This window comes from Drosophila mauritiana, chromosome X, assembly GCF_004382145.1.
Source record: "Drosophila mauritiana strain mau12 chromosome X, ASM438214v1, whole genome shotgun sequence".
Classification (NCBI taxonomy): Eukaryota; Metazoa; Arthropoda; class Insecta; order Diptera; family Drosophilidae; genus Drosophila; species Drosophila mauritiana.
The window spans coordinates 12,268,484-12,820,593 of record NC_046672.1 but is presented as its reverse complement, the minus strand read 5'-3'; the positions used below and the strand labels follow the sequence as shown (position 1 = coordinate 12,820,593).

The 552,110-nt window shown below is 40.8% G+C and overlaps 43 protein-coding genes and 2 long non-coding RNA genes across 80 annotated transcripts; 23 read left to right on the top strand and 22 right to left on the bottom strand.

Annotated features, from left to right (window-relative positions):
- Positions 1-16,392: 16,392 nt before the first annotated feature.
- On the top strand, positions 16,393-17,181 carry LOC117147697 (V-type proton ATPase subunit F). Its single transcript, XM_033314683.1, has 3 exons — positions 16,393-16,569; positions 16,628-16,706; positions 16,762-17,181. Exons 1-3 carry the CDS (start codon positions 16,393-16,395, stop codon positions 16,986-16,988), a joined length of 483 nt encoding a protein of 160 aa, XP_033170574.1. The 3' UTR covers positions 16,989-17,181.
- Positions 17,182-36,766: 19,585 nt separating this feature from the next.
- On the bottom strand, positions 36,767-37,275 carry LOC117147974. The gene has a single exon (XM_033315123.1). It carries the CDS (start codon positions 37,202-37,204, stop codon positions 36,857-36,859), a length of 348 nt encoding a protein of 115 aa, XP_033171014.1. The 5' UTR covers positions 37,205-37,275; the 3' UTR covers positions 36,767-36,856.
- A 15,688-nt stretch (positions 37,276-52,963) lies between these two features.
- LOC117147439 (integumentary mucin C.1) lies at positions 52,964-54,678 on the top strand. The gene is made up of 3 exons (XM_033314321.1): positions 52,964-53,494; positions 53,617-53,781; positions 53,844-54,678. Exons 1-3 carry the CDS (start codon positions 53,113-53,115, stop codon positions 54,545-54,547), a joined length of 1,251 nt encoding a protein of 416 aa, XP_033170212.1. The 5' UTR covers positions 52,964-53,112; the 3' UTR covers positions 54,548-54,678.
- A 953-nt stretch (positions 54,679-55,631) lies between these two features.
- On the bottom strand, positions 55,632-58,777 carry LOC117148444 (mucin-5AC). The gene is made up of 3 exons (XM_033315817.1): positions 58,541-58,777; positions 58,317-58,475; positions 55,632-57,990 (listed from the first exon to the last, which is right to left on the bottom strand). Exons 1-3 carry the CDS (start codon positions 58,773-58,775, stop codon positions 55,694-55,696), a joined length of 2,691 nt encoding a protein of 896 aa, XP_033171708.1. The 5' UTR covers positions 58,776-58,777; the 3' UTR covers positions 55,632-55,693.
- A 670-nt stretch (positions 58,778-59,447) lies between these two features.
- Positions 59,448-61,573, bottom strand: LOC117147452 (cell wall protein DAN4). Its single transcript, XM_033314336.1, has 3 exons — positions 61,343-61,573; positions 59,909-61,245; positions 59,448-59,848 (listed from the first exon to the last, which is right to left on the bottom strand). Exons 1-3 carry the CDS (start codon positions 61,566-61,568, stop codon positions 59,534-59,536), a joined length of 1,878 nt encoding a protein of 625 aa, XP_033170227.1. The 5' UTR covers positions 61,569-61,573; the 3' UTR covers positions 59,448-59,533.
- An 8,588-nt stretch (positions 61,574-70,161) lies between these two features.
- On the bottom strand, positions 70,162-71,579 carry LOC117147637 (mucin-19). The gene is made up of 3 exons (XM_033314603.1): positions 71,310-71,579; positions 70,404-71,227; positions 70,162-70,332 (listed from the first exon to the last, which is right to left on the bottom strand). Exons 1-3 carry the CDS (start codon positions 71,575-71,577, stop codon positions 70,324-70,326), a joined length of 1,101 nt encoding a protein of 366 aa, XP_033170494.1. The 5' UTR covers positions 71,578-71,579; the 3' UTR covers positions 70,162-70,323.
- Positions 71,580-76,270: 4,691 nt separating this feature from the next.
- Positions 76,271-79,785, top strand: LOC117147563 (calcitonin gene-related peptide type 1 receptor). The gene is made up of 9 exons (XM_033314506.1): positions 76,271-76,445; positions 76,998-77,298; positions 77,860-77,950; positions 78,015-78,106; positions 78,213-78,339; positions 78,409-78,510; positions 78,767-78,885; positions 78,979-79,052; positions 79,115-79,785. Exons 1-9 carry the CDS (start codon positions 76,271-76,273, stop codon positions 79,492-79,494), a joined length of 1,461 nt encoding a protein of 486 aa, XP_033170397.1. The 3' UTR covers positions 79,495-79,785.
- A 4,274-nt stretch (positions 79,786-84,059) lies between these two features.
- LOC117147833 (ELAV-like protein 2) lies at positions 84,060-106,096 on the bottom strand. Of its 4 annotated transcripts, XM_033314893.1 has the most exons (7): positions 105,916-106,096; positions 104,037-105,183; positions 87,929-89,045; positions 87,663-87,707; positions 87,334-87,591; positions 87,023-87,266; positions 84,060-85,585 (listed from the first exon to the last, which is right to left on the bottom strand). In XM_033314893.1, exons 3-7 carry the CDS (start codon positions 88,125-88,127, stop codon positions 85,261-85,263), a joined length of 1,071 nt encoding a protein of 356 aa, XP_033170784.1. In that variant the 5' UTR covers positions 88,128-89,045; positions 104,037-105,183; positions 105,916-106,096; the 3' UTR covers positions 84,060-85,260. The 4 variants fall into 4 exon arrangements, with proteins under 4 accessions (XP_033170784.1, XP_033170785.1, XP_033170783.1 ...); XM_033314894.1 differs by lacking the exons at positions 104,037-105,183; positions 105,916-106,096 and adding an exon at positions 91,479-92,160; XM_033314892.1 differs by lacking the exons at positions 104,037-105,183; positions 105,916-106,096 and adding an exon at positions 91,486-92,160.
- Positions 106,097-111,690: 5,594 nt separating this feature from the next.
- Positions 111,691-113,673, bottom strand: LOC117148161 (protein YIPF1). The gene is made up of 4 exons (XM_033315396.1): positions 113,069-113,673; positions 112,798-113,004; positions 112,634-112,726; positions 111,691-112,343 (listed from the first exon to the last, which is right to left on the bottom strand). Exons 1-4 carry the CDS (start codon positions 113,552-113,554, stop codon positions 112,047-112,049), a joined length of 1,083 nt encoding a protein of 360 aa, XP_033171287.1. The 5' UTR covers positions 113,555-113,673; the 3' UTR covers positions 111,691-112,046.
- A 523-nt stretch (positions 113,674-114,196) lies between these two features.
- LOC117147907 (breast cancer metastasis-suppressor 1-like protein-A) lies at positions 114,197-115,815 on the top strand. Its single transcript, XM_033315016.1, has 3 exons — positions 114,197-114,580; positions 114,649-114,893; positions 115,157-115,815. The coding sequence occupies exons 1-3, from the start codon at positions 114,391-114,393 to the stop codon at positions 115,499-115,501; spliced, it is 780 nt and encodes a 259-aa protein (XP_033170907.1). The 5' UTR covers positions 114,197-114,390; the 3' UTR covers positions 115,502-115,815.
- A 130-nt stretch (positions 115,816-115,945) lies between these two features.
- Positions 115,946-116,685, bottom strand: LOC117147908 (probable 39S ribosomal protein L49, mitochondrial). Its single transcript, XM_033315017.1, has 2 exons — positions 116,550-116,685; positions 115,946-116,485 (listed from the first exon to the last, which is right to left on the bottom strand). The coding sequence occupies exons 1-2, from the start codon at positions 116,604-116,606 to the stop codon at positions 116,003-116,005; spliced, it is 540 nt and encodes a 179-aa protein (XP_033170908.1). The 5' UTR covers positions 116,607-116,685; the 3' UTR covers positions 115,946-116,002.
- A 992-nt stretch (positions 116,686-117,677) lies between these two features.
- LOC117147678 lies at positions 117,678-121,069 on the top strand. Its single transcript, XM_033314657.1, has 2 exons — positions 117,678-118,113; positions 119,813-121,069. Exons 1-2 carry the CDS (start codon positions 117,945-117,947, stop codon positions 120,583-120,585), a joined length of 942 nt encoding a protein of 313 aa, XP_033170548.1. The 5' UTR covers positions 117,678-117,944; the 3' UTR covers positions 120,586-121,069.
- Positions 121,070-121,305: 236 nt separating this feature from the next.
- Positions 121,306-123,363, top strand: LOC117147677 (FAD synthase). 3 transcript variants are annotated; one of them, XM_033314653.1, is made up of 3 exons: positions 121,306-121,499; positions 121,859-122,500; positions 122,952-123,363. In XM_033314653.1, exons 1-3 carry the CDS (start codon positions 121,488-121,490, stop codon positions 123,255-123,257), a joined length of 960 nt encoding a protein of 319 aa, XP_033170544.1. In that variant the 5' UTR covers positions 121,306-121,487; the 3' UTR covers positions 123,258-123,363. The 3 variants fall into 3 exon arrangements, with proteins under 3 accessions (XP_033170544.1, XP_033170545.1, XP_033170546.1); XM_033314654.1 differs by lacking the exon at positions 121,306-121,499 and adding an exon at positions 121,565-121,715; XM_033314655.1 differs by lacking the exon at positions 121,306-121,499 and adding an exon at positions 121,710-121,790.
- A 378-nt stretch (positions 123,364-123,741) lies between these two features.
- On the top strand, positions 123,742-126,073 carry LOC117147851 (atypical kinase COQ8B, mitochondrial). Its single transcript, XM_033314925.1, has 2 exons — positions 123,742-125,333; positions 125,397-126,073. The coding sequence occupies exons 1-2, from the start codon at positions 123,901-123,903 to the stop codon at positions 125,947-125,949; spliced, it is 1,986 nt and encodes a 661-aa protein (XP_033170816.1). The 5' UTR covers positions 123,742-123,900; the 3' UTR covers positions 125,950-126,073.
- An 84-nt stretch (positions 126,074-126,157) lies between these two features.
- On the top strand, positions 126,158-127,305 carry LOC117147852. The gene has a single exon (XM_033314926.1). The coding sequence runs from the start codon at positions 126,239-126,241 to the stop codon at positions 127,277-127,279; it is 1,041 nt and encodes a 346-aa protein (XP_033170817.1). The 5' UTR covers positions 126,158-126,238; the 3' UTR covers positions 127,280-127,305.
- A 167-nt stretch (positions 127,306-127,472) lies between these two features.
- Positions 127,473-237,508, top strand: LOC117148314 (high affinity cGMP-specific 3',5'-cyclic phosphodiesterase 9A). The gene is made up of 11 exons (XM_033315643.1): positions 127,473-128,106; positions 138,194-138,262; positions 150,712-150,740; positions 192,281-194,855; positions 211,901-212,226; positions 217,066-217,217; positions 217,306-217,413; positions 228,776-228,902; positions 228,970-229,265; positions 229,341-229,782; positions 230,401-237,508. The coding sequence occupies exons 4-11, from the start codon at positions 192,956-192,958 to the stop codon at positions 231,619-231,621; spliced, it is 4,572 nt and encodes a 1,523-aa protein (XP_033171534.1). The 5' UTR covers positions 127,473-128,106; positions 138,194-138,262; positions 150,712-150,740; positions 192,281-192,955; the 3' UTR covers positions 231,622-237,508.
- On the bottom strand, positions 131,059-132,135 carry LOC117148319. Its single transcript, XR_004459893.1, has 3 exons — positions 132,045-132,135; positions 131,859-131,983; positions 131,059-131,751 (listed from the first exon to the last, which is right to left on the bottom strand). It is a non-coding gene; the product is annotated as an uncharacterized LOC117148319 (long non-coding RNA).
- On the top strand, positions 167,885-169,921 carry LOC117148316. The gene has a single exon (XM_033315646.1). The coding sequence runs from the start codon at positions 167,987-167,989 to the stop codon at positions 169,856-169,858; it is 1,872 nt and encodes a 623-aa protein (XP_033171537.1). The 5' UTR covers positions 167,885-167,986; the 3' UTR covers positions 169,859-169,921.
- LOC117148315 (endothelin-converting enzyme 1) lies at positions 220,458-222,583 on the bottom strand. Its single transcript, XM_033315644.1, has one exon. The coding sequence runs from the start codon at positions 222,535-222,537 to the stop codon at positions 220,570-220,572; it is 1,968 nt and encodes a 655-aa protein (XP_033171535.1). The 5' UTR covers positions 222,538-222,583; the 3' UTR covers positions 220,458-220,569.
- A 714-nt stretch (positions 237,509-238,222) lies between the features above and the next one.
- Positions 238,223-249,392, top strand: LOC117148317. 2 transcript variants are annotated; one of them, XM_033315648.1, is made up of 6 exons: positions 238,223-238,378; positions 238,643-238,703; positions 239,558-240,072; positions 245,818-245,966; positions 246,094-246,174; positions 246,243-249,392. In XM_033315648.1, the coding sequence occupies exons 3-6, from the start codon at positions 239,712-239,714 to the stop codon at positions 246,366-246,368; spliced, it is 717 nt and encodes a 238-aa protein (XP_033171539.1). In that variant the 5' UTR covers positions 238,223-238,378; positions 238,643-238,703; positions 239,558-239,711; the 3' UTR covers positions 246,369-249,392. The 2 variants fall into 2 exon arrangements, with proteins under 2 accessions (XP_033171539.1, XP_033171538.1); XM_033315647.1 differs by lacking the exon at positions 238,643-238,703.
- Positions 249,393-250,079: 687 nt separating this feature from the next.
- LOC117148318 (1-acyl-sn-glycerol-3-phosphate acyltransferase alpha) lies at positions 250,080-256,740 on the bottom strand. Of its 2 annotated transcripts, none has more exons than XM_033315649.1 (4): positions 256,426-256,740; positions 254,655-255,047; positions 252,441-252,574; positions 250,080-252,325 (listed from the first exon to the last, which is right to left on the bottom strand). In XM_033315649.1, exons 2-4 carry the CDS (start codon positions 254,843-254,845, stop codon positions 251,616-251,618), a joined length of 1,035 nt encoding a protein of 344 aa, XP_033171540.1. In that variant the 5' UTR covers positions 254,846-255,047; positions 256,426-256,740; the 3' UTR covers positions 250,080-251,615. The 2 variants fall into 2 exon arrangements, with proteins under 2 accessions (XP_033171540.1, XP_033171542.1); XM_033315651.1 differs by having other exon boundaries at positions 256,517-256,740.
- Positions 256,741-258,684: 1,944 nt separating this feature from the next.
- On the top strand, positions 258,685-261,194 carry LOC117148327 (ubiquitin-like-specific protease 1D). Its single transcript, XM_033315661.1, has 2 exons — positions 258,685-259,554; positions 259,744-261,194. Exons 1-2 carry the CDS (start codon positions 258,993-258,995, stop codon positions 261,192-261,194), a joined length of 2,013 nt encoding a protein of 670 aa, XP_033171552.1. The 5' UTR covers positions 258,685-258,992.
- A 736-nt stretch (positions 261,195-261,930) lies between these two features.
- LOC117147788 (multifunctional protein ADE2) lies at positions 261,931-264,678 on the top strand. Its single transcript, XM_033314829.1, has 5 exons — positions 261,931-262,152; positions 262,629-262,832; positions 262,987-263,131; positions 263,509-263,621; positions 263,698-264,678. Exons 1-5 carry the CDS (start codon positions 262,131-262,133, stop codon positions 264,498-264,500), a joined length of 1,287 nt encoding a protein of 428 aa, XP_033170720.1. The 5' UTR covers positions 261,931-262,130; the 3' UTR covers positions 264,501-264,678.
- A 14,164-nt stretch (positions 264,679-278,842) lies between these two features.
- Positions 278,843-281,534, bottom strand: LOC117146660. Of its 2 annotated transcripts, none has more exons than XM_033313003.1 (2): positions 280,807-281,534; positions 278,843-279,820 (listed from the first exon to the last, which is right to left on the bottom strand). In XM_033313003.1, exons 1-2 carry the CDS (start codon positions 281,197-281,199, stop codon positions 279,284-279,286), a joined length of 930 nt encoding a protein of 309 aa, XP_033168894.1. In that variant the 5' UTR covers positions 281,200-281,534; the 3' UTR covers positions 278,843-279,283. The 2 variants fall into 2 exon arrangements, with proteins under 2 accessions (XP_033168894.1, XP_033168893.1); XM_033313002.1 differs by lacking the exon at positions 280,807-281,534 and adding an exon at positions 279,973-280,519.
- A 1,813-nt stretch (positions 281,535-283,347) lies between these two features.
- On the top strand, positions 283,348-337,644 carry LOC117146658. 6 transcript variants are annotated; one of them, XM_033312996.1, is made up of 11 exons: positions 283,348-283,488; positions 284,150-284,366; positions 293,496-294,944; positions 310,468-312,095; positions 312,463-314,347; positions 314,513-314,906; positions 314,991-315,379; positions 331,559-334,655; positions 334,731-334,867; positions 334,932-335,643; positions 335,727-337,644. In XM_033312996.1, the coding sequence occupies exons 3-11, from the start codon at positions 294,443-294,445 to the stop codon at positions 337,621-337,623; spliced, it is 10,641 nt and encodes a 3,546-aa protein (XP_033168887.1). In that variant the 5' UTR covers positions 283,348-283,488; positions 284,150-284,366; positions 293,496-294,442; the 3' UTR covers positions 337,624-337,644. The 6 variants fall into 6 exon arrangements, with proteins under 6 accessions (XP_033168887.1, XP_033168889.1, XP_033168888.1 ...); XM_033312998.1 differs by lacking the exon at positions 284,150-284,366 and having other exon boundaries at positions 293,985-294,944; XM_033312997.1 differs by lacking the exon at positions 284,150-284,366.
- On the bottom strand, positions 317,010-319,388 carry LOC117146659 (hyphally regulated cell wall protein 3). Its single transcript, XM_033313001.1, has 2 exons — positions 318,895-319,388; positions 317,010-318,684 (listed from the first exon to the last, which is right to left on the bottom strand). The coding sequence occupies exons 1-2, from the start codon at positions 319,386-319,388 to the stop codon at positions 317,010-317,012; spliced, it is 2,169 nt and encodes a 722-aa protein (XP_033168892.1).
- Positions 337,645-357,943: 20,299 nt separating the features above from the next.
- LOC117146721 (protein TIS11) lies at positions 357,944-378,054 on the bottom strand. The gene is made up of 4 exons (XM_033313159.1): positions 377,928-378,054; positions 376,623-376,962; positions 359,723-360,054; positions 357,944-359,345 (listed from the first exon to the last, which is right to left on the bottom strand). Exons 2-4 carry the CDS (start codon positions 376,704-376,706, stop codon positions 358,454-358,456), a joined length of 1,308 nt encoding a protein of 435 aa, XP_033169050.1. The 5' UTR covers positions 376,707-376,962; positions 377,928-378,054; the 3' UTR covers positions 357,944-358,453.
- Positions 373,770-374,212, top strand: LOC117146722. The gene is made up of 2 exons (XR_004459818.1): positions 373,770-374,103; positions 374,159-374,212. It is a non-coding gene; the product is annotated as an uncharacterized LOC117146722 (long non-coding RNA).
- A 1,535-nt stretch (positions 378,055-379,589) lies between the features above and the next one.
- LOC117148535 (casein kinase I) lies at positions 379,590-383,693 on the bottom strand. The gene is made up of 4 exons (XM_033315955.1): positions 383,338-383,693; positions 382,206-382,351; positions 381,370-382,144; positions 379,590-381,008 (listed from the first exon to the last, which is right to left on the bottom strand). Exons 2-4 carry the CDS (start codon positions 382,282-382,284, stop codon positions 380,849-380,851), a joined length of 1,014 nt encoding a protein of 337 aa, XP_033171846.1. The 5' UTR covers positions 382,285-382,351; positions 383,338-383,693; the 3' UTR covers positions 379,590-380,848.
- Positions 383,694-384,100: 407 nt separating this feature from the next.
- LOC117148533 (syntaxin-binding protein 5) lies at positions 384,101-405,497 on the bottom strand. 7 transcript variants are annotated; one of them, XM_033315949.1, is made up of 24 exons: positions 405,291-405,497; positions 403,106-403,153; positions 400,825-401,373; positions 400,470-400,567; positions 400,208-400,396; positions 399,909-400,043; positions 399,771-399,834; positions 399,455-399,662; positions 399,308-399,383; positions 398,911-399,065; positions 398,637-398,818; positions 398,087-398,569; positions 397,866-398,008; positions 396,361-396,538; positions 392,665-393,556; positions 386,249-386,365; positions 386,060-386,182; positions 385,870-385,989; positions 385,338-385,793; positions 385,136-385,244; positions 384,984-385,070; positions 384,827-384,922; positions 384,629-384,753; positions 384,101-384,554 (listed from the first exon to the last, which is right to left on the bottom strand). In XM_033315949.1, the coding sequence occupies exons 3-24, from the start codon at positions 400,945-400,947 to the stop codon at positions 384,298-384,300; spliced, it is 4,416 nt and encodes a 1,471-aa protein (XP_033171840.1). In that variant the 5' UTR covers positions 400,948-401,373; positions 403,106-403,153; positions 405,291-405,497; the 3' UTR covers positions 384,101-384,297. The 7 variants fall into 7 exon arrangements, with proteins under 7 accessions (XP_033171840.1, XP_033171839.1, XP_033171844.1 ...); XM_033315948.1 differs by lacking the exon at positions 403,106-403,153; XM_033315953.1 differs by lacking the exons at positions 392,665-393,556; positions 403,106-403,153 and adding an exon at positions 391,404-391,464.
- A 498-nt stretch (positions 405,498-405,995) lies between these two features.
- On the bottom strand, positions 405,996-407,196 carry LOC117148303 (putative glutathione-specific gamma-glutamylcyclotransferase 2). The gene has a single exon (XM_033315623.1). It carries the CDS (start codon positions 407,129-407,131, stop codon positions 406,196-406,198), a length of 936 nt encoding a protein of 311 aa, XP_033171514.1. The 5' UTR covers positions 407,132-407,196; the 3' UTR covers positions 405,996-406,195.
- Positions 407,197-407,459: 263 nt separating this feature from the next.
- On the top strand, positions 407,460-408,735 carry LOC117148243. The gene is made up of 2 exons (XM_033315547.1): positions 407,460-407,605; positions 407,670-408,735. Exons 1-2 carry the CDS (start codon positions 407,577-407,579, stop codon positions 408,520-408,522), a joined length of 882 nt encoding a protein of 293 aa, XP_033171438.1. The 5' UTR covers positions 407,460-407,576; the 3' UTR covers positions 408,523-408,735.
- On the bottom strand, positions 408,653-413,185 carry LOC117148242. The gene is made up of 4 exons (XM_033315546.1): positions 413,041-413,185; positions 409,739-409,887; positions 409,491-409,682; positions 408,653-409,418 (listed from the first exon to the last, which is right to left on the bottom strand). Exons 2-4 carry the CDS (start codon positions 409,868-409,870, stop codon positions 408,852-408,854), a joined length of 891 nt encoding a protein of 296 aa, XP_033171437.1. The 5' UTR covers positions 409,871-409,887; positions 413,041-413,185; the 3' UTR covers positions 408,653-408,851.
- A 2,986-nt stretch (positions 413,186-416,171) lies between these two features.
- Positions 416,172-420,723, bottom strand: LOC117147448 (homeobox protein B-H1). Its single transcript, XM_033314331.1, has 3 exons — positions 420,306-420,723; positions 416,789-417,341; positions 416,172-416,625 (listed from the first exon to the last, which is right to left on the bottom strand). Exons 1-3 carry the CDS (start codon positions 420,376-420,378, stop codon positions 416,373-416,375), a joined length of 879 nt encoding a protein of 292 aa, XP_033170222.1. The 5' UTR covers positions 420,379-420,723; the 3' UTR covers positions 416,172-416,372.
- An 853-nt stretch (positions 420,724-421,576) lies between these two features.
- On the bottom strand, positions 421,577-425,244 carry LOC117147653 (putative folylpolyglutamate synthase). The gene is made up of 5 exons (XM_033314628.1): positions 425,157-425,244; positions 424,387-424,762; positions 423,880-424,056; positions 422,265-423,094; positions 421,577-422,198 (listed from the first exon to the last, which is right to left on the bottom strand). Exons 2-5 carry the CDS (start codon positions 424,672-424,674, stop codon positions 421,778-421,780), a joined length of 1,716 nt encoding a protein of 571 aa, XP_033170519.1. The 5' UTR covers positions 424,675-424,762; positions 425,157-425,244; the 3' UTR covers positions 421,577-421,777.
- Positions 425,245-425,527: 283 nt separating this feature from the next.
- Positions 425,528-427,187, top strand: LOC117147654 (box C/D snoRNA protein 1). Of its 2 annotated transcripts, none has more exons than XM_033314629.1 (3): positions 425,528-425,635; positions 425,683-426,473; positions 426,528-427,187. In XM_033314629.1, the coding sequence occupies exons 1-3, from the start codon at positions 425,607-425,609 to the stop codon at positions 426,725-426,727; spliced, it is 1,020 nt and encodes a 339-aa protein (XP_033170520.1). In that variant the 5' UTR covers positions 425,528-425,606; the 3' UTR covers positions 426,728-427,187. The 2 variants fall into 2 exon arrangements, with proteins under 2 accessions (XP_033170520.1, XP_033170521.1); XM_033314630.1 differs by having other exon boundaries at positions 425,550-425,635; positions 425,690-426,473.
- Positions 427,188-427,676: 489 nt separating this feature from the next.
- LOC117148779 (protein transport protein Sec16A) lies at positions 427,677-441,156 on the bottom strand. 11 transcript variants are annotated; one of them, XR_004459926.1, is made up of 13 exons: positions 440,961-441,156; positions 436,700-439,852; positions 435,221-435,529; positions 433,659-434,115; positions 432,872-433,602; positions 432,547-432,811; positions 432,334-432,483; positions 431,717-432,271; positions 430,969-431,322; positions 429,230-429,411; positions 428,581-429,110; positions 428,260-428,501; positions 427,677-428,196 (listed from the first exon to the last, which is right to left on the bottom strand). XR_004459926.1 is itself a non-coding variant. In XM_033316377.1 (12 exons), the coding sequence occupies exons 2-12, from the start codon at positions 439,843-439,845 to the stop codon at positions 428,368-428,370; spliced, it is 6,813 nt and encodes a 2,270-aa protein (XP_033172268.1). In that variant the 5' UTR covers positions 439,846-439,852; positions 440,961-441,156; the 3' UTR covers positions 427,677-428,367. The 11 variants fall into 11 exon arrangements, 5 of the variants coding, with proteins under 5 accessions (XP_033172268.1, XP_033172267.1, XP_033172269.1 ...); XR_004459927.1 differs by having other exon boundaries at positions 427,677-428,193; XR_004459928.1 differs by having other exon boundaries at positions 431,717-432,268.
- Positions 441,157-441,550: 394 nt separating this feature from the next.
- On the top strand, positions 441,551-444,622 carry LOC117147859 (mitochondrial potassium channel ATP-binding subunit). Of its 2 annotated transcripts, XM_033314934.1 has the most exons (5): positions 441,551-441,678; positions 441,843-442,206; positions 442,281-443,297; positions 443,561-444,166; positions 444,224-444,622. In XM_033314934.1, exons 1-5 carry the CDS (start codon positions 441,629-441,631, stop codon positions 444,458-444,460), a joined length of 2,274 nt encoding a protein of 757 aa, XP_033170825.1. In that variant the 5' UTR covers positions 441,551-441,628; the 3' UTR covers positions 444,461-444,622. The 2 variants fall into 2 exon arrangements, with proteins under 2 accessions (XP_033170825.1, XP_033170827.1); XM_033314936.1 differs by lacking the exon at positions 441,551-441,678 and having other exon boundaries at positions 442,114-442,206; positions 442,265-443,297.
- Positions 444,623-444,970: 348 nt separating this feature from the next.
- On the top strand, positions 444,971-452,588 carry LOC117147075 (LIM domain kinase 1). Of its 3 annotated transcripts, none has more exons than XM_033313836.1 (6): positions 444,971-445,184; positions 446,655-447,298; positions 447,684-447,749; positions 447,832-449,029; positions 449,097-450,690; positions 450,749-451,059. In XM_033313836.1, exons 2-6 carry the CDS (start codon positions 446,691-446,693, stop codon positions 451,057-451,059), a joined length of 3,777 nt encoding a protein of 1,258 aa, XP_033169727.1. In that variant the 5' UTR covers positions 444,971-445,184; positions 446,655-446,690. The 3 variants fall into 3 exon arrangements, with proteins under 3 accessions (XP_033169727.1, XP_033169726.1, XP_033169728.1); XM_033313835.1 differs by having other exon boundaries at positions 444,972-445,221; positions 450,749-452,588; XM_033313837.1 differs by lacking the exon at positions 447,684-447,749 and having other exon boundaries at positions 444,972-445,221.
- A 1,189-nt stretch (positions 452,589-453,777) lies between these two features.
- On the top strand, positions 453,778-464,837 carry LOC117147470 (probable E3 ubiquitin-protein ligase IRF2BPL). Of its 3 annotated transcripts, none has more exons than XM_033314362.1 (4): positions 453,778-455,383; positions 463,057-463,146; positions 463,542-464,179; positions 464,409-464,837. In XM_033314362.1, exons 1-4 carry the CDS (start codon positions 454,414-454,416, stop codon positions 464,547-464,549), a joined length of 1,839 nt encoding a protein of 612 aa, XP_033170253.1. In that variant the 5' UTR covers positions 453,778-454,413; the 3' UTR covers positions 464,550-464,837. The 3 variants fall into 3 exon arrangements, with proteins under 3 accessions (XP_033170253.1, XP_033170250.1, XP_033170254.1); XM_033314359.1 differs by having other exon boundaries at positions 463,012-463,146; XM_033314363.1 differs by lacking the exon at positions 463,057-463,146.
- A 3,197-nt stretch (positions 464,838-468,034) lies between these two features.
- Positions 468,035-527,861, top strand: LOC117147899. Its single transcript, XM_033315006.1, has 11 exons — positions 468,035-468,674; positions 470,102-471,870; positions 472,199-472,576; positions 473,507-473,666; positions 516,491-516,625; positions 522,151-522,886; positions 523,603-524,396; positions 524,463-526,623; positions 526,693-526,876; positions 526,931-527,050; positions 527,112-527,861. The coding sequence occupies exons 2-11, from the start codon at positions 471,434-471,436 to the stop codon at positions 527,296-527,298; spliced, it is 5,292 nt and encodes a 1,763-aa protein (XP_033170897.1). The 5' UTR covers positions 468,035-468,674; positions 470,102-471,433; the 3' UTR covers positions 527,299-527,861.
- On the bottom strand, positions 482,114-483,306 carry LOC117147901 (endocuticle structural glycoprotein SgAbd-8). Its single transcript, XM_033315008.1, has 3 exons — positions 482,844-483,306; positions 482,516-482,725; positions 482,114-482,306 (listed from the first exon to the last, which is right to left on the bottom strand). The coding sequence occupies exons 1-3, from the start codon at positions 483,104-483,106 to the stop codon at positions 482,186-482,188; spliced, it is 594 nt and encodes a 197-aa protein (XP_033170899.1). The 5' UTR covers positions 483,107-483,306; the 3' UTR covers positions 482,114-482,185.
- Positions 514,879-515,235, top strand: LOC117147903. Its single transcript, XM_033315009.1, has one exon. The coding sequence runs from the start codon at positions 514,879-514,881 to the stop codon at positions 515,233-515,235; it is 357 nt and encodes a 118-aa protein (XP_033170900.1).
- Positions 527,862-529,653: 1,792 nt separating the features above from the next.
- LOC117147900 lies at positions 529,654-548,615 on the bottom strand. The gene is made up of 4 exons (XM_033315007.1): positions 548,223-548,615; positions 530,701-531,713; positions 530,456-530,578; positions 529,654-530,398 (listed from the first exon to the last, which is right to left on the bottom strand). Exons 1-4 carry the CDS (start codon positions 548,241-548,243, stop codon positions 530,164-530,166), a joined length of 1,392 nt encoding a protein of 463 aa, XP_033170898.1. The 5' UTR covers positions 548,244-548,615; the 3' UTR covers positions 529,654-530,163.
- Positions 548,616-549,051: 436 nt separating this feature from the next.
- On the top strand, positions 549,052-551,396 carry LOC117148367 (Meckel syndrome type 1 protein homolog). The gene is made up of 2 exons (XM_033315724.1): positions 549,052-551,239; positions 551,307-551,396. Exon 1 carries the CDS (start codon positions 549,125-549,127, stop codon positions 551,180-551,182), a length of 2,058 nt encoding a protein of 685 aa, XP_033171615.1. The 5' UTR covers positions 549,052-549,124; the 3' UTR covers positions 551,183-551,239; positions 551,307-551,396.
- The last annotated feature ends 714 nt before the right edge of the window (positions 551,397-552,110 follow it).

The window sequence follows — 552,110 nt, the reverse complement described above, 5'->3', positions numbered from 1 at the left end:
TATTTTTTTCACCTGCCTGAGGTGCTCTTTTTCCAGCCACCCACACTCACAACCATTTGCATATTCGTTTGGGCTCTTTAAGACGCCGTTAGATGCCGAAATATTTCAAACATTTTTCAACTCAAGTTGAGTTGTTAACTCAACGGTGGGCCAAAGGTTTTCCAAATGGGAAATAAATTTCCGCGATGGGCGCGGATTGTGCTCCTTATTTATGGGTCGTGGCTCTTTAAGGACCGACTAGCGAATGTCTTGCAAATTTATGGCCTGTAATTGGATGCTTTGGTGCCACATTGATTAAGGTTATATCCCGCAGAACCCATAAATTAAACATTGTTAGAGAAAAACCCTTTAACCGATTAACTAGCCTTCTTATCGAAACTCATGCATTTGCTCAAACCAAAAATGTGTTAGTTTGGTCTCAATCTTTATTACTTACATCTTATGCAATCCAATCGCCACAGTTTAACCGCTCGGGGAAATGCGAGCGGAAATTACGTTCGGAAAAAAATTAAACTAATACATTTATGAATTATCGAATGTCAAAAGGGCAGGGCGGCTAAGGGAAATCAGGGAAAAGCCATCTTTAAAATGTAATGCAATTTGAGCAATGCGTTGCGAGAAATTGCCGCGGTTATCGGGGATAGCCGTATTCCAAGAATTTGGTCCCAGGACGACTGTGTCAACAGCTCCTGCAAAGGTCCTGACACCTGGCCCTCCTCGCTGATCCACTCAAGTGCTCAGTGACACAGAACGCCGAAGTACTTAAAGGAATTGCTGAACTATTAGACAAAGTAAGGCTAACCTTGGCTTCAAGTTACAGAGAAAAAATTAACTTAAATATACATTTTATACGCAAATATTTTCAAATGGGTTTTTTCTCCATAACTTGGCCAATAAATGTGCCACAGCTAAAATAAATACTGTTTTGTACTGCTAATAAACACACCTAACTATCCCTATCACTATTTATATCCTTTTCGAAAACAAATTTTTTAACAAATTTTCGCATTTTCGATAAGGGGTTACATCATTAAAATTAGCGAAAAATGGCAAAAAATTTGAATTTCCATTTCTGAATACTGGTCGATAGGGAATTTTGTAACGAATTCAACGAGGTATGGCATTCCACGTTTGGACAATTATTTTTATCGCTATCGAAAAAAAACTGATTATTTTTCCCATAAAAAATCAAAATAAAAAATGTTGGCAAAAATATGATTTTTTCAAATGGGTTTTTTCTCCATAACTTGGCCAATAAATGTGCCACAGCTAAAATAAATACTGTTTTGTACTGCTAATAAACACACCTAACTATCCCTATCACTATTTATATCCATTTCGAAAAATAATTTTTTAACAAATTTTCGCATTTTCGATAAGGGGTTACATCATTAAAATTAGCGAAAAATGGCAAAAAATTTGAATTTCCATTTCTGAATACTGGTCGATAGGGAATTTTGTAACGAATTCAACGAGGTATGGCATTCCACGTTTGGACAATTATTTTTATCGCTATCGAAAAAAAACTGATTATTTTTCCCATAAAAAATCAAAATAAAAAATGTTGGCAAAAATATGATTTTTTCAAATGGGTTTTTTCTCCATAACTCGGCGAAAAAAGGTGCCACAGCTAAAATAAATACTGGTTTGTACTGCTAATAAACACACCTAACTATCCCTTTCACTATTTATATCCTTTTCGAAAACAAATTTTTTAACAAATTTTCGCATTTTCGATAAGGGGTTACATCATTAAAATTAGCGAAAAATGGCAAAAAATTTGAATTTCCATTTCTGAATACTGGTCGATAGGGAATTTTGTAACGAATTCAACGAGGTATGGCATTCCACGTTTGGACAATTATTTTTTTCAGTATCGAAAAAAAACGGATTATTTTTCCCATAAAAAATCAAAATAAAAAATGTTGGCAAAAATATGATTTTTTCAAATGGGTTTTTTCTCCATAATTTGACCAATAAATGTGCCACAGCTAAAATAAATACTGTTTTGTACTGCTAATAAACACACCTAACTATCCCTATCACTATTTATATCCTTTCCGAAAACAAATTTTTTAACAAATTTTCGCATTTTCGATAAGGGGTAACATCATTAAAATTAGCGAAAAATGGCAAAAAATTTGAATTTCCATTTATGGATCATAAAATAAATACTGTTTTGTACTGCTAATAAACATAGCCAACTATCCCCATTCCCATTTTTATGATTTTCAATGGTGGTGTCAGGTCGGGAAACCGGAAGCGACAAGCAAGGTTAAGGAAGTCACCTTGTCGAACCGGAAAAAAAGGTTAAACTTGTTGCGGCAACTTTTCCACAGCTTCGGATCCGAAATACTTACACACGCCCAGCGAACAGGATATGTTTTATGGAAGACGATAAATGTTATTAACTTGGCTGGCAAAACTTTCGTAATTGAACGGATGGGCGTCTCGAAATTAGCTGGCAACGAGTCCGCCGAGAATCGACCTTTAAGATTTATATATATCATATATATTCCCCGGTGTGTTACAGTTGTGTGTAGAAAAACTTAACTTAGCCCAAAAGAAAAGGATACTTGAATTAAATAAGAACATACTTTCTTATATTGGTTATAAAATTAATAAAAATATATAATTATTTGATAATTTTACTCTTTATTAAATATTTTCGTCTCATTTTTGATTGACATTTAAGGCAACATCAGTAAGCTGAACCTTTGCTTTTTTTCAATAGACATACAAACAACTCAGAAATTAATAAGCTACATTCGGTGTTGCCAAAAATACAGGTAAGATAAAGATTTACTGCAAAAAGAGTTTGTTTTGTGTGGTTAACAAAGCGAATTTCGTATCTATGAGAAGGAAGTCTCAACAGGCACTCCGATTATTGTGAGAGATATGCCTTTGTATTTATTATGAATTCGTCTTTAATATGCGAAAGGCAATCGTGTGTACAAATAATGTACAGGCAAATAAGCACGCACAGAAACGGAAGGAAAATTGGGGGAAATGGCAGGGAAATGCGGGGAAATCGGTGAAAGCGAAGAAGGGCGGCGAATGAAAAGCGGGGAAAGTGGCAGGTGGATAAACACCGGGGAGAATGGTTGCAAATGGTCACGGAAATGGAAACGAAACAAATCTTGATCTCGTTTTCGGGGCTGTCACTTTTGCCCCACTCCCACTCCCCATTTGTATCTGCGTATGATTCGGTGTATCTGTATCTGTAGCTGTTGCTGTATCTGTAGCTGTATCCTTGCATCTCAATCTGCTCAATTTATATGCAGAACTGTTAGCAGTCAATTGCCAGTTACGGCGTGATGTTCAAGCTGTTTTCGCTGCTGCCCTTTATTTTATTTATTTTATTCTCCTCTCCGCTGTAGTTTTTGTTTTCTTTATGCTTTGTTTTATTTGCATTTTGTCGAAACTCCATTTAGCATATTTTCGCCGGAGAGGTCGAGAACGCGTGTATATATTTAAGCGTATCCAAAAGGGCAAAGAGAACTATTATTTTATATCTATTTTGAAATGTGAGTTTAAAGCTTTGTTTTTATATGTTGTTGATGTTGTAATGTTATGCCGATGTTATAAATAATGTATTAACCACACACTTGTTCAAGCTTTTAACTGCTTTTCACTCTACCATTAGACGGCATTGTTTTAAGATTTTCACATATCTTTTTCCCCGATAAAATTGCTTTGTGATACAAGGTGTCTTTTTACCCCCTTTAATTTACTTTGCATTTGCAATTTTATTTATTTATTTTTAGCCGCCAAGATTTATGCAAATTGATTGCAAGTCTATTAAATTTGCATATTTATCAATTTGTTGTGCGTGTTTCAGTTTCAAGTTCTCAGCTTTTTAGCCCATGCTGTTACTGTTGTTTGTTTCTGTGTGTTGGCCGCGTTTTTGTTGTGAGCTTTTGGTCTGTTGTTGTTTGTCTTTGGCAACATATTTTAATTACATCCTCGTCGCTGTGGCCCCAAGTTATTTCGTTATTTCGTTATTTTGTTATTCCGACTCGATTTGCATAGAGAGCAAGAGAGCTCCAAGCTCAAGACTGTAAGGAAGAGCTGTCAGATCGGCATCCTGGCATCCTGTTATCCAGACATCCTGCTATCTCGACACCGCCTAATTAATAAGGATGCAATCCAATTAGGAGCGGGCAACATCAAAGCCGGTACTCGCGCAGGACGATCAAATATTAAATAGGCGCAAAAACTAAACCAACTGCGACAACACTCGCCATAAGGCAATTATCATTATGATAATTAAAATCTATGGCTAATTGTAATGGGACGAGCAGGCTTGTCCATCAGGCTAAATGCAAATAAATCTGCTCCTTCGTAACCTTCATCATTATTCGGTTGGAGATGAGAATGAGATTGAGGATGGCTATCGGTATGGGTATGGGGATGAGGATGAGGGATTGCTAATGGCGTTCTGCGATGAACGGGCATTTGGGGGATGCCGGGACTATGAAGCCAACTATGCCGGAATTATTCCAAAACCACAGGCACAAAGTATCCCTTATAATTTCATGATAAATATTCATGGAAAGTGGTCACAGCCTTCGACGAGAATTCACTTCAGCGTTAAGATACTTTCGAGATAAATTCCTAAGCCAAACAATTTACTTTGACCTTAAGATACTTTCGAGCTTCAAGATAAATTCATTTACCAAATAATTGTACCAAATTCTGTTTGAAATTATTATAGCTACAGCTTAGTAAGGAAATCATACAATTTAAGCATGAGTAGCAATGAATTCGAGTATTTCAATAAATTAAAGGCTTTTCTCACTTTCAACTTGGAAATTTAGGGTTGTTTACCATTCAGCTTCTGCTTTCTTGAGCATAAAAGAGTGTTTTCCTTTCAAACAAAAACAAAGCTTAATTTTGAATTGTAAATCCTTTCTTTTGCAATGTATCTAAAATCAATTGTGTGTCTTTCATGGCATAAATATAATTGTTTAGCATTTTGCAACAAAGTTACCAAAGGCCACTCATTGATAATAAAATGTGCAACGCCTTCTGGCAAAACTTGTATTTTATGCCACAGACAATGGCATTTCCAAATTCGCATTCCCATACAACTTTGTTGGCACTTTCGCTGAATTCGCTCCATTGCCAACTCTATGTCGTTTTTTGCATGTGTGTGCGTGTGTATATATGTTGGGGGATTTTCACGTATCATGGTGTGCGTGCGCTGGGTGTCTGTGTAAATGCATGCAATTTGAGCTTGGTTCTGCTTTACGACAAATAAACATCTACGACAACGGCTTTTAATGTCGCCACGCTGGGGCAGCCATTTTCCCGTCTTTACGACCGCCAAGTCATGCCCTTTCCGCAACCCTTTTCCACATTTCCTACGCTTTTCCGGGCTTATCTGCATCTGTGCGCCATCTGAGAAGGGGTAAACTAAAAGTCTCCCATTGTGCCGGGCCATTAAAATGCATTCACATGCGTTTCGCACTGCGAGGAGCATTGTTTGACAGCTGTCAACTGGCAAATCTCCCCATCTGCCCATATTCTATTTCTCCCGCTTTTCCTTTTTCACTTTCGCCTGGCCGGAAAATGGATAACGGCGTTACGTCGATGGGCCGAACGGGACCCTTGGATGCCACTTCAGGAGAAAATCGCCATCACTATTCAGTCAGGCGACTTTCTGTGCGGGCCTTCACTCCAGCAAAGGGTTCACACTACTAGCGGAAAATCCTGAAACAAAAAAGTCAAGGGCCTTTCACGATATTTTCCGTCGATTCTTTGTGCCAATGAAAAACTGCACGAAAGCGCTAGAAACTCAAGCCGTATTTCAGTTCATAAAACACTAGGCTGAAGGTGAATTTTAAAGGCATGAAAACGAATTTTACGTGCAACAAAACTACATTTGACTTCCATATTGATTTCAATACTGAGTACTAACGAGCCCTATAGCCTATCATTTTGTAAATACTCCGGAAACCCAATTTTTTTAAGATAATTACTCAAACAGAAATAAAATAGAGAGAAGGTACTTAAAGCTTTCAATATCCCACGTTTAAAAAGTGTGGAACTTTAAATAACATTGTGCAAAAATGCATATTTTTGTTTAAAGATTAAAAGCATTTTGTATAGCGTTTGTGAATAGCGTTTGTTTTCTTCCTTAATTGAATGCAACAGTTTTAATCATTTTCTGAAAGTTCACACAATATTTAATTGTCGAAAAAACGCGGAAACATATTTATTTTGGTTGGCCTCGGTAAATCGTGGGATTATGGGTTTTGTGGCAGATCAGGCGTGAACTTTAATTGCGTAATCGATTTGCCTTAATGTTGCATAACCTTAATGAACAGGTGTTAAGTGGCCAGTCCGGGTAATAAGTCGCTTAAATCCGGTACTGCTGGTGAATGTTTCGCAGACGGAGCCAATTAGCTTCGATGTGCGTCGATTCCGCCGGCCAATAAAAGTGGGTTTCCTGTCCTCGGCAATCCGCTCCTGACCCACAATATTCTCGTCCGGCGAAGGACGCTTTTAAATGGTTGCCATGGCAGAGGATGAGTTTCCGGCAAGAGGCGGAAACAACAAGAACAACAGCTGCCAGTGCCTAGGAAAAGCTGGTCGAAAGATGTGGAAAAACAACAGGAAGCTGCAAAATAAAGGAATCAAGCAAAACAGGAAGGAAATGCTTAAACGATATGAAAATCCCTATGTTGGCAAATATTAAATATTATTATTACTGCTGTCGCTGTGGCTTCCCTTATTTTCACATGCACACATACACACATAAACACCCAGAAACAGCAGCACCACATTCCATAGTCATTTTCCTAACTGAACTGAAAGCATTTTCTTACAAAATCAAGGAAATTTCACGAATTTCTCGAAGTAACTGCCTGACAATTATTTAAGATTATTGCGGCTGGTGAGTAGTGAAAACTATTTAGGTAAATCGCTTGAAACTAATTGTATTACTTGATGCAGATAGGAATTTATATGAACCTAAGGTAAATAATGGAAAGGCAGCTTACGAATGTTTCATATGAAATAAGTCATAAGACATTCAGATTATTAGGCATTCCATTTCCAACAGAAATAATTAAATGTATTGATAATGATTGAGAGCCCATCAACTTTATGAGCATGCTATTTAGAATGATTATTATTAGAACTTTGCCGCCACTACATAGAGAAAATGAAATGCATTTTGAAAAGTGGGTTTTTCGACTTGATTGAATGGCCACCAGGAGTTTTCTAGGAGTTTCTAGGACGACGGTGAGGGCGTTTCCAGTTCGTTGCTCGTAAAAATGTGCTGGAGTCGTTTTTATTATTGCAGCTGGTGGCGTTGGCGGCAACGATGGGTTAATGCCATTGCCAATTTCGCCACCGGCTGTGTCCGACGCGCTTAGCACTTGTATTCCTCCATTTATATTTTTCTGTTCCGCCGCATTGTTTCCGTTTCCGCTTTGTCTTTGTCTCTGTATGTGTGTGCTGCCGCTTGTTGTTTGTGTTTGTGTTTGTGCCGCTGCTTGTGTTTGTGTTTCGCTGTGCAGCGTTTAATAACGAAGGATCGTACGAACACACTACGCGTATATATGGCATCCAAAAGCTTTTGCCCTAACTCCAGCGGCGCATCATCAAATTTTATGATCGCACTCAAACACTCACGTGCCCGGACAGCAATTAATGAATACCGGACCGCGTTTATGTGTCCGTACTCTGGCGGAACAATCCCGCCGTTTTATAGTTGCCCCATAAAACGGATGGTTGTGAAATTTTACACACTGAAAAGAAAATGTCCCAAAGGAGCGATGCAGAATATAACTGATATTATCAATATTAATATAAAAGATCTTGGCAAATCTATGATACTTTGAAGCTCCGCAAGACTATAGCACTTTTCCAAAGTTTCCTCATTTATTGTTGGTGGATTTGCTTGATATCTTTGGTACCCTTTTTTGGTTGAAGTGTTCCCAGCTGGACAGCCAAATATAATAGATTTGTATCGCCTTCAAGTGCAACCGGCTCAAAACGAAAAGGCGAATGGATGGGAATGGAATTTTCATATTAATTCGAGTGCCTGCAACTGTCAGTTTAATTAATTTGGAGGATGTTTACAATTTATGCCCACACCATCGTCATCACCATCGTCAATTAGTCCCAATTAAAGCCTAGTCTGGAGCCACACTTGATTTTCCGCCGCTTTTCCGGAGGGGCTTTTCCGGCCCAGCCATCCAATTCCATTCAATTCAATTCAATCCAATCCCATTTCCTCGCGTTTGACCTTTCTTTCAACTTGACGCCATTAATGGTAATGTCGGTCTTTGGGGCACATTTTCCAGCTTATTAACTCGGCCATTCGCTCGGCATTTTTGCCTCCGATTTTTTGTACTTCTTTGCTTTCCAGGACCCACCCTCCTGTTGCTTGTTTACCCAGGCTTCCTTTCTAAATCCAACTTTATTTGAGATTTTTCGCGCACAAATTTTGAGCCTGCTATCAAATTTTATTTCCACATTCGCGTGCTCTTTAATGTTAATTTGCGTCGGGGTCGGGGAATTCGCTGCCATGAAACTATGTCCAACAGGCGTCAAGTTGCCAACGATGTTTGCCAACATTCCCCATCCCTGCCCCACTTCAATACCATTTTCCACCCCCTATTTCCCTAAGCACCCCCCTTCCCCGCCCTGCCAGAATTTTTTGCGGTCTTTCATTTCGTTACTATACATAAATTGAACATTTTGCCGCAGTGGCGCACACATTTTGCCTGTTGCTTGGCAGAAAGCGAACCGAACAGAAGCAGAAACATGGCCTGAAAATGGGTGGAAAAGTGGGTGGGAAAATGGGTCTGGTCCCGAACAGATGGCAAAACCACTCGACGCAGACAAGGACGATGTAATAAAGTTAGAGCCTGTCAGGCGGTGTGCCACAAAAGAAATGTGGTTAGACGGAACGGAAAGAAGCGGCGATTCCACTCCCATTTTCCCACATTTTCCGCCTTAAAAGCCATGAACATGTCATTGTCAAGGACTCGCTAACTCAAAAACACAACTCAAAAATACAAGGCACACACACATACGCACACGAACATCCTGGCGGCGGGCAATCAATAAAGAAGTAGCCCAGCTCATAAATAAGTGAATGCCTGAATGAATCCGCAACCCGAGCTCGGCCAGAGATTCCGCAGATCCCCAGGATGCTAAAAATGGTAGAACGTCAACCACGCTAAGGATACCAAGGATACTTTGAATGATGTGGGGATGGTCGGGCAGGTGTGAGCTGAAATCCGCTAACGAAGCAATTAGCATCTGCTCCAGATGAACACTGCTGTGAGCTATCTATAAAAAAAAATGTGTTATGCTCATCAAGCATTTAATTGAAGTTGGGAAATATAGTTGAACTTATTTAAAGCTTGGGTTGGACTTTTATGCTCTCCACGATGACATTTAGTTACTTGAAGTCATATTCAATTCATTGAAGGTGTCGCAGTCATGAATTATGTGTAATGTTTACAAAAAAGCCAACTTTTAAATGAGTTTTTATTGTTTAGAAGCATTTGTAGATTAAGTGCCACTTCATTTATTTAAATATAATGAAGATAGTTCTAAAAAAAGGTTTTTTTGGGTTTCCGTTTTTAAAACACAGTTTTATCTTTTGGCAGCAACTATTTTTTTCGCAGTGTGGCCACTGGACATGTGCTGTCCGTTACAGTGTCGGCCATGGCAATAGGTCTCCCCGGCCGTGGCCATCATTAGACTGACTTTGCAGAAGCATATCGCTGCGTTGTCAGGGATTAAATTGTGGGCCCGAGCCACTTCCGTTTTCCGCTTTCAATTGTTGCCATGTCCATGGGGGTTACGATTCGGTTTCCGGCAAATACATGTACGAATGTCATCCGGAGTGGAAGTGAAAGTGAAAGTGAACCACGACGTGGACAACTGGGCAAACGAATTAGGCACTTGGATCTTCCTCTTAGTCGAGTGGGAATGTAAACAAAATCCGCACTTAATGCGGCTTAAATGCGCCGCATAATTTTACATACACCCAGCGGCCAGCCGCCTAATTAGTGTATGTATATATACATATATAAAGGTATAAATGTATATAGACCGACAGTCGATGAAGTTTGCCAGAGTGGGCAGCCCATGAACTAGGCCATTACTTTGGCAACCACCCGTAACCGTAACCATCATCCGGCTGGGGTAATTAATTATGTATAAAAATATTCCCTTCGTTTTCGCTGTTTTTTCATTTCATTTTGCATTTCGAGCGGCACACAGCAATTAAAAACGCCGCAAATCTTCAGCTTTGTATTTGGTATTTGTTTTTACTTAAACAATTTTTGGATTTTCTTTTTTTTTTTTGTGGATTTTAATGTGGGGTGGCGGCAAGAGTCCGGGCTTTGTTTTGTAGATTTCTAATTACGACAGCCCCTTGGCCGGGGATTTTGTGGGCTTTCGGGAGAAGTTCTTTTGAAACGCGGCTTAATTATGTCTTCCCATGGCAGCCGGAAAAAATGCTAAATAAATCCAATGGGCCAGGCGGGGTTGGAAAATTGTGAACAAATTGAAATTTGATAGAAATATTTATGTGTATATATATGTATGTATATGTATGTATGTATGGGGAATTGGGAGTTGGGTGTTGGGAGTTGGACTGCGTTGCGTGCGCAGCGCAGATTTGGATTGGGGCTATATTTCTGGGTTCTGCCTTTCAAAGCGGCAGTAGCAAAAAGCATCCACTTTCCCCTGGCTGTTTGTACAGCGTGTGGCCTAAGCTCGGGCGTAAACAAAATTTCAAATTACACACGAAAACGTTAAAATGTTGCCCTGTCAGGTGAGTGCCGGGCGCACAGTGAGTGCCAAAAGTCTGGCCACGGGGCGTACACAAAAAAAAAAAAAAAAGGTGGAAAATGTGAAAGGTGGAGTGGCGTGGAGCAAACAATTCAATTAGCCAACCGGCTCTGTGTGAGTTGCATTTTAATGCCCGGGCTAATTTGTTTTCATTTTCAGGAGCCCACAAAACGGTTACGCGTTTGACAATATGCTTCAACTGCGGATTTTCTATTTCATATTTGGAATATATTCCAACAGGTTTAGGTGAATAGTAAGCCACTTTTTGAACGAAAGAAATTGTGGGTCTTTTGTTTATTACTAGTAAATATTTGAGTGCAATTCCTTTGGGCTTCATGTTATTTAGCAGTAAACGAAACTAAACATTGGTTAACAAAGTCTTAATGATAGGTTGCTTGTATATTGATATTGCATTTATATCTTTTCATTTTACAGAAAAACCAGAATATCTCCTACGATATTTGTGTAGTGATTGCAAGCAATTGCCAATTTCTGTTTGATTTGGAATTCCTTTTTAGCCTTTGCAAAATGAAACAACTGAAGGAGCGCTCGCAAACAAATATTTAAATTTGCTATTTAACCTGACTTATTGTGAGCTCTGAATAATCATCTCTCAAACTTGAGCAAACGAAGCGAAAGTGATTCGCAAAGTTCTAAGCGAACGAAGTTGAGGAATCCCAAAAAGTTTGGGCCACAAATGCTAGCCTAAATTAAGAAAGACAGAGAGCGAGAGAGAGAGGAAGCGAGCGAGGGAATAATGAGGAAGCGGGATGGAGAAACTTCCGGCAAACTTAATAAACTGTCTAAAATTTGAGATGCCTGTATGCTTGCACCAGAATTTACTTTCCATTGTTCAGGTAAACAAAGACTTCCCTGAAAACTTTCATTTGGAATTGGTTTGCTGCGTCGCCTTTTCGATTTTTTTTATTTTTTACATTTATTTGGTTCATCTGCATTTGAAAATGTTGTATGGTTTAAGTTGAGCAGCAGATTTAGGCGACTCGCATCCAATTCGTCATAAAAACAAAATTGAAAACAACGTGGAAGCCCAATGAAACGCTCAACTACTTGGATTAGACCTTCGTCTCATATTTTGTGGACTTTGGATTTTTCCGTCATCTCCTTTTTTGCGGTTTCTCCTGTCCAAACACACTTTCGAGCTGGCTGCGAAAAACTTTTTCCGTAAAACTGTTCAAATATAAGTTGTTTTCGGAAGGGCCTGGTGGCCCTTTTCCCACCCCCCTTTACCCCATGTGTGTGTGTGTTTAACTGTGGAAAATGCGGGCTGGGGGGTGGTAAAAAAAAAGGAAAACGGAAAAGAGACAGCGACAGGGACAGCTCTGCCTGCGGTGGCTTTGGGCGCTTTTCCACCAAGAAAGCGGAGCGGGGAAATGCGGGAGGGAAAACACGGGAAGTGCAAAGTGAAAGTTGGGCCGAAGTTTTTCAATTTGTTTATGCATCCAGCACACAGATGAGTGAATTATTGCATTAGAATGATGAGTCCAGGTCCGATCCATCAAAACAAAACCGTTTTAGTTGGTCAAACAGCAGTTGAAATATTCATGCTGAAGTTTTTCTTCTAAGCCGGGATTTAAATTGGGCTTGGCATTGTGCTTTCAGTTTGACTTATATGGAAAGTATGTGCAACTTCAGGGATTTCCGGCATATCCTGTTTGTATTTAATCTGTTGCATTTTATTTTTTTCCCCACCTTTAATCCTGAGTATTGGCTTAATTTCCTCATCATTACTTTGTACTTTATATTACGCTAATTCGACCCTTTTCCCTTTACGTTTGCCCATCAATTTTGATGAATGTTTTTCCACCTTTGCGTGGCGAAAAATAAAAAGGAGATATTAAATAATATTGATGTTGCTGTTGATGGCAAATGAATAATTAATTTATTACGCGCGGCGGCTCTACTGACAAACAAAACAGGAAGAGCGAATTGCAAATATAATGACACATAGTCGACTGTTCGCTGAATATGTGCGAATATAATATACAAACTGGCAATATTCGGCGTGGGCTTTCAAAATTATGAAATGACAGGCGGGACGATGATATTTCATTTACTTTGTGCCGCTCGCTGCGGAAATGAGAAATGTGAAAGGGAAACAGCGGGCGGTGGTGGGTGGCTGGAAAATCTGTGGAATGGGTTCTGGCAATTCGGATTCGGGGATGCTGTATTTGTTGGCGCTCTTGTTTCGTCATCGTCATCGGCCACTGACAATGATGGAGGAAGATTGATGCCTTTTCCTCGCCCCAAAATGAGCACACCGATATCCAATATACACATTCGCACATATGCCTAAGGCTAAAGCCCGAATAATACATAGAAAAAATAATATCAAGCTCACAAATGGCCAAAGTTTGTCTCCTTATTTGCACAATTATTTCACTAAAACTGAGTGCCCAAAAAGTAGCATCCCCCTTGGCTTTAAAAACAACCAATTTGTTGTCCTGGTTATAATTATGATTAATTTGCTCACCCCTTTCTCCCTGTGTATGCATTAAATTTGCCAAAGTTTCGCCAATTTCCCAGTGTCATTTGAGTTGAGCAAATTGTTGCATACTACGCAATTCAGCAACATCTTCTATTTTTTCTAGCTCCACCACATGATGGATGGATCGGATCAGCGGGAATTGGAAACAGTTAGGCACTGTTTAAGTTGGAAATAATTAACCATGAATTGCGATGGCTCTTCTTTCGTCACATGAATATGGAATAAAGTATCTAGCAAAGAGTTCAGATAGCTACTCAATCAAATCACTTCTAATTAAAGCACAATTGCTTATTGCTTTACATCAATTTGAAGTAAGGAAAATGCGATCAATAGGAACATATATTGTGGCTCACAATTATAAATATATAAGCTTATATATAACTTTTTCAATCAAACAATTACTTATTTAATGCATAAACATGGCATATTACAGTTTTTAAATTGCCACAGCTGACGTTTGTATCGTTTAGTACGTTTCAGAGCAATCTTTTTTACTGCCCTCGGACGCACCGAACATGTTTTTTAATTATTTAACCTGTTTTCCCCACTGACAGACGCTTAACAACTCAATTGGAGGAACTGTAAATGTGGGTCCAACTCTCTGAGCAAATTTGCGCCGATGTGCGCTAGTATTGCCTCACACACACACACACACACACACACACACTGAGGCACATCCAAGCACACACACAGCCGCAGATGTACATGTACAGCCGTGACAAGAAAATGCAATTATGGAGCGAAATAAAACAATCAGTGGCAATCGCTTTGGGAAGCCTCTGGCCACTGCTCCACTGGTCCATCCGTCCACTTGTCCACTTGTCCAGTGGTCCGGTGCGAATTTGAGTGGAATCGAGTGGTGGAGCCCGAAGTCCAGAGACATTCGTTCCGAGTTCAAACAGAATGTCCGGTCCGAATGTCCTGCGGCCACGTTTTGGCTGCTCGCAAAATATTAATCACTTCAATGGCAATGGGAATCAATAATTAAAAGGCAGAGCACGAGGACAAGCTAAAGCAAAAGGCAACAGCTGCTGCCATATCACACATACGCACTGTGGACCATGGGAAAATGGAAACTTTCAGCTGGCATTCACCTTTGTCAGCCATTTGCAGGTGCACGAACACGAAAAGTTATTAATGGTTTTTGGCGGCTTACGCAATTTGTGCTGTTATTAAAGTTGCACTGCCTTTGTGGGGGTGGTGGGGGGGGGGGGGATGAGCCGTGCGGCAAGGACACTCGACACTCGCAACATAATGTGGACGTGAATGCGAATGTGCAGCATCTGTGCATCGCTGTTTGTGTGGGTGCGCTTGTGTCTGCCAAGCAGGCTTAACTTTTCCAATGGCAAACAGACCGCACGGCCAAGGACTTGCCACACACATACAGATGCAGATACAGCTACAGATGCACAGACAGAGAGCAAAAAAAGGGAAAGAGAGAGGGAGAGCGCGGAGAAAGCGGTCACCACAGACATGTCCTTAATGAGAATTCCTCGTTCCAATCAGGCGTGGATTCGAAAACAATGCAATTCTCGGCAAAGAAACAGTGCGATGGAAATGTTCAGTAAATAATTAAGTACACGGCCTGCACTGAAAATTGCACTGGCATTTGTGGCAACTTCTATGGAAATTGTTAGCACAAGAAAATCACTTAATATCACCACAATCTCTACAAGCTTTGAGTGAATGAAACCACTGGCATTTCCTATTTTTATTCACAAAGCAACTGCAGGATTAATACGCTTTTTGCAAAAATATCCAATAACATGATAAGCAAAGTAATGAGTTATTTGGGATGAAAAAAAGTGCCGAACTCATATGGCAAAATTCATTTTGCTCCCTGTTTGCACTGACGATTCAACTGAATTCAATGAAGTTTTGATTTCTGGCTGGGATTGCTTGCCATGCGAACAGACTGGCAGCCGGAAAACGGAAAACATGCGGGGAATGTGGCATTTTTGCGTTTTGCCGGGCCAAACCAACTGCACATATCTTTGGCATTCCAATGCCGGATCGAACACAGATGGATATGTATACACATAGTCAGTATTCAGTTGGATGTGGCGTGGCCTGGTCTGGCCTTGCCTGGTTGTTAACGCATTATTCACTCCAAACGCTATAATTCGCCTATTGTCTGATGTGCCAGGGATTTGCATACATACATATATGGCATGTACGGTACATCGCATTTACGTTTAAGTCGATGGTGGCAAGTGTGTGCTTGCTCCCATTGAGGATGGCTTATGGCATTTTCAGGCAAAACTCCATACACTATAGGCCAGCATTGTTAACAGTTTTGTATGCCAATCACATCAAAACTGACTAATTAAGTGAGCTAAGTGCATTACAGGGGCTTACAGTTTGGCAAGCTATTGAGTAATTATAAGCCGAAATTAAGTCTGAAGATATTTCCCAGGGCACCAAGTCTTTTAAAGACACATTTAGCATTTTCACAAAATGTCCTCAAAGGCCATGGAACGCACACACACACAGGGACAGGCCAAAAATATGTAAACTCATGTCATAATTGAATTTTCATTTCGGGCTTCGTTCGCCCCCAGAGAAAACCAAAGCCAGGCAGGCGCCCAAACTGAATAATTAAAATAAAACTCAAATAAAAAACTAATTTTGTCACCCGAAATGAGGTCGAACAATGTGTGCAAAGTCGCTGCGATTGAGATTGAGATTGAGTCCGCTGGCTTACGACTTAAGCTGCCCGAATTTACTTTATTGAAAACTCATTAAAAAGTTGTAAAAATAAAACCGCTTCCCCGCGCGGAAAGGCAGCCACTCAAAAGCTCATCAGCTTGGCTTTCAACTCCTTGGATTCGATTAGGAAATCGAAATGAGGGGCGAGCTCGCTCCTTCGAGCCAAATTAGGAAGGTTTCAATAAATTAGGCAACCCTAGTATGCTGTAAAGTGAATGATCGAATGATTTCAACCACATTTGTTGGGAACAATTGTGTAATCTTATAACCCCTTCATATTCTGTCCTATTTAAAAATTTTTTTTTTTAACAGAGACAGGGGGAGCAGAGACTCAAAAAGTGTACATCAAAATGGCACCCAATCGCAAGGATGGAAAGAAGAATATAACGGAAAAGCAGGAAGCGAAAATGTTGGCCGAAGCAGGTGGAAAATCGGCCAGTGATAGCGATGCTAGCGATACCGAATGGCAATTGGTTCAATTTGTGGACGATCCGAATGTTCTGCGAGTTGCGATCATAGCTTGTCCAGTAGGTTAGCCACTAGATGGCCTAAAGTGCATCACTCATTCTTATCCATACCAATTAGGAGGTGACCTTGGGCTTTTTGCTGTGTGGCGTTGGCTATCAGAAGGACAGGTTTCGCAACTATATGATGGTGGAGAGCGGTGTGTTTTGAGGTGGACGTGAATTGGAATGACTGATACAATGTTCATTCCACAGAAACGCCTCAGGAGGATGTGGAGCAGTTCTTTCTCACGGTTTACAGGAGATCCAATATCGGCATTGTGATCATCGATTACGATACGGTGAAAAGGCTTCGTACCATGATGCAACGATGTCAGCAGCTGCTGCCCGTCCTGGTCACGGTGCCCAACAAATCCTCACTGATCACGTACTTGGACAAAAAGGAGCGAAATCGGCGACTTCGCCAGCGGGATGCCTATTAGGATTTCGATTTGGAGGTGTTTTTCTTTTTTTACCTCCCCCTGTTGCTGTGACAAATTCGAAGCGAAAATATCGTCAGATAATTTTCGTTTTATAAATTTGGAATATCTTAGCTATCAAACGAATCGACTTGGTATATTTAGACAGTGAGCTTGAATAATGGATGGATCAATAAAGCCCATTCCAATTCCTCTACATGTGTTTATTCGATTAATGAACAAATAATTAGGTTTGAAAGTCCTTGAATCTGGAATGTTTTTCTGTTTGAAGTTTTGCCAGTATCCAGCTTATATACCGAATTAGTTTCAATTTAGTTTTAACCGAATAAAAGCCAAATAGGCTTTGTCGAAATGAATCGGCAATTCAACAATCGGAATTTCGTGCACACATCAATGTGGCGTTCGGATTACAGCTTTGTTGCCATTTTAGTTCCGTTTTCAGTTTCATTTGCTCTAGCAAATTAATTACAATTACCTTTGGATCCATTCGATTGCATTCGGCGAATGTTTTTGACACGGCCGCAAAGCATTTTCAATGCGTATGGCTTTCCGGCATTCGGTTTGCGTACTCCATTTTCCATTTTTCCGGCTTTTGGCCCAAAAACTTTCTGTGTGTGCATTGGATGGAATGTTGTTGTGGAAGGCCTGTCAATGGCAGTGTGGGTAAAAGTTTGCCATAAATTCGTAGCAAATTGAAACAGACTAGTTGCCCACTTCAAAGGGGATTTGATCTGGGCATCCCGACTCCCGATACCGGATGCCAAATGGCTCAATGTCGGACTAGTTTTACCTGTCCCGTGCAGACAGCAAAAGTGACTCCGGGGTTCGTTGGGTCGCGGGACATCTCATCTCACATCTCAGCACATCAACCTAAACGAAGTCAATCGCAATGGGCGATTAGCTTTCGGGGCCATTTAATTGAATCGTTGGGCAGTCAAGCAGCCGGAAACTCCGAGTCCGTAATTTATGCGCATATATTCTTGCCACTGCCTTTTCCGCTGCCGCCTGTGGCGAAATAAATATGAGGCAAATCGAAATCACGTATTGGCATTGGGCGGCAAGGCTCGTCGAAAACTGACGGCAATTAATTTGGTTAGTCGCGCTAGAGTGAATTAGCGGAAAATCTCTGAATCCTGGATCTCTGGTGCAGGACAACTGCCAGACCCACGTCCCGGAATCGATCCGAAATCGCACCCTTAATCCGTAAATCTTGCTGTCTGTCTGTCGAGCCTTTGATTTTATCGGCGTGAGAAAATCAAAGCGCTCTTTGAGGCCTCTTCAAAAAAAAAGAAAAAACAAAATACATAAAATGAAAATGAGGTGCCAGACGGGGGAATTTCTGCGAAAAAGGCACACCTAGAAACAAACTAGGTACAAACAGAATCTTTTGACATTTGACTGGCCGAAAAATAATGGCTAGGGAGTGATATGAAATATATAAAAGAAAATCCTGCACATATATATTTTATTTTAAAATGTTCTTTTGAATATATATAAACTTTTTAGTCTATTCTTCCGGTGTATGATACTCGAGGGCAGGTGCTCAAGATAAGTACAGGGAGATGGCAGGGGATGCGTAAATTTAATTACACTTATGCTCTTGGGCGAAGTTTGCTTGGCAGCCAACTCATGTCCTGATTTGGCAAAGTTTCCACCTCAAAGCGGCCTCCGGGCGACAGGCGCCACCGGAGTTGGGACTTTATTAAAAAGGAATTCCGATGATTGGGTTGCCAACTGGCAGACGAGCAGAGCCTTCGTCAAATAGCAGTGATTTTCTCCGATTCAAAAGGTACGACAGGCGAAGGGAAAAATAATGATAATAATGTTGCTGGAATATATATATATATATATGCATATATTATCGATTCGCAACCAGCTGCATTCTTTGAAAGGGCCACCTTGTTATTTGCATTTCCATTCGTAATTGGCAGACCTTTTGCAGCACTATCCCTGTTCCGCCTTTTGCCTCGTATTTATATTTATTAATTTTGTAGTTTTTTTTACTTATTTTTTTTATATTTTGCCCGTGCCTGTGTAGAAAGGTTTTCCCGTAGGCCATACTCAGATAAAACTGCACAAAGCTTCAACTTCAATTTCATCCAACAAAGGACTCGGGCTGGCAAACAAAGCTGCGTCAAAAAATGACGGGGGAAAAAAGGAAAGGGGGGAAGTCCCAGAGCAAACAATTACAGCCTTGAAATGTATATTTCAGCCACCTTTTTTCCCTCTGCCACGGCCATATTCCATATTTACTTGATACAAGGGAATGCAAAAGTGGTATGTACAAAAATGAAGCAAAAAACGAACTGCACAGTAATAATTTGATTGTTGAACGTTCCGTCGGTAGTTCACCATTGTATTTTGTGGATCGAAACTACGTTGAATTTAATATGCTCGAGCGTACGAAAGTAGAATTGCGTATACGCCGTGGTATCAGCGGGAAAATAAAAACGCAAATCCAGGCAGTCAAAAAAGGGGGAAATGGGCGTGTGCGTGTGTGTTGTGTGCTCTGGTGGTTCTGCCAATTTTTCGGGGTTGCTCATCAGCTTTTTAGGCTTAGGGCTTCAGCTCACGAGTTTTCCCTGGAAATTGAAATTCTCAATTCACCCACACCAACCCATGTACACACACTCACGCACGCACTCACACACTCACACTTGCAGTGCCATTGATACGAATGCGGCTTAAGTGGCTGGTATTGTTTTTACATTAAAATATCATTAATTTTCATGCCTGCCCGTGTTTGCTGTGGCTCCATTTTCCCTCTCGGGTTTTTCATCCGAAACCCCCTTGTTATTTGGCACCCCGCATCATAAGTGCCTGTATAAAGCCATTAACACGAGGCGTGAAATGAGCGCATATGTATGCATGATGGGGCAGGACGAAGGCATGACGATCAAGATATAGTAACGACAGCCAACCCAAGGATATCTTAGGATATAGGATGACAAAAACGAAGCTATAGCTAACAAGCATGCATCACAAGAGTGCCACTACTGACTGCAATTGAATCAGCATCAAATATTTGATTGCATGCTTTAAGTAATCTTCATAATTGGCTCTGTGATTCTGATAATAAATCATCGAATAACTTATCCAACTTATCCAACTGACTTAAAATAGCAATTTAACTTGTCGTGGGTGTGTACTAACGGTTTCTATGGCACTCTGTCCCATTTTCAGTTGTGCCCTTGAGTGACAAATATACTTTGCTCCCTAATTCCCCAAAAAAAAAAATAAAGAAGATTCCAGTCAGCTTCTAATGGAGCTGACCGGATAACGTGTGTTGGTCCAGTGGCCGTTTCCAGCCAGTCCGCAAAAAAGGAGAAAATGACAGTGAAATTGAGAGCCTTTAAATGCCACACAGATAAGCTGATACACACACACACACAAAGACACCCAGACACGCACACATACGCATTCTGGCTGAATAAGCGTGGCAACAGCCCATGGCCCAATAAAAAATCAAAAGGAATAAGTTGTTAATATTTTTTCGATTTGTTTTTCGCTCTGGCTGTGTGTTATTTGGTGTGCGTGTGCTGCCTAAGCTGCCAATAATGACAAATACACATACAGACGCTGTCAGAATGAACAGGACGAACAGGACGTCGCCAACACACTCTCCCACACACGCACACACACACTCAAACACACTGGCAGCTGGCACAATTGGCTCTAAAGCTGTGCGACGTCTGAGTGCCTGGATACAGTGTCATGCGTGGGAGGTCCTTTGCCCCTCCTGCACTCCTCGCTCTTAGTCCTTTTTTATCGCCTGCTCCTCGCCTGGCTTATACGCTCGGTTGCCTGCCGCACCAATACACTCACACACACATATGCCGCTTACCTGTCAATGTTGGCATTAAAATTTGCCTTTCGTATGACAACCCACAGGCGGAACATCCGAGGGCAATGGGTGGATGCAGAGAGGAAAAATGAAAACGTATCTAACATAATCATTCATTTATCTGCATATTCATCTTATATTGTTTTCTGTTGCCTAGACATCTAAAAAATCCTATAAAACTGTTCTATATCCTTCGATAAAATCACTTTTTTCTCCCTATACAACTACATTAAAACGTAGTGATAACCTATCATATTCAAGAGTTTACCATTGATGTATCTCATGGGTATACATTTTGTTTTCGGATATATATGGTTTAACGAAGTCCTGCGGGTTTCACAAACGTTGACACTGACATTGTTTCTTTCCGTGTGGTGAACCACCTTCAGTGGCCCGGAGAGAAACATGTTAACAACCGGGGTCAGGTGAGTGGGACGGATTTCGAGGGGAGTACTTCACTGACAACCTCGCATTTTGGACCACGCTTTGCGTTCCACTTCCTGTTTTTCGCTCGGTGTCTTTTATTTTTTCTCTGAAGGAGTCCCGGGGAGTGGTGTTTGTACTGTTTTTGCGTTGACGCGATTTTCAACATGAGTTGAGGCGAATTGAATCAGCGGGGTAGGCGGGTGGGCCACTGGGTGGTGGGTTGCTCACGATCAATCACTGAAGAGCCACCTGAATCACCCGAAACCCATCCAGGTAACCACTGTGGACCCGTTAAAGTGACGCAATTTGTGTGAGCTTAATTTGCCGCTCACCTCGCACTTTCCTCCTATTTTTCAGACCGTCATTTGTGTGTGTTGACCTTTTTAATTAGCGAACAAAACAGAGTTTTTCTTTTTTTTTATTTCCAGCCGGCTGGCCGCAAGGAAAAACATTGTTCAAAGTCGAACAAAGCGGTGGCAACAATTTAAAACAAACTGAAACTTTCATAATTAAGTTGAGCAAAATATGAAAAATGTGGCTAAAAAATCGCATTCCGCTGCAAAGTATGAAACACTTTCGTCAAATCAAATAATCGCTTTAGGCGTCACGCACACACAGAAATGCCCGCACACATTTCCTGTGACACACACACTCACGAAAAAAGGTACTTCGAGTGGAACATTAAGTAATCTGCGAATCACTTGACACATTGCCAATCTACGTGAACAAACAGTTGCAAACAGCTACTTGTTATCGATGGCATTTAAAATGTATGGAAGTTAATGGCGGCGCAAATAATTCAAGCATTTCAATTTATTTATTGTCATTTATTTGACCTTGATTTTTAAATGCGATCATTAATTTTAAGGTAGTTTTGGGTTTGGTTTTAACACATCTTGTTACGAATTAAACGAAGTTTGAAATTTCCCTATTATTTGTATGGCTATTGAAAAAAAACGAATTATTTGTTGTTCTGCTTTAAAAAATTATATTTTTTTCCAACACAAATCACGATCAAAAGGGGTTTTTCTCCATAACTCGGCGAAAAAAGGTGCCACAGCTAAAATAAATACTGTTTTGTACTGCTAATAAATACACCTAACTATCCCTATCACTATTTATATCCTTTTCGAAAACTAATTTTTTAACAAATTTTCGCATTTTCGATAAGGGGTTACATCATTAAAATTAGCGAAAAATGGCAAAAAATTTGAATTTCCATTTCTGAATACTGGTCGATAGGGAATTTTGTAACGAATTCAACGAGGTATGGCATTCCACGTTTGGACAATTATTTTTATCGCTATCGAACAAAAACTGATTATTTTTCCCATAAAAAATCAAAATAAAAAATGTTGGCAAAAATATGATTTTTTCAAATGGGTTTTTTCTCCATAACTTGGCCAATAAATGTGCCACAGCTAAAATAAATACTGTTTTGTACTGCTAATAAACACACCTAACTATCCCTATCACTATTTATATTCTTTTCGAAAACAAATTTTTTAACAAATTTTCGCATTTTCGATAAGGGGTTACATCATTAAAATTTGCGAAAAATGGCAAAAAATTTGAATTTCCATTTCTGAATACTGGTCGATAGGGAATTTTGTAACGAATTCAACGAGGTATGGCATTCCACGTTTGGACAATTATTTTTTTCAGTATCGAAAAAAAACGGATTATTTTTCCCATAAAAAATCAAAATAAAAAATGTTGGCAAAAATATGATTTTTTCAAATGGGTTTTTTCTCCATAACTTGGCCAATAAATGTGCCACAGCTAAAATAAATACTGTTTTGTACTGCTAATAAACACACCTAACTATCCCTATCACTATTTATATTCTTTTCGAAAACAAATTTTTTAACAAATTTTCGCATTTTCGATAAGGGGTTACATCATTAAAATTAGCGAAAAATGGCAAAAAATTTGAATTTCCATTTATGAATACTGGTCGATAGGGAATTTTGTTACGAATTCAGCGAGGTATGACATTCCACGTTTGGACAATTATTTTTATCGCTATCAACAAAAAACGGATTGTTTTTTCCCAAAAAAATCAAAATAAAAAATTTTGGCATAAATCTGGTATTTTCAAGATGGGGTTTTCTCCATAACTTGGCCAAAAAAGGTGCCACAGCTAAAATAAATACTGTTTTGCACTGCTAATAAACACACCTAACTATCCCTATCACTATTTATATTCTTTTCGAAAACAAATTTTTTAACAAATTTTCGCATTTTCGATAAGGGGTTACATCATTAAAATTAGCGAAAAATGGCAAAAAATTTGAATTTCCATTTATGAATACTGGTCGATAGGGAATTTTGTTACGAATTCAGCGAGGTATGACATTCCACGTTTGGACAATTATTTTTATCGCTATCGACAAAAAAACGGACTATTTTTCCAAAAAAAATAAATATAAAAAATTTTCGCAAAAATCTGATACTTTCAATAAGGGGTTTTCTCCACTAAGGTGCCACAGCTAAAATAAAGACTGTTTTGTACTGCTGATAAAGTTACTTACTTTCCATATAATTTCTGATGTCCTTCGGAAATCCAATTTCGGTGGTTCTGATCAAAATTTGCCCATTTCCCTTTACATTTGGGCTTTATTGCATATCCGATTGCAGCTTCCCGTTGATGAGGTACTAACTGTTGGCCCTGTTTTTGATGTCAGTAAACAGATCCGAGCAGCCACTTTGCTTCTTGTTATCGTTGGCATTCGATCCTGGGCCGGGATTCGGTGCGGCATAGGACACGGAACTCTGACACCGACCCCGACCTCTGCACTCTCGGCTCGGCATCGTTTCATATTGCTGTCACAATTTCTGCCATGGCATGGCAACGTTATGCAAATATCAGAACAGAAGCCACTTGGCGGAGGCCAGAAAAGAGCAACTATACAGCTATATAGCCATATAGCCATACAGCTATATAGCCCTACATCCATATAGCCGGCGACAACAAAAGCAGAAACAGAAACATATATACCAGCGAACTGAAACTGAAACTGATCCATCAATTTCACATGCATGTATGCATGTTTGCCTCTGGCGCCGGGATATGACATGAATGATATTGGAATATAGCATATATGTACGTACCACTGCCCACTTTCAACGAAAGGCAAACAATTTGGCTCAAAGTGGGCTGCATTCCCCATACGCATCGTTATTTGTTTTCACCAATAGGTGGGTGTGGGTAGGTACCCGGAATTTACTAAACGACAATTTGAGCAGCACGATTTGTGGTTCTTGCCAGAGTGAAATGAACGCAGTTTTGAACAAAAATGGAAAATATTTCTCAAATTAAAATCAGAAGTCCCTTTTCATATATCAATTAGATGTCTGGTGGTACATTTGCTTTTTTTTTTGTACCAGCAAATATGTCAGGAATTCGATCAACCGAAAAATATTCAAATATGAATTTAATTTCACACAAATGTGAAATGAATGCGATCGAGCGAAAACGAATTTCAGACTTAAATGATTCGCAGTTCCTATTAAAAACCATACTCAAATAAGAGTATCACTATAAAATATGTTGCTTTACTGGTATGGTAAATGACTGTAAGGGAAAAAAGTGAGAAAAATAACAGCGATGTCAAGCGAATGCCAAACAAAGACAGAAAAAAAAAACACGCTGGCAAAAATATTTAAATCAAAATATTTTGTCACAAAGTCGGGGAAGCCGCTGCCATGGAAATATTTCCACGATGGATTGGCATTTTGCATTTTGCGACATTTTGGCCAAGAGAGCGAAGACCACTGGGTTCTGACCCATCTGACATGCCGGGGATTTATAATAAAGAAATATGTGAGCCAACGATTACTCAGGCCTCGTTAGTTGAATATTTAAAATGCCATGTATTCGCAACAGAGAAGCGAAATTACCCAAATATTTTAAAATTTAAATGGGGAATGTCGAGTCCACCTTGGGGCAGTAAAAATCCATAATGGGGAGCAGAAAATCACGCACGAAGTCCTGATTTTCGCCCTTCATTTGACCTCCCATCAGGCTGCCTTTCACTGTTGATTGACGCCGCTTTGTTCTGCTGATTGAAATCACGGCATCCCTTGCATTTCCCTTTCGAATTGACCACCTCATTTCTGACCCACCTCGTGGCAAATTAAATTTGCGGCCAACACCCCTTAGTTTCGTTCACCAAGGTAACGCATTGCAAACTTTGAACACCCTTTGCACATTCCCACTCCTTAACTTTGCAGCTTTAATTTAATTAAAAATGCAAAGATAAGGTCTTAGAAAAGGCAACATGGTAAATATTGAATGCTTTTTAAAGGATAGACAAACAGAGAGTTAAGCACACACATGAGCATTAGAAACTGAAATAAAGATAAATCAATTTTTAAGACACCTTAAATTTACTTTTCATCGCACACTTTTAAGCACTTTGCCTGAAGTTTTTAGGCGATCAGTAAGTTATATTTATATTCAATTAAATAATACTTTGCAGGCCAAATGATTGAATGCAAGAATTCGTTGCTCAATTGATTTCGATACTTAAAACGAGTTAATGAGCCAAATTCCTTGTTACGGCCATGTGTGAAGTGTTGCTCGAGTGCACTTAATGCAAATAAGGGGCAGGCTTATTGTAAACCGCTTTTCCACATGCGGCAAAAGCCACCGAGTCATCCCATCCAAATGCGGACAGCTGCAGGTGGGCAGTTCCCGGGACACACATAAAATGAGATGTTTTAACGTTTGACATGTGACCCAGCTCCTCTGGATGTTTTGTCTCCATTTTGTAATTATCTCAAGTGCCATACACAGCATCTAAATTAACATCGGAGCCCGAATACTCGTTCAAACACCCATGCTCACACACACACACACACACACACACACACGAGCTGGCTATTAGTATTTTTGTTTACCCAATGTCCTGTGTGAGTTGAGTAAGCCCCGTGGCATAATAGCCAATGCTGCCGCATTGCAACACCGATCGGGTGCACAAAGACCCGCCCTCCGGTTGGTTGTTGTTCCACCTGAGGATTATCGGGGAATTTGCGACAGGGAAATATTATAATTTGCTTCTGGCCACAGAAGTGCATTCTGAACGCGAGGAGAGCTTCACGCTCAGTACCTAAACGCTTCTCACTCCTTGCTCCTCCGCAAATTCCTGCTGCTCTGCACATATTTTTCAGTAGTTCTATGCATAAACATTATTCGATTCGCAATGCGATGTGGAATGAAGCTAAACTAAGCAGGGAAACCCAATGGTTGGAATTTACTTCATTTGGCATTTAAATACATTTCATTTTGGCCTCACGGTTTTCAGCATTTTACCATTTAGGAATGTGACTGATGATTCGAAATACATTTGCAGCAGCATTTTTGCGAATAACATTTTCGTAGCGCAGCTAATTAAGTTGTTACATCAGCGAATGGAAATTTTGATTAAGATGCCAACAACATATGTCAAAAAAAAAATGGACACCTATCGGTTGGAGGCAATGGAAAAGGTCCTTCGGCTTTATAAAATTCAACTGCACATATTGCGCGATTTTACTTTATGGCTGTCGAGCTGGGATTTCATATGTAATTAGCCTTGGCGTTCGTCCTGTCATCGCTGGCATTGCTATTATCAAGCTGCCATTGATGACGATGACCTTGGGCCTGTTGTGTTGCCCGGGGGCGGTGGGTGTGGTCGGCTACTGGGCGGTGGGTGGTTGCGTGGCTTGGAGGTTTCAGGGGTGGCAACGTAACGCAGTGGGGGCGTGGCAGGTGTGACGTTTGCAAAAGCCTTTACAATTCTTGACATGCATTCAGCCTGGCAATTCTATGCCACACACTTGAATACACCTTTTGTGAATGGCTAGATGGTGGGTGGAAAGGGTGGGCTGTGATACCTCCGTTTTCCAGGTAGCTTTTCGGGTGATTTCTCTGCGATTCTCTTGGTGCTGCGACACCACCACCACCACCAGCACCACCTGCGAAATGCCTTCGGGCACGGCCTTTGTGCCACCGAGCCACTGCGGTTTGCAAGTGGGCAACAATTTATGGATGAATGATTCAGCGCCAAAAGCGTGTCCTTACTCGGTGGAAATTAATGTTCATTAAAGGAGCAAGGATACAACCGTGGCCACGACACTTGATTTGTTTGGCATTCCGAATCATGAACTGCGTGCAAATATCCTGATAAACCCATTGCTATGATAGTTCATTTATGAATTAATCGGGAAGCCTATTGGCTTAGAAATCTTTGAAGGAACCCAGCTTATAAGGACCTACACTTTATATGGACTACAGATGCTGAGCCCTAAACGTTTGCCTCCATTAAAAGTCATTAACCGATCTTCTTGGGAATTTATGTATTCACATCGGCTGCTCCCATTTGGAGTTTAACCCTATATGCATACGTGTCTCCCTGGTCGTTTATTTTCAGCATCCAATCGATAGGATTGTAACGCTTGAGTGCATTTTGTAGCATGTTTCTAGGATGTCGTGGATGCTGAGGATGAACAGGGTGGATTGATGGGCTGCTGCCTCATTTATTTATTTATACCAGCAAAGGACCGCGAACATTACAGGGGACTTTGGGTTTTTTGAGTCTTTGGCAAGCGCGCGAAAAGGATTCGACGATTTCTATGGGGAATACAAATGAAATTACCAAGACAGCAAACGCCAGATGTCAATCTGATTTCAAATCAAAGTCAGGTAGTCAATGGATTCAAATGCCATAAAATCTGCACAGAATTGGCAAGAACATCTTCGAGTGTTTCTGAATGGGCAATAGGGCTTGCTTTAAATGGTTTGTTTTCAAAAATAGATTCGTTGCTCTTCATTCATTCAACAATCCAATAAGCGATTTATAGACTCTAGTAGACTGGGTTGACCCACTGAGACTATAAAATAAAAATCAAGAACAAATTTAAGGTCGCTCTATCCTTGATAGGAACGCATTTTAAATTTTAAGTCTCGGATTTTAACTTGAAGGTTCTTCCAGACCCGCCGGTCTGTTGTGTTTCAGCTAATGTGTTGCGGGGCTTACATTGCGGCTAATCCTTCTGTTGTCAGGGATTACTTTGCCCTGGTCCTGGGCTTCCACTTTCTCCAATATAAGTCCCGATCATAACTTACTTACAAACCTCTCAGTGGGCTACCTCCGTCCCCGTCCCCGTCCCCGCCTCCGCCTCCACCCATTTGCAAATCGAAAAGGAAACCATTGTGTGGGATCTGGACTTTGGCCTTGTCCTGCGACTGCTACTATCGCATACATATGTGTATGTGTGTGCGTGCTGCTCCCCTATGGCAATAATAACTTGTAAGTGCTGCCTGCTGCATGTGTTCGTATGTGTGGGGAAATCTATTATGCACGACTGTCTGTCCATGTGGTCGTGCATATATACATTTGTGTGTGTGTGTGTGCTGCTTTAATGGGAATTGTTGAGCCCAGGTCTGTCAGTTGAGGATAAATGTAGTTCTTGTCCAGCTGTTGAATAAGCCAAAAGTGCTCCGAACTCTAAGAGATTAAAAGCAAACGAAAATCCCCAAACGGATCGAGATCAATGTACTTGTTCCTGACAACATTTCCACAAAAAGCAAAGCATTCAAGCGACGTTCCTTCCACATTCTGTCATGAGACATTTCAAATACTTTAAAAGCAACTATAATTCTTTGTGGCTAGTGAATTTGCCTAACATAAATAATTCGGTGTAGCTTTATAATAAACTTTTCGGATGTATCGCAATAATTATAAATGCGGTGCGCCGCAGATCCATTAAATTTCTGCTCAATTTAAGTTAACATGGAAACGAAATGCCCTCTTGCGGTTGTGTTTAATCCAATATGTTGACAAACCAGGAAAAGCAATCAAGAAGTGATTTATGAGACGCCGAAATTCGATTAGAATCGATGGCTGTGCCACACCTGACAGAGATATATGTATATACAATATATATACATACTCACTGGCGAGCTTATACCTATTTGGAGAACCGCAACGCTGCGGCTTTCGAAACCATTCGACTGCCAATGTTCCACAATTAACCATAATTAGTTTTTGACATTTTTTGTCGAGTTCTTTGCCTTATGCACTGTTAACCGGAAAGCGGTTGTTGATGCTCCTGTGGGCAAATGAAAACCACAACATTGCATGGCGCAAATACTGCGGAGCCCACACAGACACAACATAGTGGCGCACACACACAGACAGCGGGGAAAGTGGGTGAAAGCGGGAGAGAAAGGCAGTGCATCAGGAAGCCACGATAAAGAATATGTTTGTTTAGTTTGTGCGTGTGTGTGCCGCCTGGTAGTCTCTTAACATGGGTGTGTGTGGATATTACGTGTCTGTGTGTAAGGGCTTGTGTGAGCTAGCTGAGTGACTGGCCCACTTCCGTTAACGACATTTACTTCAATTTAGAGAATTAAGTCTTAAAGCGTAATTGAGTGAAAATTTCATTGAACCATAAGTGTAGCTCGGTAGGTGAGTCGTTTTTTATTTGCCCTTTTTTGTGTGACCAGCGGAAGGAAGGGACTGTGTAAACCTACTTTTCGCCTCGCTCTTTCTGCACCGGAAACTCTGCCATGTACCGGAAATGTGACAGCCATTGATCAGTTTGCCAGCGCGTCTGTGTGTGTGTGCGTGCTTGTGCGTGAGTGAGAGTGAGTGTGTGTTTAAGCCATTCTTGCAGAAGTGCCTTGCCACTTATCGATGGCAGTTAACTGGCGGCAAAGGAATGCCCTCGCCTGAATGGAGACCCAAAAAGATACTGTCACTCGAAATACAATGCGAAGCTCCTTTTTGGCCGGTTATGGGCAAGGATTCCTTCCCTTTGTCCTTTCACAGGTACACCGTACATCGAGACAGTTTGAGTTGAGGAATAGTAAGTGTTGCTCTTTAAATGTTTGGTTTTTAAATTGGTTTTTATTCCAACTAAAAATATGACACAAAATAAACCAAACTTAAGGCAGTTTTGATTTATGGTACATTTTAGAAAAAAAAGATGGAGGTTACTAAACTTCGTTAAGCTTTGTTCACTTATGAAATATGATTACTACCTTCGGAAGTAAAATTGTGACCCGCAGGAGAATAAGATCACAGCCACTTCCACAGTTGCCATTTTCCTTTTCCGTTTTCCCATTTCCACATTTCCCTTCGACTGCATCGCATCCGAAATGCAAATGTGTACGAATTCCCCGTCGTACACATGTCGGATGCTAAGAATCCGGATGGGCCATGGGATGCCCGTATAGGGCATATGGTGGTGATCCAGGGATCGGGGGGGCTATAACAAGCATGAGCAACAGTTATCATTATGCTACGGCGAGTCAGTTCGCCAGTCATTCGGACCGACGGTCCTTTGCACATTTGCAGCTAAATCACGTACTCGGTAAATGTGCTACTAATGAGCATAGGAGAGAAGCTACAGCAAGGAGTGGCTACACTGTGAGAAATACTCCGAAGCTTATGGGATTTTAAGAGCAGCTGGACAAAGCCTTGATTCCGAACCAACGTTGCAATAAATCTCTATTGAATAAAATGTATATAAAATAAAATAGCCCTGTTTCAATGGCAGCTTATACTTTCTTTGTATTTAATCAGTAAGACTAGTATTATTTCATTTAAAGGAATTTAATTACAGGGTATTTTTAGCAGTGGCGCAGCGTCGGCAGTCAGGCATCATGGAGCCTAATGTCCCTGATTTTACAAATGCTTGTCGAACAAATGCCCCCACCCTTTAACCCATGTGTGCCCACCTCGGCACTCGGCGCCGACACACAAAAACACACACACACACACACAGACGTCGAGAAAGTCGATTCAATCATTGCGGGGCGTGTGGCTGTGTAAACAGGTTCTATAAATAAATGCTCATTTCTTTGGGGGCAGGAACAATGCCCCCGTTGAGGTAGTTTCATTGGGGGTAATGGTGGAGCTGTGCCAGTAAGACCCCCCAAAGTTTTTAACAATTGGTCCAGCCCCAAAAGCAGGCAGCTGAAAGTTAACACAATGGTCGTAAGCCCACACCAAATCCGTGATGTACGGAGAAGTAACAGAGGTCGTCAAAAGAACTAGACATATATACAACATCTAATCAGTTGGCTTATACTTGTATATTTTGAAATCAATCAGTTGATTGATTTGGAAAACCTTTATTAAGGATATTTGAGTTATATCCCGCCGTTTAACTCTAACTAAATAAAGATTAACCAGCTTGCCCCGATAAAATCAACTAGAACTATGTTGTCAAATTAAGAAAAAAATCATTTATTAAATAGGCTTAAATTCCTATGCACAATGAAAAGCAATTAGGCTTAGCCGGTTTAATGGTCGTTTTTTTGAGGCGCGAAATACAATATTAAATGTACTTACCTGGCAAAAGGTGACGGCAATTTGAACGCAATTTGAAGAAACCAATAGTTGGCAAATAGAATTGAGGCAATTTGAAACTTAACTTCGCAGACAACTCAAAACTATCTAAGCGAAATGTCGGAGACGTGTTTCCGTTTCCGATGAGTTGGTAAATTGTTTCCAATTCGAAACAAAGTTACCTGAACTGGCAAATAAACATTAACCGGAAAATTGGCTCAACTTTAAACAGACCTTACTGTACTTTGGCTATTTTTTTTTTTAATTCAGAAAAATGCTTTGCGATTAGGCAAACAGCAACAGCTTTTCCCCCAAAATTTCCAGGAAATGTTTCGCAAAAATACCCTGGAGAGTAGAAAGTTTACAGCAGCTTTGGCTTTGAAGTAAAAATCACTTGGGGAGTTGAATTTGAGTTGAAGGTCTTTATTAAGATAACTCATCTAAATTGCAGAGAACATGTTCTGTGCTGTCTTAGTTTTGTGTAAGTCAATTAGGACAAATTACTCGATTTGAAAGGAATAGAGACTTACATTTGTTTTGCTGTTTTGAGTTTTTTTTTAAATAAAAGTATTGGCGCTATCTAAATTCTAAAAACTATAGAACTATATTCTTTTCTATAGAGCTTGCCAATTTCACTCAGTTAATTAAACTGACATAAACATATGTAATTAAATAATTCAATTGTGTTTTTTTTTTTTTTGTTCGGCTGAACATAAACAAATATGTCCTTGCACGGGGAAACCTAATTTATTTAATGCATTTGCATAACAATTGCCATATAATGAATGCTTCGCCTGCGGCTAAAACTTCAAATGTTAATTGCCAAGAACAATTGCGGCATTTGGATTTATCGGTGGCAAAACAATTTGCCAAATAGCTTGGCGTTTTTAGCAATTAGCATTAATTGCTAGTGCATCGGGCCAAATGATAATGTAAGTAAATAAAACAAATAAATGTAGAATAATTTACAAAATTAGACCTATTCATATAGGTATATATTTTGTGTCTATTTTACTACTCTCTACTTACATGCTTAATTTGTCTTCTTTGGTGTCTTCAGCCTCGATTGAGTTTGAGTTAGGATTCCTCTGTTTTGGTTACCTTGTTGGCTTATGATCTCTTTTCCCTTGGCTTTCGCATTTAAAATATCGCTGGCATCAACGTTTTTTCTCTTTGTATTCTTTTTAGTTTTAGTAGTTTCTTTTTTTTTTTTTTGATCAACGTTAGTTAAAGCGTCTGTTGCTAGTCAGGTCCTCAGTGAATGGCTTAATGGTTCAATGTGCTATACATTATAGGTATGATGAGTAGATCAGGTATGTGGTACCCTGATTTGTTGTACTTCCGTGGCTGCTTTCAGGTAATTTGAGTGATTCGATGGGGGTGCTCGGATAACTATTGCATTGCTTTTAATTCACAAAAAAAATAAATACTCTGGTACATGTATTGTAAACTCGACACACAGAAACACACTTCATATATATTTGGCACTTTGAAAAAAAAATATTGTCCTGTGACTTGTTGCACGTTTCCCAGTTGCTATTTCTTCTTTTGAATGTTCAACTGTAAACGGTTGATGTTTGATGTTGCTGCCGTGCTGTTGCTTCAGTTGCTCCTGTTGCTGTCGCTGTTGCTGTTGCGAGGCACACAACCTTTTGGCTTGGATGTTGAACAGCATCTGTTGCTCCGCCGTTGGCCAACTGACGAGGCCACCTCGTGTGGCGGGTCCTTACTTCGGCACTTCGGCTAAAAACCCACCCCCTCGAAGATATCCACCCACACCACCCAGCGCACCCAGACCACCCAGTCCGCCCAGACCGCTCAGACCGCCCAGTCCGCCCCCCGGGAACAACAAGTGGAAAGTGTGTAACTGTAACGACGACCATGACGACGACGACGGCGGCAGCAGCAGCAGCAACAGTCGAAACAGCAGCAGCAGCAGCAACAGCACAGCAGCAACATCAGCAGCTGCGACAGCAACAGGCTTATGTGGCGACCAGGTGATACGATGGAGTGGCACTACCAATACTCGTATTTTTTGTTTTTGTTCTTTTTTGTCTTTTTTGGGGTTGCTGCCACTTGAGGGGAAATGCTCAGCTCAGCTCGCTGAATCGCTGATAAAGGGGAAAAGCGGCCCACAGCGGCTTCTTGTGATGTTGCAACCGCCATTGGTGGCACTTCTGAGGGGAGTCTCTTTTCAAACACGACTAATCCTTTCAAAACACCTTCGCAAATGTCAAGGAAAAGTCAGTTTGTGCGAGCGATTATATATAGATCTCTAAGCCTTTGACTTTAGATGCATAAGCTTATTTTGTGGCTGTCTCGGTATTTTCCGAGAAGTATTATTTGTGTTTTCTTTATCAGATCAAAGTTTCTTAAATTATTAAGTAGCCATCTACAAATTATGTTAAGTCAATTAAAATAATATCCCACGGAAACATGAAAACATAAGCTATTTATTTATTAATGTTTTTGGTTTAAAACATTTCCAAGAAAATCAAATAAAATATCTCTTTAAAGATAATTTTTAATGTTGAGTAAATATTAAAATAATTATATACATCAGGTTCAGGATGTACATATTTTAAGTTTATTGTTCACTTCAAGCTACGAAATATCAAAATGATTTTAACATTTAATAATCAAAGACTATAGCATAAGTGAAGGCTGTTTCCTGATTCACTGGCCATAATGGTAATGACCATTGCGTGCAGTTGCTGAATGAGGCAATGCAATTGTATCCAGTGCAAAGGCGGCTGGCAGTAATTCTGGTAACTCGATTTACGCAGATCAATGCTATTGGCGCCTTGTTAGCCTTGGTAGGTCCGATTGCCAACGGCAAGGTTGCGTGTGGTTCGGTGGGCGGTTTTCGGCGGGTGGGCTGGTTGGCGACTGTGTGGATGGATGTGCAACGCCTACGCCAGCGGCTTACCTGTTGGACTTGTGCGCCGTATGGGGCGTATGCGCAATATGCACTTTGTCAACAGGTTAGCCTTGAGTCCTGTGCCTCAGCCAAGGACACCGATTACTCCGCTCGTCGGCCTCGCCCCGTCCCGCTCGCACCGCGGCTGCCATCTCGCTCGCACCCGGAGCACATTCAGCGCATGCCCCAGACGCGAAGGCGTCTAAAGTCTGGCGGAGAATCCTCGGATTCACTAGGATTGGTCCAGCCGATTCAGCACATTCAGTGGTTGATTTTTTGTTTTTTGGCTTTCATTTTATTGAAGGGGAATAGTAGAGTGTCGGCGAATCCAGTCTTTTGGGCAAAACGATTCTTCAACAAATGAGTCCTTTTAGGCTAACAAAACAACTGCACGATTCATTGAAAATTTCCATACAAATATTTGAAATTTTTCCGTTACCAAAATTACCAATCTTCGCAATTAAGCAGCTTTCAAAGGTATTCTTAGGCAACCAAAAGTACAGAATACATTTATTTTTAAACAGTTTTATATTTATAGGTATTTAAATGTGTACATTAAAACAGATTATCAATTACAAAATGCTCACAAACTGTTTATTAGTTGGATAACATTTCATAAGCGAATTATTAAGTATTGAGTAAATTAAAATAGATTTATTTCAAAGCATGCTTTACTTTATAAGATTTGTTCTATAGTACGATAATAGCTTATAAACTATAAGATAAAGTATTAAAGTAGTCAATACTATTTGAAATTTAATTCCATGCCTAGCGGACTTCAATTAAAAAGATCCTTAACTCTAGCATTAAGTTAATTATTTTGCATAAGCCTTCTTAAAATTTCAAGCCCTATGCGAATCATTAGCAAGCGAGTCTTTGTAAAGTTTCTTTGGAATTTTGTATATCAAAATGTGGTTCGTGGTAATGAAGTCCTCTACCAAAAGGACTCAATCAACACGAGATTTTGCATTCACCTTTTAGTTTGGGCACTCATTCAAGACGAGACAACATGGTAATCTACCCTGATACACACACGCCCAAAATGATATGTAACCTATCCAATTAGGGAGCTAAATGGTATTCAGCTGAGTTAGCTCTATGGGGGTTCAGGTGTTTACGTATGGACAAATTGGCTTCCATGGCAATGGAACTGAATTCCTTTCTTTTTTAACAATTCTCAAGGCTAGAAGTGCGGTGCAGGCAACGGCATTCCAGTCCAGTTATCCAGATATCCTGCCCTTTTGACCAGTTGTCATAGCGAGAACGCTCATAAAATATAACATAATACGCATCCATTCAGATCCCAAAAACGGGGAATCGGGTAGCAATGCAGAAATACATAAATTGCAGGCAGGGGCAACGGGGCGAATACGCAATACTTGTGCAAGCTCAATTATCCGAATTTACAGGGCACCTAATGCGGCACCAACAGAGACACACGCTTTCAACTGCCCACGTACGTGCTGGTAAATATTTTGTAATTATTTTCTATATTTTACCAGAGTAGTTATTGTTGAAAACACCTCTTTCATTATGGTCTATGGTCAATAAATGGTTTAGGAAACATACATTTCAAATAAACTGTGCGATGTGCGTATCAACTGGGGGTACATAGTTATTAAATCTATAATTTGATTACTGATGATTTGCAGATATCGACTCCTTTGCAAAACCATTTAATTTATTCAGTTGTTTACACAGGACTTTACATATTTCTAGTGTGAATCCGTAACATATTAAATCCAGCGGCCATAAAAACCCCATTATGCAACGAAGTAACTCACGCAAATACCTGCAGATACGGATTCATTTTCAGGCGCAGATGCAGATGCAGATGCAAACACCGATACGGATCCCATCTGCATGCCCAACACATGCCGATGCAAATGTAATTCGCTTTCCACATTTCATTTTTCAACCAACAAAAAAATAATAAAGAATTCGTTTTTCACAAATTGTGACCAGAAAGTAAATACAAATATTTTTATCTACCATTCCTGTGAGTCAGAAAGGGGGAAAATTCGCTGAAGTGGCTCATCTGTTGTGCAAATATGTACGCTTCGAAATGCGGTACATTACAAATAGCTCGCCAGATCGCAAAGGGAAAAAATTACTTTTGCAAAAATTCCAAAAGTTGCAATCATCCCAAGTAGTCGACTTAAAAACAGCCTATTCGATATGAAAAATATAAAAAAAGATTTCTAAACGCATGGACTTCACAAAGTTAAAGTTAAAAATTGACCAAAACTTAATTTGTTGAATTCAAATTGTCTATATTTCATAAATTCTCATGTAACCAACCAGGCGGGAATTACAGCGAATTTGTACTTGATTTTACTTAATTCATTTGTTGTGTGCACTGGTACGGTTCCTCGTTTCGCCATTCCCGATTCAATGGGAGATCTGCGCCAGTATTCTGTTGGTCAAGGACTTTCGTGGTGAAGGCCTCACGCAGAGCCATCCGGTAATCGTCCCCGTAGTAACGTATGTGCTCCAGCAGGCGTCCCTGGCTATCGATTACGTAGAGGAAGTGCGCGTCCCGCTCATCGATGACATCCTCAAGGACTTCCGTGGTCTTGGGCAGCTCAACGCGATTCTGCAGTCCATAGCCGCCCAGAAAACTGGCTTCCGGAAAACTGCTGATCGGCGGCACATAAACGTTGATGTGTTTTGGCTGGCTGGACATGATTTTTGAAAGTAATTTGGAAACACTAAAGCAATAACCTTTGAAATCTAAACAAACAAATAGAACGTCAAATTCACAAAACACACTTTACAAGGGCAACTATTGAAATAAAGTATTTAGGTACTTGAGCTTTTATTAAACAATATGATACACTTGATTAAAAAAGGCGCCGCCAATTATCGATATTTTTATTGAAGTGTCTGCTATCTGTTCTCCAGTTTTAGCTAAAAATTAATGAACTGACAAATTTTGATTGCAATTTCACTTGGCAATTACTTTTTTTTTTTTTTTGCCACGGTCAGCATTTGCGATTTTAATTAAAGCTCCAAATAATTTATAGCCACAATTTGCTGCGCTTTTTTCCCCATTTTTTTTGCTTCCATTTTTGGGTCTTTTCACGCTTGCATATTTGTAGCTTATTACAAAAATGTTGTTACATAAATTATTTGTGACGTTAATTAACGAGATATGATATTCTTTTTCCATTGCATTTGATTAAATAATATCCAAATTGATTGTTGCTGACATGAGGCGCAGTCATAATTTGAATTCATTGTATTTCGATAGCTCGTATTTGTTTATTTGAAATTCTGGCGAATATTAAATATTTTTGCCCACGCAGCGAGGGGTGAAAGAAAAGTTGAAGTATTTAATATATGCAGGCAGGTAAATATTTGATTAACGCTGTTAAATATTCAAACTGTGTAAAAAATTTCTTGTAAGACTATTATTTTGATACTTTTTTCACATATACAAAATAATAGATTTAAAGTTAATATTTAATCGATTAAAGAATTGCTTTAACTGCCCTTATGTAGCTAATTTATGGCCTTTTAGCTTACCTTGTACACTTACTTAATAAAAGCACTTCAGTTCAATTAAAAACTTTGCAAATTCATATAAAAAGGCAATTTTTTTTAGAAAAATTGTCCTGTAGCATTTTGCAATTTATTAAATTTTTGCTGCTTGCTTTTTTATACTTACTGAATCCTAATGTTTGCAGCAAAAATGTAAAGCATATGTGGCTTCTAAGAGCTACACAAATTACAGAAAAAAAAACTACGTTTAATTACGTTGGCTTTTTGGACTAATTTGAGAGTATGTGGCACTCGTGGAATCTCCTGGCAGCACTAATCAAATTAAAGGCCGCATTGTGATGCACCTGAATGGAAAATGCACAATGGAAATTGAATGCTCTTTTGACTCGCATGAGGACAATGGGGAAATGCAGCATGTGATGCGGTCATGTCCGCCGACACAAGACAAATAATTAATTGTTGATCAAATTCCAGTGGCTGGTAGTGAAAAACGAGTGGGAATCCGTTAAGAGGAGGAGAGCTCCTGGCATTTGGAATTCCTCGGATAATTTCCGTCTAATAATGTAGGAATTAACCGGCATGCACAAATTACATGGCATTCAATCTGCAGCAGAAGTAAGAATCAAACACAAAGGAAGACATCCTGCAAGAAATCAGAGTAACTTGGCCTTTTAGTTTTGGCCTTCCTGCCAAAAGACCGTAATTCGAGCCGCATGCTCATATATCAACTGTAATTATCTACACAAATTCTTCGCAAAACTACGGAAATACTACTTTAAATTTATATCTTGTATTTGCTAATTTACTATTTATAATTTTATTTGTGGCTTATAATGCACTTTACTTTCGTTATCGCTCAAAATGCATTTTCAAAAACCCGCAGCTCATCCCACTTGTTTTGGTTTCAAAACGACATAATTGAATTTTCCCAGGGAATTTGCACCATTTAATTTGACTCAATTTGGAGGTAAGTACTAATGTACACAGGTCCTTCAAATGGCGTTCGGGAAAAACCAAGATCAACGTTTCATCACAAAGCACTAATTGGACACTCTGTCGGGGACAAAAACACAAAGTCGCCACCAAAACAACTACATGAAAAGCCACGGTGAGGGTCATAATTAATTGGATTTTGTAAACAATTTGTGCAGTTTCATTTTCGGGCTAAACTAAGTTAGCCAGTTGGAAAGCTGAAAAGTTTTCGCTGGAACACCGGACACAAGAGCAGATAGCCACAGAGTACGGGACTTTGCATTTTGCACTTATTAGCTGCATTTCGTTGAAAAATAGGACCCAACTTAGACAACTTTAAAGTGTGCCTCGCCATACATCCTCTGAGTTTTTGCAATGTACTTGGCTTGAATTCGCATTCGGTTGCTAATTGAGCCAAATGCAAAGTATCTCGGTATGAGTTTCCTACGCTTGTGTTGCATTACGGATGGATGGATTCCTCGCCCGCCAGGCTGGAATTCCGATATTGGAGTGAACTCGGCCCAAAGGCGTTGCAGTAACTTGACGTTAGGATAATTGCAGGACATTGCCTTCCATCTGCAGGCTTAGAACTGTAGCAAAGTGGCAGACAGAGATATATTGGTTTATAAATGCTTCTTGAAAAATAGCAGCTTGGTCCACTGATGATTAATAAGTTGCCTTTATTATGAACCAGCGGTCCAATGGAGTCCTTTGTGCCAGGATGCAGTCAAGAACTGACAGCCTGCCAAAGGATAAGCTCAAGTAACAGCTGTGAAAATTGAAAATTGAGCAGCTCTCAATTCAATTTAACTCAATTCAATGTCTAGCTCTTCCACGATTCAGCTCGCAATGGTTTCTAGATAGTACATTTAAATATTTTAAATACTTTTAAGAGATGAAATAAATAAAACAGTTATATATAATAATAACATTCGCTGTATAATTTTGCTAGAGCATGGAGTACATTAGTTTCACTCCATAAAAATGGCCACACAGCAAAAAGAATTACCATTTTATACTCCCTGTTACCAATACTAACCATTCCTATCACCTTTGAACGGATTTTGTAAAATAAATTTTTGTCCAAATTTTCGCATTTTTTGTAAGGGGTACCATCATCAAAATTTGCGAAAAATTGAAAAAACCTAGAATACCCAAACTTGAATGCAAATCGATTTGGATTTAAAAAACAAACTCAACGAGGTATAACATTTCATATTTGGATAATTATTTTTAATGTTTTGATCAAAATACCGATTATTTTTTTAAACAAAAAATCTGGGAAACCATTTTTCCAAAAAATGAAATATTTAAGAACGGTTTTTTGGGTATAACTCGACTAAAAATGGCCACAGAGCAAAAAGAATTACCATTTTATACTCCCTGTTACCAATACTAACCATTCCTATCACCCGCTACTTATTATCATCGCCTGGTATCTAAAATCGAAAGATCCAAAAATTTTGCACAAAAATGCGCATTTTGTAAGCCAAATTGAGAGATTTTTCGGTTTAAACTACCTGGCGCACTGGAATTCCAGGAGGTGACCAACGATTAGTTGGTTTTCAGTAGTCACCCGCTACTGATTATCATCGCCTGGTATCTAAAATCGAAAGATCCAAAAATTTTGCACAAAAATGCGCATTTTGTAGGCCAAATTGAGAGATTTTTCGGTTTAAACTACCAGGCGAACAAGGATTCCAGAAGGTGACCAACGATAAGTTGGTTTTCAGTAGACACCCGCTACTGATTATCATCGCCTGGTATCTAAAATCGAAAGATCCAAAAATTTTGCACAAAAATGCGCATTTTGTAGGCCAAATTGAGAGATTTTTCGGTTTAAACTACCTGGCGCACTGGAATTCCAGGAGGTGACCAACGATTAGTTGGTTTTCAGTAGTCACCCGCTACTGATTATCATCGCCTGGTATCTAAAATCGAAAGATCCAAAAATTTTGCACAAAAATGCGCATTTTGTAGGCCAAATTGAGAGATTTTTCGGTTTAAACTACCAGGCGAACAAGAATTCCAGAAGGTGACCAACGATAAGTTGGTTTTCAGTAGACACCCGCTACTGATTATCATCGCCTGGTATCTAAAATCGAAAGATCCAAAGATTTTGCACAAAAATGCGCATTTTGTAGGCCAAATTGAGAGATTTTTCGGTTTAAACTACCAGGCGAACAAGGATTCCAGAAGGTGACCAACGATAAGTTGGTTTTCAGTAGACACCCGCTACTGATTATCATCGCCTGGTATCTAAAATCGAAAGATCCAAAAATTTTGCACAAAAATGCGCATTTTGTAGGCCAAATTGAGAGATTTTTCGGTTTAAACTACCTGGCGCACTGGAATTCCAGGAGGTGACCAACGATTAGTTGGTTTTCAGTAGTCACCCGCTACTGATTATCATCGCCTGGTATCTAAAATCGAAAGATCCAAAAATTTTGCACAAAAATGCGCATTTTGTAGGCCAAATTGAGAGATTTTTCGGTTTAAACTACCAGGCGAACAAGAATTCCAGAAGGTGACCAACGATAAGTTGGTTTTCAGTAGACACCCGCTACTGATTATCATCGCCTGGTATCTAAAATCGAAAGATCCAAAAATTTTGCACAAAAATGCGCATTTTGTAGGCCAAATTGAGAGATTTTTCGGTTTAAACTACCAGGCGAACAAGAATTCCAGAAGGTGACCAACGATAAGTTGGTTTTCAGTAGACACCCGCTACTGATTATCATCGCCTGGTATCTAAAATCGAAAGATCCAAAGATTTTGCACAAAAATGCGCATTTTGTATGCCAAATTGAGAGATTTTTCGGCTTAAACTACCAGGCGAACTGGAATTCCAGGAGGTGACCAACGATTAGTTGGTTTTCAGTAGACACCAGCTACTGATTATCATCTATCATCGCCTGGTATCTAAAATCGAAATATCCAAAAATTTTGCACAAAAGTGCGCATTTTGTAAGCAAAATTGCGAGATTTTTCGGTTTAAATTACCAGGCGAACAAGGATTCCAGAAGGTGACCAACGATAAGTTGGTTTTCAGTAGACACCCGCTACTTATTATCATCGCCTGGTATCTAAAATCGAAAGATCCAAAAATTTTGCACAAAAATGCGCATTTTGTATGCCAAATTGACAGATTTTTCGGTTTAAATTACCAGGCGAACAAGAATTCCAGAAGGTGACCAACGATAAGTTGGTTTTCAGTAGACACCCGCTACTTATTATCATCGCCTGGTATCTAAAATCAAAAGATCCAAAAATTTTGCACAAAAATGCGCATTTTGTAGGCCAAATTGAGAGATTTTTCGGTTTAAACTACCAGGCGAACAAGGATTCCAGAAGGTGACCAACGATAAGTTGGTTTTCAGTAGACACCCGCTACTGATTATCATCGCCTGGTATCTAAAATCGAAAGATCCAAAAATTTTGCACAAAAATGCGCATTTTGTAGGCCAAATTGAGAGATTTTTCGGTTTAAATTACCAGGCGAACAAGAATTCCAGAAGGTGACCCGATAAGTTGGTTTTCTGTAGACACCCGCTACTGATTATCATCGCCTGGTATCTAAAATCGAAAGATCCAAAAATTTTGCACAAAAATGTGCATTTTGTAGGCCAAATTGAGAGATTTTTCGGTTTAAATTACCAGGCGAACAAGAATTCCAGAAGGTGACCAACAATAAGTTGGTTTTCTGTAGACACCCGCTACTGATTATCATTGCCTGGTACCTAAAATTGAAAGATCCAAAAATTTTGCACAAAAATGCGCATTATTCGGTGAAAAGGTTCGTGTCTAACAATACGCACCTGACAAAGTGGATAAAGTGAAATTAGTTTTCGCGGTAATAAACTTATGGACAAGTCCAGAATACTGGCACATATAGCAAATAGTGACCCCCCAAGTCACTAACAGTGAAATAATAGTGAAACGATAACATTTTCATTCAAAAATACAAAGTTAAGTTACTCGAACTGGGGCTCCGCTGCCCAGCTGCCACGCGATCGCACAAACAGCTGTTTGCGAGCTTAAAGCTTTCCCAGGGTTCAAGTTTTGGCTAGAACCCTGGTGATTTGGTGCACACTACAATATGAACCCTTTAAATGAAACCGCTGCGGCTGATGAATCGTTGGATACTGCGTTTCTCCCGAGCCGCCAATGTGCTGCCCCGCAGCGCTTTCAAAAAATAAAGCGAAAGTCTCGTGCTTCTCCGGAGACTGAAAGGAAAAAACCAAAACAAAGCATCGGCAAACAAGGGGAAAACCCTTCGACTACAGAACCTAGATATGGCGGCAATTCAAACCGATTTGGTTTACTTGCGCATCTCACAGCCGACAAACAAGTAGGCAATGAAATTGACGATCTGTATGACCAGCCCAGTACCAGTCATCAAGCTGCTATTGCTGCCGCTAAGCGGGATGCAGCCTCCGCTGGTACCACTAGTTCAGTCAAAAAGGCGCAGTCCAAACCACCTCCTATAGTAATGGAGGGAGTGGACGACGTATGCCTGATGATGCAGAGCATTGAAAGCATAGTGGACCTAGAAAAGGTTGAGGCTAGGGCGTCAATGAGCGGTGTCCTAAGGCTTTACGCGGCTGACGCTAATACATTTCGCGCCATAGTGAACTGGCTCGAGAACGAAGAATATGAGTTCCACTGCTACCAGCTTAAAGAGGACAGGCCTTACAGGGTATGCGTGAAAGGCCTGCACCACAGTACGCTACATCACCAAATCAAGGATGAGCTGGAAAAGATCGGGCACAAGGTTCTCGATATTCATACACCGCTTAGGCGAAACGAACCGGGTACCTCAAAAGCGTCGCCAGTCAATATGTTCTTCCTAAATATTGCTGCTGCGGCAAACAATAAGGAGATCCTGGCGGTTAAGGCACTATGCCATATGAGAGTAGTTATTGAGCCTCTCCGCAAGCGTAACGCTATTGTCCAGTGCCATCGTTGTCAGCAGTTTGGCCACACAGCCAAATACTGCCGTAAGGCCCACATTTGTGTGAAATGTGCCGGCGAACACCCAGCCAAGGACTGTACCAGGCCACGCATCGAGCTGTGCACTTGCTACAACTGTGGCGGTTAGCATCCTGCAAACTATAAAGGTTGCAGCAAGCTACAAGCGTTCCTGCAGCGATCCAGACCCAGAAGTGGAGTGGCTGGAAGAACAGAAGTAAACGAGCGACCAACTTCACGGGGCTTAGCTGGAGGTAAGGAGATCCCCTCTTCTCGAGGCGGAATATCTTATGCAGATGTGGCTAGAGGGTCCATTCACCACAAGCAACCACTGAGCCTGATGCACCAACAACAGAAGCAACAGCAACAGCCCAATGATGGAAGTCCCAGTCGTCAAAGGAGCCGCAGCCGGACAAGGACGTCTAGGGGTACACTTCAGCGCTCGACGGATGCTAGCAGCAGCATTGAAGCCATCCTGCAGACGCTTAATGAAAACATTAATTCTTTGCGCTCGATTCAAGAGAAGCAGATGGAATTAATGATGATGATGATGAAGCAACAGCAACAACAGTCACAGCAGCAGGGGCAGATTATCAATCTGCTCACTGCTCTCCAAGCGCGTCAAGCGCCATAATGATGCCGCTGCGCATCCTAGTGTGGAACGCCGACGGCGTATCCACGAAGTTGCCTGAAGTAGAGTGCTTCGTGCGACGTCACGAAATCGATGTATTGCTGCTCAGCGAGACACACTGCAAGGGGGCAGAGACGCCTAAGCTATTCGGATTTGTAGCCTACACTGCCAATGATCCGAGTGGTGGCAACGCCAAAGGCGGAGCAGCTATCTTAATCAAATCTAGCCTTGCCCACTTTCCGCTAACACCAATAGCCACTGCCAAGGTGCAACTTGCGCCGGCGGTTATTGAAACGGCACTTGGTCCTATAAGCTTTGGAGCGGTCTACTGCCCACCGAGATTTGCATGGACTACGGACGAGTTTAAGGACATTCTGGAAGAGTTCCAGACGAAGTTCATTGTTGCAGGCGATTGGAACGCGTCCCACTGGCTCTGGGGTGCGGGAAGGAGCAACCAAAGAGGCATTGCATTAGCGAATCTCGTCCTAAATTCGGAGGTGGACTCGCTAGCAACAGGAGGACCAACAAGATACCCGTACGGCAGTAGAGGCTCACCAGGATACATCGATTTTGCACTGACAAAGGGTGTGCTGGGCATCCACGCTAGCATAAGTGCGGTTGTTGAGCTTAGCTCCGACCACCTGCCTCTGGTAATTACGCTGGATTCGGGGGCAATATCCTACCCTAAGATGGAGCGGCTTATCACTAGGCGTAGTAACCTGGAGGTATTCCAATCGCAACTGGAGTCCACACTGCCCCTCAACACTGCCTTAAACTCTGGACAGGACGTTGATGATGCTATCGAACTGCTCACCAACAATATCAAGTCAGCAGCTAGATTGGCAACTCGCAGAATATCTCGGCAGCCCGCGGCAGATCGAATCCCAATACCCAGGGAGATCCTGCTGCTTATAGCTGAGAAGAGGCGCTAACGCACTAGGTGGATGAGGTCTCGGCACCCGTTGGACAAAACGGAATGGAATCGAGCGCTGAGTAGGCTCCGATGCGCGTTGGTGCTGCACAAAGCCGCATGGTTCGACGAAAGGCTTGCCAATACTGGAGTCGAAAGCGAAGCTACGCATTCGCTGTGGAAGGCCACGCGCGCAATCAAAAGGCGTTGCACGAGGAAGGCGCCTCTAGTCGATAGCAACGGGACATGGTGTCGGACCGACTTGGGACAAGCGGAGGTATTCGCTGCGCACCTCGCCGAGCGATTTCAACCATTCAAGCTTGCCAGCCTGCAACAGGTTGAAGAAACTCAGGACCAGCTGAACCAAGCGCTTCAAATGGATATGCCAATCACGCCGTTTGAACCCTGCGAGGTAGCCGAAGTCATTGTGCGCCAGAGTAACAACAAAGCACCTGGACATGACGTCATCTGCAACGCCACATTGAAGGCCCTGCCCAGACAAGCGATCCTCTACATAACGTTGGTTTTCAACGCTATTGTGAGGTTGCAATACTTCCCTTATCAGTGGAAGCTCGGGATAATCACCATGATCCACAAACCTGGCAAGCCGGAAAGGGAGCCCGCCTCCTACCGGCCGATCAGTCTCCTCCCTTCAATTTCGAAGGTGTTTGAGAGACTGATTGCTGTCCGGATTGTAAGGATTATGGAAGCCCAGGGGATTACCCCTGAGCACCAGTTCGGTTTCCGTGCTGGCCACTGTACTGTCGAGCAGCTCCATCGAGTCGTCGAGCAAATCCTGACGGCCTACGACAGTAAGGAATATTGTAACAGCCTCTTCTTGGACATTCGAGAAGCGTTTGATCGAGTGTGGCACATTGGACTCCAACTAAAAATCAAGCAGACGCTGCCTGCTCCATATTTTGGGCTGCTAAAATCGTACCTGGAAGGAAGGAGGTTCGCTGTGCGCTTTCATTCAGCAATTTCCACCGAGCACAACGTGGCAGCTGGTGTTCCACAAGGTAGTGTCCTCGGCCCCCTGCTCTACTGCCTGTATAGCCACGACATGCCGCAGCCGGATGTAAGCCTTTACGGGAAATCTATGTTGGCCACATTTGCCGATGACGTGTGCGTCACCTACAGGTCCCGATGCGAGCACGACGCAGCCGATGGTATCCAGGACTTTGCATACCGGTTCTCGGAATGGGCAAGACGTTGGAACATTGGCATCAATAGCAGTAAGTCCAACAACGTCTGCTTTACTTTAAAGCGGAGAACGCCACCGCCCGTCTACATCGAGGAAGCCCCCGTACCACAGCCGAACGCAGCAAAGTACCTTGGAGTGCTTCTGGATCGCAGACTCACATTTTCCAAGCATGTGACCGACATCAGAACGCGCCTACGTGCTAAGGTGGCGAAGCACTACTGGCTACTTTGTTCGCGCAGTAAATTGTCGCTATCCAACAAGCTGACAATTTACAAACAGATCTTAGCACCAAACTGGAAGTATGGGTGCCAAATCTGGGGCTTGGCATGTGACAGCCAAATCAAAAGAATCCAGGCTATTCAAAATAAGGTAAGCCGGTGCTGCGAGTGGTTTGTTCGAAACACCACTCTGCACAGAGACCTAAAACTAGCAACGGTTTTCGACGAAATAAACCAGCACTCGAGCAGATACCATGACAGGCTGGAGCGCCACAGAAATCGGCTGGCCAGCGCTCTAAATAGATCTCGCCCACCAAGGAGGCTCAATAGAAGGCAACCGAGGGATCTCATTACCCGATCCCCTTTGACAAGGGTCCGCAGAAGCTGACGCTTATCTTAAATCCTATTTGTTATATGTGATTGTTATGTAATTCTAGTTAAATTACTGTAAATTTGAAAAAGCTAACTATAGTTAGCCGGCGAGCCCAAAATGGGCTGAATTTATAGATAAGAAGGACACAAAGGGGCTTCATGACTTCCCCGTATGCCTTAATAAATAAACTAATTTAAAAAAAAAAAAAAAAAAAACTCCATAAAAGCACTTTAAGAATGCCACAATCTGGCCTCGAATGCGCCACAGGCAATATACGAATACGGTTATTGGCAGTCGTTACTTTAATTCAACATTAATTTAAGGAATTTAATTGCTCCGACTGTCGGATTACCGAGGTGTGCGTTGGCTCACATGAGCTTTATGCTCCGGACAATAAAGAGAAAAATAATAAAAAATATGCGAATAAATTGTGACTCCTCATTGTCGCTGTGGCCCATCTTTTTCCAGCTTTTCCCCCCGCACACAATACACACACACACACACACGCACACACACAGACAAAGTCGAGCACATTGTGGCGTTTTAAGCGGAAAATATGCCGCACTTCCGTTTCCCACAAACACAAACACACACCGCACACACACACAGTCGACGTGGTTACCGTTATAAGACAGCAGGCAAGATGGCTGCTGTTGTGTCTGTGTGAGTGGAGAATTTACTGCCATTATATTTATATATTATTATAATGCCGGGATGGCAAACAAAGTGTTGACAGAGCGACTGACTGGGCGTAAAAGAAAGAAGGGTGCCGGAAACAAATACGTTTACGTACCGTTTCACATTTAATTGCCTAATCGCACTTAAGACCGCCAAATCCGATTCCGTTTCCGATTCCAGCATCGGTTTAAGTCCCCCCTTTGAGCCCAAAATCTCGGATTTTCCCCCGACACCCGCAAAACACTTTAAAATTGAATTTCAAGTCGTCGAGTCTTTGGCGCCAATTCCACTGGGACTGGGCTGGCTATTTTCGTTCTCAGCTAATTGAATAAATCTGCCTTCTATCGAACAAACTCATTTGCCAATCAAGTTATAAATATGCAACTGAAGAGAACATGGCACTCGAATCGAGAGTATTTAAGCTCTCTTAGAACTATACTATACTAAAATCCTTTTTAAATGAATCCGTTTAACAACTCTCGAAGTAATTGAAGTTCTAGCAAATAAAAGCGATAAAATATTTATCGATGCTGAGCTTGCAGTAAAATCAACAATTTGGCATTGAACTTTTACCGAATCATTAAGTTATCACGAATTCGTGCATTAAACTAAACACTTGCAAATACTTATCCTTTTCAAGCAGTTAGGCATTGTTAGCTAAATTGATTTGATTTTGGACTTGACCCTCTGAGTAATCGCAAAAGGATTCATTACATGTTTTTTGTGCTTAATTATAAAACTGAGTTTTGTTTACCCACCTGGCCGCAGTTTTTGGGGTCTTTAATTGGATCCCGGGGGTTTTCGTGGCCAATTCAATTGGATGCGTATGTATTTAAGGGATATATTTATAGTGGTGGGTGAATCGGAATGAAAATTCCCTGGCAAACAATGGACCAGTTGCGTTCATTATCATTCACCGCAATCGGAAGGACACAACACGACACGACATGGACAAGAGAAAACTTTCAAAAGAAAATTGTAACAACAGGGATGGGCTTTCCCATGGAAAAAGGGCGAAGGACAGCAAAGCGGCATAGTCGAAGCGAAGGAGCTCACTGCCAACTCAGGACCAAAGTTTTGGTGTGAAATTAAAATTGGAATTAAAAGCACAATGAAGCCAACAGCATCCAGACAGAAAGAGACAGCACAACCGGGCAGTAGAAAGAGATGGGTAGCAGCAGCCTGGTGAAGGGGGGGAAGCGGAAAAAAGAGACGAGGACAGTCCAGGGGTCTTAGTGCTAAATGATTTATGGCTGTTTGCATGCCCCTTTCCTATGCAAATTGTTTTCGAGAATCTGACAAAACGATGAAGTTTTCATTAGGGTGCCATTAGAAACTCCGTTTAAGTTATGGCAAGATGTCAGGCTGCCTCCTTTGTCCCCTTCAGTTTGACATACATAAGCTGGACACATCGTTTCTGCTTCAAAGTTTCTAGCAAAGGCCTTTGGTTTGCACTTGAAAAATGGCTCGACTTAAAGCAGGTCCAAGAAATACAGTAAGCTATTTAAAAAGAATCATAGTCGATATATGTAAGTGGTCAATAAGCAATAATGAAATAAGTTACTTTAATTTATATTTAAACTGGAATATCCAATAATTTCATAAAAAAGCAGGCAGGCTTATAAAATAACAGAGGCTGCGAAAAACATTGTAAGGCTTCGTTAATAAACAAGTAATTGTCAGTTAAAATAAGTTATCAGAAATGTCAGTTGCATTTGCTAGAAAAATATTATTTTCACTTCTTCATTCTGATTGTTGAATAGTAGTGAGTGGCTAAAAACATTTTTAATAAAGTTTCCAGAAACTTGTTTGCATAAACTGGCGAAATGTCAACAGTTTTTACTCACGAATGGGGGATTCTCTTTTGAGTTGTTCATCACTCCAACTCGTTTCGTCGCACCTGAGGAAACTAATTTGAAAGTAATTTGTTTTCGCATAGATTGCATATTCTCTTGTCAGCCCACCGCACATCATAATCATAATCACATAAAATCCAACAAAAAAAAAACCCAACCAAGCAATCATCGCTGAAATTCGGAGAACAACCCCCAAAACCCCCCGAAAATGAAGTAATCGATCATAATGGGGGGGAGAAAACTCAGGAACATACCCAATTTGTATAAATTATTAAAATATTGATTTATTAGTTGAAAATTTAACGTCTAATTTAAGACGAGCGGCTTCAACTTAAATTGAATTTATGCGGCTAAGCTAACGAATTTATCATTATCGTCGGGTGAATAAATTGAAAAATAAATGCGCCTGTCGTTTCTGTTTATTATGTTTTCTTTTTTTGCCCTTCGATAACCCTTTGGTAAAATCTGAATACTGTTTATATTTGTATTTGTGTAAATGAAAGTGCTTTGCGTGTGAGTGAGTATCCGTGTGAGCTTGTTTGTTTACTTGTGTGAGTGCCTTTTGCGAAAAGGGGAGGCCGTAACTCAAAGCAAACTCCCCCCCGCTTTTCCATTTCCCCCTATCTCTCACGGTCAGCCGGTGGGCGGCTCAGCCACGCCTACCGTCAGCTTTTTCAGCACACGAACAAACACATGCTCCTTCACAAACACACACTCACTCACACACACACACACACGACACATTCAAAGTTTATCCAGCGCCCGTTTTGCACATTAATTTACTGACCTTTTTGCACTTTTTCCATAGTTTTGCAACCGCACCACCTCTCCGCGGCCACGCCCACTCTCCTTGCTACGCCCATCAGAATGCACTGAGAGAAAGGACACACTGCAGATACTCTATGTTTATGAAGTAAATAACATATTTCCGATAACTAATATACAAATATTAAATATATTATGAATTATTCAATAATTAACATATTGTTTTTATTTTATTTATAAATTCCTACTAAATTGTACGACTTATTCTTCAATTTTAATATGTAAATATTTTTTTCTAGGTGTGGCTCTGGTTTTTAGCTCGCGATTGCCTGCCTTTGTCCGCTTGCCTCCAACAACGCGCCATCTCTTTCGAGTTCCAAACTCCAGAATCCGGCAAAGAATAACTACAATGGCCACTAACCAGTGACCAGCAACCCAGTGACCAGTGACCAGTGAACAGCAGCCCGTGACGGTGACAGTAACCAGTGACCAAGTGGCCAAGTCTGCCGGGCGGTGTGGGATACAGGAAGTTTTGGCCCGGTCCACAGGCATATTACAATGTATGATGAATGTGTGACACTTTTGCAGCTTGTTTGTTTGTTTATTGTTTGGCCCACAGCCATCCCCCTTCCAGCTCCCCTCTTCCCACCCCTTCGCGCCCCCCTCACCAACACGGTGCTTTGTGCGCGACCAAAACAGAAGGCAAACTGAATGGCAAAATCAACAGTCAACGGGAATCCGCAACGAATGGGAAACTCTCTACATAAATGCCAATTCTGAATGGGTTACATACCATATAACTTAAATTTTTTATACATGTATGTATATTAATAAATTATTGGAATTATTTTTACATTAGCCTTATCTGAGTTGTATGAAATTTTACTTTTAAGTATCTTAATCTTTCTGATGGAAGTTCCATTTTAAAATGACTTTACTGGAAATGTTGGTTTTTTAATGCTTTAATTATAAAGTTAAAGATTTGTATTTTTTATTCTTCGATTTTAGCGTGGCTTTTATCCTTCGATCTGGGCTTCCACTGCATTCCTCTTTGCTTCCTGCTTCTATGACTTCCGTGTTTTGGTTTATTTCCGTGCCACAGCGATTCATTGTTCGAGCACATAATGGATTTGAATGTCTCAGGACCCTTCGTCCTGTAAGGAAATGGGAAACTTTTGTTGTTTACTTTGGCCATTTTTAGCAGGGTGTGTATGAGGAGAGTTTAATAAATTGTATCTTCTGGTCTCCCCACATAAGCATATGCAGATTACTCTTCGCTTGTGTGCCTGTGTCTGCGCGTGGGGGCCAAAAGTGTGGAAAAGGATGTTGCAGGACATTCAAAGGGGGGGCAGACGCCCTTGCTCTTTCATTTTCAATAACGGCAAAGCAATAAACTTGCCCAAAAATAAGTTGGCTCTTCAAAACTTTGCACCACATCTGAAACTGTGCGCATATTTGGGTTGGAAGGGAGCAAAGGACCCGATCCCAAGGACATTCTAAAACATTTGTTTGCACAAGGATATTTGGTATATGTACTTAAATATATACATATATACATATAATTCAAATCGCACATTTAAGGTACCCAGATTTACTTACGCAAAAATGCACATTCTATTTTTCAGTTCTTAATGAGATGAATTACAGAACATAAAACATTTGCCTTTTTAAATTCAGCGAAGAAATTTTGGAGATTATATTTGAGCTTAAAAAAACTATCTTAAGATAATATATTAATGATTATCTAATCAAAATCTAATAATTTTCTTTAATCGAGTTTAATTGGGAAAACTTTATTTTACGCACATGCATTTCAATCTCGAAGCATACAGAGGTGGTCAAAAGTATTTACACAACGAGCTTTTTTTTCAATTAGTTGACAATTGAAAAAAAAGCTCGTTGTGTAAATACTTTTGACCACCTCTGTATGTTCATTTAATAATGTAAATATTTGAAGAAACTTATAAAGAGCTATCTTTAAAATGAGCTTTAAGCTAACTGGCATCTTTACTCATTGTAAAAGTTTTAAACTAAATAGTCCTGTTCAAACGAAAGTAAGCTTAAACATCATTTGTTTGAGCTTAAAAGCGTTTCTTTGTTAGAATACTCAAAAGATAACTTAGAAAGTTTTACTTTTAAAGCTATACCTGAAATACTTAACAAGAGTTGAAAAAGTAAAGTAGCAGCTACATTAGTAATATCCAAAATATTTACAGCAAATATAAATTGTTAATTAATAATAATAATAATTACTTTGCCAGTACATGACCTTCCAAAGAGTTAATCACGTGAATGACCCACAGTTGAAAGTGCGATAAATAATTATGAATGACACTGCCAAGAGCCACCTGCTCCAGTGGCTGCTTATCGAAATAAAGTTATTGTTATAGCAAAAGAAAATATGCGATAAGTGCAGTGTCAGTGGAAAAATGCGGCAAACTCGCATGATAAGCCGCGCGAGAGCCACTATAAAGCTCTGGATTCGATCCACGGAGGTCACAAACCACTCGAGATGCAGACGCAGCAGAAACGGAAAGTTAGCAACAGTCGAGCTTTTACCATGATTCTAATCCTGCTGCAAGTTCTTGGTATCCTTGGCCATGGAGTGGTGGCCCAGAAAAGCTCCCCCTTTGCCAACTGGCACATGGGTGATCCGCACTACACAAGTGACCAGTACGCCAAGATCCTGGGCGAAGCGGGTCTGGGCCAGGATGCCGATGACAAGGACCACAAGGGTCTGGGTCCCATGCAGATCCAGTACGTGGACTACCAGCCAAACTGCCAGCCAGGCGGAGTGCCAGTCTGTGCCACCAATGGAATCGATAGCTTCTACTTCGAGAACCACTGCCGTTTGGAGGCGGTCAACATGAAGATGCTCTTCCAGCACGGCACAGGTGAGTGCACGGATTGCAGATTGCTTATATAATTATATATATATTTTGTTTTAATTTTTTTAATGTCTATTTTATATGAATACCCAAAACATTTGCCTTTACCCTGAGTGTTTCCCATGCAGAACTGGAGCCCACGGAGATGGAGCGATGCCTGCCCACCTGCCAGACGATGAAGTGCACCCAGGTAGAGCGTCCAGTTTGCGCGCTGGCCGAGATTGGAGGAGCTATTCCACAAACATTCGCCAACGAGTGCGAAATGCGAAGACACGAGTGCCACACGAAACAAGGTCTGTTAAAACATTTTGTATACAAGTCCATTAAATCTTGTAACCATACCATGACTATTTAGTCCTGAGAATCCTGCACACGGGTCCATGTCAGACTCCAGCCAAAAGTGGGCGCAAAAAGAAGCTGCGTCGCAACAAGAAAAAGCGACCAACATCCAACGCCTCCATTTCAAAGTTCGCTCCCATTCCGAAGAAAGTATACGTAATGCTGGCCACTCCTGCTCCTCGGAGCAGCACCACCACGCCCAGGACCTTCTTTAGCACAACCACTACCAGAATCACGACAACGGCCAGGATGAGGCCCACCAAACAGACCAGCACAAGTCCCTCGCCCATGCAATTCCAGCAGCTGATGAACTTGGCCAATCCCATGGTCTCCGTTTCCCAGGCTGTAGATGCCTACAATGTATACAATATACCCGATGTGGGTCACGATTACGGCGAGATAACCGACTCCTCCCTGTCGATGTTTTTGCCAGAAGTTGGTCGTGTCACAGAGCCCTATTCTGTGCCCATTAGAGCCACGACCACGACCACAACCACCAGCACCACCACCACATCCACCACAACGCCAAAACCAGTTTTAGCCACATCCGAAATCATCACTCCTTCGAGCACCAGCACTATGCCATCCTTCCTGTCTGTTCGGATGCCCAGCACTACTGAGATTGTCGAAGAATCCACAACAGAGAATCCGGAAGCGAGTACGCAAGCATACAACACCACTCAAAAATCCACTGAAACTCCACAAACCAAAGTATTTTAATAACTATGTAAAAATTAACCTAATATTTATTAAAATTATTTATACAGCTGTTGAGATATACCCTAAATTATAAAGAAATATTAGAAAGGTTGACAATTCTTAGACAATACCGCTTAATTTATAACATATTAATTATACAAGTTACTCGTAGAGTACTTTTTTACTCTACGATTAACGGATATAACAACTTTTTGTCACGCCCACAAACAGCCCATTTGTTCTCATTATAATTTCCAATATCTATGGATATGCCATAAAAATTGTGAAATTTCGAGTTCTTACTTCCACTAGCTGAGTAACGAGTATCTGATATTCGAAGAACTCGACTATAGCATACTACTTTGTTTCACATGATAACTTTTTTAAATCAGTATGCCTGTTAAATTCCTTTCAAGTCATAGTTTGCTCTTTCTGCTTTGACTGACAAAATAACTCAGACAATTTCAGTTGCCTTACTGATCAACAAAAAGACAGAACAAAATACAATAAACGGTGGAAAAACATGCGTTATATGATAAGAAAGTTTGTGGAAACGAAGCAAAGATTACATTTCTAACTGCATATTACTGTAGCTGTTCATTCTATATGTAATGTATGGATTACTTTCCCTATATATAAAAGAATATATGGTAGGCTATACTGTCTATTGACGGATATTTCCGGACGGAACGGACTGGCTTGTGAAAAGTGTTTTGCGGAAAAATCGATTGAAGAGAGATCCGATTTTCTACGAGCGGCATAACGGAAGAAAATGGCGATGATTGGTTGGATAATAATGGTTGGAATGCCCAATAGCTCTATGGTATGCAAGAGGTAGATAATATACTGAACATTATAACAACAGCTACGAACTTGGACGGTGATTTTGTCAAGATGATTAAGAACGAAGCGTTGGCAAATTTGCCACTGGAAACATGAATGAAAATGAAGAAGATCCCTGATATTCAGCCATTTTGACTTCCGTTTACTGCCTAAGAAAACTTTTCATCCCATGCGTTAAATCCATGAAAACCCAGTTTAATTTCGAACGCAACAATTTATTGTCATAGAACTTTCTTAAATTTACAACTTTTAAATCAAAAACAACAATGGTCTATAATCACACAACATATGTACAATTACACTAGAACACAGTATATAACATGTTTAACAGCCCAAAAATATAAAATAAATGTTACTCCGATCTGAGCTCGATGTGTCCAGCTTTAGTTTTTTGTTTTCTCGTTTGCAGGTCACCTCCAAATTTACCTGTGTTCCGTTCTTACTAACGCTTTCTGTCTTAACAATTTCTGGGATTTCTGCTGATTCAGTCTTCGCACTGTTGGCCACACTGTCTGCATCAATCTCAGGTCCTTTTTCCACTTCGGATAAAGCATCGGTGGGGGTTTCCGGGAAAGGTGTCGTTGCAAACGTTGTATTTTGAATGGTTTCTGGAAATGAGACTGCGTTGATCTTTATTGACTTGTCCAATGGACTTCCAGTGCTCTCCTTGTCCTCTTCATCATCCGGAGTCTCGGAAGAGCTATAACTTTTATATACACTCGAGGATGGATAAGTCAGATACGATGGATAAGTGGTTGGCGCTTTAGTTGTGATAGGCTCCGTTGTCGTAGTAGTTTCATTAACAGCCTTCTCAGTACTTATCTGCGCTTTATTTATTTTGACTAACTTGTCGAGAGCCACCTTAGTAGTTTCTTCATTCTCAGGGGCTTCAGTGGATGTATAGGTTGGATAAGTCTTATAGCCACTGGAGGATAAATACGTTGAATAAGATGAGTAAGTAGGCTTCGCTTTCGTTGTTGTTTCATCCTCTTGTTCAGGGCTTTCTTCAACTGCATTGATTTTAACTACCTTGTCGAGAGATTTCTTAGTAGTTTCGTCATCCTTTGAAGCTTCTGTGGAACCATAGACTGGATAAGCTTGGTACACATTTGGGGATGGATATGTTGCATAAGATGGATAAGTAGGCTGCGATTTGGGAGTGGTAGATTCGGAAACGGTAGTTGCCTTAGTGGTCGTCTGTTCATCTTGCTTTTCAATAATCTCTTCAATGGCATTTATTTTGACAATTTTGTCTAAAGGCGCCTGAGTAGTAACGTCATTCTTGGGAGTTACAGTGGACTTATAGTCTGGGTAAGTCTTATAGACACTGGAGGATGAATACGCTGAATACGATGAGTAAGTAGGCTGCGCTTTCGTTGTTGTTTCATCCTCTTGTTCAGGGCTTTCTTTAACTGCATTTATGACTACCTTGTCGAGAGATTTCTTAGTAGTTTCCTCATCCTTTGAAGCTTCTGTGGAACCATAGACTGGATAAGTTTCGTACACATTTGCCTTGGTGGTCTCTTCATCGATCTTCTCAGTGCTTTCTTCAGCTGCATTTATTTTAAGTACCTTGTCGAAAGGTAACTGAGTTGTGTTTTCGTTCGTAGGAGCCGCAGTGGAGTTATAGACTGGATAAGTTTTGTATAAGCTCGAGGTTGGATAAGCTGGATATGATGGGTATGTAGGGTCCGCTTTACGAGTGGTCGACTGCGTTGTCTCAGCAGCCTTTTCAGTTGTATTCTCAGTACTTATCTGGACTTTATTTATTTTAATGATTTCATCCACGGGCACCTTTGTAGTGTCTTCGTCCACAGGAGCTTCAGTGGTGCTATAGGATGCATACGAATTATAAGCATTGTAAGACTTATAAGTCGTAGTTGGTTCGGTGCTAGTGGTCTTCTGAGCCTCCTGTTCAGGAACTTGAACAGCATTTATCGATAGAGAAGGCTTTGAAGGCCGTGCAGTGGTTGTAGCATGTTGAGGAGAAGCAGTTGTTGTGTATTTTTTTAAAGGCGTATAGGTGACACTGGACTCCGTTGAACTGGACTCAGTAGATTCTTCAGGCTTACCAGTAGCCGGGGAGGGCTTTTGCGTGTCTTCGATCACAGCATTTACCTTTATATTTCGCCTGGGATTTTGAGTTACAGTTGTGGCCTCGGTGGTCTCTGAGTCACCTGGTTGAGGTGTAGTTGTGATTTTATCGGTCGTAGTTGTGGGAGTAGTTGTAGTTGTGGAAGTAGTTGTAGCAGCAGTTGTCGAGGTAGTGGTTGGTGTAGTCTCATAGGTTGGATTCGGATAAGGCTTGGTAGTTCCAGCATACTCGGTGGGCAGATTTTCCCAGGATATCTGATAGGGCTGATAGATGGGCGCTTCATAATTGGGTTTTGGGGACACAATAGAGCTTCGTGGATAAGGCTGAGGCGGAGATTGCGGCCCATAAGGTCCTTGAGATCCATAAGGTCCTTGTGATCCATAAGGTCCTTGGGATCCATAGGCTCCTCGAGATCCAACGTTCGGTTGGTAAGGATTAATCGCATAGGGATTGTAGTTTTGAACGCGAGGCGACTGAGGAACAGGATACCTGCTTTCACAGGGGCCATCGTGGTGCTTTCGCCAAGCTGCAATGAAAAATATATTATAATTCGCAGTCTTATTATGATACCATATTTTAAAAATATATAAAATCACGCATTTACAAAAGGTTGGCTAGACGTGCCACTAAACCTTTTACTTTCTCAGACTTCACAACATTGTTGACGTAAATTAGTCACTGAATGTTCGAGGTAATTTAAATTATATAAAAGTTATAACATTGTTTTTTCATTACAGGCGGCGTATTTTAAAAAGCAACCATTAAATATAAGTAAAGTTTAGCTGAATCTATAGGTTTTTCATAAGCTTCAGTACTTGAAGACCCTCTCTTTTATATTTCCGGAGTACTCACGATGTCCTGTGCGGCACTTCACCAGCTGCAGTTCGCACTCGCTCCTGAAGTTGCGCCTGGTATCCTTGTACTTTCCGCACACGGGATTGTACTGATCCTGGCAGTTGTCCGGGCAGACCTCCAAGGTTTCGCATCTATTCTCGTGAATGATCTCCCAGTCTGCAGACGAAGAGTGGGCCATAATGAGTAACCATATAGGTTTTGGATTCCAGTGAAGTACTTACTAATGCCAGTTAGGGCTCTGAAACGTTGGACTTCGCAAGGACTGGGAAAGGTGGATGGCTGGGCACCCGGAGCTCCGGCACAAACCAGACTTTCGGGACCCGACGGCGGACACGGAAGATCATATGGCTGCTGTTGTTCGAAATAGTGCGGTGCCGGATAGTAGGGGACTCCGTAATCCCATGCCCGAGCTCCGGCGAGGAGGGCGAATGCAATTGAAACTAGGAAAGCTGTCATTTTCAGAACGGTTCGAAAGCGACTATGCCGTGACCTCCGTCGCATCCAGTTTATATACGTCCTAACACTCGATGTTCTCATACACTGGCAATGTAGGTGTACGTGTCGGGGACTCTGTTTCTGCTTATTATAGTGTATTATAATATTGTTTCCATTATTTCGTATCAATCGGCAGACACCGCAGACGCCTCTTCTCCCACTTTCATTCTGTCTTGCACTTTATTATGAAATTTATTGACCATTATCGCGGTATGGCTTAGCTTCAACCTTGAGTCATGTGAATTTGTCTGCGAACTGCAGTTCTTCGTAAAGAAAATGAGCTAAGACATGAGTCAGCAGAATGTTTATAGCATTTTATAGCCGGGAACTTGAACTCGATTTCGGCGATGGGTTGAAGGGCGGCTGGCAGTTCACGTGTGGCACTGCCCAACCGTCGAAGATCACGTTTCCTATGATATAATTTTGAAGTCTAACGCCGTTTACTTGTATTCCCATTTCAAACAAAATAGAAAACGTGATGCATTGGTATAAGTGGCGTTCCAATCAGCGAAGTACAAATTACTTGCATTTTGCAATTCTAGACTGAGAAAGGTGTAGCTTTCTTTCATTAAAAATATATTCTGATTCAGAGCTTAGTAATTCATTTAATGGCATTTATTGAGTTCTTAATAAAATCATATTTATATAAAAATGGGATCGGGTTTTTAAAAGTATCATCTCTTCATTTTGTCCTATAAATGTAATTACCATATGTCGAACTAATATGTATATAGAAATTGGGACTGTGCGTAAGCCGCTGAACCGCCATACCACTGATAGTAGGGAGTGTTCTGGGTTGTAGTTGCTACGGTGGTGCTGGACGTTGTTGTCGGTTCAGTGATAATTCTGCTGGCAACCCTGGCCACAATACAACCAGAGAACTGGAATACAATCCTTGATCCTGTGGTTATCAGGACATTGGTAACCTCCGCACAGTTTGGTTCCCCTGTTTCCGGATTAACGGCCATGGCTGCCAATTCGAAATCTACTAATTGTCCGTCCTCATTGGTGACCTCAACAGTTACAGGTTTGACCTGTCAGAAAAGTGTTTAAATATTATTTGTTTCTGTTATAACTTTAAGTATGGTACTTACAGCCGCCGGGTTAATTGTTGGAGAAGATTCAGTGGATGTTGTTGTCGTTGATGTATCTGTAGTTAATGTGGTAGTTGAAGAATCTGTTGAAGATGTTGTGGAAGGTTCCGAAGTCGTTGTTTTTGAAATCAGGGTTGTTGTTACTGTAGACGATTCGGCAAGAGTGGTGGGAACGGTCGTAGTTGTCGTAGAAGATTCTGTTGTTGTTGTTGGATCTTTTGTAGTCGATTTGGAAGAAACCGTTGTGGTCGTTGAAGGTTCTGTTGTTACGGTCGTTGTTGTTGGATCTTCTGTAGTCGTTGTGGAAGAAACCGTTGTGGTCGTTGAAGGTTCTGTTGTTACGGTCGTAATTGTTGTAGATGAGGAACTTCTGTTGGTTGTCGTTGAAGATTCGGTTGTAGGATTTGTTGTTGATGGGTCCGTGGATGTTTGTGATTTTGTTGTTGTTGAGAGAGTCGTTGTTGTCGTTAGATCTGTATCTGTAGCAAGTTCTGTAGTTGTAATTGACTCTGTGGTTGTTGTGGGCTCTATGGTTGTTGTGGGCCCTGTGGTTGTTGTGGGCTCTATGGTTGTTGTTGGTTCTGTGGTTGTTGTTGGTTCTGTGGTTGTTGTTGGTTCTGTGGTTGTTGTGGACTCTGTGGTTGTTGTTGTTTCTGTAGTATTAGATTGTTCAGTGGTTGTGCTTTTAGCTGAATCTGCAGTTGTGGTTGTTGTAGTTTCTGTGTTTGTTGCAGATTCAGTTGTTGTTGCTGGTTCTGTTGATGTTGCGAGTTCGGTCGTTGTTGTTAATTTTTCTGTAGATATTGATGGTGATGTAGATTTAGTAGTTGTTGTTTGCTCTGTGGATGTTGTTGTTCTTTCCGTAGATGTTGTTGTGGAGGCTTCAGTGTTTGTTTTTGTTGATGGTTCAGTTGTAGTCGTCGTTGTAGATGCCTCCGTTGTTGTGGTAGTGGATTCAGGAGCTTTTGTGGCGGTTGTAGTTCTTCCGTAACATGGCTTGCTTATCTCGGGCCGCCTTGTTGGATAGTACCAATAAGGAGGTCTATAACTGACTGGGGGATTTCTCGTTGGCGCTTGGGGCCGCTTAAATGGCCATACCGGATAAGGAAGTGCATAGTCTTGAGCTGGCCCATAAGAATCTGATGACGGATATGCGTCGTAACGTTCAATATTTTTCGGAATTTGGGAAAAACTGGGCCTTGGAATAGGCGATGAATAGGGCGAAGGCTGCGATTGAGCCACTAACAAACTCCGGTGATTGAAATAGTAGCCGACATCAACAAGCTTCGTCCGTGGAGGCGACGGTTGGCAATAAATCGGTTCTGTCAATTCGAATACTATGTGAACAAAATAAATAACACATTATATAACAATTGTTTCATTGTCTGATTATATAATTCTAAATCGTGGTGCTTAAACTGCTATGATACTTACATTCTTGTCCACTGAATATCATCTTCAAGTTGTAGTCGTTAAAGTCACAAATGCTCTCAAAGCTGCGATAACAACGTCCATTTTTGCCACAGACTCGGGGACCACAGGGTCGTTGGTTGTATCTCGGAATGTTTCCGGGATCTGGAAACCTCAGGTAATCGTCCCTATGTCCTTGGGACAAGGTCAAAGCTGTAAACAGGACAGAAAAGGCAAACGCTCTCAACATTGTAAAGGTTGGTGTGTAACTGATGACTTCACCTTACCCTTCGACAACTATTTATACGACCGACTTGTTCTTCTCAAAGGTAAATCTCTGGAGAAACAACAATGACTACAAACAACAGCCGCAGACGGCGTCTGTCTATCGGAACTAAACGTGCCAGACCAACATTTCCATTGTAAGTACCACTAGAAATCCAAAAAAAAAGGTATATATAAATAACACCTTCTCGAATTTTCTTTCTTTGGTCTCGTCTCAGTTGCCTGCCCGTGGTTCAGATATAGAGTCCCCCATATTTTTTGAATCGGAGTACAATGAAACAATTGTAAATCGGAAACCCCGCAATCTAAAGTAAAAAGCACTGCTTGGCACGATGCTATAGCCACTTGTACTGCTTATGCAAAAAGCTCTGGAAGCAGTCCAACAAACGTTCTTGGTTGAAAAACTTGATAAAACCTTTCACCGTGGTTTTTGGAAAAATGCTGTGGTTTGAGATTCTATATTTTTTGCCAGCACAACGTGCTGTTGTTACTTAAACAAGCCTTTATTCTATGAAAGTTTTATTTCAGAACTATGAATATTATCTTTTTAAAGAGAAAGAGAATGGAATGATTTAAATTTTGTAAACAAAAGGCTTTTAACTTAGAATATAATAATAGTTTATTTGCACTTATTTTTTTTTTAAAACACCAAAACAACTTTACTTTACTTATGTATAACAGTTTTCGGCAAGCAGTAGGCCGAGAACTGCTTGTCCATTTGAATTCTTCGCGTCGGTTTTCCTAGCATCGTTGTGGATTTTTTTATTCACTTGCCAACCGGTTGCTGTGGCGAACACAACGGTCGCGGTTTTCGAAGTCCGCCCTCAATTTTTTTTTTGGTTTCAAGTGTTACGAATATTGGCGCGTTACTCGGCAATTTGATCGTTTATAGGATTCGGCAGCCAGGACGCCAACATCGAGTCGTAAACTTCGATCGAAATATATAGTACGAGAGGCACCCCGCCGTCGAGGTAAACAGAGAACATTAAATTACATTTAATTGCACGCTTCATTTAGCAAATTTCTTTAATTCGTGCGGTTTTTCGCTGTGTGAGTATTGTTTATTTTACGCGCTACACATATTGCTCATACGCCATGGGTTCCGGGGGAAAACAGTCATCCTGTCATGTCCGAAAATCTCACGCAAATACAACCGCGCGCGCACACACACACATTAGGAGCGTATTTATTTTGGGTTGGAATGAAAACAGAATATAAAAAGAAGACCGTCACTGCAAGTAAATGATTTATTCAGGAATCGCATAAATGTATGCCCCACTCGTGTCCTTTTTTTTATGTCAAAGGCATTCCGCCTGGGGATTTATCAATCTGGTGGGCAATCCTTTGCCATGCTCTAAAATAGTCCCCTTTTCCATTTCGCATTGCGCATCCGCCGCGTTGGCCGTTTCGTTTGCCTGCTGATTTCATGGTGCGGTTTCTGATTCAATTAGCAGTGCGCAGGATAGCATCCTTATGTCACACACAAACACGTGTGTGTGTGTATGTGTGTTTGTGCAGGAGTATTTGTTACTGCCTGGCTTAAGGCTAAGACCCAAGGCAAATTCGCCCATGACTGGCGATTGTGTGGCAGCTAACAATTGCAATATAGCTGCCCCAAAGTGTGCAATAAGTTATGCACGAAGCGAAGCCAGCTGATTTATGTGCTGCCATTGCGAGAACTTCGACGGGTTTCAACTCAGTTCAGTTCCGTTTCCATTTCAATTTCCACCCCACCAACCAAGTTTTAAGACACATTCAAAGCCGGCTTTCCGGCAAATGTCCGCATGTCTGGGTAACTTGTGTCGAATTTTACATGTTCATCATGTATATTGCATCGCAAAATGCAACAGCAATATTTGAATATTTGGAGTTCCATTAACTTTAAAGATTCATTTGCATCAGTGAAATTTTAAAAAATGTTGTTACTTTAAGTTGCTATGTTTTGTAACATTTTTATTTAAATATTATTTGAGGAATTTAACTTTCCGGCTCGGTAGGATTCTATAATGCTCGTGGCTTCCTTCACTACTACTAAATAGTTTTCCAGGTTTCTTGTGAATAAAATATTTGGTATTTTGATCAAAACATTGGAAATAATTACCCAAATACGGAATGTCATACCTCGTTGAGTTTGTTATTTAAGTCCCAATCGATTTGCATTCAAGTTTGGGAATTCTAGGATTTTTCAATTTTTCGCAAATTTTGATGATGGTACCCCTTACAAAAAATGCGAAAATTTGGACAAAAATTTATTTTACAAAATCCATTCAAAGGTGATAGGAATTGTTAGTATTGGTAACAGGGAGTATAAAATGGTAATTCTTTTTGCTGTGTGGCCATTTTTAGTCGAGTTATACCCAAAAAACCGTTATTAAATATTTAATTTTTTGGAAAAATGGTTTCCCAGATTTTTTGTTAAAAAAAATAATCAGTATTTTGATCAAAACCTTGGAAATAATGACCCAAATAAGGAATGTCATACCTCGTTGAGTTTGTTTTTTAAATCCCAATCGATTTGCATTCAAGTTTGGGTATTCTAGGTTTTTTCAATTTTTCGCAAATTTTGATGATGGTACCCCTTACAAAAAATGCGAAAATTTGGCCAAAAATTAACTTTACCAAATCCGTTTAAAAGCGAAATGTGTGGTTAGTATTGGTTATTAGGAGCATAAAATGGTAATTCTTTTTGCTGTCTGACCATTTTTAGTCAAGTTATAGCCAAAAAGGGCAACTTGAAAATTGAGTTTTTTGTCAAAAATAGTTTTCCAGATTTTTTGTCAATAAAATAATCAGTATTTTAATCAAAACATTGAAAATAATGACCCAAATACGGAATGTCATACCTCGTTGAGTTTGTTATTTAAGTCCCAATCGATTTGCATTCAAGTTTTGGAATTCTAGAATTTTTGAATTTTTCGCAAATTTTGATGATGGTACCCCTTACAAAAAATGCGAAAATTTGGCCAAAAATTAATTTTACAAAATTAGTTTAAAAGTTAAAGGTGTTGTTAGTATTGGTTATAAGGAGTATAAAATGGGTCTTCTTTTTGCTCTGTGACCACTATTAGTCAAGTTATAGCCAAAAAAGTCAACTTGAAAATTTAGTTTTTTGCCAAAAATAGTTTCGCAGATTTTTTGTGAAAAAAATATTCGGTATTTTGATCAAAACATTGGAAATAATGACCCAAATATGGAATGTCATACCTCGTTGAGTTTGTTTTTTAAATCGCAATCGATTTGCATTCAAGTTTGGGTATTCTAGGTTTTTTCAATTTTTCGCAAATTTTGATGATGGTACCCCTTACAAAAAATGCGAAAATTTGGACAAAAATTAATTTTGCAAAACTAGTTTAAAAGTGAAAGGAGTTGTTAGTATTGGTTACAAGGAGTATAAAATGGTACTTCTTTTTGCTCTGTGACCACTATTAGTCAAGTTATAGCCAAAAAAGACAACTTGAAAATTGAGTTTTTTGCCACCTACATATTTTTGTTATTTAAATTTCCCTCTTGAAGGCTCGCCGACGATTGCAATACCAAATGCTGCTAAACGAGGGCTCATTAGTTGGTGGCCATGTTTACACGGCTCACACAGACACACGCAGACGTGTGCGGGGTCTTTGCGAAGGGGTCAAAGGGCATTAGATGGTGTGCGAAAGGGGGGCACTTGTGTACATGACAGCTGACAACACAGAGCAAAAGGAGTCGCGTCCAACCGCAAATACATTGATGACAGGTGCTTCATTAAAGGCCCTACAAGTGTCGACATGGACCGCCAAAATGTTAGCTGATGCTTAGCTTAACCAGTGTTTTACACCACAATGGACAGGCCAATTAAAATACGGGGTACGCCTGAAAATGTTGGAAAATGTCCATAGTTAATTAAGAAATGTCAGAAGGTTGACTTTTGCTAAATGCTCACAGTCTTAAACTTAACTAAGTAAATTAGGGATGCAATGGAAAAACATAATGAAATATATTCATTTGCAGGAATGAGTAGTCAAAAAAGATCATCTACTTGGATATTCATTCTAAAGAGAAATCGAATCAATAGCTTGTTGTATAATTAAAATAAAAGCCTTTTATATAGACCAAGGTCTGGACTAAAAATATGGTTACTTTTGTTATCCCACACAAAGATTTTGCCTTTGAATGCCACTCGGCGCTGTCATTCGATAAGCCTGCAAATAAGTTATGACTGATTTCGGCCAAGAACAAGCCCCAAAACGAGTTTGCATATGCTTTGTTCCGTTCCGGTCCGTTTCGAATAGGACCTCTATAACTCACCCACTCTATAGACCAATTTCCCAGCCATTTTTTCCCGCTCCACTCAGTACCAGTAGCTCTTAAAGTGGCCCACTGACCGCTCGACTAATGAGGCGTCTGTCTGCTCTGTCTGGTCTACTGTTTCCCTGTCTGTTTTTTTGGGGAAAATGCTGGGGGGAATGGGATCTCAAGTGTCGCCATTTGCTTGTTTTTCGCCACTTTTACAACATAATTTGGGGGGTCAGCGCGGCCCGGATCATGGTTTATGATTCCACATTGAAGTTACTTACGCCACTATACACTGTTAAGCATTTTATTGCAGCCGACTTCTGGGCGAATATTAAATTTTTATATTGCCCCCGGTACAGTAGACAACTGAAACCAACAGAAAAAAAAGATATAAGAATGAGCGGCGAGAAAAAACACGGAAATGGCAGTGGCAGTGGCAAAAAAAAAAAAAAGACATGGAAATTGGATTCCATTTTCATGGGCAGTGAAACTGCGTTTGGCCACTGTGTTTGTTTCTATTGCCTTCTTTTTTCCCGACTTTCTTGTCTTTTTTGGCTTGCTTACAAATTAAATGTACCAAATTTCGTAATTGAGCGCCTTATGTATTTTTAATTTATTTTCCTTGTGACGCTCCCTGAGCTGTCAGTTGCGCTTTTGATTAATTTTGCAAACAAACATATTCAATGCAGACCCACTCTGTTCAGCCTCTCATTCTCTGCCCTTTTTTCGATGTCCATTAGCCGTGGACATTTAAATAATTGAATACTGTGTGGCATGGGCAATGACACCGGCTATTAATAACCAATATTCGTTGAGCTGGATGAACAAACAATTCGTTTGCGACTAATGTTACCACGGGCAGTCGAAAATTTAAACTAATATCTGACGAAATGTAATCAGCGATCTATTTATATTAGCATCAAATTTGTGTGGCAATATAAATATAGAAAAAGTTGAGGTGATAGATGTACTGACAACATTAAGGTTAATTAGAAGTAAAATATGTGATATATCACGCAAAAGAAATATTTAATATACTTAAACTAATGTCATTCAAAAAAATAAAATAAAATTAATTAATTCGAAGTATTTTTAAGTGCTTAACTTAAGCTATGCTTTTGAATATGAAAAAATACGTTTTTTTGATGAACATTTATCAAGAACTATTCGCATAAGATTCGTATAAGAATTTTATCTCAGATATCTAAACATTTTTCATGCTAAAATAAATACACACTTTTGCATTAATATACTTATGGCCTAATTGGCCCTTTAAACATTGGCTATTCCCTTAGCATATACAAGTTATTGAAAAAGCAAACAGCTCGTTGGTATTATTAATGCTTCATTTGTCTTTCCCGCATTTCCCTTCCTTTGTTATCTTAAAATACTCAAAAGAAAATTTAAAATTAATCGTGTTTGCGTGAAGAAGCTCTAGTAGACCGAAATAACTTCTGAATACCCTAACTTAAGGTAAAACAATATTTAAGTATTTTAAATAAAGGGAGAAAAGTTACCTATGAGTGGTGGAATAATTTTGTTTTTCAAAAGCTAGAAGGTAAAAACACAACGTTATTAAAGGAATTGATACCTGTATAAATACCTCTCCAGTGGGCCATTAATAAAAACGCGTGATTAACGAAGCTTAATTCTCATTAATCGTCAGGTGGCTAATTAATTGAAATCTATGAATATTGGATGCGAGCTGTCAGTAAAGTGGAAAAGCTGGTCGAGATTCCGGCAATAAATTGAACGCAAATAGGGAGCCTGTTTACACCCATTTGATAGAATCCAAATTTATCCCGTATCGTCTATTTCAATCAATATTTGATCGGATTTGCCCAGTTGTTTGGCTTCCGGCAAGAGACCTTATACCCAAATTTTCTTGGCCAAGTTCAGGTACTCGCAATTAAATCCAATAAAAATAACCAACACATTGTTCTCGTCCGTTAAGTGTGATCTGATTTTGCCGCGATTTTCGGTTTGAATTATAAACAACCCGCTGGCTAAGCGTTGTATATATGGCCAATATATGTTTGATTGTGGAATGGGCCGGGTTGGTGGGCATGGGTAATGTTATAAGCCGATTTCACGGCCATAAATATCAATTCGAGCAGCGCGGCGGCCAGAAAAAATATTTGTAAAAATGTGAAAAGAAAAAAAAAGATGAAATTCAAGAGGAGCGGTATTTGATTTATGCGGCAATGGGCGTGGCAGCACGGCATCTAAGTAAAATATTTGAACGCGACTAAACCACCACAAATCTTGTTCCGCTTCAAATTTATTAAAAAAACGAAGCTGTGATTTATTGGATTCGGGCGACCATCAAATACTTTGCAAAACAAATTTCCAAAAAAAAAAAAAAACAAAGGTTACAATGGAATATTAGGCGTATCAAAGTGGCCTTCCAGAATTTGTAATCAGAGATATTAGTGTATAATCCATTAAAACAATCACATATTAAGGACGATGGAGATGGTCAAAAGATCTTATATTTATAGAAATAACAATTCTTAAAACAATGCGTATGAGTAATATTTTCGATGGACTCGCGACATCTTAGTACCGCTAGCATGCAAATCCGCTTAAGTACGGCCAGCTTCTTCGACTTAATCTCCTTCCTGAGTTTTCTTTATATTTTTCCTTATTTCACCCTTAGTTCCTTCGTGGGCTCTGTGCAAATTTTGATTTATGCGAGCTGCCAGGGAATGTCAATAATTGGCTTAGGATGCTGTGACTGCCATCTGCTATCGGCCATCAAAACTTCGAGGGCCTTTCGATTTCACAGGCAGCTGTCTTTCAAGTTTCACTTCAGCGGCGCCAGAATTGAACGAACCAAAAAGAAAAAAAAATAATAAGAGCTGAAAAGAAAGAGTTCATTCAATTGTGCCGGATATTTTCGCCTGCTCAGCACTTTTCGCACTTTCCACCGGCGGTGCAAAGTTTTAATGAGCAAAGCGAAAACACGAGCTGGCGGCTAAAAAACAACATCGCGCTGGCTGGGTAAATCAAATCAAATAAATGAAATTTTACAAATTATTTTACACAAAATATGCGCAAGTTGTGAAATGTTTTTCCGTGACTTGAGGTGGGTGGGGTGCGAAATTATCATTTTGCAGAACGACAGCATTCACATATACAAAAGCTGAAAAGCAAAAAAAGAATATTTATGTTGAACTGATAAATCCAGCAATTTATCGTTGAAGAAACACCTGTAAGTTTCTTTCACACTTATAAGCTAACCAAAGCTGAGCAAACTTTATTTGATATACGATAATAATAATAATAAACATTCTTTGCGCCAGTCTGTCATTTTTTAAGATTTTAGCGCATAAATTCATAAATGTAATGACCAATTCTAAAATCTTAAAATAGTAATAATGAAAACATTAAAGTGCCATGATTGTTGATAAACGCCTATCTAACAAAATAAACAAAGTGTTGGCAGGCTAGGCGGCGCAAATTAAATGTTTATCATTTAATTAAACAGATTTGCCCATTAAACTTTTGGCCGCCCTCGAAGGCAGAAAAAATAAAATAAAATAATGTCAAAACAAAACAAAAAAATGCTAGCTGGTGGGCACAAAAATCAGAGCCAAGTTAAGACAATTTGAATATAAATGGCTGTTTTAGCCGGGCGGTTGTCCTTGTTGTTTGGCATGCCAAGTGCTGCCTGGGGCATTTGTTAATTTCCGTTTCCGTTTTCCCGCTAAAAGTAGGGGATCCACCCACGAACAGCCAGACCCAGACCCTCACCCACACCCATTGTGGCCCATTGTTTCGACCCTTCCGCCACCGATTTCCGACCCGCTTTTAATGCCGCTTTATTGTCAAAAGATAAGGGCGGGCACAAAAGCGGAAAACTGCTTAAAAAAATCTATTAAGCCGCAGCAAAAATTATACGCCCAGCAAACAATGGCAAACACCTGTTCGCGTGTGTGGGGCAAGAGGCGCTGATAACTGCCGCCCACATCGCAGCACCAAAAAACACCCAACCCACCGAACACCACATAGCAAAAATCTAATGATAACACTTCAAAGCGACACAAAAAAGATCAACACAAAACTTAACACAAAAGCTTTGAATTTTTCATAAGAACTAAAGCGCTTTTCAAGTAAAGATAGCTCATGAGATTCCCTCCATTTTGAATTTAGTTTATATATAAAATAAACAAAAAAAAACTTTAATACCCCTTATATTTAACATGAAAGTGATACTAGTTTTTCTCAGTGCCTACCGAAAATCAAGACCCAGATGCGATCGACTCAATTTGTTTATGTGCTGTACTGATTGCTTTATTGTGGCTAAAATGGAACACTCTACATATTGCTGTGGTCAAAATTATTATTTCGTTTGGTCTTGTCTTCGTGCGGTTGTTCTGTGGTTTTCCTGGACTTTCGAGTGCGTTGCTCATTGGTGTTGGCGATCGATAGAATTTTCCTTTTAATTAGGGGTTCTAAAATGGGGGATATATATAAATGTATAAAATGGTTTTCAGATTCCAATATTGCTTGGAAGTCTACTTACAGAAGGAGCGGCAGTTGTTGCTGCAGTTGTTGCTGCTGCAGTTGTTGCTGCAGTAGTTGTTGCTGCTGTTGTTGCTGCAGCAGTTGTTGCTGCAGTAGTTGTTGCTGCAGTTGTTGCTGCTGCAGTTGTTGCTGCTGCAGTTGTTACTGCTGCAGTTGTTGCAGCAGTAGTTGTCGCTGCGGTAGTTGCTGCTGCCTTGGTGGTTGCTGCAGTTGTTGTTGCTGCCTTGGTGGTTGCTGCAGTTGTTGTTGCTGCCGTAGTAGTTGCTGCAGTAGTGGTTGCTGCCTTAGTGGTTGCTGCAGTTGTTGTTGCTGCCGTAGTTGTTGCTACAATAGTTGTTGCTGCTGTGGTTGTTGCCGCTGTGATGGTTGCGTATTTGGTGGGGTATCCAGGGTATCTGTTGGCTTTTGTGGTGCCTGTAGTGGCGGACGTCGTAGTCGTTCCGGTAGATGGCGCCTTGGTGGTGCCAGCGTAACTATAAACAGCAGCATAGGCCGGCACTGGTTTGGCATAAACGGGATAGGACGAGGGCGGGGAGGGGTATTTGGCAGGGGGCGGGGCATAGGCAGCCGGAGCGGCGGGATACGAGACGGAATAGGAGGGAGAAGTCACAGGATACGGACCCGGAGCCTCAGCCACCGCCTTGGCGCCATAGGGCCCACTGGCAGCGGCATAGGCATACGAATTCTGGCCAGACGATGAGGAATACCGAACCGGGGCATAATTCTGAACTGGCTTCGGATGATAGCCGTGAGCAGGAGCAGGCGGACCATACGGTTGCTGGGGATACGAGGGACAGTAGCTCAGGTCAGTTTGGGCGAGTTCTGTAGAAAGAAATCAAGAAAGGAAAGTTAACAAAATAACCTTGCATAGTTGCATAAACAAGGATATAAATTGAGAACTTACCCTTCTTTCCGGCAAACAACAGTTTCAAGTTCTGTGAGTCCAGGCGGCACTTGCTCGAGAACGGATGGTAGGTATAGCCATCGGTGGCGCAGACAGCATAACCACCTGGTGGGCACACTGCGTCGTAGTTGACATCCGCAAAGACGTAGTCCAGTTCAGAGCCCGAATAATCGCCATACCAATCGTAGTCCCCCTGAACGCCGACGGAAGCCAGGACGAAAGTCAGGAGTAGAGCTAAGGAGCTGGACTGAGACCTTGGGTGGAACATGTTGCCGATGGAACTGATGTCGCTGACCATGGAGATCCCCGCTTTTATGGGTCAGCGACTCGACTGAGAAATGGGGTCTGGAACGTGCATGTGATTACGGTCTTTACATCACTCTCGAGCATTTTTTTTATGTTTAAAACCCCGTCTCCCCGGCTTTTATCACTCCGGAACGTGCGACCGAAGAGCGGTGACATTATGCCATAGTAATATGGTATTACCTAACAAAAAATCGTTGTCTTTGCCGCTGTTTAAACTCTCCAACTAGCACTTTAAGCTCGCTCAACTGGCGCCAGATTGTTCTTAACGTGGCTAACTGGATTAATGTCGATAGAACCTGACCTAACTAATCTGAGAGCCATTTTTCACTCTTCTTTTGAAGACAGTGGCATATAAAAGTGTAGTCATGCTTCTATTAATACAGTGCTTATTAATCACAAAGATCCAAATGTTACCTCCTTTTTTCCTTAAGCCAAAGTTTAATCAATATTGGCTTATACAATTACAGTTATTCAACTTTAAGTACGAGCCAGGTAACCAAGTAATACTATGTTATAAGCAAACAATTAAAACGTGTAAGCCCTGGTGTAGACTTGTACCCAATCTCGTACTTGCTCCTGACCATTCATAAAAGTAAAGTGCACTTACATATATTTGCGGACATGTGCAGAAAATTATATTGCAAAGGCGGTTTGCCTTAAATTCACTTTTATGGGCGACATGGCTTTTTACGAGCTGAGAAGCCAGAAATTTTCACACCACACTGTGTGCTGCTAATTGTGAAATACATTTTATATGAAATTCTCTTAGATTTTGCAAAGAATTCTTTATCAATCCCAAGTCGATGCCAATTTTGTCTGAAGAAACGGCAGATAACCGCATAAAATATTTATACACGCTTGCTATGCAGGACATCAGCTATTCAGGAATAAATTTTATGAAAGTTTGCTGAGGTATTTTACATGAATCGAGAATTGAAGTGAACTGAAACGAAGTATTCACTAAAGTTGAATCTTAAAGGTTACTGCGTGATAATAATAAAGTTGCATTGCAATCGCATCAAATGCTTTTAACCACAGTTTCAAAGTGAAACAAACACCAACACTTTCCTTGTACTTGAGAAGTCTTAACCCATTGTTTGCCCAAGTGTTGTTGTTAAAAATGGTTTCCAGGACGTTTTATTATATACAGATTTTATTGTTGATAAACGAGTTGAAAATTAAATTGGTTAGTTTCGAAATGAAATACATTTTTATAGGTTTTTAAATTATTTTTTTTAGATAATATATAATTATTATAATTATAATATTTCTAGTAGTCAAATATATTTTTTCTTAAATGGAAAGACCCAGTTGGGATAAGCAAATTCCTTTAACAAAACTCGAAAACCTTAGGAATTTGTGGGTCCCAGCTGTGTGCGCCACGCCCACCTAGAAAACTGTTATACACGCCCACGACAAGCAATTTAGAAAAGCATAGAAGCAGTGCGCCGACAACTTGTTGCTGGCAAGCAGTGTTCGAGAAAGCAGTACTCGTGCACTGAAAGAAAGTATAAGTTTTTCACCATTTAAATAAAATCAATAATGTATTCTCTTTAATGCCACAAATGATTGGAAACACAAGTGTGCTGAAAGTGTTTTTAAAATGTGTGCTGGAACTTAAATTAAGATGAAGATACTTTTGACATTTTTAGTTTAAATATTATTCTTGAAGCAAATACCCACTTACTCACGTCTTTTTCCGTACATTTCCTTCAGTGTGCCAGTGGGTGGATGGGCATGAACATGAGAAAATGGGGAAAATATGAGGAAACTGCCAGCCACATCGGCAGGCGGTTTTTCCCGGATGCCGTACCATTTGCCAGCGGCACGCGGAGCAGAGCGGTGCGAAAATCGGAGTGGAGCGGCCAATTTTGAATACCGATAACAGAAAGAGCATTTTTTGTCCGTGTTTCTAATATTTTGTTGTGTTTCTGTGTTCTGTACGTGACGAGCGGTGAACTGAAACCGAATCAATTGTTTAAGTTTTCAATGAATGGCAGTGGCAAACAATTGAATGAATTCAATTGCCTGTGTGGGGCTCCATGTAAGTGATCTGTTGGCACCTGTTTTTGCGCAAATTCCCGACACTTATTATGCGAATATTAGGTGAAAATATTTTTGAAACATATTTGAGCAAAAATATTTCAGTAAATAGTTAGCATAATTAGTGCGCGGCATGAGACTTCATTTTCGACCGTTTAATTAAGTAAACAATCGAATTAAATATTTGCGTACACAGTACAAATAAATAATTCGATTTCAAGCCCCATCCTATTTGCGGTTGTTTTATGCGAAAAGTTTTTGCGCTGCACAGGGAAAACAAGGCAGTGATTGGCAGGAAATAAGGAAATGAGTGTTATAATTCGCAAGGTTGGCAACTTTTATGCCCAGAAGATCCTTCGGGGGATTGGAATTCCGGATGATTCGTGGCCACTCCGGCGTGCGTAATTGCATTTGGTGACCCAGGCGATGTGGATGAAGTAATTTGTTATTATAATTGATCCGCCAAGAATGGCCGAATAATGTGGCATTATTTCGCATGTCCGCTTTCATTTCGTGTGCGTGTGCTGGTTTATGTTTGTGTGTGTGTGTGTGTTGGTCGGTTTGCGTGGCATTTCCGTTTCCGGCCTGCAAATGGCGCTAGCATCATTAACCGCATTGACGGCTTTTCCCTCCGCCTCTATTAATTTTATTTCTCTTTTTTTTTGCTAGGCTGCTAGACAAAACAATTCATCATCAATATTCAGCATGTGTACATATAATTATTCCTCTGGCAGCTTTTTGCGCCCACCCCTATTGATTGGCCATTTGTATCTTCTGCAGCGGGCGGTCCTGTCGCCAAAAAACAAAAGGAAAATAAGTCCTTTCTCTTTCGCCACCCATTGTTGACAATAAATTTCAATATCGTGCATAATTTATGCAAGCAAACGTTTTCCAATTATTTGTGTTTTATGAATGCTCCAAAATGAGTGCCCCCATTCCCATTCCCCATCCCCAGCATCAAGAACTATGCAAAACAAAACAATTTGCCAAAAATGTTGCAGATGCTTGCGTATTTCTTGAAGGTCTTCTTTAGTTTTGTGAAGCAAAATCTTGGCCACACAGGGCGCTTAAGATTTTCTTGTAATTTCCCTGCATACTCTTTTTTCGCCAAGTCAGTAGTCGTTAAAACAAAAGGGCAGAGGGAATTTTATAGTTGGGCAAAGTAGTTTATCTAATTTAAAATTGTTTAGAACTGGCTGTAGTAAAACCGAGTAGTAAAAGTAAAAATGTTGTCTAGTTTTCAGTGCTACATTTTCTCATTATTGCTGAGAGCAGCTTGCTTCCAAAATGCTACTTTAACTAACAGCTAAAAATAATTGGGAAATATTCTAAAAAAAAATATATACAAAATATATAATTTTTTGTGCTAGTAGAAAAACAGAGCCATAATTATTTTGGTAAAAACATATTCGTAGTCGCTATTTCTTTATATGCATTTAACTAGCGTGAGAAATGAAATCTGTTGAATAAACGTAGAGTTCTGTGCCACTTAAAGTGTAATTTGCCACACAGCAATGATAAAGCGGGAATTCTGCAATGGATTTAATTCAAAGGAGGGGGAATGTGAATGCAATTAATGCTCATTAGTGCTTCAAGACGGCCATTTGAATTGATGGCCAACAAAGGGCGCTCTAGTCCTTGGTCCTTCCATCGTCCTGCTCCGCTTACCTGCGGCTAATTGCCTGGCCGAGACACTTGCAAAAATAAATAACATGCAAGAATGTTTAGCCAGGCGCCATATCCATCATGGGAAACTGTCCCAGTTTGGTGTAATAAATTAATGCCGCAAATTAAAGTTTAGCTTGCTAGCGGGAAAATCATCTTCTTACTTTGTATGTATCGTCGTGCATGCCAGCTTTGCCAGTGCCTGTGCAGGCTTCTGTGGAAACTCAATCAAGTGAAATGAGTTTTGATTAAAAATATAACCAAGTTAGGCAAGAACTTTGCAGCTCATCCCGCCTTTTGGGCCACGTGTTGTGTGCGCGTGTGTGAGTGTGTTTGTGTGTGTATCAAACACACACCCCGATCAAAGTGCATTTCATTTGAGTTTTTACCCCGTGGCATTTGCTTTGTCTCTCTGTGCGACGAAATGCAATTAAGTTCGCCCAACCACGGTAGCAGAAATAGCGACACAGTTAAGCACCGCCATTAATTAGACAATAAACTGATTTACAACATATGAGAGACGAGTAGGTGACTCGGCTCACACGACGCTCAGGTGGGTTGCGAGTGCCTCGATATTTTGTGGGTGGCTGCCCCGTGTGGATATTCCATTTCCTTTGGCACCATTTCCCCGCAGACAGAACCCCTCCACAAATATCAACCCAACTCGGGCAACTCTTTGAAGCCTAACCAAATTAGAAATGCACACACGAATGGACAGCCACAAGCGACACAACTTCACTTCGCTATGGCGAAATACAGAGAGAACTAATGTTAAATATAATAAAATACATTTAAATCAGAATAAATTTTGAAAACTAGCTTATACAGGTTTCCATGTGTAAGCAACACTTTTTTAAAACCATTCAAATTGCCTCTGATGTTAGGCCATTCTATTTTTTCAGTGCATTAGCCCATGACAAGAGTTACCCACGTTGAAACAACCCACTATGGCGACAACCTCTTCAGATTCGGATGTGGAAAATGTGGATGTGGCATCGCAGGCCCAAACGCAGGATAATCTGCGCATATTTTTAAAGCATTTGTATGCGGAGTGCGTGTTTCGATACCAGAATGTCACATACGATACGGACGACCCATCATTCTCACTTGGCCCAGCAACAGGTGAGTGGCGGCCAACAGGCGTATACGTGATTTGCCGCATGCCCTCGTGCACACAGCAAAAGCGAAAGAATAGCAGAGGCATAAAAAAGATAAGAAAAAGAGAAGAGAATTAAATTAAATTACAGCCCATCTGATTTCATTTAATGCATTTCAAAGTAATGTATTTAAATATAAACAAAATCATTGGCTTACTTCTTGGGCATGCGAATTTAAACATGGGTTTTCGTTACAATGAAAATCATTGGCTTCTCAAAACAAATTTATTAATTTAAATAGTACTTAACACCTTGAACAATTGTACATATATTTTTATTCAGAATTTATAAAGTATACCCTGCTATAAAGAACGATGATCTATTAGCTACCTTCAGCATGTTATGTGGAATTTAAATACCACTTTACTCTACACATTTTAAGCAAGCATGCAATTGAATTTAACTTTAATATTAAATTCCATTAGTTATGCAGTCTATAGATTGTATTATTTAAAATGCAATATTTTCATACATTAAAAAGTAAACCCATTTTAATGGCACTTGTCGCCGTGCACAGACTACGATTCCGATTTGCCCGAGAACTTTAGCCCGGTGCCGCGATATCTGGAGAATGCCGCGATGAACGAGGGCGTTATTGACATGCGAAACGTGGACGAGGAGCTGGCGGAGAAGGAGGAGCTGATGGCCACCGTCGTCAGTGCCACGATGGCCACAAATCAGAAAGAGAGCCGACTCTTTTGCCCCCTGAACTTTGACGGATATCTCTGCTGGCCAAGGACTCCGGCCGGCACTGTGCTGAGTCAATATTGTCCCGATTTCGTCGAAGGATTCAACAGAAAATTTCTGGCCCACAAGACGTGAGTTAAATGCCCAATATGCCTGAATATTACGCGCCCAAGGATAGAATAGATTTTCATTCCGTTCAGGATTTCGCATGGTCAAATAAACTCAGCAATTCGTAATATTCGTTTGAGCATGAATTCGAACATATCCTGCCATATTTGGCATTTGCTTTAATGTGTTCTATGTGTCATAAAAAACAATGTTTATGCATGAGTGCTACAAACAGGGAAAATCCTATAGAGTTTACATTCGAGTTTATTACATAAACTCGCAGCATATTTTATCATATCTCAGAAAAAGATGATGGAAAATTAAAGAAAAATAAAACCTTCTTCAGCGCTTGCAGAGATAATCTCCCTAAGTGTACTATAGCAGCACTCTAAAACTTGCACTACATGCATGTATCTCCAATTTAATGGATAGCGTTCATACCACTTTACACGCCAGCTGAGCTCAGCTGGCTCCTGGTAAAGTTGGGTAACTTGTGCATTGTCAGGCGCTTTGTTAGAAACCCCCCTCCCCCAGCTGCCCGCACTTAGCCAGTCACAATTATCGTAAGCATTTCGCATTCATAGCTGCCTGGAGAACGGCTCCTGGTACCGTCATCCGGTTAGCAATCAGACCTGGTCCAATTACACCAACTGCGTGGACTACGAGGACCTGGAGGTAAGTGCTTCGGCGGCATCAAGCGGGTGTACATGGGCATTAATCAAGAAAGTTGCCACTGCAGTTTCGCCAGTTCATCAACGAGCTGTACGTGAAGGGGTACGCCCTCTCCCTGCTGGCCCTGCTCATATCGATTATTATTTTCTTGGGCTTCAAGTAAGTGTTTGTCTACGCCCCACACGGTTCCTTTCCCTACGGAAACTGATGGGCGGATATCCCTTTCCGTTTCTTTCCGTTCCGTTTCGTTCCATTCCGTTCGCAGATCCCTGCGCTGCACTCGCATCCGCATCCATGTGCACCTGTTCGCCTCGCTGGCCTGCACCTGTGTGGCCTGGATATTATGGTACCGTCTGGTGGTGGAGCGTTCCGAAACCATAGCCGAAAATCCGGTAAGATGCACTGGCAAAAAATTATGAATGTAACATAGCCCTACAACCGTAAACATAACTAACTTTCAGCTCTGGTGCATTGGACTGCATCTGGTGGTGCACTACTTCATGTTGGTCAACTATTTCTGGATGTTTTGCGAGGGCCTGCACCTGCACCTGGTGCTCGTTGTGGTAAGTTATCCGCTCTCTCGTCTGGCAATCTGGCAATTGCCTGCAAGTCTGCATTCTTTATGGGCGACTTCTGTGCATGGCAGATGTGATTTCCTGCAGCCGCTGACGTGGCAATGGTCCACCCCCAGCAATTTGTCTGAGAGCAAATCGCAACGTTGGCCAACTGCTTTACGTCTGCGTCAAGTTGAGATGTCAGGAATGTCCGTCCAGACCCTGACTTATCCCCTGACGCCCCCACCTTCTTTCCATTCGCCAGGTCTTTGTCAAGGACACGATTGTGATGCGCTGGTTCATCGTCATCAGCTGGTTCTCGCCGATACCCATAGCCATCGTCTACGGACTGGCCAGGCATTTCAGCAGTCCGGACAATAAGCAGTAAGTTACTTTCACATTTTTACACAACTTTGCATTGGTTTTGATTTTGCATTGCATTTATTAAGAGATTACACTCATTTCGCATTATTGCAGCTGCTGGATAACTGACAGTCTCTACTTGTGGATCTTCTCGGTGCCCATAACTCTTTCGCTGCTGGCCAGCTTCAGTAATATGCACAATTTCCTTTAAATTACCATATTGTTAAACTATTTGCATTTCACCAACCAGTTTTTCTGATCAACGTACTGCGAGTGATCGTACGGAAGTTACATCCCCAGTCCGCCCAGCCGGCACCGTTGGCCATCCGGAAGGCGGTTCGGGCCACCATTATCCTTGTACCGCTGTTCGGCCTGCAGCACTTCCTGCTACCCTACCGTCCGGATGCCGGCACCCAGCTGGACCACTTCTATCAGATGCTATCCGTGGTGCTCGTCAGCCTGCAGGGCTTTGTGGTCTCCTTCCTGTTCTGCTTCGCCAACCACGATGTCACCTTCGCCATTCGCACGCTGCTAAACAAGTTGCTGCCCAGTTTGGTGACCCCGCCGCCGGCCGGGAGTAATACTGGACAGATGGCCACGACCACGCCCAGCCGAGAGTTGGGCGTTTAAGGCGTATCGCGCGAGGGTCGATCGAAACGTTGACCGCATCGCCGAGCAAAGATTTTGAAGACCAGTCCGGCAGACTTATTTCTGAGCTACGTATTCATGATAACAAAATATTTTTTTAACTTAATTTTGTTAAAATGCATACTGATTTCAATTATTTTAAATGTTCCTGTCATATTTTTTATCCTGGGATACTATGCCCGAAATGCATTTAGAGTTGGAAAGGTTCTAGTCCTATGAATTATTGATTAAAACAAAAAATTGTTTGCTTTGAAGAGTGCTTGATCTTTCAAGGAAAAAAGTTTCTAAAAACACTATTAAGAATTATCAATTTACAATTTTTACTGAACAAGTTTTCAAATATATTTTAAAAAAATATATAAAGCATAGTGTTAAGCATTAAGAAAAAAAAACATATAACCCAAAATCTAAGCTTGAAGCCAGAAAAATTGAAAATGTGTAAGCTATATAAATCGTTGTTTAAATTTAACTTTAAAATATTTAGATTTCACACAGCTAACCCCAGAAAACTATCAATGTCATATCCAGAGAAATTGCGGGAAACAAATTCCAAGAACTTACAGGTTCCCCCCGATGATTTTATGAGTAATATTTTATAATACAAAATATGTTCAAATCCTGAGAGGATATAGAAAGAGACGCAGAATAAAACATACGTACCCATGTACCTAAGAACATTTTTTTAAGCCCTTAAACATTTAATAATGTAAGATAAGGATATATATATATATATATGTAATGTTTGAACGTTTAATGTAGCTGACAGATATTAATGATATTTATTCAACTTAGCCAAGCACACTTACGTAGCGAATAAATCATGTTAACTGCAGATGAATCGTTTCATTGCCAACTACACTTCGAATAAAAACAACTTTGTTTTTGGTAAATTTTTCATTCAATTTTATTTCATTTTTTTGTGGATTTTCTCTTGTCATATTTTTATTTTATTTTGTATACCATTGCTTGCCGGCTTTTTGTTGTTTGGTTTTAGTTTTTGTTATCAAGTTTCGTTTGGATTTCGTTTTAAAATTTTTGTTTTTTTTGTTTATGAAAGAGCAAAAGAGCGTAGAACAAAACTAATACATACAATAAAATACAAATATAATAATAATTTACATACATTCATATAATTTATATGTACGAGTATAGTAAAATTTACGTTTTCATCTTATCGCTTTTGTTTTTCAATATAAGTTATATAATAATATGCATCTAAATTTGTGTCACCTCGGTATCATGTCCTTTACTGTGTGAGTGTGTGTGGTTGTATGTGTGAACTGTATGTGTCTGTGTTAGTTAGATATATTTCTGGTAAATACATACAAATATGCGTCTATTCATTTAGATGTATTAGAGGCCTGCAGAAATCACCGAGATTTTTGTAAAATTGTGAAACAATTTCGAATATTTTTCGGGCTGAAGAATTCGCGTTTCCTTTGTGCATCTTTGAACTGCAATATCTGTGATCAAACACACTTCATATTCATACAGGCCTCCAATATATTTTACGTAGTTGTATGTATTACATTAAGTTAGAGCATTTCATTGGCTGCTGTGCGGTTTTTCGGGTTTGGATTGTGTGACTTGGAGGGTGTACAAATCAATTGAAATAGTTCTACTCAGGGGCTACGAATACAATATCGAAATGTGAGTAAGTAAGCATATTTAAAAGTAAGGTAAGTACATGGGTATGCGGTATATGGTTAACTAATTGGATAAGTACGATCGTAGGGTAATGCATAAATAGGTGCTGCCCTTGGATTTTGCACGAAAAGTATATTAATATTTGTACGATACGCTATAGACAATAATAATTAGCATACACAATCAAATGGATAATAATTAATTAAGTTTGAAGTTGAGTTATGATTTTTATTTTTGCATTTTTATATTTATTTTGATTTGTGATCTTGTTCTTGCTCACACACACATATGTAGTTGGCTTACATATACATATGTATATAACGGTTATCGAGTTTTCTTATGCACAAAATTGATTTAAATATTTTGGTTTTTCCATTTAATTTATTTTAATTTATTTCTGTTTACTTAGTTACTTAGTTTGGTTTGGGCGCGTTCCGTCTGACAAAGCGGCTACGTATATTTTCTTGTCTTCTCCTTATTATTTTTTTTTTTTTTTTTGTTATTTGTTTAAACTATCTGCTTGAATTTAGCAAGTAATTTAACATTCAACACTGATTACCGTGTCTTCTGCCTCAGGCGACCATTTAAATTTATTGAAATTTCTGGCATTCTAACGCTCTTTGGCTTTTTTCGCTTAATTCTGTAGTTTTGCATAATCTGTCGCACGTTTTATCGATGCTTACACGCTAAATTGAAGTTTCATATTCGCTAACTTGCATGCAATCTCGTCTTAGATTAGATTTTGGTATCGATGAAATCGCCTTAAGTGTCTAGATTTTAGTGTATATCAATAAAAATGTTGGAAGTTGATTTTCGGGTGTAGCTTCGGGAGGCGTCGCAAAATCGCTTCACTTTCACTTTCGGGTATTTTTGAGTTTTCTTTTTTTTTTGGTTTTTTCGGGGTTTCCGTTCTAGACGATTTCCTAGGCTCAAATTCATTTCCGTTTTGGTGTTGCTCTGTTTTCGATTCTGGATTCTGTTATCGGGGGCTATATTTCATATTTTCGCTATCCTGGCCATACAAGTAGACATGTACATCTATATATATATATAAATAAATATGTATTTGTTGTGTTTAATTTTTAAATGCATTTCATGCTTAGTTGATGATTTTCATTGTTGGGTTCAGTTATAGTTTTTGCATTCTGCTGTTCATATTTATTTGTTCGTTTTACTTTGCTAAAATGAATATCGAAGAACTTTCGCCAACTGATCGGTGTGTGGATTTGCGTGTATTTCTCATTTTCGGCTTTTATTTAGCTGAATTTTAAACTTATACGCTTCGGTTAATATGGGTGATTTTTTTTCATTTTTGTTTTTTTCGGGTAAATTGTAAGTGGCGGCGTATGTGCCGTGAATGAATGTGACCGAGTCGCTGAGTTGCGATTTGTACAACTGCGTCATATAGTCGCCTTTCCCATACATATACATATATATGTATATAGTATATATATAGTAAATCAGCGTGGGCCAAAACAGCCAACTCGCGCCACATCTCCATATTGCTTTTGTGAATGACACACGCGCCTGCGCAGCAGCGTTGCGGCGGTTATTTTGCGGATATTACTTGATTACTTGATTATTCCATATGTCGTATTGAGTATTGAGTAGGTTAACTAGTCGCCGGGAAGTGGAAAACGAATCAGCAAATGGAGACCTGTTCATTTCTTTTCTCTTTGTGTTCAGTCTCGATGGCAAACTGCTTGCATTGGCCGGATATGGTCAGACACTGCTTGCAAGCAGTCGCTGTTCGAGAACTTCCGGTCCTTTGCTGATTTCGCGTTTCTAGGTAATTTTAGGTATTTTTTTAATGTATTTCACATTTCACTTTGCTCACATTCCATTGAATTTCGCGATTCCGCAGTGGTTTCTCTTGATTCTCTTATCCTTGTGTAATTTGTATATATCGTTATACATACATACTTAATACCTTAATAAATTTTACTATAAATCTTTGTTTAAAAAATTTTACATCATTTATGTTATATACTTAAAAATTTGGTGTTTTCAATTTGCTTTCGCAACTTCCTCTTTGCTTGAGTTCTTTTGTTTGGGTTTTCTTGGTTTTCCTAGTTTAAGGTTTGTTTTTTTTTTTTTCTTGGGTTTATTATTTTTATGGCCAATTGCCATGTAGATGTGGCCTGACCTTTCAGCCCTAAGTACACAAAAAAATGGTTTGCTTCCTAAAAATGTCACAAGTTAAACTACAGACACACACATTGATTGTTGGTAGACTCTACTAAATGATCTCGGACTTGGAAACTAGACTATTGAAGTGGAAAATCGAATAAACAATCTTTAATTGAATTAATATAGATGCGCGTACATATAGTTCGTGTTTGATTATATATCTATTTATATAGGCGTAAAACTTAGTTAAAACTTAGTTATACGTTAGAGAGCGTTGAAACTTAATCTGTATTTTAAATATATCTGTATAAATGCGAGTGCTGTTGTTGTGTATTTGTTGTGTGGAGCGATTTTCACGGCTGAAGTTCCTATTTTAGCTGGCCATATTTCGATTCATCTTCAATCCGATCCAATTACTTAGTGATCACTTCAACTGCGAAAGCGTTTTGCCTGCAATATTGCCAATTTTCAGGTGGGTACAGATTAGAGCTGGCAAGCCATCGTTAGTATTGATAGTATTGAAATGAATCGCGAATATTTTCTGTAGGAATTTCTATTGTAAGAAGATGGAATCGAATAAAATAACCCAATCGCTTCTATCTAAAGATCGATCGAAGTCTTGCCAGCTCTAGTTTAGGTGTGCGTGTGTGTGTGGTGTAGATATTTGGGGGAAAAAGAAAACAAATTTTGTGTTTTAGTTTTTTGTGTTTTTTCATTTTTTTTTTTTTTGCATAGTTTTTGGAATAAGTCACACATTTATTTAATAATAAATATATATTTTTAGTTGTAGTTATGTTTTTTTGTTTGCTTTTGTTTGGTTTCGCTTGGTTGCATTCAATAAGTTATAATAATTATAAAAATGGAATAATAAGTAGGCGTAATAATATATAATGTAATATAATATAATAAGTTTTCTTGGTTTCATTTACTTTGGTTTGCACTTGACGAATACGAATACGAATCTTAGACGACGAAAAAAAGATATTTAAATCTGGTTACATATATATATAATAATGGTTACAAGTGAGTGTGTGTTTGGGTGCTTGGGGTTTTTGTTTGTTACGTTTGGAGGATATATCGCGGCTATATCTTCGATTTCCGTTTCGTCTTCGAGTGTAAATCAAGGCGAATCGAATTAAATATAAGAGCTGAATAGCACTAGAATTAATGTAATGTAATGTAAGTTAGGGTTGCAAAACGAACGCAAAATACAATACAATACAATACAATATTTTTATGCATATCCATTATAATAAGTACTTAGGTAAGCTGAGAGAGTTATGCTGGTAGTTCCTAAATCAGTAGACATTAAATCATTTGGTTAGCTTGTTTAAATACTTTGTTTAATTGAATATAATCGAATTGAATTACATATACATAAGTTTAAAAAAAAAAATAGTTACTATATATTGCGACTTAGATCATTTTCATTCATATTTTTGCGGTTTTTTATTTATCGTTTTTCGCTTTTTGTTTTTTGCTTTGTTTTGTTTTGTTTTTCCTTTGACCCTATTACCTTCTCATATTTTCTCATTTGTCAATTTATAGACAGTTGTCGTCTCATCTCCTTTTTGTCTAAAGTTTTCCTTAGTTTCTGTGTTGTGTTTTTTGGTTGCCTCATTCAAGCTTTGTTTGTTTGTTTGTTGTTTTTTTTTTTGGTATTTTTTTGTTTCTTGGATTAGTTAATAAAATTAAATTATAGAGATGGAAATAAATCAATTTTCACTAAGATTTCATAAGAATTACAATCATAATAATTTCGTTTAGCGTACAAATTAAATGATAGACATATCATAAACTCGCGCTAAATTTCGCAATTTCGACTACACTGTCTTTGTCACATCATATCATCATCATCATCATATCATATCATCATATCTTATCAGATCAGATCAATCTATAGTCTAGGTGTTGTTAAATCAAACAGATCGTGGAGTATTGGAAAGGTCTAGTCCAGATTGGCTGGTTCGCCTAAGTGGTTTTGGTCTTGTTAGTCTTAAAGCTGACCTGCAGCACCCGATTGCCCAGGGTATATCCATTCAGCGACTGGATGGCCACCACTGCCTCATCGTAGTTGGTCATGGTCACGAATCCGAATCCCTTGCACTTGCTGGTCTGCAGATCACGGATCACCTTCACCGACTGAACGGCACCGAATGGTCCGAATAGCTGCCACAGCACGTTCTCCTCGGTCTCCGGGGCCAGGTTATAGACGAATATGCACCATCCCGATCCGGTCATGGCGTTTCCCGGCAAGATCGAATTGGCCAATAGATCGCCAGCCAGCGGTGAGTACCTAAAGTGCAGTTGCGATTCAAGCCGGTGGTGAGATAAGGAAAATTAAATTAGTTATGTGCCAATCGTGCGGTGTTCGACATCAATGTGAATTTTTTGGTACTCCCCTAGGCCCTCTTTACACCTAACTAATCGATCGCCTGGTACATGCTAATTTAGTAAAAATATATATTATAAATAGGTACTCATTATGAAAGTACCCACATTTAATTCCAGCAACTTCCACAGTTTTTAATATTAAAAAAAATATATCAAATAGGTTTGCAGTTCATTAATTTTGCTCTCAGAACTTTCAACATGCACTCAAAATTTAATTATAGTTTCTTACTATCTCTTTAGGCTAAAAGATCTCCGAATTGATTTCGTTATTTCTGAGATACACAGTAAATATACAAATAATTATTATATTTTAATTCAAAGTATTACAATTACATTTCTCCGAGGCCTTTCTATTTTAAATATTTATCGTTTATAGTTTCTTCAAACTTTTTAAACTCAAGTTGTTAAGGTTTTGCTATTGTTTTTCGAATATTAAAAAAGTAGTGAAATCATAACAACAAACAACATACTGGAATCAAGGGTAACGCTCACATGCAAACTAAAAAATTATATTAGTGTAAGCAAATGAACATAAATTATAAGTGAATAGTACAGAACAAAAAGGTATATACAACCACCGTTTAAAGGTATAAAAATTATTGCTAGACATTTATATATATTTTGTAAATATGTTTATATATTTTCAGCAAAATAAATAATGAAACAAATGTAACAGCTCGCACAGATAAAATGAACAAGATCAATAAATTCACCTTCGTAGGCCCTTGTTAATCGCTAACATGGGACTCTTTCCAATGCTAAAAATGATGATAAAATTTATTATTATGAAAAGACAAAGAAAGAAAAAGAAATAACGAAATGTTTTGGATAATAAATACAAATTAGTTAGTCAACGAAATGCTAAAAGATATGTATGTACGAACGGAAATAAAGAACTCGTTTTCAATTAACTAAGAAGTTTATACTTAAGGATAATAACAAATACTTAAAGTTCAAATCCTTACAGCTTAGTTGCTAATTGGTTGATATCGATTGCTGATTGAAATAGGTATGCCTATGCATATGCAACAATATCACAATTGTATCTTTAGTATTCAGTATTCAGTTGATTTCAAAAGATTTTAGATATTTTAAGTAGTGCAAATTTCAAAATCTTTAGAGCTTGTTTTTCAAAAATCTGAAAAATCAAGCTTATCTTAAAGTTCATATATATATATATATAAACAAAGAGGAGCGAATGTATAACTTCTATGTTTCAGAATGGGTTTAACTTTTGGATTGTTTTCTTCTGCAGATGAATGAATACTGAACCTAGGGATACGTTTATCCCCTATATAGTTAAATGAAGTCCCTACTTTTCTGGGGTCTTAATACGAACCTAATGCGACCGGCGGAGGGCAGAGCTCCGGCCAAACGGCGAGTGGCCGCTGCCGCCTGCGGGGTCAAGTAGGCGGTAAGGGGCGGGGCAATCTGGGCCTTGGCGCTATTGCTCGGATTGTTGGCGAACTTGACGGTGATCGGTTCGGCATATCCTTTCGGGGTCTTGCCATTCAACTCCTGGATGGCCCGCTCGGCTTCGTTGCGCTGATCGAAGCGAATAAAACCGACACCCTTCGATAGACCTGTAAAATAATAATATGTTATTATTGTAATAAAGTAATGTAAGTTTAAGTTGAGCTCGGTACTCACCAGAAATATTATCACAGAGTATACGAGATGTAATTATTTTGCCGAACGAAGCAAACATCCCCTCCAAGTCTGGTTGTGATAGATTTTTCGGAAGACCCGATACATATAAATTAGCACCCTTAATAGATTCTGAGCTTGGACGGGCGTATGATACTTTAATAACCTTATTCTGCAAACGCAGACCGTTCAGGGTGTTCACAGCCTTCTCAGCATCCTCGGCCCTGACGTAATTAACAAATCCATAGCCCAGACTCTGACCTAATATAATAGTATAATAATAGTAGATAGTTATGATAATGGTATTTCATAATTCGCTATGGAATACTTACCTTGCTGCAGTGCCGGGTTGAGAGCGGTCAACGATGCTGGCAAGACTAAAAAAAAAATAAATGCATAAACAAATTAGTTTAGATACGTATGGTTGAAAGTTCAATGAACAAAGGAAGAGCTGGCTGTAAACGTTGCAACTAACAAAATGAAAAATACAAACTCACAGATTACTATATACAAAAAACTAGTTACAATTTGCAAACAATTTACAGCCAGGTGGTTAGAGAATTGGGGATGAAATGTAGAAGCATTGGTTAATATTTACCCAAATTACCTGAGACTTTATCACGCACCAGTTTGCAACTCTCCAGCTCACCGATGCTGGAGAAGAGCGATCGCATCTCCTCCTGCGTCATGGTTTGCGGCAGATAGTTGACAATCAAATTGGTGCGCGACTCATCATTGCTGCCATCCACGGATCCGTTGGCACTGCCGTTCTTCACAATGTCCATGGCGTTGGTCATTGTGATTGTGGTTCTGATCCTGTTCCCGCTCCGGTCCTGATTTAGTCCTTTTTGGTTAGTAGTTAATCTCACTGCTCGGTTGGTAGTCGCTTTCAAGTTAGAGCTGCGCCTTTTTTTGGGGTGGGGATTTTCAGCGCTTTGCACAAGTCCCGCGTAAAGTTAGGTTTTTTTCCGCAGATTTTTTGGGGGGTTTTAGATCAACTACGATCGCGAAAAAAATGTATTTGCTTTTTTAAGTTAAGTTTAGAGCGCTCTCTCTCTCTCTGTCTAAAACGTTTAAAATTTAATTTATGCTTGAATTAGGTCTTACTTTGATTTGTGTGTTTTTTTTTTTTGTTCTTATGCCTTTCTTTTGTTTTTTTCGTTTAGATAAAAGAGTAAATTTTGCTAAATGTGTTTACTTCTTATATTCTTTTTGCTTCTCCGAATTTCAAAGATTATTATGATCTTTAGTTGTGGGTTTTTGGTTTTGTTTGTTTTTCGTTTTCTTTGTTATTTTTTATAAAATTGCAAAAATGCAAAAAGATAGCAATAATTTGGTTTTTTCCCCGTTCTATTATACTTTTGCTAAATTTGCGCTGGTTTTTGGTTTTTTCTTTGACTGGAACTTAGCTTTGGTTTTCAAATATACATTCATATACCGTATATATATTTAGTTAGTTGTGTTATCCGTTATCCTCTTGTATATATATATATACCGCTTGAATATGATTATTCGTTAATGTTTGCGTTAAATTAATAGTAGTTGGTTTTATTTGGTGGTGTTTGGTTTTTGTTGACTCTTCCTTCTTATTTCCTTTCGCCTCTCGTCTGTTTGCTTTTCCCTCTGCGGTTAAAAAATCTCCCACTTTTTCGGTGATCCGTTTCTTTCCTCTGATAAATGATGGCTGTTCGATTGCTCGCTCGTTTTCACTCAATCTGCAAAATAGATGCAAAATCGTAGTTAAAGTTTAAAGAATTCTCAAAGTATAAGAAACGTTAACTTGAAGATATAATTACAACATATTGCATAGCCCATCTTTATACAGAATTAATTTCACTAGACTGCACACACACAATGCTCTAATTTAGCTGCTCACTGTGATAGCATCGTTCAGGGGTAATAACATCGGTTCTTTAGCACTTTTAAGTTTAGAAAATTTCTTTTGAAATTGTGCTTCATTTCACGGACCATGCAATTTGGCAATATGGTTGCTATCCCGATGAAAAGTGCCCGATAAGCGTGTTTCACACACGGCTTGCCAAGGACATCGAGTGACTACTGTCACCAACACCACCACCATCATTACCATCACCATCCCCACCACCACCTTTCCCACTGCACTGAACACCATTCCACTCCCACCCCGATTTTTTTCACAGACAAGGGTAAGTCAAAGCCGAAATCTGTTTATCAAACAACAATGCGACTCCAATGGATTTTTTCTCTCACCCTTTTTTGTTTTTTTTTTTTGTCAGCACAAAATGCTCGCCTAATGGCTTGGAATTTAATTAAATCGCTGTAGGTTGTATGTGATATGGAGTCCCATGTGTAATGTCCCTGATATATGATATGAATCGAAGGACGCTTACCCTGCATAATGAACATTTAGTGCTCCCTTCATTGCACATTCACGACATTCGGCTGAGAACAATGGCAAATGGTTACCAAGTAGCATAAAAAAAATACGTGTCAAATAGTAACTTTAGTTTATTAGAAAATAACGAAATTTAATAACATTGCAACCATGAACTTTGCGGAAATTACATTCATATAAAAAGGCACCATTAGCTAAGAAGTTATATTCTTATTTTTAAAATTTAATTGTATTAAATTCAATTTAATTGCAATGGTATTAAAACATTTCACGATTTTATAAGTTGAATTATTATTACAATTGTTCAAAAAATCTTACAAAATGAAGTATTTACTTAAAGAAAAGAAAAGCAATACCAAGTGCATTTCCTAGTTCGTATTAGAATAGTCAAATATCCTTCTGATTTGTATACTTTTGTTTCCAATTGGAATTTCGTTAGGGGTTGAAAGAGCGAAAAGAAGGACTTCCTAGATCCTGGCCGCCGGCATCGGTGTGAGTGTGAATGTGAGCTAGCGTGTGTGTGTGTTCGTGAAAGGACTGCATTGAAAATAGGGTAAAAACCTGACGCGAAAAACAAACAAACGGGCCGCATGTCCTGCCATAATGTCCTGTTTGGGCCGGGGTCATTGAACCGCCGGGTGGCCGTGTTTGGGCTTAGGCTTCGGTTTTTCACTTTTCCGCCTGCGTCTCAGCCACATTGCCCACTCCCATTCCTGTGCCTTTCTTCGCTCTGTGCAGGGATCGTGGCATGTCAAATGAGGTTTGGCTCCCAACAGCTAACAGCTGTTACTGCGTTCGTTGAACCCGACAAAAGGTGCAGCACTGGGTTAAAAGGCGAACGCACTGAGAGAAAAGCAGTTGAAACCTCTAAAAGAAATGACGATCGAGCAGAGCAACAACATTACCACATCCTGTAGAATGTCTTTTTTGCTGATAATAATAATATTAAAACTCTAAGTTTCTTTTTCGCGCAGTGCACTGAAGGTGAGTACCGAGATAAAAAGAAAATTGCACAAAAGGCAGGACAAACAAAAGGAAGTGCAGTGGAAATGCCAGTGGGGGCTGCAACTCGTCCACAACGATGCTGGATTCAAGCCGGGAACATCCTTTAATTGCGCAGCATGGCGTGACACAGGACCCCCATAACAGCCCCCACCACCCACCATCCAACGCATAGCCCAGTGAAAAGAAGCCGGCGAAGGCGAAGCGAAAAATGTGTAATTGACACTTTTGCGCCGATATCTGTGACCTCATTTGCGAATGTGTGTCGCCTGGCATTTGTCGAGGGCCTTGAGGAGGGTCAGGATACACATATGACTCCTCAAGTCCCTGAAAAGAATGGCAGAGTCCTTAAAGGGGATATTCAGAAGACATGGCAAGCGGGAAGCGGGATTACTTAAAGAGTTGCTAGGCTCTGTTGCAATTACTTCAATGCATTTGTATTTTTCAAGATGCGAAGAATTGAGAGGCATTTTTAAGATATATATACCACATCATCTAAACTTGTTCAATACTAAAATAAAATATAAAATTAGTTATAAGATTATTTTTGAGTATTATTATAGAAGGCAACCTAATAAGTAATTTAAGTGCTATTTTCATTCCGATTGTTAGTATAGCACAACTTTGCAACGCGGCCGAAAGAAAAACAAATACGAGATGTCATGGAAATTTTCAATGGCGCCCCCACTTATCGATTTATTTTGGTGGGCTCCTTGGGCTAAGAATAATATACAATGATGGCTGGATAAAGTTGATTAGATCATGGCATTACCACTTACGTGCTTCGCTGGCGAGACGAAATCGAAAAAGTTGTGGGAGCGAGGTGCGTTTGAGAAGTTACACTGTCATACAGTGTGTTCTATTGGGGGAGCGGGTAATTGAGACCGACTGACTATATAATAGATTTATATTGATTGCACAAAAAGAACTTTCTTTCGCGTCGACTCGCTCGCTCACTCGCTCGCTCTCTTTTCGGCCTGCACGCTCCTTTGTCCAACGATTTCCTGGCTATATAGTATATATGTTTATATATATAGCGGCTTGGGCATCCGGCGTAGTAGTTTATAGACAGACACTCGAAGCACTCACTCGAAAAAAATGCGAAAGAAAATCGAAATCGGAATTTGACTAGGGTCTGTGACAATTGCAAACTCCTCTTGTGCCCAGCGACTCTTTTGCCAAGTGTTCTATAATATGGAATTATATATTGCACGTTGATCGAAGTCGAGTCCCGGGAATCGCACGGTTTTATTGCTTGGTTTGGTTTCTGGCTTCTAGTTTTCTAGTTTGTTTTGTTTTAGGTAAAAAACCGAGAACACAACAAATTCGTAACTGAATATACATATATAGAAGTATATATACAACTCAAAAACCGGTGCAGAGGAGTAAAAAATTATAAATGAATGTTCTCGAACGAGAAACACAACCGAATGGAATCAAACCGAACGAAAGCAACGAACACGTACGACTGAATCGAAAAGAGGAATACGGCGTCAGGACTTGCCATTCAGCACGAAACATCCCATACCCATACATGTGTATATGAACATAATACATATACATTGCCTAGCTGGCCGTATTCTTGCATCCTTGTCGCTGCCCCCAAAGCAGCGATGGGTGCAACAGAGACGCAGCGATCCGGCGGAATGAAAGAGAGCGAAAGGCACTACCACCACCAGCAAATATCCTTGCACCAGTTCCTCTCTCTTACTCTCTCTCTCTGTCTCTCTCTCTGGCTTTATCTCTCTAGCTATCCCTGTCTCCTGCCGCTACACACCCTTTTTGGGAGAGCGGCTAGAGAGCGCAGGACACGCACACAGGCAGCCAAAAAAAGGGGGGATGTCAGGCAAGTGAGGTGGGGAAGCAGAGTCCGTGCACAAAAAAAAAATGTTTTGCAAATTTGGAATGTACATTTGCGGCAAACAAAACTCTTTCAAAGTGGAAATTAGGTTTAAAAATAGATTTTTAGGTACGCAATTTTCAGAATTATAATAAATAGAATGGTACATTTCTCAACAATTATGTATATCAAGCTTAAACATTTCTATATTTTCCAATTTCATTAAGATGATGTATGCAGTAACTTATTTATAGAAACAGAACTTACAATGTATTGTTTTATTTAAATTACCTAGAAAGATATTTAAGTGTACTTTTTGCTGTCGGTGTGAGCAGGGGTACGAAAACTTGACTCAATGTGAATAATGCAAATTATATCAGGCTGAGATAATGGGACAGGACTCTCCCCCAACAACACAAAAAGTCGACCAATGTTTTTGTCTGAGCATCGGGGAAAACATGAGAAAATCAAGGGATTTAATGGTACATATGTACATATGTAAATGCGAAAGGCTTGTTATAATTTACAGATTAGCTATAGATAAACGATAAATCCAATGCGAGTTATCTTAGTTGTTTTCAAAAATCCAGATCATAAAAATCCTTCAACAACACATTTTTTGGTATTATTATTTCTTAACCTACAATTTACATATAATAACTTATAAAAATGGTTTTAATAATTTTGGAACTTTGTTTTATTTTAAATTATTGCTCTTATAATCACAATGGCTTGTTAAAAAAAAAAATGTAATTCATATTTCAAATAGTTTGACAGCTAAATTCTGGAAAAATCCGACTCAGACGGGCGAAAAAGTTTTTTCTTTCTTTTCGTTTTAATTCAGAGAGATGCAGCGAGAGAACGAGGTCCAAAGGACGAGTGATGAAGGCGAAGAGGAAGGTGAGAGAAAACTTTTTCGGGGGTTGAGGTGGAGCGGAAAAAAGTTAAGGGAGCACCTTGCAGGCGAGGAATATTAATCAGACATACACTTGCCACACACACACACACACTTACAACGGCAGAGAGTACTTTGCACACACACATACACACAGCATCGCTCTCTCGCACCAGCACACATGAAAATTCCTCTCACACAGACAGTTTCCGTGTTATAAATAATGAAATTTCAACATTTCGCTTGACAACAGTAAGGGGTATTCTCGGGGGGTTTTCTCGCGAAGGGTGGGTGCGTTTTGGGTGGTGAGTGGGTGGTTGGGTGCTTGGGCTGCTGTGGGGTTGTCCTTTCGCTCGAGTGGCAACCGTTTGCATCGTTCTTTTTTAAGGACACTGTGTACTTTTTCGCCTGATTCCTTATTTTCTTTGAATTTCCTTGCATGGCGTTTTTTTTCATTTTTTTTTTTTGCATAGGCTCTTGAAGATAATTCTGTTTATCCTTTGACCCAATTCGTTTAATTTGATGGGAGTTGATGATGATGTTGCTTTACTTTTTCGTTCGTTATTTTATTTTTTTTTTTCGCAGGCAGATAAACGGTTACCACGTTGAGTCGGGTAAATTATGACTGGGCGTTGGGGCGTGACTCAGCTTTTATTATTTCAAACATTTTAAAATTGAATTTTCCCTAGTTTTAGTCTTAAATGTCATTATTTCAGACACAACAGTGGGGAAAAGAGTCCAAACATTGAACCTAAGCTCACATTAGGCACACAATCAAATCCCTAATCTTTTGGGATTCGAATTTGGAAATTATAGTTTTGTGTCAATCTAAGCTAATTGCGATTTTGATTAATTACTTGACCTAAATATTAGTTTAGTAAATAGGTGCTCAAAACAGTTACTCTACCATCTATATAAGCAAAAATTCCGTTCGTAAAATCAAGTTTTTGGCTAAAGTAATTTTTCCGAATTTCGGTCATCAAATAATCAGTTTTTTTGCCACAACTTTAAAAATAATAACCTGAATATAGAATGTCATACCTCGTTGAGCTCGTAATTAAATTTGCAATCAAACTGTGTTCCAAAATGGGAAATTTATTTTTTCGCCATTTTTTGCAAATTTTGATTTGATACCCCTTACAAAAAATGCGAAAATTGACACAAAAAATTATTTTCCTAAATCCTTCAAAAATATATAGGGATCGTTAGCATTGGTAATTAGCTGCTCAAAACAGTTATTCTCTTAGCTTTATGACCATATTTAGCCAAGATATGATGAAAATTCCAATCGGAAATATTTTTTTTTGCAAAAACACTTTTTTAAAATTTCACTAATAAAATATTTAGTTTTTTGGCCACAACTTTAAAAGTAAGTGTCTCACCATAGAATATCATAGCTCGTTGAGCTCGTAATTAAATTTGCAATCATACTGTGTTCAAACATGGGAAATTTATTTTTTCGCCATTTTTTGCAAATTTTGATGATGTAACCCCTTACAAAAAATGCAAAAATTGACCCGAAAATAAGTTTTTCTAAATCCTTCAAAAAGTGATAGGCGCCGTTAGTACTGGTAAATAGCTTCTCAAAACAGTCATTCTTTCATCTATATGACAATTTTTATCGAAGTTATGACTAAAATTCCGTTTGCAAAATCTCGCTTTTGGCAAAAGCCGTGTTTCCAAATTTCGATAATAAAATAATCCGTTTGCAAAATCTCGCTTTTGGCAAAAGCCGTGTTTCCAAAGTTCGATAATAAAATAATCCGTTTTTTTGTCACAACCTTTAAAATAATTGCCTGAATTTGGAATGTTATACCTCGTTGAGCTCGTAATTAAATTTCCAATCAAACTGTGTTCCAAAATGGGAAATTTATTTTTTCGCCATTTTTTGCAAATTTTGATGATGTAACCCCTTACAAAAAATGCAAAAAAATGACCTGAAAATAAATTTTCCTAAATTCTTCAAAAAGTGATAGGGATCGTTAGCATTGGTAATTAGCTGCTCAAAACCGTTATTCTTTTAGCCTTATGACCATATTTAGCCAAGATATGATGAAAATTCCAATCGGAAATATTTTTTTTTGCAAAAACACTTTTTTAAAATTTTACTAATAAAATATTCAGTTTTTTGGCCACAACTTTAAAAGTAAGTGTCTCACCATAGAATATCATAGCTCGTTGAGCTCGTAATTAAATTTGCAATCAAACTGTGTTCAAACATGGGAAATTTATTTTTTCACCATTTTATGCAAATTTTGATGATGTAACCCCTTACAAAAAATGCGAAAAAATGACCTGAAAATAAATTTTCCTAAATTCTTTACAATGTGATAGGGATCGTTAGCATTGGTAATTAGCTGCTCAAAACAGTTATTCTTTTAGCTTTATGACCATATTTAGCCAAGATATGACAAAAATTCCAATCGGAAATTTTTAATTCTTTTTTTAATTTTATTAAAACTTCAAAAATAAATGTCTGAACAAAATGCAAAAGCAATTTCGATTGCATGAGTTAAGGATCCGGTTTCTTTAACTGTATATTCTTAAGACCAAATTATAACGACGAGTAATAAAAATATTAAAAATAAAAAATAATGATTAATTTGCTAAGACAGGGTGATATTTTAAAATTGAAAATGTACCTTATCTGTATTTTCAGTGTTTTTCCTGCATGAACTGAAACGCAGGTCAACCCTTTGTTATGAAAATGTGGCCATATGTCTTAATTTTCGTAAAACATTTTCCAAACCGAAAGTGGACAAAGATGTGTCAAAATGTTGGAAAACTTTTCGACAGCTAGCCAAACCTGAAGAACCCGTTTGAAGAGAAAAGCTAACCCCTTTATTGGAACAATAGGAAAGTAACAAAAACCGAAACAGGACCAGAACCAGAACCAATCGATTTGCATTTCCCAGTTTCCCAAGTTCCCAAGTTATGCAACACTTTCGTTAGGGAAAACGGGAAAAGGGGGAGGTGCAATACAACCACCGCAGCTTTGCACCACCACCAATGCAATGATCGAGCACCATTATCCTTGCAGCTGCTGTTCGCAAGGATCTTGAACTTTTAGCATCAGTCCGCTGCAATTTATGACGCTTGCGACTTATTGACATCAATGTAATTTTTGCAGGGGTATTCGCGTCTAGAATTTCGCACATTCGTGCATTTGGAAAATCAGTTTTGTTTTCGCACACACACACGCAACGATATATTGGGAAAATCGTTGTGTAATCCTGGTGTGTCAGAAACGAATCAAAGGGTGGGTTTGATTCTCCAAGCCGGGGAAAAACGTTTTCCGCGCCCCGGGGGACGTGGAGATTCAGGAATCGGAGCTTAAGGGAAGATGCAGAAATTTATAATTAGCAAGGAAAGGGAATTTAAAAAAATAAGCGGCATATAATTAAATACTTTCAGGTTACCTTATTTGTATAGACAAATGATTGAAATATTAATTTGTTCTTAGGAAACAAACAGTTTTGTTCATTCAAATAGAATTTTAGAAAGAATTGGTAAGTGCAGTAAAGTATTTGAAATGTTTAACAAATAACTTTAACAACACTAGACTATCCCTTTGACAAGCACCATTACCATTTCGATGTTTGGATTCTTTGAGTTGCTACACTCGTTAGCCGCTTTTGTGTGGCTTTTCCCGTTGATGTGGAAAATAGGATATGGGCGTGAGGGTTGCCGGTGGGCGTTGCATTTTCGAATGCCATCAAATTAATTTGCACCCCGAATTCGCAACAAATGAACGGCATTGTGCGCTGGGTTCATTGCACCCGGCATTCAATCGGAATTGGGATTTTAATTGCCTTCCAATTTCGATTCTGATTGCAGCCAGGTAAAGTAGTTACACAATTGTAAATACGATATACGCACAGCTTCGATAAATTGTATCCGCTTTCTTTCATTTGATGCAATTTTCTGTCCGGAAGCAAATGCAAGCAACTTGCACTGATGCATTTGTATTATTACATTTTTTAATTTGACCAGGCCCTGTAATTAGTTATCAGCCTATGTTGCAGTCCGTATTCTACATATCGCATATCCTTTATGTCCTTTATATCCTTTATTCATATCCATATAAGGGTGGCCGGCAAATGAGACGTCACGAACGCCGCCTTTCTCATAATTGGGCAAACGGCCAGTCCTGGGGTTAATTAATGCAGCTAACGAGTTTAAATGAGGAAATTCTCCGACCAGAAACCGAGTGCAGTCGATGGAAATTGGATATGTAGATGACGGAATATAATTTCATTTATGAATAATTATCTTGGCAGTGTTGTGTTTGCATCTGTTTTAAAAAATGTGACAACAACGTTTTCAGTAGTTAATAAAAATATTTAAAAATTCGCTAAATGCTGTTTGCTGCTATAAACCTGATATTTAAATATTATGGCAGTACTGGTTGTTTCGTATATCATACACATAGCCGATCTCAAATCGTATATGCAGCCATATTTACTGCGACCATCTATGTGGTCCGTTTCGTCACCTGACCATAAAGCGATAGAAGGAAAAGCAGGAAAAGCGCAGCAGCCCACCACCACCAATACAATAGCACACGTACGGGCACCACCTGCATGCTAGCTCTCTCTCTCTCTCTCTCGCGCCCACACACACTCGCCCGTCTCTCTCGCACTGCAGCAAGACAGCAAAGTCCTGCCTCCTTCATCTCACATCCTCTCTGCCTATCCCTCTCTAGCCCGCGTGTGTCGGCGAAGGATATTGAACTCTGACACAATGCTATATGTATATACAAGAAGAACAATTGCCGGCCGGTGGCCAAGAGGTCCTGCATCCTGCACCACCCAATCGCACACTTAGCGAAAAAGGGCACACTTCGTTTGAGTTTAATTAGGACAGAGCATAACTTAGTATGGCATTATTTAATCAAAGTTATAAGTTTCTGCTTTGCATTGATCCATTGAATATATTTGTTTTAAAGGATTCGAATATTTTTCACTGCATCCAGCTCCCTGTGCTTTTCTCTCACATTTACTACCCATATTATTCGCTCGTCTTTTGCAACCGTTATTCTCTCTTGGAGTGTATGTGTGACTGGCTGCTTGTGTGTATTTGTGGGGCGTTGTTTTGATTTTCCTAGATTGCGCAATCTATCAGGAAATGCGACTCTCCCAAAAGAGAGAGATAGTGCGCTCTCTACTGCGCATGTATGTGTGACCGCGAGTGTGCATGTGTGTGTGTGTATAGCGGCAAAGTGGGTGGGCAAGTGGGTGGTTTCGTGGGTGGCATAGTCCTGCGCACAAAGCGCGGAAATTGAATTTGCGGCAGAAAGGACCAGAAAATGAAGCAAAAAGTGAAAAAAGCTGCTCCATTGCATTTGATGTGTGCGCGTGTGTGTGTATATCTCCCTTTATTTGCATGTGTGTGTGTGTGTAGCATAACGACCGGCTTTTGCTTTGGCTTTGTTATTCCGTTAGCACATAAAATGGTTTTTGATGTTTTTCCCTCGTTCCTTTTTCCTCTTTTTTTGCCATAAATTGCAACAGATATGTTTTTTTTTTTTTGGTATGTACGTGTGTTGTTGTTTTCCTGTTTGTGTAGGTGCTCACATACCATAACAAATGGCGTATCTATGTAACTCGCGAGACAAGAAAAAATAACCACACAAACATACAAATGGGAAACAGCAAAATCAGCTGAAAAGAAATGAATTTAATTGTCCAGGCAGACATTAACAGCAAAGGGAGATTAGAACGAGAGGTGAAATCCGAAATAGAAAGAGACGGGCGGAATGGGAATGATAAAGAGAGGATGCCTGACATTAATGTAACAAAAGCTAGAGAAATTAAAGCTTAATTTGCATAATTGAGACTGATAACGAGTCACCCTGCAAGAATTGCGAATGGCTTTACATTTCAAGGAGCAATACAAATTTGCTTAAGTTTTTTATAAATTACTTAAAAATAAATGCAGATTTTGTTGGAGATCGAAAAACATAAGTTTAAAGCACTGAAAATCAGCTTAAAAACGTCATATGAAGTAAAATTACTTTAATACTTAAATAATAATTCTTAAAATTCTTAAAATCTTTTCAGATTTTTTGCTTAAGTTGAAACACAGTTGTGCATTAACTAATTTGAATTTTTCCTCCGCAGCTGTGCCCAAAAAACAAATAAAACTTGCGTTTCCGCCATGAAACTTGATCTCCCTGAAAGCATTTTTTTTTCTATTTTTTTTTGTCACGGGAATAAAACTGCTGTTGCAGCAATATTTCGCTGGAGATTACTTAAAGTAAACGTTAAATTTGAGTTTTCCCAACCACCCCCTAGTCGGGTGAAAAGGAAATAAATAGACACGGAAGTTCCTTCAACCGAGCCACCCAAACCAAATAAATGATTTCGGGTGGTGGCTTTTGTTTTTGTTGATGCTTGCCAACTTTAAAATTGCTTTTTACACAGGACGGCGCCGAAAGAAAGCAAGAAAAAAAACTTTTCTAATTAATTGTTTAGCACTTCATCTGTTAGGGAAAAAAGAGCCCCCACCCCCCTGCCAACCATATGTACCTAGTATATATTGTACACATATATTTTCGCCACGTATTGGTTTCGGTTCTTGGTGTTTTTTGGCCATTTTCCTAGGTAACAACACACAAAAAAGTGTATATGTACACATCGTCTGATGTCGAAACCCCCAAAAATACCCCGCCCCCCGGAATACTACCCCTTTTTTTCGCTGCAACCGGATGCTGTCCATTTCAATTATCGTACGCGGAGCCCTCTGGAGTGGTGCTTGAATTTTGAATTTTTACATCCATTGTGTATTCCGCTGGCTGTTTTCGTTGTTTGTCAGTTTGTGAATATTTGATGCTCCCGTAAGGCATCACCGAAAAAAAAAGAAACACCGGCTTCAAGGGCCAAGAAAGTACCCTACCTGAAAATTGATAAACCAGACAGTTTTCACTCGAAAAGCGATCTATTGTGCTTTATCAATCAAATTAAATTTAAATATATTTCGTACTGATATTACCATTATAATTTGGCTTACTATTGATTTATTCAGCATAGAATGAATTAATTTATTTAATTAACTTAATATTTTTCCGTGTGTAGCGAATTGGCGAATGCCTGTGGCCGAAGCTTAGCGGCAATTGAAGTATTTGTTTATGGATTTCCATGTGGTCGGTTGGATTTTAGCAACTTTTTCGGCATCCCGGTGGTGGTTCACTGCACTCGGTTTTTTAGCTATCCGGCAGCTGCACTGCGAGAAATGACGCACACACTCTGGCAAATATATTTGAATTTTATTAAATTATTAAATTTTAAATTTTATTAAATTAAATTAAAAACTTTCGATTTGCTTAGCTATTTAAGTTATCAAGTAACTGAATAATCAACTCTCCATTTATCATTGGAAATATAAATATTTTTTTGCTGTGTATTAACTGGACAGCGGTGTTTTTTTTTGCGGTGGTTGCTGTGATAATGGTGACGATGGTTCGAGGGTGGAAACCACGCTTTTCCGAAGTGCACTTCAATTGCATTAATTAAAGAAAAGCAAAAGCGGCTGGCAAATAAACTTTTATTCCCTTGCATACTTTTTGGGGCGGGGGAAACTGCCAACCAGTTCTCAATTTCATTTGCGATGCGGAAATCCCTCCTGTTTGATGTCAACCGAGGATTAGTTATGTATTTTCTGTTTTGCGGATAAAGCCATTGGATAGGTGAAACAACACTCGAGTACTTGAGTTTTTCAGCAGCTTTGAGTCTCAAAAAGTTTGTCCTTTCCAAATTGTAAACTTCTTTAACTTTGCAATTTGTGGCTTTAATTTTGTTGCTTGCCAAAGCATATTTATATCAAAGTGATCCATGTTATTTAGATACCTTAAAGATATTTTTCAGCTTAAACTATACACACTAGTAATTACTTTACCACATGACCACGCTGCGGAAATTCATTTCAATGCAATATGTACGCGAAAATTAATCATTTTCCGGAAAGTTCTTTGCCCGCCTGCATTTCCTTGCCAGCTGTGTGTAATCTGTGCCATTTTGCCGTGCCTGCATTTCGCTTTTCTCCGACTTTTCCTGGCAATTTCAGGCTGCTTTTTCACCGCAGGGGTTTGGGGGAGGTATGGGGATTTTATAGGAAAAGTGGTTGCGGAAAAGCGGGAAAAACGCAGCGCATGCGTCATATTGATTTTGCCTCCACTGGCGATTGCCGATTGCCGTTTCCGGCTCGAAACTTCAAAGGGAAGCCTCCAATTTGCCAAAATGCAATATCCGAAATGGCGAGCCATTTTGCGCACACACATCGAGGAGTTCTCCTTTAATTTCCCATAACTTTTGACCCGCCCAAATGGCCTGTGAAATTGAATACGGTACATGGACATTGCTCATACGACCCGTTGTGCCCATCAAACAACCAGCCCAACTTAATTACGACTTGCATTGAAAATTAGGCAAATCATTCAGTGAAATTTTCCATTCAACTTTTGGACAAAAGGAGAGCGAGAGATTAATGAAAACTGCAAATGGCCATTTGGCAGTCTATGATGGGAATGCAATTTGTTGGCCTGGGAATTGCATACAAATTTAATTGACAAAAGAAACGCAACAGAGCTGAAGAAAAATCGCAAGCAGGAAAATGAAAAATGCTGAAAAAAGGAAAACAAAGGAATATTAAGGAAAAATACAAGGATGGCAGAGAAGACAGGAAAATAACTCTTTGGAAATTGAATTTCTATCGCTGAAAGCCTTAATTTTCTTGGACGTCGACGCAAAAGTTCTAATAGAATTTCACTTCAGTGCAGTGCCAGTGGGCGTTGGTTGTGTGGGCGTGGCAACGCGTTTTAATTTACAGAATCCGCAAAAAGGAAAATGGCCAGATGGGGGAAAAAAAGAGGAAAAACGAAAACTCATCTCAAGATTTTCCCCAAGAAAAGCGAGCGTTTGCTTGAATGGCATTTCTCTCTATTTCACCATGAAAGCAACAGAGTGAAAAGAGGAAATTCAATTTCTGACAAGAAAGAAAATCTGTTCGGCAGCAGATGTGTACATAGAACTCCACACGCAGTTTCAGTAAGCGAAAAAGTGACTCTGATAATACAAAGTAATGCCATAGAAATCCAGTGAAAATTCTAGAAACCCATCTTTGAAATCTATACAATCGTACATTAAAAGTGTGTATCTTTATCTTTATTTGAACTGTATCTTTGCCTTATCCAATTTTGCATCTGATTGTTACTTTTTGAGAACAATCTTATAGGTATTTTGTGAGACTGGCTCTTCACTAATCTGGCGAACTTATCTTAAAGCTCATTTCGTCTGCAGGACTCAGTCAGCTGAGAGATATCCGATGGGTGGGCAGATGGGGATGCAGCTGCTGGTATATATGGATAATGCTGGTGGGGAAGCTGGGATGCTGGGATGCTTGATGGTTCCAAACCACTGGCGGCGGCGGCGGTAGTGATGTTGGTGATGGTGGTGCTGGTGGTGGTGGTGGTGGCTCGTGGCCAGTTCCATCTGGTTTTTGGGGTGGATGGGCAAGAAAAGTGCAGGCACTCGTCCAAAGTTCTGCCAGCATTTACATGTTCTATATGCCAAACATATAATAAATGCTATATGCCTTTCGCAGGATGATAAACATAGATAGACAGACAGCGCGAGAGAGAGTGAGATGGAGAAGTAGAAGGAGAGAGAGGAAGGGATGGGGGCTGCATTTTCAATTATATATATGTATAAAATATGGATGCTGCATTATATGCATTGTCAGTTGCCGTTTGTGATATAATCCCGCACCGCCAACCCAACAGAATACCCAATTTATTTTAATTTAATGTCATCGCAAATAGCAAACGTAATAATATTAATATTAAAAAATAAATTAATCTTGCGGTGTTTTTTACTCAGAATATATAAACTCAGTTCAAAATTTCCTGCAATTGAGCATTGAAATGCTACATTCTATATGCAATTTTCCAACTTAACTGCCAATCGCGAGTGCACAAATGCGATTTTCCCGATTAATTTGTGCCAATTTAAAAATCGATAAATTTGCCATGAAATTCGCGAGAGCGAGGAGCGGGAAAAATGGCGGCCCGGCCATTATGTGACTGTGTCCCTGTCAGGATATCGAGAATGCCAGTGTATTTGTGTACTTGTGTCCGTGTGAATGCAATCATTGCATTGAGTGATGGAAGAGGGGGCTGGGAGGGGGGCTGCAATGATTGATTGAGTGCAGGAAGGTTGGGGCAATCATCATCAATGAAACAACGAACACAATTAATGCACAAATTGCTTGTCGAAGAGCTCAAGTGTAAACAGCGAAACGGGGAAATTGCTATTGCAATTGCGATTTTCGCAAATTTCGCCAATTTCGCCATTTTCGCAATTTCAATTGTTTTGGCTCTATTGTAGCGAGCGAAAATTAAATAATATCCCCGATTACATTGTCAATTAGCTTTTACAAAGGCTTACGTGGGCATGACTAGGAATTTGAATTGCCCAACAGAGCTGTCGAAAAGTATGCAACACAACATCAATTATTCACTGCATACTTTCAGGCGTAATTTAAAATGATTTAAAGGATTAAAATTCATGCAATTTTATATAATTTGATAGAAAACTTACCTTATAAGTCGTTGTCCTTAACTGATATTTTCGGTTTTTATAAAATATCACTTTAACGCTGATCGCCGTTGATCTCGATTTTCCCCCTCAGCTTTTCCAATAAATCCGCTTTGCACTTTTCCTGCTTCGCTGCTTTTTCTTTTGTTTTTTTTTTTCTGCGATGCCTTTGTTTTCCGTATAAATTCTTGTAGCTCGACGTTCAATTTGTCATTAAGTATGCGGTTTTCTTTCCGTTTTATTTGTTTTATTTATTTGTTTTTTTTTTTTTTTTTTTGATTCAATACATAGATTTGGCAAATATTTTGTTAACCGATTTGCGTAGATTTAGTCATATCATACTTTGTTTGCAGGGTCCTTGCTCTAAAAAATATTTCGTAATTCGTATTTTTCGTCGTATTTTGAAATCGTTGGAAGTCCGTTTTTTTTACTTGTTCTTCTTATTCCATCGCCTGTTCTTGTATAAATATTTATTTCTTTGAGAAATTCAAGTCTTTATTTTAATATTACTTTTGCTTAACTTCCGTCTCGTATGTGTAAATATGTAAATTTATTTATATGCGACAAAAAAAACACTTGCTTATGGTATTTGGTTTTTATTTTTGTTAGTTTATATTGAGTTTGGTGTTGATGCTTTGATGGGGCCTTTCGATGCGCACTGCGCCCTTACCCAAAATTTTATAAATTCAGTATAAAACCTTGTGGTATATATATATATATATATAGATGTATGGTTCCTATAGGCTATAGATTGATTGGCTAGACACTCACCGACGAAGGTAATCAAATGTTATACGTATATATATTCAGATATATATATATGATTCTATCTAGCGCACACTTATTGAAATCAAAGGTATGTTTTAATCAAAATTATTTTCTTTATACTTTATTAATATTGTTATTATTATTATTACTTTTATTATATACTCTGTTGTGTGGGAGAATTGCTTTTCCTTATCGAATTTGGTCTTTTATCTTTGATCTTCGTATCAGTCAACAACACAAAATGAAACAGTGGAAAATCCAGATGATAGTTGAATGCAATTTCTGATCTTTTCATTAACGATTTCGATCGAGATTTTATGATAATTTCGGCCTAAAGTTGATTGCTGCCAGCAGACTTTTGTGTTAAAACGCTCTGAATTGGCTGCAACGAAAATGGAAGTGCAAAATGGATTAAAATGGGCTTGCAACGCATCTAGGTACCTAATATTTTAAGTATCTGAAAGTTGGCTACAGGTAATTAGGTCGATGCCACACCCATTCCACACGTACATACTAAATGGGTATACTAAAAAGGAATAATTTTTTGAAATTTTCCGAAATATCCTATCATATCCTTACAATTTGGGAATTAAAAAGGAAACAAAATGATCAGATACTTCTTCTTATAACATAAATAACAGCAAGAGATACATTTATGTTACAGGAATATAGATAATAGGCAAGTAAAATATTCCAAATACTAAAATATAATCTTATTTTAAAATGGTTTACAATTTTTAATAGTTCACAGTCACCCTAAAAAAACACAAAAGGTTTCAAAGTATATTTAACTGAGCAGATCATTTTTGTAAATCCAAATATATTTTTCACAAGATTCTGCAAGAAATATATATATAAAACTTATCAAGAAATCCATTTATTTATGGCGATTACTTTTCTTGCTCTCTACGATTGTGAAAATGATTCAACTCACTTTTTGTGGATCGACACTGAGCACAATTTAGGGGTCTATCTTGAGTTTCGACTCTCTACACCTCGGGCTTGAGCTTATCAAAGGTCTGAGAAGGATTCTTCTGGTTATCCTGCACTTGCGATCACTCATACACTCACACACATATACAAAAAGATATAAAAAAGTTTTTTGGGGACGTACTGACTGAGTGAAGGTTGTGTTTGCCGGTATTTCCCACGAATTTTTCGCTGTCTCACGGCTGTTATTTTCTTTTTTTTTTCTCGTTTGGCCAGCAAGGATGTGTTTAGAGGTCCTGCGCCTTCTCCCACGTCTGCCGCTTGATCTTGAAACGTTTGCCTAATGTTGGTTGTTGTTTTTTATTTGGTTGTGTTGTTTTTTTTGTTTAGTAGTAGTGGCTTGTCATACTACGGAAACAAGGAGAAATCATATAGCGACGCAAATGATAAATCATATGAGTAGAATAATACGAAAACGCGCTTAAAAAAGAACCGCGTTTGCTGGATGCGCCGAAGACTGCTTGACTCGTACTGAATTTTCCTGGAAAATGAGAGAGAGGCGCTTTTCCGCAGCCACAGCGACGCCGGCAGAGACGCCAACGCATCCTGTGACGAGGAGACTTTTCACGGAAAACGCAGCAGCACCTACAATTTGAACAGGAGCAGAGCTTTTCGGCACAGCTTTTCCGCACCGATTTCCCCCTCCAAGCCGTGCGGCTCCAACTCTCCACGCTAGCGGGAAATTCTCTCCACAAGCGCGGCTCCGAAATAATTTCCAAAATGCATTTGCCTCAACGTCCGGGGGCGTGGCAAGTGGGCGGTGCGGCAGAATGTGTGCCAACAGCTCGTCTCTATATCCCATGTAATCTGTGTAATTTCAGCTGCTCGCAACACTCAAAAAACAACAGGAAGCGGAACACTGGGAAAAATAAGTGTAAGTATGCTGGTGTTAAATTGAAAAAAAAATTAACAAAACATGATATGCAATTTAAAAATATGTAAAGAAATCGAATAACTTGAAGCAAACATACCAGACATAAACACCTATAACTTAATGTTTATCAAATTCTTTACTTACATTTTTAACTAGGTAATATTTTTTTCATGTGTAAAAAAGTTAAGAACAGAGAGGGAGGGGGGAGGGGCGTTGGGAAAACAGTGGGCGGGAAATAAAGCAGAGCAACGGCAATAGAAGCGGCAAAAGCGATTTGAAGTTGTGCAAATGTTTGCATTGAGCTTCGGTGCATTCCCATTTGAAATTAATTGAAAGACTTTGTCTCAGGATGCGGGCATTGCACAGAGCGAGACAGAGATAGGGAGAGAGATGGAAAGAGCTAGAGCGAGAGAGAGAGGGATGTATGGAGTTGGAAAGAGACGGAGCGTATGTTTGCAGTGCGATTCACGTCAACTGAAGGACTCAATTTGCCGAAATAGAAGCTGATCAAATATTAATATTCACCGATGAATTTTAATGTGCTGCATTTTAACAGTCTCGAAATTGCAAAATTGCCATCCAAAATGAATGAGATGTGCCACACACTAAATGCACATAATTATATATTGCTATTTGCTCAAAATGAAGCTCAAAATGAAATAAATTGTGCAATATGAAGTACTATTACTTCACTTATTTTGATAAAGTGTTTGGTTATTCTTAAGAATATTTTTCAACCCTGTGATGTTAAGATACAATATAATGATATTCAGATACTTTAGTTAAAATTAAATATAAAAAAATTAAACAATATACAAGTTTTATTGAAAAAAGAAGCCTTTATTGCATTTTAATTATTTAATTGATTTAAATGTTATCCAATATATGCATAATACTCTTATAATAATAGTGCTTTCTTTTTCAAATAATTTACAAAAATACAGAACTTCCTGCTTGTTATAATTCTTAAAAATTATATTTATATATATAAAATAATATATATTAATAAATTGCATTACTCCTTTGAAGTCAATTGCAATTAGTGAGCTTACTTGGCATTGGGGTCATCGTGCAGCCGTTGGCTTTGCAACAATTTCAATTAATTAAAATGAATAATGAAATTATACCCCCTCCCCCCTTCCTTCCAGCAGCCACTCTGCAAATCCTGGTGATTATCTAAGCCAAATCCCGAACTGGATACATGAGATTTGGTATATATATATACATATGTATGTGTGTAAACAGGACGATGGATGTGCAATTGCCGACGGCGATGGGGAAAGCTCTACGCTTTTCCGCGCTGGAAAAGCTCTCGTAGGGGCGCTGTCCCGCTGGAGAATTTTCCCGGGGCCGTTGTAGACTCGGCCGCCATGGCGAAAATGGAGCAATTTCTGCATTTGGGCGGCGGCATTCGAAATTGTGTCAAACCGGGCGACAAGGAACACGCCCCAAAAGCACGGAGACCGGCCGGCCGGCAGATGGTCAGCACTCACCCGGAGATTCGGACACACACATATATGGCCATAAATGGACAGATGGGGATGGAGGTGGAGCTGGAGTTGCAGCTGGATAGTTGGATACTTGGATAGTTGGACTTTAAGCGGAGTGTCTTAAAGCGAAACTAAATGGGATTTTTGGTGAAGAAAATTATGTGTTGTGAGCACTTGCTTTTATTTTTTTTTATTTCAATGACAAAAATAGCATATATAATAATATATATATAGTAATATATTGCTATATTAAAAACCCCTTAATATTTTGAAGTCTGCTAGGAAAATGAACTTGTTTTCCCATACAACTGAGTGTTTTTTTTTTTTTTTTGAGCATGCAGAAAATAATGCTCTGGTGTTTTTTTTCAGCATTATTGCACACTTTTTTTTCTGGGTGTGTCTAGCTGTGTAAACACAGAGCCTTTAAGGGTAAACAAGGAGTTGCAAAGAGGGTAGGGGGTGGCGGTAGGAGGCGTGGCACTTGCAACCTCTGTCACGTAGTCGGCCAACTCGTACGCAAAAGTTGTGCCAAGTTCTCAAGTCAACACACAGGACTCTCCGCACCCACACACCGTCACTTAATTGAGTGCATGTGCGGGGGGGAAGGGGGAGGGGGTCACATCCTGCTGGGCTACGTGTGTGGTGGTGTGGCCGCAGGATATTCACGAAATGGATGGAAATAAGAACGAGCAGTCACGCAAACACACTGAGAAGGGGCAAAAGGATTGCAGAATTAACCCAATAACAGCCGGTAAACTATTTAACCATATTCCCTCCCCCTCTCCATCACCTCTTAAAGGTCCTTTTTGATAATCTAAGCTGCCTTAAGCCGAACGCAAACAAAATAAATCAATAATCATACGGAAGTAGAAGGACTCTTTTGTATTTAGACTGCGTGCGGAAATCTTTTAAAAAATAAATAAAAAATCTTATAAAATCATGCATATCAATCAAATATTAAAGAATATTGTATACATGCATTTTTCGGCTTGATTATAAAAATTATATATTTGACGCTAAGTTTACAATAAGTTTTCTATATATTACTTAACCCATACATCTTACGTTTTACATTTTACTTGAATAAACTTGTTTCATAAATTTCTAATTTAGATTTTTTTTTATTTTATTTTAAGACGCTGACAAAAACAAGCTTTTCACTTCAAAATGGCACTAGTCAACTTTCATTTAAAGATATTTACTTGTAAAATAAGTTATCTAAGCTGGCGAATGTATGTACATATATATGTACATACATATGTATGCAATCACGTATGTATGTATGTATAGTGTAACTATGTATGTATTTACATGCATGAAGAACTTTCGCAGTCGGTATCTGATCCAGAAATTCGCAAGTGCAGAGATGCTGACTTCAACAGGTGCTCGTTGAGCCGTGCACTTACCAATTAGCATATGCACTTCTGCCAGCAGCCCCTTGAGCCCCGCCCCTTCTGCAACACTCCACCCCCCTCCTCCCCCTTTGAAGGGGTGCAACCAGGGTGCAAGTTCCTTGCCGGGGCCAAACATCCTCACTCAAGTGGCGTTTTAACGCTTCAAATGCATTACGAGGGCGGCTCAAAGGGGTTAAGTCACTCACACACACTCCAGCTGGCAAAGGCGTACACTGAGCGAAACAATGTGACATTAAACATTTTTGCAAATTTAAATATGTTCATTCCCATGCAAAGTGCACTTACTTTATAAATCTATCTATTCATATATTATGTCATTTTTTCATTAAACTGTATATCATATGAATACTATTCAAATTAAAATGCTTCTCTATCCCATTTTTCGCAGTGCACACATGGGAAAAGAACGAGTAAAGCAGCGGGGATGCAAAGCTAAAGGGATGGCGTAATTGCTTTAAGAGCCAACAAAAAAGGAATCACACAAGTCGCTGAACATCAGCTAATTTCACTCCCTCTCCGAAAATAGAGCAAATGACAAAAAAAAGCAAAAACCCAAAGCACAAATAACGGAATAAAGTACTGAGGACGAGAGCGAGGCAAAAACTTTTAACAGCCATCGAGTGACTTCCGTTTCCGGCGCCCACAGCCACCCACTCGAATGCTAATCAGCTGAATGGCAAATCAGTTAATCTATATGCCACCACAAATCGATCGAATCAGTGGCCATATATAATGCGGCATCCAGAAATTTATGCGTTTCAGCGCGCAGACACTGCGCGAAATTAATGAACGAGTATCAGATGAAACAAACTAGTGAAGCGCAAATAAATAGTTCCAATCGAATATCTATCGAATGTGTAAATCTGAATACAGTTGCTTCACAGTTATGTGTGCAATTAAATTGCGATTTACTCAATTTAAATTCCGAATTTAACTCAAAAAATCGGACCAATGTGTCTCTGATGCTGACATCAAGTATACGCCACGTACACCCAACTATGCACCACACATGTCTATTCCATGTATATTCGGCCATGTAAAGTAAATGGATTTTTGTTTCTGACTAGAAAAAAAATGCAGCGAAAGGTGTGAGTTGCGATGGGTTGGATGTACATACGTTCAATCCACATGCATGAAAAAGAATATATGAAAGGACAAATCTAACGATGCGTTATGCGAATATACTCCATAAACGTGCGTGGGTGCAAGTCAGCTGAATACACACACAAACAAATAGGTATACATACATACATGCACACACGCACACATAGAAAGGCGTAAAAGAGTCCTATGTACGTGAGTTACATACCAAATGTTATAATGGGTGTCGTCCTGGTTCGTAAATAATATTTATTTTTTAAGTTTTAAATTATATTTTATCAAGTTAAGCTTTGTGGATGTATAACTTTACCAAGATTTATTAATTTTTAATTAACAGTAAATATTTAGTAGTAAATATTTTACTTGAATCTTAATTCTTCTTAAATCTTCTTAATAAACAACGTATAGTTATAGTCAAATATGTAGTAAATGTTTTACTTGAATCTGTTATAATTCCCTAAAACCTCACAGAGAAAGTTTTTTAGCTGCTGAGCAAAAAAAAACACCCTGTTTTGGCCTCGTCCTTTGCGAATAATTCCCACATTGCTCGAATAAATACGCCAAGCCCATGAAATTCAGCAAAAGCATGCCCGAAACATGAACAACAGCGGCAAAAACGATGAATAGCCCCCCGAGGTCCTCGATATATCCTCCATATAGTCCTGTGTGCATGTGTTCGTGTGAGTTGGTAACTATGTGTGCGTGTGTGTGTGTGTGTGTGGGCAACACTACCACCAAGGAAGCTGGCCAAAAAGGCAAGTCGAAAAACAAGCGAAGCGAAAGGAAACCCAGCATCCCCATTCCTGCCCATTTTCTCTATGCCATTTCTCTCTTTCTCAAAGGACTTTCTCCATATGGCCGCTGATGGGAAAAGTAATGGTTTATATAATATAAATAATATACTCATAATATAATGGTTTTGTTTTACCCACAGAGAAAACCAGCGAATTATGCAAATCTTTGAATTTACAAATTATAATCAAATAGCCAGCAAATGCCCAAGTGAAAACTCATTTTGGTTATACTTTCGATTATATTTACAATCTTTTTAATGATGGCATGATTAACATATTCATCTGTCTTTCCTAAATCTTTCGACAAATTTATTTAATTTTCTACTACTCCAGCGAAAAGTTCTAGCGTTTCTTTTGTTTCCGTGTTGATATTTTTGTTATATTTATATTTAGGTTTTTTGTTTTCTTTTTTGGAATTACACGTACATCTACCTTTAGGATAATATAAATATACAGTCGCGAAAAAGTTATTGAAAGTGAATACAAAGCACGAAGATGCAGCCAACGCGATCAGCTCTCTAGCGAATATAAAAATAGGGACAACTTAATTTACGACGAACTGGTTTCTCGCGGAATGCATCCTAGTGGGTCTGATTGCCGGGCACTGCGTTGACCACCGCCTGCGTCACGGCTTTCAGGGCAGCCGGAGCAGCAGGTGCAGCTGGTGTCGGAGCAACTGGATCCAGCGACGCGACTGTGGGATTGTGAAAGAAGTAGAGCAGAAATCCAGCGGCCAGCACCACATGGGCACTCAGGATTCCCACGATGAGGAACAGCGAGAACTGCGAGTTGCGCAGCGCTGGCGTTAGCACGGCAATCAAAACCGTGCCCGAAAGCAAGGCGGCTGTGATCACTAGGAGCCACTGCAGCAGAGAGATCTGCAGGAGATTTGGATAAACAATTGGCAATTAGAAGGTATAAATTAAAAGAGTTTCTATGTGAATATACAAATGGACTAAACATAATGTACGTTTAGATGGGAAACTAATGAATATATTAAACCTAATCACTATCTTTGAATTTAAAATTAAAGAGTATCTTATGCTCAAAAGTTGCAGCAAAATGAGCAGTACAGATATAGACAAGTCACGGAATACAAATTAGCAAATAGCTAGAATGCAAGCACAATTTCCTGTCTAACTACAAAACTTATAGAGAAAAAACTCACATTGATCACCCAGAGAATGGAGACTGGTATATAGATGGCCAGGCTGTATCCATAGATGCACATCAGCGACAAGAGGCTGGGCGTGTAGCTGGCCTGCAATAAAAACCCGAATATGAGCGAGATGGATGGATGGATGGCTGAATGGGAATGCCAATGCAACTTACGCTGTCCGTTTCCACGGCATCAGCCGAGTCCACGGGCTTCAGGCTGTACTTGAAGAGGGCCCACAGAACGGCCGGCAAGATGTTGGCATACAAGAAGATGGACGTAGCTGCATAGGAGACCAGGTGGAAGTTGTAGTGCCATTTGTAGGCATCGTTGGCTTGCTGCAAATAGCTGGCAATGTTACCACTTATTGCTATGGAGAAGATCTGAAATGCAAATGGAAAGAGTTAATGCTACTTTGGGAGTTTTTAAAACTTCAATGCTACCGACCAGGGTGACGGTTATCCAGAAGGGTCCATACAGATCCGGATTCTCGCCGATGTTCATGCGCAGATAGTTGCCAGCGGCCCGTTTCGGTATCATGGAGTTGGCGATTCGCTCGAGCACCATATAGGTGTCCACGTTGAAGAACTGCTGGTAGTACTCGATCGTAAACAGTGACAGCTTCGCACCACCGCCTCCACCGCCGGCGGATCCGTCCAGCGAGGAGTTTTGCGGTTGGGAACCGCCCGAGGATGCAGCTCCGGAGAATCCCTGAGCCGAGGAGGTCATGTCGTAGATGAGATCCGCCAGCGGATCGCCGCGTTGACGCTGTGCGTTGGCACCTCCACCGCCAACGGAGCCGCCGGAGCCAGCAGAGCCACCACCAGAAACACCCGATCCGCTGTGCGTAGGGGAATTGACATTGATTTGGGCCGGGGCACCGCCGCTGTAGTCGCGGAACTGCAACAGGTCATCGGCCGTGGGTGTCTCCATTTGGAATTCGGCTCGACTAGTTTGGTTTCGATTTGCTAATTGTAAATATTACACGTATTTTGCACTTGGCCCAAAAAAATATCTGCTGGCAGCGATGGCTTATCGGTTATCGATAGGCGTACGCACATCAGCTGGCGACTGCGATCGTCAGCTAGAGATGGCAGACGGCGGTGGGGCTAAGCAGCCGAAAATGGCTAAGATTGGCTTTTTTATTAAGTCCACAAAATTGAATGGGAATGAACCATATTTTAAAGATTTATTACTTCAATTTATATATCGAAAATTACTTTCATGACCTTTTATTTTTCATTTAATATACGACAGAGTTAAATTTAATATTATTTTTCATCATAGAAAATATTTCTAACATTATTATATTAAATAATGATATATCATGTAATAACCGGATTTCATTTGGGTAAATCCCAAATTTAATAACTGGCTAGAACTGATGGCTAAAAAGCCTACAAATATTTTCCATTGTTTTATTGGTACAGTTAGTTCGAAATCAAGGATTTTTTATCAAATGAATATTTTAATGTGTTGAACAATATTTTTGAAGAGCACTCGAAGATTTAGCTATTTCTTAGCTACTCAGCTAGATGCTCCGCTCGCGTTGACCAACACTAAATTTCCCAACACACTTACGTGCGGTCACACTTTTTTGCTACAGCTCACAGTTTAGTGTTTTTCCACAGAGTTTTCCACAGTTTCCACACTCCCCGATTGCCGAAAGCAAACAAAAACCATATCGCGCTTATCCCGGCGGCCACCTGCAGTCCATTGGCGAATCGGAATACGCCGAGAACAAAGAGAACCGCGAAATCCAGTCGGAAATGCCCGTGAAGAATGGCGATTCCGATGGCGAAGGCGACGTTTCTGGCGGAGAATCGGAGCACTCGAATTCCAGCCAGCCACACGACACCTCCGACGAGGAGGAAGCCAACGAATGCGATTCGGATGACTCCTCCGAGCTGGATGCCAGTGAAATAGACCGGCGGCGGGCGGAGCACATCGAGGATTTAAGTAGGAATCAGTCACGTACACATTTAACACCAGCCATACTCATCGAGTTTCTTCTCCCATTGCCACAGTGAGCTTGGAGCGCCAGTTTAACGCGTTGCGGGAACAGTACTATTTCGAGCGCATCAATCTCATCGAACGACAATTGGCCGAGGTGCGTTCCGGGCGTTCCGAGGAGTTTGTCCAGCCGCAAAAGGAACTGGACAAGAAGTACCGCACCAGGATCGAGGTGGCGGACGTCCTGCGCAGGTACCGCCTGCAGAATATCGAGCACAAATACCAGTCCGAGGAACAAGCGGCCGTCCAGCACTTTGAGGTACATACCCAACCCCAATTTTGGCGCCAAAAATCACAGGAGCTAATTGGCCACCATATCGTCGCAATTAGATGGGCTTTCGTGTTGATAAGGCACTGGGCGACACTGCCAGGGCTAATTAACACAAAATGTCAATCACTTATAGACCATATATTGTTAAACAATGGGTTTTAGTTAAGGATCATATTCGTATGATGGCAGAACTTAAGCGTAGAAGTAATGGTTGAGGTATCTTCTTACAACTCCCAACTTTTTCGTTGCAGAGCGAGAAACACATGGCGGTGGACAATCTGCGCGAGGAGTTCATGGAGCGCATCCGTCGCCTGGAAGAGGATCGCCACAACGTGGACATCTCGTGGGCCGACTGGGGCACCGACAAGCGGCAGAGCAAGGTGCGCGGACCGGGACGCAAGAAGGCCGTCACCGTCACGGGTCCCTACGTCGTGTACATGCTGCGCGAGGAGGACATCATGGAGGACTGGACGATCATACGCAAGGCGCTCAAGCGATCCTCCTCGTCGGCCACCGCCGCTGGCACAGCTACGCCCACTTCCGGCGTGAGCGTTAGCCTGTCCGGTTTGCCAGCTATGGCGGGGGCCAGCGGATAGCGGTGGGGCGTGGCAGCTGCCGCCTACGCCCACATGACGCGTACCTGACGGCCGCGCCCGAGGAAGCAGCAGCCGTAGACGTATATGTAGCAGTAGCCGTGGCTAAGCTCACCTCCGCCACCCATCCTCAACTCCTCTTCCCGTAGACTTTAGTCGTACGTAGTTAGTACGAGTCCCACTCTCAGAATATTGTGTGTGTGTGTGTGTCCCTACCCCCTCCACCCATCCAGACGATGTGTGTAATTTATGCTAAAAGATAAGTTCAAATAAAAGCGAACTGCAGCCAAGCGGGCATGCGTTCAACATAAATTTAATTCGATTGCCTGCGAGTGATTCAATCGGCAGAAGGCCAGCAATTTTGTTATCCAGACTTGGATACTGGAGGAAGGTCACACCGCGGGTAAGCCGCCTTAGGTGAGGCGAAACGGAACTACAAATCGCACATGATTTAAATCAACAGAAAAGCGTTTATTGCTGCACAGACGCGACATTTGTGGACCTTCAGAAGCCCTTCTCCTTGAGATAGTCGCGCAGGACGTCCACGTGGTCGCCATGGAAGTGTATCTGACCGCTCAGCTCGTTGATTCTCGTGGCGCAGAGCTTGCCGTTTCGCGACTGCTCCACCACCGCTCGCAGATCCTTCTCCAGCGACCAGATGTCTCCTTGGACGCGTCGCACCACCGTGATCCTGCGCTGGCCACGGAACCTGGTGTGCAGATACACGGGCATCATGTGATTCTTCGTCCTGGCCACATGGTAACCCAGTTCCGAGCCATCCTCCTTTTGTGGCCGCCAACCGGATGGATATTTTGGCTTCTCCACCGGCTGTGGTACTGTTTCCGCTGGCAGCAAACGCTCCACAAAACGCCACTCGGGCGGATTGGCCACCACCTCTACTTCAGGATACTTGTCGAGCTCCTGAACTTCGCGGGATGAACGAAAACTGGACAAAAGTGCTGGTTGCATGTGTATTTGCCTGGTAAGCTGTGTGATATAAAAACCGATTTTAGTTGATTTTTCACTGGAATCTTTTGGTTTAACTGCTTACCTGGCTTAGCCTTTTGCAGAGACTGCTGCCCAGCATCAGTTTGGCGCTTGTTGCCATTTTTTTTGGCTAAAAATTAACAGATTTCCCGAGAAATACAAAAAATAGTTGTTACATATGCACTGTCTAGTTAGTGATGCGCAAATGGCAACGATAATTGTTTCGATTACTTAACTTGGCTAGAAGCTATCGATTTCGTTTTGTACAAAGCACCGATTTTAAGGCTATTTAAATATTAAATTAGTTAAATAATTAAGAGCAATGAAATATTTAATTAGTTGATTAATTAACATCATGCTAAGATTGATTTTATTTCGAAACTTGACTTTATGACCCATTGCTTATCTAGTTTATTTACTCTTTCTAAAACTAAAGAAACGTTATAATTCCCGCCCAGCTTTTAGTAAATTAAATTAAATAAACTCTATATTATATGATCATGCATAAAACGATCTTGGAATTTAGCTGCACGTACACCATTCAGCTTAATTTCTACAAGCTCAAACATTTTAGCCCAATTTGCGTTTTGTCTTTGATTGCTTTTGTCTTCATCACTTTTGCATCGCATGCAACAAATGCAGCGTGTGACGTCACCGCCAAAGCTTTAATGACACACACACACAGAAGCGCTTGCACACACACACAAGCGTTGCAAGTGCGGCATTTGAATTGCTTAGCTTATACAATTTTATTGCAGCTGTTGTTCGCCGTTGAGTTTTTCGATATGCGGTAATCGTGGAGTCATCGGGGTATATCGAAATAGTCGCAAAGTTGTCGATATTAATTTAGTAACCGTTGAAATGCGCAAAAAATACAATTAAAGAGGAATAAGCACTTCGATTACGATCACCTTAAGTTTATAGAATTAGGAAATAGTACAAAAAATGCGGTGATCTTTCGATTATCTTAGGAAAGTTAATTATCCGGCGAATAAATATTAATATAAATATGATATTTCTGTTTAGTGTATATAGATGCTGCTCTGTATCCTGCTAATTCTGTTTCAGTGTAGATCTTGCTGCCTTTCAGCCGCGTAGGGTATTCGCTATTCGTGAGACTCGGCGATTGCCACTTGTTGTTGCTGCTGTTTTGTGCCAGCATAAAGTGTTTGCGCTGCAGCTTTTGTTGCTATTTGCAGTTTGCAATTTGCAAATTGCGCGCAGTTTTGGTTGCGCGTTTGCTGCGAGCAGTTGCACTTGCACTTGCAGTTCTATTGCCGCGCCCCACCCCCTTTTTCGCTGTCGCCACCTTTGTTTTGTTTTGCCTCTTTTCGGTCGCCCCCCCTCCGCCAACGACCCCCACTGCAGAGCAGCGCTCCTGGAATAACTGCATGTGCGATTCACCGTTCTAGTTGGCGGCGTGCGTGCGTGCGAGCGAGCGAGACAGACATACAGAGGCATGTGTTGGGTCGCAATGGCGCGCAAGGACGATCCCGTTTTCAATGTGCGGTTCGTGCAGTTCGTGGAGAATCAGCCGTGTCTGTGGAACTACACGCATCCGGGCTACAGCAAGAAGGAGGAGGTGCAGAGGGCGTGGCAGCAGGTGGCCAACGATATCAAGGACACGGGTAAAAAGGCGGTTAACAAAAATCGGCAAAAAGCAACGGCGATTTTCCGCCTCAAGCTGCTGCTTCTTCTTCTTCTTCTTCGCCGCCAATTGCGTGCTCATTTCACTGTCCGTGTGCGCGCGTGTGTGTGTGTGTGTATGCGTGTGTGTGTCTATGATGCAAGCTTTTGCGAATTGGTGTGCGAAACGAATGCACTTGTTGTTGTTGTTTTCCATTTGCCTGGCTTTGCATTGGTATAGGTGTGTCACTGTGTCGCGCAGTTTTTGCCTGCAATTTGTTGCTGCTTTTGCGTTTCGCTTTTCGTTTACTGTTGCTGCACTCAGCCAAGGTGCACTGGAAAGAACCAAGTACTATTTGTACTATTGAATCCCCTGCTAAATTCAAAATAAATACTAAATAAATACTAGAACACTCAAAAATATATTTCATGTCACAAACATAAGTTCAATCAAAGCATTCCGTTTGATTTGCAAATCAACTCAGTATTGTCAAAGACACTAGAATAACAAGATGCGTAACGGCCATACAAATTTTTGGCACGCGATTTTTTGGCCGTGGCTCTAGAGGTGGCTCCAGGCTCTCTTGAGTTTTTGTTCGAGAGAGAAAGAGCGGAGAGCGCTACAGCAAACAGCTCTTTTCTACGCATACAGTGATAGGATACAACTGTATGTGTGCACACGTATGCTCATGTATTGTAAATTTGACAAAATATGCCCTTTACCTTAGAAGTTCGTTGACTTTAAATCTATATTATTTTTTATCAATTGGCACCATGCGAAAAATTCTTGTTTTGCATTGCCTTAACGTTATTATTATTTAAATAAAGCTTAGAAATAGTAATAGACGAATCTATGTACATCACAAAATAAATTTCGAAAATGACTTTATATTAGAATACTTGTCATTAGGGTATTCAGCTTGCGGCGTGAGAAAAATTAATAAGGCAATGATTGTTGAGTGCTTGTGTCCGCACTTCGTGCCTGACGATATGACTTTTGCAACGAACTGTTTTCATATTTTTATTTATTTTATTAATTTTTATTTTCTACTACGTATTATTATTTTTTATGAAATATTATTATGAAATATTATTATTTTTATTATTTATTAATAAAATTATTATTTTTATTATTTATTAATTAAATTATTATTTTTTTATGAAATTAAAAAATAATTATTATTTTTATGAAATATTTATTTCTCAATGTTATGTCTTCTTTTTGGAAAATTTATGTTTCAAATTACAGTAGTTATAATAATTTCCTTTGTATTTGCTTTAATTATTATTATAATAATTATTATAATAGTCAGGGAATTTTTATTTTATTTCATCATATTGCTACGAAATTGGCCACAACTCCAAATATGTAAATTCGTTTCTTCGATCAGAATTGATTTCGGCCCGAAAATCGTCTTCTAGCACAGCACGCACACATATACGCGTTTTCGTCTCTTGTTTTTACTCACGCAAGCAAGCAAATTCTATTTTTATATTTCTTACGCTCTCAACGTGAGCGAGCGGAAAGAGAGCAAATTTGGCCTTCACCAAAAAAGTGGCTGCATAGTGCCAAACGAATGTATGGCCGTTACGCATCTTGTTATTCTAGTGTCTTTGGTATTGTGGTGACATTTGGAGAACAAGTTTCAATTTGTACTGTAAAATTGTGTCCTGGAAAAATTCGTCTTGTTTCTTCTGCAGTTCGCAACTGTCGCGAGAGATGGCGCACCATAAGGAGCAGCTTCCTGCGCTCTCTGAAGCTGGCACGCACCCAAACTGGACGCGGCAAGCGCAAGTACTACCTATCGAAGTATATGCAGTTCCTCGTTCCCTTCACCAAGTCGCGATCCTGCCACAAGCAACTGCCGGGCATGGTGCTCCGCAAACCCGGCCAAGCTGCCACCATTCAGCAGGAGGATGAGGTGGTGGCGGAGGAGGAGGAGGAGCCGGAGCAGCCGGAGCCCAATGAGATGCCGCTGGACGTGCAGATGTCCGAGGAGGAGCAACTTCGTAATCAGGAGCAGGATCGGGAGCCACCCACCGCCTGCTTGCCGCTCCGCCTGCAGACCATCAAAGTGGAGCAGGACTCGTCGAATGCGAACCAGCAGCTAGTGGGGATGGGGAACCAGCAGCTGGAGGGGATGGGAAGCCAGCAGTCGCTGGTCTCGGTGCCCGCCGCCTCGCTGGGCAACCACCTGAGCTGGTCGGATCTGACGCAGTGGGTTAATGGCCATGTCAGCGGTCACCACAAGTTAACAACACCAACACCAACACCACCACCACCGCCGCCGCAGCCGACTACGTGTGCTTACACCGGCGGACCAGGAGGAGGTGGCTCGCCACCGGATGCCGACTACTCCTTTCTGATCAGCCTGCATCCGTACATCAAGGAGATGAACGGCAAGCAAAATCGAAAGTTTCGACAGAAGGTCGTCGGGCTCATCGACGATATTCTGGATAACAAGGATGTCTAATTTGTACACGGAACAAAAAAACGAAGATTCATCGTTTCAGCGATGAAGATTACGATTTGTAAACAAAAGAATGATATTTCCGCATATATTCTACATACCAAATGCAACATTATTTCAAAACCAACATATTCACCACTTCAGATTTTATTCTGGCCATCATATTGCTAACTTTTAGACATTGAACTTAGTTTTTAAATATTTATGTCTAAGTTAAGTGAACGTACATGAACTGCAAACAGGAACTGCACCGACATTTGTAAAGCCCCCAATGGAACAGGATGAAATCACCAGTTATGTGATATTTTCTCTCCGTGTAGACAAGAGACCACAAGAATCGAAGAAAACACACCCAGCTGATAGAAAACGCCAACAGTGCCCATTTATTAGATGTGTAGAGCGTACTTTAATTACGCTTCTTATTGTTGTTGTTAAGCACACACAAACACGAATTTGTTATTGTCAAATAAAACATTTAAACTACGAACATTTTATTTTACTTCAGAACAGAAACAGAATTTGCCTATATATGGCGCATTTGCTGGAGATATGCGAAATTGCGAAATAAAATCAAAACGAAACTTTTGATTAATAACATTTCCTTCAAAATTATTTAATGTATAAATTGCTAGCTATTTTTTTGAATTTCTAGCTACCAACCGCCTTAATCGAGTGCAATCGATAGATATCGATAGAAGCGCACAGCTGATGCGCCGATAGTACGCGAAGCTTCGTGGCCTTGTTGTTGTTGTCGCCGTTCGTCTGTTGTTGCACTAAAAAGGCGAAAAAAAGAAGGAAAATCACTGGCGCGGAATAACAATTAACAAAATGGAATAATTGCATTGCTGGCGCCGTGGAAAATCAGTTAAATGTGCCTGTAAATAACCGATGCAGCAACAAAACACATGAGCTATTGGGTGAGCTATGCGTGTGTGTGTGTGTGGGCCATGTGTTTTCTCTGCATGTGTGTGTGTGCGTGCGCGTGTAAGCGCCTGAGGTTTTGGCTTTATTTAACTTTTTTTTTTTTGCTGACTTTTCCGATCCGAATGTGATGTAATTTTTGGCTGGCTAAGAAGCCAACTCACTTGCACTTCAACCGCCGCAGCATTTAACACGTTCATCGCACAGTTTAAGTTAGTTTATTGGCCTAGAAAATTACATAAAATAAATACGCACACACACACAAAAAGAGATATTTTTCGGCGAAAGTAGATTTCTTTTTTTTTTTTTTTATTTATTGAGTGCTAATAGTTGCTCTTTTGCGTGACCTTAACAGCGTGTGACGTCATCGTTTTTGCTAGCCAGGGCACGGCGACGCCTCCCACGAACACTACGCCCACTGAGCACCATGAACGAATGCCGGAAGAACATCACAAACATCACAGCGAACAACAGCATTCTATGCGCAACGAGCATTAGCAAAAAGCATTTGTTTCTGGACAAGCGGAGCATGTCGGATCGTTCGGAGGACTCCAAGGATGTGGCAACGGGTCAGGCCATAACAAATCCAATGGAACCAACCGCCGAGGATCGACTGGCCATTGAGAAGCGCCAGAATAAGGCGTTCGCCTTCTTCACCGAAACCCTGCAAATCTACGGCGTGGAGGAGTTAATCTTCTGTTTCAACGGCGGCAAGGATTGCACCGTGCTGCTCGATCTCCTCATGCGTTACCTGCGCCAGGAGAACATCTCCAGCGGCGACATTCCCATGCTGTACATCAAATCCGGCGATTCCTTTCCGGAAATCGACGAGTTCGTCGAGCGCTGCGTGCGCAACTACCGCGTCCAGCTGGTCCAGTACGAGGGTACGCTCAAGGAGGCGCTCACCCACATGTCGGCGGACATGCCGCGGATCAGGGCCGTCTTCGTGGGCAGCCGCAACACGGATCCCTACTGCCAGCATCTGGCGCCCATGCAGGTGAAGCTGGTTAGGAATATAATTACCAGGAGGATCAGTCACATTTCAATGTTTTGTGATGAAATGCTGAGGAGTTCGTAGGTTCAAGTGCAAAGAAATGTTTCTTCCTCAAGGGGAGTAGACTATAAAGCCAAGTTATCAAAATCATAGCCTTAGTATCAGAGTTATGCCATAGTTAATCTAGAAAAGTATGTGCCCTTTGTAAATGTCACAGTGACAGTGATATTTTCGAATGTCACGGTTCCATACCGCAGATAAGGGAGTACTTATAAGCGAGTTCTGTGGTTCACCACCTAAAACAAAACCACATGTAGCACGCCTTTCAAACGTTATGTTTTTGAAAACCTCACAAGATTAAGAGATTGAAATACTTATGGGAAGTTCGAAACTGTTTTTTTCTATTAGCATATGCCTAGGATTTCAATAATAATGCTAGTTTCGATTTTTTTAGCCCACGGACAACGACTGGCCGCCGATGATGCGTCTGAATCCGCTGCTGGAGTGGACCTACCACGACGTCTGGCACTACATCCACCTGAACTCGGTGCCCTACTGCAGCCTGTACGATCGGGGCTACACCTCGATCGGCAATCGTTCGAACACAGTGCCCAATCCGCAGCTCCGACGCACCGATGCCGAGTGCGTATGTGGTGCTAACTCCGATGCCGTCTGCTCCTGCGTTTCGGGTGGCTATCGGCCCGCCTGGGAGCTCCAGGATGCCACCATGGAGCGCGCTGGTCGCCTGCCCAGGAAGTAGGATTCCAACACAAATCGATCGCAGTGCCTGTCACGTGGCTTTAGTGTAATTGAATAGCTTAAACTCTAGTTAGTCACAGAACTGTATATAACTGTCTATATATATATATTAACTTGTGATCTGGATTTCGGTAAACAAACTTAATTTAGTAACATTTTTTACGACCTAAGGTATGCCGCTGAATAAATGTGGCTCTGTTAGCAGGCCACTTAAGCAGTATTCCTAGTTTTTATGAAGGAGTATATGCATTTTTTTGTATTTGCCAATATTTAATTGAATTCAGTGAATTTTCTTTCTAATTTTGCATAAAAGCTGAAGCAAGCTAAATAGCTAAAGAAACAGCACTGGCTGCAGTGCAAAATCCAGTGCTGCTGCAAGCTGGCTTTTAAAAGCTAGAAAAAGCTTAAAATGGTACGCCATAACAGCAGTGCCACTGTTAAAACGCCAGCATGGCAGCACTAGATGGCCAGTCAGCTGTTTTGCCAGCTGATTTTCGCCGCATTTTCACAACATTACGCGATTCTTTGAACTTTTGTTGCTGTGATATTTTTACGAGATTTACGTAATCCAACGCGCCGATCATCAGCAGCGAATCACCCACGCGAGAGCAGTGCACAGTAAACCAGTATTCCCTCGCTCCGCGATGTCGCGATCCGCACAAGAAGCTGCGGCGCTGCTGCGGGGACTGCGGATTTTGTTGGAGGCGTGTGGGCGCGAGCATCTCGCCCACGGTCGTCATCTTTGGAGCAATTCGAGCATTCGTGAGCTAATCGCCGAGAATGTGGCGCACACACAGCAGCTGGTAAGGAATTCCAGTCAAAATCCCACCGAGGAGCTGAAAAAGCTGCAGCAATCCCTACAAGAAACCGGCGAAAGGGGCTACGTGGTGGCCAAAGGTATTTGCTCGCTGCTGGAGACGAAAATCAAGATGTCCCGCGAGGAATCGGGCATTTCTGAGCCTGAACAAGCCTCCTCAATCCGTAAATCCACACCCACGGCACAAAATCCAGCGAGTTGGGACGCCGCCAACTTGGATATATCGTCCATAACGCTGCAGGAGTTCGAGGAGATACTCTCGCGCAGGAACAAAGATAGTAGTGTTAGCCTGCGCACCCCGGCAACCAAGAGCAGCCAGACCATGCCCAAACAAGCCACGCCAACCACTCCGGGTTTCATTACCCAGGACACGGAGTATGTGAACAATGTGCTGCGCTTTGTGGCGGGCGCCAAGGTGGAGGAGCAGCAAGCAGATGCGCAGCCGAAGCAGAAGTCCGACCAGCCGGCCATAGAAGTGCCCGAACTGAGCAAGGTGGCCAAGCAGCGCAAGGTTCCCTCCTCCCGCATAGGCAGAATGGCCTCCTTTGGCGGCCTGTTCGCCGGCCTGGGCCTGGGAACCCTCAACGAGCTGACCAAGGGTGCACTCGGCCTGGGCGGTTCGACCAGCATGCGCGAGGCGCTGCTCAGTCCCGCCAATGCCGAACGCATCGTGGACACGCTGTGCAAGGTGAGAGGAGCTGCCCTGAAGATCGGACAAATCCTGAGCATACAAGATTCCAGCGTCGTGTCGCCGCAACTGGCCAAGGCGTTCGAGCGGGTGCGTCAGGCGGCGGACTATATGCCCGATTGGCAGGTCGAACGGGTGATGAACACCCAATTGGGCGCCGATTGGCGACAGCGTCTCAAGAGTTTCGAGGACAAACCCTTTGCGGCTGCCTCCATTGGCCAGGTGCATCGGGCCACGCTGAGCGATGGCATGGATGTGGCCATTAAGATCCAATATCCCGGTGTCGCCCAGAGCATCGAGAGCGACATTGACAATCTGGTGGGCATGCTGAAGGTGTGGGATGTCTTTCCCCAGGGCTTCTTCATCGACAACGTGGTGCGCGTGGCCAAGCGCGAGTTGCAATGGGAGGTGGACTACGATCGCGAGGCGGAATACACGGAGAAGTTTCGCGAGATGATCTCACCCTATCCCGAGTACTATGTGCCGCGTGTGATCCGCGACCTGACCACGTCCAGCGTTCTGACCACCGAACTGGTGCCCGGCGTGCCGCTCGACAAATGTTTCGATCTGAGGTGAGCAAATCATATTCGCACGCATATAATTACCAATGGGCTTCATTGATAACTCGCTTCCAGCTACGAGCATCGCCGCCACATAGCCGCATCCGTGCTGAAGCTCTGCCTGCGCGAGCTCTTCGAGATTGAGTGCATGCAGACGGATCCGAATTGGAGCAACTTCCTGTACGATGCGCCCAGTCGCCGGCTAATGCTGATCGACTTCGGTTCGACGCGCTTCTATCGGCACGACTTCATCCGCAACTATCGCCAGGTGATCATGAGCGCCGCCCAGAACAATCGTCAGGGCGTACTGGAGATGTCGCGCCAAATGGGCTTCCTTACCGGCTACGAGACGAAGCAAATGGAGCAGGCGCACGTGGATGCGGTGATGATATTGGGCGAGATCTTTCGCTACGACGGTGATTTCGATTTCGGCAGACAGAATACCACGGAAAGATTGGCCGCCCTGGTGCCCACAATGGTGGCGCATCGATTGTGTCCGCCGCCCGAGGAGATTTACTCCATTCATCGCAAGCTATCGGGCATTTTCCTGCTGTGCGCGCGTCTGAACGTGCGCATGAATTGCGTGCCCTTCTACAAGGACATCGTGCTGGGGAAGTTCAAGGACTAGCGAGCACAGCTCTCCCCTCCTCCACCCACTTTTTTGTTGTCCCATCCAATCCCAGTTGTAAACCATAAGTGCGCTTTAATTGTAAATGCGATTCGCTGCAAGATTACATATGTTAATTTCCCAACCAACGTGGTTATCCTTAACTGACTGGGGGTCAGGGTTAGCTATCAATGGAATTGGAAACAAGTAGGTTTTGAGCAATCCCCACCACCTAACACACATTTCAGTTAAAAACCCCAACCATAACACACTACAAAAAAATATATATTTTGTCTCTAATGCAAAAAACATGAAGACATTTCTGAAGACCCAAACCATGAAGAGGAAGATCGAAGTGTTACGCCATGATTGCGTCTCGGACATCGACGGATCCGTATCCGATGGGAGCGAGGAGTTGGAGGAGCAGTCGCCGGAGCGAATCGAGGAGATTGCCTGGCCGCAAATGAAGCGTGAGATTGGCGCCATGAATCGAACGCTGGACGAGATACAGGCCCAGTTGGCCAACGACTTCCACGAGCGCGACGGCGGCAGGCCGGATTGGGAGGAGGAGCATGAGGCGGCGGCCAAGGGCCTGGAACCGGAGGACTCGCGCTGGATGATCATGCACGGTAGCCGGGAGGCGGCCCTGCGGGATCTGCAATGGAATAACCTGCGCATTCGCAGGCAGCTGGCGGATCTGGTTCGCTGCTCGGAGCTGGGCAGAGCACGCATCACGGCACTGGATCGTGTGTTCCAACGGCAAACGAAGGAGCTGATCGCGTGTCGGCAGGATCACGAGCGCGTCCTCTCCTTCCACCTGACCAAGCAACTGGAGGCGGGCAAGTGCCTGCAGCGCTATCGCTACGCCCGCGACCTGTACGCCAGCTGGCGCGAGCTCTTCAAGATGGGTCGCCACCTGAAGGAGGCCTACAAGAAGATACTGGAGCGCACGCAGTCCCGCTTGGAGTACGCGGAGGTCAAGCGGCAGGCACTCGTCGAGATGACAGTGGCCCACGAGATGTGCCTGGGCACCACGCGAAGTCTGCTGGGCCGCGTCCGGGATCTGGAGCTCGGCCTGGCACCGCTGGGCTTCTCCAGGCCATCGGTTATGTCGAGGAAGATCGCCAGCCTCGGTGCTTCTGGCGCCGGGCACGCCGATAGCAATCGCGCCGAGGAGCATCCCGGCAGACCCGTCTGGGTGAAGGCCAAGGCCTGGCAGCGTCGTTCCTACCGGACCGTCAAGTTCTCCCGCGGCGAACTGCTCGAGCTGCCGGTGGTTGTGCCGCCCGAGGCCAAGACCTGGTACGGCAAAATGCTGCACATGCTGCACAATCCGCCCAAAATCTATTAGTGTTTGCCAATTGTTTAGCTAATTTAAAAAATTATTAAACAAAAAAATTAAACGCAATTCAAAATAAGCAACAGTTATTTTTATTCAAGCGCACTGTTAGCTAACATTGCTGCTTAACAGCCAGTTAGCAGCGAGCTGCACGGTCACACCGATAGCGAAAGGGCATTTCCCGCCGATCGGCCAGCCGGTCACACTGCAAACCGACGCGTTTCATTTCGCGAAGGCTGCGCGCGCGGTTTACGGTTAATTTTCAGTTGGTTTACAAACTTTACAAACGGCGTACGCTTATCGCGATCGCTTTTAATCAACAAACCGAATTAGTTGCCCAAATAACGGGAATGACACAGGAAATGTGCTGCCGGTGCTCAATTGCTAGCTAAATTGAGTGACAAAGTGCAAGTGATCGAACTGCAACGGTTAAGAAAAAAAACGGTTGTTTTTCGCTTTTTTTTGTTTTATAAACTAAGAAATCGTTCTATAAATTGCATTTATTTAAATTTTTTTAAGCCCGCGTTTATTTTATACTTGTGCGCGCCTCCTGTTTTTAATTCATATTTTACAATCGGCGTGATAAAAAGTCTATGAAATTCGTTATTTTTTTTGGTTTTTGTTGAGAGTGCAAGATCGTGCATTTTGTGCGTGTGTGTGCGTGCGTGTGTGTGCTTGTGAGGAAGTTATAGTTTAATGTTGGTTAGCTTCAATTGTCGAGCAACAGAGAAAAAAAGAAATAAATAAATAAAACAGCCGCAGCAGCAGCAACAACAACAAAGTGATGCTGATTGATGTCACACACACCACGAAGGAAAAAAAAATACAAAATAAATAAAGTAAGTAGCAGACAATTGGATTTGCATGGGGGAAGAAGAAGAGCGAAGAGCCGAGTTTATCAATGAAAGTGAACTGTGGGAGTTGCTCGCTTTCAGTGGGCGTGTGTGTGTGTGCACAGTGGCGCAGCCAAGCGGGGATTTCTGGGGTTAATAACCCCCAGCATACCGGGCACTGTTATCGAACCGAGGTATATCATACATCTATCGAAAATATCACTCGCTAAATGTGATTTATCGAAAGTTTACATATTAAATGATCGAATATTGAAGTTTGCTTTGGTAATCATCTTCAATCTTTGTGAGAATTAGGAGAATCTAACATCAAGATCATTTTTATCGTAACAGGAAGGATTTATAAATGCACTAAGAATGAGGAATATCAAAAATAGGCATTATTTTAAATGTGATTTGTTATACTATTAGCCTTTGTGCCTCGGTTATAATATTCCATTATGGTAACTACAGGGTAAATGCAGCAGATTTATCGTGGAAAAACGAAGAAGTAATGGAAAATATGGGAAAAGTGTTTAGATAACAAATTTCTTAGGAGCTGATAGTGCTTGCTAATTGAACACGACACACTATGAAATTACATCCAACTGCCATCCTAAGAAGCAAAAATTTGATAAGAATTTGCCCAGCTCTGTTGATTTAATATGACAGTTTCTAAAATCTAGTAAACTACTTTCAACAAAACTAAACAATAAATAGTTGATCGTGGGATTGGCTTGGTATAATCAATAATTAGCTAGTTCTAGTTACTTCTACTTTTTCCCATTGACATTTATTTAGCATAAATTTCAGTTAGCGTTCTTTCATCACCAGGTGTTTACATATTTCTTGAAAAATGTGTTGTTTGTTGTCTGTTTTTTTTTATTTTTTTGGCGCTATCAAAGCACGTTGGAAACGTCTTAGTTATATATGGATTGGATGAATAAACTGTTCCAAGTTCGCATGTATTGGAATGTGCGTGTGTTGGCTGTATATGTATGTACATACCTATATAAATATATATATTTCTTGGTACATATATGTACATATATATGCTGAGAAATGCCGTTGCCAGCAGCCGCTGCAGCAACAACAGCAATGGGGAACCTTTTGATAATCATATCACGCAGTCCACTGATAATTCGCATTGTATTTGTTTGCTGTTGTTGTTGCTCCTGCTGCTTTATCAGCCCGCTCTCCCTCCCTCTCTTTATCAGCGTCTCTTTCGTCGCCTCTCTTTCGCGATCACTGGACTCTCTTTTCTTTGGGGGGCACAATAATAAATAAAATACAGAACAGACAGCACAAAAAATGTCCAATAATTGTTTAATAAATTTAGACCACAGTAGAACCTCATCCCAAGTTTCCATATACAAACCAAACAATAAAAAAATAAAAATAACAAAGATATATAAATAAATCAAAATCGAAATCCCTATTATATTTCCAATTTTCTGCGATCTCTGCGCATTATTTCGCTGTTATCTCCGATCCCCCGGACTAATGGAAAGTTTCCAGACTGTGTTTACATCGGGCGGGATTATGGAGGGGAAATTATGGGTTTAGACCTCCGGGAAAATTTAAGAACACTAGACAAATAAACTTGGAACCCCTTCGCATTTCGCTCACTCGTTGGTTTTCATACATATGTATGAATATTTATCTTCTTAGTAAGCAAAATCCCCGGGTTTCGGTTTCTGGGGAAATTTGATGTTATCGTTATTGCTTATATCTACTGAAATTGAAATATTATTGGGTAATTTGACATCCTATTGGTCTAATTGTTTATGTCTACCGTTTTTCGGTCTAGTCTCATAAGCTTTCCACAATTTCATATCATATTTATAGTGTTTATGCACAATAGAGAGAGAAGCGATAATCTTCGATAGTTTCGATATTGAAAATATTTATCGATTTCAAAAAACACACCTTTTCATGGGTTTTCTTGCCAACAAGTTTTCTCGCTGGAGAAAAGAGGAATGCAGACGAAAAAAAAGAGGAATGATTCGAAACTATTGTGTAATTTACATTAACGAGCGGATGTCGTTGGCTTCTACTACATAATGAACCAATTACCCAGTTTGTCTCTTGATTCGATTGCTCTGCAGGCACACAGTTACAGATACAGATACAGATACTGCTGCTGCTGCGAAGATACATCCACATTTGTATCTGCATTTGTGTCGGTGCTGTTCTGTGCGGTTCTGTTTTGTGCTTTTCGCAAAGTGACTAAACGAGATTTTTTGTGGCCCCACTGTGCTGCTCTTCCAATTCCAATTCCAATTCCATTTCATTCATGTTGAAGACACCCACTTGAATGATTATGAGGCACTGCAGATGCGCACCGCTACAGAGACAGATACTGATCCACATTCAGATCCAGATTGGGATTGAGATTCAGATTCAGATTCAAATTGAGATTCAGATTCAGTTTCAGATACTTTTACGAACGCATATATATGGCCTTCGTCAAGTGCCGCTTCCGCATTTGCCGGTCACCCACGTGCCGAATGCTTCACATATCTGAAATCTCAGTTCCCAGTTCTTAAGTCTTAAGTCTTTTCCTCCCCAAAAAAAGCGATCGTTCGCCAAGTGGCTGTGAGGAATGCGATGGCAGATAAGATACTCCAAATTTGGGCAGATTCGTTGTGGAAGTAGTCGGCAATCGCAGCACCTGTTTCTTAGCAAATCTTAACTAATTAAGCATCGTTTTTGTTCATCAAATATAGTGAATATTTCAAATTAAACTATGAAGACAAATATTCCAATTATTTTGATTAAAAGAAGAATTTAATGCATTATAGTGCACTTAATAGTGCTTCTAATTTATTATATTTATTTTTTAACGATTTTTTCATTATTTCATTTCGCACAAGCTGATAATTGATATATCTATTAAAGTTAAAATAAGAAATCCTGCAAGTGTAAGCAAATTGTGTATTATTAATCTTCTAACAAAAATTGCTTAGTTTCGACAATTTTTCCGTTCCTTTGAAGTGATAAGTAAAACTTCTCTTAAACTTTTATCGCCATCCACCAAATTTTCCATGCAATCGGTTCTTTGTTTATTTAATCCGGATCTCTGGAACAAAAGAAGAGGTCCAAAAAAAACTACCGATCGTATTGAGATGTACGATTTGATTGTTGTTCGCATTCGGACACAAATTGCCCATCGATAATTGCTGGGTCTTCTCAGATGGAAGATCTGTAATTGTGAAATTCTTCGGCTTGTGCAATGGCACCCATATATATACATATGTAATTGCTGCTCTGGATACTCAGGACTGGTATTAGTTAGTGATTGGTTTCCTCTACTCGTACTATGCTGCTTGCATATTCATAAGACTGCATAATGATACCATCACAACACGGTATCTATGTATCTTACATACAAAGTCTGCGTTGACGACGACGAGGCTTGTAATTTTTTAATAACACTTAACAAACGCCTTGGACTTGGCATGTAAATTGTTGATAAATTATGTTTTTAATGGTGCCTTGCCGCTGTCGTTGTTGTTGTTTTTGTTATTATTATTTTATTGTTGTTGTTGTTGTTGTGGACTATGTGGTCAGATAGCTGGCGCCAAAGATACGCAAAATAAATCTATGAAAATGTCGACTTTGCCACAGCGACATTTAGATACCTCTTCAGTGCTGGAAAATTACATTAAATGCATAATTGGAATTTAAGTAACATAATGTAAAGTAATTATTTTTGTAGGTATTTATTTATATTCTTTTAATTTTTTAATTAGACGTACTTTTTGTAGATGGCGAACTTTCTGATTTTTTTTTTAGAATTTATGATTATCTATGAAAACGAAATTCCTTTGATGAACCCATCAATCCTGGCAATATCTCCAGCATCCGTTGGCACTTACCATAGCTGTCAAAAATGCAATAATTAAATCGCATAAATGGCAGTGTGTGTATGCTATTATGTATACAAATATATGTGCTGATCCGTGCTGGTTAAATGGTAAATAAAATTTCATGTTTTGTTTGCATTTAAGCGCACCAAGAAAAACAAACAAGCGAATGGAGCTGAAACAAAACAAAATGCGAAATTATTCTTGAAATATTACTTAGTAATACTAATAACAATAAATTGTTGTTTTTTTATTTATTTTGTTTTGTTTTTGTTGCTGCTCATACGTTTTAGATTTTCATATTTCGGCTTGTTCTTTTTTGTTGTTTCTAGTATATTTTGTTAACTGCAAAAAAATGTTTAAACAATGAGGCACTCAAGTCTCTTGCAAAATGCCGATTTTTTTTTGCACTGCCAAATATTGGGCAAATATTTAAGAATTCGCCACAGTCACGTAGGCTAAATCATCGGTTTAATTGAGTTTCGTTCGACTAGTTGTGTGTATTTAGTCACCAGGGAAACTCTTTAGTACGTAATATTTGCATATGTATTATATCTATTGTAATTAACCAATTCAAGGCAGGCCTGTATCTTTTGCACTCAGCTGATCATGCTTAAAAATGTATCTTTTTCTCTTTCCGGCTCATATTTAAAATCTGAGTTCGAAATCACTGTTGCATTGGCGATTCCCCGAACCTAAACCTGATTGCCCGCCTATGTACCACATAATTGACTGCATTAGCCTGCGTGCAGGCAACAGATGGCACATCACATGCAATCCACATAGCCCCATACCAAACCAAACCATACCATACCATTCCATACTATACCATCCTCCGATCCTCCGATCTTGCAATCTTGGTGAACTTGAGCGCATTGCGATGTGCTCATATATTTCTTGCTGCTCGTTGAGGATGATGGGAAAACTCGTTTTTCGTTGCATTCTTCGGCCGGCGTCATCGATGATGCTGATAATGATAATGATAATGATAATGACAATGATAATAATGATGATCATATTAAAGGGGTTCCATTGGCATAAGCCCGGCTCGATGATGATCGCGATTTGCCTTGGCACAACGCAATGCCAAAGTTGTTGTGCCGGTTGTTGCCTTCCAGCTCCTATATACATACAGATATACTATGTACATATGTATGTACATACATATATATGCATGCGTCTTCTTTTATTTTCTTTGTCCGGGAACTCTTGTCTCCCGGGTTCCGTTCTACAGACGACCTTAAGAGGGGGTCTTGGGAGGCCAGTCGGGAGACTGGAGCAAACCACATTTCGTATTCCGTACACCTGGCGAAACATTCGATCACATTCGATTTTCAACCAGCAGAGATATATAATTAAAGAAGATGTAAATATGTAGCAGAAAAGTATATGATGATTGTTTTGCAACAAAGAGCATTTCTTAAGAGTTATATTCATGCAAGACAATCATGCTTTTTTTTGTAATAACATATGAATCACTCTACTATCTAAAGTTTTCAACAAAGGCTTGCTAATTTCCAAGAACTAAAAACAATCATATTAATCATATTTAGCATAGCTTCTATAAGATTTAACATGCTATTGTTCTCGGTTTGTTTTATTTAGTTGCATTTCTCACTGTGTACTTTATGCTTTTCGATCGGACCTGTTGCCGCATAGTTTTTCGTTTTTTTTTCGCCTTTTTTCTTAACCGGTTCGGTTTGGTCTGTTGCTATTTTCGTGACTCTGGATCGGTGCAGTCTCCACTGGAAACGCCACTTACATAAAGCGAATTCAGATTTACACGTTTCTAAGATTTTCAACATTTCGCCTCTGATTGTTTACAATTAATCGCGGGACTAATTTCGCTATAATTCCGACAAAAGTTCACTTGTCGCTTTTTAAGGTCGTTCGAAAATGGGCGGTGAGAGGTGGGCGGTGGGCGGGTCGTTAGTGGGGGAATGGCTTTGACTCTTGATTACGCCCTGTCGTCGCATATCAGTGTGCTACGTAATGCAAACAAATAATACAAAAAAAAAAGATGTATAAAAAGTCAACCAGAAAAACGTAATAAATTGATAAGACCGCTTGGGCGGAGAGTTCAAAAACAAAAAAAATAATGCCTCAAATGAGAGCGATGAAAATGTGGAGAGTATTTGTTCTTAAAATATTGAAACACTCACCCTTGGAAGATTACAAACCGGAGGTCACTTCAAAAAAATGTAAACAGTATTCGCACAACATGGGAAAGTACCATGATGCTACTATACATGAAAAAAGGGTTTAATAAGAAATATAATGATTCGTTTTTCGACAAAATAAATACTTTAATAAAGATACTCCAAATTGCAATGTATAAATGTACTTAAAAAAAATGTATACAAAAGAAACTTAAATGTACCGCGTTCCTTTCATGATTTAAAGTTAAATATAATATTGAAAGAGTTATATTAGATGGTATAGGGGTATAACTAGTGAAAATCGCCGATGAACTTTGCCATCACTTGGTGGACTTTGCCCGCGAGCGAGAATAACAAACAAGTCTGCTGGTTATGCCCATAAAAGAGAGTGGCCAAGAGAAAGAGCCGCAGAGAGGATCGGGGTAAGAGAGTGCCAAGTGCAAGCTGCACGTGCTGTGCCTTCGAATCGAAGAGAAAAGTGCCCAATAAGTAACCACTACCCAGCAAAAACCTGCCACCCAAAAACAAATAAAACTAAAAATACAAACAATACAAAATACAAAAAAAAAATAAAGGAGCGTAGACAATTGTATTATCAGAGTGTCGAAAAAAGTCGGCTCTAAATTTAGACCAACTCCCTTTCCATTCCCCAGACTTCTCCATCGTAGTAACTTTATTCGGGTGTCAGAGACCCCCATGGCCGATAACGTTTTATCAAACAAATGTTTTGTCGCCGACCTGTTTGCGAATTGAATTTGAACTAGATATATATGTTGGGTACACACCGGGTATATATCTGCGTCGTACAATCTGGCTGAAAAGCGTCAGTGATCGGGTAAATCCGGAGATAAATAGGGAAATGTATACTGCACAGGTATTAAAGGTGTCAATTCAATCAGAACAAATTACCAATAGCTTAACTTTAATAACAGTAGTTCGAGTTATGTCTGATATCCACACTAAAACGCGCTCAATAGCTAGTCAAGTTTGTTTTTTTTTTTAATCGCATGCTTGCTATTCCCCATTAAATGTAAATTAAATCGCTATAAAATTAAACTTGCAAACTTGACTTAAAACGAAAAAGGTATAAAAACGTGCCCATAAAGTCTATCTTATGGGCTAATTAACTTTAATTACCAAATAATATAAATTCGATAGTCGGCTCTATTTCTTCACATTTTATTAGATGGAATAAAATGACTAGATTCCTTGGCAATAATATGATCTATATTAAACAATTGGATTGCATTTTATGCTCTCAATGTGTATATGGATTATAAAACAAACATTTCCGACTGAAGGTGTAAATATTTGTGGAATGTCACGAATTGTCAAAGTTGAGATAGATGGGCTTGTTTGATTGTTTGATCGTCGCCTTTGTTTACTTCTCCCCTTCAAAGCGGCCGACTGTGCCCCAAAGAATATCTCCAATAAAATGATATGCCCAGATAAAGTTATGGATAATAATGGATAACGAAGTGTGTGTGTGTGTGTGTGTGTGTGTGGGAGGTGGCAACAGGTGATCTCGCATTCTTGGGAAATGTTAGCGCTGTTTGTCCGCTGGCAACAAGTTGTCAACAGCTTTTAAATAACTGGTTCGTGAACGGTGTTTGAACAGAACTTAATTTGGGCCAAATGCTGGAGATCTTGTATCGTTTTTTTTTCTTTTTTTTCTTTAATATTTCTCCATTGTTTGCCCCACACAAACAGGGGCGAAAGATAATGGATTCGGCTCAGAGGAGATCCGTGGTCTATTAGTTACCCAATGTATCGAATCTTTTACCCAACCAATTAGCGCCACAAAACGATTTTGTCGCCAAAAAAATATTAAAAAAAAAACTAGAAAAAAAAGAAACAAAATAATCCAAATAATCATAAAAAAATAAAACCCAGAAGTCTGGATCACACATGCGGACGTTGAATTTATTGTGATCATTAACAAATTGGAATTCGTCTGAGAGGCGAAAAAAAGAAGCTAACACCTCTACGCTTGCTTTATCATTTTGGCTCAATTTGTCAGCGGCTACAGAAAATACGGCACGAATAAAATAAACAAATATAACACTGACGTCGCTACATGACTGGCATGATTTTGGCCAAATAATTCGCTCGACATTTGTTGCCACTTTTTTTTTTTTTGTTCGTTTTAATCAAATGCGCAGGCGCAAAGTCGCGTGCCGCTCTGGAATCGTGGTTGTATATAGCCCGATATCCATATCTTTTGCATGCACATCATGTGGCGACAAGTGCCTTGGCATTAATTCGAATTAAAAAAAATAAAAAAAAAGGAAAATCGCAAACTAAATTATAAGCTTAGTTGTCAATGCCAATAAAATGGAATGGCTGCCAAAGAAAACAAATGTAAACTTAAGGAAGTTCTTATTTTAACTGCTGAAACTTAAAAAGAAATACATTTATTCTAATACTTTCGAATACTCTATATAAAGCGGTGCATCTAAAAGTTCAAAATTAAAATTCCGTTTAGCAAACTACACACATAATCTCGCATTCCCCCAAATGCGAATGTCAATTGCCACAATTTGGTCTACCATTTCACCCTTTTATGCGATAAGTCCTCCAATAACAACCAGATGATGATGGTAATTATGGTAACGAATACGAATACGAATACGAATACGAATACGCATGCCATTCAACTGGGCCCGGCTTGGTTTCCCTGTTGGCCACAACAGGATTCATCGAAACAATGCCATGTCCTTCCTAAATTTTCATTTTTCCCCCGTGCGATAGTGTTGGTAAGCACGGATCTATGTGGGTGTGTGCTTTTATGTGTGTGCGTGCGTGTGTGTGGGCTTGCGGTTTGTTGTTGCAGCCCGGAAATGGCAAGTGAAAACATCTAGCTCAATTTGCTAGCCTCAGGGATGCGACTGAGTTCTGAGGTCAGGCCAAAGACAAGGCTACTACTCGTAATATTACCCTCTTTATGGAACACTGGAAAAAAAGAGTAAGAGGAAGACTAAAAGAGGAAAATCGAGTACCTTTGAAAATATCAACGGAATAGGAAACTAGATTAAGATGTAAGCCAGGCAAACTAAATAATTCCAATCAATATTAGCTTTAATAATAACTTGTATTAGATTTTCGATCGAAGGAACTCTGATATTTTTTTGCAAGTGTAGCTTTTAGCCAAATGCTTTGCGTGTGCAGGCTACTTTACCTGGGAAAAGTGAGACGAAGATTATGATTTTGATTTGCATTTTGGGTGCAGGCATTCCAAATCCTAATTTGGGTTGGCTCAACTGTCTGTTTTTCTTGTAAACTGCACAAATATTTTAAGCGATACGGGTTACGAAATGTAATTTAGTGAAAGCCCCTAATCCGGCTTGTCGATAACTAATCTATCCAAGGAAATGTGGTCACTTTAAGTTTCCAGATAGGATGTACTGTATTCAATTGTTGCAACTACATTGCAAAGCCGAAATTATATTCAGCAAGTGCCATAATAATATATTTATATGCCAGGTCGTTTCGGCATTAGGGGGATTTTTTATATTTTTTTTTGGCTTTATCGATCTATCCCGTCTCATATTTCGCATTCAGGCCAATAAAACACGGTAAATGTATGAGCGCCCATATAAATTTATGTACAATAGATATAGATACCTGAATACGGTACTTACTGTGTGTTGAATAAGCCACAACAATTAACAATTGAAATTGATAAGAAATTTTTAATTGCGCCGGCATCGTCGAATTTGCCAAATGCCAAATGGGGTTTTTTTTGTCTCAAATTTATTCTACCACAATTTATGTTTCATTTCAAACTTGGTCTTTTTGTTGCTGCCGTTTTGTTTGGTTTTATCTGCACTACTGAAATGTTGGCCTAATTAACGCGGGAATTATAGACGTCTAACCGGAATTACCAACACCGAATATAGCCCCCATATCGGAATGTGTGCGATAATCAAGCTGTTAACATATTGTTTACATTTTCGATTGTCTGTAACAATTAATCAAATAGAATCAATACCTATTTGCACACTTGTTGGGCATTGTAATCACACACACATACATACAACGTGCTTATTTGCCTTCTTTTTTTTTCAGTTATCACCTTGAAGGGGTTTATCAATTTCGCCAGCACATAAAGATGTTATCTTGGAAAACCGTTTAGAGGTGAGTCAACCGTATAAATGTGATTTAAGCCTTTTAGAGTGCCCACGCGTTGAACTTTTCTTTCAATACTTGAACTTTATTTATTAGTAGGGCCCAACGGTTAGGGTAAATATGTATAAGTATGTATATTTTTCGAATAGATTGTGCATTGAATAAATTGATTAAAATACCTTATTTGATTTCGCCCAAACCAATCGCGCTCTCAATATAAACTTTCCACTTAAGTTGTCTTCAGCTTTGGTTCACCACCATCGTTCGACAGTTCAATTGAGTTTTGTGGTTAGACACCCCACTTAACTGACTTTGTAATTACGCGCGGACAAAGTAATTAATTAAGTTCGGCTAATGCATACGTTAAGCGAGTAAAACCCGCCGATTGACAAAGTTGCGCCCACAATAACAGCAAATACATCGAGTTGCCGCTGGGTGGTACGAGTAATGCACCTTAGTACACACACATTCATCAAGGGCGTTTTGAAATTCGCTTTGAATACGTCTGATTAAGTCTTTACGCGTGACATTGAGAGATGATGGCACCACACCGTGGTGATAATAAAAGTTGGACAAAGGCGGCAACCAATCATATGTATTAGACAATCTATTAAAGAAGTTAATCAATTAGGACGCCAAATTACAATATAAGTTTTAAATAAATATTTTTTAATGCTATCTTGTTTTGAAATTTCAAAGGTTATTAAGCTTTAAGTTATAAGCAAAAATATTACGCATTTAAACAACATGACATTAGTTGGTAAATATATACATATGAATATATATATATATAAATATGTACTGATATTTAATAATTTGTCATGGCATTACCAAGTTTACCCCAACTTTTAACCATTGCAATAGCTGTCTTTGTATTTTGTATTGCCGTGTTGCAATTTATGTTGGTGCTGCCGCTTGTGTCTGTTGCATTGTTGTCAGCGTGGAGTTGCGTGCTCATTGACGTCACGGGGGGTTGGCGGTGGTGTTGCATGTTGCACGAACACACAGGCAGTGTGGCCCCCACTTTGTGTCCAGCACTCAAGTAAGCAGGTCAGCGGTTCTTGCGGTTTAACTCACTTCGAAAGCACCACCGCCGCCAAAACAGTACCGAACCACCCATCTGCACCACCCATACTTCAGCTCGGCGGGCTTGTGGTTATGTTCAAGTTTTCCAAACACACACAAAACCTTAAACCCCATCGCACAGAACACAAAACACAAAACACGCCGCGATTATGCAATTTTATTCGCATATTTTTTGCTGCTTGTTACCTGTAACCCGAAATTGATTTTGATGAGAGTCCCCAGGTGAGTCCAGGTGTTGGTCAAACAGAAAGCGAGAGATCAATTGCAATTAACCAAATACATACATATGTATGCCAGCAGTGAGCAAAGGCAAACAGACCAATAAATAAATAAATAAATAAATAAATATGCATGAAACACAGAAGCTGCGGATGAAGCCAGAGAATTTGCAATCGAATCCTTGGACAGCAGTCCATAAATTAATAAACGATCTGTCATGTTCTCGATTCCGTGAAACAAATTGGAATGAAAATTAAAATGTAAAATATATGTATAAAACTTATTATTCTAACAATTCGCATTTCATATTGGCCTCAATTCAGTTAAATTATATTTAATAATTATTATTGCCCTTCATAAATTATTTACTTTACGCATCTTACTCATTTTTTTATAACAATAAGCTCATATTTAATTACAATTTGTCTGTTAAAAAATGCATATTTTATATGTATAACACGCTTAACAATTTTTGAGGAATATCATAAAAGCCCGAATATATTTGGTTTTCCCGTTTTTCATCTATCAAAGCAAAACCAGTAAATTGGGAATTTCCTTTATTCTCTCGCTTATTGATATTAAAAGGGGTTTTCGTTATGGAAATGGGCAAGCCCCTGCCAACTTTGTATTTTCTTTTTTGCGGCTTGTTGACTTGCCCCGCTAATAATTGCCAAGAACGCGCGAGGAAAGGCAAACAAATTTACAAAACTGGCTGCCTGTCCGTACGTCCGTCCGTTTGTCCGTCCGTCCGTTCGTCTGGAAGTCGGAAAGCCGGGAAGCCGGGAAGCCGGAAAGTCTGAAGTCTGTCCGCCGTAGTCAGCAAGTCTGGCAGTTAGCGCCTCAGTCGACGGGTCCGGGAAAAGTCACGTTTTGCATTTCGGTTTCGGTTTTTGAGCCACCTCCCTCCCCCGTGTGATGTGACCCCCTCCCCCCCTGATTGCCGTGATTCGCTGCAAGTGACAAATGATAATACCCCGGGGAATATGGTTGGGCCAATAAAGCACTTCATACGAATCGAGAGCACTTTATTAAAATATATTTTAAATTCTTTGATGAATTTCACGGATTTTACTGTGCAGCAAAATCATATTTGTTTGTTCCCTTTATGGATTTTAGATTTAAATTTTAAGAAAAATCCGATAAAATATAGAGATTTTATTGCTAAGAAATAAAATCTTGTACTAAGAAATATTTATTCTTATTTTTGGATACAGCTACAAAGTATTTTTATGAATATAATAATAAAATATATACTAAAAAGAAATATGCATTGAAAATCCGTAATAATCGAAACAAAGGGTAATTTGTGTGGCGATCATATTCGTTGAGTTTCTGTTGCTTGTTTACTTTTTTGAGATGTTCTGAGCGCCAACGCGAATAAATTTTTACGTTGGCGTTCATTTCGGAAATCTTTTATTGTATGTGCTTGTGTGTGTGTGTGGGTGTGTGCTCATCATGAACAATTGAAAGGCATAAATGTGTACTACGGTTTGCTGATAGCTATCTTTGCGGAAAAATGCCAGTGACAACATTGCGTATGCGCAATTTCTGTGCCACAAGAGATGCAATCTCTCTATCCGGCCATTTGATTGTGACTGCTGCAAAAAGGATATTGCAGGATGGCAGTGCTTGAGTGTGTGAGTGTGCATGGAACTCAGAAAATATACTAGTTCAAAAGTGGGAGGGGAAATATAGAAGGAAAGTGGAGGAAAGAAATGCACACAGAACTCGAGAACAGAACCCAGAATGCCATCCTCAAAAATGTTGTGATCCAAAAATGTTTTGACTTTTGTTTACTTAAATGAAACATGGAGTGTGTGTGTGTGTGTGTGCAATGTATGAGTGCGTGTGGGTGAGTGGGTGCTACAAAATTTGTAATAAACCAAAGTCAAAGAGCGTTTAATTTGGCATTTTCCTAAAGCAATTCGATTCGATTCGTCTCGTTTCGATTGGATTGCAAATACCGGAACATGGGAATTAATAGCCAGTTCATTTCGATTATTTTTTCCAAGGATATTTTTCGTTGGCTTGGTTTTTGATTTGTCCTGCAATTCATATTGTGGAGTATAAATCTATAGAATATCCGAAGATAAATATAATCCATTTAATAGCTTAAGGCGTTATACTTTAATGCAGAAGTTTAGCCTTAAATGTTTATATTGCTGATATTATTTTAATGTTTCGTTAGGTTTTATTAAACATATATACCTTTTAGTATAGCCTTTTTCGTTGCATTCTCAGACATATATTTTCAGTATTGTTTTGTTTACTTCTTTGGATTTCTTCTTATACTTTGAGAATCTCCCTCTTGGTTAAATTGACATTTGCACGCAAAGCTGGTAAATTATTGTGCCAACAATGACAGCATTAATTGCCGACACTCACACAGGCAAAGATCACACATACAAGCACACACACACACACACCTTTTCACTCACAATCACATTCACATTTAAGGAACCGAGCCGTGACGTTGTTTCGGTTAATTTTTGCTGCCTGTCACAGGACATGCAAAAAGGTATTTTAATACATGTCAATGTTTGGGGTGCTTTTCTCTGCGAATGTGTTTTGTTTTCATACTCCTTTATTAACATATATGTATATAGCTTAGCTACGTAATAATTTATTAGTGGATATGTGGAAACCGAATATGGGTACTGCCGCCTGCCTCCAAGCCCCAGTTTCTAGGACCCGCGGGGTCTTCATCCCTCCCATATCCTCGGGATGTCCATCACTAGGGGCACCAAAGATTCGGCTGTCAACCTGGCTGCCGCAATCGCCTCCAGCGCTAGCCGCTCGTGGTGAAAACGAGGATTGATCTGCCTCTGGGAGTTGTGTGTGGGTAGTCGCCCCTCCGACCACGACATTTGCTGCGTCCTCGAATATCGCAGCTGGAGGTCATCCATGACGCTGTTGAATGCATCAGGGGGGAGAGGCTCGGGGCCAGGTAACAGCTGCAGATCCAGAGCCTGCCTACCTTTCCACGGACAAATCCGTTGGCTGCCATGAGCTCGACTATCTGGGTTGTGACCTCCCCGCATTCCCATCCATCACTGGACTCAACCTTGTACGGCTCGCTGAGAAGAGTCACCTCTGTCTTCAGATCGCGAACAGGGATGAGCAACTGCCACGGACGCTTTCCGGGATTCTCCTGAAGATCACTGCCGCCGGCTGAGCCTGTTGTCCACTTTTCCACACTCTTGGGTGTTGCTGCTCCTTATCGGCTGTGCTTCCCGCAGTGTGCGAGCATTTTCACCGGGCTCTCTTTCCGGTGTCTCCTGTGGTGTTCATCTACTCACAAATGCTCGATGGCAGCTCCATCATAAGCGAATGTGTGTGTGTATGTGCTTACGTGTGTTTGTGTGTGTTTGTGTGCGTCTGGTGCCTATGTTTGTGTTAATTGAGTTTATGTTATCAAAGATGTGCTTTGTTGTGGTTTTGACAGCGAATTTTGCGATACTTTCCCAACTTCCTGACTCCAAAATAAAAATTCATCCAAAATCGTCGAATAAAAGTGCTCTTGTGTGAACAAAAAAAACCGGTTTTGCATAAACATAATTGCTTCCTTGTTTTTCCATGGCAAATTTAACAAATTTTACTAAATTGAAGTGACAACATTTTTACAGAGAATGCCACCTTTAATCTTGGTTTGTATAAAAAACAAAGGTGGCTCCAAATTTTAAAAGGTTTATTATTATGCAAATAATATGTACTAAAATGCACCTTTTTCTATATTTTTAAGTAATTGTAATAGAAAATTGTTTAGTGTTGGAATTTTTATAGCTTAATTGCGCTTTTTGCATTTCATTTGTCAGCTAGAAATTTCGTCAATTAATTTTCAACTCTTGGCAGGGTTCTCGTTTATTTAGAAAGTTTTCCGAGGGATTTCCCCTTGTATGCCACTGGTGAAATTGTTTGGCTCACAAGCAGTAGGTTTTTTTCTTTTTCGTTTTCGGACATTTTCATAATGAATAATATTTTGTTGTTTTGGTTTCGTTTGGCTTTGACATGGGTAAACATTTGGCCAAGTCAAACATTTGTGTGGGGTTTAAAGTTCATTGCATTGTGTCAGGGTTGTTTTCGGCCGTCTCTTCCCACTTTTCCCGCTTTTCCGGCACTTTTTCGCACACATACACACACACACACAGACTTGCACACACGTGAAAACCCTTTTTATTTGCCTGACCCATGAAGACACACAGAAAGTGGCCTTGTTGTTTTTTCTCCTCTCTTACCCTCATGTGTGCTTCTTTTTTTCCGGGCTCCTTGCGCACTTTCGCTGCGAGTCTTGTGTATATATTGCAACTATCTGACCTCTGACCTCACAACACCCACACCCCCAGCCCCACTGGAAACACTCACATGTAATGCATTTTTAAATTTGCATGTGCTTCACCAGGCCCGGCAACAATGGCAGCTGTTAGTGTCTAACTAGTTAGTTAGTGCCACATTGAAGATGGTTGCCACGCCGCACGCGACTCACAAAATGAGAACCGAAGAAAACAGTGGCGAAAATCCTTACGAAAGTAGCAGGCCACACTGGAATGGTTCATAAAATTGATTGGCCACTTGAAAGTCACACTTTTCCTAATATCAAAGTAATTAAACAATAAAAGTGAGTAAATAATTTATGTGTTTTTGTTGAGGAGATAATTTGTGGCTCATGAAAAATTATCGTAGGTAATTACTTTCTTTTCTCTACCCTCTGCCTTTGGCGAAAGTAAATAATTAATGCGTCTTAGCCTTTCTTCTTGACACACTTATTTTGAATTTAAAAGAAAACACAATGTGAGCACCTGTGGTTAATATTAAATGAGATACTTTGAACCTAATCTCGCTAAAACATTTTATAATATGCAATGAAGTTAACTATTCAGTTCGGGGGAAATATTTCATCAATTCAAAGAGAAAATAGTTTCTTAAAATAGTGGCTAGAGTTTTCCCTGAAATATTTATGTAATTTTGTGTTTGTCGCTTACTTTCCTGACCACTTTTCATCACCTTTAAGTTGAAGTTTTTCCCGTTTTCACTTAACCTGATTTTGGCAAGTCCTTAGTCACATTATGCATGTCAAACGGAGAAAGAGGGAATTCCCTTTGTCTGCTTTATGCATTTGCTGTCATTTGCAACCACTGTGTGTGTGTGTGCGTGTGCGTGCGAGTGTACGAGTGTGTGTGTGTAAATATGGTGGTTTGGGTGGTGCAGATGGCAGTGAGGATTGCATTTGTTACGTCCACCAACAACATTGCACTTTGACTTGAACGCTGTTGCATTTTACTAGGTCAAAAGCAACGTCACCGCGTGCCAGGGTTGGCCCTCTCTCTTTCGCACCTGCTCCACCTATCTCTTTCGCGCACACCACTTGTTTGTTTGTGTGTGTTGTGTGTGTGTGGTGGCAAACATAAATATGGCGCAAAGGTGAAACTGTTGCACCTTTCTCCTTTTCGCTCCTTTGGCTCCTTGCTAACGGCCAGGCATAAATCGGTATCTCCGTATGTGTTTGTGTGGCGTGCTAAATTTCACACAATCCCTTACACATACGCGCACACAAACACACACGCATACGCAGGCGAAATAGCTAACTATTTCTAATTGGAGGTCCTTGCAGCTTGACTTGTTGACTCCGCTTGGTATCGCATTGCACGGTTGCAATCTATTCTATTTGCAGTGTTGTAAAATAGAGAAGGGGGTCTTCAAATCACCCATAAAAGTGTACAAAAGTCATTTATTTAATGGTGAACTCAGTGGCTTATCGTTGCATACTTTTAAGCACCTTCCATACTTTTTCACTATGTTTCGGATGCAGCAGGAATATTTTACGAGTTGCCCAGTTATGTTTCTTCGCAGCTCTTCGCATTTCCCGCCGCCCGTAAATCCCCTTTGCAAATTTGCCCTGTATCTCCCCGTTATGGATTCCAGAATCATGGACGGCAACCTGGCAAAGTTTGCCCCACGGATTAGCATTCCGCATTCCGCAGCTGGAATTTGAAAGATCGCAGGCAGAGATTTGAATCCCGGGCATCGGCAGTCGTTCGCTGATGAATTCCGGTTCCATTTGGTTAAGATGCCGATAGGGTGATTCAGTGCATTTGGATCGGGGGCTAAAATCGGTAAATGCGATTTTTCCGTTGCCACGAGCGCGTCCATTAGCAGATTATTCGTGGTTCTACGCTTAGGAATGTTTTCAACCGTTTTTCAACAGTGAATACTGAAAGGTTCAGCCAGTTAAAAACCCTAATATCGCTAAATATTGAGACCCAATTTTAGAATAAAATCAATACTCTTGTAAATATTTGTTGTGGTATTTGTTATATTTATATAGATATGCTTAAGAAGGTACAACTATACTGATGGCCACATCCTGGCGAATCCTTTCGGAACTGCACTAAAAGTTCAACGGCATTCAATTATGGCATCTTTCGCGGCCCACATCGATTTTATTTTTGTCGCAATGCGTATCTGGCCTTTCCTCCTCCATTTAATGAAATCGAAAATGCACTCATGTAAAATTCAATAATTTCCGCCGGCTAACTTAATTAAGCCGCCTTTAAAGTTGCAATAGTAGCCGTATCTGCTGTGCAGCAATATCATTTCAGGGAAAAAGCAGACAAAAAAAAATGGCAATGAAAGAGAGAAATAAAATTGCAAGTGACCCATAGGTGAAGTGCAGCATTCATTTGGTGTCCTGGCAAGTGACACTAACAGCACGGTGAGGGGTAAAAAAGTCAAAGGTGCGCGCACAGGATATGGAAAAATAAAAGCTTCCTTCGCATGCATCTTCCCTGTTTTTCCGTTTCCGGTGCAAGCTGCAAGTGATGTGAGAAACTAAAGAAATTGCAAGTTATATGCGAAATGCGAATGCTTTTGAGCGACTTTTTTCCTACCTCAGATGACATCGAATGCATATATGTACATATATGCAGATTCATGTGTGGCAATGCAGTTTCTTTGAGACTGATAAAATACGATTAATTAATGTGTCAGAATCATCCAAGGTAATTTTTTTTGTTTGCCTATAGGCAGATAAATAAATTGCTGCGATTTATTTAATGGCCAGAGGTGTTATTGTTAAACAATAAGTTTTTAGTATTTGCAATGGCTATAAATGAATAATATTAAATACAAAACTTACTCAAACAGTGATCATTTTGTTTGTATGTTTGTACTACTTAAATAATTATTGTTTCTACCCTCTAGGCAATAATAAATGTTGCATAATCTAACAACTTTTCCCCATTAGCTACACATTTCAACTTTTTATCCTTGCCATTTGGCCACTAATCCGATATCTGTTTAAATCTGCAACTCGGCTGGTTTGCTGTTGTGTGCTTTTAGGCGTGTGAGAAACAGTGCGGAGAAATGGAAAATGTGGAAATGGGAGAAAGTTGAGAGCGGGGGGGAATAACACGATGTGTCACCAATCATTTGTCATATAAAACTGCCACATATGTGTGTGAGTGTGTGTGAGTGTGTGTTGAAAGGAAGACATGATAAAATGGCCGCTTAGGCACTGTCAGCGGTACAAATGCAAATACACAGACACTAGCGCACACACACACTCACTCACACACACAATGGCACACTGACAAATGGGACAGTGACGAGCAACAATGTTGTCATGTAAATGTCTTCATTTTTTCAGCTCCATGGGTTTATTTTCCGCACCATCCCCTTTCCAGCACCTCATCCCCCCCTTCCTAGCCCGCATATCGATGCCTATCAATCATATGCAAATAAGCGATTTAAGCCAGCCCCGTCTAATTGCCATCGATTAGAGAGAGAGAGGGAGAGATCGAGCGAGAGAGAGTGAGGCGGTAAAAATAGAAGGGGAGTGGGTCGTGTATTTTTACACCCCAAACGATTTGCGCTGAATCAACATCACTCAACTGACTTGTTAATTGTCCGACGTTGCCATCAATTTAATTTACAATCTCTAATTATGCTACATCAATTTGTATTTGCCTTCGCTCAGGCCGAGCATTTAATTGAAATGCTCTTTGATAAATATTGCATATATTTCAGAAGTGTAACATGTTTACCTCTTAAACGTTTTCATTCGACTTTGCAAAATTCCAAGTAAATATAATCTAAGCTAGCATTTCAAATTGAACATGAAGTGGGTAAAAAGTTAATTAGTGGATAGCAGAATTGATTTAATTTAATATTTCTGCATTTTTATGTTGGGTAAAATCATATATAATTTGATCAATTCTTTAAACTGTTGCTTAAAATTGTTTATAAAAAATGTAATATGCTAAAATTGATTGTGGAATCTTAATATTATATTATTATATTATATATTTTCGATTTGGCATCTGCTTGCCGCTTTTGTTTTCGTTTTTTTCCCAGCTCATTAAGTCAACTTGAGCTTAATTGTTATTTGCCATTATTGACTTTGATTTGATTTGATTTGATTGATTTATCGGCGATAAGACCTCTCCGCCTTAAGTTTTGTATTTTGCTCGATTCCGATTTGATTGCATTTGCGATAAGCCGATTGACAATTGCGTGATTGACACTGCCCACACTCTTCCTTTACTCTAAAGTCTTATTTGCTTCTTTTTGCCCAGTATTTTCGCCCTCAATATCGGCACCTTAATATGTTTCTTATTTTATATACTTACATACATAGATTTTTTGCTACCGTTGATAGTTGATATCACGTTTGATGGAGTGCCCGACTTGGGTGGGACATTTATTGATGACACTATTTAGATGGCTACTTGTCGCCGTTGTCGCGACATTGCGTAATGTTCGCCGTCGTCGTCATTTGATTGCCTTTGATTAATTGCCGGTTGATATTGGGCAAAAATTTTGGGTCTAAATTCCAGCTGGAAAACGGAGTCGTTCTAATTGCCAAACGCCACAGCGTGTCGGCCATCCAAGGCATTCATCTTGCCACAATTTCCACATTTTCCGCAGTTTTCCTCGTTTGCTCTCTTCGCCGCCCACTTGTTTTCTTCACCGCCTTATTGACATTGGCAGCGCAAATATTTGGGATGAACCGGAAAGGTGTCGACCACAAAACACTTGGCTAACTCGAATAGGCATATGTAGTACCTCTTAATCGGATTTTACGGCATGGATTTTTACTTAAAACAATTAAAAACCCATTCGAAGCAATGTCAATACGAGGTATTTGTCTTATATGCCTAAATTATTAGGGGTTAAATATATTTTGTTTTTCTTTGCGAGTTAAGTTGTACTGAAAGCATTGTTTACTCAATTTAAAATTAAGGCATTCTTAATATAAAAAGAGACAGCAAAAGGGCGTAAATAGCAGGGTAGTAAAACAAATATTTCCAAAGTGAAAAAGGGTCTCATTCGCGTGATCAATTTGGAAATATAACAAACAATATCCTGAATCGCATTTCACCCTCGCAGTTGCCGCGTCTTTGCGGGCTAATTTGAAGTGATATACCCCCTTTTATTTGATGTACTTATATAATACATATATTTGACAAAGAACGCCCCTCGCTGGCGTAGAATGTGTTAAGTATTTGCCAAATATACATATTCCCGCCCCAACCACACATACATATATACGAGTATACCTGTGTAAGGGAATCCAGTCAATGAAGATTACGGCGACTTTTTTATGGTTTCATAATCCAAAAAGGGAAACGCTTGAAGTTGTAACTAGACCGCGGCATTTCGTGAAAGGTTGGGGCTCGAAAAAGGGAAGGTTTTTGTTGTTGTTTTTTGGGCAGGGGTTGTTTTTTTTTTTTGGCGCCCTTAGAGGCAAATGCCATTTGACATTTTTTGCCACCCCCTCGAAATGCGTTTCGCGTTTCGTTTTACGTCTGCCAACTGTGATTTGCCTTTTTGTCACATTAAATCTTGTTTATGATGCTTAAGAACTTATTTCCGCTCGATTAAATTGTCATAATGGCAGGCTGGGTATGCTCTTTTTTTCTGTTTAGTTGGTGGAGCTTTTGCTTTTACACACTTTTGAGCTGGTTTTACACCCGTAACCGCCGACTTTTCTCTAAAAGAATCTATAAGATAAATAAAATAAGCCATGAACAAATTATGAGAAGTTCGATTCGTTTCAGGCAAATCCCATATTGACTCTAATGAGAACGGGAAAAAGCTGTCACTGACGATTTATTCCTTCAGTTTCGATTTCATGTGATGCTTGAGGTCCTGTTTTCGTTTCCTCGGCAGCTAAGGGATGCTCAATTTGCTGCAAATCGTGCATAAAATTTGAGTGTGCAAATGCACACTCATTTGGCCTTCTGGACTCAACTCTTCTATATGTTCCTTCTCGATCGAGATGCCGTTTTTGGATGGCCATTGCCAAAGTCATTCCGAAGTACCCGTCGTCATAATCATCGCACGGCAGTGTGTGTGTGTGTGTGTGTGTGAGTGTATTGGCATGTTTTAATTAAACGAAATTGCTTGTATCCCATTGATGGCTTAATACGGGTCACATGTACGCCTATCGGTGTACATGAGCGTGTGTGAGTGCCTCAGTGCCCCAGTGTGCGATGGTGTGCGTGCTGTGTGAGCTCTGCCAGTTGAATACTCACTTAGACGAACAGCAAGAAGGACACGAGCAGGACACCAGGAGCAGCCAATTAATTTGGTGACAATACGAAACAGCAGCAGCAAATTAACGAATTGGAAAAATAAACAAAACAACTGGCTAACATACGATATAACATCAAACTGAATGGACACACAGATGCACCAGTAGACACTCAACTAAATTAGTCAATCATAATGGAGCCACATACATTTATTTCAATGCGAATTAAGCACAAAATTCTGTCTACTCTGCACCAGGAGAAAAAAAAGTATCAAATAAGTACTGAATAAAAAAAAATATGAAGTATCCTTAAGTATATCTCATTATTATCGATTGTTTGGTTAAAATGGCATATCTGCATAAAATATTCGACTGTGCATTTTATGGCAAAAACATTACCTTTCCTTATATTAAATTAAGCAACAAATATATAAATATTTGCTTATTGTTTTTGGAACAATATTAATAATAGTATGAGTATTTATAAATAAAATGAAAGTAATTAATTTGTATTTTCAGTTGATATTTAAATACCTGGTATTTTAGCACGCATTACACATAAATATCGATCACTGTTGTATAAATAGATATAATTAACATTACGTTTTTTTTCTTGTTTCAGGTGGACCTTTGAGGTTGACAGTACTGCAGGTGAGTTTTGGGCACATGAAATTATTAGCAAAGCGTTTTCCAAAAGCTACAAAATCAACAAAATGCCTTGCCCTAGCCATTCATAATTTATGCATATGCACCCCGCATTTTCCGCCATCGAAAAATGTTTCGAATTTTCCAAGAGCGGAGCCTGCGATGATAAGATAAACTTGCTGCACACTCCTCGCCGCCTTTTGTTGTGCGTGTGTATTGTACTTGGGGCATTGTTGTAATGCCATAACAATCAAGTGAAATTACGCTAAATGACACGCTCATTACGGCCCTTCGTTTTTGGGGTGGCTTCTTGTGGGTGACTGGCCGACTGGTGCGTTGGTTGGGCAAAAATCATTGCCTACTTATGAGCGCCTCGAACGGAGCAAGGGGAAGGTGGTGTGGGAGGGGGCGGGTTTTGCCCATTTATTATTTAAATATAAAACATACAAATAAGCGCTCGAAGAAACGCGTTATAACACTTTCTCGCACACACTTATTTGCATATCAGAATGTTCATTATGTTGTCAAATGAACAATAAATCAGAGAACTGCAGCCCGCCACTCGCACTCTACGTCCACCCGATAAACACTCGGTACTCTAGGCACCCCGTGTTTTTTGACACCCTACTTGCGGCAACACAAAATACTCGAGTGTTTTACCAACGTGGTGTTATTGTTACGAGTAAAAAAACCACCCGAGGCCTGCTGCGCAATAACCATTTGGGTGAGTGGACGCACAGTCAACGATCGGCCGCACGTCATTTTTTGTATGCGGGCTGCAGTTCTCTGGTCATTTTTTGTACGCCTAAAATTTGTATGGGAGGAAGCGTGACGGGTATAAGAAATGAAGGGTAAAAGGGAATACCCAAGAAAATTTTTGTGCTCATGTCTTTGCTCTTTGATGGACTCAATGGGTGCCACCCGTTTCGAACGGGCTTATTAATTTTTCAAACGTCGCTAGCTGAATACTCTAATGATAAATATTCTTACATAAAGTCTTTTTTGAAATGAATTTTGTGACATTATGTACATAGATTCGGCTATTAGCATTATTACTATTACTATTATTTTTACTATAATTTATATTTAAATAATAATAACGTTAATAATATATAATAATATTTAATAAAATATATATAAGATATAATAATATATATATATATAATAATTAAATTACGTATATATATATATATATTAATAATATATAATATAATAAAATATAATATAATATATATAATTATAATAATATATAATAATAAGATGAAGGGCATATTTTACAAAGTATTCGACAAAGTCTAGAGCCACGCCGAAAGTATAGTGTGTAAACGTATGGAGTGTAAAACGTATGGAGTTACGCATCTTGTCTGTGACTCGACTACCTACGAGACCACTCGAGTATTTTTGGAAACACCCGAGTATTTTTGGAAACACCCATGTGTTTAACGGTAAACCCATAAGTGTTTTTCTCACTCATCCCTTTATAGGCAGTGTGTGATCGGCACCCGCGACGCAGAGCACCGTATTGATTCGGGTGCGCGCACAACGGGGTGTCTTGTCTGCATGTTCAGATTTATACTGTGTGTTTGTAAGTACCCGCGATGTGCGTGGCGGGTAGCACCCGCACACAAAATTGTAGGGTGTGAGTCGAGTGGTAAAAAAGTGCCACCCTTGCAGTTCTCTGCAATAAATGTCAATGCCATCTGCATTTCTTTATTTTTCCCATTGTTTGTTTGCCAAAAAAATGGAAGATGATTCTGTGACAACGCTTTAAACGCTTTTATTGGCTCTTCAAATTGGCCAAAGGCCAGGAATATTATACATCGAGCGGCAGCAAAATGTATATTACGAAAAATATGCCAAGGCGGACAAACTTTGCTTTGACCAGAAGCTTTTGAAGTTTTTCTCACCAAAGTCCCTAGCATCGCCATTTCTCCCGCTACCACCCCAAACCACCTGCCCCTTTCCCCCTGGACTTTCTCCTGTTGCTGGCAGAGAAAGTGAAAGTAAAGTGTAATTAGGTTTGTTTTGCGTGGCTGTCTGCAAATGAAATGCCTGATGGACAAGCCGGGCCAGGATATTCAATGATTATTATTATTATTATAATTATTTATATTATTATTAGTATTATAACCAGGCGGTCGTTCATCAAATTTAAATTTGACTGGCATTGGCCAATTATCTTAAATAATAAATTCAAGTAGCAAACAGCAATTGCAAATAAGAATCCAATTTATTAAGGTTTCATAGCTTTAATATTGTGCTATAAAACTCGTTCGTGCGTGCGAAAAAAATAATGAATTTAATCTTTAATGGTGTCATACTTTGCTTAACTAAACAGCAACTGCAAGCCGTTGTCAGGATGATTTCAAAGAAAACTATTGAATAATACACCTGAATGGGGGGCCTTGAGTAAATGTGATGAACAAGTTTGCCAGACGCTAAACACGCTTTCTAAAAAAAAAAAACAGAAAATAAACAGAATAAAAAGAAGGAAACAGCAAACTAAGTTGAAGATGGAAGATATTCATAGAAAATACCGAAGACGCCGCGAAAAATGATCTAGAAATTAAATATCTAGCTTGAAATCAAAAAACGAATAAAATAAATTAAGAAAAAATCACTGCAAAATATAATTTACTTATTGTATAAAAGAAAAAACAAGGCATGCAAATGCATACAAACGTTTAATCAGCTAAGCAAATATAATACTTTTGGAATTGATAGTATATTTTTTTGGGTCTTAAACTTAAGACATCGCCAAATAATCGGCATAATCCAATTGAAATACTCGTTGCAAGCCCACAGCAAATAAATGTTTATATACTTTTTAAATATTTCCAATAGCTTGAATATTATTACTCAATCGGGGTGAAGCGAGGGCATTCGATCGAAGCCCAAGACCTGCGACACGCTATCGTTCAGATATAGATAAAGACGCCAACAAATATTGAAATCCGTTTGTCTGTTTGCTGATGGCCAAGTGTCGACTGTCGTCTGTTATCGGCCATAAATATAAATAAGCGAGCCGAAGTGCTTAGCACTCATTGCGCCTACGATACCATCAAAGGGTATTAAAAATCCAAGACGAAAAACAAAGGAACAATGCCGCCCACTTTCGCAATATATATAAATGTATTTGGCGGGGGGCGGGGTTTGGGGCAAAAGACTGCCATTCAAGCGACTCAGTCAGTCAGTTAATAATATTGAGTGAGCATATAATCTGTTAATAAGCGTTTTATATGCCAAAATAATTTGATTTGCATGTTGGGTCGCGCAATGGTTGTCGATTTCTGTCACGAGGCCTCCAAGAAAATGGGAAATTGTGCCGTTTTGGGGAACGGAGATGGGGATGAAAATGGTGGCATGCTTGAGTTCATGTAATTAACACGACGACCGAGTTTACGGCGGTATCACAATTTTCTTATGCTGCCTTATTGCCGAATAACACTCATTTTCATGGGGTTCGACCATTATCGCCTTTAATAGACTGCTCGAGTGTTGAGTTCATTGGCTTTATAAGCAATGAACAGATATCACAGGGTGGATATTGGGCATCAATGTATAAATAAAGAACAAAAAATATTCCTTTGATAACAACAACAAGACAACTTAACAAATGCGAAAGCTATGGAAAATCCTCGATTTCGATTTAAACGAAATCTCAATTAATTTACCTGCGCTTTGATTGATTTATTCGAAGAGGAACCCACGAGAAACTCGATACTAAATGTTGCCAAGCGATTCGATGGTCAATATTATTGCTTTATTAACCTGCAAGTGGAATTGATGCAAATGGACACAAAACATAAAGAAATACTCGGAAAACTTGGACATGTGTGGGCACACCAATTTCCGACGAAAGCTGTTTTTATTATTATTCGAAAGTAAAGCCGACCCAAAAAAAAAGAAAGAAAAGTAAGAAAAAAACACCGGATCTGCATGCCAAAAAAATGACCCAAATGACTGACCCAACTGACTGATTGACTGACTGACTTGCTGGCTGGCTGACTAACTGACTGAGTAACTAACTGACTAGCTCGCCAGCTGAATAAGTACTTAAAGCAATGGCAAACATTAGCATAAAGCTGGGCTATCATTTCCAAGTGCGTTCCTTGCTTTTTTTTTTTTTTTTTTGACATGCCTAGTGTTTCACCAGCTTTTCCCTTTCGCAATTTTCCATTTTCTTGCCGTGGTTGTTGCGCTTGTTTTAGCTGTCGTTGCTGGGCTGTGGCGAATAAGGTAAATATCAGGCTTACGATAAGTAGCGATGCTGAATATAAAATCCACTGAATGTACAAAAAAGTCCACACAAAACAGGCAACACGAAGTTTTCGTCCTTTGCATAGTTATAATAAAATTTCTTGATTTCGATTAAATTACAAAATATAATAATACTCGTTTTTCGGTAGAGCTAGTAAACCAGTCTAGAATATCTGAAAGGACATTCTATAGAAATACTCCAAATGACATCATGACATCTGATATGATGTTGTTTGGGAAAGTCCATGCAGCAATGCACTTTTTCCGGCCATCTGGCTGGGAATACTGGTCCATAAAGTTTAATGATCCATACACAACGAAGCTCCTAAAGTGAGATTTCGGCAAAACTTATCTTTGCCATTTTTATATATTATTTCATATATTTTTGTCTGTAAGCCCAATATAAAGAGTAGTCTCTTGCCTAATAAATAAATACAAATCTAAAATACAAATCAGCTGGCACACGAGAACAGCCAGGAGCGAGAAGCCACGAAAGCGTCCTCGTCCTCGGCGGTGTCCTCGCTAAATCTCAGGTGTGCAACAATGGCCACAGAAGCGCCAGCAACAACACCAACAACGCCCAAAAAGGATATTTTCGGAGGGTAACTCAAGGATACCCTTTCTTTCAATTGGAATAAATCAGTTACTTTTAATTGAATTCCCGAATAAAATATCGTTTGAATTATTAATTTCTTTGAATATTATCACTAAATAAGGAAGCTTATTAAGAAATCTAAAAAAGTATTTCTTTAGAAATTTATAAAAGTATGATAAACGATAAAAACAATAGCAAATGATATAAAAATATATGGACTTCTTGGAAGGATATCGACAGACAAAAACAACAACATGAGCATAAGGAGCACAACGTGTGAAACATAAGTAGGCAACTACTTCTCTCTTTCACTCTAGCTCTCTCCCGCTTATGCTCTCTCTTTCGCGCAGGCGCCCGGAGAGCGGGAAAAGCTTTAGATTTTCCGAAAATATTTTTTCCTCTTCTTGTTTTCCCTTTGGCTAGTTTCTTCCGTTTTTTTTTTTGTTGTCAAGCATTTTATTTTCGTATGCGTTCAACTTCCTTTTTGCCATTCTCAGCCTTGAAAGCTCAGGATGCCACAGCTTTTCTCTCTCTCCCTCTCTTCAGAAGCGGCTCTCAGCTGACTGGATATCCGTTATACGCTGGCTGTTCGCGATTTTGAAATCGCTCGGTTCGTTCAGTTGTTGCTTCACTTCAGTTCTGTTCAGTTCGATTGAGTTTTGAAGCGGTTGGTCTCGAACAGATTTCCCAGGAAGTGTTTTTCTAAAAATTGAACAGCCATTGTGTTGGGTGTGTGGTGTTGTTTGGTTTTAACAAATTATTTGTGTGTAATTAGAAACATTTGTTTTTTTTTTTTAATTTTCTTGAACAACGTTGCTGCCATTTTGTTCAAGTTGTCATGACTTAAACTAGTTGCCTAGTTGATTAACAATAAAGTTTTGGCGTTTCAGAAAGTTCCGACAAAGAGGCGATTAAAAAGTGAATTTTCAAGTTTCGAATGTTTAAATTTCAAAAAACATTCATACGTTGCGCTCAAAAAACTGCCTTAGGGCTGAAAAACTGTGCTACTTACATACCTGGTATAACATGAAAGGAGTTTTCAAAAGCCGGTTCTATAATACCTATTTTTGAATTTTGAAAGTTTCGAATATTTTGGATATATTCAAATATTTATTATTGAATAACTTTCACAAGAATTTTTAAAACGCCGAAGATTTTTCAAAAATCCTTCAAGCTCAACAGCCAGCCAAGTGAAAGCTTTTCGCACAGTTTGTGGTCCGCATTTAGGACACTTTCACTTGCCGCAGCTGTGAGCGAACTTTCCCACGTTATGGTTCTCGGATTTTGATTCGGAATCGAGTTCGGCTTTACCTTCGGCTGGTTAAATCGGTCTCGGTTATTGGTTAGTACGTTTTTGGGGTATGCAAACTCATTTTAGCTTTTGAACTCAGTCAGTTCAAATTTACCAGCGGATTTGTGCGGATTACAAAAACTATTCACACGCACACACGCGCGCATCTCACATATATCAGTCTCTCACACAAATACGAGCCATCAAACATACACACACCTACCGACACATTAACAAAGGAGCGGACTGAAGGTCCTTAAACGAAAGGAAACAAAACAAAGCGTCGGCTAGCAAATAAAAAAAATAGAAAAAATATATTGTAGAAAATAAAAAATAATATTGTCTGGCAATCGTGGTTCAAATCGCAGTCATATCGGATATTTCAATTGTTCAATTTTTTTGCGAATTATTTTCTGGTGCTACCACAGTGCGTATGTGTAATATCTGAGCGAAGAGTGCTAAACAAAAAGTGTGCGAGACCAGACGCCATTATCATCGGCCGGAAGGCGGGCAAAAGACAGATCATTATCGAAATCGGAATCGAAATCTGCACGAGAATCATCGATCAGAATCAGTCGTCTAGTTGACAAAAAAAAAACAAAAAACCAGGCAAGTGACCACGCTGCGTATGAGTAATATGTGCCACCCCTCACTTACTTTGTCCCTTTCGCTTTATTTTTTCGAATTCCCCCTCCAATTTTTGTTTTGTTTTTTGTTTTGCTCGCCGCTCTGTTGGCCCTTTGTTTGTTGGGGTTAAAGGCAAACAACAGAAATTAACAAAGGCGAGGGGTGCAAACACAAACGCAAACAAGAACGAGAACAAGAAATTCAAGTCAAGTGCTGCGGCAGTTCTAGATTGTACTTAGCATATACTCTATATATGTATGTGTGTGTGTGTGTTTGTGAGCGGGATTTAGGACTAGAACTAGGTTTATTTGCAAAAAAAAGGATGGAAACTTTAAAATCGATAGACATGTACTTTTGAAAATGCAATCTTGGATAAAGAAGCAAATTTTGTGGGTTTTTTTGTTATGTGGTTCATAAAATTGGTTTTTACTGACTGCATGATTTAATATTTAAAAGTTAAAACACTGTCGTTACAGATTGTTATGTTCAGAAATATCTGTTTAATTCTGTTGGCATGTGTACTGAAAGTTCTATGGGTCCACCACATCTGCTGTTGTAAAATGTTCAAAAACTCCCATCACATTCTCATATATTCAAATATACAACCATATTTTCGTTGTCAAAGATCGAAATCCGTAGACAAAGGCGATGTGTTGCACAGAATTTTATTCGCTTTAGCCATTCGAAGCGCAAATAATTACAAATAATTTGCATTTTGACGACGGAAACAGGTTGCTCCTCCTTTCTACACTCGCGAACTCTCTTTATGGCTGATGAGTTCTTCAAACTTTTTCATAATATTTTTAATGGTTTTCCACACTTCGCTGCTGCTGCTGCTCTCGCTGTTGCTGACAGGTCAAATGAATAAAAAAAACTTTTACAAAATTGATTTAATCAGAAAAACTGAATCTATTATGTCTGCTGCTTTCCATTCGGTGTATATTGTTCGTCATTGGGCTGAGCATGTGGAAAGTATGCAATGCACGGCATGAAAGGCTGTGATTACGTTTCTTAAATCCATGGGAAAAAAGGGGGACATTTTGCGTGTTCCAGTTGGTGGGTTGCTGTGTGTGTGTGTGAGTGCTATTAAAGGCCGCAAATTGTACATTAAAATACACATCATCATTACACACGTTTTGGTTCATAATTCTTTTTTTTTTCCTTGCAGCTCTTATATTTTTCCTCCTTTTTTTTGGGTCAGCGCTGTCAAGAGCAATCAGAGACAGGCTGGGCTTGGCCACTAAATAATCAGAGCACACTGCGAGAAAGTTTAGATGAGTGCCATGCGAATTTCGCCTATTAAAGCAAAAAACTAGAGCTACATCTCTTTGTTCTGCCCAAAGTTACAAGGCCATAAGTTGCACTTATATATTACACAATCAGCAAACTGAAATATCTTAGTAATTTAGTACACTTGTAAGGTAGTGTAACTCGTTTCTGAAAAGTTTCTAATATGTGCTATGACTTTTTTTCCGTGTAGATCCTTGTAACACCCTTTCGAGGCCAATTTTATACCCTTTGCTTTTGGACAAGCCTTTGACGGGCATGTCATTTAATGTGAGCCTAAGTGTAGGCTATAAATTTTTTATATGCATTTTAACGCATTTCAAGTTATGATTTTCCACCAGTGCCACGTCGCTAAAACACTCTCTCTCACACACATACACACACACTTACCGGCATAAATTTCATTTCATTTGTGTAATGAAAATGAAAGTGAATGCACATGTGTGTATGTGTGTGGATGTATCTATGTCTAAGGATATGACCCAGCACTAGCTTTTCTCTTTTTGGACGGTGGCTTAGATATCTTGCTTTAAATTTTCCTGCCTTTCCTTATTTTTTTCACATTTTATTGAAAGGAAAAATTCAATTTGGAGGGACCGAAAAATGTCCAAGCTCAATCCAACTGATATTTTCGATTTTCCGCCAGATGAGCCTTAAAAAGATATAACTGAATGATCCAACATACGACAGCTGCAAGAAAAACGAATGCTTATCACAAGATAAATAAACTAAACTAAATCAAATCTCTCTAAATTTGCCAATAGAAAACTATTCAAATAAAACAGCTGATTTGAGCTCTAAACGATTGGAGACTTAAAGTTCAAACGTTGCCGTCTCCTTAAAATCCGTAAAAAATCGAAAAAAAAACCGGAATAGAGCGCAGAGAGAACATAAAAATTTAATGAGACCAAGGCGGGGCCATAAAGTTAAATCCCCGATTAAAGGCAGCCCAGTATAAAGTGTCACCTTAAGATGGAATCCGATGCAATCAGCTGTTGGAATCCATCCCCCCATTTTGCCCATCTGTCCGTTTGCCCATCTATCCCCCCATCTGAACACTTGCTCCTCCGGTTTCATTAACTTGACACATAAAAGCTTTCGATCTGCTGCAATGATAGTTTTATTTTTGCAAAAAGCAGAAAAACCCAGAGAAAAGTCGAGGGAAAAGCTGGCGGAAAAGCCGAGAGAGGCGGTTGAACTAGCTGTGCGAAAAGGTGACTCGAAATACGTTTTCACCTGGATTTTCGGTGGGTGTTACGGCCATATCAACATACATACATACATACATACATACATATGTACTGATGCGTACCTTAGCACCTATAAATTTTTATGCATAAATATTAAAACGCTGGCGAGAAGGTCCGTGTGGTTTTCGATGTTCTTGAAAATTCCACTTTACGGGCGCAGTGTCCGTGTTTCGCTGCGAGAGCTTGTCAAGCCCATAAAATTATGGAAATTTTCTTGCCCTTTTCCGGCCATTAGAGCGAGATGGCAACGCAGTGCCCCAGACAGGGACAGCATCATCGACGACTGACCATTGAAATTGAGTAACTTGTTAGGCATTTAATGTTATGGCATCGTGGTGTCACTTTTCCCAGGCTGTAAACCGAAATGGAAGGGTGTTTTGGTCATATGTCCCCCACTCGGGCGGCTCACCCCCTTTTAGCGCCCCCCACTTTTCTATGGGTTTTTTTTTTCATTTTTTTGCACCTGTATAAAGTTGCGGCTTGCCAAACTTTCTACATTTCCCGGCCAACAAACAAAGGCAACTGCCAATCAAAACTTTGGCATTTGTTTCTATTTTGCGGCTCACTTCGATTAGGCCACCTCAACTATATATGTTTTGGCACTGAGAGAAAATATTTGAAACGATTATGATACCATTTTGATGTAATGTTAATGAATACCTGAGAAACTAGTATTGGTAAATTAAAGTGACTACAACAATTGCAGTGGACTTAGATACATTTATGGGTGTTGTAAATGGCCTTATTTTGATTTTTGCACTTTTCCATCGAATGCTTGCCAACACTGGACACTTTCCGCAGTGCCCTTCGTTTGAGTGCTGCCAGGTGTAGACACGCCCCCTGACAGGTGGGCGTCATCAGATGGGCGGGGGCGGAGGGCGTGGTCGCGGAAGGGTTGTTGGGTCGCATTGTCATAAACTTTCATCGCGACTGCTAGTGCTGCCAGTGCTGTGGCACTGCTGCGACTGCAGGACCTGTCAAGCGTGAATTTCCGTGCTAAAGATAATAAATGACAAAACCAATAAGCGAAAATACAGGAATACCAGAAACATCCGTGGCATTATGGCGACAGGTGATGGACGAGTGGGCGAGAGCAGTTAACTTTCGTGCTGAGCAGCCGTACGTTGAGTGCGTACAAAGTTGCAGCAACTGGAATAGTTATTTGTGAAAAGTGCTAATGGAAAGGAGAAAGTTTGCAATGAGTGGGTGCCAGAATGCGAGGATGTGTGGTGCACACACTGCTCCTCCCGAATTCTTCAATTGCAACCTGGCATATTTAGCTTTCATTGCCACACATTTTTGCGTTTTCCACCCAACCGCACAAATTAATTTTCAGCTGCGCTCGCATTCGAAACTTTTCCATAACTAATTTATTTAGTGAATTATTTAATTGTTGCCCGACGAAGCACTAAATTACAAAGTGCGTTTATGCAAACGTGGTTATTACCGGGAATAAGTTATGTTGAAATATTAAATAAAGAAACAAATGTTTCAAGCTATTAATTTTACAATAAAATATTTCTAATATTTACCTAAAATTACTGAGAGCAAAAGCACGCTTGACTCACCATTTAGCGAACCAGGCCAAATAGGCATTTGTGATCTTTAGCCAGAACCGCAACGTTTTCTTTGAAAACCAAGGACATGATACACCTGCGCCCACACTCCATATAATATATACATTATATATTGTATATATATATATATGTGAGTATATATAAACGTATACATGAACAGCTGCCCTCACCTTTTCACATCAGCATAGATCTACATAAGTAGAAGGCAAAGGCCCGCTTCAAGTTAATTACATGCATCAAAAACAAAACGAAAATGGGGCCTCGACTCTGTGGGAGAAACATGCAAATTTTCTTGACAACGCCGCACACACACTCGCACCAGTTCACACATACTCACGCCCACGAGTGGTAAGTGTGTGTGTGTGTGTGTATGTGAGGCGTCATGCTTACATTAATTTGTTGATAAATTGCGCAAAAATGGGAAAATAGGTTAAAAGCTCTCAACTGACGACAACCAAACCATAAGTTTCCCTTCTAAAAATTAAGCCACAAAAAAGAACCGACGAGAAAAATAATAAAGCGGAAGATTGAGAACGAAATCCGGGCAAAGTCGCATAAAAATATACTCTTTTTAAATGCGTACACAAAGAAATAAAAAATGTAACCCATTCAATGTAAACATTTTGAATACAAATGCTGTGCTAAAATATGGCCTATCATATTTTTGCAAGCAGCAATTCATTTTTTAATATTCTTTTTAATCAGTTTTTACGAGTCCTAGATTTGAGTGCGAACATTTACTTGGTTTTAACCGGGCTAAAATCTTTCATAGCCAACAAGACCGACGTTTGGGTTACGCTTATCTCTCTCTCTCTCTCTCTTTTTTTTTATTTTGCACTGTTGTTAGTATAGGGCTTTATTTTTGTTGTTGTTTTTTATAATGCACGAAATTAGCAAAATAATAAAAATGGCACAAAACAAGGTCGCGCATAAATAATGAGAAAACAGCGCAAGTTGTTCGCTTCGCTGGCTCTCCATGTGGAGCAAACTGCATGTGGGTTAAGAGGTGGGTCATGCCGCTTCCGGGGGGCCAGCGGTGGGTTAAGGGTATGTGAATTATGCACTCGCATGAATTAATGTCGATTGTGGATTAGGCACTGGCATTTTATCCTTATAGCCGATGCTTTTCTTTCATTCGCGAGCTGGCCAAAATGCTTGTATTGAAAATTCAAACAAAATATTAGAAGTTAAAAAAAAGGGGTTTGGCATTTGTACTAATCGGTAGTAATGTAAGCAATTAAAATCCTTTTAAACCCATTCTTCTGACTGCTTAAATCATTCATAATCTTCACCGTACGTGCCCTGAAAAGTATGCTACCGAAGTGTTTCTGTTGAAGGCAATTATTTCATTGAAAATGTGTTGATGGTGGAAAGTGGCCCTGTGCAAATGGGGAAATGGGAAATGGAAAATGGCAAGTGGAAAAGTGTGGAAAATGGGTGATGGCAAATGGCATTCGGTACTTAGGTACTTAGAGGCGATCCCTGCTGTTCCATGCAATCCCATTCCGTTCCCTAGCATATCTTAATGCTAATAATATTTTCATATTTTACGCTGAAAGCATTTTACAAAAAAAAAAAAAAATAGAAAAAATAGTAGCAAGCACAATAAGTAGCGAGATGGGTGCGAAAGAGCAAGGGCGATCGGAAGTCTTTGTTTAAAATGTCATTAGCTGTGAATGGCAGCCATGTTGGCATTTTAGCCATTTTGTAAATAACGTACGGAACGTCATGCAAATGCTAAAACCGCATTTGCATTTGCCGGCTGTCAACGTTCAGGCCACACCGAAAAAAGGGAAAACTTCTCATAAATGCACCCAACTACACCGAGAAACTAAATGGAAAACCCGCAAATGTGTGTAAATTAATGTGTTTTTGGGTAGAACTTAGGCATAAGTTAGCGTCTAACTTTCTATGTGTCACTTTCGAAATTTTATATTTAACTCATTATAAGCATACAAAATAATTGAGTGTTGCGCATTTTCTTTGAGTGTGAGCACTCGGACCTGTGGGCGTGGCATTGTTTATGTGATGAGTAGAAAAGTTTTCCGAGAAAATGTGGAAAACCAAATGCTAGAGATGTCTCCACCTCCATTTGAGATGCGGAAAATGTAAGACTATTTGGCGTCTCGCAGGTTGCAACTGATTTCTTATGCACAGCTGCATCAAGAAGTGCATTAAATTCGCATTGCATACCGCATGGCACACACACACACACACGCATAATGACATTGATTGTATAGGTGGAGGAGGACTTTCTCTCTTCTCTGTATAGAGGTGAGCTGCAGCTGTGTGGGTGGTTGTTGCTAAATTATTAAGCACCTTGGACGTATGCATGACAGAGATGGCCCCAGAAACACTCAAATTGAAAGCCATAAGCCCAACTCAATGAAGGCCAAATGAGCGGAGACACGGAGTAATGGAGCAAACAACTTCTCAGCCAGATTTTCTCGCAGGCGGAGAAAGTGGTCTTTTTAGGAACATTTCGATACTTTTAAAAGTGCATTTTTTAAGCAATTTTGATAGACATTTGAGGTTCAAATATTCGGCTTCCTTTCAATCCCACTTCGCTTTGCCAATGGCTACTTCTCCCTGTTTTTCCGCACACCCAAATCAATTAAGTTCCTTGATGAGTTTGCCCTCTGAGGACCATAATGATTAGACAGCCCCATTCACAGGCACAATTACATTTATGGAGTGCAGTTCAACGACTTCCGTTCGCTTTTTTCTTGTTTATCCTTGAACGTGAAATCGCAATCGTATACGTATCCATGTCCGCCTTCACTTTGTTCAAATAAGCAATCAATGTTCATTATTTATAAATGTTTGTTTACCTTAGCATTTTACGATATTTTCCCCTTGCTCGCCTCTCTTGCCCATTTCCTTTATTTTTATATTTATTTTTATTTCCCTTTCTTGCCTTTCCTTATGTTTCCTTGTTTTGTTTTCACACTATTAGCTGTGGCCTTTGTTTGCCTTGGGGCAATGGAATTTACTCGAAAGGATTGGCTCGAACCCTTTTGGGGGCTTAGCAACAGTTGTGCTCCTCCAACGGGATAAGTTCCTTCAAGTACTGGGTCTTACATAATTGAAGGGAGCTCCTAAGGTAACCAAATGCTATAAGCAAAAGATCTGCAAATATTATATTTGAAATGGCAAGAGAAAACAAGTGGTTACGTAGAGAGAAGTTTCAGGTCAATTGTTTCCACATTTTAACCAATCGAAAGAAAGTTGTTATTCATGCCAGTATCATAAAAAGGTTTCAACTAAATGGCTTATTAAATTTAAAAAATTAAGTTTGCTACAGCATTGTATAGTAATGGGTTTATCAATAGTTTTTCAAACTAATAGGCTGCATTTGCATTGTGTGTTTTTAAATATTTACGAGCAGTCTGCAAATGTGCCATGAAAAATATGCACGCTTGTCAACATAAGCCATAATTAAATCGAAAAGTTCTCTGCGTGCACACGTTTTAGGCAGTTTTAATTGTTAATTAAACTTTTATTTGATGTCGATACATTCCGATTGGTTTTTGTGTTATTTGAGATGCATTGGCATGCCGCTCAATTAGTGAGTACTACAATTAAACGACAAAATGCGACAGAAAGAGAGAGATAGAGAGAGAAAGAGAGATAGAGAGAGAGCTGCAAACAAATTGCATTTTGAATGCAGTCCATGGCCAAAAAATCCCGATACACACACTTACACACGTATATATATATATGTATGTGCATGTGCTAGCGTGTGGAAATTATGGTTTTGTAATTGGCATATCGCTGTCTCTATCGCCAAACAGCTGGCCGTCTCTTTCAGCCTTTTTGTGCCGGTGCGTGCGAGTGTGTAATTTAATTAATTTTATAATAGCCATGCCAGTTACACAACCGAAAGCAATAAACCAAAGTCAATAATATTTATTTATTCCATTGCGAATTTTGTTTAGCTGCGTTTTAATGAGTTTTCCAGTTTATTCCAGGGAGTTGCATTGCCATTCCAATAAATTAAACAATTTAGCGCCGATATTTGACTCTTGTTTGCCGATTACCGATTGGCATTGAGCTCTATTCACGGTGAAATCAAATCTAGTTTGGGTTTAGCGGAAAACATTTTGTAAAATACAAATAAGCAGAAATTGATAAATGCAAATATTTGCCAATTTATTTCCGATTAAAATAAAATATTAAGTAAAGATTATTAAGTAGTGCTTCAGTTTGCATAGAACACTTGAAATTATTTTTAAATTGGTCCGTTTCAAATTACTGTATAACTATTAAATATCTTTACATTTTCCCTTAGTTGTCCATCCTGCAATTGACCCACAACTGCTTTGCTTTCACATTTTGACCCAGAGAAGTTGCTTTGTTGTTCGATTCATTAGCAAAGTTAAAGTTAATTGCTGTCGAGCAAAGTTAATCGAAGTTTCCTCCTAAGTTGATTGATTAGTGGTCGTCGGTCGAAAGCTAAACTAATTTTGAAACAATAAAAAAAGTTGGACGGCAAGCACAAGTGATAATTATTGGCCAGCTGTCTGTTCTATTTATTTTTATTATGTTTCACTACTCCCGCGTCCAGTTTGCGATTGCTGATGCAGCCGAAATTCTCTTCTTTACTCTTCTTTTTTTTTTTTAACCTTTTTTGCAACATTAACTAACCCGGCGATGTTCGTTTAAGCCGGAATGCAAATTGACTTGTTTCCGTCCTTTTCTCCGCCTCTCGTGGCGTCTCTTTCTTGCCATTTGCCGTCTCTGTCTATTACTTCCTTGCGCCATCTATTATGTAGATGGCATAAAACAAAGAATGAGCCATCTCCTTCGTCTGGTTTCGTGGTTTTTTTATTTTCCCTTTTTCACCCGCACACTACGTACCTCTCCTCTTGTTTCCCTTCCCTCTATCCACCCTTTCTACGCACTCTTCGTGCTTTTCCTTTTAGACCGATTCCGTTTTAACTGTTTCTCCTCTTTTTCCGCGCCAGCATTTGGCTTAAGTTTTGCAATTTTGAGCTAATGCCTGCGACTACGAAGCCGCTTTTCCCACATTTCTCCACCCTTGCCCTCGATTTCTGCTTCAGTTTTTATCGTTTAGTTGGTGCTTCTTTAAGCACTGAGAGAAATTTTATAAAGTATCCGATATATATATACTATACTATATGTATTGATATAGAACAGATTGCATATTTCTCGAATATATTTTATATACAAGTTCTTATGGTTCATATTATTGTGATCTTACCTAGCATTCCGTTTTACAACCAAAACCATATATGCAGCTTATGTATAAGAGGACTATTTTAGTTTTCAGTGCACTCCAGTACACCTCTGTTTGATTTTTGCAGAGAATACAGGGAAGAGTGCTAGATTTATGCATTGCCATGGTGCTTCGTTGGCTTCCCAGATACTGCTCCTTTTGTTTCCTCTCAATGCAATTTAAATCCACGCACCCGGCCACGAATGGAATGGAATTGAAACGGAACTGAATGGACGGACGGATTGGCCTATATTGAGATTTATTGTCTCATCGCTCTAATTACAATAAGGCAGTGCCTACCACTGTGCGTCGCAATGTCGCCATTCTTATTCCATTCTCAATTTCGAAGCCCACACTCCTGAGCCCCGTGGCGAACGCCAAGGAATTCCATTTAAATTACTTTTTAATGTCCTGCTCACACATACACACACACACATAGAGACAAACAAAACCTACGCACACAGACGTGCTAGCAAATCCTGTAGGAAGGCTGAAAAATGGTTTGAAAATGCATTTAATTGAGGTCGTCCTTTTTTTGAAACTGCTGCAAAGGAATACCTGAATGTTGAATGGCCGAAGGGCAGAATTGTTTATTCAGAGATTTCGTTTGACTCCTGCTTGTTGCCTAACGATAAGTATATCTGTTCGATTTCCCCATACTGGTTCAATCAATAGTGATTACCTTGGCTAAAAATAATAGTTTATGCCCGAAAGTCATCTAAAATCAGCAGAAGACCAATAGCCAATAGTGGTTTAACTTTGAGAGATACATTTGGCATACCGTTTTGATTAAATAACTAACCAAGCTGGGGATAATTATATTTTTCTTTAATGAATGCGCACAATTAGTTTAAGTCATTTTGGTAGTTAAGCCCCTGCATTATGATAATGACAAATACATTCGATATATGTATTTAGGCCAGTGCTCTTGGCATTGCTTTCGATCGAGTTACCATAGGGTTAGGGTTCATTTATGTCAGTGCTCTTGGCATCGTTTTTGATCCAGTCGACATAGGGATAGCAATCATGCCAGTCACACACACACACTGGCTAGCCAATATCTAAGACCGAAATTAAGCAGACATATTTTCTATTCGGAAGTACCAAAAAAAAAAAAACAAAAAACATGTCATCTAGATTCAAGTCGAGAATTCCGGAACGCGTTAGAAACTCGCTAACGGTACTGGATGGTCCAAACTCGCGGATTTCCCGCATCCGTGATGCCGCGCTACCAAATCGCAGTTCGCTGAGCCGCTCCCATATGCCGCTGCCGATCAGCAACACGCTGAGCGCTCTGGTGAAGCCAGTGTCGCCGAAAGCTGTATTCAAGAAAACGCTAACGGAAGAGGAAGCGGTGATCCGCTCACTGGTGCGACGCTCAAAACCGCTGGCAGTACGTGGCAATCGTACATCCTTTCGTCGCATTCAGTTGGCTCACGCTGCTCCGATTGGCGATTCCTCCGTGCTATTGAAAGCCACCGATAGCTTTTGCAGCGCCGATTTCCGGCTGCAAAAACCAATAAAGGAGGCAATTCCGGCTGACCCAGAGAAGGATCCTGCCGCTAGCAGGACAGCAAAGAGCCTGCTGGATCTGGTGACCGGACGAAGGCAACCGGGTATGGAACAAATGCGTTTCCTTTGCAGCGATCATCGGCTGATCAATGTGCCCAGTCCCCTGATGTATCGCCATTCGCGGATAATGAGCTATTTGGAAATGGAGGTGCAGCCCATTCCGTTGCGGTCCATTCGCTCGGTGACGCTGCTACGCGTGATCATGTGGATGCACAAGAAGACTCTATGCGCAAACGGAACTGAGAATGTCGCCGAGGCGTCACCTACAGTTGAGATGTGCATTGGCAACATCCGCAAAGGAAACGGAAACGCGAGTAGCGAGACCAGCTGTCAAATCAGTGAGATTACTCAAGGTAATGCTCAACGTACGGTAAATTTAACAAGTCAGATTCTCGGCGAAAAAATCGAAAATGATTGCTCAGAAATATGCAAGAATATAGAATTATATAATGATAATACACCGATTAGAAGTGAAGATACCGAGAATAGTTGTGAAAACAATAGTGAAGATGAAGGCGACTCCGAGGAATGTTTTGAAAAAAACATGCAAAATCAAGAAAATGTTATGGAAGATATGAAACGTAATGTTAACAAACAAAACGAAAATCAAAAAAACGATAGCTGCACAATTATAAATGAAACTAATGGACAGCTAGTCGTATATAATCCAAACATTCAATTCATTTCAAATAACGAAAGCACAAACAAAAGTAGTACAGATTGCGCGAAAGATACAATTAATGAATTCACAAAAGTAAATGGTAACCGTCAAGTTGGTTTTGTAATTGCAAAAAGAATTACCGACATTGACAAAGACAATATCACAGAGATAAAAACTGGCGAAGATGAACTCATTATCGAACGTGAAATCTGTTGCTCAAGAAGTGCGGATAATATCGTAATTCATGCCAATGTGATGCAAAATTTTTGTAAACGATGTGGGATTATAAGGTGCGCAGGTGACAATGCCAACGATGATCAATGCGTTGCTGACTTGAATGAAATGAAGCGTTCCTCATATCTTCTCTGCTCCTGGGAGGAGCGATTGTTGGGCAACGAACTGTACCAGCTGGTGGAGATTATCCTGGCGTCTCATTACTTGGGCATCGAGTCGCTGACAATGAACGCCATTCATCATTTCTGCGAGCTAATGGCTCAAAGGACTCGCTCGGAAAGCTGCCTGATGCTGAGGATCAAGACACGATTGGCGGGTGATAACCACTGTCCGTTGATCAGGGAGTCACTGTCGCTGGGATGTCACCGAAATAATCAAGCAGATGGCTCCGAAATTGAGGAGCAGCAATTCGAACCCAATAGCCGCATAGCCAGGATCTTCAGGAAGCACCGACCGAACGGACGGCCAGCTATTGGAGGTGGAATGGGTGATGGACTTTATGCAAAAAAGCCTTGCAGTCGCAACCATTAGGACGGTTTCCAATCAAGAACATGAACTCATAACTTTTGGATTGTATACGCAATATACTTTTGTACTTTTATTGTTTTTATTTTATCATTTCTTAATTTTGTGTGTGGTTTTAATGGTTGGTGCTTATGGTTTTAGCTTATTCACCCATGCTCGTCCCATTTATTTTCTACCATCATTTTGATGATTTATTTAATTGCGAAATAACTGCGAGGCCTTGGGTTGCAAAATGCTTAGAAGACACACGTCAGAGTCGATTAATCCGCTGGCAGGCGGCAAACTCACGAACTTTTTGCTCGATCAAAGCCGAAATAACGAAAACATTCTGATTAAATATTGCACTGAAAATTATGCACTTAGCTTATTGCTAGCATTTAGATGTTGATTTGCATAAAAACATGCAATATATATTTTTGTAATATTTTAAAATAGCAGCAGAAAATATCTGTAGGAGTCAGTTATCATTTTTTTTCTATGCTTAATTTTTTTTTGTAAATCAAGTTAGAAAAACTTCAGCTCTAATGTATTAAGTCTTAGGAGAAACTATCATAAATACACACAAAATATTGCTTCAATTTGCGATTTGTTCTCAGTGCACCTGTGGCATAATTAGCTCGCCAAGAAATGGTTGGGCGCCGAATCGAGTGGGTGGTGAATGATGTGGACTATCTCTACAGGCGATGTGCGGCAATTAAGCGATAAAATATGCAACAAGCCAATTATGCGCACATTAAATGGCCACGACCAGCGCTTTTCCACCGTTTTCCCTCACATCAATGGGTCGAAGTTCAGGTAGCGCCGCATTTGTTTCTACCAACAACACGTTCTCCTCACCCAAATTTCACCACAATTTCTACAGTTTTTCCGGTGGCTACCTCTCCTTGTGGCCAAAAAGTTTATGGTACAACTTGTTTGGCTTGCTGAAAAGGTCATGCCGCATTAATTTTAGATGGCATTGCCGCGAGTTTTCAAGTTTTTAGCGACTTTGCACATAAGCCGTTAAGCAGAAGATGCCATGAGGACATACAAAAAAAAAAAACCACAAAACAGGACACTGGCCAATGTGCCTGGCACCTCGAAGGAGATCCTTGCGCGTCTAACGTTTTTCGGAAAAGTGGGCGGGGAAAACCAAGTTTTCTCTCACTGCCAATCGTACTGAGTACGCGTATGGCCTTCTGCTGTTTATGCCAACTTATCTGCAGTTTTCTTTGAAATTGCATTTTTACCTTGCGGGTTAATTTATAATGGCAAACTTTACCCTTTTGGTTGGATAACTTCCAGTTTTGTTTTCAAATTCGGAATGCAATTGAAGTATAGTTTTATTCGGCTTTTTGAGCGATTTTACATGTCTGTTGTGTACTGTTATGAATCTTTTGGCATATTTCTAGAGTCAAGGAAAAAAAAGCAATATATTTCATAATCAAGGAAGCAAAACATTATGCCCAAGATCTTTTCTTCAAAAACTAAATATAAATAGTGACCATCTTTGATGTATAATAATTGTGTACATATATGTGAGTAGTTTACATATAAGCAATGTGTGCCTAGTTTTTTTCACTGCTAATTGGTAATGGAAAATTCCCTTACCAAAAATAACTTCTTTATATAGATAAACGTTCGCTGATGAAGCCCCAGTAAAATCCGACTTGTGTGAAGTTCCAGGACCCGATCCGACTGTTTTAATACGTAACTAAAATTATGGAGAACAATATAAAATACGTCGGGCAATGCGACACAGGGAAATTTAATAGACCTAACGACGCCATCATAATGAAGCTATGGCAAACACACGCCTGTACACACACACACGCACACATATGTATGTATCTGTGTGTGTGTGAGCGGCCATTTTTATTTCTGTAACACGCATACGCCCCGTGGTCTGAAATGTTGTTTTTTGTTTTTTTAGTGGCGTCGTCTCCTTTTGTTATTGTTGCCAAATCGCGTGAGCACCTTAAATGCCTGAATTTATTCGTGACCCGCAGCAAAAGTAAAGAATGAACTTCGATTACTTTTCGTGGCAACAGGTTGATTCGAACCGCCAACAGTCCGTTCGTTTTCATTTCTATATCATTTGCTTCGTTTTTGGCCATTGCCGTTGCTAATGAAAATCCACACGAAACTTGTAGACAAGTTTTTATATACTCATTACGCTCGTAAAATGTGAGGCATATGCCTTACTGTGAAAAACTTCAAGACTTTTACATCAACTTGGGGTCATTTGATTTAAATAAAAATTGTAAAAAAAACGCACTTCAGAAAGTGAAAAAGCGTTATAAATCATTTGATTGCAAAGCTATAGATGCCTTTTATTAAAGCGTTCATACTAATGATTTCGATTTCAATTTCGCTTACTCCTGCACTTTTCCTAGTCCTTGTATTACTTCATCGCTTTGTGCCATTTTCTGCAATTTAACAGTTAGCGGTAATGTATAGCAAGTCGGTGCTATAACTACCCCCGATAACCCCCGGCTTATTCCCGCCACCAAATGCCCTTAAGCCGCAACTTTGATAAAGGAGAAACTTTTGTCTACCGCAAGCAAAATGAAAATCGTCCATTGAACTGTGGGCTTGGCCCAAGTCACCACCATCCAACAACCCATCCACCCACTCTGTCATTTAATCCATTTCAAAGTTTTCTGCTCGGTTCCGCGCTCGCCACATTCAACAATGTTCCGTCTGTCAGCGCAGCGAGTTCGCTTGATTCATCAGAAGACATGGCCTCGCCTCGGAAATCGTGTTGGCTCCTCTGGGAGAACGGCTGTGGAAGTAGTGGGGTGGAAAATGGGGTGGAGGGGGTCGTTGCCGCATATCAAACACCAAATCTAGTGGATTCCCATTAGGAATCGGCGGATTATCCATTTTAATTGATTAAACACAATTAAAAAATTTTAAACTGTGACCGCAACGAGTCCAAATCCCTCGACAATTTTCATTTCATTGCGTAGATTGAAGACTAAATTCTTTGCTAATCTTTTTACTAATCGCAAATGCGTGTAGGCAATGTTGTGCATTATTTATACTTAATGTTTCATTTGATTTAAAAATGTGCAAAAGTAAGCGTGTAAAATAGATTTATTTCATTTACTCACAAATAAAATGAGCCACTGGAACTGGCCTTACTAATCTGATACGGACTGTATTGTGCTGTCTGTGTGATTAACGTACAGCAGAGCTCATTCCAAATGATTTATTGAGTGCTGTCTCCTCGCCCGCCGTTTTTCAACCCCCCAATGATCATTTCCATTCAGTGGCGCACATTGAGTATACGCCCCGTGCGACCGCAGCACAGCAACAATTGCATATTGTACTTAATATGATGAATATATGTATGCATGTGGATGTTGGGCGAAAATGGTGTACATAATGAGGGCGGTCGAGTTGAGTTGAGTGGCGGGGCATAAAGTCGTAGTCATTGTTGAGCCTGGCCAAGTGGCACAAATGGAAGCAGTCACTCAGTCAAGGAGAAGTACGGCAATAATGAAAATAAAACAACAAACAATGAGGAGCAATAACACAACAAAAAATAAAACAAAAAACGAGAATGAGAATGAGAGAAAAAAACAAGAGAAGCCAATCAAACAGTCAGCGGTTGTCAATTAAACTTAATTATGTTGTACAGACGAACACACAGGCTTTGCAAGATGTCGTGGCGACTTGCCACGACAGCAGCTTGCCACCACCCGGAGCTTGCCACGCCCCACGAATTTCCACGCCTCCCACTTTTTGCCCGTCAAAAATGGTGTGTAAATTGAAAGCTTTAACGAAACTAATTGAGCACAGCAAGGAAAATGAATGGAAAAACATACAAACTGATTTGATTGCGTGGACGCGGATTTAGCTGAAAGCACTAGATGATTTCGTTAGTCGTACAGACGCTCAAAAATGTTTTATAACTAAAAATAATAGCTATCTGCAATTATTAAAAACTATCTTTTCTACAAGTAGGCATACTAATAGTTACAAAACTAGCATTGAAAAGACCAAAATTAGTTACAATCGTGCACAAATTAGCGCAAAAGTACTATTGAAAAAGCGATTCTAAATTGGTGGTCCTTTTGTATTAATTTTTCATCCAATTTACTTCCCATTCTGCAGCTTAATCATTTCTAACCCTTTTGGTTCTTCCTAGCTTTTCCAAACCATTCAATAGTTACCTCCGCCAACAATAATCGCCTGCCTGTACCATGTCCTTTTTTTTACACCCCCCCCTTTTTTTTATACACTTTATCGTCTGTGGAAAACCTGCAAAAGGACGACTCGCATTAATTAGGTGTGGGTGGAGTGCAAATAGTAGGACTAAAGTGCCGAGGAATGAAATGCAGGGAAGCGAATAAATAATAAATGAAACACACAAATCCAGACGCATAGCCTCATATGCATTTTACATGCGATTGGCCACTAAATAAATAAATAAATTGATTTTATTTTCCCCTATTTAATTGTTACACACGTACGTGGAATATGTTGCCAATATGTTTTTGATTTATTTATTTGAATGCCTTCTTTCAGGCAGAATAATTGCCGTAATTATATTTTACATTTGCGTATTGTTATTGCGATTTGAACGATAGAAACTTAATAAGCGTTCGTAATGCAAAATAGTATTCAACATATTTTATGTACATAGTGCTGTAGCTATTTTAAAATAATCTTTTTAAACTTGTTTTTAATAATTATTTTCCTCCGCATTCAAAGTAATTTACAATTTGTATGTAATTTCCATTAAATTTCATAAGTCTAATCGAGTTTTTCCCCTCATTTTGTTCTCTATATTTTTCACAGGTAAGCACAACGATTCGAGAGGAGAAGACAAATAACAGCACAAGTATGAATCGTTAGGGCTCCGGGGCTGGATGAAGTGTCAACCTAGTTAAACATCCGACGCTTATCCTTCAGAGGAAAAGCACAACCTCCGCCCAAAACCCCAAACCACGCAACAGATTTCCCGTGGAAGGCCACTTTGTGCTGCCCGCAGGCAGCTTCCTCCGAATTAGCTGCCAAGCAAAAATTGACGTTTATTGTTTTTAGAATTTTTATGAGCTCCACTCGAGCGGGCAAACAAAAAAAAGCACAGAAATAAGGACGGAAAAATCGTACGACGTAGGGCGGTCTGTGGAAAAGCCAGAGATCAATAGCCAAAACGCTTGGCACGTTCGTCGTCGCCAAGTGGGCACGAAAAGCGTTTCACCAAATCACGCATACGACTGGTTGGCAGTACAGTGCGTTCCATGTGTATTGTTGGAAAGTGTGTCAATTTAATTGCGAGCGAAACGAGACTGGGTAATTATGATTTGTGGATAACATCGAGAGCGACTTGTTCGACAATCAAATCCGACAATTATCTAAAGTGTTTACACCACTTAATGTGATGATATTGTACGATATTCACTTGCTTGTTGTTCATTCCATTTTAGGTATTCTCTAACATTTTTCGTCTGCTATTTATATAAAAGTTTTTAATGATTTTCTTTGTTTTTCAAACAAGCTAATCAGACTATTTTAAGAAAGATTAATATATTAATCATTTGAATATGCACTTCGATGCGGACTGTATGTCCTAGAATCCCTTTCCAGCTGAAGGTTTTTAGCCCAAGCTTTCACAGCGAAGTATCACGCATACGCAGTGTGTGTTGCGTCGAGTGAAAATCGTTGCCTACTTTTTGGGGCCAGTCGAATGCACGTCTTGGCCTTCGCTGGTCTAAGCTGCTTTATGCGGCGGCAGCAGCTTTGATTTAGTTCACTCAGACGCGCACATACACATATGCACACAGAGTTAGAAGACACGTGGATTTGTGACCTGAAATTATATTTCATTTTTATTTGCGACTCCCACTGAGGCAAAGGCATAGGAAAAAAGAAATGAAGGAAACCCTTTGCCTCTGCTGTTTTTTATGATTGTCTTGAGGATTTTCGTTTTACATTTGTATGAATTTTTAATATGCCAAGGAATAAAACAACAATGCGGGCCAAGAAGCCAGGAAAGCATAAATATCAAACAGCCAAAAGCGAAAAGAAATCGGAATCGGAATCAGCATCAGCATCAGAATCAGAAACCGTCAAAGGCGAAGCAGCAAATATAAAGATAAAAAGGAATATCAAGCCAAATAAACCTTAAGGACATTGTAATATTAATTCAAACGGACATACACAAAAGTCAGGCCAAAATAAAAAAAAGAAAAGGGAAGCACACATTCAGCAACTTGAAACGGTCTTAAGGCTTTCGTCCTTTTTATTTCTTTTGTGGCTTATAAATGCTACTCCCACACAAACATACACGCACACGCTCATGAAATTGGAATTGTATAGAGGTAAAAATCTGCCAGAAATTTCACAAAGTAATACGCCGACCAAAGATTATCAATGGGGAGAACTCTGTGCATTTGAAAATGAATCCAAAAATCCCTGTAAATTTACAAAAAAAATTCACTTGCTGTCAAATGAAATGCTCCGTTTGGTTTCCTTGACAAAAGGTTTCACATTCGCCATGAGCAAACAGAGATTTTAAATGCCTCGTTTATTCCCGAGAAAACCGAGGACAGAATTTAATAAGAGAGAACACAGAAAATTCCTTTATTATTAGCCAAGCTAAATGTGTATTTAAACGCTCGTGTTGTACTCGTACATCATATAAATATATATATATTCTCCACTTGATTTCATTTATATGTATTCAGCTCGCGAATGTTCAGCAAGTAAGCGAATTTTAATTGCCTCTATAAAAAAAAGGGCAAATGGCGGGCAAGAATGTTTTGTGGCATTCGAAAAAAAGCATGGAAACTGGCTCAATTGTTATTCGCCTCTCTTGGTTTTTTAAGCTGCCAAGAATCCTGCAAAACTTTCGAGCACAATAGCTGAAGCTTTTCAACTCTAAACAATATTGCCCCATTATATATTTTATGCTGCCAACCAAGAATAGTTTCCATTTCAGCGATTATCGTTAGACTAATTGCAGGTTAAACAGGAAATTTAATCATCAGCAATTGGTAGATAGCATACATTTAGCAATTTATTGTCCACATTAAAAAGAGCTAAAAAATGCTTTGTTGCGTTGCGTTTAAAATGAACAAAAATTTTCAGTATGATTTCGGATTATCTCTGAGCACTAGACGAGTTGCCTTCGGGGCAACTGATATGGGAGTTGGGTATTCAGGAGTCTGCTCGTATCCTTGCATAATATACACATGCTCGCAAGGAGGACATTGTTGCCAAAGTATGCAATAAGAATAACCATTTCCCCAGACGCTTAAACTGACCTTACTCAAGTGCCAAACTCACACACACACACACATCGTGAGGGTGGAAAAAGTCCTTGGACTCCACTGCCAACAACTTATGTTTGCCACCCTTTCGTCAAGGTTTTCCTTGTGCTTTCCCAGTTTTTCCATCTATAAAGTTTTCAAGCAAGATGGACTGGGAGCCATAATATTATTTACATATCCTTGGTATCCCCCGATTAACATATGATTAAAGTGTGCGTGTCTAGCAATAAAAAAAAGCATTTCACGGTGGCAGTCAAATTGAAGTTGCGCTTACTATTAATTATATTTAATATAATTGCACTTTTTATTAGTCTATTCAATGTTATTGTTTCATGACCACCTTAATCAACTCTCATTTCCCATTAACATAAATTATGCTGCGCTACCACGCACATTTTTTTTAATATTTCAATGTTATCTGTTAATCATTAGTCCACCTGTTAAAAAGTGTCATATATATTTTATATTTATTTATATTCTCCTATTAGCATAATTGAAAAATCAAATTTAAAATCACATTGCAATGCAATTATTAAAATGTGCAATGCAATGAGCTGAGAATTGGTAATGCCATGCAAATAAGGGAAATTTTGTAAAAAAAATATTGCGTTTAGTGCATTTTTTGCGTTATTTGCAAATCATAATGTATAAAAATAAAATCAGTTGTTGAAATGAGTGGATTTTCACTCTAGTTTCGCTATTGCGTTAATTTCAACTGACAACCCGCTGTTGATGGTGACACATTTATGGCACACATCACGCACATTTGCGGCTCCTTTGGGTCAAAGTGGCTTGTCGTTTGCATCCAGCTGTGCTTTCCCCGTTTTCCCCCCGACAATTTTCCGTTCCCTTTTGCCTTTAAAGTTGCGGTTTTCCCACCGAAAGGAAATTGAAGGCGAATCGGTTGAAGTCTCCAGCTGCGTTGAGTTTTCGCCATCTATTGCCAGCAGACCTTAAAGTCAACCAGACATTTTTTTCAAGGACCTAAACGTGGGCGTGCACTTGGGAAAATAATGTATTCAAGTAGTAGAATTAAATAGAAATATATTAGAAAATATTAGAAAAATATTTCTTTATTTCTTATTGTTTCTTAAGGTTATTTTTGCGTCGGCTGAAAGTGGCCAGCATTTGTTCAACAGCAACTAGAAATGCTTTGTGGTCCAAATTTACTATAACTTTTAGTGGCTCGCTTTTATCGCTTCTCTTCTTTTTTTTGGGGGGAGGGGCTCTTGACGTCGCGCAGCGAATTGATTTTTCATGTAAGCACATTAAGAGTGTTTTCGCAATTTGCCTGTGGCTCAGTTAGTCAGTTCATCAATCAGTCAATCAAGCCAGCCAGCCAGTCAGTCAGTCAACCAGTTCCCATGTCTGTTATTACAGGACAACATAAAAACTTGTGTTGCTGGGTTGCATGGGTACATGGAAAATCGTTTTTCCACCGCACAAGTGTATGTGTGTGTGTGTGTGTGAGTCCCATCAAGTTAAATGGAGGATGGTAAAAGACGCAAAGTATTCATTTCATTTTACTTTCGGTTTCTTGTCGAACTGAAAAACTGTAAAACAATCAAAAGGACATAATTGAATTGCATAACTTTTAGCGACTGTATGCCTTTTTCGGTGGGCAAATCGGGGAGAGAAACGAGAAACGGAAGTGAAAAACATCCCTGCCTACCGCTGAAAACTTTTGTCATTTCCATATCCCCAAACATATCCGCGACTGTTGTCAAAGTTTGTCTCGAAACTACACGACAAGTGCCAGGGAAAACATTTAAAAATACTGCAGTTTTAAAGTTTTAATTGCTGGAAATGTTACGGATTTTCGTTCGTATTTATTTATGTTTATTTTGAACAAATAAGTAGGTCGCAAAATATCCATCTACTTTTATTCTTAACTTACTTGGCTGCAAACATTCCAATGAATTGAGTTTTCTGGTTTTTCATTGTTGGTCTTAAACAAAGGATATTCGTTAGTATTCAATAACTTAATTATTTGTTATACCATGCTAGCTTCATAAATCATTTAAAAATGCGTAGGAAAAACCCCTTAATCGAATAAACTAATTTGGAGCGCTCAATCCTTCGTGGGTATTTTAAAAACCACGTTTTATGTTTAATTAATTTATCCGCCTTTCCTTTCCTTTTTTTTGTTTTGTTTTGTTTTAACACAATCTAATAAATTTATACGCCACCACTAAAAACCACTTAATATGGTTAAGCCCCACGGGGCCATAGCTATTTTTACTCCTTTGTCGATCTTTTGTCAGCCATAATTGAATGAGCAGCGGCATCTAGCTATCAGCGAAAGGAATGGAATCTGGCTGCATATATACATAGATATATGCAATATTTATTGGCGGCAAACAAGGTAGAATGCAGCGTGTATGTTGACCCGAATCGATTGTATAGGATCTATTTTGAATTTCAAGTGTTGCACAATGCTGTTACGATTTCTGTTTCGCCTTCTCCGTGCAATTTTCACGCTCTTGCGCTTTTCAGTTTTTCGGTTTTCGTAACCTCTTCGTTCCTCGCTTATCATCTGCCCTTTTTTTCCGTACTTTTTATTTCAGTTTCTTTTTTGGTCTGGGTGTTTTATTTCATCGCCCTTTGCGACAATGTCGCTGCAGGATATTGTGCGTTAAAATCTGTCAACAGAAATTCAATTACATTTTGCACTCACTGCTGTTGTTATTGTTATTGTTGTTGCTGTTGTTGTTGTTGTGCGTGCCTCGTCTACGTCGCTTTCTTTGCAGCCGTCTCGCTCACTGGCCGGCTATTGCCATCTCTGTCGTTGTCATTGTCAGCTTACAACTGTTACAACATGGCGGCGGGTTGCCTTTTTATGGCTGCAACTGCTGTTCATCTCCTGCCTCGTTATGCGCCTCCTCATCCGCCTTCATTTGCCGCGTCTATCCCCCTCTTATCCCTATTTCTGCACCCTTTACACGGAGAGAAAATATAGGTTAATCTTAGAGTCCATTCATTGGACATGCGGAGAAATCTTAAATAAACTTTCTGAGATTGCCAAATAAGTTTTGGAAAACTCTTTGATTTTGATTTTTCCCGTGCATTTTGGCCACATTGCTTAGTGTTTTTAAGTGCTTTCTGTTTAAACATCGCCGCAGCCGTCGACAGCGGGATTGAGTCATGGACTCCTTCACTTTCTGTCTCTGATTCTCTGCCACTCTCCCATTCCCAGTCCTTGGAGGCGACAGGACAAGTACGACTACCACTACAACTACGACTACGAGTACAAGGACAAGTACAAGTGGCTGACACGAGCGGGCAATGAATCCGTCAAGTGCTTGGGCGGCATACAGACATTTAATCTCTCTATCGATTTACCACAGATCTCAGATAGCGAGCAACATTTTGTTTTCGCCAAGTGAGACATTGCAGTTCGCAGGATGTGCGATGATAATCCCACTGAGTCATTCATGCAACTGAAATATTTTATGATTTGTTATACCTTGTGAAATATTAATTATTATAATATTAAATTTTAGACTTTTATGACAACCAGTTTTGGGCGAAGCAACTTTTAATTCCAATCTTGAACTTTTCAAACACTCAAATTGGCACTGGTTTCATTGCCAACTTCTTTGCGCCAATTGTATGTACTTGTTGTGTTGCAAGATAAACGTTCCGGCGACTTAATACTGAATTTGGCTTAAATGCTGCCACACTTGCAACCCGACCTTTCTTGGCCATACTTTAAATGAATCCGCCATTTTCAGCTGACCCCGCCGCCAAGGAAGCGGGCCAAAAGGGCGAAGCTTAGCGGTTTACAGCCTTGGGCGCCAGCCATATAGCATAATGCTTTATACGCTTAGACATACAGCCAGTTAGTTCGCCTGCGATTATTTCCGCTAATAGCGAACAATGCATTTTTTAGCGGGGATTTGGTTTTGGATTACACAAGGAGAAGACAGGCAGGAAGTCGCCCTCCGACGATGACGACGCTGTTCCTGTTCCTGGTGGAGGTGGTGGCGGATCGATGGTCGATGGTGCGGTATATTGTGATTTCCGAGCTGCTATGCTCTATGGCATTAATCGATTTTACTGCATTTTGCCTAGCTGGATTGCCAACTAAGAGGATTTCGCCCGGACTTCCCTCAGAGCGCTCACAATTCGACGGTCAATTCAATCACTGCCAGGGAATTTGATTTTTAATAAGCTGAAGCGCAATACAGCTCTGCCTTTGGCCTTTGAAAAGGCGTTAAAGTTCATCAATGACAATGCCGATTGAAATTATGGAAAAGTTAGAGAATCACATAAACAAATCCTGGAAAAATTGATGTCATGGTATTGAAAATCAAACGAATATTTAAAATCTCCTAAATGTATTTGTAATCCAAGTTATTGAATTTGTGAGATGAGATTTTATTTAAGTAACATAATGAAATATGAAATTTATCTAAAGTCATGGGAAAACAAAAATATGCTTGACTGCAATTTTCTCGGAAGAAACTTTTATCCGTAGCATGATGACCTTAGATTATAATCGAGTCACAGGGAAGTTCAACTGCAAATTAATAATGAGCCAGTTAGCCCCCTTTTAGTTTGCTAAAGGCTTAGATTGATAGATTGAACAATGGCCAGAAAGGATGGTGAGAAGGTGAGGGCGGTGGGGTGGTGCTGGGAAAATTCAATGAAAAGTTAAATTAATAATTGAATTTCAGTTTGAGTTAGTCCCTTGGCAAAGTGCTTAAAGTTGGGCCATGGATTTGTGTTCACACTTTGACTTTTCCACACCGCTTTCACCTTTTGCTCGGTGAAAATGGGGGAAAGTTTTTAATCAGTTATGCAAATTTGTTCTTGTCTTCGTCACAGCTCTTGGCCAATTTAATTGGCTTTCCCCATTTTGTGAATTGTGCAAATATATACACAAGGTGGTGCGGTACGTCGTTCGCCAATTCAACATTTTTGCATTTTTCGCCTGCAAGTGGCTGGCATATTGATATTGATTTTTCATTGCCATTTCATTTTTTTCCCCCCACTTTCCGTTCGCTCGCTCTTATCAAATATAATATTTTATACATATTTATGGGTAGATTAAACAAATAGCGCCAACGAAATGCAACTGCATTCGGCCATAAAGCATTTTAATTGGAAATGTCGTTGAGCGGGCTTAAATTAAATGCAAGGACTTATTGATCTAGTGCAGGATGTCGTGCTCGTCCGGTGCATTATGTGCCAGCGGTACGATTATCCCAGTTATCCACCGCAATTGCCGGTTATCATCTGCAAGTGCCACAACTTGAGTTCCGATGTCCTGCCGCAGCTGCAGCTGTCACATCTTGCAGCTGTAGTTGTAAATAGTCCTGCGAAATGCGCTCTGACATGGATATGTGTACGTGTGTGCGTCCTGGAGTCCTGCACTCAGTCACTTGCACACTCACACAAAAGAGCACAGAGCGAAAATGGTTAAAAGGACGAAATTCTAGACTGATTTTCAAGCTCTCATTCAGAAGATGTCTAAACACTTTAAATGAATCAAACTAACGAGTAATATATTTTAAATAATATATATGCATTAAATCAATTACCAAATATATATTGTATTTTGTTATGAATGCGAAACCTGATAAATATGTTTCTGTATACCTTCAAGCGCATTTCGTTTCTAGTTATCCTTGTTCATCCTTTTTTTTCCAAAGGCTAACGTTTTTGGTGACATTTTTTCGGAGTGCCAGTGGACGCACACACACACCTACGCGGCAATTAATTTCGTTGCACAAACTGCAGGGGGGTGGGTGAAAAGGTCCTGTGGAAAGGACATATAGCAAGGACATTGTTTGGGACTTAGCTGGCAGCTTAACGTGGCTGAAAGCCCTGATTCGGTCAGCCAGGTAAACAGCTGCGATAACCCAAAGACATTTCATTAGACCATTAACTGTCAACTGCATGTGTCCTGTATGTCCTGCGTGCGTGTGTGTGAGTTTGTGTGCGTGCATGCGTATGTGTGTGGGCAGTGGGTCTCTGTGTTCTCTGTGGGCGACGAAACTTCCTCCGCCTGACAAATTGATACAAAAAATATGATTATTTATTGCCATATTCCCAGCCCACACATTTTGTCTGTCCATCCAGTTCATGGCCCGTTTCAATCTCTTTTGAATGAATCATTGCTTCTGCTCGCTTTTTTTCTCGTCTTTTGTTTGCGCGCGTCTGCCACACAAAAAATAACAAATTTGTTCTTTTTTACACCTGAACGATTTCAATGGAAATTCATTTTTGGTTTGCTTTTTTTTTGCGTGTGAGTCCGTGCTGCATAATCAAGAAGTGCTCTTCAAATTTCAAATTTATCAGAGAACCTGATTTTTTCCATTCATGTTTGATTCCAAGAAATATTCTGCAATTAACTTTATTAAGGCGAAACAAAAATCTTGTTATTTTACTGATTTCAAATATCAGCAATTTGTATGTTGTTATATACAGATATATACACATAAAATGAAAAAAGGACACTGGCAAACAAAATCTTGTACAAGTGTGCCTAAACTAAATCTTTTGAAATAAAATCTTTTGAAATACATCTATCTGATTTAATACCAAAAATAGGTACTGTTGCAAACTTGCAGACACCAGTAAATGTGTTTTGATAACCCCAGTGATTTCTAGCTTGGCCTCAGTCTGCCGAAATCCCGTTTAAACAAGAGGCGAGAGATTACTTACGCACCTGTAGAGACTCATAATTGGTTTTGAGTGATTACCAATGCAAGCCCGATATTAACAATACCATTGTCTTGGCGGACAATGCGCTCGATGGTGGACCAAGTACATATATGCGATCTGATCCGATCCCATAACAATGCCTTGCATTATGGTCAAAACAATAATTTAAATTACAAGCAAATTTCACTTACACACACGCACGTCTGTGTATATGCGGTGCATGTGTGCGCGTGGATGGCTGTAACTATGTTGTAACTGCTAACTGTCAAATTGGCTGACAGGGAAAATTGGGCGGAAAATGGGTGGCAAGGTGGGTGGGTGGTGGTGACTCTGCTTGGCTTGGCACTGGATGCCTGAAAAGCACACACACAACCAGGCACTCGCAGGCTGGCAAACAAATAGTTTGCGTTTTGTTGACTTGACTTGCTTTCTGGCCAAGACGTTGTGTGTCTGCGTCTGTGTCTGCTTTCCCTTCTGCATGTGTGTGTGTGTGTGTGTGTATTTTACTGTGTTTGTGACTTTTGATTAGGCCCACTGTTTGCTCGGCGCTTACAACGTCCGACCAACGTCCTTTGCAAATATGATTTTAACCCCATCCGCAGCCTCGGTTTTCCCACTCCATTTCCACTTGCCTTTTTCCCAATTTCTGGCTTTTGTTCGATTCAATATATTGCAGTTTGCGCAAAAAAAAAAATAAATAAAAATGTCATGCCATTTGAAATAAGATAACTCAGATGAGCAAATAAACAAATATATTTGAAATATATTTGTAACCCATATATTTAACCATATATGTAACCATATGTTAACCATATATGTAACCATATATTTATATGGTTTTATAAAAGCTGCGTAAAAGTTTAAGAATCGTTTACATGTAACTTAAAATCAACATTTGAATTTGTATTTCGCTCAGTGCACAATCGCCTGCATCTTAACTGTTTCACGACAATCGATGGGGTTTTCGACTCCGGATTGGGGTCTATTTCCGTATCCGGTTTGCGCTATATTTTGTTTTTTTTTTATCAGCTTGTCGCACTCTTATTCAGCTATGTGTGTGTGTGTGCGTGTGTGTGTGCAAGTGGGCTTGACAAATATTGTCTTTATTTTCTGGCTGCTCGATGCCATGCTGTTATTTTTATGTTTTTTGCCTCATTTTCGTTCTTTTTTGTTTTTTCTTTTTGTGTTTTGCAGTTTTTCTCGGCTCGTGGACATTTCATTTGACTCACAGTTATCATCATTTGTTTTGTCCGTTGACAGTGTGCGAGTGCGAGTGTGTGTGTGCGTGTCCTGATTATTGTTATTTGCACACGTGTGTGCCGGCATACAAACGCAAACTGCTTACCTGTCATCTCCGGCCATCTGTCTTGCCTGTCCCAGCGAAACACCCCCTCAATATCCTTTTTTTTTTTTTTTTTTTTTTTTTTTTTTTTTTTTTTTTTTTTCTTCACACCCCTCGGGAGCCATTTGATTAATACTGCTTTTATTTAATTGAAAGTATGCGAGAAGATTTACTTGAATTAGTTACATATGCATTCAATATTGAATGAGCAAATGTGTAGGGAGTTTCCGCTTAATGACATTTAACTTCCATCGAAGTTAAGGGGGATTTTAGCTTTAGAAACAACTTTTGTGAAATAATCGTTTATACAAATATTGAACTTTAGATACAATTCATTTTTTGAACATTTTTCCCACGGAAATTCTCATCAGTGCATACATTTTGATACATTTTACCACAGAAATCCTTAACAAAAGCACGTTCTATTTAAAATCCACAAAAAGTTAAAACTTTTGTCTGCGGTGCTGTAGTTGTTAATTAGGATTGTTTAGTTTCTGACTTGGAAATGGAAAAAAATGTAAGTAGTGTCCAATTCTCATAATTGTGAATCCCACTTGATGAAATTCTGGAAGGCATTAGCACTGCGAAAAAATAGTTGCAAGTTATCCTAAAATTGTAAACAGGCAAAAGAAATACACGGTTATAATGATATAATATAATAATAATAATATTATAATATTATACACTATAGATATTACATATATGACATGCATATTAATATTATTTTAAAATGTTGTCTATATTTCTTGCTGTGTACATATGCCACTCCCACATAAAAAACACCGCATTTCCATATTCGTGGCGGCTGTAGATTGAAATTTTCCAACGCGCTCTTGTTTGCTAACTTTATTTATAGATTGGCCCACAGAGGGCTTTACACATGCCATCAACTTGGCCAGCTTAATAGCAATGGCAATCGTCCTGGCATTAGTGCCTCAGTCAGTCAGTCAGTCAGTCAGTCAGTCAGTCAGTCAGTCAGTCAGTCAGTCGGTCATTCAGTTATTCAGCCCGCAAAAGCTGGACCAGAGTAATTTGCATATTACCGTCCATGGACTGACATCAGTCCTTCGCCCAAAAACAAACAAAACGCGTTGCCCATAGGTGAGGAATATTGTCACAGAAACTGATGGGGAAAAGAACTAATAAAAAAGAAGGAGGAGTAAGGGGAATGGGTGGAAGATAAAGGAGAAAATCCGAAGGAAGGTGAGCAGGAAAATGCGGAGGAGGTTGCCTTTGATTTATCGCCATAATAATCGCCGAGAGGAATCCTTGTGGGTAACATTATTTACAACTATGTTGTCCGGGAATGATGAATGATTCCAAACTAGCACCAAGGTAACCAACACACACAAAGGACCCTCGCACACACACACAAACACACACGCAGACACACACAGAATACGAATACAAATACAAATAAAGGACAAATGCCCAGAGCTCATTTGCAATACAAATGTTTAAGGGCAGTAAAAGTACTTGAAGATCCGTTGACCTGTAATGCAAAAATTCAACAAATTAAATATTTTTTTTAATTAAATATACTTTTTTAATGAAAATACTTAAGTTAAATTGACTTATTGGTTATTTGAACTACTTGTGATTATTTGAAACCGAATATAATCAATTATGTGCATTTAATGCTTTTACAGCAATTTGCTTGTAATTTTTGATGGCGCGATCAATGTTTTATTGACGGGCCATGAAAATTAAAATCACAATGGCTCTTCACGCACACCAAAGCACTTTGCCACACACACACACACACACATGCGGCGCACAAGCCGAAGCGTAAAATCTGAAAATCACTCGCTTAAGTAAGTTCTCTCTGCGTGCGCGTGTGTGTGTGTGTGTGTATGTAGGTGAGTGTGTGAGGTGTCCTAGCGGCCATAACCCAACACCACGTGCCATCTCTCTCACTCATGGTGTTTCGCTCTCTCTCGCTCTTGCACCCCCTCAAAAATCCTCAGACTTCCCACGCTTTTGTTTATTTTCGTACGCTTCGTTGGCTTGGTTTTCCGCTCTTTCGTCCTGTCGTCCTGTCGCCCTTTCGTCCTGTCTCATATCTCTAGGCTTGTTTGCGCTTAGTTTGATTGAACGCTCGAAAGTATTTGGCTCCATATCGCTTTCCCCCCTCTTTTTCAGTGTATTCACTGACTGTGTGTGTGTGAGGGCTCCATTAAATCAAAGGATCAGACATTGCGTCTGGATGTTGGTCATTGGCTAGCCAGCAGATTGCTGAATGGAGATTCACTCTGTTGCTGCGATGCCAAAATATATGTTCGAAAAACTCAATGTGCCTTATTAGCTTTGCTGGCCAAGAGGTAAACTAAACGGAAAGAATATCAGTGTGGAAAAGTATCGCTTTGTTAGCCAGAGGCCCAGATATTGACCATTATTTAGGGCTGTTAGGCGATTTCCGCACTGAAATTGAATGTTTTCACTGCCCACGAGTGTGTGTGTGTGAGTGTGCCCGTGTGTTGGTATGTGTGGCATATTTCTATTTTAAGTGCAACACACCAACACACACACACATACACTCGCATACATTCAAAGGAAAGGAGTAAGGCAAAATGGAGTCGGAGTGAAAGAAGGGAAAAGGACCAGAGAACGAGCAAATAAAACGTTGCTAGCCACACGCCATTTTCATGTTGCATCCTGCCATTACCCAGACACACACACACACACACTAGCAATGAAACACACGCACACACACACACACAGGAGAGAGGGTCCTGGCGCTCGCCGCATGCAAAACTGCTCGTTTATTCAACAACATAAACATTGTTGTGCACATAAATTTATACAAAGTTCTAGTTTACATACCAGGGCTAAAAAGGGGGCGGTCCTGGGGTGGGTGGGCGTTAAAAGTGGGCGGCAAGCTGGCACAGTTAACGGGTCGAATCGATATTCATATCAACCGCAAAATGTGTGTCGCTGTCGTTGTTGCAGCCCGGTTTTCAGCTTTTTTTTTTTTCATTTCTCTCTTTCTATATTTCCTTCTACGTATTGTTTTGCGGAAAAGCGGGTGAAGGCCTAAAAGTAGGCAGCACATTTTGATGCATTTAAAGGATGCGACAAGCGGCAGGACATGATGATGGCCAGGGACAGGGGCAATAACAACAAAAAAACTGGTGCTCGCAATTTGTCAGCGCATTTTGACTTTATTTATTTTCCAAACCAATCGCCGCCTGGATCCATTGTGATAAGTCAACGCCAACAATGGCCAACAAATCCCCATAACAAATTCATTTTCGGCCATAAACGCAATGCACAAACACACACACACACACACGCACACGCACTCTATGCAAGTTGTTAAGCAGCTTTTGAATTATTAAAATTAGTTTATTTATTTATGACTCCATTTGGCCCATTTGCATAGAAATAATAGTGAAAATAAGCGTTTTGGTTGATTGCTTGCCTTTGTTTAAGCCAAAACAATTGAGTGGAAAAACTGGATAACTAGAAACGAGTAAAATAAAAATAAAAATCCATCCAATATGTTTTTAAATAGCTTGTTCTTTTATTAAAAGTGTGACGAATTTAAATCCTGCTTAAATTTGCTACGCAATAATTATGTTGTATATTTAATAATTAAACAGAAATTCGTTTTTAATTACTCTTTTATTTCATAACGAAAAGGAAATGGGTTTATATTATTTGTGTGTTCCTGCCACTGATGAACATAAATGTGTATTTTCAATATTTAGAATTTAATCGGTAGCACCTAAACATATTTTATATTTTCTATAAACACCTAATGTATGCAATCCATTTAATTAATCATTATTCTGTTTACGAACTCCTGCAAGGCCATTAAAATTATTTTATTTCGCTCGCCGTCGCTGTGAATAAATGAAATTCAGCAAATATGGTGGCCAGAAACTGTTGCCACCATTCAACAGTTGGTGGCTGTCTGTCTTGGTTCGCTTCGCTTCGATTCGGTCTGGTTTTTGGGTACATTTTTGGGGGGCGAAGAGTGGGTGGGTTTGGCGGCTCCATTGCTTGGTGTTTTCTTTTTTTGCTGGTTTTTTGGCGAGGGTTTTGGGACAAGGCCGCGGCGGTTTCTGTTTGCGTTTGCGTTTTGTCAGCCATGACAGCGGCGGCAATTGCGCCACCTGCGGCTCCATATTGACACTTGTGAGTGTGCCTGTGTGTGTGTGTGCTGTGTATGTGTGCTTTGTATGTGTGTGTGAGGCGGTAGGGGAGTTGGCTCTCACCCAAGTGTATGGATATGGGTGTGAGACCTTGTTTATTTATGAGCCCTAATCAAATTGCCCATAATTAGATGCAACAAAGTTGAATCTTTTGAAGCGTTCACGACGTTTTCTTGGGCTCCTGGAAAACGGGCAGCCACTTCTTTACACAACCAACCCAACCACCCACCAACTGGAAGAAGCCAACACCAAACACCACCCCAATTTCCCCATTTCCACTTCCTGTCGTGCCGGAATCGTCAGCATACCAGAAACGCACGAACGGATACGCCACGTTAGCTGTTCGCAATGCGTTTGGAATTTGGAAAAATCCATTTGGGTGTACAGGTGTATGTGTGTGTGTGTGTCGCAGATCCTGTTTTTTTTTTTTTTTGAAAGGAAACAAGGCTGCGGTGTGAAACTAGTAAAAGTACAAGTGGAAATTAAGCATTCAGCACGCCAAAGCTTGTGGCAATAAGAAATAGAAAATACTAATTTATAATGTTCAGCACGGGCAATAAAATAAAGTTTAATTGAAGTTTTAAAGAATAACGTTTAGATTTTGTTATATAAATCTCTTTGTCTCTAAATACACATAAATATGTTTGGTAATTTTGCTTAATTCATTTTATTGGCCAAGCTAATTCAAAATAAATAGCTTTATTTTCGTTTCTAAAATAACTTTGATAAAATAATCAAACAGAATGCCATTAGCTCATAATTTATTGAACGCTGCTTAACTTTATTTGCGATTAATCTCTGTGCTATCTACAACATAAACATTTCTAAGAAGTTTGCAAAATGATTTTGAATATACATAGCTCCGTGGTTGGGGGTGCGCACTCTTGGCCATTTTACAATCCTTTTAAGCCTTGTCGAGTGGTCGAGGGGTACTTGCTGGAATTCTTGCCAGGACATCTCTGTCCCGGCAACGGCACTGCCATGTTGCAGCCCTTTGTCTCGGCGGCGCATTGTGGCAGTTGCACACGAGTTGCTGCCGGACAAACAAAAGAGACAGATAAACTGATTGACAGATGAACTGAACAGAAGGAGCGAGTTGGCGGCACTGCACTTAACGGGGCGGTGGGTGGTTGTATGGGTTGTTTGGCAGATAGTGGGTGATTTTCGAGGGGGCGGCAAGTGGAAAAGACTGTTTGACATTTGCTGTCATTGTCAACGTTAGCGACAGTTGCTGATGTTGCTGCTGCTGCTGCTGCTGCTGCTGCTACTGACCGCCTGCCGCTGCTTTGTGCAATTGCCCGCTGTTTATCCAGCACCACCCACTGCAAACACCCATTCAACCATCCGTCGACCAGCGAATCGGTCGCAAGGTTGACCGCCAGTGGGCAACGCCTTTGTCTCTGCGGTCGAGCACGTCTGCATATTGGGATTGTCGACTGACCACCCAAATCACCTTGCAGCACACAGCCAGCACCCAGCCAACCACCCACTTTCACCACACACATACACACACACTGGCTGCAAACTGCAATCGATTGTCACAACAAAATAGAACGAAGAGTGCCGAGCAGCAAGTAGTAAAAATATTTCATAAAATATTTACATTGTTGTGCGGCTGCCAATGCGGCCAATACTGCTGCTGTTTTCCTATTTATCCATTTGTTTATTTGTGGGTCCTTGTATTTTCTCTCTTGGTTTTTCCTTGGCAACTCACCTGATTGATTTTGTATTAATTAAAACCAGTCTAAAGTACCGGATCCTTGATCCCAGATTCCCACAGATTATAGAGAGAAAACGTTGGCATTTTTCTTTTGATTCAATCAGTGCACAACAGTGATTCTATTTTGTCGTTGAAACAAATCAAATTTATTGAAGCAATCAGCTTTGAAGGATTTTTGTGGTTCCAAATAATTTATAGAGTATTTATTGCCTTTTTATTTCATTCATTCGGACGAATTTGAATCCAATTTATTTATTTATGGTGATTAAAGTATTCAATAAATTATATTTTATAAAAACGCCTTTTTTGTACATCTAATAAATAATATTGTTCATTTTAATATCAAACGATTGGGGATTTCAAACCGCGCTCCACGAAGCTTGGAATTCCATATTTCGCCCATTAGTTCATAAGATAGCTAAAAATGGTCACAAAGTTAAAAGAATGACTGTTTTAAGCAGCTTTTTACCAGTACTAACGATCCCTATCACTTTTTGAAGGATTTAGGAAAACTTATTTTTGTGTAAATTTTCGCATTTTTTGTAAGGGGTAACATCATCAAAATTTGCAAAAAATGGCGAAAAAATAAATTTCCCATGTTCGAACACAGTTTGATTGCAAATTTAATTACGAGCTCAACGGGCTATGATATTCTATGGTGAGACACTTACTTTTAAAGTTGTGGCCAAAAAACTGAATATTTTATTAGTGAAATTTTAAAAAAGTGTTTTTGCAAAAAAAAATATTTCCGATTGGAATTTTCATCATATCTTGGCTGAATATGGTCATAAAGCAAAAAGAATAACTGTTTTGAGCAGCTAATTACCAATGCTAACGATCCCTATCACTTTTTGAAGAATTTAGGAAAATTTATTTTCAGGTCATTTTTTCGCATTTTTTGTAAGGGGTAACATCATCAAAATTTGCAAAAAATGACATTCCATATTGGGGCCATAATTTGCAATGATATGGCCAATTAATTGATTATTTAGGATACCTAGCACTTAAATGCTTTATTAGCACTTAGCACTTAAATGTTTTATTATTTTTAAATGACTTTTTATATATTTTGCCTAAATACAACACATCTTTCTCAAGAGATAATTAATGTGAGCAGTTCTGTTCCGAAAATCTTTTTAAATGAGCGCCGTTATATGTCGATAAGTTTTTGCAATGTCATGGGAAACACATTCCATCCGGGCCATTAGATATATTCCCTGACTTAATTCCTGCTGGAGACTCATAGACCTACCCTTATTGTTTTCCTTGCAGATTTGCCAGCGCTCACAAACGGAAACGGAAGTGACGCCCGAAAGGAAAAGGGAAAGAGGAAGTGGAAGCGCAGGACAAACGGCTGAATAATGCAAATTAAAACACAATAAAATGTAAAACACAAATGACAACGGAGAACACGAGCTGCAAAAGGCTAAAGGAGCTAAAAAAAAATAGCAAAAGGCGAATCGGTTGACATGCCAAAAAAAATGCGAGTGGCGGCAACTTTTCCACTGAATTGATTTGATTTTCAGTCAGGAGTACAGCCGGAATACGGAGCGTATGCGCGATACGTATACGCGATATTTAGGGCGCCGGGGGAGCGGCGGAAATTTGCATAACTTTGCTGGCGTGGCATAAACATCAAAAAACAAATTGCAAGTAACAAAGGGAAGCAATGGTCATAAAAACGGCGCCAGCCTCGTAAAAAATACGTTACAAAAAAAAAGTTCACGCAAAACCCCCGTTCTTTAAGTGAAAATTAATTTATGCAGCAAATCAAATACGGATAGGGAAGAAATATAAAAGTAATCGCTGGCCGTAACAATTAAGACAGCCGAGGGCAGAGAAGAAAAGTCGGGAAAAGCCGGGAAAACGCTGGAAAAATCAAGAGCAGCAGCAGCCGAAAAAGGAAACACAGAGTCGAAGAAACCGGTTAGCGAGGGTTGCTTATAAATGTACCAAGACAGCGGCTGCAGCAGCAGTAGCAGTCGACGCGGCAGCAGCAGTGCAGCAGCAGCAACATCTACAGCAGCAACTGCAGCAGAAACTGCAGCAGCAGCAGCAGCAGCTGCAACAACCAGCAGCAGCGACGAGGAAACACTCGAGACTCTGACGATTATAACGACCACCATCACCGATAGCGATATCCATGCGACCACAACAACCACGACGGTTATAGCCAGCGGTACGGCGACAACAGCGGCAGCGGCAGCGACAACAGCAACACTTGCCACACTTGCAACGCTCGCCAGCAACAGCGACATCGAGGACAGCAGTCCGGTGGAGAGCGAGGATAGCGAGGAGTGCGAGTATATCGAGATCGATTGCCAGACGACCGCCCAGGAAGGCACTTCGCCAAGTGGCGGCAGCAGCAGCAGCGGCAATGCGGTCTTGCTGCAACGCAGCAGCAATAACCTCCAGCAGCAGCAACAACAGCAGCAGCAACATTTGCAACTGCAGCTGCAGCAGGCGGACGAGCGATTGTTGCGCAAAATCGGCTATATTGCATCGCGTGTGCGCTGCCTGTCCAAGTACTACGGCGACTTCCGGCTGGTGAATCCGTACAGTGCCCGCCGACAGAGGCGCCAATTGCAGGAGATCCTGCTGCGGCACTCGATCTTCGATCCTGGCAAGGAGCACCAGCGGGCGATTGTCTTGGCCGCGGCAACAGCGGCAATTGCCGGTCCCCTGGCGGCCATCGATTGCGTCTGCGGCAGCAGTAGCATCAGTTTAGAGGCAGTCAGCAGCAGAAGTCGCAGCAGTGAGCTGGAGGACGATCATCACGAGCAGGATCAGGTGCCGGAGGAGCAGGAGCAGAATCAGGGGGATACCGAGGATAACGAAGAGGAGCAAGAGCATCCGAGTGAAAAGCCAGAGAGAACAGACATTGAGGAGGAGCCACCGCCGGCGATTGCAGTGACCACCACCACAACGGCCACCGTGCGCCGGAAGTCCTCGAGCAGTTCCACCATCAGCGGCACGGCCACCGTTTCCGGTTCCGTTTCGGTTTCGGCCTCCGCCTCGCAGTCCTTTTGCTCCAACAACATCAATCTGCTCGAGGAGCTGCTCATTCAGTTCTACGAGGAGCAGGATCATCGCAGCAACCTAACGGTGATCCGACATCATCATCATCAGCAGCACCAGCAGCAGCAGCAAAGGATCACCAACAATAATAACAACAATAACAATTGCAACAGCATACAGAACAACAACAACATGTCGAATCCTGCGGCCACAGCGGCAGCAACAGCAACGCCATCAGTGGAACAACCGGCGACCTCGGGCACCACCAACATCCACTTGCAACCCACCTCCCTGCCCGATGGCAGCGATAATCCGCGCCGCCGCCGGGCCAGCGATTGCTCAGCGGTCCAGGCCGCCCTCCAGAATCAGCTGCACTGCATCACGCTGAAAAACAACAATTGCGGCAAGGCGCTGCCCTTCCATCGCGGCAGTTGCGGCGCCGCCGGTGAGCACCTGTTGGCCGCCAATTCGATAGCTAATCGTGCCACCATTATCCTGAGCAAATCCTGCAGCAATGTGGATGGTGATGCCGCTGCCACAGCGGCAACCGCACTAAGTTCAACGGTTGGCGGTGGCATTGGTGGCAGTATAAAAATGCGTGCCAGTGCCACAGATATCGAGACGAATGCATTGAACGGTGCCCGAGATGCTATCGTTGCATCGAATAACGGTAATAACGGCAATAACGGCAATAACGGGAACAACGAGTACAGCATCCTGCAGCTGAACAACACGATCATCCAGTGCCACTTCAACGACGATGACTTTCGCGCCCTGGTCAAGGACCTCAAGCGCAAGGTCGAGTACACGGAGCGCATGAACTGGCTATGTGAGTAGATCGATTTGATATGTGTATAATATTTCCCAGCTGAAACATCTAGTGATAATATAAATATAATGGATAACTTATGAATAACTCCAACATAAATATTAAAACGTAGCTTAGTTACCTTTAAAATTGTACTACAATATTCCGAGAGTTGGGCGACCACCCATTTGGCCAATGTAATTGATGGTCTGATTCCTCGCTGACAAGTGGCGCAAATGGTCAAGTGCTTTGGCCTGTGCCAGCCCAGCACTTTCACCCACCTCCGCTTCCGGTCCGCTTTGCGCTTTCTCCACTCTCTTCATCCCCACCCTTTTTTGTGTTGTGTGTAATCGCCTCAAATGAGGCATGAGCAAATGCAACAATGGGTTGGAATCAAATGGACAAATTTAAATCCAACTACAATGGAATGGAAAAATGATTTCAAAACACTGCACAAATGCCACGGGTGCGTTTTAGGGGTGGGGCATTGGCTTTTCCATCCGGAAAAGTGTGCGGGTAAAAAGCGGCCGGCTGGCTGGCGATGTGAAATATTTAATTCAATGGCAGCTTATGCATTCGCCATTTCCACATTTTGCACATTTTCCAGCATAGATTCAGATGCAGGGAATCAGAGCAGACAAATGCAGTGTAAAACGTAAATGAATATCTTATGACTGCAGGTGGATTAGTATTTGATTGGTTTTTCGGCACTAAACATAAAATATGGATGGGCATTAATAAAGCGTACGACTGTTCGCTAAAGTAAGAGAGTGAAACGAGAAATCTTTTTGCAAGGACACAGATCGTGGCACTTTCGACTGAGTTTCCGTACTTTCCACAGATAAAAGAGTATGAGGAGCAAGGTAAATGTTATCTTTAGAGAAACATGAAAAGCTAGGAGCTCACTTATATCATACAACAAATTTTCCCGGGCACAAAAACTATCACAACTTTCTTGAATGGCATTACAAGTTGTCTTTGTATCGACACCACGTTCTCCTTGGCTTTTTGTGCTGCTGCTTCCTTGATATTTTCGTCGAGTTTCTTCTGTTTGCCATTCGTCCTTGCAGTTCACTTAGCATACTTATAAGCAGGCTTTCCCCATCGAATGTGTGTGTGTGTGTGTGTGTGTGTCTGCGAGTGTTGGAGCCTTCTGACATTTTCCACACTGTCGCATCTTAAACATTTCAATTTAATTGGAGCCGGGACGCCGCAATGTTTGCCCCACATCGTGGTCGCCTGTGGATTGCCTTCCGTTCAATTGGTTGCTAGGATTTTTCCACCCACTCCTTACAAAATATTTAACAGCAAATGCTTCTTTAATCTTTTGAGCCGGTAACAAGAAGCGTGTGTTTTTCCTAAGAAATATCTTTGATCTCTTTCTTTGGACTTGACGTTTTATGTCAAGTGGTTATATATTTGACTTTACAACACTGATTAGGAGTTTCATATGCCTTTGCCCATTTCAACGCGGAGATTATTAGCTCGATCTATTGGACAACATTATTTGTCCATTTAAGTTGTTTGTCCTTTGCAACACTATTTATTACCCTCAATGCGTGCCCAACACTGTCACGATGAGATAAATGGCTTGACTTTGATTTTTGGATGCCTGGATTGGCTGGCATTTTGGCCACCTTGCCTGTTTCGGGCACTCGGCCTCCTATATTTGCGGATCGTAAATCAAAAGCATCGAGGCACTGAGTAGAGGGTGTGCCAAAAGGCCAGGAATCATAAATTGCCCGAGCATTTGAGAAGGAGCCACAAAACGCAAAATGGTCATAAATTCAAAAACCTAAATGGCTTTGGCAATACTGAATCAAAAGGCAACAAAGGGGAACCAGGAAGAAAGGCCGGCCAGAAAGTGAGAGTCGAAAGGGCAGGAAAACGGGGGCGGTGGAATGAAAAGCGCCGAACATAATACAAATGACATATAACAGGAGTCGGGAAATATGTCGGAAATCTACTCGAGACATTCGCCGAAAAAAAAACCCCCCAAATGGCCATGAGCCGTATCAGCCCTATCAGACTCAAAAGGCACTTAAGACCTTGGATAAGGGGCAGTCCAATGGAACGGGAAAGTCTGGGAGTCTGGAAAAAAGTCGGTGAAATCAGAAAATGCCAGGGACAAAGCTAGAGAGAGATGTGACAAAAGGCAAATGGCAATGGGATTGCTTGTTGGCGGGCTGGCAGCAAAAATCTAATAATAATAAAATACTTTATTGTTCAGTTAACAATTCAATTGTTTCACTTAACAAGAGCTGGGCCACAGTCGAAGCCACAAAGCCAAGGAAAAGCGACAGATTCTGCGTGCAGAAGAAGGAAAAGCAAGATACGAGTGCACTGGGTGAAAAACTTTCAGGGTGTACAGATTGGAATCTATAAAAATCGAATATATCTTTAAGCAACATAAGAAAATACAAATTAATATAAACCTAATTCTTTTATAGATTTATAATTTTATTATACCTTTTTCTGGCACCAACAACTGCCCTTGATTTTGTTCAGTGCACCCATATCGGTGTGTAGATAAACTGGTATATAAAGAATAAATTGCCACAAACGAACATTAAGTGATAAAGTGTTTGTCAAATCAAAACGATTGACTAGCCAAGGACACGACTAGCCCGAAGATGATGTCCTGCAGATGAGCGGGACTCGGTAGTTGGAAATCAAATCAAAATTCGACCAAATGGGCGAATGATGTCCTGTCAGTTGATGGACGATGGACTGCATCATTATCATTGGGATCATCATCGTTTGCATTCCCATCGTCATCTGGCTGCACTTGACATTTCGAAATGGCAGTTTTTGAATGCCGAAGGTTTTCCATTTCAGCGATGACAGTGAAATTCGTGCTGTTCTCGAGTTTCGACAAGTGGATAATATTTGCCCAACAAAACGGTTGAATCAAATCCATTTCTATTTCAATCCGCAGCACGTGTCACTGTATTTTCTTTATATACACGTGGATATATGTATATCCGCCATGCTAATGAGGCGAGGTCGTCGCCTAATTGAAATTTGTGCGCCAGACTAGAGCAAAATTTTGCGGTACCCGAAAGTTTTTCTTGTCTCATTAATTATAATAACTCGCTTGTCGTCAAGTGGCAAAGGCGGTACACAAAGTTGTCATAGTGCAGGGGAGAGGGGCTCTGGAAATCCAGGGGCGGAACAGGAAAGGTGTAGTTATTGCAAATTAAAGTGCACGCAAGGAGACAACTTTTGTGCATGAAACTGGCAAAGTTGCGAAAGTTTTTCAAAATATGTGTGAACGCTGTTGTGGATGCAATACATGTTCTAGTTTTCCATTATCTTCGAGTTACATTCTGTTGCTGATGGCTGCTCTTATAGTACAACTAAATAAACTATTAACAATTTCATGATAAGCTTTATAAACTGCAGACTGCTGAAGACTTAAGGATTTAAAATCTTCAATGTGCATATACGAAATGATCACAATTGAATCAGTTAGTATCCAATTGTGCTTGAGTTCCGTTTGACTTGTCTATTAAGCGCATTAGCCGCCTAGTTTTTTCCCATCTCCATTGCGTCCCTACAAACGCCAAACGCATCCTGGAAAAGTACGAGGACGAATATTGGCAATATTGACAGCTTGACTGAACTGACGGCGGAGATTACTGGGCATGTTGGGTACATGCTAAATCAGGCAACTGATGACAGACAATATCATAATAGAGCAATCGATATACATGCTACAGCCAAGTCGATTGACTTTAAATGCCATCAATCATGGCACAATTCGATTGGAGCTTTCCCCTGATTAGATCCAATAAGACTAATCCGTTTGGGATTGAAAGGCAATTGAAACAATTGAATGCTTATCGGGTATATTTATTGCAAACTCAATCAGTGCGTTTTTGATTCGAAAATTGCTCGAAGTCTTGTTTCCATATAATTCCAACTAAATATGAAACTTATATTGTTACCCTATAATGAAATTGCTTTTCAAAATGCAAATCAATGTTTTATGGAATATGTCAAAATTTGAAATCACCGTGGCAAGTTTATTCGAATATAGATTTTTTTTTATTTTTCGACCTACTTCTGTGTGGGCGTGACAAATTTTAATGTACACCCACACAAGCGCAGGCATATCCTTCCGCTTTGTGTGCGTACTCATGTTTAAGCAATCATTTTAATGAGCAATAAAGTGTTGCATACTTAAGAGGGCAAACGTGGGAATTTCGGCGGCTGCGACAAAAAGCAAAAACGGCGACCGCAAGAAGGCGAGAAAAGAACGGAAAACTAGAGCACACACACGCATATCACATTTGTTTATGCCATGTGTACGAGTGTGTGTGTGGTGTGTGTGTGAGTCAGTGTGTGCAGGTGTTAACGCGAAATGCTTAAAAAGCTTTAAACTTGCCGAACAAAAATCAAGTTCTTTGGGGTGGAAAAATGCGAGCCGCCCCCACCAAAAAAATTGTTCATTGTTTGACTGTTGATAAACAGGCATTTAACTTGAATTATTCCTGAAAAATGAGCAAACTTTTTCCAACTTTTTCCTCGGGAAAGGGGTTTATTCAAGGGCCCAAAGGCCAAAAAGATAACGCCAACGCCGTCAGGAGAGCGACGAACAAAAGGAGTCGAAGGAAGGGGAGGAGTCACGAACAGATACGTAGCCAAATACGCACAAGGACATTATTCTTGAGCCAACAATTGCACTTGCAGGATGTGCGTCGAACGAAACTGTCTAGATAAATAATTATGTCAGTTTTCCAGCTGGCATTTTACAAAGGGAATTAATTCGGGCACCTGCAGATTTCTACCAAATGTATGCATTATATTTTAATCTGAATAATGTCAGCTGCCATTCTGTCAGAAAATATCACCTTGTATGTTAAACAATGCTCTCTGTTCACCATTATTCGATTCAAGAGTGTAGTATTTTATGAAAACGGCACAGATAGTATTCCATGTAGAAATCTTTGGAAATGTAATGAATAAGTCTTAGAAATAGAGTATTTCGATTATTACGAACTTTTGTCGCTAATTCCATTGAGAATCCCTTGCAATCGTTCGATTTGAACGCCTAACTTTACTCACGGGTGTATTCATACCCGAAATGTGAGTTATTTTTAATATTTCTGCCGTGTAATATGCGTAAAGTGAGTATTTATGTTATGCACGCACCTCGTCCCCTCTCTTTCTCTCTTTTTCTTTTATTGCCGTGTCATGTGGAGTGTGGCTCGTTCCGTCCCTTTCTCTTACCTGCCACATTTCTCATGGCTCATACAATAAATTTTATTTATTATCATTTCGCTTTTTTTTCGTTCGCTCGTTCGTTCGTTCTTTTCTTGGGTTTTTGTTTTATTCATAAACACACATGACGTATTGTTGTTGCTGTTGTAATTTATACGTGTTGTTTATTTTATACCAATTTAATGCAACTATATATGCACGTCGGTGTGTGTGCGAGTGTGAATGTTTGGACTAAAACATTTGACATGTAGTCACGTTCAGATGGGAGATACAAACTCAGATACATATTCGTTGGTCAGATGAAGCAGCAGAGAAAGTTTTCTCGCTTTTGGCTTAAAGTAAACAATAAGGATCTTTAAAGGAGCTGCGATGCAGCTGGAACTAAAAACATATTTAGAAAATACATAGTAATCACATAGATACCTATTTTGAATTCACATTTAATTTAGTTATTATATATTCAGTTACCTACATAATAAACATAAATATATGGTAGACAATACTGAAATCAAATCATAGTATGGTATACCATTATGCCTATTTATGAGTAATTAAATTTAATTTTATAAAATAGTATTTGGTTGCATTTCATTTTTGTTTTAAACTCCAGCTATACGAGCTAATATCTAGCAATAAATCGGGAATTTAAGAAAATACCAGCTTTGCCCTGCGCCGCACGGCAATAAATTCAAGTGAATGCCATTCCACAGAATCCAGTAGATAAATGCAAACTTTGCCTGCACTCCAGTTCTCTGTCATGAGATCAGTCCACTTGGAAGTGGCTCAAAGCATTCCATTTATCAGCGTGGAATTTTCTAGCATTCAGCAGGGGACACTTTTTCCTTTTTTTTTTCGTTTTTTTTCTCAGCATTTCAGCCACACATTTTAATTACCATTCCGGCGATGTCCTGGCAACCAGAGGCTGCCCCACACTTCCAAATGAAATGGAATTCAAAACACAACAAGTAAAAAAGAACAGAGACAGGGAAAATAGAATAAAAAATAGGTACGAAAGGAGGGAATGGAGGGAATCAAAAACAAGCGAAGGCAATAAGGCAAAGCCGCAATAAAAGTTGAAATTCGCTTCCGTTGCCTAGGTAAATGTAAATAATTAAAAACACCCAGCCACTTATATTTATTTATCTGCAGAATCCACAACCTCTTGACTCCTCACCAAAATTCAAAAAAAAAAAAAAAATGGAAAAATTGGAAGAAAAAAAGAAAAAAGACTCTGACACAATATCTCCCATTGATATCAATCAAAAAGGATTATGAATCGGTAAAAAGAGAGCATAAAATGGATTGGCCGGGGTGGAAATTAACATATTTCCACCCAGCCTTCAAAACTTTTCGCAGCAGCTGCCAATTGCCAGTTTGCTTTTCCTTTTTTTCCCCATTTCCTTTTCGTTTTTCGCTCAGCCAGCTGGATGGAAAATCAAAAAAAAAAATATATATATATATATATAAATATAAATATATAAAAATATCCAGTTAGACACTTTGAAGATGTCAACGGTAAAAATTGTTTGTGGTCTCGACTTCAGGTGCTCGGTTTAGAATTCAAATTTCGCGGGCTTCCTCGTCTCTTTGCTCTTCCGCCAAAAACACAGCCAATAAAATCGTTTTAGTATATTAATTAAAAGCTCTGGGTAAATACAAAGCACCCCTCTGTCCGCCCCCCAACCCATTTCCAAAGTTCACAGCTGCTGCTGGATTGGATGTCTCGCTCAACAAAGTCCTTGCCAATTATTCAGACTTTGAGCAAAAAAGCCAAGGAGGAAACCAAGGGGGAAACTTGAGGAATGTTGAGCAACCAAAGGGCTCAACGGGATTAATTTGGATGCATAAATGAACCGATTCAAAGAAATGTCGTAGGAAGGCAAGTTATATTTATGGTACTTAGATTTTAATCAATAGCTAAATAATGCTAGAAACTGTTTTATAGAACTGTAGCTTATAATAAAAATATTATACTTTCCATTATTATTTGTTCTTAATTAACTTGATCTAAATTATAATTTGAGTTTAAACTTTCATTAATTAACCAGCTTGGTTTTTAGTCCGTTTTTATTCATTTGCAAGGCAAAACGGGCGAAAGAAATCATTTGCAATAACGCCAAACGATGAGAAGTCAAATTTAATTTTTTTTTCAGTTTTTTAAGCCACTGGCATTTTCCACGTGTGTGTGTGTGTGTGTGCATGTGTTTTCCTGGGCATTGTATTTTCAATCTTTTTTTTTCCAATTTCTGCACCAGAAGCGCGGAAAATCGGAAAAGGCAGGGAAAGAAATGTAAACCCAACGAAATTCAAGAGTTCGTTGTGTGGCTTATGTATTTTTTTTTTTTAATTTAATGCTGCTCTGCCACGCCCTATGACCCCCTAACGCCCCCTTTTCCACGGCCAGAGGGCAAGTCAATACGTTGCCAATTACCGTGCATACGCAAACAGAAGCACACACACACACACAGACGGGCAGGTGGGAGAAAGTGCCAAAGGTGAAAGGCGGCAACAATACGCAGATGATTGTTAGTACATCGAATTTATCGATAACATATGCTGCCAGAGGGCCATCGCTAAGTTAGAGATGAATTTCCAAGTATAGGACCTTAAGTAATTTAACATGGACAAAATACTTACAGAAACCCTTCGATATATGATATAAATAGTAAAGAATCTTGATTTTTGAAACAAAATTTAAACAATTGGATCCATTAAACCCTTCACTTCCCAAATAGTACTCAGGGTTAATCCCTCTTCCCACATGGAGAACATTTCCTTATTGGGCCAAAAAGGAAATGATAAGTATAAGCCCTGTTGACGTGAGATGAGCAAAATAGTGCCAGCACTTCGGGTGACGAAAAAAGAAGAATATGCCAGCCACTTTATCCTTGACTCTTCATCCTGGCCGAGATGCTTTGGCAGCCCAAACCAACGACACCTCCAGTTTGTTTTTATTAACTGCTGACGAAGGATTTACCAATCATCTGCCCTTTTGCACATACAAATTACGGATAGGCCGAACAGGAAAAGTAATAATAATAATGCGCAAACGAAAATCAGGCGAAATTAGGGCCGGGCCACGCCCCTCATGTGTATTGATTGCTGCCGGAAGGACATTGCAAAACATTGCGATAAAAATCCATTTAGATGCGCAAATAAGCAAAAATCAACAAGGAAATTGACTTTGATGATCGGACCGAGAAACGAAACGAGACGACACAACCAGACACAAAAGGATATATGTACATATATGCCAGTATATATGGCAGATGCCAACATATATATTCCTTTGCCTCAACCGTTGAAATGGTGACAAATTTGCGCTAATTTTTTTGTCTTTCCTCTGGCGACGTTGTGCTTTGTGAATTCCCAACAATTTTGGGATTTGGCAAACGCAGAACAGGCAAAAAAAATGAAAAGTATTTAATAAAACAATTGTTTTTCCCCCGAGGATGGCGCAACACGCAATTTTGACAGCTGTCAAAACTTGACTGCACAACCGACTTCCCAGCAGAGCGTCAATAATTCATTTACTGACAGTTAAAGCAATTAAATTGGGTCCCCACATTCCACATCCCCCATCTTAAAGTCCCCGTTCCCGTTTGGGGACTTCTAACACGTTTATTTGCATTAATTCGATTTGAGAAAATTCTTAGAAGTTAACATTTTCAAATTCCGCGAAGGCGCTCAACGGTATCAAAAGCAATTTACAAAAACGTAGAATTTCAAATTTTACCTATATGGAAAAAAGATTAAAGAGGCCTAAAGTAAATATGTTTCATAACTAAATTCTACCTGATAAATAAAGAAGAGAATTTTTAGGGGCAAGTTTAAATATGTTAATTTACTATTTCATTGTGTAATAATACTGAATAAACTTTTAAGGGAAAAGCTTGACATGGTTTTTTGAGCTGCGAGTGATTTAAATTGAAAGCCAAGCGCCACTTCATTTTCGCCAAGCTATTAATTTACAACAAAGATAGCGGGGAGATGGGGAAAAATCTGAGGCTAACCGGAAAATGTCAAACGTTTCAGTGTGTGTGTGTGTGTGTGCGTGCGTGTTTGTGTTGGTTGGAAAAACGAGAGGAAAACTGCAGAAGCTGGCCGACTGAACGATCCATATAAACTCATTTAATCAGCACAAAGCGTTTAATCTCACTAAATGTTTAAAACACACACAAGGGCAAAGGGAGCACACACAAATCAATCAGTGTTTGTGTGTGTGTATGTGTATATATATATATATATGTTTGTGTGTATATTAGACAGTATGTGTACATGTGAGTACCTCGGCAACCACCGTGCAAATTTAATCAGTTATAATGCACTTCATCATGAACTTGATGGACTCTCTTTGGGGTCGAAGAGGAGCAAAGTACTCGAAAGCACCTCAATAGCGCCCCAATTTCGATTCGGATTCCTCGATTCCTTAGGCTCGTGTGTGTGTGTGTGTGTGTGTGTGTGCCCGAGCCGAAAAGTAAATAACGATACACACATATAAAATGTATTAGCCGGGCAAGAGCAATTTACACAAGTCAATTGAATATTTACAAAGAAAACCAACGACCGAGGCATGCAAAACATCCTGGAAAAAGTCGACAGGAATCCGAAGGATGCGATTGACACTGCGCAGTTCAAACTCGATCGATTGAATGTGAAACACAAATATTTCGAGCATAAAATGTGTGCTGGTTAGGAGTAAGAAAAAACAGAAGCTAGGATTTCAGTTAAATGAGGGTATCCCTTTTCGAATTAACTTCTTATTCAGACTTCAAGGATACATATCTATCTATTAGATATACAAACATCACACTTACCCATCCTAAAAATGTATGCAATCCGAAATTCCGGTTTTAATTTGTACCTTTAGCCTGTCCATATAATTTCTTTTCATTTTTGCCTCGTTAATACAATTTTGATGCGCTCTGGTTATCATTTATCGGGCCAATTGCATGTTATGAGCGAGCGCCTTGTTTAGTGTCCCGCCCATTTTCCATTTAGAACACATTCGAGCTTGACCTGTCCCCAATTACCCGATAAATCGCCTACAATGCTCCCCATGGCCCGTCGACCTTTCAACCAGGCATCTCGTCCTGTCCTCCCCTGCTTCGTCCTTGCATATACATATACCCATATACTTATACAAATACCCATACGTATGTATAGCCATGCCATGTCGTGAACTCGCCCCGTGTCACCCATTTAATCGGCCACAAATTTTTAATTGACCTCCGTTGACGTGTAATTAATATCTGATGTTGGTGCTGCCGGCTTGGTCAATTTGTTGTTTATTTGTTTGTTGGCCAAGCTAATGTCGTTCAATCCGATGATTCGCCATCATCACGGTTGTAATTGTCATCATCATCATCATTATCATCGTCATCGTCATCGTCATCGTCATCGTTATCGTCATCATTCATCATCATCATTGTCATGGTAATTATGAACAAAGTGGAGAGTTTGGTTTCGAAATGGCATTGGTCTGCATAAAACCCTTAGCCGTTTGGCTATTTATAGGCCACATTTGGCCCAACCATTTTGGTGGCTGTGTAGTATATTTGTGGTATTTATTTATAGACCCCCCACCACCCTGCTCTAATCACACTCCCCCTGGTTGCTATCGCCCTGCATTAGCAGTTATGATTGCGCCATGAGTAGTCCGCTCTATTTGCAGTTGCATTTTCGTTGCGTGTTGCGTGGAATTGCGAGGCGCATTACGCATACGACACGTTGCATGCGACAATCCATTGCCAATTCGCTGCTGCCTGCAAACCCATTTCGGCTGCGGTTGGACCATTAAAACCGTTTGTGGTTCGAATAGCCGGCGGATGGGAGTGTTGGCAAGTAGTCGAATCATTAAATACCCTACTCTAATGAAGACCAACAAAATTAAACGATACAAGTAGTTAAGCAAATTTGTGGAATGCAAAAGAAAGCAATATGTTTAAAGTACTTACAAATGAAACTCAATTTTGTGCACTAAAATTAATAAATTATATACAAATAATTAGTGCAAATGGTGGAAATAAATACCAAAACTTTGACAAAATCAGGTTGAGCAGAGCAGAAAAAACATCTCAATTGCATTGAATTTCGGGCAACGCACACACACACACACATACGGCACTCTCAAATGTGCATACATGCACACCCGTAAGACAGGTGATCCAAATTGATGGACAAACAGCAGCTGGTGATGATGAAGGAGAAGGAGGAGGAGGAGTGGGAAATATGCACGTCTGAAACGAGGGTAAAAAGGAAACGAATCAGCAGCCAACTACGATTGCCAATTTCATGGTTTTCCCTCCCAATTTCCCACAGTCTCCCATTTTCTCATGTGTGTGTGTGTGTTTCAGTGAGAGCCCCTAATTGAAACTTGTCTTCGGCCATAAGCGAGCAACATGGCCTTTAAGCCACAGTTATGCGAGTGTATATCCCACTCATGTATCATGCGTGCGCTCTGATTTATTTCCCATACGTATTCAAGTGTTTGCCGGCAGGAAAAGCAAACATATTGATCACCATTAGTGGAAAATCAATACGTGCATAGGCGCCAATCAGATGGACATTCTCTCCATTCGATAGTTAAAAATAGCAATAATATAAACAAATGTTTATATTAAATCGATTGAATCAAAACAATGCATACTAAGTAATTAATGTGTTTTACAAAGGGGAGCAAAGTTCAAAGGCGCTTGAAAATAATTAACTATGCTCGTAGATTCTCAACTTATTTATTTTATTTATTTTTTCAATGTTGAGTTACATACAAGAAATGGGCGACAAAATAAGTAATTGAAAAAGGAGCAATCATTAATGCTCGGCGATTACAGATAGCGAAGTGGAAAAGTGTAATTCACTGCTGGTTGCTCCTTTTCAGTTAATTATTTCGCGCTTAGTAATTCCAGGGAGTATATATATCTGTGTATATATCTGCGAATAAATGTGTATAGAAGCTACCAGGGGAAAAGGGCGACACTCTACTCATTAATCTCCCACTCTTTATTTACATCCTCCTAATCTGTTTCTTGACATTGCCCCGCCTCCTCCTTTCTCGAAAACACCGCCCACACATTTTGTGCTCCATGGATCGTTGACGTGTCGCATTGTGGGCAAAATTTGTCATTTGTTGTGCGTTTAACATGCATATTGAATGGGCGTCCTGATAGAAGGACTTCCCATAAAAATGGGACTTGCAGAACACGTACGGCACGACTCCGGGAGCATTGTGTTAAATAATTAATTACAATCCATTAATTAATTAGACAACGCAGCGGGGGTCATTAGGCTAAGCAGCGCGGCGACAAAAAGGGGCCAAAGGACCAGGGACATCGGACAAAGGACACTAGGAGAACCTAAGGACAAAAAAAAAACAGAAAAAAAACATGAACTGAGGGAAAAAAAGGAACATTTGATACGACAGCTTGTACACATAATGCGGCCATAATCAACAGCCGCATTTGTGCCTTTTTTTCTGCCCTTTTTTTCACTTTTAATATTCTATCAAGAATGGTGAGCAGTACTCATATTTTATTGCCTACTGCCAGGCGTGAAATTAACCCCCTCACATAGTTACATAATTAATGGCAGACGGTGAAAGTGAAAGTCGGGGGCATTGATTTACAATATGCTCGGTTTGTTTTGCCAATTGAATTTAGCCCTTGACATTTTGGAATTTGCTAGCAAGTTAACTGGCATCACAACTATCTTAGGTGTGAATCATTTAGAAGTGTGTGCTTGTTGAGCATTCTGAAATGCATTGAAGTGGAAATTGTTTAACATATTACGTAGTTTATGAAAAAAAGAACACTAAAGCATTGTTACGTAAAAATGTGGCCAATCTATGATAAATTGCAATAGCCAAGCCAGCACATTAAATATGAAGCACATTTCGTGCATGAATGAGTGACTTCAAAGCGAAACGAACTAGCTTAAATTTGGCCACACAAGAATCATATTCAATCATATGCACATTGCTTGCCGCCTGCCATCTAATTCCATTCGCTTCAAATTGAATATTTATTAGGTTCACGGAAATACGTAACGTCCATTGTTCATTATGAATTCATGCGATGCATTTTCACCTGGACATTTCCTTAGCTTGCAACCCGTTTTCCCGGCATTTTCCCGATGACAGTTTTGTTATTTTTGGGCCACTCAGCATCGCTCGACTGTCAGATGTGGCATCGATTATGCAGCAAAGCATAATTCAAACTGTCGCTTCGCTTAACGTTCGCCATGAAAATCAATTGCCAATTGGCTGGCTGGCGATGAAGGGGTGAGAAATGCTGAATACTGAATGCTGAACTCCGCCGCCGATGAGAAACTGAGCCGATCGAAGGCCGCAGCCAAGTAAAAACAATTGAATTATGGGCCCAGGCCAGTAGAATGTGCGTCACTTGACCAAACTGCTGTGTTTTTTTTTGTGGGCAAAAGTGGGTGGCAAGTGGAGCGTCAGTCTGATAAATGGCCATCAAGAGGTAGGTAGGTCCGGTCCCCAACGAAATTGAGTGCAGCTGCCACATGGCGTATGCGCAATGTGAGAACAGGCAAGGACCAAAGGACGAGCAGCGCCACCCAGCCACTGCAACAATTGCAATATTTGGCAGCAAATTTTATTGCCCGACTCGGCCCGGCACAAAATATCGAGTTCATTTATCAAATAGTCGTCCTCCGTGCTGTGCGGTGTGTGTCCTGCCAGCAAATTGGCAAACGAAACTGTTGCAAGAGCAGAAGAAAAAACAAGCAAACACAGGAGAGTTTCTTGCCACACAGAATTTGCTGCAATTTGCCTTGCACTTGCCACAATTACTTTGATTGCTAATCAATTGCAAATTGGCCAGAACTATCAATATGCATTACTCTTTGTCTGATTGTCACATGGCCATCAATCATTGATTTTACGAGTGCCATTGCGAGCGTGGGAAATATAATTGACAGCTTATATATTTGCATCTGCGACACTCTGTCGCACTGCCGGAAAATGCGAAAGGAAATATGCGAGGAAATAAGAGGGAAAGCCCAGTGACATTTCCAAATTCATGCACACTTGCATATTCCTCCGATGCATCAAAGTTGCATTGAAAGACGCTCCTTTTCCGGCACCAAGGATTTGGGTATAAGTCTCTGGCAGAACTCATCGATCAACCTGTCACCTGCCCTTGCGAATGCCGAATGCCGAATGGTTGTGCGCAAAGTGTGCCGGATATGGAAAGAAAAATTTTTTTAATTTAATTTCACATCCTGCACAAACAGAACGGGGAGTGCTTTATTTCGTTTTTGCTTCTGAGCCAGCAGGAGATTTTCATAAATAAACGTTTGAATACAAAAATTGCCAGCCATATTTGTCATTTTCCCATGCAATCAGACAACAAATATTAAATTTAATCGATAAATTTATTCTTTGTTATCGCAGCATCTATGCTGACTATAAATATACTTTAATCTTATCACATATGCGTTTCGTTATCTCTTTTCTCCCATCGTCCTTTTACGTATCAGCTGTTTATGAGTCCTTGAAAGTTCGCAATTAGCTGCCGAGCAGAAGCGCCAATTAGCCGATTAAATTACCAGTCAAATCTCCCATTACACTCGCTCACAATCAGTCATGTTTTTAGGTTTTTGGCTTTTGTTTTTATCGCCCATTGCTCATCCCCGTCAGCAGCATTTTCCCCAGCTGAATTTTCCGCCCGAATCACCGCTCATCGTGTGTAATTATCGTCTGCAGACGGAGTTTCACTATCCATCTATTACCCTGACCCCCAGCCTCATTGTAAATCAATCTGTCAGTTAATAACGAAGCAACCTTTCATTACCCCTTCGCAGATTCAACACCACCACCCCCCCTTTCTTTCCACTAGCCACTTTCTTCCACTTTCTCTTTTTATGGGGGCGGGCAATAAGCGTGTGCAAATAGAAAGGCGGACAAACAAAAAGGGTACTGCAAAAATAAATGGTCTGATTACTTTTTTAACTACTCTCAATGCTAAATCCAAAAATACTATCTGCAACTATAAAGTATTTTCACCTATATTAATAATATTTATAGAATTTTGGAGGGATTTGTTATACCCTCTTTTCTCGCAGTGTCCTTGGTCCATACACACAGCATATCAGAAACGCGACGGCGGCTTAATTAAAAATTGTAAGTGGCAGTAAATTAATTATAACCGTTGCCCGCAAAGTGTTTGGCTTGCAGCACATGTGGGCGGTCTTCAGCGGCGGGGGCGTGGCACAGCCACTACTTTGTGCCCTGCCGTCTCTATGTGATTCTGTGTGTGTGTGTGCGAGAGACGTAGTATCTGTGTGTGAGTGGAGGGGGTTGCACTTCAAAGGGAACCGTTTTAATCAAATTTCGAAAAGTGGCACCGCTTGTGATGTGGGTGAAAACGAATAGAGGAAAAACCTCCGGCTCCCGAAACGGTAGGAAAACTGTCGGAAAAGTCAGCTCTCATTACAATGAGATCTTTGCAAATTCTGGCCCTCATGCCCCCGCATTTCGCTCGCCCTTCACTGGAAAAGTCGCTCGAAAGTAGGCAGGAAGTTGAGGTCCCTTGTCCCAAAAAAGCGATCTATGTGTATAAACCCTGGTCCATGATGGACCTGGACTGGCCCTCGCAATTGGAAATGCGACAAATGAAAGGGGCCGGCCAGGAATGTCCTTTGATGGGGACTCTCCTTTGTCGTCCGATGGAAGGGAAGCAATTCCGAAATCACTCTGGAACGCCATGCCAAATTCCCAATAAATTCAAATTGTACGTTAGACAAGCCCAAAAAAGCTTAAAGCGGATTTCATGTGCATGTAGATGCCTTTGGCTTTAAATATAAATATTAGGGTAATTGTGAATGGACTCATTAATATGTATACAGGTACTTTGCCACAATTTCGATACAACCACTAGCCTAGTTGTGGCCTCCATTGGGAGAAAAAGAAAAGCACAAAAAAGGATTGCTGGCCGAACTTCATTAGGCGCCGAAAACATGAAGGCTAGTTCATTTCCCTCTCGAGGGTGGGCCGCAATCATAAAATGTTTTGATTCATTTGCAAGCTAAATTGAGGCAAAGCATTTCAACTTTTCCGGGATCGCACCTGGCCGGAGGCCGTTGGCTGCAAAGGATGGTGGGGGCGTGGCAGCTTCCGCCTGATGGAGGCGAACTATCTGGCACAGGTCCACAGCTCGGTCGGTGCTTCATTTTCAGCCATTGAAGCGTGCCACCGATTGAAAATTTAATTTCCCGCCTATGGCGTTGAAATAAAAACAAAAAACGAAAAAAAAAAATACGAGGGGGAAAAAAAGAAGACTGCCCAGCCTCAGAAAGAGGAGAAAAAAAAGGGAGAAAAGGAAGCTGTGCCACCGGTTTAGACCAGGCCAATGTATTTCCGTTCATATTCGAGTCCGGCAAGTGGATTTTGATTTGGATTTGGATCTGGACTTGGATTCTGGCTGCTCCTGCTCCTGCTCCTGCTCCACCGCTTTATTTGCAATAATCCAAATTGCCATGGCTCGATTCGTTAGACTGTATTTCCTGTTTCGACTGCCTGATTTATTTATTGAAGCATCGAGCAGGTCGACAGGTATCCAAGTCTGTCTGAGGGAAAAAAATCATGGTGCGGGTGGCAGGAACATAAAGATGACACATAAAATCCATAGAAGCACTATCGTTAAATAACACATGGTGTGAACGGGGCTCACCTATCGTATAAATTTCCACACATCACAAACTTTTTGACATTTCAGCTAGCATTTTCGTGCTAATCTCACTAAGCTGAGTCACTTTTCGTTATAAGATCATTTAGAAAATGAAAATTCCCGCTGATATCAGTAATCGTTCAATCGCAGGTCTCTCCAAACGACCGCTGGGCCCGCCGCATCGTAAAAGCAGTCTACCAAAGCATCAGGAGGTGAAGCGCCGCTTCCTGGAAATTTGTGATACGACCTTCTCGGAGGAGGTGAGGGCCGCCCTGCGCCTGCCGGCCTTCGATTCCTACGAGTGGAGCGATGCCGATGTCATCCATCTCATGCAGACCATGTTCGTCGAGCTGGGATTCATCGAGAAGTTCAGCATTCCGGTGGACACGCTGCGCGAGTGGCTCTATGAGGTCTACAAGCACTACAACGAGGTGCCCTTCCACAACTTTCGGCACTGCTTCTGCGTTGCCCAGATGGTGAGCTAACAATTTAATCTAAAACAAAAGAGCATGCTATAGTCGAGTTCGCCGACTATCGGATACCCCTTACTCAGCCAGTGTGAATGCGAAAATAATTTAAATTGCATAATATTAAATATGAATTAATATCCGGTCTAGATATCTTTCACATTTAATAATTTACAAAGCATAAGATCTTACTTGTTATGTTCTAATTTTAGTTTTTACTGATTATAAGCAACCATATGTGCTTGTATATATCTGTATATATAGTATACATTCTTTGAAGTGAAATCGGATAGGCCATTAGGCCTTTCCACGCTCAATACAAGTTGTGTTCTAATATATAATATTTCTCAACACCCCGAGCCGATTCGTGTCGCAAATTATTAATAAAATACTTGAGCGTAGCTGGTAGTGAAATAATAGATGCAGATATTTTCCACACCGAATAATAATAATAAATGCATGTACATTTCCATATAGTTGTCTGGTTGGACAGACAAAGCTTGCAATCGATATAATGTGGGAATTTTTATAAGGCGCACATAAGTATTTCTATATCTGTATCTCTGACTGTATCCGGTGTCTGTGTGCGTGTGGCTCTGTCGTTGTGTGGGTGCCAACAATGAGCGGCGCCCGTTGTATGCAATGCAAAAATAAACCAAAGCGCCAAAGGGCAATCCACCCAAAACGCTCGCACACACACGTACACACACTGAAACAAACACACACGACACACACACAGACAATGTACGTGTAAATGTATCCGAGTGCGAAATGTGGCTTAGAGCAGGACCTATTTTTAGCTGCCAAGATACGCCCAAGATACGAAAGATACGAAGAATTTGTTTCTCTTTTAAAAGGAAAAGCCCGTGTGGCAAGGCGAGAGGAGGCGAGTGGAAAAGGCAAGACCGAGTGACTGGTCACTCACCCAGTATTGGGTGTAAACCACCCATTTCCACCCCAACAAAAAACAAAAGAAAACCCAACTGAGCACTTAGAACAGCGACCCACTTGGCTGCTCAAGTGCCAGCGGAACATATTTTTTGTAACCTACATTTTTGGCAAATGAAAGTTGCCGGGTGTTGTTGCATCTCTTGCAGCGAGCTCCTTTCATTTTACTTTCCCAGAAATACATACCCTATTACCAGTATAAGCATAACCCACAAGGATATGCATTACATAAGCCGAATAATATATCAGCATGGTAGTTTAGTATTTCAAATCCATCTTTTTTCGATTCTAGTATAGGATATAGCATATTCGCTACTCTATCATCATTATAATGCAGCTCTATTTGCCTTTTTTTAAGTGTCTCATTTCACTTCTTGTGTTACAAAAATAGAAGCTGAAATGAATTAAGATGCATTGTCACTGCAAGCTTATTTCAATGGCAAACTTTGCCATTAAGCGTCGCACTTAGTCGATCTCCACTGTAGCAGTAACTTTTGAAGGAACTAAGACAAAGACACATACATACATATATAGCGCACACAAAAAAACACAACAACCTGAAAAGCGAAACGAAAACTTTAATAAATTATTTTTCCAGGCAACAAAGACTAACAGGTAAAGGGCGGGCAGGTAAAGGGGGGGGAGTGGGCGTGGCAGCAACGGTAGACTGCAAGTTGAAGTCAACAATATGGGGAGAAAACGAGGACAAAAGGACGACAGAAAGTCAGATAGTCGAGGCATCAAGTATACGCACGGTTGCCCCATTGCAAAATTGCTGCCACAAGCGCAACTATGACAATCGCATTTTTATTTTTCTGCCGTTGTTGATGTTAAATATGTTTGCCATAAACCGCATTATGTGCCAGACAAAAACAAAAAAGCAACACAGAAATATGAAAAAACAAAAAAACAAAACCATGGCCACGCAAACAAACACAAACAACAAACATGGGGGCGCCCATTGTCATCGTCCTCGTCATCGGTGGCCAACTCACCTGCGCCCCACCTGTGTGCACTATTTCTATGATTTTTATGATTGTCCTGGCCGCGTAACGGTATTGCACCGGCCGAAGGACACTTGCAAGGAAATAGCCGCAGTCCACGAAAAGCTAGCCAATTGATGAGGACGAATTATCCTTTTGGGCGTAATTAAGTTTGTTGTTACATTTTATTTTTGATTTCTAAATATTTGCATATTTTTAGCATGTTCATAAAAGCTTTTGTGACGAAATCGTAATTTTTCGTAATAAAACCAGCAGAGTGAATAATTTCTTTTGTGGTCATCGAATCCTATTAAAATCATAAACCTTTATTGGTTTTTACAAAAAATTTGAGTTTTTTTCCCCATTTGGGATTTAAATCGAAAAGCTGCGACTAATAATTGTAAGTGTGTGTGTGGGAATGCAAAAGCCTTTGGCATTTTCAGCTTTGGCAAAAATCCTTTTTAAATATATGAATCGATTGCAGAATGTTTGAATTTCGAACTACGGGTCAGCGTTTATACCCTTTCCGTTGCCCAACACCCTATCCATTTTTATAGCTTTCCAACGATCCATATTGCGCTGTTGCGTATTTTACAATTCAATGGGGACGCCCATTTGCATAGGCGGGTTTTGGCCAGCAGCACAGCTGCGGTCGCAAAAATAGCACTGCCCTGACCAACAATAACGAATAATATCAATATCAATATGCTTATCTATACACTTGCCATATAATTGCGAACTTCAGTTAATATGTTGATATGTCTTCATAAAAACTATCTAAATTTATTGTAAATATCAAAAGCCAAAATCTGGATTTTCATTTGAAGTTTTCACTAGGCTTTGGTTCGATTGGTTTTTAGGGTAATTGTTGAGTTTTAGTACTTGCCGCTGCTGTACATAAGTGCTTGTTAGGGGCATGTGCTGGTGTGTGTGTGTGATTTGGCGTGTGTGTGTGTGCGTGCGAGGACCTAAAAGCCGTTTGCAGGACATGACAGTCAAGCCGTTAAGCGGCTTTCGCCCCAACTGCAAACAGGCGAACAAAAACTGAGCATTAAGGCAGCGGCAAGAGCGTAAATTTAAATTATTGAACCGAAGCCGCCGAAAAGCGACTGGCGGCTTGTCCTCCTTTATTTTTCCTTGTTTTCTTTTTCGCTGCCCCCATTTTCCCGCGGGGGCGGGGGGCAGGTTGGGGGCGTGACCGAACACTTTGACTAATTTCCATTGGCTGCACTTTTCATCTGACGCTGCAGTTGATTTCCTTGGTGTATTTTTGTCCGCTGAAAAGTTTGCCAACAAGCAGAAAATGCATCACCCTTGAGAGTGGGCGGCTATCGGGGGGGTGGGGCGGGTTGTGTTGCAGGCAGGGCGGTTTGAGTGGGTTGTTAGTTGTGTGCGTCTGTTTGTTGACAATGAATTTAGATAAACTTGCGAAATTCGAAACGCAAACAGCATTTGCATTTGCATAAATTTATAGCACCCCCTGCGCCCACGTTTTGTCTCCCAGAGAGATTTTCTTTTCACACCATATCCGTCCATACATATAGACTCTATATATATATATGCATATATATATATATATATATGTATATCGCATAGCCCTCGCTCTTTCTCAATTTGGTTCCCCGGCCCCTTTCACTCGCACTTAATGCCAAAGTAAACGCAATGGCGGCGAAAGTTGTGCAACAACTTTTACGACCAGAGACCCCAAAGTCTCACCTCTTTGGCCACCCAACCCCATCATCGGATGGGGCAGCACCCCCTTTGGCAACTTTAGTGCAAAGAGCTGATTAAAGTTTGCGCTGCTTTCGCATTTCGAAGAGCTTCAATTGAACGCTGTTGAAATTCCTTGAGGGTCTGCGTCGCCCGTCGCCCAGTCATCTTCATTTGCAGGCAACGAGTTTGCAGCTCCAAAAGGACAGGCAGCTCCAGAATGCAGGGTTGCGACTGCGAGTTACCCTATCAATCAGAAGAAAAGTATTAGATGTTATACAATGATAAACGAACTATTATCTGTTCAAAAAGTATCTATAAGTATAGTATCTATAGTATAGTTTCTATAAGTATAATATCTATAAGTATAGTATCTATAAGTATAATATCTATAAGTATAGTATCTATAAGTATAATATCTATCGATAAGTATATTATCTATATAAGTAAAGAAAATCGCAATGCATCTGTCTTCGATAAGCAAATGATATTGTTGCACACTTGCACATCCCATTTCAGTAGTAGGTGTTTGTAACTCCCTTGCGAATACAGCTTTTTAAAGTCTTTCGCATATACAATACGCCTTTCCGCTTTACAAGCATACAGGGTATTCAAAGGGAGTTGAGTGTGGCAAGAGAATGGGTCCTCCAGTTGGGGTAGATCCTGCCACTAGTAATTGCAAGGGCTTCGCAGCAGACAAATTAAGTTGGCACAAGGCGGTGGGCGAAAGAGTTCGAGGTGCGACAGGACCAAGCGATAAAGGTTATAGACGGTGGATCGGATTAAATAGGTGGAAAAAGGGGGGAAATGCAGGGCAGCTTTAAGCCGCCTTACCTGTCTAACCTCGAACGGATAAGTTTAAATGTTAAATTGCCAAGACTAATTGCCCGCATCAAGATAAATGGTTAGATCGATGATGCTCGAGGGCCAGATGATGCGGTGCATCCTTCCGAGGGATAGAAAACGGGATACTGCTCACAAATCCAAGGGGGAAAACCGAAAGCTGTATAATTAGCCTGACGGAGGGAAATAATGAGGCTATTAAGTAAGAATGCAACTTTTTAGTGGCCACAAAAAGTTGGGGTTGTAAAACAATTAAATAGCTTTACGTTTACTTCTAACTTCACGAATCAAAGTGAATGCAAAGATAAGAGATGCATTAAATCATATTTATACTATTACCATTTAATTCAATTATGTTTTTCAGATGTATGCCATAACGCGCCAGGCGAATTTGCTGAGTCGCCTGGGCGACCTGGAGTGTCTGATCCTGTTGGTGTCCTGCATTTGCCACGACCTCGACCATCCTGGCTACAATAATATCTACCAGATCAATGCCCGCACCGAGCTGGCTCTCAGGTGCGTAAATCCGCGTCGGATTTGCAAATATATACACACTGTATGCATATACATATATATCTCATTGACATTGCGATATCATTTGCAGATACAATGACATCTCACCGCTGGAGAACCACCATTGTTCGATAGCGTTCCGCCTGCTGGAGCATCCCGAATGCAATATATTCAAGAACTTTAGCCGCGACACCTTCAAGTGAGTTTCAGCTCGATTTAAGGTCCTATTTGCCGGGGATTCGGCTCGGTGGCTTTGGGTCAATTAATTGCCGAGCATCCACTTTATGCGCGGCACGTACCGAATGGCATTGCATTAAACGCTCGCCCCATTGCCGTGGTAATTAACAGCTACCAGCTGCACTGCATCCAATCACCTACCGCCCACCGCCCACCGCCCATCCACCTCCCATCTTCAATCGCCCAACGCCCAGCGCCACCCCACTTGACCTCCATCGCCCACCCATTGTCCTGACCCAACCTGAAATCCATGCCAAGGCACGACTGCGAAATCCATTGATTTAATATTTAAGGAGCGAAAAACTGAGCAATTCTGTGGCGCAAGCAAAAATGCTGAACGAATAATACCCCTTGCTTATTATTTCTTAACTAGGGCAACAAAAAAAAAGGTAGTTTTTAGTTATAGGTGAGATTTGGTTTGGCTAAATACACAGCCAATTTTGCATTTTATTAGTTATATTATTTTTCGGAAACTGCTTTTTTAACTTTGAAAAATCTATATACCCTATTGCAGTTGATTCTCTGGGTATAAAAATAAGAATCGCGAAACGCAAAGAAAGTTGCAACAGAAGAAGAGCGAAGTTTTCTACCAAATGTCCATGCTGCTATTGTTGTTTTTCATTGGTTTTTCCTGGGTTTCCCTGGGTTTCCCACAGTTTTCCACGGTTTTCCGCTTACAATATGCAGCCGGACTGGAATGGAATGAAGATTAAGCTGTAATTGGCCCGTACACGACATAATCCCAGTGTTCAGCTCGCTTATAACTTAACTTAATTCGAGAAAACGCGCCAATCGAGTGCAATTGAAAATCCATCGAACGAACAATTGCCATTGAGCAATCGATTTATCGAGTAATTAAAATAAATCTCCGACGGTTTCGTTTGCTTAAATTGTCAGTTGAAATTTATTTATGTGTACGTGAATAGCACAGTTAAGAACATCTTGAAACAACTTTAAAGCCTTTTTAGATTTTAAGAAATTAACAAAAGATATTGTTTCTATACTTTAAAGACTTTCCTCGTACCACATTAATATTTGAATTAAGCTACGCTAACGTATTTTCCAATCGCTTCTTTTATAAAATACAACTTAAACAGTTTCGATTAACTAATGAAAATGGCGAGGAAGAGCGCAAAGTTTGCTTTCCGCAGATTATACGTTTATATAATAAAGCTATTTGATGGCTTAGCGAAGCATTTTCCGCGCTTAACTGACCCCCGCAACAACTGGCTTTTCGCATTTTAAACTCACTACCCATCGCTGCTTTTGCCGCATTTTCCTGCTCGCACCCCACTCCATGGTTTTTCTTGCAATTTCATTTATTCTGCGTAATTCTTTTTTTTTCGCCGCATTCATTGCATGCATTTTATATTGGAAAATATTCCACAAACACTAATTAAGTGGATTAGCCGGCGAAATGCTTTTCCTCGACTTTGACTTGCGTGGGCGATGTGCATGGAAAGTGTGGGAAAAATCGCGAGCAATAAGGATAGTGGGTATTGCGAAATGAAAATGAAAAACGCGAGGCTGGGACATCAACTTGATCATCATCATCACCAATGACAGGAATCATTATGAACAAGAAACGCAATCAAGGGAAAGTCGCGCCCTTGACAACATAACCGCCCCCCTGCCACACACACCCACACACACACCCACATTATCCGCCCACTTTCCCCCATTTTCCTTGGCAAGTTTGTGTGCATAAACTATTGGATACTTTTGGGAGTTTTTGATGGCAAAACTTGTCGGCAAATGCACACAATATGCCAGCCATCATCAGGCGAGTGGTTGGTTAAAGCGGGCGGAAAATGCGTGGGCGGAAAAGCGGGTGCAAAGTGGGCGGGAAAGCGGGTGAAAAGCGGTTGGGGAATCGATGTGGCCTTTGCCAACCGTACGTAGACAGTTGTCGTTGCGATTAGTAGGCATGATTATTACCAGAGAATTGGTTGGCATGTGCATAAATTTAGGTATTGTTCCTGGAAATATCCAACTAAATAAGCAAATATTGTTATTCCATTTGACTCAGTAATAACAAGCCAGACCGATGGGAATTAACTTGGAAATTGTGCAATTCGAGTAACAAGTAACTTGAGTTTGGAAAATGCCATTCAACAATGGCATGGTCTACAGTCGCCTATTGGGGAAATACAATATTATAGTTAGTTAGAGGTAATAAGGATTACTTAAAAACGCTTAAAGCACAACAATTTCGATAGAACAGCCATTGTTACTTGGCCAATTAAAAAAGGTTTTCACAACGCTTATGCTACGACTAAGGAATAGTTTAATTTAATCCGTGGAAAGCTACTTACAATTCGAGTATCATATTTGCTTGAAACTGAAAAGTAACAAGTTCCGAATAAATCATTTACCAAACTTGCATACCGACAGGCATGGTATTAAAATTAAGTTAATTTGATTAAACAACTGCATTGATCACTACTTAATTGCATCACTGCAATAAGTTAATTAAGCAGCAAAAGTAAATTGTATTTACATTCATAAACATTCATTTATTTCAAAGCAATAATGGCAAATATTTGACCACCGGCCAAATTCGCCGTATTTTGAATTATGGTATATTTTTTTACCTTACATTTTGTTGCATATGGTTGGGCTGATTCTTTATTTATATGACCTTCCAAGTGGGCGGTGCAGGTGTTGTAGGCGTGGCATTTTACAAAAAATAACCAACTCTGCTACGCATGCTGCATTTTATTTGATTTTGATTGTGGCCAAACTGCAATTTCACAACAAAAAAATAGCAACACTTGTTTGTAAATGTAAAACGTTGGCCGAAAAGTCGATGATGCCAAAAATAAGACAAATAACGATAGAAATAATTAAATTTATTAAATTTACCAGCGGCTATAGAAGTTGGTAAGAAAGTTAAAGTTAGCCAGCCTCTTCTTTTGATATTAGAAAAATGTTTAAACATTAAACATAAAATTTTACCAATATCTTCTAAACCATACCATAGATAGTAAAAATTCTATATTCCTATAAAAAGTGAAAATGTTTTATTGTTTCTAGTTACTTTCTGGCTACAGTCTAATTTATTTCTGCGATTAGTTGCTGTGATTAGTTTAGAACATTAGTTTTAACATAAATGCCATTACCAAATGTGGCACTTGTCGACGGGATTCATGTGGCTGGTTGCCTTGCACTGGAACGTGTCCCCGAATTCCGGCATATTGCCCAGGACATTATTGACCCGCTCGGCGTGGGCGGCATGTTGGCTCAAGCCCGCCGTACTGGCCACTGTGCCACACCAATTCTGGGCAAAGGCCACGAAGAAGGTACGCAAATTTGTAGCTCCACTCCGATGGCGATATGTGTCGAGGGCCAGGCGAAGGCCCTCGGTATCCGCGATGTTCTCGTTGACGGTTAGCGTGGCATTACTGTACCGTACGCCCAAATAGCAAGCGGCTCTCAGCCCGAAACGGATAATCGCCCTGGCCGACCACTGGCCATTGGCCAACTGGCCGGAGGCATCGTAATTAAGGCCATCCAAGTCGAAGGCGTGCACCATTTCGTGGGCCAGAATGTAGCCCAATCCGGCGGTTAGTTTGGCCATCGTGTCCGTCTCCTTGGAGCACTGCTGCTGGATAAGGGGCGTGGCCATCAGGCCGAGCGGCAACTCAATCCGATTCAACTTGAGGCGATAGTAGGCATTCACGGACAGCGGATCCGCTGGCACCGAGGTCACCGGCTCACCGAATACCTGTCGGTATTCCAATTTGGCTTGGCTAAGTGACAGCTGCAATAGGTTCTCATCACAATTGCCGCCCAGTTGGGGCGTGCCAGGACCACCACCACTGATGGGATCCTGTAGACGTGGCGTTAGCAATCGCATGGCCCTCAGTTTATCACGAGCCAAGTTTCGTGTGACCAAATCCTCGTGGAAGACCTCCGTTTCATTCAGTACCAACTCAAATTGCTGCTTCAGATCGCGAAAGAGCACGGCTATCTGCTGTATGGCGGTGTCATAGACATCCTGATATGATTCGCCCAATACCAATTGCATTTGCAGACGACCCAGTTGTCCGGGCATTAGTTTCCTCAACTGTTCCAGGCAATGATCCCGCTGGCTGCCCAGTTTTTCGTCATCATGTAGTCGCAATTCGAAATAAGCGGGTAACTGAAGGAGCAGCCAAGTGGACAGGACCATGGGATCCGAAGTGTGCTCCGCCAGCAATCGCTGCAGACCCTGTAGATAGTCCAAGTCCGCCACCAGTAACAGCGTCGTTGAATCCCAATCGATACCCTCTAGGATCGTCTCGAAGTATCTTTTCAGCTCCAGTCCCGGCAGCTGCGACTCTAAGTCCTTCAGGCTCTGGGGCTTTCGCAGCACCAACGTCTGTTCCATATCGTTGGGCAATAGCTTCTGCAGACTCTTCTCGAATGCAACCAATTTCTCGGCCAGCAGAGCAGCTCTACGCACCCGCAAGCCCAATTCCAAGAGCAAAATCTTCAAGTAGCGCTGGTACAGGAACTCGTTCAGTTCATCATCGCGGCCCAGTAGATCGAACTTGGGTGGCAGTATGTAGAAGATCCTCTGTTCCGCCGACTGCCAGTTGTCCTTGACCAAGAGTCGCCACAGACCCTGAGCTCCGTACGTACGCAGGGCGGCATTGGCCAGTACCCAATCGAAGGATCCTCCGGTATGGTTGGCCAGCACTGGGAAGTTGGCACCACTTCGTGACAGGGCATCGGTGTAGGTTCTAATCGACTGGCCACTCAACAAGCAGCACCTGTATAAAGTGCGCAACTGGGCGGTTGAAGAGGTGTTGGAACTGGCGCTGTCGGTGGATGAGGATTCCTCTAGAGCCCGAATGAGCTGGAGCTTCATATTTGCCACCCACTTGGATCGCATATCGTGGGCACCGAGAATTCGCTGCGAAGTGCTCGAATACCAATTGCCGCAGGCATGCTGATGAAAATTCTGACACGGCTCCACCTCCGCATCCATGTCGTTCTCCAATTGCTGCTGGCAATCCTGGGCTGTCGCCAGCTTCAGCAGCATTACGCCAAGGATCACTCCCAGCCAGGTGATCGATGATGGTGGTGGTGATGGCTTCATTGCAGCAGCTAACTTCCACTTACAGCGACGTTTGTTTACTGACTTCCTCTCCCTCGCGAGTCCAAGTTCTAATCCGTACCCAAGTCCGGGGTGCTGATAAGCCACCGATAACCGCGCCGCCTGACATTCAACGTGAGTCCGCCGATGTCAGCGGGAACGAGGGTCGATCGAAAGGTTTTCCCCCAAACAGAATTCGCTGGAAAACATACGTATTTAATGCTACAAAATTCCAATGAATATTAATAATTATATGGCTTGGCTGTTACCCATTAAACGAGTTCCAAAACCAATGCCAACTTGAATTTCCACTCAATGAAAGCGTAAATCGTGTGTAGTAAATCAGCTGGTCACAAGGCCAAATCATCATCAAGATGAAACCGGAGATAATGCTGCCCGAATTCGCTCCCGATTCTCCAAAGTCACTGGGCCTAGCATTTACCGTTGAATCCGGAGCACACGCGTAATCAATTAATCATCTTCCATCGACCCCCCTACCCACCACCCTCCCTTCCTCCCGCGATGTCGCTCGATTTCAGGCACTTTGCCATGCAAAACCAAATTAGCCGGCCACCTTCAATGATTTGCCCTTACCCAACAAACAAGCACGCGTACACTGAGAGAAATATGTACAGAAAAATTTACAAAATGGGATATATATGGTATGAAAAGAGGGATTAATGGATTATTAATAGGCATATTAGTATAAATAATTTAAATTTTTTTATATTATTCATTAGATTTAAAAACTAACAGTTTGGATTCTTAAGACTCAAACTTTTTCTGTGAGTTTCGATTGTGGAACAAAGGCCGCTGCGATTGGGATTTTAATAATATTGAGAGTCAAGTTTACGCTGCCTGAGAAGCAGATAAAACTGCACGGAAATGAATGAAAGGGAAAAGCGCGCACAGAGAAAAGGAGATGGACAGATTAGCTTTTCGATCGATTACTGTTCGATTGTAAGTGAGTGACATTCAGGAGCTTAAATAAAATCGATTAATGTCACAGGTAGAGCTAAAAATCGAAAGGTACTTCATTAACAGTCAATCCATTTAAATCAAACTAAAACATAAGTTTTCGCTTAACTTAAAGTGAAAAATGCTCGTATTAGATAGGCAATATATATGACGAGATTTAGAAAGAATAAGCTTCTTTTTTTATATTTTATCAACAGTTTAAATTCAATTCGTTAACCCTTTTAGAAGATTTAAATGTAGTCTAAACGAGTGCCTGTAAAGTACTTACTTCATCTTACTTGCAAAACTCATCGAGATGGCGGGCTTATCTTTTCGTTTAAGGCAACATTTAGTTAGTCCCAAAAGCCCAATGCAATTTGGCTAGAAAATGCATTTGGAAATTGCAGAGGGACAGGTGGCTTGGAAAATGGGTTCTTGCATTTCATCTGCTCCTTCGCCCCTTTTCGCCTAATTGGGATTTCCCGATTTGCTGCTTAGTAAGTAAACTATCTGCACCAAGCTGCGTTTGCTTGGGGATCAACTTCTGACCGCACAACGCCGGTTTTGTGGCACAAAATCGAGAAATAAAAATTCAATTAAAATTCAACAAACAAACTGATGAAGGATGTGCCAAGCTTAAATGTGGGCGTAAGATATGAGAGGGCGGGGCCGGGCGGTATACTTGAAACCAGCTGCTTCACTTGAACCAAAAATAAATCATCAAAGAAAACGCAAGCGGAGGCGGAGGCGAAAAGTAGGAGCAACACTGAAAAAAATCCAATTAAATTCAAATCAATGTGCATTAGTTTACTAATGAGAGATTTTAGATAATAATAATTAATAATTTATTAATTGCAAAGAGAAGCGTTCGCTTCTTTTCTAAATACATAATTTTGTTCTAAACAATGCCTACATTTTCTGCCAGTGTATGTTAGACGAGAAAAAGGATCTGCTGGCGGCAGATTCGGCACTCGACGCTTTGCAAATTAGTTTCGAGTTGAGTTTTGGTTGGCGCTAGGCGCATTTCATGCAATTATTTAGTCATAATTAGCGCATAATAGTTGCCGGTTTTCGTCGGCGCAAAAACTTTGCTCATCTGGCAGTCCTCTCGCCAAATTCCATTCCCCATTTTCCATTTTCTGTGCGGCACAATTCATCATCATCATCATCATCGTAGCGGAAAGCGAAAGGAGTTGCCCGCTGCTCCTTTGGCAGGATAATGCCGGCAATGGATAATAATCACTGCACTTGCCACTTTAATTGAAGCATATCTGTTTCCAACTCCAATTCGTTTCGTTTCGATACTCCGACTATTTGGCATTGCCATTAATTAAATCCTGATTTGAGTGGCACAAACTCATGCGTAAGTTTATTAATTAAGTGACAGACATTACAAGGTGCATTGCATTCCGGGCATGCTCCATGTTCTGTTGGCAATAATGATGACGATTCGGGATTTGCAATCGTAAAATGAGAGGAAAAATCCAAGTATACTGTTTCCACAAGGGCGACCTCAAGATGATTCTTTATCCCATTGTGTTAACTCAAAAACGAAACCGAGGAAAGGAATAATTTTGCAGTAGTACCTAGAATCAAGGATAAGTAGCTTCTTTTTGGGTTTTAATATAAACCAATTAGGCAGCAGAGTGAATAATGTCTGTTAAGCTGGAAAATTGCTTGTGCAACTGTGGATAGTTCGTGGTTAAACTGAATAGGTGACAAAACAAGCTTGGTAATAGTGAAGGTTAAACATTTTTAAAGTCCATTCTTTCAGAAATGGTTAGAGGGGGTTGCGGGGCCACCTGAAGCCATCAAACTGTCAGAAATTGTTTAGTTATTGATGGAGATGCAATTTTCCGTTCAACTTTCAGCGTAATTCCCACGGCAAAATGTTGCGTTAATCCGACTGATGTTGCCATCGATGGGAAAATAATAAAAAATATATATAAAAATATATATGTACGTATGTTTATTGTATAAATAAAGTCGTGACAGACGGCGGATGAAATGCGTTGCTCTATTTGCCGTTTAAATGCGGCAGTTGCAAGCGCTGAATTTTCCACCACGAGTTTGGGAGTTGACGCGCAGCCAATGCAGCTTGACACGAAAAATTCAATTTTCACTCGCTTTTCCTTTTCTTTAGCTGCTGCACCCGACACTCTTGTCTTGGCTGCCTCGATTTCAAATGAAACGAAATGCAATTTGATATTTAACGCGCGCTGCATTTGTCAGTCTCTCCTCGGCCTGTTTTCCGTATTTCTGTACTCCAGTTTTTATGTTTTTCCTGTTTTTCCGTGGCGAAAGCACTTCATTGGCCTTGTTTTCTCGTAAACATTTTCCGGTGACCACCACACTAGAGCCACGTTTAGGAAAAGCCAATGGAAAGCGCAATCTCGGCTTCACCTTAAGTTTAAGTTTCCAATTTAACCAATTTTCAGCCAAAACAAAAGGCAAAAACTTTTGCAATTGTTACAACTTGATTCCGGAGAGCAATGCTCCATTAAGATTGCACTTATGCCAAGTGAGTTTGTATCATTCACTAAATACCACTTTTCATTTTAATTCTGAACTAAAATGAAAATGAACTGACGTGAAAAAGTGAAAACAATAAATACGAACAAATATAGCCGAGATATAATAAATAACATAAAAATCAATTTTCTTAGGTTTTCTATCAAAAAATTTTCAGTTTCCTGAACAGAACATTCGAAATATTGATCCAAATGTGGAATGCCATACCTCGTTGAGTTCGTAATTAAATTTCAAATCAAACTGTGTCCAAAAATTGGACTTCTATTTTTTCGCCATTTTTTGCAAATTTTGATGATGTTACCCCTTACAAAAAATGCGAAAAATGACGGAAAAATGAATTTTCCTAAATTCTTCAAAAAGTGATAGGGATCGTTAGCATTGGTAATTATCTGCTCAAAACAGTTATTCTTTTAGCTTTATGACCATATTTAGCCAAGATATGATAAAAATTCCAATCGGAAATATTCATTTTTTGCAAAAACACATTTCAAAATTTCACTAATAAAATATTCAGTTTTTTGGCCACAACTTTAAAAGTAAGTGTCTCACCATAGAATATCATAGCTCGTTGAGCTCGTTATTAAATTTGCAATCAAACTGTGTTCAAACATGGGAAATTTATTTTTTCGCCATTTTTTGCAAATTTTGATGATGTAACCCCTTACAAAAAATGCGAAAAAATGACCTGAAAATAAATTTTCCTAAATTCTTCAAAAAGTGATAGGGATCGTTAGCATTGGTAATTAGCTGCTCAAAACAGTTATTCTCTTAGCTTTATGACCATATTTAGCCAAGATATGATGAAAATTCCAATCGGAAATATTTTTTTTTGCAAAAACACTTTTTTAAAATTTTACTAATAAAATATTCAGTTTTTTGGCCACAACTTTAAAAGTAAGTGTCTCACCATAGAATATCATAGCTCGTTGAGCTCGTAATTAAATTTGCAATCAAACTGTGTTCAAACATGGGAAATTTATTTTTTCGCCATTTTTTGCAAATTTTGATGATGTAACCCCTTACAAAAAATGCGAAAAAATGACCTGAAAATAAATTTTCCTAAATTCTTCAAAAAGTGATAGGGATCGTTAGCATTGGTAATTAGCTGCTCAAAACAGTTATTCTCTTAGCTTTATGACCATATTTAGCCAAGATATGATGAAAATTCCAATCGGAAATATTTTTTTTTGCAAAAACACTTTTTTAAAATTTCACTAATAAAATATTCAGTTTTTTGGCCACAACTTTAAAAGTAAGTGTCTCACCATAGAATATCATAGCTCGTTGAGCTCGTAATTAAATTTGCAATCAAACTGTGTTCAAACATGGGAAATTTATTTTTTCGCCATTTTTTGCAAATTTTGATGATGTAACCCCTTACAAAAAATGCGAAAAAATGACCTGAAAATAAATTTTCCTAAATTCTTCAAAAAGTGATAGGGATCGTTAGCATTGGTAATTAGCTGCTCAAAACAGTTATTCTCTTAGCTTTATGACCATATTTAGCCAAGATATGATGAAAATTCCAATCGGAAATATTTTTTTTTGCAAAATCACTTTTTTAAAATTTCACTAATAAAATATTCAGTTTTTTGGCCACAACTTTAAAAGTAAGTATCTCACCATAGAATATCATAGCTCGTTGAGCTCGTAATTAAATTTGCAATCAAACTGTGTTCAAACATGGGAAATTTATTTTTTCGCCATTTTTTACAAATTTTGATGATGTAACCCCTTACAAAAAATGCGAAAAAATTACCTGAAAATAAATTTTCCTAAATTCTGCAAAAAGTGATAGGGATAGTTAGCATTGGTAATTAGCTGCTGAAAACAGTTATTCTCTTAGCTTTATGACCATATTTAGCCAAGATATGATGAAAATTCCAATCGGAAATATTTTTTTTTGCAAAAACACTTTTTTAAAATTTTACTAATAAAATATTCAGTTTTTTGGCCACAACTTTAAAAGTAAGTGTCTCACCATAGAATATCATAGCTCGTTGAGCTCGTAATTAAATTTGCAATCAAACTGTGTTCAAACATGGGAAATTTATTTTTTAGCCATTTTTTGCAAATTTTGATGATGTAACCCCTTACAAAAAATGCAAAAAAATGAACTGAAAATAAATTGTCCTAAATTCTTCAAAAAGTGATAGGGATCGTTAGCATTGGTAATTAGCTGCTCAAAACAGTTATTCTTTTAGCTTTATGACCATATTTAGCCACTGTATGATAAAAATTCCAATCGGAAATATTCATTTTTTGCAAAAACACATTTCAAAATTTCACTAATAAAATATTCAGTTTTTTGGCCACAACTTTAAAAGTAAGTGTCTCACCATAGAATATCATAGCTCGTTGAGCTCGTTATTAAATTTGCAATCAAACTGTGTTCAAACATGGGAAATTTAAATTTTTGAAATTTTTTGCAAATTTTGATGATGTTACCCCTTACAAAAAATGCAAAAATTTACCCAAAAATAAGTTTTCCTAAATCCTTCAAAAAGTGATAGTACTGATAAATATCTGCTCAAAACAATTATTCTTTCATCTATATGGCAAATTTTAGCAAAGATATGATGAAAATTCCAATCGGAATTGTTTAATTTATGCAAAAACCATTTTTCAGAATATTTGGCATAAAATAATCTGTTTTTTGCCCAGAACTTTAACAATAATTTGTAAGCAATAATCGGTTTAATAAAAGAACATAAAATGCTAACTACTATTACTATTTTCTTTAATTCTTCAGTAACATTCGCGAGGGCATCATCCGGTGCATTTTGGCCACGGACATGGCCCGTCACAATGAAATCCTCACGCAGTTTATGGAGATAACGCCCATCTTCGACTATAGCAACCGTGCCCACATCAATTTGGTAAGTCGCAGCCACCATATTCACGATGAGAAGGTATTACCTTAGCTTTGGATATATCCTTCCGCAGCTCTGCATGATCCTGATCAAGGTGGCGGACATTTCGAACGAGGCGCGACCCATGGACGTGGCCGAGCCCTGGCTGGACCGCCTGCTCCAGGAGTTCTTTGCCCAGAGTGCCGCCGAGAAGTCCGAGGGATTGCCGGTGACGCCGTTCATGGATCCGGACAAGGTCAGCAAGCCGGGCTCGCAGGTCCGCTTCATCGGACTCGTTCTCCTGCCACTATTCGAGGCCCTAGGCGAACTGGTGCCGGAGCTAACCGAGCTCATCATCATACCCGTGCGCATCGCCCTAGAGTACTACAGGTAACTACTCATTTCTAATGCGAACTTGTGGCACAACATATTGTTTAATTTTCGTATAATCCATTATCTAATCAGGCGCCTCAACGATGCCCAGACAAAAACACGCAAATCGGTGGCGGACAGCAATACGTCTGCAACCTCCGATAGCAACAGCGGCACCATCGATTCCAATGCGGCGATGGTCAGCACTCCGGGCGGCGCCAGCGATAAGCTCAGCCTGGACAAGGGACAGGGCAATTCGCAGGGCTCCGGCGGCGGAGGAGGAGGAGGAGCCGGTGGTGCTGGCGGTGGGACGGGATCTGGATGCGGCGGAGGCGGCAGCAATGCCGCTGGTAGCGTATCGCCACAAATGCCGCGCTCCGGATCGGGGATCAGTGTTAAGTCGCGACGCAGCATTCCATCGCAAAAGTCCGCCTCGAGGACGTCCGTGGATGAGCCCGGAGGAATGGCGGCGGAGCTCCACGATTTGCCGGAGGGCAGCGAGAGCGGTGACTCGGAAACGGCCACCGAAGTTGATGTAAGTGGGCCAGAACTCTCTCACATGTGCACTATTGTGAACAAAATTGAACTACAATTCTATTAACATACTTACGAATAATTTCAAATAATCTTTATTTAATATATTACCCACCTAACGAAATCATTTAAAATATTTTAATATCTTTTCGACTGGCCAACTTCAATTCCTGCGTAGGAACACAAAAAATGTCTGTAAACCTGAAGTGAATATTTTAACGAAATCCAAATGGTATTAAATTTCATTTTTGCCGAAATATATTTAATGAATTCAGTTTGTGTTCTTAGTGTTCATGCCAATGCAAAAAAAAAAAAAAATAAATATATCCTTTTAAAGAAAGTAGACTTTTTTATTTTGCTAAATATTTGTAGGCTTTAATGTGTGTAAAAACGCTTCTATTAAAATCATTAAAAAGTAAAGAGAAATTAATGTAAAGTGTATTACATTTTGTTTTTAAGTTCATTCATTACAAGACTCAACTTTCTCATCGTTTTAAGCTGCGAAATTCCATTAAAAGCTACTTTAAACTGACACGAAGTAAAGAATACGGGTCAAAGTTTGTTTTGTGCACGGCATATAAACTAATCAGACTTTTCCGTTTACATTCGGTTTTTGCAGGTGGCCGAGAAGACGTCCAAGTTCAAGGTGGACACCGAGGGCAGCAGCAACCGGAGCAAGTCCTCGCACTCGACCTCACGGAAGTCCTCCCGCGAGAAGCGTCCCTCGATGATCGGCGAACTGTGCAGCAGTGGCGGTGGCCAGCGGATCCGGAACTCGTACGGCAACATCCACGGCTATCACAGCAATCGCTGTCACTTTGGCAACAATCGGGCGGTCAGCCTGGATCAGTATAGTAGTGCCGGTAACAATCGCCGCCTCTCGGACGGACTGCCGCAGGTGATCTCGGACAGCAATGTTTTCTACGGCCGGCACAATCGGAGCAGCACGGAGACCACTGGCGCCGGCGGTGTGGCTGTTGGCAATCCGCAGGACACCAATGCGAATACCAATCATCCGGTCGGATGTCAGCTGAAGGAGCTATTGGCCCGCACCGAGGCGGAATCGGAGGGTGAGGGCGATGGCAATGACAGAGAGGACAAGAAGATTCCATTGGTCATACCGTCGATGCCGCAGCTGGCCACATCATCGAACGGTAACATATCGCCGACCCTGGTGGTCACCGAGCAAATCCTGCCCAGCAACGGCAGCACACGGAGCAGCGCCAGCAGTGGCCGTGGCGGCTCCGGAGTACCTGGAGGATCGGGTGGCCCTGGGATGCCAGGACCATCGGCCGGTTCTGGAAGTTCCTGGAAATCGAGACTGCGCCAGTTCTCCGATTACTTTAGCTTCAGCTTCGATAAGAGCAACAAGCGCTTCGGCAGCACACGTAGTAGTCCGTGTCCCGGTTCCAATTCCAGTTCGGGACGGACCAACAACAATGCCAATGGATTGGGTGAAAATCAGGACGGATTGGGAGCAGGAGGAGGCATAAAGCCGGGCATGTGCTGCACCACCATCACCAATAGCTCAGGATCCACGGTAAAAGGCGAGACGAGAGGAGGAACCGCAGGCGCAGGCGGCGGAGCTCTGACCACCATGACCACCGGAAATGATGCCCATCAGCGCCATCGCGCCTACAGCCTGGATGTGCCCGGCATGATGAGATACTCCTCCAACGACAGCAGTCGCCATCCCAGCAACAATACGCTTCAGAGTGCGGGTGGCGGTGCTGGCTTGACCACCGGATTAGAGGTCACTGCCCAACGAGTGCCGCCCAGCCTGAGCGTGGAAATGGGCCTGGCCAGCGGCTCATCATCAGAGGCGGGCCCAAAGATTTGACAACAGGGGAGCACCAGGCAGGATGCGGTAGCCATTAGCAAGCGCTACGACGGGGCCGTTGAGCAACAGGAGGTGGAGGAGGAGGAGGAAGAGCAGGAGGACGATGATGAGGGCCGCGAGGAGCACCGCCAGCTGCAGCGGCATCAGCAGCAGCCGGACGCCTCGTCCAGCTGCGAGGTGTCCTCCATGTCGATGACCGTGTGGTCGGCGATTGGTCAGCGTTTGAACGCCCTCGTCTGCCATTGCTGCGAACGCAAATTACCGGAACCAGAAAATGTCTAAGTGGGTGGAAAGGTGGGCCAGGCTTAAGCCACAACCCATCACCACCCATTCAAGATGCAATCAAATGCCCCATCCCCTGCCCTCAATTTTAGCAGCTGGGGGTTCCTTGGCTTTCACAGCCATTGACGACTTTGCCTGGTAGCTTAGGTTTACGTTTAACTCCTAGCAAATTACATTAGGTTTCCACAGATTTTACTCTCTTGTTTTGTTTTTTTTTTTTTTAATTAAATATTATTTTATATTTTTATCTTGTTACCTTTTAAGTATTTTTATTTATGTACATGCGCATACACACACACACAAATATATATACATCTATTATTATTGAACTAATTTGCTGTTGTGTGGGTAGAAAAACTACGAGCTGCATAAACAAATTTGAAAGCATTGCATAACGTTGGTAGTTCGTGAAAGATCATATCAAGCGAGCTAAATGCATTAACGACATTGCCACCGATAATAGTTTACTACTAAGTTAGCATGGCAATGAAAGAGAACTAACTTGGTTAACTTCTTTGATTCTGATGAATACTGTTTTTTGCTGGGAATTCCTTGTTAATAGCTACATGGCAGCATCAATTTTCCGTGCCAGTGAACTCTCAGAAAAACGTCCAGGATTCCAGACACCAAAAAAAAAAGGAAGTTGGGGCCTTCAGTTTCGCTCCCATGCGAAATTCACGTCTAATTACGCAAAACAAATTTGGCCCATTGAAGTGCATGGAACGGGAATACAGCTGCATCGATGTATGCAACAGGCATGGTCGCTGGATTTATCCGATGTATGTAGATTCAGTCCCAGTCGACTTATTCCATTTGCTTCTAGCTCGTTGCTGTTCGCCCGCTTTTTGCCCAATTTTTTTTTTTGTTCGTTTGGTTCGATTTTTGCACGTGGGATGAAAGTCGCTGCAGCGGGATGCCCGCAGGAGCAATGTCCATGGCCAAACGATTGGATTGTGCAGCCGCAGCTGTTGATGTTGCTGTTGCTGCTGCTGCTGCTGCTGTTGCTGCTGCTGCTGCGGGGGCATTGGTGTTGCTGATGACGCTGATGGCAGCACTCAATTAGAAGGCACTGTGGGAGATGCCGTTCTTTCGATTATGCACGATTTTCCGGCAGCAACTCTCAGCTGCTAAATACGTTTCTAAAAATGAGAATCCTTTGGGAGGTGGTGGTGGCCAGCAGACAAAAAAAAACAAATATCAATTTGCATTCGATAATGGAAACACGATTGAGGCCAACTGCATGCATTCACATATCCCAGAAAAATGCAGAGAATATGAAAAACCCAAGTTAATTATAATCAATGTACATTGCTGTATGTAATTATGTTACATATAGTTCAACACACTCTCACACACACACACACACAGGCGAATGCAGAGCAATGCAAAAATGATTGCATACTTTGCAGGGCGAGCTCTGATTGGCGAAGACGAAACTTGAATTCAATTACGATATGGCAACGCAGAGATATATAGAAAAAAAAAGAAAAAGAGCAGATTTAATAAAATATGCACTATGCTGAGGCGAGACCAAGCTGGTCCTTGGATACAGATAAAGCTATATTTACTGAAACAATTAAAAAGAGTTGTATTTTTTTTTTTTTTGAATGTGTGTAATTAAGTGAGCACTTATTGAGCGTTCAATTCGATGAAAGTGTTAAGAGGCATATTTATTCGGTGTACATTTGGATGTCTAGTGAATCGCAGCTAATACTCTTTACTAATTGTGCATTGTAATTGCAAGCTGCAGCATATATGTATGTACCTAGATGTGTACGTGTCATTTTCTCTCTAAGTTTTGTGTACGTTTGTTGTAGTGCGTAAGTAATGAGGTACTAAACATATATGTATATAACATGCATATATATATACATATATATATATATATATATATGTAAACCAGAACGCATCAGTGTATGCCCGGCTAAGTAATTCTCTGCGTGTGGATCTCCGCTCGTTGTGTGTTTTCTGTAGTTAGACTCGAGACTAGCAGCCTAGTTATAAGTTTATCGAATGTATTCGTGTATGTACCTTCCAGTCCCCGCACTTCAAACAGTTTTCTGTTGGTGGCCCTGCGAAGACTGAGCAGGACACTATATATACTACACATGGCGCCCGAGCAGGGACTGCATGGCATGCACCCAGCATCAACTAGCTAAATGGAAATCGAAAACAAGTAAAATCCCTTGGCGGCTAACTCGACTCCTAGATGTAAGACTCTACCTAAACAAACCACTCGAAATTAGCTAACACTTCAAATTGATTTGTTGCCTTATGATACTACAACTACTACTGTACTGCATTACAGCTGTGTGAGTGAGTGGGTGCTCCGCGCCGGAAAACTCCACTTAATTGGTCACAGCGTTTTATATTGTTCATGCCACCAACTTCCCTTGTTTGAATGACAAAACATAAAGACTAAAACTTGAATTTAAACAAAATCAACAACAAAAAAAAATATGAAAAAAAAAAAAACAAAAGAACTTTCCAACAAAACCAACTATACATATAGATACAAATATATATATATACATACATAAATATTTATCTTAAAGATACTACAACTACAAAAATCGTAAAAAAGAACTCTAGGTGTTTTACAAATGCATAAAACAAAAAAATAAATGGCAACTAAACCAAAAAAAACCAAATGTAAGCCATTTCAAGCATAACTAAACTAGTTTAGAGCCCAGGCAAAAAAGATCGCAAAGCAAGCCAGATGTTGGCCAAAACCTAATATGGATGAACAAATTTGACAGGCCGAAAATATTAATGTCCTTGCAATGGATCGTCAGATATCAATAACTAAATCTTTTAAGTCAATTCAAAGTATTTAAAAAATGAGAACCACAAAAAAATGGCTGACAGTTTTTAATGATTGACTTACTTGCTAAATTGCATCAAAAAAATATTTCAATAAGTAAAGACAATAGGTGAATACGCATTAATATAAAACAAATATATAATAGATGTTTACTACTTTGGATCATGTTTTCCCTATAAGTCTTTTTTTTAAGTCCGACTACAATTTTGAAATCATCTCAATTAATAAATTAAGAATTAGATTTTATTAAATTGTTTTCTATGTTGTCAAAATAATACAAAAAGTACACAACAAATAATGCGACAAAACAAAAGAATTGATTTGCCTGTGAGTGTATGACATTAGGATATCAAAATTCTGTTATCGATACGTTTGCCAAAAATTGAACGATTGACAGCTACACTACTTATATAAACAACTCTGATCGAATCGCTAAAGAGCATTGCAGGGGCATTCCTATCGTATTTCGGCAATCACGTAACTATTTAGCGTACTTTTTGGCAGTCAATTAAATGCTTCCCCCTTCCCAGTTGGTTAAATGATATATGGGAGAGATATATCGGATAAGATCCGATAGCGATAGATAGAACAAGTTCCAAAAAACAAATGCTTGTTCGGACCTAATCAAATATTTAGACAAGGATATGAGCAATTTGGACCAACTTGACTAAACCCTTACACTTAACCCTTGATTTCCGAACGAAACCCCTGCAGCTACATATTTATGTATAAATGTATGTGCAAAAAGATTACGGTAGCGATATCGACTACGATAACGATTCAGTATATGTACAAACATAACACACACGCAGACACACCGACACGGACACAGATACAAATACAAATACAGAAGTCTTAGTATGCAGTTCAACGTATGTAACAATCTCGTAGGTCTAAACCATAACTACCTGTCGACTTACCGATCTAGATTGAGATCAACAATATCAGCTTAAAAACGAAGAGCGGATTAGAAGAGCACCTATTTAGGAACAGTGGGAATGGAACAAGAGAAACGCGAGGAAACGGAAAAGGAACCGCATGCATCTTACTTTATACTTTTCTACGTGACTTACAACTCGAGCCGGAGACGACAAACAACTAGAAAACTAAAAATAAACTTCCTAAACGGTTTCCACAAGAACACAAGCCTATCACACGCCCTAAAATCCACGCACACAAACGCAGCTTTGTCAATGAGAAAATTTCTTCCAAAAGAATAAGAAGAAATCAAACCGTTTCAAAGTTGGTCCTACAATCAGCTCAGTGTGACCTTTCACTCCGACGATGTGACCAAGTGTACATCTGATTCAAATGCGAACAACTTTCTGGCTTGATTGTAAACAATTTCTTGATTATTTCGCAATATTTTGACCTTAGAACTCATTGACACTGTCTGTCGACTAATCAAATGTCCAGGCAAGGCATCCAACCACCGATAATGGACCACACCCTGCACCAGATAGATAACCCGTAATAACCCGAACCCAACTGCTTAACCCTTGAAAGCCTTGACCGCCATCTAAACTTGGTAAAAAGCGTTACTGCTACAAAACAAAAATGCAACATATAAATGTGTAATTACTAGTGACCCTCCTGAAAAACTGACAAAGCCTTTACTCCAAGAAAACACACACAAAAAATACGAAGACTACAATTTTACTATACAAGAACAAGCGAATCGAGATCTTTAAGCGAAATTTTAAGAAGAAAGTAAGAGAGATCCTTGAACAGCATTCTTCGGCAGGCCGAAGTTTAGATGCTCTTTCAATGCCCACACACATATGAACTAAGGAAAGATCTATTATATATACATATAAGCCTGGCCGCTTGCTCTTCAGTGTACTGGAACGGTTTTTTTTTCACCTCCCATGTTGCAAGACTTTTTAAAAGTGAATAGAACCAGAAAAAAAACGGAAGTACTGGAGATACCCTTGCTAGATAGCGAAAACCCATAAAGATCCTCAAAAACTATCATTTGCAGGGGCATCAACAAGTTATATAGTATATTTTCAAATTTTATGTCAATGAATAGAAATGGATATATACATACACATATATATACACGCATACCAAATAGAATCATAAATATATACATACAAATAGTTATAATTTGTAAGTAACAACAGAGATCAGATCGCCAGCAAGCCCCATACCTTAAGGATATTTCTTCACACAAATACGAAATACGGCAGACACACATCCCAAAAGTAGTTGAATTCTTTACGATGATCGAGTAATAGGGATCGGGCAATATTATCTCAGCAGAAGAGCAAGAATTGAGTGTAAATTAAACAAATTCAAGAACTAAAACAAATATCCCTCACCATTCAAAGGCAAAAGTTATACAGTTCATGCAAGAGATAGACAGACAAACATACATATATGGAAACAAACCAAAGAGCATGAGGAAAACAAAGTGCTGAGCTAAATTCGATGTGAAGTAATAGTTATTATATATATACATACACACCTATATACAAGCCTAAAAACATTTAGATGTAAAAAGCTCTTGGCACCCCCCTAAATAAATGAATCAAATATCGCTGAGTCACCCACACAGAAAAGTCAACATGGGTATACAACTAATAAATCAGCTAAGAAACGAGAAATTCAATGAAACTTTTCCGAAAATGCATTTAAATGGTAAACAAATATTTAAATGAGATAACTCAACTTGTATTTAACACTTAGTTATGTCCAACTCAGATTAATGGCATACAAGACAACTACATACAGAAAAAAGTAAACACACAGAGACAGACAGACCGCGATACCAAAGGACTACTCAAGGACACACCAATACCAATAGAAGAACCTACGAGACAAACACGAACACACGGACACACTCACACACACAAGTATTTTTGTGTAAAAGTATAAAACAGAAAATATGAACTAATGAATGAATATGAAATATATTGAAATAAAATCATTTCCAAACTACTTATTAAAAAATGTTCTGTACGCTTTTATTGGGACAAAGAGCTGAGTGAGGCTACATATTTTCAAAATATTAATCTTTTTAGTGTTATAATTTATAATTAAACGCTTGAAATAATTTCATTTATACAACAAATTCATCTATTTCAAGTGTATAAATTGTATTTGAATGATTACTTATAAGTAAGCCATTAGATTCACATTTTTATATAATTTAAATGTAATCCGTGGCGGGATTATTTCTCTTTGAAAGCTAATGTTATGACTGGTGCTGTTTCTGAGCTAAGCTGTTTAGCTTTTGCAAAAGCTCAAGCCCGCCTTGAAACCGGAATCAAATTATATGTTTAATTCAGAACGAAAAAGCTGTTGGCTGGTTCGAAAGAACACTAAGAACGTTTTGCAAAAGCTAAGAACCCCTTCGAATCGAACAAAAGCTTGCAGCATGTTGTGTTGCAAAGAAATGTTGCTGTTGGGAGACGTCGATGTTGCTATAAAGCGGAGCCGATGTTGCTGCTGCCCAACGCCAGCAACATTTGTTGGGGCGCAGCCTCGACGACGCCGTCAGTTGGCTCTTGACTCTCGCACGCTGCAGTCGGTGGCTCTGGCCGGAATCAGAACCGGAATCGGAATCGGTATCGGAATCGCAATCCGAATCGGAATCGGAATCGGAATCTTGCCCGGATTGCACAGCGGACTGGGAGTGAGAGAGTGGTTCGTCACACTTGCAGTTGCAGCAGCAGCAGCAGCAGTAGTGGCAGCAGCAAAAATCAACAAAAGGCAACACAAAAGACGGTGGGCAAAAAGCAATCAGCAAACAGTCGGTTGTAAAAAGGACTCGCAAAATAGGAAAATCGTGGCAAGGGGCGAGGGGGGGGATTTGGTGTGTAGGCTAGCTGCTTGCCACTGCTGCTCGCTGGCTGGGAAATTCGTGCTGTGTTTTGTTTTCACATTTCCCTTCATTTTTTTTTTTTCAAGTATTTTTAGTGCTTGCGTGCGAAATTTTGTTGGTGTCAAAGTTAAACAATTTACGTGAGATGTAAGTAGCAGAGCCTTGAAAAGAGCAAAAATAGCCTAAAAAAAGGAAATAGAAAAGGGAAAATCAATGCGGGTACGCGTGTGTGTGTATGTGTGTGTGTGTATGAGTGTGTGTTTGTAAGAAAATCCATAAAACGGCGTGAAGTGAAACTCGAACTTGTCGCTCTCTTTTGGCGCACAGGACATGCAAATAATAAATTACACGATTCGAATTAAACGCTGTGTGTATGTGGGTGTGTTTGTGTGCGCTTTTCTGTTTTTGGCAGCCGCAAAGAGCCAAAATATGTGGTAAAAAAATGAAAATGCCAGAATGAAGCCCCAAGAAGCTTTGTAAACAAGCAATTCGGCTGCCAAACACGGAACTGCCGAACAGCTGATGCGCCGCCCAACCACCCCCAAAAAACGCAAAAACACACACACACACGCGCGCAAAGAGGCAGAGGTGAAATTGCTGCCAAAAACTGTCTGTCGACACAATGCAGAGAAACTTTTTGGCCAACAGAACAGTGGGCAAAACTTGAAGACCCGTCTGCTGATATAATGTAAACACTAGAGCACGGTATTTTATATATTTAACGAACAAAATCCACTAAATTCAATCAAAAATCTCTGAGGCACACAATTATAAATATAATAAATGCAGCCAAATATTCGATCTATCAATAAATGAGTCTAAAAGGAATTGCCTTCATTCAAACACTTTGATTTTGAATATTTTTTTACCATTTTCAAATAATATAAAACTTACATTTAAGCCACTGTATAGCCACATGAAATTGATTAAGTTTCCAATAATATATCACCTTTTCCCACACACCGAAACACTCACACACACACACACGCGCGCACACAAAGTGCAAGGACAGGCCAAGAAGAAGCAGCAGTACAGAAAAGGATAATTGCAACAGCAAGCATAAGAAGTAAGCCAGGCAACTGCAACAGCAACATTTGCTGCAAGTGCAGCTCCCACAGCCGTCGCCGCCGCCAAGTTCAAAATCAACGCCTGACAATGACAAAGGCAGCAGCAGCAGCAGCAGCAGCAGCAACAGCAACAACAGCAGCAACACCAATCAAAACAGCAGCAGCAGAAGCTGAAGCGGCAGCAGCAGCAACCAAAGCAATAACAATCAATGGGCCCCAAACGACATGGCGACGTCAACAAGGCTGCACAACAGCAACAACAGCTGAAACACGAAACATGCAGCAGCAAAAGCAAATGCAACAGCAACAATCGTACTTGCAACGCCTAAAGGCGGCCAGTCGACTGGGGGCGTGGCCGCCACCAATGACGTCGCTGTGGCTGCCAACTGACTATCTCGCCCAGCTGATTTTGGCCCTATGCCTGCTGGGCTGCCTCAGCCCCTTTACAGGTAATTAGCATTTAATTTGTAGCACTCTAAATCAGGAACATAATCGGGGTGGATCCGCATAACACTTGCCAGATGTTTGTCTATATATTTGAATATTTAAGGGGTTGTATGCACTGCTTATCAACAATGCTCTGTCACCAGTGCGTATGAGTGATATATTTGACTGTATCACGTATCCGACACGTATGCCCAAGGCAGAAGCAACTATGGTCCACCCTAATGAACACATTTACATTTCCTCGTTAGCAGCGCTTCTTCGTCTTCCTCTGCTCGCACAGCAAAATCGAATCAGTTTTAATGCCCTCTAATGACGCGATTATCCAGGAATAACATTTGCGTTTCGCAGAAAATGAATTTTGTTGTAGGAAGCTACAGCAAAAAAAGAAAAAAAAGAAAAAAAAGAGGAAATGAAACTGTCAGAAATGCTCCCATAACAATGTCAGCCTGCCTTCGCTTGAATATTTTCCCTTTTTTCCTGCGAAATTTGCATATATCGAAGGTTGCAAACACAACCAACACTCCAATTTCTAAGGCGCCGGTGAGTCGGCAATAAATCTGCCTATTACAGTGTATATTCGGCCAAAGAGATTCCCAGTTATTCAAAATCAATAATGCAGTTGCCTTAATGTCAGCACTAAAAGTCAATTTGTTATGTATTTAAATGAGAAAAAAACTCTTGAAATCTCTTAAGTTCCAAAATCAATTATTCAGCTGTCTTAATGTAAGCGCATTTGTTAACTACAAGCAACATAACTCTCTTGTGTTCTTCAATCAATAATTTTGCTAGCCACAAAAAGCAAAACACATATAATAGCTGTAAAGGCCAGCTGATCAATAATTTAGCTTGCCAAAAATAAGCAAGTTAATAATTCATTTCTATGAGCAGGCGAAATGCCCAAAAAAGGCAAAATAAATAAGAAATATTAAATATTAGAATATATATTCAGGGTCAGTTACTATATATCTAGAAGTACACCATGGTCATCGAAGCGAATGCCCACTGTACCCCACCTAGCTAGTGCTCAATCAAATTTGATGATTCTGTTTTTCTTTTATGTGCCAGTCGGAGCCGAGCCATAAACAATTGCCAGCGGAATGAGAAAAGTCTTGAGATTGCCAGAAAGGGTACAAATGCAGTGGGAAAAAGGGAAAGTTCGGAATACTACAATCTTAGGCATTTTCCATATTATTCCATAATATTTCTTTTGAGCCACTGAATTTTTTCTAGCCGTGTATGTGTTTCTTTCTATTGAGCCGTTTGAGTTGTTAGTAAGTTGGCTACAACCTTGACTTTGCACATGCAACGAACACGACGGTTTTAACCCTCTCTTTCGAACCGCAGAAACCACTTTGGTTACACACAATTTGAATGTTAGAACAGAGAAGGCTTAGAAGAATGGAAGAAACTGGAACATGTGGCTGGTGGCTCTCAAGTGCTGATGGTTAACTCAAGTGAGATTGATATCGAACGATATAGCCCATCAATCATGAGGCTTTCTATGGCATTTTTTCGATAACAGTGTCTAATTAATTACATGATGGCCATTGTGGACGTCAATGGGTTAAGATGAGCACAGCTGTGAGAAGCAGTGGTTAAAAATATATTGAGAAATTGCTGAAAAAATGCATGTAATCCTTCATAGTAGACTTAATTTAAACACTTTCAATTCTTCTCTTTTGATACCAAGTATCGCAATTGTTCTACTTAATAAATATATATATATATATATGTCGTGAAAGGTATATATTTAAGTACACTTATGTGCCATCTTACATAAAGTGCATTGCGTTTGAGCTAATTACAGCGCCTACAAAGAGTGGTGCTCGTTTACTTTTTCCTTCGTGATGGCGATGGTGGTGCAATCAATCGACCGTTGAGTGGTGACAAGAGTTGCTTGGTTGGTTTGGCTTGGTTGCTCCATCGCGAGATGGCATCGCCTTCGCCAAACGGGTGATTATGGTCAACGATGCAATCGGCTGGCCAATCGATCCACTCAATGGCTAATCTGGAACTAAATCGCGTAGTCACAGGGTCATCCGATGGACCCCCATCCTTGGCACTCCAAATCAACATAAGGGATGCTCCATGAAATTTTAACTGCAAGTGCAGTCATCTGACAAGAGCACGAGCATTTATGGCAGTTTGAACGTTTAAAATCAAATAAAAATATAAATGCGACAGTGCTTAACTGCCAGTGCTTTATTGAGCATGTGAAGTTATAAATGTTACAGAAAAAATAGCTGTAATAAACTGTAAATCGATAGGAATGTGAAAATCATACTCCACAATTTATATAAGTAATACTTTATTGAACTTTGCAATACAAATTTACTATTATTTTCACAAGTATTATATATGATAGATTTTTCTACTTCGTCATTTATTTATGCCTAGTTTAACATAGATTTTTAATTTGAATTCATAAGCCCACGTGCCTTAGTCTTAAACTCTACGTTCAAGCTGTCCACTGGGCACATTACGCATACGACACGTTGACAGGCGGACAGAAAGTGACATTAGAGAAGGCAAAACAAAAATGTAAAGAGGGCGTTGCAAGCGGGTGGTGTCGACGTGACCCGGCTAATTACACAGCACCATGGCATTCAAAATGGTTTTATAATCTGCGCTTCCGTTAGCAAATCGCCAGTCGCGAATTGGCCAAAACAAATGTCGGCAAACATAAAACAAACATTGTTCATATAAAATAAAACAATTAATGTGCATATGTACATATACCTTAACGTATTCAAAATCCTACCTATACATATCATTCAAAATAGTTTAGTTTTTACCACATAAAATGATTGTTTGTATTGAAGATTAATTAGTTTTGTTGCATGTTTTGTTTTCTGTGCATAGAGTGGCGAATGAGAGTCGCAGCAAAGCAGGCAGCAAAAGTGGAAAACTTGATGGTTGCACTCACTCAACGATGCCACCGTGACCCTGCCACTTTGCCAGCCCCTTGCCAATCCGGCTTTCCACCGATTTTCCTCCGCTTTTCATTCCTTTCCATTCCCTTGCTGTGCTTAGGCATTTATGAACTGCTTCGACACAAGGCTACTGCAACTGTGGCAGTGCATTGCGTTTAATTTTTTTCTTTTTTTTTTGCTGGAAAAGAGGCTCATTGTTGTTGGCCAGGCAGCATTTTGAATTGGCCACGAGTGGGAAAAGCGGAAAATCCTTTTAAGCATTCTTCTTGTCAAGTTCGGGAAAGTGGCGTGTGGCGTTTGACATTGAAAGTTAACTTCCCACATATCCGCTGAGCTAAGCTGCTTTAAATTAAATAATACAACAGATAGACAAAAAGTATATATATGGTTCAAATGCAAACTAAACTAAAGCATTTTGCATAGAAAATAAACATATACATAAATTAAGCCAAATTGTGGGGCAATTGAAACCGAATTGAGCACTGAGTGCACTCACTTGCATCTCCCTCAATTAACTCGTGTCCCAAGGACTTTAATTATTTGGAATAGCCGTTAAATGCACTGCTAATTCATCTAATTGCAACTTGTCACGAAGTTTCCAGTTGCCTACTTAGTGCGGAAAACGAGGTGTGTGTGTGACTGCGCTTGAAATTGATTTTCACTGAAAATAGCACAAAGGACTAGACCAATTTAAGCGCATTTCGTTTGAATTTCCCCCCCGAAAAGAGGAAAATATACACACACACCCACTTCCACAGGATGCCTGTGAAGAGCTGAGGGGCACCTTGTGAAATGTCACAACAAAAGCTATTTATAAGTGAGCCGCGGCCCTGGACGCATCCCAAAAAAACCCCAAATGACCCCAAACCCCAAAGAGATGCCACCATAACCGTCCACCGGACTCTCAACGCCTGGGTCAGGTGGAAATGAGAAAACGCCAGGCATTAAAATGTAATAAACATAATTGTAAAATAATGCTGGCACTGTTACAAAATGCATTTCCCAGTGCCGAAGACAAACAGAACACTTAAAAAAAATATACAGCCCAAATATGAACTAAATCTGTTTCTTACACATTTTAGAAACAAAATTAGACTGCCGGCATGTTTTTAATTAAGTTTTTTCTTTTTCACCCCTAAGTTGTTAATTAGCAGCTTTTAGAAACGTTTAAAGGACCTCCCACAGTTTTCCTCTGGCTTTGCGAATTTCCGAACACTGTTTCGTGCGATTTTCTCCCAGTATGTGGCATCCGCTGAGAAGGGCGAAGGTTAAACACAGAGTGGGTGAAGGGAGTGGGAGTGGAATGCGGGGTGGTGGCCTGCTAAACTTTGACCCAGGACACAGCTAAATTGTTTGGGCGACAGCTGGCGCACGAAAGTTGAACGCTTGCTTTTAATTATTCAGCGATCTTAAAAAAAGAACTGCGACGAAGGTGCGAAGAAATGCGGGAAGGAAAATGGAAGTAAAGAGAAAGCTGCCAAGGAAAGCGGAGAAAAACCCGGCATGAGCAAAAGCACGTGCACCAGCGAACTTTCGCTGCAATGGCGGAAAATCGTGGCAATTGGGAGAGTGGAAAGTAGGAGGAAAATGCGAAAAGGATGAAAGAACGAAAGGACGATGCAGGGCAAACAAACAAAGTGAACAAACGACTGCAGCTTCCGCCCAAATGCCGCCACCCATTTTCCTTCCCCGAATTTAACAATGCCGCAACTTCCACCAAAAAGTGTAAAAAAAAACTAGCAAGCCGAAAAATCGCCCGAGACACAGTAAAAGAAAAAAAGTGTTGACTAACGCAATGCAAGTAATCATTGTCGATTTGGAATATTCTTCAAAGAACACGGTCTTCAAATGCTCAATTTTATAATATATATTTAAAACCAAAATCTAGAAAGAGTTAACAACAGACCCAACTTATTATTAATCCTGTATCTCAACGGCGTTTTCCAAGTTTCAATTGTAGCATGCCACCCGATTGTTGCAAGTGTAGTATGCGACCCATTAAAGACCGCATCCGCAATTTGTGGTGTTGCGGTCGAACCTGCCACCTTCGAATCGGCAACAAATGCCCAGCAACGCCTACGTCACTTGCAACAATTCCACCTTCATGTGCAGAAATGTTGGCTGCAGCAATGTTGCAGAGCTTTTGAGTCCGCGGTCAAAAGCTAACACAGTGACCCCCTCCTTGGCAGCCTGGTGACCCCATCATACACCCCACAGATATGTGTAGCTGCCAGCTGTCTGTCCCCACAAATGTCCAACTGTCAGTGGCACTGTCCCATTGTTGCACCCTGAAATTACATTCTAACATCGGGTATTTATTTTCCTAATGAAGAGGGTAAACACTTTTGCGAATCTATAAAGTGCGCAGGCATTCAAATTGAAAATTAAAGCTACGGGGTTTCGATATTTGAACTTAACTAAAAATATAGCTACATTTATAAGATAAAATTTTAGCTGCATCTATAAGTTTTTCATATCTTCAAAATACTTAGCTACAATTCGACTCAGCGATTCATTCATGAAAGTAACAGGCATGTCAATTAGTTATTCAATCGTCTTCGTTTAACTAACTGACAATCGAAATCAGTTCAATGGCAAACGGCGCACAAAACACGTATTATCTGGCTTTCGATTTGATTCCGAATTGGCATTTACGTAACCCCGGTTCAAATGAATTGATAGCCGCTGATCCGCGGACGAGCCGGATTAAAGTGGAGCATTCTCAGCTTAGCTGGCACGCACACAGATACTCAGATAGTTTCTCAGATAGTCGAAACTATTTAAATAACCAACTGATTGTTTTTGATTCAACAGCTGCACTCGAGGAGGACTGTGTTGACTTTCAGGGCAACAAGGTGAACCACGGAATGCTCTATGTGCCTGGACCAGGAGTCTGTAGCCTCTGCGTCTGCTATCACTCCGAACCACTCTGGTGCAAGGCCATCTACTGTGATCCGCCCTACGTGAGTTACGCCCACCCAGCATTAGTATATAACTTAAATAACTCATAGTGAACTTGCAACTTAAGTCAAATAGATGTTAATAGCATTTATAGATTAAAGCTAACTTCCATCTTATTCTCCCCATTAGTTTTGCAAAAACTTTCGAGTTGGCGAGCGTTGCTGTGAGTTCGAGTGCTTGGATCCGCCCGGCGAGGACAAACTGTACCAGGTAGGTGGATGCCTGAAATATGAAAAGATGCGCCCAAATTCATACGTGATATTCCCTTTTGACGACAGGAACGCATGCGAAAGAGGGCCGAGATACTGGCCGGGAACAGTACAGCCTCGAATGTGCAACTCGCCCCGATTGCCATGTCCACCATAATGCTGGGATTCCTGGGCAACAGCTTCCTGAACTTATAACTTGAAGTCAAATAGCAAGAGATGGAGATCAATGCAAGGCGAAGCTAAATCACAACATCCTCATTTTTTGTTGCTCCTAAAGCGTAGGACACTCTATACCCAAAAATTATTACAGTGTAATAAGCAAAGCTAAAGAAACAACCGGGCCACGTATCTGTGGCAATATGTCTGAGCCACAATTGAATGGATGCAAAGATGCAAAGATGCAAAGATGCAAAGATGTAAAGATGCATAGATGCATCGATGCGTAGGTTTTCACTTATATCCCCAGACTTATAATAGGTACAATAATAATTTCAACGGACGTGGAACAGGAACAGCTAGGGCATGGAAAGTCGCCCCAATTGCAGAACATTTTCGAGTACTTTCAATGTGATCCGAATCCGAAACCGAATCCAAATCGAATCGGTAGAGCCAGCAGATATAGCATATATACATTTACATCTACCTAAGTATAGATGAGTAAGCAACACCAAGAAACCAGAACAAACTCATCAAGCGAACGTATAAGACAGTCTCTAGCTCCTAAGACTCTATAGTAAAAGAAATATATATATATATATAATATATATACAAAGATATATGGACATCTATGTAAGCGTATTGTATATAAGAGTATATAGCTCTATGTACCGGATCAAAAATTGTTGATTAGTGTTTAGCTAACTGAATGAGGGCAACTTCTTCTAGGAAGATAGGTTTTTTTTAAATCCAATAAAAATGTTCACCATAAGTCGCCGTAGGACACTATACACCACAGTTCACCACATTAGTTACGGCTCCTAGTATAAATATTTTTTGGAGCTGTCAATGCAATATTTTTTATGCTAGTTTCTACGCAAGAAGAAATGCAAAATTATATAAAAGCTAGAACGGAATCGTTAGAAACGATAGTAACATTGGCATTATTGAAATGCGTAAGCTTGGCAGCTCTACTTTCTTTCTAATCACCAAACACGTTAAATACTTATATAAATGGCGGTAAGGACAGACCGACGAAGAATCTCGATCTTAGTAAAGGGTAGTAAATTACACATACATATCTTGGCAACATTTTTTCCCAAAGTATTATAACAGACACGGTCACGAATGAATCATTAACTCTTGCATTGGTGCTAATTTTATCGTAGGCTAAAATAAAATTAAAATCACACACACTCCTCACATCGCACATCCCACACCTCCTCCAATCATATTGAATCAAATTCTATATATCAATTTAGGTAATGTAATCGAAAGCAAAACAAAGAGTAGTTAACCAATTAAAAGTAATTGACCCAATGTTTCGTGTAAGACATTTGCCTAAGGTAAATCCGTTAACGATATAATAATAAATAATAATAACAGTAACTAAAGAAAACCAACCAAACCAGGTTCTAATTTTCCCATTTGGATAAATCAAGCGCAAAATCAGCGGAAAACAAAATAAAGATTCGGCAAAGCTTAGTAGACATGTAGGAAAATCCCTTCAAGAAGAATAGATCTCGTTTCAACTTTAGGCTAATGACTCTGAAGCCATCTCCGTCTCTTTCTATATAGTAAATATATAAAAAATCTATGAATGTAGCAAATAAATCTAGAGATATAGCAGGACCAGCAGGAAAAACATGAAATTGTAATGGAGTCGATGAAAATCAATATATGTGACTGGGTTTCGCAATCCAGAGAGAAGAAGTTGGTCAAATTTTTTCCACTTGACAGCACATCAAAGCAAATTAAATTTAACAATAAATATATAAAATGCGGGATATCCGAGAAAAACGTGGAGTACGGCTGTGAAATTATGTTTGCTTTAAAATGCATAAACGCAACTGTAAATATTAAATGATCACTAAAGTATATAGGCCATAATATGGTAAAAACTATTCAGATCAAATAGAGATGGAAATTCGAGAAAAGTGAAATGAAGCTCAGCGAGACAGGAAATTCGATGGAAGAAAGAATAACTAATTAACTGAATGTACAATTCAATATGCCACAACATCTGACCAATTATGATCCATAACAGATAATATATATATATACAAACAGATATGTATACATACATCAATCCAAGTATCTGATAAGAATAATGACAAATTTTAATTAAGCCAGATCGGAAAAGCAACAGATGATGACAATGAAAATGAGAATGAGATTGAGAATGGCAGATTCGAAGCGCGCTTAACAAATTTTTAACATAGACTCAACTAACAAATGCAAATTGGCTTTAATTAACAACTAATAACAAACAAAAATCACACGAATAATGATTATAACCCAGAGTTGATATTGAAAAAAGTATTTGTGTTGTTTTCGATCGATTTTAGTTCTAGATAGCAGTGTTGTGAAACAACCGAAAAACTTTTTCCTAAGCTTAAGCGCTTTGCCATTTGCAGGAACCCAAAGATCCTCGAGAAAATGTTTTTTATAACCGATGAAGTGGGCTACAGGCAGGATATAAAGCTCACCGGATTCCGATATCTGGAATACAAATCGAAATGACAGTTTTTAAAATATTCCTTCAGTTTAATACGATCTATGCATGAATTCCTAAAACAAAAAATAACTAAACCGTTTCAACACTGGCAAATTGAAAGGGAGAGACACAGAGCGAAAAAGATAGAGATAGCATAACTAATTTATGCTTTGGGCTATATATCCTGCCTTCCAGACTGGAAATTATTAATCTTTATTACTGATATTAATTATTGTAGAGCAGGAAATATTTTACAATTCTTAAACCTTACCAAACCAAATCCAAAAACGCAAACAAAACTATTAAACTTGACAATTTTTAATGTAATCGAAAACAAAGTTATAACAAGAATGTCTAATGCGAAAACTTCAAGCAAATACAAAAACTTATTAATTAAAATAAAAACAAAGCAACAAATGTCATAAAATGTTAACCGATAATTTCGCAAAAGAGGCAAATCCAAAATCATGTACGCATACCGTAATATAATAATAATATTAATTCTAATACCAGGAAAATTTTAACAAAAATATACAAATATTTTCACAATAGCTTAAAATAACAGTACTTGTGTTGTTTTTTGGGGCATACTCGTATAATAAAACTATAATAAATATTAATGATTTATATTAATCAAGCATTTGCGGAACTCGCTAGGCAACATGTTTAATATTGACCATTAAGCCATTTGATGAAACTTATCAGTTGATTAATATAAACGTTTGCCCAATTGATGATGGTCAATGAACAAGGCCCCCCTCGTTGGTAAAATTCTGTTATCGGATCGTTATACAAAAATACATTATCTAAATGGTCCAACCAAAGGTTGCATAGAGAAACCAACGATTAGATTTCAAACGAACCGAATGTGCATTATGTTCTTCGAGTTGTCGGCGTCTTTATATTTAAGATTTAGTGATCGTTTGCTCTGCGACACCTGATAAACTTGGACAGGAAGCTATTAATCAGCTGCGATAAGAAGAATTCTCCAAGATCAACATACATACATTCATATACACGTGGTCTCAAAAAAAAGGGCCAATCTCAGATTGCAGAGTCAACTGTTAAACTTTAAACTTGAAAGACATATTCATTTTATTGCTTTTCAATATTTGATTTCGAACCATCGTCATAATTCTAAACTATTCGATAAGCCCACTTGAAGATACAAATATACATAGTCCACGGGGAAATCTCGACCTTCCGAATAGCCAATCAAAGCAAACCCGACCAGACCAGAAGAAACAAGCATAAATATTTGAAAAAAATATTTATTATACTCGTATTTAATTGTTTCCTTTGCTTTCGCACTATCGCTTTTGATTTGTCTTTAAAGTAAACCGCATAGTATTTACAAAGTTATGTTAACACTTTACCACACAGATGGTACACAATTCACAATATAGTTGAATACAATACACAAATAGGTGTTAGTTCAAAGATCCCTTAAATTCCTTAGATGCCATGAGGTGATATTAGATAAAAAGTACATTGAATCCGTTTCTGGATTCAATTACAAGCGAGTAAGGGCTTTAATGGGAACCCTAACCTAGTTAGGGAATGTCTTGTAAAAATAAAATACGTATGGCTTATAAAAAAAAAGAAGTTCGTTAACTGCTCGCCAAGTGGTCGATTGTAAAAATCGACCAGAATTCGGCCTACATAGCATATGTAATGTCGTTTGCAAGATTAATCATTCACAATGTGTGTTTAGATATTTATTTAATTATAATTACATATTATTTGGTGTAATCATCTAACCAGAACAGGCGGCAACAGGAGCAAAAGATATCATGGAACTATCATATAATGTGGGGGCATAAAAACCTAATCGAAATGGCTTGGATTTTAACAATCCCCTAACAATCCCAGCCATTTCGAGTTGGACATGTTCTTCGCTTCCTGTTGCATCGTGTAAGGGATAGAGTTAATGTTTTTGGTTCGCTGTTAGTTGCTTTTTGGTATGTGTTGCCTAAGAAAGAGTTAAAGTCGGACAGTCGAGGGTCGCAGTTTTGTGGTTGCTACTCCTAATACTCATTTTGGTGCCTGAATTAGTCAAACTATTTGGATGTGAGTGGATGTGTTGCTGCGTGGACTGTAGCCGAAATCGTAACATGGAATTGGCTTTTGAAGTACACTTTTTCGTAAGCATTTGGATGTGACTAAAATATTATGCAAGTGCGTAAATCTACAAAATGATGCAAACAAAGCTGATTTATGTTCGAAAAAGTGTGTTAACTTAGACCTATTTGGGATTTGACCTTTTCAGATAAGACTAGCGCACTATCAAAATCCATATTGCTAAATTATTTAAAGTGGTAATACTTTTCTTAATTCGTTGTTTTAAAGTGGTACGGATTTGGTATTTACAAGTAATCAGCAATTTTAACTTATTTTTTTCAGTTAACTAAATAAAATTGGAATCGATTGCTGTTTTCTCCTTTGCTTTCAATCAATTGGTTACATAAAGCAGGACATAAAAAATAACTTAAAAAATAATTTAGTTCTACACGAATTGAGAAATAAATTACGAATAATATGCAATAAACTGATGAGAAAACATAGTGTGGACTTCAAACAATAATATCAAAACAAATACTGCACATGTACGATAATTGCACAACTGTAGACTACAGAATTCCCAAATAGGCCCAAATAAAGCTGATTGCCGGTTGACGTGTCCAACTAAAAGCCCCCAACGTGGCACTCCAGCTACGCCATGAGGTGTTTCGTATTTTTGGATATGAGTGTGTGGCTGCGTGTGTGTATGGATTGAGTTGCTACATCGCCTAAAGTGTCTTGAGCAAGCTGGCCTTTGCGGCTCCGGCTCCGTAGCCCGGCGGTTGACCGTATGCCGAACTGTTACTGGCCACGGCAGCTGCGGCAGCCACCGCCGCATCCGCAACGGGGGTGGCAGCAGTTCCCGGAGAAGCCACTGTTGTTGTGGTGGAGGAGGAGGATGTTGATGCTGATGAGGCGGCTGGAATTCCTCCCCTTTTTATGGGCTTGTAACGCTGCAACGCCTCCGCGGACGTGACCCTGAAGGTTTCAATCATCTGGGAGCGAACACGATCCATTAGCACATCGATGTCGTCCTTGGTTAGTCCTTCGGTGCTAACCGGCGGCAACGTGGTAATCACAATGCGACCCGAATTCAATATCTTTTTCTTGTCATTGAGGAATGTGCAGTAGGAGGAGAAGACCACCGGCAGGATGGGTATCTGCTGATCGATGGCCATGTGAAAGGCGCCCTTCTTGAACGGATGCAGTGCGCCCGTGTTGCGGCGCGTTCCCTCCGGGAAAACCCACAGTTTGATACGCTGCTTCTTGATGCGCCGGTTCACATCGTTCAGCGTTTCGCGCGCCTTCTCGCCGCGCACACGATCGATGAAGATTAGGCCAGCCAACCATGCCGCCAAGCCAAAAGGCCAGGCGTAGAAGAGCTCTCGTTTGGCCACCACTGTGCACTTGTTCATCACATGCCAGATGTTGAACATGCCTGCGAATGATAACGAGAAAGCCTCATTTAGTTGGCATCATTGAGATACCACTTTAAATTCACTGCTTGATTGATGGATTGATGGTCATGGTCATGGAGGAACCTATAGGCTTACCCAGCACATCCAGCGAGCTTTGGTGATTGGCCACAATGATGCAGGCCTGGTCCTTGGCCAAATGCTCCTTGCCGCGCAGCTCCCATCGCAGGCCAATCAACGTCGAAACGCGGTGGCACCAGGTGCTCGCCCATCTGCAAACAAAAAAAGTTCGAAAATATATTAGAAACATTGTAATCATTGATTTCTTCGATAGAGATTATATTATTTTCTGAAATCCATATCCCATAACAATTTCCCACACCGGTGATGATCCACCGGCCAATTGTGAGTGCACCATTATTTAATCAAGTTGACAGCCATCGAGGCGTAGTTCTGATTTCTACCTTGTCGCCGGGATGATACCCATTCCACCTGAGCTCAACTAAGCCGGCTAGTCATGCAGCATGTAATTACAGCTCGGGAACTGTATAAATTATACCCCTGGGAGGGTGCACACTGTTTACTAGGAATTCTCGTTTATTTCTCGCCTCCGAAAATGGATCGATAAACTGCATAAAATAGTTGGACAGAGGCATAATTGATTTAGGTGAGCGGTATTTGTATGTGCGACTACCTGGACTTGTAGTAATCCACCCCTGATATCAAATATTCATTGTTGTCTAATGCAAATGGTTATTTGAGTCGCCGAGGTGGCGAGAAAAGCTACCAGGTGCACTAACCACATACCAAAATGTTAAAAAAAAAAAAAAAAAAAAAAAAAAAAAAAAAAAATGTAAAAAAAAAAAAAAAAAATCCACCGCATTGGGAACACAATTCGGTTTCCCCAGCTTTTCCACTTGCGTGCAACTGCTTTCGCAGTACAGTACCCTTTTTCCAGATTCACAACAGTCCGTTTCAATTCCCCTCGAAAATTTCGTCCTTGGACTGGCGACACCTAGGCACTGGCCGCACTTAAAATCACTAGAAAATATAATTACGAATTTAACGACGTCAGAACTGTACGATACCCATTGCATTTTGTTTTTTTGTATGTATTTTTTACATTTATAGTTTCCAAGTGATTAAATTACTCTGGAAAATCAGTTTACTGAGCTAGCAACAATAGGGGTAACAACCATGGGCCACAAAACCCGCGAGGGTGCCATAAAAAAAACCTTATCGCAACGGCCAATTGGCAAGAAATTCGTCACAAATTCAATTTCCGATACCGGAATTGGTAACGCAAACATCATAAACATAAGTTTATCAAACAATAAATCTATATCTTTCAACTTATTGACGGATGGCACAGTTTATGGTAGAAGCGTATGTTTTCATGGAGTCGTAAAGGACTACTAAACTATTTGGAGATTCAAAAGTTTAGATGATTAAATGTCTGATGTTGCAAGTTTGAAAATGATCATAATAAATAAATTTAAAGTGACTAGTTCTGAGGTGTGTATAAAGCATACACAATAACTAAGTCTCCTTTTCTTCAAGTGTACAATAATTTTGTGGCTTTTGGACATTCTGGGGCCTTGAGTGACAGTTGGCCAGTTGTCCAGTTGGCCCGAAGTGCATTGCGGACACCTGCAGTCACTCCTCCGCAGTTGGGCCCTTGTTAATATTGATGGCCAATTAAAATTGTATGTGTCATTGACGCATTCGCCTTGGGAACTCAAGGAGACCGTTTCGAAAAGGACGCCCACCTGCGGTCATCAATGATAAGCCATTTCTTTTGGGTTGAAATTAAGTTGGTGATACCGCAATTACTCTATTAGCCCGTCCAAGCCAATACAATGCATTATTTACCACCAATTTGATTGTCTTAAGCACTTTAACAGTGCTTGCGGTGGCGTGATGCCAAAATTGTCATGAATTTGTCATGAAGTTTGGTATTATTTGGGTTTGCAAGCAATTTAAGGGGTGTTGGAATAAAGTAATGGTGATATCATCACCATTGGAAATATGTTTGATTTGATAAAGAAAAGAAAAAAAGTCTTTGGCTTTAAGCATTATAAAATAAGATATAGTTTTTATATAGTTTCATAGTTAGGCGTGATGGGAAGCACTTTAGCAAATGCTTTTGTTTATTACCAATCGATGAGTCTAAAATTTGCTGTGTTTGTGTTGATGGGCAATCAGTCCCTCGAGTGCTTTATTGATATAGATGGGCAACCCATTAACGCTAAATCAAAACATGCTGAACTCAACTCAATAGATATGGGAGTTCTCTTCTAACGTGCTATAGTTATTAATATTTGAAATATTCATATATTTTGCACTACTTACAGAAGATTGCGGACATCGCAGGGTCGGGTGAGGAATGCCGGGATGAGGATGATCGAGTTGAACGATACGATGCCGTAGTACATCAGGAATTTGAAGTAGTATCGGAATATGTGATTGGTCTCGTAGAGGAATGGCAGCATAAGCAGCAAGAAAAGTCCCAGCAGCTCGATGAACGAAGTCATGGTGATCATTTGATTATGATACCGATTAAGCTTAGTGATTCAACCGATTCAGATCCTGGACCCAGATGCCGGGATCAATCTGCGCACTTTCTTGCTTGCTTCGCCGGATTATCTGCCCTGTATGGGTCTTTCTTTCCAATGGTTAAGGCAGATTGCAGTCTTTTAGGTGTGATTTGTGTGTGGGTATCCTTGTTGTTCCGATATCGATGTCCTGAAAAGAGAAAATTTATAAGTTAGATACGATAATTGTATTTCAAATATACAAGAATATCTTGAATATCTTTGTAAGTATTCGTAAAAAAAAGTTTCAAGACTATAAACCAAATTATTGGCAATCAAAACAAAGAACAGTGGAACTGGGTGTTAAAGGGCTAATTCTTACAGTTTTACAAGCACCGTTCTTTTGTTATGTTTTTGGGCTAGTGAAGTGTTAAGTGCTGATAAAGTGGGAGAAAGGGGAAATGGGCAATTGCTGTGTGTTGCACGCCATTTCTCCTGTTCCTTCCACTACTTTTATTGCTCACTCTTTTATGCAAGTAATAATATGACAATTATGCGAGTGCAACAAACCACAACGTCACAAGCACACAGTTATGAATACTACACTTCAGGGTAAAATAATAGCAAGCAGTTGAAGTTTAAAGCAAAACTTGTATAGAATAAGTAAGATCCCTTTTTAAATTTTTTGCTCAAAATAAAAGTTATAAGTAAATATTTGCTAATATAATGTTTTGTGAAAGAGTGCACATGATATTGATAAAGAATCGAACTAATGCTAATATCTTGACCGCAGCTGTATGTGCAGCCGCCCAGAAGAAAGAGAAAAAATCAATTTAAATTTGCGCCCAGCGGCGAAAAACGGAACAAAACAAAACGGGGGAGAAACGAAGGAATGGGAATTTAGCATTCCATATTGTGTATTTCTACGGGTTTTAAAAGATACTATCAATGAGATACTATCAATTGATATGCTATTGAATCTCGATCTGAATGCTGCATATAATCAGCTAAATAAATTCTTTATTTGTTTGCCATTTCCTTTATTCGGTTCGCTGCCACTATTTCCATTTTCAGTTTTAACACTTGCGCGTCATTTTAGTTCGAGAACACCCATTGATATTTAAAAAAAAGCTTGATTTCAATTTAAATAAAATAATATTAAATAAGAACACAAAATTAACTCCCAAAACTAAGATGCAAAAGATAACTCAAAGTGCAATTTTCATAAAGAGACAATTTTACAATATGACAGTTGTATTTCAAATTCATAGGACAACTATAGTTTTTGTTTTTGTTTTTTGTACTATTTTGCAAAATAGGTCCATCAAGGGTTAATATTCTTGTTCCCTTACGAACACATCTGGCACACAACAAAATAAGCAAAAAACGGTAAAAGAGGGTTGCGCCAAGAGAGCGGGCAAAAAGAGAGGGTGGCATAGAGAGCGGCAGACACGCCAAGGATAATAGCAAAAGAAATCAAGTTAAAGACACACGCAAACACATAGCACACACACACACACACACGGAAACACTCGAATTAAACATAAATAAATGCAATTTTCGTCAGCTCCGTTTTGTTGTGGACAAACCTTTACAATTAAATTAAACAATTCGAATTTAATACAATTTGCGGCTGCGTGTGGAATTCGCTTGGCACACCAACAACAAATGTGTGCTCACTTTCTTCGTTTCGGCTTTTGTTTGTTGTGGGTTTCAATAAAAGCGACTACGTTTTTATTTCGATGTATTTCGTATGCAGTTATTTCTATTCCTTTTCTTCTACTTTATTTTTATTTTCTGCTGCTGCGGCGACGACACAACGCCGACGTCGACGGCGACGCGAAAACGACGTTGCGCTGCGTTTGCTGAGAATTTCCGTTACCGGCGTTCGCGCGACTTTCGTAGCAACTAGACGTGCCGAAACATCGATGTTAACATCGATGCATCGATGTTTTTATCAATTTATCAATTTCCCGAAATATCGATGTTTATTATAGACTACGGACAATTTATATTTATCATTATTCGAAGAACAAGAAGAAGAGCTAGAGCTAACTATTTTAAATAATTTAATTGCAATTATTAGCTTGCAGTCATATATATGCCTCTTTTATGCATATACGATGGAGGCCAAATAATTTCCTATCGCCGAGAACTCGATTAAAAGCTACTGTTGTGGACAAACTTATGTTTATCAACAAAAATTTGGATATTCCGACAAAAAGAGGTGCGATAAAATGAAGACGATAAATGTACATATACACAAAGATATATTTATGATTCAACTGCTAAAACAGATCTCACAGATTTTTAATTTCCTATTATTACAACTTATATATAATTAAGATTATGAATATAAAAAGATATTTTTTTTAATGTTATTTTTTGTTTTATATTAAATTTCAAATGAATTGAAATTTATAATAAATAAATGTTTTTTGGTTTTTTTTCAAGTGTAAAAAAAAGATTACTTTTTTTAGAAAACATCGATGTTAAGTCTGTCTGCAAATATCGATAGGCGGCTAATTGTAGGCGGGGTGTGCGACCGCGCTGCATGGAGCCGGCCTTGGGTTTGAGTCTTAGCTTGGGAACTAAAAAGCCTTAACTAAAAACGTAGTTTCGAGAATGAATTTTGAATTAAATATTAAATTCGAGCGTACTTATAAAAAATGAATGAAGCGGTTAGTTAAATATGACATCTTCTATGTAAACGGTTTGGTAAAAGCAAAAAAAAGTTGATATGACTACGACGAAAAATGTAATTTAAAAACGAACTAAAGGAAAACATAGCATAAGTTTTCTTACTTTTTCTCTCTTTACATATCTAAAAACAGAGCAGACTAATTATATAATTTACAGATCCTATTTCAACATTCTTAAATGATATATATAATTAATACATATTTTAAGAGGAAACAACCCGAATAAAAAATATTGAACAAAATCTAAAAAGAGCAACTGAAATGATTAAGGAATGCAAGTTACTACTGCAGCCAGTACAGATAAGACCCTATTTAGTGTAGTATACAGAGGTGGTCAAAAGTATTTACACAACGAGCTTTTTTTTCAATTAGTTGACAATTGAAAAAAAAGCTCGTTGTGTAAATACTTTTGACCACCTCTGTATATAGTAGTAGTAAATTTGTAAGTGTAAAACAAAAGCCATGCTGGCCTCAGTTTATTTCCAGTTCCTCCACATTTATAGAATTCAACTTGGCAAACTTTCTGACAGCTCACAACGTTGTGATTTAAATGCGAGTTTCCGCACTTGGCAACCGATGCAATTGCGAAATGGAGCCCTTTGGCCCGCGGAAAGGAAAAGGTGTGTGTCTGTCAGCGATTCGGCGGGAAATGGTTTTTATTTTTATAGAGACGCTCTTCGCAAAAAACAAACAAACAAAAATATTTTTGTTTACATTTGATTTTCTTATCGCCGCCAAGCGATCCGTGTGGTGAGGAGCTCAATGCTGACGACTAAAAGTCGGACAGGTGGACCCGATGACGGACGCAAAACTATAATTTGATAATGTGTGTACTTGAACTTGCAAAATGTGGAAATAAATACGAGAATAGAGAAATTCAATTTTGAAATTGCCGTACAAGATAATGTTATACCCTTTAAGATATTGTTATATGTTTTTGTTGTTAATACCAGATGTAAGAATACTAATTTTGTAAATGAAAAGCTTAAATGCTTATATCTAGTCAGTTACAATATTATTGATTCTCAAAATTCTCAACTTTCAAATTTCAAGCGGACTATCGATACATATTTCAAGAACGCCCTGTAAAATCCAGACCAATCCGAAACACACATGTATCGATATGAACAGAACTGCGATGGCGATAGCAACTCGCACAGATGATTTTTGGATACAGCACTTGGTACGCCGTTTAAACAAACCATAAAATTGGGAGAAACCTAACTTTTGTGGTATCAAATATCGCATAAATCACACTGGTTGCAAAATGAAAGGAATATAGTGATCGAAGTCACCGTGTAAGGTGACTTTACCCATCCAGTGCAGTGTGCAAGTTGCACATCAAGCCCGAGACTTTGCAATCGTATCCCGAAACTTCAGTTTCAGATGAGCCCATAACGTTCATAACTTTCATAACGTTAAAGTACATATGTTGTGTTGAATCGGCTCCGAAGATGGATTGCAAAGAAGCTATTTCGAAGGAGCAAGCGGTTAGTCGAATCGCCCATAACGACTTCATTATAGTCTCCCGTCAATTGCTGATCAATCGAGCCGACACGGATAAGGACAAACGGAGTGCCAAGATGCTCATTATCTACAACACTGGAACGCAGCACATCGTCACCTTCAAGCTGCCCATCCATGCGTGTACAGTGCAAGAGCTGTTTCTCAAGATGAACCTTCATATCGAGGATAACATCGCGATTGATTGCATGGAGAATGCCGGTGGTATTATCCATTTGGTGGTCTCTGTGGGATTCGCCATCGGTGATACCATTGCCGATACGATTGCCAAGGCGGAGGAGTACTACAAGAAGGTGCATCAGTCCAGGGCGTCCGCTGTTGAAGAGCCACCATCTCGTGCCGTTGTCAAGCCATCGGAGACTTCGGTGGCCAACAATGGTTGCCAGCCAGCTGCAACCAAAGGCAAGAAGCACAAGAAAAAACATTGCGCTCCGGGAGACACCAATGCTGACAAAGTGATATCGTCGTCGAATCAAGACGCCAATACTCCCAAGACCAAGAAACATAAGAAGGGCCATTCTGCAAAGGACAGGAATGGTTATCAACTTGCTGGTGCTCAAGACAAGCCAGGTTCATCTGGCAATAAACAGGGAAATCAAACCCCTACGGGTAACACCTCAACTTCTCCAAAGAGTAATACATCCCAAGTGATATCGTCGGCGGTTCAAGACGACAATGCTCCCAAGACCAAGAAACAGAAGAAGCGCCACTCTGCAGAGGACAGCAATGGTTATCAAGCTGCTGGAGCTCAAGACAAGCCAGGTTCATCTGGCAATAAACAGGGAAATCAAACCCCTACGGGTAACACCTCAACTTCTCCAAAGAAGAGCAATGGTCTCCAGGGCGTGCAACCAGCTGGAGATGCTCTCGCAAGCTCCCAGTCAATCCAGTCGAAGGACCAAGTCGCACATGCCACTGTTAGCAAGAAATCGGAAGAGACAGCTGGTGGATCTCCATCGCGGGTGCAACCGAATGTTGCATCCATACCGGCGCCAGCCGAGAAAGCAACTAGTGACACTATACCCACACCTGCAGAACGCGCAGAGAGGAGTCGCCTGCGCCGGAACCGCAACTGGATACTAAGCAGGGACTTTGACGAAGATGTCATTGTGCTGTTGAGCAGCGAGGATGAGGAGACCACCGCCGCCGACAATGGCCAAACAGAGGGAAGACTCTCCGTCGACGAGAATCCAACGCTTTTCACATATCCGCCCACCGGAACCGGTGGCCTGAGCATCACCATTAAGGACTTTATGTGTCTCAAGGAAGGCTCATATCTGAACGACATAATCATTGATTTTTATCTGCGCTGGCTAAAGAATAACATCATACCAGAGGCTCAGCGCGATAGGACGCACATCTTTAGCTCATTTTTCTACAAGAGATTGACCACAGATACGAGTGCCAACAACAAGAAGACGCCGGTGGCCCAGAGGCGTCACGAAAGGGTAAAGAAGTGGACACGAAACGTGAATATATTCGAGAAGGATTTCATCATAATACCATTCAACGATCAGGCCCATTGGATACTGGCCATCATATGTTTTCCATACCTGACGTCTTCCGTGGTTAACCATGATGTACAGACACCCGGCGAAGACACTCCAATCAAACAGCCATTGATTCTCATCTTCGATTCGTTGGCGGACAGCAAACGCAATCGAGATATGGCCATATTGCGGGATTACCTCAACTTCGAGTACAAGGCAAAGCATCCGAGACAGCGGGCGCGCATCTTCAACAGGGATAATATGCCCGGTCTTATTGTGGAGGTGCCGCAGCAGGAGAATCTCACCGATTGCGGCCTCTATCTGCTGCAGTATGCGGAGCAATTCTTCACGAAACCCATCGTTAACTATAAGCTGCCCATTACGGAGCTGATCGATTGGTTTGACCTGCTCACAGTAACCAAGAAGCGCGAGGATATCGCCAATCTCATCCAGAAGCTGATGAATGAAGGCAATCAGCAGGGCATAACTTTGCCCGTCATAAAGTTTCCCACACTGAATGGCATAATGGTGATGGATGTGGATGACGAGAAGGAATGTGACACGGAGGAAGAGAATCAAACTATAAACCAATATAGTTTTAAAACCAGAGCACCGCCGAAAAGAAGGCATACACTCAAGTAAACCACCTGTGAAGTGGCTGCTTCGGAAAACTATATTTTCACACGGAAGAACTGAAGACGACGGCAACGCAATGCACACACGTTTGGAACACCAGGAGGAGCAAGTGACACGAAGGTGGGTTCACCAGAATTATACGTTTTCTCCCCAAAAGCAAGAAAACGTTCATACACACACACACACACAAGTCACCAAAAAGAGCAGTGCGGCCAACAAGACGATAAAGAGGCTACCTACCAGAGAGAGAGAAAGAGAGACACAGATCAGGATCACAGGATGAGCGGGATAAGCAGCATGAGCAGGATAAGCAGCATGAGCAGGATAAGCGGGAACTGGATGCCAGGAGGTGGAGAATGGCCAAAAATCAAGAAAAGTTCTAAATTTAGAGTCACCAAATTAATAGAAAATATTTTTTTTTGTAAATAGCAAAATAAACGGTCCATAGGCCCAGTAAAAATAAGTCACGCAATAAGCATAGCTTTATAGATTGCCAAAAATGAATTCTACTATACTAAATGGTACTTAAGCGCAGTTATCAGCTATTTGGAAAACTGTAGGGTATTACCAAATCAGCATTATACTCGACTCTAAGCCCACACACACACACACACGCACACGCACACGCACGTTGATCTCTTTGCATTGGTGTTGGGGTTCGGCGATAAGAAAATCGAGCCATAAAGTCGCGCCGGCGATTCTATAGACGCTCAGTTGCTTTGGAGCGATTCTTTGATGCAGACGAACGTCGGAGTTTGCGGATTGTAATAAAAGAGCAAGCACAGAGAGAGCGAAAAAGACAGAGAGAGCGATAGAGCGAGAGCGAGTGGGAAGGCACAGCGAATTTCGAGCATAAAGCAAAGCCCGCAACACGTGAAACAGCCAGCCAATTGGTTTCAATTTCGATTCTGAAAGTCGAGCGACAAGAACGTGCGATTCGAGATGTCCACCACAACCACATCCAGTAAGTTAAGCCATCGCCAAGGTTTGCCCGAAACCATAAACTATAAACTTCATGACGTAAATATTACCAAAAATCGCATCTATCCGATTTTTCATAAATAAGACAAGTTTAATGTGATGAAAGGCAAATCAGTTGTTTATGTTTTTCGGCCAGCCTTGGATTTATTTACACAGTTATTCGGGTTTCCTAAAAAAACAACTTGAGCAACGGAAAATTTTCCTGGTTCTGTTAATCAAGAAAGTATAATGTACTATCATCTTTCAATGATGTTTTTCGAGCTGTCTGCTGTAAACAAGAAGTCTGGCTTTCCATTGTTGAAATCAAGATAATAGTGGAATTCGTAAACAAGGTGTCTTTCCATCCCTTAAATCAGAATCATATATATATTGATGTCTTATATTGGTGTCTTTCCATTCCTTAAATCAGAATCATATATATATTGATGGTAAATGCAACTGCAACTTGAATTTCCACAGTTGAGGGCTACAAGCTCGGCAAGGTCATCATCGAGGGCAAGACCAAGCAGGTGTACGATCTGCCGGAGCAGCCGGGATTGTGCCTGCTCCTCAGCAAGGATCGCATCACCGCCGGCGATGGTGTCAAAGCTCACGATCTGGCCGGCAAAGCGGAGATCTCCAATACCACCAACGGCCAGGTCTTCAGGCTGCTCAACGAGGCAGGTGAGTGGAATGGCTTTCAACTTTATTGAAAACTAATATACAAAATGCAGACGATGGAATGTACATTACCAATTATACGTAACTCACTCTTTTTGTTGCATAAGATGCATAACTAGATTGATCAATTAATTAATGAATGCTTTTCAATCCGCAGGCATTCGCACCGCCTATGTGAAACAGTGCGGCGCCAAGGCCTTCATCGCCCGCAAATGCCAGATGCTACCCATTGAGTGGGTGACCCGCCGCCTGGCCACCGGTTCGTTTCTCAAGCGCAATGTCGGAGTGCCCGAGGGCTACAGGTTGGTAATGGTAAACAGCCACTTGCTGGCTGGGGTTATCACCCCATTCGATTCGTTGCGATCTCTGTGTTATCTGTGTCCGCTTGCGGTAAACAAATTCAAATGCAATCGATGCACTGCAGCAGGGTCAACAATCGCTGATAAGCGCTGTACACTCGTTGGTGCCCTCAAAGCCATCGAAATCTGTAATTCAAGTCAAGATTTTCGTTTCATTTGATGTCATTCCAAGGCAATAGCTCTTTTTTATGGCTTTGATTGCCAACTAGTCCGCCTCTTTGAGTTATTGTAAGCTAGTTACTAGTAGTAGCACAAAATGTCACTAGAGATTTAATTTATTCATTACAAATTATTAAAAAAATTACATTTGCATTGCTCAGGTTCTCGCCGCCCAAGCAGGAGACGTTCTTCAAGGACGATGCCAACCACGATCCCCAGTGGAGCGAGGAGCAGATTATCTCGGCCAAATTCGAGCTGAATGGCCTGGTGATCGGTGGGTACTTGCACCTACACGTTTACATATACAAATCTAAACCTGGCAACTGTTTTTTTTTTCTCCCAAAAACTAGGCCAAGATGAGGTGGACATTATGCGTAGAACCACACTGCTGGTCTTCGAGATTCTCGAGAGGGCGTGGCAGACCAAGAACTGCGCCCTGATCGACATGAAAGTGGAGTTCGGTATCTGCGCCGATGGCAACATTGTGCTGGCCGACATCATTGATTCCGATTCGTGGCGTTTGTGGCCAGCGGGTGACAAGCGTTTGATGGTCGACAAGCAGGTGTATCGCAATCTGGCAGCGGTGACTGCCAGCGATTTGGATACGGTGAAGAGGAACTTCATTTGGGTGGCCGAACAACTGGTTGATATTGTGCCCAAGAAGGATCATCTGGTTGTCGTTCTGATGGGCAGTGCCTCCGATATATCGCACAGCGAGAAGATAGCCACCAGCTGTCGATCCCTTGGCCTCAATGTGGAACTCCGCGTGAGTTCCGCCCACAAGGGACCGGAGGAAACCCTGCGCATTGTCCGCGAATACGAATCGGTGATGAGCAACCTGATCTTTGTGGCCGTAGCCGGGCGATCCAATGGACTGGGTCCAGTCGTTTCCGGCAGCACCAACTATCCGGTGATCAATTGTCCGCCCGTCAAATCGGACAACATGCAGGTGGACGTGTGGTCCAGCTTGAATCTGCCATCGGGCCTGGGCTGTGCCACAGTCCTATATCCAGAGGCAGCTGCTCTGCATGCGGCCACCATTCTGGGGCTGGGCAACTTCATGGTCTGGTCGAAATTGCGTGTCAAGGCGCTCAACAACTTTATCACTCTCAAGAAGGCCGACAAGGAGTTGCGCGGCGTGCGAAATGCTTAGTTGTGCCAACTGCTGGGTGATCACCTAGAGATGTCAGCATTGGATATCAACCAGGAGGCCATATAGAGAATCCTCACCTGATCATTGCCGTTCGGCGATCATCCAGGGATCCCATAAAGGTCATCATCAGATCCCATTCTTTGTTAATTCTTCTTTTCTCCTTATTTTTTTTGTATACCAAACATTTTTTTATTTTTTATTAGTATTAGGAAAGCATGACTTCAACGTTCTTGACAGGTTACGAACTCGAAATAACAAAAAATAAAAATTACATTTTAAATGTTACGCATTTTGAGCTTAATTATTTGTAATTGTAATGGTGCGCTAAACGTAAAAGAAATATAGCTTGGATTACGTAATTGTCAATACATTTCTCAATTTTCCTACTAAAAATAATCCGTTTTTTTGCCACAGCTTTAAAAATAATTGTCTGAATATGGGATGGCATATCTCGTCGAGCTCGTGATTAAATTTCCAATCAAACTGTGTCCGAAAATTATAATTCTATTTTTTTGCCATTTTTTGCAAATTTTAATGATGTTACCCCTGACAAAAAATGCAAAAATTGACCCAAAAATTTATTTTTCTAAATTCTTCAAAAACTGATAGGGATAGTTAGCACTGGTAATAAGCTGCTCAAAACAGTAATTTTTTCAACTATATAACCGTTTTTAGCTAAGTTATGACTAAAATTCCGTTTATAAAATCACGTTTTTGGCAAATTCCGTTTTTTCGCATTTCGGTCAATAAATAATCCGTTTTTTTGCCACAACTTTAAAAAAAATTACCTGAATATGGAATGTCATACCTCGTTGAGCTCGCAATTAAATTTCCAATCAAACTGTGTTCAAAAATGGGAAATTTATTTTTTTGCCATTTTTTGCAAATTTTGATGATGTTACCCCTTACAAAAAATGCAAAAAATTAACCCAAAAATTAATTTTTCTAAATTCTTTAAAAACTGATAGGGATAGTTAGTACTGGTAATAAGCTGCTCAAAACAGTCATTTTTTCAACTATATGACCGTTTTTAGCTAAGTTATGACTAAAATTCCGTCTATAAAATCACGTTTTTGGCAAAACCCGTTTTTTCGAATTTTGGTCAATAAATAATCCGTTTTTTTGCCACAACTTTAAAAATAATTACCTGAATATGGAATGTCATACCTCGTTGAGCTCGCAATTAAATTTCCAATCAAACTGTGTTCAAAAATGGGAAATTTATTTTTTCGCCATTTTTTGCAAATTTTGATGATGTTACCCCTTACAAAAAATGCGAAAATTTAGCCAAAAATAAATTTTTCTAAATTCTTCAAAAAGTGATAGGGATCGTTAGCATTGGTAAATAGCTGCTTAAAACAGTCATTCTTTTAACTTTGTGACCATTTTTAGCCAAGTTAAGACGAAATCTGCATTCGTTACCTAGCCAATTTCCCAACTGACATCCTTTCATTAAATATTCAAACGTAATTTTGAATACTTGTTGGTTTTTTTTTCAAATAGATTTAGTTGGAATTTAGAACTAAGTTTTTGTTTAGTTTGCAAATTTTTAGTTCAAACTAATTGATAGCATACTCTTGGGCTGAGACGATGACGATTTGAATGACTAAGCTGTTGCACTTTTTAAACGTGATTATTGTCTATATTAACCAATTGAAAAAACCGGCAAAAGCTTACCACAATTAGCCATGTGTATGGTTTATATATTAAAATAGCATCTATGATGCGTAAAAAATGTGTGACACAGCACGTTAGTGGAACAGAAAAATAGTAGGACTAATTTCCAAAAATTGTAAATAAAACACTTATTTATCAAATGCAAACCAAGAGCTTTATTTTAATTATTTTAGTTAAGCTTCAATGTCTTGAAAAATGTACAATAATAAAACTAGGTAAATATTTTATGTACATTAAATAAAAGTAATTTAAAAAAATAATGAAAAAATAAAGTAAGTGTATCAAAATACAAACCAATTTGGTTATTCAAATAAAAATGCTAATGATAGTAAACTACTAATGGTGTTGAACCTACAATACATGTATGTATATATATACATACATACATATATGCTGCTTTCGAAAATCATATGGCTACCTTGTGGTGTAGGGGATTGAGAGGCGGGGAGTACCGAGACCGGGAAAATATGTGCTAAAGTGCGCCGGCCACCGCAGGTCAATTAATCATACTTTAGTGTTTAGCAGACAACACCACAAAAATACAAACACAAGCACAAACACAAACGCAAACAACGAAGCACAATTCATAATAATAACAATAATTTAGCATAAGAGTGGCGGGACGGGCGAAGGGTGCGAGTGAGACGGCGAATGTACACATTAAAAGTCAGGGTCAAAGTGTGGCCATTGTGTGTTTGCCTCTCCCTCTGGCGCACCAACCGAAACGCCACACCTCCCCCTCCCTCACAAACACACACAAGTGTCTGCTGTTGTTGGAAACAACAATAAGCAATAAGAAATATGAATGGCAAAGCAAATGTAACAAAATGTTGAGAAAACTAAGGAGAACACAAAAAAGACAAGAGCTTGGTTCATAAGAAAATACCCTGCAATTCAATGAAGCTTTTGTGATATTATAGCCAAATGAGATTAACATTCAGATTAAAAACTATATATCTTAATATGTATATGTATTTAAAGTTTTTAAGCGAATGCAAGCAATTAGTATATACAGCACATATTTATAAAAAAAAAAGGTTTTTAGGGTCAAAATGTTGCCTAAAAACGCTTGTTTAACAAGACGAAAAATTATCAAAATAGAACAATTTTTTTTATAAAATATAAAGCTAGCAAAAAATTACTTAGGCGGGAACCTAACCTCAATTTGAGTGCCAGTACTAAGAGGTTCAGTTCTATTAACTATGCAAATTGAACCCGTGTCCATATTCGAGCATGCCCTTTTCTTTTGCGGCTAAAATGAGTAACTGCGACGTTGGGGTCCCAGCTACAACAAAAGCAAATGCAAAAACAACTACAACTGCAAATACAACGACAACAATGGCCGGCAATTGTTTTGCGGCGTCGCCTCTGCCGCTGCCTCTGCCGCTGCTGCTGCCTCTGCCGCTGCCTCTGTCGCTGCTTTGCCGACGTCAATGACGCAGCGCTATGTTTGCGGTGGCTATTGCTATTGTGGCATCCGTCTGCCCCCACCCCCTCTCAAAACCGACCCACGCCAGCCGCAATTGGTTTCTTTGTTGTATTCCTTGTTTTCTGTTTGCCGATTCGGTTTTCTTCTTTCTTTCTTTTTTTTGTTTTTGCGAATAAAAACTGTTTTGTTACAAGCGCGAATGCCGCGATCGCAGTCGATCGCTCTACACGTTTTCATTATAATTTTACTGTCTCACCTCTCGCTCCCACCCGCTGCCATCATCCTCTCACTCTGCCGGCTACAGGCCACATTCATTTAATTAGAAATTTGTTCTTAAATATGCATATTCTATACTCAAAACGATATTTTACCGAACAGGTACCTAAAGGTGTACTACCATCCAGTTTCCAAAAATAAACATTCTTCAACATTAACATAATAACTTATGTAAAAATCCTACAATATAAGTTCGTTTTTGCGAGGCCCTGCTGTACCCATTTGGCGAGGCAACTCTTTCAACTTGTTGCTAAAAATATGCAAGACAGTAAAAGGAAACCGGTTTCCCCCCGTCCCGCTCACACGCACATGTACGTACTGTATGTATGTATGTGTGGATATGGCTATATAACTGGTTGTTGCTGGGTGCCGAGCCACTGACCGAATGGTTTGATGCGGGGGGGTTGGAGCGAAGTCGAACTGGAACTGTGACTTGATTATTCAGTCGGCACAAGAAGCAAACCGATCGGTGCACACACAAAGCCACAGTAAAATGGCAAAAACAACATTGTTAACCAACCACATGCAAAACACCAACACGTAATACAAGATCGTAAAGCGGTTTCTACATACATACATACATATGTACATAGTATGTGCGAAAAGGGCAGGGGGAACGTGCGCAGGGGGCTGAGGATGGGGCAGCATCGATTACGCGCGCAAAACCGGCAAGCCGATGAAACTGTGGACACCGCACTAAAGGTCACATCAATACATGGAAGTGGTTAAGATTTCTTCTCTTTTTTTAATTTAGTTTTATGGTAAGTTTAAAACAATGCACAAACATATGCACAAATATTCTATAGATCATATTTGGTTTTGAAAATTTGTACTAACTTTTGAAAGAGTCACTTGGCTGGTGTTCACTGTACTGCATTGTGGTTGTAACCGTCGATTGTTGTTCTAGTTGTCGTTTTTTTTTATTATTGTTGTTGCTTTTGTTGTCACCGCAAGTTGCGCTACTTTGCGCTTATTCGGCTTCTCCTCTTCTTCTCCTCTTCTTCTTCTCCTTTCTTTCTCCTTCTCTTTTTTCTTTATTTATTTGTTTCATTTCTTCTCTGCCCTTCCCTTCCCATCTCATGCTTTTCGCTTCTCTCTGGCAATGTCACCCACCAGAACAGCCAGTTGTTGTAGATTCAGGTTAGGTTTATTGCTCTGCCTCCTCTTTCTCCCGCGGAATTCTTCCACCCCCCCTCCCCATTCCAACAATCTTGGTTGATATGGCTTAACTGTGAATTGGGCGCGCGGCGAACAAAGATCACATCAACTTAAACTGTTGGTGAAAATGGTTGGTGGGGGGAGCGAGCGAGAGAGGAAGAGAGAGAGTGAGTGAGAGAGGGAGAGGTTAAAACGGGAGGTAGGACAAGTGATAAGCCGAAATAAAAAAAGAAAACGCGCGCGATAATAAAAAATCTAAATAAAAACACATCAACAAAAATTAACAACAACACTCGAAACGAACTGACATGTGTATTTAAGTGTGGGGGATCTGGGGGAAATACGAGGGGCTATAAATAGGAAATGGGGGCAGAACGGGGCAGCTTGATGTAGCGAGAGGGGGGAGGGGGGTGTCATGACAACTTTGGGGGCGAATGATCGCATCCACTGCGGTTGGGGGAATCACGTTTCCATCTTATCTACATACACATGTATGTATGTGTGTACTTCTATGGAAGCTGTCACCGAATGCAAACAATTTATTTATTTATTGTAGCCCACTTAAATTGGGTCCTTTAATTTCGCTAACTACCATGATTTTAATTCAATATCTCAGTTTCTTCACTTAATAAATATAAAAAAATATCTCAGATAGTTTCAACAGCTTAGGACTTTAAAACAACAAGCCGTTTGGTTTCTAATGACAACACTTACAATAGGCAAATACAATGGGTAAGCAACAAATGTAAATGAATCCATCTAATAATTAAATAATATGTACATTTTTAAAACTTTTCTTTTGAGTTGAATCTGAACCTTCAACAAATAGCTTACGTTATTTCGCCTCCTGTCATGAGAACCAAAAAATCGAAGGGTTTTCGGTGGGGGGAGATGAGGATAAGAGACATGTCAGTTTTGCAGAGTGACGTCAAACACTCCGTTCGGCAAGGAACCACCCCCTTTTTCCAACTTGAGACCTTGAACTTATCAATTCGAGACAAACACAGATATCAAACAATGGATGAATATGGTAGGAATGCTAGTAATGCTGTTGGGTTTAAATTGTTATTATTACAGAAATAAAGAACTATGTAAATATTTTGTTACTTCTTAATTGAATTATATGTGCATTCAGCTTACTTTAAGTTAATAACTGAAACAAGAAACATGCCCTACCTAAATCACTCACGTTATTTTGACACTCCCATGTGGTTACGAACCCAAAATAGATGATGAAAGGGGTCAAGAGGGGGGATATATTGGATTCCCATGGGATGTTATCCAGATTCACAGCGTGCAGGGTAATAAGTGGAAGGGAATAACTGGCAGGTAAAGGAAATAAAAAAAAAAATTAAAAAAAACTTTTAGCACGTGGTGCACCCTGCTGATGTTCGCTGAATCTTAAGCGGATTATGAGACGTTAACCCCCTCCAGCTCCTACCCCTTCCCACAACCCGCCACGTTGATTGACCCAGCTACCTTATAAACACTACAAGAATTTAGATCCCCCCCAAAGACCACGAAGTTCTTTGCCACAAGTCTCCCAATTTTTTTTGCATGTCCAGCTTCGGGTTACGCCAGAATTCTACGCCATAAGCACCGCCCCCACCCCGCCCATTCGCAATCCCATTCCAAGCGCAGAAACCAAACCCAAAAGGAAACCCAAACCCCTAAGAATTTCGCAGTTTATGCTGCGTATGCTTTCATTTTATTTCGCCTTTCATATTATTATTCTTGTTATTCTTATTTCAGACCCTTGCTGGCAACCCAGCTGCACTGTGACAAAAAGTTTGCTATTGCTATGCGAAATTATTATTGTGCACAGCTCAGAGGTATGCACTATTTTTTTTATTTTCTTTAAATATCGAAAATGTTTAAAATGTGATTGTTAGCAATTGTTTCATGGGCCACTTAAGTTCGTTTTAATTACAAGACATTTTTCTTTCGGTGTACCTGCTGCTTTATTTATTTGTACGCTTTCGTTTGGTTTTTCGTTTCGCATGTTGCCCTCTCTCTTGCACGCATCAGACTCGCGTCTCAGTCGCTTGTCCCTCTTCATCATCATCATCTTATTCCTCTTCGCGTGTGTGTGTGTGTGTGCTTAAGTTGAATGTGCCGGTTTGTTCTGTTGACTTGTTGTTGCTGTCGTTGTTGTTGTTGACGTTGGTCGTGTCATGTTAACTGGTGAGCTCTCCCTCTCTCGCTCTCTCTTGCCCCTTTTACGTCTGCGCTAGTTATTTGGTATGCTGTTGTGCTTCTTCTTGCTCTTCCACTTCTGCTTCATCTTCGCATTCACAAACATACACACATACATACATGCAAACATACAGACAACTACGCAAACAACGTCAAGACAAAGACACTAGAATAACAAGATGCGTAACGGCCATACATTCGTTTGGCACTATGCAGCCACTTTTTTGGTGAAGGCCAAATTTGCTCTCTTTCCGCTCGCTCACTTTGAGAGCGTAAGAAATATAAAAATAGAATTTGCTTGCTTGCGTGAGTAAAAACAAGAGACGAGAACGCGTATATGTGTGCGTGCTGTGCTAGAAGACGATTTTCGGGCCGAAATCAATTCTGATCGAAGAAACGAATTTACATATTTGGAGTTGTGGCCAATTTCGTAGCAATATGATGAAATAAAATAAAAATTCCCTGACTATTATAATAATTATTATAATAATAATTAAAGCAAATACAAAGGAAATTATTATAACTACTGTAATTTTAAACATAAATTTTCCAAAAAGAAGACATAACATTGAGAAATAAATATTTCATAAAAATAATAATTATTTTTTAATTTCATAAAAAAATAATAATTTAATTAATAAATAATAAAAATAATAATTTTATTAATAAATAATAAAAATAATAATATTTCATAATAATATTTCATAAAAAATAATAATACGTAGTAGAAAATAAAAATTAATAAAATAAATAAAAATATGAAAACAGTTCGTTGCAAAAGTCATATCGTCAGGCACGAAGTGCGGACACAAGCACTCAACAATCATTGCCTTATTAATTTTTCTCACGCCGCAAGCTGAATACCCTAATGACAAGTATTCTAATATAAAGTCATTTTCGAAATTTATTTTGTGATGTACATAGATTCGTCTATTACTATTTCTAAGCTTTATTTAAATAATAATAACGTTGAGGCAATACAAAACAAGAATTTTTCGCATGGTGCCAATTGATAAAAAATAATATAGATTTAAAGTCAACGAACTTCTAAGGTAAAGGGCATATTTTGTCAAATTTACAATACATGAGCATACGTGTGCACACATACAGTTGTATGCTATCACTGTATGCGTAGAAAAGAGCTGTTTGCTGTAGCGCTCTCCGCTCTTTCTCTCTCGAACAAAAACTCAAGAGAGCCTGGAGCCACCTCTAGAGCCACGGCCAAAAAATCGCGTGCCAAAAATTTGTATGGCCGTTACGCATCTTGTTATTCTAGTGTCTTTGGTCAAGACAATGCGCAGTAGATAACAAATAGCCCTCTCCCGCTCACCATAGCCATCTCTCCCTCCCGCTCAGTCATACGAATGTATATATATGCACATACATATATTAATTACGTGAGTCTGTTTGTATCTATGGCAACACAGCGTGAGATATATAATATGAACAAATGTATGTATGTATGCAATGAATATATGTGCAATGTGTGTGAGTGTGCGGTCTTATGCAGACAGCTGCTTTGTGTGTCAAATTGTAGCGAAAAAAATTGTGTTTTTTTGTGTACCAACGCGAAGAGGAAGAGATCGAGTGATGGCGTGGGACGTGGTGAAGAAGAAGAGAAGAGCGTGCAAGAAGAAGAAGCAACCAAGCGGTAAACTGAAACCCAGTGGCGAATTTGGCAAGACATCTGATTATTGGTATATGAAATTTGCTGAATATTTAATGCATTTTGGTGTGAATAATTTCACACATAGCAAATTCAAGCATTTTAGTCAGATTTTCCATAAAATGTTAATAAAATTACAATATTGTTATACAAGCGAGAAAAAGTGCTAGGCATAAAATGTTTACAGGAACATCTAATGGATTAACATAATTCAAAATTTGATTTACAGAACTCATCAAATTGGTCACAGGGGTACCTGTTTTTTTTGCAAACCGCTCTTGCTCTTTGCTCCCTCTTCTAGTGAACCAGTTACTGTTGCACAGTGGAACAGTGTTTACCTATATCGAGGTGTAGCTTACCAATATATTTATTATATAATTAATCAATTGTGAACACATTTTATTTAGATTATTTTCGCTGAAGCGGCATCTTCAGTAATTAATTTTAATATTTATTTTTAATGATGAGATTAAGCATATGCAAATACATTCGTATATTAATAAAAAAGCTTACTATAGAATGTCTTAAAATACTATAGACTTAAATGAATAGGAAATAGATGATGGGTCACAGTAATAATGATTGACATGCGCAAGTTGTCCCACTGTGCACTGTTGCCGTGCGGGGCTGCGCAAAAACAACACTGGACACTCTCTGACGCACTGGCTCTCTCACTTAACCACCTCACTCGCCATCTGACCGTCTCACTCACGCGTGCGACATTGCTTACTGTTTGTTTTTGTGTCTGCCGGCGTCGCTCTCTGGCGACTGCGCGTTTGCGGTGCCGCGTTGCCAAACTTCACTCGGCTCCGCTGTGTTAGTGCGAGTATGTGTGTGTTTTATATCAGAAATTTCCATTTAATTTTTTTATTTAGGTTTCCTTTTTTGCGTACCCGTACCTGTGTGTCTGTGCCTCTGTGTGTTTATTGGTATATAATTTCATGTGTGTGTGTATGTTAGTTACACTTTCAGCTGCTGTTTCCAAGCTTTTTTCTTGCTACTTCTTTTATTTTTACTTTGTTTTGGTTGTGTGTTTTTTCGGTTTCTACGTCACACCTTTTTTCGAGCAAACGAAAAGAAAGAGCAGGAGGGAGAATGAGAGTGAGAGAGAGAGCGGGTAAATTACTGCATAGGCCTGCGAAAAATTGGCAGCAAAATCTCAGACGAGGGTTGTTTTATTTTATTTCATTTATTTTTCCACATTTTTTGTCGACTTTTTCGCATAGCCACAGGTGTCGTTGCGCAGTCGACGTCGACGCAGGCAGAGCAGAGCGAGTGACTGTCAATCCGTCAGGTTCAGCGCTCAAAAAAAGAGAAAAAAATAGTTAAATAAACAGCAGCAAAATTTGTACGCAAAAAAAATACTTTGCACCTTTGTGCAAATTATTTTGTCGTCAAAAAGTTAACCTCAAAATTCAGACTGCGCCTGTTGAACGTGACTCACTGGCCCAAAACTTCTATGGCCCTTTTTCATTACTTTGGGCAGAAAACCCAACAAAAAAATATATGTTTGTATATTTTATAAATATTTACCAAAGTTATTATGCGTATATTACAGTTGAAAAAACTTGATACGCATGTACATAAATATGTATATACATACATACAGAGGTGGTCAAAAGTATTTACACAACGAGCTTTTTTTTCAATTGTCAACTAATTGAAAAAAAAGCTCGTTGTGTAAATACTTTTGACCACCTCTGTATATAACCGCAACAATGAAAACTGAAAAAAAACAGTACAATAATGATGCCCAACAAAATCTCATTTAATTGTTAATCAATTCATTTGTTAATGAGGAAACATTTTTCTTAGCCTTATCGAACGATTTCACTTGTTCTAACTTATATAACTTAATATACATACATACATAGATATGTATGGTACATTCATGCATGTTTATGTATGTTTCACTTAGTCTAGATGCACCAGCTGATTAAAATCGAAACAACTTGTTTATTTATTAAAGCAAGAAAAAAAAAAATAATGACGCATTGTTGGACTTATTTAGCTTAAATATATTACAAGAAAAAACAAAAACAATTTCATGTGGTTTTTCTTAAGAAATATATTTTTGGCATCACAAACGTAATGATATTTATTCATTTAAAATGTATTAAGTTATGAAACTAAAAAGCATCTCTTGATGAAAAAGTGATGTGAACTTAATGTTTCTTATTTATGTGTTATTTGCTTATTTGTATGTAGTTTATGTGTGCGTGTGTGTGCACTCAAACAAACTTTGCTCCCTACACTTGACCTTGTTTTGCCATTTTCATTTTGTGCCACAAACACACACACACGCACACACACACACAGAGAGAGATGGGGATGGATTAATGCGGTTGACTACGACCAAAAACTGTTTGCCGTAGGAAGTTGGTGACTAAGGGGTGTGGTGGGATAGGTAAAGGAGTGGGTGGGGGGGGCTTTAGTAAAGGAGGCAAAATGTCAAAACCAAAGACGCTGAGAAAGGCAAATGGCGACACACAAACACACACATGCACACACGCATACACTCACACACAAAGGACATCAAAACTTTCAAACATGCGAATTTCCCAGAAACTACAAGTTTCATTTTTTCATGCACTTCGCAAAAACTCGATGTACTTTAGCATATTTTCATATAAGCATGAATGAACATTAAATTAATTATTGCAGATTTAAGCGATTATCAATCCTAAGTATATAAGATTGTTTGAAGAGCATTGCAAAACTTGTATACCTTGACAAACGTACACGCTTTTTTTTCAAGTGCATGCGAATGGGTGGGAATAAGGAGGCTAAATAACTGGGGACAGTAATTTGGCTAAATTTTGTTATTTTTTTCCCCGAAACGGCTAAATGCCGGCTACAACAACAACTGTAACGACATCAGAAGCGAAAATCCCAAAAATAAAGTGGAGGAAAGGAAAAAAATCCAGAAAAGAAACCCCAACGGCAAAGTGGCTACACAGTGCGAAAAATTCTTTTAGTGATTCACCAGTGAAAACTTAGTGAATATACCCTTTCCCTATTTTTCCGCCCTTTTGACATTTACCATCTTACTGGCGAAAACAGAGAATCATAAAGCGAATCATAAAGAAAATCAAAAGAAAATAGAACCGACTTAACCAAAAAATACACCGAAAGATATTTCTCAGTATATGTATTTTAATTAGTTTTCTATAAATAAAACATTTTGCAACTAATGTGAAGAGAAATCTTCTTTTGCTAAATGAGCTTTATTGATTTATAACATATTGATATTATTTTTACTCTAAGAGCTACCCATTTTTTTTGGCTGTGTAACGATAATAGAGCAATGAGTGAAAGGGCAAGACAGTGCGAGAGGGCGCGATAGATTGCGAGAAAGAGAGGGTGGCCAGTATAACGGCAATGGCAATGCCAACAAATTAAAGTTACTAAAGCAAAGGAAGCGGCAAAAAAGATGAAATGAGTGTTTGAGTGAGGGGAAAGAGAGGAGAAGGAGCGAAGAAGGAAGAGAGAACACAAAAAATCAGCGAAAAGGGAAGAAGGCGCAGAAGCAGATGAAGCAGTAGAAGAAAGAAGGCAGGCTGAAAAACAAGATGTGCAAATTTAAAATGAATAACAACCGGTTCCTTTATTTGCTTTCATCCTTTTTGTTTTGCCCTTTTCTTCTCCTTCCCCTTTGCACCGCATTTTCGCTTTGCTTTACATTTGCCATTTCTGCATTTTTGAATTTTTTGTCTTTTTGCATAGCGCTGCAGGCGGCTAAAAATATAATTTTTCGGTTCTTGCTTTTTTTGCACGTAAACTACGAAAACTTAAAAATTATTATGTTACATTTTTATGTTACTGACGCATTATTAATTAATGCTATAACAACAATTTTATCAAACAAAACAATATGCATTTTGCCCTTTATTATTATGCATTTTTCCAAATAAAATAACTAAAATGCATATATTGATCGTTAAAGATTATTTTGAAATAGTTATTACGTTCATACGTTTTCAATCGAATTCGCATATTAGTTTGGTTTAGTTTAGTTTGCTTTAACTTATTTTTGAGCCATACTAAATTGGTTCTCGAACGAAAGACGATTCAATCGGCCGTAGACCAGCACCTCGCTGATGATCCGTTCGGCGAAAAGTCGCTGATCCGGACGCATTCGCCGGAAGTGGCTGGCCACTCGTTTTCCGATCAGCTCGCACTCGTACTCGCTGTCGGATTTATCCGAAGTCTGCGATTCCCCGTTATGCTGCAGGTGCGAAGATACGGTGATGCTCCCCGCGGAAGAATTGTTCGGATAATCTTCAACATGATCCTCCATGTTATCCGATTCGGGATCGTTATCAGGCTCGGCTTCCGGCTCCACATCGGATTTATCCGAAGTCAGCGATTCCCCGATGTTAATTGCCGACAGCATCGGTTCCTTGCTTGCTACTCCTGAGTGGTCCTTGTGCCGGAGTATGGCTTGGCGCACTGTTTCGTGTGACACATCCAGATCGCACTCCTTCTTAAGCTCCCTAGCAACAGTTCTTAACGATATATGCGGATTTTCATCAATTTTTCGCATGATCAGTCGGTCTGAACTGTGGGAAATTTTACTTTTGCGTCCAGTTCTACAGTTTGATTTCAATCTGCCCTTGTTTTCTGCGCGATTGATTACATTATAAATTGTTCTCCGCGATGCAGAAAACATTTTTGACAATTCCGTGACAGATTTTCCCAAATGGTGATTATTATAAATCAGTTGAGCTACTTCGTAACTCAATCTTTTGCCAGGCATTTCTAAATTTCACAAAACTAAATTTCACACAAAAATCGACGTCTCACACAACGCATAAAGCGTAAATGACGGTTATGTACTATTCGTTTATCGAAATTTCTCGGAATAGGAGCAAAATAGAAAACGTAAGAAAACTGTGCAAAGAATTTCTTGACAGTGTGATGCGGAACGGCCGTACATTGGCTTGGCACTGTGCAACCACTTTCGATCGTGAGGCACGAAGTCCGGACACAAGCACTCAGCAAACATTGCCTTATTTTTTTTCACACGTCGCAAGCTGAATACTCTCTCTAATGACAGATATTCTAATATTAAGTAATTTTTGAAATTTTTATTTTGTGATGTTATGTACATAACATTACTATTTGTAAGCTATATTTAAATAATAATAACGTTAAGGCAACGCAAAACAATCATTTTTTAAATGGTGCCAATTGATCAAAAATAACATAGACTTAAAGTCTAAGAACTTCTATGGTGAAGGGTATATTCTGTCAAATTTACAATACACGAGCACACATACAGTTGTCTGCTGTCATTGTATGCGTAGAAAAGAGCTGTTCTCTGTAGAGCTCTCCGCTCTCTCGCTCTTGAACAAAAATTGGAGAGAGCCTGGAGCCACCTCTAGAGCCACCCCGAAAAAATCGTGTGCCAAAAAAGTTGATTTTTATCGTTCATTGTTAATAGTTTTGTTATAATTTTTTTACATATTGATAAAAAACATATAAACAAATAACTGATAACTTAGTGATTGTGTTGCATAGAAAACTCACAGGACAAGACCCATAACGATAATAGAGCAATGAGTGAAAGGGCAAGACAGTGCGAAAGGGCGCGATAGATTGCGAGAAAGAGAGGATGGCCAGTATAACGGCAATGGCAATGCCAACAAATTAAAGTTACTAAAGCAAAGGAAGCGGCAAAAAAGATGAAATGAGTGTTGGAGTAATGGGAAAGAGAAGAGAAGGAGCGAAGAAGGAGGAGAGAACACAGCTGGAAGGGAAAGAAAGCTGAAATAAAAGAATCGCAACGCAGCAGCAGAAAATCAGCGAAAAGGCAAGAAGGCGCAGAAGGAGATGAAGAAGTGGAGGAAAGAAGACAGGCTGAAAAACACAATGTGCTGTCTCTTTTTAAAGGGGGTAGGGGGGTTAGGGATCCGCATGCATAACCACTCACTCAAATTTAAAATGAATAACAACTGGTTCCTTTATTTGCTTTCATCCTTTTTGTTTTGCCCTTTTCTTCTACTTCCCTTTTACCTCATTTTCGCTTTTAGCCGTTTTTGCTTTACATTTGCCATTTCTGCATTTTTGTATTGTTTGCATTCTTGCTATATTTTCACTTAGACTATGAAAACTTAAAAATATTGTCGATTTTTCAGCTTAACTTAATTACATTTTTATGTTACTCACGCATTATTAATTAATGCCATAACAATTTTATCAAGCAAAAAAAATACATTTTGTCCTTTATTATTATGCATTTTTCCAAATAAAAGAACTAAAATGCATATATTGATCGTTAAAGGTTTATTTTAAAATAGTTATTAAGTTCATACGTTTTCAATCGAATTCGCATATGCGAATTGAGTTTTAGTTTAGTTAAGTTCAGTTTGGTCTTACTTATTTTTGACCCAAACTAAATTGGGCCTCGAACGAGAGACGATTCAATCGGCCGTAGACCAGCACCTCGCTGATGATCCGTTCGGCGAAAAGTCGCTGATCCGGACGCATTCGCCGGAAGTGGCTGGCCACCCGTTTTCCCATCAGCTCGCACTCGTACTCGCTGTCACTTTCATGCTTTCCCTCTCGCTCTCTATGCCAGTCCCTATCTCGATTCGAAGTCTCCACGTTTCTACGCTTTCTGGCCGTGTCGACGTAATCGGTGTCATTACTACTGCGACTGCGCCGGCTACGGCTGCGGATACGACGGCCGGATTTATCCGAAGTCTGCGATTCTCCGTTATGCTGCAGGTGCGAAGATACGGTGATGCTCTCCGCGGAAGAATTGTTCCGATAATCTTCAACATGATCCTCCATGTTATCCAGTTCGGGATCGTTATCAGGCTCGGCTTCCGGCTCCACATCGCCATCACCGACGGCATCAATACGTAGCATATCCTCTTCGTGATTAAAGGTATCAGACATTATATCTGCATCCTGAAAGTGGATATATTAAAATAGTTGATGTTACATGATATATCATGAGGAAATGCGAGAAACATTAGATTAAATCGATATTAACTATATTAGTATTATCCCACAACATAGATACATGACATTGCCATAAAGTTCTTCCGTAGATCACTTACTTCGGTCTCGAACTGATGCATATCCTCGGATATATCCTCGTCCACCTCGATTTCTTGCTTCAGAACAAAGCTTATTGGTACCTCCTGTTCAGCTAGTCGTGCCCCCAATGCCACCGATTTCTTTGACTCATTCCTCAGGACTATCGGATTTCGAACCCGATCCCGATCGACAGCCGTTATATCCTCCAATTGCAGTTCACCGGTTTCCAGTTCATAGAGAAAATCTAGTTCTACGAAATACCAGAGCGATGGCTTATAGGTGTTCCCACTAGCCAGCACCTTTCGCAATTCCCGGCGGTACGAGGTGCGGAAATTGTTGATCTTGCGCTTGAGCGTATGGATATTGGCATGGCCATCGGTCGTGCGCAGCAGCTCTAGTAATCGGGTGTAGGATTCCAGCTTTAGCTGGCGATCGCGATACAGCTTACTGCGCACCAGCCACAATTCGGGCATCGAGCGGTACATCGCGAGGAACTCCTTCCAAAAATCGATCGCCGTGTGCGTGTGCGACATGTTTAACGTCCGTCGCGCGACTGAAGCTTGTGCCGTAAATTGGTCGTACGACCGGCGTTTCGTTTGTCCTGCGAACGGCGTCAAACCCCGTCAAACGCCGTCAAACGGCATCAAACCACGTCAAACGCGATTCAACCAGATTCTATGCATACACACACTCTTAATTATTATGCTATCTATATTTATATCTATATTTATATATTATATATATATGTATATTAATCTAGCTATTTAAAAATTGTACTTAATTTTTACAATTATTCTATAAAGATGTATGATATCTTAGCATTTGCCTTGGACTGCATTGCAGTCGTAACTCACCTGAATGCTGGTCTCGTCGAGACTATCGTCCACGTTCTCGGATTTCACCCTGGCCGGCGATTGAATGTTGAGTACCGGCTTGAGGAAGTCCATCAGATGAAACCACCAGAGGCGCGTCTGGTAGCCATTGACGGATTCCTGTACCTTTTTGAATTCACGACGATAGCAGCAGCGCAGCGAGTTTATCTTGCGCTTAACATCCTGAATGGAACAGTTGCCGTTGACGCGGCGCAGTATCTTCAATAGCTCCTGATAGCCGGGCTCCTTCTTCTGCTTCGATAGGTAATCGGGACTGCTGCTGTCCCACAGGGCGGTGAAGTACTGATAACAGCTGATGAACTCCTCCATGATTTCGGGCTCATCGTACAAGCTTATGGCGCCCATGTGGGACATTTAGTAGTCTGTTTTTTGTATTTTTCTTCCTTTTGTTGTTAACTTTAGTTTGAACGCACGTTTTCACGCTCGATTCGACGGACTGACGTTGAATGATAGCGAATGACAAAGTCGCAATTGGTATTATACAATTTTCGGTATGATGTTGTTATTTCATTTGCTCATTTCGCTCGTTTGCTGTATGATGCGGCGTGTCATGCAAGTGCAACGTGTGCGAGCGGCCCTTTTGATGTCCACGCTCTGCTTCGGCTTGTGGCTCTTTTGTTATTTACGTATGTTTGTTAAGAAAATGTCACTGTTCCAGCATTTGCTTGCTGGTTTGCTTCTTTTTTTGCTTTTGTTGCTCTCCTATGCCGTAGAGCGCGCGCGACGTTGTCACTTTTCAGTTCGCTTCGAACATGTTGCGACGTTGCGGCTTTTGTGTGCTCTGCTGCTCGATTTATTTCGCACTGAAAAGCGGCAACGTCGCGCGACCGTCGAGCGAAATGAATTGGAAAAAGCGAAAAGCTTAGAAAAAATGTTGCAAGTCTTCTTCCGCCGGCCGGTTGCAAACAACAACAACAGCAACGAATAGGGGAGCTGGTGAAGGGGAAAAAGAGGAAGGGAGAGGGCCAAAAACCGTAACAAAAACAAAGCAAATTCAAAACAAAAAACGCTTAAAAGAAATGTATGAAAATCTATGTACATTTTTGATCGATTTATAGATTATATACATATGTATTTACATATGTCGCAATCTTTAAGCTTATAAATTAGGCTACTTATATTTAAAGGCATCATAGCTGCAGTGCAATCATAATTAATTGCTTGAAATTAACCAAATTACAGTTGAGAATATCTTTCCATTAATTTTGGCCAAATCGGTTTGATCAGTGGCAGCGAACTTGCAACCGAATTGAGCGATTACAGGTAAATCGCACGTGTGTGTTCGACTCAATTTTTTTGCCCCGTTTAGGCTGGCCGTTGCCCTCTTCCCACCTGCCGCCCACCAACCGCCCCCCGTGACCCCGCATAACCCCGCCCGCTTTTCCAACCGCCTGCGCTCAGCGCATTTCACTTTCACTGCAAATTGGCAAGTGACAAAAAAAAAACGCAAAAACAGAAAAACAAAAGCAAAAGCAACAGAAACAAGACAGCAGAGGAAAAACAAAACACATGAACGTAGACGAATGAAAATTATCAAAGGGTTGTGGAGAGGGGGAGGGGTGGGGGCACATACGCAACGAACGAAAATCAAACCATTGAAAATGCGCACTTTTCCGCTTATCAAACGTTTTTCACGGGCTACGATTTTCGCGCAATGTTTTCCACAATTAAAACGAATTTAATGCATTTATAGGCAAAGTAAACTGTTTAAAAATAATCAGTAACTGGCAAATTAACTTCAATTATGCATTAGTTTAAACATTCAACTTGTCAAAGTTAAGATCTTGTAACTTAAGTGCGTAAAAATAACATTGTAAGCACGTGCAGTATCTTTTATTTGTTTAAATATGCACTTTAAGGCACATTACATAATATGCTTGAATAAGTTGAAATCCAAACAAAAACTTAGTTAAACTCACTAAAGGATTATTGCAGTTCAAGTAGCTTAAATGAATCAAATTTTTACTCAATACTAGCAGTTGATTGTAGTTTGTTGGCTAAATTGCATTAATACTGCAGTTACTCCAGGTTCTATCTGGTTTTGAGTGCTTTTAAATACATTTTATTTATTAAAAACATTGATTAGCATTCTCAATTGACCTGTGCCACATAATACGGGATGCCATTGTGTCGGCTCGACGAAGCGGTTGCAAGCGGTTGCCAGCGGTTGCAAACGGTTGTGAACGGTTGTGAACGGTTGTGAGTGGTTCGCTGCTCGACGTCGAACGCGACGCAACACGGACACGCTGTCCCTCTCGTTCTCGTACTTTTTCACTCGCCGAAGATCATTTAATACTGGACTTTTTGGCTATTTTAATATTTTGCATTTTCCAATGCCCATTATTTTCATTCAACTTTGCAACGCGCACCATGCACATGCATATGTGAACGTGCATGAACAGAACCGAAACGCGATGGGTGCGAGCACGAACACGACAGCATCTGCCGCGGTTGCGGTTCGCTCTGCCGACGTCGCTGCCAGCGGCGCTGCCCGCTAGTCGTTGGCCGTTGCTGATGCCGTTTTTAAATGACTAAAAACTCGGGTGTGCGATGCGCGCTGAGCATGTGAAATTGACAACGTTTGCGCCAGATAACATATACGTCGCGAATTTATTTATAACAAATTCACGAAAATTAACCGAGGTAAATGTGCAACGCAATGCGTTCGAAAAAATAACGAACCAAATGCCATATTCATATATATATGCGATAATATATATATATATATATATGGAATACATTCGTGCGGTTTTCTCTATGCGTACGTGTGTGTGTGTGGCTCTGTGTGCGTGGGTGTCGGTGTGTGCGTGTGTCGCTGTGCCAGCAAAGAAAATGCGAAAAAAGGAAGCAGTAAAGCTGCAATAAAATGCAATCGAAAAAATTAAAGAAGAAAAATTAAAAAGAAATATATCAAAAATTGCGTCGCGATTTTTTTTCTCGCTTCTCACCACCGTCTTGCTTGCTCTCTCGCTCGCTCTCTCGCATTAAAGTGGAAAAATTTCTAAACGTGTTTGTGTGCGTGTGTTCTAATTTTTTGTTGTTTAATACATTTAACAAAAAAAAGTCAATAAAGCAAAGTCGCATACACACACACACGTACGCACAAACACACATACACGCAACAAAAAGAAAAAAAAAAAATGAAAGAAATGCAAAGAAAAAACATTTTTTTTGGGCCCGACAACGCCCTGTGCTAAAAAAAATATTATCAAATATAAAATAATCGTTATTTGCTTGATAGAAGGAGAAATACATATGTTTATAAATAAATAAAATATGAAATTGTATTGTATGGCATACAAAGTTAACTTTTTTTTATAGTTACGTTACCGAAAATGCGAAAGAAAATGGATAGAAATAAGCTATCGCGGTTTTTGTGCCGATTTCCAAGGAAATGCAAATAAAATGAAAAATTGCAATTGCAATTGAAATTCAAAATAAGTTAAGGGAGAAAAACTGATTTTCATGGATTCTCACGGATTTTCATATCGCGGATTTAATCATCATTCGCCGTCCATCGGGTAAGCCTAAGTATTTCATAATTTAATGCGTGAATACTTAGTACCGTTAGTTTGTATTGGTGAAATTAGCAAAGGAATAAACTTTATTTGCAAAATTTAATGAAGCTTCGTTATCCATCAATTAAACTTAAATATACTACAAAAGTATTAATTAGTAAAAGAGATAATATTCTTGTTTTTGTAGAAAATAGAAGAATATGGTTTATAGTTCAAGTTTGAATTTATAAAGAAATACAAATAATACAAAAGTATGTTATAAATAATGAAATATACAAGCTTTTCTTCATTTTTGCCATGTGTTCCACTTTATTTAAACAAAAACAAAGAGTAGGTGGAAAATGAATAGAACCAAAGACTTGCCATTAATTTTCTAATAATACTGTGGTTAGTATGTTTCTATATCGCATCGTACATAATATTGTTTTCTAAATGAGGCAGTTAGTGATGCATGTATTTTGAAGCTGAATTAGAACTTCTTTCGAAAACATGTAGTAACCCCGAAATTTATCGTTCCAACTGGTTTGCGAACATCATCCCCAGTAGAAACCGAAATCGAAATGGGGTTCTTAAAGTCCTCGATCTGGTTCTTCAACTCGGGTTGAATTCGTTTTTGAAATTCCATGTGATCTCTTTGATTTCTTTGTCTTCTACTTCTTCTTCGTTTATACAAACGTGTGGCGCCAAAAAATCAAGTATTTTCCATATTTTGTGTCTATTTTTTGATGTTTCTCTGGTTCCTTCGCCATATATGTGGCATATATCTCCATACATTTGTAGTTTAAGCTATTTATACCTTTCTTGGCTTTGCCTCTATACATTTATTCGAATCTTTCATTAGCATTTGAATTATGCAAATATGACTTGCGTTCTTTATGTCTGTTTCACTAATTTCTTTTCTCCCGTTCAAATGTGAATAGCTACATCACATGTTTGTATGTATGTGTATATATGTTTATACGTCTATATACATATCGTATATAGATGAGGTTTACGTGGCCAGTCTCTTCTAAATTTGTTGTCTTCTTGGCTTTCTGTTATTTTACATATATATTTTTGATATACGTAGAATTTCTTGTTAAACCGGTTTTTTTTTTAAGCTTTGTTCACCATATTTTATTTGTTGACACACACAAAAAGTAACTACATATACACATATTACAGTATAATATATTTAAAGGGTTTAAACAATAAAAACGGAGTTCAATGAAATAAATGTTTAATTTTAAAAATTCCCCAAAAATTTTGTTTTTTTTTTAATTTTTGTACACAGAATGATTGTTTTTAGTTACAATTTTTTATGACGGTTAAAACTATAATTTGAAGCACAACTGTATGTTTGTACGTCTCATGGATTTTCTTGTTTTTGTTTTTGCCGCTTTCGTGTTCATTTAAATGCAATCGCAATCCGCATATTGATTTTTCCTCCTTCAGAAAGACAACAAAAACGGGAAAAAACAGAGTTGGGAAAAAAAGAAATGCGCAACACGAAAAATATAAAAAAAATATTCACGTACAAATGAAGTTTGGCAACCTTGCTTTTATTTTACGGATGACAAGAGGAGATCAAAGGAGAAAATAGAATCGCAGAGAACAAGAAATTACCGTTCTTGTGTTTAGACACTCACCTTAACCCTTTGATGGCCAATATTTTCTAAGGTTAGAGCTGAAAAACATGTGGCTGTAAATATTGAAATACTGAACTATAAGTATTTCAAAAGTTTGGATTTTTACCATTTGCCATTGGTTAAAAATCAATAGCGCTGTAAAATGCGCATTCAATTCAATGCTCAAATCAAAAATACTGCAACTGTAAATGCGAAATAACGAGGGAAAGAAGAAAAAGGCTACTGAAAACTGTCACTTGACATTTTAATGGAATTTTTGTGTTTGCCAGCGGCAAAAACCATAAAGCACAAATGTACAAAAAATGAAAAAGAAACAAAAGCAATACAAAAGGCACAAACGAAACAAGGCACAGCGCAAAAGTCGAAGTTTATATCAATAATTTGTATTTTTTTCCCGCCAGCAAAAATGTAGATCATTCCTCCACAAATACTTACACACATTTACTTATTATTTGTTGTTCTATTTGTTCTTTTTCCCCCGCCCATAATTCCATGCTGCAAACTTTGAACATGTGAAAGTAATTTAAAAGCAAATTCTTTGCTCTTGTTCTTATCTCGCAAGTTTCTTATCTGCCCTTCTTCGCTCTGCTCCCCCCCATTCGTTCCGTCGTTTTGCTCTTTGCTTCTGCCGCTCTTTCGCACTATCTCCACCCCTCGAATGTTCTTGAACCTGAAAGAGAAAGACCAGAAGAAACAGACTATATGGAACTGGAAAGCTTCAGAAGAATCACTGCAGATTTGCCTGCTGATTCATCTCATCTATCGTTGTGTTCCAAAGTCTTTTGGATCGCCAAGTATTTACACACATACGTACATATGTATATATTTTAGATATATCAGATTTAAAAGGATTTTTTAAATTGCATGCATATTAAAGTCTGAAGAATGTTCAAAGATTTGCCTGCTGATTTCTTGACTTCTCGGATTCAGATCTTATATAAAAGCTTGAAAATTCTCCATAATAGTTTGTATATATTCTGTACTGTTAATTGTTTATAAAAATCAATGGCTTTTCCATGAAGACTAAACAAAAACATGTTGACTATCAAATTGCATTCAAAGTGTCTAGTCAGGGATATTTAAAGCCCTTTCATTATTTGAACTGAAATTTCAGCAGAAGAATTCGGAATTCTGCGCAGATTTGTTTTCGCAAAACGACAAAACTGAAGAAACCACATGTGCGGCATATGCGGTTAATATTGCAATATATTTATTATTATTTTTGCGTTGCACTATTTCAAATTGCAACGTGCGTGTCTTTCCCTTTTTTTTTTTTGTTTTTTGGTTGGGCAGATATTTGCGTGTTTTCGCGAAAAAAGGAACACTCGTATGTACATACATATGTATATAAATACAAAAAAAAAAAAACAAAATTAATGCAACCTACGGTGGAAACTTTGAGGTGAAAAACACGTTTTCCCGGGCAAAAACAACAAGCACAGTAGTAACTGATAAAGCACACGCAGGCCACAAAAACAACATGCACACTGGCGGGAAAATAGAAATATGTACAGCTGAGGATGAAATAATGGTTGTTAGTATTCATTTATTAAAAACAATTGAAATTTTGAATTATTTGCATATACAATTGGAGATTTTAGACATTGGAAATGCCCCTTATCCTATATAATAAAATTAATTGTTTAACTATCAATACTTTTATAATACTCTTCGAAATATCTTTAAAAAAAACATCTTATATTACTTACTCTTACTCCTTACTTTATTTGAAAATGTAAAAATAAAGTTTTTTAACACCTTTTGATTATCTAAAAACCTAAAATCATACCTGCATATGTGGTTAAATCAAATTGGAATACTCTTCTATTTTTATTAAACGGTGCATATTTTTGCGGCGTGAACTGTGTTTTAATACGCCCCCATATAAAATGCCCGAAAATAAAAAGCCAGGCGCACTAAATTAAAGCTCAAAACGAAACGAAAAATCAATACTTTACTTTGGCCAAAACACCGAAAAGTGGAAAGGGAAAAGGAAGATTGGTTGGTCGTGGTGGGAAGGGGGTTTGGCGCACGAGGATATGGCGGGGCAGGAGATGATGATGATGAAGAAGAAGAGGGCAGGCCTAGAGTCAATGACGCCTACTGCGACTGCGACTGCGACGCCGGCAGCGGCGCTTATCTGAAATAAATTGCTTTCGGCCTACTCGTGATTTTTTTTGTTGTCTTATTTTCTGTCTGTATGTATTCAACTGAATGCGAGTGTTTGTGTGGATTTCTGGCTTTTACCACCCACACATGTGCATGAATAAAACAGTCAAAAGCATGCGTGCGTAAGTGCATGTGTGTGTGTGTGCTCCACAATTATTATTATTATTATGCCGCTCTCCCTCTCGCCACTCCTCCCCCCTTCATCCAACACTCTCTTTATATGGGTTTTTTATTTTATTTCTCTTCTTTTTTCTTTCTTTTGTACATGTTTCACCTTGCGCGCCGTGTTTATTGCTGCTGTTTTTGTTGCTGCTGCGTTTTACTCGTTAGACCCGTTTCTACCTTCCCCACCACACCCCTCCAACACTCGTTCAACCTCTTTATCGTGCTCTCCTCGCCTCGCCTCTCTCTCCGTAGGTCTTCTATCATTTTTCATGCATGCACACACACACACACGCGCGCGCACACTGAGTCGCTTTTGTTGCTGCACTTTGTGGGAGCCAAAATGCGCTGTTGCCGCACTTCAGTTGGATGAATTAAGCTATTTTCAGAGGAAGCCAAAATAAAAGAAAGACTAGCCAACCAATTTCGGGAGCCAGCACACGAATAAATCTTTAATTTATTGCATTCGGATCTCCGAGAAAATTAAAACAAATTCGTTCATATGCATATTTTGCTGTTAGCTGATTTTTATGCGCTATTTATAGGAACAATGTAGTAACTAAAGCTTCGAATGAAAGAAAAGTATTCCCAAAAGCAAAATGTAACTATTTACATATTTGGCATGGTTATATGTACATACATATTATGTACATGTTTATGTATGTACATGCATAAATAATTGATGGTTTAGAATCGCAAAGTTAGAAATGCAGTTACATTAATGCAAAAGCTGTTAACTGAATTTCGACTAATTAAAAAGTTGCCGTAAAACTATTTAATTGATTTGCCAACTTGATCCCCATTGCTGAATTACCCAATTGTTAAAATGAACCTATAAACGCGTGACCCCAGTACTTTGTATTTGTACATACATATGCACAGATGTATAAACATACATAGTATGTACATATTACCCATTCAATTTCATCGTGTGTTTATGGCAAATATTTAACTTTTTCCTTTCTGCTGCAAATTATTGTGTATTGCATTTGCCTGAACTTTTAAATTGTCGAAAAAGCGAATGCAGAAAATAGCCCAAAAAGTAAAGCCAATAAAGACAAATTGTTGTTGTTGGCCAGGGGGTGGTGGAGTGGTGGGGGGGCTTAAAAGTACAAGAATAAAAGCAGCCAACAATAACAACTTGGCATGAGAGCATCGCCCCATCTCGTTCGCACTTCTATTCCTCTCTAGCTATCTCTTTTGCTCTCGCACTAGAGAGTGCAGGCACTTTTGGTTCTCTGGGGAATTGTTGTGTTTGTATTGGTAGTCGTGTCGTTTTGTCGTCGTCGCTTTGTCGCGCCATTCGTCGTTTAGTCGCTTTGTTGTCCGATTCGTTTTATGACGTTGCGAGTTTTATGTCTGCGCGTGAGTGTGTGTGTGTGTGTATTTGTGTTGTGTGCGGCACTCAGTTGCCAACGACTCTGCTGCCGCCTTGCACTTGTTGTTGCTGTTGCGTCACCCGCACTCTTTACCCACACACACACGAACGTTCCTGCGCACGATGTCTCTTTAGTCCCTCTCCACCTACCCACCTACCCCGCTGCTATCATCCTCGTTTCACATCCACACTTCCTCTTTCCATTCCATTCGCCATGCCGCCTACTGTTTGTATTGGCACACGCATACTTATAGACGCATACACATGTATGCATGCACAGCGGTGTGCGCAATAATAGCACCTGTGTAATTGCCGTTATTTCATTTTGATCAAATTGCCCCAATCAAATAATTTACATATTTGATTTACTTGCGCAACCCTAGTTATTTAAATATTCGCAATTGCACTGAAAATACGAAAAGAAGTATTGTTGACGCAAATATTATTTATATAAGATACATTCCTAAAAATGTAAACTTGATATGCTACAAATACTAAATAACTTTTATTTTGAATTTGGAATTGAGAGGGTGAAAGAGGCAAGAATTAAAGAATAGCACGAAACTTAATTGCAAATTCCCCACGAATGACTTGCACATTTTTCATCTAACAATTCGGGCGCCACTGTGCGTTCCGCGTTTGTATTTAGTATGTACGTACGTGTGAATGTATGTGTGTTCTCTGTTTTTGCTCAACCTCAGCACAGCAGTGGCCTCCCCACTTCTACCACCACTCCTTGCCCGATCCATCGTTTCCCTTTCATCCTTTCGTCCCTGCACCCCCTCTTGGCCTGTCTTCTGTGCTCCATTACTGCTTGCTTTATTTGCTATCGCTCTCTCGCTCTGTCTTCCGCTTGACTTGTGCGCAGATCCCCCCCGTTTTGCCGTCTTGCTTGCGCGCATTGGCACTCCGCCGCTCCAGTGCCTTATCTGCTTCTCCCTCTCGCTCTTAAACATGTGCCTCGGCATCGTTTTCGTCTTCTTCTTTAAGTTGGTTTCTTCAGTGTACTGTGCGCACTCGATACAATGAGCGCTCCAGAAGCAATATTTTGAAACTTTAATATTCTGTCCTAATATATTATCATGAATTTATGTTAGTTATAATTTATTGTCAACTATTTTAAGATACAGTTGCTAGTATCAATAAAGTAAATTCGTATATCTGTACCTACATACACTATTACTATATATCTTAATTAAATTTTCAACATAGCGTTTCATGCTCTTGCTTTTGGAGTGCTTACTGTGGTTTCTTTTGTGTGCTATTATTATTATTATTATAATTCTGCTCTGCTGGCTTTTTCTTGTTTCTTTTTTTTGGGTTTTTTTCATGCTTTTACGTTTCTGTTTTTCCTATTTTCATTTATTTTTGTTCGTATAGTTTTTAAGCTTCTTTTTTTTTCCTCGCACATACATACATTTGTACATATATATTTCCGTCGTCTGCTGTTGTATGTGTGTTGTTATTTTTATTAATTTGTTTGCGCTGGGGCTGTTTTTTGCTTTTTTGCTTTTGTGCTTCTCTGCTTTTTGCCTTTTGCCATGCTGCTTGTGAAATTCGGCAACAGCGCTGCATTAATCTTACGCGTGCTTAAGTTTTTTTCCCTCCCCTTGCCCATTCCACGGTCCTGCCTCTTTATTCTTTTTTTTCTCGCCCCGTGAAGTTTGGCAACTGTGCTTTCGTCTGCTTCGCTGAGTTTTTTTTTTTCTGCGCTCTTTGTTGTTTCTCGTTTTCTACTTCTATTTCACTTTATACTTTACTGAAATTTCGTGCTTAATTTTCACATCTTAAATTCGAATTCAATTTTCGTGGTGTGAATTTAATTTACCATATTTGTATATTTGTATTTCTCGCATTCTCCGCTTTGTTTTATTTATTTGCTGCCGTGCAGTTTAATTGCTTTCATTAAAAGCAAACACAGTTGCAAAATTGCAAAACTAACTAAATAAAGCAGAAATAAGGTTGTTCGGTTGGGGGAGGGGAAGGGATGGGATATAAAAACGCCGACTGCGACGCTGGCTGAGGCAGTACAGAAAAACATGTGGCCAGAAATATTGGAGAGTTTTTCATGGCAACGTTGCCAAACTTCAGCACCCATGATTTTCTACCAGGGCGGGCAGCTGTCTTCCTCTGTTTTTCATACATATATGTATGTATGTACATACATATATCTCCAATTGTATATGTACATAGCCGTCTATGTGTGTGTTTGTCTATATGCCCGTGTGTATGTGTGCTATCGAATGATAGATGAGTGGGCGAAAAATTATTGATGAATTCTGCTTTTAAAGCGCTTCAGTTCCATGGGCCGTTGAAATAAATTCAGCTCGTATGGGAAAAGAGAGAAAAAGTTGTATAATTCAAGTGCGGCTTAAAATACAGTCGCAATTCATGAAATTTCAATGAAACTAATGGAAAATGCGGATCAGTTGAAATATGTACATATGTATGTATGTTCATACATGAGAACTTCATGCTTGCCAAATGGTATTTACATACATTTGTAGTTGATTGAAAAATATGCATAAACATATTTATATTGTACAGTTCTAAAGACCAGACAACTTAATTCTTACATTTTCCAAAGCAATGAAGGCACTTTTATTTCAAATATTTCCCTTTAAAATTATTATTAAAGGACATTCTGATCAAAGGAATACGATTTGATTTGCAGATATAATGTATTGAGCTTTATAATATGCACAAATATGTATAAAATGTATTGCATTTAGTATATGCATGTTGCTCTTTCATGTTCAGTTTTATTTACAAACCAATTTGGCAAACCAATCGTAAAAAATTAATGAGCAAATTCCGGAATAATTATATTTCTGTTTCCATTTAACGAAAAACCCATGCGAATAGAATGTGTTGAATCATTTCGCTTGGCTTTCAAGCAATGCCAGTGAATATGAATTGAATCATTAATTGCTTTTTATATCAAAATAATAATGCGAATTTAATGAACAGTGGTTTAGTAATCATCAAAAATGCTTGACTGACAATGGAGAAGATTATCAAAAGCCGAGAGATGACCTTTAGTTTTTCTGTCTTTAATTAAAGCGAAAGATGATATATGATATCAAACCAAATATATGTATATCCTTCGCCAATTATAATGGTATAACTTTTATAATTAACGATTTTATCGATAACCAAACACGATAGACTTCTAATTTGCAAGACTTATAAAATTATCATAATCTCCAAACTCGTTTTGCTCGTCACTTTTGAATTCAAAATTGTGTAACTCAAAAGCGATCTTAGTAATTTGATAATCGAAATAATCGATCGATAACTAAGTCAATCAATCCTGTGTAGTCACTTCCCATTGTTTCTGCCATAAGTTGGTTGTGTTTCCATTGCCGTTCGAATGCTCGATCTAGAGGACTTTTGGCCGTAAATACCAATACCTTAAGCTCCCGGTCGATAACATAAGTCGGATTGCGATGGCTGGGGCAATTCAATGACAGAAATAATCGCAGACGCGATAATGCGCTTCTGCACTTCAAACCGGTCAGCGACAATTTTTTGTATTTTTTTTTTCATATTTTTTTTTTTTTTTGGATTTCGACGAGGGTTTTGGGAGCTGTGGCATGGCGGGTGAGCATTATCTGCTGGAATATTTATGGCCATTATCGATTTTCTAATCATTTAACCTGCTATGCCTGCTATCGTAAGCTCCCCCCACTTCCCACACCACCCCCTCCCATATTTTTTTTTTTTTTTTAGCTTTTTTGTGTGTTGATTTTTTGCAACTAATCAGAGTGTTTCTCTATCTTTCGTTTTTTGCAGTTCGAAATGGACGGACCGGCGGTTTGGATGGATGGATAATAAAAAAAAGTAAACTTCTTTTGTTTTTGCCTCTTTTTTTTCGGTGCGTGTCGTCATGTGATAGAGCGAAAGAGAGAGAGCTGTCAAGATGGCAAGAGGGCTGGAAAAAAAGAAGTGTGCAAAGCTGTTAATTAATGGAAAAATTCGTTTCGTTTTCGAAATTCGTTAAAAAAAGCAAGATATTTTTATATAAGCCGCACACACACACACACATACACATACACATCTACATCGAATTGCCGAAATTTACTTTTTGGAAGTGTTAAATTGCCAAAATCCCAAACACAACCATTTTTTTCGCATTTTTGTTGTATGATTTGCCCAAAGTGAAGTGATGCAAATAACGAAGAAAAAAAAAAAAGAAAAAAATGAAAGAAAAAAAATGATATCAATATGTTTCAACAAATGAAATGGAAAATAATATTCAGTGCAAACATCTTTTCCTTACAGAGCGCAGTGTGTGTGTAAATAGATAAGATCAAAAATCAAAGAGAAAAAGAAAATCTCTATACAAATATATAATCAATTGATTTACAGTGCAAAGAAAAAGTGCAATCAAAATAAAAATAAAAAAATGCAATCGCATTAAGGCAAATGCTGTTGCCCCGTTGCAGCAACAACAGCAAACCAAAAAAAAAAAAGAAGCAACAATTAAGTTAGTTAAACTTTAAGAGAAAAGTTACAAAAAAATTACAGAAATTAGTGCTAACTTTAAAGCGAAATTTTTTTGTGGGGCACTTCCGAGAGAATGTCGCAGTGCAATAATGTTGCAACTGTCGGCAGCAGCAACAAAAGCAACAAAAGCAACAGCAGCAACACGTTAACAACAGCAACAACAACAAAACAAAGCAAATCAATCAATTCTGCGGCCAACAACAAGTGTTTAAGCCAAAAGAGTTCGGCATGAAATGGAAGCAGCTATACGCTCCACTTCAGTGCAGGTCGGTGCTCCGCCGCCCACAAACAACAACAGCAGCAGCAGCAGCAACAGCAACAACAACACTAGCAACAATAACAACAATAGCAGCAACAGCGGCAGCAACAGCAGCAGCAACAGCAGCAGCAACAACACACCAAACGGTGCGCAGCAGCAGCAGCAACAACAACACCATCAGCAGCAGCAGCAGCAGCATCATCAGCAGCAACGTGTTGTTGCCAGCAGCAACCAGCAACAGCAGCAACAGCAGCTGCAGCAACAGCAGCAGCAGCAACAACAGCAGCAGCAGCAGCAGCATGATAATGGACCAACGTCCCATCATTTGCATCAATCATCTATCAGCATCTCTAATCAGCAGAATAAAGCGACGCAACAGCAGCAGCAGCAGCAACACCAAAAGCAGCAACAACAACAGGCTTCCAGCATGTCCGCGTATCAGCAACGCCTGCCATCAAATGCAGCATCCATTCACAGGTGAGTGCCAAAGTTGGCAACAAGAAATGTTGGCAAAGGGGAGGAGGGGGTAGGAGGAGGAGGAGGAGGAGGAGGAGGAAAGGAGGAGGAAAGGAGGAAGGAGCATCCTAATGCAAGGCAGCAATCAAACGCAACCATTTCCACGCGGTAAATTTCCGCAGCAAAGCTCATTTCCTGTCTGCTGTCTTTTCCAGCCTGTTCGCAACTAGTTTTCCACTCACCTTCAGTTGCTAGAGAACTGGGTGGTGAAAACTGGGTGGACTGAGTCATAGTTTTCCGTAATATATGTACATGTACGAAAGGCATGAAACAATGTAAGAGTCCTAGTGAAATCTGCTAGTGTCACGTAGTGACGAAGCGCACCTATGGCTCTGATTTCGTGAAAGAATTTGAGATGGTGTATATATTTAGTTCTTTTTTTATCGCATTAGGAGTTGATTTCGTTTGATTTATCAAGTTTCCGTTTCTGTTTAAAATTCCATTTCCGCTGTGAATTCGAAATTTAAACTAATTGACAAGTGCATAGACTTCATGTTTTTCCTTGTATTAAATTTCCCAGCCATGCAGTATTATTTTACATTGGGCAATTATAAAAGTAAGCTTCCAATAATTTAGCTTCGTTGTTTATTATTTATACATGAGTGGAAAATGGAAAATATCCGGCCTCTTTCCAATAGGAAAATATTGAATTTTAAACAAATTTTCCACACCAAATGTAAACTTCTACTTGTTTACTTCGCCTTTGTTCACTAATGATTATTATTTAACCAATATCCTATTTTGTTTTTAATTTATATGTGGTGTTGTGTGTATTTTCATTGAAGTTGTTGAAGTTTTTATTGATAGGGTTTCCTTTATGTTTCTAGGCAAGTTATGAAGGAAATACTATAAATATACTATATAAAAATACTATAAAATACTATAAATATAATGCCAAATTGTTGAGTGTTCGACTTGATTTATTTCATTTATCAGTCTACTTTCAATTAAAATTCGCAGAATATTGGCCGCAATTCCGATAAGATTAGTGCCGTGAAAATAAACTTGCATCAAGTTTATTTATGTTTTTAGATTGCAACTTTCAAGTGGTTGCGGTTTCAATGGAAAAGGATTCAATTTATTTCGGAGAGAAACGTGTTTAAACTTTTGCTGTGTTTCATTTTTGCTTTCGGGCGCACTTGTTTGACCTTGACTCGTTTCAATGGCATTTGGTACTATAATAAACCGGTTTAACCCAAAGTTATGCTAATGCTCCATTTCCGTTGTTGTCGTGGAAACAGGTGGCATTTTAAATATGTCCATAAAAAGTTTCATAAATTGGATTACCAATGCGTTTCAAGAAAAACTGACAACTATTGTGAATATTTCGCAAAAGACTAGACATAAATTACCTGTCAAATACGTATAGATTTTTTTAATTTTATAAAAATTAAATAGTTTAAATAGTCACAGAACATAAAAAACCTTTGAAAATCATATTTTCTTCCTAAAAACCTGCATTTCTTTAATGAAACAATTTTGAGTTAACTTTAACTTAAACTTTAAAAAGCGCAAATATCGTTTAGCAACACTTGTATTTCGCATTTGCATTGATTTCATAATTTGCATTTTCGACGCCAGTTGGTGAAAATGAGTCATTGCAAAGAGTGTAAGATAATATGGGAATTATGTGTGTAGTATACAAAGAAGAGTTAAAAAAGATGCGGAAAAACGTAACAAATAAAAACGCAAGCTAATGATAATGACACTGGTAACGATGACGATGATGATGATGATGATGGTGGTGATGATGATGAGGTACGGTTTCATGTTTTTGTGGCTTAGAGACGAACGAAAAACAAAGTGGGAAGTGAAAAGCATTTGAGAAGAGAGACACAAGACAAGGTGATAAAAAAACGGGCATAAGGAAAAGCTAAAAATAATTATATGTAATTTAACACCATTGACCTGCCACAATGATTACAGTGGAGGCAGTAAAAGGCAACCACAATAGAGAATGGAGGACATCCTTTCCCTTGGCCATTCAATTCGTATCCGGCCCAAAGGACCAACCATTAGTTGAGAACAAATGTAGATTGCTGTTAAGGGAAATCTTCTAGCTTATTTATATTTTTTTATTCTTAGAATGATAAGATATAAACTGCCTTAAAACGTAATTAATAAAAAATGTAATTTTGTTAAAGGCTTTCATTTCTCAGTGCTCACTGTGTGTATAACAAAAGCAAATTAATGTTAAAAGGCGAGATAATATTGCTGATGACGATGGACCGAAATTATTTTCACTCTTCTTGCTTGTTTATGTTTGGGTTTTCTTTTGTTAATGCTTTTTTTTCGCTTGTTTGCTAAATTAGAACGCAATTTAAAAGAGAAAAGCAGTGGTATCCGTATCCACCTCTTTTTTTCTTGCGGAAAAAGTTTGGTGATTGATGTGATTGGTGTCTGGAGTGCAGATAAAAAAAATCTACAACAATGTTGAAAAATAATGTACGCACGAAACGTAAAACTCAAAATAAACACACTCAAATATGTGAAATTTTTTGTATGTCTAACAAATTTACCGCAGAAAGAAAACAAAACAAAAAATAATGCAGCCAAATATAAGTTTTATCAGGCATTTTTTATTTTATTTAAATAATGTATGTGTAGGATTGTGTTAATGAGTTTAAAAGAAAGTGGCCTAAATTGATGATTTGTCATCGATAACTAAGGAATAATCATTCTTGTTGCAGAAACGCTTGTTATATGCTCTATTTTTAGGTTCATTTCGATTAGCCTGATTTTTCCCATACACTTACACAACTTTGGTCCAATTTGTGATGCGCTTTTCCCAGGGTTTTTCCCACCCCGCCTGCCCTTTTCGCTTTTCCGGTCCCACCACAAGCAACTGTGTTATCGATATCGATATGCGGATGTTGTTTGCATTTGGGGCAGTGTGGATTTCGCATTTCTTGCTTTGCCCCCTTGGCAAATGTCAACAGTTTTTGTTTCATTCACAAGGGGCAACCCCCACACACACACACACGCAAGTGCACATAAATTCAAGCTGCAATTGCATGCCGCTTCACAAACACACACACACACACACACTCATCACAATTTTAATCGCTTTCGAACGGTCAAGGTTGCAAAATATTTAATGAGTCAAATGCGACGTCGCGACGCCCGCTATCAGCTGGCAGCGCAGTCGACGTCGACGTGGGCAGCGCTGCTGTCGTTTCTTCTCTTATTTTTATGTACATATGTGTGTGATTTTTTTTTTTTTTAACTTTTTGTTTATCGACCCGGCACTTTAAACACATGCATATGCATAGTGTACATATGTCAGTCATGTGCGCGTTGTTTTTGTTGCTGTTTGCTTGTCACTCCGTCGCTTTTGCCCTCTGCCTTGCCCCTTGCCCCTCTCTCCTTGCCCCCTGCCTCTTGTTGTTTTTTTTCCATTCCCCTCCCCTTTCCTCCTCCCATTTTTGTGCCATTTTTAACCCATTTTTAATGGGCCTCCATTGGTTAAATGCTTAACGCTCTGGCGCATACAACTAAATTTACTGAAATGACTTATATTTTTAAGCAACCAACGCTAATATATAATTTAAAAAAAATGGCATATTGCACAAATGGCAGGGCAAGAAAAATACAGGGAATGTAAGCCAAACAATTGAACAGATTTCCCTAAACAAACATCGGAAATTCCCAACCGGAACACAAGCCGAACGAAATTGATATTGCTAATTGGCAAGAATTACAATTCGAAAGGAAGTTTAACCACTCGATTCTTGGGCAAAGTTTATTTGCCTGTGAATGAACATTCGATATTGTATATAGTGTGGCTGGCTGGTCTTTGTGGGTAGCGAATAATGGAGACGTCGGCAGATACAAATGTATCTGTATCTTTTTGCGCCTTTGTGTGTCTGGTATCAGCGCTGCGATGCCTTTGTTATTGAAAATGCAGCTATAAAAATAAACAAAGAACAGGCCACAATGACGCCCACTGCCACTGCCCCGCCCCCATTCCCACAGTCTTTAAAATTCATCGAGGAAAAAGTTTCGCCCATTTTAGTTTTAGTTTCTTTTCAACCTCATTTTTTTTGCTCTTTGTTGGGCCAAAACTATTTTGTAGTTTGTGTGTAACTTTGGCAGAAGTTTTGAACTTCCATTTTGAATATTTGAAGGGAAGTAGTTTCTCCGTTTTATATGCTTATTTTTAATTTTTTCTTCCTTTTTGTTTTATTTAGGTAAACTTTTTGGAACTGGAGGAAATTGAAGGAGCCAAAAATGAAACTTCAATTGGAGATTGTGTTTGGGGAATTGTAAATCAATTTGAACTTCCTTGCTGGAAACTTTTCGGTCGATTAGAATTACGATTTTCGTTGGAATTGGAATTGGAATTTTCCTGAATTTGGAATTTTCTATTTGCGTTTTGTGCCCATAACTACTGAGACGACTTTCATTTGTCCAGAACAACTGACATGTGAATATTTGATTGTTTTTAAGTTTTCGAAAGGGAAATGAACAAGAAAGTATTAAATATTTATGTTTGATTTGCTCTTCAAGTCGATAATCGAAAATAATGAGAAACTTGGCTTCGTTTATTTTCAATAAGAATGCTGGAATGTTATATGTATTTATTTGTATTTTTGAATCTAAATGCTATGGATCCAATTAAAACATTTGTCGATGTTTCATTGATGAAGCGTTGATGAAAGTAGGGCATGAAAAACTGCCAAAAAGAGCGATGAAAAAGCAAGGGAAATATGAGTGAGGATTTAGTGATTAAATAGCGGTGAACGAGCGATGAATCGAGTGATTTTTTGCCCGTTAAAATGCGCTTAAACAGCAGTGATTTATAGCGATGATTTTTCGCTATTTTAGTGCTGTTTATGAGATGTTTTTCTTAGCTATGATTTCCAATGTTAAAATTATGGCTCTATTTCATACAAATTGAGCGTTGATTAAGCGCTTGAGATTTTTACTGAGCGATGATTCACTGATTAAAAAGCGGTGAATGGAACTGCAGGATTTATAGTAAGTAAATTTAAGCTATTTTCTCTTTATTGAAAACGTATAAAATCGATAAATTATTGTTATTATTATTATTCTTATACTAAAAAGTTTTTAAATGCTTTTGCATTATCTATTAATTCACATTGCTTATGTATATGAGTATCTTTTTTATTTAAAAAGTACCTATCTTGTTAACTGGAACAATTCGGGCATACAATGTATGCATGTACATTGGTGTATCGTTATACCCCCGACCTATCCCAATAATATTATAGCATTGGGCAAGCATTTGCACTTGGTGGATTGCTGGTGGGGAGGGGGGTGGTGGGGGTGCACTAGCAGAAATAAAAAACACAACAAAGTACAAAATCGAGAGGAAAAGGCAAAACACAAAAAATGCCAATAAAATGCACATACGTAATGAAATATAATTAAAGAAAGCGAGGAGGGGAAAAAGAGAAAAGCCAAGTATAATTAACAATTGACGCGGTCGATGCCAACGTCGCAGTTTTCGACGTCGACGTCCAGACAATGTCTATTTTTGCTAAAAGCGCAACAATACAAAAAGTGCAGCGGCCCCAGAGGAAAAATGCAAAAAGCTAAAAAAAAAAAAAAAACAAAGTTGCGGGGAAGGAGGAGGTGGCAGGAAAAGAAAGGGGAGGACTCATTATGAAATCACCTTCAACTATAGTTTTGCACTGCAACGACCCCAAGCTAGACAGAGTGGGAAATATAGTGGACGAGCGGAAAAGAGACGCAATAGCAATGGGAAGATGAGGGCAAAACGGAGAGCGATAGATTAAAAAAAAGAGACGGAATGAGGCAATGAGATGCTCAGAGCAAACAGTTGCAGTCAATTAAATAGCACTACCCAGTGAGTAATAATAGGCATAATAATGCAATAATCGAAACCTTAGTTTCATATTAAAAAACGATCTCTTTAAACAATCGAAATAAAGTATTGCAATCGAAAGCATTGTATGGTCAAAACTTAGAAAAGACATCAAACGTTTAGAAATCATGGGGCTAAGAATAATAAATCGAAAATATCGAAATATTCGATGCCTAACCTATCGAAGGCATGCAAATATCGATAGTAAGTTAAAGACAGTTATGCAATATCAGGGATCATAAACAGTTGCTGAGATACTTTCTCCCCAAAGAAGTGCCCTCTATTGGCATAAGGTACTGAACATCTGTGGCTATATAATATTTTTCTATTGAGCTGACTCATATTCGTTTTGTAAATTCCCCGAGGTCTTTAACATTTTGACCCCAGCTGTAAGTCGTTAATGTATCTGTATCTCTGCCACTGTATCTGTATCTGCAACTGTATCTGTATCTGCAACACAATACCGCACATACACATTGTCGAAACGAGCGCACACTCGAGGCCACGTAAAACGGTTAAAGTTCTCTGAGTCATGCCGGCCCAACCCCGCCCCTCCCCCCTCCCTCCCCCCCCCTTCGCAAGCCATTATTTTCCAACCCGTCTATATGTATATATGCATATGTGTATCTCCATTGAGCAGTAGTTTTACAGTTAATCGGCGACGGAGACAGAGACAGAGACAGAGACGCATGCAAACGACGACATTTGTTCGCATTCTCAGCGATTGAAACTTTAATGAACCCGTCCGCCCGCCCCGCCCACTCCGCCTTTCCCCCACCTCCTGCGTCCCCCTTTTCACCATTGGGCCGTCCATTCAATTTTTGATGATGATTGCTCGTTGAATTTTTGATACGTCTTTGCATAATCCATTCTATTTTTATTGCCCTCCATCGATCGATGATCGAACAATATGAACTGAGTTAGGGAATCATGGGTAATTAACGCGTATTACGTGTATCGTAATAAGGATGGATTGAAATGCTTTTGGAATTGGAATTGATTTTAGAGTTATAAATTGATGTTGATTATTGATTAATCCGCATGCTTTTTTATGACCCTAATTTTCTGACTGCGCTTCCTGAGTTCGTCCTACAATGATGACTCGTTTGATAAGCGGCTGTTATCTATAAATATATATATATATATATTATATAGTAAATTTTCCTCTATCTCGCTGTCTTTTATTTCATTTTGTTTTTGTCCCTCTTCCGTGTTTAGTTGTCGACAAGTTTGTTGTTGTTGTTCAATCGTGAATCGATTGTGATAAGAGTGTATTTAATGATAACGCCACGCATCGTGTTCTATCAATGTCACGTTCCTCTTTACACACACACACACACACACACACAGCTGCATTCCCACTAGATTAAATCGCGATAAGTTTTATGACTTATTGTGTATTATTTGCTTTACGCGGCATTCGTAATTGCTGTTCTCACTGCTTTCAGATTAGATTAAAAAAAAAATTGGGAAAAAAACACGCATGTGTGCCTATAAAATAGGAACAACAAGAAACAGATTAATTCATGGCCCCGTTTTGGCGCGCATTTTTATTGGCTTTTTGTTTTTTTATTTTTTTTTTTAGCTTTGCTTATAAAAGTAGCTCGTCAGAGTGGAAAAGATTGGGGTGTGAGATGGTGTGTGTTTCTATTTACCTTTGTTTTACAACCTCGATTAGATAAAAACACCTTTGTACACCCCCTCTCCCGCGTTCCAGAAACAGAAAGCAAACCCTTCACTTGCGTTTTATTTTGGATACTGCGCAGAAAAAGCGATGAAACTATTTTTATACTTAACTCGATGGCGAATATTAGTTGGTTTTAAGGGAGAGCAAACTATATTCAGCCAAAAGATAAATTGTTAAGTAAACTATATGTGTGATCATCGTGATTATTGTAACCTTTGCAAAATCTCTAAAAAAAGTATAAAACAAGCATTAGATACTCTTCAAAAATAAGTTTAAACTGTGGTTATAAATTCGGTATTTAACTATAATAATACCCAGAATAATAAGCTTTTTGTTTTGGTTATTGTAAACTAAACGTTTTGTTTTAAATATTTTTTAAATTATTGTTCGCATTGCTTTGGAACCTTTGCATACCAGAGTTGAAATTCATGCGAACGCTCGCAATAATTGGCACACCTAATCACACAGCCCCTTTCCATAAAATTATACAAGCATATTTTTGTACATATACATGCACATATTTACAAGTAATTTTGTTTTTACCATGTGCCGGCAAAAGTTCAATGTACAGCTATGAAAATAGACGGAATGTGTTGCCCATTATGCTGTTGTAGTCCCTTTCGATCGTAGATCTTTTTGTATCCACTGTATATGGATAGACAGGAAATTGCTTTCGCAACCTCGTGTGAAAATTCGCAAGTTAGTGGGATGCGTTGCTTACACACAATAAATACAGATAAACATACATAAACATATGTGCGTATGTATATTTATTCCCAGAACTTCAAGAGTTATTTGAGATCTCAGAACCTTTCACAGTTTGCAAGGAAATGCCGAGATGTCTGTAGTTATTAAATAACTAAAAAAAAGCTAGAGTAAAAGAGTGCTAACTATATATTTACACAAGAAATTGTTTAAAAATGCTTATGTATCTATAAACATGTTCAAGATCATAAGGCATGAAAATGATCAGATTTCTTTTTCCCATTTATTTCTCATCACAATTTCAGCATTTTTGCTGATATCTCGTAATTTGAGTAAACTTAAACAACAATTCGCAGCGCTGACTGTGCGTTTGAAATAAAATATCCCCAGAGGGGCTTAAGTAGCGAAAAGAACCTGAGAAGCGAACGAAGAACCCCAACGAAAATTTAGCTGACTATCACTAAAAGGTCGAGAACAGCTGTAAAAACAGCTGGCTTAAATATCGGTGGTAAAGAAAATAAACGAAATAACAAAAAGGCAGATGGAAAGAAAATGTGTACCTTAGAGTTGCTTGGGTTTGCATATCGATCATATTATCGATTACAGACAGAGAAAAAGAAACGACTTCAAATCAGTTTAAGTTTAAGGTTTAAATATAGGCAAGTATCATAATGTGTGCTGATTGAATTCTAAAATATGCAGCAAATGCTAGTTTCTCAAAGCAAAACACTATGGAATAAGCCCCGATATTTATAGCCCCGGATATGGCTCATACTCTGGAAATACCTGGTTTGACTTTAGATTGCTTTATAGGTTGGATAGCGCCACCTGTCGGGTGATATCAGTGCCCGGTTTTGTGACAGTTTGTGAGGTTGTTGTTGACTTGAGGGGAATGCACGACGCCCACTGTCATAATAATAACACTAATCTGAATGGTCATGAGTCATTTGCGGTTTATTTTTTCCACTACCCATTTCCATTTTACCATTTTTTTTTCCTTTTTTTCTTTTTTTTTTCCATTTTTTTTTTTCTTTTTTTTCTTTTTTTTCTATTTGCTGTCGCCGTTTTCGTTGTACGTTGCTATAACTTAGTATACGACGCTCTCTCTCTCTATATTCATGAGGTGTGTGACAGGTGCGAGGGGAAAACCGAGCGACGGCGGGATGATAACTCATCGATGGACGACAAGGTGTGTGTTGTACATTGAACTACTAAATGGGCAAATGCAAATGTGCAATTTCAGCTCATTAATATTCAAGTGTCTCTCTGTGTGCGTGTGTGTGTGTGCCTTGTATTTGTGTTGGTGATAGACGTACATAGATACAGTTATGGTGATAAAGAAGCGACACGACAAGATGTCAGTGACGATAACATCCCGACTTAACTGCTGTCGACCGTATTTAGTCGGTTATTGTTTCGATTAGCTGCATTTAATCGATGAACCTAACTGTCATATGGATAGTTTGTCGGTTGGCAAATGAATCAGCTAGCTACTGATGCAACCGGGAATTTCCACGAGACTGCTCGCCATATTCATTAATGTGCCAAAAGGCAATCAACTTTGATTTTGTAATTGCAAACTGAAGGGGCGGGGCAGCGTTGCAAATGAAATCCAATTTATATTGAATTAACTATTTGTTAAATCACAACGCATGTGTCGGAACCAATGAACAATTTAATGAAACTTTAACGCATTCGCTCACAAGTTTTTAATTTTGAGAGCTGTCACGATGTTCGTTCGGCGTTAATAATAGCTAATTGTTTGTTAGCTGGACTGAATTTGTTTGATTTATTCGCAAAATAAGAAAGAGACAAATGTGTTACTACGTTTCCTGTTACTGGGTTTTTTTTTTGAGAATACTGTTACAATGTTTACCAGCCATAAAGATTAATTACAAATAATTACTATCGAATGCTTGACATGTCATTCGACACCCTGTAATCACCAGATACTGCCGCAAAACGCGATTAAAGTAGAACGATATGAATTCCCACAGTTATTAGTAATGCTTCTTGCGTGTTTTAACAACTATTTTAGACGAGTTTTGCCCATTAAAGTCGTGCAACATTCATCATGAGTGGAGGGGGGGAGATGTTGGCATTCTGGCTCAAAGAACAGCTGATCCAATTCGTGGTCTCTCCATCTGCCTGCCACTCATTTAGCTCCATCTCTCTCGTTCCCAGCTCTCGCTCTCCGTCTCTCTCCGGCAGTCGTCCTATCTCACTCTGTTCGCTTTTGTCTCTGTTTGCGTGGCTTTTCTTGTCTCGAGCACAAATTAAATTTCCAACGAATTTAATGGCACGCAGACGACAGACGGAAAAGGAGGAAGGACACGAGAGGAGAGGAGGAAGCAGTGCGGGGGGTGGTAGAGCGAAGAACGGAGACACAGATAGCAAAGGACGTTTTAAAGTTGCAGCTATCTCGCTCCAGCAGCTGGGCAAAGTTTAGCGCCTAAAAGCAGGCAACAGAAGTGAAAAGCATGTGGTTGGCGCAAAAGAAGGCGTGGGAAATATATGTATGTTGGCGAAAAATGGGCGAAATATATACATTTCTAGATTTGAAGTACGAAAAGCGGGCGAGAAGAATTAAAGGAAGCGAGAGAAGCGAGGAAAACCGGAGCCAAGAATAATAATCAACATACAAAGTACGGCTGGCTTTTCCAACCAGCAACTTTTCCACCCACTCTTTGGGGAATTCATAACAAGGCTGTCATCGCCACCCTCTACCACCCACTATCCCCCCCCCCCCCACACACACACACACTAACAGAACCTCCTGCTCACCAATTTTCTGCATTTTCTGCCGCCCGACAAAAATCAATAAGGTGCAAAACAAAAAGTTTGTTGTTTTTCTGTTTTGCACACTGTGCGCTGCAGTTGGGGCAAAAGGGATCGGAAAATTGGGCGGGAAAGTTGAGAAAAATGGGGAGGCGATAGCAGACAGCTATTTGTTGTGCGTACACTTGGACAAAATGCAGGTGAAAAGAAAACACTGCATATTTGGATGGGATGTAGTTCTACAAGAAGGTTACATAAGTACATACATTCCACTGCTGGCTAATAAAATGAAACATAACTATTAATTAATAATATTGCAATACATAAAGTCACATCGATTGAGTATAATTTTTGACAGTGTACTTCGTTTTTCTACAGCCACAGCTTCTTCTTGTTTCGTTCCCCTTTTATTTTTTTCTTTTGCATAGAAGAATTTGCGCTTTCCGTTTTATATTCGTGTTTTCTTCTTTTTTTTCTGTGGTTTTCTATTCCGCTCTTCTTTGCGTGGTCTATGTTCCATGTTTTAGGCTCCTTCTTTTCGGTTGTTCTGTTAGTTTTACTCCAATATTTGCCTGGATTCTTTTTATTTCGCTGTGTGTATATAGCTATGTATGTACATACATATAGATGTGTGGCATGCATGTATGTATGGATTACATGTACATGCACATACATACATGTACATATTTGTGTGGACACAGCCACAAGGCGTGGCTGAAAGAAGAAGAAGAAGAAGACGGCGAAGGGGGCGGTGGTGGGCGTTGGGGAGAATGCTTACGGATGCTGCACACACATGTGTGCACAAAACATATGGAGAGAATGTGTTGTGTACACACACATACAGACATGGCTATATACATATGACTTACTGCGCACATAACGGATAACGGGTAACGGTGCATGTGTGCATGCATGCCTTCTCTTTCGCCCACATATCCCCAATTCTGCCCTTAAACGCTGGCCATCTCTTTCTGGCTGCCGCGTGTTTTCAAACTTTTTCAAACGAAAACAAAGCTGTGTGCGGCTTTTAATTATTTTCCTTTTTGTTTGATCAAACTTTAAGGCGGAAAATGCGGAGCAGCACGGGGGAAATGTTTGGGGAATAAGCGAAAATGCTGAGAAAATGCTGAGCGAGAAGAAGCCGATGGAAGGAAACTTGAAAAGAGAGCTTATTAGCCGGAGCTTTTCCTTTGACTCGAGTTTAGATTTCGCATTTACCTTTTGTTCTCTTTCCTCTATTTCTTTGCTTTTTTAATTCTTGTCGTGGGTGTGGCACTCAATAAAAGTAAAAGATAATGGAGTAAATGTTCATAGGAAGAATGTAATACATTCAGACATCAGATATTTGACTTGATTTCTAGCTAATAACATTCTGAATATATTAGTTTAAATACGCATTTTTAGGGCTGCAAAACGTTAAACTTATGCAACGCAAATGGAAATTTGCTACTTTATCTCGCCAACACACAAAGGCAAATTCAAATTGTATGCTATTCTTCTGTATCTTGTATATTTACATATATCCATATATGTATAACAATTGCTAATTTTTCGTTTTCTCTTTTATTTTCAGGTAAAACATCCCAACGAGCGTGAATTCAGAACGATTTTGCGTTTTTGTGAAGGAAGGAAACGAAAATAACAAGGCATAAAATCGAAAAAACAAGAGTAATATGATTAAAACAAAAACCGAATCTCATTTGAATGAATAATCAAAATTGTTAAAATAAAATGAAATGTAGCAGTTGGTCAAGGAATTCTTATGTGAAAGATATGAAAATTTGAAAGAGTGTGAAAACATGATGGAATTTTAATTAGAACATCTAATAGGCAAGGTCGAAAGGAATTTAAAAGTAAGGGATTTATAGGAAAGAAATACGCGAAAAGCTTTAACGTAAAACGGTAAAAAGGTCAAAGTTTACACACGGTTTATAAAGCTTTTGGCCGATATAAAATATTATTTAAGAATACAAAATATGAGGCACAAGCTAATACATACATTCATTTATAAATACTTGATATGAAATTGTTAAAACTTTATGAACCAGCTTTATTAAACAAATTACAAAATTGCATTAAAGAAATGAAAACTAAATAAATAAAAAATATAAATATTCACTTGTTCAAAATTTGATAAAAAAAAACTAAGTATTGATATTGGCAAAATTTCAAAGAAAAATAAATAAAAAAATCAATAAGAAATGTAAAGAATATCTTATTCAATGCAAAAAACATACATAAATAAAGAAGAAACAAATATACATTTTTTGGCGTATAACAAATAACATATGTATGTGTGCATACATATGTGTATTTGTAAATCAGTATAAATTAGTTTTGTGCATTTGAAGTGATTTTCTACTCTGGCGATTTCGCATGGTTCGTCGTCATTCATGATTGATGATTGCGCTACATCATTGTCTGAGCTTTTCATATTTCTTTTTAACTCAAAAGCGAGCTGGACTGGACAAAAGCCTTGAATTTGATGTTTTTCTAAAGACAAAAATAAAAGAATGGTTCACGGTGAAGTTCGGCAACGTTGCTCGACGGACGCAGGCCATCTCATTCGCACTCCCATCTCGCATCGTTTTTAATATTTAATGAATTAATAAACGAGCCTGTGGTTGTTGCTGTGCAACTTTGTTTGCCAGCCTGTGTGTGTGAGTGTGTGTGTGTTTGTTTGTTTGTGAGTGAGTGTTTGCGAGCGACGTTGATGCATGAGGTCGCGACGCTGCGTCGGCGTCGACGTCGGCAGAGGCAGCGAGAGGGGCGTCTGGTCAATCGCGTCGCACGTTAATCACAAAATCACAAATTCCCATCAAATGCGTTTACTGTTGATAATAGTAAATTTGATTAAAAATGCACACAACAAGGGAAAAACATGCGAAATGCATTTTAGGCAGCTTTTTCGTACATATGTATGTATGAAGTGGTGTGCCTAATTCGGTAAATGTGGGAAATAGAAAATTGAGAATGGAAGGGCAAACAACACAGAGACGCTTTCAAAAAGCGATTGTAAGTAAAATATTAAAGCTCCTTTCAAATGTTTCAATAGTCGTGTATATACAAAAATGTATAGATACGATTGCCAAAGTGTTGCAAGCAATTTAAATTTGTTGCTAAAGGTGAATATGATGTGTATATACAAAAATGTATAGATACGATTGCCAAAGTGTTGCAAGCAATTTAAATTTGTTGCTAAAGGTGAATATGATGTGTATATACACAAATGTATAGATACGATTGGCAAAGTGTTGCAAGCAATTTAAATTTGTTGCTAAAGGTGAATATGATGCGGAAATAACTTTATAAAGGGAAAGGATAAAAGATGAATAAGAACGTTTAATGTAAGTAAGTTTAATGTTCTTAATAACTTTCTATTGCCATTCGAATTCAAATATTATGGTTCATTAATATAAAAGTTAAGCAGACGAAAACTAGTCAAATCTTTGGGTATGGCCAATTTTTGGGCCACCACTGTGTGTTGCGTGTGGCGAAGGGGCAGCACAACAAATCGGTTCGATCGCTGCCTCTGCCGGCGTCGCTCTGCCGCTGCCGACGCGGCTGCCGTTCGCTGGCGACATGGCTGACCGCCAACATCGAACATGTTCGATGCGAACGCGCGAACTAACGGACAACACATGGCGTAGAAACACCAAAACGAAAGAGATGGCCTCATTCGGTTCGCACGCACACCAGATCGATCTCTCTCGCTCTCTCTAGCTGGTTCGCAGTGGTTCGATGCCGGCCGGGGTTCGTGTCCCCAATAAACAAAAATAATAACAATAAGCTCAAATGCACCGTTAGATCGGTGCCCGCTTTTAAATTCCACTTAAAAATATGTATATATAAATATACACATGGGTCTATGCATTATGCAGATATGCTAAATTATATGATGCGTTGATCATGCGATTATCTTGGATTGCCGCAAAAACGGGGTCAAGCCTCAGTCAGATTTCATTTATTGCAGCATTTCTCGCTTGCCCGTAAATGGAATTGCAGATCGCAGTTCATAATTGAAAGCAAGTCGCTGGATTAGTTAGTTACTAGAACCGAATAGAACTTGTTTTTGTGGCTAACAGATGTTCTGACCTCTGGTTAAAGAGCTCTGCAATTCTATGTTTGATTGGCAGGTGTCAAAAGCTCACGCGATCAGTCAGTTAAGTTAGTAAGTCTGCAAGTTGGGGCATATGCATCATTTATAAGCATCGATTAACTATAGTAACATCTTGTAGTTAATTAAGCGTAATAAGAGTGTATTTGCATAAGAATCTTAATTAACTGCTGCAAATAAGATGTCTCCATGAATTAGGGGTTTTATTAGAAGTTAATGAACAACTTATAGCCATTGTAACCATTGAGAGATTCGCCTCCTTCCTTCGTAGAAATGCCTCACTGCCCGCGTTTCCATTGCCCATTTGGACAATAATTTAATAATCTGCTGTCTTCCTCTCCTTTCGCCCCCACTGGTCTTACAGGGCCCTCGAGCAGCTGCCGCAGTATGCGAAGCAGGTGGCTCATATGCAGCAGCAGCAGCAGCAGCAGCAGCACCAGTCGCACCAGCAGCAACAGCAGCAACAGGACCAACGCACCAACCTGCATCCGCAAATCCATCACCACCACCAACAGCAGCAGCAGCAGCAGCAGCAGCAGCAACAACAGCAGCAACAGCAGCAGCAACAGAAACAGCAGCAACATCATATGCAGCAGCAGCAGCAGCAACAACCTTTGTCACCACCTCACCCACCCGGCAGCAGCAACAGCAGTAGTGCCGCAGCGGCAGCAGCAGCAGCGGCAGCGGCTGCGGCGGCCGTCAACCCCGGTTACCCGCCATCATCCGCAGCAGCGGCGGCAGTCAACTCCGGTTACCCGCCACGGCCCCCGCAGCATCGTTTTATCCAGAACACGGGCTATAGCATTGCCCCGGCGCCTACCTACCGAGATAATCCCTACTCGCGCCACACCCAAATTCAGCAGCAGCAACAGCAACAACAGCAGCAGCAGCAGCAACAGCAGCAGCAGCAGCAACAGCAGCAGGCTGCAGCGTCGATGCCCGAATATCAGAGGGCAGCAGCTCGAGCGGCTGTGGCGGCGGTATCGGCGGGTAAAGGCAACGTTTCTGGCCAAAGTTCGAACAGCAGCAGTAGCAGCGGAGGTGGAGGAGGTAGTGCCGGCGGATCAGCTCCACCCGGCGGCGGTGTCGTCCAGGTATCGCAGTCCGGCGGAGTGCTGGTCATGGAGGCCATGCCCCACTATGCCAGTCAACCAAATAGTAATTCCTCCCAGCAGCAGCAGCAGCAGCAGCAGCAAGGCGGCAATCCCAGTGGCGCGGGTGCAACATCTGGTGCTGGCAGCGGTGGAGGCGGCAGCGGTGGCAGCGTAATGGTCGGGAGTCTGGGGCGCATCCTCATGCCCCACCCACAGGCACTGCAATACACCAGCGAGTACCTGACCAATGCCACAGCGGCCGTTGCTGCGGCGATGGTCAACCAGCGACAGCATTTGCAGCTGCAACAGCAGCAGCAGCAACATCCGCCCGAGCCATTTGGCGGCCAGCAGCCGTACAAGAAGCAACGGCTTAGCGAGGCCAATGCCAACAATATGAATCACCTGCCACCACACCCGCAGCAGCAACACCAGCAGCAGCAGCAGCAACATCAGGCGCACCAGCAACACCAGCGATCCTCACCAGCGCAAGTGCAGCAGCAACAGCAGCAGCAGCAGCAACAGATGAACAGCAGTCGGCAGAGTCACAATGACATGTGCCGGCAAGTGGTCACCACGCCAATGGGCATGCAGCTCAAGGTGGAGACGCTGCCACAGCAGCAACAGCAGCAGCAGCAGAAGCAGCAGCAGCAACATCATCAGCAGCAGCAGCAGCAGCAGCAGCAACATGGCTCACAATCCCAGGGCCGATCTCAGCCAGTGGTGAGCAGCATGTCCACCGTGGTGAGCCAACCAGTGGGCACGGTCACCGTCTCCACGGCGGGATTATCGGCGAGCCACAGCGGCAGCAGTGGCAACGTTGCCGCCGGACCGGGCTCGGGAAACACGGGATCCGCCAGCACCGAGGCCTACCATCCTCAGGTGAGTAGTGTCACCTGTGAGTGAGAGACGCGAGAAGAGCCATGCTTGAATTATGAATCGCAAACATTCCAACAAAATGCGTTAGTACAAAAACTAGTTTTTAAGGGTATTCCAAAAGGAATCTCTTTGAATCGGAGTAACGAAGTGACCATGAAAAATGGTGGTTGCATAGCTAAGGGTTTCGGGGTTGAGACTAGTTTTCTTTTTTTTTTTTGTTTCTGTGCTTTTTTTTTTTTGTCAAAGTCCAAGCTCATGAAACGTATGAAACGTGAGAATATTGCGACCACTTGATTCAAGCAGAGCTACTTCTTTAGACGTCTGGCCATAGGAACATTAGTCAGTTACTAACATGTTTACTGCCCATCAGGTGGAGGCCATTTCGCCGACATTGCCCAGCGATAGTTCGATTGAGGAGCGCGGAAGGACCAGCGCCAAGGAGGACCTACTCATGCAGATCCAGAAGGTGGACAATGAGATCAAGTCCGCGGAGACGACAATGGAAACGCTGCGCAAAAAGGAGAAGTCACTGATGGAGGAGGCCGCCCTGGCCAAGGAGCAGAGGGCCGCCAAGGAGGTGAACGACAACAACAATGATCAGGAGCCGGTGGTGGAGCTATCGTGGCGCAGCCAAATGCTGGCGGAGAAGATCTACGCGGCCAATCGGAAGACGGCCCAGGCGCAACATTCCATGCTGCAGAATGCAGCGGCCGAGGAATCCTCTCCGGGTTCCGTAGCCGGCAGACCCTGGTTGCCATTGTATAACCAGCCACTCGATGTCGAGGCCCTTGCCATGCTGATACGCCAGCATCAGAGTCAGATTCGTGCGCCCCTGCTTCTGCACATCCGAAAACTGAAGGCCGAGCGCTGGGGGCACAATCAGGGACTGGTGGAGAAGTACACTAAGGATCAGGCGGACTGGCAGCGACGATGCGAGCGGATGGAGGCCAGTGCCAAGAGGAAAGCACGCGAGGCCAAGAACCGCGAGTTCTTCGAGAAGGTCTTCACGGAGCTGAGGAAACAGCGCGAGGATAAGGAGCGCTTCAATCGCGTCGGCTCTCGGATTAAATCCGAGGCGGATCTCGAGGAGATCATGGATGGCCTGCAGGAGCAGGCGCTGGAGGATAAGAAGATGCGCTCCTATGCGGTCATACCGCCTCTGATGCACGATGCCCGCCAGAGGCGATGCGCCTATCACAACGAAAACGGACTTATCGAGGATATGGTGGCAGTTCATCAGCAGCGTAAGGCCCTCAACATGTGGACCGCCGGCGAGAAGGAGACCTTCAAGGAGAAGTATTTGCAGCATCCGAAGAACTTTGGGGCCATAGCCGCCAGTTTGGATCGCAAATCGCCTCAGGATTGCGTTCGCTACTACTACCTCAGCAAGAAGACCGAGAACTACAAGCAGCTGCTTCGAAAGTCCCGCCAGCGGACGCGCAGCTCGCGTAATCCAGCAAAGGCTCAGGCCGCTCAGCCGCAGTGCATCATCGATTCGATGACCACGGGCGTAATGACCCGCCTGCAGCGCGAGCAGCAGCAAAAGTCCGGCGGTCGTTCATCCGCCGTTGCCGAGCGTGAGCGTGCGGAACGGGCCGCCGAGCGGGAGCGTGTGGCGGAGAAAGCGGCAGCGGATGCAGCCAAGGCGGCAGAAAGTGCCGCCGAGAAGGCAAGCGCCGCCACCAAGGCCGTCGAAGCAACGGCTGCCGGTGAAAAGGTGGCCAAAGCGGCTGCAGCAGCGGCGGCGGCGGCAGCAACCACAACCGCAACAACAACCACATCATCATCATCATCGACGGCAAGTCCAGCGACATCGGCAGGAGCAGCCGCAGATAAAACGGATGCCGGCAAGACGGCTAGCGCCAGCGATAAGAATGCAGCAACAGCTGGAGGACCAGCGGCAGCAGGAACTCCGGCAGCAGCAACCACACCTGCAACAGCAACAGCACCACCAGAGATCTCAGCGGGCGGCGAGGCCAAGAGCAAAACCGCCGAGGAGGAGGCAGCAGCCACAGCCGGAGCAGCAACCGTGGCCACTGCCGGCACACCGGCAACCGGAGCGAGTGCGGCCAGCGCTGGCGAGGCGACGACGGCAACGGGCGCCACAGCGACAGCTGCCGCCAAGGGTGTTGGCAAACCGGAAACTGCGACTGAGCCAGCGGGAACGGCTGCAAAGGGAGCGGACTCTCGGGCAGAAGCCAACGATCCGCTGGCCAAAACTGGTTCGAAGGCTGTCAATGCCGAGGGCTATAATGGTGGGTCTAGTGGTGTAATGCTGTAGGGATATGGGTAATCCTCACATGTGCAATTCGTAGACAATCTATGGCACATTGACCACGGAATACCCGCATCCCATTCCCCTTTGTTATGGCATTGGAATGGATTCTAACTAAACAATTTTCCAATCTTCTGTATTTTAGCTATCGGTGGCAATAGCAGCAGCAATGCGACAGGCGCCTCCGCTCCGGCTCAGGGCGTAACCTTGAATGGCTTTAAGCCAGGCTATCAAACAGTGGTCATGGCCAATGTGAAGACGTCCACGGGTGGCGATGATTCTGCCAGCGCTGGAGCAGCACCTGGATCGGGAGCAGCAACGAATGCGGCGGCTGCGACGAGTGGCGATAAAATCGTGAAGACAACGCCGTCATCCAGGGCGCCAAATTCCACATCATCGACGGCGGCGAGTGAGAGTAGTGCCGGGGTGAACACCTATGGCCACACAGCCACCACGGCGGGCAACTATCTTGGCCAGAAACTGAAGGCTGCCCAAGTCGAGGGACTGGGAGCTGGCAATGAATTGCACTCCGATGTTAGGTGAGCGATTGTCTTGTGAAGTGTACATAATGCGAATAAGACTACTGTAACTAACTATTGCTATCTCTTTCGATTCTGGTGCAGTGAATCCAAGAGGAAGCGCTTCGAACTGAATTCCGGTGAGGCAGCTGGAAACGCAACGGCGGCTATGACCAATAGCAGCACCAGTGGCAGCATGAACATCAGCAATAGTCACGGCCTGAAGGCCAATGCCAAGGATGGATCGATGGCCAAGACATCGATGGCATCCACGTCGTCGGCTTCGGTTGTCGTCACATCCACGCCATCGTCATCCGCCTCCTCCATGCTGCTAATAAGTGCCGCATCCATTATGTCCACGGCAGCGGGAGCAACGTCCTCGTCCACGGCGACCACAACGGCCACAGCTCCGGCGATCTCGTTGCCTCCATTGGCGGATGGAAGTGGCAACTCGATGGTCAATGCAAACGAGATTCTCGCCCTCGATGGCAAAGGTAAGTGCCAAAAGCTATCTACTTTATTCCGGACTATTCAGATGTCACTGATTTATCCAGTACATTTTCGCAATCTTTCAAGTATCAAGGGATATATAATTTATTTGAAGAGATTCTCAAAAACATGATTATGAACCAAAGAACAGGTTGAATTCTTTGAACTCTTTAGCTTGAAAGCACAGACAAAAGCTTCGTAGAACTTTGATCCTGTGCGCGAGCTTTTTTGGAAATGGTTCAATGTTTTGCTAGGGAATTTATGCGCTTTTCGCGTTTCAAAGTTCAAAGAGAAGCTTTCACAGAGTGTCCTGCGATGTGGAAAAGCTCACTGTTAACCTGCTGAAGCTTTTCATTACTTTCTTGTTTATTTTTCTTTCGATTTTACATTGGTATGTTAATGTCCTGGGCGCACTCCACTCCCCTCCCCACCCCGCGGAGCACATCAAAAATGCATTTCCCGCCATTGACAACTGCAGTGTGGTGCAGCAGGAGCAGCAGTCTCTTTTGTGCCGTTTAATCAAACTATCCAACCGACCTCATCACCACTCACCCCCTCAATCCAATCAGAACTGGTGGCTATGTCTATGTCCGTTTCCTGGGATTCTGCAATTCTGTTTGCCCTGCCTGCTTCTCCGCCAGCGTTTTCGATTAATATTTCATCAAAAAAGAAGATATATATGTATATATACGAACAAAAAGACACTGAGCTCGCGCTATATGGCCGCAAGTCAAGTTGTCGGAGTCCAGGGCCAAAAAGAGTTGACACGGGATGGGGCAGCGATCCGGGGAAGTGGCAAAGTGGGTGGATGAAGGAGTAGCTCAATTGGTGGGTACGCTGGTTTCCTCATTTTCTGCGGCGCTCAGATCAACGCTTTTTCGGCCGCTTGCGGTTTTTGTTTGCACCACCGCCCAACGAAGGCGGCCACCCACCAGCACCCACCACCACCAGCACCACCACCCACATACAACCAGCACCACCCGCGTTCCATCATCGTCTTTGCTTCGCTCGCTTCGCTCGGCCTTGTTGGCTGTCATCTCCCTGGCGAGTTAATTAAACTCAATTAAATTAAAGTCTTTTTTGTAAACGTCTTTTTTATTATGCAAGTGATTTAATTTAATTATTAAATTGCGGCAAGGATTGTTTACCTTTGAATTCCCTGGCCACTCGCATTTCCGTCTTCGTTTCAAAGGGTGCAAGAAGCATAATGTCGATGATGAGCTGGAATGTGGATGCTATAGCTCACGATATGGAAATCCGAAACGCATTCTAATGCGTTAATTCTTATTTTTCTTATTTTTTTCCTTTTTTTTCTTTTTACGCATCTAAGCTTGATTTATGCACAGATTTATTTCCAAGTTGATTTTCCTTATTCACGAAGAGCCTTCTTTTGAATCGAATTCGAAACTTTACGCTTTTCCACTTTCACTTGTGCACTTGCATTAAGTATTTTCCTAGTTGTTTCACCATTATGCTCTCAGTGCTGATTGTTTTTAAGTACTTTTTATTAATTCAATTGCATTTCTAGAGCGACAAAAAAAAAAAAAACATTCTGTGTGTGATAGGTGTAGATAAATTCGTAAATTTCGTTGCTTTGATTTTGCCAGTGCCATTGTTGCATGTGCTCCATTTACTTTAGGATTGTTGTTGTTGATGTTGCGGCTGTGTTGTCTGCTGATCGTCGCGTTTCGCGTTGTTGTTGCTGCTGTTGTTGCTGCCGTTGCTGCTGCTGCTGCTGCTTGTGTTGCTGCTGCTGTTGTTGCTCGTGTTGCTCGTGTTGCTCGTGTTGCTGGTGGCCGTCGCCTCGATCTCATCCGCATGGCACATTTTGCGATGCTTGTGCACGAAATAGTAGCTGGGAAACTTGCTGCCGCACGTTTTGCAGGGATAATATTGCACATTCATGTCCAGCGGTCGAACCTCCCGACGCAGCAAGGCTGATGTTGCAGCTGTCGCACCATTTCCAGATGCAGCCGATCCGCCCGAGCTGTTTGCACCACTCTGACCCACCGATGGTTGGTCCATGTCGGTGGTGCTGGCCATTGCAGCGGCGGGTTCCACCAGCAGTTTCTTGTCCGTGGTGGTCAAACTCAATGGGTTCAGGTGCCGCTTGGCGTGCTTTTGATAGCAATACTGCGACTTAAAGGTGTGCTTGCAATAGACGCACACGTAGAGCTCCTGATTTCCAGCGGATGATCCGGATGCAGATCCCGTTCCGGTTGCCTGTGACTTTCTATTGCCAGCAACCGTGGATGCGGTTGCTGCTGTTGACATCGATGAGGATGCAGTGGTGGCTCCTGTTGCATGCTGCTTACCGACCGCCGCTGGTATGGCATCGCCACTATTCTCGCTCTCCTCCTGCTGCTGGTGACTCAATTGCCGCTGCTGGCTACTGATGGCCCTGGCCATTTGCTGATGAAACGAATAGCTCACACTCTGCTGGCTGCGATGTTGCTCCACCGCCATGGATGCGGTCGAACCGCCGCCAGCTGGAGCAGAGCCAGGACCACCCAACGCACCCGATGCCATGGCCTCTGGCTTGTGGCCGTAGGCTGTGTTGAGGATCCTTCGAAAGCGAACCGGTCCATCGCAACTGGCCACATCGATGATGAATTTCGAGGGCGTTATCGGTGTGGCGGCAGCTGCCAAATCCAATTGGGCAGCCGGCACAGGAGCCTTGGCCACCTGCAGGCCACTGGATTTTCGCGATCTGGACGCGGAGGATTTCGTCCTGCTGCCCTTTGAATTCGACTCCCTTCTTGAGTTTTGACCTTTGGCCTGCAGACTTTGCAGAGATTGGGGCTTGGGCGTAGTGGGGATTATGGTGGCAGCAGCCACTGGTACGGGTGTTGGTGGCTTCACATCCAAGCGCTCGATGTTCAGGCTGCCGGCACTGCTGCCGGCCAGAGAACTTACCACCGAAACATTGCAGTCCATGTCCACATCCGGTTCGAGATCGGCTTCGTTATCCGTCACAGTATTGCTATCGATAAAAACCTCCACATCCTCATCCTCTTCGTCGTTGTCCTGCATGGCTGTGGGCTGCTCGTGCTCCATGTGCGAGTTGGCGCCAAAGGAGCTTAGAGTTGGAGCCGGAGCTGGAGCGACGCCAGTTGGTGGATGAGCCGTTGGATGGGCCGGAGGTGCAGCACTTGGCGGCGCTTGTGGCATGGGTAGAAAGCCGAAATTCGGCATGGTGGCCTTGCTGGGTATCGGCCGGATGACCTTGGCGGGAATGCTGGGCACTGGACAAAGCTGGGCGGGATTGCCGTTCAAATAGCCCTCCGTTTGAGCTCGCGCCAAAAATGAGCTAGAAAATATATACGCGTATATATTTAAACAGTTGACTCTTACTCAATGGAACAATGGAATCAAAATCATATACTAAATTCGATATGCCCATGGATAATGCAAGTTATTTCGCATAATATTCATTGGATTGATATGAAATTTCGTGAAATTTCTGGCGAGACCTTTAGCTTTTGAAAAATACATGTTTCGCCGCCGAACCCACACCCACCGGCAGATTTCCAGAGCCCGTGGCATGTGCAGCACATGGGTGGCCAGCAGAACGGCAAAGATATTGTCGACGGTCAGGTCGAGATAGCCGGTGTACATATAGGTTAGTAGCGGTGCAAACTGATCGGCCGTCACATTACTGAGATATAGCAATAGTTCGCCCGATGCCGTCGTGGCCGATGATGTGGAGGGAGCTGTTGCTCCCGCCGCAGCGGATACCGATACCGATGCGGAGGCGGAGGCGGAAGCCTCATCCAAACGGATGGCGGATCGCAGGTAACCACTGTGCATGCCCAGCACCAGGGAGTGCGCCACGAATCGCACATTGCTGGGTGCCGGACCCACCTCCAGAATAACATCCGGCGGCGAGCTCATCACCAAAGCGGAGGCACTGACTCCACTCGGTGTCCCACTGCCTGCTCCACCGATACCGGCTGCGGTGGAGCGAATTACCGGCGTGCTGCTGCTGCTGCCAGTCAGCCAATTGGTGAACATTGCTTTGCTGCACGTGCACAATCAAAAAAAAAAAAAAAAAAAATCCAAACAAACAAACAAGTTGAATTTTGTGGCGAGATTTTCGTGGCAAGGACGAGGGACGACGAACGAAAGGAGCAGGAGCAACACCGCGTCGCGCGTCCAAAGTGAAATCGTTTGCAGAACTGATGGCCGACGGCCGTGCGTCTCCGGTATTTATACTCCCCGGCAGTCAGAACAGCAGCAACCTGCCGCGCTCATCGTCCTTCGTCCTTCGTCCTTCGGCCAAGGATTCGCTGCCATTCGTTTCCACTCGGTGGCCGCATCGACACACTGCCTGTTTTTGGGAACTGAACTCGAAAAATTCGTTTCATATGGCTTTGTGGAAATAATAAACCATAATTGATATAAATTAGCATGCTATATTTAATTTTATTTGGTTTTGATTTGAGTTTTTTTTACAGTTTGCAATTTAATTTAAAATCTCCAAATTAATTAACACCAAAGATATGATCGTAATTCAATTTATCTTTTCATACAACATTAACAAATATAAAAATCATATGTTTTACCAACAAAGCATTTGTATTTATAATTTAAGAACTTTTATGACATAATTCTTTAGCTGCTGCTTGTTAAGTAACTTACCAACACTGGCCGGAAGTTGAGAAGTTTTTGGTAGTGGCCTTACTACTTGGTTCCATTTGTTGTCTTTCGTAAATGAACAAATGTTTAAAAGAAGTATCGCGCTGTTTCTTGGCTGTTGCATTGCCTACATTTTTTGGGTGCAGGATTCGACTTCGCGGTTCTTTTGAGTGCTTTTCCTTTCCCTCTTTTGCATGTGTCATTTGGGCGCTTAACAACTCTTTACCGTTTTCTTGTGTGTGTGTGTGTGTTACCACCCGAAAATGTTGCCCCAATCGACTTAATTGATTTGTGGGCATAACCAACACATATTTACACTCAGTTCGTAGCTGTGTGTGTGTGTGTGCGTTCTCATGTTGATTTACTGCTTACATATGCGAGTGTGTGCTTTTGCCTTATCTGCTTTTAGCTATGTGTGTGTGTGTGTGTGTGTGTGTATTGTGGTCTTGCAGTTCGAATTCTCAAACAGCTATTAGCGCTTACCCTAGAAATACCCTGTACTTCAACGAAGTTACTTCGTGCCACAAATTCTGTTTATTATTACCGAATTTTGGTTTTTGATTTTTTATTTTCAGTTCAATTGATTTTTGTTTAAATCAAACTGCGCTACTTTATAATTCAGTTTAGCATTGAATTAATTAGCAATTGAGCAAGTTTATTAGCCCAACCCAATTCATGTTTTATTTCTTATAGAGTATCTCTGGATTTGTGCCATTTTTCGTAGCCTGTGTAGGTTGTATTATTTTTCTAAGATTTCCATCAGCATACACATATGGTCCTTTTCATTTTTCCCGTTCCGAATTCCTTTTTTTTTTTTTTGGTTGGTGTGGCTTATTTGGTCATTTGGTTGGCTTTTAATTACCGTTACTGCTGATCGGTTTATTTGAGCAACCGCACACACAAGCCATTCCGAATGTCCTTTTTGGTGCCGGAAACGAAACGGAAAAGGAAAAGGAAGAGGAGACACTGCCGAAACACATGAGCTGCTGATACTAACATCGAACTGATTTCGGTTGCCCGATATGGCAATTGGTCAGTTTGTTGGCATTTTATTATATTATGCCGTGCTGTCCTCATATTGATGGGCTAATTTAATTAAGTCGCTTTTGTAAGGACCTCTCGCACTCGCTGTCTGTCTTGTTCGATTCGATTTAACTTCAATCAAGCGTTAACAATTTTAATTAAATTATTTCCAAATGTAATTATAAATGTGCGTCATGCATAAATTGTGTTATTAATTTATTTACCCACCCACCCCGCCAACAACAACTGCAACAATTGCAATTACACCAAAAGTGTGGGACAGCAGCGCGCGAGTCCTGCGAGGCTGCAGGATATCTGCAGGAGTCAGAGGATGCGGCCACCAGACGCTGGCCGAGGCCAACTTTTTGAATAAATAATCACAACGTAGGCAAAAAATGAATTTCATAAATTGGCATTGGCATCAGCGCATCGGCGGCAGCAAATGTACGACATAAAAAAAAAAAATACAAAAAAGAAAAAAAAAGTCGAGCAGAAAAACGGCGGCAAATTGTTAAATGTTAAAAAAGTGGAAAATTGTAAATTCAGTAGCGAATCGCTCTTTTCTGACTTCGTCAATCTCTGCCAGGGTTTTAAACGTTGCGTTAATCCGCTGTCCTGCATCCATTTTCTTTTATATATTCATATTCTCTTTCTTCATTCTTGCCATCAATCTCAATTCCATTATGTTGTATTGCATTTGATTAAATTATTTCTATAACAATACAATATTTGCATTGAATCAATAAGTTAATAGGTATCTGAATAGAACTAGATAATCCTAAGCTAATCAGTGAGTTAGTTGGTATAGCATACTTTTTGGTATAAAAGATTTGATTATTAACATTTATACCAAGCTATGAGTTAATATAAGTTATTTTTACATAACATACAATCGCCGTGCAATTCAATTCAATTAATGAATCGTTGTTAAAGAAGCGTTATCTGTAGTCCCGCTCCCCCCTTCACCATCATGTATGTGTCACTTTTACCCGCTCTCTCTTTTTTGCTGTGTGCGTGTGTGTTTGGTGTGTGTGTGTGTGTGTAGGCTACACTTTGTGCTGATCTTTGCAGTAAGTTGGCAAATTGCCTGACAACCGGAAAACCAAATCGAAGCAGCAGCATCCTCGCACTCACACACACACCAACATGCACACCTGTCAACTGGCTTACACTCACACACACACACTCACACAGGCACACACACACACGCGCGCGCATATATCCAGCTTTGTCCATGTTGACAAGCAACTTCTGTTCCGCTCGCCATCTTCCCTTTCCCTCCGCTGCAGCTTATCCCAGTTGGATTTTATTGTTTGCATACACTCTACTCGCTCACACACACACACACAGGATGCAGGAGATATCCTGGACACACACACACATACCGTTATCCCCCGCTTGTGAGGAGGGGGAGTGGTCAAAAGGGACAAACCTTTTATGACAATTAAAACATAATTGACGGTCAACATTAATAAACCAAACGCACACCGAAAAGCGACGGCAGGAAAAAAGATACAGCAGCAGCAGGCGAAGCAAAGAGCAGAAGGCAGCAGACAGGAAATGCAGGACATGCGTGCACTCGAAGAAATTCTGTGCATATTTCACTATTAATTGATTTTAATGCTGCTATTTAACTTGCAGCACTTGCAGTTTCTCCTTTTACATTGTTGCGATCACTACATCTATTTTGTTTTAAGGATAATTGAAGAAAAAGGACTTTCAGTAAACGTTTTAATGGATTTTTTAGTATAACTTGGCCAAAAATGTGCGCAGACTCAAGGAAATAACTGTTTTCTACAGCTTATGATAGAAATATAAGATTCCTACCTAAATTTTTTCAGCTTTCGAAAAATTTTTTTTTTGTGATTTTTTCATTTTTTGTAAGGGGTTACATCATCATTTTTTGCAAAAAACCTGAAAAAAAAAATATTTTTAACTGTGAATGCCAGTCGATGCAAAATTTTGAAACGAGTTCAACGAGATATGACATTCCATATTTGGCCAAATATTTCCATTGTAGTAAACAAAAAATGTAATATTTTCCCAGAATTTTGAGAACATTCTGTGTTGAAAGATTTCCTCTTTTCATTTTAAGCGGAATGCATATTTTTTCGCTGTGCAGGCTTGAGGGGAAAGAGTCAGAGTTACTCCAACAACAATAACAACAACAACGACGAATACAACAACGAATACAACAACATCGGCAACAAGATTGCAATTGAACTTTCGGCAAAAGGGTGCGATGAAACCGAATAACCCACTAATCCCCAGCCAGGACCCCCAAGAGCATGAACATCCATGCCGCCTTCCGCCGGCCACGCCCCCCCTCCCCATTCACATAGAAATCAACACACGGCCATTTTGTGTTAGTTAAAAATTCTTTTTGTGTGTTAAACAACAAGCCGAAAACACGAAAAAATAGGAAGGTGGCCAAAAGAAGCCAAAGCCAAGCCTCCAAAACACAGAAAAAAGCGCGCCAAAAACTAAATTTGAAAGCATTGTTAAAAGGGGGGCGGGAAAGGGTGAAGTGGGGCCAGCCTACAGTTGGCAACGTTACAATAGTGCTTGCGTTAAATAATTACCATTTGAAGTACTCAAGTTAAGTACGAATTAATAGATTAACTATGGTTTCACAAATACTGAGCGAAATTTATCAAAAATATTATAAACCATATGATATAGAATTCTCATTTAGCTTAAACTATTTTACGCTATGCATCACTATTCTTGTGACCGCAACTGTGCGATATGCTTGTGTGCTATCCTCTTTGGGCAATTAAACTGGTGACACGCTGTTATTGTTGTTGTTTATTAATTTGTTCATTGCATTTTGAGTGATCGCTCACTGTGCATTATGCTGATGGAAAGTAAACGAAGTAAGAAGTGGTTGGGCTGCGATTCGATGTTTTGCGTCATTTTTCCCGCCGGCTGGGCTGTCAAAAAGCGGCCAAAAGTATGCAACACGCTGCAGCGCGGCTTAAATGTCCCAAATGTCCCAGGGGGCAGGGGGAGGGGCGCCACACCAAAGGGGTTGGCTATTTTGTCTGGCCGGTGGGTGGTGGTGGGTGCTGCAGCAAAAGTCACTTGGCAAAAGACTGGCCGCCGTTTATGAAATTTTGAACAAAATTGAAATTACGCTAATTGTTTGGACTCTCGCGTACACGCTGCCGCTGCCCACTTACTACGCCCCTGCAATTCGCCAAAGGGGGGCGTGCGTTTTTCGGGTCGCAAGGGTTGGGGAACTGGAGGGGGGCTTGGTTGCGCCTGGCGAAAGCAAAAACAATTAGCGAATTTGATGAGCAAATCCTCGTTACACGCGTTACAGCGACGTTGCAATGGGGGGTGACAAGGGGGGTGTAGGGTTTTGTGGAGCCCCCCCTGTTGGTGCAGCTAATTAATAGACTTTTGTGTGCGTGTGTGTGTGTGTGTGTCTCAGGCTTGTGGCTCCTCTGCTCTGTGTGCTTCATTTTTGTTTGTCCAGCGCATTAGCCGCCAATTCGCTTTCGTATCCACATCCGCATCCACATCCGCATCTGCCGCCAACCCCCAACCCCCGACCCCCCACATCCGCAACCAATTTGTTTGCCTGGCAGTTTGTCAGTTTTGCGGCTCTCGCTGCGAGTGTGTTTGCTAATTAGTAAATCATAATTACTCACTCGCATTTCACAATTCGTAAGCTCTACGCCAGTACGATTCGTCCACCCACTTTATAGGCTCCGCATTTTCGAACCCAATCCATCTGTCCAATATACAATCCTCCAACGCCCCACGCCGCTGAAATCCATCCATTCAGCCGCCATTATTCGCCATTCGTTGGCCAGGTCGAGAGTTTTTCGGTCCGCTCCAAATGTGTCAACCTCGCCGCAGGACACTTAGAGAAAAGTCGGTACCAATTGGATAATTCAGTGTGAAATAATATCCATTATGCTACTTTTTCCTAAAAAAAAAGCATATACCGGATAAACAAGTTATCGCTGTGTGATATGCATACCGATAACTATCGATTATATCGATGACTTTGTAATTGCTTTGATTTGAAAAAGATATTTGAATGCAGAGCATTCGGCACGTAATTTTCTCTCAATGTCGCGGTAAACGCGTCTTTCTAATTGCCCCGCATGAAATGCATAAAGGGCACAGAACACAGGTGCAATAGGCAAATGGATGGGATAATGGGGGTCTAACTGTACTGCTTTGATTGTTGTTATCCCCATAAGAGATTAAAAGAGCTGGGGGAAATATTAACGAGCCATTTCTCAGCGTTGCTTGTTGGATTACCGTTGTCAAAAACTGAAGAGCCTAAGCCATTTGCCGTGTATTTCCATTTTTTTAACCGGGGCTTAACATTTTCGTGTCATTTTCCTACCAACGTTATTTAATTGTTAAATATTACACGCAATTGAAACTAAATAATAGTCAAAATGCAATCAAAGGGCATAAAAAAAACTGTTGCTTGGTTTTTTGGCGCTGACAAACTAATTACCAACTTAAACTTAAACGTAAACTGGCAAAAACCGAAAAAGGCCCCAAAAAATAATCCAACCGAAAGCCATAGAGTCAACACACACACACACACACACACACACAGAGAGAGGAGAAAGTAAGTAACGGAACAGCATCTGCTAATGATGTGTATGTGTGTGTGTGTGTGGCTTCTTCGTCTACTGCGCTCTCCTTCACACGATGTAGCGCGCTCTCTTTCCGGCTGAGACTTTTGCTTACATATGTAATTAAATTGCTCAATTAAAATTGCACACCCTTTTGATTATCGCTGGCGCACTCCATCTCTGTCCCTCTCTCTTTCTGTGTGTTCTCTCGCTCTCTCTTTATCTTTCTCTGTGTCTGTTATTAATCAGAGAAAATCGTTGTCCAAAAAGCAAGGGTTTACACGCAAAGAAAATGTATGGCATCGAATTTTGGGATTAAGGATCATGTAATATGTAAAATAATTATTTAGATTTAAATCAGCCAAATCTTAGAAATGATTTTGTTTTTTAAGTTTGAGTTCTTTTATTCATAGTTTCGGATGACTTCATCCATCGAATATTTTCCAGTGTATTCACACGCACACACACATGTGCGCTTTTAGGACTCCAGTGAAATGACGGCCACAATTGCCCGGAATAAAATATGCTTTCCTTTTTTTTTTTTTTTTGTTTTTATTTCAATTTTCTTTTGTGTTGGGCTGCCACTGATGCTGTTGCTGTTGCCGCTTTTCCCCACCTTGCCCGCCCTTCCCTTTCCGCTTTTCCGCCCTCGCATCGCTCCTTGTTTCCCGCTATGCTTCGCTTCTCTTGAGCCAGCGCCGCCTTTGCCGTTAAATCAACACCATTTCGTAAATTAAAAGTGCCAAGCAAAGCGTTTGCAGCTCCTGCCGCCGAGCGACGTTCATATTAACTGTATTTACAATTATACGGAGCTCACTATCAGCTGCAATGCAATATATATAAGATGTTGTACATTGAAAAGAATACAAATAGATGCAGCTTGCTGGTTGCATTAGAACAAGTCTGGAAAAAACTACCAAAAATACCAAATATACCAAATATACCGGATATCCTCTTAAAGTGACAGCCAAATTTATTAACTAGCGCCAGCTATCAACGGGAACTAGTAAATGTAGCTTTTGAATATTTCTTTGTCGCTTTTCCTTCTAACCGAGGCTTATGAAAATATTTAAAAAAAAATGTCAATATACCAAAGAAGTCGCATCTATGAGGTTACATCGCGCTGTACTGTGCGTTTTCCCTGCTCTGTTTCACTTCCCCTAAATTGCCATTCTCTTTGCATATGTGCATACCAAAACGCCCCCTTTCCGCCCACTTTCACCCACTGAACGCGCTGCTCTTTGATGTTTGCACAAGTTGGCAACTCGACTCGACTCGACTTCTTCTGCTTACGCAAGTTGTGCGGCTGCCACTGCTTCATCTTCTTCGTGCCTCGTGCCTCGTGCTTCTTGCGCTCTGCCAACAACAAATTCCCCATGGTGCTAATTAGCGGCGGTGTCCTTCGTCCTTCGCTCGTCCTGCCAACGTTTTGCTTGCTCTTGTGCTCCGAATCGCGTATATATTTTTTAATTGGCCACTTTTGGCATTTCCATTGTTGTTGGTCTCCACTGTGGTTACTGCTGTCGTTATCTCCAAATTGATTGATTGTTGTTGTTGTTATGCCAGATTTGATTGGATTTGCGTTTCCGGTTTTTAACAAAAAAACGGATGTGTATTTAAATACAATTGCAAGTTTTCAAAATGTATTTGTTAAAAGCCACTTTAGGATATTTGAATAAAGATTTTTTAATAACTAAACATAAACCGAATTTTCAAAAATATTTTTCAAAATAATATTTCTTGAATATCCTGAAGTATGACTTGAATTTGATTTGACAGTTGGAAATTCACCTTTCGTTCACCTTTCGCCCCACCAACTCTTCGTTCTCATCAATTGTTGTTTTCAATTGTCTAATTGAAAGTTAAATACATTTTTGGTAACTTGTGCAGAAATTTTGTGCTGTTGCAGCAGAGTCCTCAGTCCGTTGGGACTTGCAACGGGTGCAAAAGAGACAGTGCGATGGCGAGGAAATGAGAGGGCACTATAATATAATGATTGAGTTTCGGGTTAATTTCTGTTTGCTCATATTTGTTGGCTGGCCAAAACTATTTGCCAAAATGGTCGAAATTTAATTGCACAATTAATGCAGTTGATAAGTGTAAATGAGTTGGTGGGAAAAAGTTGGCTGCGATGATGAATAAAAGCGAGAAAATACAGAAAGTTGGTAATATTGGAGGTTTTCAAGTGTCTAAAGCAGCGAGGTAACAAGCTCAGTAAAGAAGATACATAATGCTAATTGGGAAGGACCTCACTAGGTCAGCATCACACACACACACACACATTAGGCCTACACACACGCATTTAAGCGCCCCGCCCAGCGCCCATCCTCCGCCCACTTTTTCATAGACCTCCTCAATATTTACTCTTTGTACTTGCAAAAGAAATTGTACTAATGGAATTATTTCATTTTGGAGAGCAGTGCGAGCGGGACAGGGCGAGTGCGGAAAGAGCGAGACGGAGGGGTGTGCGTTGCGTCTCTCGTTTTGTTTTGTTTGTCGTTGTGATTTACTTTTGGTTTTCGTATTTTACCACAACCCCCCACCCCTCCCACTCACTCCTCACTTCGCAATGGTCCTGATATTTTTTTATATTTCTTTGCTGTGCAAATAACTCGCAATGTTCCACGTTTCATCTGCTTCGCTATCTCCATCCCTCTCTGCTCATTCTTCTGCCTTCTCTGTCTCCAAAGTCGCGACTGCACAAATCAAAGTAGAAAAGTCACCGAAAGAAGCGCTGCGATACACACAGAGAAAATGTGTTTAGGTTTGAAAAATTCAGAGAAAAATTAAAAAATATATGTATCTTTCTCATAAGCTTTAAAATTAAAAACCCTTTTGAGGAGAATTGAAATTTTCTCTGTGTACGAAAGAAACCAGGGAAAGCGCAAACCTCAAGCCCAATGCCAACTTCCGCCTTTCTCCGCTCTCTCCCCCCACTATTCTTTCCCCCCCACCCCCCTTCCACTTCCTGGCGTTGAAACTTTTTTGTTTTCCTTTGGGGCGGTTCAAATAATTTTTTGACTGATTGAATTATTAATAAAATTGATCGAAATGCAAAGAGAGCCGCGCCGCCGACGACAACGAACGCTGCTGGTCAGCAAACAAAAAATAATACAAAAAAGAAAAGATATAAGAATATATATATATATATATAAAACATAGCTGAGCGGAAATTCATATCACAGTTTTCGATTTTTCATCTTTGCCTTTCTTGTTTGTTGTTATTATTTGATTGAATTACTTTAAAGGCAAGTGCAGTGGGGAATTTCGCTCAGTCGGCTTGTCGCCCACATAAGTATGCTACAATAAATATACCACGTTGTATATGTGTGCATATGTGTGTTGTGTATATATGTGTTAGTGTGAATACACGTGCAACTGTGCTGTGGGTCACATTTAATTAACACAAATTTCCATTAATGTGCATTAATTACGGCCGACTTCATTTTGTTGAACTGGCATATGTTATGGCGAACAGGACATCAATTGTGCCTGACATTGGGCTTCCATCAAATTGAGACGCGGTTAATTATTCCATTATTTGTGGTCCGATCATAATTGAATAGTATTAATTGTAATCCAAACGAGGGCACTTGAAAAATATGCCTAATGAAAAGCCGAGCGGCTTATGATAGTTATGTTGAAATTAATAATTTTTTTCTTTTTATTACTTACAATGATTAACGAAATTATCCTTTAACAATGATAAATATCAAACTTTTTATTGGACACTCATTTTTTTGTGTTAGCTGCCATTTGCCGAAGTGTATTAAATATTTACAGAGTATTTTTAATTCACAATTAAATAATGAAAAGCCAGGTTTGCTACTGCACTCGACTTTCCTGCCACGCCCACCAACCCACTCCATTTTTTTTTGTTTTTTGGTTTTTTTTCTGTACCAGGGGGCTCTGAACCCCCAATGTCGACCAATTGCCTTTTTATTAATTAATTTATTTGGTATTGCCGTTGTTTTATTGCTGTTGTGGCATGTGCACAACTTCAGTTCGTTTTCATTTCGAATATTATTTTTATTTCGATGGCATATATTGTACTTACAAAATATATGACTTTCTTTAACATATCTATCAGTGCTGCATAAAACAAAAAAAATATTGTAGTTTAAAAAGTGTTAGAAATGCTTTAGAGTATCTTTTGGGTCAGCCATTTATTTTTTCACCCAATTGAAACCGGAATTTGTTTTCATTTTGATTTACAACACTGTTTTTGTTTTTGTTTTTTTTGGCTGGCCGCTATTTGTTGATCTCTTTCTGGCTTGTTGTTACTGTTATTAATATTAAATATTTATTTAGTGATTTTTATTTAATTTGCAATCTATAATTGCAATGTGATTGAGCTTTTTCAGCGAAGTTGAAAAAGTGTTGCCTACATTTGGCCGCTTCAATTTTATTTCGAGTGACTGTGCGTGTGTGGGTGAGAGGTTAAAATGGCTGGCACCCCAGTTAACTGATCCACCTGTTCTGCACTCCCACCCCGCAGCCCGCTCCCCGCTCCCCGCTTAACAATCAAAATTAAAATGAGTGGCTTATTAAAATTTTAACGCTCAAAAAGCATTTTACTCATCAGTTTTTTCCTTCCTTTGCTCGGACAGCGTAAAAAGTTGGGTGAAGTGGGTGGCGTGGGTGGCGTGGGTGGAGTGGGTGGTTGGGTGGCTGGCAGGTGGTGCAAAATGTGGGGTAAAGCGAGCGAAGGCTACTTTGATGTATTTTCATATTCCGCCGAGACTCGCGAAATACGCAGGCTGGAGAAAGTGCAGGGGGTTTGGTTGGGTGGAAAGTAGACTGCTGCTGCCACAAGGACGAAAAGGACTCTACTCTCTCCCCTCTCTCTCTCGCTCTTTCTCCCTCTCTCTGTTTGGTCAGCAGCCAGTCTATCTGACATTTAAAACGCTGATTGATTTTACTTGCAATTATTCTTTCTATCGCCACCCACAGCCCGCGTTTCATCATCTCATCTCACTCGCTTTATTTTAATTACATTGATTTTGGTTAAATGCCGCAATTGTGTTTGCCACCGCGCGCTCTATTTGCACATCATTAAAATTTGAAAATTATTTAAGTGGCAAGACAAAAAACTAAGACAAACACAAAATTTTGCCACCGCATCAGGATTTTCAGTGGGTGGTGGTGGGTGGGTGCTCCTCTGGCTTTTCCCATCGGTTAGGGGGATGTTTTCTGCGATAATCCAATTTATGCGAAAGTTTCAATCAAACCCATTATATTGAATGATGATTGAAAGGGATTGATAATCATTTTTAAGGCAAATACAAATAATAATTTAGCAATGATTTCAAAAATATTTTCAGCATTTAGTTGCATATATCTTACCCATATTTTCTAGATCCAGATAGATCCATTTCACTCTAGTCACTTGCAGTTATTGCCATCCAACCAACCAACCAACCATCCATCCATCCATCCATCCATCAGCAATCGTCCTGAGCCGCATCCTTGTATCCCTCCTGCCGTTTCTCCCATCGAGAAAAACTGTGGGGTGGATGGAAGGCGTTTTAAAATATTCAATTGGCTGCTGCTCATTATTTGTTAAGTGGCTTAATGAAAGCGCTTCCCCCTCCCCCTTCTCCTCTCCTCCCGGATTTCCCCTTCTTTGCCTGACCAGTAGCTTTAATTAAATCGCATTTTTTAATGTGTTTGCATAACTTTTGCCTACACTCTACAAATATTTCGCAACGCTTTGTGAGCGAATAATAATGGTATTAGGAATAATCTCATGGAATTTTAAAATCATTAGGGGATGAAAAAGATAATTTTTTGAATCAATAAGGTTTTGGAATCAAAAGAATTTATTGAAAATTTTTAGCACTTAAATATATAACTTTCTTATAGAGATAACTGAAGGTCTATCCACTAAACTTAGTATTTCAATTCTTCTTACAGACAAACTGGCCAGCTGCTTTGTGTGCAAGGCGGAGGCGTGTCCGCGCACCCGCCCACTGAAGAAGGGGCGTGGCCAGCAGTACGGCATTCCGGACGAGACGATCCCGGCGGGAGCGCGTGTCTGCAATAGCTGCCAAGGCAAGTCGGTGCGCAGCCGCTATCCCAACTGTCCGCTGCCCACGTGCCCGAATCCCAAGGATCGGGCCCAGCGCCTGCGGAACATTCCCTCCCGTCTCTTCGAACTGGCGCCCGAGGTGCGTGATCCGGTGATGGCCGAGTTCCAGATACCGCCGCACGCCACGCGCTGCTGCTCGGCCTGCCTAATGCGCATCCGCCGCAAGCTGGATCCGCAGCTGAATCTCACCGATGGCTCCAGTGGCGGTGCGGGCAGCGGCAGTGGCGGCGATGAGACGGATGTCAGTACCTCGTCGTGTGATGAACGGGAGCCGGGCGGATCCGATACCGCTTCCGTTGAGAGTCCGGAGAATCTGCAGCGGCACAAGTCCCTTACGATGGTCAAGCAGCAACAGCAGCAGCAGCAGCAACAGCAGCTATCGCAGCCACAGCCCCCGCCAGCTCCACAGCAGAAGGGATCATCTGCACGAGGTGGAGATCAGGGAACACCACTGATCATCACACCGACCCGAATGAGCAGCAAGGCGGGATCGGGCGGGGGCCAGCCAGCGGGCGACAATGATCGCCTACTGCCACCCGCCGCTGGCCAGGCACCGAAGAAGCAGAAGACCAGCGAGGAGTACGATTCCTCGGCCACGGAAACGGCGGATGAGGAGAACGAGAACTCGCCGGCCAATCGTCAGAGTCCCAAGGTCCTATTCCACGGCCATGGACATGGACATGGAGGTCATGCCAATAATGTGGCGGGTCTGCAGCCGCCGGTGGCCAATATGGTGCCGGGTGGTGGTGTCCAACCCGGTGGAGCTCCAGGCCAACAGGTCAACGGACCGATTAGTATGCGACGCGAGGCGGTCAACAATGTGCAGGATTGCGTATTCTCGGTGATTGAGCGTTCGCTGAAGCACAAGGGCCCGCAACCTAAGGGCGGACAGGGCCAGCAGCAGGGTCAGGGGCAAGGACAGGGCCAGGGTCAGGGTCAGACTCAGGGACAAAGCCAGTCCCCATCCCAGCAGCAGCAGCAGCAACAGCAGCAGCAGCAGCAGCAGCAACAGCAGCAGCAACAACAGCAGCAGCAGCAATCTGCCAACAATCTGGAACGCAAGGAGCTGACCATTGTAAGGGAATACCGCCAGGATTCGGGTATTCTGAAGCAGCAGCAGCAGCAGGCTGGCGGAGCACCGCCCACCTCGGCTGCCGGTAGTTTGCCGCATGGCACCTCCGTACAGAAGCTAACATCCCGACCAGCTGCAGTGGCACCACCGCCACCGGCTCATCCGCTGACACCCACCAGCACAGGATGTGCAGGCAGCAACAACGGAACCAGCGATAGCCTAGCCACCTTGTCAGTGGTCAATTCGCACATGGGCGTGGTGGGGCAACTTGGTCATCCGGGCCTTATGGCCCATGCAAGTTCCGCCGGAGGAATCGGTGTGGACAAGGCCACCATAACGCCGGTTGTCAAGAGCTCTAGCGGATCATCGAAGAGCGGCGGTACGTCCAGTCACTCGACGGCCACGCCGCCGGAGACCATTATCTACAATGTGCCAGTAGCGCATCCGCAACGGGGTATTCCACTACCGTCGCAGCACTCGGTACATCCTGCCCATCCGTCGCATACACAGCATCCGGCCCATCCGCAGCATTCGTCGCATGGTCAGCATCCGCAGCTGCAAGTGCCGGAACCGGAGCCGCAAACGTTGGACTTGAGCATCAAGAAGCCGCCGCGCGATGGTCACTCGCCGCACACGGGAGCCGGAGGATCTAGCTCGTCTAGCTCTGGATCGGGTGGACCGTCCTCCTCGGACCGACATCATGGCCCACCACCGCCGACCATGTCGATGAAGCACATTGTACGCTCTGGTGGCATGTATCGCGGTGACACCGTAACCGTTCCTTCGCTGGCTGCACCCAGTTCGTATCTGTATCCCACACCGCCGCACGGAGTGGTCAAGGCCATCGGCGGCGGTGGCGTGGTGCCCGGTGTGCTGCCCGGTGTGCCTGGCAGCGCACTGTATCTTCAACCAGTCCCAGTGCCCGTACCCATTTCGATTTCCGGGCAAGGTCAGCTGCCGCCGAGAGCTGGACAACCGCCCCCGGCACAGCCTCCATCCGGCAGGGGTGTGGCCAAGGCGCCACCCAAGCTGAGTCCCCAGCAGGCCCACCACTTGCATCCCAGTCACGGACACTCGCCATCGCAGCAGCAGCAACAGCAACAACAGGCGGCTGCAGCACAACAGCAATTGCTGGTGAAGAGCGGCTCGATCACCCATGGAACACCGGCCAACAGTGCCCAGCAACAGATCATCGTGCATGCACCAGCGACGGCAGCAGCAGCACCCTCCTCCCTGCTGAGTCCCAAGTTCGATGGCCTGGTCAGGCAAACGACACCAGAGGGAGTGGGCTCGGGTGGACCCGGAGGAGCAAGTGGCAGCGGCAAGCATGGCTCGATAACGCAGGGCACACCGCTGCACATGCCGCCGCATCATTTGGAGAGCAAGCGGCCATACGAGAGCTACTACAAGAGCTCCCAGCGCCACAGTCCCGCCCAACAACCGGGTGGCAATCAGCAATTGCCGCCGCCGCCGCAGCAATCGTCTCCACAGGCGCCACCGCCCCAGGGCTATGGTGTGGGTGTGAGCTCCCCCTATGCCCGGTCGCCGTTCGGCGGCGTGGTGGAGCAGCCGCAGGTGCTGAGCACGCGCCAAATCGTGATGCACGACTACATAACCTCACAGCAGATGCAGGGCCAGCAGCAGCAACAGCAGCAGCAACAGCGCAACATGTCGCGCGGCAGCAGTGCCAGTGGCGGTGGAGGCGGCGGTGGTTCCGACAAGGAGTCGCCCTCGCCACGAAACAGTGTGGGCAGCGCTAGTGGCTTCGCCTACGGCGGCGACAAGGAATCGGCACCACGAGGCCGACCGGAGTACTCCAGTCGTGCATCGCCAGCCGATCATGCCAATAGGTAAGTGGGAATGGGAATGAAATTTGCATCCACTGTATGTTTTTATTGACACATTTCCTATCTTCTATAATCCAGCACTCCGAGTCCGCATCGCACGCCGCCGCCACAGCGCCAAGGCGTCATCCAGAGGCACAACACGGGCTCCAAGCCACCATCACCCGCTGCTCCGCCACCGAGCAGGATGCACATGCCGCCGTATCAATATGCTCCAAGTAAGTTTTTTCAAATCTTCCAGTCGGCCATCGTGAACATAAACTAATACAGCCAATTTCATAGGTGGTCACGATGCATTGGCCTCGTTTGTGGACGTGGCCGTGCAGCAGCCGCAGTTACCGGTGCCGTCGCAAAAGGATGACAAGTCGCCGGGTGCCGCACCAGCGCCGGGACAAGTGCCCGGATCTGGTCCACCACTTGGACCATCGCCTCTGCCGCCCCACGCTGTGGTCGGCGTGGCCCAGCCACCGCCGCCGACCGCACACCACGATCAGCGGTATCGCGATCTGACCCTGCACCACCATACCCTGGTGCAGCAGCAGATTGCGCAGCAACAGCATTACCGTAGCCTCAATGTGGCGGCCCAGGTCGATATGCAGCGGCAGATGGATCAGGCGAAACGTGTGCTGCGCCACCAGCAGCACCAGGCCCAGCAGCAGCACAACCATGCCCTGGAGCGGGACAGGGAGATGCAGGAACGGATGCGTGAACGGGATCGTGAGCGGGAAAGGGAGCGTGAGCAGCGGGAACGAGAGCGCGAACGAGAACGCGAGCGTGAACGTGAGCGCGAGCGACGTGAACAGGATCGGGAGCGGCGTGTGGTGGCCGAAGAACGGGAGCGCGATAGTCGGCGCATGGAGCGCATGTTCGCCGGCAATGTGGTCACTGCATCAGGTGGCGCCGGCGGCGGAGGACCATCACCTGGCCAGTTTCTGCGGACTTCGGTTCCGGAAACTGGACCACCACGCTCAATCCCAGATCGCGAACGGGAATCGTAAGTATTAATCACATATACAAGTAGCCCGATAATCGGTAGCCAGATAAGCGAAATCGCTAATAAAACTAATCACCCTACAGGTACTATCGTCAGGCACATGGCGGTCCAGCTCCAGAGGATACGCCCGGGCAACTGAGCGCCCAGAGTCTGATCGACGCCATCATCAAGCATGAGATCAATCGTTCCAATGATGCCACCGCAGGCCCCAGTCGCGAGTTTCCGCGCCCATCGTTCGTCCATGCCCCGTTGCCACCACGTGGATCCGGATCGGGAGGCGGCACCGGCACTCGATCCTCGCCAGCCAATGTGCTCCATCCGATGTACCTGCGCGATCTACGCCAGCCGCTCGAGGGCGGAGCGGGATCAATGCTTACGGCGGAGAACAATGGCAAGCCCAGCTCGTCGGGATCGCCCAGTGTGATTAACATTGATTTAGATCAGGAGCGCATCTCAGCGGCAGCCGCAGCAGTTGCCCAGCAGCAGCAGCAGCAAGCTCCGCCTCCGTCGCAATCGTCGCAGTCCAGATCCGTGCACGGTCAGCTAAGGACACCGACCTCGCAGGCTGGCGGATCAGCGCCCAGTCCCCAGCAGATTCATACAAAGAGCATTACCTTCGGGGAACTAACCGATTCGATAATTACCAATGACTACGGCACCAATCCACATCTGCGGCCCACGCCACCTTTTATGGCCTATCTGCAGGAGACGCAGTCCATCCTGCCGCCGGATCGCTGGAAGCAGAACCGTCGCATGCAACAGAAGGCCGAGGAAGCGAAGCACCATTCCCAGCAGCAGCAGCAACACCAGCAGCAACATCACGCCCAGCAGCAGCAGCAACACCATGCCCAGCAACATCATCCGCAGATGCCGGGCACTGGCTCGGGCTCGGCTCCAGGTGGAGCTGGTCAGGGCGGAGGATCGGGCGGCCCGGGTAGCGGTGGTGGTGGCGCCGGCAGAGCCAGCACACCTGGCGAGGATGGACGCAACATAATTCGAATGCCCCAGGCGGTCAGTCCGCGAAAATTCAATCATGATATAATGCTACATCATGTGATGGGAACGACGGGAGCGGGTGGAGAAGCAGGTCAGTTCTTCCTACCCAGCCGTGTCGTGCTGCCCGAGCAGAGAGGAACGCCTAGCGGTGGTGGTGGAGCACCTGGCGGCGGAGGTCCTGGATCCGGAGGCGGTGCCACCACCATTGACAACTATGTGAAGACCCGCATCGCTGAGGTGATGCGCGACGACATTGGTTATGGAAAGAACCGGACTGTGGAGGTGCGAACAGAGGATGAAGTAACCGCCGATATGGTGGCCCATTCGCACGCCGCCGTCCATGCTGCACATGTGGCGCACGCGGCCCATGTCGCCCATGCCGCTGCTATGGAGTTGCAGCACAGGAGTAAGGAACCACCGCCACCAGAGATCAGTGTGTCACGTAAGACGCCCAACCAATACGAGGTGGTAGATGCCAGTGGGCGGCGCTCAGCTGGCAGTGGTTCAGTTTCGGTCTCCGTTTCGGGCGCCAATAGCCACCATTTGCCGTATCACCCACCGGCGGCGGCCTACGCCCCCAGCACCTACGCCTTCCCCTACAGCGCCCTGAACGTGCCCGGTGCCGCCGGAGGATTGCCGCCCCACCAACCGTTGCAGCTAGCCCACCAGGCGGTGGCACCACCTGGTGCCTTTGCCAAGGCCAAGGCTGCACATGCCTTGAGTGAACTGGGTGCAGTCGGTGGCGGGGTGTCCTTGGTGGTGGGCGGCGGCTCTGGGGGAATTGCAGGCGGACCAGGTGGTGTCTCAGTTGGAGGCGGTGGCCCGGGCGGCGGCGGACCAGGAAGCGGTGGCGGCGGCGGTGGCGGTCACAATTCCAGCTCATCGCAAGCGTCTGCTGCGGTGGCCGCTGCAGTTGCAGCGGCGGCCAGTGAGTCCAAGCCGCTGCTGTTGTCCAAGTACGACGCCCTCAGCGACGAAGATTAGTTGTGACTGCCGGCGTCGTCATCGGCGTCGGCGTCGCACCTGCGGCCAGCGACAATAGCAGTAGCAGCAGCACTACCGCCCGGCAGCAGCACGAGCGTGGTATACGGCTATCCTGGCTACCGGCGACACTCCCAGCATCAGCAACAACAACAACAACAACAGCAGCCACCGCATCCGCATCTTGTCCAGCAGCAGCAGTCGCCACATCGCCAGCAGCAGCTCTACCAGACCACGGTGCTGCCACCTCCATTGCAGTCCCAGCAGCAGCAACTCCACCAGCAGCAGCAGCAACAGCAGCAGCAACTCCACCAGCAGCAGAGGAGTCTCTACTATGCCAGCGAGCATTATCCGGGAGGCAACGGAGGCAGCTCTGCCGGCGGCAATCCGGGCTACTACTGACAGCAGCATCTGCAACATTAGCAACAACAATAGCAGCAGCAGCAACAGCATATGCAGATTACCAATAAGCGTATGCAAAATGAAACACCATGAGTTGTTGAACAAGATGCGCGAGCTAGGCAAACGACATGTGTAAAAAAAAAAATAACAGATAAGAAAAAGGCTTTAAAAAAGAGAAGAATTAAACTAAGAGCTGGCAAATAATAGGCAGGCAATTGAGAGATCAGAAGAGATGCGGAGAGGAGTCAAGTGGAGAGCAGACGGCAGGCAGGCTTGACAACATCTAGGTATAGTTTTTTGTCCAATGAAAATTATTTAGACAATTTAAAAAAGTGCAAATAAACAATTGTGGATGCAGGAGAATGCAGACTAGCTTAAAACTAAAACTTTAATTAAATGGATTGTAAATTTGGCACGTCCGAAAAAAGACTTTTTAAAGCGTGATTTAAAACATTTTCTTAGTAATTTAACGCAAATCATTTGTAATTGTATATAAAAATGCTTAATTTTGAGCAAAACGAAATCCGTATTCTTTATGTCGCCTAATTGTACTATTTGTCCCTATTTGTGTAGACGCGTGTGTCCATGTCCATGTTCTTTTTTGTCATGTTCTTGTTCTTGTCATATGTCCTTTGTCCTTTGACCTTTGACCTTTGTCTTTCGGTCGAAAGACAGGTTCCCTCTGCTCCTCACACAGCTCCAGCCTCAGCACCCCGAGTCAGAACGTTATGAGAATGGTAGTGAGAACAATTTAGATGCATATATATATATATATAAAACTAAAGATCACACCACACACACATATATATATACAATACACTATGAGCATAAGGAGTAAACAAAATAATAAAACACACTGTTGGGCTGTTCTTAGAAAAAAAAAACAAAAGAAAACAAAAAACCTAAGCAAAAGAAATCAAGTAAACGAGAATCAAGTAAATATATATATATATTACCTATAAAACACTTTAATCATTATTTAAACGACTTATTGTAAATTTCATAAAAACTGCGCATAATTTTAATGAGCATCATTTAATCAATCTTATCAATACATTTACTACTACTATTCGTTTTTTTTTGCTATTTTTATATGCAAGGCCTAATTTGTGGAGCATGATTGTGTTTAATTCCCATCTTAGGCAAGCGCTATTGAATTATGTACGTTTAATTGCTAAGCTAATGAAAGTTTTAATGTAAGTAAATTAAAAGTAAGCCCAATACATAGAAATATATATGGGATATACATACGCATATTTTTTTATATAACACTTATGTCATACGAAACAGTTTTAGTGTTTAACTACTTTACTGTTTAATTCGTTTTTTTAAACTTATTTTTTTTTTACACGCAAACGCGAAACAAACGTGGGGCAACCAATTGAAAAACGTGAAAACAAAAAAAATTAATATTTTTAATACATAATGAAACTAAAAACGAAACAAAATCTTTATAGTAAATATATATGAAGTAAACAACAAACGCTAAGACTTATTCAACAAAACAAAAATTGTAAAATATTAAAAGATAAACGATATATATATATACATTCATATATATACATATATATGTGTGTGTATGTAAAAGCTAACGACACAGATATTCGCAACCCAAATCCGAAATCGAGCGGAAACGGATACGGAAAACCCGAAACGCAACTCTGGCCGAGCGGCGCGCAGCAACGTTTTAGTTAAGAGCAGGAAGCGTATTTTTTTTTATAAATATATATATATAAATTAAATAAAAACAAATTCTATATATACAGAAAATTTTACAAAATATATATATATATATGATAATAAATGTATGTAAAGCGGCAGCATAACAACTAATGGAATAAATCATAAACAGCGCCAGAGGTTCGAGCGGATGGACGGGGGTGGGGCGATAGCGGCCGGAACTGGACGAACGGACACGCGGACAGACTCGCGGACGAACAAGGACTCGAGGAGCAGCCGCCCACACAACGAAACAGCTGGCGTCGCCCTCACTCCGATCGCCGCTGGCCGATCCTCGATTGTGAGCACTTTCTACACATATAAATGAATATATATATATAAATGAATAATGTATGAATAACCGAATTTTATAGCTGGGCGAACTACAAAAACGTCGGCTGAATGGATGTAAAACAAAACAATGTGTATGCACAAGGCGTGCCCTGAAAATGATTTAAGCAAATCACATAAAAAAAAAACAAATTCAAATTCGCTATATTGAAGGACCTTTATTGTTTTGTTTTTCCCGTTTTTTTTTCTGTTGTATCAATTAAAAATCGATATAGTTGTATGGGAAAACGCAAAAACAACAAAAAAAAAACAAACATACAAAAATTACGAGTAAAGGCGGTTTTTGAGTGCATATTGATAACAATAAACACAAATTATGAATGCAGATAACACACGAGGGAGGAGCGAAGAGAAAAGTAAACAACAATATTATGTGGAGTATATGCATATAATGTGCGCCGAGTCGCAGAGCTAGAGCTGATTATGATCGATACATGATAATGATGTTTAGCACTTAAGTTTTAGTTGTAACTTTATGCCTTAAGTTGTAAGCTTAAAAATAATAATATAAAATTAAATACAACATATTAAAAAGCAAACAAAACAAAATAAAAACAAATACAAAAAAATAAAACAAAAGAAATGTATAACAAAATGTTCTTGTTTTTATCTGCGGATTAATGGGTATGTTTGGGGGTTTATTGCTATCGGATAATCTGGATTTCCTGTGCCAAATTGTTGCAATCTTTGCGAACTGTTCACTGGAATTCAAGTTCGCCTGGTTATTTCAACTTAAAATTCTCACAATTTTGCTTACAATAAATAAAATAAGTTAATTTTATGGCAAATTAATGGCATTTTGTTACCACACGAACATAATCTGAAATTCCAATCGGAAATATTTTTTTTTGCAAAAACACTTTTTTAAAATTTCACTAATAAAATATTCAGTTTTTTGGCCACAACTTTAAAAGTAAGTGTCTCACCATAGAATATCATAGCTCGTTGAGCTCGTAATTAAATTTGCAATCAAACTGTGTTCAAACATGGGAAATTTATTTTTTAGCCATTTTTTGCAAATTTTGATGATGTAACCCCTTACAAAAAATGCGAAAAAATGACCTGAAAATAAATTTTCCTAAATTCTTCAAAAAGTGATAGGGATCGTTAGCATTGGTAATTAGCTGCTCAAAACAGTTATTCTCTTAGCTTTATGACCATATTTAGCCAAGATATGATGAAAATTCCAATCGGAAATATTTTTTTTTGCAAAAACACTTTTTTAAAATTTCACTAATAAAATATTCAGTTTTTTGGCCACAACTTTAAAAGTAAGTGTCTCACCATAGAATATCATAGCTCGTTGAGCTCGTAATTAAATTTGCAATCAAACTGTGTTCAAACATGGGAAATTTATTTTTTCGCCATTTTTTGCAAATTTTGATGATGTAACCCCTTACAAAAAATGCGAAAAAATGACCTGAAAATAAATTTTCCTAAATTCTTCAAAAAGTGATAGGGATCGTTAGCATTGGTAATTAGCTGCTCAAAACAGTTATTCTCTTAGCTTTATGACCATATTTAGCCAAGATATGATGAAAATTCCAATCGGAAATATTTTTTTTTGCAAAAACACTTTTTTAAAATTTCACTAATAAAATATTCAGTTTTTTGGCCACAACTTTAAAAGTAAGTGTCTCACCATAGAATATCATAGCTCGTTGAGCTCGTAATTAAATTTGCAATCAAACTGTGTTCAAACATGGGAAATTTATTTTTTAGCCATTTTTTGCAAATTTTGATGATGTAACCCCTTACAAAAAATGCGAAAAAATGACCTGAAAATAAATTTTCCTAAATTCTTCAAAAAGTGATAGGGATCGTTAGCATTGGTAATTAGCTGCTCAAAACAGTTATTCTCTTAGCTTTATGACCATATTTAGCCAAGATATGATGAAAATTCCAATCGGAAATTTTTTTTTTTGCAAAAACACTTTTTTAAAATTTCACTAATAAAATATTCAGTTTTATGGCCACAACTTTAAAAGTAAGTATCTCACCATAGAATATCATAGCTCGTTGAGCTCGTAATTAAATTTGCAATCAAACTGTGTTCAAACATGGGAAATTTATTTTTTCGCCATTTTTTGCAAATTTTGATGATGTAACCCCTTACAAAAAATGCGAAAAAATGACCTGAAAATAAATTTTCCTAAATTCTTCAAAAAGTGATAGGGATCGTTAGCATTGGTAATTAGCTGCTCAAAACAGTTATTCTCTTAGCTTTATGACCATATTTAGCCAAGATATGATGAAAATTCCAATCGGAAATATTTTTTTTTGCAAAAACACTTTTTTAAAATTTCACTAATAAAATATTCAGTTTTTTGGCCACAACTTTAAAAGTAAGTGTCTCACCATAGAATATCATAGCTCGTTGAGCTCGTAATTAAATTTGCAATCAAACTGTGTTCAAACATGGGAAATTTATTTTTTAGCCATTTTTTGCAAATTTTGATGATGTAACCCCTTACAAAAAATGCGAAAAAATGACCTGAAAATAAATTTTCCTAAATTCTTCAAAAAGTGATAGGGATCGTTAGCATTGGTAATTAGCTGCTCAAAACAGTTATTCTCTTAGCTTTATGACCATATTTAGCCAAGATATGATGAAAATTCCAATCGGAAATATTTTTTTTTGCAAAAACACTTTTTTAAAATTTCACTAATAAAATATTCAGTTTTTTGGCCACAACTTTAAAAGTAAGTGTCTCACCATAGAATATCATAGCTCGTTGAGCTCGTAATTAAATTTGCAATCAAACTGTGTTCAAACATGGGAAATTTATTTTTTCGCCATTTTTTGCAAATTTTGATGATGTAACCCCTTACAAAAAATGCGAAAAAATGACCTGAAAATAAATTTTCCTAAATTCTTCAAAAAGTGATAGGGATCGTTAGCATTGGTAATTAGCTGCTCAAAACAGTTATTCTCTTAGCTTTATGACCATATTTAGCCAAGATATGATGAAAATTCCAATCGGAAATATTTTTTTTTGCAAAAACACTTTTTTAAAATTTCACTAATAAAATATTCAGTTTTTTGGCCACAACTTTAAAAGTAAGTGTCTCACCATAGAATATCATAGCTCGTTGAGCTCGTAATTAAATTTGCAATCAAACTGTGTTCAAACATGGGAAATTTATTTTTTCGCCATTTTTTGCAAATTTTGATGATGTAACCCCTTACAAAAAATGCGAAAAAATGACCTGAAAATAAATTTTCCTAAATTCTTCAAAAAGTGATAGGGATCGTTAGCATTGGTAATTAGCTGCTCAAAACAGTTATTCTCTTAGCTTTATGACCATATTTAGCCAAGATATGATGAAAATTCCAATCGGAAATATTTTTTTTTGCAAAAACACTTTTTTAAAATTTCACTAATAAAATATTCCGTTTTTTGGCCACAACTTTAAAAGTAAGTGTCTCACCATAAAATATCATAGCTCGTTGAGCTCGTAATTAAATTTGCAATCAAACTGTGTTCAAACATGGGAAATTTATTTTTTAGCCATTTTTTGCAAATTTTGATGATGTAACCCCTTACAAAAAATGCAAAAAAATGACCTGAAAATAAATTTTCCTAAATTCTTCAAAAAGTGATAGGGATCGTTAGCATTGGTAATTAGCTGCTCAAAACAGTTATTCTCTTAGCTTTATGACCATATTTAGCCAAGATATGATGAAAATTCCAATCGGAAATATTTTTTTTTGCAAAAACACTTTTTTAAAATTTCACTAATAAAATATTCAGTTTTTTGGCCACAACTTTAAAAGTAAGTGTCTCACCATAGAATATCATAGCTCGTTGAGCTCGTAATTAAATTTGCAATCAAACTGTGTTCAAACATGGGAAATTTATTTTTTAGCCATTTTTTGCAAATTTTGATGATGTAACCCCTTACAAAAAATGCGAAAAAATGACCTGAAAATAAATTTTCCTAAATTCTTCAAAAAGTGATAGGGATCGTTAGCATTGGTAATTAGCTGCTCAAAACAGTTATTCTCTTAGCTTTATGACCATATTTAGCCAAGATATGATGAAAATTCCAATCGGAAATATTTTTTTTTGCAAAAACACTTTTTTAAAATTTCACTAATAAAATATTCAGTTTTTTGGCCACAACTTTAAAAGTAAGTGTCTCACCATAGAATATCATAGCTCGTTGAGCTCGTAATTAAATTTGCAATCAAACTGTGTTCAAACATGGGAAATTTATTTTTTAGCCATTTTTTGCAAATTTTGATGATGTAACCCCTTACAAAAAATGCGAAAAAATGACCTGAAAATAAATTTTCCTAAATTCTTCAAAAAGTGATAGGGATCGTTAGCATTGGTAATTAGCTGCTCAAAACAGTTATTCTCTTAGCTTTATGACCATATTTAGCCAAGATATGATGAAAATTCCAATCGGAAATATTTTTTTTTGCAAAAACACTTTTTTAAAATTTCACTAATAAAATATTCAGTTTTTTGGCCACAACTTTAAAAGTAAGTGTCTCACCATAGAATATCATAGCTCGTTGAGCTCGTAATTAAATTTGCAATCAAACTGTGTTCAAACATGGGAAATTTATTTTTTAGCCATTTTTTGCAAATTTTGATGATGTAACCCCTTACAAAAAATGCGAAAAAATGACCTGAAAATAAATTTTCCTAAATTCTTCAAAAAGTGATAGGGATCGTTAGCATTGGTAATTAGCTGCTCAAAACAGTTATTCTCTTAGCTTTATGACCATATTTAGCCAAGATATGATGAAAATTCCAATCGGAAATATTTTTTTTTGCAAAAACACTTTTTTAAAATTTCACTAATAAAATATTCAGTTTTTTGGCCACAACTTTAAAAGTAAGTGTCTCACCATAGAATATCATAGCTCGTTGAGCTCGTAATTAAATTTGCAATCAAACTGTGTTCAAACATGGGAAATTTATTTTTTCGCCATTTTTTGCAAATTTTGATGATGTAACCCCTTACAAAAAATGCAAAAAAATGACCTGAAAATAAATTTTCCTAAATTCTTCAAAAAGTGATAGGGATCGTTAGCATTGGTAATTAGCTGCTCAAAACAGTTATTCTCTTAGCTTTATGACCATATTTAGCCAAGATATGATGAAAATTCCAATCGGAAATATTTTTTTTTGCAAAAACACTTTTTTAAAATTTCACTAATAAAATATTCAGTTTTTTGGCCACAACTTTAAAAGTAAGTGTCTCACCATAGAATATCATAGCTCGTTGAGCTCGTAATTAAATTTGCAATCAAACTGTGTTCAAACATGGGAAATTTATTTTTTAGCCATTTTTTGCAAATTTTGATGATGTAACCCCTTACAAAAAATGCGAAAAAATGACCTGAAAATAAATTTTCCTAAATACTTCAAAAAGTGATAGGGATCGTTAGCATTGGTAATTAGCTGCTCAAAACAGTTATTCTCTTAGCTTTATGACCATATTTAGCCAAGATATGATGAAAATTCCAATCGGAAATATTTTTTTTGCAAAAACACTTTTTTAAAATTTCACTAATAAAATATTCAGTTTTTTGGCCACAACTTTAAAAGTAAGTGTCTCACCATAGAATATCATAGCTCGTTGAGCTCGTAATTAAATTTGCAATCAAACTGTGTTCAAACATGGGAAATTTATTTTTTAGTCATTTTTTGCAAATTTTGATGATGTAACCCCTTACAAAAAATGCGAAAAAATGACCTGAAAATAAATTTTCCTAAATTCTTCAAAAAGTGATAGGGATCGTTAGCATTGGTAATTAGCTGCTCAAAACAGTTATTCTCTTAGCTTTATGACCATATTTAGCCAAGATATGATGAAAATTCCAATCGGAAATATTTTTTTTTGCAAAAACACTTTTTTAAAATTTCACTAATAAAATATTCAGTTTTTTGGCCACAACTTTAAAAGTAAGTGTCTCACCATAGAATATCATAGCTCGTTGAGCTCGTAATTAAATTTGCAATCAAACTGTGTTCAAACATGGGAAATTTATTTTTTAGCCATTTTTTGCAAATTTTGATGATGTAACCCCTTACAAAAAATGCGAAAAAATGACCTGAAAATAAATTTTCCTAAATTCTTCAAAAAGTGATAGGGATCGTTAGCATTGGTAATTAGCTGCTCAAAACAGTTATTCTCTTAGCTTTATGACCATATTTAGCCAAGATATGATGAAAATTCCAATCGGAAATATTTTTTTTTGCAAAAACACTTTTTTAAAATTTCACTAATAAAATATTCAGTTTTTTGGCCACAACTTTAAAAGTAAGTGTCTCACCATAGAATATCATAGCTCGTTGAGCTCGTAATTAAATTTGCAATCAAACTGTGTTCAAACATGGGAAATTTATTTTTTCGCCATTTTTTGCAAATTTTGATGATGTAACCCCTTACAAAAAATGCGAAAAAATGACCTGAAAATAAATTTTCCTAAATTCTTCAAAAAGTGATAGGGATCGTTAGCATTGGTAATTAGCTGCTCAAAACAGTTATTCTCTTAGCTTTATGACCATATTTAGCCAAGATATGATGAAAATTCCAATCGGAAATTTTTTTTTTGCAAAAACACTTTTTTAAAATTTCACTAATAAAATATTCAGTTTTATGGCCACAACTTTAAAAGTAAGTATCTCACCATAGAATATCATAGCTCGTTGAGCTCGTAATTAAATTTGCAATCAAACTGTGTTCAAACATGGGAAATTTATTTTTTCGCCATTTTTTGCAAATTTTGATGATGTAACCCCTTACAAAAAATGCGAAAAAATGACCTGAAAATAAATTTTCCTAAATTCTTCAAAAAGTGATAGGGATCGTTAGCATTGGTAATTAGCTGCTCAAAACAGTTATTCTCTTAGCTTTATGACCATATTTAGCCAAGATATGATGAAAATTCCAATCGGAAATATTTTTTTTTGCAAAAACACTTTTTTAAAATTTCACTAATAAAATATTCAGTTTTTTGGCCACAACTTTAAAAGTAAGTGTCTCACCATAGAATATCATAGCTCGTTGAGCTCGTAATTAAATTTGCAATCAAACTGTGTTCAAACATGGGAAATTTATTTTTTAGCCATTTTTTGCAAATTTTGATGATGTAACCCCTTACAAAAAATGCGAAAAAATGACCTGAAAATAAATTTTCCTAAATCTTCAAAAAGTGATAGGGATCGTTAGCATTGGTAATTAGCTGCTCAAAACAGTTATTCTCTTAGCTTTATGACCATATTTAGCCAAGATATGATGAAAATTCCAATCGGAAATATTTTTTTTGCAAAAACACTTTTTTAAAATTTCACTAATAAAATATTCAGTTTTTTGGCCACAACTTTAAAAGTAAGTGTCTCACCATAGAATATCATAGCTCGTTGAGCTCGTAATTAAATTTGCAATCAAACTGTGTTCAAACATGGGAAATTTATTTTTTAGCCATTTTTTGCAAATTTTGATGATGTAACCCCTTACAAAAAATGCGAAAAAATGACCTGAAAATAAATTTTCCTAAATTCTTCAAAAAGTGATAGGGATCGTTAGCATTGGTAATTAGCTGCTCAAAACAGTTATTCTCTTAGCTTTATGACCATATTTAGCCAAGATATGATGAAAATTCCAATCGGAAATATTTTTTTTTGCAAAAACACTTTTTTAAAATTTCACTAATAAAATATTCAGTTTTTTGGCCACAACTTTAAAAGTAAGTGTCTCACCATAGAATATCATAGCTCGTTGAGCTCGTAATTAAATTTGCAATCAAACTGTGTTCAAACATGGGAAATTTATTTTTTAGCCATTTTTTGCAAATTTTGATGATGTAACCCCTTACAAAAAATGCGAAAAAATGACCTGAAAATAAATTTTCCTAAATTCTTCAAAAAGTGATAGGGATCGTTAGCATTGGTAATTAGCTGCTCAAAACAGTTATTCTCTTAGCTTTATGACCATATTTAGCCAAGATATGATGAAAATTCCAATCGGAAATATTTTTTTTTGCAAAAACACTTTTTTAAAATTTCACTAATAAAATATTCAGTTTTTTGGCCACAACTTTAAAAGTAAGTGTCTCACCATAGAATATCATAGCTCGTTGAGCTCGTAATTAAATTTGCAATCAAACTGTGTTCAAACATGGGAAATTTATTTTTTGCCATTTTTTGCAAATTTTGATGATGTAACCCCTTACAAAAAATGCGAAAAAATGACCTGAAAATAAATTTTCCTAAATTCTTCAAAAAGTGATAGGGATCGTTAGCATTGGTAATTAGCTGCTCAAAACAGTTATTCTCTTAGCTTTATGACCATATTTAGCCAAGATATGATGAAAATTCCAATCGGAAATATTTTTTTTTGCAAAAACACTTTTTTAAAATTTCACTAATAAAATATTCAGTTTTTTGGCCACAACTTTAAAAGTAAGTGTCTCACCATAGAATATCATAGCTCGTTGAGCTCGTAATTAAATTTGCAATCAAACTGTGTTCAAACATGGGAAATTTATTTTTTAGCCATTTTTTGCAAATTTTGATGATGTAACCCCTTACAAAAAATGCAAAAAATGACCTGAAAATAAATTTTCCTAAATTCTTCAAAAAGTGATAGGGATCGTTAGCATTGGTAATTAGCTGCTCAAAACAGTTATTCTCTTAGCTTTATGACCATATTTAGCCAAGATATGATGAAAATTCCAATCGGAAATATTTTTTTTTGCAAAAACACTTTTTTAAAATTTCACTAATAAAATATTCAGTTTTTTGGCCACAACTTTAAAAGTAAGTGTCTCACCATAAATATCATAGCTCGTTGAGCTCGTAATTAAATTTGCAATCAAACTGTGTTCAAACATGGGAAATTTATTTTTTAGCCATTTTTTGCAAATTTTGATGATGTAACCCCTTACAAAAAATGCGAAAAAATGACCTGAAAATAAATTTTCCTAAATTCTTCAAAAAGTGATAGGGATCGTTAGCATTGGTAATTAGCTGCTCAAAACAGTTATTCTCTTAGCTTTATGACCATATTTAGCCAAGATATGATGAAAATTCCAATCGGAAATATTTTTTTTTGCAAAAACACTTTTTTAAAATTTCACTAATAAAATATTCAGTTTTTTGGCCACAACTTTAAAAGTAAGTGTCTCACCATAGAATATCATAGCTCGTTGAGCTCGTAATTAAATTTGCAATCAAACTGTGTTCAAACATGGGAAATTTATTTTTTAGCCATTTTTTGCAAATTTTGATGATGTAACCCCTTACAAAAAATGCGAAAAAATGACCTGAAAATAAATTTTCCTAAATTCTTCAAAAAGTGATAGGGATCGTTAGCATTGGTAATTAGCTGCTCAAAACAGTTATTCTCTTAGCTTTATGACCATATTTAGCCAAGATATGATGAAAATTCCAATCGGAAATATTTTTTTTTGCAAAAACACTTTTTTAAAATTTCACTAATAAAATATTCAGTTTTTTGGCCACAACTTTAAAAGTAAGTGTCTCACCATAGAATATCATAGCTCGTTGAGCTCGTAATTAAATTTGCAATCAAACTGTGTTCAAACATGGGAAATTTATTTTTTAGCCATTTTTTGCAAATTTTGATGATGTAACCCTTACAAAAAATGCGAAAAAATGACCTGAAAATAAATTTTCCTAAATTCTTCAAAAAGTGATAGGGATCGTTAGCATTGGTAATTAGCTGCTCAAAACAGTTATTCTTTAGCTTTATGACCATATTTAGCCAAGATATGATGAAAATTCCAATCGGAAATTTTTTTTTTGCAAAAACACTTTTTTAAAATTTCACTAATAAAATATTCAGTTTTTTGGCCACAACTTTAAAAGTAAGTATCTCACCATAGAATATCATAGCTCGTTGAGCTCGTAATTAAATTTGCAATCAAACTGTGTTCAAACATGGGAAATTTATTTTTTCGCCATTTTTTGCAAATTTTGATGATGTAACCCCTTACAAAAAATGCGAAAAAATACCTGAAAATAAATTTTCCTAAATTCTTCAAAAAGTGATAGGGATCGTTAGCATTGGTAATTAGCTGCTCAAAACAGTTATTCTCTTAGCTTTATGACCATATTTAGCCAAGATATGATGAAAATTCCAATCGGAAATATTTTTTTTTGCAAAAACACTTTTTTAAAATTTCACTAATAAAATATTCAGTTTTTTGGCCACAACTTTAAAAGTAAGTGTCTCACCATAGAATATCATAGCTCGTTGAGCTCGTAATTAAATTTGCAATCAAACTGTGTTCAAACATGGGAAATTTATTTTTTAGCCATTTTTTGCAAATTTTGATGATGTAACCCCTTACAAAAAATGCGAAAAAATGACCTGAAAATAAATTTTCCTAAATTCTTCAAAAAGTGATAGGGATCGTTAGCATTGGTAATTAGCTGCTCAAAACAGTTATTCTCTTAGCTTTATGACCATATTTAGCCAAGATATGATGAAAATTCCAATCGGAAATATTTTTTTTTGCAAAAACACTTTTTTAAAATTTCACTAATAAAATATTCAGTTTTTTGGCCACAACTTTAAAAGTAAGTGTCTCACCATAGAATATCATAGCTCGTTGAGCTCGTAATTAAATTTGCAATCAAACTGTGTTCAAACATGGGAAATTTATTTTTTAGCCATTTTTTGCAAATTTTGATGATGTAACCCCTTACAAAAAATGCGAAAAAATGACCTGAAAATAAATTTTCCTAAATTCTTCAAAAAGTGATAGGGATCGTTAGCATTGGTAATTAGCTGCTCAAAACAGTTATTCTCTTAGTTTTATGACCATATTTAGCCAAGATATGATGAAAATTCCAATCGGAAATATTTTTTTTTGCAAAAACACTTTTTTAAAATTTCACTAATAAAATATTCAGTTTTTTGGCCACAACTTTAAAAGTAAGTGTCTCACCATAGAATATCATAGCTCGTTGAGCTCGTAATTAAATTTGCAATCAAACTGTGTTCAAACATGGGAAATTTATTTTTTCGCCATTTTTTGCAAATTTTGATGATGTAACCCCTTACAAAAAATGCGAAAAAATGACCTGAAAATAAATTTTCCTAAATACTTCAAAAAGTGATAGGGATCGTTAGCATTGGTAATTAGCTGCTCAAAACAGTTATTCTCTTAGCTTTATGACCATATTTAGCCAAGATATGATGAAAATTCCAATCGAAAATATTTTTTTTGCAAAAACACTTTTTTAAAATTTCACTAATAAAATATTCAGTTTTTTGGCCACAACTTTAAAAGTAAGTGTCTCACCATAGTATATCATAGCTCGTTGAGCTCGTAATTAAATTTGCAATCAAACTGTGTTCAAACATGGGAAATTTATTTTTTAGCCATTTTTTGCAAATTTTGATGATGTAACCCTTACAAAAAATGCGAAAAAATGACCTGAAAATAAATTTTCCTAAATTCTTCAAAAAGTGATAGGGATCGTTAGCATTGGTAATTAGCTGCTCAAAACAGTTATTCTTTTAGCTTTATGACCATATTTAGCCAAGATATGATGAAAATTCCAATCGGAAATCTTTTTTTTTGCAAAAACACTTTTTTAAAATTTCACTAATAAAATATTCAGTTTTTTGGCCACAACTTTAAAAGTAAGTATCTCACCATAGAATATCATAGCTCGTTGAGCTCGTAATTAAATTTGCAATCAAACTGTGTTCAAACATGGGAAATTTATTTTTTCGCCATTTTTTGCAAATTTTGATGATGTAACCCCTTACAAAAAATGCGAAAAAATGACCTGAAAATAAATTTTCCTAAATTCTTCAAAAAGTGATAGGGATCGTTAGCATTGGTAATTAGCTGCTCAAAACAGTTATTCTCTTAGCTTTATGACCATATTTAGCCAAGATATGATGAAAATTCCAATCGGAAATATTTTTTTTTGCAAAAACACTTTTTTAAAATTTCACTAATAAAATATTCAGTTTTTTGGCCACAACTTTAAAAGTAAGTGTCTCACCATAGAATATCATAGCTCGTTGAGCTCGTAATTAAATTTGCAATCAAACTGTGTTCAAACATGGGAAATTTATTTTTTAGCCATTTTTTGCAAATTTTGATGATGTAACCCCTTACAAAAAATGCGAAAAAATGACCTGAAAATAAATTTTCCTAAATACTTCAAAAAGTGATAGGGATCGTTAGCATTGGTAATTAGCTGCTCAAAACAGTTATTCTCTTAGCTTTATGACCATATTTAGCCAAGATATGATGAAAATTCCAATCGGAAATATTTTTTTTGCAAAAACACTTTTTTAAAATTTCACTAATAAAATATTCAGTTTTTTGGCCACAACTTTAAAAGTAAGTGTCTCACCATAGAATATCATAGCTCGTTGAGCTCGTAATTAAATTTGCAATCAAACTGTGTTCAAACATGGGAAATTTATTTTTTAGTCATTTTTTGCAAATTTTGATGATGTAACCCCTTACAAAAAATGCGAAAAAATGACCTGAAAATAAATTTTCCTAAATTCTTCAAAAAGTGATAGGGATCGTTAGCATTGGTAATTAGCTGCTCAAAACAGTTATTCTCTTAGCTTTATGACCATATTTAGCCAAGATATGATGAAAATTCCAATCGGAAATATTTTTTTTTGCAAAAACACTTTTTTAAAATTTCACTAATAAAATATTCAGTTTTTTGGCCACAACTTTAAAAGTAAGTGTCTCACCATAGAATATCATAGCTCGTTGAGCTCGTAATTAAATTTGCAATCAAACTGTGTTCAAACATGGGAAATTTATTTTTTAGCCATTTTTTGCAAATTTTGATGATGTAACCCCTTACAAAAAATGCGAAAAAATGACCTGAAAATAAATTTTCCTAAATTCTTCAAAAAGTGATAGGGATCGTTAGCATTGGTAATTAGCTGCTCAAAACAGTTATTCTCTTAGCTTTATGACCATATTTAGCCAAGATATGATGAAAATTCCAATCGGAAATATTTTTTTTTGCAAAAACACTTTTTTAAAATTTCACTAATAAAATATTCAGTTTTTTGGCCACAACTTTAAAAGTAAGTGTCTCACCATAGAATATCATAGCTCGTTGAGCTCGTAATTAAATTTGCAATCAAACTGTGTTCAAGCATGGGAAATTTATTTTTTCGCCATTTTTTGCAAATTTTGATGATGTAACCCCTTACAAAAAATGCGAAAAAATGACCTGAAAATAAATTTTCCTAAATTCTTCAAAAAGTGATAGGGATCGTTAGCATTGGTAATTAGCTGCTCAAAACAGTTATTCTCTTAGCTTTATGACCATATTTAGCCAAGATATGATGAAAATTCCAATCGGAAATATTTTTTTTTTGCAAAAACACTTTTTTAAAATTTCACTAATAAAATATTCAGTTTTTTGGCCACAACTTTAAAAGTAAGTATCTCACCATAGAATATCATAGCTCGTTGAGCTCGTAATTAAATTTGCAATCAAACTGTGTTCAAGCATGGAAATTTATTTTTTCGCCATTTTTTGCAAATTTTGATGATGTAACCCCTTACAAAAAATGCGAAAAAATGACCTGAAAATAAATTTTCCTAAATTCTTCAAAAAGTGATAGGGATCGTTAGCATTGGTAATTAGCTGCTCAAAACAGTTATTCTCTTAGCTTTATGACCATATTTAGCCAAGATATGATGAAAATTCCAATCGGAAATATTTTTTTTTGCAAAAACACTTTTTTAAAATTTCACTAATAAAATATTCAGTTTTTTGGCCACAACTTTAAAAGTAAGTATCTCACCATAGAATATCATAGCTCGTTGAGCTCGTAATTAAATTTGCAATCAAACTGTGTTCAAACATGGGAAATTTATTTTTTCGCCATTTTTTGCAAATTTTGATGATGTAACCCCTTACAAAAAATGCGAAAAAATGACCTGAAAATAAATTTTCCTAAATTCTTCAAAAAGTGATAGGGATCGTTAGCATTGGTAATTAGCTGCTCAAAACAGTTATTCTCTTAGCTTTATGACCATATTTAGCCAAGATATGATGAAAATTCCAATCGGAAATATTTTTTTTTGCAACAACACTTTTTTAAAATTTCACTAATAAAATATTCAGTTTTTTGGCCACAACTTTAAAAGTAAGTATCTCACCATAGAATATCATAGCTCGTTGAGCTCGTAATTAAATTTGCAATCAAACTGTGTTCAAGCATGGGAAATTTATTTTTTCGCCATTTTTTGCAAATTTTGATGATGTAACCCCTTACAAAAAATGCGAAAAAATTACCTGAAAATAAATTTTCCTAAATTCTTCAAAAAGTGATAGGGATCGTTAGCATTGGTAATTAGCTGCTCAAAACAGTTATTCTCTTAGCTTTATGACCATATTTAGCCAAGATATGATGAAAATTCCAATCGGAAATATTTTTTTTTGCAAAAACACTTTTTTAAAATATCACTAATAAAATATTCAGTTTTTTGGCCACAACTTTAAAAGTAAGTATCTCACCATAGAATATCATAGCTCGTTGAGCTCGTAATTAAATTTGCAATCAAACTGTGTTCAAACATGGGAAATTTATTTTTTCGCCATTTTTTGCAAATTTTGATGATGTAAAAATGCGAAAATCCCTTACAAAAAATGCGAAAAAATGACCTGAAAATAAATTTTCCTAAATTCTTCAAAAAGTGATAGGGATCGTTAGCATTGGTAATTAGCTGCTCAAAACAGTTATTCTCTTAGCTTTATGACCATATTTAGCCAAGATATGATGAAAATTCCAATCGGAAATATTTTTTTTTGCAAAAACACAAGTTTATTTTTAAAATTTAATTTTGCCAATCTACCAACAAACATCCAGAGGCTGGGGTATATATGTGCATATACATATATGCATGCTATCAAAATTTTGGAAGCCAAATAAAGCAAATCAGTGTTTTATCGCAGAACGCATAGTGCTAAAGTAGCGCCACAGAATCAAAGAAGCACAACAGGAAAGCTTTTTCTCGATGCCGGGAGCAGCAAACCCAACGTAACCAAAATCCGAGCGGAGCCAACGTCACGTCGACGGAGCGGATAGGAGTGAGATTAGTGATAACCTCTGTTATCGGGACGTTGAAATGAAAACGAGAGGGGCAGTTTGTTTTTTATTTTTCATTTATTTTGTAACGCTTGTTGTTTAAAGCTATTTAACTTAAAATTTTCCATAAACTAAATTGTATTCATTCTTTAATTTACTATATAAAAATACGCACAAAAGTGTTGCAATGGAAGCATAAATAGGCATGTTTCAGCATTAACAAAATTCATGTACAGATTGTGTTCATTTATTAGTTGTTTTGTCTTTTTCGTTGTTGTTTTTTTATTTATTTTTTTTGTTTTGTAAATGTTTTCTTTTGATTTTGCATTTGTTGTTGCCAAGGCGGATATCAATGAAAAATATTATGGTATATGGTTATATAAATAACGAACAAAATATATATGTATATAAATAGTGCATAATTCAACTGGCATTACATTTCTTGTTCTCCTCTGTTTATCATCGATCGCTCAAGAGTACCACATTGCAGTTTAGTTTACTAAATATTTTTCTTAGAAGGAAGACGACTTGGATAAGAGTTAGGAGTAGGGTTTCATTCCGATAAGGCCACACTTGCTTCATGTGGGGCACGGATTCAATTTAGTTTAGTTGTGTTTTGCTTTTCTTTGTTTGTTGTACAAAGGGAAGAACGCGTTATAAAAAAAAATAAGAATAATCATCATGATGATGATAACCAAAGCTCAGGTCTAAGTTAGGCTTTTTTTTTAAATTAAATAGAGCAAAAAAACGAAATATATATATAAGTATGTTAAATATAGGCATTAGAGTAAACTTTTGCACGCTGCCATAACTTTCCAATCGGATCAATTTCGATTGCAATACGTATTTGGAGTACGAAAACAATTGTTTTTGCGATGGGAAGTAAAATCAAAGTTAATCGAAAGTATAATAAAATAGACTTTAATATAATAATAAATAATTAATATGCCTTTTGCACTCCGTCTCTGCGTTTCCTTTTCCATTTCCACAAGACTATACATAATTTGTGTTTGTGTGTATTTAATTTATACATAATATTAACGATAAGGCACTTTGAGAATTATTTACCCCCCTCGTGCGTGGTGCACACAAATTGATAAACACGCATGGAATTTGCTCTTTCACCGGCCGTTTTTTTTTCTTTTTTTTTGTGTTTTAAGTCATGCTTAAAATTTTTGCTGCTGTTGGTCGTTATGTAACTAGCCTAGTGAAAGAGATAATAATAAATAGGAGTAATTAAATATTTGATTTAGTTTGATTTGAATTGCAATTCAGCAATTGTTTCGATATAAATTATTTGCAAAAAAAAGGTCGCTGTATACGGGTTACAGAGTTTACATATTTATACATATAAATTTGAATAGGGCAAAAAATGTGTACAAAATAATTTAAATATTTGTATTAAGTTTCTATTTTGTTTGCTCAGTTAAATTTCTAACACTGTACTCAGATTGCTATTTGTCCTTTTATAAATCGCTTTTTCTTTCAATTTTATCGACGCATACAAAGATCGGCATTCGTATGGTTTTCCCTACATAAATATTTTAAATAGGCTTTTTTTGTTAAGGTTTTTTCTTTCCTTTTTCCGTTTTTATTACATATGCATTTACTTCATTATCATCGACGTAAGCATAATTATAATATGGTTTTATATAAGTTTTATATAAATTAAGGCTCTCTCATAACACTAAAATTATATAACTGCACCCAAAAATAGAAGAAATCAAGAAAAAGTTGTAAAATAAATTAAATAAAAATAATATATAATAAACAAAATGATCTGTCGCATATACCATATAAAAAACATAAAATTATCAATGGTCAAAATATGTGTGTGTGTGTGTCTGAGTGTGTCGCATGTGTTGTTTTCATAAATTATTAACATTAATTGCATATAAAATATATCTGGTATGTTTTATGTAAATAGATGTGAAAATAAATTATGGTGTTTAAAAATCAGCATTTCCATTTCATAGATCGATTTTAAAGAGTACAAAAAATCGTAGTCATTCAAACAAAAAAATATATATCAAATCAATGACAAAATTCCATTAAAAATGTCCTCTCAAAATGAAAAATTGTTGGTTGCTCGTTGGTTGTTGTTGTTGTTGTTGTGATTAGTTGCACGATTTGCAGAGGTATATCATCAATAATATTCATATCATTCAAGATCATCTTTTAAACGTAATCGTAGAGTAATTGGTAATTATAATTTATTATCTTTATCAAAATATTAACTCTCGTATGTACATAACGTTCTCTATTACATAATTTTTAGCAAAAATAATAAATTAAAGAATTTTCGTAGCTTTCTTTCTGTCCGTCTATCATTCTCATTTGAATGGATTGATTAATTGATTGATTGATTGGCTTGGATTGGAAGACATCGGACCAACTCTCTACTCTTCTTCTCTATCTCGCTCTCTATTTATCCACATCAAATGTTATATATACACAGGTGGTGGCCATATATGCATATATAAATATATATATACAAGCCGGTAATCAATTTTTTACATGAGACCTATCCAAATTGTGTGGCGTATAAGTATTGAACAAAAGCGACAGGTGTGCATGTGCATATGTTCTAATGGATGCACTGCAGTAGTTTCTATAAATGCAGGAACGATTTTCACATTCGTCGTTGGCCGTGGGTTTTGTTGATTTGATTTGAGCAACATTCGCTGAAGATTCCCAATAGTCCTTTTCGTTATCTCCGTCTTTGTATATTGTCCAGTTCATAAGAATGTTTTGTTTAGCTATAGCTTTCATGCTTGCTGTTTTTTTTTTTTGTTTTGTTTTCGTTTTTGTTAGTTTTTAGTATTTAGTTATAGTTTAAGATCATCGTTTGCTTGGATTGTTTGTTTGTCATTTACGTATCTATCTAACTAATTGTCCCGTAGTAGTCTGTAATTCGGTCCTTCTCACATAACGATTATTGTATAACGATTACGATTGACTGTCACAGCAATGAGAGAATTGATATCAAGGATTAAGCGGTGTCTGAGTTTGGCAGTGTTCTGTTTTTTCGGTGGCGTATACTTGATACACACTGGTTCTGCATCGAAGATACGCCACCGGAAATCCATTTGCCTTGGGATATTTGCGTTTCAAATTGGACTGCGAGAGTAGTTTTGTTTTCAGTTTCCATGGTTTGGTCGTTACTGAGATTTTGTCAAGGATGCTGTTTGTTGATGGAGGGATGCTTGGATGGGCGTGAGTAGGATGCTGGATGGTGTTTCAATTCAATTTTGTTTCGCAGACTGCCACGCGCTTAGAGTCCCAAATTGGACTGCTGCTGGTAGGCCTCCACACCGGAGCTGAGACGGTTGAAAACCGGCAACCTGGGCGTATCCTCCTGCTGCATCGGTGTGCTGACGCTCTTCTGCAGGAGCTGCTTGCTGCCGATGGTATTGTTGCCCGCTCCAGATCCATTGACCGTCACATCGTACGGCGGCGGTGTGTGCACTGGCGATATGGGCACATTGGGGCTCTCCGGCGGTGTGGCCGGTCCATGATGTCCCATTCCCAAGCCCTGACCGATGATCATGCCCTGGCCCATGCCAATGCTCATGCCCAGACCCATTCCAGAGGCCGATGATGTGGACGAGGCGGAACTGTTGCTCTTGGCGCCATTCGAGGCCAAATACCCATGCTGCAGGGCATCGTGGAACGGGAAGCTGGTCATCGAGTTGGTGGGGCTGAGGGACAGTGATCCAGTGGGCGATTCCCGGTCCGATCCTGTGCTCATGCTCAGCGGTGGGCTCAGCGGCAGATAGAACTGGCTACCGTTGTTGTTGTTGTTGCTGTTGCCGCCACCGCCGCTGCTGCTGCTGCTGCTGCTACTGTTGCTGCTTTGATTGCTGCTCTGGTTGCTCTTCGCCGAGAAGTTCTGCGACGACGACTGCTGCGACTGCGACTGGGGGGAGGACTTGGCTGCCTGGGCCGCCTGTTGGGCGCGGGCCTCGTCCGCATTGTGAACAAAGTGACAGCGCGGTCCGTAGGGACAGAAGCCCACGCTGTGGAAGGTGCGGCAGTACTCCGTCTTGTACTTGGGATGACGGTGCACGTTTCGCAGCTCGTGGCTTCCATGGGCGAACTGGCACTTCTCGCCGTACTTGCATTCCCCGGCCTCCTCGAACGGACGGCACAGCTCGGTCTTGTATCTGAAAGTGTTCAAAGACCGCAATTACTTGTAGTTCTTGTGAAGGGTTTAGGCTTAACTTAACTAAATTCATCTTTAGCTTAAGAGATCTTGTAAGAATATTTAAAAAATTCACTAGCTTGTAATTATATTCAATAGATAAGGATTAAGAAATTCGGATACACTGTACTTCAACGAAATATATGTAGTCACTCTAAAATTTAAGATTGTGTTAAAGGATTACAAGTTTATTAAAGAAGTCTTAATATTCCTGATTATTTACAAGTTAATTGTATTTTTGTTGTGGGTTGGTTGGATTTCTAAATACAATGAGCTCTAGATGGCTAGCATTCCTTAACCGTTTGGCTCCTAAATTCGGGATATTCCTGCCCAGCTTACCTGGATGTGTTCATCGGCTGCTGTGGCGGCAGTGGCTCCGACTGGGTTCGCTCCAGCTTGCGGTGCAGGTTCATGTTGCCCAGGTTCTCGGTGATGGTCACCAGACTGGCTACAGGTGGCTGCTGCTGTTGCTGCTGTTGCTGCTGCTGTTGGTGTTGCTGCTGCTGGATGAGCTGGGCCGGCTGTGAAATGGTGCGTGTGAGGCCGCCATGGTGGCGATGTGGCTGCTGCTGGTGCTGCTGCTCCAAGTTAGCGCCGTGGGTGAGCAGCATCCTTATTTCCTTCCGCACCTCGCGATCGATGCAATCGAAATCACCCAAGTGATCGTTCATCTGCGAATGCAAAAGGCGAAAAGCCAAAAATCAATTTCTGTGTGTCTCTCGTGCGTATACGTAACGAGCGCATATTTCGCAAAACTACCAAAATAAAAAATAAATAAAAAAAAGAGGACGTAAAAAGAAGCACACGACGGCGTACAGAAAAAAAAACAAAAACAAAATCAAAAGGCAAAAGCAGCACAAAGCAAAAAGCCAAACTCACTTTTACTTTTAACTTGACCTATAAGCAAAAACAGAAAAACCCAACAAACACACACACACACAAGCACAATTGGGAAAAAGAGCTAGACGACTGAGAAATATTGCAAAAGGCATACAAAAATGTTATAATTTTCCAGACATTAAACACCAGAGCCAAGAAAAACCAGCTACCTCTCTTTTTTCCCTTCTGGCCTTAACTTTTTAGCCACTCTTTGCCCCTTTTTCTTACCACTTTGTTACCACTCTTTCAATACAACCCCCCATCCCGCCCCCTGGCTTCATGTCGTCATCAGTTTCGGTTTTGTTTCTTTTTTTACATTTTTTTTTTTTTTGGGAACGCAACGTCCGACTTGGCCTGTTCATTTTCGTGCGATGCTGTAACATGTTATGCAACCAGTTAACTGACACACACATAGACGCAGACACTCCGATGATACACAGACTTGGGCACTTAGCCCACTCCATCAAGCGTGGCCAAAACTAGCAGCAACAACAACAGCAACAGCAATCACAACCAACCAACCAATTACATATGTATAGAGCTCAAGTTCAAGCCAACAACACGAAAGGCAGAAAAGCTGAGGCTCAGAAAAAGCGAAGCTCAAAAGCCGGAGCTACCACAAAAAGACAACAACAACATTTTTTGGGGCCCCAACACAAGCAACCAGTAATCAACCGCCTCAGCAAGCCCCCCATTCCCCCATTCGTAAGTTCCCCCCTTGTCCACAATGTAAGATAAAAAAAAACGACAAAAACTCAACTCAATTTGCAGACGAAAAACTGGTTGGCTTGCTCAACAAGTGGAAGAGGAAAGGAGATATTGAGGGTGTGTGGCAATGCTAGGGAGAGCAAGAGGGACAGCACGAGACGGTGGCGCATGCGCACCGACCGAAAACAGGGTTGCCAGGGTGTCAAATCAATAATAGATTAGGCACTATGTAAAAACTTGACTCAAAAGCAGAACGACAAAATTTAAAAGTAATTTAAATAAAAATCAAAACTAATAATTAACAAAAGCTTTACATATAATTATCACAGCTGTCAGGGATTTTTGTTTTTAATAAAAACATAAAAACAGAGTAAAGAAGTATAGGCTTATTTTTACCATAAAAGTCATATAAACTTTATTGCCCGAGAGTCAAGTCACAGGATTTAGATTCGCGCTGTGGACTAGCAGATGCTCAACTATATAAATATGGAGCCCCATGCGATTACAGAACGATATAGCCCACTTAGAATGTCGTTATCTCGAGAGATTGGGATGTGGTGAATGGGGCTGGGGGATTTCAAGACACATAAAAAGACGACCAGACCAGGCCAGAGTCAGACATCAGGCATCAGATGAGGCACATAACAAATAAATATTTATATACATACATATGCATGCACTTCATTTAGGTTATCTTTGGTCCGATTTCAACAGTACACATTCCTTGAAATTTTATGAGTAATTCCATTCCATTTCAGAACAGGCTGGACGGGCCGACGAAACGAAACGAAACAAAACAATTAAAATGTTCAATTAATTAATTTGCCCGGCCAATCAGTTTAGAAGCCATATACACAGTGTTCTTGTCGCCGATCGCCTATCTTATCTTTTGTCCCATTTGGCATCGTGTTCTCTTGATTTGTGCTTCACTTTTATTTCACCATTGGCATTGGCATTGAAGGGTGAGTACCACTTTTCTACTCGATCGCAAGGTTTGGAATAAAAATTACGCCGTATTTGTAAAATGAAATTTTACAGACTTATGTAAGCATTGGCAGTTCTGTATTAAAACGTAAATGATATTTCTTCGAAATAATAGAAATACGCATATGTATGCGTACATAACTGAAAAAAACTGCCTTGCTTATTCATCTCTGGGTTTTCCTTTCTCTATAAGAAATGAAAACGAACTTCCTGCATTGCATCGTCAATTAGTCAGCTGACATTGACGAGCACCTGGCAACCCTGTTTCCCAGTTTCAGTTTCAATTTCAGTCTGTAACTCTGCGCAGACAGCAGCAAAAAAATAAAAGGAAAAAAATACATAAACATTAACGAGCAAGCGCAACAAGTTTAGCAAACCTTTGGCGCTGTTTCTTTTTTATACATTTTGTTTTTTTTCTTTTTGACCAACTTCAACGCTTACGGCATCTTTGCGACTGCGGATACGGTTGCTGCCTCCTGCTCAAGCTTTTGATTTTGCTTTCTGCCTTTGGCTTGCACCAAGTCCCATAAATAAGATCCAAGTTTATGCCTGGTAATTTACGATTTCTTCATTTGCAAGCCCCGTAAAAATCCAGCCGAGGCCACCCTTGAAAAGTGTTACATGTGCAAAGACACAAAATGTAAATGTCTTCATTTAATGATTTCATAACTAAATAGTAGGCCTTCACTTTACCTATTGTTTGTATTGTAGATAATAAACTCATTAGGATAATATTATGTAGTTGTTACAGAGACCATAAGAACATTTTAGTCTTAAGTGCAGTATTCTGACCTATCATTAGAAATATTATTTTGATTAGGTGATTACATTTAATTTCCATCTAATTAAATGCCACGTTCTTTTGAGAGCAGGTATGCTTGCAAATTAAATCCATGTCTTTAAAACTTAAATGTTATATTATTACAAAAAATGTTACCAATCGAAAGTGAAAACTGGATCGCGACCCAAAATATTTTGGGTTAGGAACTTGATCACACTCCGTTTAAAAGTGAAAATCGGTATCGGTGAAGAAATCTCACTTCCGCAACGAAAAACCCAACGATAACCTTCAAACACGACGCTTTTTTACGATTATTTGTGTGTCAATTAGTTTTGTTTAATTTTGCACAGCTGTTTTGGGGACAACGACGTCGGGTCGAATTCATGGTCAAGTTATGACTCCGATTCGTGAACTGATTTCGCAAAGAGCGAATCGCATAAACTCGATTTGTGGGGTGAGTGAGTAATGGGTGATAAAATGGCATGGCAAGGGGTAAACGGCAAAGGAAAGACGTCTTTTTCTTTCCTTTAAAACGTGTTCGAGTTCGAGAAACAACTTTAAGACAATCTACCTCACTTCACGCCCTGCGTTTGCGTTTCTGCGGTGCGTTTGTGTAAAAACAAGATTAAGACCCATTTTGTCTGAAGACAAAGGGGTAAGAGGCAAAGTCTGCGGTCCTTTTTAAAGCTCTTGTTTTTCTTTTCTTTTTTCCTGTTTTCCTCGTGTTATGTATTAAGCTACGCTCTCTTTCTGTCGCCCATTAGCCTTCTCTCTCTCCACTGGTGGCTTTAAATCTCTCGCTCTTACTCTTCCCCTCTCTTTCTTTCGTCTAGTCGAGAATTTCCCTTTCATTTGAAAATGAAAATAAGTTTACTTTTCTTGCAGTCATGCTTTGGCTTATTTTTCTACCTCTTCTTGGTTTTTTCCTGCTGATAGAAGACTCTCTTCTGCCCCCTTTGCTTTCTTCCCACCATTTCTTGCCACTTGTGTTTTGGTCGCCTGGTTTTTCTGTTTTCCGTTTCATTGTTGCGGTGGGTTAAGAAAATAAAAACAGAAGACTAGACAGAGACAGCGTGTATGAGTGAGTGGGTGCTAAAGGAGAGGGCCGAATGGAGAATACAAGATATTTGGTTAAGAGAAAAAGACTCAAGCAGCGAGAGTTGCGGGCAATAGACCTTGATGCCTCGTAATTGTTTGCAAAATTTCCCAGTTTTGAAATTCCAGCTTCGGTTGAGATACAAACTTGCCAAGTGAAAATACACATAGTTGCACTTTAATCACATAATTAAAGCCAAGGGTGCTACTTTTAAGCACTATTTAGGGAGCTGTTAACCGAAAGTACTTCAGTCGTTATACAAATGGAAACATTTTAAATGCGGTTAGTTGATTCATTTTCGATTCGAGTTTTTATTCTATATTCCCTATACTTTTCAGTTTCATAGAGCAATGTTTCTATAGCCTTTGGATCTTTCCCCGGCAACTGAGCTTTTACAATTCACTTTTAAATGCTTGTAAACATTACATACAATGCGGAGGTGCTGTAATAAACGCCTTATTACCTGTTTTTTTCAAGCTCGTTCAGATTGCCTAACATTTACTTTACAGAAACTATATAAATGTATATACATATATTTTTCATCGAGCAAGATTTGCTATATATATTGGACTCCTTTCTTGGTTAAGCTTTTCAAGTAAGATATCTGGTGTTCGTTTTAAAAACGGAAACCAATGGGACCTCAAAATATTGCGCTAAACCTATATCGAATATGATATCTATCTATCTATGATACTTGAGATCCGCGCTGGTAATCGGTTCTTGGGAGATTTGGCATTACTTTTGGGACAACTCACGGCTTACATATGGCACGAACCCCTACTACTATGTAGTTATGCAGATGTGTATATAGCTTATCGAGTGTGTGTTGTGTTGTTTCAGGTCTTGGCTCACGGGGCTGTTAGGTAAGATCGGCGATTGTTGTTGCTGCTTACTTGTTTGTGTCTCATAAACACGTTCACACAGATACACCCGACTTTTTGAGAGTGTGTGCGAGATGCTGAAGACCTGCTGTTGTTGGTTTTTTTCTCTCTTTTTTTTTTTAATTTTTTTCGGTTGGACTAACTGGTTTATAAAGCCGTACCAATAAAAGCAACAACAACGTCGCGATGACGACGACGCAATATCCATAACCTCGATGAGCTAACACCAATACAATGGTAAAAATAAAATTAACGAAAAAAAAAAAATGTAAAAAAAAACCAAACTCACACCCAGACAATCTTTATTCTGTTCATATATGCGAATTGGAAATGAATACAAAGTTATTATTGAGTGTTATTTATAATACCCGACCAACCTGCACGAACGGCTAAAAAGAGATGGAAAGAGGCGAGGGGGCGTGGCGCTACTATATATTATGTATCTAAATACAGCGGTGGATCAGCAAATAGGATTTCGATTGCACTCAACGGTATCTGTATCTAACAGCAGAACATTATTCAATTGGATAATGACCAGATATTTAAATTAGCAACTTAGAAACGACAACACTATTATTTTGCCCACCACTGTACGGGTATAAATCGCATCTATTAATCGCCCGGGGGAATAACATTAGCAATTAAATCAAGTTATTTCCATTTAGTTAGGGATGGGTAGATGTATGTATGTAGCTGTAGAAGCGATCGAAGACGAAGCGCACAGATAAAGATAAAGATCCGAGATCTGAGATGCGATATATGTACGCATCTGATTTCCATATTTACACACACGGTCTTTGCGGTTCAATTAAAGTTCAAGGTAAGCTTCAAATTTTCTATGCAAAGTGCGAGATTTCTATCCATCGAAATTTGATTAGCAGCCAGACGCAGATCAAATTAAAAGAAAACAAAAATCGTAGCCTCTCTATAGTTTTTTTTTTTTAATTTCTTTTTTTAATATATTTTTTTTGATTTTGTTAGGCAGAAACAAAAGCAATCGTATCGCATCGAGTTTAATTGTTGTTGGTAAATTTGAATTGGTAATTAACACATGCGGCTGTCATGCGAGTTTTTCATTGCTTTTCATTTTCATTCTCATTCGCATGCATTCCATTTCGATGTCGATTTCCATCTCCATTTCCATTGCATTTTGCATTGCATTGCATTGCATTGGACTGCATTTCCCCCTTTCCATTCGCGGCCGCTGATCAGTGATCACTTTTGATCGATTGACGGCCCGCAAGCTCACAACAAAACAATCTAGAACAGACGATCCCCCATCCCCATTTCCATTTCCATTCCCATTCCACTTTGATTTTCTTTGCTTTTTTTCCCAACACGATCTGCAACTGATAAGCAACAAGCTGCACTGAACGAAAAAGCACTGCACTTCTAGCTTCAACTAATATGGAATTTTCTCAATAATCGCATCAGAAACGAACTTTTATTAACTTGTATTACTTTATTACTCCATCTAGAAGTTAAAAACATAAACCCAGAGAATTAAAACCCTAGATAAACATAGAAATCACAAGGAAGTTTACAAATAAACTATTATCAATTAATAACATAGCTTAACATTGTAGCTTACTTAAGATGCAAATTTGAATTTGTTTCAGTTTCAGTAAACAACGTCAATTTGTTTATTTGTGCAAAAACTACTTCGAATGTTTGCACAATAAAGTAACGGATTTTTAAACAAGGCACGCAAGGATTGAGTAACGAACTACAAGTTCCTAGAAAACATGGCACGATGCCGAAAGTTCTAACATTAACATAACATTGTCAAAGGCTTATAATTTGTTTAAATTATTTAACTGCCTTTGGTTATTCGTTTTAGGCTCTTCAACTGGTTGTATTCGATTATTCGGTTTCTAGTTTTCAGTATTCACTACTATTCAGTATTCAGTTTTGGGTTTTGGGTTTGGGTTTTGGGTTTGGGCCATCCAAGCCATCGATTGAGGTCTAGGTCGAATCGTCGAATGGAGCATTTCACATTTTCGTGTCGTTTGCATTGTCCATCCGTTCGTTGGTCGCTTGTTAATATTTGGTAAGCGAAATAAGACGGCATAGATAGCGAGAGTGTTTGAGGGGGGAATGGGGAGGTGGATAAACGACGGGGAAGGCGCAGAGAAGGGAAGAAGACAAGACGCATGCGCAACTGCCGTGCCAGTTTCGTTTCGTTTCATTGCCAAGCGTCCGCCGTTGTCTCTTCCTCTTCTCCTCTCTTCGTTTCTTTCTTGTACGCTTTGTTGTTTCTTTTCCTTGTTTTTTTTTTTGTCGAACCGGCTCACATAATAATAATTGGCAACAACGAAAATCACATAATAAAACACAATAAAAGAAAACTTCACAACGACTTGTCCTTGCTAAATTCGGAGCACAACAACCATAAAAACATAGTTTTGAAAAAAAAAAATCCAAGAGCAGTACAGTGAGTACTGGTCTCGTTGGATAAAAACCATGTTATAAACGAAATGTGCTTATTCGATTTCATTTAAGTTCAGAGGTTAACTGCAAGCTTTGTAAAATATCATTGAACATTATGTTAATATCTTCGATTGTTAACCGAAAACTGTTAAGCGAGCCCACTGTACAGATACAAAATCCGGCACAGAAACAACACTAAAGTGAATAAACAAAAACCAACAAATCCATCCACTCACAAATCGAGTTTCGTATCCAAGAGAGTTCCGTCTTTAATCGATGTGCATAAAAATAAAATCAAATAAAATAAAACATAATAATCATTGTCTTCTTCTTCCTCTGTCGCAACGCGTTGCGTCTGCGTAGTGTTTTTTTTATTGCTATATCTCTCTCTGTTTTTGCGAAAAAGAAGGGAAATACATATAAAATGTTGCAATTGCCGTTTTTGTTTTGCTTAAGCAAACCAGTCAAACAAATGCAAAAAGTGAAGAGAGAGAAGAGTGGGGCTAAAGGGGAATGGAGTGGTAAAGTGGAGAAAGGGAGATGGATGATGGAGACCTTTTGCACACACACACACACTCGCGCGCGCAACACCAGTTCGAAGATAGAGAGGGAGTGATGGGGAGCACAAAGCCACCGTTATGCAATCGAAATGGAGAGTTTCGAATGGGAGCAAAGTGGGAGGGAGACGAAAATAGTGATAGAGATGGTATCAGATGGTTGAAAGAAAAAGTGGAAGCTATCATTTTCAAGGTAATCTTAACCTAAAACACGAAATTAGCTCATATTACCCACTATGTTACATGAAAAGCCCCATGTTTGACCACATAAGCCATCGCATTTCAATATGGTTATAATATTTTAATTATAAACAAACACAAAACTAGTCAATTTGTTTGATTCAGGAAATTCAATTCGGACAAAAAATTGCTTAGTGAGTAATTTATAGCTAAACAATCCAACCGGAAAAGAGAAAAGCACTTCCAGCATTTCTTTTTATCAATCAAATTCTCCAATTACATATTTTGCCGGATTGAATTACATACCTATTTCCCAGTCTTATTGCGCTCACGCAATACGAAAATATTCAGTTCGCATTAAAACAATATATTTTTAGTTCCAGGAGCTGATCTTATAAACAAAAACTTCCGGCTATAAGCGAAGCAGTTCAAGTTTCACACGTCTTTATTGAATCAGAAGTTTATAGTCATCACACTTGGAGTTCAAACTTTCTGGAAAAATTCAAGATAACCACACTGTTGGGTTGTTTGCACAGATAATCAACGAAGAAGTGGTGCTCACACATTATGTGTCGTTCTAGAATTTGTATAGGCTCGGTTCGGGAAATCTACAATCCAAAACCGAAACCGATCCCGATCGCGACCCCATTGCCCTTGCCTTAACCTCTGCTCCAGTTGCAACCCTCTTCCACCACCTCTTTAGTTTTTTTTTTTTTTTTAGTATCCCCCATTTCCAGTCGACAGTCTGTGAGTCTCCTTATCAGTCGACGGGGTGTCCAGAGCGTCGAACCTTATCGAGGGTCTCGTTTTCGGTTGGGTTCCCTCCGATTGTTTTGGCGTGCGTGTGTGTGAGTGTATTGTGGAGTGACTTTTGATGCCTCCCCCACACTCCCAGCAGTCCCACTTCCAATCCCCATCACTCACATTTTACTGCTTGTTTTTCCCTTGGGGACAAATGCCATAAAATAAATCCCTAGCCGCTAACCGAGAACTCGATTAAAATACGATCCCAAAACATTATGATCCGAACCGATCCGTTTCGAGGGCAGAGAAGGGCTGAGCTTTAAAGTATGTACAAATGTACGTACATACATATGTATGTATATGTATGTATACCGGTCAGCCGCAAACATTTCGAAATTGATTTGTGTGTTTTTTACTGTTTCTATATAAAGCCCGAATTACGAAAAACATGTCATGGATGGTGACGGGTAAACTTATAAGGGAGGGAAATGTCGAAATCAGCTGGACATAAACAAATCAAACAATGATGAATTTGATAGCTAACGTTTCAAAACGAAGCTATTATAATAAAGAAGTCATCATCATAATGTATTATTACTCAATTTATGACTTCGCAATGAATTGATATTTAAAATGATGAACAGCTTTTGAATGTTCTGGCCACTGTCCTTTAGTGTGGCCGCTTTTCACAATTCCCTGCCAGTGTGGCTGTGCTGCAACATTTATGGCGTTAAGCAAGGAATTATGTATGAATATCATCTTGTGACAAACGTAAGCCTAGCAATTTCTCTGGTTCTTGTGGCCATGTTTTTACGTTCTGTGCTCGCTGCTCTAGAGAGTGTAGACACTCTCTTGATGTTCTTCTGTGCTTATCAGTCGCCCCGGCAAATGTGTGGCCGTGTTTGTGTTGTGAGCACATGGCAGTGGCAGTGACCGCCTTCTCATCTTTCGCCGAAACCTCCAATCCCAACCCCCCAACTACTCCTATCTGTCCTATGCACACTTGTATGTGCTCTTTTCTCTCAGTTAAACCAAGTGCAGGCCAGGCACGTAAATCATAAAAAATAAAAGAAGGAAAAACACACATTTTAAGTATAGATTGAGATGAAACGACGCTCATTCTCTGTTGACACACGCGCGTTCTAAAGTGCAGCTATGTATCTGTCTGTGTGTGTGTGTCTGTGCCTTTGTGTGTGTGTGATTTAATGTGATAAGAATACTTATTATTGGGTTAGTTAGTTCATACAGTAATAATCTTTCGCTGGCTGCTGTTTTTGTTGCTACTCAAAAGCGATAAGCAAAGCGCGCAACTGATATACGAGCACAAGACCAACAATAACTACCGAGAGCAATAATAACTTAACTAAGAAACAACAACGATATATGTATACAAACTTTAACAAGAACTAACAAAATAAAAAAAAATATAACACGAAACACCGGCGATCGCTCGAAAACCGAAGATTTAATTCCCCGGGCAATTGGAATTTTCCAGAAGTTACAATGAAACGTCAGAAAATAATGATTTGATAAGCTCTACTAAGTATTCGCGGTAGAATTCCATTTAAAAGATTTGTTTGGATCATCGAATTGACGGCATTAAAAACACTTTAATAAACAACAACCAATAAAAAAAACTTGTTTATTATTGTCAACAGCTTCGAAGGCACGAAAGCGTCATACAATTTTTGGATTCTAGAAGGTTTGGCATTTGACTATCTACGAAATACCTTTGAGATGTTTTTGATTCATGATTTTGGTCATACCATAACCACTAAATATGATGTGTTTAGCCATTATGTACATACATATAAAATACATTATTTTGGCGGCATTAAATGAAATTATAGGAGTCGCCTTAAATGGGAAGGGATGATACCTTTCTATCTACCTATCTACCTTTTTTTTCCATCTCTTTCCGCAGGTTGCACTGATCCCTTTTGATTCTCCACGGTTCTTTTTAACCTACCCTTCTCTATTTGTACCACCCCCCATCCCTCTTTTCCCATTCCTTTTTCCTGCGCCAATAATTTATCGGCTATTTGATAACCCGCACAAACAAAACACAAAGAACAAGAAGCAGAAAAGGCTGGAAACAATCAAACAATAAGGGATACACGCAGAAAAAAGAAGGGTGTCTATAATGCTTAAAAGATGTAAATAATAATAAATTTTAAAGTCTCGTAAATTATAAGCTTTCCTTTCTGAATTTAGCAAAGGTACAGAGATTGGTACATTTAAAAACCCATAAGTAATTTCATATTTTTTTGCTCTGTGTAGAGAGAGAGAGGGATGGAGAGCAAGATCAACATGTTGAAAATGTGTTGAACACGTGGTTGTGCGACTCTCAAAAACAAAAATCCGATCGAAATCGTGATCAAAATATATCGGGGGTTGCTTAGAACAGCGGGAAAAACAAAAAATAAAAACTCACATGTGTTTTTTGTTATCTTTGTGGTCCTGCAAAACCAGTTGCAGAGTGTATGTGATTGTGTGTGTGCCAGACAGAGGCAGCACCATCGGCAAAACCCGCAAAACAAAAGCCAAAAAGTAAAGCCACAAGGGAAAAAAAGCAAACGCAATGGCAAAAGCAAAAACAAAAATCAAAAAAGCGACAGTGAATGTGAATGGAAATCTACTAAACAAACGGGGCTCTCTGCCGACGCTGACTGCGCTGCCAGCGTCCTCATTCGATCGCGACTTTATTATATAATAGATTCGATTGGATTGGATTTTTCGGTGGATTTCGTTGTGTGGATTGGCAATCAGAAAAAAAGCTGAAACACCAAAATATATATGTATGTATGTATGGGGAAAAAAAAAACCAGGTTTGCAAGCGCAACACTTTTTGTAGGGTGGCCCGCATGAAAAGCGTGAAAAGCAAATGCCAGCCAGCATAATGAAAATATGTACATATTAACGAAGTTATTAAGCGAAGCAAACTGTAAAGCCGAGAGATACAGGCGGGAATATCGTATTCTGCGAATAATAATATGCCGTGGATAATATAATATTCCACACATTCCCAGAATCCGGGAAAATGTTTAAACTTCAGTTCGATTCTGAATGCAAAATACCCGCCTTTTACGGCACTGAGAGCAAAATCGGATTGACTGATAAGGACATATAATATTATTAATAAAAGGACTAACTAAATAATAAATGACATGCTTAATGTCAAAACGCACTTTTGTGCAATAGCTCTATATGCACTTTTATGCTATTTCTATATCCAAATCCGATTTCTTCCTGTGCATGCAAACAACAAACAAGCAGATGATTGTGTGGGCGAGGGGGTGGAAGGGGGCCGCTGAGCGAGGGAGGGGCGAGATGTACTTTGGCACTCAATTGAGCGGCCATTAGCAATAATACCAACAACAATGAGAACAACAGTACAGCCAAGACAATTTCGAGATTACAACAACAACAAAATGACAATAGAATATGAAGTGTCTTCGCCTCTATGCTCCATCCCGTTCTGGCCCACGGCAAATGGGTCCCACTGCGCACGCCTGCCTGGCTCGCTCGCTCGGTCGCCCTCTCCTTCTCCCGTACAAACCTGGCCAGGCCAGAGAGAGAGAAAGAGCGAGAGCGCCGAGGAGTGGGGGCTACTGTCAAATGCGTTGGTGTGGGCGAGATAGCAAAGCGACGACAAAGGCAAGAGAGCGCAAATACATATATGTGTATGTATGTACGTAGATATGTATATATGTGTTGCGTATTTATTTGATGTGCATGTTTTTCTTATTTGTATTTTTTACAACTGCACGATAAGAGGACAGCCAGGCAACAACAAAACACTATTATTAATAAAAATAATAATAATAATAAGCAGCCAGTAGCTTCGCACGCAAATAACTTATTTATAATTTATTTTCATCGAGTCGGCAGCAACAAAGAATTACGAACTACTCAATTTAAGCGAATATTACATTGTGGCGTATGTATTTTAAAATCTATTATATACATATTTCGAGTGCTGTGCTCGAAATCTGAAATGAAAATCTTTTAGGAAAACACTTGTTTCACATTTTACCAAAAATTTCTTTAAAAATAAAAATAACAACAAGTAGAACGGATCTGCTTTGTATTGTTTTTTTATATGTACGTTTTTCGTAGATGGAAAATCGGTAGCGGTGATCCTCAATTTCAACCCCCATCGACTAATAAACTCTTGACGAACTGAGAATCCCCCCCACTCTTCAACCATTTCCCTCTCGCTTCCACTCCAAGGGTATCTCAAGGGTCAGCCAGTCAATATGCTGACAATGTGTTATTGTTGTTGTTGTTGCTGTTGTACTTATTACTTTAGTTGTTGTTGCTGCCCCGGCCTCATGTCCTCATGTGCGTTTTCATGAGTTTAAGTGCCCTGTTGGATAGTGAGTTTAGTTGATATGCTCACTTTAGCCTTTTTATAGCCAGGTTCAATAGGAAACTGCCAGAATTCCAGGCAGTAGCAGGTGCATATTCCAGAAAACAAATCACAGGAACAAAACTATACACGCATGCCTTAAAACTTAAAATGCCTTCATATAGTCAAGATCTATTGAAAACGATTTCAGTTCTTACAGTTAGCAGGTGTACTTTTAGCTTATTTCGGAAGACGTTCAGAAATCTTTTCAAAAACATTGCGAGCTTGGCCCGTTCTTAATGCATAGCTATCTCCATACATATGTACATATGTATAACTTATAGATGTTTCAGGCAAATTTCAATATAAATTGTGTATGGCAACACTGTCGCTGCGCTTGCAATGTGCGCCAGTGTGGGTGAGTGAGTAAAAGAGACAGAGCGAGCGGGTCCGGGGACTTGAGCCTGCGATTTCAAATCGGTTCGTTTGGAATGGGTATATGGGCATATGCGGTATTGGACCTGGACTTTAGGGATGGGGCTGCATATTAATCGAGTCGAGTCGGTTCGGATCGAAATGAAATGACGTTCGGCGGAGTTGAGGGTTAACGAAGAAGGAGCAGAGATGGTGGGGAAGGGGCAAATATAATGGAGGAGGGTGAGGATTGAAGATTGAAGAGTTGCCTTTTTTGTTTAGGTAGGTAGCGGTGGTGGTCGCTACACTCGCTCTTTTGCTCCTCCTACTCCTTCGCCTCCTCCCCCGCCGATCTGATTGCTCTTCTTCTTCTAAGCGCAGCAATGGCGTCGGGACAAACACACACCGCATAAGAAGAAGCAGCAGCAGACGAAGAAGAAGAGGGAGGAGGAGTGGGGAGGAGGAGGAGGAGAGAAAAACACACAGATCAAAATAAAACGACGACGTTGTTGTTATCGCCTTGGCAGGAAATGGAATTATATTCGTAAAAAGTAGTCGCCGTTTGTCGCTCTGCAAGTGTAAGTGAGCCTCTTCTCAGCAGGAGAGGGTAGCGCTGAGAGCGGGGCGGGGGAAGCGGCTGGATGGAGGAGTGCAGAGGAGTTGGGCAAAGAGCAGAGGAGGGGGAGTTTTGCTGAAACGCAATACCGCTGATTACGTACGGGGATTTCGATATAACAAACTAAGCACATTTTACACATTTTACTTTTCAGCCTGAAAACGGAGAAGCCGACATACAAAAAAAAAAAAACAAACCAAGCAAACCGTCGAGACAAACTACAGTGGTCACCCGCTATACAGCTACCACTAGACTAAACCTTTATTTAAATACGGATAATACTAATTGATTTGAGAAACAATGACATTGTAATTAAACAGATTTAAGATTTATATCAGAAGTAAAATAATACTCTTGCTAAAATAAAAGCAGAGTTTTAATATGCATTCTTTAGCGAGGTTTCACTGCAAACTGCATTTAACTGCATATCACATGGTAATACAATGTACATGCATATAAATTTCATAATAAAATCAAGACGAAACCAAGAAAACGAGAAATTAAAAGTTATGCGAAAAAGTGAATTTCAAAGTTGACGCTGCTCCCTTCTCTTCTCTTTCGGCACTTCATTCTCCATTCTCCCCTTCCATCCCTTCCCTTATACACAGCCTGCCACTCTTCACAGTGCACATTCCCGAACGAAGTGGCGCAGTAAATGTAACAAAGCCAAAACAAAAATGTTTTTATAAATTCAAAAGCAAAAATTGTGACACTATTGTTTTTCGTCCACATTTCAACTTATATCAGAAACAAAGAAGAGTTAAAAAAAATGAAATTGATATATATTTTTCCTTATGAAAATATATTTCATAATCTTATAAAAGAGTTTCAAAGGAGTTGAAACAATTTTGTCGCCTAATAAAAAAGTTGCGCGGCAGCATTTCCTATTTGAGTCTGTGTTTGTTTGAAAGTGTTTGTGGTGCCCTTTCGCTTTCTGCAGCAATTTGTTGTTGTCTTTGTGGCTGAAAACTGCTGCATAATGAAATCAAAAATATATCTAACCATTTTCAGTGTTAATTGTTGCTGATTGCCTATCGTTAATCGATTGCAAAGTTCATTCAACAAGTATTTGCAACTTTATCGGACGTCAACCTGCCTTGGCCCTATTTTTTTTTTATGTTTGTTGTTTTTCTCCTTGCTCACTGTTATTTTTTCCTTTATTCTATGGCTCTACTTGACCCTTTGGCTTTGCATTTTAGTTTACGCAAATTTGCGAAAAAAAGCGCAGGCACAAGAACAAGAAAATCAAAACAAAAGTGAGCCCAACACACTGCTCCATCTACCTCTTACTTTGCACCCCTCTCGCTTTCACGCGAAAAACCGCAAAACTTTTCACGTAACCGCTGCAGCAGAGCTCTTGAACATAAAAAAAAATATTAAAAACTTAGCTCATTCGAGAGCAATCAATAACCCAAAAAACAAACGAATGAAATAATATGTATAAATAATACAACCGAAATCACTATAAACACAAAAATCCATCCAAAGCAAACCCGGAACTTGAGTTAATCGAATTTGTTGTCGATCAACAGCTGCGCTGCCGACGTCGCTGCCAGCCACACGCACACATGCACCACACACATACATACGTATGTATATACAAACAGTAAATGATCACGAGTGGTGTTATTGCTGCTGTTGTTGTTGTTGTTGCTTTTAATGATGCTGCTGCGATGACGCCAATTGTAACAAATAAATGCGAAGAGAAGGGACAAAAAGAGAAGGTGCATGGCGTAAGGGAGCGGATTGGGAGGGAGAAAGAGCGCGTGTGGGAGAGATAGATATGCAAGGATGCCCCGCCCCCTTCTCCAATACACTTATCACAAATCCTTATCAGAGAATTATTTAGTCCACTTTATAGTCTGTCGCTTATTTTCATTCTTCACCACCATACCTCTCTCACACACACGCACACTCTATTTGTTGTTGTTTTTTTGTGAGTTGACAAACCGAAATTATAATTATGAATCAGCTTTTATAATGGGGAATAACAAACAACAAATGCAAGTGTAACAAAACGGAAATATAACGAAGTGAAAAATGGAAACCAAGTTATCGAAATTAAGCAAGCGATGCACATATTGCTTTAACAATGCGACACAAATGCGCAAAATGCAACTGCCGAAATTAATAAAACAAAAACAAAAAAGAAAACATGTGGTTTAGGCATGTTTTAAGTTGACTGAAAAATATTTTTGAGTTTTCTTTTCACTCAATCGATATTGAGCTTCTTTAATTTTGCTTACCAAGTGCTTGAGTTTTTTTTTTTGTTAGTGAATTGGCAATTTGAGTTTTACTAAATTGCTAGGATACGCAAATACCAAGACTATTCAACCAAAATGCATATGCGCACATCTGCATGCATTATAAAAAACCTAAGAGACCTATTAAATTAGTTTAATAATTTAGTCAGAGCACATTCATTCAATTTCATTCATAACTTTGGCATAAAACCACAAAACATCTTGAAAACTAACAGTTTAATAAGAACTTGTTCACCAGAATTGCAGAAAATAACACCGAATTTTGAGAAAAAAAAACCGCAAGATAAAGGATATAATGACGGAACAGTTAAAAACGGGGGAAAACGTAGGTCTTGAGAAATCTGGGAAACTTACCGTTACGTATTTGGATATATCGCCACGCTCGAAATAGTGCGAGTCATCCTGCTCTCTTGATTTCTGCAGAATATCAGCAGACATTTTGTTGATTGGTTTTGAACAGATTGTTAACTGATTTAGCCGTTGTTGTTGTTGTTGTTTATTTGTTTTATTTTCCACTGGACAAGACAGAAAAAATGTGCGATTTTTTTCGTTTTGTTTTTCTTTGCTATATATCTTTATTTCGTTGCTTATTATTTTGTGTTTGATTTGTATTTGCTTTGCACTTGAATATTGAGTTATGTATGTTGTTGTTATTCGTTCCGCGAATATTGCATTGCAACAATAAAAAAAACAGCTAAAAGAGTGAAGAGAGCGTTTGATTAGCGACGAATAATAGAAGAGAGAGAGCGATGCACGAGGGCAGAAGAGAGAAGGGCAAAGAGCAAGGGAACAGAAATTTCACGTGCTTGTCGTTCGAATGCGTATGCGAGTGTGTGCGTAAGGATATTTTCCAGGCACATGTGCAAAGGAAAGAAGAACCAAAGGCTGATATTCTTCGCTTTGCTTTGTCCCTTTTTTGATATACACATGTGTGCGTTTGTTAAACAGCCGATGTCTGTTTTATTTACGTGTGTGCGTTGTTTGCTTTGCTTTTATCGTCTTCGTTCGCGTTCTCGAAAAGCGAAAAGATAAGCTTGCGCTTCGTCCCTTCCTTCCCGTCCTTCCTTTCCTCCTTCTCTCACTCTATCTCCCTGTGTGCCTAAGTGTTGCGTGTGTGTGTGTGTGCGATCTCTAGTGGTGATCGTATATCACTTGCGTCTGTGTGTTTGTAATTCCTATATTATTGCTGCGACAGCGAACTCAAAACATCAAAAAAAAAAAAAACATAAAAAACACAAAAATCAAATAAAAGGGCAGCAAGTGCTGTGTCGTTTATGATTTTTCCCTGTTGCTTCGCATGCTTCTTGAGCACGCGGTTCTTCTTGTATGAGGTCCTTGGGACTGCACACATGCGCGCATGTAAATTTAGCGAATGTTTGCTTATGCTTATTTGAACATGATTCAAGAAATTGCGCCTTTGCTATTCATTTACTCTTACTTTACACCTTTTAAAAATAACGACAACAGTGGACCATTTTTTACTTTACTTTACAGTTAACTGTTGTATATTGACGAACAACCAATTCGAATTTTTCCGGCACTTGCAAAAAAAAAACCACGAAAAGGATGAAAGGGAATGTAAGTTGGATCGCACAAACACCACAAGATACACGAGAAACAAGCACACAATTTAAATTTGGCTATCGAATCGCTTATTACTTTGAATACGGGCGCAGAGGTCCTGTCGCTCTTCGCTCGTTCGCAAAAAAAACACAACAAAAGAGACACAGCACGTCCGTCAGACAACCAGCCAGATCGGAATCGAACCTTACACTCGCTCAAAAATGTCCAATCGCTGTTTTTTCGATTCGGTTGCCCGGCAGTGTGACCAGCCGATAGTTAGCCAAAAAATGACCACGTTATAGATGCTATTTGGCGAACGGCTTTTGGCTTCCCGTTAGGCGTTTTTTTCTTAGATATCTATATGGGTATTCTATAGTCGGTTAGTAAAAAGTGCTTCAAACTTAGAATGACAGTTTTTTCATATATAATCTTGATGCTACTTAAACTAGCATTGCCATTTAATCTAACTCGCTTGCTAGTGGTGCCACCTGTACAAACTCGCTTTCTAGTGGTGCCACCTGCTCAAACTCGCTTGCCAGCGGTGCCACATTGTTGACTTTGAATTTTTCTAAGTTATTGGCAGCGCTGCCAAATTTTCTATTACTTTTTTAAACATTATCGAAGCGCATAATTACACTAGTTAGGCAACTTCGGGAAGTTAAAAGAAATATTTCTAGTCTCTTCAGTTCCACGGGTGGCAACGGCAAACTATGTGGCAGCCACCTAAGTCGCAGTATCAAAACAAGCGCCAAAGTTTAAATTTCATTTGTATTTTTCCACATATTAGCTTTTTTAGGAATTTGAATTTAATGATAAATAATGACGATGTTTTCGGGAGTGGTTCTTAAATAAGCTATTTGGAAATGTAAAATAATAAATATCAAATGCTTTAAGATCTCTTGTTAAACTTAAAAGGCGAATTGATAAATGTTGCGCTTCGTTTTTTCTCTTTTACTATTCAATCAGAACTTTAAATGTTCTTATCAGCAATTGCACTGCAGCAATTGGTGTTTCAATCAGCGCCTTCTGCTTGCTGATTGGAATGGGTCAGTAGTGCAGTGGACATCCCATAAAGTTAATAAATAATAAAAAGCAGATTCTCACACACAGACGGACCGCGTACGTGCCATTAGTCAACAATGACGAATAAACAAAGAAATTAAGAGGGTCTAAACAAATGTATTTCACATGCGGGTTGCAAAAGACGTCAGCTAAATTCGTTTTGGATCTTAAAAAAGACCACCTGGAAATAAAAAACATTACAAATCGATTTTTGGAGGCAGACGTTCATTTTAAGAAAGATGATAAACGATGCGCCATTGTAGCATTACCACAAAAAAACATTTCTATACATTTAAACAATTTAAAATGTTGACAACTTTCTCTACAAAGAATCTACGTTTTTCTCACTCTTTTGTTTCTTATGTCTTTCAAATAATTTGCTAACTACCAGCTATGCAATCTACTAGATTATATCAATAGTAGCAATACAAATTTAAATAATTTAACCAAACCATAAACCAATGTAGCAATGAAATGTTTTTGTGTCACGTTCAAGTTTTCATAACTAAAATGCATTATGAATGACCGAACGCAAGAGCTGAAAAACACAGGCATTTTGTGTGATTAATTTAAATATAAAAGCATCTTTAATTTCAACTAACAGAGAAAATCAGCTGAAACGAATACAACTTTAAATACAAAGCACTTATGGGGGAAATTAAATGTTGGGGCTCAAATAAAACGTATGCATATATATATATGAATATACAATGTTTATGTAAATTTAATATAGTATTATAAAAGAACTAATTATATGCTACAATTTTAAAAAAAGATTATTAACCAATAGAGCTAATCGCTAATAAACAATGACGTATATTACAACAATAAATATATTTTAATGGACTTCTTTCCCTTTCGTATGCCCCATCTCTGTCTAATGCAGATGTGAACAGCTCCGAGTCGAAATTTAATTTCAACATATTTATTGATGTAATTCAAAAAATTAAATATAAGTTATATTTATAATTATTACGGCGTACTATGCAAAATTACTTTGCAGTTTTGCGGTCTGTTTTCTTATTTTTCATTCTTCATTATAATTATTATTTGCTTGTTTTACTCTTGTTGCTGCTTTTATTTTATACTTTCCCCCATCTCAGTTGGCTTTGCTTGGTTGTTTCTCCTCCGCATCCTCCACTATATTTTTTTGTTTGCTTTTCTCGGTGTGTTTTATTAATTTTTTTATTGTTTATTCTTGTTTGTTTGTTGCTGTTTATTTTCTTATTTATTCCATTTGAATTAGTTATTGAGTTTTGTTTCGCTCGTTTCATAATTAAGCATTGGATTCGATTTGACGTGAATCAAATGGGTATATGCATACATATATGGTGTTGTGTTTATTCGCTTACATATATACATATACATATATATATAGGTTTAGTTTCCTCAGCATTACTTCATTTTGTTCCTCCAACTCTAGCAATATTATTTCGTGTAATTTATTAGGCTAAGTGTTGTTGATTTCTTTCCCTTTCTTTTCTTTTCCTTTCTTTTTTTCTCCCCCATTTGGGCAATGATGTTTGCTTTTTGAGTGGGTGTATGAGAGTGAGTGAGTGTGTGTGTGTGTTTGTGTGTTATGCAAGTATGTTGGTTTGTGTGTGGATTGCAAATTGGCTTGAATCGTATTGATTTGCAATAATTTCGGTTTGTGTTACTATCGATCGCAGTGATTCACTCGTGAATCACATTTGCTGGGGTATCATTTTATATGCCCTGCTGATGATGCCGTTGCTTGCTGTGGTTCCTTATTTGTTTAGTATTGAATTTAAATTAATATTAAGAAACATTCGGACGCCCGCTGCTGTTACTCAATTTAGCGGTTGCGTCTGTTTCATATTTGCTCCGCTCCTTGCGGGGCCTTTCCTTTCCATTCACATCATCCTCATTTACATCCACGGCTCCACGTTCTCCTTCTCTGATGCACTCCCCCCGCTCGTCAGAAAGCGCAGCTCTTAGTCCGCCATCAGGGGCTTGCCGTTCTGCTTCTCCTTGTCCTTGTCCAATTGCTCCAAGAGTATAGCTGGATTGGGTTGACCCTGGTGGGTCTTCTGCTTCAGCATTGTCCAGTCGTAGATGTAGTCATACTGATGGTTCAGCGTTCTGAACAGTATGCTGTATTAAAGAGAAAGTTGGGGTTACATCATTCCGAAATGAACACATAAACACATATCGAATACAGCCTCCAAAATGATTATCACCACAAAAGCAATTTTTTGAAATTGCATATTAGAAAATCATATGAATATTTTAATCTATGACGAATGCTTTTAGCTCATTTATATCATAAAAATTGTATACATAGCAACTACAAAAAGGGTTTGGTTTACTTCTTTTCGGAAGCTAAACCAGTTTGGGATTATTTAAGAAAATGTGAAATATGTAACGTAACACTCTACAACGTGTCCATTATCAAGCCTGACAATCAGGTGTAATCTAAAGATCCGTATGCAATATATGATTTAATCGTACTCACCGGAACAATTGACGTAGGTACATGTAATCTGGCTGCTCCTCGAAGCGCAGGCTACGACAATAGTTCAGATACATGGAGAACTCGGCCGGCGAGCCCTTGCAGAGGACCTCGATGGGCGTGGACATCTTCTTTTCGGAGATCTTCTCGTACTTCTGCTGCTTGGTGTTGGCCTTCATGCCTTGCCAGGGCAGTACGCCGCGATTGAAGTACATCATCACGTATCCAAGCGATTCCATGTCGTCACGCCGCGACTGCTCGATGCCCAGATGGGCATTGATCGAGGCATAGCGGGCAGTGCCGGTGAGGTTCTTGTCCTCGCGGTATACGATGTGATGACGCGTGTGCGGATCGCGGAACTTCTTGGCCAGACCGAAATCGATCAGGAAGAGCTTATTGCAGTGCCGACCGATGCCCATGAGGAAGTTATCCGGCTTGATGTCGCGATGAATGAAGCACTTGAGATGGATGTACTCCAAGCGTCCGATCATCTGGTCGACGAGCATCAGAACCGTCTTGATCGTGAAATGGCGCGTACAGAAATTGAACAGATCCTCTAGAGAGGGTCCCAGCAGGTCCATGACCAGGGTGTTGAAGTTCTTTTCCTTGCCATGGTGACGTATACGAGGGAATCCCACGCCGCCGCTCAGGATGCGGTACAGCTTGGCCTCGTACAACAGCTGCGGATGGCGGGCGTGGGCGCTCTCCATCTTGATGGCCACTTCTTCGCCGCTCTGGATGCTCATGCCCAAGTAAATGTCGCCAAACGATCCGCTTCCTGTGAATAATTTCCAGAGATGAGAGAAAATTATGGGGGTAAAATCGCACCGCTCACTTACCAATCTTCCTGATCACCCTATATTTGCCACCGACGATTATCTCGGGGCGACTTTCCTTCAATATCCGCATCTTGTCCATCCTGGCTAGCTGCTCCTCCGCCTAAGCGCTTCGCTTCAAAAACAGTTGGACGCGTTCACTTGAAAAACTGCATGGGTTGGGAACCTTATATGTTTTGTATATTGATTCAATAACTGAACACTAGGAGGTACTAATGATCATTCTGAAACTTGAACCCCCTTCATCTAAACAACAATCTTTTATTACTCTAATACTACAAAACGAACAGTTTTTGCGGATGTCAGAAAATGTAATCGTGTACTGTTTTATATTTTAACCTTGAGAAAAATGAGTTGTATCTTCTTTAGAGTTGTTTTATGGACTTTTTGGGAAAGTTTTGAATAGTTGCCCCAAGAAAATGTCGCGACGATTTACAGACCAGCTGACATTTAACTAATATCACCAGAGCCTCTTTTTGCTGTCTTCCCTTTCCCAACACTTTCTTTTCCACCTCTCTTTCTGCTCTCTGGAAATTGTTTTGCTTTTCTTTTCCAGCTTGCACTTTACGTGTTTTTCTGCTGTTTCTGAACGGACCAATCGATATGTCTGCATTATCGATTACACTTGATCCCTACTTGAAGTGATGGAGGTGGAGTAGGGGCAATATTTCTTGTGCACGGGGGCGGGGTGAGGGGAATTTCTAAATAAACACAGACAGACATCGATATACGATATTTATTGGCGACAGGTACTGCTTCCTCTTCTTTCTTACCCCGTTGGAATGCATATTACACACACACACACTCATTGCTATGACGCACAACAACAAGAACAACAACGGCAGTCAAAGCGATACACACACACGCACACAGCTGCAGTTGCACCTTACAAATGTTTTACACAAAAGAAAATTTCGAAGGCACACATATACACACACACACGCACGCAGAGTGTGAGAAGCAGACCAACACATTGAAGCGCACAGCGAGACACGCACACCATCGAAGACCCATCACACTCACACACACGTTAGCATATTTAGCACGCATTTGAAACTGGACGAAATGGGTGAAAAAATGATGGATCCTCGCGGAAATCAAACGGTCTAAGTTCACATTTGGGTTATTTTCTTACCAGCAGACGATAAATTGAAATAATTAATGCCCTGCTGGTTGTTTTTTCTCAAGGTTGGGGCTCTCTTTTACAAATATATTCGCTGCTTTTGCTCTGCTGCTTCTGCTGCTGGTGGAGAAAAAAAAACGAAACGGGGAAAATTTCGTCGCAGATCCGTTTTCGTTTTCTTTCGTCGTTAACGTTGTTTTCCCATTCAGTTTATGAAATATTGCACGAGTTCGCAGCTAGTTTTGTACGCGCACAAACGGAACAAAAAGAGAGGAAATATATGTATTTTATTAACTAAAATAAAATGGTAGATCCAGCAAAAATGCTTTTGCTTATATCGATAGGGCCCGATAGGTTCGAACAAACACTGCCACCTGATATCGTGGTACGATACGCTGAGATAGGTATGAACGAGAAACGATACTTTTCCGTGGCGCACTGCTAAACTATCGTATGGAAATTGTCTTGGCGACTCTGCGGCGATTTTCAACACTGCTGTGCGCGTATAATTCAAATGGGGAACAGGAAACACTTTTCACTCGTGTGCTGCTGTTAAGTTCGAATCTGACTCTGAAGTCTACGCAGAGTTGTTGTTATTTTATAAAAATAACGATGGAAAGCAGCACTATTACGTACTTCACAAAAAACATGTGAAACAGATAAATTAAATTTAAAATACTTCAATATCCCATAATAATCATTAATACATTAAGACTCCACAGTGCTTGTTTTTTGGTCTATATATTTTTATTAAAAACAGTTTTTTTTGGTTGGTTTTTCTCTTTCAGTTTTTTTGTTTTTGTGAATTTTTGGTTTTTGTTGTTTTTTTTTGTTGGTTTTCGGTTTTTGTAAATAACGTGACGACTTGAAAACAGAAATTAAATAAGTGTACTTTACTCGTAATGTAGTAGAAAGTGTTATAAAAGCAATATTACAATAACTGTGGTAGAATTGGCTCCTAAAATAGATATTTTACAACTGATACCACTTCTTGTCTTTATATTTAAGCATTAATTGATGCGCAGTGCCGCTGAAATCTTGAGCAGTGTTGGCCATGCGCTCGGCGCGCTCCTCCAGTAAATTTAGCTTCTCGCCGCGCTCCATGGCCAGCTGGTGAGCCCGGCTGATCTCCGATGCGGCGGTGGAAGCCCTCTGGCCGAGCTGCTCCAAATTGGGGCCGGGTATGTGCCGTGCCACCGATCGATTCGGTTTCCCGCTCTGCTCGCCAACTGCAGGGATAGGGATCGTACGTATTATTGAAATTATTGATGGGAACACATGCAGATGATGCAGATCTACTCACATAGCTCCTCGCGATCCAGGAGTTTGGCGCCACCACCAAATAGACCCTTGAAGAAACCCTCCTTCGGCTGTTCGGGCATTTCGTGTACCGTATATAGTTCACCCATCATCTCCAAAATAAATTGACTTGAATAGGGGAAGATTTACAAATTAATATGCAATGTTTAAAGTACAATGATTTATGTATGTTTTGGTTTACCAAAATTCCGATGATATCGTGAATTTTTGAATTTCGGTGGGCGATGCCATGTACAATCCATGACCTTTATGACTAAAGCAAAATATTTTTGATATTCTGTGGAATGGAACAAGATTAGTAAAAGGTGGAAATAAAAATATTTTAGCTTAGGACTTACTGAGTTGTATCTTCATGAACAATGATCTGTTGACCCCATATCGAAAGCATTGGATCCACAATTCCCTGTTTACATTTTGTTTGAAAACTAAGTAGACAATGGAACCATTAGCCGTGAAAAAGGTTAGAATACATTATAAGTGTACGACTCACCTTAGTTCCATAAGTGGTAAGAAATCAGTATCCAATAACAGTTTTAGACTAGGAAGACTATGTACCATTAGATGGCCATTCGAAAGATAGGTTGCTAAGCAAGAGCCATCTGGAATGAAGGGAACGTTGATCATGATTTTCTTGCTCCAAAAATAAAATGAAAATATAACAAGGTTATTATATCTTAAAGTCTCAAAGTCACCTTTCATCGTGATAGTTTCTGCCTTGACTGCAAAATCCATTTCCGATAATTGTATGCGGTTGATGCAGCACTGGTTGGCGACATCGAAGACTTTTGTTTGCTTCTCGCTTGCGATAACGATGTATTGTCGATCGGTGAGAGTTTCCAGGCCGGTGCTCACACTTCCGCTGATGCCGCTGCTGCTGGCGCTGCTGCTGCTCATCCCCCCGCCGCTGGTGACACCGCTTCCACTGCCGCTGGCCGCTCCAGCCGCCGATCCTGCTCCGGCACCACCGCCACCGCCGGCTGGCCCACCTGCGGCTGCACCACCGCTGGCCGCACCACCGCCGGCACCACCACCGCCGCCAGCTCCTCCGCCTGCGGACGCACCACCCGCGACTGAAGTGTTTGATAATGTATTGGCAGTTGTCGGTGTGAATGTGGGACTGGTGCGGCTGCTGCTCTTTGTGGGTGTGCCTTTGGATCATATTTGATATATATATGGATTAGTCGAGTGCATCAGATCAAAGGGGTATGAAGTGGAGATGCTTACGGTCTTTGTTGTCCCTCTTCTCGTCACGCCAGGTCTCAAACGTATAGGGTATGATCGAACCGTATGAGTCTAAAAAAGACATGGAAGTTATGGATCCTTTGAGTCGTACCACGGGGCCACCTGAAAAGGAGAAGATATTTAAAAATCTTATATAAATGTATTCATTTATGTGCGTGGCTTTATCACTTACCATTTATTGTTATCAATACTGGCTGAGATTTGCGCACATCTCGCTCGGGCATGGTGATGAACAATGTCAGTATCGAACCGAAACTAGTTCCAATCCACAAAGTAGGAACAAGTGTCAAAATATCTAGGTAAAAACAATGTTAAATATATACCACTTGGACGATATTATCCAATCACCGATCAGTCTTACCATTTCGTTTTGCATAACTCTCGATAAAAGCTAAACAGGTAACAGATTCAGAGGAAGACATATCAATGCTGGACATTGACGATGATCTGGATCTTGAGAAAGTTCCATCCAATTTATCTGTAATTTATTCGGGTTTGGTTTTGGGAATCAGAAAGTGATTTTGGTTTTTTGTTTTTGATGGATTGTATGCCATAGATAGAAGAAAGAGATAAATAAACGAGTTACATTAAAATCGTTACATACGTTCATAAATATTGTGAAAAGAGACAGGCGGATACAGAAATAGAGAGAGATAGAGTGATAAAGAGAGATAGAGATAGATAGATAGAGAGAGAGAGAGAGAGTAAAAGCGGCGGGCGGTAGTAGGCAAAACTATTGCTTAGATATTTAATCGAATTTTCTTTATTATCTAATTGCAATTGCGATTTTGCTCTAAGTTTTGTTTATGTTTTTTTGAGCTGCACAACACTAAAGTACAAGTACCGCTAGGCTGCCTAATTGTTGTTAATTGATCTGTGTGATTTTTATGTGAATGTGTTGCTTTCAGCCGCTCGCAGAATTTAAGTGTTTCAAATAATATTTGTAGACATATTAATTAAGTATTTTTGCAAAAAAAAAGTTTACGTTTTCAGTTTACATTTAAAACTTTTTAAATCATTTTTCAGCGATTAAGAAATGTTAATTTTGAGGCATGGAAGACATTATACAGAGGTGGTCAAAAGTATTTACACAACGAGCTTTTTTTTCAATTGTCAACTAATTGAAAAAAAAGCTCGTTGTGTAAATACTTTTGACCACCTCTGTATCTCAGTTTTGGCATTTTGAATATGTACCTGCGAGCGACTGTTATTTTGTTATATTAATTGTTTTTGTACTATTTTCCGAGTAAGTTTTAAACGGAGTTTTCTAACTTTCTTGCTGTGAGTGCAATTTTGAAAGCAGCAGGCGCGTTGACTAGGTAAAAGAAAAAATATCTCAAAAAAAAGTACGAGTGAAAGTTGCTTGCATGTGTGCTTAGCTAGGCGTTTTTGTATGGATGTGTGTGTGGGTGTGTTAGTGTGCGTGTGTGTGAGGACTATGCGTAAGTTTAATTTTTTTGCCAATACAAAATCAGATCTTGTTGTACTCTTTATCTTTATAGAAATCCGGTAAGTCTTATTCTTCGTTTAGTTATTCGGTTTCAAATGCAAGAACAAATACCGAAAGAGAGTATAGAGAGAGAAAGTGTCACAGAGCGAAAGAGACAGACATAGTGGGAGACAGTAGCAAGAGGTAGAGTATAAAGTGAGATAGTAGGAGTAAGGAAAAAAGAGACAGCGAGCAGAGAGCGAACGAGCGAGCGAGATAGATCGAGAGAACATATTCATATGCACTGTTATAACTAGATTGTTTTCTAGGGCTAGAGAAAGACAGAGAGAGAGAGAAATAGAGAGCGAGCGAGCGAGCGAACGAGCGAGAAAAAGAGACAGACAGCTCCAGCCATCGCCCCCCTCACAAAAACCCCATGAAACAAATGTATATATATATATACTGAAACATAAATATAATCAAAACGGAATATACCAAAAATTTCCAAAAATTTCAAATTTGACACGCACACACACACACACCAAAATACGCAGACAGACACGCACATATACAGAGGAAGGGGGCGGGGCCACAAGCAACGTGCATCGTCTGCTGTCCATATTCATGTGTGCGTGTGTGAGTGCGTGTGCGTTTGCTTGGTTGTGTGCGTATGCGGTGTGACCGTGTGCGCGAGAAAGAAAGAGACAGACAGAGACACAGTCGAACTTCTAAACTGCCATTGCATTGCAGATTATTGCCCGCATATGCATATATGCTACTCTGTCAAAAACACTCGTTGGTCGCGATAGAGAAGTTCAACTGCACTTAAAGTGTGTTTGTGTGTGTGTGCGTGGTATACTGGTAAAAAAAATATGCAATTTGTTTTTCATGACTAGAGGTGCAATCTGATTATTTGGTTGGTTGCTGTTTAGGTTGTTGTTTTTGCTGTTGTTGTTGCTTGTATTGCTTGCTGTTATAATTGGTTGCTATTGTTGTTGTAGTTGTTGTAGTGGTTGCTGTTAGCTGTTGTTTACTGTAGTGCTCTGTTGTGCTCCCACCTTGTGATTTGGACTTTTTTAGGGATTCGTACGATGTCACTGACTGCTGTTGCTGTATAACGGATGTTTGATGCGGATACGGATGCGGATGCGGATACGGATGCGGATGCTGATATTGATGTTGTTGCGCACCTGCACCGCTAGCACCACCACCACCGCTTGCACCACCGCCGCCGCCGCTGCCGCCAGCACCACCACCGCCGCACTCGCCGCCCCATGGATCACAAGACGCCTCAAACGATTGCTGCTGCTGCGATTGCTGCTGTAGCTGCTGTAACTGATGCAACTGTTGCGACACCTGTTGCTGCTGTTGCGGCTCAGCCGCACCACCAAATCCACCGCTAATCGCACTGCTAATACCACCAACACCAACACCGCCACTAGCAACACCCGCACCTGCATCGTCTGCACCGTAAATGGAGGATCCCGCCAATGTTGCTGCTCCCGCTGACGTCGATGTTGCAGGATCACCAGGATCACCACCTAACGATTGTTGTTGCTGCTGCTGCTGTTGTTGCTGCTGCTGTTGCTGCTGTAGCTGCTGCTGCTGTTGTTGCTGTGACTGCTGCAACTGTTGCTGCTGCTGTTGCTGCGGTGCTGCAGTTGCAACTCCGCTGCCGTTGATCTGAGCAATTGCAAAATATACATAAACAATAATTGTGGGAGACATGGGAGAGAGAGATAGAGAGATTCACACACATAGTCAGAGATAGAGAGAGAGATAGATAGAGAGAAAGACAGAGAGAGAGACAGAGAGATAAATGCACTAAATGATTGAATGGCCATCTCTTTCACATTTCGTTGGTTTGGTTTCTTTTTCGAGTTTTGTTTCCGGTTTTTTTTTTTGCAATTTCTCTGTTGTTCTATTTTTGTGCCGAGTGGGTGTGGTTGTGTAGGTGTGATCTGTGTTGGTGTGCGCGTTGTGATGCGAGTGTTGCATACTTTTCAGAGACACTCAACAAAAGGGTTAGCGAAACTAGTGTGCAAACAAAGACAAATTTCAGTGAGCTTATGTACAGTGAAGGCTGGCTAACTTTCAAAGTTAGATAATCAACTAAATCTAATTTTTACTTTATAGTTGTGAAGTTTAATTTTTAGCCTTAACATTTATCCTTATTCCCATCCAAAATGTTTTAATCTGATGAGTTTGAACAATTGCCAACCATTCTACAGAATTCAACGCCTTTCTAATTAATCACTAAAAATGTGTTTCATAAAACCAATTTGTTTTTAAAACCAAACAAAACTATTTTTTGAATAAAAAGCATTGAAGTATGTAAATAAAACTTGTTTTACGTCGTTGTTTTTAAAGCTGTTGGTGTTGAAATTATATTGAAATCAAAAACTTACTTTTCCATTTAATTAGAAAATCAGTCTTTTTAACTCGTTTCTTATTTGACACAAAGCTTTTCTAGGTAAGAAAAATTAAAGATACATAAGCATGAGTGTATTTAAATAAAATTAAAAAATAAGTGTAATTCGTCCTCACTAGCAAGCGATTACTGTAGTTTGATCAATTTACAGTATTGTCCGCTGATCGTGAATCGTTTGTCGTTAATCGGTTCTTTTTGTGGTGCATAACAAACAAGAGGCGTTGGATGACAATTTGATGTTGGTAATCAGTGCAAGTTATATGTGTTTACATTTAATATTCCTTTAGGAAAACGGTATCGAATAATCGAGTATTCGATCACAACACAAATACGAGTACACAGCGAGAAACGGAGGCGTCGTTGCAGTGGTGGTGGGTGGGTGACATTGATTGACAGTGATAAACATAGGATACAATCAAAACACGAGAACACGATAATAATTATTAGGTGATCATAGCAAGAATAACAATTGATTAAAATACTTTGGAAAACATATGTTATGATTTGAGATGTAAGTACAAACAATACGAGCGAGCAGAAAGAGAGAGAGAGAGAGATTAGACAGATATATAGAGCGAATAAACGTTGGTGGGTCTCGGGTTAGAACGAGAGGTAGACATGTGGCTATGCGGGCGTATATATTAGCTGTTATTACATATGAACAATCGATATAAAAGTTTTTAGTTATGTATATATACACATATATATATCTATATATGTTGTAGCTTATTAAATTGATTTCTCTTCATCGGTTTTGCAACATCTTGTTTTGGTTGGTATTGTAGATATGTACAAGTGAGATATTGTGAGGTTGGGTAAAGCGCTAAGCAAAATTTAAAATGAAAATAAAGGCAACGGTAAATTTGCTTATCGATAGCCAAAACACACATTCAATGGAAAAATAGAAACGAATATTATTTGGATATGAACGAAGATAAAATCGTAAAAATCGTAACGTAAGTTATCGATAGCAAGAGTTAGGGCCATCGATAGCAGAAAAAGACAACCAGGGGCATTGGGACATTGGGGGGACCAAGAATTGGGGCTGAAATCATCGATGGGAGCACAACAGTTGAGGCTAAGCTCTCTAACAAACTTTGTCAGCACGATGAGTTCAAATTGGCATCGATCAACAAATTGCAACCAGAAAACAGACCAGACGGCAATTAAGTGTAACCTTCTTGAAATGCTTACGGACTTTTCTATCAGTGTCTTTGGCTGTGTGTGTGGTGTGCGTTCGAGTGGTGAACTTACAAACTAGCACAGGTCACAGTGGCCAACGTACAACGATCAACATTTCGTTTTTGAGGTTTTCGATTTCGGATAATATTTTTAAAAATGCACTTTCTTTTTGCACATTGCATACATAGAGTGTGTGGTGTTGTGGTTTAGTGAATTGTGGTGATGTGTGAAACTTTGTGTGGTGTTTTCTGTTCGACATACAGCACCCGCTTTACATTGATCTCTTAGCTTAAAATGTATAAATATATCGTGTTTTCTTGCATACTGAGTAGTAAGTAATTTCAGAGCTTTATAGTTACATGTTTTATGTGGGTGTGATGGTGCTTGTTAGTGGTTGTTGTTCTTGTGTTTTGTTTTTAGTGACTGGTGAGTAGTGGTAGTGATGATGGTGGTGGTGGTTGTTAAATGATTTACCAAAGAACTTCCACACAATCACATACAGGCAGTTGTATTGCAGCTCTTCTGCATCCGTTGCCTAGGTATTGAGGAGAAGAAGAAGCATAGATAAGAAATTTTTGGCAAAAATTTGTACTTTTTGTAAAGTTTTTGTTTTCTACATAGTTGTTGTAATTGTTTAGGTTGGGTGCGTATGTGATTTTGTTGTTAGTTGCTGTTGTAATCGCATCACATTGTTGTTGTAAATTGTTTCTCAAGTGTTTTATTTTGTATTGTTTTTTACATCATTATTTTATTGTCACGTTTTACTGGATTTTGGTTGTTGTTTAAATTAGCTAACTCTCTACAAAGTATGCTCTATACACAAAATGCAATTTTGGTTTTTGTTTCCGTTTCAAAAATCAACAAAATAAAGCATCATCGGAATTTTGATTATCGTTCGGTTCTCATCTCTATATCCGGTATTGGAATATGCACATCTCTAGCTGCGTTATTGATAGGGTCAGGGTTTTGGAAACAGGCGCTTGGACAAAGGAGCAGGGGTGCTAAGTATACAGTAGTATCTCATTTCTTTTAGCTATTTTCTACAGCTTGCAGCAACTAAAAGCAACGTAAAGCAAAGGCACAACACAAAACTGAAACGAGAAAGTGATAAACCCAAACAGAAACGACGACAGAACGCCGATGTTCGAGGAGGAGAGAAACAGTGAGAGGGGACTGGGTGGGAGAAAGGGTTTAGAGAAACGAAGAGAAAGACATTAAATCACTTGCGACGTCGAGAGCGGATGTACTGCGTTTATGCGTTTCTCAATGTTATTGTTTAGTTTGATCTCTCTGGATCATTAACTATAGGTTTCACAGGCTTAATAATATTGTCATGCAGTCTCTGGAAAAGAATATTTTAGGTCACCAAACGTAAAAACCTTACGTGCCTTACCTAAAAACTTCGAACTTATCTAGGTTCATAGTCCCTATTCGGGCGCCACCGATAAGTTCTGTAATATTAATATACACATAATCCACTAACTCCCTCGCATAAACGCAGTAAAATCTCAATAACGAGGACGAAATTTCGGATCCGATTCGGATTCGTGATTTACAATCTGTCTGCCTGCCTTGCGACCACTCAGGAAAGAACTCGCTCGCTCGCTCTGCACATAAATTTTCTTTTTTATGGTTAAGGGGGTTAAACTTCTGCCGTTTAGATATTTAAAGCGCTCTTTTTGTTTGTTATTTTGGATAAGATGGAGGGTGATCCTTTCGCTGGGGCCATACTTACGTATCTTCTTGCCTCCAGCGACGCTTCCTCCAAGGCCGCTGCTGGCGCCGGCCACGCCTCCTCCACCACCACCACCACCAACGCCCATCAGCGGTGACACATCATTCTTGAGGTTTCGAGCACCGCCACGCGAATCTCGCGGCTGATACTTAATATTCGGAACGGATAACAGTCGCTGATCGCGCGACTTTTCCTTGAACTTTTGACGGGCGGGCTTCAGTGGAGCTGGTGCATCCGCCAGTGGCAGGTTGTTTGGGCGCTCCACCTCGAACCCAGCCGGCTGTTCAAAGTCCACGCGACGAATGCCGCTGGCGGTGCTACTGCTGGCGCCCTCATCAGGCGAATCCGTGGTGGAGGAGCGAAATTTGCCACGAACTGCCGGCGATGGTGATGCAGCTGCTGCTCCCGCGTTGGTCGCCGTTTCGGCATCATCCAGGGACTCGTCCTCCTTGCCCTCTGGCGTTGCCTCCTCTTCTGTCGCCGGTGGCGTAGCAGCCTCCGGTGACACCTCCTTGGGCGTGTAGAAAATGGAGCTATTCTTCAGCGACTCCATATCGGTATTGACATTCAGGCCGCCGATCTTCATATTGACTTTCGATAATTGACGCTTCAAATTGAACGTTTTCCAGGACATGGACTTCCGTCTGTCCTGCAGCTCCTTGGGAGCTGCATCATCCCGCTGGGGACTCTTGGCCATCATGACGGATGCTGCCGCAGCCGCCGTTGTCGCTGCTGATCCGCTGAGCAGCGTTTCACGAGCACTGTTCACCACCGGGTCCGGTGAACTGGGACGCGAGCTTGTTGCCGTCGCCACGCCGTCGTGGGCCGATGTTTCGCCAGCCTCCGGTACAAATTCGAGCGACGGACTATCCGGACTGGTCGTGTCGTTCAGCTAGATGAAGATCGGGATTTTTGAGGGGTAGGGTGCAGAGTTTTAATTTTCGTTTTTCTTTCTGTTCTTTTAGGCAACAATAAGAAAAGTAGTAGTGGTCGATATCGACGGACCAGGGAATTTAGAGGGCTTTATGGAGATTAAGGGGTTAACATTCACTTCTTTTTGGGTTACTGGGTTTTTTTTTTGTTTCTTTTGTAGGTTTTTGTTTTGGTTTCTGTTTAATTTGTTCTCTTTTCTTTGATCAGCAAGCCCAAAGATGCAAAAATATAGCAGCAACAAGTAAAGGCGAAAAGTGAGGTGAATATACGAAAGAAAATATGGTACAAGGTTGTTTAAAATGATTGTTAATGACAAGGGGTTATGATTAATTCAATATAATTGAATCTTTCTAATTTCCTTAATATTATTCAAATATAGTTTATACATGATGCTTTAAGTCATTGGTAGAATTTACATTGGCTGGCTTTCAATGCAACCCTGTGACTCTCAAACGAATAGTTTCCAATTGAGGGTGTTTAAACACAGCAGATTGAAGTAGGTCACAAAAAGCGCGGAAAAGTGAAAAATTTGTGAATGAGGGAGGATGGAATATAAATTTTGGCATGCTTTTGCAATGGCATTTCGCAGTTTTCCCCCACATACATATTTATACCATTTTGGGGGATGGAAGCTGCGCATTCTTGTTGCTGCTTATTTGCGTTTTTGGTTTGCTCCAGTTTTTCTTTGGAATATGTTGGGGATGTACTTTTTTATACAAGGATAAACAGAGCTTAAACGGGGTTATTGGGTAGCTAAGGGGGAACGGGGGGAATATTGTATCAACAATTTACAATTTAAACTTGTTATGGATTCGTTTGGTTTTCTTGTGGGTTAACAAACATCGGATAGGGGTTTAACTTTAGGCAACGACTTAGTTAGCTGATATACTTTAGGCGTATAGCAGTTTGATGCTAGGAGTGAGTGTGTACACCACACACACACATTCACATACGCATTGGCAAAACTCAAACACAAACACACACACGCACAGGCAATACAACGATTTTATTGCTTCAGATAAGCTTAGATTTAGAATTTAAAATGTAATAAAATGAACTACGATCAATTATCAATTCGAATTAGGTAATAAATAAATGTATATCAAACATTGAATAATTTGTTAGCTGCATTGGTGGTGGTGGGTGGTTTGATTGTTGGTTATGTTACAAAAGGTGTTCTGAAGAAAGGTGACAAAGTAAAAAGATCGCACACATACACTTCGTCAATTATTCAATCAATAAGTTGGTACACAAACACAGAGAAAGAGAGACAGACATAGAGGCAGAGAGAGGAGGAGAAACATATTTATGTTGTCGCTGTTGTTCATGTTGTTTCGATTGTAATTGTTTCTTGGGTGTTCGCTAGGCACTTATTTTTCAGGCAAAACTCAGATCAAATCAACTCAAATCGACCTGAATCGAATCGGAGGTAATCGAATGAAATAGGATCGTATCGGCATCGAATCATACCACACATGTACATGTACAACAATCAAAGCGATCAATCGTGTCTATGCGATGGTCTTTAGCGTGGCAATCAAAACAGAAAAGACACCAATCCAATCCATCCAAATCAATTAAATTTTCATCATATCGTAGGCAAGCTTCGTGCAAAACACAAACAAACTAAACAAAAATTAAACCAATACGTTAATATGACTTTTACCATGCTGCATTTAGTACTTTAGCTTAGAGACAGAGATAGAAATAAGCTTGGAAACGGAGACAGAGATAGATATAGGAGAGAGAAAAGGATGGCCACACTTTACTTGACCGTAAAATACTAAATTTAAGGTAACCGAAGAATTAATGATAGCCAAATCGATATCGTTACTTGGGGGTCCAATAAAGAGAGAACTATATCAGTGTGATCTTCAGTTAGAGAGGGATGGTTATTCGCTGAAAACGGGCTAGCTATAGTACATCGAAAAAATACCTTATAGCAACTACCAAGCTAAACTAAAGCTACAGTTTCGCATCTTTTTAGATATTCAGCTAAACATTTTGGTTATATTTGCTTGCTTGCTTGCATGTGGGTGTGTGTAATATATATATATGGACTGGGGTCTAAGTACTGGTGAGGTAATTCCATCAGATTGATATAAAAAATGCCACAAAAATGCAATAAGGTGACAGCGAGACAGAGAGAGCGATAGGTTAACTAAAGGGAAAACGAAAACAAAAAACACAAACCAAAACAAAAGTTTCATTTGCTACAATTTTTAAAAGTTAGCTCATACATACGAGTATGTTTAAATATATATATATATATATATAGATTATATAATGTATATATCAATTTGGTATATTTGTTAGTATGTGATACGTAATTAAAATTTCGTTCGTTATGTAATAAGTAAATATCGGTATGCATATAAAGTTCAAATATGTATATGTAAGATGTTTAGAAAAATATTGAGTATGTAACATGTTCAAATGAGCACTTGTTGGTCGGCGTGAATAGTATAGCATACATTTCGGTCTGTCTGTGTTCTCAGTGTTGCTGTGTTTCAGTTCAAATCAATTGCGAATTCAAATGATCTGGGGTGTCTGTGTTGTTAGTGTGGCTGTGTTCCAATTCAAATCAATGGCGCATTTGAATTATATGGTCTGTCTGTGTACTTTCGTTATGGATTCGAGTGTATGTTTGTACGCGCGGTTCACTGCGATTCGGTTATAAACTTGGTCTCGGTGCCAGAGAGAGACAGAGAGACTGACAGACAGAGAGAGAGAGAGAAAGAGAGAGAGAGCGAGGGCACTTACCTGATCTGAGCTGGGCGATCGGCTTTGCTCCTCTTTGTTTTCAATACGTTTTGGACTTTTTGGTGTTCGCGAGTAAGGATCATGTGCGCCATACAGATCGGGGCATGCAACACTCAATAGGCAAATTTTTTGGATTATATCAATTATGACAAGTCCATATTCGGTACCATAAGCCATTCTAAAAACAGAAAATATTCATATATATTTCCAAAATCAACTGCATACAAATCAACGTCACAAAACAAATGCGAGGAAACTATTCGTCATCAGGATAATAACTTAATTTAGATAATGCAACGTATACCAAGGTAATACAAATAAAAACAAAATACATAAGTAAAAATAATTGAAAAATATAAAGTAGCTGTCTGAAATACCAAAAATTTCATTAATTTAAACTTCTCATCAGAAAATACTACATATTATGCAATTAAGTTTTACTATTTTTTTACTCTATTAAATTATGGTTTTTTAATATTTAAGATATTTTGAAAGTACTAAAAAAATTAGCATAAGAAAAGTGCTTAAGAAAAATAAATACGAAAGCAAACTACAGTGCTTAGCTAAAGTAAAATAATTTAAAGAATACCAAAATACTAATTAGCAATAGTACGTAAACGAAACTCGAAAGCAAATTATTACAGAAAAAAATAACAATATTAAATACCGAAACGCAAATACGAAACCCTTAAAACGAAAACTGAAAGACAAATGAATTATTTTGATGCGCATCATCACTCTCACACACGCGCACACACCAGGCACTAAAATACGAATCCGTCCGGGTTCGGGTTCAGTCATGAGTACGTCGCTTTTTAGCCAGTCTGGCGGTGGATTTGGGAATCGGTTTCTAGATCCGGAAAGACAAAAGGTCAATGGGTCACAAATCTGTCCAGAACTTCTGCTTTAGGTGCTTGAAATTACCAAGGGACGTTGATTTGGTTTTTTTTCGGTCTGCTTGCAACTGTTGCATACTACGGAATACACAACGCAAACAAATTCAACAAAAGCGGTGCACCTTGGGGGCGGGGCAGAGGCGTAGGCAAGTGGAAAGGGGGCGTGGCAGGGGTTATCAGGTTTTTTGGGCAGGCTAGAACACTCGTCGAGCGTTCGCGGCTACGTCTCAGGCGCTTTTCTCAGAGAACGTCATGCATTTACGAATACAAACTAGACTACGGTCTAAGTACATTTTTTTTTTTGTTTTTTTTTTTTTGGGGGCAGGGTTCAGGGAGCTAGTATCTTTTAAGTCCGCTTTCCTGTGTCCTTTGTCTGGTGGGTAGTTGGGTGGCTTTGCTCTGGGCTGGTTATTGTTGGCGGCTGGGAGCTGCTTGGGGCTTTTGGTGGTGGTGTGTGTACGTGTGTGGCTGGATCGATGGGCAGATGGATTGCTGGATGATCGGATGGATTGAAGCGAGTGTCTCGGGGATGATGGGATTAATGGGATGAACGGTTGGCTGGCTGGCTAGCTGGATGGTTGGATGGGTGGCAGCAGCTATGCTACTTACAGGCCGTAACTGGAGCTGATGCACAGCGAGGTGACCTGCACGTTCCGGCGATTGGGTCCGGTGGTGAGGCAGACCAGCTGCGACTGGAAGCCCGGCGGCTTGCGTTGCGCCCCATTGCGCACCTTCAGCGAACACTCGGCCGTCTGTAATAGGTATAATGTGGAATATCGAGAAATCAGCAGGTTACTTGGGAAGGAACAACATCCACAAGCTATCATTACCTTATCCGAATCACTCGACTCAGCCTTCTGCACTTGATGGCCCGTTAGAAAATCGCACTCGGGACTTGTCCCATAAATGTCATCAAAATTCTCATAGAGTATGGGTATCTCCAGCACCAGTACCTCCGACGTGGACTCCACTTTGCGGAACTTGAAGAGCATCACCTGTCCCATGGCGCCGGCCACACACAGGCGTCGCGATTCCGAGCAAAGGAAGATGAGGTGCACCGCCAGCGGATTGTCGCTTTCCGGATGCGAGTGGGCGACGTGGGAGCGCGGCTTCTCGAACATCTTGGCTGTCTTCAGCTTATAGAGGATCTGCAGCGTGCCGGCACCGGAGTCCCAGAACTTGAGGCTGCCGTCCTGGTGTCCGGTGATCACGATCTCCGAATAGCTGCACGACGCCGGCGACCACTCGCCACCGGATATCGGCCATTCGCGCTCCGAGAAGCAGCTCTTTTTACTTGTCGTTGTGCGACCAACCTAAAGCACAGGTTTAATTGAATCAATAGAAGGTTATTGACGAAAATTGGGGGCATGCTAAACTTACTGAATAGAAAGCAGGAACCAAATCCGATGGGCAATCGGTTAAATATGTGCAACATGTAACAGGTGATTCGTGTAAGTCCATTGGATAAGGCGATTCAAAACATGGAAAACCGGGTGTTAATAAGTCTATTAATACTAAGTCGTATTGCAACAGCACGGCAATAGCATACGGCTCCTGGGTCTCTGTAAAGGCAAACAAAAACCAAGTAAGTAAATTATTTCACATTACATATCACACAATATCTCTGTCGATCTAAATGTTATTTAAAACATACCGCAGGGCCAGGGATTCTCGCAGAGTGTAATGAAATCGCAAACGGCGTGCTCCATCTCCAGCACCGTGGTGGCCTTGCCCACCATCACCGTGATGCAGTTGGACTTGGAGCCCTTCTCCGAGGGCATGCCGCCCGAGAAAATGGTGAAGGTTTCCCTACGGCGGGCAAATAAAAAGATTATATATTTTAAATGAGTCAAGATATCATTATTCATTTCTTTTATCGGGCCGTCGGCAGCGCAATGAGTCTTATTGTTGAAATATTATTGTAAAATTGCTTTATGGTTATTGTTCCAAAATAAAGATAACGCCCTAGGTTGTTCAGCTATCTCCGTGTAATATAAATAAAGCCTAATAGTAAACAAATGATTTGACAGTGCTTAGTGCTTATTATTCACCCAGTTGCGCTGGACTTCAAGTCAACTTTATATATCGGCTTGCACTTCTCCGCATTGCCATCCTTGTTGATTTTAGCTGAAGCATACAGAAACCGAATCAAATATATTATATATATATATAATACGGATAATGGCTATGCAACTTACCATGCGGACAGACCTGCGACTGCGGCTTAGCCTGCGGCTTCGTGGGCCAGGAGCAAATGGAGCCATCCGTGTGCGAGGACACAAAATACTTGCCCTCGTAGTGCCAGGCCAGGGACTTGACGGCCTCGGCCGCCTGCCATCGCAGCTCAGCGCATTTCGCCTTCAGATCCCACAGCACAAGCAGCCCGCACTCAAATGCAATAAGCAACTGTGCGGAAAGAATCTCATCAGTTATCGAATATAAAAACAATATATGTATTAAGATTAAGGGCAGTGAAATCTTAATTTTCCTCAAACAAACAAGCAAAGGACTCACCTTGTTTGCATCCAATGGATTATCACATAACGCAATCACAGCACCTGGATGACTAGTTCTAACCCTGCAATTGGTTTAAACCCGTGATTAGCGCTTAATGCGGTGGGTTCAGGTGACTAAGGGAGTAATTGGACTTACACTTCAATTGCTTTATTCCAGTTAATAATATAACCACTAAGTGCAAATGTATCTATGTGAACAACGTGTATGTTTCCCTTCTCGGTGCCCACATACAGCCATTTGCTGCCCACAGGCAGGTGTATGCAAGTCACGCTGCAAGAGAGATGGAGATTATGTCATCGGTGGATATACATATGTTGGAATATGTTGGGAATTAGCCAAGGTGATAACCCGTTTTATTCACGGCAGTATTAAGATATCGTGATATCCAAATAAGACCAAACCTAAATGAACTGACTTGATGAGCTTGAACTTACCGCTCCCTCTGAAATTTCAGACTCTGCACAATGCGCGGTGTCTTTTGGCGAATGCTCCACAAGTGAATGGTGTCATCGGCGGTGACGGTGACCAAGGCGCCCTCGTTGACCAGGAACTGGGCAAAGAGCACGGCGCACTCGGATTCGCCCTCGTGTTTGGCATGGGCATCGACGCCAGGTCGTCCCAAACTGCAATTAGTTCATATAGGAAAGATGAGATTAATAAATAATGAGGGAAACTTTGTATTCAAGTCACACTCACATGCGAATGTAGCCCGATTTGTCGCCAATCGCTAGTAGCTTTTGTACTGGATCGAAGGCGAAGGATGTGGGCGAGTATGGAAAGCCATGGCGAAAGGTCTGCGAGAAAATAAAGAAATTGGGTTAAACGTACTAATCACGCTAACTCGTATGACTTAGTATTATATAAACTTCTACTTTTAATGTTATTATCGATTTGAAGCATTTAGACATCGGTTATAGCCGCGTGTGTCTTATGATAGATTAAAATCAATTCAGCTACCAAATAAAACACCCGCTAGCTGCAACAGATGCCTTTCGATTACGTTCACTTTCAACTCGTATCTCATCTCATTTATCGTTTATGCTTGACTTACTTTCTTTAACGTAAAGTGATCGGCCTTGAGTTGCTCCTGGATCTCCTGCTCCTGTCGTGTGGCTTGGGGCTGAACGCTTTGTCGAAATCCATCTAGAACTCCTTTGAATGTGAACTTTTTCATTTTTGTAACATGAGTCGTCCTCGTGCTCCGGCTGCTCTGCTATCCACAGTTATGCGATGGGGCTGCTCTGGTCTCGCCCAAGGATTAATGGTTGGCCAAATAGTTGGGTGCACAGAGTGTGGTGGTGGCGAATAGTGGATAGTGGGCAGAGTGTATGGTTCAGCGGGAAGGTAGTGCCGGGGTCGGGATGGGGGAGGTGATGATCCTGGTCCGAGGAGAACCGAAAAGTGTGGGGATTGGCTTCTTCCTCTGCCCCAGGCGATTCTCTTCCCTCGAGTCCTTGGTCGCCTTTACTCGTTATTCTCTAGATACTGGTAGAGCTGTGCGTAATCGAAGACAGAGGAGCCAGTGCTGGTCTGAGCTCGTCCTTGTTGTTTGGTTTATTTTTGAGATGTGAAACTAGGTTAACAGTGGTCGAAATATTTGCTGCAATGAGGGAGAGAATGGGAAAGGGAGATCTAATTAAAACGGATGGAAACAAGTTGAGAGCTTCAATTACAATATGTTCTACTCTCTGTTCTGTATCCTAAGTGCTCCCCGAGGTTCTGTTACACGCACAATACATTTTTGGTCAAGTTCTATTTCATGTTTTTTTAAGAGCATACACAAATCCCTGATGATTTGAAATCACTTGTAAGTAAAGTTGTACAAAATATGCAAATCGGCAGCTTTAAAATATTTTGTTCTATACTTGCGGCCACTTTTGCTCAATCTTCAAGATGTTATCTTCCAACAAACATTTAACACACTTATTTATTGATTTTAAAGTCGACCTAAATCACAAGCCATGCCTGAAAATGATTTCAATGGCAGTTCAAATAGAAAATATGCTTCCTTTTCCTTTCTTGACTTTTCCGGAAGATTTGATGTCGCAAGATTTGCATTTCTTGGAACGGAAATGAGGAAATATCAATTTAGATATCGATAACAGCTGTGAATACTTTGGATTGCTAGAATTAAACCGTTTTTTTTTTGCGTTCGCTTTGTTTGCTTCCCTCTCTTCGATTTCTATTGTTTTTCATTTTTGTATCGCCTGGCCTGGCGGATTACATAAACCTTGATTTCTATTCAGCCTTTTGACAATGGCGCACGTAGATTAATTAAGAGCCATCCGAGCTCCCTACCACCTAAAACCCTATACCCTGCCCCCCACCGACCCTGCTGGGTGTGCGAAAGGGATGGCGCGAATGAAAGAGAATCAATCTGTATAACGGGATATTGCGATTGCAATGGCGGATGTTAAACGTTAAGCGATTGTTTGATGTTAATTGAAAATCGTTGCTGCCACATTATGTTGCACAACGGGGGCAGGTTGGTTGTGCTGCGGGGGATGAGGGGTTGGCGGATATATATGAGAATATGGGTTGCCTATATATGCACTTTTTGATGGCACACAATCGATTTTTTCGCACACTCGCACACTGCAAATGTCGTGTGTTGTTCAACTGCTACACGGTATTCCTTTTTTTTTGTACTTTTGTGTGTGTGTATTCTTGTTCTGTTTTCGTTTCATTATTTCTCTTGCCTCTTTTTGTTGCTATTTTTGCTGTAGTTTTTCCTTTTTTTTGCTGCTTGTTTTATTCGCAATTGTTTACGCTTTGACAAACATACACGTGAACACAAGGACATACATACATACATACACATATGGGTCGCCAGGACGAAATGCGCGCAACAGTGGGGCGAAAAAGCGAAGAAGAGTGGGTGGAGAAGGACAAGCAAATCGTTGGCATACTTTAAATTTAATTCCCGCAAACAAACATTGCAGAGGAACTGGGTTGCGGGGGATGGAAAGAGAAAGAGCAATATGGTGGGTGGCGCCTGCAGGACAACAGGAGGTGTGTGACTGTGTGTGTGTGTCTGTTGATAATGACAGTGTGCTGTCCCCCTTCCACTCGTCCTAATGATGATTAAAATGCCATTGCTTTAGAGTAGAGGAGCATGCGAGTGGGTTTGGACAGGGAGAGAGTGCGAGCGAGACGGAGTCGCAGGATGCTGCCCAAATCTGTGTATGTATATGTATGTATGTATGTATGTTCGGCAGCTTCTATCTCGCTTCTGCTCACTGCTCATGCGAGTGTGTGTGTGTATAGATAACCTCGATTTACAGATTTTTCACACACATAGGCACTGCTTGGCCCTGCTTGTTGCTACTCACATGTTAGCTACATCTTCTTCTTATGCTCCTGCTGCAGCTTCTTCTTCACTTAAACATACAAAAAAAAAAGAAGTTAAATGGTTTTTCTTAATTTTCAAAGGATCATCGCTAGTTTATTGAACTTTCAATACACTGTTCTTTTCACACATCTATTCTCACGCACACACACACATTCACTGAATAGGCGCGCTTTTTTCAATGCCTTCAAGTCTTTCGCTTTAGTTTTTTACACTTTTGGCTTCTACCATTTTTGTGAAATTTTCAAGATATTTTCGGGGCTTTTTGTTGCAAGGGGCCAATAGGAAATATGCTAGTGCTTGGCTGGTCAGTTGTCGACTGAGCTGCTGCTGCTGCTTTTACTGCTTCTACTGTCTCTACTGCTGCTGCTGCTGCTGCTGAAAAATTGAGAACGAGAGCGCCAACGAAAAGGAGCAGGCGATGCTGCTTTCTAGGATTCTCAACGTATGTAAGTATATGCGTGAGTATTACACGTACACACACACACACACACTGGCACACTGACTCTCACTCGCACTGCTTGCAATTTATGCTGATTGGAAATGTAACGGAATCAATCGCTGCTCCGCTTTTTGTTTAGCCTACTTCAAGGCGTTCTTCGTTGAATTTCCCTCGTTTTAATGGCACAAAAAAATCTCGGCTAGCTCCTGTTTATCCCTGCGCTTGTGTGTGTTTGTGTGCATGTGTGTGTGTATGGCCAGCTGCCATGTGAGCGACTATTGCGCAGGCTTACGCTATTTCGCCCCCAAAAACGTTTTTCGCGTACACGCTGGATATCCTGCAACAACAACAACAGCAACTGCTTGGGCAAAAACAATGCAAAATGTTTTGCGCGCGCGGTCACATGACACGAGTTACACACACATACACACATTCAGGCAAGTACAGCACACATACAAGTGAAAAATTTGTTGAGGCAGCGCAGGAGCAGCACACACATACCAACACAGCGTGCTTTTTTTCTTTTAAATTATAGCTTTTTCTCTGGATTTACTTGGCGAAAACATCTGGAACAGATTTTCTTTTTGTTTATAGATATTTTGCAATTTTTTTTATAGATTTTGGCTTATTGGTTGTGGGTTCTTTTTTAGGATTTAGGGAAAAATCAACGCGTGCGAACGCGTCGATTGCTCTACAGCGAAAAACTGAAACTGGTAGCGTTTCCGCGCAGTTTCCACGGCACGTGTTATACATACACGGAGGAGAACACACACACACAATATACACACTCACATACACACAAACACACTGGCACGTCCTGAATATCCTGGTTATATGGTTATGCAAAGCACCAACGAGTCCGTATGGTTGCCGCTGGCTTTGATTTCGGATTGTTAGCCCAATGCGTTGGCAACCCTGACCGAGGTTTTCCCTTGCTTTAACCAGGAATCGATACTTGTTAGGAGGCGAAGCTCCCCAAATTGCTCTTCTCTTTTTTTTTGAGAAAGCAAAGTAATAAATCCCACATGCGAGTACATACTAAAAAATGTAATCTGCTAAAATGTAAATACTGGCATACTCTCACAATTCATAGGTCCTCTGGCTCTAACACACAATGGTCGTATGGAATTTTGCATGGTAATGGTAATGAGTTATGTGCCGTTATGCTTTATCCTTCTTGTGTGCGAGGGCCCATTATCAATAACTCAGCAAAGTAGGCAATAAAAAGGAGCTCCGAACGACTGGGTAGAAGGGGGAGGGGGTGCGGTGAGTGGGTGGCGGTGGCCACTCTTGCGTCATGTTGGTAATGTAAATGTAGTCCAATAAGAAACTTGTTGGCAAGAGAACAAAAACAAGAACAAGAACAATAAAGATAGAACATTTACTTTCGCTGCTCTGATAAGAATCTGCTGGGGAAAGGGAGTGAGAGAGAGAGAGGGGAGAGCTCAAATGATTCATCTGGAGCAGCAACAACAACCTAACGGTGATGTGATGGTTGATATTGAAAAGCAGCAAATGCAAACATGTTGTCATTCTAATTTGCATTTGACACACAAACACACACACATGCACAGAGAAACACATTGACAAACAGGGGACATAACATCATCGCAGCAGCAGAAACAAAAAACGAAAACAAAAACAACAGCAACAATAACACATTCCGCAACACAACCACCCACTAAATACCAACCAACCCCCCCGCAAACCGTTAAACCCCGCCCACCTGTTTCATGGCGATTCACTCCGCTGTTGGACGTTTGTGGCGCTTGCCCAATCCAATTGGATTGGCGAACCGAATCAGATCAGATCGACACGGGGGCGATAAACAAAAAACACAACGCAATGTTTAAACAAAAAGCACGACAAAACAAACGACAATTTCTCGAAATGTTGTCTCAACTGTTAGAGCTGTGAAAACTTCGACGACTGGGCGCCATCGATGAATGGCAAGCTTGGGCATTATCGATATCAGTCTTACCGATATTTTATAGCAGTGTGACCAACGAAGCACAGCTGTATTCTACACGTTAGGGTATTCCCCGTAAAATTTAATTTAATTTGCTAGAAACTTTAAATTAAAATCCTTTAAGTAACTTAAATTAAATTATAATTATAATTTACATGCCATTGTACTGAAAAATGGTTAATTTACACCGGTAGAAATAAAATAAAAATATTGAAATTGATTCCGAAAGCTGATAAGCGCTATATTGAGTACTATCTGAATGCCGTTATTCCTGAATTATAAATTTAAAGATTAGATATTAATGTTACTATCAACATAGATTTATACCATCTATCCGGCCTAGAGCGTGCTCTTTATATTTTATGATTTTTATAACAACTATATATGCCATATATTTAACAATTCAATGTTTAATGATACCACAAATCACACCACACTTCACTTTAAATAAAATCAAATAAATGTTTGTTTTAAATTTATATTCAAAATTCATAATAAATAATGTTCATGACTGAATCACAATCGTAATTGTGATTCGTCAGAAGCCTCTGTAACACGTCGTTGCAATTGGTCTATTTGGAATGGTGCATCTAAAAAGAAATTTCCCAAGCTTCTTGGTATTTACAATAAACAGTAGTCTTCTATTGCAAAATATTGGGGTGTCACGACTTATTTTTGGCTTGCAGTGCTCCGTGGATCAACCACTCGCGTCCGCCAGGCTTCTGACATCGCTCCAAAAGCTTCTCCAGCTGGTGGGCCTGCTCCGCTAGCTCCTCCTCCTCCAGAATACCGGATATCTCATGCAACAGCGCATGGCGTATTAACTGGGGCTCATCCTCGACAATGTAACGCTTAACGCAAGCCACCAGTTCTTCGAGATGATCGTCTACAGCACCGGGAAAGAGCTGATCCATGGCGGCGGCCAGGTTGAACAGGTATTCGCGATTGGGGCCACTGGGACCGGCCGAGCTGAAGATTTGCCTCGCAATACAGGGAACTTGCCACACATCACCAGCATAGGAATCGTTCGCCTGCGTGGCCACGTATATGATCACCTGGATGGGTTCTGCACCGTCAGTCGGATACTCGTGAAACTCCAAGCTGCAGCGCTCGTACCCGTTCTTCTCCCGGTAGTCCAGATGGTCAAGCACAGCACCCTTTTGACTAGCAGCTATGCGATAGGCGACCCCATAGACACGATCCTGGGCGGGATCCCCTGGCAGTAGGGTGACCACGCGACCAGGACGTTCGGGAATACCCCGGTGATCGATGCTGTGCTGGTAGAAGCGACGCTTGAATCCCCAAACGAAGCCGCGTCGTCGGTCTATGTACGGGAAGTCCGTCTTCCACACCAACGACCCATAGCCAAAGATCCAGACATCCGCATCCGAGGCTGCCGGCGGCTCCAATTGATTGCTATTTTCGGTATCGAAAGTGCGCAGCATGGAGAATCCTGGTGTAAAATCGTGATCCGCTGACTTGCATCCATGTTCCCTGGGCTCCTCGATAACGTTCGCGAAGAACTCGGTGTATATGTTGCCGGGCAGCTGATCCGCCCCAGAACCACTGTTTCGCAATTCCGTTAGGAAGTCCAACATCACCGGTGCTTCGTTAGTCAACAAATTCTGAAAATTTGCAATTTCCTTCGGCAGCTTATCGTCTAAAGTTATCGACATCAGCTGTTCCAATCCCGCAGGGCTGCCACACAGCCTTGAGTGTGTTTTAAATATATATTACAAATATTAGATTTTATAGTTAAATATGTATTTTTTTGTAATTGACCAATCGTTTTATTTATGTGAAAGACTAAGATTTGCATACGGTATGTTGGTAATGTGTATTTTTATATTATTCGTTCTCCGTTACTTTTTTATGTTGCAACAACATAGCCTGGCCACCCTGCGCTCAGTTAATCGAACAGCTGTTCCTCGCGCTATCCATCCCGCTCACACTCGCGTCGGTCAACGAAGGAATAAACAAACCGATTTTGAATCGGAATTGCCTGAGAAATAACACCCCGGAAACCACACAACCCCCATCAAAATGTCCGGCAAGGACGATCGATCCAAAGAGTACGTGCAACGTAACCACTCACCTCGCAGTTCGCACCTAATATTAACTATCCATTCTTTGCAGAAAGCGCAGGAACATGAAGCAGTACAATCATCACCATAAAAAGGAACAAGGGCGGTCCACCACGTCGTCGGGATCGCCGCCACCCACCTCCCGTCGCAGCATGGTTGATGTGGCGGACTCGAGCGATGAGCCAAGGTTGGCCAGGCGTGGCAATTGGCAGTCCAGTGGAGCTGGCCGCTCCTCGTTGGCACCGCAACGGAACAGGGACATGCTGGACACGCTGCCCAGCGACACCGACGATATGGAGCAATTGGGCCTGGATGGTGCACCCATCGATGAGAATGCCCGTGCCCAGTTACGAGCTGGCGATTTCCAGAAGATGGCCCAGTTTCCCAGCCTCGGTGGCGGCCACTTTACCTTTGGATCAGAGCGCGAATGGGCCAACGTGGCCGAGGGCCAGACCAAGCTACACACCAAGGCTGCCAGTGCTTACTTCACCCTGAACCTCACCCGCCTAAATGTGGGTCTGCAAACGATTCCTTTATACAAGCGTATGGATTATCCGGCGTCTTTGTTCACCCGTGCTCAGATTGCCGCCCAGGAGAAGGCCGCCGAACGGGCTGAGGCAGCCTACCAGCGCATTCTAAAGGACTCCAATGGGGGCGCCAAGTCGCGAGCTCCCTCTGCTAAGTCCAACAAGGACGCCGCCCCTGCAGCGGCGGAAAAACCAGTTGCCGCCTCAGCAGCTGAACCCGATGAACTTGACGAGCTATTGGCCATGACCGATACGCAACTGGGTATAGGCTCTGGACCCATCACGATGCCCATGCCTATGGTGCAGCCGGCCACGCCCTCATCGGCAGCAAGCAAAAACGGTGTGGAGGAATGGCTGGATTCCGTTTTGGATGAATAGATACATAATTCAGGAGGATATCCTAGTCGTATAGTACTTTCCGGACTATTACCAGAGTTTTTTATGCTTACACGAAATATTCAAATCACTAAGTGGCTTGCCTTTTAGAAAAAGCATCATTAAAATTATAAAATCTAGAGTTTCCGTCGTAACTTTATAGTTAAAGCAAGAGCCTTTTTATTGTGTATAATAAAATCGTTGAACGCATATATATATACCATGCGATTGTTTCGTGAAATAAGATTCAAATGTTAGGTTAAGTTATGGAAGATTTCAATTCTCTTCTCATCAAAGTATCTGAATTTATGACAGATTCCTTGCTACTACTTTCATTGTGTGGCAATTTTGCCTTGATAACACTTAACCAAGTGGCCATGCAAGAGTTGCATAAGCTCACAAATGGACTCCAAGAGCACCAGGCGCTCATGCAGATGCCCCAAATCGTTGTTCTCCACCATCAGGGGACGCAGCTCATCAACAATGGCGATTAGCCAGCGAACTAATATCGAGCATTCGTCCCTGGCCAGTTTCATAAAATCTTCCGGCACGCCGGTCTCCTGGCACAGTTGCTGGCCCTGGACACTGAATGGTCCGATCAGCAGGATGCTGGATATTAAACGGACCACCAGGTGCAGCGAATGCAGATAGGATATTACATAAATGTGCGGCTTCACCACGGCGACGACAAGCAGCAATGTGTTAGCCGGACGCAAACGGTGCAAGTCCAGGCCCAAGTCCGACATATGATCCAACATGGCCCAGAACAGACAGTTAGCCACAACGTTGGCCATGGTGGACAGTGGACTGGCCACGCGGCAGCCGAGGATCAGGTTAAGCATTGTGCTCGAACTCTGGATATTGAAGAGGCCCAGGATATGGACGCATATCTGGTGGATCTGTTGGACAGAGACAGGGAAGGATAAAGAAAAATATATATATATGTCATACATATATGTGTATATACTTACATGGCTTTCCTCGGTGCATGCCATATAATTGAAGCACTTTTGCAGGAAGAGAGTTCTCTTCACCTGGGTCGCCGAAGTATCCTCATGACGGTGTAGATAAACCATCAAGCCGCATACATACACCGCAGCCAGTTTATCGGCCCCGAATTGGATTACCTCCTGGTTGAGCAGTTCATCAAATCCAGATATAATCTGACGGAACATGTGAATAAATTAGGTAATGTTATTATGATATGAACATGGATCACCTCCAAAATATTGCCGGTGGCATAAATAAAGTAGCATTGCTCCCGAATCGCCGATCGACTCAAAGCCTGACGCAGCTCCTCCAAGCTGAATCCCTGGGGTCGCACCATGTGGGTCATGTTGTATTCTGTCATCTTATCTGAGGAAAAAGCTGGAAAAAGGGAGTTATGCATTACTTTTGAACAGGGAAAAGGCGCCTTCAAGGATTTGCTCCTTCGCCTCCACCTCCTCCTCCTTCTGCAAATTAGTGACTGAAAGATGTGATGTGTGCAAATAGCCAACGCTATTTTAATGAGCTCCGCAACATTTTGACATGTTTTCCAAACTCACTTGGCTGACATCTTGGCCAAGCCGAGTACAGTGAAACCGGAAAGTAGGTACTTTTAATTGAAAAGTCTAGAAATTTACTATAATTGAAGCTTTTGATTTGAATTATTGCATACACATCTTCTGCATACTCATCTTCCATGATTTTAAATTAATTTTGTGTTATTATATTATAAAATTATAATTATCTAGTTTATTTGCAATTTAAAACAAGTTACACTAATGTATTAAATCTAATATCTAGTTGCTACTACAAACTTCTAGTTGAATCGCATAAAATTTAAGGACTTAAGGGAGTCGTTGCTATCGGAAGCTTACTGTAGCTATGATTTTTCCTGCTTGTGTGTGTTTGCCCGCTTTTGTTTGTGTGTATTTGTGCTTGTCCTTGCACTGCTTTCGAAAAGGCTGGCAAAATGCAAATGCACGCGCGATGTGCGCATTTTAGCATAAAAGTCACCTGGCCTCCGTTTCCGCCTCCCACTTTTCCACCTGCCACGCCCATCGCCGCTTCAAGTTTCTTGCACACTTGGCGAATATCTGCTCATTATGCATTCATATTTCATATTTCGCAATTACTTGCTCTCACACACACACACACACACACGCACGCAAACGAACTGGCGGTAAAAAGCGCAAGAGGTGCAAGCAAGATGGCCATAACAGCAGGAAACCGTTAAGTTTCTGTGTGTGTGTGTTTGTGCGTCCTTTGCTTGGTCTTTTCTTTCTGCTCTTCTGCTTTTTTATCGCCCCTTTATTTTTTTGGGGCATTTTTTGCACAGATTCCCATTGAAATTTCCATATTCACATTTTAATTATGCGTCGGCATGAAAAGATTAACAACTTTTTTGCCGTCTCTGTGTGCGTGTTATGCTCTCCTTTTTGTTTTTAATTATGCACATGTATTTGTTGATCAAAATTAAATGGCAAAGGGGTAGGCAACATATAACCCTCTCTTTCAGAACTGCTTGCCAACATAACCTCAATTTAGCTGCCACTGCTTGCGAAGCGATGCATGCTAATCAACTGGGATTATCTCTAGCATAATATGATCTATCATATCAGCGTCCAGCTAAAAATCTGCGTCAAGTGTAAAAACCCGAGAATCCCCCTCTATTAAACGCGACAAAAGTGCTCAATTAGCGAGGGTTGTTCAGCAAGTTGAAGGGGAAACGCAGACCAGGCCAATTACAGTCAAACATCCGTAAGTGGAAAATATGTTTACATTTTCATTTTACTACAAGATTGAAAAGCTGTTAATACTTTCCATTGGGTATTTTTCCTCATCATAAGAAAAATTTGAACAAAATGACAAGTCTGGTCTGGTCTGGAAATAGCTTTTTATAACAGATTTTTTATGGAACCATCATTTGGAGGTTCAGCTGTGCTAATAGATACTAACAATCATATCCGGTTCCCGTCGGATGGCGATGATAATAATAATCAAGATGGTGATGACAAGTGGCAAGTAGCTACCCTTTAATTTTTGGGGGTGGACCGACCTGATGAGCCGCTTGTGTGCGCTGTTTGTTGTAACCAATCTGTGCATTTTACGCCTAATTTAAGGCAAATTGTCCACCCCACTTTTCTCAACACTTTTCCAACCCAAAACCCTCCCCCATCCAAATAACTTTTCCTTTTTTCGGTCTTCGAGGCCGCAGGCCCTGACAAAAGCCAACAGATTTTCATGTCATTATTTACTGATTTGTGGGCATTTGAAAGGGGATCGGTTTTCGGGCTTAGGATTTGCGTTCTGTTACCACCCAGCGAACTTTTTGTTTACTAATGAAGTTGTTGTTTACACAATTGGAAAGTATGATGTATACAAATGATAGCCGCAGTGCAAGTGGAATCAAAACCGTTCCACCCACCAATTATCACGAAATGTCATCTGAGAATTAGCCACGTTTGCAAGTCGCGACATAAGAAATTGAATAAGCCCTTGCAATGAAAATAAGTCTAATATTTCTGGCGGCTCTGATGATTCTATGTTTATTTCTGTCGGTAAGGTAAACATACTGAGCTTCTATTAAATGTTTATATATAATTGTGTAACTAGAAACAGTTTTAAAGAATTTGCACAATTGGGCTAATCAAGAAAAAGTGCTCAAGTAATAAGGAATTTGATAGTTTATAGAGTTTCCTGTATGTATAAGAGTTGTGCAAACTTTACCTTTTATTAAAACAAAAACTAGAAACGGTTTTAAAGAATTTGCACAATGGGGGTAATCAAGAAAAAGTGCCCAAGTATTAAAACATTTTATATATATATATAAAAAGTTAAATATATAAAAAGTTATATATATATAATAAAAGAAAGGAAAGAGTATAACTCTATTTTATAAAGTTTCCTGTATGTATAAGAGTTGTGCAAACTTTACCTTTTATTTAAACAGAAACTAGAAACTTTTTTAAAGAATTTGTACAATTGGGGTAGTGAAAAAAAGTGCCCAAGTATTAAAGCATATTTATATATTTATATATTTATTTATTTATTTATTTATATATATTTTATAAAGTTTCCTGCACGTATAAGAGCTGTGCCCAACTTTACGTTTTATTTAAACAGCTTTTATTAAAGATACTTTGAGATTAACTATATCATTAGGAATCAAACAAATAGATACATAAATTTCAAAATATAAAGAAAAGAATATAAGAAAGAGAGTAATGGCCTGGAAAATGCACCACAGAAAAACTTAAAAAATAAAGCTTTGGGCTGTTTTTGATCACTGAAAAAAATACAGAAGATCGAGCGACTCCCTAAGGTCAATATGCTCCCGGAGGCCACAGGCGAGAATGTTTTGAAATTAACCTTATCATTGGAAATCAAACACAAATTCTAAAATATCTAGATAAAGTTTGAAGAGCTCAGGAGTCTCGTAAAATTCATCCAAGCCTCACCCCATGGATGAGGATCTCAAAGTTTATATACAGAAGGGGCAGGAATTGTAGTGAATAAAATTAAAACTGCACTCACTTTTAAGTTTTGTATGAAGTGTTTAGCTTGGCGAAGAGTACTTCACTTGTAGAATTACTTTCCACTTCCTTGTCAATTATTAGCAAATTATTAAGGAGCTCACAAATACTTCAATGCAATCCAACTTATTTCGCCGACCACTATACGCTTGTGCAACTAATTGCAACTGATCGTTGGAATCGGGCTATGATCTCCCTTAGCCATGGACTCTTTGGCCGGAGGCAACCTGTATGGCTCAGACGGGGTTCGAGGCTGAAACCGTGAGACGATCCGAATCGATCCGATTCGAATCGATCCACAGGTTCGATGGCCGCACAATGGGACACAATGCGGCAATTAGGCATAAAGATGCCAGATTTGAAATAAGCAAGTGTGGCACGGCCCGGGGCACAAACACAATTTCGGACGATTTTCCAAACGGATAATGACAAACATTTTAATCACAAAACGAGACGAGAAACCACCACCACCGCCAATTGCAGTGGCTGGGTAACACACAAATTTTCACACAATATGGCAAACATCGCGCAGCCATCCTCCAACCGGAAGTCAAGTGTGTCGAGTCCTTGTGCCCTGCCCATCCGCGATGACATAATCGCCCCTCAACACAATCATTATGTCGAGAATTGCTGTTGCGGTTTCCCCGAACTTCACTTCTTTTTTATTTTCCTTTTATTTTTATATACATACATGCATATACATATATTTTTGTTTCTGCCCTGCGGATGGACCACAGCAGGCTGGAATTTAAATTGAAATTGGGATATAATGGCAGGGAGTAACTGTCAGTTCCTCCCCTGAATACCAGTGAGTACATCCATGGCCAAAGTCAAGTGCCTTCTGTGGTAACTTCATTATTTAACAATGCTTATGCGGCCCAAAACAATCATTACTTTAACAAGTCCAATTTGTTTAGATCTCAAGAATATTTATGTTGTCTTTCTGACACCTTTCTATAGTTCATATATTTAGTTCATATATTTCATATATGTTCCATCTTAAAAACGTAAAGATGTCTATAAAATAGGCTTTCTTTTATTATAATATAATATAATAATAAGTAATAATTATTTATATAAATAATATTTAGATGTGCCAATAGTTTTGGCTAGTCTTGAAGTTCTTCATAATAACAAGCAAACGTGCGCAGAAAAGTATGCTACACTTTTGGCACTAGCATTTTCCGTTGTTTTTTTCCAAGTTGCAAATTGTGCTCTTTAGTTTCGTAGTTTTCAGCCTGAATGCGGGCAAAAGCCGAAAAACTTTGCACCACTCTACCGGTTTATTCCTTTTTTTTTTTAGTTGCAAAGTTCTCAAACGCCGAGAGCTTAATGCAATTAATAACTCATTAAATAAATACAAATCAAATGATGAATGATGGCCAGCTCAAAGGAGAGCGGCTGGTGGAGCCGGAGGTGCCTTTGTGCTCAAAGGATGGCTGCGTAAAATGTACCAATTAAAAATGCCATTCAAATCTCAATGGCTGCGCAAATGAACCGCATGAATGTGAGAATATTGTGGAATATAAAAAAAAAGCGCCGAGGAAACCGGAGGAAAGAGCCAGAAAATGTGAATCATCATCTAACTGTATCTGCAAGTGGCTGGCATGATGGGGGTTAGCAGATGCATTTTATTCATTAGATTACATTCACATTTCATAGACGATTTCATGGCAACGTTAACTTGCTTGCCTTCCCATTCGCCTTTGCCTTTCATTCGCATTTCAGCCATTTTTCCCGCATTTTTTCACATTGCCCGCCCCGCTTCTTTGGCTTTTCCGTTTTGTTTCCGGTGGCTCCCTTCAAGTATCTTTTTAATTAGCGTTCTGTGCCGCTCTGCACCACTTGAAAACTACTACTCTCCCGTCGCCTGCCCCTATATCATCATGTCCGTATCCTCGATGGGTTGCTTTGGGTTGGGTTGGCTGGTGTCCTATGGCATGGTATACACTATGGCATGGTTATACTATATCCATCTAGCCCTCTCTCTCGCTCGTTAACTCACTCACCGCAGATTCAATTTGTGGCTAAACATTTCTCCTCCTTTTTGTGTAGCGAGCTAAATGGGCATGAAAATATAACTGTAGCTACAGACGATCATCGATGGAAAGAACTAAATAAGCAAAATAGTTTACATATTTTTCAAAAATTTAAATGCAAACGATCTTGTTCTTGGTTGTTGCATTCTCCTTCATATGTCACTTGTTGATTGTTGCATGTTCTATGTTGTATGTTGGATATTTATTGTTTGTCCTTAGTTGTAGGTTTCTTTTCAGCTTGTGCTAGGGAATCCCTACTGTATATGACGCTGCTATCGCATCCTCGTTTGCCAGGACGCACTGCTGCCATCTCTTTCTGGCGCTCATGCGCTCTCTGCGCTCCGTTGGCCCGTTATAATTGCGACCAGAGTTGTTGCTTGTTTTCCGGTTGGCTGCTTCATCTTTCCTCTCTTTCTCCCTCCGTATCGCCCTCTCTCTCTCTCACACTCCCTCGCAAGCTGCCTGACAGCTCCATGCGAATAATATATATAGAGTGGGTCTATGTACAGATAGGTGTAGACGCGATATCCTGCCCGTTGGGTGGGCATATGTCGCGGGCTATTTGCTATATAGCGACAAATTGATATCGTTTTGTGCGATTCGCTCAAGTTGATTTTCAAGCATGACTCACAGCTCACCGATTTGCGGTTTTGCAGATGGGCGAGCGGCATTTAACCGATACGCTGCATTCGATTCTGTTGTGAATTATTAAATTGCACCCAACACAGCACATGAATATATAAAGACTTTTAGTAAAATTGAACAATCGGCAACGATCGATTTTAGTGATCGATCATTATCGTTTCTCAAAGTTATCGGAAGTCTAACGTTTGATTTGTTATTCGATTTGATATTCTGTAAAAGTACCACATCTCTTCAACTTTGCGTTCACTCGAAAAGCAAATCAGATCTATAATTTATACTAGTTAGCTTTGATTTAGTTTTTTTTTAAATTCATTTAAATTAGATAACCTCCCAAGTGAAAACGCTTAAAGACGTGCAATTGAATGTTTATTCTGGCCAAAAAAAAAGTCCATAGAGTGCGATGAAAAAAAAGAGATTTTTAGTTTTATAATACAGTTAATTAATTCGACTATGCTTATGTTTATGATTATATTGTTAAGTACGTATTATAATAATAATATCGGGTATGCTTGGTAAATATCAGCACATCGCTTGACTTTCATTAATTTATCCCGATCGGTTATTGCACAAAAACTGTTTTCTTCCATACGCATTATATACACAGGCAGCTGGGGAAAGTGGGATGGTGGGGGAGTTAGGGGCGTGGCTCCTACATGGGACATCCGTGGACGTAGCCGACGTTACGGAAAATGGCCGCCGCTGCGGCGGAAGTGAGAAAATTGCACGGATTGCTGGCAGCCGCTGCAGCGGCGGCGGCGGCACTAAAAGAACTGCTCAGTCCGCTGGGACAGCAGCCGAGTCCGCCCGCACCGCCGCCATCCTGGACCACAAAGTCCTTCTCCATGGTCGCCTGATGACGCAGCTGCTCCAGACGCAGTTGATTCTGTCGCTTCCACTTGGTTCTGCAATGGAAAAGGCAAATGAATCGCTTACAATCGTTGTCACACGGTTAGATATTTCTAACGACAGTTTCTAATCAAAACATATTGTTTCATTATCCATTATCCTATAAATTTTAAAGTACGCCCTTTCCAATTTAGGAATTGGCTCTCGATCAAGACTCACCGGCGATTCTGGTACCAGGTTTTCACCTGCGTCTCGGACAGATTGAGCGTTTCGGCCACATCGCTGCGATCGGCCACGCTCAGGTACTTCTGGCACCGGAACTTCCGCTCCAAGTAGGCGAGCTGGGCGTGGGTGAAGGCGGTTCGGCGGCGTCGCGGCTTCCGGCCACTTTTGCTCAGCTGCAGCTTGTGCTCCGCATAGCCGCCACTCGTTCCGCCGCCGGATCCCGGGCCACTGCCATTGCCGTTGGCATCCCGATCCCCATTGGCACCACTGGCCGCCGCTGCCAGGAGTCCAGCAGCCACGCCCGCCGCCGCTGCAGCGGCACTCAGTCCGCCGGCTACTCCTCCTCCTCCGCCACCACCCGATCCTGTGCCAGAGCCGGGGCCTCTTGTGGCCGATAGGCAGGACTCCACACTGGATTCGTCGTGGTGGGTGAATCTGCGGTGATGGTGCGACAGCAGGAGTTCCTGCTGGCAGCCCGCAGCCGTCGAGTCCGGCGTAGATCGATCCTCGATGTCTATATCCGAATCGTCGTTGGAGAGCTCCAGTTCTGGAAACAGGAAATCAAAGGGAAGATTAGAAAAATGTAGTTGCAAGTGTTCAATTATCCTAAAGACATCCTGCTTTTATTTGTAAACAAAAGGCTTTCCACTCATTTAAAAATTTCCAAAATCAGACAGCAGTGTGGGCAAATTAATTTTTGAAGCTCTTCAAAACCTCCGATTGACCACGAGTCACTCGGATTCAATTGGAGTGCAGAGTGCAGGCCGAGTGTCAAGTGGACGCCGGAATAAAGATACCGGCTTTAAGACACTGTTGCCTGTTTTCGGGCGCAGCGTGGCACTAATGCGTTCAACCTCTTCTTTTCGCGCGTGCAACCACTTCCGGTCGAGAAGCGACCTGGGAAACCCATTGCCGCACCACATCAAACCACACCACATCGCATCGCAAGCGGCAATAGACAATCGCATTGGATGAAGTGCTATCAAATCGGATGGGCGAATCAAGTGGGCGTTGGTCCGTTTGGATGACAGGGCGGCGAATCGGATGAGTTGCAATTTGCAGCAATCAACGTGTTATTTATATCCGTCGCACATACACTCGCATCCTGAACACAATTCCAAATCGGAGTCGAACCCGGACCGAAAATCGCGCGCTGCGGGCTGCCTGATTAAATTCACGTGTCGACGAGCTCTCAATTGTTTTTCCTATTGGAATTTACATGGTCTGCTCCACGCTGCACTGAGAGAAATGTTTTGTTTACAAGTACTTACTTTTAATTACTATTTTATTCGTTTTCAATGTCATTTATATACCTCTTTTCGATTTATAAAACAATTATTGAAGTGAAAACCAGAGTTATATTGGCAAAAAAGAAAAACAACCTTTTACCGACGTTTCACAACACTCGACCAACTGTGGCACATTATTCATAATTCTCAATTTCTCTTTATTTCGCGCAGTGGCGCTTACTTAACACTCAACTTTTTAGAAGAACATCATTTTCGATTCGCCACAGGCGCTCACGTGTGTTCGCCCAGCAAGGATTCTTCTATGTTTTCCGCCCACTTTTTTCGAGTGCCAACTGAACGGGCGGAAATTATTTTTATATTTGTATATTTTAACCCCAAATGGGTTTCGACATCTGATTCCATTTATAACGATTTGCGCAGACAGGACGGAAGGGTAGATGGTGGATATAGGTGCATATGTCTGTGCATGTGAGGGGATATTCAATTATGTGTGGATATCCTGGGGAGCGTCTCGAGTGAGTTCTTTCATTTTCCTCGAAAAGTCACGTCGTATCAATTTGCGGCACAATTGCCATTTAATAGGCACTTGAACTGTGAGACACACATCTGAAGAATGAAGACTGGCGAAAGCCGGCGACTTGTCGAATTGAATGGAGAAAGTGGGTGAAATGGTCTCGCATGTGCCGGCAATTTGGACTTATTTGGACATTGGAGTAACGTATGTGTGTCCTAATAATATACAAATTTCATGTTTTGTATTTATCCACGCCGTTACCAACGTTGAGTTCAAGGCAGAATCGAAACGAAAGGTATGCTTGCAGTGAAAGTTTCACTTTCTTCCTATAACTGACAGCAATTAGCCTCTAAATAGTTGTAATTGTTGAGCTAAACTTTATTTAATGTCATGCCTAATTAGAGGATAACACATGCAGTTGGCACAAACCAAAAAACAAAGCATACGTAAGCGGGCACCGCAGGCGGTACACTGTGCAAAAATATAAATACCCATTTAAATAGGTTGAGAAATGACTATATTAATCAACGAAAATTTTTACATATATTTCTTTAATAATTTTTTTTTTCTTTAATACTTGAAGATGACTTTTGTTTTTTTATATTTTCTTGACTCAAAGTCAACACTTGTAAAGATCACGATTCGATTTCTCTGTGTACTTGTGCGAGGATGCGAAAGCATTTGTCATGACTGAGTTTTCAGTCCCATTTGCATTCGCATCCACCACGACATTTTCCCTTTCGGTTTCCGATCCCCTGGCTAAAAACAATTAAAGTGCTCGTACGTGACAAATTGCTCGAGCGCAGGTTACGAATAAAGCAGTGTCAACAGCGACAAAAATACTATTAACTGCCAACCCCACACAGGCAGAAAAAAAGCTATAAAGTAAATACAAAATATATTGAAAATAACAATAATTAGCCAGTCTATGGAAAACTTACATTTTCCATAAGCTAACATATTTTTTAAAAATATAAAACAAAATCAAAATATCGTATTGAAATATAATAATTTTCGGTGCAAGCAAGCAGTGCACAAATAAATTACTGCCTGAAGCTGTGGTTTTTGTTGTTTCCACTCAACCCCTCTCGCTCACCCACTGTCTAGCCATCCCACTCGCTCTCATCGCCATCTCACTCACACCGCTAAAAGTTTTGTTTTTGCGATAATTGAGCAAAGTGTGAGATTTAAATGCCACAGGCGGGTAAAAAACAGATGACAGAATTGGGGGCGTCAAAAGAGAGTGAGCAAGGCAATTTGTCAGTGGTTTTAGCCAAAAACTCCCCTTATTTACCCCTCAGCCAACAGCAAAACATCAAAGAACGGGAGATTGGAACAATGAACAGGCTAATTGGCCAAAAAAGGCGTTTATATTATGTATGTATGTTTCACATGTGAGAGTGTATGTAAAATGATAGGTTATATTTAATTACATGGAAGTCTTGTTATTTACCGTTAGTATGCAGCTAAGCAGTTGTTTGCTTTAAAAAATATATCTATCATTAGCAGAGAACTGATATAAACTAGATATTTAAGGACATCACTTTTTACAAATAATATCTAGTTAAGGAAACGAATTATATTCAATAAAGGAATATTTTTGTTTTGATACTTGTTATAGTAGCAGAATTTTTACAGTTTTATAGATATGACTATATGATAAGGTAAATATGGTAAATGATATACCCCATGGTATTTAAAGGTACAAAATATATAAACTATTTTCGAAACAATTCCGAAAACTCACCCGAATCTGTTTGTCGTCGATTAATCAAATCGCCCAGAAGATCGCGTATTAAAAAAGATTTTGAGCTCTGCATTTTAATGGATCTGCAGTCCTTATGGCAAAACCGATGCTTAAGTGTGATTTGCAGATTGTTTTAGAACTGGTTTTGAGGTAACTGGCACATTTGAAACATTTTGCACTAGAAACCCCGTTGCAACAATAACAAAAATAGTTGTAAGTCTTTATTTGTTAAGTGGCTTCGAATGCATTTATTTGATAATCCCTTTTTATTTTATCCTTTGGCGTTTGGCCGACGGCAGTGCTGTGCAAATTTGGTGATTATCCTTGGGCCTTGGATCTGTTCTACGCGTAATCGAATTTTCCAGGACGAAACACGCACACACACATTCACACAGACAGACGGACAGAAGGTAACTGTAACTGAACCGCTAAGCGCCGAGTCAAATGAACAACTGAAATGCGAAACGTCGAACGTTTATTAATCCTTTTAGCGAACATCGCCAGGATTCACCCCCTCGCACACACACACACACACACACAAGTGAATTACGCGGATTTGTTGCTGTAAACGGGACAGTTTAGCGCCCACGTCGACGTCGACGCTTGCAGAGGAAAAGTCCAGCAACAACATCAGCAAAATGAGTGAAAAAAAATATAGCTACAAAAAGGAAACTTTCGCAATGGCCGCTGCCATTTAACCGTTATTTAATCAGTTGCCTTAGACGCACAGCATCATCAACAGCAGCATGCCGTCCCGCTCGCTCACCGACTTCCGCTGTCCCGTTAGCCATTTTGTTTGCTGTTAGCCCAGTGGGTGAGCAGGTGGACAACAGCTAGCTGTCTCCCTCATCGCCCAGGGTTGCCGCCGCGCCATTGGCTGTCATTCTGGCCACCCCTAAATGTCCCGGGGGAAAAAAGCAACCCTTAAAGCTCTCGCGTTTCCTTAGCCCAGTCTGATGCCGCCTTTGAAATCTGCGTCAGTCGCGGGAGTTGCGAGCTCCAAAACGCACCAAAGTGGTATGTAAGAAGATAAAGGACCAGGAATCAACGAAACACCGTCGGCGAGTTGGCAACTCTGTTTGGTGGGAGATTGTTCGATGTCCGTAAGGATTTCAAATCACCTATATTGAATATTTAGTTAGAATATAATATTTTGGTAAGTATCGTGGCGTACACATTATAAGTGTAAACTTTCGGCTGGTTAATATATTCCATAACAACTGTAAATAAGTTTACAAAAATGTGCAATATAATAAGCAAACACTGCTAACTAAAAATGGGCATAAAACATTTCTTAGTGTTTTTATTTCTACACAATATTTTAAACATTGCTTCATTATTAACTACAACTACATTTATTAGTGATCCACTTTAAAGTCCGACTAAGTGATATGCAAGTGGCTTGCGACTAAATCTAATAGCTACTAAGCAATCCCAGTGATTCACCCAGTTGCACTGGTTAGGAATGCGTCTTATTTATCAGTTCGAGATTTGGGATCCTCGATAAGATCTAGGGCACTTATAGCTGCTCCCAGCAGATGAATGGAACCGGTGACGAGGACCTCAAGTTGTCCGTCGTGGTCCGTGGCTTGTGGAAATCTTTGCCAGATGGCAGTAAAAGCGTCGATTAGCGTATTATACACCTGACCCACATCTTTTTGTTGCTCCGTGGCGCAGAGGTCACTCCAAGCCGAGGCAATGATCCTCGCCCGATCCAATTGCATTTCGGGACTAAAACGAACCATCACCTGGCTGGGAGCATTTGGCGTTGAGGTGGCCAAATTGGGCACAAAACAGACCATGTCGAAGGCACAGGTGCGGTGGAGGAGCTTTAGCAGAGGTTCGAAACCGGAATTTCCGGTGCGATTGAAGATCAGAATCTTTGGGTTGACACTGCAAGAGGGGAAGTCAATCGAATCAATTATGTGTTATAGGACTAACTCCTCCTACTCCGCTCACCTGTCTCGCACGCTCTTTTCAAACCACTCCGTGCACACTTCCATGCTTTCCAGAGTGTGAGCTCCGTCCAGATGTAATCGCATCCCGTGCCACTCGACTAGCTGGCACCGACCGGGCCAGTGGGTGCTAATCAGTCCGTCCAGCAGCTGTGGATCCATTTTCACCTCGTGGGGAGTGTGCTGCTGTTTTCCCGACTGCGCCAACCAATCTTCGGTCAATTGAATGGCCAATGAGCCATTTAAGCGAATCAAGTTACTGAAGGTCTGCCAAATCGGAGCATATGCCTCCGATCGGAAGTAATCCTCGGTGGGTGGAACCTCATAGAGCGTGGCCAAATTCTCCTTCGCCCGCTGACGTATTACCTCCAGGCATTCCGGCTGAGTGACATGGGTGAAGACATGCGATCCGGTCTTGATGATGCCCGCCTTCTGCCAGGCAATTTCCGGCAGTGTGCATCCCAAGAGCTCCGTGTGCTCCAGTCCCAGCGATGTGATGCCCACTGTGCGCACATTTCTTACGATATTCGTGCAATCGTGCTCACCACCGATGCCCACTTCCAAAACGACCACATCCACATTCTCTGCGACGAAAACATGGAATCCCAAGATGGTCAGGAACTTAAAGTAGGCGGGCATGTCGTGATCATGCTCCCGCCGATCCCACAAACGGCTGTAGACCTTCCAGAACTGCTCCGTGAACTTATCCTTGGCCAACAACTGGCCATCGATACGAATCCGCTCGTTGGTGAACAGGATGTGGGGGGAGCTGAAGAATCCCGTGCGGACACCTTGATGGCGAAGCAGAGATTCCGTCAAGGCGCAGGTGGAGCCCTATGTGAAGACGTATTCATCATCATCAATAACAATAAGAACTTAAAGGGAATTCGTATAAGTTATACGCAATTTATGGGAACAGCGAATAAGAAAATCACTTTCATTATGGCTATAGCATTTTTCTAAATGAAAAGGTATGTTGGAAACCCGGCGACATTTCCATTCAAAAAGTCAAGTGCGAAATTATCAGAATTCTAATCCACTTTAACAACGTTTTTATCTGATTATGTTAGTTATCTATGGACGTGCCCCATTAACAGTACAAAACGTGCAAATAAAAAGCAGAGAAGGCAAGGCTCAAAATATGAAAAATGAAATTTGAAACAAAAAACATTTGAAAGATTAAAACGGACAATATGATACTCCTCTTACATAAAAACTAGCCAAGGAGTACGAATTTAGATTCATTATATCGAAAGGTATCAGGGAAATCAAATTAATTAAACCAAACCATAAGAAGATAATGATATTATTTAAAGTTCTCGACATGAATGTAAATTAAATATAAACTGCAATTATATTGATATATATATAGATATTTGCCTCACTTCATATACCCGGCTGATAGACGTAAGAAGGGTATCAAAAACCCAAGCAGATCGATCAATAAAAATATCAAATTGGAACCTAAACAAATCTAATCAGCAACTGAGCGATTAGCGGCCTCGCCACAGTTCTCCGATTGGAAGAAACAAGAGCTCAACGATCGAGAGAGCAAAGCCAAGGGAACCCAAAGAAAACAGGTTGAAGCCATTGATATACATATGTATGTAGGTACCCACCTTGCCCTTGGTGCCGGCCACATGGATGAAGGACAGCCGCTCGACAGTTTCCAGCGACAGACCACTCCGCTCCAGATATTTAATGGTATCCGCTTTGGTATCCACGCGGGCGTTTTTCATCGAATTCCTTATGGCAGCATCGTTCGACTGCAGAGAATTCAACTGCTTGATGGCCAACTGAAAGTAGTGGGAAATTTGTAAAATAATAATTAATAACAAACGAATTTGTTTTAAGCTGGGTCAGCATGACATATAGAAACTTTTCAACTGAAGATGAAACATTTTTTACTGTAATTCCGACCCAAATACCAAATTTAATCACACAAATAAATTTGAAAACATACATAAATTATTTTGGTATTTAGATTTACCATATCGAATCGAAGAAATTATGCTACGATTGTGAAATCTTAGGTATGACATTAATAGGTAATAAAACTATGTAAAAGTAACTAAAAATTGTATCTGTTGGTTTCTAAATGGACTTGGGAATTGCTTTGGACTTACCTCAAAGGCGGCATCTGTATCCTTGTTATTGTTATCGCTGCTGGATTGGATATTGCCCGATCCATGATTTCCATTAATACTCTGCAGTGGGGGATTAAGTACGCGTTCCGCCAGGCCCACACCCGATCGGAGTACCGCCAGGTGCTGCATGCGCTGCGTTTTCACTGCACTGAGGGTGGTCACCGTACTGTAGGTGCTCATTGTACCGTGGGAGCTCTCTCTACTGACGACCAGTGATCTGGGCTTGCTGCTGTGACGGACTAAGTAGCGCAACAGACAAACAGCCATATCAATAGAGCCGGGAGTCGTAGACCTCCGACGAACGGCTCTTCGGCTCACTCGTAGTTTTCACTCACAGGTGCTGGAGCGGTGGTATCTAATAACAAAAAAAATGAAGGCAGAAAAAACTGGTGAATAAGCAACACCTAATCGTCACGGAAACAGCGTTAAAATTGGGGTAGATCATATGGGTCAGACGCGCGTGTGCGTGGCTTGCAATTGACCGATAAGATTTTTTATACGCACAACAAATACATTAATAATAATAACTGATAAAATCTAGTTACTGCACGCGTATTCAAATATGGCGCCACATAATGTATAACGGGCAGTTGCTATCGTTTGCGATAAATAGATATGCAAGCTCGATAACAAAAACATCGCACACACACACGCGTCCTTCGACACACACGCTGTGTAAATAAACATTGCGTATTATGTTCATTAGAATGAGCAAATAAAACTAGTTTTCCAGGTGATATTGCACTCACTCGATTAGCAAGCTGTTTGATTAACACACTATATGTTTTGCAATGAAATCAACGTAACAGCAACACCACAAAACATGCGAGCACAACAACACAAGATAACATGTGTACAGCAAACAGCTGTTTCAGCAACATGCACACCAAGTTGGCAATTTTCGAGCCGAATCTAGCTAGTGACAGATCTCACACGTATGGCGTTACATTCTATACTTTTATAAGTATACTTTTATATATAAGTCGTAGTATTCAAATGGAAGCACTTTTAAAGAAATTAAACTAAATAACTATACTAAACAAACTAAATAAATAACCTATACGTTAGCTGTATTTCTAGCTATTTCATACAGCTACTTTTAGCCAGACCCTAGCTAGGCCAGCATCAGATGGTCAGCACTATGGATGGTAAACAATGCCAACACGTGGGTTCAGCTCAAATTGAAATGAATACAGACGATGGCCGATGAGACCAGCACTAAAACCAGGTACTTCCCAATGATCATTGTTTTTTAGTGATCTAATAACCACCTAGAATCCAGAGAACCATGCGCCTGGGAATGTGCGAGGTGTGCGCCGCAAAGGAAGCCTGCTACGCATGTCCCAAATGCGAGGTGAAAACGTGCAGCCTGCCCTGCGTCCAGATCCATAAGAAGGAGCTCAACTGCGATGGCCAGCGGGATCGCACTAAGTTCGTACCGCTGAACGAGATGACCTCGCGGGAATTCATGAGTGACTACTGCTTCTTGGAGGAGTGCACACGCTATGCGGAGAATCGGAAATCCGATCCGTGCAAGCGATTTACCCACGACCAAAGGAATCTCCCAGTGACTCAGCATCGCATGCGGATGGCAGCCAAGAAGCGCAACATTAATCTGCGCTTGCAACTGGAGAATTTCAGTCGGCACAAGGAGAACACCACGTTTCTAAACTGGAAACTGGGACGATTCCATTGGCGTGTAGAGTGGCTGTTTGCAAACATTCCTTACGAGGCAAGCCTTCCCCGGAATATAGCTCGATTCGTGGACGAGGAGTGCAATGAGGAGCTTACGCTGTCCGATCTGGTGGTCAAGTATGTGGATCTGCAGCACGAGACGGCACGGGATCAACGCAAACTGCTGACCAACCATCAGACCGCCGGTATTGGCCAGCTGAGCTTTTGGCTTAGGGCCGAGGGTGTGCGTCGCAGCTCTACGAGGTGTTATCTCCTCGACTCGACCAAAACGCTGGGCGAGAATCTAGTCGGCAGAACTATCGTGGAGTTTCCCACCATTTTGGTCACCTACGAGCCGAAGCCACCAGGAGGATATGAAGCCATCGACAGCAGTATGTTTTCGTGTCTAAATCGCCAATTTCATAAATTAATTTTCATATATTAAGGTGAGGAATTCGAGGAAGAGCAGGAGGAGGATCTGCCTGTAACCAAACCAGGACCATCCTCCAACGCAGTTGCGGAGGACTTGGATGATTCACATGATGTGTACTATAAACTGGCTGCAGCATTTGCTGGTGAAGATGTTAGTGAAACTGAAGACGACGAAGAATTCGAGGAAATCTACAAACAACGTGTTGTACTGTAGAAACAAATAATACAGTACTATTACCCGCAATAACTGTCCCGCGCAAATAAAACAATTAGCTTTTATATATTTTTACATAAGTTCTGTATTTTCTCGTACGCATTTGATTTGATTTGTATTTTAGGCTTATTAAACATTAATAATTCATACCACACTTCGTTTCGATCTAGTTCCGTCATTGTCAACATCATCATATTACCAATCAATTATGATCATCATAATATAAGTATATATAAAGAAGTTGGAAAAATCAAGTTACAGAGCCTTGGGATTAATCGTAATTTGTGTACACATTTTGAGTACAGAGTTTTGTGGTCAATGCACAGCAGAGTTTGTCCCTATTTGGAGGATCTGTAGTTTAATTTTGATATACCAATTAGCATTTCGATTTGTACATAATACATATGTGTGCCAGTATATTCCTATATAAATTTATTATATTACTTTCATTCTTCCTATTCTTTGCTTTTTATATATTTTTTTTTTTTGCCTGCACCAGTTATTTTTTGTTTACTATTTAAATTTAAAATTAAAGCATAAACAAACAAGTTCTAACAAATAAACATTTTCAAAATGCATTTTCAATTCAAACAAATAGTAAAAAAACAGAAAAAACCATTTTAATTGTTCTAAAGATACATTTATATATATATATAATTGGAATCATTTGCATATTTCACACCAATTGTAAAAAGAAACACAGAGGAGAATACATTGATAAGAGAAACCAGGGAGAACAATTCATTTGCTTCTTAAACGCTTATCAATCGAATATCAGCTTTCGTAGTTATATAGACAGATAGATCAGTTATATAGTATTTAGAGGTGGAAAATACAGCAATGCATATTTAAAGTGAATTCCGAATTAGTGTCTGACCTCCTTCGAATACAAATTCATACAGCTAAACAAAAAATAATCATAAAAACTATGCAACATACAAAAGAAACATGTATATAAACAGAAATCGGGGGAGCGGTCGTGTGTGGACATATAAAGGGTGGGGGATTGAGGGATTGGGTAATCAGGGTGGCGTATAGTTTACATAGAGAAAATTTACATATATAATTCGCTAGTCGTACATAAATCGCTTTCTTCATCGTTCCCTCAATTAAATCATTTACTAAACGTTAAGACATCGATCGCACACAAACACACACACGCACACATGCGCACAAATTGGTAAAATTAGGTGTTTACTTTCTTTTTTTTTGCAATTAAATTGGGTGAGTTAATTTAGTAGAAGGACACGCACAAAGATAGCACAGACAGACAGAAGTTGAACAAACTGTAGGATCTTGAAAAAATCGTAGAAGCAACTTTTCCCCTGCTGGAAAGTTGACTTTTCTCGTGTGGATGTGTGTGTTAATTTAATGCATGACTGTGTGTGTTTGTGGTGTGTGTGTGTGTGTGTGTGTGAGCGGTCATCGGTTGCAAAAGCCTTTCTTTTTTACGTAGTTTCGAAGTGCTGCTGCAAAAAAGAGAGGAACCCCATCAATCAGGCATCATCCGCTACCTATCCGTCTCAACTCACATCTTGTTGGCATTTGGGGCAGCCCTTTTTACACCCTCACATTCTCCTCCTCCGTCAACTGCTCCATATCGCGGGGCTTGTGTTCCGGCCAGTCCCTCCCCTGATTCCCTACTGCTGGGGTACAAAGTAACCGCCTTGGGGTACCGCAGCCGGCGCCATCATGGGGGCCAGCACATTCTCCGGCGCCGCCGACATTGGCGCACCCGATGGATTGAACACATCCACGTAGGAGTTCTTTAGCGCTGCAGAATGAGAAAGAAAAGTAAGAATTAGTCCCTTTGTTGGTCAGATTCCTAACTAAATTTCGTAATATCGACTTACTGCGGTTGCGTTGCATCTTGAACATGTTCGACTGCAGCTTGGGCTGCGGTCCGCCGGGAACGGCCGCGGGATTGGGCGCCGCTAATGCCGCCGGTGCAGGTGAAGGGACAGCAAGTGGTGCCGGCGATGGTACCGTTGGAATCAGCTCGGGTGCCGGAGCAGCCGTGTAATCAATGGGGCTGCCATACATTTGCGGCTGAGACGGCGGTTGCTGATCCATCAACGGTGCTGATTGATGGCTGCCCGGCGCATTGTTGGCCACAGGCATTAAACCCATTCCCAGTCCGGTATTACCGATTGGCGCGGCGGGTGGTCCTCCAAGAGCCATGCCCAGATCACTCATTTTGGGTGGCGGCTTAAAGCTTTCAGCCTCGTCGCCGTTGCCCTCGGTGTTTGTCCAGCATTTGCGCTCCTTGTCCCAGACGATGGCCGGATTCTTGTCATCCGGCAGGATCATTTGGTTCTTCGGCTTTAGCGACAACTTGTTCCAGAGTCCGCCAAACCAGCCCGCATTTTTATTTCCAGGTGCGCTGTTTTAAAAATTATATATACCATTTAGAAGTTTGTCCTCCTCGTTTTGGATAAATTCGTTTCTCGTGAATTGTACTTCTCACCACCCAATTTGATTGGAATTCGATTTAGGACTCACCCAAGATCGCTGCCGGAGTTGGCCTGTTTGCCCGACGCCTGCTGTTTGCCAGCAGCTTCAGTGGAGCCTCCAAGCTTGGCTATCTGGCCAGGATCAGCCACACCACCGGAACCACCATCGTCCTCATCTCCATAGCTCTTTGACTTGGGCATGGATATCGCCGGGCGCGTCTGTTGCTGCAGCTGTTGTGCGGATTGCAAAATTGAGGTTGGAGTTAAGAAATGGCAACGAATTAGTCTTCTGCGAGATGCAATCGAATTATAAATAAGTCATAGATTATAGGTAAGAGTGTTTGGATTGGTTAGTAACAGAGTAGTTATGGGTTAGTTAAATCGAATCAAATCGAATGAACAACGGAAACGTTTTAAAGTAACTGGCGCAGTCAAAAAACCTCTGGCTCACAATTATTCGTATATAAGGCTTAGTGATAACATATTGCTTAGGGACGCATTAAGACTAGTTATAGATTTACAAGCTAACAGGCTAAGACAAGCTCCAGGTACAGTACAGAAAGCTCCCAAAAAAAGCAGCGATGCACTTGCTCCTCCTTATTTTCTTGTTACCTAACTCATTGGATTTGTAAATACTGACTGATCATTTGTGGGTATTACTAGGGCTAAGACAGCAAACTGTCGTCAGTTTGTTTACAATTTCTTCTTAGATCTAAGAGCCAAGCCAGCATTTGTGGATGTGCTGCTTCGGTGGCCTCTTCGAGTGGGTGCATCGATGTCGAAGGTGCGCACTGCGGCTCCCGGTGGCACCTGTTGCTCCTTTTTGCTGTCCAAATAGTTCTCGAATCGACTGAGGCTCTGCTCCACTTCGGAGCACATTTTCTTGTAGTTAAGTGGTATGGCTGGATTGGCTATCAGCTCCTTCATGGACCACACATGTTGTGGCTTGGCCGCGGAGGTAGCCGCCTCCACGGATGCCGGTGTTCTCTCGACTCTCTGTTTCTCGCCGCTTGGTATTATCCCATACTTATTGAGCAGTTGATGGGTATAGTAATCGCCATCATCGAAGCTCTCATCGTCGTCGCCATAAGGGAATAAATCCTCATCTCCATCTCCATACTCATCCTCATCGCCCTCTTCTTCGGCCTGCTCCTCGCCCTCGGCATCCTCATCTATAACATAATCATGGAGCATGTAGTTCCTATAGCGCTGCAGATCCCCACGATCTGCATTGGCCTCCGGATCATACGAGTTGCTCTTGAGTTGGCTCTGCCCCTGGGTCAGTGGCATATCAATGGGATAGGTTCCATTAAAGACAATATGTGGCTTTCGCGCTAGATGAACGTTTGGTTTAGGTTGCGCCAGAGCCATGCTGTTCTCCTCCTCCACCTCATCCTCATAGTCCAGCTCATGCTCGAACTCTTGCTCCGATTCAGCAATGGTCGACGGAAGATTAAAGTAAACCCGTTTGGTAGATGATCCTCTAGCACCTATGGTTGTCGACGTTGTCGTCGAAGTGGCGGGCGCTGTGGGCGTGGCTGTAACAGTGGCTGCTTTAGCGGCAATGAAACGTGTGGGCGTGGTAAGCGTTTTTGGCGTGGCTAAGTATGGACTATTCTGGCTGTTAGACATTCTACAACTTAGCAATTTATTAGGGACAGCAGGTACTGTTGCTGTTGCTGCAGCTTTTGTTGCTGCCGCTGCTGCTGCTGTTTGGTTGCTGCTGCTGCGATTGTTGCTGCTGCTGGTAGCTTGCTGTCGTTTATTTGTGCTGGAAAAGCTACTTACATCATTCAAATTGAATGCCTTTGCCGATGCTGCTGGTGGCGTCGCTGCCGCTGCAACTGTTGCCGGAGTTATCTGGGCAATAGCTGCTGCTGCCGCTGCTATTGTTGCTGTTCGTGACGCCTCTTGCCTTTTCCGCAATGAGCCGCTGCTGCGTTCCTGCTTCAGTGCGTTCGATTTGAAGCGATTGTTGCTGCTGGCGGCGCCATTGCTGCGAGTATGTTGCTCCTGCTGCAGCTGCTGCTGCTGCTTGGTTTGCTGCAAAATCTGCTGTTTAGCGTAGTGCAATATCTGCTGTTCTTCCTGCTCCTCATCCTCCTCCTCTTCATCCTTTAGAGCAGCTTGATTCTCAGTGGGCTGCATTCCATTTGGATAGAGGCATGTTTATATTTTCGTTTTGTGTTTGCAATGTGATTAGAAACATGTTAGCAATTTGGCGAGTCCTACTTCTATGGCTATAACACAAGTTCAAGACAGATCAAAACTTAAGGCGTAAACATAATTACACAAAATACAAAACTAAAAAATAACATACATTGATCAACTTAAAACGAACTAAAAATATAAAATAAGCAACGAAATAACCCTCTGTATAGCAATGTAAGTGCTTATCACATTTTTATATTCTATAAAAGGGAGCTGAAATTTCTTTAAAGCGACTATGAAAACACACCTTTTTTTAAACAGACTTTGCATCAAATAGAAATACAGAGGGTTTAAGGACGGCTGACTATAGCTGACCAGCACTTACCTCGTCGCCATAAGGTGGCTGTTGTGTGCCCGACCAGTAATCGTATCCGTAGCCAGAGGGAACCGCAGCTGGATCTGCTGTTGGTTGTCCAGGTTGGTAGGCCTCACTTCCTGGCTCTATTTGGCCATAGCTGGGAGTAGGCTGTGGTTGAGGTTGCTGCTGGTCGTATTGATGATGTGCAGCATTTGGATCATAATGAAGCTGGCCCGCATTGGGATCGTATTGATGCTGCCCCGCATTGGGATCATAGTAGGACGGTTGGCCCTGCCCATAGGGATCGGATTCGGCTGGCGCTTGAGGTGGTGGCTCATAATATTGTTGTGGTGGCTGTTGGTGCGATTCCGATAAAACTTGTTGCTGCTGTTGCGGCGGCTGTTGATCCACCGGTGGCAACTGCGACTGCAGCGTATTCTCCACGTTGCTGTTGCTCTCGTATTGCATGTTTAGTTCCCTGAATTGCTTGTTCACCTCTGCAAACTGCTGATCGATGTCGTTTTGCTCCTGCTGGATTTGCTGATTCTGCTGCAGTTGTTGCAGCTGCTCTTGTTGGGGCTGCTGTAAGGAAGGATTATCGCATTAGCTACCTTGCTACGGTGCTCTGTAAGGTTTGACCTCACCACATAGGCCAGAGATCTAAGCTGACGCAACCAGGCCTTCTCTTCGGGAGCAGCGCTATCCTTGCTGGTGGCATTCGGAGGACTCGCAAAAGAAACACGATTGATGAGAATGGGATCATGGTAGCGCAGACGTTCGGCTAAACCGCAAACCTGTAAAAACACATTTCAAATTTATTAGGTCGCATATGAGGCAGCTATTTTAAAGAACCTTACCCGCTGAATGAAATCACTGTCGTAGCTTTCCGGCTTCAGTTCGATGTGCCTGGCGATTTGTTCCAAATAATTGGTGCAGCGGAAATGCTGACCATAATCGAGGATCCTTGTGGCCAGCAGGAACTTGTAGTGTTGGAAGTGGGCAATGCTAAACTTCGGATCGAACAGCGATCGAGCATACTCATAGATCTCGGTCATGATGATGGCCTCGTTGCTGGCAAATTCGTTGAAGTGCTTGTAGTGCGAGGAGCCCAGCAGGATAAGCCTGTAATCGAACGTAAGACATGTAAGTGGACCATCAAAAGCTATAAAGAGCTAAACTCACCTGGGCACATTGGCGGTCAGAGTAGTTAGCTCTGTAGCAGAGCTATCGTATCGTCCGAACTCCTCCTGAGCCACCAGATAGCAAAAGTGTGCCGCATATATATCGCCGCGCTGGAAAAGCGTATCGCCGAGGGCCACTACCGAACTGCGATCATACTCCGGCTGGCGACTCTTGTTCGTCACCAGGATGGAGAGATGCGACCGCCAGTCACCCCACTGTTCATCCCTCAGCTGGCTGACGCACGCCGGTGTGTGGCAGCTCTTCATTTGGTATAGTGTCTGCAATGGATCGTTGGCCTTGATCGCTCGATTGAGGAACTTCTGGGCTACGTCTGTGAGAGCATAGCGATCCTCGTAGAGGGCCAAGAAGAATGCATGCGTCCACAGGCCGTTGTCGGTGGCCCACTGGAGTGCCTCCTCGACATTTCCGCGCAACACATAGCTGCGGAACTTGTCCGTTGCCGCCTGTTCCGACAGAGGCGTTGCTACGTTTGCAGCATCAGCTCCATTGACTGAGCTAGTTGCCGCACCTGCTGCAAGTGTTTCCGCAGGTGTGACTCCTGCTGCCGACTCGCTATCTAAATCCGAATCCCCTGTCTTGTCCGCCGGTGCAGCGGCATCCTGTTCGGCATCCGCATCTGGCTCGTTCTCTGCTTCGAACTCGCTGGGATCGTAGGGATACTCTTGCTGGTTCTCCAGCAGCAGATCGCCCACATCCGTGTCCGCAATGTACTGAATAAAACGAATGATTAGGAATCATATCCATATATGATCACATCCCTACTTACCCCATTTTGGCGCAGCAACAGTATAAGCAGGTGCCACATGAGCGCATGGGAGGCACGGTACTTCGTCACGCTGCCCTGTGGCTTCTTCTGCGTGGCATACAGTGCGGTGCAACCCTTGGTGGGTCCCAGTCGGATCTGATCCTTGCAGAAACTGATGATCTTGTCCTTGTGCAACTTGCGTCCCTGCAAGGGACCCGGATACATGCGCAGCAGGCTGCTCGTACCGTCCCGAATGCGTGGTGGTGCCACCTCCACATCGTTGCGCAGTCGTCCACGACCCGCGTACTTGGGTTTCACCTTCAGGAGCAGACTCATCGCATATGAGGCCACCAAATGCGGTCGGTTGAACTGCAAGGGAGTGCGTCTGCGAGGCGGACGAGCCACCGCAGTGTTGGTAACCGGTCCAGCGGTTCCAGCCACTCCTCCATAAGTCGAAGGTGCCGCCTCGGCAGCAGCTCTACAGTGGATCACAAACATATAAGAATTAGTAATGTGGACAAACTAACGGTCTCAGCGAGGAAGTAACAAAAGAGATCATGCAAAATCGAAAAGGGGTTTCGGGTTTTTGAGAGTATCGGGTGGTATCGGGGGAGTAGAAAACGAAATTGGGAGAAAAGAACCCATCAGCGAAGAATCATCAACAGTTCCCACTTCATGCCACTTAAGAGACAGGTCTCAACAGTTCTGCACAGATCCCAAGCTGATGTTCCAATAAAATATAGATGATATAATGGTTTTTCTGCAACCTATTGAACTTTTGTTCTGCGCACTTTCTGTTTTTTTTTTATTTAACATTTTTTAAACGTTTTCTTACTGAAATGTATGTATTCTTTTTTAGAGATTCAACACAATTAAGAAAACCATGTTTTTCAATTGTTTTGGAAAATTAAAATAGGTTTTTTAAGGTGACTTTTAGGTAACAGTAATGGCTCTTCAAAAAAATAAGTTTCCTGAACCCAACCATCCAAAATTCCGAAAAAAAACATCTGTTCTATAGAAAGAGACAAAGCGAAGAAACTATTTCCCAAAGCAGCAGAAGAGTGGGTGCGACAGAGAGGGGTAGAGTGTGGATGAAAAGGACAGGTGTTTTGGGTGATCTTGTTTTTGCCTAGAAGAAAGCGCAAAGCTTCAGAGGAGAGAAAGAGATAAAGCGCGACAAAAAGCAAGATAGTGGGTTTAGTTTGTGTCAGACAGCAGGCGTTTTTAAAATTTTTTTTAATTGTATACCCTTGCAGAATATAATTTATTCATTTCAGAACTATTGAATACTTAATTAGAAAAATCAGACAAAATCTTGAGTTAAATGGATCATAACAAATTCTCAAATGTGGGTTCAAACTTAACGTTATGATCACATAAATGATATTGTATCATTAAGATTTGCATTAACCGAATTAGTAAATTCATAAAGAAGATCGATATGTAAATATATGTATTCTGAATTAATAAATTTTTCTCATGACAGCAAGGGTATATACATATGAACATTGGCTTGCCAAAGTTAATGTCCTTTCTCGTTTTGGCTGCCTAAGGATTCTGTATTTCTTTTTTGTATTGACCACCTGATATCGAGACCACATTCGGAACCAGCGTAATACGGTCCGCATCGGGAATTGCGTCCATCGCCGTTCAAGTTACTCAGCGATCGGGCACTGGAGAGTGGATATGCTTGGTATTGGTTATAGATGGAACCTCCTCCGTGCGATCCGTAAAAACTGGCATTGTCCTCTGCAACGCTAAAGCTGGAGTTCAGGTGATCCTCCCTCTGCTGTTGTTGTTGCTGCTGCTGCTGTTGTTGTTGCTGGTAGATCAGCTCTTTGTATTGGTGACGATGGAATTCATTGGCTTGGGTTATGTATGCGTGTGTATACCTGTATTGTATATATGTATATGTAAAGGTGGGAAGTTGGGCAGATAGCACATATGTATGTTGTTGTTGTTGGTGTGCAATTTGTTGTAGTTGCGATTGCGATTGTTGTTGTTTTTGTTGGTTAGAGACGAAAACAGTTTTGCGGTTATTTACGAATTGCATTAGTTTGGTTTTTGCATTTGTTTGGATCTTAGTGTGTGTATGTGTGTTGTTTTAATTAGTAAAACACGTACACAGCGAACGGCACACGGGGAACAAAGTGGAAGTGGAACATGGTATATGGCGGGATGGTGGAATCCAATCGGAATATGCAACATGTATTTGGGGTACAACGCAAGGGGAAAAGAGAAAGCTGCAAGAGAGCGAGCGAGAGCGAGACACCTAGGTTCTAATCACTTATGTACTACAAACAAAATTAGCAAGTTTTAGTTCAGTTGATAAGATTAAAGCCCAAGTCCAACCTCAACATTTAAGGGACGGAGTGGTGGTGTAGATGGACAATGGGAGGGGGTAGGGTTAATACACCCATTCAAACGCTAAACAATCAATGTTAATCATCCGTTTTTAGTTGACAAACAGCAAGGGAATGTAAGAAAGCCAGAGAAAAACCAACAACTACTTCGAGATCAAAAAGTTAGGAGCAGGTAAACGGGTTCAGACTAAGGGTTAAGGTATCAGGTGACAGGGGTTAAACAAAACTAAAGGAACGTTGGCAAAGGAACATTTTGGATCGGCCGAAATTCTAGAGCCCGAAACTTGCAGAGATTACACTGTCCTACTTCATTTCATTACACAAAATAAATTTAAGTGGAATAGTTAAATAACAACATGCCATCTAATTTATATAATCTTTTTTGGCACTAAACGAAAGTTTTTTATTAAGCTCCAGTGAACGAATAGTATTAAAAAATCAAGCCAAAAATTACCTATTTTACCATTCACTACAAAACTAATACTTTGCTAATCGTATATTTTATGCAACATTAATAATAAATACAAATTGTGAATAACCCAGCCTATCTACAGCAATAAAGAAAATCCAAATATAAAGATTTCCTCAAACCCTTATCTCAAATCTCTGCAAGATTCTTGGGTATTTCTAGATGACCAAGCAAACTTCATAAATAATAAAGACATAAAAAAAAAACATGGCATGTACTTGGAAACTAACCTTTCTCGCTCCCTGAGCATGGCGGCTTCACTGCTACCGCTGACACTTCCTCCGCTGGTGGCGGCCACCAACTGGGCGGCACTGACGGGCACCGCGCCGGGCACCAATCCGGGAATGACTCCTGCTCCAGCGGTAACTCCGCCTTTCGAAGCAGCCGCCGAAACAGCTGCGTTCATCGAGTTGATCATTTGGCCATAGAACTTCGCATACATATCAGCGTAGACTTGTGGATTCCGCGACATTTGCTCGTACATTCCGTAGGGACCATAGCCGGTGGCTGACACGGGATACTGAGCTCCAGCATTGCGCTGATCCTGATAACGTCTGCGTCCATCGTCCGTACGGGCACTCCGACCCGAATTCTCGTAATTCCGTCGACCGCCCGAGGAGCGTGACTTTTCAGCAGACGATTGTGGTTTGGTTGAGCGCCGGGATCGATTACGTTCCCGTTCGTAATCATCGAAATCCTCCTCGGCGGCACTGCGTCGATGGCGACTGGTTTTACTGCTCCGACCACCGCTGCCGTCCAGTTCTGCGTCGCCCATGTGATTATACTCCGGATTATCCGACTCGCCCTCGTAGTTGCTGTTGTTGTAGCGACGCGAATGATCGTACGAACGATCCGGATCTTCGCCACCGCTGTGATACTTGTTGGATCGTCGCCGCCATGTGCGGTCACGCTCCCTATCCCGCTCCCTTTCACGTTCCACCTTAGGATCCTGATGGCGACGGGAGCGTCCCGATTCGTTGTTACGTTTGTGATGTGTTTCTCTCGAGGATTTCGTCTCGTGATGGGCAGCACCACGCACAGAATCCTCCGTTTCGCCTTCGTAGGGATAGTGACCATGGCTGCGTCCACGACTGTGCCTCTCCTCCATTAGATCCCTGCGCTCACGCTCCCGATCCCGCTCCCTTTCGCTCTGCAGGAATTCATCGGACTCATCGGACTCTAGATCCAGCGAGGCAGTGGTCCGACGACCTACTGCTGCACGCTTCTTCTCCTGCTGAGTGGTTGAATGTTGCTGGTGTTGCTGCTGCAGCGTGGGCTGCTGCTGATGTGGTTGCTGTGCATTTAGCGGGGTCATCGCCTGGGGCGGATTGTTGTGATGCAACTGCTCCGGCTCGTCGGGTAGAATATTGTGATGTACTGAAGTTGTTGGAAGTTCAGCCAACGTTGGCGGCGTTATAGCATCGCGATCCTCCAGATTCTCGCCATCCAGCACCACTTCCCGCTGTTCTCTCAGCGACGGGGCATTGGTCTCCACGCCGGTTACGACGCGACGAGGTGGCGTCTGTATATTACGCACTTGCTGTTCGCCGTCAGAGGTGTCCTCGCCATCTGCGCGACGTTCTTGCATGTGCAGAGCAGCTGCCTGGGCCACATTAAGTGGTGGCTGCTCTGTGGCTCCTGTGACCTGGCGTTGCTGCTGCGAATCCAACTCCGGTTGGCCCAAAACCAGACGAGACAGTCCTGGTGGTGGCAGCAGGCCCGCATCCTGATCCGCTTCGCCTTCGCCCAGCTGCTCGGACAGGTGGCTGGTCTGCAAGTACTGGGCCCGTTCGTCATTCGGCGCGGACAAAACCTCCTGATTGTCCGGTTCCAAGGGCGCAAAAGCCTGTGGAACAGCCGGTGATGCATAGAGCGATGCGTTAGGTACAGGAATGGGTGCAGGAATAGGTGCACTCAGTGGAGCTCCAAGTGAAGCCTCAACCGGTGGAGCCGCAATTAAGTTGAAACCCTCTCCATGAGCTTCTGCTGGCACACCAAAGAGCTGTTCTGCTGGTGGCGGAATTGCTGCTACTGGTGCCACAGGAGCAATTGCAGCAACAGGAGCTGGAGGCGATGGAGCTCCTGCCGCAGGGTCTGCCATTATGTTTACTCGCTTATTTAGGCCCGTGGAACGCTTAAAGGGATTGGAACCAGACGATGAAACCATGCTAGGTGGCAGTGCAGCCGGTGGTGCAATATTTGTAGCGTCCGCTGGCGGTGCTCCCACTGGTGGGGCTCCTACTCCAATGTTAGGTGCTGGAGGAGCTCCTACTAAAGCGGAAGGTGCTGGCGAAGCTCCCACTCCTGCAAGATGTGCTGGTGGAGCTCCTACACCGGCGAGATGTGCTGGCGGAGCTACTACTCCAGTGGGTGGTGCTGGCGAAGCTCCAACTCCTGCAAGATGTGCTGGCGGAGCTCCTACACCGTCGAGATGTACTGGCGGAGCTACTACTCCAGTGGGTGGTGCTGGCGAAGCTCCCACTCCTGCGCCATGTGCTGAAGATGCTCCAACAGCATAGATTGGCGATCCCACAGCAGTCATTTGTGCAGAGTACGAAGTCAGTGATGTTGGTGGTGGTGCTGCAGTTGGTGGTTGGTTTTGGAAAGCCTGGGGAGGCACAATGGCATCCAGTTCGGGTTCCTGCCCCAGTTCCGGCGGCGATTGTGGCTGCTGTTGCAACAAAGGTGTCGATTGCTGATTCAATGGCTGTTGTTGCAAGGACGTTGACTGCGGATTTGCTGGTGGCGGCAACTCCCCATTGTTATTGACATTGTTGGTTGCAAACGCCTGCCAACTACCTTGCGAGGATTGAACATTGAAGGAATCCTCCAGCAGTTGTCCAGTTGGCTCTAACAGGCCATCGGTGCCGTTGCTATTATTGTTGTTGCTATTGTCGTTCCAATCGCCCCAATCACCCCAGCCATCGCTCCGGCCGCCACCACCTCCTCCTCCGCTATTATTGTTGTCAAACGAGTCCAGAGCTGGTTCCGCTGGAGCCGGGACTTGTGGCTGCTGGTGAGTGGGATAATACAGTTGCTGCTGGATAGTATGTTGCTGCTGCGTAGACTGTTGCTGTTGCTGCTGCGGTGGCATTTGCTGCTGCAGCATAGGATGTTGCTGCTGCTGTCCCGCAAAGTAGTTATTGTAGTTCAGGGATTGTTGCTGCTGCTGCTGTTGGTGCTGATCATCTGGCCAATAATTTGGCTGATTTTGCTGGAACATTTGGCTGGCGTAGACTTGCTGCTGCTGGGCAGGAAGAGTTTGCTGCTGTTGGGGCATTGCATGTTGATGCTGTGGAGTAGGATGTTGCTGCGGGGCCTGTTGCTGCTGCTGCTGCTGATGCGGTGGCAGCCAGGGCGCATTATTGTGCAACATTTTGGATCTGAACAAAGAAAAAGGAAACAAAAGGATGTCAACTTTTCAACTCAAAAATGAATGCCTACTTATTCCTACATAAATCACGTTAATATCCTGTTAAATCATCAATTTAAATATCATTGTAAGGAGTTGTCAGGTCCCTAGAGGACCCGCAATTCGGACATGCTTGTTTTCCAAAAGGGATATTTAACCCAAAAAAGGGTTTAAAGGTATGGTCGTAATGAAAGAACTTGATATTAAGGTGTCCGTTTCTTCGCCCAAGATATTTAAAAGGTTTCTAGGTCTTATAAGGAGTTTTCCGTGGAGGTTGCAGGGGGTGGTTGTTCGATTTTGTGGGGCAGTTCAACGAACCAAACCAGTTTTTGTGGAAAATTACCCGTTTTCATGGATTTTCCTTAATGACACTTGGAAACCGTGAAGAGCGATGGAAAATACGCAATCGAATACAATACAAAATCGAATTTAGGGTATATTATAGAGCTCACAATGAGCGGAAAAGCAAAAGTTAAAAGTTTACGTGGACGTTTGCCATATTTTGCCCCTTCTCCCTCCCACACTCTTCGACTCTTCTTCTTCGTTTTGTTACCACCGTTTCATTGCTCTCTTACTGTTGTTGTTGTTCTCTTGACGCAGCAGGTTTTTTGTTTTATCTATTTTTTAAGCCGCTGATAATTTGTGCAGTTGATTTTTCGAAACTGACCTTAAATATACTTTTTTCATTTCTTTTTTTTTTTATTTATAATGTTTTTTTTACCACTTCGCAAGTCAAAAGTGAAAACACTCTCTTGAAAAAAAAAAATTGGAGCAGCGGTGGGGGAAAGAAAGAGACAGCACTCTTTTTTCTTTCTCTTGGCGAAAAAGAACCATACGCAGGGTTGCAATCCGGTGTTTTTGTGCGAATTTTGAGCACACAATCGCTTTTACTAGCCACAATAAACTAATGAAAACACTTGGCAGATGGCTTTGTCAATTATCTTTTATAAAAATAAAACACAGCCCAATATTACGAGAGAGAGAGTAAACACACATTCGCAGGCAGGTAGGTTGCACACACACACACATACATCACTCCTTTTTCTCTTCTAATTAGCTTACGCTGCACACTGACTTACACAAATCGCTTGTTTATTTACACGCACTCGGTACGGCACTGTTTTCGGCTGTACTTAACTCAAAATATTATACAAGTTACTTGTTTGCTGACGTTCTTGGGAGTTAAACAATGAAATATGCAATTTTTTCGATCCGAACGCAGCAATGAAATCAAATGCCAACTCGACTTTCGTGGCGTTGCCAGACTGCCAACAGATAGGGATGACACTAAACAGTTGGATTGGTGTGACAGGACAGAAGTCACTTAAAAAATCATATATTGCTACATTTTAAATATTTTGTTTCTATAAGGGTTTAATCTTTTAAATCGATAAATTATTTAAACACAAGAAGAGAAAACCCTTTTTACTTCCACATTTTTTGATTCGTATCCCATAAAACGTATCATTTCCGGCTTCATTAGAAACTAGTCTTCGGTATGCATTAAAAGATTTTAAATGGACCCATTCAATATTTTCAAATAAGTTAATTTTCTCTGTAGAATCGCTATTTAATGGCGATTTAAAATACTAAACAAGAAGAAAATATCGGGAATGCCCCTTTAACGACTCGCCGAACAATCGATAGCTTACAGCTGCCCATCGCTAGCCATGCCTGTGCGTCTATCGCCAGGTGATGCGTTAACGCTTGCGTATTTTGTTGATATTTGCAAGCCACGCGAGAAGAGATGCTGCGCCTACTCGTGTCCAATTGCGGCAGGAGCAGCGACATATTTAGGTAGAGTAGGGGTCACCATCGCGGGCGAGGGACTGGGCCGCCGACGCACGAGGATCTGCTACGGCCAGCAGTGAATTGGGGAAACAACGACCCCCCTTGCCCTCACTCCGGTTATGTCATCAATCAGCCAAACTATTATTAACCGCCCATTTCGCTTTGTTTAGCCGCCACCTGCTTCAGCCCACGCAGCAGCCACTGCCCCGCCTTCAGAATGCCGCCCGCTTGATGCGCCAACATTTGCGTGGAACGAACGCTCCACAACCGCCCGCGATCCCGCCCACAAATGCCAGCCGCCTGCTGCAGACGACACGCCTGCTTGTGTGGGGCGGTGGTAGTCTAGCCATCGGTCTGGGCGCCCGTTCCTGGTGGGCGGGGCATCGCGGTGCGATCGTCCATTGCGAAGGCAGCCGACTGGCCATTCGAAAGGAGGAGGAAGAGGAGAACACTGCGTCGGAGCAGCACTTCGACTGGAAACGTTTGTGGACCTACCTGGAGCCACATCTCTGGGAGCTGATCGGGGCCGTATGCGTGAGTTCTTGGAACACAAAAAGCCCACTAACAGGTGGGCATTTGTCAAAATATTTAGATAATTTCATTTGCAGGCCGCCCTGATAGTGGCTTATATCAACATACGCATCCCAAATCTTCTCGGTGACCTGGTAAACACACTGGCCAGATATGCCAACACGTACGTGATGGATCCGATCAACAACTCTTTCGTAAAGGACGTGAGCAAGCCGGCCAGCAATCTGCTGAGCCTATACATGCTGCAGTCTGGTTTCACCTTTATGTACATCTACCTGTTGAGCCGCGTCGGTGAGCAGATGGCGGCCAAGATGCGGCAGGATCTGTTCACGCAGATTGTCGTCCAGGACATCGCATTCTTCGATGAGAATCGGACGGGCGAGCTGGTCAATCGACTGACCGCCGATGTACAGGACTTCAAGACCTCGTTTAAGCAGTTCGTCTCGCAGGGACTGCGAAGTGCTGCCCAGCTGATTGGCGGCAGTATATCGCTCTTCATGATTTCACCGCACATGGCTGCCATTGCGCTGGCCAGCGTTCCGTGCGTGGTTATGTTCATGACGTATTTGGGCAAGAAACTGCGCCATCTAAGCAAAAGCTCCCAGGCGCAGGCGGAACGAGCGACGGGTGTCTGCGAGGAGGCACTGTCCAACATCCGAACGGTTAGATCCAGTGCCTGTGAATACCGCGAGATGCAGCTGTTCGAGGCGGAGACCAATGAGGCGGCTCGACTGGCGCAGAAACTCGGCTACGGCATCGCCATCTTCCAGGGCCTGACCAACTTCTTCCTCAATACACTAGTCCTATCAACGCTCTTTATGGGCGGCCACCTCATGTCCACGGAGAGTCTGTCGCCGGGTGCTCTGATGGCCTTCCTGGTCGCTTCACAGGGTGTGCAGCGATCCCTGGCCCAGGGATCCATCCTGCTTGGCACCATGATCAGAGGCATGTCGGCCGGCAGTCGAGTCTTCGAGTTCCTTTCGCTGCAGCCACAGGTGGAGCTGCTGCGCGGCTACATCATCCCACAGGAGCGACTGCACGGCGAGATTCGTTTCGAGAACGTGTCCTTCGCATATCCCATGCGACCCGATCATGTGAGTTATCTTAAAGTATACCTTCAGTTCATTCTCGAGACAATGATTGCATATTTACATTAATCGAAGTTCTGTAATTTGTAAACTCGCCACTTTTTTATATAATATTGAATAACTTCTTATCGCTTCCGCAAGTAGATAACCATTTTATAATGCCCACAAACATTTATGGCCAATATTTACGGCTAAGTGATAAAAAGATTAGAGCCTAGGCAATGCAAACAGTAATGAACTTCCTATGTCAATTTTTGCTTCATTCACAGCTGGTGCTCAAGGACTTTAGCCTGACGCTCCGCCCGGGCCAGACGGTGGCCCTGGTGGGAGCCAGTGGTTCGGGCAAGTCGACGATAGCGTCGCTGGTGGAACGCTTCTACGAACCATCGGCGGGCAATATCAAGCTGGACGGCTACAAGCTGTCGGACATATCGCCCTATTGGCTGCGGTCCAATGTCCTCGGTTTCATCGAACAGCAGCCGGTGCTGTTTGGCACATCGATATTGGAGAATATCCGATATGGCAAACCGGATGCGGGCGAGGAGGATGTATATGCGGCAGCGCGTCTATCACAATCGCACGACTTTGTGACCGCCCTGCCCGATGGATATGCGACGCATGTGGGCGAACGCGGCACCCAGTTGAGCGGCGGTCAGCGGCAACGCATCGCCATCGCACGGGCGCTGCTCAAGAATCCGCGCATCCTCATCCTCGACGAGGCGACGAGTGCCTTGGACGCCACCAGCGAGGCGGAGGTGCAGAAGGCACTCGATACGGTGGTCCAGAATCGCACCACTCTGGTGATTGCCCATCGGTTGTCCACGATACGAAACGCTGACCTCATCGTCGTCCTTGATCAGGGACGCGTCGTGGAGGTGAGTTGTCCTAGACCATTGGTATCTTTAAAAATATTCATATTTTCCATGTTCTAGACCGGCAAACATGACGAACTGATGGGCAAGCGGGGCCTGTACTTTGAGCTGGTGCGTCAGCAGGAGCGACGGGACATCCAGGAGCAAGTCCAGGCGGTGGAGGACGTAGTGGCCGTCAAGGAGCAACAGACAACTGCAACAGCCGCAGCAACTGCAACTGCCGCAGAAACTTCCGCAGCAACAGTGACAGTGGGGGGCAGCAGCTTTGGTGGCAGGGCAAACGCAGCGCAAGGATAATGACGATCTTAGGCAAATTGAATGATTCCCTGTACACTTAATTTAATATTCTTATGTTTTCACCTTTTTTATTTGTTTTCAACTGACCAAAAACAAAAATGGTGAGAGACGCTAACAATAAGTATACAATAAAATAAACGCTGAAGACAGTATTGTTTTTGTTATAAACAGAAAGTATTTCATTGCCATTATCCCTAAATTCACATTTTTCATTAAAAATAGATGGGATGCGTGAACCTTAATTAAAGTTTGAAAAACTGAATAGAAAACTTCAAATCACAATTTCCGTTAAATAATGGGTTTAATGGGACCGCATTATTTCAAAAATTATTCTCATATACGGTCGCTCGAAGATTAAAGAAAACTATTTCAACATTCAGTTTAGTTCATTATTTCTTGTTAGCGTGTTTATAATAAAGAATAATAAAGATCTCTTTATTACAGATTAAATACATTTTTAATTTGTCTGTTGCTAGCCGATAGTTTTGGGATTCTTTAATGACAGTCCTACGGTCACACTGGCTGAATTGTATTTTATTTTGTGTAGTTTTGTTGTTGTTTTGTTTATTATGCATTTCTTTTTTATTGTTTGAGTTCGCGAGCTGTGCGTCGCGTCGGCATTTAAACAAAATCCGCGGCATTTCGGTAGTTGCGATTAATAATTACTTGGCGGGAATTGCAGTCAAATAAGAAATTGGCGAGTAAAAACCAACAAATGTGCAATGTGCGTCAAGTCAATAGCAATACAAACGAACAATTATGTAAGTGTGTGTGTGTTTGGTTTAGTTTAGTGTATAAGTCCAGCAAAAAACAATAAAATCTTAGTAAAAAAAAAACCAGTTGTTGTTGCTGTTGGCTTTGCTAATGTCGTGTTGTTCCCGTTCCCCCACACACATTTTCTAACAGCGCGTGCATGTGTGTGTGTGTGTTTGCAGCACCTGTACGCGTGTGTGTGTGTGCACAGTGGACACATTCATGAATTTTTGAGCCCAAAAATATGCAAATTGCCTGAGTGAATTTATTGACTTAATTAACAAAAATTGAACCGCAAGTTATGATAGCCATAGTTGATTAAACGGAATTAGTTTCTAGCGCGACTAGTGCGACAAATACTCATAATTACTTGACTTATATTTTACCATTCGCTCCATTCGTAAACCTAGTTTGTCTTGGCTATTATATAGACTTCAGTCAGGGTGGCACACCCACTCATTTCCATTCTCTTCACATCAAAATCACAGCACTGTGATAGAGTTGGCTAAAGTAAAAGTTCAAGGGGTTAAGCAGGTGATTAAAGGCACATTAACCCCTAATGGAGCTTGGACTGCACTTAACGCACGGCTCACATGTGTGCCCACTGTGCGCGCGTGCAAGTGTGTGCGTGTGCATTCGTCATTCATTGGCCATGTTTATGCGGGCGGAAGAGGGACGTGCACAACAACTACAGTTAGCTCAGCTGAAGTGCAATTGCGATTGCAGTTGATCCAAAGAGTCGCGATTGTTGTTGCATCAACCGGAGTTTTCACGGTCAATGTTGAGCTATATCCATAAATACACAAACATGCATGTGTATTTGCATATATGTATGTATGTACATATGCATATATCCATGCATTATGCATGCAAATCGATGATGGAAATCAGGCGGTATAGCGAATTCCGATGGGGGCCAGCTGACTCAGGATCGAAGTCTTTATCACTGAACCCTAAACTAATGACTACCGACTCAATTATTTTGTTTTCTTCGGTTATTTTGTTTAGTACGCTAAAATATTTACGGCGCTATCGCTGCCCCAGTATATAATAAAAAAATCACGGAATTTGATTCTTTATTACTCAACATTGCAGTTTATAGAGTTTTTTAATGCAATTGGTCAATCTTCCTGTCATTAACACTAAAACCAGTTAGAAAAACTAGGACAATACTAAATTAGTTGGCAATAAATGCATTTTATGTATGATATCTGTATAGATATATTCTTTCTCAACATTAAAGATATGGGTATTTGAACTCAATAACTTATTTATAGACCTACATTGCCTATATGATATTTACTTAGTTTCCACCGGCTCATATCGACCTGTTGACGATAAGTTCCGTGACTGCTGGTCTATATTTACTATATTTAATACCTATTCCGTCATCGACTAATACCTTTTTTTAACCCCCCGCCCCCCTGCTCTTTACCCACAGTGCTAACGTGATCGGGCCAAGGCACAAAAACATTCCATGCATCATCAGCAGCGCCTGCGGGCAAATGGCGGACGAGGAGGCACTGGATTGGGCGCGGGATCTGGACCGGTGTCCGGAGGACACTCACCATTGTGCGCCCATTGTCGGGGTCAACTACTGCCACATCCAGAGGAGCCAATCGTGATGGCTCTCGGCCAGCAATGGCACTGCGATTGCTTTCGCTGCTCCGTTTGCGAGGGCCATTTGCACAACTGGTACTTCGAGCGGGAGGGCTTACTGTACTGCCGGGAGGATTACTACGGCCGGTTCGGCGATGCCTGTCAGCAGTGTATGGCCGTTATCACCGGACCCGTCATGGTCGCCGGCGAGCACAAATTCCATCCGGAGTGCTTCTGCTGCACGGCATGCGGCTCCTTCATTGGCGAGGGCGAATCGTACGCCCTTGTCGAGCGTTCGAAGCTCTACTGTGGCCAGTGCTATGGCAAACGTTCCTGCCAGCCGGCGGATGCCAAGGCGCGGATCACGACGGCCGGCAAGCCGATGCACTCCATCCGGCTGGTCGAGATACCCAAGGACGCCACGCCCGGCCTGAGGGTCGACGGAGTGGCCCTCGACGATGGCTGTCCCACTGTCCGCATTACAGAGTAAGGAATTATCTGAAATTTCTATAATTTACACCAATGAACTCATTGAAATGCATGCGTTAACATTATTAACTTTATTGTTGCACACATCTGTTTCTTGTTGTTTTTTAAAATCTTTTTGCAAAGATCAGATTCGAACCTCTAAGTTGCCTTTGTGTTTTATGTGCATATGTTAATTAACTAACCAAGCCAGTTTTTCTCATTTTTTACACGGAAGTCACAAAAATTTTTTAAAAGTATTTTAAGTATTTTTGGTTACAATTTGTACTGAACAAAATCTAGTCTAGTCCTAATTGCCAACTAATTTCGCTGGCGGTTGGTCTTTCGACTCTTTCTTCATTTCCCTAATACATGCTTGCCAAAAAACAAAAAAAAACTGAAACAGCTTGTTCTGTAACTTCTTCTTGTGGCTAACCTCGATGGCGGAACAGTGCTGTGGGGCGCCCTATAGGTAAATGTGCCTGACTTGAATTAAAGGCAACAACTAAGCTAGTAACACTTCGCTAATCTCTAATTTATTTCCCATTATCCAGGATTGATGTGAATCTTACGAATCTGCATATTGGAGATAGGATATTGGAGGTGAACGGCACACCTGTTAGTGATTCGTCCGTGGAGCAGATCGACAAATTGATACGGAGTAATGAGAAGATGCTTCAGCTGACCGTGGAGCATGATCCGGTGCAAGTGTGCCGCTCCTGCAGCCAAGCGGACATCCAGCGGGCCATGTCGGCGTCCACGTTAATCCTGCCGCTCAGCACATCGGCCTCCAGTGTCGAGGTGGGCAGGGAGCGACTGTACAAGACACCCGGCGAACAGGGCACCAAGGCCAGGAAACTGCGACAAGCCACCAACGCCTCTACGACAATACCACCGGCAGCTGGAGCCACCGCAATGACGCAACTAAAGGAGAAGGAGCGCTGTTCCAGTCTGTCCAAGTTGCTGGATGAACAGCATCAGGCACAACAGCACTCGGCGCATCCCCAGCTCTATGATCTGTCCAGGACGCAATCCTGCCGTGTCGTCCAAAAGCCACAACGGATCTTTCGTGCTTCTGATCTGGTTATAGGAGAGAAGCTAGGCGAGGGCTTCTTTGGCAAGGTTTTCAAGGTGACCCACCGTCAGAGTGGCGAGGTGATGGTCCTCAAAGAACTGCATCGCGCGGATGAGGAGGCCCAGAGGAATTTCATCAAGGAAGTGGCCGTTCTCCGCTTGCTGGACCATCGGCATGTGCTCAAGTTCATTGGTGTTCTGTACAAGGATAAGAAACTGCACATGGTCACGGAGTACGTGGCCGGTGGTTGTCTCAAGGAGCTGATCCACGATCCAGCCCACGTACTACCTTGGCCCCAGCGCGTCTGCTTGGCCAGAGATATTGCGTGCGGCATGAGCTATCTGCACTCGATGAACATCATCCATCGCGATTTGAACTCAATGAATTGCCTGGTGCGTGAGGATCGGTCGGTCATAGTGGCGGATTTTGGACTAGCTCGCAGTGTGGATGCGCCGCGGCTGCCAAGTGGCAATATGACGCCCGGCGGCTATGCATCAGGCGCTAACAGCGATGTGCCCATGTCACCGAGTGGAACACTCAGGCGCAGCAAGAGCAGGCAGCGAAGGCAACGTTACACGGTGGTCGGGAATCCCTACTGGATGGCACCCGAGATGATGAAGGGTCTCAAATACGACGAGAAGGTGGACGTCTTCTCCTTCGGCATTATGTTGTGTGAGGTGAGAGATTAAGTTAACATTATTTTATTGACCGAACTCTTTAACTTATTTGCCACCTGCATTGCAGATCATTGGACGCGTGGAAGCCGATCCGGATTTTATGCCCCGCAATTCGGACTTCAGTCTCAATCAGCAGGAGTTTCGCGAGAAATTCTGCGCACAGTGCCCAGAGCCTTTCGTTAAAGTGGCCTTCGTGTGCTGTGATCTTAATCCCGATCTGCGTCCGTGTTTCGAAACTCTGCACGTTTGGCTGCTGCGTCTCGCCGATGATCTGGCCGCCAATCGTGTGCCACCTGAGCGCCTTCTCCACGAGATTGAGACCTTTCATGAATGGTACGCCAGCTCTGAGGACGCCTTGTCACCCACCTCCCAGCGCAGCTTAAATAACCTCGATGAGTTGGTCAAGAGTGCGGTGGATTCGGAAATTTCGCCCGTCGAAAAGGAGAAGGAGAACCTTGTGATTAAGCCCCAGGACATACCGAAATCTCCGCATCTCGGCAAGGATTTCTCGCCCAGCGGCGAGAGACTGCGGGACAGTATGCGGGCCAGGCGTCGCCAGCGTTTCTTGGGCGCCCAGGAGGAGCGTCGTAATCTCACGCCCGACACGGAGTCCAAGGAAAGGGCTTTGAAAAAGGCGCTGAAGAAATGTCGTCCGTTTGGCGAAAGAGGTTATCTGGTGGATCTGCGTGCCGGTGCCGAATTGCAGCTAGAGGATGTAAGGGATCTGAACACCTATTCCGATGTGGACTCCAGTTGCGATACTAGCTTAAATTACCATGATGTAAATAATTTGCCAGCAGCGCAAGAGGATGAGAATGCGGGGAAACCGGGCAAGGCGGAACTGCTGGATGAGAGCACAAATAAGCCCAGCAACCAGGAGTCCCAGCACCATCGCCTGGCCATCGATGATATGCGCACCCGCCTGAATCAGTGCCGCAGCAAATTCGAGCATTTAGAGGAGGCTAGTCGGCGGAACTTCAACCAGTCGCAGCACTCCATGAAGAACTTCTTCAAAACCCCACCGGTGGCCCTTAAGATGTTTCAGCGTCTGGAGCACGAGGCTGCTGCCCTGAATGGTGGCAACAATTGCCCACCGCCACCACCTCGTACGCAGCGCATCAATCAGACGCCCATTTTCGGTCGAAAGAATCCGCCAGTGGCAATCGTGGGGCAAAAGCTACAGCATGCTGAGTCTCTAGAGGACCTGGCCTCCAGCGGAGTTGCCAAACAGCTGGCCACACCAGCACCCAAACGTAGCAAAGCCACAGCAACGACAAAAGGCGGCCAGAGCATTGTCAATCCGCCTCTTTTCCTGCCGCCCAGCCTCAACATTAGTGTCACATTAAATAGCAATGGAAATGTGACCACCACGACCAATACCACTAGTAGTTGTCCACCATCCGCATCAGACTGGCTGCCGAAGAAGCACAAGCTAACGCTGCCACTTCCGTCGGTCCAACAGCAGCGAACGAGCAGCAATCATCGCCAGCCATTGGGCAATAGCAAAGGGAAGACACTGAAGCCACTGCCCAGTCGCACGGGCACTCAAGGCATCCCCCCAAGCAATTGCGTCTCGCCGACGAGGAGCAGCAGGCCCGGATCACCCAGCAAGCATCTGGCCCAGAGGCACACCGCCGCCACGGCCCAGCGACTCACAAATGGTAAGCATTACCAACAATTTTATACAACTCCAGTCTTACCCACACTTTGCACCTGCAGTGGCCGCCACCCACCAGCAGCAGCATCAGCAGCAATCCTCGAAGACGACGCGTCTGAATATCCTGAGTCCGGAAAAGGTGCATCGCCTGGGCGCCCGACTCACCGATCAGAAGCAGAAAATGCGCGAGGAGGCCGCGGCGACGGCCTCGTCCGTCGGAGGAGCCGGATGTGCGGGAGGAACAGCGACGGGAAGCTTAAATGGTCATCGGACCATCGGATCCTCCGGCACGCCAAATTCGGCGGTCGGTGAACGGAGGAGGCGAGCAGCTCCACCGCCGCCAGTTCGCACGCATTTCAATACGCGTTGCTAGCTGGACGAAGTAGCCATACTCTCAATTAACGATTGTCAAGTGTTGTGCGCAGTTTGATGTGGTTCCACTCAGGAAGCTGTTGTAAGCAGCTTAATGTTCTACGAACAAACTGACGTAATTAGTGTAAATCTTTGAACGATATAACTGTTGTAACTCGTATAACCATTCGCCATTTTGTATCGTATGGAATTAAATTTCCATGACATGTAGAGGCACTTTTTTTTAAATACATAATGCCTTTTAATGTGTATATAACTTTAAGAACCAGTGAACTGTGCCGCTGTTATAAACGCAACTGTTATACGCACATAACAAAATCCACATTCCGACGAAAGTGTTTATTTTTTTTGTATTCCAACATTCTATTTTAAGTTTCAACTAAACGAAGGTTAAGTGCCTGTTAGGAATGAGAAACCAATAAGTTGCAATATTTACACAGATTGTATAAACCAAGCGAATAATTATAGTATGTAAGATTACAGGGTAACAACTGTCTCGACTAACCCAAAAAACTGAACTAGAAGCAAAGCTAAGCAAATACTTGTTTAACCCACTATTGTCTGACATAAAGTTATATTGCGAAAGAGATAGCGAAGTACGGATAAAGAGAGAAGGAAGAAACTTGTGCCATGATGTTGAGCGAAAAACGAACGAATCTAAAGAAGAATCCTCGAGAGAGGGAGATCCCACCCGCGAAAAAAAAGACAAAAGGAACGAAAAGAACTTTAACTAGAAAAATTGTGGTTTAAATATTTTTTGATAAACAGCGTATATAAATGTATTTGTATATCTATTCCATAATTATATAGATAAACGTATTCCATGTTAGTGCTTAAATCTAATTTATTATTTATCGATTCTCGACCCATCCACCCCGTCCCCTCATTCCAAGAACAATAATTAACAATGCTAAGAAACAAACTTTTTTGTATTGACGAGGATAAGTCTAACTCCTATACCTAAATATATAAGAATGTTTTTGCTCAAAGGCAATTTTAGTTGTAATTGATACAAACACACACACCACACACGCTAACTGTTATACAAATGAAACGCACACGCTCAAGCCTAATACTGTTATACTGTGTACTTTATATAGCCATTATATACCTAAACCTATATATAGGATCGAAACGCTTGCAATTAATTGCTTCTATAAGACATTTGAGTCGGGCCCTTGTTATACGGACGTATGCCAGTAGAACAGTGGCCGCGCCGAACCGATCTAGCATTTAACTATCTATATACAACAAATATGTGCGATATTTTTTATATGCAGCTAATGTAATGTGTTGTATTTTGACCCCACTCCACCTTGTAACTACGTTTATACGCCGGCCATTCGAATTGAGAATTTTCGAGGACCTAACTCAATTCTTTATGCCTTTTAACAGTTGAACAGATATAATCAGTATAGCAACATTATCCACCCACTTGTAAATAAGTTTATAAATAATACAGTTTTTGTTGCCTACTTATTCGGACGTCGAGAGGTCTGTAATTACAAATAAAGCTTGTGTATAAACGTAGTTCGTAGATTCTCCTTTGATTTTAATCTTAAACCATTTTTTTGTTAATAAAAGAGCAAATTTAAAAAAACCTTTAAGCTTTTTATTGTCTTTATTGTGGAATTTTAATTTTGTAACAATTTAAAGATGATTTTTATATCTTTAATTGTGCCAAATCTATCATAATGAAATGTTAAGCAGCGGGTACAGTTGTGCGTGCACGGACATAAACTTATGGCCGGCACTGTGGGGGCGTATGGAAAGGGGGGCGTGTAAGGAAAGGACCCCGTTTACGAGGTCGTTGCTTGTTCGTGTGTTTCTGTATCTGGTGGCTCCTTTTCCGCGTTTCCTTTTAACAGGATGTACGCACAGATACGGAATTTGTCCCAGACCATGGTCGGGAAATCGATTCAGGCCAACAGCCAGGAATACGAACACCCAAGCATTTTCGCCTATACATATGTACATACATATATGCAACGATATGCATATACATACTTGCTTGCAGTTTGTGGTCCTGCGCAGTGCTGTGCGGATGTCCTTGTTTTTTTTTTTTTTTGGTAGGAAAGAGGGCTTTTAATTTCATTAACGGTTACAGAGCTCTGTTAAGTCAGCTGTTCGCCGAGCGAAAGAGACGGAGCATACCAGATTCAAGGTCTACATATCTGTATCCTATGTACATACGTTCGGTATCTATACGAAAAACGGATGTGTATCCACGAACTTTACATGGTATACTTACTAACGGACTTTCGGGGCAGGACTTCGTCACTGGATTCCATTTCGTGACTATGACGTGCAGGCACGTACGCAGGCAGGGACGTAGCGCAAGGGGGGTGTCATCAAAATATATATTATTTGTAATTACTTAAACAGTTAAAAGGGTTGTTTTTATAATGTTTGGGAGTAATATTAAGAGCAATATATGAAAAATATATACATTAATACGAAGTAGTAGAATTACTATGCTCAAAATAGATGCTAAATTTAAAAAAAATTCAAAATTTACTTAGCTTCACCATGGTTGAAGTCTTCGCTGTTGTCTCAGTCTCTTTGACAACCCTGGTTGAAGTCCACGGAAAGGTTCGTGTCTCTGATATGTCAGCTTTTCTGGTATTTCTGGTATTTTTCCCAGGAGGGCAGCGAAGATTTTTTAGTGCATTTCGCTTGGCCCCTGGGGTATATTCGCACATGCCAGCCAAGGCCACACTCTATCAGCAAGCTGTGTGGCGTCCGGTTGCTTTTTCAGTCATTCGTTGCGTCGCTGCGATCTCATCGTTCGTTTTGTTCCTACACGTTTTTGGCGTCGTCGTACATTTACGTGTCCCGCTTACTCGCGTGCACCCTCTCTCTTTCACTCTGCAGCGCGCGTGCCTAAGTGTGGTGTGTGGTGTTTGTGCCTGTGTGCGTGCGTGTTGGCGAGCAGCGCGGCGCAGCACAATAGAAAAGAAGAAGAAGAAGCTGAAGCTGAAGGAAAAAACATAAGTGAATTTTTTTCGGGTGGAAGCGCGGTGAAATATGCGTGCGTGCGCGCGTGTGTGTGTGCGTGTGTGCGAAAATCAATACGAAAACATGAATAACAAATGCTAAATAAGAAAAATAGCTACAACGCACAACCGAAAAGAAGCTGAAACAAGAAAAAAGAAAGCGAAAAAAAAACGAGAAAATAATAAATAATAGGAATTGGGAAGCCAGCAGGAAGGAACAGTTAGCCATTCCAGTGAGCTAAAACAGCACACACACGCACGAACCCATTTCCAGATCCAGCCCATCCAGGGCTTCCAATTGACAGTTGCCATTTGACAGTTGACAGTTGACAGTTGACAGTTTCCAGAAACGCAGCAGGATGTCGCTGCAAACGAAAAGGCAGCACTGCTATCTGTGCGATTTACCCCGCATGCCATGGGCGATGATCAATGACTTCTCAGAGGCGGTGTGCCGCGGTTGCGTCAACTACGAGGGCGCCGATCGCATCGAGGCGGTGCTGGACGCCGCCCGCCAAATGAAGCGTCTCCATCCCGCCAGCAAACAGCAGCGTTCCCATGAGAACGGCGAAGTGTCCGCCGCTGCAGCGGCAGCCGTCGTCCTACAGCAGCAACAACAGTTACAAGTTGGTCCAGTTCCGGGACAAGGGCCGGGTTCCCATCGCGGCGGCGGTCCACCGGGTGCTCCGCCCGGCAGTGGTGGTCCCGGTCCGTCGGGCGCCGGTTCGCTCAGTTCCCTAGGCAATGCCGTTGCTGCTGCCGCCGCCGCTGCTGCAGTACATCATCACCATCAGATGCCCTATCAAATGCCAGTGCCACGCATCGGTCCACCACTGGACTATCCAGTTAAGCTAGAGGATGCCCCCGGTGGCGGCGTGCGACCCGTACGCATTTCACACATGACGCCCCACCACCTGCCGCCAAATGCGACCCGCGGCGGCGGCGGTGCACCCGGCGGCGGCGTACCCACCGCCGGCAGTGGCGGTGGCAGCCTACCGCCCGCCCTATCCGTGAATCTAAAGCGTCCGCCCAGCGAGGATGTCGATGTGGATGTAAGCCAGCAGCAACAGCAGTCGGGACACGGCCTGCCGCCAGATGGCGGTGCTGGCAACTCCCTATCCGCCGGCGGAGGCGTGTCCGGCGGCGGTCCGCCCGGCATCAAACGCAGCGCAATGGACGATCCAACTGGCGTGGGCGGCAGACCGCCATTGACGCGTGGCGAATCCCTGCCAGCTGCGGTCAGCTATGTGCCCGAACGTCAGCTCAGCGGACTCCGTGATAAGCAGCAGCCGGTCAGAGCGCCCAGTTTCGATGCATCGACCTTCAAAGCAGGTGAGCAAACATGTCATAGATCATTCAAAATACTTGGCACAGTACTTACCCAATAGGAAGAACTTTGCTGCGGCAAGTAATGGGGAAATTTTTTATTTGCAGTAGGGATTCGGGGAAAAGCAAGTTTGAAGTACCTTGAAAACTACCTTTCATAATAATTAGAGTAAAGTGATCAGAGTCAACATAAAATGATAGCTTTATAAATGATAGTACAAAACACTATCTACCGCGGTAGAAAACAGATTGGGATAATCCTCTATCAGTGATGGATTTCTTATCAGTTATAGCGATCGGATCGAATGGCCAGTGGGAAATACGCGATATGGCTTGGCAAATGGAGTAACCAGGGGATGTTGTTTCCCAGCCACAGTGAACACTTGATATCTTCTAAAGTATATTTTATGAAAATATTTTGATTAGAAAACTTTCGAGGGGTGATATTTCAGTATATTTAGTCAATGGGAAAAAAATAAATCAAAACAATCGTGACTTGTTTAAACAAACAAGAGAGTTAGAGGAAATAATGCTAATTTCAATATAAATACCAATTTTTTTTTCCCGGAAAGCAAGGAAATTTGCTTAAATCCCAAGTTTGAAAAAGCTGGCGCCCACTGTATTTGTTTACCGTTTCTTTCACCCCCACCCCCCCCCCCCTTATTTTTTTTTTTTTTTTTTTTTGAAAATGAGCCGTGATCGCGGGATACAGAGCACTGTCTCTGTCTCGCTCTAGCCTGGATGTGGGTGGAAGGTCGTGGTGGGCGAGTGGGTGGAAGAGAGGCGGCGATATAGTGGCACACATACCGCTTATTCAGGGCAGAGTGAAACGACGTGATTGCCTGCTCCTTATCTCTCCTTACTGGAAGGCGAGCAAGAAGAAGAAGACTGCGCTTCTCATGTATATGCACATACACATGCACGTTTGCATGGATGATAAGGAGCGTTGTGTCGGAGATTAGATAACTCATTTGCTTATCAGCGCGTCCTTATCGCCTCCCAATGCGTATGTATAACGCACACATACACGCATACGTGCACATGCATGCATGTACATTCAAACAGAAAAAAAGAAGCGTAGAAACGCATTTTGCAACCCTCCGTGGAAAAAAGGGGCTGCTAACCCTTGCCATTAAAAGGCATGCGCACATGCCAATATACATATAGGGAATATACATGTGCATGTACCGCGCACACACACACGCACACAGCTACGTGTTCGTTTACATGCACGTACGTAACAGTCGCAATGGCAAAAACAAAAAACGGCGAGAAAAAAAAGCGCAAAAAGCACACGAAAAAAGGGCCGCAGAATGTAATAAAAACAGAGACGTGCAAAAATCGTCGACGCTGACGTTGTAATGTTCTCGCTCACTATCTCTTTCTCTCTCCGTCTTCTGTCGCTTGCCTCTTCTTTCCAAACTGGTTTCGTGCGCTTGTGTTGGTGTGTGTACCTTTTGTTTTTTGTGTTTTTTCTTTCTTGTCTGCGCGCGCAAAACGTCATTAAACTTGTTTTGGTTTTCGCTGCTGCTTCTTCTGCTGTTTCTCCTTTTTACGCTATGCGATAACAAGTTGCACGCACACACACACTCATGCGCACACAGTCGAACCTGGGTGTAGATAAATTTTAGTTGGTATACGAATTACGGAACGAGCTGCAGTGACAACAGCAACAAAAAAAGACACTAAAGACAAGATGAAAAAAAACTTTTTCGCTCATACCGATGCCGTCATCAAACAGTGGGGCAAACAATGCTTAATTTGATAAAAAAAAAACTATTATCATAAGATTGCATTATTTCAATACCTAGGCCTTGTTGTTGGACTTAACTTAACTTAATTTTATTTTGCTCAAATCTTTAAAATAAAGCCAATAGGACCAATTGCTTTCTCGCAGATAGAAGGCAATAAGAACTTGACAGAAAATAATTTCAATCATATACGTATGAATTTCTGGAATCTCCCACCTAACGCCCACTGTGCCAATTTCGTTTGTTGTTTTGTATTTACGTTACGCTTCTGCTTCTTCCTTCCTGTGTGTATTCGTTTCATTACCAAAAAAACAGGAAAAAAACCAACTCGGGTACATATTTATTGCGTCTGTGTATATACTAAAAATATAACAAACATTTTCTGGGTGTACAGAGGAAAAATTGTACAAATTGTATGTTGCTATATGTATGTTTGTACGTACATATATATGTATGTATATTTTGGTATGTACAAACTGATAAAATGGAACGGCAACGTGCGCGCGCCACCCCCACTCCACATCGCCGCTCATTTGCCCACCTACCACCCTCCCCCTCTTCTTCGTTTCGTTTCATTCAGCGCTTCGTGTTGCCGGCTAAGTGTGTGTGTGTGTATCTAGTTCGTGTGTATGCACTTACTGACTGACCATTCCAATGCGTTCGCCAGGAATTCTGTTCGTGCCTTCGCTTTGTCGATGGGATGGGTGGCGGGGGGCGGGAGGTAGGGCGGAGTGCATCTCCCTCTCCCACTCCCACTCTCTCGTAATTTAGACATTGCGTGCTCAGTGCAGCTGCAGTGGCGGCAAGTGCGAGCGAGATGGCTAGCTGGAGTGCATGGCCGATGTTAACCGTTAAAACACGTGAAGTAGCAAAGTCGCCGCCGCTGATTAGACACAGCAGCGGCCATCAGAATATAACCATTGAAAAATTTCAACTTAAATTGCGGTTCTTCAGAGGTCTGAGTTTTAAACCAAATAAAAATGTAAAGTAATAAGTTTTCAAATATTGCTTAACATTTATTCGGACTATTTGGTAAAATATGAATAAAGCGGTTTTAAGTTTAAGAACCTTAAAAAGTATTTTATTTTCTCTAGTCGTCTAACCAATTCCTTTGGTGAATGAATATAGGATACTTTCGATACCTTTGTTAGGGTATCTAGAGCTTTACACATTTCATTTGCCATTCTAGGGTTTGGCACTTGGTCTATGTGTGGAAGATAAGCGATTAACTTATCGGCGGAGATTGCGCCATCGACCATATCTAATCGTAACTGCGGGACCCGACCATGTGGTTAATTGATAAGCCAAACAACTGCTCGATAAGGAGGAGCTAGGCCCCAAAACATAAGACCCAAAAAACAAACAGACGGAAAGAGCAGCGACGATATGATATGCATTAGCCGGTTTTTGTTAAATGATCGTATATTGATGGATAGATGTCGGAATCGAATTATAACAGCGTTTACTTATCAACAGTTGGGGACAATGTATACCGCTTTTGATGATAATAGTCTTGGGGTTTTCTCAGTTTTATTTTTAAGTTTATACGATTAGACGTTGGAATTGTGATATCTCGATCTTTTATTGGTCTAAAATATTATACTTTATGAATTAGTCCGAAGCCAAGTTTAGCAGCAAACCAAAAGTTTCTTGATCTCTTTAGTGTGAGATCATCCCGATTTGTGTGACCGTGTGTTGATAAGCTCTTTTTCCGCCCGATAGCCAGCCGCCGACATGGAGATAAGAAAAGCAATCTAGACGGATTCCGATGGAAAAAGTATGACTTACTCGAGAGTACAGGGTACACAAAACACCGCGCTTCGTTTCCCACTTTCCAATTCCCCATTTGCACTTCCAATTCCACTTTCGTTTGCTCTTGGGGCCGCTCTTGATACTCAGTACACACAGCTGTTTTGTTTATCTTATCTAATTGTTAAGTGGACTGGGGTCCTCAGTCTATCTTATCAACTCTTATCAGCTCAACCACGGCCAACTTTGACTGATAGCGCCGCGTTGTACCGGGTCGCTATATTCAATTTGAGCGGTATCATGCCCGCCCTGCACCCTGTAGCACATTTGTTTATTTTTCATTAGATCTTCTGTGTTTTGTTCAAGTTTTCTTTTTAACTACATTGAATAAACACAAATAAACGAGGGCTGAGGCTTTTTTCCTTTGAAGATGTGCTTTCGGAAACCAATCGATGGGATATTGGATCCACTTAATGGTATTCCCACTTGGTGGGGCAAAGCTACAATTTATTGTATCGCTGAATAACTTATAACATTGTCCATGATAAGTGTGCATTATACAGTGCGGGTTGTGCTTAGAAAGCTTATGAAACTTGATGGGGCTCTTAACATTAAACTTTGTATTTTATTGATTAATGCTTTGATATCGACGAGTTGGAAAAAAACTTGTTTGTTAATTTTTAATATTTCCGATTAGTTACCCTATTTATACCCACAGAAATCACGTGGTTTGATAATTTGCAGAAAAAAGTCTTATAATCAACGCATCATTATAATGTACTTATTGGGTTATTAGGAATTTGTAGTCTTATCAAATAGGGTTAAATACCTATCATCCATAATGGAAGTTTGATAAACGATTAGAGCTGATTAGAAATAGAAAAAAATTTAAATAACAAAACATACATACATACTTATAAAGGTATTATTTAGTTAGTACAAAGGGTCATTTAAATTAAATAAAAAATATGATATAATCAAATCAAAAAGTTCGATGATTCGCCAGCAATTGCAATTTCTTTCCGTTCCCCGGGGAAAAAATTAGATTTTAATACTCGGCCAAATAGCATTCTAGTGTTGTGAAGAAAAATGGGGTGGGCGAGGGCAAGTGGGCGTGGCCGCCCATTGGGTGTGGTACGATTCGTTTTCATTCATTCGAAGGTGAATAGTGTTTCTATTCCACATATAAACACACCATACACAATATGGTTTCCTTTCTCATATACAACATTGTATAAATATTTATTGTTTAGATTTCTCGCCCCGGTTTTCACTACTGGCTCATGACTACAAAATGTGTAATAAATTGTCAAATGATTCATTCTAACAAAGTAGTGCGAAAAAAGAGGAAAAAAAGCGGAATATCGAGAAATATTCCATAGCCAGGCAAAATGTGTTGAACGGCGAAAAACGTAAACTAATTCTATAAATAGTTTCATATTCGATACTGGGAACGCAGGAGATCGCGCAAATTTGTTTGTTTCTTTCAGCTCCCAATGTATGAAAAACAAATAAACATTGGGGTGCATATCTACATACATACATATGTACATATGTATATCTATATGCACTAAAGCACAGCACTACATGTGCATGTGTGCTCATATATCTGCGCTGAATAAAGTCGTTTCAAAAATAGATTGCAACGAAGTTGCAGTGAAGTGAAGTTCGACTGCAGTAAACTGAAACTGAATACAGTGGTTCGTTGGAATTAGAATTAGAATGCCTTTTGGAAAAGTGCACTAGTGTTGAAAAATGTTAATGACCTAGAACGAAATTTAGTGGCTTACGGCTAATTCACTTATGCATATACTTTACTGCAGTTTATTGGCCCAACTATGAATGCAAATTTAATACGATTTTCGTATATTGTGTTCTCGTTCTTTTAGAAAGTAAATACTTATAAAGTCATACAAAATTATTAAAATGATAAAGCACTGTTATTCGTCCACCCATTCGTGCATTTCGCCCACTGTGCGCCGTGCTTGCAACTGTATGTGGCAGGCTTGCCGTCTCGCTCTATCGCTAGCTATCTCCGCATTCTTCTCAATGGGCCACGCACATGCAACTGCAACTGTGCAACGGCAGCAGTGCGAAAGGGACGGAGAATGCGGTGGTGGATTGGAGCGGTTTGCGGCGATGGGTGAAGGGGGATAGGCTTTCGCTTTGGCATTTATTGCTGTTGTTCTTCATCTCTTGCATGCAAAATATAAACAAATGCTATAAATACACACGCACACGTACTCTCATGCATACGTGTTGGGGCCACACAACATGCACGACTTTGCCTTGCCTCGCTTTCCCCTCCCTCTCCTCACGCTCCTTCTTTGCCGTTTTCTTCATGTGCTGCTGCTCGCTTCTTCCTCTTCTTCCTTTTCCTTATTCGCCAATTTAGCCAGCGTAAGCAATTTAGCAAGAGCAAATGGAAAAGGAAAAGTAAAAGAAGCAACAGTTTATCAAATAAATAAACATAACAGCACACACTCGCCAAATGTGCGAGAGCTTCATTTCGTATGCAACCCACTGTGCGACGCCGGCAAACTGACAAGCGTCGACATTTGAGCAATGTGCTATCTTCTGTTGGGCATACAAATGAAATTCGCCCTGCCATTCGCCGCTTCTCCTCTACACCATCTTCAGCAGCGCTCTGTTGTGTTTTAATTTTCATTTTTTATTTTCAATATCAAGCAGCTACGCGTGCGCGTGCATTGCATGCGAAAAGAGACCAAATTGAAATCTTGTATAAAAAAGCCAACAAGTTTACAGCGCAATAACAGCTAATTTACAGCGCCTTAACAGCGACGGCGAACAGCGAACACAAAAGCAAGCGAAAAAGAGGTGGAACAAGAAGAAGCAGCAGCAACAGCGCACAGTCAAAACAAATCGGCATATGCATGTATGTATGTATGTGTCTGGTGTACATACACATTATTGCATGCTGGCATGCAAAAAATAACAAAACGAGATAGAGAAACCGGCTGGCTGCATGTTCTCTCTCTCCCTCTCGCTCACTCGCACGCCCGCCCGCTTTTCGTGACGTATGCGCAGCAGCAGCAGCAGCAGAACTCGTTTCGTTTCGTTTCATTCCATTCCATTCATTTCGCGTTGCTTCGGCACTTTGCCAACGAGATGGTGAAGAAGGAGAATAAGACGACAGAGCGAAGGCGAAACAAGAGCAACAAAAACAAAGGAGGCAACAAAAAAAAAACAGCTGTGTGAGCTGCACAGTGGAACAAGAATGACACGCAATCGTATCGTGCCGCTGTGACGTCACATATTCAATGGCCAGCCGGTGAATGAAACTTGTTGTTGCTGTTCTTGTTGTTGGGCCGGCGTTGCCAAGTAATAAGTGAATGTGGATATATATATGTGCATGTACATATGTACAAGTACATGCTACGTGTTTATATGTGCACAACACAAAATATACATAGAAACATGTTTCGTGCCAAGTTCTAAAATTACACATACAAAACAGAAACAAAATAACGAGCCCAAAAAAAAAAAACAACAATAAATTCATTTTGCACAGAGGCAAGCGCAAAACGAAACATGTGATTAACTCTTTTCGTTGTTTGATTCATTCGCATACAAAATCGAAAGCACAAGTTGAATGAAAACGGCTTTTTCTTTTCCCCAATTCTGCAAGAATTTACCAATTCGCAATTCTAAATAGAACACGTTGTAAATGAAGATTTGGAAAATCATTAGAAAAGATTTGGTGGGAGGTCGACTTGGACCGACCATCGCCGATGTCAACGTCAATTATGGATAATTTAGTATGAATAATAGAATAAGCTCTTGAATTATAGGCTGTGCTGTCGTCAGTGGTGATTTTGTGGGTGTGTCGACATACTTATGCATGCCAGTGTATAATAATGTGGCAAAGTGGGGCGCCAAGGCCCATAGTACATTGCACTTGACTCACGAGATTACATGCTCAAGTTTTCATTGTGACCAATGACACATATAAATTGGCAAACCATGACAAGTACGATGGGAATCGGTTATTTGTTTATAGTTAAATTTAGTATGAAAATAAGATGCATCGGGAATGGAATATCATCTTATCAACCCTGCGATATCATCAAACTGACATCGAGCTGCCTCTCATTTCTCTCTCTCTCTGTGCAGCCAATCCGATTCCTAATCCGATTCCACACCATCTTCATATTGCAGAGCACATGTCTCCGGCCAGTCGGCGCAATGGATCGAGTCCGCCCTCCGGACCGCTGCCCCCGCGCAGTGTACACTCGCCGAACAGTTCGGGTTAGTTTGCATTCACACAATCGGTTGCGGTTTCATTTAGTAGTTTAGTGCCAACTGCATGAGTGTAAAATACATTTAATACTTAATATACTTGATTTTTTCATGGTATTAGTTAATATATTTACATATATTTCTGCTTTATAAATATTCTTTTAACACTACTCTCTTTAAAACTTTATTGTCATCTTGGGGTCATATCTCATATTGGTGTTTTATTATTTTCTTTTATTTTCTTTACTTATTTTCTTTACTTATTTTTTTTTACTTATTTTTTTACTTATTTTTTTTTTTTTTTTACTTATTTTCTTTAATTGTCATTAATTTTACCATTCTTTTTTGGAACTATAGTTGCTTGCCAAATCTAATTAAATCGATTTGTTTGTCAACTTTTGCAGGTTCCTCGTCAGGACGTCGTTCGTCCGGATCCCGTCACGTGTCCAGCACCACCGTTACCAGCTCCGAAGTGGGCGGCTCGAATCCGGGCCAGGCGGTGGTGGCCGGCGGTCTTGGTGGCGGTGGCGGCGGAGGACCCGGCTCGAATGCAGCCAGCGGCCAACTGGGCGGACCCAGTGGCGGCAGTGGACAGCTGAGCTGTACCAGCGGCGGACCGGGCGGCAGTGCCAGTTCCGGTAGCGGAGGCAATGGAGCCATTGGTCCCGCCTCCATGGCGCCAAATTCGGTGGCCGGCGATGGCAGTCCGGCCGGCGGCAATGGTCCATCTGGCAGCAATGGCAGCGGTGGGTCCGTGAATCCTGGACCCGGCAGCAGTGGAAGTCAGGGTGGCGGCGGAGGCGGCACACCGCTGGCCAGCGGCGGCGGTTCGGCCGGCAGCGGCGGTCTCGGCGGAGCTCCGGGCAGCAGTGCCGCCTCGAATTCGGCAGCGGCAGCAGCTGCGGCGGCTGCCCAGAATGCCACGCTGAAGTGCACCCTGTGCCAGGAGCGTTTGGAGGACACGCACTTTGTGCAATGCCCCTCGGTGAATCACCACAAGTTCTGCTTCCCCTGCAGTCGCGAGAGCATCAAACGCCAGAATGTAAGTAAAAGATCTATCGAAACATCTATCTATCCAATGCAACATACTTATTCATTATTAAGATCCAAAAAAGCAGACCATTCTGCTAATATAACTTAAGTATCATTGCTCATCAAGCCGTTAGGAAAAATTCTGTGATAGTTAAACAATAATGTTGCAGTTGGATTGGTAGCTTCTTTTTCATTATGGAATTCCATGCTAACTCTAAATTGTTTCGTTTCCTCAACAGGGACTGGGCAACGAGGTGTACTGCCCCAGCGGCGATCGCTGTCCACTGGCCAACTCGGTGATACCGTGGGCATTCATGCAGGGCGAGATCACCACCATTCTGGGCGAGGAGGTCAAGGTGAAGAAGGAGCGCGAGTCTTAATGTCCATTTTACTGTAAGAAGCTGCGCAGGGCTTTGGAGCACTTTTGAGAGGCGACAACACTCCCCGGATAATATCCGGCATCCAACACTCGACACTCTCTGTTGAGTCACATTTTAAGGAGCAACTGACATTTTTTGGCCACGGCGGCGGCATCTCAACAGTAGCATATATAAATGTAAATGCACTGTCTTTGTCCATGACGACCGACCAAATAACAAAAAACAAGAAAACAAAAACAAAACAACAAGAAGGACAACACAACAACAAAACAACAACAAGACAACAACAAAACAACAACAAGACAACAACAAAGCAACAACAACACAGCAACAAAACAACAACAACACAGCAACAAAACAACAACAACACAGCAACAAAACAACAACAACACAGCAACAAAACAACAACAACAAAACAACAACAACAAGGACAACAAGCCTACAAAAACAACAAAACGACATTAAAACCACACTTTTGTAGGTGTAAGCAACCACAAATTAACAACAGATGATATCACCTAAATGAAATTGCAAATTGTTACCAGCAAAATCTGAAAAACAAATGTAAGCGAATGTAAGCGTTGATACACATTTTTGTAGCTTACTTATAAACGTTGGGAAATTTGTCCCAACAATAAACACCAACCAACACGAAATTTCTACGAAAATGCATACGTAGACAAGTGGGAATGATGTTCGAACCGAAATGATGCGAGAGAAACTTGAAATTTTTCTTAATAAAACGATAACTAAAATCTAAAACTAAAATCAACTTTATTGTAGCAGACACAAGCGGCAAACCACAAATAAAGGAAAATACACTTGCTGGCATTAGATATAAAATCCTTTTTTTTTTAAATATGATTATACATAAAACCTATACATTAGGCGATAACTATAATTCTGTTATGTAGGCGAGCGATTTAATTCATAAGTTACACTTAGTATGTACGAATTAATTAATTTATTTCTATACATGTTGCCTAATTTACAATCGACACTTTACCCTACTTCCTCACACTTACTTTTTTTTTTAAATATTTTTATTCGTATAAATACCATTTTTTTTTTCGTAAGTTAACTAATTTAAGCACACGAGGAAAAAACGAATGGTAAAGATAGAGAGAAAAACAGTTATTATGCTAAAGAATTGTACATACGTATGCATACCACATAATCGGAATATAAATATATACATATATTTAATAATATAGAAATATATTTAATGTTGAACACGAAATTGGCGGCAAAAACAACTGGCAACACACCGATAACGGAGTTGCAGTGGAATTTTAAACAGACTTTTAAATCACAGCGAATCCCATTCGCTCACTGAACATTTTAGCAACACTTTTTGTGCTTTCGAACGAGGCAGTCGGCCCAACTGGCCGAAAACTCCTCTGGGGTATTAGATTGGCAAATGTTTTTTAGCTATATGTATAATTATATATATATAGGATGTATATAGCCGATGTTGCTGGGCATGAACTGCAGAAAGTAAGGAGCACACACAAACTGGACCAACCAATCGAAAAAGCACAACAAATCTCGATATCGGTTTGAATCGAATCATTACCAGCACTAGAACTTTTTTGAGTGCGTCCCAATATACGTGGTTTGGTGGGATTGCGTCAATGCCAATTGTCCTTTTTGCGGCTGCAATTTGAAACTGATTTATAAATGCTTTTTTACTAGGCTCGCAAGGAAATCCGAATGAAAAGCTATATTAACATGAAGGAGGAAAACGGTCAAGCGAATTGGTCATGAAATACAATTTATATATGCATAACACATGTGTATATACGTATACAAATACAAATAGAGGCATATTGAGCAGGGCAGGTACTATCAAGTTCAATTTGCCAAATTCATTCGATTTAGTTCGACGTTTTAAAATTTAATGAATGAAATGAAAATCGTAGATTTATAAATATATATAAAACGAAATTAATTTGATTTTTCGTAGTTCCAAAACATATTTCTATTCGTTAGAACAATTTATTCTGTTTGATTTTGAATAAATTGGTTTTCTGATAGCAGCGATTTAATTGTTAAAAGTATTTCGATGAATTCGATAGAAGCGTTGATAACTTAAAATTTTTCGATAACACCAAATTTTCACGAAATTGCTGGAGAAGTAAGTGAAAAAGAGTGGAGTCTCAATTAACAATCATTTTTTAAAGCTATTTATTTTAAAGCTATCGTTACTTTTCCTTAGGCGCAGTGTTTAAGCTAACAAAAATACTTCCAAAACATAAAACTCAAAAGTGCCATAGCTTAGAGTCGTTTTTTCGCTTTGAAACTAATTTTGTTAGCAAGAATACTGAGTTTAATGCAGATTTATACACTTTTTCGTTTCTCTTCGAGCGGAAGAGCAGTTGGAACAAAAAAAAAAAAAGATAAAGAAAACACATTTTGTGATATAGCCTAGCATGAAGAACAACAAGAAGAGCATGAGATCCTGGAAATCGGAAATACGAATATGGAAAATGCATGAAAAGCAAAAAGCTAAGAAAACTTGAACAGGCTTAGCACTTTGGCAAACCAGAAAACGATCTCAATTAAGAAAATGAGATTCCCAATTAAAGAAATAAACAAAAAAATAAAACAAAAGAAAAATGGAAAAAAATGAAAAACAATTTATAAAGAAATCATACAATAGGCCAATACCAACGTTTTAGCAATCTAAGTCTAAGAAGAAAACTAATCGAAATTTTCTTTACAACAAAACTAAACTAAATAATAACTAACGTTTGTAAACCTTGTGCGTGTGTGTGTAAAACAGTAGTGCTATCTAAATATAATACGGATTAGACATCGCATAATGCATCAACCCTATATAAGTACGAGTACATACATATTAAAAAACCTAAAAAAAAATCAAACGAAATGAAATATAAACTATATTTGTGTGTTTGATGTCAGTCAACTAAATGTTAAAGTCAACTAACGATCACGTAATTGTATTGCATAGCCTATAACATTTTTTGAACGAAGCAAACAAAGTCGATTCGATTTAGCATGAGTATCAACTTTATACTACATATACACTTAACGACTAAAGATAGACACACAAGTGGTACAACTAAGAGGAAACACCGGATGCAGCAGACACGAAAACAAATACCTAATCGAAAGCGGATGCTGGCAATGATTAATTGATGATTGATTAATTGATTGGGGACTTTGATGACGGGCAAAACAATTAAAAATACTATACAAAATCGAAAAATTCGTACATCTTTTATTTGCTGGGCGGCAGAATTTAAATCTATGGCTAGAAAAAAATATTGCCTACTTATCGGATGATTGCTGCGATCCAAGACATTTGAATCATTTGGTTTTTATAATTTGATATTTAAGAAAAGGTTGGTCGTCTTGAGAAAAAAATATGGCTATTTTATGGTTTTAATAGATTATTGTTATGTTTCTAGCAAAATATGCGACGCACAACAACACGGCGTATGAGTGATATTATTAGTAAATATCGCACATACGACATGTGTTTCCTATATTACTCATACGACACGTGTTTCTGGAATATATAAATGTTAATATAATTTTTGAAGTGGAAAATACCACAGCGCCCGCTATTGGTGGCATTCTTTGCGATTTGTCCATAATGGAAGCTTTCAGAATATTGCTATGGTAAATTCATTCTCAGTTTTCTATGCATTTACCACCGAAGCGCCCTTCGTTGGTCGTGTTTCATTGGGAGTTTTATCGTTTTAGTTGCGGAAAATCCTGGCAGATGTCGCTTTGCTGCGCAATCGTCCTGCAAGAGTGCTCTCTATCTACAACTCTCGCTCTCGCTTTCTTGCCCGGCAAGCGATATTCCCAATGTTTACATTTTACCGACCTGATAGCAAAGCGGTTGAGCAGTCGTTTCAGCTTCGGGTGTGAGTCCTCGTGTCCTCGGCTCTCAGCTGCTGAGGCTGCTTTCACAGCGGCTGCTTTTGCCACAGTGGCTCCGTTATTTGTGCGTGCGCGTTGCCAATAAACGGGCAGCGGCTTTTGCTCAGCTCTCGTGTGATACAAAAATGTGGATTCCTGTGGATTCCGATTGATTGTTTATCGTTAAACGTTAGCCGATTCGGCAGTGTGTCTTTTCCAAAATTTTAACCGGTATTCAAAATTCCTGTGTGGGAGTATGTGTGTGTGTGTTTGAGTGTGCTGGCCCCAAAATATAGGCAACAAAAGGTGCCAAAACGGTTAAGCAGGCAGCTTCCTCTCGCTCTCACTCGCAGTCTCTCTCTATCTGTACGAGCATATTCCTCTGCAGCGCAATGTGTTTGTGTTATACACAGGACACAACTTCGAATACAGCCCCAAAAAAAAAACCAACTCACACGTATACGGAAACGGGATTGGATACCGTAACTTGGCTTGCGCCCACGCACGACCACATGCACATCCTAAGCGGCAAGAGCGCACTCTCTAGCTCTCTCTCTTGAAACCTTTCTCTCTGACTTGCACAGTGGGTGATTTTTGGCTTCACATCTCCAACAATTTGGCAAAAAGTTATTATGTGTTCAATTCTTTTAAAAAATGAATATATTTAAAGAAATATAAATACAATTTTTGTTATGTTTATAACAAGTTTTTTGTTTTGGAATAAACTTGACAAGCCAAAGAAACCCACTGTGCAGAGAGACAGTGTCCCTGTTTTTTTCGCTTTTTTTTTTGGGTGAACTAAAATGATGTTGACTCAACGTGCCAGCAGCCAGCCAGGCGCTAACGGTAACAGCAACAACAACAACTACAGCAACAACCTGACAACGAGACAACAACTGCGTTGTAGTTGTGGAATGCGCAGCACTTAATAAGTGTATTTTCCACGCAAAATTACACAAATTGTGTGCAAAAATTAGATGGTGAAAATGAAAGAAGCAGAATTGCTATTAAAAGAAGTGCAAAAAGTGAGCTGATAAAGAGATAAAAAGAAAACCGTAACCGTAACTCTTGGGAGCAAGCAAGAGACAAAAGAGAGCGAGAGCGATGTGGAGAGTGAGTGAGAGGCAGTGGCAAAAAAATTCGTCATTCATTCACAAGTGCAATGGGGAAAGCAACAACAGCAACAAATAGGGGCAAAAATAGAGCGGCTTAGGCAGCAAATAAAACAAATAACAAACACAACAAAACGAAAAAGAAGCAAAAATGAGTGAAGCGCGTGCTTAACCTAAAAGTGCAGGCCACTCACCCACACAATTACACACAATCAGGAACTCAAGCAGCCCAAGCATACACAACATACGTACCTATATGTACCCTGTAGTTTCATTCATTACGTTTTCAGCGGTGAATCACCACAAGCACTCAATCACCGCTCAGTTGGTACGATAACTGCTGATGATTTTAGCATTAACATGTCCTAAGAATTCAACACTTTGTCAAAGCATCAACAAAAAAGCACAAAATTTCACGCAAAACAATCGAGGTGCGATTTTGTGGTGGTTTTGAAGCGATGAATATTGGAACTGCAGGGCACATACGTGTCGAGTCCTAGCCTCAACAAATTCATGCTCTCTATTTTCCGCTTCCGCTTTTCGCAGACAACAACAATCGAAATGACAACAACAACAATGCATAGTTCCTGCTGAGTAGCTTTTTTGTATAATCGAATGAGTGTCCCTTTGTGTATTTGAACGAGATCCAAGGTAAACCAAGATGAAAGTCAATCAAGCAATAACAACAGCAACCGCAACAACAACTAATCACTGCCACCTACAAACAATAAGTTAACAACAATAACAGCAAAAACAGCCGCACCGAAGAGGAGAAAGACCCCAAAGACCGGAAGAAAAAGCAGAAAACGAAGGAGTGTGGCAAACAGGAAACTAGAAAATGTCCCAACCCTCGTAGCTAGCTGAAATTTCCCAATAGGAAAATGGATAACCGCAGAAACTGATAAATATGTTTAGGAACAACATAAAAGGAAGAACTAAGAAGAACTCCACATGAAATGAACCCATAGGTAAAAACAACTATCTACATCAACAGGAGAATGAACGACTATCACCAACTGCCAAGAAGATTCAACAACGATAATTTACACCAACTAACAAAATAAGTTTACAAAAACCAATAAAGAAAATTCAAATTTTTCCACAACAACTATAAATGAAATCAATGTCTTACAAAAATAACTATTAAATAGAGAGTACTTTAACAACGAAAAGGTTAACAACTAGCTGTTTTGAAAATAAATACCAAAAACTTCCTAGCAGTGGCTAAAACTCTTCAAAAACATGTGGTAATTAAAATAAACTAATAAACTAACCAATAATAAAAAAGTGCTTGCCAATATCAAAAACTTTAAATCTTTAGGATTAATACATAGTAATGCTAAACACCGACTAAACTCGCACAAAATTTAAACTAACGTAACGTTTTAGTAAAAACAATTCTTATTATCGAAAATGCTTACATTTAAATAAATGTTGTGGATTATGCAAATGAAAGTATCTTAGATCTACGGCTTCCATACACTTAAAGCATTACTAAACAAACTGGTAAAAACATAAATATTTGCTAATCATTTCACATAAAATCACATATTTACAACAATTAATGTATTTAACAACAAGAGATATTCAACAACAACTTACAACAAGGACGCACACCAATTCTCAAGAATGAACCAACAAAGGAAATCCAGCAGCTGGAACGCATTTGGCATAAACTGAAAAACATCTCATATATCCTTACTTAACAAAAACCAAATAAATATATAAAAAACGATTTATTGGGGAAAAGCGAAAAGAGTAATGGGAACTGTAATAAGCTAACAAATATACTCGTATGCAACAATCACTTTCAACAATATATCCCTCATCAAGAAAACATCATCGAATCGCCGCAAGGAATCTAGCGGATTCTTCAAGATGGAGCGCATGTGGCGAAAAGTAAACCACAGTTTGCGCAACACCAGCAAGTCGCAAGCACAGCAAGCAGCAGGTGGCGATGGAATCATCGGTGGCCCCGCCACAGGAGGCACTGCAGCCACGCCTCAATCCACCGACACGATTAGTTCGGCTGGCGGTTTCGGCGATGGCCAGCTGGTGGTCGCTGTCCAGGGATTAGCCACCGGAGGCATTGGGGCTTCCATCACTGCCAGTGGGGGCAGCAATGCCACCGGACGACGCCTGGCCAGCAGCGGAGGAGGTGGCGGTTGTAACAAATCCCTTAGCCAACATGTCCTGCAAACACGTACCGCTTCCTCGGAACGCCGCAGGCGACGCCGTCGGAAAAGTCGCCCACGACGTGGCGGTGGAATGGGAGTCACCAGTTGCGTCGGCGATCCTGGTGGCGACAATATGTCGTAAGTTTAAATTCCCTTAAAATCATTAGGAATTTTAGAGAATCGCTACTAAGGTGTCCAAAAGTAAGTCACGATGTGCACATCCGGAAATCCGGAAGTTCGATGAATCAATGCCGCAAGACAATATGCCCATTCGGGCCAGCACTCTTTTGGTCACCACTTGAGGCGAATTGAAAACTCTAGAGATTTCTCGAGCACCCCTTTTCATGGTGGCTCTCGGTTTTCTTTATTTTCAATGTTCTCGCAAGACAATGCCATTCAATGTTGGCTAGTGGGTAGTGTTCCTGGCGGAGACTCTAACGAGGCCTTGACTCGCTTTCCATTGCAGTTCCTCGGGCGGCTTTTATACACTGAAGGAGCACCAGCACTATCGTCCCAGTCACCATCATGGCGGTGGCGTCTCTGTCGGCGGTGGCGGTGGCTCATCCCGTCGTCTTTTCGCCACTTCGGCGCCCAGCGGCACAGTGATGATGTATCCGAATCCCCAGCGCGCCACGGCACTAGCACCATCTGCGGGATCTGGAACCGGGCAGGCAACCACTGCGGCAGGAGGAGGAGGAGCCGGCGGTGCTGGCGGTGGAGCGACTGGATCCGGATCTGGAGGACAGCCGGACATCTCACTGAGACAGCGGGCGGTGGCCAAGTTGCGCATGTTCAACTTCCATCTCAACTGGGATCTGCACATGACGCACTGCAAGCCCTGCGGGTGAGTAGCACTTCTACACTAAGAAAAATAACTAAGTAACTCAAAAGCAATTTACGCTTCAAAAAGAATAGCTACACAAAAAGTAGAGCTAATCTTATGTATGAATTAAAAAAGAATTGTAATTTAGAAAGAAATCTTCAAAAATTTGTGAGTCCATTTAATTTGCACCGATTTCTCTGAGTGCAGCGCGCAACTGGAGTTGCAACTGGAGCTCCAGTGCGTTGGAGTGCCCAAGTGGCTGCCACTTGAGTCTGCTCCAGTGGCTTGTGCTTTTGTTTGCCGCATAGTTTTTACCGGGTTGCCTACTCCTTTTTTTTTTTTTTTTTTTTGTATTTATGTCCCCTGTTCGCCGGTCTTTTCCTTTTTTCTTAAACCTTTTTACCCCATTTTCAACCGCCCTCTCAGAGTTTTTCATTTGTTTGTTGTTGTGGTTTCGGTTAAGTTGGGGCGTTGGAGTTTTCGGTTGCAACTCCGAGTTTTCAGTTTCCAGTATTTTTGAGCCGTTGAAGTGGCCGCGGGCGTTGAACGAACCCAAATGCAAAGTGGGTCGCCGAGCTTAACTTTTTGAGGCTTTAAGCCAACAACATCAGACATCGCGCATACATAATACGGTAAATGGAGCACAGTTTTCTTTACCGCCGAATGTGTGAAATTTTAATGAAGCGCCAGCTAACGAGCTCCAATGTGACCCCCGCCCGCCATGCGGTTGGCACAGTATTATTCCTTTTTTATTTTTTGTGCATATCCTTCCTCTTCTTTTTTTGATGGTTAATGAGTAGGGAGGGGTGGAGGAAGCGCCCGTCAGCAGAGAAATCAAGTTGATGGCGCCCGAGCAAGAATTCAAGAGGTTTAAAAGCAAGTTGTAGAAGATGTATATTTTTTTTTATTTAAGCAAACTGACTAAATTTCTATCCATAATTTCATTTGCAGTCCCCGTTTGAGTGGCAGTGGTGGCAACATAATCACCCGAAGGCTGTGCCGCAATCGTCGGCGCGAGGACAACGAACTGTACCGCTCCAATAGCTTCAAGTTCGAGCGATTCGAGCGCAAGGAGTGCCTGGAGGAGCTATCCAACACGTTGCAGAAGCAGGTGAGTCATGCCCAACATAAAAAACATAAACAAACATAATATACATACAAACAAACATAAATATGATTTTAATTAGTATTTAAGTAAGATATGCTTAAACTTAAATAACAATCGAGCACCACATGTTGCACATGCCGCATCAATTTATGCGCATATATTACACCTAATTGCAGAGTCCAAGGGAAAAAGCAGCGTCAACAGCAGCGTCGGCCACACTAATTAGTGGGGCCGTCGCTCGCTGCAGGTGGTGGCGAGACTGATCAAAGTGGCTGTGGGTGGGTACACTTGCACACAGATAACTGGGCGGGTCGGGTGTCTAATAGCTACATAATGTTGGGGGTTGGATACAAAGTCTCAGGTGGCTTTCGTTGCTATCAGAAGAAAGTTCAGTCTCCTCCTGCAGTCCCGAAATCCATCATTGCCCGAGTGGGACAGGGGTGGGTGGGGGTGGAGAATCTAATTAATGGCGCGCAACAAATTGAATTTTAATTGGGCGTCGAATTTGATTTGGCAGCCGAAAACACTCTGGCCCCGGGGTGCCACAGCCGATAACAAAGTTAAATTGAAATTGAACCTGGCGGCTACGAAGCAGAATGCTGCAAATGGCCAGGACTCCGGGCCAGGCTTAATGAATATTTAAACGTAATTAAAGTCACTGCTTAATAAGGCTCCGGCAGAAAAAAAGCAGCCAGCAGGTGGACACTTTTAAGTCGATTAACTAAATTATTGCTGAAAATAAAATCTTGAGCCGCAGTTCTGATATTTTTGATATGTCAACGCACCATCAAAATTGTTATTAATGATGTCTAAAAGTATGCAGTGAATTTTTTGAACTTGCCAATCTAGGAAATATATAGTTGATGTTCTGGTGCGATTTTATATTTTAGGAAATAACTTTAGAGAAGCGTTTTATGGCTTCCATGCGGAACCTAGCCGCCGGCTACTCAATCTCCACCTCAACTTTAAGTCCGAACTCTGGCCTAAAACTCCATCTCGAGTCCAACCTCAACCTCAGGCTCACTAATGCGAGATTTTCTCGTTTGGGGAACTTCAACTTTGTTTTATTTTTCAGCACGCCTGCGGGCAAGTTTTTCTGTTCCGACGCTGCTACTGTGGGTTAAATGGGTGGGGTTTGGCAGGATGGGTGGCTGGACTGGTTGGTTGGATGGATGTTTGGCTTAGTACTCCATCAAGAACGCGGCTAAGTGACAGGCAACCATTTATCAGCCGGCAAACGTTGTCTAAGTACGCTGCGGTCTCTGTCTGCAGAGCACTTCAAATCGCTACCTCATCATCGCTCCCATCCTCCCGTGAATCCTCCAATCCATCCATCCATCCATCTATTCTGGTTGTGGCTCCTTCTACAACTGTCAGCTGTCCGATTCGATAAGCTGCGTGGACAGTGAACGTAATACCCCTGGCGAAACCGAATCGCAATCCAAAAAGGCGGAAGTCCAATCCAAAACTTTGCCTCACCTGCCGCAGTTCGCTTGATAAATAAATAAGCAGGACAAGTTGGATGGCAAAAGTGTTGGGAAATGGCTGAATTTCTAATACCCTTACGAATCGTTGACTTGGTTGCTTCGCTACTGTATTGGATTACATTTTGTATTTATTAATGAACTTTCTATTTTAAATGTGCAGTAAAAGGTACATGAAAAAACGGATAGAACATATTAAAGTAGATTTTCAATTTGAATTTTAGTTTGTCTCATCCCAAATTTCAGAAAAATGCCAGTGTAATTCGCCATTCCACTTCTGCGGCTTCCGGATTTTGATGGATTTATCAGGTGTGCGGCAGACGGATCCGGCAATCCGTTGGCGCGGGATTTGGATTTATTCACCCCCAGGCGCCCAGTGACATCGCTGCCAAGTGAGGGGCACTCTCAGTAATCAGAAATCGGAGTTGGAGTCCCTCGATGTTTCCCCACTTTCCATTTTCCATTTTCCCCGACTCATGGCACTCCTAAAATCAACCCAACCACTTGTGGCTGTCCTTGTCAATTCGATTTTCCCTAATATGAGTGGAACAAGCCGAGTAATGCAGAAAGTGAAGGCAAAATACAGGGTTGGCAAACAAATGGCATTTGGAAATTTTGTTGGCACTTTAAGTAGTTGCGCCCAATCGAAAAATGAACTTTCAAATTGCTTACATAATCGGGCACACACCTCAATTTTCGGGCAGTTTAGCTTGGGGGGAATTAAATTTGACTTTGATTGAACTTTATTCAAATTCGATTGACCTCAGCCTGATGGGAATATGCTTATCAATTTGTTGGGATAATCAATATCAATAATGGGATAATGCTTTTCTAAACGGATTTACAGAACATACAGAAAATTGGCTGCAAACTAGCAAATAATTTGAATAAAATGTTTTATCATAAATTCTATTTTAAAATTCCTCTCATTAATTGAAATGCCGTGCAATGTTCGCTTTTTACTAAGCCTTACTAATGACTTTTTTACAGGACTGTTGAATCATTTTTTATTCGTATAATTCCTGGTTTATTTTTTATTTTCGCCTGAAGGCAGGCACTTGCTCATTTCAGTTTCTGCGCCATTTGAGCACCTTCATTTGTCAATGTTCACCTTTGACTTTCTCTCCCCGCCCCCCACCACCACCCAGCCACTTTCACTGGCCGTGCTTCCGCCAGTCTCCAGTTTCAAGCATGGGAACCACAATGACCCGACGACAGGCTTGCTCTTCCATTGTCCCGGATAATTTCCATCATCTAATGCGTTATCTTGGGCCAGCAAGTGCGTAATATTCCTTTCTGGATGCCATCGGGGTAAAATTTCCCGCCCACGCATTATTTTTGATGGCACAATTTTGAGCATTAGGGTGCTGGAAGCTGGTGGAAGCCCCAGCCCTCTGCATTTTCCGTGCTCAGTGATCTGTGTGCGCTGGCAATCATTAGCCTCAATGTCCTGTCCGCTTTTCGCTTCATTCATGCAACAATTGTTGATTGCCAGCACCCCCGAAAAGGGGCTGAATCAACCACCCACCCCCATCGTTTGTTGCGTGTGAATTATTGTTGGTAATAACGTGGAATTGCCTTGTCAGTCAGCAATCTGCAAGAAATGAAGGCTTCACTTGCTAGGTAAAAACTCAAGTATTAAGTAGCTGCGAGTGGAACACACCACCACATCGCCACGCCCCAAAAATAGTTCCATAAAAGGCGCAATAAAACGAGTTAATTTCCGAGTCAAGTTCCCGAAAACTTGCTACAACTTCAAGCAGCTTACTCTACTTCTCCTACAAATTTAATCAAACACACACATGGGTGGCAGCGAAAGGGGGGAAGGGTTGGTGAATATAAAGGGGGTGGCTGGGGGCCGTGAGATGGGGGATGGGGGCATCCTCAACCCAGTTGGCGCTCTAAATAATTCATGTCGGCAACATTCGTTCTGGGTTCGCTTTCTAGCTTGGAGAGTTTTCTGCAACATTTTCCAACTTGTTGTAATACATTCAAATGAGTCTGGGAAAGAGGTTTAAAAAGTGTGGGGGGGGGGGGGGGGGGGAGGGCTTACGTGGAGGGGTGGGAGGGTGTGGTAAGGTGGCACAAATGGGGGAGAAATGGGCTAAGTTCTGTAGCTGTCCAACTAACACACATGAGAAAAAGCAAACGTGTGCAAGTGAAAAATATTTAAAAAAAAAAATAAATAAAAAAAAAATATAAAAAAAATAATAAAAAAAAAATAATAAAAAAAAAAATAAAAAAATATGACAAAAGGAAACGGATACGATAAAGGTTTGATTGGAGTTTAACTGCGGTATAATTATAATTTAATTACCCTAAAAATTTGCATGGATTTAGCACTGATTGACATGTCAATTTATACATTTCTCATTGCTTTCTTCAATAATTCCTTCAACAACTTGTTTTGTAATTATGTTTCTTATTGAATTAATCTTGCGCCACCTTAGTTTTCCCAACTTTTTGTGGAATCCGCGGCGTCATGTCGTTGACTTGAGTGTGCCATTCACTTCACCTTTTCCTTCACGACGCCACCCGCCGCATAATTTGGCGCACTAAATTTATGTGCGCAATTGTGCTGAGTTGTGTGGGGAAGGCTCCCCAATTCTCGGCATCCCCGTCCGCTATTGCAGCATTCGGAATGTATTACATGGCACTGCCTTTGTGCTGGTGAAATGTGATGCACTGCGCGAAATAAAGCATTGCTCACTAAGGAATTTATTTAATTTTTTGCTTGAGTACTAGCAAAATACTCCAAAAATACAAAATACTTTACCAAATAAGCTTATAAGTCTATGCCGATTTCTTGCCGTGTACAACTGCTCACTTTCGTCGGAGGTCCTGCGTGGAATTCTCCATTTGTCGCCGGTCTACAGTTACATGTATCCCGCGGATACTGTCGCTGCACCTTCTTTATCCATACGAAGGGTCCTTTGTGTGTTATTATTCAAAATCCAGTCAATAATGCGAAACGCGAGGCTAATTTATTATACCAAATACGCAACGAGATGCTCCACGCGAAATTTTATATTTGCCCCATGGTTTGGGGCTGGCGAGAATTTACAATTACGACCAGGGAATACCGCTAGCAGTTAACGCACACATATGCAAATTGTACATATGTATTGGGGATAGGAATATATACATATATATACATATATCCTTGGGATTGTGACTGCGCTGTCTGGTTTTCAATTTTATCCCTTTTATTGGCTCTGCATTTGTTCCAGCTGCTTAAAATTCATACGCAAATACTTGGTAAAAGTTTGGGGGAATGAGAAAAACAGGGGCGGGGATTGGGGGTCTAAAAAAGGGGGCAGGGGGCGCTGGTTAAGCAGATTGCAAGGGGGGGCAGCTCGAATCGTCCCTTTTGGTCCATAAAGTCCCCCGTCAACCAGCTGCCAAAAGTTTCCTCGACGCTTTGTGCAAATTAGTTTATTGGAATTTCTTGTTATTTTTTCTTTTTTTTATTTATTTCGCTTCGATTTATATCCCCTCGAAATGAATTGGAAAAGGGGGGCGGAAAATTTCGGGAGGGAAAGCAAGGTGGCGTGTGCGTAGAGATTTATAGTTTCCTCGGATCCAATGTGCATATTACACGGTTTTCAGTTTTTATAGCAATCGTCTTTTCATATATTAACTTACTAATATGAGTCTTCAGAAAAACCTTTTTTAATATTTTTTTTTTTTTTTTTTTTTTACCATTTTTATATGGTTGTAAATGGCTCGTAATATTTTTAGTTTATTAATAAGAACTGTGAATATACGTTATACTATTTTTTTTTTACAAAACACAAAAGGTTTATCTATTTCAAATATGTAAGAAAATGATTGCCACTATTTTTCAAGGTATTTTTATGCGATATTTTTTTAATGCCAAAGCGAGTGTTCCCTCTTTTTTGTCCAACAGCTAAAGGCCACTTTATTTTCCCCCATAACTTGCTAAATTTATAATATTACGTGTTACGCACTGTGGGCGGGGGGAGGTGAAAACTGGGGGGCCAACACACACAGACTATTAAAATTTTAATGAAAATGATGTCCGCTGGGACGGGTAACAACGTTCTCGCATTGCCAATGAAGATGACTCACCAGAGTTGGAAAAGCGGAGGAAAACTGGGAGAAAAGTGGGGGAAAGGCGGGCGAAAAGCTTTGGCTAAGGCTAAGTAATGTAACTGCTAAGGGGAGGGGATGGGGCTGGGAAAAGTGGGGAAAATGTGCGTGCAACTGCCATATCAATATCAACACACACACATGGCGCAGCACATCCATTCCAACAAAAACACAGGTGGATTAACATTGAAATTGACTGACACAAACGCAAGGTTCGCTTTTCTCAATTTCTCCTCGGGGCGGATTTGCACGCAATTATAATGCCCAGGTGTAGCCAAATAAGTTTTGCCGGTCCAAGTTTAAGCTTAAATTTGATGATTTTCTTCAAGCTTAAAATGCATTTTTTTAAGCCAAATTCCACAACTGAAGTATTAGCAAATATATCAATAATATGTAAGGTATTTAATTTGAAGTTTAAGGACCAAGTGCAAGGATTCTTGAATTGCATTTAAGTTTCTACGGATTATTCACTTAATAAATATAAAAAAAACCTATATTAATTATATATAATTTATATATATTATTATTTATATGTATTATTATTTATATATATTATTATTTATATATATTATTATTTATACATATTATTATTTATATATATTATTATTTATATGTATTATTATTTATATATATTTTGATTTATATGTATTATTATTTATAAATATTAATGTTTATTTATATATATTATAATTTATATATATTATTTTTTTTTATATATTATTATTTAATAATTAGAAGAATACTTACAAGTGCAGACCAATGGATAATTTTCTTAAACGTTTTCATTTGCCATTTTGTGTGATTTTCTGTTGGCATTAAAACTGGCTCATAGGTGTGTGTGTTTTTGCCCCTGGCAAATGTCAGTACACCCGTTGCAACCCTGCCCCCTCCAACTCATCATCTCCCACACAACAACACCCCTGAACTGTGAATGCCCCCGCAACCCCCCTTAAGGGTTGCTTCTTCGCCTAACTTGATTTTTTTTAGCTCGCGGCACAACGCCAAATCCGTTTAAATTTATGGCGTGTCATTGTTTTGGCATAAAATTAAGTGAGTTCGCTTTTCGGGGGCGGAGGTGGTGGAAATGTAGTTAAACATGCACAGACATGCATGCAAATGATTGCAGTTGCCCGTCTGTCCCCCCTTCAGAAGAGGGGGATCCGAAAATAGAAGACCCAGTTCACATGTTAATGAAATTCAATAAGCGCTGCCTACTTTCGGGCGCTTTCGGAACGATGCCTGTTCATAACGGCCGGTCCTTGTGCACTTGAAAAAATTCAAGTGAGTTATATATTGAATTTGAAAATTTACCAGTTCTCACTTAGAAAGATATTCGGATTTTAGGAATAGTTAACAACCTATAGGTAGATTTCTTTAAATCTAACATATTAACAATATTTCTTTATATTAATTTTTTTTCATATTATTTATAATAATTTTTTCGAGTGTTTCTGAGCTAGAGTCTCCTCTGAATTCTAGACTTGCCATTTCTGCATTTTCCCCGCTCTCCATTGCCAGCAATTGTTCATCTTTCCAAGCGAGGCCGCAACATGGAAAATAATTTATAAAATTCATAAGCGCCTTTAATTTATGAGAACATCCTTCCCCCCCCCCCCCTGACAACAGCCCCCCCGCCGCTTGCTCCTTTCCTGGGAATCCCCCTGATGCCCCACAGCAATTCAGTGTAATTTTAATTAATGCTAAAACGGAATGCGAATGCTAAACGACCAAGAGACGGTTAGAAAAAAAAAAAGGAAAAGGAAAGATGAAGACAGAAGAATGGCCTGGGAAAAATCATCGAAAACAATTCCGAAAAAAAGAGAAAAGGAGAAGAAAGTTCAGAGACAATGCGAAAAGGAAATTTGACAGTAAAGAGGAGAATGGGCGGGAAAAACAAGGGAAAAGCGGTGGGAAAATCGTAAAGGAGCATTTACATTTGAAAAGGCTGCGGTTTTTGCATATCTACCTTTTGCGAACTTTTAAATAATAAGTAATCCATTTTTTTTAGCTAGAAGATCCTAAATATTTTCACAAAGTATCTAAACCAATTATATTTAACTAATGACATGTGTATGTACATTATTGATTCTGTAAGGGGTCACAAAGTCACAAAGCGGTTTAAAAAAAAAAATAATAAAAAGTTCACAACGGTATACAATTTCCTTATTTTAAGCTTTTAAAACCAAAACCTCATTATCCTTCCCCATTAAAGTTCTGTTTCGCCACCTCATTTTGTCTTTTAAGAGTCCTTAACTCAAAGCTTTAAGTTGCAGACAAAAATAAACAGAGCCTCAGACGTTGGCAAAAGTTGGCTTTACTTTTATGATTAATGCCAGGCGACAATGGCCAAAAAGTTTCGACTCTTCTTTTTTTTCGAAAAGGGCGCAAAAAAGTTTGTAACGTGGCAAAAGCGGGGATTTAGCTTGTTTTGATTGCAGACCTCAAATGCTTAACTGCATATTAATTCACCCCTTCCATCAAGGGTCTGTGTGCTTTTGTATTGAGCACTTACTATATTTCGGTTTTTGGCCAAAAGTCAAAGTCCACAAAAAGAAAAAAAAAAATGCGAACAGCAAAGAGGCGTGGCAGTGTGTTCTTTTGGCAGCCTTTTTATGGGCGGAGCTCAGAAGTTGTTCACTTAAATTAGCTACAAAGGCGGTTTCTCGATTGTCGTAGTGTTTTGCTATGGTTTTTTGTGTATAGTTTATAAATTAATGCTGGGTAGGCACTTTAATGGGGATTAAGGGGCATCTGTGGTAATTGCTGGCGTATTTAGTTTTAAAGAATCTCTCTTCAAAATATTCAGATTATGGAGTAATCATTAAAGTAATGTTTACCAAAAGAAGTGTCAATTTATTGAAATTTACAGTGTTAATAGCAGATTACTGGCTCGTAGGCTCCTGTCCATCTCATCGATTATATCACTTAGTAGTGCCTGCGCTGGCGATATCCTGGTGGCAGATATCGGGTGGCAGGAGCAGGAGCTGGGACATGCGATGAGGCCGATCCACGGTAGCCAGATCCACCAGCGCCATAAGAGCTGCGTCTGAGATTTAGTAAGGTTTCATATTAATAGCTAACAAAAGAGGTTTTAAAGGACGAAATTAACAAAAATTTAGCTTTGACAATGCGATCGATAAAAGTATCGATAATATCGATAATTTTAGATTTTAGCAAGCACCGATGTTGGAATTAATATATTCTTTCCTTTTATCTGTAATATCAGAGTAACTAAGTACTTATTTGACATCTTACCCAGCCGGAGCAGCGGGAACCGAGGGAGAAACGGGTAGATGGGCACCTTCGGCATGGAATCCGTTCTTATCGGCCGTGTAGTTCACCGTGTACTGCTTGCCATCATCCCCAGTGTATGAGTAGGATCCCTGGACACCCAGCGATCCGTGGGGCCATCCTCCGCGGAACTCACCGGTCTCATCGCGGTGAATACCATTGCCAGTGTCAAAACTGAGAAAGGATAGGACTCCATTAGTACCCAACTTCAATTATATGGAATTCGATGGTTCGGTTTTCTTCACTAGTTTCATAGAATGAATATTCGATTTTCGAGTTCAAAGAAACTTACCCGAAATTGTAGTTGCCATTGGCGTCGCTGTTATAATCGCTCCTCACGATGGGAATTTGGGGCTGTTGCTGTCGCTGGAAGCTGGAGCCGCCTCCAAAGGAATGTCCTGCGCCAGGACGAGCGTGTCCTTGGCCACTCACACCATGGTAGTGCAGCTGACTCGCCTGCGGAGTGGGCAAATACCGCTGGCTAAGACGACCGGCCAAAATGGCCGAGGAAAAGCCGAAAAGCACTAGGGCAACGGTCAACAGAGGTCGCAACATTTTCGCGATTTCAACAAAAATCACAGATCACAGAAGTCACTTGAAAAAAAATATGATATATAGATAGATTATGGTGGCGGATTCTCGATCTGGGAACGCTCGAACGGCAACTGCTGGCGAATCCGCTGGAGCGATTTGGTTTTATAGCCCCGCCATCAAACACTCACACTCCGACAAACATTCCATGCTCGGTTTTAATTGTTTTCTGTTCAACGTCTTCTTGCCTTTTTTTTTGCCGATTTTTTTCTTCACTGAGATTTTGTTGTTTTTTTTTTGTTTGCTTTGGCCGTTTAATTAGCCAAAGGCAGACGCGGCCAGCAAACAGTTTTTGGAATAGTTTTTCAAGCCCCTCAAGGCCCGCCCTCTTTCACAAATTTTTTTTTCCTATTGTGGGTGAGGCTGTGGTCGTGGTTTTTGGTCTGCAACCCGCTGAGTGGTGCATTTTCGTAGTACATGCCACTTGGCACTTGGTCAAAATGCTGCGGCTAAGCTAATTTTGGCTACAACGCAGCAATGGGTTCAACCTTTTATGGCAGTACTTAATGTTATTCTGCAACATTTTCTATTCAAACAGTCTAGTAACTAGTAACTATTTGATGTGTTAAATACAATTTACAAAAAATACACTTTATTTGAAGACGTATTTTAAAGAGTGACACATAGTAAGTGACCCAGATAAAAAGGTTTTTTTTACATTCGGTTTGTAGATCCCGACTTTAATGTACAAATTTAATTATTCAGGCCTCAATTAGATCCATGCTTCTAATCTATTTAAAGTAATCTCTGATCTCCGCGCCTGTCTGCTATTAAAGATAGAACCATAAACCGAAAAAAAGAAGCGATAAATGCAAAGAGAAAAACACTTTTGCGGAGTTCCGGTTCGCGATTCGCTGGCTCGAGTGCTTTGGGGCTATCCAAAAACCAAAAGATGCCCTCACTCGAGGGCCATTACAACAAAAGTCGCCGCTCGATTCTGGCAAAACAACTTGAGGGGCATCAAAGTCGGCGTTGATGATAATGATGTTGATTGGGATCAGTGGATGCTGACGAACAGATGATGATGGGCACAGATCACAGACTATGAAGAAGATCCCCACGATGATGTTGTACGGTGCGAGAACGGTAGCAAAAGTTTGCCGAAAAATACCTCAATGGATTTGTGAGTTCTAAACACAATTAATAGGTGTTGAAACAGCAGGTTCAAGAGTTCAAGGCTGACGATCCGTGCCGAAGTTCTGTGGAACTTAATTGGGTTTCTACCTTGATTATTCTTCTTTGATTTTGAAGTCAAATAATTTATTAACTATGCATATAAGTTAAAAACAAAAGATATTAAAGCAAAACGACTGGGTAGACTATGCATGACTATTATCTATGAAGGTAATAAATGGGTGTGAAAACAGTGGGGGATCCTGAATGGATTGATAAGTTCAAGGTTAGCCACCACTCATCGCACACAACTTTCAGCTGAGTCAGTTTAGTTTTACTTTCCTCATTTATTCCCATCAAATTTTCACCGAACAATAAACCCATTCAAGTGGGATTAGTGTCTAAAAATACTTTTGCAGCATCATCATAACTTAATAGGGGATTGCAGTTGAACCCGAAAACCGAAATAAAAATACAAAATAAAACTGGTTATCGAGTGGCTTATTATGTTTGTTAGGATTTCCCAGCGCAGAACATACAACAAATTGAATTCTTACCATATCCGCAATTATGATGATAATCGCGTCAAATTTGTTATTGTTTGGGGTGTTAAATAATGGTTAATAATAAACAGCCAGCGCTGCGAAACGCCATTAATTAATAATAATAAATGATGAACTAATCAAATAAAAGCGTGAAAAGTGAAGCTGCGATGTTAATGATGCTTGAGGCGCTCAGATCATTCATTAGTTTGGTTCGTGTCGGTTGATTTGAGCATAGTAGTGTGAAGTGCAGCCACACTGAAAACATGGTACAGTCACACTAAAAGCAATGTACATAAACAGCAATTGAACGCTTCGCTGGCGCCAAAAAGTGCATAATGCACAGTTAGCCGCGACACTCGCTAATGGCTCCTCATTATGTTCCATTAGCGGTGACTGTACCTTGTCCACAGTCCATCCTGCTCCATCTCTTTCTCCGTCCCTCTCTGTTTTGCAGCTGCTACGTCTGCTCCACTGCGATGGCTCATAATTTATGCAGCTTGGCAAAGTTTTCGTGTAAGAAGGTATGGCTTAGACGCTTAAGCGGATGTAATGCCAGTCGCAAATGAACTTGTAATTTACAATGCATCTGACACTGACAACTGACAGGTGACTGTACCCAGGTACTCGATACTTGTACTCGTTTTTCGCAGCACATTCGCTGACAGAGGGTACTTGGTCAGTGCTTGTCGGATTCTTGGCTGGACTTAATCTAGGGTTTAAATCCAACTTGGTCATCTTTGTTGATGTTGCAAGGGATTTGCTAATTGCGGTTATGCTTGGTATAGCTTGCAGTTACGTTTTAGTGTTTGGAAGAGCTCTACGAGTGGCATTTTAAGTCTGTGTTTAACTCAATAGTTCGGACTCATAATTTCTTGGAGAGTAAGGAAAAACACAAGATAGCATTATTTAAAAGTGCTTAAATTGATCGGTGGCCCTTTTTTTGCAGTACATCTTAACTAATTTAGAAGGGCTTTGGTTTATCCCCCTGAAGTTCACTCGTCTGTGGCTAATTGAATCATGAATGGAACTGAATTGCAATGTGTTCATTTTATCAAAGTTTCCATTTTCCGGGACATTCAAGTAATCGCCTTAAGGAAACGAAGTGGTCGGAGTGCGAAGAGAAAGTAAACATTTGCCTAGGCCAAGAGCCTGTTTCACTTCCAACGTTCCCGACCAGGATTCTCGATGTCGTCGTGATAAGAACTTCAGTGACGTCGAAAAGGGGGGTGGGAATGGCCTGTCATCGCTCTTATCGCGTTTTTCCTCCTCTTTTCGTTCCCATCGACTTGTTATTTCTGTAACGTGTAACGAATTAAAATGATGAAAGACTGGAGTACCTATACTTGCGGGCGCACGCTTTAGAGGCCGGCTCTAGCTCATGGCAATGGGTGTGGTGATCTTGCTTGTACAGATCTCTTTTCGTTACAGACAACAATTAATAAGATCAAGAAATTGAGCGTGCTTGCAACAACAACAAAATGAAGGAGCTAGAATGCAAAAATCGGAGGAAGGAAATTAATACTTTCGGAAGCGGACAGTTCTAGAATGGGAGAAAAGTTTGAGAATTTTTCGCCGGCGAAGCACAGGTGGAATCGTGTTCGCGCATTGCCCTACCCTACCTTAGACCACTTTCCTTAAGAGCATAGCTCTAGTGGTCCCTTCAGTGCCCTACGTCAGGAGAAACATCAGCCGAGTCAGTATTTAGGTTTTCTTAGAAATTCATATTTTCAAAATCAATCAAGGCTTAATAATTAATAACAATATTTATATTTAAAAATAAGTACATACTAAAGAACCAAGTAAATATACAAATAATATACGGGCTAGTGTAACTCAAAAGATCTAAAGCAAGGTTTATTCACGCAGTTGCGAGATCAGAAAAGGTAGTTCAATTCGATGTTCGAGATCATCACAATTAAAGGTTAAAAATACTAGGGCTAAATATATATATTTTCCATTTTTCATTTAAATCTTTAATAATTTCCGTTCTCTCTATAATCTCTTTCTTAATTTTAATTTTTAATTTTAATTTAATTTATTTTAATTTTATTTATTATTTTTTTTGAGTTTTTATTATACCGAATCTTTAACGAGAAAGAAAGTTAATTCTGTTTGAGAGAGAGCCACTAATAAATTCGGTTAAATTTTCTTTTCTCTTTATATTTCAATTGGCTGCTCTCGCCACTCCATTATCATATATATATTTTTTTAATTGCAGTGTGAATACAACATAAGATGACCTCTAGCAAAATTTATTCGGTTTACAACCGAACATTTCCAATAAGAATAAAATTTTATCAATGAGACTCACTCAACTTTTCACTCCTCGGCGAAAGATCGATCTCCCGGCGCAAATGAGCTGAAACGAAAAGGTGGCTTTTTCCACAAACACTATAAAGAGGCATAATTTTTGGATAACACGACTGCATGAAAAAAAATTTTAAAGATCCCCACTTGAATATTTAAATGAGTAATTTCCGAAAAGGAACTCCAAAGAAAATTTAATTAGCTTAGGTTAGATCACTTACTATTTAAAACTTTAATCACTAATAAGAATTCATTTTTTTTTAAATTCAAGAAAAATTATTAAACGGTATGACCGAGTTTCCTACTCGTGAACCTATTCTTATGGCTTAACGTTAAACCTAAACTACATAGGAATAATTTTAATTTCTGCCACTCTATGTCCAAGATGGCGATCAGGTGGAATTAATACTCTTTAGTAAGGTTAGGTCTGGCTTTCGGCATATCTCAGCGTACACTTAGAAATTTTGTTCGATTCAACTGGAATTTAATTTAATTTCGACATTCTAGACTGCCGATCAAGCCTAAAGAAAATTCTATTCACTCTAACCTCACTCTAAGCTCTACTTAGGCTGCATTTTTATTTGTTTAAAGATCCCTCCTGGTGGCCCCGATTTAGGGCGGTCGCTGTCCGGCTGCTGCGGCTGGTCCTTTGCTCCGGCTCGCTGGAAAGGCGCTCCACTACTCGGCCTGGCGCAGTTGCCGTCTCTCCTTCTGCCCGCCGGTAGCGGATCCGTAAAATCGTAGGACCCGGGCGAAAGTATAAGACGTCCAGCGAAAACCCACCGGGCTTCAATTTCGGCTGCAGTTTGTCCCAGTCGAAGCTAGGATTTGGCGGCAAAGCGGCGGTGAGAGGGCCGTGACAAACGCCGATCTCTACGGCTTAATATCGCCGGGAAAACACACGCCGGACTTATTCCGCGCACCACTATAAGCGAAGGAACGCCGTATTCTCGATATTTCGCACGACAAAAAAATTCCGTATGACCGCAAGTTAAAATTTTCGACGCACTTTTACAACTTGACGCGTTGACTGTTCAGATCGAAAAGAAGGCGAACCGGAAACATTAGTCGAGGCGTAGGCCATCGGCGGAAATCACGATCAGCTGAACAACACTTTTTCTTCGATAACCGAATAATACCAAACTTATCGGGTGCAGCTAATAAGGGTTGCATCCAGTCTAGTACATTCTAGCTACTTCGTGCTACATCTAGTATGACCTCACATTAGTGTGTCACAGCTGACCGCCCTATCGATTATTTATCGAGATTTTTTTTTTCACCCACTGCTTCAGTCGCCTCTACAAAACCCCCCCGCTACACTCAGACTAGGGTACTCATTGACACACTAGGCTGAGACCGACTGGAAGCACCTTACTGCCGAATGTCCTTGGCATGATAGGTACCCACAACTCGTCCTTGGAGATCCTCCAGCTCGTAATACACGTTGCCGATCTTCTTCCGAACTCGAGACTTCACGAACGTCGGTCCAAACTTGGCGTTGTAACCGGTTTGGAAACAGCTTGGCTTAAAATTCCGCCGATAAACTTCTTGCCCTTCGACAAATGATACCTCACGAGAACGGATATTATACCGCTTCTCATTCTCGTTATGCTTGTTTCTCATCTGATCGACAGCTTGCTTCCGCATTATCTCGAAAGATTCGTGCCGGTCGAACTTTAGAGAACGATCGTCCAGGAGATTTAGGCGTCTGATCAACGAATACGTCGACCCTGACGTGATCATGTGCTGCCCAAATACCATATAATAGGGACTAGTACCAATGCTAGAATGCACCGCCGACCTCAACGCACAACATATTCGGCTGAGAAACTCATCCCAGTCCTTCTGGTCGAGACGCAGATAGGCCCTGATTGCAGCAATTACTGATCTGTTCACGCGCTCCGAAGCATTTGCCTGAGGCGAGTGAACAGCGGTCAGAGTGTGCTTAACGCCGTACTGCTCCATAAGTTTCTGGAACGTCCTCGCTCGAAATTGGGAACCATTGTCAGACAGTATCACTTCGGGCACTCCGAACGTCATGAACAACTCGTCTTCCAGATACTTTATGACGACGCTGGAATCAATCTTCTTTACGGGTTTCATGAACACGTATTTCGTAAAATGATCCAGAACAATAAAGATTCCTATGTTGCCGCTCCTTGACCTAGGATACGGTCCGAGAAAATCTATGAACAAACGCTGGAAGAATCGCTGCGATTCAGGCGCTTTTCCCAAAGGCGGTCTGAGAGTGAAATTTGGAGATTTTGTACTCTTACAAACCTCACACGCACTAATATAAGCCCTCACGTCCGAAACGAGACCGGGCCAGAAGTAATATCGCCGTATTCTTTCCAAGGTTTTGTGTATGCCACCATGCGCAGCTAACGGACTATCGTGCGCGCGAGCCAGAATCTTCGATACCAACTCTTTGGGGACCCAAAGTTTCCAGGCGTATTCGTCATGCATTCGTTCTCCAGTCAGGTGCTCGGCTTTTCTATATAAAAACCCGCTCTCCACCTTGAGATCAGGAAAATTCGAGGTATTTTCCTTTACGGTCTCTACCAACTTTACGTAGTCACTAGACTGGAAAAATTCAGAGTCGAAATCAACAATTAAGTCTTCTTGCAAGTCCACCGCGGCTACAATCTCCTCGTTTACACGAGACAGTGTATCCGGGACGACATTTAAAGAACCCTTACGGTGTTCAATCTCGAACTTGAATCTTTGCAAAGCTAATGCCCATCGCGCCAGTCGTGAATTTAGATCGTGATTGGACATTAGCCACTTGAGCGAAGCATGGTCGGTTATTATTTTAAAAGGGAGTCCTTCCACGTATGCTCTGAAGTTTTTGAGAGCTACTATTGCGGCCAAACACTCCTGCTCTGTGACGGTATAATTTCGTTGAGCTTTGTTCAGCTTCTTCGAAACGAAAGCGATAGGACGCTCGTCACCTTCTTCGGACACTTGTACTAGCACGGCACCCACGCCTGACTTGCTAGCGTCGCAATGTATGGCAAACGGCTTCGCAAAATCCGGACTACACAGGACTGGAGCTTTGCTAAGACACTCTTTGAGCTTGATGAACGCTTCAATTGCCTCCTTCGTTAGTACAAACTTCCGCTTCGTGGTCATCAAGTCAGTCAATGGTGCAGAAAGTGTCGCGAAGTTTGCCACGAATTTCCTGTACCATCCGCACAATCCCATGAAACTGCGCAAGCTTTTCAAACTTTTAGGCAATGGGAAATCGGTAATCGCGGCCACCTTTTCAGGGTCTGTGCGAATTCCACCGTCTCCGATAATGTGGCCCAAATAGCGTACTCGTCGCATACAAAAGTGACTTTTAGCGACGTTTAGCGTTAAGCCCGCGCGCTTTATCTGCAGGGCTAACTCCCTGAGTACATTCAAATGGCTCTCAAAACAAGAAGATACTACTAGTAGGTCGTCTAGATAGATAAAAACCTCGTTTCTCAAATGAGCCGGCACTACTTTGTCCATTAACCGTGACATAGTGCTCGTGGCGTTACACAACCCGAAAGGCATGACTCTAAACTGATATAACGGTCTACCCGGGACGGTAAAAGCTGTTTTGTCCCGAGACTTAGGATCCAAAGGGACCTGCCAATATGCATCCTTCAGATCTAGGCTCGATATGTACTCAGCTCTCGGCAAACGACTCAGTATCCCGTTTATTTGGGGTAACGGATATGCATCCTTCTCCGTAAAACTATTGACCTTTCGACAGTCAAGACAAATTCTGACTTTGCCTGGTTTAGTCACCATCACGATCGGTGAAGACCAAGCACTCTCAGACTCCTCTATCACCCCTAAGCGTAACATCCGGTCGATTTCCGCATACATTGCTTTTTCGACGGCGGGGGAGACAGGGAAATGCCGTTGCTTCACAGGCCTAGCGGTGCCCACATCGATCGAATGAGAGACCAAATTCGTCTTACCTAACCCTTCCTGGCTAAAGGAAGGAAAACAGTTGATTACATTGGCCAACTTGGCTTTGTCACCTTCACACAATTCGTGCTGGTCCACCACCGTTTGCTGGTTGGGCTCAGGCGACGATATTTCAGCTATTTTCAAGTTAGCAGGAAGGAGGTCATATAGTTTCCAAAAGTCAATTCCCAAATAGAGATCCTGTTTTAACGATGGCACGACATACAACTTCAAAAGCTTTTTGATGTCACCGTATTCCACTTCTATCTTTAGCAGTCCTACTATCCGTTGAGAATTCCCGTCGGCTGTCGCAGCTTCTCCTATCAACGACTTAAACTTCTTGTCTTCCATCGCAGCTCGCACTAACCCTCCTCCAATACAACTAATCGATGCGCCTGAATCCAACAATCCGTAGACTAGGCGATTCAATAAGCGAATCGGTAAGAACGGTCGAGGGTCTCGAGGTCCTGTCGGAATAGATCTGATGTAATCCAAACTGGCTTTACATTTTTTGACATTCTTCCAGAACAATTTCAAGCGTCGAGCACTGCGAGGTTTTCGTTTAAGAATTGCTGGAGTTTTTCTGGAATCCGAAATACAGACGTTTCGTAATTCCGAAATCTTGATGTGAAGCAGTCTAATAGCCGGTTTAATTGGTACGTCAGGGAGGAGTAGAGACACACTTTTATTGGTGTTCTCTACTGATCGGTCATTGTCGACTGATTCCTTGCGGCATTCGAAGTCTGCGGTTTGACTGGCAACTTCGACATGCCGACCTTGAAGTTTTTTGAGCATTTTCTGCAACTTGGTTTGTATGTGTTTGCAGCACCACACCCGTAACAAAACACTCGTCTTTCGGCTATGCATTCTTGGTATCGGTGACCTTCGACTCGGCAATTCCAACACACTAGGGAAAAAGCTTCGATTTCGTTCTCAGCTCCGTATGTTGACTTCACCTCATCTTCACTCTCCTGACAGACCTCGGAAATCTCACGTTTAAACGGGGTATCTTTTGCGTAGCTACTACATCTTCTGACGTCAGCCAGGAATGCCTCCCTTCGCTTACAAATCTCTCTTAACTCCGACACCGTTCGGACATCTAAGTTTAGAATTTCGTGGCGGATCTCTGGACGAAGGTTATTTCTCAGCACGCGGACAAGTTTGTTGGCTGTCCAAGGCTGTCCTAGCTGGTCGACTAACTCGGATACCGTGTCGTAGAAACTATCAAACGATTCATTTGGTTTTTGTTTGGTATTCCGGATCAGTTCTTCTATGTCCCCGTCGTCGCGACTCTGTCGAAATTGCAGGCGTAGGGCTGTGCAAAATCTCTCCCACAGAATTTCACCGTTGGCTTTATGATAGCGCCAAAAGAAGTCGTTCGCCTTGCCTTCAAACAATACACTTATGTTTCTGCATAACAGGTTGAAATTTCCGTTCAACGTCTGCCTTGTAAGCGCTTCGACTCTGTATATAAAGTTGTCCACTGACACTCCTACACCAGAATATTTTATTTTCCAACCATTTAATATGTGGACGACTTTATCTGGCCGATCAAACAAATCGGAAGAAGCGCTTCGCGGAGAAGGAACTGGGTTTGGCGATGCTGTATACTGCCTCTCATATTCGTTTGGGTGATCAGCGGACATTTCACTGGCTGTAACGACTACAGCTGGACTCGGAGTGGGCATTATTCGCTGCATGCTTGAGGTGATAGCGTTCTGTACTAAATCAGCCATCTTCTCTGACAACGTTGCTAGAAGCCTCCGCTCCATGGCTAACAAAGCTGCATTAGCACTTACAGCGCTTGAACTAGCTTCATTTGCGTTAGCACCGCTGGCTGATGTCGAAGGACCCCCGTCTACTGTTGCGGCTGGAAGATTTTTCGTTTTACTGCGAGTTTCTCTCCCTACCCTTTCGGACGCTTCGGCTGGAGGCCTACAGGTTAGTTTGCACCTCGGACAGATCTCACTTTTTTTAAAATGATTGCCAATGCACTCCCTGTGAAATTCATGGTGACAGGTTGTCACATACAAATCTTGTGTGCTGATCTCGGCTGCACATAATTTACAAACAGGGTTTGAGACACTAGGAGATTTCCTAGTTGGTGATCGGTCTAACCCCATCATACTTGCTAAAAATTACCGGTTCAAAATGGCGAGCAAAAAAGAAAATAAACTTATACGTAAAAATATCAGCGATAAGGTGCGAAAAAGATAATAAAACTGAACTCTTAGCTTGATGTTCTCCTTTCGTAGGGCTGTCTATTATTTTGGCTCAAAATTCTCACGAAGGCGTAGACGGAGTTTCATTAAAATAAGATATTCCATGTTAGACTAAATTTCAACACCACCAGTAGGTGTATCAGTTAAGTCTCGGATCGTGCCTTTTCCTTGGCACGAATATTCCAACCTATAAGAAACTCTATCTTATTTAAACGAATAGTAAATAGAGGAAAATCGTCAACTATATGAGGATCTTGCATTTCTCTTGAGTAACGCAAAGATTTTCCGTCATGTTGCGTTAATGATTTTTTTTTTTTTTTTTTGTAGAATAGCGTTTAGTTAGCTCAAGGAAGTAGATAAAACCGGGACAGAAACCTAACCGAAGTTACTGTTACTCTGTTTTCCTCAGCAAAATCCACATTTCCCTTTGCTACACTTAGGAAAATTTTTGGGATCAGTCTTAGTTATGGCCAGTCAGCAATATTAGTATTGACTTGACGTGTACTCCACAACCAATTCTAAACACAAAAATTTTTGGAAGTGAGACAGAAAATTTAAAGAAAGGATTGAAAATATTAATTCGCGAGTCTTAATGAATTTTAAAAAAAAAACTCACTAAGGCCCCACACGTTGGGCGCCACTTTATCTTATTCATTATTATTCTTAACTAAACTGTAACGTGTAACGAATTAAAATGATGAAAGACTGGAGTACCTATACTTGCGGGCGCACGCTTTAGAGGCCGGCTCTAGCTCATGGCAATGGGTGTGGTGATCTTGCTTGTACAGATCTCTTTTCGTTACAGACAACAATTAATAAGATCAAGAAATTGAGCGTGCTTGCAACAACAACAAAATGAAGGAGCTAGAATGCAAAAATCGGAGGAAGGAAATTAATACTTTCGGAAGCGGACAGTTCTAGAATGGGAGAAAAGTTTGAGAATTTTTCGCCGGCGAAGCACAGGTGGAATCGTGTTCGCGCATTGCCCTACCCTACCTTAGACCACTTTCCTTAAGAGCATAGCTCTAGTGGTCCCTTCAGTGCCCTACGTCAGGAGAAACATCAGCCGAGTCAGTATTTAGGTTTTCTTAGAAATTCATATTTTCAAAATCAATCAAGGCTTAATAATTAATAACAATATTTATATTTAAAAATAAGTACATACTAAAGAACCAAGTAAATATACAAATAATATACGGGCTAGTGTAACTCAAAAGATCTAAAGCAAGGTTTATTCACGCAGTTGCGAGATCAGAAAAGGTAGTTCAATTCGATGTTCGAGATCATCACAATTAAAGGTTAAAAATACTAGGGCTAAATATATATATTTTCCATTTTTCATTTAAATCTTTAATAATTTCCGTTCTCTCTATAATCTCTTTCTTAATTTTAATTTTTAATTTTAATTTAATTTATTTTAATTTTATTTATTATTTTTTTTGAGTTTTTATTATACCGAATCTTTAACGAGAAAGAAAGTTAATTCTGTTTGAGAGAGAGCCACTAATAAATTCGGTTAAATTTTCTTTTCTCTTTATATTTCAATTGGCTGCTCTCGCCACTCCATTATCATATATATATTTTTTTAATTGCAGTGTGAATACAACATAAGATGACCTCTAGCAAAATTTATTCGGTTTACAACCGAACATTTCCAATAAGAATAAAATTTTATCAATGAGACTCACTCAACTTTTCACTCCTCGGCGAAAGATCGATCTCCCGGCGCAAATGAGCTGAAACGAAAAGGTGGCTTTTTCCACAAACACTATAAAGAGGCATAATTTTTGGATAACACGACTGCATGAAAAAAAATTTTAAAGATCCCCACTTGAATATTTAAATGAGTAATTTCCGAAAAGGAACTCCAAAGAAAATTTAATTAGCTTAGGTTAGATCACTTACTATTTAAAACTTTAATCACTAATAAGAATTCATTTTTTTTTAAATTCAAGAAAAATTATTAAACGGTATGACCGAGTTTCCTACTCGTGAACCTATTCTTATGGCTTAACGTTAAACCTAAACTACATAGGAATAATTTTAATTTCTGCCACTCTATGTCCAAGATGGCGATCAGGTGGAATTAATACTCTTTAGTAAGGTTAGGTCTGGCTTTCGGCATATCTCAGCGTACACTTAGAAATTTTGTTCGATTCAACTGGAATTTAATTTAATTTCGACATTCTAGACTGCCGATCAAGCCTAAAGAAAATTCTATTCACTCTAACCTCACTCTAAGCTCTACTTAGGCTGCATTTTTATTTGTTTAAAGATCCCTCCTGGTGGCCCCGATTTAGGGCGGTCGCTGTCCGGCTGCTGCGGCTGGTCCTTTGCTCCGGCTCGCTGGAAAGGCGCTCCACTACTCGGCCTGGCGCAGTTGCCGTCTCTCCTTCTGCCCGCCGGTAGCGGATCCGTAAAATCGTAGGACCCGGGCGAAAGTATAAGACGTCCAGCGAAAACCCACCGGGCTTCAATTTCGGCTGCAGTTTGTCCCAGTCGAAGCTAGGATTTGGCGGCAAAGCGGCGGTGAGAGGGCCGTGACAAACGCCGATCTCTACGGCTTAATATCGCCGGGAAAACACACGCCGGACTTATTCCGCGCACCACTATAAGCGAAGGAACGCCGTATTCTCGATATTTCGCACGACAAAAAAATTCCGTATGACCGCAAGTTAAAATTTTCGACGCACTTTTACAACTTGACGCGTTGACTGTTCAGATCGAAAAGAAGGCGAACCGGAAACATTAGTCGAGGCGTAGGCCATCGGCGGAAATCACGATCAGCTGAACAACACTTTTTCTTCGATAACCGAATAATACCAAACTTATCGGGTGCAGCTAATAAGGGTTGCATCCAGTCTAGTACATTCTAGCTACTTCGTGCTACATCTAGTATGACCTCACATTAGTGTGTCACAGCTGACCGCCCTATCGATTATTTATCGAGATTTTTTTTTTCACCCACTGCTTCAGTCGCCTCTACATTTCCGTTTATAATTTTTTCTTTGAACTTTCCATTCCTTTGTCGAGCAAAAAATGTCAAATTCAGCTATTTGTTTAATTGAAAATAAAGAACTGACGCTACAAGCCTTGATACGGGGCGTGCCCAATTGTTGTGTGTCATTAATTTAAATTAGAGCTTGAAGCCCAATTCCATTCCACATCGATTTGCTACTTCACTGGATACGTTTAATGGGGATGGAGTTGGAAGTCGGTAGATTATGTGTTTAGCTAGATAAAGTAAAATCATGGGGGAAATGTAGAAGTACTTCTGCTGAATCACTGAAATGCAGGGAGTGAAAATTCGATTTCAATGTTTTTGAAGACTTGAAGCAGTTGTAGACCTTCTAAAATGATTTGATATCTTTAAGATACTTAAATTTGCCGCAATATTTTCGACACATTGTGTGATTTATGGAATGTTTTATAAAAATGAGTTATATTCACGAATATCATCATCTATTTGCTTTCTTTCCCCTCTTGTATTCGGATTTCCTCCACTCCTTTGCCCCAAAAGTAAGTTTAACTTTTTGCTTATCGCCTTTAGCCTGGCAACAATAACAATTTGTTGCTAATGCACATTGCTATTTGCTTAACCCACAAGCACACAGCAACCACCACCCCCGGCACCTTTTCATATATGTAGCTAACCCCCCACCAAAGATGACTTCCCCGTCCATGAATGGCTGTGGGAACATGAGCTAAACTACTCATTAAGCCAACTTTGGCGTTTGTCCATATGAAACTCAAGCGATTTGTCCACAGTTCAGAGGAAAAGAGGGGAGATATGCTAGGATGTCAGGGGCGGAGTCGTTTCAAGGGTATGGGTTAAGCTTATCCCCAGTGCTGTGTTTGATTAAGCAATTCCAGGCGGAAATTAAATGGACACGCAAAACAAACTGTGAGCTGGAAAAGCTGCTCCCAGGATCACCACCAGTAAACAAAAAAAAGTGAGCGAAAAGGGTCATTCGGAAGGAAAATGGGGGAGATGCAGGGCGATGGGCAGCTCTGACCCCCATGGGTTCGTCTCTATCAAAGTTAACTGAGCAGCGCTCAAGTGAGAAGATTAAATCGCCATAAATATTAACTACAGTTGCTTCGCCATTTGAAATGGTTGGTAGGTTGGTGGGTCCATCGCTCCACCGAAAGGTAAGACAATTCGAAAGCGTTCGCCTTGATTTAGCACCGGAAGGCACGCACACCACGTGCCACGAGTTCAGGTCCCCTGTACGCCCCCCTTTCCCGTTTTCCCAACTCCGCCCCTGCCCGCGGGCAAGTGTACAAATCAAATGATTTATTGGACCACGGTCAGTTGTTGTGGCATGCGAATTTGGAGCATCTCGCGTGAGAGGGCCACCAAATAATTGAAACGTACGTCTGTCAGTCCGAAAAATCCCCCTAAAAAAAACATGTTTCAAGTTGAGGGATCCTTTTGGGCGGAGACTTCCACCTGGTGCGGAAAATTCGTTTTCAGGCGTCTGCTAATTGGTGGCAGGGTCAAACGTGGAGTGGGAATGCCATGGCTCGTGATGAATTGCAAGACTCGTACTTATTCTCTACCATTTTCCAGAAAACTGCGTCTTTATTAAACATTGTTTAATGGAATTATATCACCTTCATAAATTATGTTGTAATTCCGCATTTGTACAACGTAATTACTTCCATTTTAAATTGGTGTTGTTTTTATAGCTAAATTCCGAATAAGTTTTAAAGTTATAAAATGCATAGCAAATTTAAATTAGTTAACACAAGGTTACATCAAAATTACTACAATTGCTATTAGTATAATCGGCTCAATTAACTATATATGAAATATATTAAGGATTTTAATTTTGAAAAAAAATTTAAATTGTTCTTAAAATTTTTGTTTACAACAAATTGCTTTCGTTTAATGCAAGTCATTAGGCAATAAAGTTGATGCTTAATCAGATTTCTACTGATTTCAAGCATCCATCTAAGGCATCCTCTCCCCGGTACACCACCCCCCTCTTTGCCCAGCTGGCATTCAGGAATCAACCCCATTTTCAGTTAGTTAATTGCCAATATTACACAAGTGCCACATCCAGAGTTGTCGCGCTGAATAGTATGCTATGTGAGTTGCTCATCCTATCCTTCGTGTTCGGTCGGCTGAGCTCGGCATTCTTCGTTTCGATGCGGCCTCTCGAGCGGTTTCCTCTTTTTCTCTCTCTCGCTCTCTCTAATTTTTTGGGCACAGTTGTCATTGAAAGTCAGTGGCCATCGCATTTTTTATTCCTAATGTTATTGTTTCATAATAGTATAGGGATTAAAGATTATTTAAACCACGTGGAACAAAAGAAAAGTAACTCCATATTTAAGTTGTATAATCAAAAATATAAAATGAACATATGCTTCTGGGTAATTTTATAACAGCATATTTACTTTCGGTTCTATCTAAAAAAAACTTTTCGACCTCACTGTGTGAGTTGCCTTTGTGCGCAGAATCCGGAAACCGGCAACGCAGGGTGGCAGCGCGCATCTCTGTTGTTGTGCTTTCGAGCCTTCTCTCGAATCCTTTCCGTCCTTCCTCGTCCCTCCGCTACCATTTCGTTCGCTCTGTTGTGGGTGCCGCCGCACGTGCCGTATCCGCATCCGTATGCTTGTTGTTATACCCGGCACCCGTGGATTCCGAGGGTATGTTGTACTACATAGGATGTATCGAATTAGGTATATTATATCTATGCGCTATAAAGCTTCTATATCTTAGTTGTTATCCAATATTTAATATATGATTAAATCAAGTCTTAAGGTGCACTTGCAAAACAATTGAGCTATAATTAAACAATATAATAAAAATATATAATTAAAGCGGAGGTCGTGACTATAACTTTGCAGTAATTCCATTACTCTCTACTAAAACTGTCGTTTTCGTTCCATTGTGAGTACCGGGTACTTTCCAAGTTGAGACACCCGCCTGAAACTTTCTCACTTGTTTTGCATTCTATCCGGCGCGCTCACTCTTTCTTTCCCTTTCGCTCGCGGGGGTTGTTGCCACAGAGGGAGAGAGAGAAAGAGAGTGCAAGAGAGTTGTGTGTGTTGTGGGGGAGCGGGAGAAATTCTGGAAGAGCGGCGAGGCGACTTGGCGGCTGTCGATGGAAGTGCCGTTAGTTCAGCATCAGACTTTGCAACGCACGCAACTGCACGCAAATAACGCGGGCGTCGCAGTCACGTCGCCGCCGACGGCCCACAAACATCAAAAAACGAACAAAACTACAGTGATTAGAAGTTAGGCGAACAATTTCTGGTACGCAAAGAACCAAACAAGAACAATTCGCGAACAGTGACTTGAAAATCAGCTTATAAACTGTAAATTGTTGTTACACATTTTTTCTAAATATTTTGTTGTTGTGAGTGAGCAAAACTTTCAGTGTAAAGTCAAAAACACAAACACACAGCCACACATATCAGTGAAAACGAGGAAAGTGTGCTAGAGGTGAGTGATTTCTGCAGATTTTTCTATTGAAACACTGAGTTTCATTTCTACAAACAAGGTGTTTAATTACCGCTAATTGATAGACGTAATTTGAGATGATGGTTAAAGGCGCAAAACAACAAGAAATTAATAATAATAAGAGGGCAAACACAAACACAAACAAACATGTGCGCAAGTCAACGTCGTAACATTGCGAAATTGATTTTTCATCTGCTAGCGGTACTTTCCGCTCTCCCCAAAGCGGGAGAGCAAGAGCAAGAGAGCGGGTAAAGGAGAGTGAAAGAGAGCGGGAGAGAGTGCTGCCAAACTGTCTGGCAGTCAACCTGTCAAGCCAACAACAAAAACAGCCAGAACAAAAACAAAAACACACACAGCGCCTAATCAAAGCAGCGCGTTTTGGCAGCGACTTTTGCCGCTGCTTTCGTCATGACCTTCATGACTCATCGTTTTGGGGGAAGGCCCCTACATTCTCGCAGCCCAGGCCCCCGTTTTCGCCGCACTCTCTGGCCCTCCCGTTCTCTCTTTTTGCGGCTCCTTGCGGTTTTTGCTCCAATTTGCTGGCCTGCGAATTTAATTAAATTGTCTTTACATATTAGCCGGATCAAATTGGAGCGCCTGTAATTTATAGTTGACCCATTGTGTTCATTAATTTTACCTCCGCATTTCCTACTGTTTATTTTTCTTTTTCCTGCCACTTGGCCACACCTTTGTTCCGTTTTGCTTTTTGTGCGTAGAAAAATTCCCGTTAAGACAGTTGACCGTTTTTTGGTCTGAAAATTACGTAGCATACTTTCAGGAAGGCTCTAGAATTTGTTTTTTAATTTTGCCAGAATCCGTTTTTTCGAATTTCCGTCATAAAATATTCAGTTATTTGGCCACAACACAAAATATCATAAAATATCATACCTCGTTGGGATCGTAATTTAATTCCTAATCGATCCGTGTCCAAAAATTGGAATTATATTTTGTCGCCATTTTTTGCAAATTTTGATGATGTTACCCCTTACAAAAAATGCGAAAAATTACCCAAAAATAAATTTTCCTAAATTCTTCAAAAAGTGAAAGGGATCGTTAGCATTTGTAATTAGCTACTCAAAACAGTTATTCTTTCATCAATATGACAATTTTTAGCGAAGTTATCACTAAAATTCCGTTTGTAAATATCAAGTTTTTGGGAAAAGTCGTTTTTCCGAATTTTGGTCATCAAATAATCAGTTTTTTGGCTACAACTTAAAAAATAATAGCCCGAATATGGAATGGTATACCTCGTTGAGCTCGTAATTAAATTTCCAATCAAACTGTGTTAAAAAAAATAATTATATTTTTTCGCCATTTTTTTGCAAATTTTGATGATGTTACCCCTTACAAAAAAGTCAAAAATTTGCCTAAAAATAAATTTTTCTAAGTCCTTCAAAAAGTGATAGGGATCGTTAGCATTGGTAAAAAGCTGCTAAAATAGATATTCTTTGTAGCTTTATGACCATATTTAGCGAAGATTTAATGAAAATTCAATCGGTTGGCATTTATTTGCCAATGTCTTCTTATTCTTGCAAAATGCAATGACATTTAGTTTAGTTTCATCATCAAAACCTATTAATAAAATACCTTTTTAGTAGCAAAAAAGTTTTTAAATATACTTTACAAAATTATTAAAAACTTTCTGCGTTTAAATTCATTTTAATTTAGTTCGCGTATTTTAATTTCTATAAGTTTCGTTCGTTGCAAGCGAATTGCGCTAAATGTTTTTTATTTGAACAGTTTTTGCCCGAGGCCAAAAGGAGTGAAATGCGAGGGTCGGCGGCACCGGCGATGGTGTCAAGTTTTAAGCCTTTTAATGAGCCTCGAGGTCGCCCGTCGAACTTAATGTAAAAGCTCGAAAAAAAAATATGCAAATGAATTTTCCAAAAATAGCTGGGGAAAAGTTTCTCCGTAACGTAGGCGTTGCTGGGTTGGATCTAGATCCTCTTTCATTTTCGACTCTGGGTTTTGATGTCAATCCCGCAAATAGAGTTGGCAACCCAACAAAAAAAAAAAAGGAAAATGTAATCAAAGGGCAAGAAGTCGAATTTTTTTTTTGTCACGATTTCCCTTTTTTCTGGTCAGACGTAATATTAACAAATGGCTTGGCCATCAATTTGGGGCTTATTTAATGTTCAACAACTGCCCAAAAAGGCAACTGTCGCATTTCTTATGCCAGCCACTGTCAAATTATATAATCCGACTGAAAAGTACGTGTTTCTCGAGAATTTTCTGCATATAAGGACATGAATAATAAATTACATGTAATAATAGGAGGGGTTAGAGACGTACAAGTCGGTGTTTCATGAAGTGATTTTCCGCAATTTTCATGCAGACGTCTGCGGCACGAGATAAAAAACATTTTAGGCCCAGTCTATTGTTGTCAAAAAGGGGGAGGTGATATACGAATAATGCGGGATGGGGTCTAAGAGATGAAAATACTCAACAAAAGAAGCAACAGAACAGTCAGAAGCCGCTTAGTAGAGAAGCTTGGACGTGGGACTCCATTGCTTTCTCCGCATACTTTTACCCACTCTCCGTTCAAAATTTCCCCCATACCTTAACTACACACAAACAAAATAAGATCGATTATCCCTTAAAGTTTATTATGCACATTTAATTATAGTTGTAATTTAAAAAACTCCCTGCAGCTTAAGCTATCAAAAATTGATTGCTCTTCAAAGTTTCACATCCTATGTACTATTTTACATAAGCTTAAAATTCGCAACTGCGTTATAAATGGATTTTTTTTGTGTGTATTACTGCCTTTCCATAGACAGACGTCGCACTTTGGCGCTAATGATTAATGGCTGTCGTTGTCCTGGAAGTCTAGCTGCTGTCCTCGCCTCCGGCTTGAAAATGCAAAACTCTTGGAGTTTCGAATGGCCTTACCTTCCCCTTGGCACCTCACACCAAGATTTTCCACCCGCTTTTCCGCACTTGTCGATTGCAGCTGTTGCAAATCTCAGCAGTCAGTGTTGATAAATGCAAGCGGAGCGTGTTGTGTTGACATTTGTCATGGGTCTTAAGTAACCAGCTTATCGGTTCTCAATCTTAAGGTGTTGCGCCCTCCTTGCCTCCTCCTTCACCCATCTACCTATTACTTCTCTATCTTTTCCTGTGTGTTCGTTGTTGCTTTTTAACTCCCTACTCCACACGGAAGTTAGTGTTGTAAACTGCTTTGTAAGTGTCTGTCATTCATTTGGGTTCATTAGTGGCATTTGCCACATGACAGCGTTGGAGTGGAAAAGTTGCGTTCCAGTTGCGATAAACCAAATGAAAATTGACAAGCTCTCACACACGTCCACACGCTGAGTGTTTATATAAATAAACCGGATGACAAAAGAAAATTCGCAAAGCAAAGAAAAATATGGCTTGAAGTTGGCTGCGGATGTGGGGGAAACGCTTACGGAATTTTAAAATGCTTCATCTCATCCTTTGTTCGTTTTTCGGCTGGGGATCCCTCAAAAAAAAAAAACCCTGACAGGTGTGCCAGAAAAGAAAGCAGAAGTCAATCGATTGATTAGGCACGGGCATTCTCAAGGAAAATGTGCCAGCAAAAGTAGTAGTTTTTGTATGGAAAATTATTCTTATTTAAAAATAATAATTATGACAAAACGTATAATTTTTAACATATCTAATCAAATAAAAACTATTCAAATACTTAGTATCTATTTACCAGTTTAAAAAGCACGAGTAGGCTTGTAAGTAAGAGACTCCCGATCACAGTAGAATCATAAAATACACGCTTTGTGTTGATTTAATGATTCATTAGCTTCAAAAGTTAAATTACCTTATATCCGACATTAAATGGCTTTATGTTAATTAATTAAAGTGACTTTTTGAGCACACAGAGCACGCCTTAGTTTTATTACACAACGAATGGAGTGAATCATCAAAGTGTTTTCTAGACTGATGACTAAATAGCTCAATAGCTTGAACAATTACTTTATTAAATATTAGGTGGTTGCCTAACCATTCGATAGCTGAGTAATGGCATTTTCTTATTGCATATTTAATATGGAATAATAGGTGTTGAATGAGTGAATCGAATTATATAAAATTGAATATTTATGTTATATTGTAAATTGAACACAAAAGTACATAAATACCTTTAGTAAGAATGAGCCCCATTTGTTAGATGAGCTAGTTACACCTTCACAGGTGTAACGAACTCCGTTCAGATAGATGATCTCATCAGGTATTCAAGTTGATGATATTACATTTATATATTTTGTGTGTATTTGGCGGGGAACATTACATTTTCAATTTCAATTACGCACCCAGCAATCCCCAATGATTCCGAAAGTGGAAATCTTTTGGCTAATGCCTCCCAAGTGTAACTCGTGGAAATTGCGTTGAAAGGTCTCTCGAAAAACTTACTTCATAGACATGCATACCTACCTATATGTGTATGTGTGTTTTTCGGGGGTGTGGAATAACAACAACAATCGGCGGATGTGAAGTGGAATGGGGGTGTAACATGTGTAACAACAAGTGTTAAGTCAAACACCTTTTTGTACCTACCCCTCCACCAAATGCAACTGGCCAGCGCAATTTGTCATTTGGCAAATGAAAAAAATAGAGCCGAGAAAGTTGGAGAGGTTTACCTGGCACTGGCTCTATTAAATATTCACCCCTTTTTTCGAGGGGCAAGCGAAATCCAAAAAAAAAAAAATAAAAAAGGAAGAGCAACGAGAAACCCCTCAGGTAAGTTTCGTTTATTTGCTGATGTTTACAAATTTTCACGGCAAAATGAAAAAAGTTTTCCTGTTTTCGATAAGGTGAAGTTGTTTCTGGTGGGTGTGTATATTTTTTGGTCACTTATGCAACCATTGCCATGAAACGTGAGTTGTTGCGAAAACTTGTTTAGTATTGTTTTGCTTTGCCAGCTCAGCTCCTTGGCCACTTGTCCTTGTCATGTGTCAAGTTGTGAGACGGTAAACAACATGCCAAGTAAAAGAAAACGAAATTGGAAAGGGTGTGACCAAAGCGGTTTATAGAAATATAGATTGTCCATTAAGCCGGGGCCATACCCTCATAATTTTCCCGTTTCCCATTTGCCATTCGCCATTTCCGTTGACCATTGACAGTAATGAGTCCGGGGGCTCCTGACAACGCCTAAAAGCTGGCAACAGTTTGCCCAAATTGCTTATTTATGCCATGTCCACGTCTGCCAATGTGTATGTGACCTCTGTCCACGGTTGTCGTGGTACGACTTTACACATACCCAGTAGTGCATAATTATAGTTACTAGTTACTAGTCCTACTTCAAATTTTCAAATATGTGCAATTTATTTGGTCAGCTGAAATGAAATGAAACTTAGAGCGTAAACAGCAACTAAACTGATTTTTCGCCTAACAGGGGTGTCTATAAGTCGGGAAATTCGATTGCAGCCCATTTGCCGCTATTAGTTATGTAAAGTGCGACTAGCTGTATGGTTTTTTTCCGTATTGTCCAGCCGTGTTGCGGTCACCCCCCAGACCCCTTAAATACCCATCGAAACTCATTCTCCTGCATGCAATTTTCGTTGATTTGTCACGTAGGACAGCCAAATACCAGATAGGAAATATGTACGTTTCAGTAACGAGAGGAAGCACAGCTTTTCGGACAACAGATGGCGCTGCGGTCGATCGGTGAGTGACCACTGGCGCTGGCGCCATCGTGTTCAAATTGCGAATTATGCTAATTTGCATTCTCTGCATCACTTCTCCACCTTATCGCTTTATCTACTCATTCTTCTGTTTCGCTTTCTCACACTTTCTCCTCCCGGTCTGCTTCCTTTTACACTTGTAAACGTGTCAAAAAATCTAGTTTGATACATTTCCGCCTCCCATTCAATTTTACCGGACGGTGTTATGTTTCATAAAATATGCACAAAGGGGGTGGCAACAGTGAAACAGAGTTGTGAAAGAGCACGAAGAAAGGGGGTGAAGAAAGAGAGTGGGAAATGGAAAAATGAAAGACGTTCTGAAAAAGTACACTACATATAACTATCGCTTTCTAATGGTAAGAAAAATGCTAAAACTAAAAGTAAAATAGTTGATTTCCTTGCTTGATATTTTTATTTTGATTGAATACTAGTACTAGTACTAAAAAATTACTATTGTTCACTATTTGTTGTGCGTGAGCGAAGATATATTTTGGAAAAATGCGAACCGGAAACCGGAAAAGCAAATCAGGTGGCGTTTTGCCTCAGTGCAGCTGTCACTGTCCCCAGGGTTTCCACATGGGGCATAATGCGTCATCGTCGCCGGTGGCTTTATATTTACCGTTACGCCGGTTACTCACACCCATACCCCCATACCCATACTCATACAGAGACAACTGCGTCGTCACATGTGCGCAACAAATTGCGTCTGCCGCTTTGAATTTTTGCGGTTACATTTCCGTTGCACCGGCGGGCGACAACAGCGACATCGACGGCATTTCAATAAGCCAAAAGGAAAGCGGCACCAAGGGGATGGAGGTGGAGGGGAGGAAGGAAAAGGGGACAGTGAAAGCTAAAAGAAGAAGGCTCAGATGCAAGAAGGACTCGAAGAATCGAATCATACAGATGCCTTCCACGCACATTGGTTTGCAACGAAAATTTCACTCGCTAAAATCAGAAAACTCGAAAATACAACTAGAACTTGAACTAAAATTTTAAAATATGATTCTTATGATTTCCAGATTGAAAGTATTAGATTTAAGTTAGTATCCAGCATTCAGTATCCATCTCAATAATTTTAGATTTACTTATTGGCTTTTGGCTCCACTGTGCCGGCATCTGCAGCCGCAAAGTGTGCAACGTGAATGGGAAAAAAATATAAATCTGATTTATGCCCCCTGGCTATTGCCGGCCCCTAGGAAAGTGGCCACATGTGGGGATGCTAGTGTGAGATAGAGATTGGAAGAAATCGCAGCAAATTCGCATCAAATTTTCATATTTACTATGAATTACAAATTGTCAGATTATGGAAATGGTGTTTGCCTTTGGCCCAGCTGGGAATAAGTTTTTGGTTTAGCCTCTTACGGTTATTGATCTTCCACACATGATACACTGGAAAAAACGATAAATACTACATATTCTGGATAAATAAATAACATTTATTAACATTAACTCATCACCCAGTTTAAGCGAAAAGCGTAGTGTGACCTTGCCAGCTGGCTGAAACTAGATTTTGTGTGACCGTTTTATTACCGAGAGGCTTCTATGTGTTTCTCTAGTAACAATTCTCTCAGTGTACGTACATGATTGCTCATAATTCCCACGTGTGTGTGTGTATTTGGTCTGTGCGTCGTAGTAGTTAAGATAGATTCTTGTTGATGTTATGACTCATGGATGTCTGCCGGATAGAGGAATAGATAGAGTCATAAGAGCGGATAGAGTGGTGGGCATGGGGCGAGAATTTCTTTTTTTTTGCCAGGGTGGAGGATTAGGTGGCCTGGATGTTTAGCTGCTGCGGTCTCCCTTTGGCATAACCTGATACCCGGGCAAAGCCATTCCGTTCCAACCATAATACCTGTGGACAAATAACTACAACAACATCCGAGTGGGTTTGGGTGCGCATGTAGCATATTTAATGACAAAGGAACTCGTGTCAAGGATTACTAATTAGTGTCTGGACGTTGACGACCACGATGATGTTGCCCGGCTGCTCTCTTGTTGCTGTTTATGTCCTTCGCCTTAAGTGCACACCCATCCATCCACCCATCCACCCATCCACCAAGGCAGGCAACCATCCAAAACCCAAAAATGGGATGGCTCAGGATATTTTCGTTTATATATTTGCTTTTTAAATTGACTTTGGGCGCGCTGGCAAATTGAGTTGTCCAATGGCGTCTGTCTGATAAGCGTGTGCCATGTTCCAAGTCTTACCTGCGGCTTAAGTGAAATTTCCTCGAGGGTTTTAATAGCAGAGGTGGAGAGGGGCTAGGTTGAGTTAGCATGGGGGATTACACTTGTCCTTTCAGTGGAGGTGGGTGGCAAGTGGGCGGTGCCTGTTTAATTGCAGTGGGGGCACATTCTCGGTTTGCATTAGTGGCTCGTACAAAAATGTGCGCCATTTGCGGCTGCTGCCTAAGCTGATTTGTATTTAATGAGCTGTATATCCTCAAACACACTCACGCTTGGATGCACAACGAAAAAATTTGTTATTATAAATTGTTGGTCATTAAAAGAGCATTAAAGAGGCGCACATATATCATAAGTTAGTTTTGAAAGCATTCAAATTGCGTATGTTTGTTCTACAGTGTAATTTTAGGCATGCTTGTAAATACCATTTAGAATTCGGGTTAATTTATTATTTTTCTCAGTGCATTTCGGCACAGACAGGCACTTATAAGGGCAGACAAATTGCCGTTAGTCTCGACGGCGAAATGAAAACATTTACTTGAGGGATGGCGGGATTAAGGATGGAAACCTGAAATGGGTGCTGCTCCTGCCACCTGTCAGCGACTTTTCCACTCGCCGAAAAGCATCAACCTCACATCATCGCCAATTATTTGCTTATCTTGCGGAGGCCAGTGGGTGTTATGGGTGCTTTGGATGAGCTGGGTGGATCACGGCTGGCTGGGATTGGTGCTTTCTTGCTGGCATATCCACTGAAAACCCGTATTTGCTTAGCATTATGCCGAGCTCCGTTTTTTTTTGATGTTTTAACCCCGCGGCCAGAGCATCATGCTCTTAACCCTCGGAGTGGAGATTCATAAATTAAATTCCTCGAATATTTTGGCAATTGGAACATTTTGAGACATCTCCAAAAGCAGGCGAAACGGAACTTGTTTGCCTAGCAACAATTACGGAGTAGCAGCCTGGGCAAACCCACAAGTTATCCATCTGGAGTTTGGAGTCTAGCCATATTGAAATTTAATCTAGTGAAATAATATTTGAATATGAGTGTTGGGTGAATATGGGTGGGTTTATACATACGAACACGTGTCTAACCATGAGCTAATTAAAAGCAAAGTTTGCTTAAGAAGTTTGAAGTATTATAAAATGTGTTTTTTCGTTTTATATAATCCAAAAAAGTTTTTGAAAAATCGATTTATTCTATAAGAATGTTAGCGAATACTTCACAGAATTTTAATTATTTTATATACATTTTTAGCTTTTACCATCTATATTTTACCTATTTATTTTAATATGGGCTTCTTGCCTAAAAGTTCATCTTGGCATTCGGAGATGTTAAGCCATCTCTTCTTTTTCGTGCGGCATTAAAAATTAAATATTTCTTTTCAATTTGGCTAAGCAATCTTTTCAATTTGCCAGCCATAAATTTGCAATCCAAGGCTGGCTCTGTGTTCCGGAATAAATCTAGCTCATTGCCATGCTTTTTTTGGCAAAGGAATTTTGTGTGAAAATTGTTTTGCACTCGCGCTGGACTAATAACAATGACAAGGATGTGGCTAAGGATTTGGTTGGGTGGTCGGTCGGTTGTCCTGCCACTTTCCGCGCAGCTGTGGCTGAGTCATAGACAAGCCATTAACTGCTCGGTGGGGTAATCCCGTTGGCCTGAATGGGGAAATGTCCTTGCCGGAGTTCCCTTGCCCCTTGGTTAGCAGCTGCCTTTTGGCGGCGGACAAAGCTTAATCGACTTTGCCGACATTAAATGCGTGCGGTTAGCCAAGCCCAAAGTTGGAAAAACCCCCGCACTCTCCATCGGAAAATGGCGTGAAAAACAGTTTTTGCCCCCCTTGTCGCCAAGCCAAAGAAGAACATCCCCCTTTGGACTGTTGTATTATTTATGCCCATAAAAATATTATTGCCATTTTTTCGCATTTGGATTTCTTTCTGCGAGTCTCCGCTTATTTTATTTTGTAGACGTCATGGTGGAAAAACCACCCAAGGCACACAACGTCTTGTCAAATGTCAGGCGTGAAGTGTTTGTTGATGCGCTGCCATGCAGGATATACATACATATATTTATATACATATATATATATATATATGAGAATGATATACAGAGGGGGAACCCCAAGGAAGCGCCGGAAATGCTGCGTAATTGGACCCATATGCTCAGGAATGCCAATAGTGGCTGGAGTGGGAAAAGGGATATGGCCCTGGCCACCACATCTTGGGTAGTTTTTGCGTGGTGGTCTCGGTCTTTCAATGGTGGTGACATAGTGTGGAACCTGCCATCGTACCATCAAATGCCAGATTAGTCAGGCACTGTGACTTCCACAAAAAAGGGTTCCTGCCAGGAACCACCGCAAAAAAGTTCGGTTTTTTGAGAGGGAATCCAATTGGGCTGTTTTTGGGGCTATGGTTTGTGGTTTACCCAGACAATTGCTCCTGTTTTTGGAGGAGCATCTCCTGCTGCGAATGGAGAAATATTCAAAAATGGTTGAACTTCTGGGGAAATTCTGGCTAACGCAATGACAATTAAGGGTAAGTTACTTTGGCGAAATGGATTCTAAAATGAAGAAGCTGTTTAAAGCTATTCAATGATAAATATCTAATATTCCCTTCATGACTTAGAAGTTCCAAAGGGATCAAAGCGATTGCTCTACAAATTATAAATAATAGTAATAAACACTCAATCAATGTTCGAATTCAAGTGTCAAATGTTGAGCATAGATAGCATTTTTGCTGTCCTGCAAACTCGGTGTTCTTCCTTGCTCGTTAAGTTTTTACAAACCGCGACTAACTGCCTTTTCCAAATCAGCAAAAAACCATTGGAAATCAGCATCGCAGGGAATACAAATCAAATTTGGTCAACGGCATGGCACCTAAATTGATGAAACAACCATTAAAAACCGGCAAAAAGAAGGGATGGCGCGGATTAGATAATGGCCAGTGGGCACTGGCCTCGGATGTTGTTGGCTGACCTAACCCACAATCCGCAGTCCATAGTCCATAGTCCATAGTCCATAGTCCATAGTCTCCAGTCCGCAAACTGCCAACGTTTGATTGCATTTTGAGGTTAGCGGCTAACTGGAGCGACTGTACTGTAATTTCCGATCTGGGCTATAGGAATTGGGAATGGCCATTGGGTCTCAATTATGGCCACTCGGCAATGGGCAATTCATTTGGCCCCGCCACGTAATGTCCATTTAAACAAAGAAAGGCAGAAAGGGGGGAATGGCTGCAAATATTCGCAAATAAAGTGGCGATTGGATATTACAACTTTCCGGTCACTGCATTTCTGCAAAGTTCACAAAACTACAGCACTCGGTACACAAGCGGCCATCCACTGTTGAGCCACCCATCCGCAACACCCACCAATGGCAACCCATTGAGCCACTCAACCCACCACCCATCCACTCGATAAAGTGCCACCCGCTCAACTTCTGCTCCCGTGAGCAGAACAATTTCCAATGTTCGCTCAACTGTGGTGGCAACGAAAGGAGCCTGAATACGTCGTATACAAATGCCAACTGCAGGACTATATGTATGCGGGACTATGGAACTACAGTACTAACGGGACTATGTGACTACGACTACGGACCGGAAACAGGAAGTGGGCTTCGCTTTGCACTGGGCCAAAAAAAACCAAAAAGAGGAGTGAGCTGAAAAGAAAACAGAGTGGGCGGCGGGCGGACCAGTACGTTTGGCAACACATGTGTAGTATTTAAAACTCAAGCGGCCTTGGTCAGCGGCCACAAATGAATTTATTTATTTTACGGTCTCACTTCGCCATCTTCTTGTCTATTTACCCGTTAAATACCCTACCAAAGAGTATGTACAAATTATTAAGTAATAAGTAATGGAAAAGGATAATCGGGATGTCCGATGAGTTGTTGCTTTCGATTTATAAGTATCAGCTAAGCTGAAACTAAATTTTATATGTGGCTATACATATTTTATGATAAATGTATAATATCTTTATAATTCCTTTTTTTGTGGACTTCTTAGCTACAGAGTATTACGCGATTCGTTTCCGGCATCGATTTGTTTTTTGATTTACTGGTTTCCGCCTGGTTTTTTGTGTGATTTTCATTGCATTTGGCCAAACAATTTATGTGGCCCAAAGGGGTGGTCGTTGTCACTTGGCCAGAGCTTGAATCTGGACAGGGATGTGCCTGTGGATGGTGCACTCCTGATCTCCAGCCACCCTTGACTCGCTGGCAAAGTCAAAGTTGTCTGCCGGCACGCATCGCATCGCGACTGGTTTGAGTGTTGCGACATTGAAATTTATAGACCACCAGCCTCCTGTTTCGGTTTTGGTTTTGGTTTGGGTTCGCGTGTGGGTTGGGGTCTGCTCCTGGCAGTCAGGTGGTGCGCATTTCAAGTGGTGCACAGATACGTTTACAACGCACCACTCATCCGCAGCTTTCGTGTCTGCGCTTTAAACAACAGCAAACGGCGCACAAAAAATAAGAAAAACAACAACATGGAAACACATCGAAACATACCGAAAAATATTTAATTAAAATTTATGTGCAACCCCAAAAGCAAAGTCAGCGGGCAATCCCCCTCCCTCCAACTCACCGAAAGCCACGGCAAGTGACGGCTGCAGTCGAGGGAACGCTTTTGACGATGACACCCTTCAGCGACCTCCCTCAACCTCCAGCAACCTGCAGAATCCGCTGGGGTTGAGCACTTCAAACTTTGCTTTTTACCGCTTTGCTCGCACACTTGCAAAAAATTTCTGAGAAATGCATTGCAGAAGCAGGAAAAACTGCTTAAAAATTTAGAAATTATTAACAAATTTTATGCATAATTTGATTGCTTAGTTGTAGGAGTTTACTAAGTTACTCTCTCATGACCTTTTTTTTAAATTAGATATAGAAACAAGATCTATTGTGGTTTTTTTTTTTTGAGTGCAGCTCCTGTCTGCTGCTCCCAAATGTCCCATTGACGAGGCCACGTCGGCCATTTTTAATGGTTCCGCTGCAGAAGGACGACCCCCCTTCGGTTTGGGTTTTTTTTTTTTGCAGGGACTCGTGGAGAAGCGGAAAAAATTAAAAATATTTTGCATACTTGCCGGCGCATATGCCGCAAAATGCTTGGCCGAAGAGCTATTAAAAAGTTTCCAAACATAATGAAGGGAGCCGCCACAAATACATATACATGCGTACATATATACAATAGGGGAGTCCCCTTTTTCTAGGGGTTGGAAAACTGTGCGAGTGTGCTTGTGTGTGTTTGTGCGTGGAGTGTGTACCATAAGCACTTCGCGAAGCAATTGCCCGGTCAGGAGGCGGAAATTTACCTGTAATCGGCCACGCATTAACCAAACAAATCAATTGAGCGTTAAAGGCCAAAAGGCCAACAAGGCAACAGGGTATTGAGTGTGGATACGGGACTCCTTGTGTTACACCCGTAATTGGTAATTGAAAGTGGCCCATTCCGACGAGCTAATCAATCAAGAGTGATAGCAGCAAGGTGCCAGCTTGGAACTGGAAACTTGGATCGGGCCGGTGAGCTAACCCCAATCGATTAATCAATCAATCAATCAATGAAACAGCCAGACAGATAGCCCGCTTAACGGATTGCAAAGCAAAGGTCAAAGGGTTCCGGGCTTTTGGTGCCAATTAGCGAAGCTCAACATCTGGATTAAGGCCGCGAATTAGCGATTGAGAGTGACAAGGGCACAGAGCGTGGACGAGATTAGCCACTGATGTCGACCAAAGTTAACTCGGATGCCAACTTTCGTTTGCAATTAAGATCGCCGATAAGTGGTGCATTGAAATGTGGAGTTCATTAGCGAAGGTAAACAATCGATATTGGTCGGGGTCACCAGCGGTGATGTCAGGCGTATATTAAGGTGTACTGTAAACTATAGTCGTATCTTTGGAACACTCACTGGCCACAGAAGTCACAGAAGTAGTATCGCAACTGCCAACCATTGCATTCAAAATCCATTCATTTATTCAGTGAAAGACGCTGAGGTCAGCCAGAGCAATATGGCTAGAATGGCATTGCATATGAAGCAGCCATCAGCACGAGCGCTTTTGTTACCTGTCGGTGTCGTTTTAATAAAAATCAAAGCCAGCACAAAATAGACGGATGGTGGATAGGGGGCACAGAGTGCAGAATGTGCCACAAGATGCACAAGATTTTCTGTTTGCGGCAACGCAATCTCCGCAATAAGCCAGCTGAATGGTGGCGAGGACCAACCAAGAACCTGAGAACTGAGAGCCCAGGACCAAGAGCTGGACCATCATTTCCTGCGCGGCCAAAATGTGTCACACAAAAGCCAGTTGGCGGAGACAAGGGCAACATGTGGCCAGGACTCGTTGCAGAGTGGGCCCAGTGCCAAAGTGCCTGCGGTTATGCAGGCAAAAAGAGTGGAAATTCGAATGGAACGGCGGAGGCGACACCGAAAATGGCTGGCTGCAACATTTACCTGCTGCAACTCTTGTGCGGAACGAGCGCATTAATGCCGCCTTTAAAATTTATGATATTTACTCAGCCAGACAGTGAGAGCCAATGAGCCCAGAACCCAAACATCCCTTTGCCCTTTGCCAACACGATGGAATCAGTGGAGTGGGTGGATGTGGGTGGTTTGTGCAGTTTGCGTTTTGCATTTTGCACTCTGCATTTCGAATTTGGCATTTGGCTGAAAGACCCGTGGAGCCGTGAGCCAAAGTGGCAATCACGACGTTGGCCAGGCCAATGAGTCATCGTCTTTTGTGGCTGCTGATTTCGCTTACATAAGGAGCCACTCAACTTTCACTGATTGTGGTTAGGTGTACAATTTGGTTTAGCTGGTTGTAAGTAAATAAAGATGAAATTCTAAAGTGTTCAATTCATTGAAATAAGCCATTTAAATGGTTTCTTGTTAATTGTGTTCATGTGACGTGATTAAAATGTACTTAAGTAGAGAAATACCTCTACAAATGTTTTTCTGTTTCAGTTATTGGTAACCTTTTTCTTTGGCCAGTAATCCAATCCAATAAATGCTGCCTGTAGTACACGTTTCTCAGGCCAACTACTGACCCATGTCAGACGATGTTAACACCTGGAGGGTCAGACAGTGGGTGCACCAACCGGGCAATTGCCCGGACAAGACACCATCACCAGGTCCTTCCTCCCTTCGAATTGGCCTTTCAATGGACCATCGCATGGCCCCGGGACATCAGCGACAACATCTGTGCACAAAAGTTGGCCATAGTTGGCCCCATTCTCACCATGGACGACTAGCCCAGTGCTCCAGCGTTCAGTTTAAGCTGCCTTTCATTTCACTTCGGTGTTCGGCGTTCGCATGTCAACACCTGAGACGTTCGCTATCGGTGGAAATATTTATATATATATATTTTTTGTAATTTTCTTAAGTGTTGTCATCTTGGCTCTGGAAATTATTGGCAACATGTTCTGTCGTCTCTGCTGGATTGATTTTAATGCCGGCGAGGCGATGGTGGAGTGCGCGGGTCCCTGTGGAAGTTGCTTCCACCGCAATTGTGTCGATGTCACCGGGGATGTGGCGCACATCCTGGCCACCGGCGGTGGTTACTATTCCGGTCTGGAATGGTACTGCCGCACTTGTCGTCAACTTTATCGCCTGCAAGTGTACTTCGAGGTAGCTATAAGTGAAGAACGACTCCATCCCACAGCTCTTTAGTCCTGGGATTTACGGCAAATTCGCGCTTGGCAGCCCGGAAACTTTCCTTTCTGATTGAATTTGTGGCGTGTGTCTGAGTTTCTCCGCTCGCTTCTCGATGACCTTGTGGCTGAGGTTTCTAACAAGTCAGCAATTAAATAATGCTTGGCTTTTTGATTGCTCCACGGTATATAGGATAATCATAATGGCATTAACGAAATTAGCTTAAACACAACTGTACTTGGAAACTCCAGAAGTGAATATATATACTGTGTGGAAAAGTTAGTAATTCTATAAATAAACGTAGCTAAGGAAAGACAAATTGCAAAAGACGAAAGCTTAGTTCATGTATATTTAATGCAGCCATTCTCAATGTTTTGCCACCTACTGTACTTGCTGCTCGTAACGGATTTTTAAGTTGTATCCTGTTAAATGACCAGAATAAGTTTGGCTTAGGGCGCTAATTTGTTGCCCGCTTTAATCCATCTCGATTCGTTTCCATCAGCTGCTAAGCTCTTCCGCTTTTTCCATCTCAATTTCGCTATATATACTATACATATAGTATTTATATATATATATATATTTACAACAGGAACCCCTTATCGCTCCATCACTTAACGTTAATTGCAATACTGAAGACTTTGCAACAAAGCTTTGTACATTTGCATCATCTGTGCTCGAATCTTTAGCAGGTGGAAAATGTGTGGGTCGTGGCGATATGGGGGGAAAGTGCTAACAAAAGAACCAGCTGGAAAAGCATCGTCGCCATTTTTAATTGTAACTGTAATTTAGCCATTGTTGTACACTTTTGATGACGCAGACGTTCAGCCAAATGGCAAGAAGTCTGCTTCTGGGCTTAAAAGATATGGGTTGGGCTGGAAAATGGGGGAAAGCGAAAAAAACAAAAACAGTAAGGAAAAGCGGGGGAGGTTCACACACTTGAGGTGCACGTGTCGTGTCGTTATTGTTTTTCCCTCGCATTTTTTTGTTGTTGCTGTTTTTATTCAGTTCAAGGGTATGCATATGCAACGTGGCATAAGCTGTCAAAAATGTATTTTAAGGTTTCGAAATACTTTTTTGCATTATTACTAGAAATCATTCTAGTAATAATAGTAAGATTTTTTGCATATTTTATTTATTTTAGATCTATAAGTATACAATGTATATAGTAACCTTGTCTTATATAATCTTTAGCATTAATTAAACAGCCATCTATTTAGCTTTTATCTTACGCTGACTAATTGAGCGAATCGCTCTTCTTGTTATGCCATTCCAGATTGCCATCTGTGATGATTACAGCCTGCCCGTAGACTTTGTTAAAAAACGACCGTCCAGCTTTGATCCGTGCCTGGCGGAGGCGATACCAGCGAATCCCGAGCACTGGATAGCCCCCAGTCCGCAAACCGAGTTTGTAAGTCCTTGCTCGTTAAGTGGGTTGTCTGGGTGTGGTTGGTTGGTATGGATGCTTTGGCTCGTTGGTGGGGCAATGGCAATTAACTGCTCTGGACAGCTAATTGATAAACTGCACGCTCCAGCGAATCAAGTGGTGGTCTGGGATTTTGGACAAGTCGCATCAACGTCAGCCGCATCAGCAGTGCGTTAATGAAAGGCTCACTCCTCGTTTGGCTTATCCTGCAGCGACAGGCGGACAAACAAAGAGCTGCTCAAACAATGCACGGACTATTGGCTAAATATTGAAAAAAAGAAGAAAAAAATAGCAGGAAAGCCAAGGCAAAAGGCAAAATATAAGGGGAAGTGGAATTGGAAGTTGGGGCCAAAATGACAAACAAACGAAACTGCCCAGCGGGGTGCTGGCTGACCATAAAAAATGGACACAGATAGGATAATGGCCAAGTTTGGCTGCCAATTCAGCGGCTTTTTAGCCAGATATATAGATGGAAAATCGGGCAGAAAAGTGCATTACAATTTACTAGTTGAATGGATTTTCCCTATATAAATTTCTCTTTTTATGGAAAGAATATATTATAGAAACAGTTGGAGAAACACTTAAATTTGAAGAAAAGTTAAAAATATTTTTTGCCAATTTATTTGCTTTTAATTAATGATTTTCACAAATTATTAAATACGCAAGGCCTTATTTTAAGTTCAAGTTTCTAGACAACTCAAAAAGATTTTCTTTTAGTTTTTTTGGACAAACTTTTGCAACAAAGTTAGTTATATAACCCGATTTGTTATGCTTATATCCTGCCTATTTTTTGGCAATCTAATTTCCCAGCACTAAAGTGAAAGCAGAACGAAAAAGAAAGCGATAGAAAAGCCGCCGCGATAGGAGAAGCGATAACCTCGGGCTGCAGCAAATGCGCCGTGCCACAAATCAAATGATGCCCCCAAAAACAAAAAAATCGCCGTGCCCCCCGACCTCTGAAACCGCCCCCCGGGTGGTAAAAGCAAAAAAAATAAAATACAAAAAACCCCCCAAGGGTGGTGCGTCGCTTTTTTTTTTTTATGGCCCATACGGAAATATTTCGTGTTTTGTTCCCTTTTGCATATTGCCACTAAAAATGAAAAGGAAAGCCGCATGAGGCGCACACATAAAACACACAGAGAATCGGAATCAGAGTCAGGAGCAAGATGCAGGGCACTCTTGCCACTTGAAATTCATTTTTATTGAAATTTGTTTAGTTCGCAGTGGGGTTGGTGGGGGGAGGGGAGTGGTGCCAAGAAAACAAGATTTGCGGCAGCGACCTTCAGCTCGAACTTTTGTGGATTGAAACAATTTTGAGGGTGGAGTGGATAAATCAGTGCCAAGAATTCAATTCCTAAGATGGCAGAAAGTATCGCAATGTAAAAGAAAGGAACTGAAACGCAGTGCTATCTAAGAATTAATAACAATCAATGGGTGTAAATATTATTTCAAATATTCATTCACTTGGAATCGAGCTTACTTTAGCTTATTGCTTTTGAGATGCTTTTATTGAATAGAGTGATGGAAACAAAATCAACAAGTTATGTTTAAATATCAGGAATATTTAAGAAATATTTAAGAGTTGGTTGAATAGTTGAATATTTAAGAGTTGGTTTTTAATTTTGTGATTAATATTACTTTAATATGCATACCAAGCATAAAAAAGCTGTCAAATTATGTGCCTAAATTACAGGAACTTAAAGCTGGTTAATTTTTTTAAGCTACAGGAAGTTGTTTGTGCATATTACAGCTAATTAAAAGGCCATAAATGTTCTGAATACAATCTTCCTCGAATTTCTTGGCCTCTTTTCCCCACTTTTTCTTTATTTTTTATATGCACGTAATCCTGGCCATTTGTCCTCCTTCCAGAGAAAAAAAAATAATATTCCGGCAGCAAATGGCCCAAAGCGATAACGTTTAGCGCCTTTCGATGCTCAGCTAGCCGTCCCTTTCTCTTCTCCTATATCGCTCTCTTTCCCTCGCTCGGCGCTTTCCTTGCTGCATATTAATATGTGTGTGTGTTTGTGTAGCCATGTGCGTGTGAGCCTCCTCACAATTATTAATGTAATTTTATCTTATGACTTTTGTTTGCCATAAACATTCGAGAAGCAGAGAGAAAGATAGAAGATAAACAGAGAAAGCAGGCGCTACACTTGGTATAAAATACTGGATAAATATAATACATTTTTATATAAAAATAATATAAGCTATTATTGTAAAAGGCTTAAGATTAGTTGATCGAAACTATTGTTTTTAGAGTATATTGCCTATAGGGTTATTAAATTCAGGACTATTTTTGTTGGCAGTGTAGCAGCATCCATGTGATGATGCCATAATAGCTTTCACCAGCCATGTGTGTTGGCCATTGTTTTTTTCTTGACTTAAAACTCACGTTTTAATGGAAGCGAACGCGACATTTTTCGATATATGTATGTATGTATGTATATGTCTATCTGTGAAGTGGGCTCTGTTTAAAAAAAAAGAAGAACTGAGTTTGTGGAAATGGAAGGAAATTCGTTTGGCTTTTGCAGTTGTTGCTATTACTCTCCATGGAGTAATATTCAACGATAACTCACATGAACACAAAAGGACGCCGCCAGGACACGTTTGTGTACATGTGTGCGTGCTTTTTGTTTATTTCAATAACTTGGCTATGTTTTTTATGTGTGCATGCGCATATATATATATATATTATATATATATATATTATTTTTACTTTCCAACTCCTCCGAACCGCAAACAAAATATAACAGCGAAGCTAAACGAACAGACAGCGTCAGCTTAGATATCACTCATACGACGCGTTGTACGACGCTGGATGTGCCGACTATCAGATGCTCTTTGAGAGAAGTTTGTCTTATCAAATTTGTTAAGCAATTTTAAGTAATTATTAAGGCAAATGTTAGCTAACTAAAATAGCTACCGTTTTTGGTAGAAACTTAGTAAAGATTTACCAGTTTGCCATGTCTGATTCATTTCTCAATGCGAATGCACACGTGTAGCAGCTAACTTGTATGGGTTGATGGTTAAGGGATGTCCAACCGTCATCAGCCTTAGTCACCAAACAATGGGAATGGCAAAGATGCGAGATAGATTTGCAGACAGGACATTAGACCACCTATTTGCCTCCACCCATTTGCGTTGATTTCTTTTTTTTTTTCATTAAAGTTGGCATAAAAATCACGTTGCTGCGGCAACAAGCGCAGACAAGTGGAGTCGGAAGTTAAGCAGGGTATGGGTATGGAATCCAACAGTTTTCATTATTCTAGATATGCCCCGCCCACCTTTCCTTGCCCGATTTGTGTGGGCAATCGTGCATGAGTATATGCCACATGTGTGTGCGCATAAACGTCTGCTTATATCGCTTGTGGATAATCAAAGGCAAATATTTAAACGGGTACATGTGAATGGATGACTGAAGAGACCCTTTCCTTGATTCCCCCTGGTTAACGGGACACAACCCCATTATCAATGTGCCTTGGAAACCCCCCTTTGTGCGCCGGAGCAACGTGGAATAAAAGCCGGAAGGCAGGAGCGCCAGCACTCGGTTTCAAGTTCAAATTCATTAAAAATGTTTTTGATTCGGGCAGAAGAGAGGCGAGGGGCCCACCACTTCTCTCGTAATTTATGTGTTTCAATTAAAAAAGTTCCCGCACCAGCGAATGCATCTGCACTTGTCTCCACATGCAGAACAATGACAACCCTGCGCCAGAGTTGTCTCCGCCAAAGGCCAAACATCAATTTCCGTTAGCAACATAGCAGGACACCCCAGGCTATAACCCAGCCGCAGGACAAGTTTCCAAGTGGACATGGCCCATGTAAACGGAAATTTATGTTTAGCATAATGGCCAGGAACGGAGTCTGGTCATGGGGCAATGATATCCATAGATATCCAAAGATATCAACCAACGGTCGAGCCTCATAATTTGCACACATTTGGATCCTGTGTTAATGTCACCGCTGTTGCAGTTCCGTAATGTCCAGCTATTTGTCAAACTCAACGCAAGTGAATCGATGGGTTGGGCCAGAGCAGAAGGAAAGGATATTGTGATTGACATGGAATTGTTATGAACAAACTAAGGCAGGGAGGCAGGAAGGTGGTGGGTTAGGACATGGACTATGGTGTATGAGAAAGGAAATCCATCTATCCACGGCGGAAATATCCAGACAAATGGCGGGTGAATCGAGGAGAATATTGTTTCTTTGACTGTCATCATTACGACCAGTTTGTAGTTCAAATTTCAATTGCCATATGATGAGCTCAACGACGTATAGCATTTCATATTAGGAACATATTTGTTTTGGCCAAAAAAACGGATTGTTTTATAAGCGAAATTCGGGAAAAAACAGATTTGGCAAAAACTTGATATTTACAAACGGAATTTTAGTGATAACTTCGCTAAAAATTGTCATATTGATGAAAGAATTACTGTTTTGAGCAGCTAATTACCAATACTAACGATCCCTTTCACTTTTTGACGGATTTGGGAAAATTTATTTTTGGGTAAATTTTCGCATTTTTTGTAAAAATGGCGAAAAAATAGAATTCCTTTTTTTTAAAACAGTTTGATTGGAAATTTAATTACGAGCTCAACGAGGTATACCATTCCATATTCGGGCTATTATTTTTTAAGTTGTGGCCAAAAAACTGATTATTTGATGACCAAAATTCGGAAAAACGACTTTTCCCAAAAACTTGATATTTACAAACGGAATTTTAGTGATAACTTCGCTAAAAATTGTCATATTGATGAAAGAATAGCTGTTTTGAGTAGCTAATTACCAATGCTAACGATCCCTATCACTTTTTGACGGATTTAGAAAATTTTATTTTTGGGTCAATTTCCGCATTTTTTGTAAGGGGTAACATCATCAAAATTTGCAAAAAATGGCCAAAAAATAGAATTCCCATTTTTGGACACAGTATGTTTGGAAATTTAATTACGAGCTCAACGAGGTACTACATTCCATATTCGGGCTGTTATTTTTTAAGTTGTGGTAAAAAAACTGATTATTTGATGACCAAAATTCGGAAACACGGCTTTTGCCAAAAACTTGATATTTAGAATCGGAATTTTCGTCATAACTTCGCTAAATATTGTCTGATAGATGAAAGAATAACTGTTTTGAGCAGCTAATTATCAATGCTATGAACTAATTGAAGTATAGCATTCCACAATTAGACCATAATTTTTAAAGTTCCAACCAAAAAATGTGGTAAGAAGTACAACATACGTAACGTATACGCCACCGATCCCAAATGAAAAGGAGGTTTAAAAAGTGTTGCCTGCTTCTGGGGGAAGCTCGATTCGATTTTCTGACCGGGGAAACCCAATAAGCGCCGCAATCGAATCGGCCACGCACATTCCTTTATTCTTTTCAATTAAATGCCAAACAAATTGGAAATTGAAATGCAAATCAAATTAGCCGCGTAACAAATGCTAATGCCCCTCTCCTTTCTTTTCCGCCCTTTCTTCATTTCCGTTTTGCCTGCTGTTCGAACCAAACAGCTGCCATTCGGTGAAGCCCAACAAGCGTTGCAGCTACAACCAGCAGCAGCAACAGCAGCAGCAACAACATCCGCAGCAGCAGCGGCAAACGCAACAGCAGCAGCTCCCCAACTACCGCCCCCGCTGCCCGTTACCGTGGCAACATTGCCCACTCAGGCGGCGACGGCAGCAGCAGCAACAGCTGCGATTTTGGCCACTCACCAGCAGCAGCAGCAACAGCAGCAGCAGCAGCAGCAATTGCAGCAGCATCAGCATTTGAGCAGCAGCAACAACAACAACAACGGCGGCAGCACACACGGCCAACAGCATACGCACAGCAACAACAACAACACATTGCCAGTAGGGGCACAGCAGCAGCAGCAGCAGCATCAACAACAACAGCGTGCAACATTGCAACATCCACCGCTGCCCAACAGCAACATCAAGCAGGCATCGGTGAAATTAATCGAAGGATATTCAGATCCAAAGGATACGCGCAATCACAAGAAGGTCTACCACAAAAAGGCCAAGAAGCGCTCGTCTACTGGCCACAAGCGGCATCAGCAACAGCAGCAGCAGCAGCAGCAGCCGCATCAGCAGCAGTTGCAGCAGCAGCAACAGCAGCAAACGTTGCCAACGCCCAGAAGTGCGCAGCAGCAACAGCAACTGCAGCTAAAGTTGCAGCAGCGGCATTCCACCTACAACAACAACAACGGCAACTCAAGAAAGGATAAACGCAACAGTCAATACAATTCAGGTATGCAAAACGATAAGTAAACTATTACTAAGCACAGCTAAAGCTAGTTACTAACTTTAAGCTCGATTACGACATAATTGAAAATAGTATGGCTTTTTATATTTACAACTTTTGCAAACTTTTCTCAACCGAAAAATCCCTCTTTAAATCAATAATCAAATTGGAATCAGCTAAAGTTCATTAGGCGTTCATGGTCCAGGGATCTTTGCAACCCCGGCGAGAGGAGTCCATTGCAAGTGGCCTAGCAATTAGGAAAACCCAAAGGCGGTTCAACTTTTCTCGCTGCGGCTACTTCGATTATCCAAGCGTAAAATGGAAACTGGCAGGCTGTGATTAAGGGGTGCAAAATAGGGGAAACAACTGCAGAAAGATAGAGATGCAGTGGGTGTGGAAGTGGGAAATGTGAATCCACATCCATGGAGACAGTGGAGCAAGCAGCGAGCAGCCAAGCGCCAAATAGACTGCGTCAACTCCATTTGCGTTCCGATTGCGTGGCCCGCGGCGCCGCAATGTCGTCGCAGCGACTTAATTAGAAACTGTCAGCGCCGTCTCAGTGCCTCGGAAAATAGAATCCGCATGTAAATTTAAGCAGACGCTGTCCTTTGTAACCAGCTTGTTAAATTGGCCAAATAGGTGGGCGGGTAGCCTTATTAAATACTTTACTTTAATTGGCTTCTAACCTCAACTAACTAACTTTCTTCTGCGACCATTTGCAGACTCCTCGGCTCCGAAATCCTCCGACGACGAGGCGGACATCGACGAGGAGGTTGAGCAGCAACCGCTGCCCGTGCCACAAGCACCTGCCCAGAGTGCTCCGCAACCAGCGGCCGGTCTCAACTCGCCGGATTCCATATCCGATGACCTGGTGCGTCCGCTTCCACCGCAACTGCAGCGCAGTCCACGCAAACTGACCGTCGCTCCGGTGGAGCACAACAAGCGTCAGCCCTCGCCCTACTACTACTCCGATCTGCTCAAGAGTCGGGACAAGGACAAGGACAAGGACAAGGACAAAGACAAGGATAAGGACAAGGACAAGGAACGGGACAAGGACAGGGAGGACTTCAAGCTCAAGTGTCGCCAGTCGACGGCCAGTGAACCGCCGCAGCAAACACAGACGCAGTTGGGTGGCTACCGGAAGAGCTCCAGCTTGGATGTGCCGCCGGCGGAGGAGCAGCCGGAAGCAGAGAGCCACGAAGAGGAGGATCCCAGGACGGGACAGGACTCCCAATCCACGCCCAAGCGATACAGTTTCACTGAGGAGGGTGTGCACATCATTCGCTGCGAGACGCCCAGCACCAGTACTTCCGAGGAATCCGATTGCAGTGAGTGCCTCAAGCGACGCGAGTGGCACGCTCGTGCCTTAGCCTTAGTCCGCAAGACCTGCAACGTTCAGCCAAGGAACCAGAATCCCACTGGCAGCGAGCTCCAGCTGCAGCTGCAGCATTGCGACGCCGGCGAGGGCGAACTGCTCAAGTGCTGTCCACCGCCACCGGCTCCAGCGGAGATCCAGGTAGGTCAATCAAATGAAGGCACTCTCGTAATCAAATGTTATATAATCTCTTTGCTTGGCTTACAGGCTCAGGTCCAGCCGATGCCACCGCACCGCCTGCTGGGACCAGCAGCCGTGTGCGGAGCCTGCATCACATCCGCTCCTGCCTCCTCCTTGGCCGGCGGACGGGGCAGCGAGCTCGGCGATGATCTGGAAGAGGAGTACTTCCGGCCGCGCAGCATCTTCTATGTGCATCCACATGGCGTCCACGAGTGCGTCGAGTGCGCCCAGCCAGCCCAGCCTGCGACTGTTCAAGCGCCAACGCTGAGCAATCCATCGCTCGATATCTACGGCGACGACGAGGACGAAGTGGACGGCGACGAGGACGAGGACGAAGAGGACGACTCCGAGGACATCATGGGCAGCCGGCGGCGGCAGATCTATGAGACGGCCTTCGACTGCAAGATAGCCAAGTCGGATGACGACCTAGATGAGGTGGATCGCATTACCAATTGCTCGGTGTTGCTGCAGTTGAGCAATGGCAACGGTGGTGACATCACCAAGGTCACCAGCTCTTCCAAGACGCGGGCCGAGTGCAAGCGAGCCAAAAACTCCAAGAATCAGGCTCTGCAAGAGCAAACGGGCGAGGCCCATGTGCAGGTGCATCATGTGGAGGCGGAGCTGGGCAAGCTGCAGCTGAGTCAAGTGGACCAGCAGAATCAGAACCAGAACCAGAGCCAAAACCAGCAGCATGGAGTGAGTGCCACCGGAAGTGGAGCAAGTGCATCCAGCACGCAGCAGCTGCCCGTGCGGGGATATACCCCATCGCCGCCATCGACGGCTCCGCTGCCGATGAAATTTCCCGGCAAACATGATCGCTACCTGAACATGAACAGCATCAGGAGTGCACCCAATCTGCCCGCCGCCAATCCAGCGCATCCGCGTCTCCGGGATCTCCGTCTGCCCATCCAGTCCATGCGGCATCAGTGCGGCGGCAGCAGCAATGACAACAGTCTCACCGACAGCGCCTACGTGAATCCGCCCTCGACCAACTCGAATTCGAATGCGGCATCGGCTTCCGCCTCGGCCTCCGTCTCGGCAACCGGATCAGCAGCTCCCCGCCGACCGCGATCCTTTGTCCTGGAATCGGGCCGGGTGCTGGAGCTGCGACGCAGTGCCCAGGGCCATCAGGGTGGACAGTCGACCCACCATCACCATCATCATCATCACCATGCGCCGGGGAGCAGAAGAAATCGCCATGGCCAGGGCCAGGGGCAAACAGGGGGTGGTGGCCACAACTACAGCAGCACAGAGAGCATTGCCACCTCGAGCAGTGGCGGCAGCATGGAATCGCTGCGTTCCAGCACCAGCGAGGGCAATCGCAGCACCTCCAGCTCCGAGTCGCGGCACTCCAGTTCGCTGAGCTCTCACAGCTCGGAGAGCGGCAGTGGTGGCAGCGGCGGTAGCGGTGGCTCCAGTGTGGCCTATCCCCTGCGACCGGCTCCCCTGCTGCTACATTCCAAGCTGCACATCCTGAGTCCCATTTCCGACAAGTCCTCGCAGGAACCGGCGTCAGCCAGTGCCTCGGAGCAATCGCAGCAGCCGTCCCAGCAGCTGGCGCCGATGGCGTCGCAGGAAGACGATTCCACAACGAGTGGCGCCCCAGCAGGGAACCAAGTCCAGGTGAATGCCTCCTTGAAGCAGCCGCGTAGCAATCGGGGTGCTCCAAATAAGGCCCTGCTCCAGCTGGCTGATGAGCTACTAGGTTCGGATAGTGGGATATCGTTGCATTCCCGGGAGGAGGGAAAACCGCAGGCCTTAGCGCTACAGCGTTTAACGCTGCCCAAGTTGCAGTTGATTGGTGCTGAAGGAACAACAGCGTCAGCAACGGCCTCCGGAGCAGGAGGTAGCTCAGCAACGGGTGGCAGTAGCGGCGCTGGAGGATCAGGATCGGTAGTTGCCAGCGGATCGACTGGCATACCGCAGGATCTGCGCGATTTGCCCTTTGATATGCCCAAACTGAGGCGACGCAAGACGCTGCAACAGGAGGCCGCCTGCACTTCGGGCAGTGCCACGTCCGTCGATCTCGGCGAGCTGCCCTTCGACATGCCGAAGCTGCGACGACGCCTGAGGGCCAACCAGGCGGAGATCAACAACCTGCTGATGCATAGCACCGAATCCAGTGGCATCTCGCAGGCTTCCTCCAGTCATTCGATGCGCGACGACCAGAAGTTGTCCAGCAAGTTGGGTTAGTTGAACTGAATCTTATTTTTTAGCTTTCTTTATAACAAACTATTGATTTTTATCGCAAATACAGACACGGCACTTTTTCGTCAGAATCTCACTCTAAACCTTAATGAATCGCGACAGGCGACCAAGCAGTTTGGCAGCCTGGATCTGCGTGGCCTCAATAGCAACAAGGAGCTGAACATGAATCTCAGCCAGGGATATGTCACTGCTGTGGATCTAATCGATGTGACCATTCCGCTGGAGCGACAGGGGTAAGTAACTCCATTAAGATTCAAGATAATAAATTAATCAACCATATCCTTCAGTTGGTACCATGGTGCCATAACGCGAATTGAGGCGGAGACCACACTGCGTCCGCTGTCCGAGGGATCCTTCCTGGTGCGCAACTGCGAGTCCACGAAGCAGGACTACTCGCTATCCCTCAAGTAAGCGAACTGAATGAATCTTAAATTACTTGAAAATAATATTCGAATCCTTGCTTTTTAGGGGCGCCAAGGGCTTTATGCACATGCGCATCCAGCGCAACGAGACTGGGCAGTATATCCTGGGCCAGTTTAGTCGTCCCTTCGAGACGGTACCGGAGATGATCCGGCACTTTTGCCTCAACCGGCTGCCAGTGCGCGGTGCCGAGCACATGTGTCTGATCGAGCCGGTCATCGCCCAGCTGCTCTAGAGAGGCTCCAAGAACTCAAAGGACACCGGGAAGTGGCCAATCGGAGGCTTTAGAGGCTCCAGGGGATGGGGAACCAAACAGAATTACATATTAATAGCGTGTAGAGAACGTAGGAACCTATGTGAACGATGTGTATGCACTAGTTATATATGCGAGTTAGTTGTAAAAGGATGATGGCAATTTTTTCATGTTTTTTTTTTGGCCTCGAACTTTGTATGTCGGTCTACTAAAGTACACACACACACACACACAACTCACTCACTAACACACGAACTAGTTTAGCGTTTAAAGTACGTAGCACATTCAGACAATACCAGCAAATTACAAAAACCAAACAACAAACGATATTTATATAGAAGGCATATATACAAGCGAGACGATATATACAAGAGCATATAGATACGGATAACAAAAGCACTTGACGACAGTTGCTAAAAACGTAGCGGTACATGATGATCCCAAATGCGGACAAAGATGGTACAGATTTTAGATGTGTTTACACCGAACCGAGCATCAGATTAGGAGCAACTAATTGTAGCATTGGGCGCCAAAAGAAAAAAAAACAAAACAAAAAACCCTTTCGTTGGCTAAAGATTTATGGTAGAACACATACAACTCACTTCTAGCGATTATATGGTCGAAACTTATGCAACTTTTCGCAGCACACACACACACACTCGCCCACTAGCACCGCCCAGCATCGTCCGATTATTCAGATAATTACGCCACTAATTTATAAACCCTGATTCCTTTGGCGACGGCTGCTAGTGGGCATCGCTTAAGGCACGTTTACACTAAGAAAAGTTTTAGCAAGCAACTCTAAAAATTTGTTGATTAATTTTATGTTACCAAAACGAAGAAAAACGAACAAAAAATCTAAAATATGTATATCTATATGTATGAAAACTAACTTTAGCAAGAGCGATGTCACTTTTTTTTTTGGTCTTAGCTGTAGGTCAGAGGTACGCGAAATAGAACGCTCAAAGCGCTTTTGGTTAAAAGATCGAAACGAATAGGATCAGATCAGATCAGATCAGATCGGATCGGATCAGAAGGAATTGGAGGATCGATCGGATCGGATCGGATCGAATCGATAGGGATGGTTAGAAGGGGCAAGGATATAGCAACGCATATGAAATGTCAGTTTAAGTGTTAGTTTCTAATTGAGCGAACGAAGGGCAGACTCTATATATATATACATAAATATATATATATTGAATGCTACAAAATGATATATACTTACTATTTATATTTCTATATATACATCTATATATATATATACACGATATTAAAGAGCAGTCAATGGTTTTTTGGTTCCAGTTCCGAAAGAGAAGCAAGTGTCAGGATGCAGGATGCTAATTAACTAATTAACTAATTATTGTTTCTGGCAGTTTTCTGTTCCACCTTCGTACCGCCGAGCAATACAACTGATTTCCAGTATCTCACCCAAAGTTATGTTTATATGTGTGTGCCAAAGTATTATTCTAGTCGTATGTATGTGAATCGAATCGCCGTGTGAATATCAGCGCGTTATATTTTTTTCGATATGTTGATTGTTGCCTAATTTCTAATACTCAAGCAATCCGATGCAGTGCAATATACGAATACGTTTATATATCTCGTTTATGTATCTATGATTTGACTAATTTAGCTCTAAGTTACGAACGCCCTGATTTGTCCATAGTTAATAGCGAATCGGTTGATAACCATCTCCATTTGGCGAAAGCTGCGCCAGTTTGTAAACGGCTTTTGTAAATATACGGAATATAAATACAACACGACAGATATGTACGATATATACAAGTCGATATGATTTTAGTTGCAAAACACACAACTTTTAAGCTAAGATTTCAACGTCACATAGAAACAGCAAATCCACACACATTAACGACGTACATAACAATGTATTTTGAGGCTTCCGTAGCAGTAACAGAAAAACCAATCAACCAAACAAACTACCAAGAAAGAAATCAACCAAAATTCCAAGATTATCGCAGCACTCGGGCGTCACCGTTTACACCTGCAATCCATGAGGTCGTAGTGCAAATTCGCTGAGTGTCGATCGCTTCCGTTTTGTTGTGTATAAAAATTGTACTTTTAGGTCTGCGGACGATGATGAACAACCGGCTTACTCTAACCGAAACTTGTACTCCAAACTAGAGGCGCTCTCTATCTACGGCACCCTAATATCTGATTAATTCAATTAGTACAGAGCGAATACGTAACAAGAACTTAACAAACAGAAACCGCAACAACAAACGAAAGAAACGAAATGTATTGAATAAAAATAAATATGATAAATTTCCAAAAAAAATTATTCGTGTCTCATTATTGAAGTGCTTAAAATATCAATAGTCAATATCAATCAAATATTTTTTTATTTTTTTTTTTTAAATCGTTTTCTCATATTGGTTTCGTACATATAGTATTTTGTTTATATACTTTCATATAGGGTATATATAAAGTTGATTTGTAATAAATTATAAGCAAGTCGACTGTACTCGCACTGGAAACACGAAGAATTATTTATATACAATAGAGTTCTCGAACAGTTCACGTACACATTACAAATTACACATATAAATCGCTTTAAGTACAGGCAATTCAATTTCGTTATAATTTCGATTCCCATTGATTGGCATTAAGATTAATTCGTTGATAAGCAGCTTTCGCAGGTGGAGAGGGAGAAGAAGGAGAAGGACCTGGACGTGGACGTGGACTCGGAGAAGTGGGAGGATCAAGTGCGTTAGTGTGGACACTATATTAAATAATTTGGTCTGCTCTGCACCAGGTCGTTGGTGTGTATGTTTTTGTATTTCATCATTTTTGTTTTGCCATTTGGGCAGGGTTCCCGACCCACATTCTTTAGATGATCGCCTCGACCGTTCCCACCTCGGCGTTCTTCTTGATCAGGTTCTCCCACTGGGCGATGAGTCCTCGCGATGAGGGCGCCTCCTCGGGTGTCAGATCGCAGAGCTGGGCCAGCGACATCGCCGGACGCATGCCGTTGCCATTGCCATTGCTGATTCCATTGGCTATATAGGCTCCTGCGTTCAGACTGCGATTACCCGATGGCTTGTGAACGATGTCCTGCTCGTTTCTGTAAGGATTAATCGGTTAAAATCTCTCTTGCAGGTGCTTACGCTGGCATACTCACCCATTCCTATCCAGTTCCTGTGTGGACTGGGCATTGCGCAGTTTTCCGGGCCCGTAGCAGTGCTCCACCTCGGAGTCCTCATCATCATCATCTGCATCGGCCTCATCATCTGTGCTCAGTTGCCTGCAAAATATATACACAAACATTCAGTTGATGTCCACTGGTTGTATGCTTTAAAAACTCTGGAAGTTTTCACAGAATTGGGTTACGATGCAATCCAAACTGAAAGTCCCAAGTTGACTCACAGCTTGTCCAGGGAGGCCTTCAGTGTGTTCTGCCTGTTGATCTTGCGCAGACGCTTCAACTCCGATTCGCGTGACTTCAGGTCCTGCAGCTCGCGCTGGATCTTCTGCTCAACGGGAACATATCCTCGTCGCAGGGGCCTGCCTTCCGAGTCCCGTTCGATTGCCGCCGATGATAGGGCCACCGATGACGAGTTGATGCCGCCCGTGGAACCTCCGGATTCCAGGAAAGCCATGGCTGTGCGCGTGTTCAGCTTGAGGGTGTTGTTGTTGTTGTTATTATTGTTGCTGCTGCTGATATTGTTGATCTGGCCATTACCATTGGCGGCGCCAAGGGACAGGGTCATTGGAGATGCAGCCGGCAACGGGCTGGTGTTGCCCAACTTGCCATGCGAGGCAATGAAGCGCTGCATCACACCCTTGGTGGCGCCACCAAAGGCAAACTGCCGCTTCTGGGGCAGACCACTCAGCTGGGGGGTGGATATGGTGCGGGTGATCAGCTTCTGCTGTGGCGGTTCAGGTGTCAGATTGTAGCAGTTGGGCCCAATGTAGCGCTGCTCCTGACGCGTCACCACGGTCAGTTTGAGTGGCTGCTGCTTGGCCACATTCGTGGTGATCCCAGTGATGAGGGTGTTGCTCTGCGAGGAGGCCGAAATGCCCGAGTCATCCGAGTGCTGGCCATCGAGGCTCTCCTCCTTGGCGCTATTAACACTGGAGGCCAGCGATGGTGTGTTGGACAGCTCGTCGATGGGCAGCAGGAGCGAGGTGGTCTGCACGGCCGCCGGCTGGGCGGTGACCAGCATGCCCTGGTCCTGATCTGGACTCTCGACCAGATCGTGCTCATCATCCTGCTGCAGTTTCGGCTCAAAGTTACCATTAACCGTGTATGTCTCGAAGTCCGGCGAAGCGGAAGTGATCGAGGCGCTGGACGACAGTGTGGCCAGCTGGCGGTACTCCTCCTCGCGACGCACCACCTCCTTGATCTCCTCCTGAATGCGTGTCAGGGGATCGATTTTCTGCGAGCACAAAGAACACAAGAAGTGGATTTAAAACAGGTGCGTGAGTCCTTTTTGGGGAGTATACAAGATAATGCACTGAAAATAATTCTGTATAATTCTGCATAATTCTGTTTAATCATTAAGAACTACGTGCTAGCATACTTATACATTCGATCGACGGAAGAAAGAAGAAACTTTGGCTGAGTGCAGTTGGTAACCCAAAGCAGTGGAAGTGATCGAATTACCCTACGAAGTTCAAACTTCTAAGTTGAATGTAATCGAATATGCCGCAAATCCGAGTGCGCCATTCACTTTCGATCCGCTTCAAATCGAAAGAGTTGCATGCCGCACTACAACAAAGAGGAAAAGATACACCCGCATCCGTGGATTGCATCTTTGAGCGAAATCGGAGGAGACAAATCCGCTGTTTGCATAATCCGATTGGCTTCGATCGTGCTGCCCAAATGATCCGCCCGAAACCACACACGGCGTGTGGTTCAATATGTTACAGAGTGGTTCAGGGTGGCCCATAGTAATGTGTGGTTTAGAGTGGACCCAAGCGTAACCTAAGCCGATTATTGTGCGTGACATCGACAACAAAGTTGGTTGGTTTGGTGATTCCTCTACGGTTCGTTGACGGTTTTGTATCGCTTTTTTTTCCTATAAAATATGCGAAACTATGACAAAGCAGCGCATAGAGAGTAAAAGTGTTTAGCAGTCTCACTTTCAGCGAGGTTTTGTTATATTCTGCATAAATACATAAATAGACGCATTTTTGTTGCCTAATTAAAAAAGAATTTTACAGTGGCAAGCTATTTCCTCTGAATTAATAACAAAACTTTTAGCAATCACAATAATTTCTTTTTTGTATTTTTTTTTTTAATGTTGTAAGTTTTGTTATAGTCATAAATTGTGACTCATAGCGCACCCTAACAATTATTATGGTTTAATGCAAATATCACATGCTGGCTTATCACAAGTTGGAATATTTACACAATTTTACGAATTACCCCTTTAAAAATGTATAGAATGGGAAAATTTTGCCACAGATAAGTACATATTCATGTGTTCATACGCTTGTTTTCGATGTTATGTAATGAAAACTATTTCAGCGTTTATGGAAGTTAAAAATAATAATAAAAAAGTAACCTACCTAGCTTAATGTAAGAATGGGAAAATTTTGTGTGCGATAAGATTAAAAATGCTAATGAGTTCATTCGATTGTGTTCGATTTTGTGATATAAAAATATTCCAACATTGATAATTTTTACAAATTATTTAAGAATTGCGCAGTTTTTTCTTTATAAATGCATTAAAGTTTACAATTTAAGATGTCTTTAGATTTTTCAGTCTGCTTTTCTCAGACTTTAGAGTCTGAAATAAGAAATAAGAACATTCCCACAGCAATCAGCATCTATTTGATGGCTAAATACTTCCCCTGCAGTCAGACTTGAAGCACTTACAGGGCCTCCACCTTACATATATGCATATTACTTGATTTTCCGGGGGAAAGGTGGAGGTTTCTTTTCACGAAAATGGAGGAACTCCACTAGGGGTTGTTCGAGGGCAGATAGGCCAGCTTTTTCGGGTCACCGCATTGCCATTTGGGTGCCTTTAGGGTCTGTGGGGTCTGTGACATCGCCATGTGGGGGTGCTCCCATTGATTGTTGTTGATGTTGAGGTTGCTTTTGCAGGTGTGTTGCCTTGCTGCTGCTGTTGCGTTGCTGCTGCTGCAGTGCTGCAGTTGCTGCTGCTGCAGTCGAGTGTTGTCAGTTGGCTTCCGCATCGTTGTCGCATTAGAAAGTGCCAGTCTTTCGCAGTCCACAAGTGCCCGCCATGAGCGAATGCGGCATTTATGCTTCATTTTTTTTTTTTTTTGCTTTTCCCCGCTTTATTGTCTTGTTTTGCTTGGTCTAAGTCGAAATAAAAAAAATATTGTGTCGCAGTTCGGAGTCACAGTATGAAAAAATCACTGTCCGTGGCTGTTGCCGCCCATAACTCATCGATTCGATGCAGATTTTCACTCAATTGTTTGGGCTAGGCACCCGAAACGACAACGAATGGCATCAAAATGTGCGTTTAACGACGTCGTTTTCACTTACTTCAAAACAAAAATAAGCTGGGAGAAAACCACAGCACGGAAAAACTGACGACGGAAATCGAAGTAGGAAATACTCTAAGGTACAAAACAATTTATTGAAATATAAGGCTTTTTTAAGTAATTTCCTTTTAGAAATACCAATATTGCTCTGGATCAAAATAATTCGAACATTGAAAAGAAGCCTGTTTATTAACCAATTTGTTTTAATTTTCGGCAAGGTAACTTAATATCGTAAGTACTTCCTTTAGAGACCCCAGTGTCAATGTTTTTTGTGCATATTAATTTGTACACAAACAGTAATGTGATGCCGAGGGTTCAAAGTTTAATTAAAAAAGAGCCCATGGGAAGCGCTTCCTGCGGTGGCTTCTTACCCTATTTGCTGCATGTGTGTGTAAAAAGAAAGGGTATATTGTACCTATACCGAAAATGCAGCAAACTAATGTTAAAAGTTGTACGATACTTCCGTTTTCTGCTACTTGTTGCTGCCGTCCAAGTGCAATGACAGCGGCAACTTTTGGCGGCAGCTGCCTAAAGTCAAGTTGACAGCTGCTCCTCGACCGGCTGTCACTTTTGGCGCGCGTTTTTCCAGCAAATTTACCGCAAGGGGGAAATGCAAATGCAAATGCAACTCTGCAAATGCGAATGGCATGCGGCTCTTGTCCAAGCTTGAACCCATTTGCATGCCACATTCGCCGGGGTCAAACGCCCAATGGGTCGCGTGAACAGGCAGCCAGCTGAAAAACAGCAAAAAGCAGGCAACAAGCAAATAAGCCAAAGACTTGGGCGCAATTTGTTGCTCCTGTTGCTGCCGCAATGTTGCTGCCACGACAAGATCGGCCAACAACAAGATCAGCAACGAGGCAGAAAGCAAATTGGCAAGAGGGGAACAACAAAACATGAGTAACGAAAAGCGAAACAAATAAGAACAAGGTAGTGACGATGGGGACTTTAAAGTACCCATTACTAAAATCTAAATACAAATTAAAACAAATAGCATTATAATAAATGATATAATGTAAGCTCTCAACTAAAATGTTGATTAAAAACACTACTATATGCAGTTTAGAACAGAAGAGGCAATACAAGCTACATTAATTACCTAGAAAGTTTCTAAAGATTGAATTATTTACGCCACCTTTGACTTGAGCAACTTCAAATGGGAAATCAATTAGCTTATGCATAAGGAAAACTGTATACCCAAATCGGTGGAATTAGGGGGTACGAACAGCAGAAGAAGAGAAACAAGCGAAGAAACGTAAAAACAGCGGGAGAACGTGACAAGAAACGTGACCGTGACTGTGGCTCTTTCTCCGCGGCCCCCACTTTCCCTCTCCCTCTCACCATTGCGCGCTATCTCTGTCTGGCAACTGATCCACTTCAGACAATACTACACAGAGACAAATCTAGAAAGGTTCTTAAGAATATTTAAAAAAAATGTTGTAGATCCGGTTGAACTGTGAAATTACTATTAATGTTTCAATATGTTTAATTTGTTATTATAGAAATTATTAACCATATATTATTGAAATTTGGGTGTCCTTATAACAGTACAAATACAAGAGTAGATTTTCTCTATATATTTCTATTAAGCTAAGCTCAAGTTACAAGATGCTCGCACATTTTTCTTGCAGTGTAATCTTCTCTGCTCTGCTTGGGCTGCTGCTGCTCTGCTGCTCTGCTGACGTCGTTTCCAGGCGAGCGATCAGCATTAGCATAACGATCATCATTATCGTCATCATCGCCTTCGTGATCATCGCGTACAACACTCGTATTTGGGGCAATTCATTTAGCGTTTTCCTCAGTGACCGCCGCATATGCAGCTGAAGCGTGCAAAAAAAATTGTACAAATCAACAAAGAAGAAGCGAACCCATATAAAAAACTAACTAAGAGTACAAAAAAACCCAAAACAATACATTGCATATGCAAACGAAGGGCGGTACTTAACACTTTTTGCCATTTTAAAACCACAGATTCAAAGGGAAAATCACAAGATGTCAAAACAGACAGATTGTGGTTATATCCTGTGCTTAGAATAAAGCCAGTGTTCGAAAGAAACAATTGATATGCTGAGTGTGTTAATAATGTATAGTTTCATACCATCATGGTAAATTTGTCATCATTAAATGTTTTATAAAAAGTGATTACTAATAAATGCCTTGCGTTTTCTGACTAATTTGCTTAGTAAATTTGTAAAAGCAAATCAACAGCATTCTAGTTGAATATTTAAAAATACCACATTTAAAATTTGTTTCTTAAGTTGATTCATATTGAAAATATTTGAAAGTTCTTTGTTCTTTTCTTCTAAGCGAAATTTTGAAGTAAGTTCATTACTATAAAATCATTTCAGAATTAAATTAGCTCATAAGCTATTACAATTGATACAAAGTTTCAGAAATTGTTATTCTGGCCTTAAATTCGCACCAAGTCTTCTTTAATCCAACCTAAAGATCTGTTTTCAGATATATCCAAGCGTAGACCTTCAGTTCCCACGAATGCATGCTTGTAGCTCCTATCGTAGGTATTTGCCAATGCCATTATCTTTTTGCCCAACTGAACACTGCTCTGGCTGAACGAGCTTTAGCCACGATCCGATCGACCCAGTTTTGACGTACCTATAGCAAATCGTGATCCACACACTATATATTTTGGTCTAGAGGGGAACAGAGATAACCAAAGCTACGGAGACGGAGATAATCGCCGGGGGAAATCTAAGGCGGATGCACTTGGAGCATGTGTCAATTATGACGCCATATCATTAGCATTACCAATACCATTAAGAATGGCCCGTTACGGCGATGGCTGGTCATTAGATTTGTGGATTTGCCATGCCACAGAAGAAAATGTTGGCCAAAAAGCAAAGTAAGGCAAAAAAAAAAAATCTACAGACCAAAAGACCAAGACACCAAGAGACCACTCAAAATGATGGCCAGAGTCACGTCCCCAGCTTTGGGCGCTCCATTAGCAAAAAAAACAAATTGGTCAACAACGCGAAAACAGGCCGAAATAGATGGCCAAAAATGGTACAAAGGGGGCGGGAAGGCGAGCCCAGGATTGTGGGTGGGATTGTTGGGAAATGGGGCCAAAACGATATTGGCTTTTTGCGCAATTCCCTGGCAAATATATAGTTCGTGTTGCTTTTCATTCGAACCTTATCTTATATGATGGGTAGGTTCCTATAAAAGGTTCCTACACATATGTGTGTTAACCAAAATGAATTTGCGATAACCGAATGGATGGCTAGGGGCGGGGTGGAATGAAACGGGCGAGTGCTGATAAAAAAAAGCCCGTCGATTCGATCACCAATTTCCCAGCCCCTCCAGGTTTTCCAGCTTTTTTTGGCCAACAATGCGTGACCTGGCCAAATCAGGGGCTCGAACTAAAGTTTGCTTTTTCAATTCCGTCTCGTTACATTCGGCGGCCTGATTGCGGATTGTTTGGCCATTAATTTGGCTTCGGTTGTCGGTCCTGGTCGGCTTTTATTGGCCCCGGACAGTTAGTTAGTTAGTCGGTCATTAAAGTAAGTGCCTGGCTGATGGGAGGCAGAGCACTCAGCTCAATGGATGATTCAGTTCGGCCAACTTGGCCAAATGAAAAAAGAAACTAAGTGTTATCTTGGGCGGAACTATTTTATTGACCCAAGCTCCAAGCTCAAGGCAAACAAATTTATTCAACGTTAAAAGCTTACTTATATTATTATTAATTTAAAAAAAAGAAAGTATTTATACTACGGTCAAAATTCAAATAGGGTATTGATTGGCCAAATACTCTATAATTGAAGAAAGACGCGATTAATAATTATTCAGAGCAAAAAGGTACAACATCTGGCTTTGCAAGCCAACTTCCCATGGAAAAATGTGGCCTGGCCACTCAACCGGCGCACCAAATATGCGATCCGCGCCACATTGTGCCGCAAAAAAATGCCATAACAATAGGGCCTAAAAACAGATAAAACAAAAAGCCAAATGGCATAAAAACAGATAAAACAAAAAGCCAAACAAATAATGAAACAAAAACAAATTATGTCATACGAATGCAGAGCAGAGCTGCATGCCGATTGACCAGACCCACAAAACGTGCCCAGCATATATGTTACTCCGTACCAAATGGTATGGTAAAGTGGAGGAGCATTATGTCATCCATTATGCATTATGTCCACTGCCAAATGCAGCGGCAGCTGAACATCTTCCCACAGGAAAGGAGGCAAGGTGGCAGCTGGTCTCTGGGCCATTGACACGCGGCGTGGCAAATAAAGTAGGCGCCACAGCCGAGGAGAAAAACTGCTGAACTGTTGAGAACTGTGGACGCAAAGAACAAGCCATGTAGACACATGTATGTGCAGCTGTAAGTGCAACAAACAGTTGCGTGTTGAACTTGGGCCGCTCCACGAAGCACGTAAAAGATGCAGGGAACACTGAGAGAAATATATGATGTATGAAGTGCTTTACTATTCATTCATTATAAATTGTCTAAAATATTATTCTATTATGTTGTAAAGAATACTTTAAGGCTTCTAGTAGCAATATTCTTCTGAGTGCATTACCTGGGCATCTGTTGCCTGTTCTTTTGGCCAAATCAGATCGCTGTGGTGCACACATCTGGGCCTTTTGTAATTGCCATGTCTTTTGCTCACTGCTGTAATTGAAGCTGCGTTTCATATTGTGTCGCCGCCTGATTGAAATATGTACCTCAAGCCAAGACAATGGCAAATATTTGCGAAACACTTTGTCGGTGAGCCACGACAACCGCAAGATTCTTCTACGGATGGGGACAAACAGACGCGATTCAGATACAAGATACACGGGCAAAGTTAATTGACTTGCTTTGTTCGCATTCGAGCTATTTGCTCTGTTTTCAGTATTATTATTTGTTTTTAGTCTTGTTGTATTTCGTTTTTTTTTTTCGTTTTTTGGCAAACCTGGAAACGGAACAAACAGAGATCGATGGAGTAACTACATAGTGCCAAGCGCAGCAGTGACAGGCGGGAATTAGCTCAGTTTTTGGGTTGATTAAAAGCGAAACCATTTCACTGACTGCCTTGAGAAAGTGCCAACACTTAAGACGTGACAATGGCCCGCGTTCTCTGAACGGTTTGGCTCATTTTCCCGCTCAGACAGTTGACCGTTAAGCATTCAAAGCCCCACCAATCTAAGTCCACACACCCACTGGAGCTGAACTTGAGCCAAACTGAATGGGCACGGTTTTCTTTTTCCCCCACATTTTTTTTTATATTTTCTTTTTTTTTTATGAATGAAATGCGCCCGTCCATTGTCCGCATTTATGACATTTAGCAGCCGCTTAGCCACTGCCGACGAACGGTAAACGGTTTGGATGCTAACTGCACTTTATAAGCGTCATATTTTGCCCGTTTGTCCGCTGTCCGCTGTCCGCCGTCCGTCAGTTGGCATGGATCGTAAAAATTATCATTATCATTATCGTCGCTGGGTTATTCCTATATTTTTTCCAACTCCCCTAACACCTTGCATTCCATTTTCTTCTCTTTTTTTTTGGTTGTTTTGTGAAAGGTTGTGCATACTTATTAAGACCATGTGCTATGGAAATTGTTAACTGTTGCCTTTCACCAACTTTTCCGGGTTTTCCAGGCTAACAGTATGCACTTCCTAGAATTTTCGCGATAGTGCAAAAAAGATAAGACTCGTGGACATTGGCTAGCTGCAAATCAATGACAAGGTGAAGCCATTGATAGTGTTCATAAATCACTTATAGATTACTATACTCATAAAACACTCAAAATATTTGTACTTTTATTTATTCATTTTTTTAAGCGACTGTTCTTTTTACAAAAAATGCTCGCTACAACTCAAACTATTTTTGTGAAAATGCTTGTTTTTAGCTACCTCGTTAGAGCTTTTTCCCAACAAACTCTGCCAAGAAACTAGGTCAAATGAGACGTAAACCGCCAACACCTTCACAAAATTCGCCAGCGAAAACAAGCCGAGTGTTGAAACAATAACAATATCTGTCTCTAATTTAGTTAAATGTACTTATAACAAGCATAACAAATGTGGGAATGTCTTTCCCACGCCTTTGAAACAAAATGGACTTGGATACGTCGTTTTCTGAGTTTTAGACTCGGTAGAGACAATTGCCAAATCATGTCAGAGATAAATTACGCGAAAGGCAGAAATCTCCAATGCATATGCAAAGTTAGTGACTCTTGTATATGTGCTCCACTCGGAATGGATGGGGGCCAACTGTCTCCGCTGGCTTATTTATGTTACTATGTCTGTGTGACAACCGATGTGACGATACTTAGTGGCGATGGTAATGCGTCGACCGTTAAACACCCGACCATTGTTAAGCAAATGCAAAAAACAGCACAGCGGACAAACGGCATTCGAGGCATTTTGCAGAAGCAGGTGGCAGCGGAAATGCCCGCACTGTGGAAATGGCTTCATTACGGGAAGGCGGTCATAAACTCGATGGCACGAGACCTGCAACTTCGATTTCAGATCGCTGGTTATGCAATCCACGGGGGAAACATATTCACAAAGAGTTTCCATTACTAAATAGCTACAGAGCTATCGATAAAAGTTGGATAGTATTTAAGGTCCACCCGGGGGCGCCACAAAAATGAAGTAATTGCCATATGCACCAATTCTCTTGAACCAACCAAGTCATAACCAAAATGATAGGTGATATCAACCAATTTGGTACTTCTATATATATAGAAACTGTTCCAATGCTTCTTCAATAACATTTGGGGAAGCACTCGGGTCGGTAAAACACACTCTGCTGCTGCTGCTGCAGTGAATGAGTCACCTGGCCATTTATAATTGGCAACGGCATTTTCAATTACTTTCGGCCAAAGTATCTTATCTGGTTTCTGGTTTCCTTTGCTCCAGTTGCCGACATTCCCCACTTGTTATTTCGTTTGTTTAGCACCACCACCACCACCACCACCACCACCAATTGGAGCAGCCGAACAGCACCACCAGCAGAATGAGCACCACCATGTACTATGTACTCGGTGGTTTTAACAACAGCCTGCTGCAATATTATCTGTAGTTGGTTTTAGTTAGGAGGAGCTGAGGAATTTGGCGCCCCTTGCAGGTGTCTATATTCCATATTTACACCATGGGCTTACGAATGTATGCAGGAAAGTTACGACTGATACGCCTTATCAGCTATCATTTCGTTATCGATATACATATACATATTTACAGTCAAGTTCAGTTAACAAATTGAGTCATCAGTGCTGGAAATTTTTTCAAACTCTTCTTTTTTTGTGGGCCCGAGATATATGTGCCTTCATGGTCATTGTTGTAAGGAATGGCAGGTTAGTACGATATCACTTCTATTATTAATAGGTTATAAATCTGGGCTGTTTTTTTTTAAATCTAGGCAGAATTCGGAAAAATATAGTTCTCTTTGTGGAATACGATTGCTTTGCTAATAGAACTTTTCGATTAGATAAAGTCGCTGATTTCTTGGACATAAGCCCGTTGTTGTTAAATATTTTTTATTATTTTGCGCACCTAAATGATATTTAAAACGGAGTAGAAATAACTATGCTTCCTTTAGTTCTTGCAATCAAAACAATAAATATGATATAATAATAAATAATAATTGATTAAACCGTATGTTAAGGCTAAAAGAAGAAACACTGAAACCATTTGAATGAGTATAAAAATGAAAGGTTTAGTGGCTTCCCAAAATATTATATACAACATTTCCGGCTAATGGCTCTTATCAAGCGTCACTTAATGCCAGCCATATGCTAATTAGCCCCCAGCCCCGCCCACCAATTTGTGTATATAACACCTTGACATTGATGAATTGCAAATGTTGAAAGCGTTAGCAAGCCTTTCGTTGTGAAACGTCCATGGCATATGAGCTGAAATATTCTTATCGTAGATATATATTGTTGATAATGACGCTTATCATTCAATGTTAGCCGCAAGTCAATAGAGCCTTGACTTATATAGAGCCAACCCAACAATATCTAACTATATACAATCCGTCGAAGTTTTCAATTGAACTTACGGCTTCGGGCCGAGACAATTGCATTTGCACTTTGGTACCATCAATTTGGCGACTCTCACGCCATGCCATATACAACCGTACCGTACCATAATATTCCATACTATACCGTTCCAATAATAATTGAATTTGGAGAAAGTACAGTCACGGCCCATTGTTTAGTTGGGTTTTCAGATGGTTTTGCTGGTGGAAATTGCGACACGCTTTTGCCAACGTCTGCCATTGACACTTGCTTCTCTCGCTTTCATTCAAATTTTCGCAGTCAAAAGCCAATTGAAATCAAAGCCGCCCGACAGAGTTGTGTGAAAAGAAAGATCCATTCCGATCCGATCCCATACCATCCCATCCCATCCCAACCCATCACTCAGCCAACCGAAGTGCAAAAATGTAAAGTAGCACAAAATGTTAGTAAGTCGAGCAAACAAAATGCATCGGCAGGGGGTCTAACTCCATTACAAGCCATAATGCACCGTCTCATATACAATGCTCATTTCATACGATACCATACGTATCCACCGTAATGCAAACGCCCACCCAGGCGATCCGACATGCAATCGAAAGCGGCTCTTCTGCCGGCAATCTAATTGATATTTCTACTGGCTGGCTGGCATTTACATGGCTCGATTTTCAGAAGCCTGTGAAAAAATGTTGGGCTAATTGAAAGAGAGAGTGCGCACATCGGTGCCAATGGGTTAAGGTTGCCATGCAAATCACATTGCCTAAAAAAAAAGAAAACAATTGCGGTAGGTCACCGGGTTCTCCTTTTTAGAGGACGGGGGCTTATTTTATCAATACCCCAGACAATGGGGGAAAAGGAAAGTGTTTTGTTTCTTTTCGGTTTGGCATGGGAGCGCCAGTTATGAGTAAAATGCCTGGGAAGTCGACACATTGAACCTTTGCTTGGGCGAAAGTTTTCCAATAATTTCCATGACGTGCCATAGCACAACAATATGTCGTATTTTTATATTTGCCAGTATGATTTAAAGTCGTGGGGTTTGGTTTTTCGTCTTTGAATTCGAAATTGATAACACATGATTGCAGGTTGATCAGTTCTTTTAGAAATATTAACTTTAAATATCACTTGCTATGCAAAGATATGAGCGGAAATATCGAAAAACACCCAACTTCCCATGAGAAACTCTGTTTTATCTTGGCCAACAAGGCCATCTCCAACTGGCATTTCTCACACTGACGAAACCTTTTATCTCCCCGCAAGCAATCAATCAAATGGTAATTGAAAAACTGCAAGTTATGAGCATATGTACTTTTACATACACGCATGTCATCTGCCGCAATGAACTTGCATCTGGGCAAGTTCCTTCTTCCGCTGCGGAAAAACAAATCTGAGCAGCTGGAAAAACAATAAGCGAGAAAATTGAAGAACAAAAATGGGAAAAAGGTCAGGCTGTGCTGAAGAGGAAGAAAACTTTCTAGAAAAAGAAAATATAAAATCTCATTATTTCTCCTGCACGTTCTTCTTCGATGACTTGATGCTGGAGGATGGGGTGAGTTGATTCCGAGTTGATTTGAGAAAACAACTTTCGAAGCGAAGCGATCATGAGAAAGAATGGAACAGATCTGGGTACTAGCAATGCATCTTTCATCATCTGGTCAACGATTTTCCTTGGCCACACGTTGAAAAATATCATATATAAATATATAAATCAAAAGATATTCAAAAATACGATGTAAGCAGACCACTGAATGTTTTCCCCTCTTAAATGTAAAATGATTTCCATAGAGAACTGAAAAATGTCCTTAAAAATCTATGGAGTGTCATATTTTTATTGACTGTACAGTGTACACTGATAATTTTCTTGTGGCATGACGAAAAATCAATTTCGGCCAATCGACGATCGTGGATCAGTAAGTCGCGGCAAAATTACAGCCAATGACATCGAATCAATTCGATATCGGAGGTATCCGTGGTACAATCAATTGACTTACTAATTGCGAACAATTTAATAGCAATTATGTGTTATGTTCGGCTGCAATCGTGAAAATCTGTATCTGTGAGATAATCGATGACTTGCGATGGCTTCTTTCACTTTGATTGACACGGTTTTTGGGTTATGGTTTATATATATATCTATATATGTATGTATGGCTAATTGATTTCTGAGTCGAAGTTATAAAATCGACTTGCGGCCGGCAATTATATCAGCCGGCCAACGGTAAACGAGCTGCGATCGATCAATTAAGCAACGCGCTATAGTATATTGTATCTTATATATATAGTATCTATTGGTATTAGGTTTTGGGTTATGGGTTCGCTGCGGCTTGGTTTCATTTTGTCCGCTTCGGATTGCCGCATAAAATGTAGTTCAAATCACTTTCGAAAACAGAGCTGAATATATAAAGGAAAACATTGCTTTGTGTGGCGCTGTGTTGTGGGGCAGTTAAATGCTTGCCTCAGTCCTAACGGTCAACGCATTCACAACATTCACTTTTCATTGAAAAGCCGGGAACGAAACAGAAATTAGCCTTAGCCACATTTGAATTTCTAATCGGCCGGACGAAATGTTTTATGTGCGTCTTATTACTATTATTATTCAGATTGGGACCTATTTCGATTTCGTAATCGACGAGCATTTCGCTTTTACACCTCGCCACGTCGAGATACATTATTCCAATTTTATTTGTTACAACAAACAATATGTGTTAAAGTCTCGGTCTGGGTCTTTGCCTTTTGAGTTCATTGCCAGAACTGAATAAAAGAAAAAAAACTGGTTTTCCGTTTCGTCGTCGGTGAAATTTATGATGCATAATATTTGTTTTATTTGCCATTGTTTGTGGTCATAGGCAGCAACGTTGCACTCGTCATCTCGAAAAGATTTGAACGCCAAGATGCAATTGAAAGTTCCCAGAAGGAAAAAAGGTTTGGGAGTTCCCAGAAGGCTTACGATAAATATTGGGGATTTACCAAATACTTAAACCGTTTAGGAAATACAATTTATGAGCTTTTTTTGAGGTAATCTAATATGGGGATTGTCAGTTGAAAGAAGTTTTAGATAATTTTTCATAGTTTATGGTTCATAAAACATAATATTTTAGGTTCATCTTCAAATGATTTATATACCTAGCATGCTGAATCGTTAATTAATCACTGTTCTGATCACTGCTTTTTGATGACCCAAAATGATTGATATTTTGTAACCAAATTTATTGTTTGTTTATCGATTCGATTCCAGTTATCATTCAAATGAAATCAAATACAAAAACTATAAAATAGTAAAAGAAAATAAGTGCTATGCATGAAGTGAAAATTAAACGCTTAATGGCATTGATTTAACAAGCTCCATTTGCAGCTTAGATTAGCTGACGATCTAGTTTAGCTTAGCCGCCCATAATTAGTGGATAATTAACTTGTCCGATTGAGTAGGATTCTCGGCATCTGAGATACATTTGCTATGCTTCGTTTTCCATATCTTCGCTTTGGCTACCTTCAACTGCTCTAGTTTTCGAGATAATATCTCTCATCTTTTCGGTTTGAGTGCTTCAATAATAACCGTTGTTTTTGGGATTTTCTCTGTTTGTTTTTTTTCCCCCCCACTTTGAGATTGCCAGAGGTCAGGAGTCGTTGAACCCAGACATTGACCTCCACCTTCTCCACCTCCGCCCCTTTGGTGATCGACACACGACAAGTTTCGGGTTTTGTTTTGTTTTTATTTTATTTCATTTCATTTTTTTCAAGTTTTCTTTTTTTTAGCGTACTTTGCGTCTGCTGTTTGCGTTTTTCATTTGAGCCTGACTTTGGCTTTGGGCCATCTCCCACCTCCCAAAAAAAAAGAGGTAACTTTCGGCTATCCCCTCTTTTATCTGACCATCTGCGTTTATGTGTAATTACATCGGTCTCTTGGGTTCCAAGATTTGAGTTTTTAGAGTTTTTGGGGTTCTTTGGATTTCATTCCGATACGCCTTTTGCCTTTTGTCCACTAGACCAATTTTCTTCTAGCCACTTTGGACAATTTTGGTAAGAGCAGTTAGCCCATCATCATCTTCGCTCGCCGCGCTTCAGTCATTATCTTTATGTTTTTCGACTTGGGTAATTTCCATTTTCTATTACAAACTTTGTATTGGCTGCGAAGCTGCATTAAAACATTCATTAGGCATTTATCAAAAGTTGCTGTCAGGATCTCACGGTTTTTTCGTTATTTGACTGACCGGTTTTTGGGCATTTTTACTTTCAATTGGCAAACGGGAAAAATCGACGTGAAAATCTTACTACCGCCGTCTGCGTCCGCAATGCGCAAAAAAAGCGAAATTTTAATAGACCAGCAACGACCAGAAATGATGCATCAAATTCTAACCGGTTTTTGGGGCTTTTTCTTCTACACATATTGGGAAAAAGTTTTTTTCAAGAAAATGGGGGGGAAAACAAATGGAGATGTTCGGTCAAAAGGTAATTATTTAGAAATGAATAGTTAATAAATGAGTAAACCAGCTTGTTCATATCTACATTTTTGAATATATTAATTTATGTTGGGTAGATTTCAATTATGAGAAGATTGCAGGTAAACAGCAGTATTATTTCTTCTCCAAATATATCAATTTTTGTATTGCTTACATTTTAAAGTATAATCTAATATACTAATAATTGTTATAAAAACCACTATGTTTATAGTATAAAGATGCATAGTAAAGATGCAAATATCTGTGTAAAAATCTACCGAGTGAATCCAAGATAATCAGGAATTGGATTCTTCTTTTCACGGATTTCAGACTTCTGCTGATCGAGTGGCGATCTTCAGCTTGGCCTGAATCGCATCGCATCCGTCGGTTAGATGGAGATCCTCGAGCTCAATCCGCTGCCATGGCCAATCGGCCAGTCTCAATCACTTGACCATGGAGCCACCACTGCCCCCGTTCACCGTTTCACCCACCTCTGCAGCGGACACCCCTTCCTCCATCGCGATCATGTCCATTGCGATTCTCGAGGCATTTTATTTGGGTCATGGACAGTCATCTGGCTCAATGGTCCCCTCTGCGATGTCTTGTGTCTACAGGTTTTTCGACTTTTACTTGCAACTGGCATTGGCCGGGCCGAAAAAGGCATTTTTCTGGCTCTGCGGTTCCGTGTCTCATCTCGTTTAGGTTTTCAATACGAAACAGTATGTTTTTTTTGGGGGTTCTTGGCTGTTGAGTAAGCTGCTTAAACAGCTGTTATGGCATTTCTTAAAGGTAATAATATTTCATATTTATGACAGCTATACATTTAAAAACATACGTTGTTTATATACTGTCTTTATATGGCTTTTAAAGCTTTTAAACATAGCGTAATTTTATTTGTGAAGATTTTGAATAGCATGTTACTAACTAATAAATTTATTAATCAAATTCTTTCAAACACTAGAATGTGTTTAATTTGTAGTTTTCTAGTTTAACTGTGTGCTGGTCTGCAGATCTGTATTATATATTAAATTTTTGTGTGTCATGATGTGGATGATTTCGAAAGAGATTTCTTATCGAAAATGACATTTGTGGCACACTTTTGGACTTAAGGCCTGAATTCTCCATCATCGAAAGAGGTGGAAGAGAGAGGGAAACGAAGAAAGAGAGCAAGACAGGGAGAAGGAGGAGCTGCACGAGAATTGTAGACCAAAACAATGGCGATCACAAATTTCACAGCTCTTACCATGACTTTGGTTTTGGCCCTCAAGTAAAAAGATCCAAAAATATATTAAACACAATAAAACACACGCAAAAAAAAAAACAGCGGCCAACTGTGCAAATAAAGCGCCAGCAACAATAACAACAATGGGGGACACACACACATGCACACCTGTGGGCAACAGAAGAAGAAAAACAAAACAAGAACAACATGTAAATGAAAAACCAAACAAAACCATTTTACAATTGTGGCCAAAGCATTGTTGTTGTTGTTCGGTTTTTTTTTTCTCTTTTTTTTCTGCGGAAAGTCGGGAAAATCAGTCAATGGAACGTCACGGCAGAGCAGCGACAGCGGCGCCGGCAGCGACGCCAGCAGAGGCAGCGCAGCATCGGGGGCGTACTAAGTTCAATGAAACACAGGAGAATGCAGGGAAGCAAAGGAGATAGGAGAATGGGTGGAGAAAAATCAAAAACCAAAAAATAAGAGAAAATACAAGAACAACTTCATGAACTGCAAAACTAATGTAATCATCTGTTGGATATTAACGATTATTTCGTAAACTATAATCGTAAAATGTTATTGTTCAACATTAACGAATATATGTTATAAGACTTTTCCTCAGTCATAAAATATAAAATGCTCTAGTTTTTGCGAACTTTTAAGTTCCTACTTAATGTCTTTTTAATGCTTCTGAAATTATGTAAAACTTTCTTCACTTGGTGATTTTGAAACTATTTCATTATCTTTCTTATTAAACACTATTCAATTTTCTTATAATATTAACTTATTACTAAGATTTGATTATTTACTAACCTCTTCGACTTTCTGCTGCATTTTGACGAAAAGTTTTATTTTGCTGTGGCTGCAAAAACTCCTTTTTCAACACTTAACAGAACAAAATTTAAAAAAAAATGAAACGAAAGTAAATGTTTCAACTGGAAAACATTCACGGGATCGTCTATTTAAAATTGCACTTCCAGTGTTTGTTGCAGAATTTCTCCTTTTCTTCTTTTCTCTGTTTATCGGCGGTTGCGCGCGCGCAAAAAGTGCAACGAAGAAAGGAAACAACCAAACAAACAGACGGATGAATGGGGAGTTGGAGTACGCGCGAAGAATCGTAGACTTGTAGAATCGTGCAGAACTGCAGACTTGGAGGAACGACCAGCACGCAGAGCAATCGAAAACACAACTGGCGGCCAAAATGAAACGAGGAATGTGGAGTGCATAAAGCGGCCGACGATAACACAAACACAGCGGCAAAGCTTCGCGAGCAATCGATAAGCCTATCGAATATACCAAAGCGGAGTTGGTATGTTCCAGGGCTGGCGACAGTGCAGCTATCAAGCTAAGAACGTTTAGCGCTAGCTGTGTTATTTTTTAAATATTTCCAATCCAATCTATATTGTATTTATGCTAATAATAAAATAGATGAGTACATCACAATTTGTACAATTTAAATTTATAAACATCACAATGAGCAACTAAAATAATTTTGGCTATTTTCTAGCTATCATTTTCCAAAGACAGTTATCGGCCTTCATGGTTGCCACGGCAACAATAGTTGGTTTTCGGTATATAATCGATTGGTTGCCTGGGCAACGGTATTTCAAAAACCATAAGCAAAACAAAACAAAAAGTAAAATAAACAAAGAAGGCCAGTAGTTTACAATTTTTGAGGTTTGAACAAAGAAACAAAAAATTTACATCGCCGCATCATGCAAAAAAGCAGGGACATAAAGCGCACTGGAGTTTATCGCGTGAGCGGAAACATTGGTGATCTGCAATTGGAACTGAAGCTGCGTCACATCAGTGAATGGCTGCCGGTCCCCAAATTTGAGTACGCGGGAGCGCAGTCGACGAACGCATATGGTGACCACTATCCCGGATCGGAGGAAGACGTCTGGCATGATTGCTATATTCATGTTCCCCAGGGCGATGATTCGTATGGGGGGAGGAATTGCTTGGGCTACAACTGCAGTTATTATAATGTGGGAACTGGTTACACCGGCAGGCGACGAAGGAGTCCCATAGCTCAGCATGGGGGGGAGGACAAGGAGAAGAATGAGGAGGAAATAACGGATCTGGATCTGGAGTCCCAAAGTAATCGCTCGTGGAGCATCCTAAGTGATAATAGTCGTCCTCCCGCTGGTGATCTCTTCTATAAACGGAATAAAGAACTTTGCAATGGTGCTATAGCCACAATGCGCATATCCTGGCAGCAAAAGCACTTTAGTCAAGCGGAACTGGAGCAATATATAAACAATCCTGGAAGTTGCGCCCCGAAACTACAGCGGCGCTATCACAATTGGGCCTTGGAAACCCTGAAGCTACAACAGCGATATCTAAGGAAACTAGAGAATCTGGAATATGCAGAGAAGCAGCAGGAACCTGAGCCCATTAAAGTTCGTCGCCGGATACGAAAGCCCAAGTCGAAGCAGAGAGGCTGCTCTGCCGTAACTCACCCGACTATTACCAGTCTGTCCTCGGCGAATATGTCGGAGGTTTCAGTACTGGATGATCCCAACTTTGCCGCCAGAACGTGCCTTATACACACCTTATTGGATAATGATTCCGAGAATCTTATGCCCGCCGAAGCGAGTGAATTCCATAAAAAGGGCTACCAGCTAATGTACATCTATGCCGATCTGCAGCAGGACACCCTGTTGGTCAGTATACGATATGATCCCGAACAAGGTCTGCTCTATGTCTATCCGGATTTCAGCAGCAGTGCCCAGGATCTGGATTATGTCGTTCAGATCGAGCGGAATAACGATTGCCGACAGTTGTATGCCTTTGGCTTTGAGAATGTCACACCGCTAGAGGCCTACCACGATGACGGTTTCTCTGAGGAGGCGGATGGCGAGGATGAGCAGGAACTGGGGGATGGCTTGCCCATCGAAGAAGATCTGCCCGAAGATGCCTCCGCCGGCGAGATTCTCGAGTTTTACCACAGACGGCGTGCAGCCGCCAGCGAGAGGAGAAGTCTCCTCCAGTTCGAAATGCCGCCCAAGAGGATGAAGCGGGTCAGTCTGCTGCTGGAACTACAGGAAGCCCAAAACTTTGAGAACCCCAACATACATGTAAGATACTATCTGAAAGCTCCAGCAAATACCTACTATGAGGGTACACCTGGGGTGGATACCATGCAAGGAGCCACGGCCACGTGCAAGAATGCCGGCGACTGGAGGAGTGCCCATTTGGGTCACTGCTGGCAGGTGACCCTGCTCCTGGAGGAACAACATCATCCGGCTGACCTACTGCATCTGTATTTTGAAGTGATCAGCATAGATAGCTGGCAGCGGGAGCGATGTGAGGGATATGCCCACTATGCGATACCGCTAACATCCGCCCTGCCAACAGACTCCATACGGCTGCAGTGCATCCGACCATTGGGCAACTGGCTGGATGCTCTCAATCGGTATTTCATAGGCGGCCGGCAGCTGTTCGACTTTGAGTCCTTCTTCGATGTCCACCGGCAATCGGAAATGCATTCCCGTTTGGACTTCAACTCTGACAGGCCAATGACCACCACGGGAACACTTTCGCTCCGGCTTCAAAAGCTTCAGCAGCGCCAAATAGACTCATGTGACCAGTTCCACCACCACTTCCATTTGGATCTCGGCAACAATAGTAGCGACGATGGCGACAGCAATGATGACGAAATCAGATCCAGTTCAAATCCTGATACTGCGAGGGCCACCACTCTGGACGAGGTAATGGCTGCCTTTGTGGAGGCCAGGAAACGGATCGAGCTGCTCCTGGGAAACAGCTGAGAAACAGCCTCACCATCATCTGTATACTTCCAGGCTGAGATTTAAGCCATTCAATGAGTACAATAATATGATAGCAAATGATTTTTGTTTTATATCAACTAAAAAAACGATTATTTTATTTCAGAATTCGGAAAAACGGCTTTGGGAAAATATTCATATATTTTTTGGCGGTTATTATCATGGGCATTTTAATCATAATTTGGCTAAAATTAATCATAAGGATGTAAAATTAACAGTTTTGGACAGCTATTTACCAATGCTAACGATCCCTATCACTTTTTGAAGAATTTAGGAAAAATTATTTTTGGGTAAATTTTCGCATTTTTTGTAAGGGGTAACATCATCAAAATTTGCAAAAAATGGCAAAAAATAGAATTTGCATTTTTGAATACAGTTCGATTCTAAATTTAAATATAAACTCACCGATATATGACATTCCATATTCAGACAACTATTTTAAAAGTTGTAGCAAAAAAACGGATTATTTTATGAACAAAAGTCGGAAAGTCGACTTTGACCAAAAACGTGATTTTACAAACGGAATTTTAGTCATTATTTCGCTAAAAATTGTCATATAGATGAAAGAATGACTGTTTTGAGCAGCTAATTACCAGTCCTAACGATGCCTATCACTTTTTGAAGAAATTAGAACAATTTATTTTTGGGTCAATTTTCGCATTTTTTGTAAGGGGTAACATCATCAAAATTTGCAAAAAATTCCGAAAAAATAGAATTCCTTTTTTTTAACACAGTTTGATTGGAAATTTAATTACGAGCTCCTCAAGGTATGACATTCCGTATTCAGGCAATTATTTTCAAAGTTGTGGCAAAAAAACCGATTATTGATGACCGAAATTCGGAAAAACAGCTTTGGCCAAAAACGTGATTTTACAAACGGAATTTTAGACATAACTTCACTCAAAATTGT

Bases quoted from the DNA above. Each gene is read 5' to 3' on its own strand.
- LOC117147907 (XM_033315016.1), top strand. From the start codon at position 114,391: ATGCCCGTGAAGAATGGCGATTCCGATGGCGAAGGCGACGTTTCTGGC. The intron at 114,581-114,648 runs GTAGGAATCAGT...CCATTGCCACAG, and splicing joins GGAGCACATCGAGGATTTAA to TGAGCTTGGAGCGCCAGTTT. The intron at 114,894-115,156 runs GTACATACCCAA...TTTTCGTTGCAG, and splicing joins CGGCCGTCCAGCACTTTGAG to AGCGAGAAACACATGGCGGT.
- LOC117147852 (XM_033314926.1), top strand. From the start codon at position 126,239: ATGAAGACATTTCTGAAGACCCAAACCATGAAGAGGAAGATCGAAGTG.
- LOC117147974 (XM_033315123.1), bottom strand. From the start codon at position 37,204: ATGTCCAGCCAGCCAAAACACATCAACGTTTATGTGCCGCCGATCAGC.
- LOC117147075 (XM_033313835.1), top strand. From the start codon at position 446,691: ATGCATCATCAGCAGCGCCTGCGGGCAAATGGCGGACGAGGAGGCACT. The intron at 447,750-447,831 runs GTAAATGTGCCT...CCCATTATCCAG, and splicing joins TGCTGTGGGGCGCCCTATAG to GATTGATGTGAATCTTACGA. The intron at 450,691-450,748 runs GTAAGCATTACC...TTGCACCTGCAG, and splicing joins GGCCCAGCGACTCACAAATG to TGGCCGCCACCCACCAGCAG.
- LOC117147899 (XM_033315006.1), top strand. From the start codon at position 471,434: ATGGAGCGCATGTGGCGAAAAGTAAACCACAGTTTGCGCAACACCAGC. The intron at 472,577-473,506 runs GTGAGTAGCACT...TTTCATTTGCAG, and splicing joins ACGCACTGCAAGCCCTGCGG to TCCCCGTTTGAGTGGCAGTG. The intron at 522,887-523,602 runs GTATGCAAAACG...GACCATTTGCAG, and splicing joins CAACAGTCAATACAATTCAG to ACTCCTCGGCTCCGAAATCC.
- LOC117148242 (XM_033315546.1), bottom strand. From the start codon at position 409,870: ATGACAGAATACAACATGACCCACATGGTGCGACCCCAGGGATTCAGC. The intron at 409,683-409,738 runs GTGATCCATGTT...ATGTTCCGTCAG, and splicing joins CCACCGGCAATATTTTGGAG to ATTATATCTGGATTTGATGA. The intron at 409,419-409,490 runs GTAAGTATATAC...TCTGTCCAACAG, and splicing joins CATGCACCGAGGAAAGCCAT to ATCCACCAGATATGCGTCCA.
- LOC117147901 (XM_033315008.1), bottom strand. From the start codon at position 483,106: ATGTTGCGACCTCTGTTGACCGTTGCCCTAGTGCTTTTCGGCTTTTCC. The intron at 482,726-482,843 runs GTAAGTTTCTTT...ATCCTTTCTCAG, and splicing joins AATGGCAACTACAATTTCGG to TTTTGACACTGGCAATGGTA. The intron at 482,307-482,515 runs GTAAGATGTCAA...ACTAAATCTCAG, and splicing joins GTTCCCGCTGCTCCGGCTGG to ACGCAGCTCTTATGGCGCTG.
- LOC117148779 (XM_033316376.1), bottom strand. From the start codon at position 439,845: ATGTTGCACAATAATGCGCCCTGGCTGCCACCGCATCAGCAGCAGCAG. The intron at 432,484-432,546 runs GTAAGGTTCTTT...GTGTTTTTACAG, and splicing joins ACAGTGATTTCATTCAGCGG to GTTTGCGGTTTAGCCGAACG. The intron at 431,323-431,716 runs GTAAGTGCTGGT...AATGGAATGCAG, and splicing joins AGCCACCTTATGGCGACGAG to CCCACTGAGAATCAAGCTGC.
- LOC117147637 (XM_033314603.1), bottom strand. From the start codon at position 71,577: ATGTTCCACCCAAGGTCTCAGTCCAGCTCCTTAGCTCTACTCCTGACT. The intron at 71,228-71,309 runs GTAAGTTCTCAA...TTCTTTCTACAG, and splicing joins GTTGTTTGCCGGAAAGAAGG to AACTCGCCCAAACTGACCTG.
- LOC117147851 (XM_033314925.1), top strand. From the start codon at position 123,901: ATGTCGCGATCCGCACAAGAAGCTGCGGCGCTGCTGCGGGGACTGCGG. The intron at 125,334-125,396 runs GTGAGCAAATCA...ACTCGCTTCCAG, and splicing joins GACAAATGTTTCGATCTGAG to CTACGAGCATCGCCGCCACA.
- LOC117147677 (XM_033314653.1), top strand. The intron at 122,501-122,951 runs GTGAAGCTGGTT...CGATTTTTTTAG, and splicing joins AGCATCTGGCGCCCATGCAG to CCCACGGACAACGACTGGCC.
- LOC117147678 (XM_033314657.1), top strand. From the start codon at position 117,945: ATGTGTTGGGTCGCAATGGCGCGCAAGGACGATCCCGTTTTCAATGTG. The intron at 118,114-119,812 runs GTAAAAAGGCGG...TTTCTTCTGCAG, and splicing joins CAACGATATCAAGGACACGG to TTCGCAACTGTCGCGAGAGA.
- LOC117147833 (XM_033314893.1), bottom strand. From the start codon at position 88,127: ATGACCAACGCCATGGACATTGTGAAGAACGGCAGTGCCAACGGATCC. The intron at 87,708-87,928 runs GTAAATATTAAC...TTTTTTTTTTAG, and splicing joins TAAAGTCTCAGGTAATTTGG to TCTTGCCAGCATCGTTGACC. The intron at 87,267-87,333 runs GTGAGTACCGAG...ATTATTTTACAG, and splicing joins ACTCTGTGATAATATTTCTG to GTCTATCGAAGGGTGTCGGT.
- LOC117147439 (XM_033314321.1), top strand. From the start codon at position 53,113: ATGCAGACGCAGCAGAAACGGAAAGTTAGCAACAGTCGAGCTTTTACC. The intron at 53,495-53,616 runs GTGAGTGCACGG...TTTCCCATGCAG, and splicing joins GCTCTTCCAGCACGGCACAG to AACTGGAGCCCACGGAGATG. The intron at 53,782-53,843 runs GTCTGTTAAAAC...ATGACTATTTAG, and splicing joins CGAGTGCCACACGAAACAAG to TCCTGAGAATCCTGCACACG.
- LOC117148314 (XM_033315643.1), top strand. From the start codon at position 192,956: ATGTACCAAGACAGCGGCTGCAGCAGCAGTAGCAGTCGACGCGGCAGC. The intron at 194,856-211,900 runs GTGAGTAGATCG...GTTCAATCGCAG, and splicing joins GGAGCGCATGAACTGGCTAT to GTCTCTCCAAACGACCGCTG. The intron at 217,218-217,305 runs GTGCGTAAATCC...TATCATTTGCAG, and splicing joins CGCACCGAGCTGGCTCTCAG to ATACAATGACATCTCACCGC.
- LOC117148318 (XM_033315649.1), bottom strand. From the start codon at position 254,845: ATGATCACCATGACTTCGTTCATCGAGCTGCTGGGACTTTTCTTGCTG. The intron at 252,575-254,654 runs GTAAGTAGTGCA...TTTTGTTTGCAG, and splicing joins TGCGATGTCCGCAATCTTCT to ATGGGCGAGCACCTGGTGCC. The intron at 252,326-252,440 runs GTAAGCCTATAG...TATCATTCGCAG, and splicing joins AAGCTCGCTGGATGTGCTGG to GCATGTTCAACATCTGGCAT.
- LOC117147563 (XM_033314506.1), top strand. From the start codon at position 76,271: ATGGCGACAACCTCTTCAGATTCGGATGTGGAAAATGTGGATGTGGCA. The intron at 77,299-77,859 runs GTGAGTTAAATG...TCGCATTCATAG, and splicing joins AAATTTCTGGCCCACAAGAC to CTGCCTGGAGAACGGCTCCT. The intron at 78,340-78,408 runs GTAAGATGCACT...ACTAACTTTCAG, and splicing joins AAACCATAGCCGAAAATCCG to CTCTGGTGCATTGGACTGCA.
- LOC117148535 (XM_033315955.1), bottom strand. From the start codon at position 382,284: ATGGACAAGATGCGGATATTGAAGGAAAGTCGCCCCGAGATAATCGTC. The intron at 382,145-382,205 runs GTAAGTGAGCGG...AATTATTCACAG, and splicing joins TAGGGTGATCAGGAAGATTG to GAAGCGGATCGTTTGGCGAC. The intron at 381,009-381,369 runs GTGAGTACGATT...TCTTTAATACAG, and splicing joins TACCTACGTCAATTGTTCCG to CATACTGTTCAGAACGCTGA.
- LOC117147470 (XM_033314359.1), top strand. From the start codon at position 454,414: ATGTCGCTGCAAACGAAAAGGCAGCACTGCTATCTGTGCGATTTACCC. The intron at 455,384-463,011 runs GTGAGCAAACAT...CTCTCTGTGCAG, and splicing joins TGCATCGACCTTCAAAGCAG to CCAATCCGATTCCTAATCCG. The intron at 464,180-464,408 runs GTAAGTAAAAGA...TTTCCTCAACAG, and splicing joins AGAGCATCAAACGCCAGAAT to GGACTGGGCAACGAGGTGTA.
- LOC117147903 (XM_033315009.1), top strand. From the start codon at position 514,879: ATGTCAACACCTGAGACGTTCGCTATCGGTGGAAATATTTATATATAT.
- LOC117148444 (XM_033315817.1), bottom strand. From the start codon at position 58,775: ATGACAGCTTTCCTAGTTTCAATTGCATTCGCCCTCCTCGCCGGAGCT. The intron at 58,476-58,540 runs GTAAGTACTTCA...CTTCGTCTGCAG, and splicing joins CAGAGCCCTAACTGGCATTA to ACTGGGAGATCATTCACGAG. The intron at 57,991-58,316 runs GTGAGTACTCCG...TTTTCATTGCAG, and splicing joins GAAGTGCCGCACAGGACATC to CTTGGCGAAAGCACCACGAT.
- LOC117148367 (XM_033315724.1), top strand. From the start codon at position 549,125: ATGCAAAAAAGCAGGGACATAAAGCGCACTGGAGTTTATCGCGTGAGC.
- LOC117148317 (XM_033315647.1), top strand. From the start codon at position 239,712: ATGACAAAGGCAGCAGCAGCAGCAGCAGCAGCAGCAACAGCAACAACA. The intron at 245,967-246,093 runs GTGAGTTACGCC...TCTCCCCATTAG, and splicing joins TCTACTGTGATCCGCCCTAC to TTTTGCAAAAACTTTCGAGT. The intron at 246,175-246,242 runs GTAGGTGGATGC...TTTTGACGACAG, and splicing joins GCGAGGACAAACTGTACCAG to GAACGCATGCGAAAGAGGGC.
- LOC117148243 (XM_033315547.1), top strand. From the start codon at position 407,577: ATGTCCGGCAAGGACGATCGATCCAAAGA. The intron at 407,606-407,669 runs GTACGTGCAACG...CATTCTTTGCAG, and splicing joins AAGGACGATCGATCCAAAGA to AAAGCGCAGGAACATGAAGC.
- LOC117146659 (XM_033313001.1), bottom strand. From the start codon at position 319,388: ATGTTCACCAATTGGCTGACTGGCAGCAGCAGCAGCACGCCGGTAATT. The intron at 318,685-318,894 runs GTGGGTGTGGGT...TATATTTTCTAG, and splicing joins CGGGCTCTGGAAATCTGCCG to CTCATTTTTGGCGCGAGCTC.
- LOC117147697 (XM_033314683.1), top strand. From the start codon at position 16,393: ATGGCACCCAATCGCAAGGATGGAAAGAAGAATATAACGGAAAAGCAG. The intron at 16,570-16,627 runs GTAGGTTAGCCA...CATACCAATTAG, and splicing joins TTGCGATCATAGCTTGTCCA to GAGGTGACCTTGGGCTTTTT. The intron at 16,707-16,761 runs GTGTGTTTTGAG...TTCATTCCACAG, and splicing joins CTATATGATGGTGGAGAGCG to AAACGCCTCAGGAGGATGTG.
- LOC117148303 (XM_033315623.1), bottom strand. From the start codon at position 407,131: ATGTTGGACTTCCTAACGGAATTGCGAAACAGTGGTTCTGGGGCGGAT.
- LOC117148161 (XM_033315396.1), bottom strand. From the start codon at position 113,554: ATGGAGACACCCACGGCCGATGACCTGTTGCAGTTCCGCGACTACAGC. The intron at 113,005-113,068 runs GTCGGTAGCATT...TTTGCATTTCAG, and splicing joins TCTGGATAACCGTCACCCTG to ATCTTCTCCATAGCAATAAG. The intron at 112,727-112,797 runs GTAAGTTGCATT...TTTTTATTGCAG, and splicing joins ATGCCGTGGAAACGGACAGC to GCCAGCTACACGCCCAGCCT.
- LOC117146721 (XM_033313159.1), bottom strand. From the start codon at position 376,706: ATGTCTGCTGATATTCTGCAGAAATCAAGAGAGCAGGATGACTCGCAC. The intron at 360,055-376,622 runs GTAAGTTTCCCA...TTGCATTCGCAG, and splicing joins ATATATCCAAATACGTAACG to ATGAACGATCACTTGGGTGA. The intron at 359,346-359,722 runs GTAAGCTGGGCA...GAACACTTTCAG, and splicing joins CAGCCGATGAACACATCCAG to ATACAAGACCGAGCTGTGCC.
- LOC117147908 (XM_033315017.1), bottom strand. From the start codon at position 116,606: ATGGCAACAAGCGCCAAACTGATGCTGGGCAGCAGTCTCTGCAAAAGG. The intron at 116,486-116,549 runs GTAAGCAGTTAA...TATATCACACAG, and splicing joins TCTGCAAAAGGCTAAGCCAG to CTTACCAGGCAAATACACAT.
- LOC117147452 (XM_033314336.1), bottom strand. From the start codon at position 61,568: ATGTTGAGAGCGTTTGCCTTTTCTGTCCTGTTTACAGCTTTGACCTTG. The intron at 61,246-61,342 runs GTAAGTATCATA...TTGTTCACATAG, and splicing joins GATATTCAGTGGACAAGAAT to TATTCGAATTGACAGAACCG. The intron at 59,849-59,908 runs GTAAGTACCATA...CTTTTCTGACAG, and splicing joins CAACAATTAACCCGGCGGCT to GTCAAACCTGTAACTGTTGA.
- LOC117147653 (XM_033314628.1), bottom strand. From the start codon at position 424,674: ATGGCTGTTTGTCTGTTGCGCTACTTAGTCCGTCACAGCAGCAAGCCC. The intron at 423,095-423,879 runs GTGGGTACCTAC...GTCTTCACATAG, and splicing joins TGGCCGGCACCAAGGGCAAG to GGCTCCACCTGCGCCTTGAC. The intron at 422,199-422,264 runs GTGAGCGGAGTA...CCCCTCTTGCAG, and splicing joins GAAAAGAGCGTGCGAGACAG to TGTCAACCCAAAGATTCTGA.
- LOC117147859 (XM_033314934.1), top strand. From the start codon at position 441,629: ATGCTGCGCCTACTCGTGTCCAATTGCGGCAGGAGCAGCGACATATTT. The intron at 442,207-442,280 runs GTGAGTTCTTGG...TTTCATTTGCAG, and splicing joins AGCTGATCGGGGCCGTATGC to GCCGCCCTGATAGTGGCTTA. The intron at 444,167-444,223 runs GTGAGTTGTCCT...TCCATGTTCTAG, and splicing joins ATCAGGGACGCGTCGTGGAG to ACCGGCAAACATGACGAACT.
- LOC117147654 (XM_033314629.1), top strand. From the start codon at position 425,607: ATGGCCGATGAGACCAGCACTAAAACCAG. The intron at 425,636-425,682 runs GTACTTCCCAAT...ATAACCACCTAG, and splicing joins GAGACCAGCACTAAAACCAG to AATCCAGAGAACCATGCGCC. The intron at 426,474-426,527 runs GTATGTTTTCGT...TCATATATTAAG, and splicing joins ATATGAAGCCATCGACAGCA to GTGAGGAATTCGAGGAAGAG.
- LOC117148316 (XM_033315646.1), top strand. From the start codon at position 167,987: ATGTCATCTAGATTCAAGTCGAGAATTCCGGAACGCGTTAGAAACTCG.
- LOC117146660 (XM_033313002.1), bottom strand. From the start codon at position 280,485: ATGTCGCACACGCACACGGCGATCGATTTTTGGAAGGAGTTCCTCGCG. The intron at 279,821-279,972 runs GTAAGTGATCTA...ATCCACTTTCAG, and splicing joins TGCATCAGTTCGAGACCGAA to GATGCAGATATAATGTCTGA.
- LOC117148315 (XM_033315644.1), bottom strand. From the start codon at position 222,537: ATGAAGCCATCACCACCACCATCATCGATCACCTGGCTGGGAGTGATC.
- LOC117148327 (XM_033315661.1), top strand. From the start codon at position 258,993: ATGGATTGCAAAGAAGCTATTTCGAAGGAGCAAGCGGTTAGTCGAATC. The intron at 259,555-259,743 runs AGACCAAGAAAC...ACGACAATGCTC, and splicing joins TCAAGACGCCAATACTCCCA to CCAAGACCAAGAAACAGAAG.
- LOC117147900 (XM_033315007.1), bottom strand. From the start codon at position 548,243: ATGCAGCAGAAAGTCGAAGAG. The intron at 531,714-548,222 runs GTTAGTAAATAA...TTGTGCTCGCAG, and splicing joins TGCAGCAGAAAGTCGAAGAG to AAAATCGATCCCCTGACACG. The intron at 530,579-530,700 runs GTGAGTCAACTT...TATATTTTGCAG, and splicing joins AAGGCCTCCCTGGACAAGCT to GCAACTGAGCACAGATGATG.
- LOC117146658 (XM_033312998.1), top strand. From the start codon at position 294,443: ATGGAAGCAGCTATACGCTCCACTTCAGTGCAGGTCGGTGCTCCGCCG. The intron at 312,096-312,462 runs GTGAGTAGTGTC...ACTGCCCATCAG, and splicing joins CCGAGGCCTACCATCCTCAG to GTGGAGGCCATTTCGCCGAC. The intron at 315,380-331,558 runs GTAAGTGCCAAA...TTCTTCTTACAG, and splicing joins TCTCGCCCTCGATGGCAAAG to ACAAACTGGCCAGCTGCTTT.
- LOC117147448 (XM_033314331.1), bottom strand. From the start codon at position 420,378: ATGCAGAGCTCAAAATCTTTTTTAATACGCGATCTTCTGGGCGATTTG. The intron at 417,342-420,305 runs GTGAGTTTTCGG...TCCTGTTTCCAG, and splicing joins TCGACGACAAACAGATTCGG to AACTGGAGCTCTCCAACGAC. The intron at 416,626-416,788 runs GTGAGTCTTGAT...TTTCCATTGCAG, and splicing joins ACCTGGTACCAGAATCGCCG to AACCAAGTGGAAGCGACAGA.
- LOC117148533 (XM_033315949.1), bottom strand. From the start codon at position 400,947: ATGAAAAAGTTCACATTCAAAGGAGTTCTAGATGGATTTCGACAAAGC. The intron at 400,044-400,207 runs GTAAGTTCAAGC...TCTCTCTTGCAG, and splicing joins CTGAAATTTCAGAGGGAGCG to CGTGACTTGCATACACCTGC. The intron at 385,794-385,869 runs GTAAGCATCTCC...TATGATCCAAAG, and splicing joins GAAGAGGGACAACAAAGACC to GCACACCCACAAAGAGCAGC.
- LOC117147788 (XM_033314829.1), top strand. From the start codon at position 262,131: ATGTCCACCACAACCACATCCA. The intron at 262,153-262,628 runs GTAAGTTAAGCC...GAATTTCCACAG, and splicing joins GTCCACCACAACCACATCCA to TTGAGGGCTACAAGCTCGGC. The intron at 263,622-263,697 runs GTGGGTACTTGC...CCCAAAAACTAG, and splicing joins GCTGAATGGCCTGGTGATCG to GCCAAGATGAGGTGGACATT.